This window comes from Cataglyphis hispanica, chromosome 4 (assembly GCF_021464435.1).
Source record: "Cataglyphis hispanica isolate Lineage 1 chromosome 4, ULB_Chis1_1.0, whole genome shotgun sequence".
Taxonomy (NCBI): domain Eukaryota; kingdom Metazoa; phylum Arthropoda; class Insecta; order Hymenoptera; family Formicidae; genus Cataglyphis; species Cataglyphis hispanica.
Window position 1 is genome coordinate 1442104 of NC_065957.1, and position 576716 is coordinate 2018819.

General features: G+C 36.0%; 23 protein-coding genes and 1 pseudogene across 79 annotated transcripts in view; 9 read left to right on the top strand and 15 right to left on the bottom strand.

Annotated features, from left to right (window-relative positions):
• Positions 1 to 12068: 12068 nt before the first annotated feature.
• Positions 12069 to 14097, bottom strand: LOC126848951 (larval cuticle protein A2B-like). Its single transcript, XM_050590352.1, has 4 exons — positions 14086 to 14097; positions 13567 to 13738; positions 12510 to 12751; positions 12069 to 12268 (listed from the first exon to the last, which is right to left on the bottom strand). Exons 1-4 carry the CDS (start codon positions 14095 to 14097, stop codon positions 12107 to 12109), a joined length of 588 nt encoding a protein of 195 aa, XP_050446309.1. The 3' UTR covers positions 12069 to 12106.
• A 2283-nt stretch (positions 14098 to 16380) lies between these two features.
• On the bottom strand, positions 16381 to 116675 carry LOC126848906 (microtubule-actin cross-linking factor 1). Of its 15 annotated transcripts, none has more exons than XM_050590210.1 (44): positions 116367 to 116675; positions 91916 to 91977; positions 83771 to 83830; positions 82452 to 82541; positions 81947 to 82117; positions 66478 to 66757; positions 65275 to 65725; positions 64944 to 65201; positions 63966 to 64539; positions 63732 to 63755; positions 63079 to 63549; positions 61794 to 62999; positions 61627 to 61710; positions 60274 to 60495; positions 54960 to 55075; positions 45293 to 54800; positions 42690 to 42836; positions 42374 to 42597; positions 41507 to 42301; positions 40543 to 41396; positions 39998 to 40287; positions 38877 to 39920; positions 38293 to 38770; positions 38047 to 38216; positions 37129 to 37950; positions 34196 to 37017; positions 33988 to 33999; positions 31386 to 33510; positions 31050 to 31297; positions 30587 to 30640; positions 29893 to 29970; positions 29281 to 29452; positions 29074 to 29191; positions 28770 to 28999; positions 28530 to 28647; positions 27060 to 27122; positions 25177 to 25328; positions 21616 to 21775; positions 21402 to 21533; positions 21121 to 21304; positions 20576 to 20638; positions 19982 to 20092; positions 19532 to 19591; positions 16381 to 19334 (listed from the first exon to the last, which is right to left on the bottom strand). In XM_050590210.1, exons 1-44 carry the CDS (start codon positions 116467 to 116469, stop codon positions 19172 to 19174), a joined length of 25569 nt encoding a protein of 8522 aa, XP_050446167.1. In that variant the 5' UTR covers positions 116470 to 116675; the 3' UTR covers positions 16381 to 19171. The 15 variants fall into 15 exon arrangements, with proteins under 15 accessions (XP_050446167.1, XP_050446165.1, XP_050446168.1 ...); XM_050590208.1 differs by lacking the exon at positions 116367 to 116675 and adding an exon at positions 97447 to 98269; XM_050590211.1 differs by lacking the exon at positions 83771 to 83830 and having other exon boundaries at positions 116367 to 116671.
• On the top strand, positions 108253 to 130557 carry LOC126848936 (venom serine protease 34-like). The gene is made up of 7 exons (XM_050590332.1): positions 108253 to 108411; positions 128624 to 128841; positions 129038 to 129256; positions 129334 to 129532; positions 129665 to 129865; positions 130028 to 130179; positions 130271 to 130557. The coding sequence occupies exons 1-7, from the start codon at positions 108378 to 108380 to the stop codon at positions 130487 to 130489; spliced, it is 1242 nt and encodes a 413-aa protein (XP_050446289.1). The 5' UTR covers positions 108253 to 108377; the 3' UTR covers positions 130490 to 130557.
• On the bottom strand, positions 123499 to 134826 carry LOC126848927 (centrosomal protein of 89 kDa-like). Of its 2 annotated transcripts, XM_050590286.1 has the most exons (7): positions 134716 to 134826; positions 126832 to 126889; positions 126458 to 126719; positions 125739 to 126343; positions 125186 to 125673; positions 124827 to 125079; positions 123499 to 124670 (listed from the first exon to the last, which is right to left on the bottom strand). In XM_050590286.1, exons 1-7 carry the CDS (start codon positions 134739 to 134741, stop codon positions 124401 to 124403), a joined length of 1962 nt encoding a protein of 653 aa, XP_050446243.1. In that variant the 5' UTR covers positions 134742 to 134826; the 3' UTR covers positions 123499 to 124400. The 2 variants fall into 2 exon arrangements, with proteins under 2 accessions (XP_050446243.1, XP_050446242.1); XM_050590285.1 differs by lacking the exon at positions 134716 to 134826 and having other exon boundaries at positions 126832 to 127131.
• Positions 134827 to 134836: 10 nt separating this feature from the next.
• On the top strand, positions 134837 to 152120 carry LOC126848926 (sodium- and chloride-dependent transporter XTRP3). 3 transcript variants are annotated; one of them, XR_007687326.1, is made up of 13 exons: positions 134837 to 136843; positions 141358 to 141590; positions 142060 to 142080; positions 142290 to 142511; positions 142642 to 142752; positions 142842 to 143083; positions 143555 to 143705; positions 143781 to 143982; positions 144078 to 144237; positions 144319 to 144481; positions 144564 to 144764; positions 145321 to 145392; positions 146728 to 146848. XR_007687326.1 is itself a non-coding variant. In XM_050590284.1 (13 exons), exons 3-13 carry the CDS (start codon positions 141384 to 141386, stop codon positions 146878 to 146880), a joined length of 1833 nt encoding a protein of 610 aa, XP_050446241.1. In that variant the 5' UTR covers positions 136714 to 136843; positions 137550 to 137749; positions 141358 to 141383; the 3' UTR covers positions 146881 to 152120. The 3 variants fall into 3 exon arrangements, 2 of the variants coding, with proteins under 2 accessions (XP_050446240.1, XP_050446241.1); XM_050590284.1 differs by lacking the exon at positions 145321 to 145392 and adding an exon at positions 137550 to 137749 and having other exon boundaries at positions 136714 to 136843; positions 146728 to 152120; XM_050590283.1 differs by lacking the exon at positions 145321 to 145392 and having other exon boundaries at positions 134845 to 136843; positions 146728 to 152120.
• Positions 152121 to 152748: 628 nt separating this feature from the next.
• On the top strand, positions 152749 to 155039 carry LOC126848947 (fatty acid 2-hydroxylase-like; annotated as a pseudogene).
• A 177-nt stretch (positions 155040 to 155216) lies between these two features.
• Positions 155217 to 156614, bottom strand: LOC126848950 (NF-kappa-B inhibitor-interacting Ras-like protein). Its single transcript, XM_050590351.1, has 2 exons — positions 156430 to 156614; positions 155217 to 156334 (listed from the first exon to the last, which is right to left on the bottom strand). Exons 1-2 carry the CDS (start codon positions 156526 to 156528, stop codon positions 155828 to 155830), a joined length of 606 nt encoding a protein of 201 aa, XP_050446308.1. The 5' UTR covers positions 156529 to 156614; the 3' UTR covers positions 155217 to 155827.
• A 1004-nt stretch (positions 156615 to 157618) lies between these two features.
• LOC126848939 (fatty acid 2-hydroxylase) lies at positions 157619 to 161384 on the top strand. The gene is made up of 6 exons (XM_050590336.1): positions 157619 to 158547; positions 159118 to 159343; positions 159484 to 159644; positions 159750 to 159882; positions 160005 to 160124; positions 160186 to 161384. The coding sequence occupies exons 1-6, from the start codon at positions 158197 to 158199 to the stop codon at positions 160269 to 160271; spliced, it is 1077 nt and encodes a 358-aa protein (XP_050446293.1). The 5' UTR covers positions 157619 to 158196; the 3' UTR covers positions 160272 to 161384.
• Positions 161385 to 161733: 349 nt separating this feature from the next.
• On the bottom strand, positions 161734 to 171825 carry LOC126848914 (formin-2-like). 6 transcript variants are annotated; one of them, XM_050590249.1, is made up of 12 exons: positions 170324 to 170903; positions 168877 to 169364; positions 168216 to 168624; positions 167743 to 167946; positions 166280 to 166350; positions 165810 to 166187; positions 164888 to 165698; positions 164632 to 164750; positions 164245 to 164532; positions 163584 to 164121; positions 163034 to 163287; positions 161734 to 162969 (listed from the first exon to the last, which is right to left on the bottom strand). In XM_050590249.1, the coding sequence occupies exons 1-12, from the start codon at positions 170520 to 170522 to the stop codon at positions 162808 to 162810; spliced, it is 3921 nt and encodes a 1306-aa protein (XP_050446206.1). In that variant the 5' UTR covers positions 170523 to 170903; the 3' UTR covers positions 161734 to 162807. The 6 variants fall into 6 exon arrangements, with proteins under 6 accessions (XP_050446206.1, XP_050446205.1, XP_050446207.1 ...); XM_050590254.1 differs by having other exon boundaries at positions 161737 to 162969; positions 164888 to 165254; positions 170324 to 170899; XM_050590248.1 differs by having other exon boundaries at positions 164888 to 166187; positions 170324 to 170904.
• A 4206-nt stretch (positions 171826 to 176031) lies between these two features.
• On the bottom strand, positions 176032 to 350607 carry LOC126848915 (hemicentin-2). Of its 2 annotated transcripts, XM_050590255.1 has the most exons (9): positions 350483 to 350607; positions 349865 to 349970; positions 294731 to 294779; positions 181468 to 182926; positions 179782 to 181010; positions 179287 to 179455; positions 178982 to 179160; positions 178500 to 178775; positions 176032 to 178208 (listed from the first exon to the last, which is right to left on the bottom strand). In XM_050590255.1, the coding sequence occupies exons 2-9, from the start codon at positions 349889 to 349891 to the stop codon at positions 178054 to 178056; spliced, it is 3543 nt and encodes a 1180-aa protein (XP_050446212.1). In that variant the 5' UTR covers positions 349892 to 349970; positions 350483 to 350607; the 3' UTR covers positions 176032 to 178053. The 2 variants fall into 2 exon arrangements, with proteins under 2 accessions (XP_050446212.1, XP_050446213.1); XM_050590256.1 differs by lacking the exons at positions 294731 to 294779; positions 349865 to 349970; positions 350483 to 350607 and adding an exon at positions 202959 to 203781.
• A 48769-nt stretch (positions 350608 to 399376) lies between these two features.
• LOC126848948 (splicing factor U2af 38 kDa subunit-like) lies at positions 399377 to 401304 on the bottom strand. Of its 2 annotated transcripts, none has more exons than XM_050590348.1 (5): positions 401146 to 401304; positions 400972 to 401059; positions 400614 to 400680; positions 400183 to 400471; positions 399377 to 400089 (listed from the first exon to the last, which is right to left on the bottom strand). In XM_050590348.1, exons 1-5 carry the CDS (start codon positions 401187 to 401189, stop codon positions 399855 to 399857), a joined length of 723 nt encoding a protein of 240 aa, XP_050446305.1. In that variant the 5' UTR covers positions 401190 to 401304; the 3' UTR covers positions 399377 to 399854. The 2 variants fall into 2 exon arrangements, with proteins under 2 accessions (XP_050446305.1, XP_050446304.1); XM_050590347.1 differs by having other exon boundaries at positions 399377 to 400104.
• A 740-nt stretch (positions 401305 to 402044) lies between these two features.
• Positions 402045 to 408752, bottom strand: LOC126848931 (medium-chain acyl-CoA ligase ACSF2, mitochondrial). The gene is made up of 9 exons (XM_050590306.1): positions 408571 to 408752; positions 407706 to 407812; positions 406364 to 406883; positions 405412 to 405595; positions 404472 to 404681; positions 403399 to 403533; positions 403131 to 403244; positions 402795 to 403031; positions 402045 to 402477 (listed from the first exon to the last, which is right to left on the bottom strand). The coding sequence occupies exons 2-9, from the start codon at positions 407809 to 407811 to the stop codon at positions 402178 to 402180; spliced, it is 1806 nt and encodes a 601-aa protein (XP_050446263.1). The 5' UTR covers position 407812; positions 408571 to 408752; the 3' UTR covers positions 402045 to 402177.
• A 1073-nt stretch (positions 408753 to 409825) lies between these two features.
• LOC126848911 (serine/threonine-protein phosphatase 6 regulatory ankyrin repeat subunit A) lies at positions 409826 to 426879 on the top strand. 3 transcript variants are annotated; one of them, XM_050590246.1, is made up of 15 exons: positions 409826 to 410213; positions 410662 to 411137; positions 411361 to 411462; positions 413082 to 413183; positions 413550 to 413666; positions 415375 to 415575; positions 416771 to 417154; positions 417440 to 417760; positions 417881 to 419108; positions 419403 to 419578; positions 419891 to 420319; positions 421340 to 422372; positions 423174 to 423290; positions 425158 to 425425; positions 425797 to 426879. In XM_050590246.1, exons 2-15 carry the CDS (start codon positions 410814 to 410816, stop codon positions 426263 to 426265), a joined length of 5271 nt encoding a protein of 1756 aa, XP_050446203.1. In that variant the 5' UTR covers positions 409826 to 410213; positions 410662 to 410813; the 3' UTR covers positions 426266 to 426879. The 3 variants fall into 3 exon arrangements, with proteins under 3 accessions (XP_050446203.1, XP_050446201.1, XP_050446202.1); XM_050590244.1 differs by lacking the exon at positions 423174 to 423290 and having other exon boundaries at positions 425797 to 426878; XM_050590245.1 differs by lacking the exon at positions 423174 to 423290 and having other exon boundaries at positions 409826 to 410041; positions 425797 to 426878.
• On the top strand, positions 426553 to 431310 carry LOC126848949 (short transient receptor potential channel 6-like). The gene is made up of 5 exons (XM_050590350.1): positions 426553 to 426566; positions 430091 to 430218; positions 430303 to 430451; positions 430664 to 430829; positions 431090 to 431310. Coding segments are annotated over exons 1-5 (660 nt in total). The 5' UTR covers positions 426553 to 426565; the 3' UTR covers positions 431306 to 431310.
• Positions 431311 to 431521: 211 nt separating this feature from the next.
• Positions 431522 to 433275, bottom strand: LOC126848944 (pancreatic triacylglycerol lipase-like). 2 transcript variants are annotated; one of them, XM_050590343.1, is made up of 4 exons: positions 433163 to 433275; positions 432519 to 432958; positions 431839 to 432190; positions 431522 to 431756 (listed from the first exon to the last, which is right to left on the bottom strand). In XM_050590343.1, exons 2-4 carry the CDS (start codon positions 432873 to 432875, stop codon positions 431539 to 431541), a joined length of 927 nt encoding a protein of 308 aa, XP_050446300.1. In that variant the 5' UTR covers positions 432876 to 432958; positions 433163 to 433275; the 3' UTR covers positions 431522 to 431538. The 2 variants fall into 2 exon arrangements, with proteins under 2 accessions (XP_050446300.1, XP_050446301.1); XM_050590344.1 differs by lacking the exon at positions 433163 to 433275 and adding an exon at positions 433076 to 433127.
• On the bottom strand, positions 433254 to 436377 carry LOC126848935 (inactive peptidyl-prolyl cis-trans isomerase FKBP6). Of its 2 annotated transcripts, XM_050590331.1 has the most exons (7): positions 436180 to 436377; positions 435856 to 436099; positions 434955 to 435415; positions 434691 to 434879; positions 434499 to 434610; positions 434228 to 434419; positions 433254 to 433281 (listed from the first exon to the last, which is right to left on the bottom strand). In XM_050590331.1, the coding sequence occupies exons 1-7, from the start codon at positions 436224 to 436226 to the stop codon at positions 433279 to 433281; spliced, it is 1248 nt and encodes a 415-aa protein (XP_050446288.1). In that variant the 5' UTR covers positions 436227 to 436377; the 3' UTR covers positions 433254 to 433278. The 2 variants fall into 2 exon arrangements, with proteins under 2 accessions (XP_050446288.1, XP_050446287.1); XM_050590330.1 differs by lacking the exon at positions 433254 to 433281 and having other exon boundaries at positions 433448 to 434419.
• Positions 436378 to 438178: 1801 nt separating this feature from the next.
• On the top strand, positions 438179 to 449634 carry LOC126848925 (prolyl 3-hydroxylase 2-like). Its single transcript, XM_050590282.1, has 11 exons — positions 438179 to 438593; positions 439404 to 439668; positions 440712 to 441036; positions 441285 to 441410; positions 442519 to 442655; positions 442831 to 442986; positions 443723 to 443974; positions 444494 to 444586; positions 444735 to 444885; positions 445419 to 445836; positions 446195 to 449634. Exons 1-11 carry the CDS (start codon positions 438370 to 438372, stop codon positions 446286 to 446288), a joined length of 2241 nt encoding a protein of 746 aa, XP_050446239.1. The 5' UTR covers positions 438179 to 438369; the 3' UTR covers positions 446289 to 449634.
• A 1494-nt stretch (positions 449635 to 451128) lies between these two features.
• LOC126848917 (F-BAR domain only protein 2) lies at positions 451129 to 465257 on the bottom strand. Of its 11 annotated transcripts, XM_050590261.1 has the most exons (14): positions 464971 to 465257; positions 461536 to 461841; positions 460904 to 461161; positions 460629 to 460824; positions 460220 to 460558; positions 459082 to 459198; positions 455582 to 455720; positions 454671 to 454932; positions 454267 to 454316; positions 454055 to 454194; positions 453487 to 453967; positions 453183 to 453399; positions 452316 to 452664; positions 451129 to 451982 (listed from the first exon to the last, which is right to left on the bottom strand). In XM_050590261.1, exons 1-14 carry the CDS (start codon positions 464998 to 465000, stop codon positions 451912 to 451914), a joined length of 2955 nt encoding a protein of 984 aa, XP_050446218.1. In that variant the 5' UTR covers positions 465001 to 465257; the 3' UTR covers positions 451129 to 451911. The 11 variants fall into 11 exon arrangements, with proteins under 11 accessions (XP_050446218.1, XP_050446225.1, XP_050446217.1 ...); XM_050590268.1 differs by having other exon boundaries at positions 454055 to 454316; positions 460433 to 460558; positions 464971 to 465256; XM_050590260.1 differs by having other exon boundaries at positions 454055 to 454316; positions 455630 to 455720; positions 464971 to 465256.
• A 1138-nt stretch (positions 465258 to 466395) lies between these two features.
• LOC126848740 (glucose dehydrogenase [FAD, quinone]-like) lies at positions 466396 to 472186 on the bottom strand. Of its 2 annotated transcripts, none has more exons than XM_050589876.1 (5): positions 472063 to 472186; positions 471599 to 471664; positions 468769 to 469551; positions 468127 to 468310; positions 466396 to 468043 (listed from the first exon to the last, which is right to left on the bottom strand). In XM_050589876.1, the coding sequence occupies exons 3-5, from the start codon at positions 469177 to 469179 to the stop codon at positions 466734 to 466736; spliced, it is 1905 nt and encodes a 634-aa protein (XP_050445833.1). In that variant the 5' UTR covers positions 469180 to 469551; positions 471599 to 471664; positions 472063 to 472186; the 3' UTR covers positions 466396 to 466733. The 2 variants fall into 2 exon arrangements, with proteins under 2 accessions (XP_050445833.1, XP_050445832.1); XM_050589875.1 differs by lacking the exon at positions 472063 to 472186 and adding an exon at positions 471768 to 471810.
• A 115-nt stretch (positions 472187 to 472301) lies between these two features.
• On the top strand, positions 472302 to 520624 carry LOC126848738 (proteoglycan 4). Of its 12 annotated transcripts, none has more exons than XM_050589860.1 (17): positions 472302 to 472349; positions 474996 to 475156; positions 487928 to 488030; positions 490538 to 490597; positions 496466 to 496596; positions 497214 to 497484; positions 498933 to 499050; positions 499290 to 499404; positions 500865 to 500962; positions 501790 to 501931; positions 502295 to 502370; positions 502810 to 503039; positions 503621 to 503693; positions 508461 to 508844; positions 511884 to 512147; positions 512582 to 512838; positions 513185 to 520624. In XM_050589860.1, the coding sequence occupies exons 2-17, from the start codon at positions 475013 to 475015 to the stop codon at positions 513590 to 513592; spliced, it is 2874 nt and encodes a 957-aa protein (XP_050445817.1). In that variant the 5' UTR covers positions 472302 to 472349; positions 474996 to 475012; the 3' UTR covers positions 513593 to 520624. The 12 variants fall into 12 exon arrangements, with proteins under 12 accessions (XP_050445817.1, XP_050445816.1, XP_050445819.1 ...); XM_050589859.1 differs by lacking the exon at positions 472302 to 472349 and adding an exon at positions 474793 to 474924; XM_050589861.1 differs by lacking the exon at positions 472302 to 472349 and adding an exon at positions 474801 to 474936 and having other exon boundaries at positions 475013 to 475156.
• A 372-nt stretch (positions 520625 to 520996) lies between these two features.
• On the bottom strand, positions 520997 to 522447 carry LOC126848748 (DNA-directed RNA polymerase III subunit RPC7-like). 2 transcript variants are annotated; one of them, XM_050589896.1, is made up of 2 exons: positions 522302 to 522447; positions 520997 to 521907 (listed from the first exon to the last, which is right to left on the bottom strand). In XM_050589896.1, the coding sequence occupies exon 2, from the start codon at positions 521888 to 521890 to the stop codon at positions 521234 to 521236; it is 657 nt and encodes a 218-aa protein (XP_050445853.1). In that variant the 5' UTR covers positions 521891 to 521907; positions 522302 to 522447; the 3' UTR covers positions 520997 to 521233. The 2 variants fall into 2 exon arrangements, with proteins under 2 accessions (XP_050445853.1, XP_050445852.1); XM_050589895.1 differs by having other exon boundaries at positions 522179 to 522318.
• LOC126848750 (diphthamide biosynthesis protein 3) lies at positions 522212 to 522677 on the bottom strand. The gene has a single exon (XM_050589898.1). The coding sequence runs from the start codon at positions 522473 to 522475 to the stop codon at positions 522212 to 522214; it is 264 nt and encodes an 87-aa protein (XP_050445855.1). The 5' UTR covers positions 522476 to 522677.
• A 125-nt stretch (positions 522678 to 522802) lies between these two features.
• Positions 522803 to 525860, top strand: LOC126848747 (glycerol-3-phosphate phosphatase-like). Of its 2 annotated transcripts, none has more exons than XM_050589893.1 (5): positions 522803 to 522960; positions 523145 to 523238; positions 523303 to 523551; positions 523623 to 523874; positions 523969 to 525860. In XM_050589893.1, exons 2-5 carry the CDS (start codon positions 523151 to 523153, stop codon positions 524310 to 524312), a joined length of 933 nt encoding a protein of 310 aa, XP_050445850.1. In that variant the 5' UTR covers positions 522803 to 522960; positions 523145 to 523150; the 3' UTR covers positions 524313 to 525860. The 2 variants fall into 2 exon arrangements, with proteins under 2 accessions (XP_050445850.1, XP_050445851.1); XM_050589894.1 differs by having other exon boundaries at positions 522807 to 522960; positions 523290 to 523551.
• A 42-nt stretch (positions 525861 to 525902) lies between these two features.
• The window catches only part of LOC126848741 (ecdysone-induced protein 78C), a 71376-nt gene continuing 20562 nt past the window's right edge, over positions 525903 to 576716 (bottom strand). For 4 of the 5 annotated variants that reach the window (XM_050589882.1, XM_050589879.1, XM_050589880.1 and 1 more), the window contains 6 exons: positions 541024 to 541148; positions 537548 to 537689; positions 536018 to 536430; positions 535379 to 535696; positions 534854 to 535231; positions 525903 to 534562 (listed from right to left, as the gene is read on the bottom strand). In XM_050589882.1, coding sequence (XP_050445839.1) covers positions 534860 to 535231; positions 535379 to 535696; positions 536018 to 536430; positions 537548 to 537689; positions 541024 to 541148 — 1370 coding nt within the window. In that variant the 3' untranslated portion in view covers positions 525903 to 534562; positions 534854 to 534859. The remainder of the gene's footprint in view (positions 534563 to 534853; positions 535232 to 535378; positions 535697 to 536017; positions 536431 to 537547; positions 537690 to 541023; positions 541149 to 576716) is intronic. The other variant, XM_050589881.1, reaches the window with a different exon arrangement.

A 576716-nucleotide genomic window follows, 5' to 3' on the forward strand; every position in this document is an offset into this window, starting at 1 on the left:
AACTCTTTCGCGGTGCGACACAGATCGCCGCGCGTGCACGATTAAATCCCCGAAGTCTGAATCTAAGGAATAACACGAGACAATGCACGAGCGAGGAACCGTATCTCGCTACGTCAATTTCCTCGTACCATGACACTCTGCTTTACTGCTTCAGCAGTAACGGCAGCAACAATAACAGCAACAACGACGGGATTTTCGGTTGTAGTTTGTGCGCATTCGCGAGATATCTATCTGCCTGCCTACCCTACGTGCATTTCGCCGCAATTGCAAACGTCCAAGTATCCGTCCACCCGCATCACCATGTAGTACAACGTAATCGTCCTGGCATGTCCTCGCAGAAGAAGGCGAGAGAGCGGAAGGTACCGCAGCGATTCGTAATGGGATGGGAATAGAACAGAAATCTCACTCGAGTCTCTCACTCGAAAGAAAGAGAGAGAAAGAGAGAGAGAAATCTCTTTGTTTCACGATCACGACAAGGATTCTCCTTCAGAGACTTCCTTTCTTATATATGTCCACATTAAACGTCTTAAAAGCTTTAACAGCGAGTAAATTGACACTTGTCGCTTCGGCTCGTTTCTGCTTCAAACCACGTTTGATATGTGAAAGGTATTACTGAAAGTCTCGACAAATTGTGGGATAAATTTCCCGAAGAGAGAAGGTGAGAAGGCAAAGATTAAAAGGACACCATCTGAAGTAACGAAGGTTGAAGAGGAAGCAAGGTGCGCACGTGCCACAGAAGAACATGAGAGGAGAATCTAACCGGAGAGAGATACTCGCTTTGCGAAGGAAAATACGTGTCCGATGTTAGCTAGCGCTAGACTAACCTCGAGGGAACGAAAAACGACTCGTAAATACAGTGTTAACAAGACATACTTACAGAAAAGTAGAAAAAGCAGCCGGCGCGTTCCTTCGAATTACTCGACTGTGCTCTGTTCTAGTCACCAATCTGAATATATTGAACATCTTGTCTGTTAACATCCCGTAAACTGTATATAAAATACACATGTCTGGAATCTACAAACATTTCGAAAACCAGTAAAAGAAAGAGAGAAAGAGACAATGAACAAAAAATTTTCATGAAGAAAAGAAATTTTTAAGAAAATTGTTCATTCTAATAACATATATATTTAATTAATTCTCTTAAAAGTAACAAGATTTATTTAAAAAAAATTATAAATAAATAAATTTTAATATAAAATTTAAAAAATTATTAAGACTTTATCGTTTTAACATGAAAATTAAATTTTATATAATTTTTAAAAATTGACAGGTTATTAAATATTTTACAGTTAGGACTTATGCAAGTTCAAAAATAGGACTCTATCGATGAACTGTCGATTTTAATTATTTTAATTATTATAAACTTACAATCCGCGATTCTATAATCGTCCAATATTATTTATCAAACACCTGCTTGCCTGGAATAGAACTTTTTAATTTAATACAATCTCGTTTCATTTAATATAAATTCGATAAGATCGGGGAATATCTTTATCCAGAGTATTATTAAATATTATTAAATTAATCTCATATTTATTTTTTTTTATCGATTCAACGTTCATTCATTTACAACTATGTTAGTGATGATGTAACAATATATACATATGTATGTATAGTTCGTTTTCTATAAAGGACGCGACGCTGTTTAACGTGCCTAGCAACTGTGTGCGTGCGTATATGGGGTCCTGGCCAAATTGCATTCTTTAATTAAATGCAACTGTGCCCAGATACAAGCGCGTGTTGCTTCGAATATTTCCTACAGGTGCAAAGCGCTTTAGGGTAACTCCGGGAAGACCGCAGGAACTCATTTAGCGGCGGCAACTTTATGGAGATCGATGCTTCGGAAATAAAAGCACCGGTATAACAGAGGCCCACTCTCTCCCTAGAGTCTGGCAGACTCGCTGCCAGAACGCGATGGAGTACCATGGAATTTGCCTATTTTACTCTCTCTCTCTCTCTCTCTGGGTTTCTTTCTTCCTTTCTCTGTTTTCTCTTCGTTCAGTATCACTGTGGAAGTTTTACTGTCATCTTGTTTCGTTTCGGGGACCATTTTCAATTCCTATGGCGCACAATCAAAGTTACCGATGAATATAAATGCCAGGGGTAAAAGCAGTCAACTTAAAGTCGCTCATCGACGTTTCCATCCGACTCCTCGTGGGAGTCAACGACCTATCGTTGCCTTGTTTTTAACCAAAATTATGATTTCAATGTATATATATATATATATATATATATATATATATATATATATATATACAGTCAACCCTCCTATAACGCGGTGAGTGCGTACCGCGTTGTATGGAAACCGCGCTATAAGAAACTCGGATTTAACCGTACAAACCAGGCTAATTCGTAGCGCGTTCTATGGAAACCGTCTACCGCGTTGTATGGAAACCGCGCTATAAGAAACGCAGAATTAGTACAAATCACATTATTCGTACCGCGTTATATGGAGACCAATAAGGACAAGATAAATTATAAATTATTTTTATTGAATTGAAGAGTTTATATAAAGAAATGATACCAAAACTAAACTGAAAAACTGTTTTCCAACAAAACAAGAAAGACTTTTGTAAAATTTAATCTTTCAACACTCATCCTCGCTGTCAGATAATATGAGTCGCCTAACTCGTCTTCTTTTAATAGGCAAAATGTCTTCCTCACTTGGCTCATCTTCACATTGGTTTTCGATTGTAGCTTCCGACTGCCTGGACCTACATGAAACTGGCGCCATCTTTTCCCTTATAATTCAAATAGGCCCTAACGAACTAAACATAGGCTAAACATTCTTAGGCTACGCGGAAGGAACTTATGGGATGCTGTTGACGGAAATCGCGCTGTAAGAGTATCGTGTTATAGGAGGGCTTCGAATTTTCAGCTTCGCGTTATATGGAAACTGCGTTCTGAGAGTACCGCGTTATAGGAGGGCTGTCGCATTTTCAGCTCCGCGTTATATGGAAACCGCGTTCTGAGAGTACCGCGTTATAGGAGGGTTGACTGTATATCTTTGAAATATTTCTTTATTTATAAATATAATAAAATATCTTTCTTCCATAAAAATAATCTTTGTCCAATAAGATTATAAAAAAAGAAGTTTTCCTTCAGTAAAAATACGCGAATAAAGTGTACAATATATAATCAAATAGCAAAACTACTTCATTGTTTATATTATTTTATTTTTTTTTTTGTCGTGTTCTCAATTTTGTGGAACGAATTGTAAATCTGATAATCTAGCGACACGTATAAATGACAGAGCGGGATGTAGTCAATTTAACGCTACTCTCCGGTAATAGACTTCTCTTTTCGATTCTAAAGAAGCTATCCATCTTTCCGCACACTTGACGCCATCGCCGTTTGACCCGCACTTGTTCAATATGTCATCGACCGGGAGAATCTTGGGTAAATACAATACAATAAAAAATATAACGCACGGCTAACTTTATTTTTGCAATCTTATGTGTAAATAAAAGAACAAATATATATATATATATATATATATATATATATATATATATATATATATACAAAATGCTTTCTCAAAATAATATATCTTTAAGCTTCAATATATTCAACAAAATTAAGTTGATATGATTATATTATTCATTATATTACAAAGAGCAAAAACAACTTTGCTTTAATACAAATTTCGATCTTTAATTATAATTTACTCCAAACTTCTTTTCCATTTCTTCAAAGATTTATTTTTTGTGCGTATATAAATTAAATCTCTATAAAATGTGAAAGTTACAATATTTCATATATGTACAAATTATTATTATAAAAAAAAAGATTTTTTTCGAAATAAGAATTATGATCATAAATTTTAAATATGACGATGAAAATAAACGACATTATATTTTATATTTTATTTTGCTGCAATTTAACATTTACGATTTAGACTTGATTCCGACATCACGCTGATTGTATTTGCATCAAATCAATAATAGAGAGAGAGAGAGAGAGAGAGAGAGAGAGAGAGAGAGAGAGAGAGAGAGAACAAACCATCTGTTCATCGAATAAAACCACATTTTATTGACAGTTTAAAGCTCGGAGAAATAGTTTGCCTAATGGATTATTTTCTTCATTCTACTGTACTTTACAGCGAAAAGATTGCCACCTTAATAGTTGTCAACGCTATATGCAAGAAATATACGTATAATGTGGTTCACAGAATGTGTACCTCGGAAGTATATCTTATTCCAAGTAGACTCCGTAAGGTCTAATATGCATCTTGAATACGCGAACGCATGTTGAGGGCTTCGAATTACCATGACATTATTATCGTTCCATCATAAGAAAATCCTTTCTGAATAGCTCGTCATGGACATCGCTGGAAAACGAAAGAGGGAGAGAGAGAGAGAGAGAAGAAAAGAGTGTCAACAATGTAACAGCAACAAATGACGTGTCGGCGAACTTGACTCTACGACAAATCGACTTGTCGCGGAATCCTATTGTCGGCTGCTGCATGTTTTCCCCGAGTCTTCCTCTTTTTGCGAGAAATCCGATCAGATCTCGTTCCACGTCGAATTCGAGCACCCGCGTTGCTCTTATTGCCCCTTCTATTTGATTAGATTTTTGTTGATAAAAAAGCTATATATTATTAACAATTTATAAATTGATATAAAAATATATAAATATGAATAATTTATTAAATAAATATATATATATATATATATATATATATATATATATATATATTAAAAATTCTAAAATTATTATTAGTTATTCGTAAAGTTATAGGAGAATCTTAATTCAGATATTTCAAAGTTCAGGATTGAAGTACCTTGTTTGCAAGTTGCTCAATTGTTATTATCAACATCTCGTGGATGCCAAAGTGCGATTACGAAAAGCAGAGAATTCTGACTAAATTAACGTATCAAAACTCATATTGGGAATGTCCGTCTCGGAAAATTAGAACCAGCGTCTGTCTTCGTATATGCCATGAAATAAGAGCTTACCCCAAAAGTTTCTTTAATCAAAGTCTCTTGCAAAATTAGTTAATTATTCACCGTTTTAATCGAATCCGAGGAGTGTCGAGGAAACGACTCCGACGTTGCTCGATTAACACGTGCGTGCGTATCTGAGAATAGATTTCTAAATTCTCTCTTCTTTATCGTCTTCCACACCGCCAGCATTCTCTTCGGGACCTCATCCACGTTCCGCCTTTAGCTGGATTCTCGCTGACCATGCTCTTTCGTACCTGCAGCCCCGGTCGGTTTCCGCTCTGGAATTTCCGGTTTAACCTAGAGAGCTAATAGCACACAGCCAGAACACTATACTTCTATCTCCTTGCTGCTAAACTTACCATTTCTCTCTGTGTGTTTTCTCTCGACTTCATGACAGATAGCCAGTTGGTTGGCGCTTACAGATGGGATCACCGTCTATTTGGTCGATCGAATGCTTCTCACCGTCGTCTAAGCTCTCTCTGCGAGCTGTTGGGACGTCTATTTGCGCCGCCGCCTTGGCTGTATTCAATACCTAGACAGGTTGGGATCATTATTCCCTTACCTACGACGAGCAATAAAACGTAGTAGTTTGCTACATGCTGTGAATTGTAAAGCTAATAATGATCATTAGAAATTTTCAAATGGAAATTAATTTATCAGATCTTCTCGAATATAAAAAGAGCTTTTTGTATATTCTTAGTGTCTTTTATTAAAAGAAATATACATATTTTATTTTTATCTGTCAAATTGAATTAATAAAGCTGACAGATAAATAGATCCGATCGCTATTTAATAATTATGATCGATTCAATTATTAAAAAATTAATAAATAACACGACATTGAAAGCTACTTATCACGATTGTATAGAATAAAGCTGTTATAGCGAGATCTATTTGGCGCGAAGAGATAGAGAAGGAATAGAAATGACCCGACTTGTCAGTGACAGAAAGAGATGCGCCGTGTACTCGCGAATCGCAGCTCTCTGAGAGACGGATTGAATATTCCAATGCACCAAGGCGATCAATAAATAGACGCGATTCCTAGAGAGCTATCCTGCGGGGAGGACGGTTCTCCTATCCATTACCGATCCCTATTCAGAGCAAGGACGATGACGATTCGTCGAATGACGACGAGCCAGATGCACGCTCCCCTTAACATTGTACGCCCGCCTATTAGTATTCAGGCGAGGACGCGACGCGTCGTTGTAATGATGAGAATGTAAGGCGGTGTAAGAGGAATAGCGCGACGCGCTATTGACATTATTCGGAATGACCATTGCTGTACAGTGAGAGTTCGATTGTTGTACAGGCTTGCAATATAAAAATATTTTTCAGCTGTTTTTAATGTATTTTTAAATGCCGAAAACAATAAAAATGCCATACAAATAGTTAGATTTATTATTTCACAAATTTTTTGGAAATCAAGATAGAAAAATGCCAGATTTACGAAAATTATTCAAGACTTTTGAGAAACTCTAAGTATTGGGTTGTCAAGTCACATTATTAATTGTAAATTTGTTATCCAACTTTGATTATGTGCGAACACTGATCGTCCAGTAAATTTTTTTCAGTGATTTAATTTTTTTTTAAATGTTTTTCAGCTTTTCGACTAAAAATTTTGACTAAAATATAAATAATCAAGATTGGTGATTTTTGTAAATAAATATATTCATAACTGGCCACAATAAATTTTTTATTATTAATTTTAATTAGTCACATATTACAACATAAAAACCTTAAAGCAAGTTGTAAAAAAATTGTACGCGATAAAGCAAATCTGAGATTATTTTTGAATTTAGAATCCCAAATTCCTGCAAAACCAGCATACATTTTTAAAACAATTTTCGACTCAACTTTGCAAGCCTGCATTATCTTGAATTGAATTATGCAAAATCCGAAGTTAATCAAGTTATGCTTAATTTATCAATTATATAATGGCATCAAAATTTTGAGAACAAAATAAGAATAAGATATATTCTTTACACGAATGATAGATTCATAAACAGTAATAAATTAAAATTTGCAAAAATCAGATGATAATCCGATCGCGAAAAAAAAGTCGTTTGCACAAAAAATTGCACGTACTTCGTACCTTTTAAAGAACGTTGATTGCTAGACGACCTGAATTCCTTCTCTTGAGCGACCGAACTTCTCAGAGTAGACTGGCTGCATGTGCCAGCGTACATAGACGACACCTCAACATTTCTCTCATCCGCGAACGGAAGCGTCTCGGTAAACTTGCCCGCGGTCAGTGCTTTCTCCGGTCGTTTCAATACGAAATGATCCAGAAGATTCAGATATTCCGTTTCAAGCTTCGTGGACACCGCTGAATATGTGCCGACGTCGCTGTTTTCGAAAAGATCCAGCAGATCGTTGCCGATGTCGTTGTTCCCGAGCCTCGTCCGCGAATCCGGCGTGTTCAATTGGATATAATTCAACACCACCTCGCCCGGAGGATAATTCGCGCCGTATCGCTTCCTCAGGTTCTCCTCCAAGGTGGAGTAACGATAGGAATTATAGTTGACCGTTATGTCCACCACCGGAAGCTCGATCTGCGTCGCCACATAGGACGACGAGTGCCGCGCCAGCGGTATCGTTTTTCCGACGAACTGATGCCGATGCTCTCCGACACGTGGCACAGCAGGTGACGAGAATACGATCCTCGGCGAGGTCCACACTATCATGCTGGACTCGGAATTGGAATTGGAATTTAACAGGTCCGGTAACTTGGGATAGTGTTGCACTAGATTACGTTCGCCGAGCCGGACGTCGCGGGCACTCTCTGTCAAGTAGCATCGGAGAGTCGCGAGCAACTTCCTAGGATGTAGCTGTAAATTCCAGATCCGATGCACGATATTGCACGTCACGAGAAATTTAAAAGAAAAAAAAAAAAGAATATGTATGTTCGTGATAACGTTATAAATTTTTCTGGCGCGAGAGGTGGGACAAACGCTTTCGCGTTTTAACTTCGATATCACGGGAGAGACGTGGTCGAAATGATTAATGAACGCGACACTCTTTTCAATTACTTTCCTCCTTTAATGCATTGTGTCCTTTTACACACACGGGGATTTGTTTTCTCCATCGCGGTATTTAACCTACATATCCCCGCAATAAATCATTACTACCCTTAGACGAAAACAATTCGTAGGTGCAATTTACGATCAATTAATCTTGATCACGTACGACAAGCATCTGCAGTTGTATGAGCAGCGGTAACATCAGGAGCAAGCCGAAAATTATGGTGGAAATGCTTTCCATAATTGTAGCGAGGACTCTCGTTACTTGTAAGGAATGATGAAAGGAATTGAGCTTGCATTACCGAACCATCTTGAAGAGCGTAACTGGTTTGTGCGTAGAGTCATCATCGTAGTATCAATTTAGCTCGATGCGTTACGGATCGTGATTGGAAAATCGAGGCATGTTGAATTTTGCACTTGGCACCGCGATATGCGACAAGCTTTGACACGTCGTGAAATAAGTAATGGAAACTATCGATTGTTCATAAAATTACTAATGCGTAAAGATGCGCCAAATAGAATGTTTATATATTTTTATTTTTATTTTAAATTTCTTTTTCGAAGGCTATTAGAAATTGATTTCTTTGGCGTTTTTACATATATTTACATTGATGTTTTTCTTTTATTCCATTATACTATATCTGCTTATTATTGTATGTATCGAATAAAAAATTCGGCATGTACAATAATAATTTTGTAAAATATTAATTATTTTGGACACTGCGCTACAATTTGAATATTATATTCATGTATGTTACTTCACCACGCTGGTTGATTCGCATAGAGCAAGTCACGAAATCGGATATTCTGAAATGTTGAAACGTGTATGCTGAATCAAGGGAGAGAATTCCATTATTGCGTAATAACTTTCAAGATTCGACACACGGGAGAAGAAACAAGGACACCGGCGTCTCTATAATAGGATGCAATTTAGATGCGGTGGAAACAGACAACACCGTGTCCTGCGAAGCGTAAATCATGGCACCACGCGGCACCCCAGTCCGGGGGTTGCACATGAGAAGGAAAATGGAGGGTAGAGAGAAGTGCATATCTTAATTACAATATTCCCACGAGCGGAATACGCAGGACCCTTGGCCGCGCTTCGCCTCTCGTCCCCCCTCAAGCCCCCTCCATCTCCACGCTCCTTAGCCTTTCTCCAGGCAGCTTGTAGGAATTTAATTAATTTGCCAGTGGCTTGCTGCTTGTCGCCACTCTGAAATATTGTATATCCTTCCCATCCTTTAAAACCCGAGCTAACCGTTGAGTGCGTCGCCTTTGCTCCGGACTCGCAATCTCTTCACGATTATCACGGTTGACCCGTTCGCTATCTCCTCTTTCCTCTCTTTCTGTCACTAATCGGTACACACTTCGCGAGAAATCGCATATGGTATCAAATGATCGTGGGTTTATCAGCTACAGCGGAAGTGGGTAGATGTAAGTGGGAAACCCTCGGCTAAGGCCAAAACTCTTGTTGTGAGCGAATAATATGGGTAAGTTCGTGCGAGAGAGAAGTTTTCGAGATTTCGCGGAAACCGAAACACTTGAGAAACTCGAAACTTTCTCACTGGAAGAGAGTTTCTCTTCGAAAATATGTTGCACGATCGACAAAGCGGAAACACTCGGTGACCGAGTGGCAAAAATTTTTCGAATTAGCGTGAGAAACATGAAATTGCGACGAACTTTTTATAAATTAGGACATTTAAGGCGCTTAGAATTCGTACAATCATTTGATATTCTGATTAAATTCCCTTTGTGAAAAGAGCAATTAGTTTTAGATTACACAATGAATTTGATGAAGAGCAAACAAAATTGTACACGTATTATGTTTAGTGGGGAAACGGTTCATAATTATTAGATCGTTTGAATGTTCTCTGCTATAACTTTCCGGAGACTATGCTGGTTAGTATATATTTCCGGATGTTTGAGGTTTCTCTAAAGTTCCAAGTTTCACAAAGTGCCGGATTTACCACAACCCCCTGCTCTCTGATTCCTGGCAAGTTTTAGGTTTCGCATCCTACCGATGACGATAATCAAGATAGCGTTAAGAATTGTTGCATATTGTACCCTCTACAATATAATATTTCATCTCCTATCCCTCAATGTTGTTATATTAAGTTTTGCAATATATTAATAAAGTATTTTGTTCTTCAAATGAATTAATTTAAAAAAAAAATTGATATGTTTTTTATCAATTATTATTGTATATATATATATATATATATATATATATATATATATATATATATAAAGTGTGTTTGATTTAAATGCATGCACTCGACAATTATTCTTTAAATAATAAAGTTATTTAAAAAATGTTTCAAATATAAAAATTATTTTGTTTAAGAAAATCTAATGACTAAAACACAAATTTTAAATTATTGTTTTTATAAATGTCGTATATGATGGTATCATTTTTTTTTAAATAAAATATAAGTATCTATTTCACTACAATTTTGTGAGGTATTTTATAAATTCAATAATATGCAACAAAAGTAAGATTTTCAATAGTCACAAAAATTGTCATGGACAACGTTTGAAATAAAATAATAAAAATTTTTTATTTAAATTATTACATAAATATTTTTTAACAAGTTTTTTTATAATTTAAAGAACTCAGTATACACACTTAAAAACCAAACACATTGTATATATATATAGCATATAAATTAACTGAGACAATAATGTACGAGTAATGAGAATTAAAAAAAAATCTCATTATAAACTTAAAGTACGAGACTTTCAATTTATAACATCTTTTAGGACCAGACACAGACTAAGAGAATTAATTTTGAACCGAAGAGACGACATCGCAATATATATAAAGACGCCCGGACTAATCGATACCGCTTGTTAGTTTTGCCTCTACATCAGTCAGTACATATTTACTTGTGTATGACTTCGTGCTTGATGTATCCTTCGTATCGCGGTATGGTATTGCGCCACTATACACCTAAATTGCCATGCGCATGTTTAAGCTTCACCGGATAGCATTGCGCGATATTGGAAATTACATTGACGCGATTCATGTTGATAGAATGTAAACCTAAATTCTCCCTCTCTCTCTCTCTCTCTCACACACATTTAATAGAATATATTATATAGTATTGCGTTCCCTGGAATATTCTTAAGAAATTTAACTGCCCGCGGGAAATAGCACAATAAATTATTTTTGTCACACCTACTTACATTTAGATTATAGGGGGAAGAAAAATTAAGAAACTTGCTAGTTTTTATTATTATTTTTTATCACATGGAATGCTCTTTGAAATTTCTTCACTGGATTTTTAAAGACGCTAAAAAACATGTGCGTCCAAGAGGCATCAGATCTAAGGAAGCAGAATTCGATGAGAATTTTCGCCGAATAATTCATCATCTGCGACTAGGGGAAGATTAGGCTAACGTTTGAACGCTAGGTCCAGTCGTGGTATGGTCGAAAAAAATGATGGTTTAACTAGATGAAATGCGGACGGAGATTACTAAGCTTAGAGATGAGATTAGACGCGAGGGAAGCGCGAGGCCGACGACACGCGAAAGATGGATGGCGATGGAAAAAGGCAACTAAGCAGCACGTCTGCCGTTGAAAAGCTGAAAATCCTGATTCGATCGGGCGAATGCTCGAACGAGTTCGTAAAAAGCACGCGGAACGGCCAGGAAATCCTTTGGTCGTGCCATTAACGGCGATTTCTCCTAAGCCCCGCCGATCCTCTTCCTTCGTCGCTGTCAACTCCATTTCGACTAATCAAGCCGTCATTCACATCGATCATTGGCGATCTTCGTCGCCGCTTTACGTATCAAAGCTCTATCGCATTAAGTGTTGCATTTGGCGATAAACTCGATTGCTCTAATCTTGATTCTGAAGATCGTCATTTATTAAAAATTGAAAAGACAGTTGCTTATCACCTTTGCCAAAAATTTTTATTTCGAGATACATAGAAATAATGTTTCTTTAAAATGATATAGAGATAAATATAGTAATATCTCCTTACGCACATTTTAATATCTATATTTCGTAAATGCGACTAAGAGAGATGCGTAAGGAGATCCTGATACGCATGAACGGGCAAGGAACATTTTCGAGATGCATGGTGGAGGGAAGCCAAGTAGCGGAACCACCGCTGTCTGATGCAATTATGCATGCGTTTAGCGAACTTTCACGATACCGACATTCGCGACGTGAGTTTGCGTGCCGTAAATAGATCCCGATCTAACTCCCAGGCCCACTCCCAGACTCACCAGTCCCGGATTCACGGCTGCGATGTTCGTGGCTTCCGGGTTGAACGGATGCCTCACCAAGACGGTTGCCTGTACAATTGTAAACAACTTGCGCAACTTATTATAGATCCCTCGATTTAATCTGCAGGATCTTTCGCCGTATCGCGACACGATATCGTCACACACATTTTCCTCGCGAGAGAGAAAAGTCACCGCCAAATTGAGCGAGGAATCTCGCGACGAGATCCTCTCTATCTTTCTCGTCTTCTCTCTCGCGGAGATTAATGGACCGTGGGAAAGAGCGCTCTTAAAGTAACCGGATTATACCGACCTGCGGGCGAATTGCAACGGCAAGCGGCGCAGCTGCGGTGATCACGGACGGCGCCACGACGGGATGCACCGACGCTGCAGCGGATGCGGTGATGCTGGGATTCCGCTGTACGACCGCGTTAAAACCGTTGATGGGATCGGCCGCGTAGGAGACGAGACGCCGGGCACCGTCGGGCTCGATTAAGCTGTAACTTCCTTCAACTACGTCGCCGTTGCGAGTTTCCTCCTGCGCCTTGTTGTCGCCTGGGAAAAGTACGTGTTTATAATGCCCGAATAAAAGTTTCACGTTCATTGTTTCATTTAAGTTACGCGAACGGAATCCCGGAAATTCTATAACTTGATAGAAACTCTCCTTCACCCTCCTCCCTCCTCCACCCCTTTTCCACCAACAACCAATAACCGAATTAAATGGTATCGACAGGAATTCACTCTGCGAATTTGGTTGCAACGTTCAGACTCAACTTCCTTTTAATTACAAAGTCCGTCTTGCAAATCTGAATGCCTCTCATTATCATCGAAGATTTAAGGATCCAATCTATTTTATGGATTCAAAAAAAATCGATTTTTTTACATTTTTGAAAATACAATGCCTTAAGAATATACACGCGAAGGAGCAACGTGTCACACCGTCGAATTACTGTCACATTTTCAAACACGCAGAGGATTGTTTTGACAAAAAAAAAAGCCAAATATTCAAGTTTTAAAAATGCTAACGCACCGTTTAAACATCAATAAAATTATATATGAAACTCCAAAAAGATCAATAATATTCTTAAAAAAAAAACTCCAAAAAAATCTCTAATATTCTTAAAAAAAAATCGTTAAAATTATTAATATTTTAATTACTTTTACAGTAGACGCTCTTAATCGAGCGCTATTATTGATAGCACATTTTTAATTTTATTGTCTGTATATAGTCATTAAATATTGAATTACAAACATTTAATAGCGACCAAGCTGCATCTTAGATAAACGATCTGAATTATATTTAGTTCGAGTTGTGCCAATTAAAATTAAATGGTCTATAATATATACAGATTGTATTGCAAGGATGTTACCGGTGAGACCATCTGCCACGCTATAACCGAAGCTATATCGAGGATGTGAATTGTAGTTTTCGGCTCTGATAACCGACGGGGTTGGATGCTGCGCGACAGCTACTGCGGCTGCACCTGGACCAGTGATGCCGGCGCGGGTGGCGGCCAATAAAGTGACGAAATAACCGATAATCTGTGTATCAAGAAGGAAATATCAGATATCGTCGGTATCCTTGATGATTAACTCAAATATGGCTTCAACTAATATCACTGATATTTGGATAATCAGATGCATCGTAACGATTACATTGAAGTTGCAATAAAATATAATTACATCTTATATCTAATAGAATATTATTTAAGTATAAAAATTAAATTTATTAAATTTTCTTATTCATTATTTTATATAAAGAAAAAGATAAAACTTTGATAAGTTATTATTGCAACTCGTGAAAAAATATTGACGAATCAACGTTATGGAAAACGCAAATTAATTCCAGCGAAAAAATTAACAAGTAATAATAAAATGTAGAATATTACTTTATAAGACATGATGACCACCGTCAGTTTGTGTCTCGGTATTCGTTGACTGTGTGCTTTACATGACTTGGAGACACTAGATTTTATACCAGTCGTGTTGGACCGTCCCCGCCCTTGCATCTCTATATCTTTCACCCCCACCCTTATCAGGGTCAGTGCGTGCATTACTCTATCCGGAGTATAGATAAAGTATAACGTATGCCAACGTGGATTGTGATATTACACATCGCTGAAAATTCCAAGAGCGAACTCTTGCGAACAGAAGAGTACAAATATCTGATAAAAAAAGAGAGCCTTCTATTCAATTAAAAATTCTCTCGAGATTTAATATTTCCTCAGTAAAATTAAAACCGGATATGTAGAACTTCGATTCGGGCAGGTCATATTTTTGCATTATATTTGTCTTTAGTACCGATACCGATATCGATTTTATTAATACCGATTTTCAAGGCATAATCAATTTTACTGTTATCTAACAAAATGTGACAGAGAAGCAGAAGGAAACAATTAAAAGACCATGTATATTGCATGCTAATAAAAATTTGTCATACAAAATGAATCATTTAATAAATTCTACTTCAATATTTGCATTTTATAAATTTTAAAAGAAATTTAATTTCTCCATTCCAGTTTTATTTCGATAGAATAATTAAAATCATTATCTATATAAAATAATTACAATTATAAAATTCTAAATATTTTTAATTATTTCTGATGATTGATTCAAATTAAGAATTTAATTTCGCGAAAGAAAACTGTCACGATTATGTCTAATTCAATTATTATTTGTAGATCATTAAAATCTTCTTGTAATTTTTTTAATTAAATATCTGTAATATAACTAAATAATATAATAATATAATTAAATTATCTCAGTCCTCATATATATTTTAATACCACCGCAAAGGTCTTGGAGCAACCAGTCGACCTGTAACTAAACACTCGATCAAGGTGGTCCAGCTAAAGTACGCGCTAAGAGGGTGATCAAATTATTCAATAGCGCTGATGTAAGACAATAATGGATGCCATTGCGACATATTGAGTAATAAAATCTTGTCTTTATGAGCCGAGAATCGTCATCGGACCGACTTTTGATTAAATGTCGGTATACATATATATATGTTTGCTTCATATAGGTCAAGTAAGTCTAGTAGAGTAACTCGAGGATCCACTCGAGGAATCATATGTTCACGCCAGTAACTCTACCTCTGTGTTAATCCATGTGTACTATATAGCCATGCGTGATATTGAGTGTCTAAATACTCACACGTGTGTTCTATAATACATAAAGAAATAATTAAATCAAATATACGGAATGTGTGAACATTTTTTATTATAAAAAATGTAACATTGTATAATATAACTATTATAATCAGAGAGATTTACTACCTCGTTTTTCCCATGTAAATTAATTAATTAATTCTTAATTACTTAATTAAATAATTAACTTGATTATATAAATTTGAACTTTTTTTTTTGTATACAAAAAATATATATTTTACAGCTGGTTTCTTTTTGGTACGTCTATAAAATAAAAAAAAATCATTTTATATGTGATATTTTAAAAATAAAAAAAATGTTAGAAGAGAATATAATCAGCAAAAAAGTAGTACAAGCTAAAACTCTAATTAGCGAAAAATTAAGCTCTCCAAAAAAAATTTCGCGAAAATATATAGGTAGTAAAATATATAGATATATAAATAAAAATTCCATGTATCGTAATATTTCAAAAGCTCTTTATTTATTATAAATCTCCCTTTGCTGTTTTTACATACTTCATATTGACTATAATCAAAAAAATATTTTATATTTATTAGTACAATATTTAATTATAAGTTTCTCACCCGTTTTTTCCGTTTTAACATATTTAATATTTTCCCTGTTGGTTTAGTACACACCGCTGGATTACAGCCAGCCCATAGTTATTACGTTCATGGTTCGATCGCTGTTGTGGATGCGGTGGCTCCATCATATATGGAAATGTTATGTTTCTTCATAGTGATGAATATGAAGAATGAAATATTTACTAAAACTAAATCTATTGAAGAATGGCAAGATTTCTGAATCATTGACAATAAAACAACTATGCAAGCGGCCTATCTTTTTCTTTTAGCTATTATACTGTTATACTTTTTAAATTTAAAATATATTATTTACATTTTCTATTTTGTGTATTATCAAAAAATTCCAAAAACGGAAACGTGTATCACCTTACAGCCGAACTGGCTCCAAATCTAAGGCCGATTAGAAAAGGAGAAAGGAAGAAATGTGGGGAACACACAGACAATGTAGAGCTGTATGTGATAAACACTATTTTGATACTTTACACATTTTTTGACAGTGATTTCTCTCTTACACGTACCACCAACATTTCGTGTGTCGTCCCAACATTCAGTAAAAACACATATTATCGATTACAATGGTTAGCATTACAATAGAGAAGTACTTTTACGCATGTTAAAAATGTAGATCCAGTGTGTTGTAAAAACACAAAATTCGTTTAGATAGAAAGATGCACCTCCTTATAAATTACATGTCTGCTAGTCACAGGAGCACCGCAAGGAAAGATACCTGGTAAGCCTTATTAACGAAGCATGCACAGAGCCGTCGTCTCTTCCAAATCTTCCCGAAACGTACCTGCTTGATATATTATACATTACATCTGCCAGTTAACACTAAAGGAATTGAATTGGCACGTTATCCTCGTTCGAAAATCCTATCAGTTTTCGCAAAATTCTGCTATGTAACTAAAATAGCAATGCTCAATGTAGCCATTGACATGTAATCAGCAATGACGGAATTTCGTATCCTGACGATAGCATTGGCGACTTGAATTAGAAAATACAAATTTGAAAAAAATATGCGCGCACGCATTAAAGTATTATATATACATTTTTACATGGTGTACAACACTCGCTTTTAGGAAATGAGAAATAGAAAAGAAATGGGTCGAGAATCTTCATTGAAATATGTCATGTGTGTGCGTGTACCTGTTATATTTTTCTTTGTCATTATTATTATTATTATTATTATCATTATTATTAACGTCGATACAGCACTTCTCGGTATGTGGAAAAGAAACAAAAATCGTACCTTGAGAAGTTGTTAATAAGATTAATCGCATTTACGTAATATTTATAAGAGGCAGAGCGATTCATATCTCGTTATATTAATCGCATCTAAAAATATACATGTAAAATAAATGGAAATGTCTTTTTTCAAAGTTTCTCTTTTTTTAACCCGTCACCTAACAGGCCACTTCGCGCAACGGAATATATTTAACTTAGCTATTTATTCACACAATTTTCTCTTTTTTTAGTATTTTAACGCTGTTAAGTATGTTCTTTCGAACTCTTAGATCTCTCGCGCGTTAATCGATATATTATAATCATTAACAATTATTGTATAATTAAATTACATAACTATATATAATTAAATTATATATCTTATATATAATTATAATTATATAATTAGTTTTTAATTATTATTAATCATTAATAAATCGATTCGCAAAAATGTGATAAAAGCGGATCGTAAGTTAATCCTGGAGCGGATGCATAAGTGACATACTTGCTATTCAACTTTTTTATTTAACATCCACTATCAAAATTTATTATTAAAGCAATCTTTTATAATGTAATATTATATCATTTCGATTATAATTATATTTTACAATGCTCGAAAAACAAGCACAAAAATTAACAATAAAAGATTTATTTAAGAGAATAATTTCGAATAATTTTAAAATCGCACTTTTTAGATGCAATCGCTCGAGAATTAAACTTATGCGTAATCATAAATTAAATTTGATTACTGTCATAGTTTTTCTTACAAAACCATGATGAGATATTCCGTTTCGCAAGAACATAAAAAACGCTAAAATATTTCTCAAAGCAATATATTAATCTCAAACAAAATTTTATAATCATTCAAAATTCATGACTTACAAACTTAATAGTTCTTTCTATTGTCGTACATATAATATAAAAAAAAAAGATTATTTTAATTTAATTTAACGAAAATATATACCATTGAACCAACATTTACAATTTCATTTGCGAAACGGATAACAAAAATAAATGTCGAATCATAATCTATGTATCATAAACTAAAAAAAAACGCGCGCATATAGTTTATTTTTGTTTTTTAACAAATGTGCATTAGACGCATTAATTACGTCGTATAACCCACGCAAATATATAAGTCAAGCAAAAATATTGAATAAATTAATATCTTCAAGTGTACAATTTGCTCAATATCAGAAGTCAAAAATCTTATCGAGAAAAACTCTCGATGGTTTACACGACATATAAAACACGCAAAGATATGCGTGTGACAAATGAGCAAACTATGCTACATTATAAAAGTAGTTACAGGCAACTAAATATACTTCAAAAATACAATAAGCGTAATTATAATACATATATATCGCTGATTTCTTTTTTTTTTAAGTTAAAATCTTTTCAATATAATATTGTCTTTATCGAGAAAATCGATAAAGATATTGTTATATCTCGCCTAAATATTTTCAGTTATAAAGCATTACCCTGCACTTTCGGTAATACCAAGATTTAGTTATTTGTAACAATTATTTCTATGTCACTATTATGGATTATAAACAAGATATAGCTTTAAGCACTTTCTTTTCTATATAACGCAGGCACAAAATAAATACATTTCCCCAAATCTGTCTGTAATTTCCCTTACCACCTACGAGAGTATCAAATACTCATTGGTATATTCGTATAATTTTAATGGCATTCGGTACTTGGTAAAATTCAACGAAATGCAAAGATCATATCGTAATTTTTAGATATCGTCATTTGCCTATGAAATTTTCAAATCAAATTTGGCATTCATATATTACACACACATTATCCTCTCTCATCATACACAATATTCGTATGTTCCCTGTAATACCATGCGGTCATTGTTATAAATTTGCGACGGGGATGTTTTATATTTATATAACTTTCGCACTCAGGCATACAACATATATATATATATATATATATATATATATATATATATATATATATATATAATTCGCAGATTTTTCATAAGCTACATGTATTCGTTAATAAGCTTATAATCGGAACGGCGCGCGTTGTTCGATCGGCGTGGGTTTTCCCTTTCGTGTACTCGGAGTCGTTCCCGACACGGATGTGTCGGAAGCTCCTGAGGGCTTCCTCGATAATTTCGAGGACGGCGGTAGCGGCGTACTGGATCCACTGGACGGTGTACGTACCCTGAAACAAATGACCACAGTATGCATAAACGAACGCATACACGCATCCGCATGGGTTTTACCTCTCAATACTGTTGGAGCTAGCTGCTCGAATATGCAAATCAGTATCAAAATACCCTTTTTTAGACAAATCTTGTAGACGAACAAGTCAAAAGAAAACAAGTAAAAAAATTTGTGAATGAATATTAAGACTTTTACCTAGCTTGTTTAATGGCTGTTGGTATGTTAGTTGCTGAATTTGTACACACAGAGCTGCTCCTAACATTATGAAAGAAAACATTGTTAGTTGACAAGTATAAAATGATCACGATCATCATATAAGCATCAACACAAAACTCGTAATAAAAGCAGTCATCTAAATGACAATTCTTTATAAATTTCGGCGGCATTCTCGACATAATATTGTTAGATGAAGCAAGCTATTGTTATGAAATGATCTAAAACTATGTGATTTAGTAAGCAAACTACAAAATCAGATATTAATGGCAAATAGACATAACAGATATAAAATAATAATGGTATCAATCATGCAAAAAATTCAAAGAATGAAAAACAGAACACTTGTAAAAAGTAAGGACAAAAAAAAACAAAATGTAAGAAGAAACAGAAAACGAGTTACACATGTAAAAGCGCAAGATCAAGCCATACCCAGTGGAATCAGTAGAAATCGTCGAATTGTTGCTTTGAATCGACATATTGCTGGTAGTCGATTGAGGAGATTTTATATCCACTCCCACATACACGGGTATCCTAGAGCGGCTAAGGCATTAACGAGTAATCGAAACGTCATTTTATTGCAAACAAACTATATATATATATATATATATATATATATATATATATATATATATTGCATATAAGTATACGCAGTATACGCATAAAGAAATCTTTTTCTACGCCGCACGAAAATTAAACGAACAAAGAAACAGAAATCAAAAAAACAGACTGAAAAGAAGATATGATCAGGGATTGAAGTAAAACAACAAAACAAATTTAAATGTATCACCATCACCACGTGTTTTATATAGAGAGCGATACCCTAAACCACGTGTTTTATATAGAGAGCGATACCCTACACCATAAAATACCTTGCAGCATTCCAATATTGCGCTTTGCATTTTGCTTCTTACTGATGTAATTTTTATAAATGCGAAACAAAAGATAAAAACAGAATGCAAAGCGCAAATCAAAATCCGTTTTCCCGAGTCAGTTTTAACCGAAATTGCCGTTAATTTGCTTTACCTGATAGGTGTTCCGACACCAGTCAGGGTTGGAATGCTCGAAGCTCTATGGATTGAGCCAAACCTAAAAAAATGATGTTAACCAGATCCGTTAATGGTTATTGAAATATTATAATTGATCGATTAGTCATATGAATAGTTAACACAGGATGTAATGAAGTTCGATCAATCAATATGTAATGCCATTGCATCGCAAATTCCTCGAATCAGGGAGTTTCATTCTTTCATATGTTAATATTTTGACGTTATTTCACGTGGTATATGCAGTGGAATCGTAATACTAAAATTAAAAAAAAAGAAAAAAAACAATAAAAATAAAAACAAGAAAAATTCATTTAATAAATAAACCCGTGATTACTTGAGGAAAAAATATCGAACCATCGCAATCAGTTTAATGTAGGATGAAGTGATACCAGATGCTCGTTAATGCAAATGTTATAATAATCAGTTATGTATGTTTCTATTTAGGAGACACACTGATGCGAGTTAGTCCGTGATCTGTTTTAAATATATTTCGATGGAAAATAAGAATTGCGGATTACAAACCTGGAGGGCACCCCGCTGGCGGGACTAATCAATCCTGTCGGAGTACGTGGTCGTGAGCTCGAACCGTTCACCGGGGTCGTAAGTTTCCTACCAGATATACTGTTATGTCTACTGGACGTTGGTGTATTGCTGGAGCCACCCAAAACGGATCTTCGCGGAATTCGACTCGGAGTGCATGAATCATCTGAGCAGATATAACATTTTAAAAATTTATTCAAATGGAAAAAAAAAACTATAAAACAAAATATATAAAATAGAAGCTCTTTGAGTCTTATTCGTACCATCCAACGACTGCGTTGAACCATATCGACTGGGTGGCTTGCTTCCTTGTCTCGACGCGGGTCGACTACTCGGTCTGCTAGCAGGTCGGGAGGCAGGTCTTGAAGCTGGCCTGCTAGATGGACGGCTACCACCTTCGGTCATCGCAACATGATTAATTGTAGATGTTATTTTTATCAGAAACATTTTTTTCAAATTCTTATTTCGATAGCTTACCGGGCGTCACGGCGGATCTATAAGGCGTGCTGCTTTTCCTAGCAGATATCTTGAAGGAACTTTCGTTGTCGCTAAGGCTGTCCGGTGTGCCTGCGCTCAAAGATGAGCGCGAGGCTCGCGATTGACCCATAGGTACGCTGCGAGCGCTGCGTTCTCTCACCTGGATAAAAAGAAAAATTGATAAATTTTACATGTAAACATAAGCAGCGAAAAGCAAGAAAAGCCACCGTGTTTAATCAACGGAATCAGATGATTTTATGTTACGCATTCTCTGCCGCTAGAAATAAAATTATAACACCGCAAAAATGTATTCGTTATATTGCAAATTTATGTCACGTAATATGATAAAATGCTCTTGATAAAAATGTGCAATTTGTCAAAGAGCTACTAAAGAATAAAGAAAAATACAATAGCGTTAATTTTAGAATTATTCATATAAAAAAATAAAATAAGATATAATATTTAATATAGTGAAAAAATATTTACATTCATATTAATTATCATTAAATTCTCTTGATATCTTCACGGTAATACAAGATGCTTTCTCTAATATCTACTATGAAAAAATAGCATACCACGAAACGTAAAAAAAAAGGAAACTTCTACAACTTATAAATAATATTAGATTTCAATTATTGCTTAAATTTATTGAAAATATATGTAAATAAATGCAATCAATAAAAAAGAATTTAATTACTACAAAAAATTTAATTACTAAATAAATCGATAAATCTGTTCAAAAGTTTAACAGGCAACACAAATTTGAATACAGCGGTCAACTGGTAAAAGTATATCGATTTGCGGTCCCTTACGCTTGTCAAAGCGCTATCATTATTGATAATACAGCGATTGAATAATATAGAAATAAAATAAAACCACTACCATTTTTACCAGAGTTGAATAAAGCTTCACTGTCATGCAAACTTACCAGAAGAACTTGGGAGAGATACAGTAGCTTATGGTGATTCGAGGTATCTCCAATCAATGCCACTACGCACGCAGTAATACAAGACACGACATTCGTTATGCATAATTCAATGTTTAATAAATTAACTACATATCCCGATGCGTGCTTATTTCGTATGAATAAACGCGAATTTATATTATATAAACGTCGAAATTTTTAACTGTTGATAAAAAAAAATTTACAATTATCATCAACAATAATTAACGAGCACGAGACTTTGAAAGATGCAGGAGAATCGAGGAATTCGAAAAATTGCGTATCGCGAGCTTATTGTTTGAGATTTATCGTTACACATTCGCATGAAATTAAAATCAGCTAAATCTCTTCATGCTCACAGTAGGATAGATCATGTCAATCATTCTCTACCGAGGAGCAGAGGGGCGGGGATTAGAGGCGTCCAAATAATTCTGTCAATAAAATCAGACATATACGATGATCAACTAAAGAAAAATCGATTCGATGCAAAGTGATGCAAATGGTGAATGATGCGACAAGGTGTTGCATTCCACAGAATTTGGCGCAACGAATTTCTTTAATCGAAACGGTAGCAGATCGCCAAATATATTTATCAGACGCGCAAGAAATCCTCGTCATGCAGTCTGTAGAGAAATGGATAAAACAGGGTGTATACTCAAATCTTATAAAAAGATTCCATGATCTAGGCATTTTTATTAAAATTCCAGGCAAACTCCAAGCATTTTAAAGATTTCTTTCGTGCAACTTTCTAGAATAAGATTTTCTATTGTATGCTTTTTCTAACACTTTTTACTTAAACAAAGGAAAAATTCCTTAGATTTCTTAGTTTTTAAATTTCAAGTGCTGGATTTGCAAACGTACTGAAAAAATATCAACGTCCTAATTTTTTTTTTATCACTAAAAATAAAGAATATGTGCAATAAAGATGTGCGATGTACTGTATATTTAATATTTTATTAAAATATTAAATATATAAAGAGAGAGAGAGAGAGAGAGAGAGAGAGAGAGAGAGAGAGAGAAGAGAGAAACAAATATATATTTATATCTCATTAAAACATATAGTTGGCTTGCCGACTGGCTTATGATAATATGAAAGCAAAATTACCAGAGAATTAAAAAAAAATTCTGCAAATCCCAAAATTCCATAAAAACATCCTGACTTCTTTCCAGATACAAAAAAATTCCTGAGAATTCCAAGTTTGTCATAGAGTAGACACCCTCGATAAACGCGACGCAGAAATAAAATGACATGACATATGTGTGATAATAAATTGAAAATTAAAATTTTTATTTCCAAACCTCCCCTACTTCTATCCATTTTCCTTCATATTACTTGTTATCCTTAAGTGTGATACAATTCTTCCGACATGCATTGATCACATTATAAACAACACAGCAATTAAAGAAGCATTTGTGATAGATTATAAATAATCGTTCATTATATTATTTATAATCCCTGGACAATTGCTCATTTATCGCAATCTTCGTGATATATAGAGAGAAAAATAGCGCAGAGAGGAGAAGCAGACACAATGACAGTCTACGCGCAATACACCGTCAATGGACTCAAGTTATGTCAAAGTGACCGTACTGTGAAAACCCAAACTCAAGTGTGTCAATGTACAACAACATCACACGAAACGGCAATAAAAAATTGAGAAAAATTTCGTTATTTACCCAATGATAAGAGGGGGCGTGCATGTGGAGGGGATACGAGCACGGGAGGTCCTCCTTTTGCCTCAAATTCTCAAATATCGGCATCAGCTGGCTCATAAACTCCTCCGCTACACCACAAACGAAAATCTTTAGATTCCACATGCAATCGCTCTTTAAAGCTCTCACTCAAATGAGAGTGAAAAATATTCCTGAAACGTACAACTACCATTTCTACGCTAAAATGATATACATAATTTGCTTTCTCTTGATTTAAATTACAAATCGTAGAAAATTTTTGTTTCACAAATTAATATAATTACTTTCGTAATTCCCTTAAAATTTCATAAGCGAGAATGATTGGTATAAAAGTTGGGATGTATCCTTTTCGCCATTTTCACAAAGCAATGAGGTCGGGAAAGGATTTCCGGAGAAGTTGGGCAAAACATTTACGAAATCGCATCTCCTGAGGTTGGACGAAAAAGTTCAAGACACAAACACCACGGATTTGTCTGGATCGTCTGGGTCTTTAATTGATACAGTCGAACCGTCTTCGCAGGATCAACCGATATGATGAAAGTAAACAAGCGTTATTTATTTCTAGCTGCCTCTACGTGTTCAAACAACGTAATTGTCCGAAAACTGCCATGCTCATGCGAAAATCAAATGGCTAACGTCGACAAATTGTAGAAAAATATTCGCATACTTACGCAGATTGTCGATGGACGACGATGAGTGGGCATTGACAGAGAGTTGTCCAGAAGAAGTTGGACGTGCAACTTAATCTTTCTAATTCTCTAGGCAAAGTCTAATCTTCTAATCTACCGACTTTTGACCGATTAAAAAAAAAAAAAGTTCAAATGTGTTCAACACTACAAATTAACGGCAGAGAAAGAAAACATTCGGTGAAAATAAATACCGTGCGTGCTTCGTCGCATATCAAGCCGCACCCTGACCCTCCTTACCTTGGTGATCGGTCCAGCATTGGCGGAGGACATTTGAGTACGCTGCAGCGTCGAAGTTGGACTCGGTTTGGACCGGAAGGCCGTCATGGTCTGGCTAACGCCGTCCGCCAGTATGAATTGCTCCCGCAGCTCGATATTCGTTCTTCCCTTGGCTACAGTGTGTTGCGTGCACGCAGTTGGGGAAGAGGCGTTGGGGGATGCGGGGTATATGAGAGAAGAGGTGCCAAAGAGAGATTTGAGATTTGCACAAAAAACGAAAAAAAGAAAGAGAGAAAGAGATGACATCAAAATGAGATAACGAACGCGAACGATGTCGTGTTAGATCAACAAGATGAAAAAAAAAAAAGAAGAAAAAGAATGAGTAAATATCGGAACGACAACATCCGGAACAAGAGTTGTAAATTGTATGGAGGGTGTATGAGTGATGAGATTTTTTTTATACATATTCACAATATCAAAGGCATGCGCGTTATCAATGAACAGCGGCAATAATGGACGAGAAAAGTACAGTTTTGAGGCGAGAGAAAGTAAAAGGCGAAAAAATGTATTACGATATGCGTGCATGTTTGGAATACGTGTATAGGTGTGAGTGACGTAATATCAGGTTTGTATGTATGTTTAAAGTGTCATGGAAAAAAGAAAAGAACAGCGTATTTAGATATATGTGATCAAAAAAAAGTTCTAATATATAGTAAAATCGAAATAATTTCGGGCGAATACAAGCTTATTAATAAATATAGTTACTCAAGAGTTATTATATGAGGAAAGATTTGCGATATAGAAGTCACTATCTATATATTTTGCCACTCTGAAACTTAGCTTCGTAATGTAACATTAATAAAGTACTGATTTCAATGCTCAAAATATTTATATAAAATGTGCGATTCGCGACAAGAGGAGAGATTATCTTTTTTCATATAATTTTTTATAATTTCTAATTTTCTCTATATTAAAAATGTAAGCATAAAAATATAACAAGTTATGTCGCTTATTATCGTACATTTTATAATACATATCTGAGCAATTAATTTACGCATTGTACTCGTAATCATGCTAAAAAAACCGATCTCGATTGATGCAGTATTTTAATGATAAATTAAATAAAAAAAAAGACCGAGAAATTTTAAATATATTTACATGTATAAAAAATTTCCTTCTTTTTTAATATTAATTAAAAAAATAATATTAAAAAAACACTAAACATGCATTAGTTGTCTCGTAGCAACATAAAAATTTCTACAGAGGAGCTACGAATGATCTTTGCAAATAAATATATGAAACAATCACATTGTATATTACAAGATTGTGCAAGGATAGAACGTTCACACGAGAAATGAATCGGATAAATCTAATTGATAGTACCAACCACCCAAATCAAGAAATTGCGAAAGTATAGAATACGCGGAGAGGAAGGAAAGACGAAACGATTGCGACATCACTAAATGTAAACTTTTCGCAATATCAACTTCATCGATATTTTATCAGCTAGAGCTTATATATTTCTCGCTTCTATATCAATCTATATATTTACCTTAGAAAAAGTAGCCAATATTCAATCGTTCAATCACATACATTTGCACGCACATAAACATACTCAAACAAAACAAAAAAAAAAAAATGACATTTGGGAAAATTAGTTCGGTCAAGCGAATAACGTCATGCGTCATACACGTAGGGATGTCACCTTCATGGCCTATACTAATTGTAAATATTGTACAATAGTAGCTGCAGTTGTCGCAAAACATCATATATCCCTCCATATATCCCCCCCAAATATCCACGACTAAAGTTTCAAATAAAATTTTTTAATAATCATAAGCGAACGTATTTTTTCGACGTATAGACCACGAAGGAGAGTTATGTGCACGTAAAACAATTCTCACCGAGCGGACACCAACCCTCATGTTGTTCCGGTTTGTTAGGATCCGGTATTGGCATTAGAAAAACTTAACGAGTTAATCACGATTCGAGAGACAGAATCGATTAGAAAGCGGCGAGATGTACAGCCATGCAAATCATTCATCGCGATTTTCCAAAATTTTTATAATTCATGAAAAACGCATTCGATAAACAAATTTCGTGAAACAAGAGACGCGCAGAAAAAAAATAAACGGAAATATTTGTCATAGAGTTGAACATACAGGATGTAAAAAGGAATGGAATGATGGATAGTATAAAGGATAATAGTTGTGTTAGCGTTAGTATATAGTCAACAAGATGTTAGATTATATATGCCTACTGTAATATATTACCTTTTACCCCTATTTTACTCTATCCATAAAACAATATCTACTATAAAGAGATTCTCTGATGGAGAATTAGTGATTATCTTGATATACCGAAATTGAGAGTATTAACTATCGACGTACAATGGAGTGAAAAAAAGAGAATAAAGAAAATATGATAGGAAGTAAGAGCAAACAAACTTTTTTCACGCATTATTTAATAATATACAATCAAATTAATCGTCGTCATGCAATTACTACAAGTAGCGCGAACGTAAAATACGATGTGAGAAAAATTATGTCGATGATATAAACGAATCCAAATTAATACCCTTACTTAACAATCAAAAGCTAACGAATTAAATCAATAAATGTGGTTAAAAGATGGTTTACTAGATAAGCAAAAGCAATAAACAGCGGACGTGTATACACTACCCTCAATTGTCCGTTAAATGTTAGATATGCCTACTCTGTTAAATATTAAATATTAGATTTATATTGAGTTGCGTTTAATGTCTGTAATTAATGACAAGGTTATAACACCTCAGGAGTCGAAATCGTATTTATATATAATAATAAATATCTTTTTAGTATTAGGATTAAGACATACATATAGTTATATTGAATCAATGTTCATTATGCTTTCGTTAATGACAATGATGATATTCTCATAAATAGCATTACATATCTTATACTTATGCAACAAAGCAAATTAATATTTATTAATATAAAGTAAAAACAACAAAAACAAAAATGTTAACGCATGATGTTATTAACAATAACAAATATTTAAGAGTATGTCATTTGCGATAATTAGAAAACTAAACAGGAACGAAAGTTTAATTGCCTCTTGGGAAAGGAAAGAGAAAAGGAGATAGTGTACTGACATTTCTTTTAAAAGTTATTTCAATTGCTTTTGTAAAGAGTGATTCGTCTTGCAAAGATGTTTTGTTTCGCATTTAGCAAAACTGAACTGTTCGATCAATTATTGGTCCATTCAATCAATCACTTTCTCTTGATATTAAAGAAAGAATTGTGAATAGAGAAAAAAATATACGATTTATCTCAGCCTAATCTCGGATCGCCTATAAATATTTCGTAGATTAAAGATTCGCGGCGAATACTTACCGCGGCAGGGATCGTTCTTCAAAAGAAATTCATCTAGTGCTACCCAGCCTCCACCGACACGTACCATGACAGTGGAACGTAGGATTCGAACCAATCGTAGCTTTTGACTGTCACCAAACTACAATTTCACAGTTATCGCATAATTAAAATATATACTATTGTCAATATTAATTACTTCATTGTTATTAAAGCTATTCGCCACAAACTTTCTATTAGATTACAGCCACTACATGTACGTACCCTGTATTTTCCTTCACCAACTTGGAAAACGCGGAATTTCTGGCGACACGTGCACAACATAACTAGTCGTTTAACTTCATCGTGTATCTTGTCTGTGTCGTTATAAGTTCGTCGTTCCTCCCAGTCGGGTCGCAGAGCGGCGATGAATTCTTTCCAATCTATTAAGCCCTCGCCATGACGATCGAAGAGATCAGCAACGGCACCCATCTCCAGACGGGAGGTCTCAAATTCTACAAATAAAAGAAATAAGATATTAAAAAACACGCACAGCAAATCTGCTTTTGTTGGGAGGAAAATGACATACTCGTGTTCATAATTCCTTGAATAAAGTCTTCCCTCGGAATAAGTCCATCGTTGTTTTTGTCCATCTTCCTGAATAAGTCAGTCAGTCTGGATTTCTTATGATTCATGAATTTCAGGAACTGTAATTAAATAACAAATATTATACAGTTTTATACGAATTATCTCGCCAAAAAAAAGATTTTAGACAAATTTGTGCTACGAGCTTTACCCGTTTGCGCCAATCTTCCCAGCTAAAGTTAGCAACACGATCCAACTCTTGTATATAATTGTATTTGTCTTGTAGACGACGTTGTCGTTCCCATGCCAGCATCCAAACATGACGCCACTTGTCCCAGAGCAGCTTAACTCGTGGACTACGGAATTCTGGTTCGGCTCCTTTGCTGCTCAGGAAGAAAATATACATCATAAAAAATATATATATATAAACATCTAACAATAAGATAAAAATAGATGAATGTCATCTTTTCTTCGGCCATTGATATCACTTCACAGAAAGAATTAAAAGAGATATGACAATGATATATATTCGCGAGAATAAAAAAAAATTAAATACAAAGTTCAAGAGTATATACAAATGTCGCATTTTAGGAAATCCAAAACTTCACACTTTCAAAACAAATGATTTTGCGAGCGAAAACGAATAACAGTTCATCAAACCCAGCCACATTTCATCCCGCAAGTAAACAAGAATCCCATTACCCGATCATTAGCGAGTCATACGATACGTCGAATCGTACACATCAAAGCGCACTTAATGCCTGTATGATTCCGAGTGAAAATGGGAATGCAGAATGAACTGATAAAATTAGGCGTAACGAACCTTCCTTTGGGCGGGAAGCGTGGACCAATATGTGGCAATGAAAGATCTGGTGTTCTGTCACGACCTGGGCTGCCTCGGCTAAACAGGAACATGCGTCACATCACTCAAATACTTTCTACTAAATAAGGAATCTATAGAAACGTTGTTTGACATCTCAGTAGTCTAGTTTATATATTGTTTTTCTATGTAAGTATTAGACTCTATGTGAAATATAGTGAGAATTTTGTCTAATATATAATCTTTTAGAAAAACAAATTATATTTAATAAACGTATAGAAAATCAGTTCCATTTTATGTTGGAAAAAAATTGTCAATGATAAATTTATGTCTTAAACTATGTGTATGAATTATAATGATGAAACATACATATAACACAAAATATGTAAGTAATCAAATATGAGACATTTTAATATAGACACTGCAAACATTATGTACATTGTGGACAATTATGAGTGAAAAGCAAGTGAATTAATACATTTAATGTTGTTGCTAAATCGAAAATTCTGGCTGTTGCAAAATTATTGTGCAAATAAGAATTATTGTATTGTGAGAATGTGTCTTGTCTTAAATATCATGAGATTATACCAAAGAAAACTTGTATATCGACTAAATGTGCATATTAAACATGCTATATTTAAAAAAAAGCTGTGATTAAGTTTTGTAAGAAAGATTTATGTTACGATGAACAACGCACCTTTGTTTACGTGACTGAGGCTGCTCATGCTCGCTATCCTGATAGAGATCCTTACTGAAATTCCATTGCAAAAGCAACATATCATGCGACAGTTAAAGGCACAAAACACAAAAAAAATTCAATATATAAAAGACAATATAAAAAATTGCAAGCTGCTAACAAAGCAAAAGATTCTTGTGGTGATTTTTTCAAATACGGCGATCTCGAACTTTTGCTAATAATGCAATATGCGTAGTAAGACACATGTATAAAACAAACTAAAGTAATTCATTAAATATACAAAAACACAGTATAACTAAGATGCAAACAAAACTTAATGTTTTAAACATAAATAACAATGTTTTGCATGATATTATTAGCATCTCCATAATATATCTACATATACTTTATAAAAACGAAAACTTTCGTTATATGCAATTTTATAACATTACATACATAAATTTTTATTTCAATAAATACGTACGTAGGTGCAGGCGATTTAACTTTCGATATTTTTCTCGCATCCTTTATTGACTTAATTTGTCGGGCCTTGCATACGCGATCGACCTCGTTTTGCCTTCGACTGGTGTTCTCCATAAACTCTCTGTGATCTGCGATAAGCATTTCAAGCGTAGCTCTGTCGTCGGGCAACGGTTCTGCCTCCAAAGCGTTCAAAGTATTCTCTAAACCTTCGAGCCAGGCTAATAACTCCTCGAGAAGATTATCAAGATCCTGTAAAATACACATATAATAATATCAATATTTCTTACACAAGATAAAATATTACAATATATTTTATATTATATAATATAATACAAACTTGCAGTCCCTGCATGTGGTTCTCCAGTCTTTGATTCCTTTGGTAGGCCCATGTCGCCACTTCTTCCCATCTAGATTGAATAATCGTAATCCAGTGTTTGATAACGGCGGCACCATCTGGATGTGCCTTTCCAAGAATAATATGCGCCAATTCTAATGTATGATCCTTCTCAATTTCTTTAGACTGTAACTCGCGAAGGAATCTCTCGTGTTCCATCAGCTGGTTCCTACTCTCTTGCTCATCCTCCGGCAGCGGTCCGGCAAATCGCAATTTCATCTCTGCATCGCTCAGCCATTCTAATAATACGTGCACGGCTTTGTGAAGCCGTTCAGCCTCTCTGAGAGCTTCTTCCAATTGCAAAGATTTCTTCGACGAGAGACTGGTCACTCTGTCCCAAAGACTATTCAATTCAGACAACTGCGATCTGATCATCGACGCGTCCTCAATAGAGGCCTTAGATTCTAATTCGCGGCCGGTCTTGATAACAGACTCCATTTGCGAGGCACGAGATTCCAGATCTTTCTCAAAAGTTTTATGCTGCTCCAATAAATTGGTCACTGTATCCAGATCGCCGTGTAGCGGTCCGGTGGTGGCTAAATATTTCTCAGTCTTGCTCAGCCATTCCAGTAGTGCTTGAATCGCGTCCTTGAACTGTCCAGAGAATAGCAGAGCTTCTTCCAGTTTCCTCTGTCGATCCACGCATTTACCACAGACTGTAGTCCACTTGTTCTTTAATTCATTCAAAAGTTCCCTTAAAGCAGGCTCGTCGGTTTTCGGTGCTTTATCTTTTAACGTTTTGCCGTTCTTCATAGTGGTATCGTATGTATTTTGCTTAGCACTCAGCGCCTTTTGTATCTCACGGTGTCTGTTGAGACGTGATTTAATCTTATCCGGATCGTTGCCGCCAAGTCCGTCAGCAGCGACTTCATCCAATGTTTTTTCGGTTTCATCTAACCAATACATCAAGTTTGACCAGCTATCATGGAACTCTCTCGCTTCCTTGTAACCATGATCCAAAGCTCTTGTTCTCTCGGCCGACTTGGAGACCACACGCTCCCATCTGTGTTGCACGCTGACGAGCAAATTCCTTATAAGAATCACATCCTGTTTTTGAGAAAAGTATTTGAGATGAGTGCCCTTTTTGTCGAGATTCAACATGGTCTCACGATGAACGCCAACATCCTTCTGAAATGCTTTATGTTCCTCGATTTGTTGAAGTATGGTTTCCATGACCCTCGAGACAGGCTTGAGGTTTGTCAAAATCTTTTCAGCATTGGTCAACCAATCGACGAATGCCTGTAACGCGTCGTGGAACTCAGTGGCCTCTTTCAAGGCAATTTCCAATTTTATCTTTTTATCGCTGGCACGCGCAAGCACGTTATCCCATTTCTGCTTCAACGTTCGCAGATTGTGGTTCAATCCACCGGCGCTGCTGGTATCCGCTTTCTTTAGATACTCTTGACCCTGTTGCAGCACTGTTTCGACTTTCGGACGGTTCTGTTCTAATTCGTTGTACACTTCCATGAAACGCTCCAGTTGTTCGGATGCCGTCTCGGGCAATCCACCAACGGGCTTGGAAGCTACTATCATGCTATCAACATCGCCCAGCCACGATAGCAGATCCTGTATCTCAGCGGTAAAGGATTGCGCCTCTCGTAAGGCATCTTCCAATTCTCGCTGGCGATCAGCTGCGCGTTGCAATAGATCTCGCCAACGGCGATTCAGCGTGCCTAATTTGTCAGCCGTAGTAGATGCTTCCGCGGTACCTTTGCCATCCTCGATTAATTGACGTCCAGCGTCATTTAGAGTGTCAACACTGGTTTGATGAGCTTGTATGTCATTCACTAGAACTTTCAGCTTGGCTAACTCAACTTCGATCACTTGTGGGTCACCTGCTACTGGCTTGAGATTATCTAAAGTCGTATCGGTTTTTTCGATCCATACCAACAACTCATCCAAAGCGTGCTGGAATTGACCAAGTCGCAATAATGCGTTCTCCAGTAATCGTTGCCTCTCCACCAAACCTCTCAATAGTCCGTCCCACCGCTTGTTCACGTCACCGAGCGGTTCCTTGATGGCTGCTGCTTGTTCGGAAGAGGTTCTTTCTGTCAATTCGGCCGCTTGCCTAAAAAAGATGATAAATAATGTTAGAAAAAATGTATCGCAATATATTTCTTGATATTATATACAGCAACATGTATAATATATGTTGCTGTATACGTTCGAATCACACAACATAGAGCACCACATTATCTACAGGAAAGACGGGTATAAAAATTTCAATATAAGTTTATCTACCGGAGGAATTAATATCAACTAAACATTAATCAATGCCGCTTCCACATTATTTCTGTCAAAAATATAAATTGTATTATCATCTACGACTTCTCGTATAATTGATCATTCGATCCATCTGCTACATGCGGCTGAGGAATTTACCTTGGAATAACATAAATAAGGGAAGGATCCAATTAAATATGTAACATAAATTGTGTTAGGGGCTGCAAGATTATTAAACTAAACGGGACGAAGTAGACACGTTGAGAACAACATGAAGCCATGCTCTAACTACCAGCGACAACACAAAGAGAGATTGACTTGCCTTGTCAGACTCCTATGTTCGGGAACCGGCGCAGAGAAAAACAAAAGTCGGGATTAGAATTTACGTTTTTTTAAAGGTCTCATCGCAAATAACTCTCGGATGGGAGTTGAACAAAGGGGACAATGCTATGCACTGAACTCTTTGTAACGTTATTAATGTAATTTAAATGTAATCTAAATGTAATCTTCAATTGAAAACTAATTGTCACCTGTTTAATGCCTCGACCTTCACCATATGCGGATCCACCTCGGCCTTGAAATTGGCCAGCTGCTTAATTTGCTTTTTCACCTCGTCGATGTCACTGCCGAGCGGGCCCATGTTTTCGAATCTGACCTCGGCTTCTTTTAAGAACTCTAACAGATTCTGCAGTGTCTCGTGGAACTCCATCGCCTTCTCCATGGCATCGATTAGATTTTCTTCACGTCTGGCATACAGAGCAGTGACATTGTCCCAAGCCTGATCTAAATCTTCGATGTGCTTTCGTACTTCAGGTTTATCCGGCTCGCCGCACAAACCCATCAATTCATGTCCCGATGCTCTGACTTGTTCAACATCCGGCTTGGTCTGATCGATCTCTTGTCTAATTTCCTGCAACGCCACTTGCTGTTGTTCGATGGCGGCCGGTTGAGCTGCCGGTGGTGCCTGTCCAGCAAGTGCATCTTGCAATTCTCTCAGAGTAGCCATAACCCCATTTAGCTCGGCCCAAAACTTTTCGGCGATGGCCAGAGTGTCGTCCAAAGTGTGACCGCGATCGGTCGTAGCTTTTTGCACATCGGCCCATAATCTATTGAGCTTATCCAGTTTACGTTTGATGTCTTTCACTGCTGGATCGGCCCTATTGCCGGCCTTGCTAATTACGTCGTCGGCCGCTTTCTTGACGGCTGCGTAAGCTTCGGATCGCTGAGCGAGATCGTCTGCCAAAGCTGCATTCTCCTCCATCTGATCACGCAGACGAGCCGGATGAGCGCTAACAGGTTCAGCGCCGTTCACTTGATCGGCAGTAGAAGACAACGCGCGCAGCATACCCTCCAGTTTATCGGAAAACTGTGAAGATTCCTGCAGCGCCTGTTCTAGTGTCTGTTGCCGACCTCTTAGCTCAGCTCTCAATGCCGCGTAGCGGGCATTATCGTGTTCCAAAATGTCCTGTACCTTCATGCCCTCCTCTTCATTGCACAATTTAATAAGAGCTTCGCCAGTCTTGTTAAGTTTCTCCACCAGAGGTTTGTGCTCGTTGATGCTCTGCATGAGAAACTCGTTCTTGTCCTGCTGCGCAACTATCAAATCAGGTCGCAAAGCAGGCATGGGTAACATAGCAACTTGTTGTTCAGCTTCTTCAAGCCAACTGATTAGACCAGCATGGGTGTCACGCAGATGCTCAGCTAATGGTAGAGCTTGTTCCAAAGCTCCCAACCTATCTGTCGAAAGACTCGATACAATCTCCATTGTTTCTCGTAAATCTTCCATCTTGTCTCTGATTGTAGATGTATCTTCATGTTGAGCATTCTCACGTATTACCTTTTTCGCCATCGATATGACATCTCGAACTCTACCCTTTTGACTGGATATATCGTCGTTGAGTGCTTTATGTTCTTTCAGTTGTACTCTAATAATCTCTGGCTCGCTGCTAGGCGGCTCGGCCTCTCGGAGTTGATTATCTACTTCTCTGAACCAATCAAGCAAATCATCGATGTCGCCAATGACTTCTAAAGAGCGCTGTTTACTCAACTGAATTCTCTCTGCTTTCCTTTGGATCTGTTCAGCGATCGCGTCAAATCGTCTGTTGTCTCTGGTTACAAGACCCTCGATAGTTGCGGCACCTTCTCCTGGTGACATTTGGCATAGTTGTGGACCCACCGCATTGATCTTGTCTAAAACGGGTCTATACTCCGATATTTCCATCTCGAGTCGGATAATCTCTTCCTCGCGAGGTTCAGCCGATTGCAGAGCAGATTCCGCGCCCTGCATCCAATCCATCAATCGATTGTGATTATCGTGGAATTGTTGCACCAACGGTAAGGACTCTTGAGCGTGTTTCAAAAGATCCGAACCACGCGTAACGAGATCATTAAATCGTCGTTGCAAAGAGTCCAACTTGTCCTTCAGTTGAAGCGCCTCATCGCTCGAGATATGTTTCATCAATTCCAGACCGGAATCCACGGTGCTGTCAACTTCCGTTTGCCGCGTTGAAACCTCTTCTGTGAGATCCGCGAGATCTTCCATTTGTTGCAAGAGTTTCTCCGTGTGTACAGCCAAAATGCGATATTTTGACAATCGGATCTCCATGTTCTCCATCCACCCTTGTAGATCTTGGTATGTGAGAACCAGATGACGCAAACCCTGTCTCGAACGTTGCAGCAAACTACCGAGAGCCTCAGATCGTTCGACCAGAGCGGCATATCTATCTGCCGCGTCCTGAAGTTTATCGGCCAATGTAGTAGCCTCATCTTCGCCCACAAGCGACATTAATTGACTTGCTATCTCCGTGAGTTCACTGAAATCAGGTGTTTTGGATATAATGTCCTCATGAAGTATATCGTGCTCACTAATACGTTGCTGTATTTTCTCCTCATCGGTAGGAACTAATTCCATATCCTTCACTTTCTTTTCTGTCTTATCTAACCAAATGGCAAGCGGTATCAATTTATCTTGGAACCGTTTCGCCACTGCCATAGCTTGCTCTAGAGCGTCCATTCTTTCTGCGGCGCTTTCCGTCAGATTATCGAATCTGCCTATTAGATTGTTCAATTGTTTTTCAATGGCTTTACGCTCCTTCGAGTCAGCATCGGCAGCTACTTCCCGTCCCATGTTGTATAGAGATGACATAGAATTTTGGCGGTCCAGCAACATCTTTCGTAAAAACTTCTGCTCCTGTAGTTGCGCCTTCACGACCTTGTAATCTGAGGATGGTGGTTTCTGATTTGAAACCATTTCTTCTGTATCGGTTAACCATTTTTCTAGACCGTCCAAAGCTTCTTGGAATTTGCCTGATTGCAGTAATCCAACATCCAATTTGCGATCTCGCTCGTTCAGCTAAAAAAATAATTTATATAATTTATATAAATTAAATAATAAAACAATATATATCTCAATTAATTCTTGCATAAATATTGATATAGATCTAAATACAGATTGAATGCTTACCCTATCTTTCAGATCATTCCATCTTTCATTCATCTTATCGACATCCTTCTCAATATTGCTGGTATTAACATCTCGTCCTGCAGTTTGTATTAGACCCTGACCAAGCGCGTTACATTCTTCAACAGCATGCGCCAGTGGCTCAATCTTCTTAGCTTTAAGAACCCGGAAGTCCTCTTGCTGAGCCTTAATTGAATCCACTTCGGATCCAACAGGCTTGAATTTTCTGACTTGTTCGTTCGCATCACTAATACCTTCTATAACATCCGCGTGCAATTGATAGAATTCTTGTAATTTGTTCAAAGTGGAAGTAAGCTCATCTTCTCTGGTACGCGCACGCTCATCCAGCTTGCCAATTTGTCGTTTAAATCCATCGACCTGATCTCTAGTTGCTACAGCGTCGGCAGCGAAACCGTAATCGACTAACCGTTCGCCACGATTCTGTAGATCGCCGATTTCTTCATACAGTTTATTAATTTTGCTAATGATTTTGCCAGTATCTTCTAATTGGCCTCGTACAATCTTAATTTCCCTACCGGGTGCTTTCATGGAATCTAGATCTTTCTCGAGAGCGGATAGATGTTGACTGATCGATTTCGCTTGATCATTGAATTGCGCGACCGCCGTCGCTGCGCTTTGTAGCTCATTGCATCTGTCATCCAATTTTGCTTGCAAGTCATTGATACGATCGGTAACATTATCAATTTCATCTTGTAAATGTGTCGCATCAACGCCTTGTTCGCCGGCTTTATTCACGAGGTCGTTGGCCTGTTGTCTCACGCATTGCAAAGGTTTTTTCAAGCTCGTTGTCTCCTCTCGTAAATTCTACAAAAATTAATATATAATTAATATATACATTTTACATTGACTGCACATATCTCTTTTTTCATTTTACGAGAATACAACAAACTCTTGCATTACCTTTATTCTATCGAGAAGTTTCGGATCCTTAGCCGCTCCACCAAGAGCATCATGCGAAGCTAATTTATCTTCACAACGTTGTAAACTATGCTGCAAATCGCGCAAATTCTCATTAAAGTCCATTAAGTGACGTGCGGTATCTTCCAAAGACTGTGTCCTAGATAGTAAGTCTGTACAAAAAATTATTAAATTATAATACTAAAATATATCCTAAATCATAATAAATTACAATATAAAATAATGTACCATTATTTAATTTATCCCATCTGGTTTTCATAGCACCAAGTTCATTCTTCACATTTTGTTTATCAATGTCGCAAGCACTAACGAACGTTTCGCCAAGCATTTTATTATTTTCGTATTCTCCTGAGTGTTTCCACACTTCGTTTCTGAACGATGATAATTCTTTCAGCTGTTTTTCGATGTCTTTGCGCCTGAAGGAAGTGGGAATTAAACTATCCAATTTGTCTTCGGCTTGTCGAAGCCATGGAAGAAACACATCTTGGGCTTTGTAATATTTCTTGCAATGCTCTGCGCAAGTCTGCAATCTGGTGTGTCTATCGACAGTATCCTTCTTCAAGCGATCCCACTGCGACTGCATCTTATCCAAGTCACGCTGGAGAGAGCGATTTTCAGCTTTCTGCGATCTTGCAAGTATATCGCGTCCTTTGTTCAACAACATTATGACTTCATGTTCTTTGCCCATTACATTTCGATACACAGGCTAAAAAGACAATAATTTTATTTTATTTTAATAACAATAAAAAATATAAATTATACATATGAGAAAAAAAAATTCAAAAAATTTCATGAATATAATTTATACATACTTCGTGATGATCAAGTTGTTGCTGCAAAACCTCTCTGTCGGCAGATACCAGTAATTTTTCAGACATGTTGCCAAGTTCGTCCGCAAGCCATCCAAGAGTTCTGCTACAGGAAGCCTCGAATTGTCTTCCATCTCGGAGATTACCTTCAATTTCAGCTTTCCTGTGATCTAATTTCTTCTGTAAGTTGTTGTACATCTTGCCAACTGTGGCGAGCTTTCCTTGAATTTCGGATTTCGATGCTGGATCACTCAGAACTTCGCACAATTGCGCACCGGCCATCTCCACATCCGCTAATAACGGTCTTTGACCTTCCAATTGCCTCTCTAGATTTTCGATTTTACGAAGCTGTTCTTCAGGATCCTTTTCGAGAGTTAACTCATCCAAATTGTCTGAAATTCCTTGCAGAGCATTCCGTAGTCGGTTAAGACTGGCATCAAATTCGCGACTAGTATCAGCGGCGTCTCCTAAACTCTGAGCTCTTTCATCCAATCTTCTCATTTGATCCGCCCATCTTTGCCGAATGCTCTGTAATCTCACGTTTATCTTCTGTCCGTCCGGAGAATCTATGGATATCGCAATGAGAATGCTTTCTCCGACTTGTACCAGATGATCTGCTTGTGGCTGTTGAGTTCTAAATTCTTCTCGCAAAACTTGTACTTGCTGCATTTGGCTCGCGGCCATACGAGGATCGGCTGAAATGGGTCCTAAAGCACTCAGCATACGTTCTTTAGCACCGAGCCAAGAATCAAGACTCTCATATGTATCGTAAAAGTCTTTAATGTCTTCCAAAAATTTAATTCTGTCCTTGCATTTGTCCGAAATTGATCTCCATCGACTAACAACATCTTCCATTTCGTCGTTCAAAGCGTCTACACCCTCTGCTCCTTTTTTGCGTCTGACTAAATCACGCACTTGCGTTCGAGTACTGTCTAGTAAAGACTGTTTTTCATACATCTCTTCGACGAGTATCTTTATCTGTTTGATTGTTTTGTCCGCATCATCTTTAGTGGCAGGCATACTTTCTTTAGGCAACTGTCGCTGAATCTGTTAAAAATATTTTTAAATATTACTGCGTGCCGATTATGATAAGAAATATATCATTTAAAAAAATATATAATTACCTTGTCTAAGAATTGAGAGAGTACTTTCAAATGGTCCAAATGTTTCTTCAATTCTTCCTTAATATTATCCAATTCTGTTTGGCGATCTGACAGTCTGACGCCAAGTAATCCATATCTGTGATTAATTTCTGAAAGCTGCTGTTGAACCGGCGATAATTCTTCCAAATGGAAACCATCTTGACTTGACCGGCGACTGCTGAATCCGCTGCTACCACCTGGGGAGACCGGACTTTGAACTGCGTAGGATTTAGTGGGTGACGGCGAGCGACCGTCTTGCGATATTCGCAGTACTACAAAAAAAATGACAGAAAAAAACGATCAAACATAACGGAAATGGCAATGGCTTGTGTGCTGAAAAAGATGCAACGTGAAAGGTATATAAGCTAGAATTGCTATAACTGATAAAAATTGCACGAATTAACGGTATCAATTGGCTCGTAAAAGATCCAACATATACCGTTTATGGGCATGATAATGGTCATGCTATCGAAAAATATATCTATGCAATCGAACAAATATAATCTTAGCAAATACAAAGATAATACCTGGTCTCTTTGTCGGGCTAGTACTGCCACGTCGACGCGTTGGACTTTCGCCGCGTTCCTTCATCAAGCTGTCATACGCAATACCAAGATCATTGATTTTATCAACTGTGTTGCCGTAGTCACGATATTCTTTTTGAATGGGTTTTAATTCCTCCTGTTGCATCTTCAATTTATCTAAATCAACGGCAACCACCTCGAGTCCTTGCACTTTGTTCTCTGTACGGGTAAGCCATTCGAGTACCTGATCTCGCAGTTTCTCATATGCTGTATGTTGTTCTGCCCGCGATTTGCACAATCGCTGTTTTTCGTCAAGCAGATTGTTCAATTCCTTCCACTGAGACTCGAGCGCCTTGATCTTATCTCTAATCGCACCGGCCTCGGTTATATCCTTTTTGGAGATCAAATTCTTTCCATTACGAATAAGATCTTCAAAGTTTCCGCGCTGATCTTCCCGCATATCTATCAATCGAGCCATCTTGGCTTCATATTCTGACATATCGAGCTTGCCTAGATCTCTCGAATCAAGAACTTCCATCATGTGCGCGTACCAACTCTCAAACTTGGATACCTCCGCAAGAAACTCGTTCAGAGCTTGTGCTATTTCATCTAAAAATTCACCGCGTCTCAAAGACTTGTCCATTAGTTTCTCAAATCTGCTTTGTACATCTTTTAATTTGCTCTCGATACGTTTGGCGATGCGAACGTTGCTGGAATTCAAAAGAAGATCCTGGGCGTTTCTCGTGATAGTTTCTACACTCAAGCGGTGGCTATCTAAGTCCGCCTGAAGTAAGCGTTGTTCTCTTTGCTGCTCTTCCAACCGTTCCTTCTGCAAACTTGCCGGACGTTGAAGTGACCTGCAATACAATTTACATGAAAATATAACGATAAATTTAATTATTATTTGTACACAATTAATTATTATTGATCGATAAATTTCAGAAATGATAATCATATTTATACGTACTTAAATTGACTTTCAATGTTGTTCAGCCACGCAACCAGACTATCTAATGCATCTTGCACTCCTTGGCTTCTCACTAGCGCCGTGTCAAGCTCTTGACATTTATCAGCCAAAGCATTACTGAGTTGTTTATACTTATCCTCTAACGCTTTTACCGGTTCTTCGAGGTCGTTAGCCTCCTTGATCGTCAGTTGGCCTTCTAGAGAATTCAGCAGAGCCTCAACGCTGTGTTTAACATTATCGACCAAACGCTCATTAGCGAGAAATTCGTTGTTCAACGCTTTCGTTTTACTTAGTTGGTCCTCTACTTGTTTCGGTTCGGCGGCAATAGGCTCGGAGATAACTCTGTGCACTTTCGGTTCGACTTCCCGCAACCATGTTCTAGCCTTATCTAGAGAATCATGATAATCCCTCTGTTTGCCGCCTACTCCCGACAATCTATCTGACAGAAGGTTTGCTCGGGACAATAGATCTTTGTACTGAGCTGTCGCACTGGATACTTCGGCTCGTACTGGTGAGTCTTGGCTAGCTGTGGGCTCCTTGTGTGGCAATCTTTGTGGCAAACTAGTCCTAAAATCATTGAGAACTTGAAGATATTCTTTACTCTCGTCAACGAATTTTTGTGCCGCCATTGTGATGAATCTCAGATCTGCTTGATGAGCAATGACATCACTAATAAAATCACGAGTCGTATCCGTACTACTGCTCAGCTTGTTCAGATCGGACAGAGAACGTTCTTTATCCTCCAGAATACATCTGGTTTTGTCCAACCAAATTGAAAATGTTGTCAGCTCATTCCTATGAAAAAATAAATCAATTAAATTTGAAAAATACTCGATTAATCGGTAATTATATTAGAACAATACAAACTTGAATTTTGTCAATTCGTCTCTGGCACCAGTGAGACGTTTCACTAATTTATCAGTGCGATCTAACGCTTTGTCAAATCTGGTTTTGAGAGACCGACCGTTCTTTTCCAACGTGGACACTTCATCGCTTGACAATACATTGCTACCAGTTAAGACAACTTGTCGAATCTGATCTAGACAAGATGATATAGGCCGATTGTGCGACTCAAGATCTTCTTTAATATCCTGCAAATAACATTATGTTCCACATTGAAGTATCTATATCTTTAAGCAATCATTTACAGATATTCGATCGTTATAAATTCTATTGTACTTACTTTCATGTTCATTATTTGCTTTCTCAACTCTTCTATATCTTCTTTCACGGTCTCTTGATTCGCCAGCTTGTCCTCAACTTCGGAAATCCATTGTAAAAGCTTAGTCAAGCTTTCGTCGCAGAGCTTATATTTTTCCTCAACCGCTTGCTAAAATGAAGTCAAATGGAAACGATTCATTTCGATCTTCTATATTCATGCATTTCTTTATATCTAATGTACGCCAGAAAGAACACTAAGAATAATCATAAAAATTATCGTCATCTCACCAATGACGATAGCTCGTCGTATTAATTAAAAGATTAAGAGAAACGTAGGTAAGCTTACGACATATCTCACGCATGCAAACACAGGCACACTTTTTTAACGTACAGGTAAAATACAGTATTAAATGGTAGCTTTAATTTATCTGCAAGAACTGCACATTTTACGTATCGGTCTTTTTTCATATGCAGTTTGAAGCATAAACGATAACAGTATGAAGTCATGTAATATAAAATAGGTTTCAACAAGCAAATAAATTAAAACGCACAATGACAAAATAACGTGATGGTACTGCGTAATATAATGCGTATAATGTATGATACAGTAATGTACAACGTGGAGAAACTTCCGCTAAAACTCATGCTAGCGAAAACATAGGTTCGTGATAAGTAAACATAATCATACCTGAAAAAAAGGAAAAAACATTTAAATGTATAATAATTATATATCGTAACTCTGAACAGATAGATTAAAAATTAACTAGTGAATTAAATGTATATTAACAAGTAAATTGACACAAAACTGAAACAAGATATTATACATCGATTAATATTATTTTATGTTAATCGTATGAATTTTTTGCGCAACGGTAAATAAAACCAACTTTGGCCGTTATCTTCTATAAGAATTTACTTAAAGAGATTTTTACTTAAAGAGAATATAATTAAAGAGATCTTTAATATTTATTGTGTAATTATAATATTGTGTAATTATATTTATGTAATCATGATATCCATAATCTTATTATTATGTAATTATTATTAATATTGCTGCGATATTTATAATTATTGTGTTGATTTTAATTACCGGTTCGCGTTAGACGTTTCTTTATAATTTATAATTACGTTAAAAATTATATACATAAAGACGACGTAGTATCAAATTCAATAGTTATTGTATCATTATCATTAGTATTTCTTATTTGAAATATTTGTTATTTCTTTTAAACATTCTTTTATTCATTTCTTTTAACATTATTATTCAATTATTAAATTCTATTTCTCATATAATTCAATTTATTTGCTATAATTGTCTGCCATTTTAACGAAGATAATAAAAGAACAAATAATAATGACATGATTAATGATTATATGTGAGCGATTGAGCGATTTTTTTCTCAATTAAATCCTTTTTTCCTTGTAAACAAATGTTAATTTTGAATGAAAAATGAAACAAAATGCCAATTTACAGATTTTTATTCCATACATGCATGTTGCAGTACGCATTAGTATGCTTAGCAAATTTTTTTTTTTTTTTTTTACAGCTAAGGAAGATTATTAGTTTCCCTGAATTAGATCAAAATGATCCAATTCATCGAATATATAATGGCTGTATTTCTTTCAAAAATTTTTTTTCATTATATATATATATATATATATATATATATATATATATATATATATATATATATCATATTTACACATATTATATAAAATGATGTGTTTTTATCGTAAAATAAGTGTCAAAATTATTAGATTAATAATAAAATTATAAATTAACGGTAAAATTATAGATTAATGCTACTTATAATGTATTAAAAAGAGATTAGCGTTGTTGATGCGACCAAACTTGGCTAGGGATTAATGATATTTTGCGTGATAAAGGAGATTGTTGATATGATGCAATGCACAATATATCGTTTGATGACTTGCCGATTGCTGATTATATAATCGCGAATTCTTCAAAGGAACATATCCGCGGTATCCGATTAATGTTGTTCATGATGATGGCCAACCCTTTACTGAACCCACATTAAGGTAAGCACGAAGATGTAAGTATGATATTTACGTGATGAGGAGACGGACTGATAATGTAAGATAAAAACTTTGGGAGCGAGCATTCCGATAAAAGGATGCACGGGGTGATTCCTCTGTGAAAAAGAGGGAGAAAGAGGCAAAACTAGAGTGAAAATGATTCTTCTCTATATTCCCATGCACGTATCAATTTCCTCAATTGTTGATCAAAATGTAAAAAAAAATGTCATGCGAGTCAGGAATGAAAACTATTAAAAGTCTATGCGAGACCACCATGCGCTAATGCAAGCGCCTCTCCGCGAATAATGATAAGATTCAAAGTCTCAGGCAAGAATGAAATATGACAGAAAGAATCGCATGACAGTAAAAATGTAGTGTCGATTCATGTGACAATATAAGTAATGATAATCACATCCAACTCTCAGGAAGCTGTTAGAGAATCATGAATGGAAACAGAGTAGCAACGTAAAACTTGGATAAGAGAAAACTTGTAGTAAGTAAATAAAACGAACGGAGAGGACAAAAAAAAGTCAATCGATGCGGGAGACGCGAGGGTGTGTAAGACATTCTGCTTGTAATTCTACTTACCCTGGCTTCAGCGGCGAGTATATAACCCCGCTCCAAGGCCTTCACGAAGTCGATACTCTTGCCATCCGTGTCCTCGACTAACCTGCCTCCCACGGAATCTATCTTCCCACTATTCACCGCTTCTAACAAACTCTCGATATTACCCGTAAAAGGATCTTTAATCACAGTGGTGGAAGGATCAATCAAACCCGATTCGATTGCATCTGCCAAAGTGAAACGTCTACGATCTAACACGGAAGTGACAACAAACGGATCATGAAAACCGCCTGTCGTCGGATTGTAAAGACCAAACTGCAGCGCTTCGATAAACGAAATATCGTTTTTCGGAGTGATTAACAGGCCAGTCTCCAGGGCTTTGGACAAACTGTGCAATTTGGATGTAGCCGTGTCCAATACATTACCCTTCTCTGCGTCCATCATGCCCTTGCGGAAAGCTTCTGGCAATTTTACTAGCTTCTTTTTCTGCGAGTCTTTGATTAACGCCGAATCCGAATCTACAATACCGAGGCTGACCGTTTCTTTCAGAGTCAATTGCTCATTCGAGATTGGATCCGTGAATTTGCCCGATTCCAATGACAAATATTCCTTCTCGATCGCTTCCTCAAAAGCGAGAGGTTTCCTAACGAATATAGTGACGTCACCAAAACGCACAAAACGCGGTTCTCTTTTGCTTCCGCCGTTCAGTTCAATCAAGCCTTTAATAGATGGATCCACGATACCATCAGCTATCGCTTTCGTCATCGTTACAAACCGACCGGTTCTGGGGTCTTTCACAACTGACGTATTCGGATCAATCAGTTCGAAATTGATCGCTTCTTCTAAAGTGCACTCTTTGACGCTTCTATCGCCAGGTCCGGCTTTGGAAACTTCCAAAGGTGATCGATATGCCATCTGTTGTGCCAAAGATTTATCGATCGTGACTAACAAACCTCTTTCTAAGGCAACATCGATATTGAAAGCGCGCGTTGTTTTGGGATCCAATATTCTCCCTCGAGACACGTCGACCGTCCCATCCTCAATTCCTGCCAACAGTGATTTGATCTGTCCAGTTGTCGCATCCTTCAAAGCAGTAGTATCTGGATCTATGAGGCCACAATTGATTGCTTGAACCAAATCGTGATACTCGTTGGCGACAGGATCAGCGAATTTGCCACTGTCTCCGCGATAAAGATGACAGTTGACTATCTCTTCAATTGATAGAGGCATTTTCGATGTGACAATGAAGCCCTTCTTCCTTGCTTCTTGCAGATTAATCGCTGTGTCTAATTCACGAATGACATACATACCGCGAATGTCGTCGATGATGCCAGCGGAGATAGCCTCAGCTAACGAAATGTATCTGTTAGACTTGGTACATTTGACAATCGACGTCAACGGATTTATCAGATCCATTTGGCATGATTCGGCCAGTGTTAATTTACGATTGCTAGTCGGATGCGCAAACTTGCCCGATGAAACATCATACATGTTCATCACTAACGCCTCATAAAGTCCGAATCCCATACTCTCGATGTCGATGATGAGACCGAGTTGTAACGCGACTGATAACGAGACCGAACCACTAGCGCCAAGTTCCTTGAACATACCGGTGCGTCTATCAATTACGCCAGCGCGACACGTCTCTGCCAACGATAACAACCGTTCGCCACGTTTGTCCCAATAACACGGTAATGTGGGACTAATAATACATTTCCTCATTGCTTCATGTAGCGTTACGGTTCTTCCCGTGCTGGGATCGGTGATTTTGCCTGTGTTATCGTCATATAATCCTTGATGAATGATACGTTGTAGGGATACAGCGGCTTTGCTATCAACAATGAGGCCGGATTCAAAGGCGTCCTTTAGGGATACATTTCTATTACTTTTGCTAAGATCTTTGAGATAACCGGTAGTGCCATCTATGTAACCCATATCTATAGCTTCCATCAACGTCATAGTTTTCCAGATGCTGGATCTCGTATCTTTGACAGTAACCGAATCAGCATCTATTAGATTCTTTTGAATGGCTTCCAATATTGTTAAATAAATTCCTGTCTGCGGATCTAAGAATTTATTGGTTTTCTCATCAAGAATACTTTTCGAAATAGCCTCGCTGAAACTCATAGGTCTTCTTGTTTCAAGAAGTAGACCGCGTTCCAACGCTTCCTGAAAATCTACGGGTGGTCCTCTAGCGTGACTGACTGTTCCAGACTTGGGATCGACTACTGAAGTCTTGATAGCCTTGTTGAATGTCATCACATCACCATTGGAATCTCGTACGATCGCAGTTGTTGTGTCTATCACGCCCATCTTAATCGCGCGATCGGTAGGAAGCTTCTCTTGCGTATCAGGTACTGTGAATTGTCCAGTCTTTGGATCGTATAAACCTTTGAAGATTGCATCCGGTAAAGATATCTTGCGTTTCGCTGGCACGATTAAGCCACGATCTAATGCATCAGTTAATGAAAGAGGCATGCTGGTGCAAGGATCGACAGCTGTGCCAGTTCTCGCGTTGACAAAGCCGTATTTGATAGCGTCACCTAGAGATATGATATCATTATTTCTCGGATCTTTAATTGACGGACTGTCCTTACTAATAAAACTCTTCTCAATCATCTCCTCTAAAGTATAATTGTTATCGTCAATGTTAAAATTTCCGGTCTTCGGATCGTAAACTTGAAGAGCTAAAGCTTCTTGCAACGTCCACGGTTTCACAGTACTTAAAATGTATCCTTTTTCAAAAGCAATGTCCAATGTCATGGAATGTGGATAAATCAATGTTCCTCTTATTAGGTCTATCAGCTTACATTCCTCTGCTTCGTTAAGAGAAATAACTTTATCTTTCCTATCGTCTTTTATCATTGTCATGGAGCCGTTTACATAACCGATAGACAACGCCTCTTTCAACGTTAGATTCTCGCCTGTCATGGGATTCAAAACAAGGCCAGTTTTTGGCGAATAGTACTCCTGAATGATCGCGTCAATCAAAGAAAGCACAAACGGTGTAGTAATAATTAAACCTTTATTAAGCGCTATGTCTAATGGTAAAAGTTCTCCTGCTCTTGTGTCGCATAAACGACCTGTATTAAGAATCAGATTCATCGACAGTGCATCGTCCAATGAAACGGATGAACCGGCCTTTGTGTCCTCAATCTCGGTGATAAAAGCATCGATAATGCCTCTACGAACACTCTCCTCGATTTCGATCGATTGTTTAGTAAAGGGATCCCGAATTTTACCTGTCTCTGTGTCATAAAGACCTTTCCTAATAACGGCTTCCAGCGAGATCGGTTTGCGAGAAGTAGGCACAATCAGACCTTGTAAGAACGCAGATGTAATGACGTCAATATCTGTATTAGTTTCCATATTGATAACTACGCCTTTAGGAAGCTCAAGAGCTTCGGTTTCCAATGCCTCGGACAGCGGAACAATCTCTTCAGTAACCGGATTTCTCACACTAAGCAATTCAGGATCGATGAGCCCCACGTCAATAGCTTGGCTCATAAACAACGTTTGCCCCGATTTAGGATCTTGAATCGTTCCTGTGATAGGATTACATATACCAATATCGATAGCTTCCTGTAAACTCAGAGGCGATTCTGTAAGTTTTTCTTTTTCTGCTTCGTCCTCTAATTCCTCTTTAATCAATCCCAAGCGTACTGCCTCAAAGAACGGTATCTTCTTACCGGTTTTCGGATCGACCATATAAGCGACGTTTCGATCTACGAGAGGCTTGCTAATTGCCTCACGCAATTTCACGTACGAGTCCATCTTGGAAGACAAGTCCTTGACAAGCACCCGATCAGGATCAAAAACTTTCAGATTCAAGACTAAATCGTTGAAAGAAATTACAGTGCCTGTCTCTGGATCCAAGAACTTTTCTCTTATCGGATCAAATACTCCTAATTTCGCAAGATCCTGAAACGTCAATTCTTTCGTAATAATAATAGAAACTGGCTTAGGCATTTCTTCGTCCATGATTGTCGTCAATTTATTATCGTCCTCTATTTCCATATCTACAATTTCGATCTCTTCTGCGTACACAGATTCCTTTCTCTGTGCCGATGAATGTTCTTGTGTCATTGCCACGTTTTTACTTTCTTGTGAGATAGGCGTTTCATTGGGCTCTTCGTGTGAGTCAGGAAGTCTTTGGCTAACTTGAATTTGTGGCGAAATAATTTCTGTAGATGATTCCTTCTTTGCTGTATGTGCGACAGATGATTCTGCTGTCACGGGTTTTGTTTTCTTAGATTTTTGACTTGAAATTGCATCAACTACTACTTTTCCAGCCAGAACGGGTGCGGCGATGACTGCCAAAAGACCCATTTTTGTAGCTTCCGCTATGCTGATCGGACGATTCTTCTGATCGCGTACAGTCTCCATTTTTCCAGTGACGGGATCGAGTAGGCCTCTCTCGATTGCTTCTTTGGTAGTAATAGTTTCTTTGGTTTTCACATTATAAAGCACGGAATCAGGTTCGATTAAACCTACTTCCATTGCTTCCCTTAAGTTGTAAGATTCATTCGTCTGAGGATCTCTAAATATTCCAGTTTCTTCATCGTAAATTTGTTCGATTGCCTCTAATACGGTCAAACTATTATTGAATTTTTTAAGTGATACAGATTCACTCTTGCTAGATGAAGTATCGAGAATTCCTTCCTCGACAGCTTTAGCAATAGACATTGTTGTACCGGTGCAAGGATCAGTATAAATACCTTTCTTTATATCCACAAATCCTTTTTCTACCGCGTGATCAAAGGACATTTTAATATCTTTCGTCGTAAATTTCTCCTTGCTTACCGATTCATCTTTAATAATACCTCTTTGTCGAGCTTCTTCAATAGTAATAATTTTTCCGGTGTTGATATCTTGCACCTCCATTGCACTCTTAAGTGCGTAACCTGGCAAAAGTTCGACAGTCTTAGTCGTAATAGTATGATACGACGTAACCGTTTCGGTAATAGCAGCTATCGTGTTCTCACCACGAACTTGCGGCGGTTTGATGATGAGTAGACCAGATTCAACAGCCTCAACGATGGGAATTGGAGTTCCCGTAGTAGGATGGAAAAATATAGCATTATCCCTATCGATCAATCCTGATTCCAAAGCTTTCGTAATTTCTATACTATCGGGAGCCATTGGATAAGGTAATGCCATGATAAAATCTCCTTTTATAGCATCCTCCAGTGGTAGATGTTCTCCAGTAATCGGATGACGAACTTCTTTTTTGCTTGTATCTATCAATCCACGTTTTAAAGCGACAGGGAATGTCATTCCCGCCGGCGGTATATCGGAAGATTCGATTGGTTCCTTCAACTCAAATACCTTATTTTCTATCGCTTTGACCAGATTCACGCTACCGCCTTGCGTCTTCACCAACAATTTATCTGCGTCAATGGTATCGTTTGCAATGGCAGATTGTAATGTTTCTGTGCGACCATCGACGGTAAACATTAAATTGGATAAAGGATCTACTATTTCGCATACTATAGCTTCGTTGAGAGTAAGATGCGCACCGGTTTCCGGATGAACAATTTTACCTTCCAAAGGATCTAACAAGCCTTGCGTGTACAAGCTATGCACGGACAGACTCTTCGCCAATGGCACTAGTATGTGTGCGTTCTCTGGATCCAAGATTCCACGATCGACGGCTTGTTTGATGGTGAGCACGTCCCCTCTTTGAGGATCCACAATCTGTCCCTGATTGGCGTTTATTCGATTGTCACGGATAGCCTCCAAAAGAGAAATCGGTTCTCCTTTGTCGTTGCACATTTTCTTCGCAAAGGTATCCGCCGTTTCCATATCAATGAGACCGCTTTGCACTGCCTCTTCAACCTTCACTATCTTTTTTCGCATCTTTTGGAGAACGATAGGCTTAGCCTCTCGCTCGGGACTCTGTGATATAGTTCTCGCTTTGCCAATTGTAACTTGATATCTCGGTTCGACTGTCACTCGCGCTCTGGTTTTCGTACCCAGACTCTCACCATCTGGAACATCATTGATGGATATTGAGGAATCAGTAAATGCTACGTTCTTACTGTCTTCCTTTGGCACATAAATTTTTTCAGGTTCATCGTGTATTGTAACTTGCGCAACAATTTTTTCAGTGTCACCATCAGATGTATCACTTGTAGATTCAATAATCGGTGAGGTTACGTTGTCATGCATTGGAATAATACCACGTTCGATAGCGACTTCTCTCGGTATTTTCTTACCAGTAACTGGATCTTTAACCATCGTTTTTTGCACTGCTTCTATAGCAGCAGCGGTAGCCGCAAGAGGAGCGCCAAGAACAGATATCACCCCGAACTTTGTCGCATCGAGTAGCGATATCTTCCTGCCACCATCGATTTTGTATTCGCGCGTGTTTATGTCAAGAATACCACGATTAATAGCATCCCCCATGCTAATATCTTTACCAGTTATTGGATCCTTGACAATTACCGCGGTAGATGGTATCGTTCCTTCGGAGACCGCAGCCAAAAGATTCGCAGATTTGCCAGTTTTCGTGGAGATTACCAAAGCCGTTCCTGGATCGTATATTATTCCCTGAGTTACCTGTACCGGATCAGGCATAGAGACCTCATCACTGATCTTTATTTCTGTTTGCTGAGAAGGATCGCCAATATGTCTCAACTCTACTATGTCAGGTTGACCCGAAACTCTCGTGATCTGCAAAAGTCTTTGATTAGCATTCTCATTGTCGGCATTTAATCCATCTTTCAATATAATTAATCCGTTCGCGATCGCTTCTCTCATGGAAATTTTTTGCGGGTAACTGTAGTGACCCGTGGAGTCCAAAATATTTTTTTCCAAACTTCGTACCAGGGACACCTTTCTTCCATTGTTGGGATCGATAACAAAACCAGAATTTGGATTGATGATTTGTAATTTAATGCATTCTTCAAAGGAAACTAATCTGTCAGTGCCTGGAATAATAAAAAGACCTGTCGCAGGATCAAATAGTTTTCTATCAATAGCTTCGGCAAGTGTCCAACCATCCGTGGGTAATTCAAACATTCGTTTATCGGGAAAAGAACGTTCGCTCTCTATAAATTTCATGACTTCTGATTTGTGACTTGCACTTGGTGTAGTTGAAGCGATTACTTCTGTTTCCATATTTTTCTCATCAGATAATGGTAATTTAGAAGCATCTATATGACTTGCTACATGTGTTTCCTCGGGGAATGTTGTTTTCGATGTTATTTCGGATATTTGAGATTTAAATACTTCATGAATTGTTGTGGGTGATGTCGTTTTTTCGATCTTAGATGCCAATGAATCCGTCACAAAAGTAATAGAATCAGTTGCAGGCGATGATGCAATCGTCATCGTAACGGAAGATGATTCCTTCTTTGGCGTGGAAAACGCTCGTGGAGTTATCTCTTTGGTAATGATAGTAGTAACCGTTCCAACTGCTCTAGGCGGTGATTCACTTCTTCTAGATGTGTCATCAATATTTGTCGTTAGAGTGCTTTCAAAAGTCGTGTGTGCTAAATCTGAAGTGCGTTCTCGAAACGAATGCTGATGAACATCACTACCGAGCAGATTCTGTTCAATAGCATCTTCGATGGACATCGTCACTCCTGAATCAGGATCTCTAAACTCATTTCTATCTTCGTCAATCAATCCGCTGTTCAATGCTTCTTCATAACTTATCTTGTAATCCCTTGTAACGACTTCGCCGGTATGCAATGTCGTCACGTATTTCCTAATGGTCTTTGTCACAGTTTGAGTAGTGACCGCAATGTTCAACATACTGGTGAGTAATGCGGCACCATCGGGAGTGATGAGTCCACGCTTGATCGCTTCCTCCAGTGGAACTATTCTCTTATTACGCGGATCCAATAATTGACCGGACTTTGGATCAAGCAGTCCGAGCAATACGGCTTCTAAAACACTCACTTCACGCCCGTTCTCGATGATACCGATGCCACGATTCAGCATTTCCAACACTTCCGGTCTAATGTATCCCTGTTCTTCCGCCTCATTCAACGAAACTGTCTTTCCAGTTTTCAGATCAATAATGAAAGTACCGCCAGACTTTGAGCTAATCAAACCTTTCAACAAAGCCGCATTTAGACTAATGTATTCGCCAGAAACTGGATCTTTGAAGCCATCAATGTCAAAGATAGTTTTTTGTGTCACCGATATAATCAAGCCTTTCTCGACTGCCTGAGGAACAGAAAGCTCCTCGGCTTTTAACATATCACGATATATACCTTCGACTTTGATTATACCACTGGCTAAGGCATCCGCAAGCGTGATCATTTCACCTGTTCGAGTATCTACTATAGATTTGACATTTTCCGAGTCTAAAACGCCTCGGGATATAGCCTCTAATATCGTCAATTTGGTGCGATGAGCCGGACTAACGATCTTACCTTTGTCGTCAATGATTTCTAAATCACAACAGTCCTTGAGCGTCATTGGCTTAACAATCAACTGCCGACGACGAGCTTCTTTAAACGGTAGCTTCTCCATCGATAAACCGTGCATGTATCTACCGCTTTTAACGTTCAGAATACCGCGCTTCATGGCTTCAGCCACTGTCACTTTGGTATCGTTCCGTGTATCCACGATCTCTCTCATTTTCGGGTCTATAATACCTTTATCGATCGCCTCATCCAATGGGTAAGATTCACCGGTAATCCTGTCGATGACCCGACCAGACCGATCGTCCACGAGACCTTGTGATATCGCGTCCGATAATGCGACGGCGTTACGGCTCACCCTAACGGTCACGTCCACCTTTGTAAGATAACCACGCGAATATGCCTCCTCGATCGAGATCCGCTCACCATTTTCGGCGACGACTTCGCCCGTGATCGGGTCCAACAAACCTTGTCTCATCGCATCGACAACGCTAACCCCCGCGACGGCGCCGCTACCGGCGCCGTTCTCGCCGCGTGCTGTCGTTACCTTAACTCGGTCCGCGATGTCTGCCCGTTCGGCGTCGCAGAGCTCCCGCTGGATCGCCTCGAGTAGAGACACTCGACGGCCCTCCTCGGATTTCATGCCGCATGGACCTAATAGCCGATTGGCCAAAGCAATGTCGATGATACCGTCGCGCGCGGCCTCCTCGATCGACACGCTCGTTCTGCCGTCGCTCGATGTTACGATCCTACCGTTCCTAACGTCGAGGATCCTGAGCCGAATCGCCTCGCCTACCGTCAGGACCTCGCCGCTGTTCGGATCTATGATACCCCTAACATCAATCACGTTCTCCGCGCCGATACCCCCATCATCGACACGCGGTACCCTCCTAAGATCCCTAAGCTCGCTACTAAACTCCCCGCTGTCCACAAAGGATAAGAAATCCTGCTGCTGATGTTGCCGTCTATTGGAGCTGATCGTCTCACTCTCGTATGAACGCTTGAGCAAGCTTCCATCGGCGCCGATAGGTGAAACGGCCCCCGGGCTGGTGGTCTCGCCATTAGGTCGATTCGCCTGCTCCGTGTTGTAAGTTCGCTTCGAGGTTTCGCTCGAGAAAGTCGTCTCGGTAGACTCATGCCTCTCAGAAGTGTATCTGCCACAGCAGTCATATTGACAAATGTAAACATGGAATCAAAATACTTTGCACATACATACCGTAAAAAAAAATTAAATCTATTTTCTAAGTATAAACTGGACATATTTTGAAGATAAGCTCTTCAATCGTATTGCTTTTAACGCAAGTCATACTCACTGCGACTGGGTGTAGTGTGTAGTCGTGGATGTGTAACGCTCCTCGCTAGTAGTGCTTTCATAAATGTTGAACTCTGTGCGGAACGTTCGCAGTGGCCTTTGTTCTTGAAGAACACGCTGAAAGTAAAAACATTGTGCAACTTGCAGAAAACATTTTAAAATATATGAAACATGCACTTTACATGATTACATATACTTTTCTCTGTGTTAGTATCCGCGAGATCACTCTTTTATACAAATTCTTTATTTAATTTTACAATCTCGCTCAATTTTTTCTCAATAAAATCATCATAAAAATTATTTTTTTAATATAAAATATTTTTAAAAATAAAATTTATAAAAAATATCTATTCTCTTGACATCATTTATCAAATCTATACGAGAGCAACTAATGTCATTATCGTTTTTACGAAAACACTGAATACATCTGAGTGGATCTATCGATCTTTAGTTCGGATTGACACCTACATCAACAATTAATCGTCCGTCACATAAAACCATGGACTCTTTGTATTTAAACGAGTTGACTCATAAGTTTACATTCGCGAAACTAGTATAGAATTGGACCATGTGCCACGCGAGCTCTTTCAGCCGAGACGGGACTTTTAAATATAGCGATATTCGCGACGCACGTTACTATTCTTACGCAAAATTTTAATGCGATGCAATGCGCGCGCCTTCCTTTTAATTACCTAATTCCAAACGCAAAACCAAATTCATGTATAATTTTGGATACATCGTAAACATCCACGCGATCAGCTTGTCATCGCGAACATGGCACAGTTGGTGTCCTACACGTAAACCCAAGATATGAGAGAACTCGTATGATCTGACATGAAATGAAAAATAATCCGAGATGCTTTTGAAATATTATTAAAAAAATAATTTAGTTAACCAAAATATCATTTTGCAAAATTCATCTATTTCTATGTACATAAATTTTAATATAAACGTAAAATGATATGCGATGGAAATACCATCGAAATGTTTGATATAAATCGTTTAAAAACCGACTATAAAATCTTGAAAGAATTTTAAGAAATCACAACTAATAAATGTGAGTAAATTAAAAAATTATCTAAATTAGGATCAAAATTATGCTTGAAATAAATCTCAAAAAAAAAAATAAAACGTTAATAATAATAATAATAAATATAATAATAAATAATAAAATAAAACAAAACTGATTTATGGCAATACATATAAAGATAAAATACGTCAATCTATTACCAAATATTTCCATCTCTATGATGATTGTTAATTGCATTAATGTAAGGCAAATTAATCAATTTATTTGAATAAGGTAAATTTAAAATTAACGACAAAATTGAAAACATAAAGCAACCCAGCAAAATAATTGATTTATGTATATAAGTTCATCAATCGAAGAAATTATTTCTAATTAATCGCTGATCTTCGATCGTATCGATACTATAAATCATATACTTTATTCTACCGGTTGCACGATTACATTAATATATATTTAAAATTTGTATTTAGAATTTGCACATTCAAAAAATAATCGAGAAGTCATTCAACTCGCCTACATCCTATATATACATATAGCATGTGTATTTCGAGCCTCGTGTTTCTGTCAAACAAAATTTCGTCGCTGTTGAATTGTCATGCACGTTGACGTAATTTTACAAACGTATGCTCTTCTGAAAGAATCGGTTTACATTGTTACCATAAACAGAGATCAAATAAAGGAAATTGAGAGACGATTTTTTTTTTATTTTAGAACGTTAGTAAAATTTTGAAATCAAACAACTAAAATTAAAAGATTCCTTGGTAAACAAAATACCAAAACAAGAGATCCATAAAAAATTTAAATACGGAAATCAATTCCGCGTACAATCTAGAAAACTGTCGTCCAAATATACCGGCCAGTATTTGTGGGTCACCCTGTGCACGCGTTAAAATAAGAATCCGCTATTTAGACGCACGCGTTGGACACACGCGAGCTCTCCCGGGAAAATAACAATTCAATTGATCAGTGCAATGTCTGTCGCATCTGCGAATGCATCCGTATTTCTACATTTAATAATATTTCATCGCGAAAAAATCGATTGCTTGAAAAAATTGTGCTACTGATAAAAGACGGCATTACCTTGTCGGATCGACGTATATAATCAAACGTATCGCGTAGCGATAAGAGTGTAACGATAACTTCGTCAAATATTAGTAAAAAGTTTCGTAAACGTCATACGTATACGTGAGAATTATTCCCAAATCTTCTTAATTTTGTTTAAATAAAAAAAAATCCTTAAAAAAGGCATTTTTATTTCAATTTTTTAAATATACCGTGAATATGTAAAGATGTTGACAACTTCTATTTATTCTGGTTTATTTCACTTATATAAGCATATGTATATATGCGTACATTCGATAAAATCTAGATGCAAATATACGTCAACAATAAAGTAGCACGAGTCCAAATGTGAATGTTAGTGATAAAGTTAGTCGATATTTGTAATAATAATAAACATCGATCGTGAAATATATGAAAAAAGTATTACCAGAGAGTACCCAGAGAGTATTATAAGGAATGACACATTCATTGCTCATAAAAAGAAGTCCTCAAGAATTATTTATTATTGTAACTTCACGGTATAAGAATTTTGTATCGATTTCGCAAGATTACGCACTCACAATTTCATGTCATCTTAAAGGAACATATGGAAGAATGCAAAATTAAATTCGTGTCTCTAAATAAATATTGAGATTGTAGAGAAACTTTCTTCCTGAAGATCGCAGAGAAGACAAAGAAAATTACGAATTGTTTTAACATATGTTAACTTAAAACTCCAAAATCGCGTCATTTTACGTGATAATTATAAGACTTTCAACACACGTTAAATGACACTTAAAAATAATAAAACAGACTGGTAAAAGATTAATTGCCTTATAGTCTTCATTTGTCAAACAACAATAATGTGAACACTATCATCGGATTCCCATATGTATAACTTGATTGACACTCTCAATCATCGAACATAACACGCTCTCTTATCCCCGTAATAACTTTCGTAGTGAATTTTCTTTGTCAATTTATATTACTCGATCACGCGGAATCATTTTTATCTCCAATTTCGTTGATAAATCCTCGGATCTCTACCGGCATTCGTTTTCAGAGTTACAGTAAGCGATATGTCATCCTTTCGTACCTTTCGCACGATCATGATGATCGCTCACATCAGAGTCACGTTTCTATCTAACACTACGATGACGAGAAGGACGACGAGTTTAATCGACCGGCGAGCATGCTCGACGTAGACGGTCAGCCGCGCGACCGACGGTCTCTCACTACGGCGGCTTCCTCGGTGACGCTACTCTCGGACGCGAGACGCCGCCCCAGTGGCGCATTCAAGCGTGGGCGCTACTGGCGGTGCGTTCAGGGCGCTTTGCGCGTTCAAGATTTTGGCGAATTACACTCGCTCAAAATCGGCCTTGGCCAATTTAATCATCTGCAATTTAAATGGTCCTCATCGAGCGCGTTACGCAATCGACTACGCCTTTATTCCCAAGGAAAAAAAGAAGGAAAGAAAAAGAAACTCGTTTCGCAAGTTTTTTAGTTATTGTTGATGTAAGCCAATCTATTGGATATTTTCTCACGTATTTCGAGGACATGTCAAGCATGAAAGATGCTCAGCTGATTTTGACCGATATGTGCGTTGTACAACAATATTCAAAATTTATTGTGTTTTCATTCCGCGGATGTTATTAATTTCTGACTAGGAAAATTCAAATGAAAAATTTTAATTAACAGAAAACAAAGCATGATGATATTCAAGTAAAGGCGATAAAGAGATAATGAATGCACAAGCAAAACTCGTGCAATCTCCGTTTTCTATGATTCGTGACAAAATTAATTATTATAAAATGTATACACGCTCAAAAGACATATACATCTGTTCCAATTTTTTCCTTCCACTCAAATTAATTAATTAAACACATAGGAGTCTCAATAGATATAAACGCGCCGCCACTGCTCCTCTATCGTTCTGTCTTTGCGCCGGCCGGCCCTATCGATCCCGCACGAGACCGACACGAGCGGGAAAGACAAAAAGCAGTCGTTAATCGAATGAAAGTCGGTCGCCTGTCAAAGTGCTGTTCCGCTCAGTCACGACGAAAGAAGCCTTGAGGCACCAACGTGATCAACGTGAACGTGATAACGCACGAACTCGACGACAAACCGGCGGCAATTTAAAACAAAAAAAAAAAAGAAAAGAAAAGAAAAAAGTCTCCTTCCGGCACTTTCCACGTATGATTTCCCAACGATTCGCAAGAACTGCTGCGAATTACTAACGAGAAAAATAGTCGCTATTTCTGATGCCGTCGTCATTCGGAATATAATTATACCTGCGAGATATGTGGGCATACAGGTTTTCATCATGAGAGTGCTCGTTCATATATCTGCTTGTCTCATCTCCGCTCATTAATTTCAATCTTATGTCACTCGTAGTTCGTGGAAGTCGAAAAGTTTCGAACGTTATTTCAGCAATTATACTACTTTTTGTCTTTAATGTTGAAAAAATACATCTATGGCTTTTTTCATTCGATTATCGCAAGCGCTTTCTTTAAAGAGTAATAATAATTAAGAACATTCTTATTCATGTATTTATTTCAAGCTAATTCTAGTTTAATATAATTTTTTTTTTAACTATGCTATATATATAAGAAAGAAAAGATATTTTTTAATTTTTATATGTGCTTTTTCCTTTCGGAAAGTAATGTATCTACATTTTACAAGGATCAAAATATAAAACTCGTATTCGGATAACGTTAATAAACTCTCGCCGAGGAACAATACAATCGCGTGACTTAGAAGTAGTTCTAATTCGTGATCATGCAATGAAGCGCTTGTCGAATATCGAAGTGTTACGATCGAAAGTTTAACAGTGGATCCACTTCTTGGATTCTCGACGTTTGCCCATCAGCAATGCAAATTGCAGACCTTGTCGAGATTTGGTTCCCAACATTAATTCCGTTCACGTTTCGACACGCCGCACTCATATATACATGTGCTTAAAGGTTAAACATTATCTAAAATATCCACCAGTTCGCCTATAACAATTTTGAGCTGACTCTCGATTGCTCAACAACAACGAGAGAAGAAATACATACACCAGATTATTCAATATTCTTTCAACTCCAATGAGATGACATATGAGTGTGCTTTCTTAAGACTTTTGTATGGCATATTATTAAAGATTCATGGCCTTTCTCCATGTCACAAGGCCATCAAAAACTATGGCATACAATATCCTCTGAGAGATAATTTTAATCGACGAAAATAATATACGTGAACTCACCTGTAAGGAAATGTCTTCAGGATGTAATAACACCAATTGCCTAATCCGTTCTTCGAGCAGGTTCACAAGGGTCGTATATCTCCGGTTCAGCGTATCTAGATCACGCGCAACATTATCGACCGTAATAACGGAATCTCTTCGCGGCCTCTTCACCGACGCGTCCAACGACGGGCAGATATCTTCCAATTGTTCTTTGAACGCTCGGAGCCTTTGTCCGTAGATCTAAGGGTTTCCGGTTAGTCCGTTATGGTTAGTGAAATTAGATCGCTGTGTGTATGTGTGCCAATTACCGTTAGCCTCCGAAAGCGACAGCGAGAGATGAGGCGTTGGAACTGCCACGCGGATCGTTATCGCGGTCTTTGCATAATTTTGACAACCCAATGTAGTTTCAGGAAATAAGTGCATAATAATATGATAGCTGCCAGTTACTCGAGAGTTAAGTTTTAAATATGCTTCGAATAATTTCGGGGACTATATTGTAATCGCGCGTATGCAAAGCACTTAATTAAATCGCGCTGCAATTAATATTAATAATATGACAAAAAGGGATACACCTAAAGTGCGTGTCGAAATATAATCGTCAGCGTGATTTATTATATCTATCTTCGCGATTATGTATTATATACTCAATCAGGTTCCACCTTACGCATGCTATGGTTTATCCAGAGTTCAGAGTTCTCGGAAAAGTGTCAATTATATTGTAAAGCATTTAAGCGATATATGCGCGTTTAAGATTAAAAAAAAAAATTGGCACTAGATCGCCGCTAAACACGAGGTCGTGCAGCTCATTCAACCGTGCTTCTGATGTAATTGAGTTAACGAGGATTCCATTAAAGTTAAAAAAGGAGAGAAAGTTCAGTAATATTATAAATGCGCGCTGCTTCAAATTCTATCGTCCCATGTGTTACATAAGTGAGTATTTAATGAATGACAGTTAAAAGACGGTTTAATGGCACGGGGCCCAAATATAAATAAAAAATTCTACCACAGGTAGAAAATTAATGTGACATCGTCGATGTGAAGAAGACGCTGAAAAAACAGCAGCAGATTCGACTGTAAAGGAACGTTCATGTTTATATACAGATACAGCGCGTCTCAATGCGCTTTGCAACTGCTTGCTCGATATCCCAGTCGCTAAAAAAAAGCGGCCGCTCCGACGAGTGCTAAATGAAGGTTCATCGCGTACATAATTTCTGAAAATCTCGAAACCCGTAAAATAGTGGTTGTGATAAGACCTGTATGTATGTAAGACACACGCAGAACTCCATTCATGCAAGCATTCACACCGTAAGCTAAGGCTACCTATAAGGCTTACTAGCACCGAATTATACATCACGATCCACTTGTTATTACCTTTCCTTCACGAATCAATCTGCCGCCTGTCATGTTCACCGCTTCGATTGCCGGTGCGCGATCCAATACCTTGCTCAGCAGATTCTACACCCATAAAGATTTATGATTTCACAATCTCATTGATAATACATAAGAAAGAATAATATATCATAAAAATCTAACATTACCTTTGTGTTCTCCAGTTCAAGTTTTCCGTACGATTCGTCGACAAAGTCCACTTCATTCTGATACGAGTTTTGATATTGTTGTGCCAATCCATAAGCAGTTTCGGCGCTTCGTAGTCTGTCGACTAACTGTCCGCAGACATTTGTCCAACGCGCGTTCAATTTATTAACCTCAGCGTCCAATCTGTCCATATCGCCATGTGGACCGCGATGATTTGGTCTCGATTTCTCCACGAGACGTCTCGCATTATGCGCATCTTCGTTCAATTGATCCACCGATACCTGCTGATGCGCGATAGCGTTCTGCAGAACCATAAGATCCTCCAATACGCTTTGAAGACCCTTGATGTCTGAAGGTAGTTCGCCAAAAGAAGCTAATTTGATCTCAAAATCGGAGATAGCTGTCGTATTTTCCTCGAGGCTAGATAACACAATCTCGATGCATTTCAAACGCTCAATATACAAGTTATGTAGATTCCATAGATGTTTCCACTTGGTCGTGATGTTATCGAGCTTGTTCCTCATCGCCGGAGTCTTCAAGGTGATTCCGCGGAATGTCTGCTGTATTTGTTCCACGTCTGGCGCTAGGCGTTGCAAATTTTGCTCATAATCCTTATGCTGCAATACAAGATATTCCAGACTATCAAGATCTCGAGGTAAAGGCGCGGCTATGCGCGTGTTCAATATTCTCTCGGCTTCATCGAGTGCTTGTTGCAGCGAAGATGCTTGTTCATTGAAAATGCGCCCGGCGTTTTTCGATTCCTCTTCGGCCCTGGCGCGTTTTTCGAAATCATCGAAAAGTCGGTTGACATCCGCCATTTCTCGTTTCAATCTTCTAAGCTGCGGATCTGCCGGATCTCCCTCAGACAGCAATTTATTCGCGTCTTCGTTCAGCGCATTTCTGATAACGGTACGTTGATCTTGTCCCATTGCCAAAAATTGTGGCAAGTCCCAACCTTTAACCACTTTGATAGTCGCAAATATCATGTTTTGTCTTAGTCTCAATTCTTTTCGTTGCCAGAGAGCAATGCTTCTGTCATATTGTCGTCTTAATCTTTCCGCGGCATCCAATGCTTCTTTATCAGGAGGTTGTAACGCGAAGCAAACACCCGGTACAGGAGATTCCACACCCTGCGTATTTTTGACGCGCCACTTTACTCTGCCAGAATTGTCATATAATGTACATTGTTCTCCTTTCTCGATAGACATCTAAAAAAATTATATAGATAAGATTATATATTCAAAATGCCATTTCTCCAAATTAAGAAATATTGTAAACAATACTTACATTGACTTGTTTATAGTTACAGATACAAGTGACCTGTAATGGTCGTACAACAGGTTGCTTGCGTTGCTTCATCGGAACGATGTCCTTTGCTCTCTCCACAAGTCTCTGCACATGAATGTGACAATTATTGAGTTCCTCGCGCAACTCTTGCATACCCTTCAAGAGGCGTTCTCCCTCATCCAACGAGAAATCAGATTGCGAGTAAATGGTATTCAATGTTTCATCGTGTTTAGAGATCAACTGTTCGGTTTGCTGAATGTCTTTGAAGAATTGTTGATTTTGTGCGGCATGTCTCAAATGCACCTCGAGACACAATGTGAGTTGTAACAGCCAAGCCCATTGAGTTTGCATCGCGGACATGTAAGCTTCGATAGTTTTTGCCGCGGGATGATGCTGAAGAATTAATGCTTCACCGCGATCTTGCACTGCCGAAAATTGTATCTCGCGTTTCTCCAAATCGCTCATTAAAGACTGCAAGCAAAAATATATATTTCCGATTCATAATATGCATAAAATTTGAGAGTATAATTTTAATCAAAAATTAAGCCAAATAATTTTGTAATTAAAAAAATTAATGGAAATAATATCTAACATAATTAAATGCCAGATTAAAAATTCAAAAGTATAAGTGTATATTTTTCAATATTCTTTACCTCTATGCCCGATCCATACGTTTGCTTTAGAAAAAAGAAAATCTCCAATTTATTAATTCAATTCAACAAAACAAGAAATACTATTAGTAACGGTCATCATAAAGATGACTTAAATTCAACGACATTATGTATATTAACTTATATCTAGATTTAGATCTTAGATCTTACAAAAACTGTAATATTGCAAAATTGCATTTCTATCATTTCTTTTAAAAGAAATATTTTATAACTAACCTCGTAATATTGCTCAATACTCTGTACATTAAGATTCTTATCGCTCCAATCGCGCGTGACTTCGGTTTCCTCCTTAGCGTTCAACCAAACTAGTTCACCAGTTGCCGATTGTATGAAATCGTGTAGGATGTCCAAATCGGAGAGTCTTTTGTTCGATACAGCAAGAAGCTCAGCGTAAAGCTTCTGCAGAGTGCTGAGATGCTGGCTGTACAACGTGAGCTCTTCGCCGTGGAAATTGTTCTTCGCCTGCACGCACTTGTCAACCTTGTCTTGGAACTGATCAATGTTCTTGTGCTCTCTCTGATGTACGTCTAATTCATTTTGCACGCTAGGCAGATCCGATCCATAATCCGCTTCTTGCAGATGCTTCAGTTTGGTCTTACACCAATCTATGCAATCGTGTAACGCACGGAAATGAGGATTAGTGTCGACCAATCGCGTCTCATGAACCGTAGTGCGATGTTTTGTGACAACGCGCTCCTCAACGGGGAAGGAAACCACGGAGAGCGGTTGTACTAGACGCCTGTGTAAGAGTGATCGTAATACGACCCATCTTTGATGCAGTTTCTGCACTCTAAAAATCAGATGGAAATATATTTGCCAACAGCAAGTATTATATTGATTTATGCTATCTATCACATTAATTAATATTATTAAAACACATTATTGGCTAAACGTGAATCTAAGACAATATATGTCTAGAAACTCTGTTAAATTCAGAAATATATTTAAATAATACGAGATAATTTGAAAATCGCAGAAAGTGTGCAATAAGATTAAGTAGTCGAAAGCTGTTATGAAAAGCGCGCTAATAATTCACTCATTAGCAAAGATAATGAGAGTAGAAACAACGTGAATACGAGAAATAAGCACACGTTACGCGGATGATGCATCTTAATTGCATATTAATATTTCAGAGAGTAAATCTTTTAATTTATTTGTGATAAAACATGTAAAATAAAAACATCATTGCTTTACCTTTTATGAAGCTCGGGCGCTTGACTGTATCTACCCTCCGTAAGAGTATGCACATCGGTGAATATATTTTGTATCTGGATTTCTGTGCTACGTATGTCCTGTTCCAACAAATCCACTGCATGTTTCGCCTCCAAAGGATGAAGGCGGTCGAGCTTGCGAGCTTCATCCTCTACGCGTCGCTCGAGTTCCTCTAGCCTGTTATCGGTCGTTTTCATCTCGCGATGCACTTTCTCGGCGAGTCGTTGAAGACGCTCAAGTCTGTCAATCAACATGCGTAATCAGGCATACAGATATTTACATTTAATTAATATATTATGAGAATTATACGTACCGTTTAATTTCATCAATAATAGATTGCTCGCGTTCCTGATGTAGCATCATCAGGCGATTCCAATTCTTGTCTATAACGTCAATATGCAATTCCGGTTCCATGTCCACTTCACCCACCGCCTCGAAGTACTTTTGCAGATCTCTAAAGATATACGTCAATCTCTGTTTGTCCCTGTATCGTGGTGGTACCTCCTCGTTTTTGAATTTGGTACTATCCGCTGCTAGTTTCTTCATCTCGATCAGAGTTGGCGGGAAGGATCGTTCCTGCATGAGGACCACCTTTTCGCGAATCCACATGTGAAGCGAGGTCGCGAGTTCGCGATACTCTGCGGATCGTCTTTGCGCTTCAGCATCGTATAGAGGGTGAATGGCCGGCGGCTCCGGGAACACGTCGTAGAGCGAAGAGATGTACGTTATCAAGGACTTCTCGTCCGGTTCAGGGGTATCAACATCTGCACATATATGTACAAATTGCATAATTACATGTAGAAAATAAACTTAATAAATTGTGTTTTTTTTTTAAACGTTATTACATTTCAGACTCATTTTTTTAATCTTATATCTTGAACAAAAATAATTTTGTTATCAGCGCCGAGATAAGCTACCGATATATTTAAAAGATCATTAAAGAACAATAAATGTTATCTATCTACAATGGAAATCTAATTAAACTTGTCGTAGTAAGCCGTATCGAATTATGGATATACTATCTATCTGTGGATTGCATTTCGCTTATCCTTGCAACCTGATTCTCCCCTCCCCCTCCCCGCCCCAATGTCAGATCTATATCTATGAGACCCAAGTATATAGAAAGCATAATTACGATGACTGCCGATGGCGCGACGTTACGGTATACGAACCGAGACCGGAAACGATTCTGATCAGGTACCGTGACCAGAAAGAACGTGCACCGCCACCACGTTCCATCCACGAGGGAACTATACCTTACGCACGTATACGTGAACGTAGAGGAGATACGACAGAACTGTATCGTGAAAGGCCTCTTTGTAAGATAATAAAGCCACAAGAAGCCCAAAATAATACACACGATTGCAGAGAAATTATAACGAGCCTATTCCTCTTTTTCTGCTTTAAATTTCCAACTGAATGACATGAATACAACAATTCGCAATCGTGAATCATTGTTGAACGATGTTGGAAATAACTGATGCACCCCGGTAAGATACATTTAATCGATCGTTACCTTCTGGATCGAGAAGCCTCGTAACGCCGTACTCGCGCTCGGCGACGTAGAAGACCCGATCGAGTCGCTCGCGCGGCTGGCTTGAACGCGCGGTTCTCCAATCGACGAGATCCGGCCGATTTCGATGGAGAAGAGCACTGAAAGCCAAACCGTCCCGCCAGGAACCAGTGAAGTCGGTCACCCGGACTCCGGGATATCGGGCGGTCGATCGTCGAGCCCATCTCAGGAGAGCCTCGCGCGCTGTCACGTTCGGTTCCTGACCCACCACTATGTCCGATATCTGCAAACAGAAAAAAAGACATTGAATGTAAAATATCAGTTTCTTGACATAATATTGTAAATTTTTCTTAAGATAATTATTTCGTAAAAATAAATGTTTTATATCGATATATGATGATTCGACCTCCAATGTATTATTATTGTATTTTACTTTTGCAATAAACAAAAACGAAATCAATAAAATATACGCTGCAACGCTCATTTGGGAAATAAAATGAAAGTTTTTTTAATAAATAGTAATCTCTGAAAAATCTCTCCAATAAATATAGTGAAATATTTGATGAACGTTTATTGTTGCGAAAGCTAAGACCAATTTAATTTAAAATTATCAAGCATGAAATCATTATATAAATGTTATACATGTATTCGTAATGTTTCACCGTTACAATTTCGAATTTGACATTAATAGAAACTGAATGCTGCAACCTTTCAAGAACTATTGACATTTCGCTAGGCGGCCGGCGCCGAGAAAACGAGTCACGACTTTAATCGCACGATTAAAATATTATTAATTAAATTTTAATTTTATATGTATTGATTTTTAGATTTATTACAATAATGTAAAAATTCATGAATATATAGAGCAAAAAAATTCCAAACTCTCAGGTGAATATGATTTTTGTGTATTAAGATAGTTTTCAGTTTCTCACGTCTTATTTTAACACCAAGAGAGTTATCTTATCTTAAGTATATATATATATATATATATATATATATATATATATATATATATATGTTATATCATGCCTATATACAACTATCTATGTATATCTCCTTCCTGCATTTTCCAGAGTTACGTATTTATCGATTACCAGAAATTACGTATCATTGTTACCTAAGGCGTATCTCTCGTTTACGTTCACTGAATCAACGCAATTGTCATGTTCACATTTTAATTTGTACGTAAAATAGTAACCGATGAAAATGTAATATTCTTTCTTCAGCGAAAGAAAAAAACCATCTAAAACAAGTATTATTTCAATAATAACGCAACAGAATTATTATATTTCTATTTCCAGGTATATAAAACAGGGAGGGAGAAACAGCTGAAGATAAGCTTTCTTCCTATATCTTGCCACGTGTCTTTCATGTTTCATTCATATTTTATTTCGAGATAATTTTAACTTAATAATAATATAGTAAACCACATGCTTGACTTCATCAATATTTGAGAAATAAAGCATTCAATTATTCAATTAAAGTGCACAAACATTTAAAAATCTGATATAAATATGGAAGAAAGAAGAAAGGGAATATTTACGCTTCTCTCTTTTCAATAAAAATTCTTATAGCTTAATGAAATGAAATTGTAAGTTAATTTATATCAAATTATTCTTATATCTCGGAGATTTTCCTACTACGAGCTCTCTTAGTTATTTAACGATGAAAGAGCACTTGACCGCCTGGCCAACTACCAAACTCGCTCAAGTAGTGAAATAATAGAGACAAATATCGTTGGCAATAGACTTGACATTGGTACCGACTGGCTGAAATTGAGATCACATCCATTTGAGACTGTTGCTGCCATTGGCATTGATAAAGGCCGGCGTTAATATTCGGGTCATCGTGGTTTCTCGCGTGTGTGAGATATGCGTTTATTCGGATGAGTACAGCCGTTCCGACTGTGTCATCTGTTTTCCCAACCTACGCAATTCGCAGCAACAGGTTGCGAAAAGATGCCGGCGTAAACTCTTCGATCGTCGAGATAATTTCATTTTTTTTTCTATCTGGATATCTACTCAAATCTTGTAAAAAAATTCTCTAAAAATTTCTTAATCTTTCAGGTATTTTTGCTAAAAATTCCAGACCAAGTGAATATTTTAAAAAATTTCTTTTTGACGCCATTTTCTAAAATAAATTTTTTTATTGTATGCATTTTCTCATGTTTTTCACTCATACAAAAAAAAACAGAGCTTCTCAAATTTTTATTTTTTTCTAGATTTATAAATGTGAACTGAAAAACACGAATAACTCGTAAAATAAACATTTTCCATTTTTATAACATTTTCATTTTTTTATCATTAAAAATTACATCAAAAAATATGTACTGTAATATTCAATTTTTCGTTACATTGAATATAAATAATTATTGAAATATAATTGAATATATAAAAACAAAGATACATACATACATATATATATAAATATATATATATATATATTCTAAACGCTGTAATTCACTTGGCTCGCCGATTGTTAACAATATGAGAGAAAATTATTAAAGAGAAAAAATTTGTTTAAAGATTCCCCGAATCGCCAATCAAATTCTTTAATCATTCTCCGATTTTTCCAGGTACAAGAGAAATCTCTGAGAATTGTAGGGACTCGACACCCTAATTTATCGATTGCCATAAATGAACATACTTTCAACGAGAACATCGAAGATACCGGCTATCGTGTCTTCCAAACTTGATCCTCGCGAATCTCGTCTGTCGTAGTTATGTTGAGTAAGCATCGAAAGCAGCTATCGACAAATAAGTATAGAAACCGCATTTTCGCCGACTTTCGTTTTTCATATGCCACTACAATTAACGTCCCGTACGCGTTCGTCCAGATTAAATGACACGAGGAAAATAATATATATCTCTCTCGCCAAGTGTTAATTTCGCAGAAGCAAAATAACGGATTATGAACAGAACGGTAATAGAGCTAATGCGGGAGCGATGCCGTGAAACGGGCCGTTGCAAGCGTTCTAATCCTAATTAAGGCGACGCGTCCGTTACGACGAGAGAGAGTGTTTCTTTTGAGAGAGCGTTTGATGTTTTTACGAGAAGGGTTCTTTTCCAGCTCTCTGAAAGATTCAAGAAAACATTATCGTGCTTGCCTTATTTTCAGCTATGCTCACCAAATATAGATTACTTGATTGTAGACATGCTCAATAATTAAATCAAAACTGTCAATTGTTGCAATATTAGTCTTCTCGATTGAATATACAGTATGTTTTGTTTAAGTGTATATACTATTTTTTTTTTTAATAATAATAGAGTTTTATTAAAAAATGTATCGAATGAGAGTTATTGCGTGCTTAAGATTTACATAATAGCTTAAACAAAAATTTTATATTATTTTTTATGTTTTCTATGAATTTTCTTTTTTTAATGGAATAATGTATGTATTTTATTTATAATTTTGTGAGATAGTTTATGACAGATTCGATAATGTACAATAAAGTAAAATGTTTAATGATCTTTAATAGTAGTTTACGAGATATTGCATCTGTGTCGTTTTACCAATATTTTAATTTAAGATTAATAAAGACTTTTATTAGAAATATTTTCCTTTTCCACTCGTACTTAAAAGAATACGAGTAATATCAGCAACCATCTTATGAAAATCTCACTTTATTGCACATAATCGAATTTGTCATAAAATAGCTTACAAAACGTAAAATATAAATATTATTCCATTTAAAAAAAAAAATAAAACTGTGCTGAACAACATTTAAGAAAAAATAACTTCATTTTCCTTTGTCGTTATTAAATGAAATAACTTTTATTCAAAATCATTTTATATATGACTCTATTATTAAAAAAAAAAAATAATAATACTTGAATCAAATACACTGTATAATCCAATTACTAGTAATAAAGAATCTCTCGGCAATTTTCCGCGATAGGAACGCTTACCCGAACGGTTTTCGGTTTCGTTGGAGTATGCCGAGTTATGGCCGTCGTCGATACACTTGCAGCTTCCTGCAGATACCTCGGATGAGCGCGTTTCGTCAGGTCTTCAGCGACGCTGCGCTCCTCGCCGCGTGTCAAAGTCGTCGTTTTACGAACAATGCGAGTGACGATGCGCTTTGTGCCATTCTCACCGCGTCTCGATGTTTTCGTCGATTCGATCGACGAACCTACGAGCGAGCGAACGATCGTGAAACGGATCGTTGAACCGAGCACCGGTTTCGCGCTCGATCGAACTTGGGAAAGGATTCGTTTGACGATGCGCTAACATTAAGCAACGCTGTTGGATATCTACGATAAATGCGTCTACAATTGCCATTTATTATTTTCCGATTTCTATGAACTGCATGCAATCTACAGGTGCGCGTCTTGCCTACCAGAAGCAAAATTATCTCCATTTAACTTCGCAAAATACGGTAAACTGCGATTGAGTCTAGCTTGAGTGAGGTAGATGTGCCTCTTTAAGTCACGATGATGTAACAGCTCATTACATCTCGTTGAGAAAAGATCCCCTCAGAAACATTGGAGAGAAAACTATTGCACGCCGAGTATATCGATGCTAGCGATATACCCGTTGTTGCAACAACTTACAATCAGAAGTGTCCATAATTCTATTGAGAAAATTTCATAGATCACATAGCAGTATTTTATTCTTCATTACAATAAAAAAAAAACACGATCAAATATATTTATTTTATTATATAAATATATTTGATCGTGTTTTCTCAGCACGAAAAAGTTAAACAATCTTAATTGTATCTGTACTATTCATAATTTCTCATTGTTTCAGTAAAGACCAATTAATTAAAGATAACAATCACTCTCTCAGAGAGATTGTTTTTAAGCTAATTGCTAATTAGTACTCGCGAAATAGTCACGACTCCTCCGGCAAACGTCAAGAAATTCCTAGTCAAGTCTCTCTGTTAGAGCGTCGTTCCTGTCAGCGCGACGTCAACGTGAATCCTTTCCCCCGTTTCTCCTCGATTTCGAAACGCTACCTAAGACCTCGGTCGACAATCGGCGCTTCGTGTATATAGCTCGCAGATCGTCGGCGGAGCGCGATCCCGTTGGACTGGGTGAAACGCCATCGTCTCGTTTGTCGTCCTCCCTCGTGCCTTGCACGAACAGCCTACCTCCCTTGCTGAATCGATAGATCGACATTGTTTTTTTCTTTTCTTTTTTTTTTGTGGGTCACGGGGCGTGTATCCCACACTCGTGCTTATCGCTCTCTTCCTGCCCCGGCTCTCCTCGGACCGAGATTCGTTCAAACCGCGACTCGTCCGCGAGCTACAACTGTTCATTTACATACGTACGTGATACACAGCACCGCGTCGCACCAGACCGCTCGCTGTTTGTGTTTTCCACGTGAATGTACTACGTTAGTCCGCATTTAAATAAATGAGACCGTGCGATGTCGAGCAATGCGTATTTGCCCAGCAAGATGGAATTACGTTCAAACATCGTATAACAATATTTAGCGTGATAATAAAAAGTATCATTAACTCTCGTTTATTTTATCGTCCAAGTATGATCGTATGAGTTTCAACATATTTGATATATAATTGCGAAATTCAAAATGTTAGTGTAAAATAAAAATCAAACAGCCATAGATATTCTAATTCAACCATGAGCCGAGAAGATTAAAGATCATTATATTTTGACGTTTGGAATCAAGAACAAGACAAACCGAAGAATACGAGCTACAGTCACCATGATACATCTTTATCATCATGAGATCATTTAAAGTACTCGTTGACAGTCAATTTGACAATCGTAAAAATTTATCCATGGCTGATTAAATACGCCTTTTTAATGGCATCTTGTCGGTAGAGTCAAGTATCGCGCTAACTGTAGCTCGTTCGCGCCGGCACGTTAACCAGGCGCCGTAAAGCGGAACCGCGCCCGGTTAGAGACAGTAGAGCGGGCTGGTGCGAATGTTATGACAATTTGCTTTCTCTCTCTCTCTCTCTCTCTTTGACAACACGGACCTGTGAAAGATATTCGACGCGCACTCGACGTCGTCAACATCATGCGCGACGATCTCTGTCTCTCTCTCTCTCTCTCTTTTTCCTGAATCACCTAATCTCGCGAACTGACAACTGACCACGCACGACACGATCACGAGCACTAATGAGGACGAAGACAGCGACTACGGTGATGATAGAAAATGATAATCCAACCGGCGACGGGCGAGCGAACTCTATGCGCGACACGCCGGACGATCGCCGCGTAGCATCCGGCCGTCGTGGCGAGAGTAGGCCAACGAAATGCGCACAGGTGAGAGACGTTTCTCCCCCTCTCCTCTCTGGCACTTCTGCTCTCCCACCTTTTTTGCCATCACCACCCACCCACCTGACGTTACCTCACGCTTCGTCGCACCTCGTCGCGTGGTGTACCATGCGTCCACCTTATGCTCCTTATGTCATTGATTCAAAATAAACTTGATGTTTACAATCATTGGTTTTTTTTTCTTTATTTTAGTTAAATCGTTCTCGATATCTGTTATCGATATTCATCAAGCTTAGAAAAACAGGATTCAATTCAAAATTTATAAAAAAATTCTTGAGAATTCTCTAATTTCTCTAGAACCTGAACACCTTGAAAAACTTTTTTAGAATTGGACCTTTTCTTTTCCTAATTCTATCATTTTTAGTCATCGCATATAGCTATTTTTTTATAACTTAAAAAAATATCTTAATAATGTTAATTATTCTCTCCCAATTATATCTCTCTCCCAAATTGTATTTTCTCACGATAGCACGATAAAGAAAGAGAGATCATAGATTCGGTCATTAATGCACTTCATTATACATCGCCAATCTCTTCTGGATCGCGCATGCGTTTTCGCTCGATCGACTTCGCGTGCAGTGGAAGCTCGGATTATGATCGGCTTCCTCCTCCTCCTCGTCGTCGGGACGTCATCGTCGCGCGTCCTTCCTCCTTTTCCTTTTCTAGAGATTTCGCGTTCCACCGGCGTACAAACACGTGCGCAAATACGTGTATTATACGTATCTTTCCGCGACCCACGACATTCCGTCAGGGTCTCGAACGGTACCGTGCATAATTCACGCGTGAGCGGTGGAGTTGGTTATCTCGATATCAAGGTCGAACCGCGATCGGGAACGCGACCTTGATAAAGACCGAGATTCCTTCGCGACGGGCCTTAAAAGGAAGCGAATCGAGCAGCAATCCTTGCGTCTTACAATTAGTGACATCATCAAGAGAGTTTCGGTAAACGTCTGATAACACTGTATTCCTAAGCACATGTGGTGATAACGATAAGAGCATAAAAATATGAGAGTCATGAAAAACAATCGCAAGATGGCAGATATATTGTTCGCATATATAAATGAAAACAATAATTATTATATATAATTGTGCTAGCTTTACGTTTTTTGAATTAAAAAGATAAGTATTTCAGAGATAAAGATATTTAAAAGATATTTGAAAAGAGGGATTTAGATGAGCGTTATTTAAGATTCATAACAAATAACAAGTCGCAGAAACAGACGTATTATTACGTATAATTATTCGATATGATAGATACGTAGATAGGTAATCTATGCAGAAACTATATTCGCAAAATATGCAAATGTCATTTGCATCAGCTGATACGTAGGATTTCTAACGAACTAATAATCTCGTCGTTTTTGGAATAGCGTGGGCCCTTGTTTGGACCGCACATTCCGAACCAATTGTAAGTGTTTAAGAATGCCACAAGCAAGGTTAATAAGTTGTTTGATGAATTAAGATATGTCACGCAACATCATAAATTGGCATCGATACGCTTCCGACTCTCGTGAACCAAACGCGGTAATGTCGATCCGAACGAAATAATTACGCGATACCCCTTTTTATGCGTCCTGAAGGCGTTCGAAATAATAGGATAATGGAAAATTGATGTCGCAATTGTTGGCAGTAAAAAAAGAGACCTCCTCTTAGAGACCTTACTTCTTCTCTTTAATTGACTTCGTCGATAGCATTTTTATAACAGCAGAAGCAAATTTTAATTCTACTTTGCATCGTCAACTATTTCTCTCTGATTATATTTCTTCGGAATATTATAGAAACGTTCGGATATCGAGCACAAACGGCAGGAAGGAAAAGCGACCCACTTGTGCAGCTTTTTATGCTTTTCCTGTCCTGATGAGGGGTGTGTCTTACATCTACCGAGATCCAAGATATGCGACATACGTACATATAAATAGCTTGTAATAAAATAGATTTATGCCGTGTGCAAAGTATGTTCTTAGATAGAGAGGTAAAAAGAGGAAAAGAATCTTCTACAGCTTCAGATATTTCATTAATATTAGATTAATTCGACCAAGATGATTAGAAACTAATGCGGAAGCAAGAATAGAATTCTCAGACGCTGATATATACGCGTCGATTCCGACCGATACGGCGCACAATCAAGCTTTCATTGCAAATTTATACGCGTGCCGGCACTTAGGGAAAGAGGTCGATGGCCTCTGGTGGGTCCTCGGAAAAAAAGGATTCGAGAAAAAAAAAACGGCAAGCGGCAGCAAACGAGAAAGTCTAATAAATAAAAAAAAAATATATATATATATAAAGTAGTGCTATCAAGATTGATTATCCATTATATATTCTTAATAAAACTGATTCCTTTTGACATGTCAATTTTAATCAAGAATATATGAAGTGTCTTTCTTCAATCGGATATTAAATATAAATTTTTTGACAGACAAATGGCGGAAAATATGTCGTAATGCACTTTTTCACAAAATGTTATCAAATGTTTAGCCACATCGAGTCCTTGCATCAGCTGCGGTATACAAATATTATAATTGCGGAGCTATATGCTAATTGCACGCGGAGATCACAAGGCGGATATGAAGTCATCGCACCCGAGGCCACTTGATTCGTTCCATCGTGGCTGCTGCCATCGTGGGTACGCTAATTCGTTGCCTTTGGTGCAAAGATGGAATATAATCCAGCCGCTGTAACTCGCACAGTATATCGTGGCACGTACAACACGCAACTTACACGGGTATATAGCTCTTTTATACAATGGTTAAGAATAAGAAAGTGACAATGAACGAATACAATGAGCAATTTCTCCCTGCAGTAATGACATTAGGAAAAGTTCATAAATAAGCAAATAAGGTATTTAAATTTAAATAAAGCTATTGTATGTATACGCGATCGGAATATGTAATATTAATACAAATAATCCACGCATGACTAGAATACATCAACATTAAATCTCCGCAATGTAAGTTCAACTCTCAACGTAAGTTTCGCTCTCATTCGCTCGTTAAGATAAGCAGCGTAAATTAAATTATACCAATCGATGCGGGCCATCAATCGGTAGTCAAAAAGTCTGAATACGCACACAGTTATGACGTCTGTGTGAACGTCGACTCTTTGGAAATCAATGGCAACGATCTCAGACAAGAAGCCTTACCTCGCGAGGAGAGTTAAACTCGTAATCAGCACGCATCGAAACCTGTACTTACGGACCCTGAATGATTTCGCACGCAGGTGATGTCATTCGTAATAGCGTCATCATCGAAACATTCAGCGCGTCCGGAGATACTATTTAAGAGAGCGCCATGAAATGACTATTAAGTCTTCTCGCGAATGTTTTTATTCTTGAAAAAAAAAAAAAAAAGAAAGAACTAAAAAACGAGATGTAAAAAATAAAATATCAGATAATTATCTAAATAAATAAGGATCATCCAAGAGCTAAATTCTTCATATTTCTCATTATGAAAAAAAGAACAATATCAAATAATATTTCACTAAGATAAAATGGGTATAATATTTTCGAGACAAGACGCAGTAAGGAAAAAAAAAAAACTGCATCTAATATCAAAATTATGTTTAACGAAAATGACAGACTCCGTTGATTTCCCGAGGCGATGGATAAATTACGCGATCGATTAGCGAAGACCTTCAACTGCATCTACCCTGGGGAGCTTAATATTGCGCCTCCATGTTTTTTTTTTTAAAGCGATCGTTTTATTGCCGATTCCACCCACGCAATTTTAATATTGCCGAGCAAAACATCGCGCTTAATACGCACTTGCGTACAACCAGCAGCGCGTAAATAACGTGTAATCGAAATTATCGCGACTCTCTTTCAAATAAGTTAAATGGACCGAGTTTTCCTCATTAAAAAAACCTTGAATAGCTCGATTCAGTTCCAAAGTATCGTATATATATATATATATTGTATATATATTCACAGTGAATCATGTTGCTGCGCAGATCGGAGGTCACAACTTAAACAAGCATGTGAAAATTAGCAAGGTGAGACGTTAATATTCACGGTATAAACTCTATCTCCGAGATCTCTGATAAAAAGGACATTGGCATGGAGCCAGGGAGAGAAACCATCAGCATGATAAATTCTGATTTTGTTTCAACTGCAGAAATACTTCGCAACATCAGTTAGCAAATAATGCAAGTAATGCTAGTCACGTTATACATTACGTCTGCTTTATCAAAAAAAGATATTTATTACTTTATTTAAGAAAGTGAATGATACTACTGCGCCTCACAATAGAATGTAGAAAATATTTTCTGTACCCAAAAATTAAGGGTATAATCTAATTTAGTAGTACAAAAATTAATTAGATTTTTAGAAATTTTTTTTAAATACATTAAAATTTGATCTTAGCGTTTTATATATATATGTTTTTATTGTTGTTTAATAAGTATTTTTTAAATCTTGGTTATTAATATTTTTTGTTCAATACGAGCTTCTGCGCATATCATTTCCAAAAACAATATTGCTGCTGCTCGTGTAATTGTTTTAAATAAAAAAATTCAGTTTAATTTTATTCCGTAGATTGTTGAGATACTGAGCCCAATTAGATTTAGAATCTAATTAAAATTAAAAAGAAAATAATACTTAATATTTTTCTAATTTTTCAAGAGATAAAAATATTTCGGCAAAATTAAAATATCTATTATTTAAATGAAAAATGCCAAACAAATTATTTTTCAAAAAAATTCCTAAAAATCATTAATTTTTCATATTGCTAGAGTAAACTGAGTCCTTAAATTAAGTCCCCCAATTTCGCATAACACATTGAAAGAAAATGCATATTTCAATTATTTGTGAACTCTGAATAAAATAGAGAGATAATGAAATAATCTAAATAATTTAAGCACATATAAACGAGATTTTCTTTCTTTATGAATGAATCTGTATAGGACTTGAGTGTGGGCATTCAGATGGGAACCAAGTGGAAAACCGATTCAGGTGTAACTACCTGCACGAGCCATCTGTGTTTAACGAAGCGATCGTCTTGGCAAGAATCGTCGGTAAAGCAGAAAATAATTCATATGCGACTGCGTAATCACTTTGGTTCCCAAACATCATCTATACGCGCTCAGAATGATGATCATTTAGGGGATGATCGACTTACCTTGCGTCGCCATCTCTGCGGCGCAAAAGAAAAGAAAATTCACTATTAGAAGGATCATTTACTTAAGGCGTTAAAATTAAGTATAAAACTAGGTTTTTTACTTAATTCATCATACATAATCGGCTCTGCATGCCTTTTATCCTGATACTGATACAGCAATGCAAAATAAAAGCTTGCCTTTCTTATATATGTTCTCAAAATAGCTTTTCGAACATTAAAATATTTTTTACACTTATTATAAGATATTCTGATAACAAAAAAAATATATATACATTGCAGATAAAATACAAACGATTATAAGACTTTATTGTAAAGTTCTGAGAATGCAACTCTTCTCTTCAATTATCACTAACTGCGTTGAGTGAGGAAGATGCAAAAAGATGAGTAAAACGAAGCCGCAAAAGAAAGCCAGAAAAAAAAATAAAGAAACACAGAGATGTAAACAATCATTTTTTTTTTTACTTATACATCTGGCATTTCTAATGTATAATTTTCTTTTCCTACACTGTGTAATTCTGCAGGCGCCATCGGGAAGAGCAAACACTAGTCGTCTTTATATGCTCGCGTAACTCGGTTACTCGGTTCACGCCTTCGCTCGACTTTTTGCGACTTTAGAAAGAAACGCGAATGGTTCCTCCTCGCCGGCATAAATGCGTCTTCTGCATTTATCTCGAACTGCATACGGTAGCGCGATTTGCCATCAAAAGAAATATTCATGAGCGAATACAAGACGCCGCGTTTCGAGACTCGCACGAGCGTTTCGAGATTCGCCGATATCGGGCATGCCACGAGATACAGACAATCGATATTACTCGTCTTTATTTCATCGTGCGTCTCGACAGCAATTTAAATTGAGAAAAATTAAGAGGATTGCGGGCAAAAACAAGAGCAGCAAGCTACGCTATCAAAGATTTAAATGTTTTCGTAAATTGCTGATACTAATTTTTAGATTCGAATTAATCATCGTACCTCTAGTATTAAGAACTCAGGCTCTTCTAGCATTATGAAAAACTTACGATTTTTAGAAATTTTTTTTGAAAAATATTAGAAATTAATCTTTCTAGTGTTTTACATATGTTTTATATTTACTGTTTAAACAGTACAATATTTTTAAATTTTTAGCTTTTTTATTCAAAAATGCATGGCTCGATGATGTGACATCCTGCTCCATTTCTAATTATCGTAAATGAAAAAACTCATTTAAGTTTTAATCTGTAAGATATTCTTGAGTTATTGCATCTAATTTAATCAAAGAAAATTGAAAAATAAGAAAGTAATGTCATTTAAAAATTAGATATTTCAATTTTGCTAAAAGTTGTTCTTTTCTTCAAAATCAAAAAATATTAAATATTAATTTTTTAATTCTAATTAAGTTCGGTATTTCAAAAAACATCCTCCATGAATTAAAATTAAATCGAGTTTTTTTCATTTATGATAATTACTGAGCAGAATAAATCTTAAAATAATGTAAATAATTCTATAGCAAGCATAATATTAAATAAAGATTTTTGATTTAAAAATGAGGAGTAACATGTCATTGTTTAGCCATACATTTTTGAACAAAAAAATGCTAAAAATTTGCAAATATTGATCTACTGTTTAACATTAAATCATTAAAACATTAATAAAAACATGTGTAAAACATCAAAAAAAAAATCAATTTGTAATATTTTTCAAAAAAAAATTCCTAAAAAAATCATCAATATACTTCACACTGCTCGAGTAGACTGGGCCTATAATGTAAATTGCAAAGTATATAAAATAATTGTATTCTCCTAGAGATTGAACGTATTTCATACTGTGCGATTTGTGGCGATTCGGCCGAGCGCGACTACTCTCGACTCGGCCGGTCCGGCACGAGACGAGCGGCCGTCCTCGCTTTCGCTTTTCTTTGGCACAATGCACGTGATTCCACGCGAGCTATATACGTTCGTTTTACCGGCACCTACCACAACGTTACATCGAAAGATACGGGCAATCTAAAAATAGCACCGATGGGATACAACGCACCGGCGAAATGTATCGCGAGGATACGCGTGACGCTTTTGATTAGCGTACAGAGAGTCGCTTAATTGCCTTCCCTGTATTACTCGATCAATGATTGATATGCTCATTGTTGATGGAATTCGAATAGTTGAGCGTTTCAAGTCTCATAAGTTCCATTAAAAACATGAGAAACAAGAGAAAATATCTCTCGGAAGAGATTGTAGGAAAAACGAAAGTTCCGCGCACATAATATATATATATATATATATATATATATATATATATATATAAATATTACGTTATTAAAAGCGAGATGGAGAGAGAGAGAGAGAGAGAAAGAGAGAAAGATAATCAGAGTTCACCGACATGCTAATGGTCAACCTGTCAAGTTTTATGACACGGGCCACTGGCCAGTGAGATATGAAGTGCAACGGACCGAGAGACATTTTGCGCGCGCGTAAAATGCATCGGAATGAATTTTGCCTTCGCTGAAGCAGCATTTACGCCTCGTCTCGCCACGATGACACAGATTAGATATTTAGAGAACTGGAAAGCGCAGAAAAAGAATTCTACCGATGACGAGATGCCGATAGTTAAACTCTACGAATTATCTTCCGCGGTTTCCTGTGTTTCAAGAAAATGCATTGTGATGAAAAAATTCTTTCAAGCACTTGCTTTTACGTTCACCGAAACCCTGAAGCTTCAGCATAATAGCTCTAGTGCTTTAGACTTTCGAACAATCCGGGATTGGATGGCGAATTGCGGAATAAATAAAATACCGAATCTCGATGAAAATCGATCGGAAAAAAGCTTGCGTACTCGTGAAAAATTTTGCTACTCATTTCTTTCAAATAATTGTCAATGCAAATTATTCCACGGAAAGTGACCGAGCGATCGTTTCCAATACGACGAAAGTGTTGCTGCGCCTAGTGGAATCAACGTATGCCGTTAGTCCAACGGTACACGCATGTACGAGTACGCAAATGCAAAATACCTGTGACATTACGCCAGCCATGTCACGACAACATATCACTGCAGCACGTTTTATGAAGCAAAAGACTATGATGATGAATATTCGACGTTATTTCCGCGCAAGCGTCAACGCATCGCGACAACTACGATAATATACAGGCTGTCTCGCAAGTACATTATTGCCCAAGAAATTTTCGAAAAATCTTTTCCACTTTTCTTGAATCAAAGATTCGATAAGTGTGTTTAATGTTTATGTAAGAATTTCGTTATTTAATTCCAGACCTGTTTTAAAAATTGAGAAAGATTGATGGCTCGATAGCGGCGCGTGATTATGAAAAAGTGTTACGTCCTATTGGACACTCTCTGTATGCATTTCACTTTCTATCGAATTGCACGGCCAACTGGACGCATCATATATAGTGCAATGGACATTGCGATGGGCGGTTTCCATCATGCTGACATAGCAGCCGCTTCATTTGCATTATACAAACTCTGTTCTAGATACTGGACACCAGGAGATAAACTGAGAAAGATGATAATTATTTTAACATCTTTCAAAGCGCATCAAAATAATATATTTCATAATTATTAAACAATAAAAATCAAATTAATTATTTTTGCAAAAACTGAATTTTAAACTTAAAGAATTTCAAACACTTTTAGATTCTTTGTTTAATATTTTATGCAAAGATCCTAATAAAATTTAAATTTATATATAATAAAAAAAAAAAATTAAAAGGATGCAAACGAATATGACAATGATGGGTCTCTATTCAATTTCCATTAAAGATTAAGATAATAAAGTAGATTCTGAAATCGGTATAATTAATAACTAGAAAGGAGCGCACGCGATTCCGGGATGTTCTCCTGAATATCAGATAAACGTAAAACGAACGCAGCGTACGCTTGTACGAGCGGGCGATGCGCATAAAAATTTACGATGCCGCGATACTCACACGCTACTGGCAAATTCAACATAAACGTCCGGGATGCCGTTGTCTCGAGACGCATGGTCGATTCGAAAGGCGGACCACCATGCGTTAGCTTAGAATACATCGTTACTGTGCGACCGTTAACTCGGAGAATCGCATACATTATGTCTTGTCCGTACATTATCGTCACGTCTCTTAAAATAACAGCAGGAGCACTTACCTGGAAGTGCAGGATGATGGTCCATATCAGGCCTAGAGTGAGCTTCGGGTTACCGTCCACGATATCTTCCGCCCGGATGTTCACCAGTTTGATCTTCTTGTACCGTAGAAAGTCAAGGGCCATTTGCACATTTTGCAACATGTGGAAACGCATTCGACCTCTCTCCCGCGGCTGAAAAACGAACGATCGTCATTAATTAACTTCTATCGAGGACAATTATCGCTTGCTTGATCCAATTATCGTTTAGAATTTGACTCAACTAGATAATTCGATATACTTTTGTACTTCTTGGTACTAAAGGCATGTACTCGAAATTATAAAATATTGTCGCAAAAAAACAAATGCGTGATGAAATTTAATAGTATAACTCGAGCTAATTTTTGAGGTAAAAAAATGTGATTTTAAGATGAATATTTTTATATCTATTTTTTTTTTTTTTTTAAATAATGGAAATTGTATTTAGAAAAACTTTTCCGAGAGAGCTTTACGAGAAGCGCGTACTCACGAGATGCTCGCCGGAAAGCACTTCCAACAAGGAGATGAGATTGTGACCGTCGCGTAGATCCTCGAATAGATCGCCGACATGTCTGCTCGCCTGCAACAAATTCCAAAGTTCCAAGTCAATCACCGTTTATAAATCGAATAGCACATCTAACGAGAAGAAGAAGAAAATATCAATACGACACAGAGAAGGAAAACCGGAAAGCTACATGGGAGAACGCATAAGGGCATAGAATCTTCTATTGACAATGTACTTGTCTAAGCGCTTACCATATAAATAGCAAATAAAAAATCACAGGAATGTTGAGAGTTGAAGGTTGTTATATGTATAAAGCAAATAATGAAAGAGTGACTATGACTCGAATGTGTACAAGTATCGTCGACAACGAATCATATTTTTATTCGCGCATGACGTAATCGAGACATGCAACATTGACAGACAGGTATCCGAAATCTTACGACAATGTAAATCATGATAAAATTTGTCAAAAAGCAAGAGATGATTAAAGCCCTAGTTCTAAAGTCTATTTCAGCTGCATGTAAAATTGATGATTTTTAGAATTTTTTTATTTTTTTTAAGAATATTATAAATTTCTTTTGACGTTATGTTTATATAGATGTTTAAACAATAGTATTTTTGAATTTTGGACGAGACCAGGCTTTTTCATTTCCGACAATTACATGAAGAGCATTTCACATCATTTTTAAATAAGCTACGCTTGTATTAAATAAAAAAAGCTAATGTCCAAGAATTAAAAATACTTACGTACTGTTTAAATATTAATAAAAACATATATAAACGTCAGAAAGATATATTTCTTAAAAAAAAAAAAAAAAAAAATCCTGAAAATCCTCAATTTTTGTCATATATTGTTAGAGTAGACTGGACATTTTTAAAGATGGAAACAATAAAATTGAAACATCTGTAATCGGTATTTCCTGACACTTGATTGCGATTTGAAAAGTAAACGCATGCAAATTTACAGGTTTTGAAAATACACATTAAACTCGGCGCATTCTTTACCATATCGGTCGACCAATGATCAACTCCAACGGTTGCAAAGTGAGTACGTCATCTGTTGCAGGTGTTAGTCAGATGATGGCGCGTTAATAACACGAGAGGATACAACGTGTCTTGTTACGAGAGGGGGCTTTCTCGTGGGATCAAAAGCGCGAGGCGAGTGCGATATATCGCACTTTGAACGTTTTACGTAATTTCTTAATTCGCAACATTATGAGACATACAAAAACGTGATCTACTATGTAAACACAATGATAAATCATGCATGCGTGTTATCATGACAACGAAAATTATAAACTTACGGTGGGGGAACAGCATGGTTGGTTGTTCACAAGGACGCACACGTGTAGGCACGTGTAAGTCTGAAAAAGATAGCGATGAAAACCGTCACCGTGAGTTAGTAAAGAGAGCTCGCGCGAGCAGGAGCGAATGATGTATTTTTGGAAGCCGAAAGTGATAATTTTCAGCAATCTCTTTCAAGCAAAAGCGTAAAATATTAAAACAAAATATATATTCCCTTCCTATTAAAAGTTTCATAACTTTTGTCAAAGTGACAAATATTTCTAATCAATATTATATTCGTGACACAACTGAAATATTATATCTGAAAATATTACCAAATAAAATCAATATAATTAAATTTTATTAAAGTTCACAGATCCGCTCCTGCACGCGTAAATGTGCATCGAGTGTTTTGTACAAGTGAGTAAATGTCAAGCGATTGACAGAACAGCATGTGACCCGCCTTTTGTGAATAAAGCTTGAGTATTTTAGATGACAATTTTCTTTTCTTTAATAACCGAAATTGTTTATTTAAACTACCAGAACTATTGAATCAATAGAAAAATAAAATCAGGATTTTTAATAATTTATAAACTTTTACGAAATAATACGCCAGCTTTACGCATATACATCCGCCTCCTATCTACATTTCGTTACCGTGACTAATTGCCATAATTCATGTCTACACATCTCAAAAGATGATTTCGACGCGTTCCAGTTTTACGACATTGTGACATTCGTTCTTTTATATCACGATTGCGAAGAGGATTAATCATCGTTTTATCACATCGATGATTATACATGCTATGAATTATATATACTGTGAAATCTACAAACATTGACGCGATTCAACCACGAATGTCGCAATGCGTGGCACCATACATCATAAAAATGGCAATCAAGTGGAAACTTTGAAATCCCAAAAAAAGAAAGCTGGTTAATCCCAATCATATACAATAAAACACCATAAAAATTTTATATCACTTATATAAACGTATTTGGCCATTATATAACATAAATTTAAATATTATATAATATATAAATTTAAATAATTTTATTAAACAAAAATTGATGTTTTTGATTAAACTATCCGTTTTACTAATTACATTAAGATTAAGCAAAATAGTTCTGAACGTAATTCGTATTACGTATTATATAAAAATTTTGTTAATAATACGTAATAATTACGTAATAATTACGTTGTTGTAATTTGCATATTTTTCTTATTAAAACATGTAATAATACTAAAGCAGAGACTAGTTTTCCAAACGTTCACCAAACGTGTTGGCAAACTCCGCTTACGTAGAAAAAATAAACAACCGACTCCGTTTTAAAGCCCTATAACTCGAAACGGAAGTATTTCCGGAGTAGAGATCCGTACTTCTTTCGTCTTAAGGACTAATAAAACATGCTTTTAAAATTTGCCAGACTTAACAGAAAAAACATTCTGTATAAGAAAAATCCACAATATATAACAAATTTATATTCATTATTTATATTCTTTACACTTTCATATATAATCATTAATTTTAATTATCCACATTCGTTAAATTTACTATTATATTCATTATATTTACATTTATTAAGCGTTTAAAGGCGTATGAAATATACGAAGAAAAATATTGTAATCTCCATCTGCGTATGCAAATGATCTTTCAACACTAAAATTGACTCTCATAAATCGATTGCCTCGTAACTAATGTTCAATTGCTTTAGACAATGTGATTGACTGGGAATTTCACGACTAGTCGCTTGAAGCGGCAAAAAATTCGAAATCCTCGCGTGTTGAAGTCACGAGTTGAAGGATCGGGCATGCGGTAAAGGGCGAGAACATCATCGTCGGCATATCTTGTTCTGTCGCGTGACACGACTGACTCCGACAATTTCTGACATGCCGTTTTGGCACGAATGCCACTTTGTCATAAAGGCATTAGAGACGCGGGAAAATAAGAGTAACAGATGGGACACGTAACGGTGTATAGCGAATGCCTTTGCGGCAGTAACAAAAGTAATTAGTCTAACCCAACTGCGCGAACTACGTTTTTATAATTTAATGTGTATGTTAAAAACAGTCTTTAGAGAGAATATGCGACTTGCGGTTCACAACTGCGTCTAAAAAGCGACACATTATCCGTCAAGATTATTGCGTAATAATTCCTTATTATTCCACATATGTGTTTTAATTAGAAGAATTAAAACGTATATGAATACCATCGTATTGCTTACTCTTAAATCATATCTTCAATTAAATATAACGTTTCATGAATACTAAGTTCGCAATATGGACTCGAATGTATGAATGCATCGTATCGTGTTTTCATTCACGTACGTCATAAAAGGAGTGATAATCATGATACATACCTTGACGTATTTCCAATGCTGCAGGAAACAAAAAATGCAACAAATCGTTACACATGCGATAACAATTTGCATATAATTAGGTCAAACGCGTGGGAGAGCAGGCGATTCATTCTTGGTCTTATCATTATACACATTGATCGTAACATATGTCATTATGATAATTATTATTATGACAAAACGCGTTGATCACGCAACTTTAAGCAACGCCATTTTCAGATAATGCCTTTTACGCGGATATTCTTCGAGAGACCAACGAAAAATAGCTTTCATTCTTACGCAACATTGGGCTATGTTCATTATTCTGTCCTCAGTCCGCACAGATTGACCATTTCCTGTATACGTGATTAACGTGAACGCAACGTGTACAAGGTCTTATAAAATGTAAAGCTTAAAACTGCTATCTATGAAGACTGTTTTACATAAATCGTTATCTATCGGCTAGTAAAATATTTAAAAAAAAATTGTTAAAAGTTTGTATCCTCTTATATTTATTTGTTCAACAAACTCTTATAAATAATTTGATATATTTAATTATGGCATCAAAAGGAAGATCTTCAATTTAAAGATATCATTAAGTCCTCTTCAAATTTATAACACAATAAACAAAAATACAGATACAAAAAACCGAGAATGAAAGTGAAGTCGTAGAGTGTCGTCGCATTGTGATTACGTAAGCACCGCAGGTTCGTGCGATAGATCAAAGGGTCGCATCCGCTGAGAAGAGTGATCACGAAAAAACAGCTGTAAAAGGCACTCTTTTCAGCTTGTTCGATCCCTTACTACCTTTTCCCTCTCCACCTCTGATAAGCGAGGTGCGACAGTGCCGAACAAACGCTACCTATCTACCTATCTCACCTGCCCTACAGCCCCACCTCTACGGTAAATCGGGAACGGCACTCTCGAAGAGGGTTTCCGAATAAGGTCAGGCTCGCAAGACCAAACGTGGGCGCGCGAAACCGACCGTGGGTCGATGGCAACCGGTATTTGCGCGACGCGTAAATGTCGAATATCGTCATTATTTTTGTGATAATGTATCTCCTGGGTGGCAAAGAAATTAGCCATTCTCACAGGATATCGTTCGATTCTATTCGGCAAACTCTACGAAAGGTTTCGAAACCAATGACATCAGTATGCGACTCTCTCCTCAACAAACATCGCGATAAATCGGTTAAGTCGTATACATATATTAAAGACGCAATTTAGATCTTTGATTGCGAACGAGTTTCAGCGAGAATAAATAGTGTGCATACTGAAACAAGACTCCTGACATTTATTTAATTTTGGAATTTTAACAAACCTCCTAGAACCTCTTCAATATCCTTACACTTAATCTATATGAATTCTTTTAAGCCAATTTAAAATCGATTTTCGTGTTAATAAAAATGTTAATCAGCGATTGAAAATAAATATCAATGAATAAGTTGTCGTACAGATAGACGGAACTTTTTCATCGCGAAGGCAAGACTTGAATAAACAATTGGCGATCGCAGAAAAAGTTCGCACCACCTTGACCCTGCAATCGTTGCACTGAGAAAAAGAGGCCATTCGATCGCTCGTATCAACAATAGAACGTTATGTCGCGTTATAAAGGTGCACGTGATACACGAGTCCGTGAGGAAGGCAGCGATCATTAAAACGCCATTCACATGAATTGCGCTTGATACTTGCAGGTATTATTATGTGATTCAAAATACATTTGTATTTCTTTTTCTTTTTGTAATCTTTCTCGATTGCCGATTTTTGTTAAGAGCTCAGTTTGCTGCAGCTAAGGTTGGACAGAAAAATCCAATGATCCTCGTTTCTTGAAGATCAAAAAAATATTAAATATTAATTTCTTAAATTTTAATTAAGTTCAGTATTTCAAAAATATCCTAAGGAACAAAATTAAACCAAATTTTTTTTATTTCAGATAATTACACGAGTATCATTTTTAACAAGGTATATGCATAGAGGCTCGAATTAAACAAAAAAAAAAAGTCAAATAGCCAAGATTTAAAAAATATTGATGCACAGTTTAAACATCAATAAAAACATGCAAAACGTCAAAAAAAAGTCAATTATTAATATTCTTAAAAAAAAAAAAATCTTAAAAATCATCTTTTTTTTATGCTGCCAAAGTAGACTGGATCCTTAAGATGAGATCATTATTAAATTTATTAAATAATCTATAAAAATTGATTTATTAAATTCCAAGACAAGTAAAATCACGTACAATACTTTTCACGCAAATGTCTTTTTTTCTCACAAATTTATATTTCACATTTGGTCTACATTATTCTCAGCATCCGGCGATAAAGCGCATTAATCGGTGCGCTTGTTGCTCGCATCCGCTATAATCCAGCTTTATCAGCGCTTCACGGAAAGAAGCGCGCGGCGAGAATGAGACGAGGAATGAGAAAACGGTGGGCAGGAAACGCCACGACGGAACGATGCCGGTTTACGATAATTATACGTACGACGGGACAACTCCACCCGTATACGGCTGTGATTCGCGAACCATTCCCGGTGCCGCCGACCCGGGGCTCTTGCCTCGCGGCTCAACTCAACTCGATTCGACTCGACTCGACTCGACTCGACTCCGCCGTGACGGATGAATCATTGTCTGTATTAAGTCCTGACTGACATACGCGCGGTGCATACTGCCGAACCGAGGCAGATACAGTCCTTCCGTGTCGTGAATTTTCCCTCGAGTGTAATTGACGAGTTAATTAAACATTTATGTTCGTAGATTAATATGCAAACGACTTTATCTGGATTGTAGATTTCACAGCGAATACGTGCACAAATGTGTGTATCATTAACATATCTCCTTAATAAAAAATCGAGCACATTTTTTTAATCTCTCCCATCTTGATTTAAAAATTCGAAAGAATTAATATTTTTTCGATGTAATAATCATAATCTTTCATTTATGTTCTATTTGTAGTATAAAAAATGACAATAATTGTGGGATATCTTGAATGATCTCGCAATTAGTATTATTTCGCTTCCATAAAAAGAGCCGAAAATAATATCTTCTTTTAAAATTTATCTCAAGATTTTATCCGATAAAGTGCCTACCATATGATTGAATCTTATCGAAAAATGCGCAAAGCAATTGATGTGATTCCTAAAATTCCTCTATTGATCATCTTATCTGCAACAATCGATCTAAAAATATATTTTAGTAAGAATTTTACATTTAATGATTCACAAATATGACTGACATGATGTAAAATTATAAGATTATAATATATATTTCATATTTTATTATCGCACGAGAGAGTAATTTTCTCCATTTCAGAATATGAAAGAGCAAACGTTAACGTTTCTCAGCATTGTTCGTGGTATGCAAATATTCGCCGCAAAATCGCGACTGCAATAGCTGTCAAATGCAAGTGCACGACGCACTCTCTTATGCCGGAGAGTCCAGCCGTAGCTCGCGGTTATTCACGCTCTCGAAGACATGCAACGAGGAGCAATGGACATACAGAACGGACGGTTCTTTATCGAGAAACATTTGGCCGCGTTCTTATCACGGGCATACAATGCAATGTCCGCCGCACATCTAATCAGATAGCGAAGATCAAAGCTCACCATCCGCGCGATCGGTATCTGATTCTTGCCGAGAAAAATGATTATATCAATCTTAGATATAATCCTTATCAAGCCATACAATAGCGACAGGATCGGGACGCTTTATTTCGCAAAAATGTGACAGCGGCAGAAATTCATCTATGTATATGATATTTTTCTTAGAGGAAAACTCACACTTTTTGGGTAAAATCCACACCAGTGGTAAAAATCGGTATTTTTCCAAAAAAATGGCAAAACTTGATCTTTTTTATTAAAAATATTAAAATAAATATAAATATTTTTATCGATATTCGTCAATATTGAGTTTTCTAACTTTATCCAATAAAAAATATATAAAATCCACAATAGATTAAGAAACAACGTAGAAAATAATTTTCTTTTGTTATGAAATATTGATAAACATAAACCAGATCAATATTGATAAAAATTTTTAATTCTGTTACTATTTACATTTTTCTCATTAAACTAAAAATTAATATAAAATTTAGTAACATTTATATCTCAAAAATTTTTGTTTTAAAAATTTATTTCACATATTAATTTGAATTAAAGAAGACTATTATTATATTGATTTCGTTTTTTTAAACTCTATATGATTAATATGCTTTATTAATTATTAATTAATTACCTATTTACATAAAATTATAAATATTTCAGTGTCATATATTATATATAGTTATGTCTATGCTAGTTCTGCCAGTTTATTTCATTTGGATAAAATCCAAGACAAAATATTATCACTAGTTTTTTCCACTCATCGGACTTTCCCGACCAACCTTAGACTATAAAATAGGCCGTCGAAATTTTGGTTGAACAGACACATATCATCGATTTGTCGCTCGATATTTTCCACGATCGTATCGCCCGCTTGTGTTGCTCGGTTCGCTGCCTTCTATAGTCCTATCTCGTCTCGCGCGACCAGGTACTTTCGACCCACGTGTGTGCCACATACGCAACACGGGGGCCGCAATATCGGGACCGTCGTTGCGCAACGAGAAGTTTACTTATTTTCGCGCGCACGCGAGAAATACGCCTACTTGTACGGCGACAAATGCGAGAAAAAGCGCGACGTGTCCTTTCGAAAGTCGAGAACAAAACGTCGGGGACCGCAGAACAGCTCGCGTCGTCGTTTTATCTTTATCGCATTGGAGATGCGAAGCTCGTTTACAGCTCGAGCTACTCCACGCGTTTTCTACTTTCAATAGTGACTTTGGCACTTTCGCGTCGCGATTGTTTGTCCACGGATCGTTTCGATTTGACGACGCATTCACTGGTTTTACGCTTGTCCTTCATGTCTCATGCATACATAATATATATGTATGGCCAATGAGCTGAGTCTACCTTTATGTATCTATGACCGACGATTTATTTTTTTTTATTGTACTTCGAAAGCGCTATTTATCGATGTATACATTTCTCTTCTCTGATTGAATAAAAATAATTTCAAAACGAGAATAAATTTTCTCTCATGTATCTCATGTGTCGCAGTTAATACGGATCGTAAATAAATCCTTTCGCGAGAACGATTTATTACTTGGTCCGCGAAATGACAATCCGCCTACATGAGTAATTTCGTCACATAGTTATACGCGTGTAGGACAAAGAGTCCGCAAATGGACAAAGCGATTGATCATTATGCGTCATCACGCACGAATTTCAGATTTGTTTACCGAAGACAAGGCTCATGTAAAAAAATAAATAAATAAATAAACGCAAAGTGTTATAACGATAAGACCAAGACAGAAAGCACATCTAATACTCTAAATAATAAAAATAAATCTAACGTGTAATAATTCATATTTTTAGCACTTATACAGGGTGTCAAAATTGTATTTTTTTTTTCAACTATAGATTCTAAAAAATAATGTCAATTCTAATAAGATTGATACAAACACTACTCTGTGTGTATGTGTGTGTATATATATATATATATATATATATATATATATATATATATATTGAGATATACGCAATTAAATCTTCCTTATTTATCGAGTACTTTACTAAACACATTACTAGAATTAAAACGCTTTTATTATATGCAATTTATAATTTTTTAGGAATTATTATAATTCGTCTAATTAATAATATTAGTCCAACAGAATATACTTGGCAATGCCATCAGATTAATTAAACGATGGGCGTGAGCAAAAGACTCGTGTGAATTATTCGCAAAACGCTGCAAGTAATAATATTATAAATATTGTTTATTCGAAAAACAACCTCACCTTTTTCAAATGCTTGTTCACCCATTTCGTAAAGGTCTTCTTCTGTATAGCATCTCGTTCGTCTGCAAATACACAAAAAAAAAGTTATCAGAATTCTCTTCTTTCAGTCTTATATTTTGCGTTATGACAATAATAATAATGTTGTACAATAATACAACGCGCATTGTACTTGTATTCATAATTAATGTAAATAGTATTTCTTTTATATCAATATTAGCATGTATTATCAGTGATTCAATTCGTGTCAATTCGTATCATTGTATTGTAATCACTGTTACAATTATGTCACAAGCGCAGCCTTGTTCAATGTTATACTGCGATTGTATAATGTATGTACTACAGATATCATGCATATACTATAGATAATACATGTCAAATATCTATATATCAATAGCTTGTCATCAACCGCTACGATATAAATTATTGTAAAAATCAAATTTCGCAATTCATCACACTGATAGGTATAGCTGTTATCGCATCGGTGTAAGGTTTTGCTCGGCTCTCCAGCATGAGACAGTGAGAACGTCGTGACGCAATGCCACCTGGAAATGGACCCTTTAAGGATGGTCGAGGTCAGTATAACGAAATCAAAGTCGCAAACAACCAGATCGGGTCATGTCAAATGAGGGTCAAGCAGGTAGAGTGAGCGAATCGACAGAAGGTCGGCCGGCTTGGCAAGTTGCTCGATCAGTTAGCATGCGAGGCGCAAAAATTCGGACAATGGGTCGTACGATAATAAAAACGAGACCTACTTTAAACGATCTTTAAAAGGAGATAGAATCCTAAAGATTATCTATATTTTTTTTTGTGTCAGGGATACACACACAATTATCGAGAAAATTTGGATATGCATTAAATGTTCTGTTATAGGGTGTCGATTGAATATTGTCGATTGTTCGGTTCCAAAATCGAGATGTTTCGTTTTATCATCGACATGACGCAACAGTTTGAGATTGCAAATCCAGCGCGTGGGTGTCTTTAATTTCTTACGAATTAATGACTACGTTCTTATAGCGTAATCATGGTCACTAAAAAAAAAAAATGAATAGTAAATAATCAACACATCCCCGAAATCAATTATTCGATGATCGATTATATATTTTATTTTAAATGTCAAAATATGAACTATAACGACATTAATTTTTGATCTTAGAATAGTAAAAATACGTTATATAAAACTAGATCAGAGATGTGTTATTTCATTGTGATGTAGAAAATAGCGTGTTTTTGCGTGAAATTAATTAAATTAACGTACAAATCATTCACCGCAGCGATTAATTGCGGGAAATTAGAGGTGGAGATTTATCGGCTCCGCAATTGAACTATGATTTATAGCGCGCACTCTTGACACTTCATCATGATCGTCATGCCGTGAAAAGTTAACGCCACTCGAACGACGGTATCATCGACCGGGTATGTTTAAACCCGGTCGACAAGCCGATATAAGTGTCTCAGCCTAATGCCGCCAGACGATACAAAATAAGAGGTAAGGCGAGAGGTACACTCTCTCGGAAACACTTCTAGATTTAGAAATATCTCGAGTGGCCTGCTCTGTGAACGATCACATTTCCCGAGTGCCCCTGTCACTCTCGCACTGCGAGAGAATCGCGAACAAATATTTTAATGAACGCGCGCGACGCGTTCAACGACTGCTACACGTCGGTAGAAAACGTAAACGCGAAATGAAATAATCATACGAGAGAAATATATTTGGCAAAGTGTTATTTCTCCCTGTTATAATTTTTGCAACTAGATAGTTTATATTAATCGCTACATTATATAAATCTATTGGGGAGAAATGATTCTAATTTTTCAAACACATTTTTTTCGAGAACAGCAAGCATTCTCAGATGTAGATATCTCGCGTGACAAATGTGTGCTGGAAACTTTATTTAGTATAGAAAGAGTTTATTAATGTCTTATATGCACGCACGTATACGCCTGCCTGGTTTAGCGAACTTTGCAGCTTAATTTACGCTAACATATTCCATTTTCTGCGAACCGAGCATTTGTTCTTCGTAGATTATCTCGCTTTGTTGCTGGGTCCAAGTTTGGCCCAGTTTTAACACTTTGCAAATAATACTGCGTCGAATAACGTGGCTAAATCAACAGTACAAAATTCTATAAATCGCCACTTATATTTTTCTCCGATGAAATTCGAATTTAAAGCCTACATAAAGGAATATACTTAATTCTTTTAATAAAAGAAAGTGGAACATGTACGGTTGTGCTCTGTTTATTTGTTCATCATACTATATTTTTATTATTCTCGTACTAATAAAATATATGAAACAATTATATGTAAGCGAAACATAAAGATTAACACTTTATTTAAATTCTTCCCTAACAAAAAAAAAAAAATAAAAAATAAATAAAACTATCTTTCTGCTTTTATATTATATAATCAGCAATGTTATTTCTATGATATTTAATTTATTTCCGGCACATGTGCTATTTATGTATTTAAATAATATTTCCAACATTTTAAGCTTAATTGGCATAGTTAAAGAGAGCATTGATTGAGGGACGCGGCCTAATCTGTTACGTCTCGCACAAGAAATTCCAACGTAATCAGTATTGACATTAATGAGAGTAAACAAAGTTACGGTCAATTCATAACGCTGATATCTTGAATGTTGCTGACAGAGTTAGAATCTAAATTTGCCGACGATAGCTTCCGATCTCTATCAGTCATGCCATAGCGACCTAGTACGAGGAGCTAACGTAATTTCGGAGAATCCAATTCTCTCAATGCCATAACTAGAATGAAGATAGCTTTGCGTGAATTGTCAGTCATTAATTGGCACGATTCTAACGGCTAGTTTACATTAATCTACACCTAACAGACAATCAGATTTTACGATCAAATCTAAGGATTTGATTGTGATTGATGAAAATTATGACATGAGATTATATTATATGCTTCTCAATTAAAATTATTCATATCAATAGATAATGAAGGATATATTTTAGAAATTTTTTTAGATGATTTGCATAGATATATTATTTAGAATCCTTGATTATAATCATATTTAAATTATATAATTTTACTAATTTTAATAAAATGTATTTTTAATAGATATTTTTGCAATAAAAATAAATTTTAATTATAAATATATATTTTATATATAAAAAAAAAAACATAAGCGCATCGGTGGAAAAAAAGGAGAGCTATGAACTAATCCCGAAGAAATGCGCTCGCACGCATGCTTTCTTCAGTAAAGTCCTTGTTAGCAGATACGGACGCTGGAATGTGGAAGCTCTGATAACGGTAACTGACGTTACAGGGGCTGAAGATAAACATCAATGAACGTATTCAGCAGTGTTTATTCTTTTCGGAAATTCTTGACAGTTAATTTACGTGATACCCTTTCGGCATTTAGGCTAACACTAGATAATACTGTCTACTTTTATCAAATATTCGATGAATCCCAGAAGCCTAATGAGATCATTCGGAAATATTTGAAAAAAAAATCTTATTATATATATAATTCTATCCTGATAATCAAAATATATTTTTAATAAAAAAAAAAAAAACATTTTGTAAAACTAATTTTTACCTTTTAATCAAAATAACTTAACGAGATTAAAGTCCTGCGATTTAACAAATTTGTGATCGTTCTCAAATTATTTTTATTATATTATTTTTCATATATTATTAATTTTTGACTGCACTTTTGCTGGCCAAGCGAAAATTTACGTGTCAATCCATTTGTATACGCGCGATATTTGAACATTCATCAAGCGAACGTTTCGTTGAAAAAAAAAAAGATACCTTTGAAAGAAACTATGAAAGAAAACCATTTCGCGCAAAATATAATGCCCACGATTGACATCTTTGGCTCGTATATTACATACACCGTATTCGCGAGCAACGGCGCGCTTCCGTTATTAATCGCCTTGCTCAAGTTTCTCGTGCAAGAGGAGATCGTAACGCGCGAATGAGAGTCTCTCGATTTCATAATACGCGTCCTTCGCATCGTCGGCTCCGTCAAAAGAAGAGGCGGCTAAGCGCACGCGCGCGCGCGCGCGAGATACGAGATGCGAAGGCAACACAACAACATCGTATCGTCGGCGATAACCGGCACGTAACGGCGTCACGAAACGAATTTACTCTCGACCGGACACGAGATGCCGGGTAATTACGATAAATTAGCCATCAATCTCGATGCGCTGACGTCATTCGCGCAGCGAGCCTTCCGGCCGTTTACTTTTGCGCTAAGTGAAAAGCAATGTTGGGCGTATACGAATCGTTGTACGCAATCCGAGTGGGCAGGGATTATGAAAAGCTACGGCCATTGTTTATTGTTTGTCCACCTGGCACCACGCTTTGTAAAATCGTAGGCTACGATAGTCCGACCGGATCCGGTAACTTTACGAATTCCGAAAATTTTTTCAGACTTGGATAGTCGTAGCAATGCATCGGTTTAAGTATATAGGCGAACGATAAAAGTGAACCGCTGTCTTTCGTTATCTGTCTACTTATTACGTTATGTATACAGTGACAGTTTAGATACTCTCTCTCTCTCTCTCTCTCTCTCTCTGCACTCTCTTAAAATATATATATATATATCCGGCGCTGCTAAAAAGGCAAGGCGAGGAAAGCTACACTCGTAACTCAAACATTTATCAAACAAAAACAAAAACCTGAAAGCATAACTCGAGTCGGATCTTTTAAAGCCTCTCATATGTTACAAGCATCGATAGAACAATTTATCACAAAGTTAATAAGAACACTGTGTGAGTAAATTTGCAATCTGCAAACTGTAAACAAATACACTATATATTTGGAGACGTATAGTACAGTTGAAAATATTGATATATTATAAGCCGTAAATAATCTGTAATTAACCCATTTGAAACGTTATAAGTAACTCATATCTTTTTAAGAAAAAAATACTGTACTATTTATGAAAATTTGTTTCATACTATCATTAACATTATTTTATAATATTTTATCTTTTTTATGTTTCTGTATAAATATTAGTTTCAGTATCGCAATAAATTTTATAGAGCTACCATAATTATAAATTTTTTAAATATCTTTTTAAAGCAAGCAAAAATGTTGAAATTAGCATGCTGCGAAGGACATCTGCGTGCTTTGAATAAAATTTCCGATGATTTACCTCTCGCAGACATTTATTTCTCGCGAAAAAGATAGATCATCTCCGACGTATTTAAACCGGATTTATATAAAAATAGCATATAATTAGACACAATTCAGAGAGCAAAAAATGTACTTGTTTACCTATCGAAATAAAAAAGGTGAACGGGAATAGTAAAAATTCTGACGCACACGAGAAGGGAAAAAATAAATTCACAGGAGGAAAAAGTTATGAAAAACGGGTGAGCTTCTCACGAAAATCTTCCAGCATCCGCATGCCAACTGTTCACCTCCTCTTTCCACCTACCGTGCGCCTCGATGAACATCGCCCAGCAGCCCCAGAAAGCCTGGGTGTTGCCGGCGCGGTGTTCCCCGACCACGCCATTGCATCCCGGACTTTCCTCCGGGAATCCGTTCGCATTCTGACCTTTGAACTTGGAGAGCGACTCCTCGTAACCGTGCTGAGAGCGCTGCTCGCGCTGATGCTCGGCGACGGTGTCGGCCGGATCGAAGCCGAGTCGCTCCTTGTAGTATGCCTGGGTCGACATCCTGTCCTTCTCCGGGCCCCGGGCAGTCCCAGCGAAGTAGAGGGTGCAGGTTTCAACGTTCATGCCCGGCCACGCGAACCGTCATGACACACATTCACGGCACGAGTCGACACAGCTGTTTTCCCGCCGCCCCGACAAAACAGTCCCCCGATCGCTCGAGAGCTTTAATTTTGCGCAAATATTCGAGTCGATTGTTCGGGTTTAAATCGCATTCGCGTTCGAGATTTTGTCTGTTCGTGAAAATCACACTTTGATTCACTGTTCGTTTGGCTCGTATAATCGCGCGTGTATATTTTTCTCCCTCACATTTTCGCAAGTTCGTCGTCTCTTTCTCTCTCTCTCTCTCTCTCTTTTTCTCGAGATCCACTCTCTCTCAGTCGAAGGAGCTTTCAATTTTCGAATCGATCGTTCGTCGAATAGTTTCTCGTTTCTGCTGATTGTTAGAGCATTTAGAATGCTCGACGCGTGAGTTCCACCGACTATCTATCGCTGTTTACACGACACGTGCACCAGCTTCGATTGGAACGCGATCGAATTCTCAAATGGTCCCGTCGATCGTTCGGAGAATCGGCCAAGGATTCTCTTACCTTCGGATTCCAACCTGCCGCGCGACGTATATGCAAATGCGAACGTCGCTTTATATCACCGACCTCGTATATGGTATGGCACTTTGTGAATTCTCGAAAAACTCCCGGCTCGTCGTATACTCTTGTCAGTGACAACACGAAGATGGAAAACCTATGCAATGACAATGCACGATATGAGAATAAGATGTTCGACAGTTGAGGCAAATTTGATAAATGACTTTACGGAGAGAGCCCTCGACAATTTTAACATAAAAAATCTAATTTCATTAGCGGAAAAAATCACGTTAATCTAAAAATTCCATTATTATTAATATTTTTTCGATAGTCTATCACGAATTTACATTTATCACAAGGGAACTTTTCTATGCTCAAATCCTCGCGAAAAAATGCAAGAAATTGTAGTAAGACAATGGAAACAAAGAGAAATGGGATGACGTAGAAATGGAAGGGATGATTAATCGATATATCCGTGTTAGATTAGAATTCGACGGCCTTGATGCACGCCTAAGAAACTTGGAAAGTCGATCATGGTTACACCCAACCATTAGGTACTATTATCTTACGCGTGTCCATCAAATTTGTAATCGATTATTCAGCATATTAAGCTAAAGACCGAAATGGAAATCATCTAACCGCAACGATGGCGAAAAAGTAACGCAATTAAGTATGATTAATTTATGATTCATTTAATCCCGCAAGATCGTTATACACTAGGTTTTGATGGCAAATTCTAATTATATTATTTTATATAAAACCGAAGAAATAAATTAGAATTTATAAATAAATAAATAATAACGATAAATTTGACGAAAAGCAAAAGGAACACTGTATTGTTTAAAGGCCATTATTCTAGCAGTATTTAGAAAATAGATAATTATTAGAAATTTCTTCTTGAAGAAATTCATTAGAAATTGATCCTTCTGGTCTTTTATATATGTTTTTATTTATGTTAAACACTACGTGAGTACTTTTTTAAATCTTGGAGATTAGCGTTTTATGGGATACAATAAAATTTCAGCAAAATTAAAATATCTAATTTTAAATTGACACTATATTGTTCAATTTTTTCTAATGAAATTAGATTCAATATCCCAAAAATATCCTACGAAAAACTAGATTATTTTTCTTTTTATTTTAGATAATTATATGAAAATCATCATGTCATATCATTGAACCATAGAATTGTGCACAGAGGCTATCAAATAAAAAAAGAAACTATATATCCAAGATTTAAAAATATTGAAGTACTGTTTCAATATATATATATATATATAATATTAAAAAAGATGAATTCTTTTTTCAAAAAGGAATTCCTAAAAATTATCAACTCTTCATACTAACTAGATTAAGCCCGTAAGCTACACACTCTTGATTCAAGTGCCCGATTTTTTTTGTCACTTATTAAAATAATCCGGCAGAGGTGATGGCTTCTTTTTCTACTCGATAGCGTTAAAATATCGATGGCACCGAGCCTACAACCAAGAAACCTACCGATCGCAACACACCGAGCGAAAAGCGAAATCGGACGGACGGATCGAGCGACCTTTTCAAACTGACGTTCCGCGAGGCGCGTGGAGACTGAGCGCCGACGCACACGCCTGGCATCGGCGGAGGCTTAAGAGGACGATGGAAGCGCGCCTAACCGCGAGATCGAACTCTCCGCATATGGTAAACGGAGAATGGGATACGTGGGTGCCCACGTGTCGTGGTCGTTGCGTATCAGAAAGGGTCGTCATAGACCAATTCACCGTCGTCGCGGAGGCTAACTAGACGCACTCGACTATCGCCATCTTCGCTCTCTCTCTCTCTCTCTCTCTCTCTCTCTCTCCCTCCCTCCCTCTCTCTCTCTCTCTCTCTCTCTCTCTCTCTCTCTCCCTCCCTCCCTCTCTCTCTTTCTGTCAAAATAAAATTTAAATAAAGCAAAAGAACGAAAGAGGAACTCTCAATCGAAAAAATGATGCGCGGAATACGAAAAGTGCATCGTCGCGACGATACGCATACAAGATCTGCAACGACGGTCGGTCGATCACTGCACTTGCCCTGGCAGTCATGGATGCAAATGCCGTCGCGTGCAATCGAACCGCAAGTATATATACACACAGCCGGTCGTCTCGCTCTTGTCCCTGCACGAAATTAGAAACGGAAAAAAAACAGAGTGACGCCACGCGGTTAGATGAGACCATTCTTTCGACAGACGCAGAGGTCGTCGCACAGAAATACCGGCAAAAATGTCATCGGGTACCGTTAAACATCGAATGTAGGAAACCATGTTAAAGTAAAAACTTTGAAAATTCGATGCGAGAGAGCAATTATCGTTTATGCAAATGCAAATGAAGACGTTGAGAACTCATCATCTCATTACTGAATTCGAAGTCTCTAACGGTACTCTTCGCGTTCCGAATTCAATTTAAACTAAAGCCTCAAAGCGAGGAGAATGCATCTTTCGCCGCTCGTTGACCCATAGACTTTAATTGATCCCGTACGCGTCGGGAGACACGCCTAATGGACGAGCCCTTGTTAATTCATTAAACGCCGAATGGCCGTACCAGCGGTACGACGACGGCTCTTAATGTCGTTGGGTGCTGAATCATGCGTTCTGAGAAAACTCGCTCTCTCGCATCCTCGTGTGCCTTATATGAGCATAGCCTGCTTGCAGAGCGCACGTCATATACCGCGAGCGTATAAAGGTATGCCGAAAACGCGGATGCATAAAGGCCATAAAAAAATCCATTAATATAAGAAGCACCATGACTGGCACCGTGCGCGAGAAATTCCGTCCAAAATCGGGTCCAGCAAAAAAGAACGAACAAATGTGAATAAATAAGTGTTAATTATTAATGTTTTAATTTCCTTTTTAGATAATCTTTTATATAAAAGTCTTTATAAAAAAGATATTATTTTATAAAGACTTTTATATAAAAGATTATCTAAAAAGGAAATTATATATATTTTATAAAAAATAATATCTTTTTATAAAATTATATTAATTAAGCAACGGACCTATATTGATATTTGCTGATACTCGTTCGTGATTGTATTTGAATCTGTTTATTTGATCTCTGTTTAAAGGGGCACGCATTAATATCTCCAATGTATCTTACATCTCGTGTATAGCGTAAATATAACCGCGGGATATTAACGAGCAACGAACCCGTTAAATGACAAAGCGAAAACGCAACGACATGGCAAAGAAATATTGGAATAGCTAGAGAGATAGCATCTTTTCCTCTCTCTCTCTCTCTCTCTCTCTCTCTCTCTCTCTCTCTCTCTCTTCGCACATGTTCGGCATTCGATTCTCTTCACAAAGCAAAGGTCCAAATGTGACGTTAAAAACTGCTCTGCAGTTAAAAAGATGTATGTAGAAATTATTTTCAGTTTTCCTTCGAAAGAAAGGATCTGCGAACGTCCTCGTGAGTGCAAGTAGGAGCAAGTAGGAGCCGGCGAAAGAGAGGAAGAGGCCACGCGCGGGCTATACGGAGGCCGGCTCGGCGGCATTCTTGCGCCAAGTCGCATAACGGGTCCATAGTCGATCTCGGCCCACTACACTCGAGGTCCTGCGAGAGATGGGCGATCAACCTTGAAGAGGACCTCCTCTCCGGGGCCCGCCGCCGCCGCGGTTTAATCGAGTCGCGCGTCTCGCGTGGATCACAAAAAGCGTCTGCTACACGCGTCTAACTATCGTGACTCTGATCCCGTATTATATATGTTCCCGCATATATTTTCCCCTTATATGTAATCGCACACTCTCGCGTATCTTTCGTCGTAGCACGTAGGTCGTTCGAACTGTGGAAGTTACCCTGAAAGGGCGTTGGCTACTATATACATATAGATTATGCACGATAGACGAGAGCGACGAGAAGACGATTAAGGCAATGAGAAATCAGGCAGGGATCGATTTCAAAGCGAGGTAGGCGGTGAAGTGACAGAGAATAAACACATCGCTTGCCGAAACGATACAGACGATTTTTACGATGAAATGTAAATAAAATTTCACTATTATTATCATAAATATATAGACATGAAACTGATGACTTCAATTTTCATTTCACAATCTAAAAATTAGTCCCTAAATAAGAAGAATGCAGAACAATGTAAGGAAAACCTTCGATCGGCCCTTAAAAGGCCGCACGAGCCGCGAACTACGTGGGTTAGCGCGAGATAACGATATGAGAGTGTTCGCACGGATGTCACGAGCTCTTACCGAGAGCAGGTTGCGAGTTTCCGCGAGCCGGCGGAGGCGTAATTTACGTAGTGGATACGAACATGCACCTTGTTCGATTATAATGCAATCGCCGCCAACGTCAAACAGCATGGGTAGACGGACTCACGTCTATTCTTACCACAAGCTACTAGTAGACAAATGTGCACAAAGAAAAGATGACTATAAAATATTGGGAGATAGTATAATTATTATATTGAGATATAATTTAAAAAAAAAAAAAATATATATATATATATAGCTCCTTTTTAATCAAAATTTTCATCAAAATTTTTTTTATATATTTACAGATATAATTTTTCAAGCATAAAAGAAAATTTTATTCTTAACTCATATTTTTGTATCTATTTGAATTTGCATTATCGGCGAGATTCCTTATAGAGTCACTTTCACTGTTAAAACTGATGAGATTCTTATCTCATAATGAAAAGTGAATTCTACCTGCTGACGCTACCAAGAATGGGAAACTCGTTTAGACCGGCCGAATTTAGTTTCGAGAGAAAGGGACCGGTTCGCGTGTATATTATTCGGGGGGCCCGAAACGGGCCCCACCTGTATTTGCCTAGACGAGTCCGCCCACAATCGAATCGTACCTCTCGAAATGTTTACCAATGGTTCGATCGCGCGAATTCGTCTGGACAAATTAACCGTATAAGGAGATTTTAGTCGTTGCAAACGTGTCTTTGACTGATGCTGTTCTTCCCCATTGGAATATTTCGTTTACGAGGGAACTCGTTTATGAGTTCACGTTCGTAGCAAAGGGGAGACGAGAAAACAACCGAGGATGATTTCATCTCGTCGAAGACAATCGCTCACGAGAGTCATTTACGATAATTTGCATTCGAGTTAAATCGTCGCGGCGCAATGAAAAAGTAATTTGGTTGCAGGTGGAATAACAAGTAGAAAGGAAAAGCGAATAATCGCTCAAAATACCGACGAAAGAGAATGCGGTTTAGCGATGAGTAATTCCATTACAAAAGATGAATAATATTGATAATAGCACAGCAAACGATTTCCATATATGGCGCTCTGCGCCATATGTGTATTAAGATACGAAAAAATTTGAAGAGACTGATACTTTATAAAAATGAATATCATCGAAATAAATTAATCATTATTTTTAAATATTTTTGTGGGAAAAAAAATATTACTGATCAATTGTATTTTAGCCTTTCTCTTACTGTTAAATATGAAACAAACAATATAATATCCTCAGTCGATGTGTTACATATCGTAAAATTTATTAAAATTAATATTTAATATTAAATATAAATTTAATATAAATAAATATAAATATATTAAAATTAATATTTAACATTAAATATAAATTTAATATAAATAAATATATAAAATTTAATATTTAATATTAAATATAATTTGATATAAATATTTAATATTTTTTATCATATAAAGAAGCACCTCAAATAATAACTGAACCGCGCAAATCAAGATTTTATTCATATACTTTATAAAAATAAATATCATCGAAATAAATTAATCATTATTTTTAAATATTCTCATACAAAAATATATTACCGATCAATTGTATATTTTAGCCTTTCTCTTACTGTTAAATGTAAAACAATGTGATATCCTCAGTTAATGTGTCACATGTCATTGTAAAGTTTATTAATTATTATTTATCATATCGAGTAATACCACGCAGATCAAGATTTTATTCATATACTCCGAGTTTTGTGGCAAGTAAACTTTCTGCGTAAATTAACGGCAATTAATGATCTGAGCACCGCCAATTCGAGTAAAAGTTTCGCGATCTAACCAAATTAAGAAATCCTGACGACGCGTGTGTGTGAGTAAACGCGCATTATATGAACTATCTGCGTCTCGACCGAGTTTTGTCGTGCAACTCGACTCTTGTTGCTTCTCGCTCTCGGCATCTATTACATAATCGCTGTTCAATAAAAACTACTTTCTTTTGTCCGGCTAACTTTCCTTAAGATCGTGATTTGCCTCGTTGGGTAAATTCTTAAACAGTATGGCATGACGAATCTCTTAAACTATTGACAAAAAGAACGCACTGTGCATATTTAAAATTTTTCCGACGATGACTAAGTATTCCTCTCGTGTTATCTATACGAGCATCGTGTTTGCATCATCATTAAGGAGACTACGCAAATTACCTGTGTTTTTTTATTTCGCGCGGTATCTCGTATTTATCCGGCTTATATATGCGGTATCGATAATAACAGATAAAGCAGTACTTAACTGATATTTGACGATACATCATACGAGATATTGTTGATTCTTCAGTAATAAGAATAATATATTTATATGTTTATACATTTAAATTTTCTGGCCAACTTGTAGAATCGCGATCTTTTTTTCAATCGTAACTAAATAAAACTTGACGAATTTTGAATAAACTTTCTGTAAAAGTAAAATCGAAATAAATTAAAAACAGTTAAAGGTATAGTATTTTAATGTGCACTGCAAATTTTTTGACAAATTCCTCTCTATATAAAAAAGATAAATCTCTCGTAAATATTACATATAAAAGCCATATAAAAATTAAAAATCTACATCGTGACTTTGGTGTCAACGAAACATTCCTAAACTGATAACACAGATATATCGAACACGCGCGACCGATAATGATAAACGAGCGAAAAAAACTCGGTAGGAGAAAAAAAAAGTGTACACTATTCATTAATATCAACATATCGATCGATCGAGAGAGAGAGAGAGAGAGAGAAGGGGATAAAGGGGGAAGGGTGTCGGAACTGCCGCGATTACGAAGCCTATGACTCAAACAGACGCCTGATGTTGCCACACTGTTCAGGATACTTGATACGGATAAACATTTCGATAGCATATTATATGTGCCTTGACAAGTAACAATCGATACATGTCAAGGAATAAATGAGAGATTAAAATCGGTAAGAGGCATAATAATTTTCGATGCTGCAAACACTGGGAATTGTACTTTGCATCAATAGCGTTTTTCACTGTCACGAATAAATGCGGAGTGTTTAATATGCACAGAAATTATTTTAAAAGATTCCAGTACTCGCAACAAATCATCAATTTCGCGAGCTCTCTTCGTAGGTGTCGATCGCGATCAGAATCCTCGCGCTATCAGAAAGTTATAAAAAAAAACAATGTGACTCACAAATATCATAAACGATTGAGTAGTATGTTTATCGCGACTGATAACGCGCTGACGTACGGTCGATTCGCTCGGTAAACAATAGCGCGAGGATCATGCATCATCGTCGCTCTGTGTGAGCCGCTAGGTATACCTATTAGACTAGAATAATGTCACTGACACCCGCGAACACGAACGACACCAGGCTGCTGTTCGGCGCGCGCGCACAGTTCACTACTCCTGGACACACGCGCGACACGCCGACGACCGGGCGCTTCGAAACGTGGCACTGCGAATTCCTCTGTCGCGAAGAACGTATGTATCTATGTATATATATATATATATATATTGCCGCGCGGTGAAGACGGCGACAGCGGCGACGGCGGCGCGTTGACGAAGTCGCCGAGTATCCGGAGCGGAGAGTCGCGAGCCAGGTGCTGGAGCGACAAGGAGGAGTGTACGCTATTAGACAAAGACGGATGAGAAAGGAGAGAGAGAGAGAGAGAGAGAGAAATAGAGTCGGAGGCGGCAGCGACGAGGAACAGTGCGAGAGGGAAAGATAGAGGAGAAGATGTGGAGAGAGGGAACGGAGGCAGAATACAAAATAGAGAAGGGAGATGAGGAAAAGACGAAAGAGAGAGAGAAAAAGAGAAGAGAGCGCACTGAGAATTGGAGAGGACGCGGTATGTCGCTCCGCCGTGCAGGCCACGTCGCCTCGGAACGCAGACTGCCGACGCCTGGACAACTGCCGCCCACCCGGCGGCCGGCTCTCCCTCGATCGGGGGAAAGAGAGAGAGAGAGAGAGAGAGAGATCCAAGAAACGGGCCTCACACCCCACCTCTTCTCCACCGTATCTATAAACCTCGCGACCGTCCTCGCCGCTCCCTCTGGTCGACCCTCATCGGTTGATTCCCCGATCACGATCCTGCTTGCTCACTCCTGAGAAGGAACACGGCCCGATAAAGAGAGGAGGGAGTAAAATTGAAGAAGGGGGGGGAGGGGGAATGGAGAATAGGACGGAGGGTGAGAAACGTATCTCTTCGCAACGCCGAGGAGAATAGCTACACGCCGAAGGAGGCAGTAAGGCAGGTCACGGATCGGCAGGGGTTATATACGAGTGCGGAAGTCGCGTCTCACGTTCTTTCTTCCTCCAGGTCGGGATGTTATTTTCGCCCAAATGAGAGAAAGAGAAAGAGAAAGAGAAAGAGAGGTCGCGACGAAAAAACATCTAAACGATTCTGCGACCAGAGTTTTGATATAATTTTACAATAATTGTAAAAAAATTTAAATTTCAAAGCTAAGAATGTAGTAAACAATTTGATTCATTAACTGCATTATCTTTCATATATTTAAAAAACACGGGCATTAATAACCCTTGGAGATCACACATCTTTTTTTGCTCTGTTCCTGGTTACTATACATGTGGATTACAATGTCTTGTCATAATTTTAGCTGTCTCAAAGTACTTGAAAAGATCCACAAAAATTTATATATATACTCCTTGATATCTGTAGAAAATTATCATGTCGAATGAAAAATAAATTTTAAAATAATTTTAATTTTTTTTATTGATATTGATTAATGCCTTCGAGATATTCTATTGTTAAAATATCGATAGAGTTAAAAAGATCCATGTAAAAAATAATCATGTACAAAAAAAATTAAAATTAATAAATTTTAAATATTTTTTTGTTTATTGATTAAGAACCTTCGTGATATTCTGTTGTTAAAATATCGAGAGGATCAAGATGATCTATGTGTGACATTTTTAAGGATTAAAATTCTATATTGTGTAACAGGAAACGTACAAAAATTGCGAGCGCATCTTTCATAATAGCGTTTTCTTAAACGACATTTGTCAAGAGAGCAGTCATATTTGCATCATAACGGGCGTCATCATCAAGGCATTCACGCCCAATTATTTGGCTCCTAACGACGTTTTGGAGTTCGATTCGGAGAAGCACTCGCTTGATCAAGTGGAAGACACACGTGTGAGAGCACCAATACTATTTAGAGCATCGGTCATCTTTCGCGCACCCCACCCAGGAATATGTGGCGGGACCGTTTTATGCACATTCGACGAAAGACAGACAGAGAGAAAGACAGAGAAAGAGAGTATCGGTCAAATATTCCCGGCGGGGTCATGCGTTATTTCTCGCAGCCACGTAACCCTCGGCAGTATGCGTGTCTAGAGATGCTTAATTTTGATCAGCAATTGATACTTTATTCAACGTAGGATGTACAGTGGTAATCGTGCGGCCGCAATATTGAATTGCTATCAGGAACTCATAATGTTTGAAAAAATATCGTTAACCCTACGTTAAGGACCTCTCATCTTAATTAAATGTTATTATCGTTATTGTATAATTAAACAGATAAACACATCTAAACTCAATTTTTATAAATTTTATCGAGGGAAACTAGCAAAAAAATGTTTCATTTCTTGAAGATTGCAAAGTGAATTAAATTGCATTCAACATTAAAATAAGCAATAACGCAGACGCGCCACCAATAAAAGCCGCCAGTCTTCCGGTTCGTCGTCATGATGTTCAAAGTTACGGCGATTCATACTTTTTTTTCAATTTATTCGTACATTTTATGTAGCTGGCAGCAAGTTTAACTTGCATTCCTAACTGTACAATGATGGAGAGAGAGAGAGAAGACTATGATTACTCCAAATATATAAAGACGCCAGCTTCGCGTATAAAATCAGTCTATGGTTGGACGGCGATTATTTTCACACTCCGTTACAAATATATTAATCGTCGACAAAGTTTTTATTTATTAGTAATTTCAAACAATGCGTAGTATTTGTGTAATTTATGAGTGAATTTAAAACTTATTCGACCACTGAAGCAGAATATCGAGCAGGGATATCGATTATTTAATCGAAAAAATATGCGACAGAAATTTGAAGAAAATATTCCACAAGGTAAGCTTCTACTGTAGATTTTATATTTTAGATAATATTTTAGATAGATTTTATATAAATTTCTATTTCACAAATGTTATTACAAGTTAAAAATCCAGGATTGTATATTTAGATTTCAATAAATTTTCTTGAAAACTTTTGTCTCCAACATCTCTTCGAAGCAAATGCAACCGGTGTGAAGTTAGCACCGCATTTTCAAAAATCGAAAGTTTTATAGAGAGTTCTATTTGCACCCCAAATAGTTCTATAGTTCCTGATAGGTTTTAGAAATAGTTCCGGCAAAAAACCTAAAAAAATTGCATTTTGAAAATATGAGGTGCCAACTTCCCGTGGCACCGCAAAATGCGAAAAATGCCATTTAAATCGTCGTATCCTATAGTTCTCGAAGAGTTCTACAGTTCCTGATAGATTTTAGTAATAGTTCCGGCCTCTAAATATTTTTAAACAATTTTTGAATCTCAGAGCTGGCACCTCATCTTCCGCTAAAAGTGGCCAGAACTTTTTCATCTTTGGTTTTACAGCTTCGGACGTTGATAATAATCGATAGAACTCTTCGGGGTGCAAACGGAACTGTCATCAGAACTCCGAAATCCCCAAGAAAATTTCTAAGTCCCGAGGGGGTAAAATTTTTTGGGGGATTTCGGAGTTCTGATGACAGTTCCGTTTGCACCCCGAAGAGTTCTATCGATTATTATTAACGTCCGAAGCTGTAAAACCAAAGATGAAAAAGTTCTGGCCACTTTTAGTGGAAGATGAGGTGCCAGCTCTGAGATTCAAAAATTGTTTAAAAATATTTAGAGGCCGGAACTATTACTAAAATCTATCAGGAACTGTAGAACTCTTCGAGAACTATAGGATACGACGATTTAAATGGCATTTTTCGCATTTTGCGGTGCCACGGGAAGTTGGCACCTCATATTTTCAAAATGCAATTTTTTTAGGTTTTTTGCCGGAACTATTTCTAAAACCTATCAGGAACTATAGAACTATTTGGGGTGCAAATAGAACTCTCTATAAAACTTTCGATTTTTGAAAATGCGGTGCTAACTTCACACCGGTGCAAATGCATTCATAATCGCGAATCGACTTAAGAGACGGGCAAATTCGTGCGAAATCGACTTTTACGGAATCAAAACGACGTGCGTATCGTAGAATACATTTGCACGAATCGTCAACATCACTCTTGTCAACTATGACACGTCATACTCGCACGTGTTTTAGCATATATCACGAGCGAAGCAAATCTTGAAAGTCAGAATGTAGAGGAAAGATAAAGAAGAAAGATAGATGAATGTGAGAGATAATTTTCGGTAATATCAACACTACATATTCAAAAATTTCTGCATTATTTTTTTAGAACAATATAACAGAGTAATATTAAAAAAAATTATTTATCTCAAAAAAATCTATCTATGATTGAAAGATCATCGACCATCTTGATAGTTAAAGTGTGATAAAACTGTTATGGTATCGATGGGGGATGGATGTAACGTTCTCATGGTATTCTGATATCTCCCGATGGTAAAGTAGAATAGAATTTCCCATATATTTATAAATATTATAGAAATTATAATACAAATTAAGATGTATATAATTTACATGTTTGTTACAATTTCTTTATCCCAAATCAAAAGGACAATAATTGCAAATAGAATCTCACATCTGTAAAACGAACTCGTCTGACCTTTGGCTTCTATAACGGTATTCCGTGCGAAACTTTTTGCTAGTTCAACTTTACATTGCTCTAGTTGTGTCATATTCACGCACGTGTTCTAATATACATTAGAATAATCAAAGATTATATTTCAATAAATCTATACGAGAACTATTTCACGATCAGCAATAAAAAAAAAAAAAATATTTAGAATCCCTATTTTAAACGGCAATTTAGTAAAAAGCTTTACTCACCAGGCAAGCTTATCGAGTCATTTGTCATAATTCCAAGTTACGATTATTATGCAAAAATAATTATAACGTACGTGCCAACGAGTCAGGATGAGCACCCCGGTATCGTCATATATATGGCGGGTATATGATATTTACATAGCAACCGACACCACAAAGGAATATGCAAGCCCCGAGTCGAACGAGCGGTTTTCTAAAGTATCATTTACATCTCGAAAGTCTTCGCAGAGAAAAAAGTATGTTCGAAAAATATGTTTCAAAATTATTCGTCGCCCACAATTTTCGAGAATATTTAAATAACATTAAATTCTTGATGTTATAAAAAAACATTCTGTGTTTAATATACATATTTATATACGATATCGTTATATAGTGACACAAGCATATTTGTGAAATTTAAACTGTCGTTTATAATATTAAAAGATTTGAAAAATGCTTCCGTCCTCTTGAGAATAATGTTATGATCGAGAACAAGAAGCTCTTATACGAGCAATAAGCTTAATCTGCATTGAATCAATTACTTATAGTTCTTCACTCAGGCGTTTTATTAGATTTATAATGCGACATTTTGCGCGACGTAAGCTACGATTCGTCGCAAAATATTCTAATCTTGTAATCTTGTAAGAAAATTCCCTGAAAATCCCCTGATCTTCCAGATATTTTTGTTCAAATTTCCAGATAAAAAAAAATATTTTAAAAATTTTTTGCAATTTTTTAAAATAAGATTTTTTTATTATACGCGTTTTTCTAACGCTTTGTATTCGTATAAAAAGAAACACACGAAGCTACTTAAATTTCAAGTGCAAGATTTACAAATATACTGGGAAAAAAATTAAATAGCTTTTGTTAAGATAAAAATTTTTAATTTGCATATTTTCATTTTTTTATCACTAATAATTAAAAATAAAAAATATATATTCCATATTCAATATTTTGTTAAGAAATTGAATATGCAAAAAGAGATATATTTAATATATACATTTTTAACGTATAATTCACAATTAGGCTTATTGGACGGATTGCCTACAGAATAAGAACAAAATTATCAAAGAGAAAAATAAACAGTTTCTGAGTCCCAAATTCCATAAAAATTCCCTAATTTCTCCAGATATAAAAGAATTCTCTGAAAATTTCAGATTTTCTATATTTTTTCCGGGAAGTAAGATAAAGTAACATAAAGATAAAGTGTAACTTTTCTCTTTTAATAAGAATGGACGAGAGAATGCGAGAACGTGTACGACATCACGGCGAGGTCTTTAGACGAATTATGGAGTTAATGCGAAAAGCCGCACGACTCGAGGGTGATCATTGTCCGCGGTTTAAATTTACATTAGGACTTCGTGCTCGAGCGTTAAAAGAGCCCCGACAAATGAACGCCTCCTAACACGTACGTTTAGTCTGCATGCTCCAATGCGAGAAAGGGGTCCGTGACGTTTAAACAGCGTTTACGCGTTGACACATGAAGGAGTGCCTTGTGCGTTTAATTTTATACGTAGATCTTTGATAAAGAAGTAATACAAAATTTATTTTATCCTGACTCGTCAAAAATTTTATTATAGTATTAAAATTTTAAATAAAAAAATCTATATAACTATATAAATATTTTATATTAATTATATATAAGTATATATAATTAATATTAATATATATGTATATATAACTTCATAAATTGATCGTAAAAATATGTAAAAATTAATAAAAATATTAAGCGTGATATCGCGTCATGTAAGACTCTAATCACAAAATGGCTCTTTATGCTCTCACGGAGAAAATCGTCCAGGTGGCAATAATTAAAAGGAGGACGCAACAAGCATCGCTAAGCATAGAACTCTATAGGCAAAGAAGCGAACAAGAGAGGCGGCTGATGGCGTATAGCCGGGCATCGAACCGTGACCCGAGCACCTGTTGCCGCCTCCACGGTCGTGGCTCAATATGAACTGACCTAACCTGTCCCTACTTCCTACAGCAAAAGATGCAGTGATTCCACCAGCTCAATCAATTGACAAAAACGATGTCACTGTCAATACCTTGAGGAGTTAATCTATGAAAACCTAGCTTGAACACTAATATTATAGAAGACGCTATATTGTTGACTCAAGGATATCGATCCTTTTACAATTATGTTGTCATATAAAATATTATCATTTTATTATATATGATATGGAATTAAAACAAAAATTTAGCATAGTTAAAATAATTAAAATATTTATATTTCTCAATTTATCATTATTCGTAAGGAGAGAGAGAGAGAAAATTCATAAAAATTCTCTACATTTTCGAATCAAAGTTCAAAGTTCGTCACTAGATAAATCAATTGTCACGATGGTACGCGATTGAGAGAAGCAATTTCCGGCTTGAAAAATTTCATAAATGATATATGGCGCTAGACACACGTTATGATTCAATTACGCAACAATGACAGGTAGTTCCTGCATTACATCATCGTCGTACAAATAGATGACTGCGAAACATGCTACTGCGAAACGCATGCTGACCACCTTATGACTAATAGCGCATAACAAACTTCAATTGCCACGGATCATTAATGTTTAACGAATAGATCCATATGCGATATATAGGATCTTGACACTAATCCTAGCTCGACACTAGCTAATCCGCGTGTTGTACAAACCAAATAATATGTACATACACATTCTTGCGATAAGAAATCTAACATGTATAAGCTTTGTGTGAGAATTAGAGAAGAAATATATATATATATATATATATATATATATATATATATATATATAATCTTTTTTGTTCTCTATGTAAATTTTATGCTCGTTCATCTTCTATCCTCGACTATTTAATCTCTATAAAAAAGACCGAACTCTGTACGTCCAAGACCCCTCGAATAATGAGGGCTATTGACACCCACGCAGAATATCATGCACGTCCGAGACAGATAATAATCTGAAGAGTCTAAACGTGCTTAACGCGACGTGATAGAACGAAAGAGTCATAGAAAAGAAGTATGTGAAAAGAATTATCGCGGTAAGACGATCTTTGACGCGAAACTCGATATTTACAGAATAATCTCGGGTTTCTGCTCTCGTCATTGCACCCCTCATTGAAGGTCTCCGTACGATGTTGTCATGATGTACAACAGACGCACGACGAAATTGTGCTTCAAACTTAAAAGGTCGGAGAAATGACTTATCGAACATTGATTTTTAACAAATTCAAAATATAGATTTTTAATTATAGGAAAATACCTTGATATAAGAATTAACAATCTTATTAAAAATAAATCATCAAAATAAACGATGAAACGGTGAAGGCAAAAAAGGAAATAATCTCTCGATAAATCATGTCTATTGCTTTTTAATCGACTAGAGATTTAAAAAGGTTTAATTTTTTTTTTTTTTTCTTAAGAAAAAACTGTTTACTTATTCGGTGCTGCCTATATTAAAGATCGTTAGTCTTGCGCTCAGAAATTGAAGTGGTCGACAAACAGAGAGATACCACATTATTATACTATTTTTGAAAGTCCGAAGGTAACGCCCAGAGCCTTTATGTACACCGTGTCTTGGAGAATAGCAAACTATCAATTTCACTCATTATCCATTACCTTTAATCATCTCTAGAATAATAATTGACGGCGAAAAAGCGTCAGAATCATCAGAAAACAAGTCAATTGAATCCAAACTGCTTGCATGTTACTTCGAGCTATTCAATGTTACGAGGGTCATCGTTGATCGACACAATTTTCATCAATCAGTAACAGCGAAGTAAATAATCGAAATAACAGCGATTCTCCAATCATGAATAATTTTCATATTAGTGTCATTAAAAAATATATATAATTGTGTTATTATTATTATTATTATATTAATTAAACAAAAATATTTTACAGATATAGTTATACTATGTTTATATTATACATTATAGATCGTGTTATTTAAAATGTTAAAATTTAGATACTATAAAGTAAACATCATCCGAATAAACACACAAGTACTTTATATGTAAAAAAAAAAAAGAAAAAAAACACGTTTCTTATCTGACTGCTTCTTTTGACAATAAATAGCTGACGAAAATTCATTGAATGATAATGTCAACTGACAACAGCTATGAGTGATACAATCAGGATAAGATGTGAGAAACGAATATTTTCATGAAAAAATTTTTAGATAAAGTTGTAATGTTTTAGATGTTGCATTAATATATACCTTTCAGGTATATTATTTTTTTTTCTATATAAATTTATTAAAAAAAAAAGTATTGAGATGAAAAATATAACCGCCTTTTCTCTATCCTTGATTTTGTACAGCATTAAATTAAGGATGTTACGCTATATTTATCTGAATGTGAATTGCTATTATATGTGTATAATTTCACTGTAAAAAGTTTGATAAAAAATTTCTTGGCGACTTTAGACTTTAGAAAAAAAAAGTAAATAAATATCTAACAATATGTCTCCCCTAAAACCTTAATTTTGCCTAACATGATATTTTCTCATATCACTAATATTAGAAAGAATATATTAACAAAAAAAATTTCACTTGTCACACCCTACAGACATCATCCTATAGGAAGAGATCGCAATATCTCTCCGTGGGAGAAGAATTTATACGCGGATGATACAGCCGGAGATCGGGTGTCTATATCCCCGCGGTATCAGATTACGTTAAAATGCAAAATGAACTTAAGTAGTACGTGCTAATTAAACTGTCTTGTAGCAAATGACAAGTTTATACTTTACTTTAGTTAATAGTAAAAAAGTATGTATAAATTCTAAATTTTGCTATATATTTTTTTTACTTTAATTAATTTATATAAAAAGATATAAATATATAATAATTGTTATATATTACATAAATTATTTATACTATAATTGTGTCTGTGAAGTTAACGTGTCATTTCATAAATAAAGAAGAGTCTTGGTTTTTTATTTAATAATTCTATAATTCTTGATAAATTAAACAAACAGTTTTGCATTATAAAATTATTAAAAATAAAAAATGGGAATTCTTAATTATGAGATTCCATGAAATGTTATTCTAGAGCTTCATATATATTACATAATAATTGATTATCAATTTATTACTTTTCAAAACTTTAATTTCTTTCCTGATCATTACTTTTCAAAATTCAATTTACATTTTCGTAATAACATCAACAATTTAATATTTCGTTTGACCGGATAAGCCACGTAGATTCGACGTTGATTGTGATCAGAACATAATTACGGATATCTATAATACATACTTCGAATTCAAGTTGACATCCGGGAATAAAATACGCACTCAAACAATGCCTTGCACTTGCCGCTATATTTATCGGCGCGGAAAGTAAATAATCATCGGTTAAAAATAATCGTGTCCACGAGACGGACGTGCCAATGTTAACTTATAAACCCTACACCGCGACGAAAACGCAAACGCATTAAGATGAATCAGCACCATCGGGCAGTGTCTTTAGATTTTGCAAACTCACCGCGCATTTGCGCCATGTGAATAAGAAACTGGTAGAGAATCAAGTTGAACGGCAAAGCGCCTTTTCTACGTGTTATTTCTGGGATATTAAAGACCTGCTAAAGCACTGCAATTATTGCTTCATGCTTTTGCATCGGCGATCATCGGCGCAGAAATCATTATGAAAAAAAAAATATATATATATATATATTTATACATTTATTTCTCGAACCGAATAAATTAAATTATGAAATCACTTGAATGTAAAATTTTGATAACATCATTTGTGAATTCTCATTCTATTTATAATTCTTATTAAACATAAACTATAAATTCTTTGGCACAGATTGGGTTTTGAGAATCTATCGCATGATTTCGCGTCAGCTATTAATATGTAAATCTTATTTATTTCCTTATTAATCGAATTTTCTAAAGACATTTTATATTTTATATTTATATATCCACAAGAATTTTGTATTTGTCAGAATTATGACTTCTTCTTGCTTGATCACAAATGGACACAAGAATATCGCGAAATATATTTTAATATCCCGAAATGCACACAAGAAGCTGCTCATTTGCTATAGACATGCAATGAAAAGCTGAAAATCGATATAATAAGGTACTCACCAGCGATACGCAGTACGGCCCGGTCGGCAGGATCAAGCTGCAGGATGCTCAGTGGCTTGTCCTTCGCCCATTCCTTGAGGCTGCCGTCCAGCTCAAACTCCATGATCCCCGCCGTACAATTATTCTTCTTACACCATACTCGAAAGTCGCGTCCCGCACTCCTCCTCAACTCAATGTCCTTTTGCACTACTACCGCTGCACTACAATGTCAATGCGCGGTCGTTCATCGACATTGTTTACACGATATTGCACGACGCGATGACACCGATCTGCTACTTTCCGCTCCTGTCCACGTGACACGTGCGCGTCGCGACGCACGTGCGTCTACTGCTGTGAGAAACCGTAACACGCATACTCTTATCCCTCTTGCTCCCCACCATATCTCTCTCTCTCTCTCTTTGCTTTTGCGCGAATCACGTTGAGCACCGATCTCGCGTTTGTTTACACGCATTGTATACATCCGCACAATCAGACATAAGAAGAAATAAATCGGAAAATGGAACAGAACAATGCGTATAATGACGGGCTAATGCATTATTTCTGCGTGGAATAATATTATTTCTCGTCTTCGGTAGCGCTTACAATTAGATGATTCTCTGTTAGAGAATCGCGTGAGGCTCTATCCCTCTATGAAGAAGCATGAAGGAAGGGGAATATGTGAGGGTTGTGAAGGTCACGAGTCGCGTCGCACGCACCCCACTCATTGAGATCGTTTTGCGATATTACATATAGGGTGTTTGAATAGCGCGTTTCCGAGAAACTCTGGCTGCCTAGGAGACAAATTGAAAATACAAGCTACCTCGAGACAACGGCACTTGACCTTGGCCTTGACAAATTAATAATCATATACATATACTATGTGTTCTCGGATATCATATATAAAATGTATAGTAATATCTTTTATTGGCAAAATTCCACCATTTTTTGGGATAAAATAATAGAAACTAGTATTTTCTGAAAAATATCAGTGAATATTTTTAATTTTGTTACCATTACATTTTGCTCATTAAATTAAAAATTAATCTAAAATTTAGTACATTTATAAATCAAAGTTTTTGTTTTCAAAATGTATTTCATAAATAATATGAATTAAAAAAGAGTTTATTACTATATTAGTTTCTTTAAATCATAGTAATTAGTCTGATTTTCTAATTGAAGCAAAAATATTCTTTTATATAAAGTTATATAAATATATATTTTAGTGTTACATATTAGTTATTTTTAAAATTTTTGTCAGTTTATTAAATTGGATAAAATCGAAATTTATTATGGTGTTTTTGCACCTATTGGACTTTCGCAACCTTGTATACACACTATGTACACATGTATAATAATACTTTCGATGTGAAAACCGTTATGAAAACGCTAGCTATTCGTTTGTCCTCCACTAGCCGTATATTGACTTTTATTTCCACGAATGTGGCCGAATCCACCGACTTTTATTCGCATTACTAAGCAATCGTATCGAGTTTCCGGAAATGTTGAGTCGCCGCAGATACCGTTGAATTATCGCGAACAATCGGGAAGAAGTAATCGTGGCCTCTCCTTATCGTATCGAAGGCGGGCGTGTTATAACGTCGTGGAAACAAAAGTGCGCTCGTATAAATCGTATCAAATAGTTGCGTTATAACGAGGCCGCCATTAAGGCCGCATATTCGTCTACGAGAAAATCGCTATGAATGGAAGAGGCAACGCACACGACGAAACCCGTACACGATGCAATTAAGAAGTGGAACACGGTAGCGCGCGCGGAGGCGAGCTCCTCTCAGGCTCTTGTTTTTTCCTTCCTCTACAACGCTTTCGACGACGCGATACGGATATCCGTTCCACTTACAAGCTTCGAACGGCTTCGATTCGCGTGAAATAATGCCAGTCCGGACGTAATTGGGCGAGCGATTCGCAACGAGGCGCGTCAAGAGACACGAAATGTCGCACGGTAGAAATTTTCACAAAGAAGAATTAGCTTACCTCTATTCAATTATACCCAGGGTTGGAAAAATCCCAAACTTTGGAATAAAATCCATGTGTAAAAATGGATAAAAATCGATATTTTTCGGAAAAAGCTGGTCTTTTCCATTAAAAAATGTTAAAATAAATAGTAAATCTTTTTATCGATATTCGCCAATTTTTTTTTAATTTAAGTTTTATTCAAAATATAAAATCCGTATATTAGGAATCGACGTAGCGAATAAATTATATTTTGATACAAGACGGTAAAAAAAACCAAATTTATATTAGTAAAAAATTTTAATTTTTTCCTAACGATTTATATAGAATATATTTATGAAGCTAAAATGATATACAAAGATGTCACTGAATATTATTTGTATCTAATATCGCGAAAAAATTTATTCAAAATTTAGATATTAATATATACATTTTTTATAATATTTTCTTTTCTATAAAACGCGCGAATTATTTAACGGATAGAAAATTAAACCGATTATAGAGATTTAACGTCACTATTCACATGACAAAAATTGACAGAATTGCATCGTGTCCGAAAATATGTATTCGTGCTCTTCCTCTGCTTTTTCAACGATATACCGCCGGTTAATTTTAATGAAATTAGCGAGTCGGAACACGCGTACGAAGCGAGTGCACGGTTTACGTTAGTTTTGCTTAGAGAGACGAAGCGACGCCTCTGGGATCTGGTTTTACGACAGCGACCATTAAGGAAGTCTCATGAGGGTGCTATATGTTTTATAACCGGTCGCCGACGAAAGCTCAGACATCTGCCGCGTTTCGCTTTGTAGAAGCCGGTCGCGACTCCGTCACGCATGAGATATAAGATTCCAACCTATGACACGTGTTCTTGTAAATATTACGATCGGTTAAATATTAATTCTCGTATTTCTCATCGTATGATTGGCGGTAAAACCGCCAATCATTTGCAACTTTCATCTTTAACGCGATCTGCCGAGTAAGTAAAATGATATCATGTTTACTCATAAATTTGCCGATAAACCAAGATAAAAGTATCAGGTGACATTTGCAATGTCAATTTACAATTTCGATCACATTTAGCTTCGTACAAAACGTATATATATTTTTACACAACCTATATTTCATATTCGAAAATTAGAATATAATGAATGGAATATAAGCTCATATTTTCATTCTGTTTCGACATAAAGATTACAATATTTCACAATATTTTCGTAATCTTTCAATATCAACATGTTTATGAAGCTAATATGATAGACAGTTTTGTCGCTGAATATTATTTGAATTTCATATCGCGAAAAGATATTTTAAAATTTAAATATAATAAAAATTAATAAATACATTTTTTCTAATATTTTCTTTGTTATAAAACGCGCAAATTATTGAAAAAATTAAATCGATCTAAATATTTTGAAAGACAAATATTTCTTCTGGAATATCGGACGATATAGTCTTATCTCACAATTAGAAAATCATGTAAGACTATCAGAGAGAATTTTTCGAGAGACACGCATCTCTCTCTCTCTCTCTCTCTCTTTCTCTCTATTATAATCATAATCTTAGCTTTGTCTACGAAAATATAAAATATGCATATATATGGCTCGTGTCTTATGTAAGAAAGTTTAACCGCATTACTAAACACGCTGCTTATCGATCGGCCGAATTTTTCGGAAAGTCCTACTAGGTTCGGATAGCACATATGTAGGTCGAGGGTTGCAGTAGCGATAAATTCCTCGAAAGAGAAGGTCGGCGGAAACGTGAAACCGATATCGATGGAAACTTTCGCGGGATATTTCGAAAACAGCACAAGAGATGTACACAAATCCGTCGTATCGATGAGAAATCATGATATGACGACCTTCCGAAGAATCTCACCCGGATTATCAACAATATACCTTATTATTCGATCGCCTGCGCTCCGTTTATCACCGCTCTATCGCGATATTCTTTTACACGTTCAAGGTTCACTGATTGCGTAAAATTGATTACTGCCTATTGTAACATACCTGTAGTCAGTCACTGCGCAATCTATAACATATCTTTTCTAGCGCACGAATTAATGAAGTGTGAAAAACAAAACAATGAAAACTCGCGCTGTACGCTCGGACTTGGCGATGTCTATTTTACAATTGCGCGAATATAAAGCACGAGATTAGTCATATCGATTTATCAGCGTTCCACATCTCTCTGCTCCTTTCTCAAATATGTAACGTCATAAAATTAAGAAATCGGCGAAAGCGAGAAAACAAAAGAATATAAGACAAACTGAATTCAATCATTACTTTTAAAAAGTATCTCTCGTGTATCTTTTTTTCATTCTTCTTACTGCGAATGCGATAGAAACGCACCGACGAAATGTACGGACTTTCGCGCATCGATCGGTCGAATTAATCCACGCGGATTTATAGAAATCGAGTGAAACGAGCGTTGCGCGCGATTGTCGTCAGTCAACTGTCAGACGACGTAATGCGATACGTCGTCGTCGTCGTCGCGATCGCGCGAAGAGCGTCGTTGCTGCGTCGTTGCTACATCGTTGCTGCGAACGTCGCGGTTAGGCTAACCTCCTAGCCGTTCTTCGCCAAGTGTAACGAGGATTCGACTTACTTCCGGCGTTCTCATACATCGCTCCCTCCCGTTGTCGGTCGTTTCGCCGCGACGCTTAGTTAGAGCCTCTACTAACTTTAGACGGCGATGGAGCCACGCGACGACAATAATTCACGCGTGCCACGCGTAAAGAGGGAAAAGCGAGCAAACTCGACGACGGATATCCGAGAGAGAAGAAAGAGAGAAAGAGAGAGAGAGAGGGGGGAAGAGAAACTTACGCTGAAAATAATCCGTCCTCGCTTCCTGATGCACGGCCACCACCTTCTCACGGCGGCATCGTCCGCGACGACGAGGAAAACGAGACGCGAAGCGAAGACTCCGGGATGTAACGTGTCGATCGCCGACAGTGGTCGTCCGTTCGCGAGAACGGAAAACAAGCGAAAATCGATGTTTCCACCGGCGAGCACTCGCACACATACACACAGACGCGCGCGACGCACGACGATACAACTCGCATCGACGATCGCTCGGTGAACGCGCGTCCGCTCGATAAGAGAGAGAGAGAGAGAGAGAGAGAAACGTAGCGGCGTAATAATAAATTATCGGCGACCGTCGAGTCGTGAGCGCGCGCCACGCATTATCACCTTATCGCGCCACGATTTTCGCGTCACGAATGCCCGAGAGACCCTCGTCCGGTTGTGACACGGACGACGCGCCTAGCAGACGACATTTTGCTTCGCCCGAGGCCACACGAGGCGCGCCGAAGACGGCCGAGCGGGGCGACAGGGGCGGCTCTTCGCGCGCTCGTAAATTACCGCGAATATTCGATTCAAATTTATCCGTCGTCCGAATGGCGAGATCTTCAGGCTTGAACTTTACTCTGAGATATTTCGTAACATTATCGCATAAACGATATGTACAAGTTTCCGACTTCTATTCGTATGGTTTTCCACCGGCGATTGTAATTCATACCTCATTAAAATGCATCAAATGCGAATTTAATGATTACGAAATCGAATTCAATTTCAGTTTCGTAACTTCGACTCTTTGTCATTCTTTACGATATGATGATAGTGACGGTTAATGGTGATTACAATGAAACGAATTTTTTACGAAGAAAGCACAGCATGAAATAAAGCACCCTTTCTCTTTTTTATATAAAATAACAGAATGATAAAAAAAAAAATCATATCATTTAGTTACTTGCAAGGCAGGATAATTTCACGCCTTTGCTTCTCATTGCGAAATGCCTTCGATATTTCAGCCTCTTTTGTTGCGACTCTTGTGTTCGCGATATTTTGTATCCTTGTGGATTCACTTGAAATTTCTTCGTCACGCATACATTGTGAAAGAACTAGTTCTTGAATTAATATGCGTGTCGCGTGTAACCGGCATGCGTCGTAACCGGCATGGCAGTTAACCTTAACTAGGCGCTCACTTGGCATTTTTCTTTCTCACCCTCCCTTTCTCTCTCTCTCTCTCTCTCTCTCTCTCTCTCTCGTTCGTATAACGTCACAAGTTAAACTATCCTACTCTAATCGCCGAAAGAGCGTTAGTGTCAAGCAATACAATAAAAAACTAGCAATCTTTATTATGTTCTATAATTGCTTTTGAATCAAGATTCAATTCTTCCAAGAGAATTTTATTACGAATATAAAATGATTTTAGTTATAAAGAATCTTTCTTTCGCGAAAATATTTTCGAAAATAGAACACCATATTCGTAGATATAATGAATATTATCTATACTTAATAATTCCAATATTAACTCAATACTTTCCGATAGAAAATAAAAATAATTATGATTTGATTAGAGAATTATGCGTATTATAATTATGGCCTTCAATTGGCCAATAAAACGAGTCTTCGATACGCAAAAGCTCTACAATATTATACGTGTGTGTGTATGATATATACATACATACATACATACATCATACATACATACGCACACGCGCCACACACACACACACACACACACACACACACACACACACACACACACACACACACACACACACACACATATATATATATATATCGACTTTTTATCTATTACATGGCAACCTACCTATTACATCATTAAAAAATAATAATATACATATATATAATTGATACAGCTGATTGTTGAATGATGACAGATGCATACTTTGCGATACTTGCATTTCTACGCACTTCAGCGAGAAAATAATGAAATATTCAAAGATTGGGAAAAAAAAACTCTGGGAATGTGCAAGAACGAATCACCGATACGGAAATTGCGATATTGACGAATAACAGAGATTCTTATTACGACAAATGTATTACGAACGAATGACAGGAACTGTTGGAGACACCCGCAGTAATTTTTTGCACGCAAGATTCACTTTTGAATAGAAAAAATTGCGAGAAATCAATCATATCGTTTAAGAATTGCATTTCGTAACATGAAATTTATTTTTTATTTAGAAAAAGATAAAAAATATGAAGAAAGTACAGAAAGTGCATCTAAAATATTTTAAGAACAATGTTTTAACGTCAAATTGAATTATTTTGTAATAAATATTAAAAATTATACTTAAATACATAATCAGTCGTTGCCCAAAATATATAATGTAACAGTTAATTACGGAATAAAGATTATTAATTTATCTGATAGAAAATAAAGGAAGCAAGACACTATTATGTGGAATTGCTAAATTATTAAAATGCATCTTATCTAAATAATTTCAGAAATAATGTGTTTTAAACGAATCAGTAATGTGTTATATTATCTAAAGTGTTCTGAATATAAAATGTATAAATATTAGAACACATCAGTTATCAAACCTCAATGTCCATAAATTGTTTGTATAAGACACTCTAAGGAAAAAATCTGATAATTAGCAAAAACCGCTTATTAAATGCAAGATACGATGGAACGATTACGCAGCTTGCATGTTAATATTAATGGAATGTGAGATCACTCCTATATAAATGGGGACATAAATTTTTCGTTCACGTTGTTCCGGCATTAACTCTGTCATCGCAAATGACAACCTTCAAAAGGCTTTTGCCGCAGTTGATGTCATCACTAAATAAAGGCAGTGATACTATCGATAAATCTGTTGTTTCCTCTATCTATAAGTATTGAATGAACAAACGCGCGTATTTGAGTATATTTGATCCGAAGAATATCATTATCGTGTTGAATACATTATCTTGATGATCGGTGGGTGTGATTTTTGATTCAATGTCAAACCAATTGATAGCTCTGATATCTTAATGCCGTGCATAGATTTAGAAGATGTAAAAACAATGTATAGTTGTTGTAAACCATATATATATAATCATGTATGTGCGTAATAAATAGTACAAAGACTATATTCAGTATGATAAAATTATGCTAAACCTATATTATACAATAACTAGTTTTCATTCGCAGGCAACATATCGTTTTTACGATAACTAATGTTGCGCTATGTAAAATTTACATTGGCAGTGACATTTCTACAATATCATTTTTATATCGAATAAAATTCAATATTCATTTTACAATTTTGTCATAGTCAATTTACAAGTTTTATTAAACGTGCTGAATCCTCACGTGTTTCACCGCTCCCTTCTCTTTTTTATTGTCCACAGCAGCGGTCTTCCAAACAAGGTCCAAGTTTTCGCGAATGGCAATTATTTCTTTTTGCAATCGTCCGATTGTTTCTTCCTTTTGTCTTAGCAGATGCTTGAGACGTTGCAATTCTTGATGATATTCGTTTTTCATCCGATGTACTCCGAGCTGTTGCACCTTCATATTTTTCTCTGCCAATGCTAATTGTTGTTTGGCACCTTCGTGTATGATCTAACAATAATAATGTAATCATATTTAAAAAATCGATAACAATGAAATGTGTATGTATATATATATATATATATACATACATTTCATTATTATATATACACACATATATATATATATATATATATATATATATATCGATAAATATATTTCATATACCTTTAATTGTTCTTTCAAATGACCTACTCGTTGTGTAATAGTGTCACCGAGAAAATGAATGCTTGCATTTTCATTTTCTGTTTCATGTAAAAGTTTAATTAACTTATCTCGTTCGGCTACTACTCTTTCATATTCACTGAACAACTCCTCGCAGTATATTGTACTTTTCCTTAATTGCTGTTTGAAAGAATCTCGAGATACATGCATAGAATGTGCCAGTTTTTGAAAATGCTCCAGTTTTCGCTGCATACGTCTATAAAGAAAAAAGACAAACAAAAAATGTATGTAAACACACAATATAAAAATCAAATTTATATAAAATTTGAGAAATCTACAACACTATACATTAATACACTTACTTTAAACTTTTTTCGAAATTTTTATTCGACACTTTCAATTGATTTCTTTCTACCGTAACTATCTCTAATTGTGTTTTATTTTGACTGTATAATTCTTCCAATTCTTTAATACGAGTGGATCCTTTCTCTTTCTCAGTTTCATATTGATGTTTTAATTTCTCAAATAGCTGTTTACATTCTTCAACGGCAGCATTATGAACATCGGTGGGTATCGTTTTCATATTGTCGTTTTGTAACTTTTCATACTCTTTATGAAGAATATCATATTTCCCTTGAAGATTACTCAATTCTGTCTTTGATGCAAGATATTCCTCATGAAGTCTGTTGTTATCAAATGACATTGCCTCCACTTTCTGTTCATACAATGTATGGATCTCATGTATCTTTTGCTTTTGATGAGCAAACTGTTTAGTATAACACTCATTTAATTCCTTCAGTAAGTCAGCATCCTCGGATATCATCTTGATTTCATCCTCATACCTAGCACACTAGAAAACTTTTACTGCAATAATTTGTATAAAATACACAATAGATTCTTTTATAATCAGAATACCTTTAATCTTAATTTTTCCACTTCATTCTGCATACACTCATTCTCTGCAATAACTTCTTTGCATCTAATACTGAAATTTGCAATCTCCTCTTCATATTTATTTAAAAGTTCTTGTTTCTCTGATAGATTTTCCTGATAAGCATCTAAAAGTGGGCCTAACGCATGAGTATTCACAGAACCCCACGATTCTAATACTTTAATATTGTCTACTGGCTTCTTAGAATCTAATATGTTATTAATATTTTTAGATAGCACATTTTGTCCCAATTCTCTCATTTTATCTTGATATTTTTCTAGTTCTGCATTTAAACAATATATCACATTTTTCAAAAGCAATACATCTTCATTTAGCTGAACATTTTCAGACTTGCATCTTTGATTAAATGTTAGAAGATTGGAATTAGTTTTCTCTACTTTTTGTAAAGCTTTGATAGTTTCTTTGTGATATGTATGTAACTGCTGATATTCCGTTTCGCGTTTTTCTAAAACAGCATTTAGTTTCTCGTATTCTTCTTGAAGGCTCTTGTGATCTTTTAACAATTTGTGATATTTATTGCAGACTCTTGACATTAAAGAATCCTTTTCTTTTAATTCAGCAATAGTCTCTAAAATTATATTATAATTAATGATTGAGAATTTTTACTATTATTCTTTGGTTAGTAAAATATTATTTATATTGTAATAAGTGCCCCTGTGAAAAAAAAAATAAGAAAATTTACCAGGGTTTATCTCAGAATTTTCAAGTTTCATTGTTAATATCCGATTTTCTTCAACTAATCTATCAATTTTCTTTTGAATAGGTTTGCCATTTTTCTTAGGCAACACCACACTATCATGATTTCTATTTTCATCTGTCATTTCTTCAAATTCACCATTAACTCTTGAATGACGTCTCGTTCTATGAAACCGTCTATAACGATGTAGTGGTTTGTGCACTGGTTCCAGTTCATTTTCAGTGGCTGAAACCTTATGACTGCTCTTCTGCATTTGTAATAAAATTATGTTAGATAATAAATTAAGCCATCATATTAAAAATTATTTTATGAAAAAAAGATATAGAAAAACATACTCTTAAAATATTTATTACAGTTACCTTTTTTTTAAAACGCTTATCAGCACTGTTATCATGATTTGGCATCGCCTGCTTTATGCTGTTAAAATACAAGTAACAAACAATAGTTTTTAAAGAGTCATTTGCATATGCAATTCTGACGTCATTAGTATAAACACGTGATACTTGAGATTGCACCAAGCCTGAAAAAGATTTTTGGAAGGTTTGTTTGTATTTTGAACACGCTGATTCGATCATCCTGCCGCCATGGCAACTAGCGGCGACGAGGTACCAGTAAGTTGACTCTAGATGACATTAGATTGCAAATTTACAGCTTGGAAACAAGGTTCTGTCACAGATTAATAACCAGATAGCCAAAGGCCCGCAAGAAGGCGCGACCGGCATTTCCGTGCAACACACTTTAACCCTTATCGACTCACTTTGCCCTTGGTTTGAGTCTGGGCTAAATTCTGTTGATTTTATTAAAAGACTGTCCCTGGTTCGAGTTCAAGCTAAATTCCTTTGATTTTATATATTTATCTAATTATATATATATATATATATATATATATATATATATATATATTATATGTATATAATAACAAACTTTTCTAAAATTTAAAATTCATATTGTTTGTTGCTTTCCATTTACACGTTTACAATATTGAAGAAAGACAGAAATTTTAATGTAAATAATGTAATAATTTTTAATGTTTTTGATTAAATGGAAAGACGACGCGACTTTACTTTGGGAACGTAATTACTGCTTTGGCCACTACTACGATATGGCGCTGAAACCAATGAAAAATACTGGTCTCGCCTTCATCCGGGCTTTTGGCTATCTATCCATCTACTAATCTGTGGTTCTGTCCTGATAGTTTTCACGCAGGCCACAGTTAGATGGCGATAAACGCAATTTTCTCGCGAATGAACGTAATAGTTCCCCGCGTACACTTTACTATAATCAAAACGGACGTCGCGCGAATCAATGAAAGGCGATGTAGATATATATGCGTGCTTATGACATTTCATTCAAGTTCATTCAACGTAGGGCCTGTTGGAGAGAGAGGCGAGAACAAAGAGATAAAGAGAGAGAAAGAGAATTGCTATTTATAATAAAATTGCTCCAATTCTACTTATGTTCAATTTATTCTCGTTAAAAACCGTACGGTTGCAAAAGCAATAAAAGCGTCAATTATTTTTCATAAAGAATTCAAAATTTTGATTTACAAAAGTTTTAATTCGTGACATTGTCAGAACAAATCTATTGACTTAACGAGAAAGTTTGAGTTGTCCCCATACATTTGTCTGGATGAGCGATATATGATATAACAACCGCAATGCGGTTCTTATTAAATGACTGCCTGTCCCTGAATTGTACTGTTTTACATGATGATTTGCAAGGAAATTTAATTTCATCGATTGCCAAAGAAATATTCTAGCAAATTCTGTTTCTACGATATTAAGGAAGTAACAAAGTTGAAAGACTTGATACATTTTAGGGAGAGATGTGTCTTAAGTATTGTAGTTACATAATAATGTGTCTGCGTCGCGTAATAATTTATTCTCGAAATACTCTTAGGTAACACTTGGCCACAGCTAACACAATTACTATTACCATTTCCGAGATAATTTCAGCGCCAATTATAGATAGAGCGATCTTGGTAAAAAAGTTATATTGCGTTTCATAGAATATCTGATTGATAATTATCGATAACGCAAATTGAACATAAATAATGTATTTTTTCTAAATTTTTTTTTATATCTGTAACAATTAAGAAAATTTGTAAATCATTCTCATGCGTAGCTATTAATAATAAATTATTTTTTATAGTTGGACTATTCCTGCTAAAGCTGTCCTTATGTTTTATAATGTCAATTGGCTCGCTTTATCAAAATTGCAACTATTCCCAATATTTAAGACCTGGTAACATTTATTACGTGTACAATCCCGACTATCCCAACGTTTCCAAAGGTCGACAATCCTGCATGTGGATTGCGGAAAGTGACTATCGGGTGAAATTAATATGCAATAAATTTAACATACCACAGGTGAGATTCTATGTCTGTAAAGAAATCAAATATTATTAAAAGATATTTATTTCTAAAATCGTAAGCTCGCATTCATGAAAAAATTACTTTCTGAGCTTTAATTCATAAAAAAAAATTTTTAATTATTTGTTACTGATTAAAATTCGCAAATAAATCACAGATTTTTTCACAATAATATCTAGAATATTTTTCGCAGAATTTCAATTGTGCCTTTGACAAACTAACTGTACACGTGAATAAATCCGTATCCCATTCCTATTGCGGAAATGAGACATTTAGCATAGAATCAACGGGAAAAGTCATGACCATTGAATTATCAACCACATTCTGGACATCGGGAGTTAAATTTCTGTGCGGACTACAAAAAATCGAAGAACCACAACACGATAACTGTAGATGCGGATGGAAAAATCCGGTATGGACGTCAAATAAAACTAAATGATAGAAAAAATGGATACACGTACACATAGTTTTAATTTGAATTTATTGTAGACGAAAATAGTGGGAGGTATGGAAACTGGAGTGAATGAATATCCCATGATGGCTGGTCTCGTCGATCCTTTTCAAAGAGACGTATATTGCGGGGCAACCATCATATCACAAAGACACGTTTTGACTGCCGCACATTGCTTGACCGATAGAAGTACAAATAATGTGGGTGTACTTGTAGGGGATCACGATCTTTCTACAGGTAAATGCGGTTCTCTTAATCCTTGAAGATTTTCTAATAGAACATGTATCAATACACATAATTTCATTCAACTTTTATTACTATTTTAATTTTACATTAATTATAATGAGCAAAAATTTCTTAACATTTCAGGTGCAGACACAAATGCTTCGCGCCTTTACACCGTGTCCAGATTTGATATATATCCTCTTTACAACGACGAGACTCTAGAAAATGACATAGCTATAATAACGACGAATTCCATTATGAACTTTAGCGAGGAAATTGGGCCAGCTTGTCTTCCGTTTCAACATCAGTCCGATTCCTTCGCAGGAAGTTATGTAGACTTATTGGGTGAGCAATATTCGCCAAGTCGTTCATTATGTTTTCAGAAATAATATCTATTAGAAATAAATATATATTAATTAATTAATATATTATTATTATCCTTCATCTAAGTTGCATAAATAATAATAATAATATTTTTCATGCATTTAATTTTTAATTGGAATGTAGGTTGGGGAACAACACAATTTGGCGGAATGAAATCAAAAGCTTTACAGGAAGTTATGTTAACCGTAATCACATATCGAGAATGTAGCCGATGGGATTCGAATTTATTATATAGCCAGATATGTACTTATGGAGAAAATAAAGACGCGTGTCAGGTAGCATTGTGCTCTTTTGCGCAGATTCTATAAAATTATTGTAGAAAAAGACACGTTTGTGCATTCGTATATCCAATCAATTTGATCACAGTTCGACAGTGGTGGTCCCGTCCTTTGGAAGAATCCTACGACGAGACGAGAGATTCTCGTGGGTATTATCAGTTCCGGCTCCGGTTGCGGCAATAATGAACCAGGAATAAACACACGCGTCGGCACTTATATAGATTGGATTCTTCGTGTGACGCCGGGTAAGTATACGAAATGTACAATACGTTATCATCTCATTGACACGTCAGATAAATATACGTAATATACAATACATTATCATCTCACATTTCATGCGTATTTATCCTCTTACAGGTACCAATTACTGCAAGACTGAATAAAAAGGAACACATAATCCTTTTTTTTTAATTACTCGTTATGTCAGAAATTATTTTGATATTGCCTATTATTTACATAAATTGATATATATATATATATATATATATATATATATATATATATATATATATATACCCATTTCCATGAAACATTTCAAAATTATATATGAATTATTTAATGTACGTATTTAAGAGCTAAACTACATATTCTTCATTTATATCTTTACATACATAACACACACATATCCGTCTCATACAGTAAAATATATTTGATCTACTGCCTTAGCCAAGACACTGCAATCAATATTCTCAGACCTAGATTATATACTTAATAAATCACAAATAGATTCAATGAAACTTGAATATTGAAGTTATTATGTAGTGCGCATCTGATGTGTATTTACATATGAGATATGCTGAAGAGTTTCGAGCGAATATTTACAACAATATATTTCGATGCATTTTAAGTTTATGGTAACAAATTATAGGAAGAAAATGATGCATAATAAATTATTAGTGCCAAAGTTGTGTATGTATGCGCTTATGGGATCTTAGATTATCTTTAATAGCAATTTCTACGATGTAGAATATACAATGACCAACATTAACGACTCGTAAACAATGTCTCATTATTAATAAGTTCCTGAATGAGGATGTGACGTTAAACTGTCTATAGGAGGGAATCTATGGTAAACGTCCACTTACACTGACCAATGTAGTACCATATTAACTTACTTGTCATGGCGTGTACCGAAGATTTACATCGTGCTCTTTTACCATGCTTGCATGCAGAGAAAGAGAGAGAGAGAGAGAGAGAGAGAGAGAGAGAGAGAGAGAAAGAGAATATAATAAAATATGATATAAATAGTTATAATAATTGAAAATGCAAACGATCTTCGATCTATAATTGAGAATATCAATTTTTTGTCATAATTATGTCATGATTTTGTCAAAAATAATTTGTATAATGCTTTTTTATTTTGGCTATTTATAAATATAAAGGAATATACAAAATAGAAACTATTATTGTGTAACTATATATTAATACCATATCAAGTGTTCTTGTACAAAGTCAATGTTCTATGAACGCATATCTGTTAGTGATAATAGTTTTATATGCACAGCAAGCATTTATTAAACAAATTGGTTTCTTCGATATGTATCGCGATAATATCCTTGACATAGTTGTTGACCCAATGATAGTATGTAAATATATACTCTTCCAATCGCGACAAAACTCTGTATATATGAAAAACTTTTTGCGAAAAGATATATAATAATTTTATATTACGTGAAAAAAATTATTAACAAAAGCAAAAAATTATTTTGTTTTATCTGATCAATTCTATTTGGTGCATTAAAAAAATTGAAAAATCGAATATCTTTCGTTTTACGTGAATAATATGTTTTATCATTTATAAAAAATTCCAAGAGATAAAATTAAAATATATGACCAGTATCAAGCAAATATTTCGTCGTGAGAATTCCGATGAATAGATCCTGCGTGTTACCTATTTGCGGTCCACATAATCCATGGTTTTTCCCAAGGGGCGCGAAGTGCTATTCAGAATAATAGTACAAAAATTCTTTGGAGCGACGCGCAGAAAGAAGTTGAATGAGCATTGTGTGAGAAAACGAGGCGATGGACTTGTATAACCATGCGATGTTAGATTAGGATAAAACAGGTACAAGCCCAGGTATTTGTTATAATATTTTTATTACGCGTAAAAAATGTATAATAAAAGATGAAGTCGCGTGACAATCTGTCCATTGTGAATTTCACTTGTGACATATTTTTACGCAACACTGAAAATAAAATTAGACTTCTCTAATAATAAAAAAAAGGAAAAAACAGATTAACAAATATTCTACGCATCATAGCCATCATCGATTGTTCATCACGTTTAGCACGATGCATTGTAAAGCAAGGACATATATTACTTATTACGTGCACGTTATTCTATTTTCGTTTCAAAGTCTCGTTTTTCTATTAGACAATCAAATTATCTATAACAATAGCGAGTTGGAGAGTCTACATGTACATAATATAATTATCGATATAAAAATGCAGAACGAATTATTGGAAAAAAATATAATTAATATTGCGAAATATGAATATAACATCACGTTAGAACAATTTATAAACATCAAATTATAAATATGAAAATTGTAAAATATTCGCAATACTTAAAGTATGTACTTCCATCTCTTATTTTATAGATTTGAGAATTTTTAAGAATTTTTTGTCTTATTAAATAAGTCTTTAAATATATTTTGTATTTATATTCATTTAAAAGTATTTTGCGTAAATATTTTTCATCTAAAATTGATTAATCTTTCATTAACAGCGTCTTTTTTTAGTTTATAACTCTATTATTGCTAATAATTTTCTGTCAGCCGTCATTTCTACTAATTTTTTCTCTATTTTATGTTTCTTTTGTTTTTCTCTTTTCCTTTACTCATTTATATATATTACTCTGTTGTACACTAAAGGAAAAATCATTTCCTGTTTATTAAATAAATAAATATTGTGTGATTTATATTATATATCATAATATTTTAATTTAAGATTTGCAATCTTCGATCCATTTCTGTTAGTACAATGGCTAATAAAACCGTCAAAATTGATTTGTATTCGAAAAATTATATCCAAGGTTTACGCAATATTATGCAAGCAGTGCGCGCGGTATGCCGTAATCAGCACAGGTAAGCGGAAAAGAAGATAGACAATGTATCAGATTTCTATAAAGCAAAAAGTCAATATACAGTCATAAAATATAATTAAGCGGATTTTATGGAATACTTTTTGAAACACATCTCTAATTAAATATCCTTGTTTATGAAAGCGATTTTAACGATATATGCGTCCAGAGAAATAAACTGTACTCGGCGCAGGCCATTCAATGTAGAACATTATTTGAGAGAGTCGTTACTATCGTGCATCCAAGCACGCTTATGAGTGCACATCCTCAAATGCTATTCGATGCAAATCAGGTAAATGGCAATATATAAAGTGGCGGATAGAATGAAGAACTCGAGAACAAGGTTGAAAGGTTACGCGACTGATTGCATAACTTGATGAAGCTACTGACTGACCCGTGTATATATGTATACATATATCATACGTGTGTATATAGCATGTACAGACAAATTCCGCGAAACATTATATCTAGAGATAGCGTTGAATGACATCACGTGGTGATATCGACCCCCTTTAGCCAATGACGTCAAGAACTTGTCATATGAAAAAGAGAATGGAAGAGATTAATAGTGGAAATAACAAAAAAAAGAAAATTTATTATACTTATTTTGTTCTGCCAATCTTCTCGAGTTCGGCAAAGATTTTTTTTTTTTTAAAGTAATTATCCCAACGAAAATTACTTTTTCCCCTCGACCGGCAAATAAGGCGATTCGAATAAGAATAAAGATACTGCCGAAGGCCGTCATTAGGATAAGGGATGCTGGGGAATCTTTCGATCGAAGCGGTTATGACAGATGCTGACGCGTGGGAAGCTACGCGGTCGTCAAGCGTATCTTTACTCCCTTCGTGGAACAACAAAGTTCGATCGATGACGCCAGTTTATCAGTTTAAACTACTCTTGCCACCCCGACAGAGAAGCGCGAAGTTCAAACAAGACATATTAAAATGTGCGTCACTGCACAACGGAATAAAAAAAAAAAACATTTTCATCCACTTGCTGCTAAAAGGTCAATAGGAATACAAAACAATTATCGAGACGTTCCGATGAAAAGTTCTGACGTGGATTTGCGGATATCAAATTTATCTCTAAATTGACACTCGTCAGCAACCCTTGTTGAGAAAAGTTAACGATAGAACGAGATTATCGCGCAATCTGTTAACGACTGATACAAATCAATCATATGGTGCTTAAGAATTTATATAAATTTCGCTCTATCAATCCTCACAGTTCACATAATTACATTCGGAGATTACGTTTTATCTAGGAATGAAAATATAAAAATTTATCTAAAAAAATATGGCGAATAATTTTAGCCCATTTCATTTACTCTTTCTCTCTTCGGTATCTTTTCTGCTATATAATGTAATAACAACACTCGCTGTATATCCACCAGCTCTCCACCATTTGAAAAGGGTCGACCGGCTGGCGTATGCGCGTACATGCACAATTACCTCGGCCAATCGGGGGACCGGACCATCGGTAGAATGAACCTTCGTCGCGTTGAACACACGTCGATGTCGCTCCAGAGGTGCCTGCCTGTTCCGTAGGTTCGTTCCCTCGCGCATATCGTCGCGCACTAACGGCGGCTCAGTCCTCAGTCCGATATCGACGTCCGAACGAGGCGCACATATCCATCGAGCCACACGTTGCGAAATTTTACGCGGCCTTGGCCGTCCGCGCTTCTCGCATTTCTGCTGATGGAACATAGAAGGACGAAGCACGTGGAGGGAACAGAGGCAGCTTCGGCACAGTAATAGTGCAAGGAGTGGGTATACATGGGTACCAAATGCCCTGGAAGTTTTGCTTTTCAACGAGACACACGCGTCCGCTGCGACGTCAATCCGATTCGTCCGAAGACTATACAGTTTAAATAATAATTCACTGGCAGTGCGAGTTCTTCAATCGAGTATTTGTATCGGATCTAAAACAACCACGACGACGACGAGCGTAACGTCGACAACGTCTTCCTCGCGTGCAGAGTCTAGCCGAGGGAGACAAACTATGATGCTGATGAATTTGTGACTTCCAACTGTACCGATACGCAAACGGCAGCGACTTAAAGGAATCCGACTTATGAAATACGAAGACTGCTAATGTTGATTCTGGCTAAGGCTGAAGAGGCACTGATTTAACGGTTGACGAAAAGATCATCGCATATATCGAGCTATTTTAGATTTCGTACCGGCAGCTACGAGGAGCCAGAAATATAAATTGTAATCTCCTCATGTCCCTCTTTCCCTCATCCGTCTCTCTCTCTCTTTCTATACTACTCTCTAACTCTCTATCCCTCATTTAGATATCTCGCTTCCGCGCGGAAGATCGATATTTCGTCCTGACGGTGGCTATTAACGACACGCGTACTTTTCATTCGCTCCCTCCTACTCCGTTTTTCACGCTACGATTGCTTCCAAACATAACGTAAGGTGTAAGCCCCTACCCCAACGTCGATTTTTCCATCAATGTCAGGTAGCGCGTGACAGTCCCGCGTATCCCTGCATCATCGGTGGTCGATATCCTTCGATAGCTCCGACTATAAATCCGATTCACTCTAATCCGAGGTCGCGGATTTCTTCGTACAACATTGCACCAGTCGGCGCTCAATTTTTATCGGGTCACCTACGAGAGCCACCCACTCCGTTTCCACCAATTGCCAGCCTATCCTATGACGTATCCTTTCTCATACCTCGCAGCCTTTTCATCCTGCCGCAGTTTGAAGCTTATACGCGGTCGCGTATGCATCTGGAAACAGTCAATAAGAAGTATCATCGAGGTATCACACAAGTAGCAGAAAGAGATGAGCGTAGCACAGATATAGAGACCGTTTTGATTTTCATCGACAATTGTACATATAACACTGGAGAATAAATTGTTGTCGGTTGTTCCTCGAGAGAGAAACCGATCTCAGTATTTTTACGGACACAACAGTGCAAGCACTGTTGACACTATTACAATTAAATAATAAAGATAACCACTGTTGTGCTATCATTACTGTTATTATTGTTAACGTTGTTGTTACCCCCATTGTTGTTATATCATCCGCTGTGAAATCACGGTAATAGTGACAACGGTCACCGAAAAACTCACAAGTTTACGTGAAGTTGCGTAAGGCACGCGTGTTTCTTCAAATCGTGTCATTAATTCAAGGTTATTGAGATACACGGGAAAGGAAATAAATAGGCGGCAGGAAGTGGAGGACAAGTGGCACGTGGAGTCGCGACGTATCTCCACGAGAGCAAACAAATAAAGAGAGAGCGTGCTGAGGATCTCAATTAAATATATCATCCGCGAGAAGGGTGATCGATTCTTCTGTATCCGTCGAGACCCACGGGAGAATGGTAGTCGAAGCCGCGACGAGAAATGGGCACGAGCTGGCACCTTTAAACGACCGTCGCCAACCCACCCATAACGTGACGATCGTGACGACAGGAAGTCAAAATGTCACCGGTGGCCAGGAAACGAAGGAGGAGAATAGAGCGGCGTGGAGTGGGAAAATGCAATTCTTTCTCAGTATTATCGGATACAGCGTGGGTCTTGGCAATATCTGGAGGTTTCCTTATCTGTGCCAACAGAATGGAGGTGGTGAGTAACATAATCTCGAAACAAGGATTATAGAATAATTCCGCGCCCATACAACTCATGCAACCAAAATATAAGAGCGATCGTGTAAACAATGCGCCCGATGTACGAGTTATTTGACAAAATTATGGCTAATTCAAATTTTTTTAATATATAGCGGACACACATGATATTATTTATATACTCTTTTAATACATTATATACATTATCCATTTGTGTATGTATAATAATACCTATGTGCGTGTTTTTATTTTTACGACCTTCGTGCAGCAAGTAAGAGACACCTTCGAGGTGTTCTTGAACCGTATCAGTGATTTACTTAGGTAAATCCCAGTTTCTCACATGTGTATGAACACATATATAATGTATACATAAATTACCCCTTACAATCCATGTTAATATAATGTCGAGATAGAAACACATTTTTTAATGCACTATAAAGCAATTATGCGCGATAAAGTCTATATACTTGCAATTAAATTTACATTCAATATACATATACATATATATTAAAGGAAGTAAATTGTAGAAAAAATATAATATATCAAAAAAATAGAATCTCTTAATAAATTTTATTTTATTTCATCTGATCTTCAGATATTTCTGTAGTATGAAAAATATTTAAATAGATATTAGGTTTTAAAAAGTACAAAGCGGAATTTATCTGATTTTATATATCTCATTATTTATATCGGATTATTGATATAAGTGTTGACAGTGTAAATGCCATAAGTTGGCGCGAAAATTTTGCATGCAACATTGGAAGTAGCTCTCGCAACTTGCAGTCGGCGCCAGCCTCTACGGCGTCGGATGTAAAGCGAAGAAGAGCAGGGACAAGGTTGTACGATACGAGGGCAGTGGAGTCGGTATAGCGCACGGCTAACTATACTAGTCAACGACTATTTTCAGGTATCCCACGCCGACGTTAAATATAACTGCTACGAAATATTCCGTGTGCTCGCGTTCTTAAAAGCGCATTCTTATCGGCCAATTTCAACGATTAATAGCCCTCAATAGCTGCGATATTAAAGAAAAAAAAAGTTACATGTATAATCTTGATATATATATATATATATATATATATATATATATTTCTGTATATTTTTTAAAATTTACTAGTAAAATTTGTCGCAATTTTTTCTTTCTCCTCTCTTAAGAGAGAATTATTTAATATATTCACACAAATAAAATAAAATTTATTTCGCGCGATGGAAAATATTAATATACTAGATCACATGCTTCATGGCTTATTATAATTTATGCGACGGCAAAAGGTTTTTTGTTTCGCATGACCAATTCGATTTTTGTTAACTCTACAATTCCATTTAAATCTATTTGATTTATTTCTATTTTTAAAATGTAATAACTTTATATGTGTATAATATTATTTTTACTTTTATATATATGAATTATTTTATACAATATTTTATAATTTAGTATTTTGTGTGTGCTCAATATTTTTTAATTTTATGAATTTATTATTAATTTTATGAATGTCAACAATTATTTTAATATAAAAAAAGAATCATATTTTAAAAAACAAACGATTTTTCAATATTTCGCTCATCAATCAATAAAAAAATAATATACTAGTAAAAAAAAAAAAGTGTAAATGTCGCACGATATTTTTTGCGTAGAAAAATACCGAGTATGTATCGAAAGGTATACTTTACTAAAGCTTATAGACTCTTTACTATACAAGTGAAGGTTAAAAAATCTCTCCCTGGAAAAACAGTGTACACTCATATTGTTCACATATATGTAAAAATTGTGAAAAAATATCGCCTTAATTTAAAATTTAAACCTAAATATTTTCGGCTTTCCGTTTAAATATCTTATCAATTAATCGAGATGTTATAAATAACATTGTATCTAAAAATACATTTCGTTTAATTTAAATTATTTATATAATTCAGCTAAAAATAATATCGCGATATTTATGAAAAAAACCTATATATAAAATAATTCTAAATCAATACAGAAGAAAAATATCTGTTATTCATCAAGATAAAGTTAGTTCAAGGTTACGATTGATTTAATTCAACCTGACGTGAGAGGTCGACCAACCGCAAGTATTAAAAGACATACGCAGTGTACCATTTTGTTTAATATCGCATGAAATACGAGTATACAAAACGCGTATATACAACATGCGCACACATATTGCAATCTGAACAGATTTTATGAGCGTGAGTTTTTCGCTCGAGAAAATAGCGTTCCTTCATTAATAACAAACATAAAGCTTTTGATCTCGTACGTTGAATTGTTTCGCGTCCGTTTCGCTGAGCAGCTCTTCTTATCACAATCGCGAGAACGAACAGCTATTTAATATACATCTATTTTCGCGGATGTGGGTAGGTAGATAGATAGGTCACGAGAGGTATACGCGGGTGGCCCTCGCGTGATTGTGACGTCGGAGTTTATATGCACACCGAAATCATATCGGTTATCATCCAGCAACTGCGCAGATCGAGCTTCCGTTACTAGACTATCGTTCAAACACCCACCTCGTTGCCATAGAGGTAATACTTCTGTCTAAATATCTATCGTGCTGCTATAAGAGCTGCTCACCAAAATCATCAAGCACTCCACTTAGGAGTTAATAATAGAGTCACGCGAAATAAAAAAATCATGCTTCAAAATCTTTTTCTTTTTTTTTTTTTTAAGTATGAATTTAAAGCAAATTAGAAAAAATAAGCTGTCATAAATGAAATATTATACGTTATACGAGCGCGATAAAGTTTGCTGAATCTTGTATCATTTTTAAGTAGAGAAGGAATTTTTGAATTTGTCAGACTGGCAAAATTGCAAACTGACCGCTTTCTTTGGTAGCAAAAATTTTTGCGCGTAACTGCACAATCGCTGCCGACGATTGAATTACGTGATGCTTACTCATACGTGGATATATAAATCTTTAGACGAAAAAGACTCGGCTTTCAATGGAAATTTCCTCGTTGCGTCGTACCGCGCTACGTCCGCGTCGCTGAACGCCTATCGATCGATCCATACCACTGTGTAACGGAAAGCACGCGACGACCTAACATCTGCCGCTCTCTGTTTCGCAGCTCTAAAGTAATAGCAGCTTTAAAACACGGAGAGTCTGCGTTACGAATCATTGACATGTTAAGCCAATGCCAATGTATAACATCGGATTACCGATGACGTCGTTATCAAGGCTCATAAGATCTACTTCTGCACGTTTCAATTCCTCTTAAATCTTTTGCTTTTAATTATTTTAATCAATTCTATCCGCTTTTATTTCTTCGTTACTCTCATGGTAAATTAAAGATTGATGTATCGAAATATTTAACAAGTTATTTATAATCGCGTCCAATTAATCAATCACTGGAGCTAAAAGTGTTGCCGCCACTTTCCTACAATTTTATACAAATACATTGGTGTAGAAAAAGGCATTAATGTATCGAAACTCGCGATTTTCTCTTTAGTTCTAATTTGCATTTGTATGAATATCAAAAAGATCGTTCTAGTGGTGGAGTGACTGAACGGGTTAGGACTTAGGTTGTTCGATCAATACAAGGCGCTCCAGCTACGACCGCGAAACTAGACATTTAAAGCCAAAGGGGGAGAGAGAGAGAGAGAGACGTGTCAGGTACAGGGAAGATGCAAAAAAAAAACGGATAACGTGATATTATAAAAATAAGAAAATAATTTAAAAACACGTGAGATGTTAACACTCCGCTGACAATGTAAAAGAGACACGTGGTTTAAAAATTATGGTCTGGATATAAAAGAAATGGCAAGGTATAAAACGTTGCGTTAAATGCATAAAACACGCGAGCGATGTGCAAATTATAATCCTAAAATATATTATATGCAATGCTTTTTTGAGAAACAATCTTTGTTTCTCTGATTCTGCGTTAACAGCACAATTCATCGATGTATGAATGTGTTCGTAATGAATATGAAGCATATTATCTCGCAAATAAGACACATAAAAAGACATATCAAGTTTGTTCAGCATATATTTCGCTTACTTAGCGACTCGTATGAATATTCTGTCTTATGTTTATGTATACTCGTATTCTTCGTATATTTTAAATTTTTGAAAAACCTTAAAATTTATAGATTAATTTTATAGATTAAATTGTATAGATTAAGCAAAACGACAGGATGATATACCAAAAATATGCCAATATTACAATCTTTTAGAACAAAATTTCGATCGAATAATAAATAACAATCGTCGTATAAAATATTTGTTGTTGTCAACACGCAAAATATAAATATCTTTGTCTCGTAGTCGACCTAGTTTGTCTCTTCTCTTTGTTAAATTGAGATCTCAATAAATCTAGATTTGCAAATGGAAATAAAAGTGGAAATTTCACTCTCCATTTCTCAGAAAGATGTTTCATAAGAGATCCTCCAGTGACTCTTCTGTCTCATTCAAAACTTTCTCGCAAACATAAAGTAGCATTGTAATATTCAACATTAAATATTTAGATATAAAGAAAATTACAATTCTGTTAAAGCGAGATATATTTGTGTGTATATTTTAGGTGCCTTCCTCATTCCTTTTTTCGTGATGCTCATCTTAGAGGGCGTACCCCTCTTCCTGATCGAGCTGGGTCTCGGACAACGTATGCGACAGGGTGCCCTGGGCGTTTGGAACACTATACATCCTTGGTTAGGAGGTATAGGAATCGCGTCGTGCATAGTTACGTTTTTCGTTGCGCTTTACTACAACGTAATTATTACTTGGTGCTTCTTCTACCTCTTCAATTCGCTCGAGGTAAGCAGATCGATAACGTTCATAGCGGCGATTGACGCCACGGTAATCTGCGTCGAGATGTCTCAGTATTATTCACCCCTTCACTTTCTATCCTAATTTAGACTCTTAAACAGATAATATAAAATTATGTAATAAATTATGTAATAAATAAGCGCGTATAAAGCGCTTATATAAAAAGTAAAATCTGCCAACATTTTTTTCTAATAAAAATTGTATTTTTAATAAAGATATATAAGAGAGAAACTAAACTATGTATATAAAAAAAAATATAAAAAATTATTTTATTTGCAAACAATTAAAAAATTAAAGTCTTGGACACAAATAGTGATATCATTTTAAATAAATGCGACAGTCAAAATAAAATGTAATCCTCGACTGCTGTTACCGATGGCGTCGTTGTAATAAATTTTCCATATCTATTTGCAAAATATTAATAACGTTCATCTTTTTTTTTTCATGTTTTAATTAGGCTGTCACCATCAAATTCGGTGTAAGTACTCTTTTCTTTTAAACAGTGAGTATTACAGCATCATTTTGCCTAGCTATTGGCGTTATATTGTAATAGTTGCATAAATTATAGCGTGCATGCAAATTTCATCACGGCGTTCCCAAAGTGCCGCTTTAGCTTTTACGGCGCAATAACGGTATACTCGTTAAAGCGTATATTGATGATCTATTTGCATATTCTGACGCAACTAGGAATCACTGCCGTGGGCGAAATGCCCGGAATTGGACGGGAAACCGGTCGAGGAATGTGCTAGGAGTTCGGAGACCGCATATTTTTGGTACAGGACTACCTTAGACGCGGCACCGTCCATCGACGATGGCCAAGGTCTCAAGTGGTGGATTGTCCTTTGCCTCTTGCTCAGCTGGGTCATCGTGTTCTTCATCGTCATGAAGGGCATACAGTCGTCAGGCAAAGTAAGATCGTGTCAGAATCAATGTCGATTGATCTATTGTTATTAATCGCGTTGAATAAACTGTCCTCGACACATATTTTTAGTGTCGCAAATACTGAATGTCATTTTTTTCAACATCATTTCTCTTGTAGGTAGTCTACTTTACGTCCATGTTCCCGTATCTTGTACTAACCATTTTCTTCATCCGCGGGATAACGCTGAGAGGTGCGAGCGCCGGACTGGCGCACATGTACACACCAAAGGTGACGCTTGATTCCCTTCCGGTTTTATCAAGTCGAGCGGTATAAAAAGCCGCGAATATTAGATATGACATTTGCATTATTCGTTCAAGGTCGAGAAACTGTTGGAGCCCACGGTCTGGCTTGATGCGGCGACCCAGGTTTTCTATAGCTTCGGGTTGGCGTTCGGTTCCCTGATCGCATTCGGCAGCTACAACACCCCCAACAACAACTGCGTGAGGGACGTGATCCTGGTGAGCGTGTGCAACGCGTTTACTGCCATTTATGCGAGCGTTGTCATTTTCGCCATTTTGGGGTTCAAGGCAATGTCAAACGTGGACAAATGCGTCGTCAGGTAATGCGACCGCAAGGGCGGCCATCGTTTCTAAATTCGCCATCGCGAAGAGAGTAGTGAAAATCGTCCACGGCTGCGGAGATGTTTTAAACGGCTGAATGATAACTGTTGCTGCTTGTTCGAGAAATGTATCGTCGCTCTTTTAACAGTGTTACGCTATTAATGTATAACATATAAGTTATATAAACAGAAAACTTTTAATTAAATTAAATTGTAAAAACCAATCCCATTATTAACGTATTACAATTCACGTTAATGAGGCTATTAAATTAAATTGCAAAAAATCAATCACATACATAATATTATAATGCACGCAAATTTACATTCCTATCACAATTTAATTTAATTGTAAACGTCAAATGATTGAGTATTTAGAAGCGGGAGGGATTAAATCATAATGGGACGGGATATGCTAATCGCTGGCGAACAACGGAGGGACACAGAAGATATGTTAAATCACTTTTATTTTAGCGCGAAGAATATTCTGATGGATAATGGGCTGTTGAATGCTTCGACCTCGTTTGATCTCGAAGACTACGAACTCTTTATGAAGACTTTCAACGCTTCAGAAATAAAAAATTCCACGATAAAATCATGCAGTCTCAGCAATGAGTTGGATAGCGTGAGTAATGCATGAGAAATCGCATAAATTTGTTGAGAGTGTTTAATAAAATAATGAAATGATGATTGCTTTCAGGCTGCTGAGGGTACTGGATTAGCTTTCATCGTGTTTACACAGGCAATCGTGGAATTACCGGGTGCGCCGTTTTGGTCCTGCATTTTCTTTCTGATGCTTCTGGCCCTCGGTTTGGGCTCACAAATTGGAATACTCGAAGGCATGCTTTGCGTAATCTTCGACATAGATCTCTTCAAAAGAATAAAGAAGCAATATATAACAGGTGAGAGCAATGGTTTATCTATCCTTTCATTATTTATCGGTATCGTTCAGAAAAAATACAAAACTCCACTTTAATCGTTTAATTTGCGGATTTAGGTGTTGTCTGTGTCGTTTGCTTTTTCGTGGGGCTCATCTTCTGCACTGGTGCTGGGGAATATTGGCTGAAAATGTTCGATAGCTTCGCTGGTACTATCGGTCTCGTTATGGTCGCTCTTATGGAAATGATCTCCGTGATTTTCATATACGGTCATGAAAAGTAAGTTAAAATTTTATTCTCCTTTTCATAACGGTCAATGAGACGATCAATCGATCTAACAATCGCGCGATCGCTGTGCAGGTTCACGAAGGACATCGAAGAGATGACAGGATACAGACCGGGAGCTTATTGGCAAATCACGTGGCGATTTCTCGCTCCAATAATAATGGTTTGCATTCTCATATCTAGCATCGCTTCCATGTTCATCAAGAAACCGCAATACTCGGCATGGAATGCGACATTGGTAAAGAGATTATGTCAGATTATAAAAAAAAAGATATATAATTATATTATCGTAACAATATTTCTTTATATCTTGTTTTTAGGGTATAGCAGAACCTACGAGTTATCCCACTTGGGTGCTGGGCATCGCAGCCGCCATAATTTTCGCGGGTATCGCGCCGATTCCGCTCGTTTTCCTCTTACGACGATTCCAGTGCGTGAAGCTCGACGTGGACATTCATCAAGGCAGTATTCGTCGTATCGACACCACCGTTTCCACCAAGGAAATGATGGGCGACGTTGACGTGAGTAGAACTTGTCATTATAATTGTATTAATCGTGTGTCTTTATACGTAGAAATCTAATGAGTTACATGAAAATTGTATGGTAAAGAAAAAAATGTGCGCGAAGAAATGTTTCCTGCAAAGATAGCGTTGTGGCTTGTAATCGTCCATGATGGAATGTATGTAAAATTCGCGACAAACAGTCCACCATATATAACTGGAGTCGCGAGTCGAGGATAAAACGCACGTTGTCCATATTTGTTTCGCGATAATTGTTTTGGACGCAAGTAGCATTGTTCCTCCCTTTAAAATAACTATTTCGAGTAGCGTTGTTACCTTATTACCCCAAGATAGTTTGTCTGTTAAACGATGTATCGGCTTAATTAGCGCACCACGGGCTGACAAGTATCTCATGCCTGTTTAATCGCAATACAGTCTTGCTCGATTGAACGGACTTGCAAAAATGAGGTGTCGCTTATGTCGATCCCGTAATTATGACGTGAGTTTTCTCATGGTGAGCCAATTAAGCATGACACGAGGTGTTTAGGTAATTCACATTTGAACGTACGATCTGCAGTTGTAGGTAAGCATCCATTGTCTGTCTGTGGTAACGTCGATTACTCGATATCCCCGTAGCTACGTTATACACGTGAGTTGGCAGCATCAATTTTTGAGAATGCATCCTCATGAATGTTACTTTTAGCGCATTCATCGTCACACGTTACACGATGTTAGCGTGCATCGCAGACAGCGCGGAACATTACTCGGCTCTATCTATCCTGTCTCCTTTACTACGCGACAAGTCATATTCACTAAGTTCAACATCACGTGATTAAATTAATACTCTGCACGATTAAATAATAAAAGAAACCATACCGATACAAATTTAATATAACACACTTCATGGCAAAATATCATCAGCATCGATAGAATGCATGATTAGACATCTTATAAAGTAAGTAAATAGTTGATTTAGAGAAAATAATAATAATAATAGTATGAAAAATATTTCTCAAACAAAATTATTTATGCGGGAACCGCCATAATAAAAAATTTTTAAATTTAAATCACATTTTAATGTCTACTTCTAAATTTATGTATTAAATTCTATTTTTATGATATATTTAGTGCAAATTCATACTGTATCAAAATTAAATCCACCAAATCTTTATAGTATAAATAGACTGCAGAAATTAACTTTGCAAATCGGATATAATAAAATTATTAGGATAAATTTAAATCAAAGAAATCATCATAAAAAGTTTTGAAATATGAACTTATATAGATTCCATCAAGCAGCATGCTTGCTTTTGGTAAGTACGCGTATCATGAAGTTTGACATGATTTTGACAGCATGTGAGACATGAAAATCCACAATTTTCATCTACCTTCAAGATTCACGTTATGCTTCATCAGGAATGAAGAAACATATATGCATAGGACAGTACAATTGATTGGTTGAGAATTAAAAGTGGTCTGTCAATTATAAAATTGCGTGATCAAGTTACAAGTTCTTGTTCAACTAGCCTTCTCGCGTCATGCAAAAAATACACAAAAACAAATATGTTGTTGAAAAGCACAGCTATTTATGAGTCTTCGATCATGAGCTAAAAATTTGTACTTTTAGAAAACATAAATAGCTTGTGCTTAGAAATATGTGCTGCGTAGGCGCGGACGGAAATTGAACAGATCTCAAAACATAGATCACTTACGATACTGAACCTTTCGATTTTTCTCGAAGCTACGATCACGTATACATCTGTCACGTGTACATCTTATTGTTAACAGTAATTAGAAATTACCATAACTTCAATTTCCAATTGCAGTTTGCAAAAATAATTCTAAACTGTGATCGAAAAAAGGAGTTATTTTGTCTCTCTATTCTTGCTGCAAAAGTCGAGACCGTGGCCTCGTCTACTTCTCTTAGCTATAACCTCAGCTCGCATAATTCTATAAATACCTAATATCATTAATTAACTTTCAGCTTGATGAATATCACGACCGGCTCGAGGATTTCCCGGAAGAAGACGAGGACATTAATAGCGACGACGATACAAACACTGTACCGGCCATGAGTAAACTCGCCAAGAAAGCAATGCAGGGTAGGGCTTTCAAAATGGAAGTAATGAACTTTTAAGAGCGCATAATATCGGCATGACTCGAACTGTTTGTTTGCAAACCACTGTGGGCTAAGGATATTAGCAATGATTATGACATATATAAAGACTAACTATAGTTTACGCTAAATTATAGTCGATGTCTTTGCGAGATAAACCCATTTTATATATCATCACATAAAAAGATAGACATACAGATATTTACGATATCAATAATTAATTTGTAAAGGCTTACATTTCAATAGAGAATAATCTGTGAGTTATAAACAAATTTTTGACAAAATTGAATTGTTTGTTTTAAATCTTTAACTTTGAAGATTTCTCAAGTTTGGTCTTTATATATACTACAGTCATTGGTGTGTCGGGTTATCGGAGCCGTGCGTCCTTAAGATGGTATTGAGTAAACAAACAACGAACGGAATGCGCGAATGCTCAAATTTATTTGAAATCCTCTTTGATGTATCGCGATGATGAACGAATCAGATCAGATGCAAATGGACCACTAACGAGTATTGCGTTTGCATTTAATATGATTAATCCATCTCGAGAAAAATGTAACGAAATGAAAATTCGCATTCGTCGTTGGTTTGCTCGAAAAGTTGTGTGTCGATCGCGATTTTTTCGTATATATGTAAACTTTAGATAGATGTAGGGTGAATTCGCTACAAATTGAGCTCAATATTCGGATCGAGGCGTCATTAGGAGCAATATGATAATACGAAATAAGTTTTAGGAAGGTGTAGAGCCACGAGAGCGACCAATTTGCGCCGCGACGAGCTTTACCGTCGTTTACACGCGCTTCCGGATAAAATCGCAAATCACCAGACGGAATACGATAGATGCATATATAGTGGACGAGAAATAGCAACGAGAGAATAGAATGTTCTGGCTTTTTAGTCATGCGGACACGATCTGACGCGGGATCGTTAAATTCGTCCGGTTCAATTCGTTTTTAATTAAACAGCGCAATTCTTTTCTTTTTCTTCTTATTAGATCATAGTAGCTTGATCTTTCCATCTTTCCAATGAAAGAAACATCGGAAAGACTAGACAATAAAATTGAACGTAATCGAGTTCTTAGTCAAATGTAGACGATTTGTTTATTGCTCTCTTTATACGATACCAAAAATGAAATGTATATGCTTTTGGCTCCTCCGAGGTTCTACCTTTCGCGTATCATTGCAGTTCAGACATGATCGACCTTACAAAAACGTTCTAAAAAAAAAAAAAAAGGAAAAATAAGTCCCACATACCAAATGATTAATGTTATTTCTCTTTTATTATTTAAGCATTTTTGCTTAGTAAAACATTTTTGAGATACAAAGTGACCTTTTAAGGAAAAGAAGAGAAATCAAAGAGATTAAACCATATATATATATATATTATAAAAACACTTATATTATAAATATATATGTTCCCGAACTTTCAAAACACGCATATAATATATATACATATATTGTATGTATAATTTCATAAGGATTGAAAGATTATTTTTGAAACACGATTACGGTCGATCAAATCTGCATTATACAATCTCGTTAAGCAAATAAATTAAGTAGGACGAATAATATTATGCAAACGAATTACGTCACAAGTACCAGCAAATAATATTTTTAATTGACAATTAGATTATGTTCCGCGAGAAGGTATTATAATGATTCAAACAGGCGCTAAGTTGGCTTAACTGTTATTTTTAAATTTCACTCGTCATCAGCTGTGACGGATTATCATTAAGTTAACAATTAAAAAGCGTCATAGTATAATACGCCGCGCGTTCCTTTACTATTAATTTCGCCAGAAAAAAATACGAGTATTTATGAGGTCACGCGGTGCCATTATACGAACGTGACATTTTCGATGAAATATATTACCGGTGCAAAATATATTACTATATATTGGTATCGTGTTGTGTACGAGGTACCTCGAGAATACCGGACCTCTGCTATTCCAAAACAAATTTCTCTTTCATGAAATAGCCCCTATCGCCGGGCGTCGTTTGGCTGGTCCAGCTATTTTGGATAAGAAAATACCTGCGTACCGATTCCGCTTTTAGGGTATAATCAATGAGCGATCGGTTTGCCAAGTTCCATCTCTTAAGGTCTCGTGAGACGATGTGAATTTCGAATAACCGTAATGTCAATAATAAAGAGATTGCGATCCGCGCGAGAATCGCATTTGCTGTGCAAATTTCGCGAAATATCTTTTCGTGTACATGTACGTTACAATCTAAGCTCGAAAACGCCATTGTGATCATCCTCTGTGCTATTTATATTGTACATACTTTAAACTGAGATCAATTAATTGGACAAATCAGTGAGAACGTGTACAATATCGCGATTAGTTCGCGAACACAGACAAAATAGAGATTAACCGTCAGTGCTGTAAAAGCGAGTGCGAGTTGAAAAGCGCTCGTAACGCAGGGAAAGTAACAACGGTATGTAAAATAGGAGTCCTAGGAGCGAGAGATTATTATTATTATTATTATATATTAATGACATTACGAATTCGATGAAAACGTAACGCGTGTGTGCCATTGTAAATAATAACTCGGCGTTTATATGCCAATCTGCATCTAAATTAATACCTCGTAAAGTACCTATTTTTTGAATCGCTTAGGAATAGTGTTACAAAGTATCGTACCTATTTACTTTCTTCCCTTTTTTCTACATGTAAAAGCATACGCTCTTTTACTTCGTGCAAAAGGGACACAAACTTTTAGAAACTAGTCGTCTAAACGTAGGCGTATGGCGTATGTAAGTAGACAATGTTGCGAAACGTCCCCCTTCTTCCCCCCCTCCTCTCCCCTCCACAACCCTCGATATATGAGTTACACAATAAGCAATACCCGTTCCCAAGGAATTGACGAGATAATGTCAACTTAATGTAAAATATATGACGCAACAAAAGCACACTTTTTTCAGAAACCATTATACCACTTACGCATTACACATATTTTCGTTTACATAATACGTTGAACAATAAGATAAGTCCGGGGGCTTATGGCTATACGAAAGAAATGACCAATGAAAAAATTTAAGGGAAGTATTTAGCAGATGATGACACTTGATCTCGCTAGTGCGCTTCCCGAGTTACTCAAGAGCACATGCAATCGCAATTTTTTGAGAAAAAAAAAATGAAAAAGTAAATTATTTTCTTGTTTTCACTTTAAAATTTTTTCATCGACTATTCTCTTCCATATGATACATCATCCCCGGACTTATCTTACATTTAAAAGAAGCCGTATCACGAAATTATACTATGTCTGTTTCTATTTTTTTTACTGTATATTAAATTTTAGATGTTTTTTTAAAAAATCGGTTGTTAAAATGATGTTATCCTTGCAGAAATTTGGAAATGCTGCCGTATTTACTGTACAAGTATACTCAGTATACAGTATATCTCGATCAATTTCAAATTGCAGGACAATTATAATCTATTTTGTAAAACTACTTGTACTCTCTTTTGTCATTCTGTGAGCTGATTGTTTACTTCTTCAAAATTAATACGAGCTATTAATATACAAAAAGAAACGATAATTCTGCAATTATAACAAACACATACATATCGAGGTAATAGTCACGTAATCTCTCATGAAAACCAAGATGAATTAAATATTTTATATTTTAATAATTTTTTCCTTTTTTCGTGTTACTATTTTTACGCAGAAAACGAGGAGAAAAACTCGGAATATTAATATCTGCTCGCGTATATTCAAAAGTTTTTATTTTGCAGAATTGCCATTTTTGCTCGATAAATATGACAGAAATTTTTTCACTTTCGAAAAAACACAACACACATACACAGCACGCATTACGTACAAGAATATTTTTTTTATTCAAAGATTGAATAAAATTTTCATTTATTTTATTTATTTATAATTTTTTAAATTTTATCAGAATCAAAAAAGCACGAATCATCTGGACTAATTTGAATAAATTGAAATACGATGTATATTCATAAAATGTAATTTAATTATAGAATATAATTACTGAAAATATAATTAATTTTATCGCGAATATATGAGTTGTTAGAAAATAAACAGGTGCAAGGGAGAAAAGATGCTTCCTCGTTAGAAAAAAAAAAAAAAACAAATTATATCTCTCGAAAACTTTTTATTCTTTCTTTATTAAGAAAGATATCACGTATATCTCTGCTGCTTCCAAAAATCGAGAGATTGTTTGATTTTGGGAAAATAAATAATATTTTTAAAAGCACAGAACTGTAACTTTGAATTCTTTGAAAAAGAGATTGGTGCATATGTTAATCCTTAATAAGTAATGTTAAATTCACATGTACGGAGTCTCTCAGACTCCAGAATTCGAACTTTTTAGCTTTCGTTTATATTAAAAAAAAAAATTTTTTTCTCTTCTTTTATTGTCTTCCCCTAGATATCTTAAATAAATGTATACCAATAAAAGCAATTATTATTATGTCTAAAAATGAATTATTTAAAGAAGAAATGTAAATAAAGCAAAGAATCTATATGTGAGACTCCCTCATTACTTCTCGTTCTTCGATTTTTTCCACGTCATTGGATAAAAGTTGAAGAGCAATCGCAATATCGCCTTCTGCGACATTCCTATTTTCAAATCGAAAGCTACGCGTATATTTGCAATAAATTCATTAAAAATATTTAACCTTTAACAATTAAAGAAATTTGAATACAATGCCTTTTTGGCCTACCTTCTTATCGAGTAAAACAAAGAAACTTAAATGGCACCGTTGAGCACAGAGAACACGCTTAATATCCTCGTTTCAGTATTTCTATATTTATTAGAGTTTCGCTTAAACGTTTGTGTGTCCGATGCGCCCGGTAATTCCTCGAAGTGATATGTACATATAGTTATAAATGACATAATTAATGTTGGATAGTTCTATCTTAGATGCTGCTAAAATTCAATTCGGTCACTCGCAAATGAAATTTCTGTCCCAGGGGAAAATTTCTTCAGTTGTGCGTAAATATTTCAAAAAATAAAAGCGAGTATTATATTTTCGTTCTTTAGGTTTATACGATTCGTAATAATAATTATTTTAGTGCAGAGATCAATTTACTAATATAGTGAGCGAGTACTTCCGATTGTATTTTATTGCTCGACACAATACGTATGTTTTTAATAGCATGAATGTGTTCAAATCATAAGCTATCCTTGAATTTGAACATCGTTGCCGTACTTTTAGCGACTGAAACTTAGACATTTACTATGTATACAATGTATACAAGATTCAAAGCGTTTAAATAAAAGCTTATTTATTGCCGAAAATGTATTCTCTTTTAAGATATCTAATAATATTTTTAAAGAAAGGTTTCATAAGATTTACAAGCTTTTGATTTGTATATATCATTTAAGAATTTTAAATACAATTTTAGAAGAATTCTATAGAGCACTTATGAATTCATCAAATCAATTCAGCATACCCTTATTTTGCTTAAAATCTTTAAGTTTAAAAGCTTTTAAATTTTTACTTTGTGTCTGCATTATCATATATACATATATTGCATTTACTTCGCATTCTCCGTATTAATCAAACACATTTTTAAATGTAACTTTAATATAAAGTTATCATTCGTATCTTCTCATTAAATACATGTAAATTTTGGTAATCCCTACGATAGCATATTAAGTATAACAATGTCATTTTTTTATGATATGTACGCGTAATATAAGCATCCATGTGAATATTCCCACTTTTGCAAATATCTTATCTGTTATAGATTACCACGTCACAAACGTTGATAATAATGCATATTAGTAAAATGCATTGGAGTGTACGATGCAAGTTTTGTAATGTAAGCAAGATACCTGAGTTGTCGATACAGTAGACAATAACTGATATTACCTTGGCGCGAATAAAGTAATTTAAGAGTGATTAGATGAGTGCGCTGTAGACGAGAAGTGTAGGGGATTTGAAGTATAGCATGACTTATGAAAAATGAAAAATTATGATGAAGGATGTAAGTAAAGGATCACGATTGCAAGTCGTATAGTAGACAAGTAAGAAACAATTGCAAAAAGATCGAGAGACGAGAGACCATCTTAGGAAGAGATCGAGAGTGAGATTCTTCAACGGATTTCAGAAAATTTCTTTTTCCGCGAAGTTGGTATTTGAGAATTTGTAACAGAATATCTTGAAGTATAGACGGATATCTTGAAATTATAATTTACAATAGTTTCTCTTTTTATTACAATTTTACAATGAATATCCGTCAAAATAAAAAATTCGATAGCACATTCCATTCAGAGAATGTGTGTGCGAATATTCTCAAAGTGAAAAATGTCAATACGATTTGCGCAAATAAAAATGAACTGAGTTATTATCATAACACGCTGAAAAAATCAGACTTTCATGTTAAATATCGAAATCGCGTTTATAATATACGAAATTTCTTAAATTATCATCCGGGAGGAAAAAATGCGCTTACACGTTTGAAGGATCAAAACTTAGATGATGAATTAGCGAAATATTCCCGTTCCAAATCTGCCTACCTAATCCGCCTATCTTCTCGAAGAATTTGCCGTCCAATTCCAAGAGAGATATAATGAGTGCGAAGTGAGTGATATACATATAAATATCAATAAGAGAGATAATCAATCGACGATATCCTCCATATTTTATAAAAAAATGTTCTAAAAATAAAATATCTTCATTTAAACTATTCTCATTTATAAAAATATACTCTGAATATATTTGCAAAAAAATACGTAATTTCGAAAAAAAAATTCTGTTTCAATCTTAAAAAATTTGATATGTGTACATTGATTAAATTAAAAATTAGCTGCAATTGTTGTAAAAATAATATGATAAAGACATTATAAATAAATTGATGTCAAATTTATTTAGAAAATTAGCTTATATTATATAGTTATATAAAACTTACGCTTATATCGCCTTTGCACTTTACATTTATGATGTTTGAATAGAAAAAAAAAAGATAAGCTATCGTCGTAAACGTAAAAACTTACATTTTACGTAATCATTCTTTTACTATATTTATTTATGATAAATTGTTTGAAAACTTATATAGAAAAAAATAATGTTAGATACTAAGCAAATAAATAATGCGTTGAGAATAAAAAAACATTATCATTGATGAAAAATTTTCATCTTAGGACTTAGTTAATTGAAATGCGCCGATATTGCGGCAAGTGGGCTTTATGGGCGATCGATATTGGGAATGGATAAATCTGCTAGTAAACCGACCTGTACGATTTTTTCAATCGGACATTTTAGAATTATTATCGATTACGCCATGGTACATCATACCGATCGTCTGGTTTCCCATAGTTACATATTTCTTTTACATGGGATGTGTTGGAAATATTTCGACAAACATCGGTAATTCGTGTGCATCGTGCATATGATTTGCATTTAAATTAAACATTTATAAAGTAGTAATCAATATACAATACAAAAGAAGCATAAAAATTTAACGTTTACGATCTATGATATAATCGTAAGGTCACTGTATATTTTAGTGATCACGTTGCAAAGGATTTTATCGTCATTTGTTCTGGGGATATCTATCTGGACTGTTACGGAATATTTCATACATCGGAAAGTATTTCATTTAAAACCACCGCATAATTCGAGGTTACTGATTACTTTGCATTTTCTATTTCATGGGAATCATCGTGAAGTATAATTCAAAACAATTCAATTTCAATTGATATTTTAATTTAAAAGTATCTTAAATATTCGCGCTGAATATATAGACGTATGTAAAAAGGACCTACATCAATAGGCACCATTAGATAAACAAAGATTGATGGTTCCAGCGATATTAAGTTTAACCATAGTAGCGATTGTTTGGCAAATTTCTAAAGCCATATTTCCTTTGGAAATAGTTCATTTTGTCATCGCTGGTACTATAATAGGTACGCTATTCCTATAAATTTTTCGGTATATATATTTTAAATCGATAAATTATTTTCATAATCCAAATGTGTTACAGTTTTCTATGAATAATTTTGCAATTGTAACTTTATTTATTTTATACGCTATTTATGTTATGATCTAATACACTATTACTTGCATAATGGAGCACCGAAAGCCGAAACGTATTTGTATACAATAAAAAGAAGACATAATTATCATTATTTTTTACCAGATCAAGGTAACGGATGGAAATTACTATAAGACAGAACATATAGAGGACTAATGATCTTAATTATTAGGATTTGGAGTTACCAGTGAATTATGGGATCGATTACTCAAGACGGATTTAAATTTACGGAAATTAGATAAACCATTAAAATGGTAAAACAATAATGAAAAAGAAAATTATTATTTATTATATTTATATTTATTGATTATATTTATATTTATTAATTGATAATCTTTTTTTAAATATTTTGATCGCATAAATAATAATTCCTTATTAATATAATCACAACAATTACAATAAGTACACAGAGTTCTTGTACTCCTTGTAATAATTAAATATAACTTTAAATATAAATTTCAACATAGTCTCAGTCCCATAGATTTAAGAGTTAAGTACACACCTTAGTTTTTAAGAGAGATTCAATAGCTTTCTAGCATATATAAATTAATGACTTAATGCGCGTACAAGTTTCTCAAAAAATGACAATACAATGCATAAACAAAAATAAATAGTGAGATTTGCATTTAGATAATCTTTCCTTTGTATTTTAATTGATAAATAATGTTAAACAGTTTTAAAATTGACAATATCTTAAGTACATAATCCATGATATACTTATGGCTTTAACAATAAGTCCATTTGTCTCCTTTCAAATCTAGTATCACAAATATGTTCAAAGTTAACAGAAAAGTACATACTGTGCCATAGATAGATATTGTTATTGAGATCTTGTAGTATATCTGTATCGTAATATTTAATTGTTATGAAATAAATTATACCTGAGTACAACACATTCATATGAGCGACTCCTCACATCGCAATCTTTTTATGTTCATATAATACCATTATACTCTTAAATAAGCATCACTGTGCTTCCACCTTAACAGTTTTCCTACCCATACTTAATTGTGAAAATGTACTTTTATTTGCAGGAGGATTCAACTTAGACGATAGATGGACAAATGCCTCAAATAAACTAGATCTATCCATAACGTCCACTTCATAATGTTTAATTTTCTCTCTAGTACACCAATTGCTCGCTTTACTCGCAGTATTTTCCAAGTTATTCAATACAGCATCGGTTTTCGTTCGATTACCAATCACAATCACAATAATTTCCTTCTTATCCTTATTTTTATCAATGTCTTTTTTCAAAGGAAAGAGAACATCGAGAGATTCAGGCTTACCAGTATCATATACTAAGACATAGCCATCAGCAAAACCGAGATAATGACGTGGAAGCTGCTGATTGTTTACATTGCTCTGTAGAGATTCAAGTCCGGCTGTATCGTAGAATCTAACCTTCTCCTTTGTGCCGCGATCAGTCTCAATGTTGGCGACATAAATGTCTTCGATTGTAGGATGAATTTCCTGTAATTAATTATCGCAGGCAATTATAAATTTGCATCGCGCGGGATACACGCAATGTGAATCACATGCAGTAACATAACCTAACAAACGCATACCGTCTTCGCATCGATATTTCCGTATATGAGCTGCTCCAGTAAAGCTGTCTTCCCAACTCCTTTCATCCCGCAAACGACTACCCTCGTAGTCTTCCCCATACTACCTAAATCTAACGCCTTCGTTAAATACACGCTCCCTCATGTACAGATGACATCAGAACTGTCAACTACTTGACTACATATACTCATCACACACCATGCACACGGCTACACTATACACCTACACGTACACGGTTGCCTAAGGCCAGGCCGCTGCCGCCGTTTTTTCTAGACGCTTTTTATAGTAAAATAATATAATTGAATCCAAACAGAATTAAATGGTTAGATTCATTTTTCGGTAAAATGATCGGTTGGTCTTCATGCATTTTATATAATAAAATGAATCTTAATTAAACTATTATTATTCTTAGATTTTCGAAAACATTTAAATTAAATTGCTAATAAATTAAATTTACATTATTTTTATCTTTATATTTTATATTTTAACCTTTATTTAAATTTACATTTATTTTATAATCTATATCTTATATTTTCCATCGTTTATATGTTTTAAATTAATATGCTAATAAATTATATTTTATTTCTTTAATTGATAAAATTATATTAATTTTATTACTTCGCGAAATATCTTTTCGTGTACATGTACGTTACAATCTAAGCTCGAAAACGCCATTGTGATCATCCTCTGTGCTATTTATATTGTACATACTTTAAACTGAGATCAATTAATTGGACAAATCAGTGAGAACGTGTATAATATCGCGATTAGTTCGCGAACACAGACAGAATAGAAATTAACCGTCAGTAAAAGCGAGTGCGAGTCGAAAGATGTCTGTTGTTTAAGATATCTAATAATATTTCTAAAGAAAGGTTTCATAAGATTTACAAGCTTTTGATTCGTATATATTTTTTAAGAATTTTAAATACAATTTTAGAAGAATTCTATAGAGCACTTATGAATTCATCAAATGAATTCAGCATATCCTTATTTTGCTTAAAATCATTAAGTTTAAAAGCTTTTAAATTTTTACTTTGTGTCTGCTGTCTCATTATCATATATACATATATTACATTTACTTCGCATTCTCCGTATTAATCAAACACATTTTTAAATGTAACTTTAATATAAAGTTATCATTCGTATCTTCTCATTAAATACATGTAAATTTTGGTAATCCCTACGATAGCATATTAAGTATAACAATGTCATTTTTTTATGATATGTACGCGTAATATAAGCATCCATGTGAATATTCCCACTTTTGCAAATATCTTATCTGTTATAGATTACCACGTCACAAACGTTGATAATAATGCATATTAGTAAAATGCATTGGAGTGTACGATGCAAGTTTTGTAATGTAAGCAAGATACCTGAGTTGTCGATACAGTAGACAATAACTGATATTACCTTGGCGCGAATAAAGTAATTTAAGAGTGATTAGATGAGTGCGCTGTAGACGAGAAGTGTAGGGGATTTGAAGTAGCATGACTTATAAAAAATGAAAAATTATGAGGAAGAATATAAGTGAAGGATCACGATTGCGAGTCGTATAGTAGACAAGTAGGAAACGGTTGCAAGAAGATCGAGAGACTAGGGACCATCTTAGGAAGAGATCGAGAGTGAGATTCTTCAACGGATTTCAGAAAATTTCTTTTTCCGCGAAGTTGGTATTTGAGAATTTGTAACAGGATATCTTGAAGTATAGACGGATATCTTGAAATTATAATTTACAATAGTTAACTCTTCTTTTTTACAATTATACAATGGATATCCGTCAAAATAAAAAATTCGATAGCACATTCTATTTAGAGAATGTGTGTGCGAATATTCTCAAAGTGAATAATGTCAATACAATTTGTGCAAATCAAAACGAACTGAGTTATTATCATAACGACACAACGCGGAAAAAATCGGACTTTCATGTTAAATATCGAAATCGCGTTTATAATATACGAAATTTCTTAAATTATCATCCGGGAGGAAAAAATGCGCTTACATATTTGAAGGATCAAAACTTAGATGATGAATTAGCGAAACATCCCCATTCCAAATCTGCCTACTATCTTCTCGAAGAATTTGCCGTCCAATTCCAAGAGAGATATAACGAGTGCGAAGTGAGTGATATACATATAAATATCAATAAGAGAGATAATCAATAGACGATATCTTGCGTATTCTATAAAAAAATGTCCTGAAAATAAAATATCTTCATTTAAACTATTCTCATTTATAAAAAAATACTCTGAATATATTTGCAAAAAATACGTAATTTCGAAAAAAAAAATTCTGTTTCAATCTTAAAAAATTTGATATGTGTACATTGATTAAATTAAAAATTAGCTGCAATTGTTGTAAAAATAATATGATAAAGACATTATAAATAAATTGATGTCAAATTTATTTAGAAAATTAGCTTATGTTATATAGTTATATAAAACTTACCTTTATTTTTACGTTTATATCACCTTTGCACTTTACATTTATGATGTTTGAATAAAAAAAAAAAATAAGCTATCGTCGTAAACATAAAAACTTACATTTTACGTAATCGTTCTTTTACTATATTTATTTATGATAAATTGTTTGAAAACTTATATAGAAAAAAATAATGTTAGATACTAAGCAAATAAATAATGCGTTGAGAATAAAAAAACATTATCATTGATGAAAAATTTTCATCTTAGGACTTAGTTAATTGGAATGCGCCGATATTACGCCAAGTGGGCTTTATGGGCGATCGATATTGGGAATGGGTAAATCTGCCAGTAAACCGACCTATACGATTTTTTCAATCGGACATTTTAGAATTATTATCGATTACGCCATGGTACATCATACCGATCGTCTGGTTTCCCATAGTTACATATTTCTTTTACATGGGATGTGTTGGAAATATTTCGACAAACATCGGTAATTCGTGTGCATCGTGCATATGATTTGCATTTAAATTAAACATTTATAAAGTAGTAATCAATATACAATACAAAAGAAGCTTAAAAATTTAACGTTTACGATCTATGATATAATCGTAAGGTCACTGTATATTTTAGTGATCACGTTGCAAAGGATTTTATCGTCATTTGTTCTGGGGATATCTATCTGGACTGTTACGGAATATTTCATACATCGGAAAGTATTTCATTTAAAACCACCGCATAATTCGAGGTTACTAATTACTTTGCATTTTCTATTTCATGGGTGTCATCATAAGGTATAATTCAAAACAATCCAATTTCAATTGATATTTTAATTTAAATGTATCTTAAATATTCGAGCTGAATATATAAACGTATGTAAAAAGAACCTACATCAATAGGCACCATTAGATGAAAGAAGACTGGTGCTTCCACCGATATTAGGTTTAAGCATAGCAGCAATTATTTGGCAAATTTATAAAGCCATATTTCCTTTGGAAATAGTTCATTTTGTCACCTCTGTTACTATAATGGGTACGCTACTCCTATAAATTTTTCGATATATATATTTTAAATCGATAAATTATTTTCATAATTTAAATGTATTACAGTTTTCGATAAATAATCTTGCAATTGTAACTTTATTTATTTTATAGGCTATTTATGTTATGATCTAATGCACTATTACTTGCATAATGGAGCACCGAAAGCCGAATCGTATTTGTATACAATGAAAAGAAGACACAATTATCATCATTTTTTACATCATAATCAAGGTAATGGATGGAAATTACTATCAGGAAGAATATATAGAGGACTAATGATCTGAATTATTAGGATTTGGAGTTACCAGTGAATTATGGGATCGATTACTCAAGACAGATCTAAATTTACGGAAATTAAACAAACCATTAGAATGGTAAAACAATAATGAAAAAGAGAATTATTATTATTATATTTATATTTATTGCTTATATTTATATTTATTGATTGGTATTCTTCTTTTAAATATTTGTATTTGCACATTTTATTATCCATAAATATAATCGTTCGTAACAATGTGTCATACAAATTGTTATATCCATTTAATTTTCAATAAAAGTATATATTTCTTAATAATGGAAAAACACATTTTTTCGCTCAAATTTCAATCTCGTGAATTAAAGATAATGATAATGGTAACTATCGTTGTCATTATTAAAGTTTGACACATGCTCATAAAAAATATTTAGTAATATCAAATCTGGCTAAAATTTAATTTAAAATCCAAATTAATTTTGTCGATTTATTTAAAAAGTTTGTTAATTAAATATGATAACATATGATATGAATGAATTTCACAATAAAAAAAGTACTGGCTACTATTTAAAAAAACAAAAATGACCTTGAAATCTCCAAGATTTCTTTACCTGTCAGTTTTTTTTGCTATGTTCTAATAACTTCTTCTAACTCTTTTAACCTAGTGTTCAATTATTTTAACTCATTGTCAATCATTTTCAAAATATATTGATTTATAGATTAGAATGGGTCATTCTGTATTTATGATCGTCGATAGAATAATATTGTAGAACATTATGAAATTTATTAAAATATCTATGGATATTTTCTATGAAGCGATAATGACTAAGGATTTTTAACAAGATTTATAAATCTCTTCACGCCCTCACAATATTATTAAAAATTTATATTTATATTATGAAACATTTTCTATGCACATAGATGCAAATTATTTGTAACACCACAAAGTATTATTAAAGTGTGAAATGTGAAACGCATTAACATGCATAAACGGGGTGATCAAAATAATTGATACAAGATTATTAATGTCCTTTTAATACCGGTGAGCAAAAATGCATTCTTCATAACTGAGAGAGAGTTGTATTTTTGGATACACGTACAGAGCAACATAATTTTTTTAATTATCGTTTACATGTTGAATGTTTTAGAATATAAAAAGGCAGAGGCAGAGTTGTATAAAGTATAGATATTAATAGTCTATATATCTATCATGTGATAAGACTCTCTCATTATTTTATATTTAATATTTAATTTTTATTATATTTTTTATATATTTTAAAATTTCCAAAACAATAATAACTCGGTCTTTTTAAATTCATTTCCTTTGATAACGCTTTTACATAATTAGGCGATACGATAAACATTATAAATATCAAGATAATAACATTATTTTTATACTAGGCAAAAGGATAATACATCCTTTCTTTTTAAAAAAGAAAAATATAAAAAATTTTTATTAAATATCAATATCTCGTACAATTAACATTCTATTTACATTATCATTTGTTGACAATCTAGTATAAATTAACATAAATGAATAAATAAATAAATAAATAAATAAATAATAACTTAATGACAAATATCACGATCGGTGATCATATTATGATTCTTTTCTATTAGAATAACAAAAATTTTCGGAATAAATGTATATTGTAAAGAGGCACAAAGCTTCTCTTTTTTAAAGTCATCACAAATGTTTATAATATAGGTGTATTATCTTTAGTTTTTCTTTCTTAGAACTTTTCAGAATCTTTTTTCAAGCTTGCGTACTTTGTATTAAATGCAAATAATGCGAGAAAGTGCAGCTAAAAAGAACGGACTTTATATTTATAACTTTCTTCTATTGAAAGAATCCAATCATCGATAATGTGCATTTGCTAAATCATTCAGAATGAGATAGCGATTGAAACATGTCCGTAAGTGATACCCGTAAAGCTGCTATCAAATTATTAATTAATAATCGATATTAATGATTAATAAATTTCAAGAAACTATCTCTCTCTACTGAAATGCACATTAGATTTGTAGTGTACGGTTAACATTTCAGTCTGTAATTGCTATAATTTACGTATCATAGATCAAATCTTATCGACTGATTATTTAAGAACATTTGCGATTGACAATCCACATCGTATCTGAATTGTAAATGATCGCATTTCGTTGCATGAATATTATATCTTCTAATTTATGTATGTACTTAATATTTTTGTATTGTATAAAAATTAATTTAAATTTAATCGAAAATTATCCTATTAATTTTGAGCAATTAAAGATTTGCCTCTGGAAAGTAACTTTTAATTTATCGTGTTTTTAAATGCACGTTTATAGTAAATGTTTATACGCAAAATAGATTTTTTTTTTTTAAGTTTCTGTGTATATAACGAAGCTAATAGTTTGAGCAAAGCAGTTCGGTTCGCTTTAAAAGTAAAATTTGTAGTCCTGAAAATAATCCCTTTTCGCGAATTTATCATTTTCGATTCAGTTCAAAAATAACAAAAAGAAACCAATATAAATAAAAAATTAATATACAATTAATGGAGGCTTATATTGAACGCGAGGGGATTATTTGTGAAATTAATTTGACTAGTATAATTATATACAAATTATCAGCGGAGAAATCTCCATTTTTGAAATTGTCATTTTCTACATATTCCGATAAGACTATCTTTGAGTCTGCTTTTTACTCGCCAGTTTTTGTAGTCGCGCTTTTAGTCCGTGCGGATTTAATTTTACTCTCACAACATCGGATTTATTTTCAAGCTTCTTGCGAGCTTCCTCCATCCGTTCCTTTCGTATTCGCTGCTGTTCCTTTTTCCAGATATCCTGCAAAACATGATTTGTCATAATCGACTTATTTACGTATTTCCGCGAATGCTGCAAAATGTACCTTAAAATCCCGACAGAAACCAAGCCACAGGTTGAAGAAATCGTAAGGTTCTGCGGTCTCCAATGTGGCGCCTTTAGGAATAAACTGATAAAATCGCATTACGGCCTTGAATCTGTTTTTAGCTTCCAATAGCTCTTCTTTTTCATTTGCCAATTCGATACTTGCTCTCGCCATAAAAGAGTCTACTTTCTCCTTGAACACCTTAGACGTATCTGGATCCGCTTCCACGACGGTGTTACACTTTTGCGCGCATACTAAACAAATTAATTTTAATTATATTAATATAATTAATTATATAAATAATATATTAACATTTTTACATATTAATATAATTACGTAATTCTACAAAATTGATATAAAATCATATTTGATAAGTCCATGAAATTTAGATCAAGGCATAAATTTTTTTTTTATCGATGAATAGCTTGTATATAGATTAATTCTATAAAAAGAAACGGAAAAAAATAAAGAGAATTTATAAATTATATCAGATAAAGAAACATATAATTATAAAATTTTTAAGTAGCGTAATATTATTAATATCACCTACTCTGCAGTTCCTTTTCCAATCTGTCAAGTTCCTTGGCAATATCATCAAACTTGATCGTGGATGCGGCCTCGATGTCAGCCGGCTCAGGCACGGGTAGTGCTAATGGCTCGTCAAAGTTATGCTCTTTTTCCAGAGAGAGCTTTGCATTGACGACATAGTGCAACAAGGTGACGCCGGGTACATTGGACTTTACGTCTTTCAGTTTGCCAAGTATCTCCAGACCGAAGCCGTCAGCCTGGCCGCGCATCATGTTTCCGCCGTTCATATAATTCCCCAGGGTCAGTATAATGGCCATCACTTTTTTTAAAGACTCGGACTGCATCAAAAAATCGCAGGTGGTTCGAACGTTATTCAATTTATACGAGACCGACGAGATTGCGTCTTGAAATTCCGATTGAAGCATCAAGCAGGCTATCCTCTCGGAAAAGTGCTTTATACCAGATAATCTTTTGAGAAATAATTCCGGTTGATCGATAGGAACATCCGGATACTCTGCTTCATGAGCAGCGATCTCTGCTATTTCCTTCTCCGTAGGTTTCTACAAGTTGCGAAAAGTAGACGCGATTATAGATTTGAAGCGGAAATTAATTGTATTCAGAAATGAAGAAAAATCAACTGCCAAATTTTGTATTTAGATTTTTAATCATACTGTTTTACTCACGATTTCATAGATTTGTTGCAGCGTCTCCAAACTGATTACGCTCGTGTCTAAATTATAAGCCGCGTTCTCGATCTCGCTAAAATCAATATGCAGACTCTTTTCAAGAATTCCCACCATCTTTGAACGTTTTGAATCCAATATTTTTGCTGGTTGAATCTTAGAGCTTTTATTAGATGTTTCCTCGTTCCTTTTGGCCAGATTTTTTTGTCTTACTTGCCGCGAAAATAAATCGGCAAACTCTTTCATGTTTATACTTTCTTCTTCCGCAAGTTCTAACCACAAAGGTACCTAGATAAGGACAATATAAAAACATGACAATGCATTTAAAATAATCACTATTTTTATTAATTGTTAATTTTATCGCCTTATAATCTGACTTTTATTTACCTGAGTTGGCGATTCTGAAGGAGCGGAAGTTTGACTAATCGCAGCAACTGGCACTATAATTCTTGTCCAGTAAAGTGGCTTCATAGGCACATCAGGATTCAAAGGTTGTTTTCTCATAACTAAAAGTAAAACACTGTGTTACGCGATGCAAATATCGGAATCCCATCGCGGAAGGATTGTACAGTGTACTCTCGATTATATCGAGATAACGAAGAGAGTCGAGAGTACTCTGTACTTTTGTAATTTTGATACTTACTGGCTCTGCTGGGCGGATTCCACCCTCCGACTGGTGGAGCAGGTAAAGGACAGGGTCCAGTCGTCCCCGGAAGTGCCGGAGGTGCTGGCGGTAGTGGAGGACCTGCACCTGATCCCCCGATTGGAGGCGGTGGCGGAGGAGGTATACCGTTTAGCGTTGGCATACCCGGTAGCGGCGGTGGAGGCGGTGGACCATTCGCAGAACTATGTGTTCCAGGTAACGGCGGCGGTGGTGGTGGCGGTATCGCGCTAATCAGTCCATCTGTCACCGGTGCAAGCGGAGGTGGCAGAGGAGGCGGCGGTGGAGGTACCCCGCACATGTTCAACATCGGCGTGGGCGGCGGCGGAGGCGGCGGAGGTATCCCGCTCTTCATGCATACAGATATTTCACACGTTATACCCTGAGGAGGCATAGGTGGTGGCGGTGGTGGCGGAAAAGGTATATCACTGTCGACTATCTGCGCTGACATGGACGGAGGCGCTGGCGGAGGTGGTGGCGGAGGTATCACGTTCTGCAGAGGAGACGGCGGGGATATCGCACTTATGATAGTTTGCATAGGTGGCGGCGGAGGGGGAGGTATCATGCTCGTCGTACTCATCGGTGTAGGCGGTGGCGGAGGTGGCGGAGGAGGCGCGGGTGGAAATGTACTCGTGATACTTTGCGTCGGCATGGGCGGAGGTGGCGGTGATGGTATCCTCGAAATATCTGTTAGTTTCGTCGCCGACGATGAAACCGTCCTCTCGCTACCTCGCGTCGTCTCGGTCGCGAGCACGTGCGGAGATGGCGGCGGCGGAGGTGGCGGGATGAAGGACTGCAACGATGTCATTGAGATAGATGTAGATCTGTTCTTGGAGTATGACTCCGGTAGTGGAGGTGGAGGTGGAGGTGGCAACAGTGCCAAGTCCTCATTGAATGCGTTTACCTGATGCGATAAACACGACCGATTCCCGATCTTGTCGGTCGATGCGGAGGAAAGCACGCGAGTCATCTTGGTTTCCTCAAGATCTGCAACAAGGTCACTTCTGATCGAGGATTCTTTGCTGAAGTTGTTTGATTCTCTAACACTTCCATCAATAGGTGACGAGCTTCTCGGTGACGTTTGAGTAGACTGGCCTTTAGTATTTTTTTGTTGATTTATAGATATCTCGCGCAGTCGTTTGATTTCATCTCTCAGTTTCTTCACCTCTTCCTCATATCTATGTATATCTTCAGGCATGGAGTGTTCACTGTACGTTTGGCTCGATTTATTTTGAGATGAAAGAAACTCATCCGCCAGCACGCAGGTGTCTGTCCGATCTATCTGATTAAAACAGAACATAATAAAGATAAATAAATAATAAAAAATCATGATGGATCAATCATTATCAACTTAAATAGATTAAGAAATTTTACCATGGGTGTGATGCTTTTCTTCACACTTTTGCCTGATAACGCAGAGATCTTAGATGTTGGTAGTTCTCGTTCTGGAAAATCCATTTATTATAAGTGATTATTATAAAATAGTGTTTTTTTTTTGTTAAATTTACAAGAATCTGAGCAAATATCATATCTAGATATGTTCCTTTATCGTTTGTCAAGCTCTAAACAATTTCCGAATGAGCAACTGTTTTATCTTAAGTTAAGCTTTATATTAGCAGAATTAACGACACTTATACCTTTGTGAATATATAATCAATCCTAATTAATGATGCATGTTCTGAAAACAAAACAATTCTTTATCGTTGTGTAATTCTTATCTCTCTTTTATCACTTAACCAACGAGAGATTCTTTTAAATTATCTTATCTCTTAATCATTTCATTATTAATAAGATTAATAAGACTTCCAAGAAAATATTATATACAAAAATAATACAAAATATATATAAATAAAAATATGTGAAATATATCTAAAATTTTAGAATTATCTGCAATCATTACTGAAGTAATAGTACAATCACTCGTGAAAGTGAAAGAAAACAAACCTACTTTTCGGAGAAGACTGTGTTGAATTGTTAATGTCACTTTTCCTCGATTATACATATACGATTAAAAGAATTGATATTTGAATTCAATTTCTCTTCATCGGAGATACATACACGTGTAAACCCTCATTTGTTTCCTTCTCGCAATCGTTCTTCGATTCCGCGTATATCCGCCATTAGACACCTCATCTCGTGTAATGTCACACTTGTCTCGGAGATGTATTTCACTCTGTGCTGCTCCGCAAATAACTGCCATATCTCGTTGACGGGCGAATACACGGGAGAGCACGAGCACAAATCCGAGAGCCTAATCCCGCATACGCCCCATATCGATAAGACTTATCGGCAAATAAGCACATTTGATTAATACATATCGTTCGCTTTAACCTCGGTCACGCCAATATGTGATATGATTATTGATGACCGTTTAAAAACATTTTCAGTCACGATAGCGCTGCGCTGATGAAAGGTGGCGATTGTCGATCACCTCGTCATGATCTGTTATCTACCGGTCTTGCGATACCTCGCGATTTGTTGAATGTCTCGTAAATTACGTCATTCTAATAGAGAAAAAAAAAACGAGATATCGCGAGCGTGTGTTTATCCTCCGTAACGTTATCGCGCCCCTTTTCTTCCGTCATGAGATAAGATTCGCGATCGTTCTGAAGCGCTAGATTCTAAGGTCGTGCGCTGACCCATATATAATTATAAAAGTGTTTTATATCTCGGTGAAATCATCGTTACGCTTTGGATTCTCGAAGTGTAGAGAGTCAGAAAAAAAAATCCAGATCTTCAAAAAATTTTTTGAAAAATCTTATTGTTTCGTTTAGAAAGATTGATGAAATTGCGAGAATTTCAACCGTCTATTGACCCCCTTATCATTTTTTTCTCACCTTCGAATTTCTTGTGGTGATCCGTCTTCTGAGTAACAATACTCTTGCAATTTCTTTTCTTCTTGGCGCTATTACTATGCAGGGTCAAGCTGGCCACTCTTCTCAGCACCGTACCTTCGTTCATTGGCGACTCGTAGACACTGTGTCGTCTCTGCAGAGTGCTGGCATTCATTTCTGATGGCGTCTTGTTACTCAACGTCACGCCTGAAAATGATAGGCTCATTTAAATCTTCCAGTGTCAGAGACGCATGAGCTATATTGACTTAGGTCCAACACACTAGGCTCTTCTTAAACAATATTACTTATACAAGTTATACTTGTATTTCTACCTATACAGTATCCTCAAGCCTTATATAAGTTAAATAAGTCGTCAACGACTTATTTAACTTTTTAAAAGTTGATTAATCACTCGTAAAATTGTGTAAAAAGATGAATAACGTGTTAAATTACAAAATTAGTAAAGTATTCCTCACTTATTCGGGGACTCAGCATTGACAAATGGATCTTCTTGTGTTTCGAGATTACAAACGGAATTTTCTTTTCCTCCTTGCTGTCGATCGTCTTCACAGACGATTCAAGTGCCGATTTTGCCACTTGCGCGTTCGTGGATGCCATGACCGGACTCGTAGTGAGCTCCCCAGGATCCGTGAAGACACTGTCGCTCGAGGACTCCTGACTGGGTGGCGTCGGCATTTCCGTAACGACTAGGCCCTTGTTTGCCAAACGCCACGAATCGGTTACCAGCAATGGTGGTAGCTGGGTCTGCGGTGTCGTCGGGGTCTGCGCCGGTGTCGATGTCGTCGTCGGTGTCGTGGGCGTCATGATACTCGGGCGGGAAGACTCCGTCGTAGTTACACATGGCTCTACACTTTTGTCCGTGTCCTAATTACGAGACGATTCTATATTATAATCGTAGTACGTACACCGTGATTTGAGATAAAGATAAGCATGTAACGCTTTGAAAATTTTTTTTCTCTTTAACACTCAATATTTATATATTTATTTTATTTCATTAACGTGTGTCTAATTTTTTTAATGTTCGCAGTTTCAAGTTATGCGTAATATCGCCAAAAAGATTTCTCGTCCAATCGATATTTCCGTTGACTTGAAGGTAAGAAAGAAAAAAAACGTTACCTGGGATAACACGATTTTCGGTGGCTGCGGTGCCGGTCTCTTCGTATGCCCCGGCGTCTGCACCTTCTCGAAACTGATCTTGATCGGTTCGCGCGGCTCGTCGTATCCATCGGGAGTCTTGGGCGATTGGTCCCGCTTATCCTTTCTCTGGTCCTCGACGGTTTCGAGGAGTTCCCCCGTGGATGTGGACGCCGGCACTGCCGCAGTCTCCCGCTTCTTCTGCTTCTTCTTGCTATCGCTCTGTAGATTGCCCATCCCCTCGGGTAAATGCGGAGCCAGATCGTCTAAGCCCCAGTAGAGCAGCCGGATGTTGTTGACCCAGAGATGGAAGAAATCCGACAGCTTTGATCGCGGCGACCGCGCCTGGGCCGCGGCTGCGCCTTGACCACGGCGGGCGTGCATCCGTGGTCGATAATCGAGAGCTGCGGCATCCGCGATCACGGCGTCGTCGTCGTCGTCGCTTTGACTCTCTCGCCGCGTGCTGGTCGCTGCGAAAGCAAACACGGTGCCGGGTCACCTCGTGAGCTCGTCAGCCTGATCGCCAACTCGTAATGCAACGGTGTATTTTCAATCATTCGTCGTCATTCAATCAATGTTAGCTTAAAGTACTCTTAGCTTTATATGTTTGTATTGAAGATAGAATTGTTTCTATAAATATGGGATAAGGTTGATTGACATTTAATTAGTGAAACAAGAAAAGGGACCAACTAGTGTATAATTGGTTAATAATAATTAATCTAGATTATTTAAGAGTCTACTATTAAATGTGGCAATCTAATTCTCATATTGCGTTGACATTGTATGAACACGTTTTTTTTGAGTAATTTAATTAAAATTCAAAATTAAACTATTGCACCTCTGACATTAAAAGTGTGGATTTTAAATCATCATTTAAATTGTATTCACATCACTAAAAGACATGAAGAAAATATGAATGGATACCAGCTGGGTATAATTGACTGAAAATTACCGTGATAATTGATTAACTCGATACTTTTCAAAGATATCGTTGCATAATCGGATATTGACAGCTCTAATATTAATAACCTTATATCACGCGGTAAATAAACAATGCTATCGCTTGAACACTGATTGAATATTTCTATATACGGAACATCGATTTGTTATTACTAGGGCACGTTGGTGTCATTGGCGACTATTATTATCTCGAACTCGAGGCCAGTCGCGTAATTTTTTCCCATGGGAGAAAAAAAATGAAAGTGCAAATTTTTATATGTGAAAATGTCGCGATAATTTCTTTCTCGATTAAAAACAAAAAATTTCGACTGTAATAAAATTATGTGTTATTTTTTAAATAATCAATAATCAAAGAGACCTAAAATTTATAATTATGTAACATATTCTTTAACGAGATCGAATATTTAAAAGACAATATTACATACATCCTTAAATATGTTTTTATGACAAAACAAAAAAATTTGCTTACGTTTCAATACGTACAAACATGATGCATAGACAACATTTGAACTGTAGGACACGGCTGAATTCCAGGCATTTGTAGGTGTAACGTTCATAACAAGCGTGAAAAAACGGGAGCTCGCGAATATGCGAGTTATATTTTTAACATAATGCGGTAACACGTCGAAAAATCGTCGCAATAGCGTTTGGAATACAATTATTAACATAACGCCGGTATTTTCCTCGGTACGGCATTTATCATGATTGACAAGCACGATATTGTTATCCCCGTTGCATATTCCTCTCGATTCTTCATTGTTATTGCAGTCTTGAAATTACACTTGTCTCTTATCCGTCGAGTCATGTATTATTGGCATCCCGATGTAAATGAATAGCACAGAGTATTGACATAATTTTTTTCTCACTTGGGCTATACGTGATGTTTTTTAAGCGCCGATTAAGTATGCGATAAGGAATTTGGAACAGTAGTTAATTTAATGCTCCACGTGGTAACGTCGGCCACGCGACTGGAAAGCCGGTGCCTGTCCGCGCTATTACCTTTCATTGTGCCTCGAAAAATCAATCTTGAGGGATATCTCAAGGGCAAACAACAACACAGAGAAGCGCGCATTCCTCGATATAATAAACTTATAAATTCCGTTAAAAGCAGGTATGCTCATGTCTTTATCAAATCGCGAGTTAAAAATCAATCAATTTCAGTAAATTGATTGGAAAGATAATTTTTTTTTTATTTAATGATAATTTCTTATTGTATTAAACCATCAATATTTTATTATCATCAACATCTTAATATTTATTATAATTTACTATAAAAATTATTCGAGCCATTTTTTTACATTTTATTCTGTTAAAGTAAAATACAAGAGTTTAGCTATTGTATACATAAAACATTTAAATAATACAAATAGATAAATATTTTTAATAAATAGATAAATTTTTAATAATAGATAAATAGATAAATATATAAATATTTTATGGAGAGAAAGGGAAAGCGATATTTAACAATCGAGTTTTATCTATTATTACTTATAATATCCGATAAATGTTTGCGATTTAATTGAGAACGCGAGAAGACTCGATGCATTATGACGTAATACATTAGCTGTGTAACATTATTACGATCGTAATGAATTAGAATCACCGTCAAAATTTCGAAGAGATTACATGAACGTGTTCAGTAGGATCATGCGCTTTGGTGCCTACTAGTATTTTGTAACACGTCGGAAACATACCGTGTAATTGACGTGATGTGGAAAAGCGTTGCACCTTGTATTAGGCACTCTCTTACCTGATTCTCTCGCATTTCGACAGCATCAACATATTATTACATGTTACATCGTGAGGTTCGCGCGTGCCACTGAAAACTCGCATATCGCCCATTATCGATTGTTCTCGGCGATATAGCCGTTCGCGTCACGAGGCGTAGAGTATCGCTACGGTTTCCGCAAGGAAAACATAAATATCGTACACGATAAAAAGACCTCGAGCAGTTTATTGAATACGTAGAGGTGGAAGTAAGCTGCCCGATAGACAGGGCGCAAACTCGTGCCATCGAGTCCTCCAGGTCGATGTCTCGATGTCGAGGTCGACATAAGTACGAGGTCACCTCTCGATAGTTTGCTCTTGTGAATATAAATCGCACGTGAGATTCTAGAATTCGATTTTCCATAAATCTCGGAGTCGACTTTTTTTGCTTCAGGTAATCTCGAGAGAAGTAGATGTTTAAAATATTATAAAGATTATGATTATAAATTCGCAAATGGATAAACTAATAGATTAATCGAAATAAATTTTTTTTTTTTGTAATTTTAAAACAAATATAAAACATCAATCTAAAAGTCTACATCAATTTAAAAGTTTTGAAACAAAAGATCGATGTAAATCAGTTTAAAAATTTTAAAATATTTTTTTTTTAATTTGTTTTACTGTAATTTTGTAGCAAAGATTGATGGAACTGTAAATCCTAATTTGTAATATATAAGCTAGGAAGATCATGAGGATTAAAGTTGCAAGATCGTCGCTTCATCGTTTATTTTATATTGCAACATAAAATTTGTACAAATAATAATCATTATACTATCATAACTATAATGGATAATAATAATTAATATACGAATTTTTTTCGTGGATGTGTGTGCAACGCGTGCACGCACACGCGCGCGCGAGCAATGTACGCGCTAATTAATTAATATTGCGAGCGGCCACGCACACGCAAGCATGCGCGGCACGCGGTGCGTATCGGATCTTCGCGCGAGAGTTCGGCGATTTTTCGCGAAAAAAAATGATCCAGTTCGATCAGCGAAAGTCCGACGAAGGCCCTCGGTGGGGATCCAATATTCTATATCCTAACATCCGACGCTCGTAGGCATTCGCTTCCGCTTTCGAGATTCCATTGTTCGCATGACACATACGTTTTACACATATTCGTAGAGTGATGGACGACTTTTAGCGAGATAAACCAGTCCGTAACTCTCGTTCACACACTCTCATTCATGTATACACACACAAATCAGGGGGAAAGAGGGTTGCATTCTATATATATATATATATATATATATATATATATATATATATATATATATATATATATATATAGACATATATATATATATATATATATATATATTTAACGGTTTAGAGAAACGTATATTCTCGTATTTACATCTACTTCGGCGAGCGACGTCGAGGAAATTCTACAACTTAGCTGCTCGGCTTCGTTTACAATTATTTCCTTAAAACATAACATTTTTCTTTTTTTCCCACAGCAAACATTATCCGTACATTCACACATACACACACACTTATATTTTATATATATATATATATATATATATATATAATTTTTTCTCTCTCGTTTTATCTTTATCTTCGCTATGTATTATGTACAAAACCGCAGCGTAGTTCTCATTCTCTTCGCGCGTAAGGTAGCGAAAATCGATCGAACACGGTCTTGTTGGCGTTCTTGAAATTTATTAACCCTACATAGTATATACGCGTGTTTAATGTACATCCTCTACGATTTCGTTGTGTGCAAAAATATGTCGACTACATTTTTCTCCGTTCTTGTCCCGCCTGTCCCGCCTCCGCCGTTTACCTTTCTGCGACCTGCCCTTCTCCTCTCGTATATCAGGCGGTTAGAAAATTTACGTTGTCTCCGACTCACAGGAATACAACTGTACATGAATGTATTCGTGTTCCCATAAGTAATTACGTAGACTCTTATTGTTGATTCCGAATATCAGCGGTTTCAAGACACGTTGTAACGTTTGTAACGTTAACGCTCAACTTTCGTTCTATGAAAGACATGGAAGTAGGAGATTTTTATCATTTGTTTCCGTACATCGGTCATCGATGAATTACCTTGCGCTAGAAAGCGCTTTAGCGTCATCGATGAAAAGGTGTAATATAGTGAGAGTATAAACGGGATACGTATGTAAGTCTAATAAATAAAAGAGACACAATAATGAATACACGAGCGAATCAGATAAATCAGAATATGCAAAAGACGAAGTAGAAAAAGAGGTGGTGTATGTAATTGATAAAATGCGATTCGATGTAAAAGACCGAGCGTGTGCAAGAGATAAAACATTTTTGCATATAAAATGGAAAATATTTCAATATTGGATAGCGTATTAGCGTTAATAAAACGAATTCGTATTCGTAAAAGATGCATCAAAGAGAGAAAGAGAAAGAACGATAGGCACAAAAAGTAAAAAAAAAAAAAAACAATAAAAGTGCCTGTTGGGCCAACACAATAAATAACTTGACCGACATCATGCTTGATAAATAGAATCCTATTTCATTAGCAAAGTAATCAGTGAAGATTATATTACGTCCAACAAGACTCGTTACGATCGCGTTGTATATACGTGCAACACGACTCACTTCGGTGGAATACACTTAAAGTATTTGTGTTCCTAATTGCGCCTATACGTCGTGGTACACAAAACTAATGGCCGAAAGTGCAATCGCAACGAGATGCGATCACGATGTCTCCGAGATTGCATTACGAGCAAATGAGATCAACAAATGATGTGCGAACAGACGATGCGGACAAAGGTGCTTTTGCACCCGCTGATGTGAAAGATTGTATAAAACGAAATAACAAGTAATTGAGATGAACTGACCTTTAGCCTCTGGATGAGAATTTCTTATCCAAATAGATTTACGATTTATTACGCCAAAGTATTCGTGAAACTGCATTATGTAGCATCGTACAATTTATAGCTTCGTACTTTGTTCTGTTATATTTTCACGTTTGTCGCGAGTGAAGAAAAACGTCACTTTGCCGGCGTCTGATCGACGATAAAAGATAAAAAAAAAAAATGAAAAATAGAGGAAAAAAGAGAAAGTAAAATTCAACAAAAAAAAGTACGTAATCTCTACACGCCGCATACAACTATAAAACGGAGTGACGCGTAGAATATTCGCACAAACGTAAAGAAAAGTCTATACATTTAATATCTACCGTTAGTCCGAAATATATTTTGGCTGAAACAGCGAAGTTCGTTGTCGCTTTCGTTTTTGGGTTCTTCCCAAGTTTCATCGCGGGCTTTCTTCGCGACTGCGAAGCGACGAATACAGTTACAAACTTGCGTATCGCATCTAACAACATCGCAGACTCTTTTACGTTGTTAAGTACCTTGGGAAATTTACTTGGAAATATTTACAGCTGTGTGCAATGAATATTTAATGCGCCTCGTCGTCTTCACAATGCAATAATCTAAAAAACATCCGAGGAACATTTAAAAAAAAATGTGCCTTTGACATCTTTTGGATACTTGGATCACGTCACGAGGCAAATGATGTTCGAAATTATCGTCTCAGTCGTTTCAGCTCGACAATCGTTTAGATTAAAAATTGTTCTCCGTAAAAAGAAAGAAATATCTCTAACTTATAAACATTACCTCTAGTACATACTTACAAAACCGGCGACGTTAATCGCCTCGGTCAATATACATTACATACATACATACATACATGCATGCATACGTACATACATACATACATACATACATACATACATACATACATACATACATGCATACATACATACATACATACATACATACATACATACATACATACATGCATGCATACGTACATACATACATACATACATACATACATACATACATACTATACATGCATATATGCATGCATACATCACATACATACATGCATCAGCATACATACATACATACACATGACATGCATACATACATACGTACATACATACATGCATACATACATACATACACGTACGATACATTACATACATACATGCATACATGCATACGTACATTACACACATACACACACACACACACATACATACATACACACATACATACATACATACATACATACATACATACATACATACATACATACATACATACATACACATACATACATACATACATACATACATACATACATACATATATATATATATATATATATATATATATATCTTCGATCGCGAGAAACCGCGACCACATGTCATTCAAAGAGACGGCGTCACTCATACTCGTATATAAAAGTATAAAATGCATCAAATACCGTATATCGTCATCGTAATCGTACAACTTTTGCGCGCCATTGGTTCGAGAGACTTTATCGATCTGTCCCTCTTCCATTCTTGAAACATCTTTCCGTTTATACGTACGGCATCTTTTCTAGCGTGAGCGGCCGGAAATTGAAATGTCCTAATATTTTATTATATTTTATTATCGTAAAACACGTGAACATCGCTTGTAAACACACATCTTACGAGGAGTATCGCACGTCCCCTTCAGATTCGCTCGATAGAAAAAAAAAAACGCAAATACGCAGAAAATACGAATAAATGCAATGAAATCATATGAGCGTAATATCATCATATTAGTCAACTCAATAAAGTAACATTACGACAAATGCATAAAAAAATTTCGTTGTAAGCTCGAGTGTCCAGGCTGATTAATTACATTAACGCATTGAATCCGGAATGGCAGTTATTTCAAGATTGATAGCATTATTAAATAATGATACAAGGCCGGATTCAAACCATTAATAATAATAATAATATTCAATCAGTCTCGAGCGGTTTAAGATTAAACAAGGCTATTATATTACGATATTGTCTATATGATATTATTTGATTTCTCAAAATGTTCTCAAAGTAGTGCGATTAATATTCAACAAAAATACATAAATATCAAATAATAAAATTTCTTGGACAAGTTTTTTAATTATATAAACTTATTAGCAAAAGTCGATAAATTAAACAGACAAGGAAGAGCGATGTTTTGCGCAAAATGCATCGCCCTCATTGTCGACAGTTGATAATTTGTCTCGGTAGATTGTATCGTTGATATCTGTTGATATCTGTTCATTCCCGGCACATGCACATACCATTATATCATTGCCTATAATTATTGCATTCAATTTACACAATCACTTTCACAATTGTTCCGATAGAATAATCACTCTGAGCGTTTGGACATTATCGTTGTCGAGAAGTTTGTTGGACCCTTTGAACGATACCTCGTCCTTTTCAAGACTCTCGACGGTCGTATGTTCGCATCCTTCCGCCTCGGCTCTCTCCTCTCCCGGTGGATCGTCCTCTTGCTCCGCGTTTCCTTTCGCGAGTAGCGATTCGCGGCGCGTTTCGCTCGTATCGACCGCTGATTCTTCCAAGACAATTTGAGCTAAATCGTTGTCCTTGGAATATCTTACCTGCGATTGTTCTCGCGTAATCGGACTCTGCGACAAGTTGGCGAGTTTCCTGGAAGTGGAACTATACTTCGCGGCAAATTCTGGAGATTTTTGATTACGCAATCGGGCCGAATCCGCGCAACGGTCTGTCAGAGAAGATGTCCTCGAAGCATCGTTCCGAAAAGAAAGGCGCAAGGAAGGACCGGGTAAGAACGGCAAGTGCGATAGCCTCTCCGTGGCTTTGGAAGCGTCAAATCGAATTCCGGTTAATGCTTTGATATCCACCGTACAGCCCTTCGTGTCGATTTCGTCCGGGCAGGCTTGCCCCTCCAAGGAAGAAGGCCGTTCTAATAGACAATCTCCCTCGAACACGCGAGGATTCACGTCAGTATCCACTTTTAACGTTTCTCCTCGTGGAAGAGACGCGGCCTCATCGAGCATCTTTGTCGTCGTTGCATTGCCATTGTTATATTGTTCTTCCATCTGATCGATAGCTTCGGGAACGGCTTCTAATAGCCCCGAACGATCGACCCGTAACGACACGGTGCGTGCGGCGGCATCCTCCGCACCAGTGAGCACGCAAGGACGCGGACATGTCACAGGATCTGTCTCTGCGATTTCCAGTAATCCAGATTTGTCGACTCGTCGGACCATCATCGGCGCTGGCACACCAGTGTCATCCAGATCGCCGTACGATGTCAGTCCATGCAGATTTCTCGCATAATAATCCTCCGCGGGCAGTAACGATGGACCACGTCCTATACCTGCATCGTAAGCTGCGTGTTGCGGAAGATGATGTGGTGGACGCATCGGAAGACCCAGTTGCGATGTGGCCGACGTCGCAATTGACGGCGCGGCAGGTGTCCTCGCCGACGGCGGTACGGAAGGATTCTCAAGTACTATCTCCATATGATGACGATGTCGATGACGATGATAAAGATGCGGGTGTGTCTGATGCTGCGTCACCGTATGACAGGGGGCCTGCTGCTATAGCCAAGTGGTACGCGTGTTTCCGGCTCGTGAGCCGGTAGGCAGGTCTCAAACGATTATTTCCCTGATAATTCTACGCCTGTTTGGCGTGGAGTAGCCCGATTCCAGACTCTCGTCGTATGAGAGACTGACCTGTTGCGGCGGCTTCGTATCTTCATCATAATTCTCCTGATACGGCAATCCCGACACATCGTAAGGTGAATCTGTCGAAGATGGAGCAAATGATTAATATGAAAACGAGGGAAATTGCAAGACGGCGGAAGTTGGCGATAAGGTGGAAAGGTGAAGCGGAAGGACTTGAAACAAGCCTCTCCGAGAATGGAAAAGGTATCATCGAGTAATGTAGCATAGCCGCGGAAGATCGATGTAACGTACGATATAATCTATAACGCTGCAGCCCGACACGCACACCGGTAATAAAGGGTCTGTCATAAGAATCTAGCGCCGGACGAGGAAAGTCACGTGAAACGATCGTAAGTAAGGCTAATACTGACCAACGTGTTTCTGAGACTTGACGACGGTGGCGAAGGGCTCCGAACAGAACTGCTGTCGGCTCAGATTATGGCTCTCTCTGTAATTCTCCCGTTGCGGGAGATAATGAGGATGCGTGGGGTAATCGGATTCCGTAGTGCCATATCCGGCAAGATCGTAGGGCTGATTAACGCCATTTGCCGCGGCGGACTTCATCTGCCATATAGAATCCTGCGAGTTCACGGAACCGCCATTATTGGAATTTGAGTAACTGTTATCCATGTATCCCATATTCACGCCTGTGAAAAATCGGAAAAGGATCATATAACGCATATTCTATATATATATATATATATATATATATATATATATATATATATATATATATATTTCACGAAAATTTTCGTCGAAATATAACGCGCGTGCGATGCAATCGTCCAAGAGAAAAATTCTCTTTCCGAAAAATCCGTTTTCTTTATATGTGACGTTATTCTGTGACGTTTACCATTAATGTTATGATTAGGTTGATGATAACCATATCCTGATTGCGAGTAAGCGGGAGTTTTCGAGTCTTCTAGAGCTAGGGCATGATCCAAGCTATGTTCCAGCGCTTTATTCTCGGCATAGTAAGGCGGCGGTGGTTGCGTTTGTTGGCCGTTACCTGCCACGAGACTCGGGCGAACGCTGCAAAAATAAAAAACAGATGTGAGCTGCCTTCTTTTATTCAAGTCATGCGAAGCAACACGTCGTTTAGCTTACGTCAAGCGTTCTTCGTTCGAGAGATAGCTTCGCTGAGAAATGAAAACTTACGCGTTTGAATCCATTTCGTAATCTTTCGCCTTAGTCGTGTGTTTTCGCCGGCACCGGCAGAACAGCAGCAGCAATGCTGCAAAGAGTAGAAAAACTGCTCCGCTTACTATCAGTGCGATTAAAGTTGGCGTTGCAAGAGCACCGGCTTGCGCGATATAAGATGGTCCAACTGCGAGAAAGAATAAGAAAATTGCTTAAATTCAAGAAAGTTGTTACAAAAGTACAATCGCAAAAATTATTTGCTTCCAACTTAAATTATCACATTATTATAAAGTTACAGGACATAAGTAATTAATGAAAAAAATATTCATTAAAAATCCAATTTTTTTAACAATAAAACTGTTAAATATTAATCAATAAAACATTTTGTGTTTGCTAAATTCTAACGTGATCTTGATTCCGCAAACGTATAAAATATTCAATATTATTTTAATTGACTATAGTTAATTTTCTAAATCATTACATAATCACATTATTTTTCAAAGATAAACTTACTTTCGGCTTCCGCGTATTCGCCGCACTTCTGCCGATCCGCTTTGAGGCAGAGTCTAACTCTGAGCCGAGGTTCCGAATCAGCTGCTTCGGGATCGTCCAATATTCCTTCCCTTTGAGTGGGTGCACTCCCGAGAACTTCGAGAGGCCACTCATCAACAATTCTCCACGAACTATCAGAGCCTCCGTCGAACTTCTCGATAGACGCCACTAACGCCAGACACGTGGCACCTACGTTAATAGCGAGCGTGCCGCTCTCCGGATCAAAGTTCACCCGCAGCGGAGTAGGTATCTTCGCTACCGCTGTAGTAGCGGTTACCTCGTCGGAGTAATCGGAATGATTTTTGGTGTTATAAACCTTCACCTTAAAGGTATAAGTCTGGTGTTGTTCTAGATTGGTCACGTTACATGGATTCGATCGTCGGCAATCGAGCTCGAGCCATTGGCCGGCCGGTCCGCGAGGAGGTGCGCAATCCGGCGCTACTATCTCGTCACCACCGGCCACTCTTCTGTACGAAACAAAATACTTCGTAATAGGCAGGCCACCATCGAAACCTAGTTGCCACAAAAGGGCAACGTATGTGGGCCCAATTTCCATGGCAGTGATATTAGTTGGTCTTTCCGGCGCTCCCTTCGGTTGTAATCTGATGGTAGACGTGACGCTACCTTGAGCATTGGCGGCGCGACAGGTATAATCGCCATAATCAGATTCACGGATATTGGTCATTCTTAGGACGGATGTGTACGCGTCATAATTGTCGCTTGTGGTAGTGATTTCATAATGACCGTCGCTGGAGGAGCCCTGAAGAGTCGCGGCGTTGGTTCCGAAGCTCCACTGAAACTCAGGCTTTGGCCACGCTTGTACCTTGCAGGCCACCTCGGCAGTTTCCCGGAGATTATAGGCCACCTTGCCGTGTTGATGGAGCACTATCGGTTCGTGTTCCACCTTGAGCATCATCGTGGATTCGACTTTCTTCACCTCGTTCATGAAGACGCAGGTATACTTGCCGCGATCGGCCGCCACGATTTCGTCCGTCTGCGGACGAGCGTGACCCAAAAAGCTCAACGTGGAATTTACGGTTATTACGCTACCGTGGCCCTCCGACGCCGTCGTAATTACTTTGTAGAGCCTCTCGTCGGCCGTTAATTCTTGATCGTCCTTCAGCCAGCGCACGCTAGGCCGCGGCTTGCCCTGCGCTACGCAGGATACTTGGAACGACGACTCGCCGACTCTGCGATAAGCAAGAAGATGTTACATTATTACAATGAAACATATATCTTGTTCTACCCGCAAAGAACTGTTTCATTCTCCCAGCGGAGCATACCTCATGGAAGAGAAAAGTAGAAGAAAACAAACGAAGAGTCCGCAGACTTCTACAATTATGTCAACGCATTTCAAAACAACTGGAGAATTAAAAGTTCAAATAGATGAAAAAAAATCAGGCAACCTTACAAAAAAGTTAATTATATATACTTGCAGTATAATTGATATTTTCTATAGCACCTTGTGTAAAATGTATTATAATTATATATCTCTAAAAATATTAATTTTAACGAAACAATTTTCCAATAAAAATAAAGAATTATTTGGAAATAATTGTCTAAAATTATGTCCTTTTTTTATAGATGAAAATTTGAGTCTTCTTGAATAATAAAAATCAAGAAAAGTTTTACGAAGTTACTACTTACTTTCTCGTGACATGAGGTTGCAGTTTGGTGAGTATCTTTGGCGGCTGGTGAACGGTGAGGTTTACTGATGCGGCTTCGCCAATGCCGATCTCGTTGATCGCATGGCACTTGTATGTGCCCTCGCTGCCGAGGTGCACCGAGTCGATCTCGTACTTCGGGCCGGATGGCGGCGGCGTCAGGGTCGTGTCGTCCTCGCCCTCCTTCCGCCATTCGTACTGCGGTTCGGGATAACCGGCCGGGCTGGCCATGCAGGTGAGTATCACTCGGGAACCCTCGACGGCGACCGGCGAGTCCGGAGTCACCCTAGCCGGGCCGGGCTTGTGTCGCACCCGAATGGTGACGCTGGCAAATGCCGAATGATTCCTGCGCTCGCCACCAGTGGGATGAATCGTGTTCACCGCGCGACACGTGTAATTACCGGCGTGTTCCGCCGTGACCCGGGTCAATCGCAGAATCGAGCCCGGTTGCCTGAATTCCGGCCGACCGTCTCGCAGCCACTCGATCACCGACGGCGTCGGATTGGCGGTCACGTTGCAGTGGATGGTCACGCTGTCCTCGACGTCGGCCACTCGGAAAGTGTCGCCCTCGATCGACACCGTGGGCGGATAGAGCACATCCAGCATCAAGGAAGCGTCGGTACGCTTGCCGAGCCCGTTGTCCGCCTGGCAGGTATACCTGCCGACATCCTGCAGCGTCACTTTAGGTATCACGTGCTTAAAATTGGTGGCGATGAAACTGCCGTCCCGCCACCAACGGACCATGCCGACCATCGGCTTCGAGTCCACATGGCACTTGAGAGTCGCGGTGCCGTTCACCTCGACCTTGAGCGGATTCTCCGGACCGACGGTCACGCGCGGGAAATAGTTGACGTCGAGCGTCACCGAGGCGTCCAAAGTTTCGCCTTCGCGCATCGCCCGATTCCTCACGACGCACCGAAAGATCGCTCGGTCGTCCTCCCGTGTGGGTTCCACCACCAGCGTTCTACCTGTGTGCAGTGATACAGTGCTGTTGCCGCGATACCATCTCACTTCCGGCTCGGGACTGCCGCCGTACGTGTTGCACTGCAGCTCGAGGCGCTGACCTTCCGTCGCCGGTGCGGAGGCGGGCGATATCGTCGGCGGGCCCGGTGCCCTCAGCACCGTCAGGGTGATGTACTTCCTGTGAAGATCGGTGCCGGTGCTGCTCACCTTTACCCTGCACTCGTACTTGCCGTTGTCGCGTTCGTAGGACACGTTCCTAATCTGCAGATCGTAACGGCCCTCCTCCAGATTCATGAACACCTTGTAGTTGGGCGACAGCGAGCGGTTCTCGATCGCCGCGTTGTCGAGATTGTTGTTCGTGTGGGTCAACCAGAAGCACGTGACGTTCTCTCGCGGCGGTGGAAATCGGCATTGCAGCTGCACCGTCGAGCCCTCGTGCGTGTCCATCTGCGTTTCGTCGACGCGTGCACGAATGGGTGCTGAAATGAAACAAAAAAAGTTATTTAAAAATTGAATGTCGTCAACTAAAACTTTGAACTAAGTGTAAACTCAACGAATACTTTAAAGTAAGTACGAGAGTTTTCTCCATTAAGAAAAAAAAAAATTATTGCCATTTAATATTTTTTTTCCGAATTATCCACATTATGGCTTGATGCACGATAACGGCGTTAACAAACATCGATCGGCGTGACCCGATAACCCGGTGACCCGATGAGCAAATCGACCGCAAGAGCGATAGGTAAGGATCGATCGGTCTCACTTGGCGCTCTGCGCGTACTTTACACCCTTGCGCATACACGCGTTTTCCATTAAGACGGGGAATAAATTCGCGACGCGTATTGCGTCGAGTGCGCGTTAATGCGATACAAATTACCTGTCGAGTGTCAACCTAGTTTCAGGTTCGCCGACTCCAGGCGTCGGGGTTCGCGCGCCTTTCTGCACAATTAACGCCCGAGCTAGCTGCGCGCACCGTTTCGCAGCGCGATGACAATGCCGATTGTCGCCGTGCGTTCCGAGCGTGATTGAGGCAAGTGGGTGGGAATAACACAGCGCGAAAAGCGTCGGATGTTCTCGCATTTACGAAATAATGAACGCGCGAAAACGGCTCGTCGTCCCCGCTACGGCTGCCGCCGCGAATTCCTGCCTCTTTACGGCAGCGGCGACGGGAGGTACCGTTAGAGAATATCCGGGACGGTCTCGCATTCTGCGAGAGAAATTGGTTTACCCCTGGCTCGTGTTTTCGTCGTGAGCTATCCAATTAAAGCGCGAAGAATGACGGCCGTAAAGGTTCATTTAAGAGAAACGAACTGAAGAGTTGAGAAAAAAAATTATGCGTGTTAATAAATAACTCGTATTTATTTTTCCATTACGTACTACACTGGCACACGATAACAACTTTAATATCTGCATGTGTCCATAGAGAGGAACACCATTGGATCGACAACAAATATTGAACGAGATCGTTTCTGTTTTTTTTTTCTTTTTTTTTTTTAAATTCTGTTTCGTATAAAAAAAAATCTGTTACGTATGAATCTGTTGCATACAATATGTGTTATACGCAAAATTTGCAATAGAAAATCGAAAATGTCATGATATAAAGTCATAATATAAAAGCAATAACTGATAGAAAAAGAATTTCTAAATTTGTAAATGCGTATTTGAAAATATATACGTTTATTATGCGTCTCTTATGCTTTAAAGTAACGTTTGTTTCGCTTCTGTAAAGTATTCACGATTTAAAAGTTTGTTTGTTTCATCTTTATAAAAGAAACAAAAAAAAAAAAGCACTGTATTCTCCAACGCTGTTTGTGCGTTTTGCAACTAACCGTGGAAACAACACGTCATTCCCATCCATTCCTCTCCACCATACCGTACGTTTGTTTAGCAAATATAAATGGTAGGAAATTTTGGTAATTTTTCGTGTAAATTAAGAGAAAGAGATGTGCGCGCATAGAGTTCAGTTTTAATTATAAAAATAAACCTCATCGACAGAATGAACAGTATGACGTAAAATGAAATATATATATGTACATATATATATATATATATATATATATATATATATATATATATATATTCTCAATAACTATCGTTGATGAATCCAGTTATAATTATTTTGAATATCGGAGAGATCGCTTGAACGAGAATATTTAATGATCCGATGTCGCATACGACCAATTTAAGCTAGATAAATTTATATATCTTTTCATTTCGGACTGCTCTGTCGACATTTTAGAGAAAAATAGTCTTTAAATTAATCGACGAAAAATATGAGAGAATATGCGTAATATATTTAATACATGCATATTAATGTATATTATGTTATAACATCCAAGTTTTTAGTTTAATTTTCTCAATCTGTCTACATTTTAAAGGAAAATGATCTTTAAATTAACCGATAAAAAATATATAGATGAGAGAAGATGAGCGGGATATATTATTTAGAGTACATGCTTAATATTACATATCATATTATAATATTAATGACGCTCAGGTTTTTAGTATAATTTACATCATTCAAGGGAGGAAGTCCTCATTATTATAAAAATCGATTCTCATATGACACAGCATCATGATGTTTCACTATCGTAACGTAACATCGAATGTCGACACAAATCACCGCGAAAATCGAATATCACAGCGCGGTGACGTTGAAAACTAATAGTTGCCCGCAGTGTCGTGACCACAAATGTCGCGAATATTTATGGTTGACTCCACTGGCGTTAGTTAACACTAATCAAAGTTAACTAAATGCTCCATCCACAAATCGTAGTCGCGATTATGATGTGAAAAAAAAAAAAAAGATCGTGCAGAGAAGTTACGGAAATAACAGCAGGTACTGTCTGTTTGACTGCTCCCACAGAGACTCGTGATATTCAACAATGAAGCTCATGACGTACGGCGAGCGTATGCCTTGTCATGGTTTCGTATATTCAAATGGAAACCCTATGAACCACTTCAGTTCGTCTGTATGTCTGTCTGTCTCGGACTTATCCTGCCCTGCCACTCGCAAGCTCATCTATTCAGAGCCAGAATTTTCAGCATCATGAATAAGAATACGGTGTACGCTGAATATTTTACTGCTAATACAGGGAAAGAAATGGGAACGCGTTAAAGAGAGTATGCGTTTTCAGAATTATCGAGTTTGAGAGAAACGTTTACGTGAAGGAACGCAAATTCCTCCGAGTAATAGAATAGGATACTAAAAGATCGGATATTCGATCAATATCGAAATTCTCGACAAAAACCATTGGAAGAGAGAGATTATCGGAAACTCTTTAATGAATTCGACGAAATAAACGTTTGACCTCATAACTCCTGCTGAGGTGCGAAGTGGAACGCGCGATCCCGATCTACACACATTCGCGTTATACCGTATTATCGGTTATACAAGGCATCGCCGAACAGTGGAAGCGGCCACGTATCTCCCGTCATTGGGTCACGTAACGGTAAAACCGCCGCTCGACTCTGACTTGTCAACGCTATTGAGGATCGTCCCCTTCCGTCAATTCTGTTTGGAAATGTCGGGGATACATCTTGCCTCTCCTCTTTTTCTCGCACGAATTTGCGCAGCGACGTTTATCTCGCCTCCTCCCCCTCCCGACCCTGCACCACCCCCTATACCCCACCTCCTTTTCGATTTATTCGTCCACGACCCGCGTTTGATTGTTCGTTCGTTCATCTATCCGTCCACCTATCTGCTCGTCAGCCGATACTTTGTCGAATCGACGAATTCGCTCTCGTATATCCGTTCGTCGGGATGCGCGCATTGTCCTATTATTTTCCTTCGGCAATCTCCTAGCAGGCTCTCTCGTTTTCACACGTGAATCCCCTCTTTTTTTTCTCTCCCGCGCCGACTGACATTCATCGCTAAAGGTACAAATGCTATTTCATGACTTCACCGCGAAAACGCGCCATTACGACGATATTACATTCTTATACGTGAATAAGTTTTAGCAGCTTGCTCTGAGATTTTTAGACGAAGAGAGATTCGTGAAATGTGATGCGAGATATAAAAAAATCCTTTCAAATCTCTTTGTTTCGGAAAAGAAATCTGAAAATAAGATTCTGCCCTTCTTATACAGGATATCCCAAAATTAAATGTCAAAACTAAGGGATCAATAAACTAAGAAAAAAAGTCTTTTAGAGATTTGCTCGTTTTTGCTTCGTTTTGAAGAAAATTGGAAAAAAAAAAAAATAATTTTTAAACCAAAATATTTTAAACGACATTAAAATTATTAAGTTTATCGAAAAGTGTCATAAAATAAAATTTATAGAACATGAAATTAAGAAAAGAGTTAATTAAAATCCTTCTAAAAATAAATAAAATTAAAGAATTGTAAATAATCTCGTGTTGTCGTATTTATTTCGTTATCATCATCCAATATTATTATTCGCGCAAAGCATTGCAGCTTTAGTTGGCATAAATTTATTTTTAAAATAACCCGCCGTATTTGTAATTATTTAACAGTAATGGATTATTACTAAATTATTACTGGAATAGAACAATTTCACGAAACTAAAGCTAAAAAGCTCACTTAACGGTATCGACAAATTTTTCCGTAAATTTTACAAAGTAAAGAGAAAAATGAAGAAAGTTGAACGGAATCGGCGAAAGATCAAGAGTGAGTTTTGTGAAATTTAATCATTTATTGGGTTTAACATCGGGTTTAATGTTCTTGGAAAAATTTCTACGATCTATAAAATATCCAGACGCGAAAATGATTTCAAGCTGATATAAATATCTAATGGCTCTCGTGTTTGTGAAAAAGCATATGACTTTTTCGCGCGGCAATCCAGATGGCAAAACTGCTTTTTCGTCTCTCTCCGTATCGATGCTTTGCCAGACTTTTCCGGGAAATTATGCCTTTATAATCGTTGTATATTTCCTCGCTTTTCTACAAACTCTTCGTCGATCGTGAGTGTTGCCACAATTTGTCGCGAAGCGTTTTCAGAGGGGCTTTAAATCGTTATGTTGCTCCGCGAGCGAGTGAATTACGTTGCTTGGCAAAATCAACTTTCCGCGCTAGATTATTCCGCTCCGTTCTACATTTCCTTCAAAGAGAGATTCTTACTTTTGCTCAAATCCATTTTTAAGCAGATTTCCTTGAAAGTACGCTCGGCTCTCTTGCGTGCGCGATCTTTTCGCGACAAGATACGATCGTTTAAAGAAAAAAAAATCGTATATGTATAAACCTTTATCGTGAAGAAAAACATTAACAATTTAGTAAATAGAGCAAAAGGGATGACGCGTTACTTCTCGCAGTCACGGTTATCGATTTTCCACAATCGTTATTCTCTTATTGTTAGCAGAAATTCTATAAACGTCCATCACTTACAGCAGCAATACTAAATACTTTGATGATTAAATCGCGCTCGAGCTGAAAATCTGTCGAAACAAAATATTATCCGGGTATTCTCAATATCAGTTAAGCTGTCGATTACTAGGAAAATCCCGTTGTCCATTGTCTTTCAGAAACATTTAATTTCAAAAAAACGCGAAAATTTCATCAATTCTTCATATCTCCTTATAAATCTCTTTAATTGTTAATCGCTTTAAAACCCCAAGCCTATTGATGTCTATGGTTGAGACCTGAAATCCCCGATGTACAGGCGAGGTTTCTGCTTATATTCGCGATTATGCGTATCGAGAGAAACGGGGTGGATAGAACCTCGTCATCAACCCCTACAATATATCTTATTGTCACGAGTCTCTCTCTCCCATCCATTTCCTCTCCGTCTCCTCTCTTCCTTCCGTCTCTGCGGAATCGCCTTTCTCGTTATCATCCCTTTGTAGTTTAACTCTATGGCTTTCCGCTTTTTTGTCAATTGCACGATGACGGATTTAAATTAAGAACTCCCCCGTCTCTGTGCGAGAGCGTTTCCTTTGCTGAAACTTTCTCCCGTGACGAATGTTCAACCGTAAGGAACAGTCGCATGTTGCGCCTCGATTCGCACAAATGGCACGCTTGTCTTGCTCTCGCCGAAAGTATGGCCAACCAGCATTCATCTATGAATATAGTCGTTTATATTCCTACGAGTATACACATATATCTCACTTACCATACGCGCTGCACTACTATCTGTACCAATATTATCAACATTTCGCGCGCCCGTGCATTGTGAATGCACAGCATGAGTTGCGCTTTACGTCGCAGCGACTACGCAAAGATATCATCTCGATATTGCCAGTGCATCGAATACATATATCAAGTAATATCACTTTGAAGAAAGATTCTAATATTACTGTAAGTAGTATTAACAGAGTAATGTCGCTTAAATAAAGAAAGAGAGAGAGAGAGAGAGAGAGAGAGAAAGAGAACAGTAATCGATATATTTTATTTGTTGTTGTCGAATAAAAGACACATTTCAAATTTATTAATTTAAACGATTGCAGCAAATGATATATTCAGGGTATCCCTATTCAAATCTTGTAAAAGAATTCCTTAGGTGTTCTCTGATCTTCCAAATATTTTTGTTCAAAATTCCAGCTCAAGAGAATATTTCCGAGATTTTTTTATTGTAACTTTCTAAATTTTTTTTTATTACACTTTAATGTTTTCCAACGTTTCATTCTTACGAAGAAAAAGTACAGCTTCCTTTAAGTTTCGAGTATTAGATTTATAAATGTACTGAAAAAAAAACTGAATGACTCTTTTCAGACAAGCATTATTTACATGTATATAAAATTTTCAATTTTTTTGTCACTAAAAATTACAAGAAAAAATATGTACTGCGTAATATTTTATTAAAACATTGAATATATGAATAAATATAGATATATATTTATAATATATTTGAAACGCATAATTCACTTGCCGGCTGTTTACGATATGAGAGCAAAATTATCAGAAAGAAATTTTTTTTTTAATTCCCCGAGTTTCAATAAAATTTTATAAGTTCCGTTTTTTTTTGTTTTTTTTTTTTCAAATGCAAGAAAAAAATGAGAGAATTCCTGATTTTCCATGTTTTCCCAGAGAATAGACATCCTGTTATTATAATGAGTCATTAGGCTGTTAGTTCAGTTGTTGAGCAGGAGAGCACATGCCATGATGCGTGAGTCGCGTAACCGCGACGCAGATTCTGCGCGACACAGAATTCGAGGAATATCGCAAACAATTTGCGCGCGTGACACCCGACAGTGGCGGATAACAAACTTTCGACAAATTAATGGCCCGATAGACGCAAAGCTATATCCCGTATAATCGATATTTACGGCTGCGTGAGCCGGCACAAATGAACAAAGCCAGCCGCGTATATCACTCGGGAAGCAGAGTAATTAAGACAAGGCATAACGAATAATTCGCGCGACGTTTCGACAAGCGACGGCTTTGCTACGAGATGTATGCGACGCGTCGTTCTTCATTGGTAACTTTATGCGCGCATATACATATGCATGTCGGCGAGTGATCATATGTTCTTGAAACCAGACACGCGAGCGATTCAAATGATAAAAATGATAGTTGTACTATTTTTATCCACGTGTACATGTGTGTGATATCATTTTAATTGAGCGCTCATTATTCAAGTCATCACTCTGAAATGTTGTCTCGGCAATCTATCGTTAAAAAAGTAAATACTCTGGATCCGAGACACTCTATATAGAGACTGGCATAACGAGGTTACGCGCAATACGGACTTGCGTAAATACGGCTTAGTCATGCAGGTAACAATCGTACCGATCTCTCGTAGGTGTTCGATCGTACACACGCACGACACACACACACACACACGCTTTTACTACAGTGTGCCAATTACGAAACTGTTAATATTGCACATAATGCAAGATGTGGCGACATACAATGCGCCGTGTGTACGTAATAGGTTTTTTCGGAAATCACTGCAAATCTCCTGTAAGAGAAAATTGCTTTCGTTCCGGGAAAGAATGATGATGAGTCGGAAGAGAGAGAATTATGGGTCAGATTTTCAATTTATGTAGTTGCAAAAGAGTGTGTGCTAGGATTATATCTCTCGTTTTTAAGTGTTAAGATATATTCGGAGAGCAGAGTTAACTACAAGGTATCTACTCAAATATTGTAAAAAAAAATATCCCGATCTTCTAGATTTTTTAATTCAAAATTTTAGGTAAACAGAATTTTTTTAGTGATTCTTTAAAAGCAGCTTTCTAAAATAAGTTTTTTTCATCGTGTGCGTTTTCTAATGCTTTTCATCCACATGAAAGAAAAATAAAGAGCTACTTAAGTTTCACATGCTAGATTTTTGAAAATTTACTACAAAAAAAAAAATAAATAAATAGCTTTCATTAATTGTAAGATAAAAAGATTTTTAATTTGCATAACACATTTTCATTTTTTATCACTAAAAATTAAAATAAAGAATAAGTACAGTATATTCAAATATTTTGTTGAGCAAGACATTGAATGTATAAACAGAGTTAATTATACATTTATAATATATTTTAAATACATGATTCACAACTTGACTTTATTAGCGGCTTACTTATAGTATAAGAACAAAATTATCAAGGGAAGAAATTAAAAAAAAAAAATTTTCTGTGCCCCAGCAAAATTCCATGAGAATTCTCTGATGATTTCTGCAGATGCAAAAAAATTTTCTTCTCTACATTTTCGAACAATTCGCCAAAGTAGAATTGCATAATTTTCCATCGAACTTTAAATTTCTCGGGATTAACCTCGAGAGGATGCATGCAGTATGCGTTAGTTGGAAGTCAAACCGCACAAAGTTCAAGTGACTCATATACTAGTCTGTGTAACATGAACGTCTCACTAGTGTCGGCGCCAGCGAGGTATGAATTTCCAAGATACATCGCGCTATTTTAAGGTTTAAGCGCGGCTCAATATTCTGGGCGATGCTTTATACAATATTAAGGGGACGCGGGATTAGCCGAAAGCGTAAGTAAAAGCGGCCGTGAGCATCGATCGTGGTAAGCGTTCGGACAGAGCAATTTCTGCGACGTGTTACTCGGACGTACTGCGAAAAAGTTGTAGAAATCATTATCACGTGGCAGGCGATAAAGGAAGCGATCTACAAGAACGCGCAGATACAGCTTGAGATAACGGACACGTTTACGTGACTTACAGCGATCTTACGAGCGTTATCCGCTACGAAAAAGGAAGGTGAGTTTAATATCTTTCGCGTATTTAGCTTAAAGTACAATGCGAGGGGAGCCTTATACTTTATATCTTACCGAGTCGGAGGTATGCGTATACTTTTGTGTGTTCCTTATAAGAACAAGATTTATAAATTACTTGTTTCACACAATTACTTGCTTTGTATTTTGCCGTGGATTTTTCTTGCTATTAGTAAAAATTATATAATTTAATGCTAGTACAAATTGTATAATTTTTTGAAGCTTTTTAATTAAAACATTTTCCGAATTACATTTTAATACTGTCCATTGTTCTCTGGAAAGTCTGCAAAAATTAATTTTTTTGTTTTTTTTTGTTTTGGTATTAATATAATACAAATTATATAATTTTTTGGAGCCTCTCAATTAAAAAATTGAATTACGTTTTCATATTTCAATATTCGATTCTAAATCTTTTGCAAAAATTAATTAACCGTCTAGTATTCAACTATTCAACTGTTCGTTCGACCCATGCAGAGAATACGTTTTACTTGTTAACGGAAACCGTTCCGCTTCCAAAATTTGCCTGCGCCGCGTAGGAACGTGTAATTCAACACGTTGTCGAAGGAATGCCACGTGGTATCGTGTTTCGAGCACAATCCTACTGTGATTTACTGTCGCGCGGTTAAAACCGTGGGCGACTGTTGAAACGTTTCCTCCTACGTCGAGAGAGTTGCCGTACCAGGCGATCGAAAATCACACGAGGAAAAAACGTAAAAAAAAAAAGAAAGAGAAAAATCTGATGGGAATTAAATTGTTGCTCAACAAAACATTGCGTCGAAAAGTTTATATGCGCTTTTATAGCATCACCAGAGTGTGATTAATTGTAATTATTTTCCAAATCCGGTAATTATACAAACGTTGACGAACGGTGTATATTTTTCTTTTTTTAGACCCTCAATAAAGTGATGTATGTATAAAACGTGAACTCGAATATCGTTTTTGCATGTGTTAATTTTATCCGACAAAGCAATGAATTAACCGTCCAATTTTGTACGCGCGACACACACACGCACGCACACACACACATTCCCTTTATAAATTTATCCCTTCAATGGCGCCGCCATCTGGGAGCCCGCGAAACGGCATCTCTCAGCCTCAGCGAATGCAGACTTGCAGCCCCGCGGCAGTTGGGCTCTCGCAGTAAATCACGCGAGAACGATAGAGGAAGGGGAGGGGGAGGGGAGGGAGGAAGGGGGGCAAACCGCGGCGCTTGTCTTTCAACTCCGGGGGATGCACGGAAGCCGCGCATTCGGGAAACGTTGCCGGTGCGCCGTCGCGTCGGTCGCATTGCGTCAAGAGTGCTTGCTTCGGCGGCGAGGTACCGCGCGGGTAACCCAATTAAGCGCAATGCTCGAGAAAGGAAAAAGAAACGCACTCTCGAACGAAATATGAAGACGCCGCAGGCATACACTTCGAGTTCATCACGTCAACGTTAATAAGGAAGCCGCCCGTCTCGCGTGATGTACGGTCGAGAGGTGGTGCTGTTTTACGGACAGATTTACGGTTCGGCGGACAAAAGATCGGAAGAGAAGACGATGTGGGCACATATAAGAGAGACGAGTACCGTGAGGTTCTCGTATCGCATCCTCCACATTCTCCTCGCTCTCCGCCGATTCTCCCGTTACTCGCGCCGAGACAAAGACGCGACGAGATCTCCTTGCCAGATGTCGGCGCGGCTGTCACGTCTCTCTCTCTCGGTCGTCGTGCAATCGACGTAATCTACATACACGTCTCTTCCAAAGTGAGAAAAGATGTTTCATCACTTTACACCTGAGCTTACATTACGAGAAGCAGTGCGAAAAAGGCGTTCTTTTAAAGGCAGCAGCAGTGTTTCTTTCATCCTTTGAATATTTTTATCAAAAAAACATAGAATTAAATATAATATAATATATAATTAAATTGTTTTTGTATAAACTTTACTGAATACACAGAAATAAGTAAAAATACACAAACTCTCTATTGCGGTGAATTCAGAGAATAGTTTCTATAAAATAATTATGTAACATATATATATCTAGAAATCTCTCTCTCTCTCTCTCGGAATGATTACTTTGTACGTTTCATCTTATTTGCCATACGCACACAGGAGGAGAGTTCTCTCTCGATGAAAACCATATTCGCACCGAAATTTCGAGCTCCTGCTTCGCGTATATATGTGTAGCAAAGTTCGAAATTCTCATAGTCTCATTTGCCGCACCGATGGAAGCGGGGCACCGATGAATTTTCCGCTAGGAAGATTATTCTCGCCTGCAGGCGGCCTGCAGGTTCGACGACGCGATATCACGAGAAGTGCAAACATAAGGAATGATCGACGACGATGACGATAATTCGGAGACTTCCAATACCCTTTCCAATATTTTAAATATCCGATGTGTCGCAATGTATTTGAATAAGCTTGACGATAAAAGTACATGCGATAAAAACACACGTGCGCGAGTGTGTAAACTCGGGGCAAAACAAATTAGCGTTATCGGCGTTATCGATCAAAATGAAAAATTATGTTTGGTGTGCGGGCGATCTTCGCCTACACGCTACTCACGAACGGAGTCTAGGAGAAATTATCGCTCGTGAATCTGTCGCGCAAAATCGTAATCGCGTTGCGCAGAGTTTGCTCGTCGCATTAATTGCATTAAATCATTATCGGATATTTGGGCGGGAAAAGGCGAGGGGTGTGCAAACCGCTAACCAAAAATATGTACACTAATTCCGTAATGCCTGGTTATTAGATAATAATTCCCAACAGTAATGTGCGGTAATACAAATTGATAACGGCGATTATTATAGTTTTCCAGTGATTTCTATAACACACACACACAGACAAATAATTTGTCGCCTCCCAGAGAACATTGTCGGTATCGATTCTGAAAATATTTATTCCAAATTGCATTCGCGTCTCTCTCTCTACAATAATGGATGTCAAAAATATACATATAACAGTGAAGAGATTATTTCGTGAAATTTCGACGAATGTTTTATAATTTAATCGTACTTTTGAAAAAAATCTCTATATTTAGTTTAACTCATAATTTGATAAATGCAGATGCTTCTTCGTGTTTTAATCCGGGATATGTAAAAGGGGGGAAGGGGGGGGGGAAATATCCAAGAAATTCCGTTATCGAAATTAATGTTGGAGGTTCTCTGGAACACGCTCTTACGTAACATACCGAGTTCTGTAAACCTCATTAACGCGCGATGGTTTTGTCGGTACTGATACACCGGCGATAAATCGTGGCGAGTCTGGCAGCAACGAGCAGTAATCGCGAGGCGAGGAAAGTCGAGCGGTCTCTCTCGTGCGATCTCGATCAGCGATTACGCCTGGGTTTAAGCTCGTTTACGTACGCACGGGACGATAAGCGATTGCCCGGACCGGGCACGGCAATTTTTTTGCATTAATATCCCCGGTAATGAATGCACGCGATACATACGTATATATATATATGTATGTACTTTATTTCTTTTTTTTTTTTTTTCCCGAGACGTCGCCTCGCATGCGGCACGCGACGAATTAATGTCGAGGTTGGCTTCGTACATGTGTGCGTACAACGCTGGAGCGAATCCGGATTAATACTACTCTCTCGTCTCGCCGTTCCCGAATCCTTACATTTTCGCGGTTTATGTGGTCATCTATAAATTAGTTCGCCACGATATTGGACCGCCGCGACTGATACAAGGATCGTTAACGATTAGGGTTAATCTCGCGAGCTGCCAGATATTGCATGCTATGATATATATATATATATATATATATATATATATATATGTGTGTGTGTGTGTGTGTGTGTGTGTGTGTGTGTGTGTGTGTATATATGCGTATACATGTAAAAACTTTTCACTTGTTCTACTATGAATATTATGGAGTCAGTAGAAAAATTCAAGTTTGGCGTAATAGTTCCAATTTTTCCTATCATAAGAGTATAAAAAGGCTAACTAAAATGCGATGGATGTTAATTGGATTTTACGTCAAACTTCTTTTGTGAACTTTGCTTGCACTTCGCAAAGTGAACTTACACCAATATATTCTGTACTCTCAACACTCGTATAACGTATTCATATACTTTACTCGAACAATATATACCTTTATCTTATATATATGTGTGTGTGTGTGTGTGTTGAGATATTAATTTAATCTTTTGATTGAACAAAAAAAAGTAAATATAACAACTGTCCTCCGTCGATCGCTAACATGAACGCAATGCATAAGTGCCACGCGATGCAGAATGCGTGTGTGTCGCAACATCCTATAGTATTAATCGCGAAACGTGCCGATCGGCCTCTAATGCGAGGCCAAAGAGCCGCGAAACGAGCACAAACGAACAAACGTCAGCACATTGCGCATAATAAATACGTAAAGGCATATTATTCATCGTCGATATTATCGACGTTGATGGCAGAAATCGTCATTTATACGCGTTCCTGTCAGTGTTTCTCAAATCGTATTATAGCTGTCTCGGAGATCCGTGTCGTTTTGACATTTTGAAAAAGTATAATCGAAAGTTAAAAGGTCTTTTTTTTCTTCAAATTTTTTTATCAATCATATAGCGGGTACGCGTAAAATTTTATAGGCGACCACGTACATTCGCGAAAAAAAGAGCTCGAGATGAAATTTACATTAATTATTTTTGCATTAAAACGTTAATGGAACGCCGAAGGTTGTAAACTATAATCGCAATTTTACAGAGAGCGCTCGATAACGCTTTTCTTTATCGCACGTGTGTGCCTTTATTTAAAACGCTACTATACTCGCGCAGAGGAATGATAGGATAAATAAGGGAGAAGGAATATCGAAATTTTCTCCCTGCGGATTTTATTGTAGAGTCTCCGTCGTGCGACCTCCTTGTTATCTCGGCGTAATGTGACCGCGCCTTTAGGTGTTTCTTCGCGTGGAAAATATATATAGAGAATTTTCTCTCGTACGACTGTCGTCTTATAAGGTAAACTCACTCTCCGCTTCGATGATACACTTCTCTCGTTGCGCGCGTTTTCCGCATCCCGCACCAGATATATTCACCCCCGCGTCACATCGAGACGCGCGTGCACGCCGCTGCTAATGGATTTTAGTTATTTAGAAAATACGGTTTATAAGACTTGGGTTTGCATTGCTGCTTGTTCGAACGTGACCGCAGCAGGAGTAGTGCACGTGAAACTTTACGTGACTAGTGCCGATTCGGGCACACACCGGGCATAATGCATGGTTCTTCTCAGAGGTGTTGCCTCTGCGGTATTAACAAACATGTTCTCTCGCACGTTCGTGCACCATCTAACTTCCTTTCCGTGGTAATAAACGCGAAGGGTTTCACCCCCTAGGTGGCATTAAACGGCCACTTAAAGGGAACTATTCTTGATCTAAATATCGTTTCAACGCACGTTTCTTGCAAAATACACGCATTATTTTCTACGCGCTTTTGTTCTCTATCTATATATTTACTCGTATTTAGAATATGAAATATTCTAAATACGAGTAAATGCGATTAATTTTGAAATATTTGAATTATTGTATTTCGTGCCTGCAAATTGCATGTAAAACAATTACAGGAATCTAAAGTATTAATATCGCTGAAATATTCAAAGGCATCATAATGTTACATGGCACGAAGTGATTGGATAAAGTATATACATATATACATACATATACATATACATATATATATATATATATATATATATAGAGAGAGAGAGAGAGAGAGAGAGAGAGAGAGAGAAAGGGAGGGAGCGTAGAGAAATTAAAACTATATTATATTATGTGTTATATGCGTTACAGGAAAAAGCTATTTTTAATGGAAAATTGTGCAACCCTGAAAGAAACTTCAAAATATATAAAACATTATATGACTCTTTATATGATATGCAAAATATTATATGATTTTTACACATGTAAAGCGTGTCATGGATTTTAGAATAATTGAAATTAATCTTCTACTTAGTAAAAATTTTACAATAAATTTCCCTATTTCCAATCCGTTAATCGTCAACTGGTTTCGTAATCCACAAAAATATCGTATAATTATTATCACCGAAGCAATTAACTGTTAATATTTCAATATGATATATAATCAGCATCAAATTACATTTCTATTGAAACAAAATCCAGTCAAAACTGATTGATTTAATACACAGTATTTATCAGAGTATAGAAAATTAATATTTTTATATCATTTATATAAGCCCTTTTATTTATTTATAACCACTTTTCCAAGAACGAAGAATCCTTCAATTTTCAGTCTTATAAGTATTCGTAGTTTGAAAATTAGTTATATTTCGACGTTATAATCTCACCAACCTAATCTCTCTCTGCTTCATTGACATATGTATCCCTGCTTTTGCGACCCGAACATATATACACGGCCACAGCGCCCGTAGGCACGACATAACAACAGCGAAACGCGTTAATGCTGCGGCATAGCAATAACAATACGTCGCCGTGCGCGCGCGCGCGCGCGGCCAGCAGTCGAACCTTATTTCATCGCATCGAATATCATCGCCGTAGGCATTCCTGCACCGCGTGCGATCGCGCAAATATTGGTTCTCGTATATGTCCGAGCAATATGACGGAGAGAATTGCAGTCATAACGTATATGCGAAAAACGCAACTCCGCTTCAGCGAAAGAAGCACGCCCGGCAACTAAACATTGCCCTCTCTCCTTCTCTTTTTCTCTCTCTCTCTCTCTCAATTTCGAATACAATCATATACGAATAGGTATCATATACTTATCGGCTCTCAAGATCGGGCCAGATGGTAGTACAAAGCGAAACGTATAGAGAATGTCATAGGAAGTCGCCTGCTTTCTATCAATCACGGTGAGTCATTTCGATGACTCGTTGGGACTGAACAATTTCTTAGAAATATTTTACATTAAGATTTAAAATAAGAGAAAAAAAGAAGTAAGAGAGAAGATGAGGGGAGTTTTTTGTGAATAAAAAAATTTATATAATCCGAGAAATACTTTTAAAATTATATTAAAAAACTTTGCGAAACGCAAAAATTACATTTTAACAAATATTGGTTTTCTCGTTTAATACATAATGCGGAAAATATGAAATTGCGCGCGACAAAGACATTTAATATTCAATCTTTTCAAACATGCGTGTATTACACAGAGAACGCGAGGAGTTACTGAAGTACTCGGCACACACGCTAACCGTTTGACAAAAAGCCCGCCGCTTCTTTCTCATACAGTTATATTGAAATATGTCCGTTCGATACGATCGCGGTATTCGACCTTTGCCATGCGATCTCCAACAAAACATACGGTGAAAGTTGGGAAAACTAACATATACGGGACCGTTTCTCTCTCTGCTTGTCACACACCGGTCCCGGTTATCGAAGTATGCGATGTGCCAAATGATTTAAAAAAATGCATCTGCAATTTTTTTTACTTTCTATCTCACACTGTGCAGCCGGTGACGACATATATATATATATATATATATATATAGAGAGAGAGAGAGAGAGAGAGAGAGAGAGAGAGAGAGAGTGGACGAAATAATGCTAGCTACGTGCGTGCGCGTTTACCTCCGACAAATGCGCTCTCACCCCGACATCCATTTCGTTTCCTGCCTTCTCTTTCTCTCTCTCTCTCTCTCTCCTCGTCCGGTAATATAAAGAATTAATTCCTCGACCGTTTCTCCGCTTTTCAAGGAATAGAATGGCTCCGGGCCGGGCTATATCGGTGCAAACGTGCTGCAACGGAAATATTTGACCCGCGGCGGAATCGGTAAGGAAGCGCAGATACGCACGGACGGAATGGAGAAGTGCAATAAATGTGGAAACGGATACGGAATACAGAGAAAATTCGCAACGCGAATAATCTTACCCGAATCCCGTGAATAATGATAGTCTCTCCGGTTCTGCGCCGCAACATTTCTCCCTCTCGCGATCGTCCGTTATCAATTCTTAATCCTGATTGACTAGAGATTATTCATCTCCGTATTATAAACAGAATTGCAGAGGAGCTTTCATTTTAATCTAAATAATTATGTCAAGCGAAATTGCAACTGTTTGAAATAATCTCTTTTTCCGTTAAAAATCTGTTTTGATTATCTTCGAATTAAAATTCTATTAAAGTGAAATCTAAAAATACCCGCGGCTATTTTTTTACATACGCGCCGAGAGATCGGGAATGAGGATAGATAAAGCAATAAAGAGACTTGGTATAATCGCCGTAGCAAACAAATATAATTTTTGATCCGAGGCGCATAAATATCTAAGGGTTATCTCCGCGACGACAAGAAATAAGGGGGTCGTTTACGAAAGCCATTAATCGCTTATGTTTCGCGCCAAGAGAGAAGAGGTATGTCGGCACCCTCCTGTGTGCCATTAACACCGTGTCGCGCTCGTAATCTTCTTTTCGTAATGCAACGACGGAGAAGGTAACGGCGCTTTCGCACCTGCGTTGCAGCTTGCAATTCTTTAACGCGCGCTCTGCAGAAAGCGTCGTCGAAATTTATCGAGTGAACAGACAGCTTAGAAGCTCTCGGCTTTCCGAGGAAAAACAGCGGCAATAAGAGCGGGAAATTTATTAGAGCTGCCACCGCAAAGACGTCGATCGATTAGCATTCGTGACACTTTACTTTAAATAAACGATTGTCGACCGTAAATAGCCACCGATCTTCTTGTAACTGAGTATCCTGTAACCGAGTACCGTTTTTCGATCTCATTCAACTTTTATCCTTTTTTTCTTTTAATTAAATAACGTAACGCTCTTCGAGACATTTATTGGATAAATTATTATTCGGCTATTTTTACAGCATCTCAAATGTTATTTTTTGAGGCTACAAATTACTAGGTAAATCAACGTGTGCGTGACCGTTGCAATTAAATCTATTGTATCTCGCGAGATGCGCCCGGTCGAAACGCACGTCGAGACGCAACGCTTTCTCTCGCGATTCAAATGTATCGTCGTTGTTAAGAAGGAACCTCGCGATTTCCAATCCCCGGTTACCGTGGCCGATTAGCAGTTAATTACTTTCCGATAATTTCGCGGAGCGATAACATTTGGCACGAATCGCGGATCTTTCGTGGGAAGCGCTCGTTCGTGGATAACGACGATTAGAAAACGCGGCGTCGTTAATGCGATCGGCGGCGCCGATGCGATTTTCCGGACTACGAGCCACAACGAGTCGATTCGAAAGAGAGAAAGAGAGAGAGAGAGGGGGGGGAGGGGAGAAAGCCCCCTATCCCTCGATCTACGCGTGAAACATAATCGGCTCGTAACTGCCTCGATACAATGTGCCCTCTCTCATCTAATTGTTATGTTCCTCCATCCCTCATTAAAGTTCTGTGTGAATCGAGCCTCCGCGGCAAAAGGAACTTTAATTTCGATCTTTGCAAAACCTTTGAAGAAAAATCGCTGATGGGGATACGCGATGCAGCCGACGTGTCACCTTGCGCGTATGCAAATCTTCCCTCCGCGCCTCTCTCTTTCCTTTCCCCCCTCGTCCCCCCCCCACTTCTCCTCTTCTCGCGAACCGCCGTTCACCGGCGGCTGTTTAGATTGCCGCGCGGTTCGACATGCCACAAAGACCCGATCCGTGACACTATCGATGGCAGTATCATCATCTTGCATACAGATGCATCGGCGGTGCATCTGCATTTCTGACACCCGCGAACAAACTTGGCCCGTTCTTCCATATGACGGTTACTATCGATAATTTTTAAATGAGACTTTACGAGCTGGAAAGTTACGTCGATTCTCTTTTGATAAGTTGTGATTTTTTTATTTAAAAAAATTTTACTCAGAAATTATATACATATATATTTATTATGTATAAATATATATATTTTATGTCGTGATAGCTTACATTTTGCGGCTTTCATGTATATTTGAATATGAATAAAGAGAAACTGACTGAGAAAGCAGCTTAAAGATCCCAAGAGAGGAGACGCTCGTCTGAGAGTTAAGAACATCGATGCAACATTAATATGCCATTTCGCATCAAGATGTAATATCGATGAAGATGTCGATAAAAAGTAATATTCGAAAGATTTATCAATGTACGAGGACATTTAATCATGTCAAAAATTTTATTCTTACATTCATGAGGAAATAATATAAATTCAGAAAAAGAGAAGAAGAATAATAAAAACGGCAAAAAAGCAGATAAAATATCACGCAGAATATCATTCTCTTTTTCAAAACAACTTTATTTTCTTTGCATTTTAATAACGTAGTTATTCTATATTAATCAAAACTTCAATTTTTTTACGTTGTTAAAGCAAAATTATTATTATTATTCTTAATTATTATAATTATTCTCGCATCGAATCTTTCATTCTTGAGGGTGATCGTCGTAATTGTAATGTATGCTGCTTAGTAGTATTTCCGAAGCAGTCTTCCATGAAGCTGCTCTTTGTAAGATCGGTTCGACCACGCACCCATGACTCGTCTTTGTGTTATGTACTTTTTCACCCGATGATGATATGGGCGAAATATCTAAGAATCCGTAATAAATAGAAGTCTTTCTTTCATCCCTAGTTTGTTCTTTAGAATGGAGTCGCTTGCGCGGATATCTTAAAATATCGCCTGGAGCATCACATCCCCAGAATCTCCTCAATCTTATGTCGATCTAAGCGTCTATATCACGACGGCATATGGAAAGATAAGGAACAGTGGAAACTTCATGGAAAGCGAACTTTAGTCTTGACATTTCTATCGTCTGCCATACATATATTTTCTAATCGATTCACAGCTGATCCAATTATATGCGTATATACTTTGCCTACGATTTTTGCACATCTAGTCTATTTTCTTTTTTATACAATTTACTATCATCTCATTTTGTTTCCAATCATTGTTCCGATCATTACGATTAAACTTGATGCGAATCAAGCGACAAGAATATTCTCGATATCTGCTACAGCTTGAACGAGAAAAAAATGACGTCGGTTTGCGATCAACCCGTCACCTTGTTGATATCTTATTCAACCTCTTTGACATCATAGAAGCTAAACAAATCTTGTGTATTTGTTTAGAGAAAAATAATATATTCGGTATCAACAATATTCGAAGAAACATCTGACAGAAGAGATGCAGCAGCTCGACGCGACGAAGCATCGGGAATGTTTCAACATTCTCGATGTTGCAATTTGCAGCCCACGCGAATACATACGCGAATCCGGTTTCATTCCTCGACACCTCCCCCCCCCCGCTCTCGTCCCGCGAACATGTTGCGTCGCACCGCAGAATTATCAATTTATTCGGTATTTATACGCGGAGAGAGAGAGAGAGAGAGAGAGAGAGAGAGAGAGAGAGAGAGAGAGACGGCCGACCCAATCTCACCCCTAGCTCGTGAATCGTTCATTAATTAACTACCGTCCTGCGTTTCGATGAAATTAGTTTTTAATCATAGCGTGCAACGTTCGTTAGGAAAATACGGTAACAAGGACCAGAGTATATACTCACCGGTGCAGAGGAGCAATAGGTTCATTATCGCGATCTGCGTGCGGTGGTTGATCCTCGGCTTTTTATCCATGATTACAGGAGACGGAGATTATACAGAGACGAAGAGAGAGAAAGAGAGAGAGAGAGAGAGAGAGAACTTCACACGGGGATAGTAATTTCACACGTGTTTCACACTCGTCCGTTGATCCCTCGTCGCGAATCCCTCCCTGTATTCCGAAACTCTCACCTCAGGTGGCAATCAAATGATATACGCATCGTCAGTAATATATATATATCACTCGATTATCTCTCTCACGGTGTGTATTTATTTATATTCTCACAAGATCGTAACACAACACGCGCACACATCCGAATGCAATTCACTGCACGGGTTGTCGCACTAAAGCAGCTGCGGCGGCGACGAGGGAGACGCTCGCTCCACCATTCTTCTTCATCGCACTCGTTTGCAAAAATCCGAACGACGAGATTCACCACCACTTCTCGATGATCGTCGTCGTCGGTCGCTACCGTCCGGATCTGTCAGTCGCTCTCAGGCGGATACTCGCCGGCGCTCTTACGTTAGCGACGACACTGCGTCCCGACGAATGCATCAGGCGAAAGCGACGACGCGCGCGATCATCGTTTCAAACAGGATGAGAGAAGACTCCATTCTCGCACGGGGCGCTGAGTATACGTACAATATACGTATGTGTACGTATGTGAACCGCGTGCACCTGACGGTATTAATCGTTTCCTGCGGTCGGCGATTTAAATCGAGATTCTCCTCCTCCTCGACGAAGAGAGATATGACTCGGAAACTATACTATTTTTCTTTTTCAGCACTATTCCGCAACGAGACAATGCGACGGTGAGACCGGTCGAGCTCCCTTTCTCCCCGGATGAATAAACGAATGAAAGAGCCTCTCGTAAAAACCAAGAGTCTGGCGCGAAAAAGCAGAACCGTCGCACGTCCGTCGACACCACCAGTGCGTATCTCGACAGTCGCACGGCAACTGAGCCTGCGATCTCATCGCGCCTTTGCTGCCCCCACTCTGTCGCCCCCCCCTCCTCTCCCCACTCCCGCCACGGCCTATTTGAACCGCCACGCATAGTATTCCGCGTTCGTACTACAACCGACCGTAGCAGCGGTGGAGGCGATGGTGATGATGGTGGTGGTGGTGATGATGGTGGTGGTGGTGGTGGTGGTGGTGGTGGTGGTGGTGGCAGCAACGACGACGACGAGGAAGACGGTGGTGGTAACCGGCCAGAGCCGGATGCACGGATCTGCAGGTGCAAGAGGCGCTAACTCGAGGCTCGTCCGTGAGAGAACTCGCTTTACCTCGCAGGATTTCTCAAATCGCGATGCCACTTTGATGAACGCGAACGAGAGATAATTTAAACGGTAAAATATAACGATTTTCATAAATTATATTATCGCATCGCGATAACAATGTTGCTCCCCCCTCCCCCTTCCCCGATAGCGTTAAATCATACATTACGCTGCGAAAATATTCCCTAGAGCGTATCACGCGAAGAAGTTTCTATCGTTATTTATTATTATTCAGCATATGTGTCGTATTTTCATTATAACATGAAATAGCTTTAAATAAGACTAAGTCTCGAAATATGGTCCCCGCTCTGCATATATGGTCCCTCTTGAGATATATACCGTGAGTAAAGTACTTGGACGACACTAGGAACTACTTGAACTCGCTGGTAATAGTGCATTCTGGTTATGTGAAGAGGGTGTATTACATTTTGCTCTCTTGAAACAACGAATTTAATGAAGGCGGTAAATTTTTATAAGATCCTTAAGTATATCATTGCTTTTTTACGAGATAAAACGCGTTTTTTAAGAGATACAACAGTGCCGAGCCATTCTAGGATTATACGACCGGATATTAAAAAAATGGGAGGAAAGAGTTTTATTTATACAACAATTAGACATGTCAAAGTGAAAAATATTATGATCGCATTTTATTATATATTCCTAAATTTTTAGCAATTTTTCTTCCCTTAAGGAAATGTTGCACGCGCGATCCGTGCAGTATAAAATTATAACATCAATCACAAGAAAGAGAAAGAAAGAGGGAAAAAGAGAAAGAGCGATGTGCTACTACACTTTAATTTTATTGAATTTATAACCAACGCATATGATATACGCGAGCAATCGAATATACATCTAGATAAAAATTGCTCGATTGCAATAGTTTCGACGCAGTGTTTAATAATCAAATTTCTACTAAACGTCTATCTCTCTCTTCAATAAATATCCTTTCAAGTAACCATCATCATTGAAAATTGCATGACGAATTTAATACAGTTAGCAGTGATGACGTCTACATTTGGACAAGCTAATTTTGGTGGAAGCTAATCTTATCAAAATTTACATAATTCTCTAATTTAAGTCTGTTAATCGGAATCCATATGACTGCACGTAAGGACTAAACGAGAGTAATTATTTTAATTACTTAAGAGAACCTCCCAGCCAATTTTGTACACTATATACAATATAATATAATGAATAATATAAGAGTGGTAAGATTACATTTTTCATTTACTTTTGCACTTTACATACTTCTCCCCTTCTTTATATCAATATAAATATCTCTCTTCTTTATTTTTTCCTTATTATTAGAATTATTAAAATTATCGCAATCGTGTTACTCGATAGAATTTAAGTAAACTCCCTCTCCATTTTTTTTCTCTTTGTCTCTTTCTCTCTCTTCACATGTGAAATTCAGTCGAAGAGAAATTTGTCTCATGCTCGGGGCGTTAATATAGCACGAGCCAACCCTGTCGGCTGTGGCGGCGATGCACAAAAAGTGGGGATGACCAAGCGGCGGGGCGGGAGGGACAGAAGGGTGTCGGCGAACGTTGGGCCCTAGTCGCGCGAGGGTAGAGGAGCGGCGAGGACGAGGGTAAGAGGTGCACGACGGCAGTTTGCCCCCACCGATCCCTACGGCAGGTGGTTCTTTCTCCCGCGGGCTCTCCACTCGAGGGACCACCAAGCATTTCGGGCCGACCGCCTGTGTACCGTCACGGAAACGATGCAAACCTGCAGCGAGCGCGGCTACACCCCGGATTGAAGGGGAGACGCGTAGGAGTTTTTTTATTTTTTTTTTTTTTTTATTTTAATGGATCGCGCCTCCCTCTGATAGAACGCGACCGGTCGGATGAGATTCACACTTGCATCGTCTCTTACGAATCCGTGTGTCATTTACAAATATATTCGAAGAGAAATTATAATATAAATTATCAGGTCACTCCGTGCTAATTTTTTTATTTGCAAAACTCTCTTATCCCTGATGTATTTTGTCCCCGAAAAAAAAGAGATAATATTTTTCGCGCATGGAGCTTATTTTCGATATCTGCAAAATATCGAGCAGAGAATACACCGTAACTGTAAAATATGTATCGACGCGGAAAAATGGTGATACTTTGATAGCAGTATCGCGGTGTCGTTAGCATTTTTGCGTGTCCAGTCGCAGTTGCGATATGATAGATATCGCGAGAATTTGAAAGAGTTTTATAAACGTACAAGAGTCGCCCCGTTTGCCGATTCTACGCATTAATCTTTCGCTTTTTCCTCTCCCTTATAAATAAAAACGTTTCTTTCTGCAATACTCAACCGGTGTGATTTGCATAGATTCGCAATTCACAGAAAAGATAGCGCCAACGCCGAGATGGCTGGTTTAGAGGTCACACAAAATGGATTCTTTGTATACGCACATACACACTATAATATGTATGTGTGTGTTTAATGTTCGTATCGCAGCTTATTTCGTTGTCGATTGTAGCTGTGGAATTCGGAGGTGCGCGATAGCATAAATTAGCGTTTGATGCACTGGGGGTCTCGCCCCGTTGGTAAATGATAAACCGCGTCGCGGAGATTAAAACTGTATTTTGCATTGGCTGCGCGGCGCATCGGAGGATGTCGATCACGATGGCCCAGTTGCAGCAACCGCGGCCATGTAAATTAAACTTGAATCCGATAAATTTCGGCATATCAAGACTATCTTAATGCATGAATAATGATGATGACGATAGCCGATAAAAATAACGCTTTATCGTTTTACACGACGGGGAGGATACAAATTTGTTATTGTAAAAACAATACACTTTCTCGCGCGCGTGCACGAAATTCCTGCATAGATCAGATCGAGCCATATCGATCTGTATTTAAAATACGAGCTAGACCGACATGTGACAATCTCATTTTGCCACGCTGCACCACGTCCTACTGGAATGCTCGAAGGAATGCAGAGGACGCGTTTATTACGTAACACCACGTTTATTAGGATCCGACAAGGCGCGCGTGTCGTCGTCGCTTCTCGAGTTGATCACTCTGTTGGAAACCGGCACAAACTTCAATCTTTCAAGCTTACAAACGAGTTCTTATTTGTCTGCGGCGAACAAAGGCGAGCGTGTAATTTCGCCTCCGAGACGAGGCCAAGATAGCAGCTGAGCATTCATTTCGCATCGCCGCAGAAATTTCGTTAGAAACACAAGCTGTAAGGCACGCCCTCGCAAAACCTTCAGGATGTTCCAGCTGCCCTTCGCTACCTGGCCAGTCTGCCACGAATCCTTGCATTCGTGATTGCCTCTCTGGCCAGGTGATCATCTTTACTTTCATCTCGTGGATGATGATAGGGCTCTGACATATGCAAGCTCCACATGTCACGGTAAAGCATCACGATCATGTTCACGTCGACATGCAACGTTGGCATACGTTGTCCGCAAATATGGGTAAAGTACCACCCAATATTGGCGACAGTGCGTATATTGGTAACATCATCGCCGACAAATATTTGCCTCCATGTTGCCATTCGATAAACATCAAAGAAATGTTGTCGAAAAATCCCGGAGACTCAACTTTGCGTACAATAGAATACTGTCAAAAACTTTTATATTTTAGCGCACTTTTCCCATTATTTTAAGCGATCGTATCAAAGTCGTCGACTCGGACTCTGCAAACAATGTCAAAAACTTTTATATAGCGTTCCACATGTTTTTAATTTCATTAATTTTGCTATTAATAAAGCATTTATGAGTATTGAATATTCTCTGGGGGAAAAAAGCATCGAAAACTCGACGTCTCGTTACTAATGGCGCGAATTCGATATGACAACATGGGATATTCTTGGCAACGAAATTTATCTCCGAAACGTTGCCAGCAATTATGTCAGCTATATTGCGGTATCGTAAACGCGGCTTGAGACCTCTATATTTTTATTTACAGCTTCGTTCGCGCTCTCGACAGTCGCCCGTTTCCGAGAGGAGAGACATCATTTTTAACAAAACTTTTATGTGAAATGAAACGCGTTCTCCCATGGCGACTTGTGCATGCGCGCAAGAGTCTGGAAAAATTGTCGATCAATCCTAAATAAATAATTAACTTGGCCGGTTTCGGCAAATAACAAATTCGATCAATCAATGATAAAATATGCATCGTAACCATTCATGTATTATTAATTCGATCAATTAATTAACAAACCGAATTCGTTTATCACGCAAGTACATTCGATATCGAATTCGATATCGTCTGACGATTTTTTTTTAAAGAGAGTGGCAAAGTAGATTTTCAGTAAATGTAAGTCCTCAATCCTGCATCCATTAGCGGAGTGCCGTAACACGCTAGCACGTTCATTATAAAATTCCAATAATTAATATTTTTAATTCTTAATTATCTCGTAATTAAAGTTGATATATATATTTTTATTACGCAAATAATTTCTTATGACTAATAATACTAATGATATATACAACGAAACTTAATAACATACTTACGAAAAATTCTGTTTGCTTACATCAATATATAAGGTACTACTTATTAATGGCATTCAAAGATTTGCAAAGTGACGTAACAATCATAACTCCACTTGGAGTATTCAAACGCTACTTTAAATTGTGCATTCGATTCTAATCGGTCTAATGGAAAATGAGATTGTTCAAGGGAGAGGAGCAAGCCTAACTGTTTCGAGTTCTCGCGATCAACGGCCGGTAATTAGCGGCGTACATAGAAAGTCAATCGTCGCGCCGATTATGCGAGCATCGGCGCATAACGGAGTGAGTGCGTGCGTGCGTGCGTGCGTTCGTTTGTTCGTTTAACGCGACAATGCGACCCGTCCCGATTTTCGGTCTCCGAACGACACGAATGAGTTGATCTGATTCGAGGTAGCGAAGCGAGAACGCGTATTCGAGGGTTGATGGAGATCGCGCCGATGTAGAAGCTCGCCCCGTTGCAATTCGCTCAAATTGAGCCGTCCAATTTGTTCGGATTGTCATGCTAAAACGGGTCGGATGCGGCGAAAGAACGAGCGAAGAGAGGAGGTGAAAGAAGGGTGCTCCGTCACAGTCTTGCCATTGTTATTGGAATCGCGTTCGCGGAATATATTTACGAGACGTATGCGTTTGACACGCGTTCCCGTATCTCACCCTCGGTGACCGATATATCGGAAGATGAGACGCGCCAGAGTTAATACACGTCTTGCGGAAGTTAATACGCGTTCAAGTGTCCGATTATTATGATAAAGAAAGTTTCACGCCCAGCTTCCTTCCTATGAAGATTCAACGATAATTATATGCATGTAATGTGCCATATTCCAGGACGTCTACTCCTTGAAAAAATACGGAGAATTTGGATTCCTCGGGAATTTTTGTATATTCGAAAAAATTAGGAAATTCTCGTGAAATTTTATTGAAATTCAGGCAATTTAAGAAATTCAGGGAATTTAAATTAATTTTTTAATTATAAAAAAAGATTTTCTCTTTCATTTTTCTCGATAATTTTGCTCTTATATTCTAATTCATCGATTAGCCAAGTTGTGAATTATATGCGATTAAATAAATATATTATAAATATATAAATCTACATATATCTCTCTTTATATTTAATGTCTTAAGAATATAAAATATGCAGTACATATTGTAACTTTTTTTAGTGATAAAAAAGAATAATGTTATACAGATAAAAAATATTTATCTTGCAAAAACTGACTCAGTTTTTCTTCGATAAAACTTCAAATCTCGCACTCGAAACTTAAGTGGCTCTTTACTTTCTCTTCATATGAATGAAAACCATTATAAAACATACACAATGACAAGTTTATTTTGGAAAGTTGCTTTTAAAGAAAATCTCTAATAGAATTCTCTTTACCTGAAATTTTGAACAAACAAATCTGGAAGATCAGGGAATTTTTTTACAAAATTTGAGTGAGAACACCATGCATTTGTAACTTATGTACGATTCGAATTTATTGTAAGATAGCCAACGACAACTTTGGCGCCGGTCCAATCCGGGTCCGACCGATGTCTACGCGACGCGTTTCATTGACCCGTTGCACATCGTTCGATAGTCGAGATATATCGGGAAATTGTTCGGGAAAGTTGAAGCGCCGTCATTTGAAGTTGCGTTAATAAATCCGTCCAATAAACGATTTTGATTCTCGCTCAGAGGCGACTGGCTTCAATTTTTACGCGAGTGCCTAAGTGGCGCGTTATGTGTCATTTACTTTCCGATACTTGGAGCTCGTCGCCGATCTCGCGCGATTAAATACCGCGCGAATGCATACATATGTACATATACACGCGGCACACGCACTCGCGTGTCCAGATGCGTGCATGCGTATGCACTCTACCATGCCAGCGGGGCGACCGGTTGTATCACGCGACGCGTAATACGCGAACCGGACGCGGTTTTAAGTCCATTTGCAACCGCGAAAGATTAATATATATTCCGCTATTTTGTCAGAGAAAAATGCGTTGACATCGATCTCTTTGTTACACTGGAGCGCAGGCTCAAATATAAAAGTGCGTTTTCAAAATTTCCAAATGGTCCAAATTTTTCATAATACATTTATTCCAAAAGTGAAAAAATAGTGCAACTTGTATAATGAAAAGTGTTATATTTATAAAAGATACATCAATCAAGTATAGCCACATCATAACAAAATTATTCTTAATATATAATAAAAATAATTTTTTCATGCTACGTATATATTTATTTGAAGAATATAAAAGTATTAAAAAAAAATCGAGTATAAAAATATTTTTTAATTTGCATACAATTGCACGCTCGCTCCATTAGATTCCTCGAATATTTAAGATAAAGATTTTCTTCGTGAAGACGTTAGAATATCTCGCCCATGCTCGAAAGAGTATTCGGCCGATTCGACGATGCACAATCGAGTCTTTATTTTCCCGAGACCGAGGTCATCTTCGCGTTGTGGCAATAAGCGATAACCGCAATGCACCCTGCTCATCCGTATAAGTGTCTGCGCACACAAATACACTCGATCCTTTCGACTCGTTATTGTCATCGTCAACGGTTCGTTACCCCGTCGAGTCCTTTTGACCTCGCGAACGCATCTCCGCGACTCTGCTCCCCCTTTTTCTCCGCGTCCTCCTTTTCCACTCGCGGATTTTTCATCTCGTCTCTCCGCGGTCTCGTGGTTTTCCATTCCCGTTTGGCTGCGTGCGCGAATCTACCGTTTTTCTTTTTTAACAGAGTTACGGCACCATCGTTCGATAATTCCGAGAAAGATGAAATCTTGGAAATAAAATCACATTCGAAAAACTCTAATACGGTAGAAACTTGTCAAAGGAAGGGGAGAGAAGTGACCGTTGCCGAGAAAATTAATTTGCTTTTTTCTTAATCAGTTTAGTTGATAATAAGAGGAAGACTTTATACAGATTTACGAAGAGAAGCTGTAGGTAGGAGATTCACGACGACGATATTGCATAAACCGATATCATAAAAGCCCGTCGAGAATTACCGGTAAGAATATTGAAGTTATAACGTGGATTTTGCCACGGCGAGGACTTGAAGCTCACCTTGCGATGCCGAGCTCTACATTCGCGAAATAGCAAAAATTTATTTTGTTATTTATAATAAATTTCTAGATATCGACTATCATATTCGCCGTAGAAATATCGTAGCGCATGAAAATTTGATGATAATCTCCAATAGAGTTTAACATACATTATGCACAAAGCGACTAATGCCACCGTATCTGGGACGAACGTTCAAAATTCCTATGAATGAAAAGTTTCGGGTTAAAAAGATGCATTCCCCACTTTGGCGAGGTTGTCGCTTTTACATACGAGATGCAGTATGCGCTGCCTTTTCAGCTTAACTCCTATAAAAATTCCTCGTTAAGGAAAAGCCAAAATTCAAAGAAGGGGTTGTGTCGTAAGAATAACATTATTAAGCTCAATGCTGGCTTTTACGTTTAATTACGAATACATTGCGAAAAACATTTTCACTCTTTGGATGAATTTAGAATTTGCGTACGGTTAAACGTTTGAAACGTTTTTCTTTTTTTCGTACATGTTATAATTTCTGCGATATTCACAAAAGTCTCTCTCTCTCTCTCTCTCTCTCTCTCTCTCTCTCTCTCTTTTTCTTTCTCGCGAAAAGTATTTTCAATATAATTTTCGTGAAGTTTGCAAACCTATCAAGTTTTATCGATATCGGCAAGCCCGCCAGCACTTCGTAAGCACATTGTACGAGATACGAGAGAGCGAAGCCTGTATCTCATTGGAAGAAGCAGGCGTCATGCTTATTTAGGACGCGTCATCCTAAGTGTGATCTCGTAACTTTTCACAGCTGGATAGACGTTTCCGTTCAGAGAATCGATCGACGTTGACGTCAGCGACTTCATTATCGTTGTTCGAAAAGAGATGGAGGAAAATGGAGGGCGAATAAACGTGACAGGAGCCGCAGTTTTAATTACATACAGATTGCCGAAGCAGCCTCTCCGCCTGATCCGCGGAGTCATGGAAAGCGCGCGGAAAATGCGATTTAATTAAATGGTAACAATTCACGATCGGCGTATTAATGAAGCATCTGCCCCGTTCCTCCGCGAGGGCGCCCGTTCTCTCGTGAGAGAAAGAGAGAGAGAAAGCATCACTCGCATAGTTGCGGCGCGGCAACAATTGCGTTCCGATTCGCGTATTGGAACAGACGCAAACCCCACCCCCGGCTTTGAATTCGCGAATGCAAATGTCTTCCTTGACAATTGCTCACTCGCGATTAACAATGATCTCTCGGCGAAAAGTAGATGAACCTCGCGAGACGAATAATCGTTATCGCAACGATTAAAAATATTCCGGAGAGCGCTCATCGATTGAAGATGTCTTGAAATAAAATAGAAATATATAACGAGATAAGCATTGAAAGTCTTGATTTAAAAGATATTTTATAACTGCAAAAAAATTTAAAAAGTATGATAATAATGTCCGTAAATGTATAAAATTATCTGAATGCCAAATGTGACAACGATCAAGAACATCTAGCAAATTCGAAGAAAAGCAAATAAATAAAATATTTTCGCATGATGCCGCAAAATATCGCGATTAAGTCGTTCGCATCAATGTATTTTATTATCGTAAAATATTTATTTATTTTTCAATGTATTTTAATTTTAATATCATTATGATTAAATATTAAACGTGATCTTTAAGTATCTTTAATGGCTTTATTAATGTCTTGAAAAACAAAATCTCAAAATCATTTATTTTTATAACAAAACGTTTTTTTTATGACAAAGTTATACCTAAGGCATCGATATATGAGTCACATTAGGATCAATTATCAGAAAATGTTTTTCAATGACAGATGCGTAGGTTTATATATACACACATATGTCATACATATGTTCGTACACGTTTACTTTGGACAAAATTCTCTCCATCACGGGCTTCCGTATAACACGGTAGACCGCTAATTAAACCTTACCGTAAATCCCAATGTTTCATGTGCAAACTTGTGCATGAGGTTACACGCATGCATGGCGAGACCAAAGGCTGTTTATACATTAATAACGGTGCATCTTGTAGGCGTTCTCTCGTGAGAGAATGTTAATTCTGCAGAAATTAAGTGCTCCGGACGATCTCTTTCTTTTTCCTCATCATCTAATGTACCGCATCAAAGTTCGCTTACACACTTCGCTTGTTTATGACTGCGTTAAACAATATTCTTGAACAACTACTTTAACTTTTGGATCTCTCTCTATATATCGCGCGCGCGCCTTACCGGCTGAACTTTTCAACATTACAATCTAATAAAAAATTCTGCAGCGGAATTATTAATTGAGTATGCATACCGCGTGGAATATTGCTTTTACAATCCAATTTTTTTACGCGGGATTTTAATATTTTAGATTTTAGATTTTAATATTTTCGAAAAATACAAGAGCTCCGTTCGACACGCGTGCCTATTAAAATCTTGACGAGCGACGCGAAGCGCACGATGACCTTTTGACAGCACGCATGGCATACTTCGTATCGAGTGCGTCTCGCCTGAACGACGTAACGGTACGCATCGGGACCCGTATTCTTCGCAGTAAATGTCGATTTCCTAGCACGTATAGAAGAAATAGACACTCGAGAAATCCGAGATGTCGCGTCATCGAAAGTAAATTTTCGGCTTTAAATCGAAAGGACGCTCTCTCATCGTTCGCGTTACGGTCGAGCAGAATCGTCTTTGTCGGGATACGATACTTTGAAACCGTCTCCTTTCCTCTCTGTTATTCCAGTCACTCCGCGCTACGAAATTGTATTATCTCGACAAACAGTGACAAGGCGCTTGGCGAGAGTTACAATGTAGTGATGAAGCTGTAGAAAATTTCATAACTCGGAGCTATGAGATAAGAGGTCGCAGGGGCGGTCTAGCTAACGCTGTTTTTCTTCGTCTTGTTTATGCCGTCTTATTTTTATCAGCAACTATCTGCCGGAAAATCATCGCCATCCGTCGTGCAATTTCCATTTTTATCTTGACGGGGGGGGGGAGGAGGAGGGAAGGGAAGGGAAGGAAGAAGGGTGGGAAGTGCGAGAGGTGTATGCGCCTCAGGTGTATACTTCCTATGACCCTATTTTTCTTCCCCAGTGTTTTTAACGCGGTGTACTTAACGGCTGATTAAGGCTTCTCTATATTCGTATTCTCCGAGCACACGATGATTAAATCATATACGATCTAAAAATATAAATATAATCCGCGTTATATGTAAACGATTATTACGATCATCAGCAATTAATAAACGAGAGAGAAAAATAGAAAGTGTGATGTCTTCCATAGTAATAACGTGAAATCAAGCCGCAACGGTAATTACTTGAGATATTTCCCTCGGAAGCTCCCATGCCATCAAAATTTAAACGGTTTCCCGGGTTATGAGCGTCGCTCGACAGGGTTAATGACGTCGCGCGTCTAATCGCTCTGACGAAGCCTAAGTTTTAAATGGACGTAACTAGAGAGAGAGAGAGAGAGAGAGAGAGAAGGGGGGGGGAGGAGAGGGAGAGATGAGGTTAAAAGGCAAAGTTCATCTCTAGACGAAGACATGGATCATCGATCGTGGATGGAAGCGGTCGTGCGTTTCCTCGTACGATGCAAGCGGAAGACGAGAGAGAACCAAGAGCCGATCTTCCAAGATGGCTCCTTCAGCCTTCTCTCGCTGCGGCAAGGAAACTCGTCCATCTCTCGTCTCCGTCGGCTGCGGCTGCTGCCGAGTCACGCCACCCATCAGCGATTCAAAGGCCCCGAGGGCCAGCAGATGGTCGCCAGTGGCTATGGCCTGAGCATCGTACGAGAAACTACCTAGCGTTTTCTGCGGGGCCCATCATCGAGAGACGCGGCAACGTCGCGCGTCGAGCGGGCCCCAGGCCCGCCGGGCACGTACGTACCCCTCCCGTTCCCCGCCATTCTCGTAAAGCCATACCTCTAAGCACGGCGACCCGAGTGTTCGTCGCTCTCCCCGATCTCCTCACTGACCCGCTGTTCAAGAAATTCACGGCAACGTCGCGCCGTGCCTGCAACCGGGGGCCCGCTGCTGCTACCTCGCCGACGTTATGTCCGGGAACCCAGGGCCGGCTTCCCCCATTGCAATTCCCGTCCCTATCCCGTGTACATGACGCTTTACGTGTGGCGCCTCTTGATGCAAGATTGTCGTTAGCCTTGAGAGTGCCTTTTACTGTTCAATGATTCGCGACTCGCTCGACGATAGCAACTTACGTACGACGAACAAAGCACTTTTACTTTAACAAGTAACATACGAGAACTTCTAAGTGACAAATCGCGTGTAAATTCCGCAAGTTAAATTACGTCGAGTTTGTCTATGGAAGAGGAAACGGGCAAAAAAATATTTGCCGCTCCCTCGTTTCGGTGGCGAAGACCGATTAATCGAGCGCCTTTACTGGTGTATCCGGACTACGCGACTCTCTCTTACGTCAAAGTACTGATTTGGCAAGCGATCGCTCGTTTTGTATAACCCAACGCGAACGTGGCCGAGGAAGATGCAGCGCCGTTCCTGGCGAGGCGTCAAGAACCGGCTAGCCTCTCTGACGCTAGGCTGGCATTGTCTTGACCTCAGGCGAGAGGAAGGCCGGATAAGCAATAGGGCCCCCTCTTTACGTCTTTTACGCGCTCGTATACCCGTATTTACTACAAAGTCGATACCTTTTTCTTTTTTTTTTTTTTTTTACCTGCGAGAATCGTGCGTACTCTGCATTTCCCTTTAAACTTTACGCTGCGGCACGTGATCGTTAATAACGTCGGCTTCGGATAGTTTTGTATAGATGACCGCTTGTTGCGACAGAGCGATATCTTGACATCTTCTCTTCCACGACCGGAATTACTTTTCTCCTTTCGAGAAAGAGCGCTGTAACTCTCTTTGTCGTAAATTAATTTAGTAAGGGATTTGGAAATCTGGACGAATGCGAATGTAATACGTTTTGTGTTGCAAAGCGGCTATTAAGAACCGCATTTGAAGTTTCCTAGAGGTAGAAGGCAAATCTCGTAAACTAGACGTTTACCGCAAGATACTAACCTCGAGGCAATCGAAGAAGATCCGATTTAACAACAAACGACAAATATAAGCAAGATCGAGAGATATACTGATTTCTAAGATATCCCCTTACAGTTTCGGAAAAAGGGAGAAGCGTACGATGGTAGCCTCTGATTTTATTATAACAAATAATACTCTCGTTATACAAAAAGTTATATCTTTCAATTTTTCAATATTTCACAACGAAAGATTTATCTCGCAAAGTATTTATTTCTGTTGAACCGTAAATAATATTTCTTGATAAAAATATAACTCGGGTTCCTGTGTATGTATGTATGTTATGTATAAATGATTGAAAATCGAGGAGAAAAGGACAGTGAGCAAGGATACGTGAAGGAAAACATGAAAAAAACGGGCGAATTAAATTTTGTTTCGGCATGTAATTAATACATCATCGGGGGCGGTGGTCGATCAGTTCGCGAAACTTGCCGATTTTATATGAAATATACCAAGTGGGTTAATGCGATGTATTATATCGCATCATCGCGCCCTCCGGATAATTCTTGACTCTCTAGCCATACATCTTCATTAAAGCCAAGTTATATTCTCAAAGTCTAAAAGGGGGGTAAACTCGCACGTTCTCTTATATCATGGCGTCGTAAATCACATTCCGAAATTCGTCCGGGAAATACCATCTCTCTCTCCTGACGTTCGACATGTCTGATTTATCATTAATGTTTTCGCGCGTGGTTTTCCTTTAATTATTTCACCTATTATTACTGAAACTTGCTTATGAAAGATATAATCTGTAAATGTATCTGTACATAATTGATCACTTTCGCTAATGATAGAAAAGATCTTAATGCAAATATAATACAATGAAAAATAAATATAAGTAAGTGGAGTTCGTGGAATTATTTGTTTTTCTCTATCGCGCTATTAAATTTGCGCGTTTCGTACTGTATAAGGAACTGTTCTTAGTAAGTGAAATGAAATATATTTCGATATCGCCTCGACAGTTTGACACTTTAGACTTATGGACCTTATTCAATGATCCGGCTTATTTCCTGGTGGATTCCGCTCTCGCGAAACTTGAGATAATTTTCCGACCGTTTCGTAATCGTCATATTTTCGCGAGTTATATTTCGTGGCGTACAATATTTTATCTCATCGTGTCGTCGATTTTATCATCCCCGCTGTTAACTGGAGAGGAAATATTTCGATTCCGCTTCGATGACCTGACACTTTAGACTCATTTTCTCCCATGATCCAGCTTATTTCTTAGTGGATTTCACTTTCGCCAACTTGCAGCAATTTTCTCGCATCTTAGCGACTCATTTTATTATATAAAAGATTGTATGTGATAAAACGCAAATCATTATATTTCAAGAGCTTACGTCGAGGTACGAGCGAATCGTTAATTTCGCGCAGTGAACTCATCTTTAAAGTTACGCTCGTATATAATCAGAAAACATACTGTACATCATATCTGCATCTTTCGCTGATTTATGTATTAGTAGATATGCGCAATCGTGCGAGGTATATATACGTTTAGACATATACTCTTCATATAACTCATGGACGCAAGTGGGCTAATATGTTGTAGTTTATAAACCGAGAGACTTTCACTAATCCAACCACTGCTGCGTCTCGATTCAGTGATCGTTGTTGCTCCTCGTCATTTCCATCAGACTTGGGCTATAGGATCGGTCGGTTTAACGAACGAGCGTAATATTCCACAAAGCGCGTATGCCGCGCATTCCACACACGAGCTCGTAGCTCCGTCGTGGAACGAAAGCACGGAAACTAACAAGGAGTTCTTTCATTCCAGTCTTTCCAGCGCAACCGCGACGGCAGACTCCGCCGCACAAAAAATGCATCACCCTCAAGTAAGAGAAGCGGTGGCGGAGGTTGAGAGCGTGACGCGACGAGACGAGGAAACGAGAGCAAGCGGAAGATAAAGAGAGAAGGATGGAGGGAAGAAGGATGCCCTCTTCATGTGTCGCAAAACTGTAAAACTTTAATATTATGAGAAAGCGCGCGCTCTCTCATCGGGCGGCGGTGAGAGACCGACGCCGCGTCAACTGCGTATTATCGTCACTTTGTTGGGAAGAGAGTGCATCAAACTGCTTATCTCGAAAGCGGAGTCTGTACGCTTCTAGATCCGTGCTTCTATCGAGAAGACGGCGACTGCGAAGAAGGAGCGAAAGGCCGCGAAACAGACGGAGAGAAGCGAGTACAAAGAGAAACACTAGACGAGAGCTCTCTGGGTCCACCCTCGCTTCTCGGATAGGAAGGAATAAGGAGAGTCGAAAAAAGCCGAGAGAGAGAGAGAGAGAGAGAGAGAGAGAGAGAAAGGGAGATATGCAAGGATGCAGAAGTACGAAAGGTACTAAAGAAGTACGAGAGAGAAGAGAAGATACACGAGGTGACGCGAGAAGCAGAGAAACGTCGGTGTGAGCGAGCGAGATGAGGAAAGCGATGGCAGGCTGCCCATGAGTGGAGGGATAGAGGGGGATGAGGAAAGGTCTTGGGTTCAACGTTTCCTAAGAGACGTTGGCGGCTAAATTTAACCGTGCCCCGCGTCATAGCGGCGCGCGCGATCCGGCTGTTTCGTTCAAGGCCGCGAAAATCGCCTTTCAGTTTGAATTATAAGCACTGAATATTTTATCAGAAACGACTGAGGAGATGATCGTTTCATTCATTGACGATCGAACGGGACAATTGAACGACGTTGCATTTAGTTGTACGCAGCATCATTGATTTCATGAATTTAGCATCTCTCTCTCTCTCTCTCTAGCAGCGTCATATCTCGTAACCGCGATCGAGGCGTCAACCTTCGATGACAGATATCCCAACAAAATATTATCCCTTATCGCAATTGTTTGTTTTCTCGTCGATGAGATTATTTAATGGCTTGCATTTTTAAAAACAATGGCATCGCGAAATCCTATGCATCTAATTTAGCGTAAGCTTCAACGCAATACATCGATAGTCTAATGTAATCCTTGCGGATTGAGGGAGGGAAAATAATTTACGTTAATCCTTTGTACAATAGCGAGAGCGAGAGAGAGAGAGAGAGAGAGAGAGAGAGGGAGAGGGAGACTCTCTGTATTTCGTGTCGGCGATCCACGATGCAGTAGAATCAGTAGATAGATCGAGTACACGAGGGGGAGGGGGAGGATGATGATCGGGGAAATTAGAAACCCGGCGTTCTCTCTCTCCCTCTCTCTATTCCTCCGCGTCTCCCTATAATTGGATCTAGAGTCGTCGAAACGTGACACGCTAATCGGCCAAGTCGCTCCGCCGGATAGAAGTCAAAGAGTCTGCCCACGAGCGATAAGCCCAACTCCTTCCCAGGCCCCGATAACGACTTTATGCCCGTGTTCTACTTACACTTCGTTCGTACTCTCTCGCGTGCTCGCCCGTCTCCCTCGCTAAAACAAGGAGAGCCCCCTCCTCCCCCCGCGGGGGTACTCCCCTCGCGGACTCATCGGGAAGGAGTGCTCGGAGTTGCCGGTCGCGGCAACGACTAACTTTCGACGCGACGTCGTTTTCCTCCTGCACTTTTACATTATCGTCGCTCATCTTTCTCGCACGCCGTTCGCGTCCGAACTTTAATCTCATTGCATTACTTTGATAAATCGCGTGACAAGCCTGTCCTTTTACAGGCTGACGGCGAATTGACAGCGCACTTTTTTTCGGCCAGAGCCGACGTCTTCTGCTTTTCGCAAAAGGCTTTTCATTATTTGCGATCGTCTCAAGCTTTTCGCGCGATAAATGTCACGCCAGGAGAATCACGTATATGCTTGTGAGATTGAACACGTAATAATATACGTGTGAGTACGTTTGTAGATTGAATCGAGTTTTTCTTGTAAATTTTTAAAATTGAAAATTTGTGCCTAAAATATTAGTTCATGGAATAAGGATTCGGCTATCATTTTACAGTTTTGAAAGTTTATTTCGAGAGAATGCTGTAATTAATCTTTATTACTGTATCAAATATTTCTCTAGTTAATTTAATAATGAAATTTAGTATAGAGAAAAGTTTCACCGACAAAGTTGGAAAATATGAGAGGAATTTCGTATAAATGAAACTCGAATCTTCGGCAGTGATATTTCACGCCTTCGGTGCGATTCATCTGATGGATAAATTACGAGTTTATTTACGAGAATAGCGCAACACAATCGACACAAAATTTTCCCACCGCACAAAATCGCTCGTTCTCATAATCGACTCGTGAGTGTTCGCTTGGTTCCTTCTCCATTCGGTGCTTTTGTCAAGTTTTCGCTGCACTGCCACTTGCAATGATTCCCAAAGCCGTCGCCTTTTCTCTCTTTCTCTCTCTCTCTCGGTTTAACAGTATTCTCAGAAAAGAGTATTCTTATAAAGGGAAATACTCTTCTCTCCACGAACGCGCGTATCCTCCGCGAACAATGGGCGAGAGCGTGGGACATACTCGTACGCGTACGATGCCAGATGCCCACCCTTCTCCATTCTTTCCCGAAAGAAACCGGCGATTTTAGGTCGTGGAATCAAGACAGACGCCTGAAGCAGACGGAAGCGGAGTGAATGCGCCGGCGAAAAAGAGCGTATGTGCTGGTTTCGTTTACGTTGTCGAGAAATGTAATATTTTTCTCGTATAGAGAATATTATATACGAACAAATAGAGATAGTCATTGCGCGATCTACCTTTGTCTCTATCGCGGTTGATCTTCCTATCATTGAAATCTGCTTGCTCGTAGATAAAGAAATTATCTTCGTGTTATCCCAATAATAATAATCTCAGTCTTGTAGAAGAAAAAAAAAAAAATTCTCAGTTAGAAACGGAAGTGAAAGGTGACTATTACATTGAATGTACGGCGTACAGCCCACGATCTGGATTGAAAACCTGTGATGTAGATAAACGGAATCATTCTAGCGTGATGAGTTCGCGAACATGTGTGTAAGGAAAGATACGGTAGCCACCAGCTTTTCTCTAACGCTACGCGGATTTATTTTATTCGCGCGCGTAATCGTGAGGGAATGCGGCGCCTTACGTAAAAGCCATCCTCCAGTTTCCCCATCTCCCCCCCGCAAAATGATTCAGTCCACATTCAGTAATTCCGCATTGAGCAATTTCAAGCTCGGCTTCTCTCGCTCGACTCTGCCTCAAGGTCCCGATCCGCGCGTTTCTTACGCGCGATGCAATTAGTTGCGTTCCGCAGCGGAGAGCATACGATAATAATCAGTTATGCACCCTCCTCCCCCGCTCCTATCTCCCGCCCGTTCTATCGGAAATTCCTCCTACCCGAGAGACCGACCGGAGATCGATATCTTTCGCGCTTTATCCGGACTTTATCCGTGAATTTCTCGCCGTAACGAGTCCATTTAAGCTCTCGGTCTCATTCGACGCGCGATACGAAATTGTCTTTGTCGTCGTCTGCCCGAATATTCCTTCGAAAACTGCACGAAATTGCCCCGCACGGTTCGTCGATGCCACCTGTTGCACAGATTTCCGCCGCGCGCTTCCTTGTGTATATACGCATATATGCGCATGCTGGATTGTACGTACGTACGTACGTAGGTGCGGATCGGTACGTGCGTATGCCACGATTCGCCTGACGGCCTGTCAAAATCATAACTTTTCGCTAAATTCGCGTATGTAATGCGGAAGCTGATCGTAAAGTGGATCGCTTCGATTTCCTAACCGATTTCACACTCGGGTATTTTCCCATATATTTATTTTGAAAGAATATAATCCTGAACTTTTATTTTTGATATAATATTTATCATTTTTTGATATATCATATAATATTAATATTTTTATATTATTATATAATATTAATTTTTTTGTATTATTATATAATATTAATTATTATATAATATTTTTTATTATTAATTATTATATAATATTTTTTATTATTATATAACATTTCTTTATGCTGAAATTTAGCCGCATATATTTAGCCTCAATTTTTTTGGACGAAAAATCAAATTCGTCAAAAATTTCCACACGAAAATCTCTATTATCATCAATCAATCTTAAACAAACGTTATAGTCTTTTATAAATTATTGCAAAGTCACATCTCGTTCACGAGGGATTCCTGATCCCATTTGGATGTCATGGTGCGAATGCGTGACATGAGAATACCTCAGGTCGTCCGTCGTTGTTGTCGTCGATTCGACCTGTCGAACAGGTCTTGTCGAAAAACACGTAGAAAACACGTTCGCCGTTGCTTTTAAGACTTTCGAAAGCACGAAACGTGCATGCCATCACGACTGCGTATTTATTTCCGAGATCCGCGTTCGTTTCACGTATTCAGCCAGCAGGGCCTTTACGTGACCGGACATCTCGAACGCACACCTTTATTTTATCGTTTTTCTTTTCTTTTTTTTTTCCCTTTTTTTTATACGAGAAGGACAAGGGTAATTGGCCGTCGAAAATGCTGACATAGAAGCTCGATCACGAATCTTCTCGCTGAAAATCCGCTTATGCTCACCGTTTGCTATTGTTAATGAATTATCCCTCGCCGACAAAGCTCGCGTACATCTGTGAACAACCGCGTTTGCGAATTCGGTATGATTTCGTGCTAGGGTACGAGTATAAAAAAACAAGAGAGTTTGTTGATGCATTTAATCGATTTGTCCCGATTCAATTCAGCCAACTCAACTGTTCATAAAAAAAAAAACTAGTAAAAATACAAATGATATTTTTATAAAAACCGAGGTTTTATTTACTGTTGCGCGGAAAAATATTGTATTGTTTTATACCGCATGCTAGATATATATATATATATATATATATATATATATATATATATATATATCTGCACATTTAGTCCTGCAATCATTATGTCTGTAATGTATATATTTTGAAAGATTTTATTTCTTATTATCAGTAAACAAAATAATATATATATCACGTTTTGTAAAAAAATATATAACTAATCTTATGTCGATATTTTGAACACTTGAGTATGCTGAATACGAAAACAAATTTTTTTACGCACACACACGTATTTATTTGTGTGTGTGTGTGTATATTATGTGTTTTCAAATATCTCTGTTTCTGGGGAAAATCGACAAATTGATGAATGAGCAACGATACTTGACGGTTGACGTCACGACAGCGTGACAAATACCGCGATGCGCACAGTATAGGTATTTTTCAACGTTTGAATTTTCGATGCCGGAAACCGGATATTGTTTGGGCATCCGAGCGAACGAATATTTAAATATCAATGGTTGCGTGGACAGGATGGGGGGGGGGAAGGAGGGGGGAAGCGAGGAAATCCCTTTATGGTGCCACAGTGTATCTAATAGCGAAGTCTGTTTAAAGCATATGCACGTATCGGCTGCATATGACAACGAGAATGAAAACGCGAGATATTGGTTGATCCATCCGACTCGTTAAGCCTGAATACGCCAGCTTTTGCGTATCGAAATATGTTTGACGAGGTCTATTCTAAAGCATAAATGTGCGATAAACACGTGTATAAATAAGAAATAGTGATGAACAATTTTCGTGTGCGTGAAGAAAGAGGACAATCGATTTCTTAATATGTATCTATCTGAGAGTGACCCCCTTCGTTTAAAAGGCTCTCGATCAAAGAAGTATCTCCATCCAAACCGGCTTTTTCCGCGGAGCTCTCTTTACTTCTCCTCGTGACGATACAGTAACGAGGAATTCAGCTTCGGAATGATCGGCTACTGGCTTCGACCACATGTTGTCGAGAACGGCGGCGTTGGCCGCGATGGTCTCGCATCTGCGAACCAGTCACACCGGTCTCGCTTCTACCAGTGGCGTAGAATAATCAAGATTTTCATTCTGATTCCGTTTCTCTTTTTCGCTCTTGCTCTCTTTCTATACATCTTATATATGCGCCATACATTTCTCTTCTATATATATATATATATATATATATTTTCCTTGATGTCTATTTATATATAAATTTTTTCGTTATTTTTTATTCTCATTTCTTTAATATTTTCATTTATATTTGTCTATTTTCTTTAATCTCTAAATTGTTTTTATTTTTGCAATAATTTTCTTTTATCATTAAGAATTAATATAATTTTATTTTCAATTCTCATAAAAAAAAATATAATTATGTGTATTTTTTTTCTCCTAGCTATTACAGCGCGTATCTTGTAGTTTCATTTAGCGTTATGCAAAAAAGAGAGTTTATTTTTTCCGGAATGTAATAAATATTCTTTCCCGCGCGCGCTTTCCATTTTACCCTCCCCTTTCACTCTTTCTCTTACTCTCTCGATTATATATCTTGATATACGGTGCGCTGATTGCAGTTGCAGGAATGGCACGTGGTCGAATACCTTCGGCCAATTACAATTCGCGGCGTACCCTTTGCAAGAACCACGAACATTTTCATTCAATATCGCGTTTGCCCTCTGCGCTGCTGTTACGAAATTCATCCAACAAAGTGTGTGCTGCGCTTCGAACGCCGCGCATTCGTGCGGCTGACACGTTCATTTGCTCAGCGACGAACACGAGCCACCTTTACAAAGCCCCCATTTATTTGGCTCGGGGGAGGTGGCCTTTTTGCACAGACGCAATATGCACACATGCATACAGACGCAAGTGCCCCTTTTACGCTCGATTCTCGGATATCTCGACCAACATTCCCATGTTTCATTACATTTGCAATCATATCACTGTCCGGAGAGTCCAGAGTCAGGAAACTATCTCTATATTAATTCACCTTTCTTTAGCGTAATAACAATACGATGCTATTACATTCTCTGGTCGGCGAGAACGTTTGACGACACGTGCGCTTACACATATCCCGCACGTGCGTCCACGTCAAGCATTAGTCCTACTTTCACATTCTAGTTTACGAATAAAACACGTTATCAAGCCATTCACCTCTGATTTTCGAAAGAAATGATACGAGACTCGTGAACTTACATCGACCCAACCACTTTTGTATATATATATTTAGAAATACTGACGTGCAAACATGCAGAGACAAAGGTAGACAGGGGACACGAGAGAGCAAATAAATTTCGGTCACAACGTCGATAATTGACTTCACTAAATAAAGGTAAGAAGGAATTTAAAGTCGCGGATAATCCGATAATCTTTTCGCGGAAGTATCCCAAAAATAGAACTCGCAAATGTTGTCGAGTCGAGGAAAGATCATCGAGGCTCATCGGGCACGGATTCCGCGAAGAAGAAAATCGCTCGCTCCACGCCGTTGGGTTCCAGTCGAGCCGGTTGCCGCTCCTACCAACGCATTTACCTTCCTTTCCCTTCCGTGGCACATACCCTCTCGCCCCGACCTTCCTCTTGTCTTTCAACTCGCAGCCTACCTACCTAACGTTCGGCTCTCTCTTTCTGATTTCCATCTCCCAGCTCTCTTCCCTCTCTTTCCGTCTCATCTTCACCTCGATCCTTCTCATCATCGTTTTGGCCTACGTACTTCTGTCTCTCTTGCACCTCCTACTACATTTCTCTCGTACGAACGCATACACGTAGCATCGGCATACCAAGACATAAAGCGGTCCTCACAACGAAGAGAGATCTAGCATTAAATGTCCGTCATTTGACATTTCGAGTTCGTTAACGACGTAAAACTACAATCAGCGGCATAACAGAAAGATGATCAGGGTTTAAGTGAGCCATTTGCAGAGAGCCGCGTATAAAGGGGCTCCTTATTTAATTTGAGTGGATGGAGCTCGAAAAGCTCTGTCCGCCGTCACCGTGATATGACGACCGCTCCAATTAATCGTTGGTATTAATGTGTGCCCGGTCCGCTCTTTCACGCTGTGTATCCCACGCATACATTCGAAAATGCTCGGCAGGATTTAACGTCGAGTATAAGAAAGAAGTGATGCGCGTTCTCGGGGCATAGTTGCAGACGAACCGCTACAAAAAGGAACGCGCATAAGTATCTTACAGTCAAAGTTAAAATTATTTGCAATGCCGATATGCAATCTGTGCGATCGATGACCTCTTGGCGCTCAAATCTAACAATAAGCTTTAATAAATGTTTTGTGTTGTCTTCTCTCTTTCTGTCGTTGCACAATATAAATGTAGCTAAAAAGATGACTGTTTAGAACTGTGCGATAATGGCCTGTGCGAGATAAAACAGTGTTTGTTTACGCAGCTTTATTACATCCTACAGTCGATTCTCTGTTGAGAAAGCGTAGTGCGAGTAAATACTCGATAAGCAACATATATATAAATATATGTTTTCTGTAATATTTTTCATTCACACTTCTTTTGTATGTATAAGATTATTTTATAACTATATTTTTTGCTTATTCAACGAAGTGAAGATTGTTTTTTGGAATTTTTACAAGAATCGGAGTTGTTTAGTTTATACGATTATACGAGATTAATCGTAATAACAAGTTTCTATAGATTAATTTAAATTAAATATTTCCTTAATTAAAATGTCAAAGCGCCCCCCGATAACTTGCAAATTATAAGCGACTAATAAACACAATAGCTCTTCGTGCGCCGAGTTGACGGGAAGCAATGAAATAACAAAGTCTTATTTCTCATTCAAATTCCATTCTCGAGTCTATCTTTTCGGTATTTTAATTCGAAGTTTAATCAACAGAATATTGGACGCTGGCTAAATAAAGGAAGATAAATAAAACGCGGGGAAACAAACAGCGAGAAAAAAAGGAAAAAGGTAGAAAGAGAGAGGGATTCCACGAGTTTCGCGCTTCGTAACTCCGTATCGGAGTGGATTTAATCCCCGTAACTAATAATTTGTCGCTCTCTCTCGCGCGCGCGCGCGCTGACTTTTCCCCGGTGAGTAAGCGCCACCCACCAAGACCGGAAGTGCGAAATCGGGAGCCTTATAGCGAAGCGGCCAAGTTAAACGGATTGCCTGGCGGTTCGCGTTGCTGCCCGCTGCGCCTGCTGCCGGTTATTAGCCGCGAGCGCCTTATTTATAGGCATTGCGTTTGGCGTCGTTACGTAGTCGGCGGCGTTTACTTCGCCGGCAGCAAGACAGAGAGCGACTTTTGCGCTAACGACAGCGCCTTCTCCGGCGAGAACGCCGTGCGGTCCAGGCGCCGATCTCTATAAGTTTTCCCCGCCGCGCGGTATTTCCCTTCCCTTCATCCTCGTTTTTCCACCATGCTCTCCGCTTCATCCGTTACTGCCCCAACTTTTTCTTCTTTTCTTTTTTTTTCTCTTTTATCATCGCACCTTCTCTTCGCGTACCTCATATTTACCTACCGTCTCTCATCGTATTTATAATAAATGTATTTATTAATAAATTGCTAAATATCGTCTGGGAATTCACAGTCGTTTCGACGCGGAGATTTTAAAATTATTATTTTAATCAGCAATGATTGCTCAAGTTTTGAAGCTGTAATTTAATATTTTTGTTATAAACTTTTGACGTTGAATATATATACTTTTAGCTCTTATTTTCAATTTATCGTTAAATTATGGAAAGATGATTACATCAGAAAAAAGAAATATTGTATGGTTTAAGATTTGGATATGTTACATTAATTGTTTTGACGATAAACGAAGATCATTTACTGCCATTTACTGTCTAATTTAAAGAAAAAAAAAATATTTGCATCGTAGAATTTAATATTTATTAAAAACGAGTTTCTGAAAATATATAAGCATATTGTGCTTTATATATTATTTCCAACGGGGCTATTTGTTACACCTGGATGTCAATATTTTCTGGGTTTTCTATATTAATCTCAGTTCTTATTTCGTACTTTTTTCGAATGTATAGAAATATTTCAAATTCTGTGTTCAATTTACGTCAGCAAAAAATCCGAGAAGAAATATCTACCAAATCAAATAATACAATCATTTTTCAAGAATATCCGTACTATTGAAATATAACCGCATGGAGAACCATCCATTAGAATGTCCAGCTTAATAATATATTATAAAGTTTGTTGATTAATATCGAAATACATTTCTGCTCTTTCTCTAAACTACATATATTATTAAAGTTGTGTAGTACGTTATTCTTAAACCGCTTATATCGACAGTGATGCAAACCGAGTTTTGTAACATTATGAATTTTAATGGGATATGCATATAAATTGTTCTAAGAAGTTTACAAAATTAACGTCATTCTTAAAGAAGAGAGGACTCCCTCTCCCACTCTCTCCCTCCCTCTCTCTCTCTCCCTCTCTCTACATTGGACCCGATATCTCGCGTTTATATATTATAATTCAATCCAAGAATACGTTGCAGAAGCTGCCGTTTATTTCATACTAATTTCGCGCGTAAACCGCTCCTTGCGCGTGAGAATCGTTTACTACACTTTGCAGACGTATTTATATACGTTCTACGTGCGTTTTCACTCTGATGGAGTTGGCTGTAGAATAATAAATTGCAACTCTCTTTTTCTTCCTCCCTCCCCCCCCCCTCCCCCGCCTCCTCTCCTCTCTCGTCATCGGGGCGCACGGCGGGCGCCTCCACCTTCTCTTTTCCCCACCGCGATTCTCCGCACCTCATATATATCCTCGGCACGAGGTTTTATAAGAAATACCAATTTTAAACATTGAATTTAAATTCTCGAGCGCGCGCGCGCGCACGGCCTCGCCGGATGCACGCCCGCGTGGAAACTTCTTAATGAATTCACCGCTCTCTTCCGAGACGGTAGGAAAAGCTCGCGCGATATGCGCGGGAATTATTATGCCCGGGTATATCGGCAGCTCGGTTAAATCGAGAACGAGCCAACTCGGAGGTCCGAGACGCATCCCTCCTAAACTTCTGTAGTTCCGTGGAGAATAGAATGAGCGAGGGAAGAAGGAACGACCGCATATAGGGTAGGTAGGGAATAAGCGGGGAATGGCCGAGGGTGAAGATGTGCCATCGGAGGTGTGGTAAAAGTAGTGGGAAATGGTTCTTTGTGCGGTGCGGAGGAAACTTTTTCGGTCGCAGTGGTTGCTTTGGACCCCTAAGTCCGTCAAAGCGCATTTCTCGACCTCTTCTCAAAAATCCTGAACAGTTTGCGGAATTAACGTTAAATTAGTAAGCGCATTGCTGCACCCCATCCCTGTCCCTTTATATTTGTTTATTATAAATTATTTTTATTATTTATAATATTTATTATAAATTTATTTCTTTATTATAAATTATATTTTTTATTATAAATTAATTTTTGTATTATAAATTAAATTCGGATGGAGCTCATTGAGGAATAATCGATTTCAATTCATCTGTTAAAAGTTGCTACGATGAAACATTTGATAAATACGCGCGATGTCGCACGAGAGATGGAGACGTTTGTTTAAACAAATAATTCTGAAACCGATCAAAGTTTGGTGAAATATTAAGCGAACGATGTGGATCGGCATTAAATGCGGCATTATTAATCGGTTGGCGTGCATCAGTTTATGGGTAATCTACTTCTCCGAGCAAGCGCGTAGATATATCGGGAATATTACATTTCCGCAGAATGGATTAATTATCTCCCGGAATGTTTCGTCGAGATGCCGGAAACTAAATTATTAATAAATCGATTGTCGTTCGTTAACAAGAATCAGTTATCAAACAATCCGTTCGTATACGATAAATGAATGCAGTCCAAGTGGCACAAGTAATAATAGCGAATACGCAACAATGTATCTATTATTTCGCCTTTATATTTACGTTTATAAAAAAAAAAGAGCGAAATTGTTTTATGTTATCCGAAGAAGATTTTAATCCCCGGATCTGCTATTGTTCGCAAAATAACCGATTTAAATTCAATAGTTAGTATTCTCTCTTCCTCTCTCCCTCGTCTTTTTCCCCGCCTCGCACTTTGAAACGAGAATGTTTGACAAACGCTCCATCGAAAGGCATATCCCGCCACTCGGGCCGAAAGCGTGAATGGTCTTCATTATGTCCTCTTTCCAAACCTTCCCCGATAGATGCGCCTGTTCACGTCAAAAACACGAGAAGTCCGCCGGCGTGAAGAGTGAGAAGGAGCGAGAAGCAGAGAGTCAGGATGGCGGGAACGAGGGCGCAGCGCGGGAGAAATGAGTTTTCGCGCAAGTAGTCGGCAACCCGCGAGAGAGCTCTTTATAAGCAAGAGCAGAGAAGCGGGGGCGAAGAGAGAGAGAGAGGGAGGGAGGGGAGTGATGGCCCCGTGATAGCGGGCGCGAGACAGAGGACAAAGGACGCGTCCAGGAAGGCCGCAAGGGGAGCCAGGAACGGTCCAAGTATGGCGCTAAAGAGAGGGAGAGCCGGCTGAGCGTAAGAACGTCAGAAAGTGTTTATCCTTGAGATTGGACGTCCCAGGAGCCATCGTCGTAATCCCCTCGCGGCAATCTCGTAATCCTAGCCTATAACTTACTCCCGCAACCCCCACCTTCTTTCCTTCGGCAAGATTCCTCTCGTTGCTTCCCCTTCTTGCTCACGATGTGGCCGATCTCACCCTCCCCGTCGTAGTGAAGAGCGTCGGCTACGACACCGGAGGATATTCCACCCCGGATTCTGGGCCATTGTGTCCGAGACAATATTTTTCATTCATTTTTCCCGAGGGCCCGGCAAACTCGCATCTCGCCTTTTACGAGCGAGAGACTCCGCGACTTCTTTCGTATAGAAGCGAAGAAGGAGAGTGAGATAGACCAGCTCCCTGGACGCTCCTCGCGCTCAGCTTTCGCTCAAAGTCGTATTTCACGGAGAAGTTCCTCGCCACCGCCGCCGCCGCCGCCGTCTTTCCAGAGTAGCCAGATTCGGTGAGAAAATATCTCGACAATATGCCGGCCGCGATAAATCGCTGGCCCGCATCGTCTAGCATCTTCCTCGTCTCGGCAAGTTACGTTGTAATTAGAGGCGAACTAAGTACCTCAGAGCTCTTTCTCCCTCTTTCTTTCCCTTTCGCGAAACTCGAGCCGACGTCGCTTCGATATTTGACTTTGTCCGAAACAAGAGCCATCTCGGTTGCTTCCTCCGGGTTTTGTTCGCTTTTCCGTGAGAGAAATCCGTAGTCGTCAACCGTACTTTCCTCGCGAATCACGGATGCGAGAGGGAGCGCAAGAAAGCGCGCGGGATACACGGCACGTAAGTGCCTTCTGAAACCGAGGCACTTCCCGTCTAACGAAAGGTAAACTTTTATCGCAAAGATAAACTCGACGGGACGATTTTTGTCCACCCCGCTGTTCCCTCACTTTTAGCACTTGCCCCGGTTAAAAGGAGAACGAAACGCGACGACTACCGACACCCCGAGAGATCGTTAAGCGACCGTAGCTCAAGCGAAGCGCGAAATGCGGTCTTTGTCAAATATATGTTAGAACTCTATAACGATTTTTATTGAAAAAAAAAAGAAAAAGGAGCGTTCTTATTAAATTTTTATTGAAAACAGCGCTATATATCTTCTTTGCTGAACAAAAATAACTGACAGTCTACGTATATTAGGTATGCATATATCATATTCTACGATACATTGTCAAGCACATGTTTTACATAAATGGCGTTCCTTCATCGTTTCTACGAAGAGCCAACTCAAACAGAGTACATTTTCGACCATAATATCCAATCTCCATACGAAGGCCAAATATTTGCGGTTTTCTTTTGAAAACCGGTTGAAACAGTAGACAGCAGACTCCACGAAGGAGAAGAAACGAGAGTGTCTTCTCTGCGCGTTTTGTTGCTAGATTTATTACCACCTACAGATTATTTACCATCGGACAACGTGACCATTGCCGAATGGTTTGATGAACGAGCGCTTTGTCCGCCTCGAACGTTTTGCTTCCGTCGAGTTTGCTCCAAGTTCGCATAGCGATGCTTGTAACCCGAGCGTTAAGCTGTCGCCGACTCTCGAATGCACTCAAGATTGGATGAGTGAAAAGGGCCGATATGCACGCCGGCGAGAGTACCGTGTGAACCAGCGTAAAAGTACAGAGCGTCCTCGAAGCTCGCTTCTTCCGAAGCTAAAATACTTGCCGATTGTTAAATGAAGAACGATTTAGAGCGACAAATATTATATCTCAAGACTCGACCGTATTATTAAGTAAAGTCGAATATCTGCTTCTGCTATCGCACGAGCATATTTTAATTCAGATCACGCTACATCAATAATTTTTATCGAATCCCAAAAATAGTTATTCATTTTTCAATTGAGTTATTTCTGCAATAATTAGAAATTAAAATTTAAATGATTTTGTGTCTCTTTTCATATTGTTGCTTGAAAAAAAAAAAACGATAAAATGAGGAGTGAGAGAGAGTAACAAAGAGAGAAAGAGAGAGAGAGAGAGAGAGAGACGGAGGGGGAAAGAGACAAAGATTTAATTAAACTTCAATCAACTTTAACTAATATTGACGGAAACGGGTTTTATAGGATAGCGCTAAGATTCTTAACCACGATACAATTTTTTAACACGTAGCAAAATAATTTCAGAGAAATATATTGTACCCGTACTTCATATATATACATTTCGCCTTAAAAAAATATATATTTTTCTCTTCGTATTAGCATTTATTTCGTTATTAGAAATCAAGATTATAAATAAATCCAATTTAGCAATACGCTGTTTCTTCCCGTAATAATGCTCCGATAAAAGCGATAAAAAAGAATTTGCTCGATCGAAATTAGGTGCAGGTGTGTCGTTGGTAGATTATGATGCAGTTGCATAATGCAGGCGTAAAGGATAATTTAATGGTCCAACACGTAGATACGTAGACTGCCATTATTTACGCGTAGACATTCTGACACCGTTGATGGATAATACGCGCGAGTGTGCGGACTCATACTTTGCGATTCCGCATACCCACTCGACCTAAGTTGCTCCTCCTGTTCGATAGGGGGGTGAGTTGCTGCTGATCGATTTAGAGCATTGAGCACTGTTCCCAACACGTCTACGTATAGTGGAATAATTAAGTTATTGGATATCACGTTATTGACAACTAGATGCGGCCATCGTTATGTCATTACAGATGCGGAATGGGCAACCGTATATATCGCTCCTGACAGATGGGGGAGCGACCGGGCAAGGTGGGGAGGCAGAAGAGAGATAGAGAGAGAGAGAGAGAGAGAGAGAAAGAGAGGGGAAAAAAGAATATGCAGAGGGAGATAAGAGAGTCGGGGAGGGGAAGAGAGAAATTAAAACATAAATTGACGTGCTAAGCTAAGCTTTCCCGTCTCCCGTTTCATTTATTAGCGTACGCCGTCCCGGTTTCCTGCCGCGTACGAACGCGAACGCCTAACCGCCCTCGCGCCAATTAAGCGCGCCTCAACGTGCATCGCCTCGAAATGAAAACCAGTCTCCGATTATATTCCTGGAGGATGCCTGGTGTCGCGGGGGAGAAAGGAGGGGGAGGGAGGAGAGGGACATTAACGCCAGGTTCGTCGACGAGAATAATATTCTTCGAGGGTAAATGCATAAATAGCGCATGTTTTCGATCTCCCGCGGGCGAGAATATCGCCTCCGCCAAACGATGATGCGCCATATGGATGCAATTTATATAAATCTTTGCAGGGTACGCGGTTTCTTTCGGCGCGCGCGGTATTCCTTATTCCAAGTCGATACTATACGTTAGAAGAAACTCGAATGGATACGTTTCTTTTTGCATGTTAAATCTCAATTTTATGCGAGTAACGAAAGCTCGAAATATATATCAATATTGCATCGGGGCCATATATTCGTGTAAATATTGCGTATATTTTGATGGGAAATGAAATTTTATAGCTTGCGGAACCAATTCGAAACGCATCTCGAATAATATCAAATACAATGTAAAATATAATACGTCTTGCGTAAATATCGATTACGCATACTGTATACGTTACATATTATTATAATCGCGAAATACAATTGGGGCATTCGAGTAATTTTGACGTAGTAATAATAGCGTTGTAAAGCTAAACAAATAAAAGAAAACATTACTAAACGGCTAGCTTTGTGCGTTTCAGCTAGAGGAACACATGTAGAGCAGATGTTTTTTTAATTACAAAATTACATTAACATATATTTTTAATGTTGTTCAAACATACGCGCGCGGATAATTAATTTAAAAAACCGCCGTCCCCGAATCCTAGTGAAAAATCCGAGCTTGTCGACCTATATTTTGCAAGCTGCGTAATAGCATGCGAGCGCGAACTTTAGTTACGAATATATCGCTTTTCACCGCGTATTTCCCACGATCTTTCTCGGTTCGCATCGCCAACCTTTCGAGACCGGGAACGCTCGCAAGTGAGGTTCAAGAATACACGAGGGGGGGGAGAAGGTATTGGAGTATCGGTATTTCGGTCAAGTACGAGATGTCATCGCAACCAGTGTGACACATTGCGTATGCGATGTGTGTGTGTGTGTGTATACCTTTGCCGTTGCTCTCTTAGGTGAAAACGTCATGTCCTCTCGCTCCCGATTTTTCTCCGCAAGCGGACTTATGTCGCGCTTTCAGTTTTCAGCTCGTATTGTGTTTCCGCGAGAGAAGCATGGGAAACTGCATCGGCGGAACAAGATTGACGATGCGGCAGGATTAACAAGACGCTGACAATGCGCGCACATTCGCGTGTGTCGGGCAGAATTTCGTGCGAAAAGTGTCCGGGGTCCTTTCGTATCAGCAGCGGCTCTTGTCTGACGAAATCGAATAAGGAAATGTCCCGTAATGCCTTTTTTTCTCATCGAGTCATAAATGTCTTTTATAAGCGTAGAAAAAAGCGTGAAGAACATATTTAAATCTACATGATACGTTCAACAAAAACATGGACTGAGATTTTTATGGAACAACGATCTTTGTTTCATTTGAATGTAAATAATATTTTCCTTCTCAGCAGAAAAATGTTTTATATGTGAAGAAGAGCTTATTTCTTTATTCACCTGCGTGCATGTATTAAGTTATTACGTAACGAAAGGGAATAAAAAGGCGAAGAAATTTATCTTAAATTTATCTTACTCGATATATAATTGAAGTCAGCGAAGAGATACATTCTGTTTTTCGATCGTTTCGAAGTGTTCCGTGTATATGCTAATCTATGCGAGATTATCTACCATTTGTAAAAACACGAGATTGCCGCGCTCTACCTCATACAGATACTTGCATTTATATCGTCCAACTCTTATGCGCCGTAACCGTTTCCCCATCTTGTAGGTCTTCTGTGTGCATCGTACGGCCTCTCCGGTCGAGGCTTACATCGGAGAAATATTTTTTGAAACCTAGTAACGAGGGCGCGACGTATAGATGGAGCGAAAGGGAGAAGCGGCGAGATAAAGGAGGAAAAGGACCGCGGATAACGACCGCGATCGGGTAATACCAACGATAACCGGAAAGGCAATTCAATCTGAATCGGCAAAGATAGAACCCAAGCGTTGCGCCCAAACGTTTCCATTACCGGAATAGGGAATGAGAAAAAAGAACGGCGCGCGAGCCGACGTGGTACCGGAAACGCGACACTGTCGCGGGTAATCGCTTGGCAATATGCGCGCGATAGCATAGACGAGGGCCGGGGAGGGGTTGATCCTATCCGGACGAGGGCGAGTTGCGCTGTACACAAGGACGCCGATGCTCGAGGAAGGCTATTCGAGTTTTAATCCAGAAAACGAGTTGAGCAGTTAATAAGTAAGAAATTATAGTTAAGCTGTTGTACGTGGCTTGTTTATTTAATCGCAAGACACATGATATCTCACGTGATAAATATAACTGGAAAAGTTATGGTAAAAGAGAAATAAAAGTAGATTTTTTGTTCAAGCTCTTATCGCATTTCTGCGAAAATCGAACGCATTTTTTCTCGAACAATTATTTCGCGTCTTAGCGTCAAATAATGACTTTTCGAGAGAATACGTGGAAAATTTTTTTATGACAAATAAAACCAGACAGCGAGAGATTTCCGAGTTTTGTAATAAGTCACTCTGATTTTCTTTTTTTTTTCTTCTTTTAATATAACATTTTCAGATATTTCTTTCACAAATACAGTTTTTAAATAATCATTTTTAATATATAAATAGTAAGAATATATATGTATATGAAAATATATATATAATGTAAATATATAATAATAAATATATATAATAAATAATAAACATATAAATTATATAATAAATATATATATATATATAACACTGGCGTTTCGTGGTTGTTGTAAATCGTCTCAATTCTTATTCGATGTACATGTGTATGGAATTCGCAGAGAAAAGATTATCCGTCATTTTGCTTGTACATAATAAGCACATAAATCTTCCGGGGTGCGTGTTTATGAGGAGTTATTCTTAAGTAACAAGTACACGGAGCGCATCTCGGATACACAGGATCACTTTCGAGAAAAAGCTGTACAAGCGGGTTAGAAGTTATCCTGTATAGAAGCCCTGCATAACGCCAGCAATATCCTTTAACGGGGCAATGTAGGATAATCGAGGAATTAAAGTCTCAGGCGGTGATTTCCTTCGAGTATTGCCAGAGGTTAGCGCAAAAGCGTAGGCTGTCGGTATTACTTCCAACCTTCTTACCGTTCCGGATAAAACTCACAATTAAGGCAAATCACATTACGCGCGATCCAATTATCTATATATAGAATAAAATCTCAGACCCTCTCTTCCTATGTTCCTTCTTTCTTTTTTTACACATGTAACAGGATAAATCAATTACCTCTAAATAAAACTTAAAATAAATTTTAGATTAATATGAAAATAAAATGAAAAGAATATAAAATAATTTATCTCTTTTTTGTGTTTGACGATGTGATAATTGCCCAAAACATCAAATTTAAAAAGTCTAGAAATAAAAAAGGTGTATAGTATTTACAAGAACGTGCGATCGTGGGTTTTACATTATCTCTTCGAAAGATTTACGACTTGTAAGCCTCTGATACATTCCTCAAACACCTCAAACAAAAACATCCCCCGAGATCGGATATCCCGATAAAAGTCAACCGCACGGACCCTATTGTGTAAGTGGCGTCGATGAGAGGCTTTCGCGCTTCTAGACAGATCCATAATGTGTACGTGTCCGTGTACGAGCAATAATGGCAAATAGGAGAGAAGCTGGTTCCTGTGTTGATTCCGTGATACGAGAATATGCGGTTGATACTCACGCGGTACCAGGGGTGATATTTGTGATAAACACGCAACTTGTTGTTAATGGATTTATAGAAACCACAAACTGTGCGCGATCATTTACAGAGTATCTCGTAATAGATAATCGCACGCGCGTGATAATTCAAAATATTTTTTTGTACATTTTATATAAATCGCTATATGGAGAGAAGAGTTCTCGAATCTCGAATAATTCTAAATGAATTTTTTTAAACAGGAAGTGTTGGAATAGCGCCTCTTCATTTAGTTTTCGAATCGATCCGACACGAAATAGCTTATTCTGCGCGTAGCGCTAAAAATAAATAGTTCGATTATCTCTTCAAAAATAATTTCGATGAACGCGATCAAGTTTCCGCGAAATCCAATTACAGAGCCGAGTATTCGCGAGTGCTCGATGGCTCGAGTTGGATTTCGCGGCGAATACGTGCCGTTTAGCCTCGCCTTTGGCCCCGCGTATGATATTTCTTTTACGCTCCCTTTACGTCCGTCAGTCTGTCGTGTCTTCCATTCGCTTTTCCATACAAAAGGCATCCATCGCGCGGGCGGTCGCACTAATTGAATGTTACCGTCGGTCTATTTGATACTCGACACCGAGACTTCATTCTAATATTCGACGCGCGCTATCGCAACTGTAGAAGCCACACGATCTGGTCGTGGATTATTTTTAGATCGCATACGCGTGTTTAGAAAACAACTTTACCGCGACAAGTAGACAGGGATAAGACCAAAAACAATGATACGCGATAATTTATGTTTACTGACTGTCGACACTTTTGTTACTTTTTTCCTCCTATAAAAACTCGCCTTTATTTTTCTTTGGTATATTTAGTACTCTGTAGCCTGATAATCCAAACACATTTTTACTTGATTTGGAAAGAGTGTTAAAATGAAAATCGTTATTCCATACTGAAGAAATTGTAGGGAAGTTAAATAATTTTATATATATGTAGATAAATTTTTTATAGTCCGCAGAAAATGTACAATTGCATGTAGAACACTCTGTATACTTCTATTCGTTAGGCGTCATTAAAAGCGATATACATTAGTGCGACATTTAAAGCGAGGCATGACAGGAGATATCTAAACAATGGCAGTCAGTTACGTTTATTCGCCTGGAAATATCCATTTCCGTATTACACAATATAAATGAACAACATACAATTAATGATCGCACATAGTATCGAATTACTTTATTGTATACGAGTATCGTTCTAGTTATATCTGATTACAATGTTCATGTTTATAAATTAAACAGATCAAATGACAAAAGTATAAGCTAGCTAATAATATATGTATTTAATGCCAGCAACAATTGAAAAGACAATAACGTTAAATTTTCACACGATTTCTCAAAGTCCTTTACATACAGTCAAAACACAAGAATTAAAAGAGAAAAAAAAAACAAATAAACAAAAGCATTACTCCTTCCCCCATACATTGAATTTCATTTCTCGTTTCCAATATATAAGAGAAATATCTTTAAATATCTATTTAAAAATATGAAGTATCATTTTAAATATCTGTGTAATTGTTTTAAAATTATTTTCATAAACACATACATCTCTGAAAAATAATACAATACGTTTCTAAAGGATATTGAAGCAAGAATGAAAATCGGAGAATGCAATCTCTCTTGAAACTAAAAAAAATACAAATATTAAAAAGTAATAAATAAATTAATTCCTCGATATTGCAAAACTTGTTATTCAGTTTACTTGGCTCAACAATATTCATGGTATTAGACAGAAAGGATCATCATCGCCATGTGTTACATACGTGCGAGAATTTTTATCGCAGATGATTTTATCGCTCTCTCTCTCTCTCTTTTTCTTTCTCTTTTTTCCTTTCTCGCAAGAGTCGCGTGCGCGTGCAGATGCCACACCATTGTGCATAAAACTCAAACGACGCTGATACAGTTTGTTTTTCTTTCGACAGTTCAGATATCAGAGATAGCCCGATCGAACTGCCGGATATCGCAACGTAAACATAACGAGAGAAGGAAAAAGGAAGGAAGGTAGAAATGGAATAAAGAAAGCGAGGACAGACGCTGTCTCGCGTTACTGCGACGCGCAGTGATATCATCGCGTTTACAGGCCAACTTGCGAGCTGCCAGCATATAGATTGCCGTCTAGAGTAGTCGTAACTTTGGCATTTGACATAAGTTAAGTAAGCATGTGTCTTTGCGTTTCCTCTTCGAAACAAGCGCGGATATGTCCCTATGGACGAAGAGAAAAGCGATGACACAGAAAGATATCTTACGTGCAAATAGTTTTTCAAACATTAAATATAAAAAATATGTATAAAAGGATTCAATTAAGTTTTTCCTAATAAAAAAATGTCTATTTAAATAAACATATGTATATATATATATATGTGTGTATAAAAGTTAAAATATAGAAAACAAATTTATATATCATAATTAAGTAATAACAATTTTTATATCTAGTTTTTTATTTTTTATACAATCTATGTCGGAGATAAAATGTATATATATATATGTATACACATATATATTTTTTATTTAAATATATATATGTATACATATATATATATATATATTTTTAACAATCACAATTTGTTTTAATTTTATTGAAAGCAACTATAAATACATGCAAAATGATAACAGAGAAAATAGCGTTTCCTAAATTCGTGTTCCTCGTTTGCAAAAATAAGTATACCCGTACGAAGCTTAACGGAAATTACGGAATTGTAGTGCCTTTAGAGAGCCAATAACGTCGCGGTCAATGGAACACGAGCCGCATCCGGAGTAGAAACTAGATCTGGTCGACTAGCCCTCGTTAAGCGACGTTAGTTATATCTACGGGCGTTGTAAGCAACGTAGGGCGATGCTTAGTAATTTGGGTTCTCGGTGTCGTTTGCGGCGTACGATTAAGACTGGACTAAGATCGCTGGCTTTACGATAAATGATTGATGGAGAAAGCATGAAAGCGAAGACGGATGCGCCCGAGTAACCGCGCTTCATTAAAAGGATATATCCCGTGCAATCTCTTACCCGTGCGGGAGAAACTATCCCCCCAAAATGATAAGCGAGATGATGTTGATATCCCCTGTCGATATCTATGATTCATGAAACGCGAATAGTATAGTTGGCGCGCGATACGATCGGATTTCACTTGTATCGTCTGAGAAATACGAGAGATTGCGAGATTTTTCATTCCCGGGGCTGTTCCTTCGTAATAACATATTATAGACAAAGAACATTTTTCTTTTCTTACGTAGAAAGGAATTTTTTTTTTTTACAAGATGCTTGTTTTGTTACGTCGACAATCTTCTTAAAGCGAAACTTGCTGCAGGGAATCAAGATGCTCAAGTACTTGAACGTTCTCGATTTCGAAGGTCGGCGATAACGTTTATATCAAAGCTTGAGATTCGGCAGATTTTCGAATTGATTTATCCGCTTGCTGCGTTCGCGATATCTCAGAAATTTCCGTCGGATGATGAGAAAACTCACTTCTGCTAGTCGTGCGAAACCTGTTCGACAGGCGGAACGGAGGAAAGATGAAAGATTCTCGAGAGACCATCGTTTCGTAAAATTACCGCTCGTATTACTCGTTCAGCGATGATGATAAATACCGCGTGGGTCATTGCGATAGCATTTACGCGAACAGGTTTCCTACACGCGAGTGATTATCTCGACTGCAATTCTCGATGGAGAAACAGGAGATACTTGACAGATCGATATCACTTTTCCCACACTGGATCCGATCATGTTTTTAATACATCGGCAGATGGAAATAAAGTCAAGCGTCACTATTTATAGACACCATTAAATTTATTTATTTTCCGAAATTCATTATTTAAATAGACACATATCGACCGCGGTTAATCAATCTAAATAAACTGATCATCCGGTACGAAAAGCGAGCAATCTCAATATAATCCTCCGGACGTACAATTGTTGAGGAAAAATATCTTCTTAGCCTTTCTCGAATGAGAGCATTTTAAAGAGCCAAGGGTCAACGTTTGTACATGGTGGCGTCTCTCCGCAATAGCTTCCTTCCGTGCGACGTTAAATAGCGCCGCTCCGCGTATAACCGAGTCCGCGATATTAACAGCCCGTGAGAACGGCCCGGTTAGGTTAATGGCATCGTAGGAGGAAGTGCGCGATTACAAAGTCGCCATTATTTTTATTCTTCTCCACGTTCGCTTCCCCCTTTCGTCCGCTTTTTTTTATGTCCTACACCGCGTCCTCGTCATTGCTTGTTATCGCGTTTCTCGCATCGAGCGACACTCGGAGGAACAATAGCGATCGTATCCGATCATTAACGGACGATGGGACGCGGAATTCAAAGATTGAACCTCGCCTGCTGTCGCGGCGACATGACAATGACGAATTGGAAATTGTCCCCGTATGGTATAAGTCGCGGAAAAAGATGTTTATTCCGAGCAGCGAAGGAGCTAGCATTTCCGAACCCTTATATGATACACCCGTTCTCGCTAATAATTGATTCTTTCATATTCTGATTTTATGTCTTTATGCACTTTTAATTATACAACATTTATGTATTCTTTTTCAAGTTTTGTCATTCTTGATATCTCTATCAATCTATTTTTATGTAATTGCATTTTTCTAATTTTTTCATTTATGAAAAAAAAAAAAGAAATAAAAAAAAACATGTAATTCCTTATCTGTGAGTAGATAATTTATAATATTCATGAACTACATTTTTTAACTGTTCATATAATTGTAATCTTTAATTTACATAAACCAGATTTTATATCAGATTCATCGTGATTTCTTTATATCAATTAATCTACATATATACGTTTTTCTAATTTTCTTACTTTGATGTGTGATCTTGCAAATTTAATGTGTTAAAAAAGAATTTTAATAAAATCTAAAAAAATATCTCAGTATATTTTTATATATCAAGAATTAGATTTATTTATCTCCGGCATATCAAATTATTCAAAATTCAAAATGTCAATATTTTTGTATATAAAATAACTATATAATTATATATAAAGAATTCATATATTCTCATCTCACGAGTCGAATTAAATGTAATCATATGTCAATTTCATTTATATGGTATATCAAATTTTAAATAAAGTCTGATATCAGAGAATCTCGTTTAGTTATTTATCACTAAGATATATTCGTTTGTATTTAGTAGTATTTATATAAAATGATCGCTTATATTGCAGCATCAGCCGTTTTAAATTACAAAACGATTAATTATTATTTAAAGTCGTATAATAAAAAAAAAAGACTGTAACTTGTAACGTTTTGTAGCAAGTACCCTCGCTAATAAGCGCTTAACGAATAAAGGATTCCTCTATTCATAATCAAATAAGGTGGAAATGTACGGTGTTTAATCGCATCCGTTGTTACTTAACAAATTGTACGGACGTCTCTTCACCGCGCTTAGCTCGTCTTCGATCTCTGTTCCGAGTATATTAGCTTCGCGAAAGGTATTCCTTAATTAACTCGGCCCGTACACACAGGGCCGGTGTGTAAAAGGCGAGGTAGAGGAGGGTAGAAAGTCGGCGTAAGGGCGCCCACGTAGCACTCGCTTTTCATTTGGACGATGGACTCGGCCGGCGAGATGCACTTTTACAAATTGCACGGTTACTTGGACGAGACGCTTCTGCCGAGGCTCCGGTTTACGCGGGGCAGAGCATAGGAAATTCTGCCTAGGGAGGCGGCCGAAATTCGGCAACAACTTACTTGTGCACCGTGGCGTGGCGGACCGATAAAGTTTTTATCGCCAACAAGTTTCTCCGACGTGTTACTGTTAGCCCGTGAATATATATCTGCGACGGATGCGACGTAGATGCCAAGTCGCAGACGCGGTGTCAAACTCGAAACTTTCTCGTTAAGAAAAATCGTCCGTTCTCTAAAGTATTCGCGCTCTAAGAGCTCCCTTTATATAAAATAATTTTTCGGAATTATATATTAAAATTGCAATTAAATATAACGATCTGTGTGGTAGTCTATGTCTAAATCATTTTTACGAATCATTTTTAATCTGTATGATTTCGATTGTATTTTATCGTCGCATAAAAAAGATTTGAATATAAATGGAAATCTTTTTCTATAAAACTGTATCTCACAAAGTATCTAACAAATTGCGCGTTTTATTATTAATCCATAATCCATACATTATACTGGACTCATGGGACGCCCCAAATACGTCGAATGAAACGAAATATTTGCAGCAATATTTTTGATAATAATAAAATCGTGAAAAATATATATTGCGAGTGTTAATTGTCGCCCGAATAAATGTATGGAAAAAACCGCGATAGCTAAAATTGCCAGTGGGCAATTTGGAGGGTTAATTTTTTACGAAATATTCGCGAGGAACCACCAAGCAATTCGATTCCTAGTTATTGTCATGAATTATATGGCAATTTTTCTCATTCGCTCCGCAAATTTACTCCTCAGCTATATTTGGGCTTTGCTCTTTTCTCGCATCTTCGACAAAGATCACCGGCAGGTGTGCTCACAATGGTGTGGCAACAGTATCAACATCAGGAGCCGTGCGCTCAATGGGATACCGGCTACCAAACATTATTCGTTTTCTAGCAACAGAATACGGAGAGCGTGTATACCTACATACGAGCGCTTGGGAGTTCGTTGAAACATGTAATGAGAAATAGCACACTGGGAATCGGGCCGTATATCCACGGAACGGAAATAGGAACGCGATAGAATTCGTTCGGATAACAACTTGTTCCGTTCTACCCGGAGGAAGATTTTAATCGCGACCCGTTATTGTTCATTCTTTCCACGAAATTCGTCGCTCATCCAACGATAGGATAAAGAGGGTACGACAGTACATTAAGAAGCCTCGGGAAATACAAATGAAAAATGAAAATAAACTGCGCTGTTGACATTCGAACAAAAAGTGCCACTGCGTGGCAACAAATGATTCATTTATTTTTCGATGAGTAAAACTGTGTAACACAGCGACCATTAAAACCAACGCAAACCAACGCTTGTATAGGTATCCATATTTCGGTGGTTAAGCGGATAAATTCGAGCGGAATAAAATTGCGAAAAATTTTGGAGTTATCCCTCCGGGATGGCATCGCGTTTAATAAACATAGTTCCTGTTTTATGAAATCGGCTTGACGACGCGAATCAACGCGGCGAATCCGCGGCGATTGGTATATCGATTGTATTACAATTCTCATAACAGACGCGACAATTCTCTCCCTCCGCGCTCAGACCGCGCGATTCGCGCCGATAAAAGTTTTAACCGCAATTTTATCAGAGGAATGTCAAATACGCCACGATCACGGGAATGCCGCGCGTGCATATCTCTCCGACGATTCCTCGATAATCGCGCGGTCGCCATCCGAATAAGACCGTCAACGTGAATGAAGGTTCTCGACGGCGCTTTCGCATCCTTCCGCCGCAGCATCCACGAGTCGCGAGAGTACCGCATAAAAGAGGAATCGTCCGTTCTATAAGCCTAAAGGACGGATATTTCCCTCCGTCCCGCCGACTTTATATACCGCGTTCTTTGATCTCTGAAAAAATTCAATTTGCCTGGAGATTGAACGACGGTCACTGAACCGCACCGCGAACGTGGATCTTCCTCCTCCTCCTCCTCCTCCTCCTCCTTCTCCTCTTCTTTGCAAAAATCGCTCACGGCGCGGAAACAGATCGCGACGAAAACGTTTGCCCGAGTCGTCGTCCCTACCTCCCTCTCCTTAATTCGACGTATCGGGCCGTATTTTAATCCGGGGATATTCAATTCCGTCTGCGTGGAAGAAAAGGAAATCGAGCGGCTACTTTGTACGTATATCGGGATCGTCGGCTGATATTGTAGCAAGTTTGACGAGACGTCTACGCGACGAATACGGTATATAAGTATTCTTCGGAGTGCATAAGTATTTTTCTAGTGGAGGCGGAGTCGCGCGATGCACTCGCGGATTTATTGACTCGACTGGAATAAACAAGAAACCTCTTTACCGCTCTTTTCAAGTGGATCAATAAATAATAGCTCATTGCGACGTGATTTTGTACGGCAGTAACTTTGCTGCTTGAAATGTACTTGGCGCACGGTAACTACCAGCACACGTTAACTGATGTTTTAAGTCACTTTTTTCCAACTTTTGGAGAGACAAACGGCTTCGGATTGCAAAGCGTATTTTCTCTCCAAGTTCTACTGTTACCGCGGCTCCGCATCCGGTATTCGCATGGCGTACGAGTGTTATCGTAGTTAGAAAGTCGAGGAAAAAACACAATTGCTATCGACAACTCTGTGCTCTTTTGCAATAACAGTTCAAAACTCAACCCTGTCTAGTTATTCTCGATAGGAAACACGCTTTATTAATAGTGACAACATGTATTGGACGAAACAATTAGTTTTTGTATAACATAGTACTAAAAAGTAAACTAGTTTGTTCCAGTTTGCCATATCCCGGAGATAGACTGATGTAGACATAGATTGATTAATATAATACAAGTTTAATATGATACTATATAACAGTGGCTTGCAAATAATTGAAGTTTTTATATTAATAACATTTTAATAACGCTTCCATAAATTTATACATTATGTAACTTTATAGCAAACAGTTTTTTTTCCTTTACACAAATTTTAGAATAATTTTAAATTAAAAATGATATATAAAAAAATATATGATTTGCGAGCAAAAAGATATTGAAAATCACTCGCTCTAGGACATTATGCCTGTTTGTGAATGTGAGCGACATGAATATTATACGTTGATTAAGAGTTGAGTAATATAAACAGAAATACACAATAATATCGAAATAATAACGAGTTTACTAAGCGGTGCAATCAGAATAATTATGAAGACTATTGATATAAAATGGAATTGACGTGATCATCTCTAATGAGAACGAGTAGAGATTAATGAGCTTGAAATATGAAAATTATACAGAATGACTTATAGATGAAATGTAAAGAAATATGTACGGGACATTTGATAAACTAACGGAATTGTAAATTTTTATTGTACTACGTATAAATTATGATAAATTATTATTATTAAATTTTTATTACAATCGATTAGAGCAAACGGAAATTTTCTCGAAACGCAAACATATAGATCCAACTATAATTGTGCGAATTGTAAAATATTTAACGTTCAAAATTTTGAACATGTTTCGCAGGGCCAGGTGTGAAAGATGTTCTTGAAAACTCGCCAGACTCGCCCAAAGAAAGAGCATTCTCGCAACTCTCGAGTGAGCGACGTCTCTCTACGACGAGTTTTGAGAGAAAAGCGCCGCTCCATCGCACCTGTCCAAAATTAAATATCGCGAATACGAGATATGAAGATGAATCTCGCGTGGAATGCGAGAATCGATTTAATCGAGGACCCCCTCCCCCCCCCCGGGGGATCCAACCGCGCGTCTCTTCTCATCTAGGCGTGTTTTCCACGAAAACCTTGCACGACGCGATAAACGTAATGCATCTTCAACCAGACCGGGCCAACTCTATTAGCATAAATTGAGGCCAGATACGCGCCTCGGTATAACGGCCGACTTTTACAACTATTTTTATTGCCTCGACTTTATGCAACCTCGCTGCCGCGGCGGCTGCGCGCTCTCGAGACCTTACCTTTGCCCCGACATAGAGCTCGTCTAAGTTAAACACGCGCGCTATCGCGCGGAGAACACACATGGGCTTTCTGAATATCTTTTGCAGTCCGTTTACCTACTGCCATAAGCGCGCGCCGCTGGTGCGTGTGATGTAAATAGGGAGAAACCTTTACGCTCACGCACGCATGCACGTAAGTAATCCGGCGCGTTTGCGCAATACAATATTGCGAAAATACAAGTTGATCCTTAGACGACGGTTTGATGCTTATTTAATATTAACATGCGACGTTGACTCTAGCAGCATTACGATTAAAGAGCAACTGGATCAGCTGTGTCAAAAATTAATAAATCTAAAAGAATTTATTCATACGGAGATTTATAAGTCCGACATTGCGCAAAAGCACTTTTAGCCTTTTAAAATGTAAAATTAATAATTCATTTGTGAGTTAAACTAAAGAGATTTGCCCTACAATATAATTTAATCTCAAAACCGTAAATATATTGACCTAATTTTTTTTTTTTATAGTGACTGTGTATCACGAAAATTTTATAGTGGCTGTACATTGTAAAAACTCATGAAAATAAAAATTTTAATTTTACAGAGCAAATCTTTACTTCAACTTGCAAATTAATTATTAATTTTATATTTTACGCGATGCAGCTCGATTCATGTTAACTGCCTGTTTGTACATATCATATCGATTAAACTGCTGATGGCAATTTGTATAATTATATCTGCTTTTGTTATCGGATATGTATCGGATGCAATATAACAATGGTGAACGTGCATTCAAATAATCGGAATGTTGTGTCAGATTTTCAGGCGCTACTCGTCTCTCGCAGAAACACTCATGTATCGTCACATGTGTAAAGTTACGATCTAACGGTTCGACGCACACGCGTCGCGTCGTATTTTAAGACGAGCAGCCGCAGCGGTTGCTTTATAACGAAGCACGTAACTTATTTCCGTGTAAATCATCGTCGGTTCGCGACGAGCAAGTTTTCCCGTTAGTTTGACACGCTCTGCGAATTTTATTTTAGGCAATGAAATTCATGGAAGAGAGACGAGTTGCCGAAAAATCGAGCTAGTTTACATTTAATTAGTAGGCTATATATATATATTTCTTTTTTAAATTCTCATTTATTCTTATATTCATATTTCCTTTATTCATATTTCTTTTATTCTTATTCTTTCTTTTTATTCTCTTTTATTTTTATTTATATATGTATAGATACCTATTTCTTTTTGCAAATTTTCCCTCTGTACATCGTTGAAATATTTTCCATTTTACCCCAATAGAAAATATATACAAATATATGTGTAATTATTTCTGATTGTAGTCTCTAAGATAGTAATAAGTCTCTAAAATAGTAATTTTATTTTAATCTCGCGTATATCAGAATTTCAAGATAGAAATAAATAGAAGTTACAAATTAAGACACGATTGTTAAAGTAGACCATCAGACCAATATCGAACGTAGTTCGTTGTATTACGAGTCCCTGCGCAAACACTGACTTTCGTCTCGTATATACACGATCGGTGGTTATATTTTCCTAAAACCGATAACGCGCACACTGACGTTAGCGAGGTTTATTTCAACTCTCGACGTCCCGTTTTGACCCGAGGTTAGCCTCTGGTTAGGTCACGTTCGACCCGCGACTCGCCAGCTCGTGGCTGCGGCCACGAGCTGCGGCCTCGTGGTCGTCGTAATAGGTACATTTCGGGCATCAATGGAATGTCGGCGTTTCGTATGTGGACGCGGGCAGGGCGCGTTCCGTATAAACCCCAGCGTTATGCGAAGTATTCTAATATCCTACGCGTCCCATAACGTACCATTGATCGATACGAACGCATTTACGTCCGCGCCCGCTCCCCCCGCGCGCCTATACAGAATCCACTTCCGGCGCATATGCATAAAATTTTCCCCAGGGCTAAATTCGCGTTCCCCTCCGTGCGCGCGCGCGCGCGCTAGCAAAAGGTTTCCGCGTCTCTGCTATAACTGCTAAACTGCATTCCGACATGTTATTCCAAACATTACCAAACATTACGTTGCGGTTCCATTAGTTCGGTTTTGGAAAACGGAAAAGCTCGCGTAGAAACGCGTTCCGTATTATATTTTCATGTCTTTACTAACGCTTCTCTTTAATTGCTGCGCTATTATACGCCAGCGTTCTCGCGTAATGACTGTGATATTTTTTAGAGAAGAATATAGATAAACGAAAAACTTTAAAAAAAAAGAAGAAAAATTTATGACGTGGAAAATTTAATGAACGAAAGTGGCTTTGAGAGTATATTGCGTTTAATGGCGTCTAGTTATTGCAGATAATGTACGAACGTTTCATCTATTCGCCTCGTATTATGACATGTGCTGGATGGATGTCCGAGGCACGATTAAATCGTTCACGTTTGTCTATGCGCTATTTACACGGATCCCTAACAAAGTTGGACAACAAAGAATTTTGCTCTAAACTGAATTCACAACTTTGTTGGACGATAGAGTTGGCCGTCAACACTTGTTGACTGTTGAGAACTCGTTTACATGTCGATAATTGTTGGCCAATACAGAGTGAAAGACCGTCCCTGGTGCACTCATCTTTATAAGGTAAAATTTCAAAAAAAAAAAAACAGGGAGGGGATATTCTATTATTTGAAATGAAGAAATAAAGGAAAAATACAATTGTAGTCAAATCATTTGATAGGATAATTCTTCAGAAATTCACTTTAATCGTATTTTATGCAATATCATTTCTGAATCAGTTTGTATATTATTCTGAAACATAATCCAATTTTCAAAACGTCATTCATTTCATCTTGGTATAATTTAAGCTCTTTTATTCAAAATTAATTTACCTCTCTCTTTATTTCCAAGTTTACTTTTACTTTACAATGCTGTTTTAATTAAGTATACCATCCGCGGGAAAAAAAATTGCGATGAACTCGCGGAAAGGTCAAAGCTGTTGATTATAAAGCGCGGATTTGTCCGATTAAATTTGTTCGATAGATTATCGTGGAAGCGATTCGTGCAAATCGGGACAGCGGTTTTATGTATGATGCGCCGGATATGATTTTATACATCCGGCGCTTCGCGATCGGGCGTTTAACGTGGAATACGGTTGATAGCACGGCACGCCGTGCACCGGCGTTTTTCTCGAAAGTATCCCGAGAGGAGACCATAGGGAACGACACAAGCCGCTCTTCCGCGCACTCGCGCGCGAACCATGTTACTTTCCGCGCGCTTAATCGCATTTGCATAATATCAAAATGCCTTTAATGCGTATACTCTGTATCCGCCAGGAGGAAGGATTCTCCCGAGTGTCGTATGGTGCCCATTCCCGTTTCCAAAGTATTTTCCTCTTCTTTTTTCCTCCCTCTCGTACCTTCCCCCCGTATCGCACCGACGATAGCGAAGCGGAGATGCAGCATTCCGAGAGAAACGTATCTATACTTCGTTCATTATTCATATCGAAAGAAGGATGCTGATAGCGGGCTCGTATCGTAAAAGAGAGAAATTTCGGTTATAATAGTAAGAGAGAAAAATCGGAAAAAAAATGTGCAACGGAATAATTTTTCTAAAAAGAATAAATATCTTTTTTGATAGATATAAAAACGCTTTAGTATGCGTTAAAAATTATGTTGCCCAAAATCGAAATTGGCGACTTGATGTAATATGTATAAGTCGGAAGTTTAAGTAAAATACCGCGCTCGATATCAATAAAAAGTAGCTAACGATATCTTTTCTACACGGAATTCGCGTCGCATAATCGAATCGTTTCTTGGAGTTCCCTATTCCCTGATCGATTGATCGATCGATTGATCCATCGATGAAGTGAGGAGATGTATGGAAAGGTGATTACTCGAAGGCAAACAGATTTCTCATACGGCGGGCAGAAACTGCCTCGCGACTTCACAAAAGCGCTCCGCAAATATTTGCGGCCACACGTATATATCCGTGTCGTCGATCTCTCCCGTCCATTTAACGGATCCGAGACACGCCACGAGGCGAATCCGTCGCGGAAGCCTATACTTGCTCTCCGGAAGAAAAAAACTTCCCCGCCCCGGAGAATCACGACCGCGTCTACTGCGAAAACCAGCAAGGGATGATGAACGCTGAATCTCGAATTCGGTCTTTCAGCGAGGACAGCGAGGCGCACCGCGCTCTTTTCGAACAGATCTCGCGCTCGAATAAACTTTCCTTGAACAATTTGCCGAGGGAGAGAGAGAGAGAGACTTCGCGACTGTGCGGCCATACGGCATCCGGACTCGAGGACGCGGTCACGACGCGATCGATGTGAGGAATGCAAGGAATCTTGGTATATTCAATTTAATATAATAAAAAGGGGACTCTCTACGTATTTGAGAATCCTTGAAAGTCGGGAACCCGAGACACATTGCTCTCATATAGCCAAAGGATAGTCGGAAAAGAGTGGATTTATAAGGTAGTTGTCCTAAGAAAGATAGTTCCTCTTCTTTTCTCTCTCTCTCTCTCTCTCTCTCTCGAAAAAAAAAAAAATAATTTTAAATTATTTTATTATATCAGTTATATTAAAGTTATATTAAAGTTAAAAGTAAAGTAATAATAATAAAAAAAATATAGTAGAGAAATGTATAAAGTGTATATTCAAATGCAAGATGATCGATTATTGGTGATGCAACTTGGAGATTTTATAAATAACAGAATGCATAAAATAAATTTTATTGCAATGTTTTGTTTTCAAAATGAGATTTCAAAAAGTGTTCTTTCCCTTTTAACGATACTTTTGAATGACGTGCCACAAATAAATAAATTCGTTCAACTGAATAGAAAAACATGATGCTAAAACGTACAATATATAAAAAAATAGTAATATTGATATTTAAAAAAAACCTTATTTTGTAAACATTTCAATTATTTTTTAAAATTGATGTTTCTCTACATTGATACGCCGTGATTGAAATATGCCAGTTTTTCTTCGTTGATTTATATCGCCAGTTAAAAATATATTATCTAAGTTTAAAAAAAAAGAGTCGCAAAAAATATTAATTTTCTCTCCATTCTTCAAAATTGACTCTTAAAAAATGAAGAATATTTTTTTCTCAAAAAAAATATTTTATTCTATATTTTTCACATAGAATTATATAAAAAAAATTATTCTTTCCGAATCTGTTCCCAGGTTGCATAATCAATGATGAACGTATATTGTTGTGCTCAATTTAATTATAAAGCTTAATTGAACGAATGATTTTTGATCTCGGGGAAGAACTTCCAGCCGCGCTCTGGTCGTAGACGAAGTCTGGCACGGCGAACCTCGACCGGACCACGACCGGACGATGCTCGTAACTCTCGGCCACGATAATAACGCGAGGTCTATAAACGAGCGGGCCGGTTCGTTTTCCACCGTGTGCGGCGGGGAATGTTCAGTATTTCGTGGATAAATTTAGTCTAGGCCGCTCGCGCGCTTTTAATGTCCATTGCGGGCTTCCGAGGAAGAAGACGGAGTTGTTTGCTCCGAGGACTCCTCTCCTTCCCGACCGACGAGTCTGCGAGATGCAGGCAAGGAGCAACGGGAATTTTGCCGGTCGCCGGTACATAAAGATCCCACGAAATCCCCGATCCCATTGTCTCACCTTGATACATGAAACTGGAACTTGCCAGGCGCATTGTAATAGGATTGTCTTTGCGCGTTCCTAGCAACCGTACAGTTGCAGTGCCAAGATATTAAATCACGTTTACAGGAATAATGCAGTTAGTTTGTTATTACGTGAAGATTCTATTTCGCGAGCGCATATACACGGCGCTTCGCATATCCGTCGGCTGTTTCAATGTCGAAACATCATGGCATAATCACAAACTTATATGATTATTATTTTCACTTTTCCGATTAAAACTATGTTATAATTATGTTATATTAATTTGAGTAAAATATAAAATTATATGACAATTATATTAACTTTGAATAAAATATAAACTTATATTACAACAATCATGTTTCTAATTTTAATTAAATTATATTTCTTTTTATATATTTATATAATTTATATAATATTTTATATAATATTTTGTAATTTATATAATTTTTATATTAATTATATTATATTATATTTATTTTTTATTATATTAGTTATTAAAATTATATATAAATTTACCTGAAAAATTAAATATCTAAAAGGATCTGTATATTCATAATTTATAATGCATCAATTTCAAATCAAGCAAGATTTATGATTGCTAAAATGCAAAACAATCATAGGAATTCTGGATGATAATCTCTAATGCTTAATCTCTCATATGTGCGTGTTATGTGTATATGTATGCACTTGAAAACAATAGAATCGGAAAACTCATAGAATCTGTAGTTGCTTATTGGACCACTTCGTCGGTCTTTCATTGTTTCATTTCTTTCTGTGAGATTTCTAGCCTCGTAACGAATTTCATCTAATTTCATTTAAAAGCAACTCTCTGGATATAATTGAATCAGTGTGAGATGAAAAAAAAAAATCTAGATCTTTGTATCAATTAATATCTATATTAAGAAAAGCTTATATTAAATTGCAGATGAGTAACAGAATATTTTTAGAATACTTTTATATGTGTGTGAGTGACTTAAAAATAGCCTTCATTTGATAATTATCAATGTGAAAAATCCTTTTTAATATTTTTCTCTTTTTTTATTAAGTAAATTTATTTATTTTACGATAAATATTTATTCTTACATATATGTGCATGTCTCCTTTATGAAATCGTAGATAATCGATTCCATAAAGTTTGATTTCTATTTATGATCCTTTAGTAAATAGAATTTTGTGTATTTTTACTTGCGGTGTAAAATTATATATAGCTCATAATTATAGTATTGCAAACGATTAAATTAATTTTCGATTTAGACAATCGTGCTTCCTCTCACGACTCACGATTTTCATTACTCTTTTATTTTTAATTCTGAAATAACTCATGTCATCTAGTTTGAATCTCAATAATATTGACGTTTGTAATTTACTAAATAGCTTTTATATATAAATAAAGTAATCAATCATTGTTTTCTGAAATGCTATTAATAAAATACGGAAATTTATTATATTAAAAACTACAGCATATTTATATTTAATGTTCGCATATTTATATTCAATCTTTTATAAAGAGAAGAAAGAGTACATATAAAAGAATTATTGTTCTAATACGAAAAATTTGATTAATTTACTTTTATTAATATAGCTTTAAGAAATAAAGATTTTTGCTGGATATATTTACATAGAACTTACATAAAAAAAAGAGTTACCTATATTTTATTTAATATATTTCTCGATAAAGTTCCCATCACAATTAAATCTTTTACGACAATGTAATACTTCCTATAAATAAATTAGTCCAATCCAATTCTCTATAAAGAGCAATCAAATTTAAATTTAAATAAAAAAATTTAAAGTTCTTCCATTAGAATCAATTCGTAATAAAAGTCACTTTTATCAGTCGTATCAATGTTTGTAAAATTTTTCTCTTGACATATATTTTTTTTTACATTTACCTATTTACATTTATAATACAACTGAATATTTCAAAAATCTATATAAAAATACGCGTTTAAGCTGAAAATTTAACTATTATTGATATCAATGGCTGGATCAGTGGCTGGATTTTATTGGTCGTATACGTTATTACGAGCCGACATTTGCGGATTACAGCTCGATCGATCGTTACCTACATACCGCGATTAATAGATCGCTATTATTGGCTATTTAAAACTTTGTACAGAAGACTGCAGTTAAAGGCGAAACTACTTGCGCGCGTTCGCTAAAGCGATTCTCGTTGGACCTTACGTACGCTCCTGCGATACGTACTCTCGTGTGTCGTAAAGTCGACTACAATGGCCAAGTTAAATCAGAACTTGCTTGAAGTATGTGTCCGATGCTCGTAATAAAATCAATTTCGCGCGTCCGTTTCTCGAATCTGTTTGTTACCCCGCGACGAATCGTCCCAATCGATTTCTCACTACTTTGCGTGTTCGCCAATACTTGAAGCCTTATCGATGAAGGCCCTTATGTTTTACCTAATACGAATGCCCTTCACGCCTTCTAAAGGGCATTCTGCATCGCGTGAACGAGCATTGTAGTATCGTGGCCTTTGCATTATCTACGGGACGATGCATAGTTCAAGGTCGTTGATAATCGACGAGGCTGTTTTTTTTTTTTACTTTCTCGATTAAAATCAAAAAAATAAAGTTCATACAGTTTTAAAAATAATAATACAATTAATATTCAATGATCGATACTGTTTTTATTAATACAAGGCCGTACAATGTTGTAAAATGTCGACTGTAAAATGTAGGCTGTAAAATATAGACCGAATCGCTCAGTGAATAGATGTCCGTAATAAAAACACACATGGCCGTTTATTTAGAAAATAATAATCTCCGTGGCTGGACAATTCTATATACGCGTTAATTATCTTAAATCGCCTACAGTCACCGATTGTGTAGTTAGCCACCTTTCGCCCACGAATATATATATATAGACCATTCGTAATATTTATTTTAATCAACGAGAAACAACAAGGAGATAACTGCGTAATAATATGTGGTTAACATGCGTGTAATTACGACTGATTAAATTTTTATTGTTATTTAACAATATAAATAATGAATCCTATAATATTTGAACAAAAGTATCTTTTATCTGTTATTCGTATATAAAATATCGGCGATAAATTATTGAAAGGCAAACTTTTCGGAAAGAGATATCGATGTTATCATATCATAATTAACATAATTCTTGTATAATCGTTACAAATACCCAATGCAATATAGTTTTATCTATTTAGGGCAGAGTTGAGATTGACGGTGAACAAGTTTGAAGATTTTATAGCCTGCACAAAGAGATTTACAACTCGCGCACGCAGGTGACATACCCGCATCAAGCGACAAAGCCTTCATGACGGATGGGAGGGATAATAGAAATTCTGAGAAAGAGAGAAGAGAAGCGCGGCGTTTCTATCATCCTAGAAAGGCGTTCAAGTTGACGCCGTTACATTTTGAAGAACGCTTAACGATGATGCCCGGCCGTGCAATTCACAAGGCGTCTTACTCGAAATTAACGGAGGACTCGGTGTGAGATTAAGAGAGGTATCGTGCTGGATCTACTTGGGACTTGAACCGACCATGTCAGAACTTTCGACGGTATTTACCGTGGGTGAAGGGGAGGAGGAGGAGTCGCGCCTAATTATCGCGAGTATCTTACGTCATCTGCGTGTGCTGAGGGGGTAAGTGGAGATAAAGAGAAGAGAGCAGATCAACAGTGACGAGGTTTTAGTAAATGCAGAATATCTAAAAGCGTGAAACATTAGTAGACAACGAATCGTTGGAACTTTCATTTAATTGAAAGATCGTTCTAATAATTAAACTAGGAGGCGGGGAATAATAATCATAAATTCTAAATTGTGAAAAAGATAAAAAAGTTAAATTAGACAAAATATTTTAATAAATATATATTATCACATCGTGCATCAACGCATATCTACTTTAACAATTTTTATTTATTTTCCCTTATAATCTGCGGTTCTTTTTAAAATACCAGAGAGAGAGAGAGAGAGAGAGAGATATGGCGAGAAATCCGTCACTGATGACGAACATGGAGGACGAAGGAAAATATCCGTAAAAGTCTTTGATGTCTATGGTGAATTTAGAAGACAAGCGAAAGAAGAAAGATGGAAGAGGATAGAGAGGGAACGGAGGAGAAGGACTTGTCTTCGTATTACAATGCGAAAGTTTCCAGTCGCGGACTTCGCGTCTCGAGCGCAAACTCGTTAACCGCCTCCGACGTTCGTTTCCCGCGTTGGGGAAAGCACCGCAAGTAATACGTGCGCGAGAAAGTAATATTAAGAAAGAAAAAGTAGAGCGAACATGAACATTGATGCATAATGGACGCGATGCGGCTGAGCTGGTATTCATTCATTACGCGCGATCGTGATATAGTGATTATCACTCTATATGAAGACGGTGCAGGTATGAACATTGATGTATGGTGACGTTATCCTTCAAAAAAATTGCTTCTTAAACGGAGCCCTCATCTCGTTTCCGCAGATGGGAGACAAAAGTTTCGCCGTTTATACTTTTAATGAATATTAATAATTCGTGCGCGGTGTGTGCTATCTTCATAATTATCACAGCTATTCGGAGCTGCCGCGTCATTTCCCGACAGTTCAACGCGCCGACCATTTTTCATTAGTAATTAGTATGCCGAACGAGAAGCCGTTAAATGCGCGCGCAATGAAGCGTGATACGCGAAAAAGAATATCATCGATTGATATTTATCACCGTATAATCAAACGAAAACAGAGATATATATATATATATATATATATTCGGACGACATTGTTTCAACAGACGAAAAAAAGAAGAGGATGTAAAGGGACGCGAAATAAACCGTTTAACGACGAGAGAAGTATGCGTTAAAGCTTCTTCATTTCGATCAGAGTTATTAAATGTGCAAATAAATAGCCAACGGCGGACAGATTATACGATGAACTAAAGCGTAAAAGCTTGCTGAATAAATTGAAAACGGGGCGGAAAGATCAGCCTTGCGAGAAAAAGATTTAACGCGTCTGAACGGTAATTAAATTATTTTCATCTCACGATGGTACGAGATCACGCTGTAAACGACATAACGGCGAGAGCGAGTAGCGACCGAAAGATATTCGAGGGAATTAGTTGAAGAGCGATGGTAAAATTAATCTGTTCGACTGTTCGTTGAGATTCAGCTTTCGCGATAACGTTACCGCGCGCGCGATCTCCTCCCATCGTAACATCGAAGAGAATTTATAATAAAGCGATTAATTCATATTTCATATTATTATATCGGGATTCGAGATTCGCGCGCGCGTACGCGTATCACGGCGCTGGCGGAGCTTTGAAAAGTTTAATTACGAATTCTGATAGGAATACCCACGGTGACATAGAGGTGGTCCCAATGATATTTCCAGCGACCAACGAACTGGAAAGCGTGGAAAAGTAAGCAGAGTAACTCGAGCCTGTAACACGCGTAACACACGGAGATTCATCCCGTCGGAGAGATCTCGCAGCGCGAATTTTACGCGAAAGAAAATCCGCGTTTTCGCGCCGGCCCATTTGCATACGCTATTTTTTCGCGGGCAAAAAAAAGCTATTTGACGTTCTGAAAATCCGCGACGTTTGAATGTCGCCTTGACGTCAACACGACGTCACCATAACTGCCACCACTGTCGTTGCACGAATGGACCGCATTTGGCAATTTGCATTCCGACCGCCATCCGCGTGGTATTATTCCGCCGACGGAACTTTTTTCTTTCTTTTTTTTTTTTCACCTGCGAAACCCCACGTACCCTTCCGCTTTCGTATTCGACATTAATTTAATACTCTTCTTCCGACGGCGCGCGCGGCAGCGTTGTCAAAACTTTGCATTATAACATTCGCCATTCCATTTCAATATTCAGAATCGTCCCTCTCGCATACGGAATTAACGGACGATAAAATTACCCGGCCATTTCAATTACAATTATATAACCGTTAATTTTCTGAGAGAGGGACAAATGATTCTATATGGACGCCGCACACACATATACACACACACACACACGCGTAAAATGCGATGCGACGATGACGTGAAATGTCCGGAAGATTAATTGGCCGTCATGCCTCGTTCTTCGTGTCAATATTTCTGCCGTAAATATTGGCATTTATTCAACATTGTTTTTATTCCGTATCAATTGTTTCGTGATACACATATCGCAGCGAAACCGTTATTATCACGAAATTATGCAGGTATATCTAGTTGTCCATATCTTTGACAATGGATGGGAATGTATGCTTGCCACGTGGTAAGATCCGGGATTCACAGCCCGTCGTAGCTCAGCCGTGTCAGCCGCCGCCGCCGCGGTTGATAGTATTTATCGCCGCTTTCTACGACCCAACAGCCCGATCAAGATTACAGTACGTTTTTCCTCGCCGTCTTTCCGCGGGTCGGAGGAAGCGCAGGGTAGCTTTGGAAGATCGATGGTTATTGTCGTTGATTACGGTTGTACGAAATGCAAAGGAATCGAGGCCCCGGCGAAATCGCGCGTCGCATTGCCTTTTGTGATGCATACAGGTAGCATCAAAAGTCGTACTCTGTATTGTTGACGAAAATTTTACAAATTCCCTTTCAAAAAAAAAGTACACACGTACTTCTTCTCACTTCTCCAATATTCAAACGTTTAGCACTTCGCAAATTTTAAAAATTGCCGAATTTATTAGAGCGTACGAGATGTTTTTTTTTTATCATCTATGCTTTTTTTAAATAATTTTTTTCTTCTTCTCGAATCGTTTAAATATTCACAATTCATCAACGTCTCGATATTGAAATATTCGGTGGTACTTTTCCCACTTAAAATTTCTTATATCGACGATTGAGAAAAACGCGAAACTCTCGGTACACTCGGTATATGTGTAAATATAGAAATGCTTTATTACATTCAGACAGAGCGATGTGTCACGATGCAAAACTGCCGTTGTAATTAACGTGAAAGTCGCGAATGCGGTGGGCATCGCACTCTCCATGGACGATCTGATAACGCAGCTCGCGATGTCTTCGTTTTCCCCTGATCGCAGCGGCAGAATGCAAATTTAACGTCGTAGTTACGTTAATTGGCGCGAGTTAAATCGACGAGTCATCGTATCAAAGAATCGGCCGCTCCCCTTCCCCTTCCCCTCCTGCCTCTCTCCACCTTTCCGCTCTCGCATTTCTCGCGATGCGCAACAATACGGCTGAGGAGGGGAGGGAGGATGCGCGCGTGTTTCATTTACGCTTCCGGCGCACGCTCTTTTTAATATCCTCCGAGGATATTCGCGCGGTTTTACAATTCATACGTGTAGGCGGCAATAGCAACGGCAGCTCTCCCCTCCCCCCACCTCCTCCTCCTCCTCCTTCCTCCCAGCGGGGTGCTCGCCGGGTTAATTAAATTTACCGCCGCCCCCGTCACGGCACACGGTTTCCGTCTCGTTAAGGTTACGACCTTCGCGTTTCATCTTGGTAAAGCGACACACAATCCGCGTGACAATTCGTTTCTTTCTGCCGCGTTCACCGGAAGCCTCGACGTTACCGCGCCCGCCCCTGGGACCGCGAGTCGTTCTGCATTACAAAGCCGGCCTCTTTTTTTTCCGCCCCTCCGCTCTTCGCTCTCCGCTCTCTTCCTCCTTTTCAACGATACCCTCTTCCTTTATCCTGTGCCTTTATGCATAGAATTATTGGCGGGACAAGACAGACTCTCTGTGATCGGGGCCGTCGAAAACTGGCTGTATGTCGAAAATAACCGCGCATTTCCTGTCGGTTGTCGAATAATTAAAGTATCCGATCCAATATATTATGCGCACTCTCTCAACGTAGCATATTTTTAAAAATAAACACATGGAGGATATATCGTCAAGAGATATGTACAAAAGTATAATTTATGCATCGTGTATATAAGGTGCACATTCACACACAGCAGCTATACGCAGATCTTTGGTACATCTCATGCAAGCATTTTTTTTTTAAATATCACTCTGAAAACGTATTATTCGCAAGTCATTTTGCCGATCGGCAAAGAGAGAGTGTTACAAATGAACGACTCTCCGCAATTTCATAGAGACCGTATCATTAAATTGCAATTTTCGTAGCGGTTTCTATGGAGGCTCGTTGGACGAAAATTTTCGTGGCTTTACCGTTTTCATTGATGCGATGGTCGGTCGAGCAGCGAGAGACGAGTCAAATTATCGATCCGATCAGGTGGTGGCTGGCTGGTCGCGTTCGCGGACAACCTCTTCCTCGATGACGAGGATATTATTAGCTCGACGAAGGTTCGGGTTGATGAGCTTGCGCCAAGAAGGCGGCTGCTTCCGCTCATCCGTGACATTATCGTTCACACTTTCCCGCCCATGAGAGGAGCGGAAGCGTGCCGGGGAATCGGTGCATCCGGTATATATCTCTGTGTCCTTCTTAACCGTCGACGATTAGCGTCGTTTTACGCCGATTGTTGTCAGAAATCATCCAGTCGAGACGCACTCATTTCGCTTGGGGAACTTCGACGACTTTGGGCGACTCTAGTTATTCAAATGATAAAATAAAGGGAAAAACCGCAAGCGGATATTTATTTATATTGATTACGTTTTAATAGTCTTTTATCATCTTCTACCTTGGACAGAGCCACGAGTTTCAAGAGGATTTGAAAAACGGATAATTCTCGCGTAAATTATAAGCTGCAGAACTGCAAATAGATATAGCAAAACCTTACTCTTCATTTAAATTCCACTGAGCTTCAATAGATTTTTAATTTGAAGACTAATTATAAAGACATTGAAAGTTGCATATTAAAAGTTACAGAAAAGATGGCATTTAATTTTCTCGAGAGATTATTCTTCTATATATTCTCAATATATATATATATATATATATATATATATATATATATATATATATATATACATAAAGTGTTCCCGGGTCATCATCCATTCCGTCAAACTTTTGAATAAGCGCATAAAGATAAATGATTTTCCGGCTGCCAGAACATTCACAGTCGAGGAAATAGTGCATCGTGTATATATATGTCTTCTGTCGTTATTTTATTGGCATTTGGTTCCATCCTTTATTCGCCGACATTCAAAAGTTGGAAGCACAGACGAGAGAACTCCGAGGCACCTCGCCGCATCGACAAATACGTCGACAAATATACGACGGAGAGAAGGAAGGGAAGCCTCGCGAGGCTCCTATCGTCCACAGGAGGCGCCCTTCCATAGGTATTCAACCGCTATCGCTGTCACGCGCGCGGGGAATAGGAAAAAGAGGCGAGGGAGGCCAGGAACAGGACCCGTTGTTTCCCGGGGAGCGATGCTTCCCGGCGCGTCTTCTTCGCCGTTCGTGTCGAGAGAGACCCGCCCCCTCCGTTATTGCTTCGGCAAACTCTTAAATACTCCGAGGAGCGGAACTTTTAAATTCCAATAAATATTTAAGTTCCTCAGTATTTCAGCTCATCTAAAAAAGAGGGGTAGGGAAGGGAGAGGAGACCCGCAGGCTCATTCCGTTGTCCCCGAGAGTCACGTCGAGAGCCAATATACATGTACGTGTGTGTGTGTGTGTGTGTGTGTAGGTGTATACATACGTGTATATATCGGGGCCATCGTATACATACGCAACATACCTCCTCCACGCCCAATGTACGCGGGGGCGTACATAGCACGCGCGTGTAAATAGACACATATATGGTTCATTGGTATTCGTCACCGAACGTTTACTCTACCACCAACGGTTACGCCGGTTCGTATCGAGTCGTTGCTCGGTGCATAAGCTTAACTGAGCGTTAATCCTTGAAATTCCGTCCTGGTTTCGATCTTGCCGCTGAAAACCCGTTAATTGTAAACCGCGTATATGCTTATGCACCTGCTTTGTTCAAAGGGGGTATGCGTGAACGATCCTTTGTAAAGTAATAATAATAATAATAATAATAATAATAATAATATGCTCTATATATAATGGTTATCTCGCGTGTACAAAATGAAATTTACAATGTTCCACAGAGAATTGCCTATAGTGTTCCTGCTATACATATATGTATATTCATAAAAATTTTTAATGAATTTGAAAAATAAAATCTTTAAAAGAGATTTCGCACACAAGAGGTGTGTAGTATCTCTAGAGTAATTCTCAATATCAACTATCGTGAAAATTTTGTTCCAAACATGGTAAAGTTAATTAAGATGGAATCCACTTCACTTTATTCGATAAATAAAATTCCATTAGACTCTCGCATCTAGTTTAATTTGCTAAAATGTGCTTAATATCGTTATCCATTAAATCTCTCGGCCAAATGTTCGCACATAGAGACGACGATACACATAGTTTCCGAACACTCTATACATCTCAGACACGAATAAGTAACGTACGGTCTGGGCACGCATGTAGCAAGAGGTAGGTACAACAGTAGACGCGTATAAAATGTCGGAAAGTATTGGCCGGCGTACGTATGCGAGAAAGAAGGGGGGTAGAAAATGCTGGGTACGCGGCAAAAGTCGCTGACCTTCCTACCGTCGTCACGCGCGGGAACAACGTTTCTCTTCGGGGTCTCGAACGTGCGCGCGTTTAGCGTCCGCTCGGCCTAACGCGCTCAATTGAATTTTAACGATGCGAGCGAACGCTCCTCCATCTGTTTTCGGGAGTTGCTCCGGCGGATTCACAGATTCGCCGCATTTGAAAGCGCGGCTGCTTCTCGCGCAAACGTTACCGCTCCATTAATATAACAAAGCGTCGGCTCACTCACGTCGGATACACCGTATTTTAATAGTCGATCCCCCGTGCTAGCGAAATATAATTCAAATCCCCGATGCGTTTGCAACACACGTTCAGTTTCCATGCGCGCGATGAATTGGAATCTTAATCTCAATGAATATCAAAGGCCTAGTTTAAAGAATCGAGAAAATTAATTTCTCTTTTTTTTTTTTTATTTTTCGAAAACATGATGTCTGAAAAATATCTCAATTGAAAAATTTGTAAAATTGACAGAGTTATAATACTTGGAATAAGATAGCGCGTGGCTCTTCAAATTTGTTTGCGAAACTTTAAATACGTTTTTCTCGAAACGCTGTTTTCAAAGTTGCTGTGACGGATATCTTGAAAACTATTGGATTAAATAACTTTAATTTTTTTTTAATAAATGATAATATGATTTTTGGAAATACTGAACTTAAATAGAATTAAAAAAATTAATAATTAATATTTTTCTAACTTTGAAGAAATGAATAAATTTCAACAAAATTGAAATGTTTAATGTTAAAATGACACTGCTTTGTTATTCTTCAATTTTCTCTAACGAGATTACGTTCAGTATAAATATCCTTATAAAATAAAAATTAGAGTTTATTCATTTTAGATAATTACACGAGAAACAGCTTATCACACCATCAAACTATGTATTTTTGAACACGTTATGCCGGTATAGGATTGTATTGATAAAAAAAAAGTTAAATAATCCAAGATTTAATTAATCCAACATTAAAAAATACTGATATACTGTTTAAACATTAATAAAAACATATGTAAAACCCCAAAAAGATCAAGTACTCTAACATTGTTCAAAAAAAATTTTTTTTTAATTATAATTTTTCATACTGCTAGAGTAGACTTTTGATTGTTTTTACCGAGTGTTTGAGAGATACTTTGGATCACTCTTTTAGGTTGATACTTGTTATAATTATACTCCGGTTTATCTTTTCTTTTTTTGGCGAGAAACAATGCAATGTTTTTTTCGGTTATTGATAATACATCCTCTTTAACGGTGTTACAATTTAAGTGGCGCGTTTGCGCTCTGTATATTTTGCATGCCTTTTATGAATGTAACGAGAATATCCGAATGAGTAGTTCGCGTGTTTCGCAATCGCTTTGTTTTTTCATTAACCTCGATTACCCCGTATGCGGGCAATATTCTGAATCGACTACGCGTCGTAAACGATTTTCAAAAAGATTGTTCACATTTTTTGATGTGTTTTTTTCATGCCCGGCAAGTTTTGCGATAAGCACAACTTTGGTTCCATCCATTTTGATTTTCTCTAACTACATGCTTTACTTGAGCACGAACATATACGGGAATAACGCATATGAACATACACCGTTCGTGCTACCCGACCATATGTTATTAGAATATTTCGTAAAACATTTTTCTTTTCTCTTACTGAATTTAACGATTCTAATCTTCAACAATGTTGCAAAATGATTAAAAAAATATGCAAGAATAAGAGAAATTGATTTGACGGCTTCTAAAAGGCATTAAACTCGCTATAGAGCAAATACAATACTCGCTACGTTAATTGCCACTTCGCGTGCCTATCGTGTAACAATATCGGCGTTAAATACATGTATATACTTATGTGTCGGACAATGTATTAACCTGACTTTTGATATTCGATGTTTGATTTTCGTCGGGCCAGCCACGACGATACGAGCGAGTCGCTTGTAACGTGTCTCGATAATTTATAGACCGATCGAATTCACCAGATGGTACCGTTTATTCGTCGCTGCGGGAATATCTGAATGATCGAGGGAAGAGACGTCGTATAGCCAGCAAATTATTACTCTATCCGTCGTCTTCTATTCAACCCTCCCCTCACCTCCCTCCTTCTTCTTTCGATTCCACGAATATACGCTTCAGGCGAGCACGTGTGTAATCGTGACGTCTCTCATCGAATTTCCGGGGTCGCGGATGATTTTAAATTTCCGCATTATCGCATATCGCGAACCGCGGTGTTCCTTAAGCCCTTACGAGACTTATCGGAGCTGTCCGAGTGAATGAGCAACGTGATAGCGACGCAATCTATACTCGGCGAAGTAGGGGCGGGACGTTCGCGTTTCCATCAAACTCGTTTCTCGATGACCGGAAATCTTTATTAATTACATCATGTAATTGGCAGATCTCTCGTCGAGATTCTTCTCGCGAGCGGAATCGCGGGACTCGCTCGTTTCGACCTTCCTTCCTCCCCTCCCCTCCCCCAAATATTATATTTCGTGGCGAGAACAGGTTCGCCCTCCCCCAGCCCCCCTTCGATACGCCGGCTATGTTCTCACCAGCAGCAGGGGTGTAACGACGGTCTTTAGCCCCTTTATCCCCACCCCCCACCGTGTGTGTATTCGTTACAATGAAAACCCGCGGTTGGGGCCACTTAGGCACGTGAGCCTCCAATGACGTGCACCAACGTCGTCGCGTAATCACAATGGTTAGCGCGATTGCGATCGGCTAATGACTGAAAAAGTATACCCTCGTTAAGAAATACCGACACGATCGAGCACTTCCCGCGAGATTTGACCGGCGCTCACGAACATAAAAATCAATTTCGGTCTCGAACGCGAAACTCGCCTCTCTCGCGCGATGGTGGCCATTTATTATTAGAAATCGACACATACATTATTTTCTCTCTCTCTCTCTCTCTCTCTCTCTCTCTCTCTCTCTCTCTCTCCGCCAAAGACAAATCACATTTGTCATTATAAGCAAGTGCGATTCAGGATGATAAATATATTTCGTGCAGCGGAATGACAAATTCACGATAATCGTTATCGTTATTAATCAGCGACAGATAGTGTAAAGAGCCCTTATATTCGGCCCGGTTGTACTAGAACGCGCGCGATGCAATTTGCGAAATTTTCAATGTTATTGATTATTTATAATTGAATTACGCCTGTGGATAATCGTTGAAAAATACGATTTAACAAAATGAAAATTTGCAATTTTTAGCAATTTACGTTCGTGTTCTGATTACTGAACATTTCGCAGCAATATTTCATTGCCCCACCAAATATATATTTTTCTCGTTTAGTCGATTCACAAAATCTCAAACCTCATTACATTAATTAGAATTAATTTGGCGTTTAACCGAATTATATTTCCGTATATAACGCGGCCGGTGTTGCAAAATCTACAGAGAGATTAGCGGGTCGTTAATCCAGAGGTTAATTAACCTCGATCGCCAACTCGCGCTTTCATGCTCAGAGGTAGCCTCATTACTCGCGATGATAATCGATGACGTCGATACGGCCCACGCGTCGCGAATCATTATCCATTGTAATATCGTATAATATCGAAAGGGTATCTCCTATACAAACATTACACTTCGATAACGCGTCTGGGACATTCTTTATCTCCGGGGGCGCCATCCGAAAAACCTCCCCCAATGTGCCCCTTACGTGTGCCAAACGCGTCGCGCGAGGTGCACCTTCGAGACCGAACCCACCCACCCCTATCAGAAACAGAGGCTCGCGACGAATAATTTCACTTTGCGGGCCGCGATAAGGACGCGAGTGCATGTTACCCTACCCGGGTATGATTGCGGAATCGCGTGATACGCTTCGCCGCGAGCCCTGCTCGTGACTCGGCCCTTTCGCAGTCGCTGAAAGCCGGGACGGGAGAATAAGAAGAAGAGGAAAAAAAAGAACTGAAGAAAGGAAGAATTCCGGGAACGAGCCGCACGCCCATTGTCGTTACTCTCTCTCTCTCTCTTTTTTTGGGTTTTTCAACAACGCGAGAAGAATGAGAATTGTCAGTCTCCCCGTCTCTTGTCAAGAAATGTTATATATATCGCAAATATTAATCGCGTAATCGATAAATTCCTCAGGTAACATGAATCAAGGGATGTGAAACTGAAATATAAATCTCGAGAGTGATGAAATCTCAACGCGGATGGCGACGACGATGAGAACGATGTCGTCGACGACGACGACGACGACGACGATGTGAATAGTTCGTGCCAGGAGTTTGTTTGTTTCTTCTACTTTCTTCTTCCCTTCACTTCCATATCCACAGCCGGCGCCTCTCCCGGTCGAGTTTCCTTAGAGCGAAGCCGCAAGGGATTTGCGAGTCCCGCGGCGTTTGCTCGCTGGCACACAACGATTGAATTTCCGATGTAACTGGCTAACCGCAATCACCTTCCACCAGTTTGGATGGGAGAGCGTTTCCATCAAATATTTGCGAGTCGCGAGGCGATCCCTCTGTAGATAGAAACCTCCGATGGTATTTCTTTCCTTCTCCCCCCTCCCCTCCTCTCCTCGCCCCCTTTTCATTATATCGGATGAGGAACCGTATCATCGATCTTGTTTTCTAGCTTCTATACGCTTATGCGACTCCGTAAATAATAATTTAGATTTACTCCTTGAAAACGGGAGCCCTCTTTCTTTCATATCCTCGGACTGTTCAATCAGATTTTTACGGCGCATCAAAAAATCATGCGTTAGAAAAAAAAAAAACAATCCGTTGCAGTCAATGGGTTTGCTCGCTCGGGCAAGCAAGGGATATATCAGTCGTAACATATCTCGCGCAAATCGAAGAGCAGCGTCGTTAAAGGACTAAATAAATAAGGATCGGCAATATATAAAGGTATAAACGGATCGACGGATCCGCGCACGTGCGCGGATTTAGTAGCTGCGGAAGGAAGAGGAGAGAGAATATTCGCGCAGCCCGGGCTGCGCGATTTTTCAAGGCGCAACGTCGTAAATATTCGCCGACGGGACACGAAGGATAGGATCGTTGGCGGCGCGTATGCCCGCGCAACGCCGGCATATTATTAGGACGAACTATACGAGCCGGAGTATCGCGTAAATACCGCCCGATAGCGATAAATCCGCGAACGGCTGTCCATAAATACTTGACGGTATACGTGCGCGAGGGGCGCCCGAGAACGCGACCGGCGGCTACTTGGCCGACGTCCAGCCGGATATTTTCGTACTCTAGGATTGCAGCAAGGTGCGCAACGACCGCGCATGCACATGCTCGTAGAGAGGAGCGCGCATTGACTATTTATTCGGTCAGGTGCTTAAATCGTTAGGCCGGCTAGATCTAACTAGATCCCCTCGCCGCTGATGAAAAACCACTGGCTCGCACGTGAGAGTCTCGGATAGCGACGCCGGTGTATTTTCGCGAGATAAAAAGAGGGCCTCGCTACGTCTAGTCACGGTACGTATATCCGTTCGTGTCTACGTATCTCGGCGTATGCATCTCGGATGTACATAGATATGTACGTATAAGCGCGGCGTGCACGTACGCACGCGTAAATTTCCCTGAGGTTAGCGCACTCGTCGCCGACGCCGCCGCACCGGCTCGTACTCCCGAGGATATACGCGCACGAGTTTACGGGAAATGAAGTTATGTTTAAGAATTTTCCGATCCGTGGCATATGAAGCGCGCCCTTGGAAGATAAAAAGCGGAAAAAAATATGCGTCAACATCTAGGCAGTGAGGGGCCTTCAGGAAATATATTTACGTCAAGATTATTAGATTACTTATAAAATAGGAAAAGGATTTGTCCATCTCTTAACCCACATTACTTTTTTCTTTATATGCGAAAAAACTGGCAAAATTTCAGATACCATGTTTTTGAAAAATAATTTCTTTTTTGAATTTTTTTTGTTCGCTCTTTCTCTTTTAAGAGCCCTATAAAAAACATTGCATCGTAAAAAAGATTGGAATCGCCTTCGTCCAATTCTTCCTCGTTCTCGGGATGCTTGATACAACCGTCAAAGATTGCCACCGGTATTCCGAGATTCTAATCTCCAATTAAATCCATTCACGATAATCGTGACCGCGCGCGTACGAGAGTCATTGAGAGGACGTGAAATCGTTAGCCCCCTATCTCCCTTTCCCCGCCCACGTCGGGGTACCGACGACGGTTTACGATTCCAATTACGCGAGATCGAAAGTGGATACTCCTCGTTCAATTAAGAAAAACTAATTTTCTCGCTGCGAGAAATCCAAGCGATTGTCGCAGCCTGCGCGTACGTTTTTTTTTTTTCTCCTTTTAGCTAGAACGGTAATTCGTGCGAACGATAGTTCATGTTGGATTAAATTTGGCGCTTATCGTATTATCCCCGCGCATGGTTAATCTCTCAACGCCTTGAAAAGAAGGCGAGCGAAACGGGCAAACAGCTGTTCGAGCGTCTGGAATCATCCAAGAAATGTCACATCGCAGCGCAATCGACGTAGAATTTTTCCAAGTAAATTTCGATACTTTATTGTACAAGTGGTGTAAAATAATAAAATGTCAAAACATAAAAATATATTGACTTGTGCATTATCCAATCTTCTTATCGCTATATTAAGATAACTACAATAATTAAAATTCATACTTATGTGCGATATATAGGATTATCCTATAATAAAGCAGATAATGATACATTTTAGTGAACTTGAAAAATTTGTTATATTAGCTTCGATATCTGCTTCGGTAGCTGTTCACTTTTACAGTTTAATCCTGTAACAAAGATGGATCTCTATTCTCGTATAACGACCATCCGAATTTCGATCCTCCAATTAAATGCCGCTCGGAGGGATAAGTTCTACCCAAGAGGAAGAGAGAAAGAGAGAGAGAGAAAAAAGGGCGAGAGAAACAAGTTGACCGTACTAAATCCGATATCCTGCGTCCAGGCTACTCTACGGAGATACGTCGATATAAACGTATAGGATTTTTATCGGTAACCCCCGTTCAGGATTGGCACGGTTCTCCCGATACGACGATCTGCCATTAGTTACGTCCGGGATACACGTCGGACGACGAAACGCGGGACTCCGATTCTGTGTGCCGGCGATAAAAGTTCTAACGTAAAAATACAATTTGGAGGAGAGTCACGGGGAAAGTCTCGCCCAAAGGATAGGAACTCTCAAATCAATTCTCCATCCCCACGTAGTGACCAAAATATCGCGAAGACTTGCCACATTCGTGACAGATTTATATATACATGAAGATTTATGCCTGATCCAGATGAAGTCGAGACATGGCTCTTCGATGTTTGAGACATGTAAAAAAATTTTCCCTATTCGAGGAATTATTTTCGCACAAATAAAAAATTATCTATATATTATGTAGAAAAATGCGATTATTTTCCGGATTCTGCGGATATTATATTATTTTTCGCCACAATATCTGGAAAAGATAATATAATCTATGTACAAAAAGAAATATAACTCGCTCCCTATCCCTTAGTGTATCTAAAAAGTGATTATATATATCGTAGAAACCAGATATTTCGTTGTTTGCACGCACGCAATTTTAAATTATTATTCCTCTTTTCGCATAAAAGCGACTATTCTCACATTTCTTAAGCGAATTAAAGCAAAAAAAAAATCCCCTAATTTAAATATACCTGTGTTTGCGTACGGCAGACATATATTCAAGGTGGTCGATATGCCGGGTTCTAACTTAAACCACGACGCATTTGCAGATTAAAAGCAGCAAAAAACGCGGTATCAGTCTTCTTTCGGAAGAGAAAAGGAGAATTCGCCTCAAGGTCTCCTTTCTCAGCTCCAGCGCGCTCTGTTCCAGTATTCTTTTCCACTCGCTTGTGCACTACTTTCTCTCTTCTCAAGTCTTTACTTAGCCTTTCATGCGGCCCTTCTGCATTCGCCAAGTAAATCCACGTTGTAAGCCCCGCCGCTGTCTTTTATTGTCGTCTATTTGCGTGCATGAGAGTTCGCGGTTTTTCGCTGGCATAGTTGAAACGAATAGCAGCAAGTCCGAGATTTCACATTCTAAAGAATACATTCAGTAAAAGACACGATGATCATTTCGACGATATTTTGTTACGTTATTTTACCATTCTATCAAAAACTAAGATTGACATATAACTTATCGTTATATTTAATTTTTTTCTTATTATTAAAATTATAGTGCCATAGATTTGCCTCTCATCTATTAATCAATTCTACTATATTTGAAATAAAATTATTAATTTAGTTGAAAATGTATAACGACGAGAAGACATCCAGCATGTCTTTCACTCTTAGAATAATTTACGTAACAATCTCGAAAATAAATAAAATTCCGATGTTAAGCATGCCTGTTGACATAATGCCAGTACATAAAATCGGAGAGAGAGAGAAATCGATTCATTTCTCCACGATATTATTTCTCGTTTTCTATCCTCCTGTCTCGCTTTTTTCCCTACTTTGTTCCGTAGCGCATTCTGTTTAGAATGAATGAAATGCGTGGAAACGCACCTTCCACGAGACGTGGATGGTAGGAATTAATGAAATGCACTTTTCCAACCACGCGGCGCGATCGAATCGAAATAGCCGTCGAAGAAAATGGAAAGGAAAAACGCGCGAAAGGGAGCGCGCGCGCGGAAAAACCGATTTCACATGACCAATTGCGATATTACGGCGCGAGAGATGAGCAGTCCTCTTCGCACAAAGGGATCGATCTTTTCCTCTTTACCTCGTAACGATCCTATCCGAGAGCACTTGATTTCACTCTAAGAAGCCGTTACAAAACTATTTCAATTTCTTTTGCCAAAGGTCCTCCTGGCATCAAAGATTTTCTCGATATTTTCCCCGGATTCGGCATTCTCCACGGACCACTTTATCTCGACCCCTTGTCCTCCCTCCTTCCCTCTCTTCCATCCTGTCTTTCCTACCCTTTTCACGCCTCGCCCGACGCATATCGCTCCAATCGAGTCGCGCGGACTGGCACGTCTGCTGCTCGATAACACGCTAGCGTACGAGCGGACTCCTTTTCTTTCCTCTTCGCCCTCCAAATGACGCCAATATCTCCATCGTGATATTATTGCCCGCAGTTTCATCCTCCGTGTTTCAGATATTATTCCATCGAGTGCTTCGTAAGGAGAATCTTATCAGACTTTAGAAGCTGATTGACTCGAAGCCGCAGTGGAGAGAGTAGTATTTTGAATGGAATTTTAAAACTTTTGCAAGGATAAGCTGCGATATACAAAAGTGTCTTCAATATTCGATCCATATTATTTACGTTCAATATCGAATTTGGACGCATTAAATATTAATCGACAAAGTTGTTTATTTTCAAAAAGTTTGAATGAAACTTTTAGCAACAAATCGTTCGAAATTTTAACATATCGGATATTATGTTATTCCGAATTTTATAAAACTCAATAAAGTTTACAAATATAGCTTAATGGAAATGGAAATATCTCGTTTCTCAGTGAAATTGTTTTAAATATATTTTTTTTTCATAACTTCTACTCAGACTAAAAATATTTGTAATTTCCTAAAAATTGAATTCTCTATTAAAATAAAATCTATTTGAAATTAATCTGACATAATTTTTATTGTTTCGCTCAAACTAAGAATACCAGAATTATAACCATTGAGAATAACAACGTCTCTAATTTTCGAGGGAGACATTTACAAGCTATCATTTACCATTCCAATCACGTATCGTCCATTGAAATGCGATTAAAAATATGGTCCAATTCGCGACCGGCAATAAAGTACAATAACTATGAGCATAAGGTATATTCCCGACATGTTGCGATTTCGCAACATTATTATATATATTATTGATTTCGATATAAACGATTCGTACAAAAAAGAATTCCTTTCTCATGTTGTCCCAGTTTCTATAATTTAATCAACCGTACCAATTTCTTTCAGCTGCGCGAATAAAGCACGAGGCGGATTATCATTCGCGGTCGATCCCGCGGTTGATTGACGATTTATGCTTTTCAATTTTCAACACAGACGCGGTCGGAAGCGGCTTAATGGGCCATTCGCCTACATTTACATCGAGCGGTGCAAAACGTAATTAAGACCATCCTGAAATCCCGGCTAATAACACCGCGGAGGGGGAGGGGAAGAGGGGAACAGGAGAGGGTGATGTGGATGGCTAGCACGAACCGTCATTGCGAAATATTTGCTCGACGGGGCTGTTTGCCCGCAGCCCGATATCGTCATCGAGCGGATAGTCACGTTTTATCGTCGCGCGCGCATTACTCGTTCGCGCTAAATGCATGCACGCACGCATGCACGCGTTTAACCGAAGCATCGGCTTCGATTGTTCGCTCTGTACCGCCGCAAAGTGGCCGCTAGTTGCACGCCGAAAATAATGACGGTTATGAAATCGGGATTAATACAGCGCGAACAATCAGCGCGAATTCGCGCGTCGTGAAATTAAAAGGCGGCTCTTTAAATTTTTAGCCCCCCCCCCCCTCCTTACCCCTGAAATTTGCGCCGCGGAAAAAGCGTAATCTAGCTATCTCGCGTCCTTTTCTCTCATTTTTTTTTTTTTCAGTCGCTACGGACACATTGGAATGCTCGTAATGGCGCCAGTTTTGTCGAGGGTGTTTTTCCGATTTGCCCTGGGAAATCCGCTTATCCTATATGACGGTAATCCTAGCAGGACCGAGTTCTCAATTGGCGCAAAGTACGAATATGTCAATTACAGTCGAATCCCGTAAGAGGAATACATTATATCTTTGCGCCATTGTTCTTTGCCTTTGGATTTTCGAGGCGTGAAATTTCGAGCGCAGCTCCTCGAACATGTACAGTCGAATATATCCGTGCGATTTTTCTTCGGTTACAAAATTACGAGCGCATATTCCCTCGGGGGAGTAGACGTCACTTGGTAGTAGACGTCATCCGCGGATTCCGGAACGTTATCTTCGACGTGGAGGTGCGACGTGGCGTCGCGTCGCAACCGACCGGTGACGTTCCGATCGACGCGACGCGATTTCCAACAACGGGAGAGACCCACCGTGTTGTTACTCTTCCCCCTATCGCCCGCGGCGCGTTCGCAATTTACGTAATGCATCGTTCTCCATAAATCTACTGGTGGAAAGAGGATCGACAGTGCGATGGACAACGCCGTCGCATCGGAGATTGAGGGCCGACTCGCCGAGAGATACGAATGTTTTCTCTTTTTTCCCCCCTTTCCTGTCTTTTTTTTTTTTTTAGTTGCAGTTTCTCTCTCCCTCTCTTTTCTCTTTCGCTGTTCTCCCTCCCGTTGTTGAACGGGCTACTGAATTTTTTTTTTTTTTTTCGCGAACGACTGATAGCGATTTCCGTCGCGAAGGGCCCTCGGGCGAATATCTGTGCATTTGTTTTGCACGTGTGCATTTTACGCGGGACGTGTGTAGTGTCCATCGTTTGGAATTCATCGGCATTTTAACCCCGAGTCGGGGTTAACAGTTTTCATCTCGCGCCTGCGTTATTAATCTCTCTTTCCCGTTAACTTTTTCATTGGTTCTAAACCGCTTCATTTGGAAGATATTATCTATATCTAAGTAAAAAAAAAAATTTTTGCCGCGTGTTTTTCAACAGACATTAAATTTCGCGATGAAATTAATCGATGTATCCCGTTATAGTGCGAATAGTGCGAAATCTGACATTCCCTAGATTATGTACCAATCGTGTTATTGACAGATTGACACGACAGAGACTGTCGTCCTGTTGAATCTGTTATAGGGCTCTATTTGGCTAAGAGAGAGCTAATGCGTAACTTTGGCGAGGACAATGCCAAGTGCATCGAAAATGCAGCGCTCTGAGTAATGTCCCACCGCAGCCTTTAAATATAAAATGTACTTTCAGCGCGACGCGGGGGTTGAATGCGGTGCGGATCTCGCAATTCTAGTCGAGCATGCGGCCTCGTGTTCCGCGTCCCCGCCTCTTCGTTTCATTGCCGAGGACTGGCAATTTCGGTCGGCCATGTGCAATACTCGTGCATCTTCGGCACGAGTAGTTTGACTTCTCTGCGACGACCGCATTCCCAACGGTGCATACGTGAAAGATTCACGAGGAATCGCGTGTTCGACAAAGTCACGAATTATTGAACGTGTGTAACGGTGCTCGCTGTCTAGAGAGGGAGGGGGAGAGAGAGAGAGAGAGAGAGAGAGAGAGAGAGAGAGAGAGAGAGAGAGAGAGAGATACGAGGAAAGGAAACGAAAAACGAGGCGCGCAGAGGGATTCAAAAATCCCTTCCCGATTCTCAAAGTTTCGTTGCCGACATTTCTCGACGATTGTATCGAAAAAGATATCGTTGAAAAAGTTTTTACGTTTCATGTATTCAACTGTGTGGTACACATAAGATTAATATCGCGATATCAAAATGAAGAAATGGTATGATAGTAAAGTATATAGTAAGATATATACATATACACTTGACATTTGTAATAATAAATTGAACGAGTCATTGTCGTCTTAAATAAAATGATTTTTGCCTCGATTTGTTTTCCGCGCATCGCAATATCGATAGATTTGCATTGAGACGACGTCGCGTGCAGTTTCCGATTATAGGTGAGTGGTTACATCGGTTCTGATTAAGAGCCGCTTACCGCTGTTCGCCGTCTAGAATACCGTACCCATTCTAGTATTCTGCGAATCAAGCTATTTGTACTGATTCGGTACGCCTTCCTGTTGCGCGCTTATACCGCTTGTGCCTTGCTACGTAATTTGGTAGCGAACGTGAGGCGGGTACGTGGCACGTTGCCACGAAAGCGAAGCACTATACCCTCGACATCTCGAATATATGTATATAGTATATATATATGTGTATCTCTCTCTCTCTCTCTCTCTCTCTCTCTCTCTCCCCATGTACTGCTTTTGTCGTTATTCTGACCCTCGAGTGTTATGCAATTTCACATGCGCAAAGCTGTACCGCATTAACTTATGGACAAATATAAATCGATATCTGCGCCGAACATGAAGAGGATAAAAGTGTTGTCACTCTGTTTGAAGCAAGAGTATGTATGATGTATGAAGACTGAAAAGCCACTTTCGTTCTGATCCACTTTTTATACTTTCTGTCCATGGTTTATGCTTAAAATATAATAATGCGCAGATTACAAATGTATCGGATTTTCAGAAATTGGATTGAACGAAAAGTTAGATAGATCGCTTTGTAATAACAAAATGTCTGAAAACGACTACCAGGAGAAAAAATTCAAATACTAAAGCATAAAATCTGTCATAATTCTTAAATGAAAGGTGTGTATCTCTGGCAAGATAAAATTTCATGAAATTCCGAGTTTAAAAAATTAAGTGTGACCTGCTTTCATAGTTAAATTAAAAATGAAATAAAAAGACTGTATTTTGAGAGAATTAAATCACTTATTTTTGTTGTGCGATATAGAACGATAATCAAAATTTATCGATAATTGCGCTTTGTGTATTGTTTAAGATTAATGAATATTATGTGTTTATAAAAAAAATGACGGCATTGTAATTTGATCAATGAGGCATCGTCGGTGTTCGAGTCGATGGATGGATTTGTATTTTCACTTCAGCCCCAGAGATGATATTTTAACAACGTCATGCCGAGGGATAGAATTTTTCTATGGAATTCCGTCATGCGTGGGACGTTCGGCTTTCCTTATTTTCATCTCCCTGCGCGCGATCAGACCGCGTTATCCTGACAAATTGTTCGTGCAACACGAGTGGGTGCATAACGATCCACGAACCATGGACTACGAAATACGCGGACGCAAATTTTTTCGTCGATTTTCAGCCAAAACCGTCGCGAAAATCCATTTAACATGTATTTTTTTATTTGCAATGTAACCGTAATTTTGCTGCCCTCACTATTTATGCGAATCCCGTTGATCATAGTGCAAATCCCAAAATCTCGTTATATAGTTATATCGCGTCGCGAGAATCAACAATTTTATATTTATCCGCACGATCAATGCATGTGCAATGAAATTGATGGTTAGCACGCGCGACCTGCCGATTCGAGCAACAAATTTGTCCATCCGGTATGTCCCGGGGAGGGAGAAGTGGGGGTGGCAAAAATACGTTCTTTTCTAGTGGAATTTTTCAATTTAAACTCGCACGCGCACGTGGTCACGAAATCCTTTTCCTTTTTCTTTATTTCTATTAAAAATTTCAACGATAATTTCAACTGGAGAAAAGTAAATAGACGTAAATAGATGGATCTATTCTCATTTCCAAGAACGTGCAATAAAGGATATGCACCGTTTTGCAAACAACATTCTAGAGCACGTAGCACATTGGCGGAAAAATTTGCGTTTTTAATAGAGCCGCGCACGAACGTGAAAGTTTCTGAATGAATGCCTTCGTTTCGCGGGTATATATATATCGAGGGTCGTTTTTTTTTTTTTCACCTTTTTTTCCCCCCAAATGCGTGACCGTCACGGCGAATTTCTGCTGATTGTGATTCCCTACTGACTTACATCGTCGTATATATACGCGAATGCAAAATGGTTGACCGAGGGTAGGTAGGTCCCTCGTAGATCGAGTGTTTGTCCCGTTCAACTTGACCTGAATTTACCACGCGTATTTAATCCATTGCGAGATTTACTCGGATATTCTGAATTCTTCCCAATAGATTTCCCCCTCCCCTCCCCCCTCCGCCCCTTCTCCACGACGTGCTTCACACAATCGCTTTTACCCCGGGTTGCTTTTTTTTTTTCTCTCTCTTTGCGTGGCCGATATTCCGACGTATTGTCCAGAAATTGAATCCTTCACTGGCCGTTAACGGGAAACATACAGTTGTAGCAATTTCAATACAACGAACGTTACGGTTAACAACGTTTCTTGTTCAGAAATGACGCTATTAACGACTTTCCCTGTCGATGTCTCTTTCCTTTTCTCGCGAATACGGCAACGTACTCACGTCAATCCGGACGTCGGCTGTCACTAATTAATCGCACTACGATTATTTCGATCGGACATACCGTGATGGGCTTTCGAATCTCGCTCGTCCGACAATGAGATTATCAACAGAATAGCAGAGTGGATTTGCGCGGAAAAGATTCTGCAATAATAAAATATGCTGCCGAATCGACGATCGATGATCTCGTAATTTTGACAGAAACCCGATGACACGATATTTTTCACTGGATAACGATATTAAAGTTCGCGCACACTGTTGATGCAGTGCGATCGGGATGTTTTACGATCAGTCACTCGTGCAATTAATGCATCGAATCTCCGAGGCCGTTGTTCCGAAACTACATTGTGTTTTTTTTTTTTTTTTTTTTTTTCAGTTATGAATTTTTCAAACGACAATGGCGGCCGATCAGAAAGAGCGATATCGGAGATATTATACATAATGTCAATCGCTCGCGTACCTAATAATTTATGCGCTCGCGATGCTATATAATAATTAACATAACAAGTTTTGGTTCTGTTTACAACACAAACTCACATCGCGTTAATTGCTCATGCCCGATATTTCACGCCATAAATTTGACGCCTGAATGATTTCGGAATGATGCGTTTCACACTCTGCACTATCGCACTCACAAAATCAAACGCTCACCTCATGATAATAATTTTCAATGTTAATGACAGTTAAGTGATAAGGCAGGCAGATAAAGCGAGAACGCATAATGGAAATTACATTTAAATTACATGTAAAACCATTAAATTATCTGACAATTAATAACAAAATATGATAAATGTTCATTTTTTCCAATAACGTGTAACGATATGTAAATTGTGATAAATATATGTCATGGATGTGTCACTCGTGCATCTAGAGAATCGAAATTTCAATTGACCGCAATTATACCGATTCGAGTCTCTCCTTGCGGTACATGAATCAATTTTCCGCAAGTTACTGTTGTCCGGAGCAATAGTTTCTAGCGAGGTATCAATTCTCCTGGACGAGGTATCAATCCGTCGTAAGCCCATAAAGGATATCGTTTAAACGCGACATTGAATAAGAAGGTTTATTCGCCCATTCCTCCAACATACACATCTCTAGATTATTATACGACGACGAAATATCGCGCAACAAGAATAAGAAGCTTGTTGTGTTTTCTTGAATAAATCAAGCATTAAGTAAACTTTTTCCCCCTCGGTTTCGCCGCGCGATGAGCTCAGCTTTTGTATCCAGAGATTCGCTCGAAATCGCGAGATAAAAACGATTTACTCATTTGTCTCGCTTTCGTCTTAGACTCTGTGTGGAAAAAAAAAAACCGAAAAAGAATCTCCCTAAATATCCCTACGACAAAATTGCATTAACCGCTAAGCGAGGATGATCGCGTAATGACGCGGGGCCGGATATTTACTGACGTATGAAAATCTCGCATAACGTCTGACCTACCGGCGTAAAATTTCCCTGTACTTGACCTGTGCAACCACTCCGATCCTAATGCGCATCGGCCATCTACTTATCTACGATGTCGATGTTACTTTGCTCGTCTTCTGCCTTTCTTCTCTCGGCATTATCTCGCGCTTTTCCCTTTTAGCATATTCGACCTGATCTCACCTCCTTTCCTTCGAAGCACGGTTCAGCGTGCTAATCCACCGTCGCATGGGAGCGCCGATGCGATTCTCTCGGCGAAAGACGATACGCGCGATAAACGGAATAAGTAATCCGATTCAAATCTCGAATGAAAGACAACTGAATATTGGGTGGCTCGAAAATTCCAAAATAATTGACACTAATAAATGTAGGTACATTCGTAGGTACAAAAAGAGAAATAATTGAAAAGAGAACGTAAATCATTTACATCATAAATTTACACATCGTGTAAAAAAGTTATAATTAAAATGAGAATATTAGCAAAAAATTCAATATTACTACATCTTGTATCTGCCGCCTTTTCAAATACAACCGCGTTTAAATAAAGTTTATTTGACGCAAGTATATTCACGCGAAGCTTTCGCCGATAATTATCGTGCTATCTGGCGGCGTTTTCGTTTTCCCCCACCCCTCTCCGATTCTTTCTGACGGCAAATTATCCGGGATAAAGGTACAGATACAAACTCGATACAGTGCATTTTGCCGTGGTAATTACCCCTTGTGCGATCGTATCTTCTACACCTTTCAATTTCATCTGAATCCGACCGCCGATCGTATTAGCGAGGCGAGCCGCACTACGAGACCGATGGAAATCGCGCGCCCATCGATTCCGATCGTGATGCCCGGTTTAATACGAACGATAGCCTAGCGGCGTACAACTTTATTACGGATGTAATAAAGTTACGGGAGAACTGACAGCGCGGACACGGCGGAGAGAGGGTTTGTTTCGTCACTGGATGACATTAATCCGCGTGCGCGAGATCGCGTGCACACAGGGTGGATACAGAGTTACCGATCGCACTCTCCCCTAATCGAAAAACCATCCGTCGAAACGCTTCGATCGTTCTTCAATTTTTTTTTCTTTCCGCATTTTACTGTCATAAAGAAAATTAACAATGCAGTATATAAAAATAAAAAATACTATTAGATCCATCAATAATCCTATCAGTTTTGTCTAGTTTAATTGTGATAAGAGCCTTCCACATATGCCCCGCTTTGCATACCGTAACAGCCTCTTATATTTTAATTTAAAAATAATAAAAATAATATTAAAATAAAAATATTAATAATATAATAAGATATATATATATACATGTTTGCTGTATCCCTTTGAATAATAATTAAAACACGTGGGAAAGTCATTTAATACCCGCATGCGTTTGAAAACGAATTGAAAGAATTAATCGACTCTGAACTACACTTTGTATACGTCATTATTGGCACACGCGCTTTACAAAGTGTCCGCAAAAATTTTGCTAAGTATACGCTCGACAAGTCACCGATGTATGTAGCGTTTTTTTTTTTTTTACCGTTCATTTTAGCAACCGCGAACCGAAACACGTCATCGTCTGTCGATATATTCGCTTACGAGCAACGGCACGGTCAACGCGCACGTAATTGCAAAGCATGAAGGGAACAGGTCCTGTTATTGTGAATGGATTGACATCGTCCTGGTCACATTCTTCGATACTACAAATGCCGGCATGCGTTCTACATGCGTCTATCAAATCGTGATTTACAAACAGCTTCATCTGCAAGGACACAAATTATGACAATATTCTGCTCTATTCATGATTGAAAAACAAGTTCAGTTTGTATGTACTTTAAAAAGCAAATGATCTCTTCCGTATTCATCGAGTATAATGTTCAATTATACGACAATTAGAAGTTTTTGCAAGATTTCGTAATTGGAATACTTGGCAAGTTATATCTGTAATCTCTTCGAGCTATCTTGCTGTTTTATCGCTCGTAATTAATAAATTTATATCTTTAAAATATTAATGCAATTAGTAAAAAGATGATATAACATGATCAAATATATTGTAATTTTATATGATCATATAAAATCTGAAAATATATATAATTTTATACGATCATATAAAATTACATATATTTTCAGATTTTTTCATAACTTTAATTATATATATCTACATCTGACTTGTTATATTATTTTTTTCACTTTATTATATTTCAGTATTATTTATACGTATAGAAAGTAAATTTCACATTTCAAGACTTATTCTTATGCACAATATTTTAACTTTATTTTAACCGCACCAGAGATGTCAAGTTTGTGTCGCACATGTGTTGCGACCGCAAACATCTTTTTCAGAAGGTGTTAAGGCACGTACAGCGTATTTTCTTTTCTAAACGAAGCCACGTCGCTTTTGGTAGGGAGAGCGAGAGAGAGAGAGAGAGAGAGGCGCTCTCTCGTCTCCGCACGACAGTCTCTGGCTTTTCGCATTTTCCGCTAGCGCAGCTATTGTTTGTTTATGAAATTATCCGCGACCCAATTGGCTCGGACGGCTTCGTCGGCAGGCTGATCTTTCGGTCGGTTTACTGCAACACCGCCAATGGTTGGCAACGCGATTCCGCTATTCCGCAGCATCGCCAGAAACAAGGCTCGCGCCGGACGGAAGCAGAAAGAATAAGACGGCGCAAAAATGGAAGATACTTTGGCGAATATACGAAACGTCCTCTATACGCGCATTTTCCCTCTCGGCGATGGATATTAAAGACCATACGTACAGTCGGTTTCACAATGTTGGAGCCTTAATAGTTCTTGAATAATACATTGCGAGGGTAAAAGACTTCTGCGCGCTAATTAAATCACGACGGTGGGAAATTTATTCTTCGTTCTCAATTTTAAGTCGACACTAACAGAATTTTAATGTGATATAATGTCGAATTTTTAATAATTTAAAATCAAGGGCCAACCGTCAATCAAGATGATGTTGGATTAAATTCTGCTCAGAATCGATTTCAAATTACGCTCTTCGAGCTTAATTCGCGTTTTAAACCCACTAGCCTCTTTAGCGTTTATAAAAACATCAGGGAATATCAGTAAACGGAAGGGAGGAGCAGAGAAATCAGGGCGGTCACGGGGGTGGGGGTGGGGGGGGGGAGGGGGAAGAGAGAGGAGGGCTGTTAACGAGAGATGCCGGAGAGGTCAACGGCTCGACGATACGATGACGGAAAGGATGCGAATTTTCTAGTTATCGCCCCCATATAAATCATCGCCTCAAGCCGCCGCGATTGTTCAACGGCTTGCGTTTACGCTACGTTATGCGACTAGTAGTGTTCAGGCCTCAATGACGTTTACCCTTCCTCTTAATCCCTCACGGCGATAGCCGAGTAAAGCTGGGCTTTCGCCGATCTCGTTGCTGCTAAAGCATGCCCGCCGTTTGCTCGCTTGCTTTCACGATATGCAACGTGGTAGCATTTTCTTTACTCTCGTTGCACCTCTTCCAGTCACATTATTGAAAAATACAGGGAATCCAAAATAGTCATATGCAAATAATGCCATAATGCAGCTGTTATCCCAGCGTTAAATGTGACCGTCACGATTTTTTTTCGTTCGCCTAATAATAATACGTAATGTAAATACGAGATGAGAATACTCATACCGCTATCGCGAGCTAAATGCGCAATGAAAACCTTCTCTTGTATCAACTTTATATTTTCAGCAAGAGACTACGAGAGTACGTTTGTTTCATATTCAAGTGAGCAACGGGAGACATACTGCTAATCAGAAATGTGTACTCATTATCGATCGTAACCATAAGGGTTGCTTGCTCGCGAGCTCATATCCGTAAATTAAAGCACAATGTGTACACACAATAAAAACAATTAAACTGTATAAAATTTTGTTCGACGACGAAATCCAATTTTCAATGAATCTACGCTTAAGAGGAAGAGATGCTCGAGACACATTCGAGAGATATCATTGCTGATCGCATTTCCGCTTATGTATTCTCCGAGTGCAATTTTTTTTTTCCAAAGCACGTGTACAACGATCATTTTATTGGCTCTGACAGACTGAAGAGGATCGCCCCATCGCGCGTGTGGATGGCTTTTAACGCATCTCCGGAAATTACCATATTGTTTCATTCGCGACGCGCTATTGGAGGGCGAAATTTCATTCTCTCGGAAGCAATCCGGCACAGTGCACTACTACGACTAGATGGAATGGACAACGCGCGATATCCGCGTCGCACACGACGGTAGAAGAGATTGAATCTAAATGCATCGATTAGAATATACTCTTCGACGCAAAAATCGACGAGATTCGTATTTTTTTTTTTAATCTACTAAAATAAATATCTCGCATCGCCAATTCCTCTCTTCCCACGCACATATTTCCAATTCTGATTCTCTAATTCTGAAGTCTCTCTTCAATACGGAACTGCGATAAAAGAGAGGGATAACGCGGATAAAGACGATCGATCGCGCTCGTGGCGTGCGAATAGCGCAAGGAGAGCACGAGGTCAGTTACACTCGGCGATTTCCAGTGTAAAGACAAGAGCTGCGTCGACAATATTTAGACACGCGACGCAACATTTATGTAATTACATCGCCACTCTCTCTCTCTCTCTCTTTGCCGAGTGTAGTCGATATTAATATTTATACGCGAAGGAAAGAGGATGCTGCTCAAAGTCATATCCCCCCAAAGGGGGATAACGATGTTACACGATGTCTTTGTCGTGCATCGTTTCATTTGTAGGTAGTTTATGATATTTTTCTTTGTCATATTTTGTGCTCGCGTTCCAGATGGCTTTTAGCGAGACCCGATGCTATCACATTGCGAAAATTACATGTCCTTTGTTTCGACAAATATGTTATCGACCGTCCGTTATTTTCTTTTTTTCATATTAATTAAATTACAATAATTAGTAGCCGGCTTTTGTTCCGGCAACTGTGATTTCGCATGCGAGTGTAATTACGCTGCGCGCTAAACAAAATTCCTCTCGCAAAAGTCCTTTTTATTATTTCACCACAAGAGCGATCGTGGTGCGGCCGACTGCAATATGCGCACTGCTTAAAAACCGATGCGTACAGCGGCTTTATATATTCCCTTTTGGGGAATAATCGGTAGAAAAAAAACATCACAACGTACGTATGCAATTATGCGCATGGCGTACGATACGGAAAATTAACTAATTTGATATCCGAACGACATTTCGTTCGAGAAATGCTGGGCCGGCTCGTAAGGGCGCGCGTATCGGCGACATTACTAAACGAGGTCGCCGAGTGCTTTCGAGCACGCACGTGCCATTTACGGAAGTAGGAACCGATGGGATGGATACGCGGAGAATACGGTAAAAGCGAATTCACGCTCATCATTTCGATGAGCATCTCGATCGAATGGCGCGAGGTAGGTTGACGCACGAAAATAAAGGAGTTTTACTTGAGCAATCTCAACCATTAAAATTTATTTCGAACTCTTCCTTTTTTTTTACAAAATACATTCTCCTTTAGTCTCTCTCTCTCTCTCTAATCGTTTCCAATTTCATTCATCGTTGAGTTCGATGTGGACTCGCAGCGATAAGAAGGCTCTCTCATTAGACGCGTCATCGGAAGACAATTTTTATTTCTCTCACTCAAATTCTTTTACTCCTTAAACGATTCTAGGATTCTTCAAACGACTCCTTAAACGTTCCGAGATGATCATCAAGAGTGAACCGTGTAAATCCACCTTCAGATGCAGTACGAACAATGCGAGATGGCGGGAGGAGGACTACGTGAGTGGAAATTACCGCGCCAGTAGCAGAGCGTCTCTCGTTAAATGCATCCGACTGTTGTTTTATTAAGCGTAAGCATAATCGGTTTAACAATGCCGAGCGTACAATCGCGGGGCGAATTGAGGCGAATCGAGCCATCTCGGGAGCCGAGATGCGATGCGTTTAGCGAAGCTTGCGCGGTCGTTAAATACATCGGCCAGTTCCTTTCTTACGTGCTGGCAAAAACACGAAACTTTCACGGTAGACAAGAGCGATTACGATGCGCCTTTGAATGCCCAAGCTAAGAAGGCCTGGACGATTCTCCTCGTCGTATTATTCGCGTATTCGAGACCGGGTGGAACGATCTCGAATCAGGAAGCTAAACGGATTACGTCCAACTGATTTGCGAGAATAAGTCGGAAATGTAGGGCGAGATACGTTTCGTTCCTCCGATATCGAAATATCTCTAAAAATATAAAAATGTATAATCAGCTCGTGGAATATTTTATGTTTTCATCGGCCAATCAGAATTCTTTGCTATCATGCTCCTCGTTATAATGCGGTTTGATGGGAAATAGGAGTACGACGGAAAGCACGGAATTTTGGCCGAACAAGCGCTACAAAGGATGGAGTTTTTATTCTGTTCGCAGAGAGAGAAAGAGAGAGAGGGGTGGAGGGAGCGGTGCGAGAAGAGAAACGAGAGAAAGCCGGACGGTTCACAGTAATTAGTACACGAAGGACGGGCTTTTTAGTCTTAAACGAACTAGCTTGCCGAGGTTTATCCCGAAAGCGGCGTCGTTAAGCCGCACGAGCAAAGAAACGAGGAAGAAAAATACGAAAAGCGAAGACGAATGCTGGCTGGTGGACGCGTCGGACAAGTCGTTTCTTACGGGAACTTTAAAATGCATCCCGCGAACGATTTCTCGCGATACACACAATTCATTTTCAAAAAAATACACGTATAAGATAGATCGAAAGTTTCCGAACTCGACATCAATCTTTTCGACTTGATTACCTCGAAGAAATAGTTCGAGCGAAGATTGAATGCCGCCTTTTTCATGCAATTAGCTTACATTTTATAATAAACAATTTTTCTGCTCTATATTATCGATAACGATTTTTTAAGCCATCGTTTTTAGATGAAAAGCACAATGAAGTCAAAATGATCTTATGAAAAGTGTGTACGACAGATACAAAAGATTTGGAAACCCACTATAGATCAAAACTCTCGGCGACAAAGCAATGGCTGTTGTCGATTTCCTTTGGCGTTGCATATTCGCCGCAATATTACAAGAGCCTCATTTTCACGGGATAAAATGTACACGAGCGAAACCGCTTTACGGAGATCCTATCGCGTGACGTGCGAGCGCGCACAGCGTCGCGAGATGAAATTCGGCTTTCGGGTAATCGGGAAAATCCAGGATCGCGAGTATCGCGCCCGGACGAAGAGTTTAGGTGAGGTCAGAGGACGGGGAAGTTACCTAAGAATCCTCCCGACCGTAATCCACGTCGTAATCGTCGGCCATACTCGCGCGAGTCTGGCGGGCTCCCAACTCTATTTTCTCTCTTATTCAAACCCATCCTCGTCTCTCCGTCTTCAATTTTTCCTCGCTCGGCTTCGCTCGGCCCGGCCGCGTGCACCGTATCGTTTTTATAGATTTGCGCAAATTCACTGGATGCCCAGCACCAGGAGATGGCGTTTTACGGCGAAATTACGATAATTGAGCCGTCGAGCGAAATAGCGGAATAAGTCGGTAAAAAATAATTTTGGAGTATCTGTAGCCCCGGTTTTTGTGCGCAATTATTTCAACGGGTGACTAATCTTTCTTTACAAAAAATTGCACATATAAAATGTATTGCGTTAAGATAATAGAATCTTGTCTTGCATAAAATCTCTCTGCAGTATCGATTCCTTTTTTTTTTCCTCAAAATAAAGAAAACACGACTTATATCACTGTTTCTATTAAATGACTGAAATGATCCTCTCAATAGTCTCTTATTGTACGTTATTTGATATCGATATACACTTATGTATATTTATTTGATTGCGAGATATACTCGATTTATCATGTCATTGTAATTCGATTTCCGATAAATTTAAGATCAATTTCTTTTCCTTAATAAGACTTTCAAAGAATTAATTTTAAAGAATTATTTAATAAAAAGAAAAAATTCTAACAAATTTTTCTGGAAAATTAATACACGAGTCTTGCAATCTCGTTTTCAATTGATTTAATATCGGACGCATATAATTCGCAATATAATTCGCAATTGATTTCTTTAAGAGCAATTATTTTTCACAGTTGGCGCGAATGTTTTTGTGCACGATCTTTTATAATAATTTCCATACATACTTTATAAATTTATGCATGGCTGCACGTGGATAATTTAGTCTCAGTTGGCATAAAGGTCAATATGCGCGCGCAAAAGATACTTGGCGCGAACAATGCTATTATAACCTGTTGACTCGCAAACAATCCAAATAATGTTTATAATGGCTTTGTATACGAGTAAACTAGCCCGGCAAATGCATTGTTATTGGTTAATGAGGGATTTCTGTTATTTTGTCAAATGAAAATATCGATCTGCCTGGCACAAGAGACGATCTTGCCAATGAAAATACCACAGAATTTCAGCGAAATACAGTAGTCACAAAATCTATCGTTTTGACTTTTGTAAAGTTCACGCAACTTAATACCACGTGTTTCAAAACGTCATTGTCCCGGATAATAAACATAGAAATAAACGGCATCGCAATCGTAAAATATTAAATTACATTCAAACAACAATATTTAATAAACTAACATAATCGACAATAACTCTTTGGCTTTTGTATTTTTTTTCGTCAACAATTATTATGCATAAGTTTCTCTCCACGCGCCTCATTCATAACACATTTTTTATCTTATTTATAATAACAAAAATATATTTTTTTCTCTATTTGTATTTATTTTTGTAATTATAAACATATGTTATATATTTGTAAAAATATTGTATTTTTACAAACAACTATATTTTTATTTAAATATCTAAAAAAAAAAAATCTATATTCAATAAATCGAAAAAATAGATTTATTTAAAAATAGATAGAGATGATTTTTTGATAGTTATCACTTAAAACTGTATTCTGTAAATAAATAGTAGTAATCTGTAGTAATCTGTAAATGATGCAATGTGTGTGTTGACGTTACATTGATAAAAAAATCGATAAAATGTGCTTTTTAAAAGCACAAACGTTGCATAAACGTTTATTGTTTTTCCAATGCAATAATGTATGGCTATATTATCCAAACTTATTTCAATGCGTCCGAAGTCATAAATTGATGGTGAGGCAGCCGCACTTTCGCTTGGAGCGCAACATTTTTACGATCGGCGAATTTGAGACATGAGCAATAAATTGTAGAAGGAGATTTTGATGTTGTGCGAAAAATTTTGTTCAAGTTGTATATACATAAACTGTAATCAAATTTCAAAACTCTTTTATTATGTCATATTTTTTATTGGTATTAAATGTAAAGATATTTTCATCAAATTACGTATATTATAAGTGTTTTAAATATAATATGATAAATGTCTGATATGTGATGTGATCTGTTATTATTCATTTTACAAAAAATTTATTTTAATATATATTATAATTTTTTTTTAAATTAAAATATCAATTCTGAGATTCAGTAGCTACTCTGTCACGGGCTAGCGATCAGATTGCTATATGTTTTCGCGCGTGTTGGCAATATTTTTATATTTTTATATTTTCTACTTTCAAAAATTTCAGATTAAAGCGTCATTTCATCGATGACGAATAATATTGATATGATGTGTGATAATGATTTTCTGCAATTTTTTTTTTTGAGATACAAACACTGGCTTATCCTAGAAGATAAAGCCGACAATCCATACGCGTTCGTCGAGATGACGTTCTTTCGACGTAGCAGCGATGGCTGTAGAAACATAATGTGAAGACGCGAACCAAACAAGCTGTTGCCTTCTTCTCTCAGTGTTGCCAATGATAACACTAGATAATGAGATTTTGCTTTCTTCGTAAATCAGAAGAAACTCTCTTCCGTTCTGTATATTTAGGTTCACTTTGAATTTTTAACGATCTTTGAGCATCGAGATTGTGTATCATTTTATTATCAATCGGTCGGCGGCAGGAAAACCAGATTTGCCATTAATTAAAGCCCGAGCATCTCAATTCCAATAAAAGCACGCTAAATATAAGGATAGCATCAAAAATGAAGAAGGCAACACATTCTTCTTCCACTCAATTCATAACATCAAAAATTCAATTACGTCAGATGTATATATTTAACTTTCCAGATAAATTAATGATGCTAAACGGAAAAAAGAAATAGCAGTAATTTATCGATCGAAGCAATTATAAAATTGGAGCTCGGTAAACGTGCGATGCCATTTCGACCTCGGTCGTTTGTCCTTCCGGTCACGCAAAGTCGAGAACTTAAATACCTAGCGGCTGCTTCGTTGTTAATTGGTCGATCGAAGATGAACCCAGCAGGAAGGAGAAACTTGTTCGCCGATCAAACACCTAACGCAGACACAACGTCGACGTGTCGGACATTGCATTGGGAAGATTGCCCAAAAGGAACAAACATCACGATGCTCTCGACATTTTCGACGATTTCATTAATGCAATCATTGACAGATATCTGACAGATATAGTTGTATTAGCAGGCTATGCCGATGATAGACAATGAGCCGAGGAATGATGCCTATCATTCACTCTTCATTAAATTCATTCTTGAAAACGAGCTAATCGCGATAATGTTCTTGCGGGAACGTTTCAACAAGGGATTTCTTTGAACAATTCTTGGTGCAATGAAACGAGAACAAATCCCATCATCTCCCACGGTCATCTATTCCAACAGCAGGCGAAAATCGCGTCGTAATCGAGCGTGCAGTAACGCCGTCGCTTTCTATTTCGCCGTGCAATCCGGCACGAAGAGAATATCGCTCGGATCTCGGCCATCGCGATGTCTTTCGCTTTTAAGGACAAACCGAGAATAAGGGATAAAGGCGTGATTATTCCGCGCATACCTCCAGCAGTGTGAGTTCCTCCGCAAGAGCCGCGTCCCGCTTTATTTTCCGCGACGTAATCGTCTTCTTCGCGTTACGTTCGAGGTCAAGTCTCGAGAAAGAAATGCCGATATTGCTTGTACACAGAGATAAAATAGAAACGAGGTGCGCGCCACATTGTGTTTGGATTATTTCTAAGAGAAATGTCTTATATTTTAAAAAAAAAAAAAAGAAAGAAAGGAAAAAGAAGAAAATATACGAAGGAGAAATAGCCTCTCGGAGATTACGTGATTACTCGGTTGATCAAGCTATCGGCGATCCATTCTACGGTGGTTTACCGTTACATTGGAAAGAAAAACATTCCATGGCGCTCATGGTCGCTGAGGCAAAAGTACCTGAAGATTACAAGTCGCAAGGGAGAGAGAGAAAGAAGTAACAAGCTATTTGTTCAATCCCGCGAATTTTCCGAGGCACGAACGATCGCGAGAAAAGTTGCGCGTTAGAAGAGATAAATTCGCTCCTCTTCAATATCGACGTCCTTGCTCACGAAAAGGGTAATTCAACGCTCGCCGTCGACCGTATCGACGTTAGTTCATTAACTTGTTACATAGTTGCATGGCGGACGCCCGATATCCGCGCGTTATCGATTTTCAGTCGACTTCGATGGCCAAAGTGCCATGACGCGACGTGGAGTATCTTCGCGCAGATACAAGCTAATACTCTTTTTTTTTTTCACCCTCTCTCTCTCTCTTTTCAGCATCTCTCTTTGTCTCTGTTTCGCGAGCTGAAGGACGTATATACGCTCTTTTCCAACGATTTCATCGATCGCGCGACCTACTCATCGCGCGCGCACACGTGTCGCAGGTGCCGCTTTGCAGGTGCTTGTGTGTCCGCGTTCGTATCTAGGCGTTCGTAACTAGACGACTCGTGAATTTATCACGACGTTTTCTTGTCTGCGCGCTTTTCTATATATAGCGACACGTCGTTGTGCGAATAAAGCCACGGGACGTCGCCGAATAACTTAATTATTGTCAAGCTACCTCTCACTGTGCGCTGAATAACGAAAATCGCGATATTTTTCCTTTCTTCGACTTCCTGAATTGAATTCAGTATTTCTCATCGATTCGTATCGACTCCTTCAACTGGAAGTATCTAACCGATCAAGCTCGGCTTTCTAAAAATGAATGGTTATCTCTAATAGACTCAAAAGTACTGTTTACTATTTAATGAAACTTTTTCTGCTTTGATAAACTTGGTTTCCTTGGATTCAAGTACTCGTCTATCGAATAAAACGCAGAGTATGCCTCGGAGAAAAAAGATCTGCGACTTTTTTTCTTCAGCTACGGATATTTTTATTCAAGCGAATCGATCCTTTTAAACCGAAAAGTTTGTTATTGCCTTCTCTCTCATCGCAACGTTTAAAGTTTCATTACTAAACATTCGCATTACGAAATCCGGGCCAAGTTTCCATGAAAGCAAGATCCATTCCAAATTAACTCTCGACCAGTCCCAGTCGTAACAACCTCAGTTAATCAGAGAGAAATGATTCCTTCTACAACGCGCCCGAGTTACAAAGCTACTCTAGATGACGAGAATGCGGATTGTCCCGTGACACTCGGCGGTATATTCCTATCACCGAGAAGAGACTCCAAGTTTCTCCCTACGAATTCCGGTGGAATGCAAAGGACGAACGAAGCGTTCACTCGGAATTGTATTCGTCGCGAACGTGACCGACCGGAAGAACGGGTGGGCGCGACGACACTGGAGGAAACCACCGGTGAGGATTGTCCCTCCCGAGAGGATGCCGGCATCCCTCTCCGTGACCGACGCCGAGAGACGACGTCGACGACGACGACGACGACGCCCTGGGACACGATAAATGGCAGAGACGAGGCGTGCCCCGGTGGCTCGTCGTCGGCCTTGCGTGCCAGGACGGCGAGAACGGAAGCGGCGGGGACGTCGTCGACAATTTTCTCGGTCAACGATATTTCAAGAGTTCAGACTCGAGAGGGAGGCCTTAGAGCTCGGCGGCGGCGGCGACGGCAAGTGTGTATCTAGGTTTCTTAACGTGTCGGCGTTTCTCTCCCACGTGTCGACCATCGTTAATATAATGCCCGCCACGCCGCGGGTCGTCCTGAGCGCGACGTGAAATACTGCGGCGGGTTCCGTCCCGACGCTTCGCTGCCGCTTCACGTGCCGTCCGGTACGAGTCGTTTCCACGTTAACGCGCCGCTATTCCGCCACGGCCACATCAGCTGATTCCGCCGCTCGCGCGATTCGCTGTGATAATTACGTCTGAAACTGTCAGCTTCTCGCTGACAACGAATGGCGAGATCGATCGATGCGACGTATCCATTTATATATTTATATATTCATTCATATATATTTTTAAACATCTTATATATGATTTTTGGAGAATAAAATTCTCAAATATTGATATGTATTATACACGACTCTCTGTGATGATAAAAATGATATTTTTCAATTAAATGCTATTTATATGTGAATGATTGATATTTTATGTTCACTGTAGATATTAATAAAATCATGTAAAAGTATTATACTTATTTTTGTGAAAATGTAGTTTGATTGGTCAAAATTTTAATGGAAATCTATCACGTTTTTATATAAGATATTCCCATTAATCTTCTTATATCAGTCACATTGTATATGTATTAAATCATCTCATGATATTTTTATTAAATAAATGTCGACGTACTATAAATGTTCTCTCTCTATTTTAATTTTGTCATAGCTATCGAATCTTTTTCGAGAAAATATTTTTTCATCTCTAATCCACTTATCAAGTTTATCAATAATGATAGAATCAGTTTTCACCATTCCCCGTATTAAATTATCGTATACTCATTATCTTAATATTTCTTTCATATATATAATACTTCTACTATGTAAAATTATCTCGTATACGGAATAATCGGTCGATAAAAATTTGCTACTCATTCGACTACGTTCGTAGAATTGTCGCACGTTTGATTATTCATAACCCGAAGCATGGAAAGCGCATATTTCGGAATATCCAGTACGGCCGTCGACGACGTCGTCGTCGCGAAACTCGATCGGAGAGTGCATGGATGTCCAGAGGGGGAGCACATAGACGGCGCGTATCCGCGTGTTACCCGAGGCGGATAGTAGAATCGTCCGGCATTGTGCTTGCAAATCAAGCAGACCGAATTTACATGAGATTTATGGCATTCCGTTTGCTCGCGCCCTCGATCCCTAACGCATCTCCTCCTCCTTCCCCCCTCCCCTCTGTCCCTCATCGCTGTCACCCCTGCGTTTCTGTTCTTCTCGATACCCTTGTGTAATGCAACGTTCGATCGTTACGTCCGTACGTGCGTGCTGTCGATCGTCATGTCTCCTTGCGATCGAAATACAAGTGATGATAAGTCAATTTTAATGCAGAGAATAATCTTGTGCCCGAAGAATCTATTTATGGTGAATAAATATTTAATATAGATATCAAATATAATATAGATTTTATAATCAGTTGTTAGGATTATCCGGCTATTATTACTTGCCTGCCTATCATCATATCTAAGCTTCGAAACCTGAAATAGTCTATTCTAACCATTCACATAATGTAATATAAAAATGTCTTGACGCGAATGACAATCGATCGATTGTTAAATTAATATTTTTTTTCTCCACTAATTTTACAACGAAAAGAATAGTTGTGTTGAATAAATCGCGTCAATTAAATTCAATATATTGAGAGACTTAATGCGATATTTATAGATATTTTACGGACAGTGGCTCAATGGCCTTTGCCGATTTCGGCAGGCGAATTCAATAATGATCGTAAGAGGGACACGTGCAAGCATAACGTTTTTGCAGGAGATGCCGGGGGGGAGGAGGAGGACGGAGAGAGCTGTCGCGAAACCGGTCGGACAAAGACATCGGGATAATGGAAGGTAGGTACCACGCAAAACGCCTACGCAAAAAGACTTGGAAATAACAGGCGGGATACCGCCCCAACTCGACGATATCTGCGCGGCAGATGCAACGATCGGTGGCCGTAAAAGGGGAAGAGAAGAGAGAACGTTTGCAGTGTATGCTTCAGCATCGCGTACGACGAAAAAAGGACGCAAGTACGTGTTTGACGATTCGCAAAATCGTGCGTTTAACGCGTCTGCATTCGAAACTCGTACGAGATTATCGAGAATGATAAATATGCAGACTTAAAACACAAGGAAAGATGGCAATGATTTTTCTATGTTTTTTTTTTTTTCATAATTTCTAATAAATTTTCAAAATTATAAAGCAGTTATATATTTTACATATACATGTGTATTGTAAAGAAAGAGATTATGTCTATTGAATGATCAGAAATAATTAGGAATGATCAATCAAAAAATATTTTAGAGCCTAATATTGTATACATAATGCAAGAGCTATAAAACAAATGTGCATCTCTCCCTCTGCAATATAAAATATATATCATAGAAAAACTCACCCTTACGTGATTTCTTCATGCTCGATGGATTTGATGCAAATGTACAGATCTGAAAAATTAGAAAAATAATGTTAATGTGTGTGTGTTACATGTCTCATTTTTTAAGAAATAAAACGCAAGAATGATAAAGAAGGCTTTTACAATTCAACATACAACGTCCTTAATTAATCTTATGTTCATTAACGATAAATTTTCCGCATATTTGGGCTCAGCATTACTTATAATTTCTTTCTCTTTTTAAAAAAAACTTTAGACGCAATGGTTATTACTGACGTAACACGAGCGTTTGCATGTATCTACTTTTATAATACCTGCGAGAAAACGCGATGGTAGAAAAAGTACCCAATATAAAAATACCGAATAGAAAGATAGATGCAGCACCCGAATGAATGCAGAGATATGTAAATTGATAGCTTTGTATTATATACAAATTTAAATATTGTTACGTTACAAAAGATTGCTGCTTGCATTCATCTTTAATAATAATAAAAATGAATTACAACAAAAATAATAAATATTATATAAACAAAATCACAGAATGTAATGTTAAGCAATCAATCATTTCTCTTGAATGCATCGCGAAAAAGGGAAAACGAGATTACGAACACGCGTGCACGTCATAAAGGAAAGCAAAAAAAAAAAAAAACCTCTCCCTGCAATAACCAGTCTCATTCAACATATCCGAATATCGATAGGAGGTCACTGTTGGTCTAAGATGCAGCTGGAGTTCGTACCACGAGTCTCGCATCATCGCACTCGTCTCGGAATTTTGTGAGATTGCAAGCAGCATCCGCGGGTGGTCCTTTTTAATTTCCTGTCCAGGATGCGCTTGGACGCCGCAACGTTGTGGTTGGGGACAAGGAACTTGCTTGAGGGAGTACGGCGGAGATAGAAAAGAGACTTACGACGGTTCGCGGTGGAGGAGAGGAGGGTGAGGAGGGTAGTGAGGCGGAATTCTTAAAATTCCGGATTTAACTCTCCTGAAGGATTAAAGCGCAACGCTTTCGAAAATGTCCAAAGTGCCAAAGAATCTGTGCGACTTTTGCGAATGTCTTTTTTTTTTTTTTTTCTCCTCCACCATGTCTCCTTCCATCTTTGAACGAGCTTCAGTACTTTTAGATATTTCGATCGAAAAGTGACTTATATGCGAATACATATTTATGCCTGATTCGTGTTCAGTCGCATGTATGTAACATGTATATATTATAAATGACAAAAAAATCCCTTCGGAGAAGCATCGAATGTTGTTGGAAACATCTCCATTGGGCGGAAGGAAATGGGAAGAGTATGCCGCGTCGGTAAGTGGATTCGTTCCGTGTACAATGCGCCTCAGACTACATATACGTATATGTAAAAACCATGAGTTCTCTTCTCGAAGACCTTCGTGAGACGCGTTACGAAAGGGACTGAGAAAGAGAGAACCGCGCCGAGAGGAAACATCTAATAAACCGAGTCGTTTCTGACTTGCGATGAATAACCCATTTCTAAAACATGCAAAGTGAGAGATATAATCTCTTCCACTACACATATATCTGTAATCAGAATGTAAATTAGAATGTAATTATTGATGGAACTCGTCTCTTATATTAAATCGGCGAATCGTCGCGATCTTTTGTATCGTGTGCGAAAATTCGAATGAAAGAGATAAAGGTACATTTCTATTTCGCGGATGTGCCGAATAATCGAAAAACGTAGGACAGAGATTGTCGAGTTGTCGGGAATGTAACGATATTGACTTGGAGTATTGGCGAGACGGTGGCTCCTCATAGAAAGCAATACCTGGCTGACAGCTTGACAAAGCGCTACGCCAACGTGATACATCGTGAGAGAGGTTGATAGAGAAACGATGCGAACACAATAAAAAGATGTAACCGGAGAGAGAGAGAGAGAGAGAGAGAGAGAGAGTGCTAAGTTGAAAAATAAATCCACAGAAACGACAATTACAATGTCATATATCGTTGCAAAAATACAATATCATAATACTCTAGATCTCTCTTTCTTCCTCTTTCTCTCTGTCTCTCTCTTTCTCGCGACAGCATCATATTTCATATAATCTCAAGTAAATTTAAACTTCCAATTTATATTCCGATAGAGAATATTTCGCGCTGTTGTTTAAAGACAATTTTAGGATATGGAATAAAAAACGCAATAAGCTAATGTGTTTTACCCAAATCATTTCTAGCCGTAATGTAGGCGCGTATTCTGGCGGCGCAAAAGTTTTGACAAAAATAGAGCGCGTTGAATAACGCCCCTTCGTGTTCGACGCTGTGTCAAAATATTTTTCATCGCAAGAGAAAGAGAGCATCGCGCATTGTCACGTATTTCGCGCGACTGTCTTTGCATTACTATAACGTTAATGGAACGAGCATTTCGTGCATGTACACGAGTAAGGCGCATTGCAGATGATAGCGAGCGCGCCGTGGCTACCGCCAGATCGCTCTTTGATCTCTCTGTCTTTACGGCTGCCACCTTTGTCGAGAATCATGATGAAGTTTTCAACGATTGCGCGCCTCTCCTTCTCTCCTTTCGTCAGTTCTTCAGGTTCACCTTTGCTTTTACATCGTGACGGCCGTGTGTAATCACGGGCGACCCCAGATGATAAAAATTTATGGAGATGAAAGAGTAAATTGACATCCCTTATAGAAACTTCCGTTGCTCTCTCTCTCTCTTTCTCTCTCTCTTTATTCGGGAGATCGTTAACTTTTGAGTAAATAGAATAAAAATAAGTCGATGGTAAAAATAATTGACGAGATCGGTAACATGTCAAATGTCGATTGGGCGCAAAAAAGATCGTAAATATTTAAATGTATCTGCAAAAATTAAAATATTTAAGTAACACATCATCAACGTTTCTCTCTATCTCTCTTCTTCCGTCTCGAAGTTAATATCCTCCATTCTATCTGTAATTACGGATTGTCTCGCAATTTTGCTGATTGAAATATTCAATCTCGCGACGGCAGATTTTCGGTCAGCGACGCACACGGCATTGCCTTATATATACATATATCCTAATCGGTTCTATACCTAAATCCAGCGTGCCGAGAACCTATCTAACTAGCTCATCAATTTCAGGTACCTCCGGTGTCCAATGTAGCGTGCGCTAATTGCATTTGCTTCTGTGCCGATACCCGGTGCCAGCCTCCATCAGATTATTGTAATTATTGTTATTACGAATATACCTCATAATACACGCATAATTTACGGCGAAATAGTTTGAATTGCGGAGATCGCCCGGTATCAATTACGTGTAGCATCGCGCGACGCGGCGGCAACGCTCGTTGGAAATTGAAAATTTTTCCCGCAACGCATCGACATTATTCGAGCATTAAATTATGCGCAATGTGCGTCGTCTACGCGCAATGCGCGACATATCCGCGTTAATAAAACATTTCGATTAAATGACGGCGGCACTTAATCACCGCTATCATCTTTCATTCTCTCTTTAACATATTCTCGCTATTACATATAAATATCTAACTCGAGAAAGCGTACACATAGCTTATACGCAGCATTAAATACTAGCAGAATTTTCAAAACTATTCACTTTTTAATATGTAACCATTGAGTCTCTTTTTTAAGTTAAATGTCAATATTATTTGTTTGATGTTAAATTTTAATTTGTAGTTTAACTTTTAATTTAAGTTAGGAAAGCACATTCCTCATATTAGATGTTCCGTAAAACAATCATGGGAGAATCTAGATTACTTGAGCAAATTGTATTTAAAAAAGAAACTTGGATGCTTTTGCGTATGTAAATTTTTTTTGCATGCTAATAAAGCTGATTTTCTTTTCGTATATAATATGTCTAAAATCTCAAGCGAGGAAACACGCGTGGTGAGCGAAAATGTACGTACGTACAACAGAGACGACTCGTCTTTCCGCGTCGCAATCATCTCGCAATTTGTTTGAGGCGCACGGAGTCGGAATGTTTCCTTAATTGTCAGGTACACGGGAGGTAATATTTCATGCGGCAAGCCACCTGCGCGAATTTGCAGGGCCGTAAACCATCCAGCCACTATCGTCTTTGAGATGCTTTGAACCGATCTCACGGTAAGAGTATTGAATTTGCATATTATTTGGTAGCGCGTAGAGTTGCGCGTGAGGTCCCTTGTACGACCGAGAGACTTCCTTCCTTCATGCCTGCCAGTCGAAACGGACCGGATATCCAGGACCCGTAGGATACACTGGAATCTACTATCCACAGTCTTCGCCATTCTCGGCTGTTGTCGCGGATGCGTTCGCCGCCGCTTCGTCCGTAAATCTCGCGCCTTCGTCTATCCTCGATTCGCGGCGTTTGTGCCATTAGCACCGAGAGGAGCATCGCGGTTCCGCTATATTTCCCTCGACGGCGATAGTCGTTGTGATTTAGCGGGCTACATCTCGTATCGAGAGAGAGAGAGAGAGAGAGAGAGAGAGAGAAAGAGATGGAGAGAAGCGCAAATGCGGCTAGACGAGTCCCTGGTTCGCTTATTTTATTTCGACGACCGGCGCGGGAAAAGGATAAATCTAAACCATGGCTATACCGGGATACGTTTCTAGGGTGTAAATTGCGCCTCGCACCCAAGTACCGCGAGCGATTTCTAAGTGCTGCTGCTGCTGCAGCAGCTTTGCCGGCGAAAGAGGTATATATACGGTGATGTCGAACAATAACCACCTCGCTCGCGTAATGTATTTCCGCCGAAGGCCTCGCGATTGCATGCCGAGTTACGGTCAGTCTCGGTAACGATGTCCTAATTGCATTATTAAATCTCCCTCTCTTTCCACGATGTCTATCACATATTCTCGTTATACGCGTTTTTCTTTGACTTGAATATAAATAAGGAATAAAGATAATTATTTTCGGACTATTTTTAAGTTTCATAAAATTTTAATAATTGCTTCATCTGTTGTTTTAAAATTTTTTATAATTAATAATGCCAAAGAAATATTCTGCAAGCACACACACACATGCATGCATACATATATATTTCCATTCATACATTTGTAGCTTATATTAAATTAAAATGTTAAAACCGTTTATAATAACGAAAAAATAAAACTGCTGCTGACATAAATAAATTATCAAATTTTCAAAATTACAATCTTCTGATCTTATAGAGCGAGTCAAATGCATTGTAAATGACATTTAAAAATATTCAAATGAGATAAAATATAAATTATAAAGGTCGGTGCAATTAATGTAAATTTCCTATGCAAACTGATTGTTTTTCCAGTCTCGTTAATAAATATTTTGTGTGTCACACATATATGCTACATTTGTTTGCTTCAACAGTTTTAACATGATGTCTCAAAATATGTTCCACATTGTAGAAACACGAAGAATTTGTTATAATAATACAATATTTTTAAATAAATTCATTACATCGCCTGTGTACGAATAAATAAACTTTTCTGTTATAATTACTGTATTATTATATATTATTTATTCTCTCACATATTCCTTCTATATTCATACTTTTTATGATGCAAAATAATGCTTAGAAAAAAAATTCTCTTTTCCGTACATAAACTGTGCGCATCGCTAAGAGAAATAAGTTTTTGAAATGTTGAAACCTTTTCACTATCTGCTCATTTAATCTCTTTAACTACTTTTAAACTATTTACAAGATGTCTCGATAATCGTTATAAATATTGATAAAACATATTCCGTAATAGCGAAAAATCAAAAATATCATTTCAGATCTTGCATTCTATTTTTTTCCTCAACCTATCCTACATTATGAAGTTTTAAAATTCGAGAAATTCCAGTCAATAATCCTTTGTAAAATTTTGGCTTTTTTCCTCATTCACCGGCTGTTATTCGATCGAGCTTAACACATATTACGAAAGACTTATTTCGACTTGTAAAGTCTCCTAAATCGGCTTTACGAGAGAAGTCTCTCACGGTCGACGTCCAATTATCGTTGGTCGAATTCCATTGGGGACATAGCTTAGCATAGTGAAATTTTTAATAAATGTCACCTGCGTGAACGGCATGAATGAGGAAACTCGAGAGATTATCGTCCGTAAACCGAAGCCTCCCGTCCAAGGTTTGCCAAGCGTGTATACGCGTGGAACGCGCGTGTCGACAAAACCGGTTCCACGATCGCCCCTAGCTACATGGATGTGTGACAGGAGTCAACGTCTTCGGCGGATGTCCCCTACGCGTAATCTTCTGCCATTGCACAAGCGCGACTCCTCGCCTACAGTGAATCTTGGTGAGGAGTGGCTATGCAAAGAAAGCGCGGGCACGCCCGATCCGCCTTTATAAAGAGAAGAGACTTCCTTAATGCTCAGCCCGATGAGTTTCTCGTCGCGAGAAATACGCACCCGGTGCGTAACTAGCACGCTGCCGGAAGAACCGCACATTGTATGAATAGGCAAATAAGTTCGCTAAATTCCACGGGATTAAGCGGACACGAGTTAATGAAGCGAGAGTAGCTAACAAGTAAGGAAGTAACGTATGCAATTGCGCATGTTTTGTTGGATACACTGAATCTGCTTCATTAATGTACGCCTGCTAACAATTAAAGTTGTATAACTTTGTGATATTTATATTACATATGTAGGGTGAATTATAAGTATCTTTTAAAACTTTGTGAGCGTGTTCTTGGATCAAAGATATGAATAAATCTTCCTACAAACATTAAGCCAAAAATGCCTCGAAATAATAGATAAACAAATAGATATTACATCTTATCGTACAATGAATATCTTTCATGTTTTCAAATGGAAACGTTCTCTATTTTGTTACAGTAAATTAATGAATTAATACTAATACTGCTCAGTTGAATTACCTCAAGCATATTGACTTGACTGTAGGCACGTTCTATTTTATTGTATTCAAGTACATCGTCACACAGAGACTACATTAACCTCCTTCCCCTTTCATTCTATAACATATGCTGGTAAACAAACACTATCCCCGAATCAAAACACTAGAGACACAACATTATTGGAAAAAAAAAAGAATCTGATCTGAAACTCTGTCATTGGGAAATCTGAGTCCATTATTTCGACGACGAAACATTTTCCATCTAATATTCATAAAAACATTTGTTCATACCTTTTATCCAAAATCACGCTCACCTAATTTTAAAACATACTTATGACTCACCCTGTATATCTATATGCTTACATTTATCAATTAATTGAATAACAAAAAGGCGCATTTCAAGATCGAACAGAATATATGTATATAAAACACGAACTCTCTCTCTCTCTCTTTCTTTCTCTCTCTTCTTATTCAATTAAAATAAACGTCAAGCGTCTGGATTTCTCTCTCTCACACACATATACATTAAATGATTAATTAATTAGATCTTTGTGTTATTATCATCACGTCGATAATAATTTTATAATCGATAAGAAATTTATAACATTTCTTTGCGACATCGCAAATATATCTGAATTCTCTCTTCAAGATTATTGACTTGCCTAGACGGCATTTTATTCTATTCTCGAATAAAATGCTCCCGGCCCCGCAAAGGAGATTCCGTTCGATCGAAATGCCGTTGCGCATTTTACCTGTCAAGCCGTTTTCAGCATCTCCGATGAAATATTGGGACATAAACCTCTTTATGGGATCACTTAACCAAAGTGTCCTTCGAACATCTATTTTTAAAGAAGGAATTTCAACCGCGTCGTAAAACGATGAGATTGATGATGAAAAAAATATCTCAAAATCCGCGACATTCTGTGCGAAAGAAGATTAGAGACACACGAAGTATCTCCGATAAAAATATTACACGTGTAAAAAAAAATATATATATATATATAAACAAAAAAACTTTACAGAATCGCGTACGTGCATCAAGCACGTGCTCATTCAAAGGCCGCGACGAGTTTCGCCATGCTTATTACATGCGCCGCAAGAACGCGATTGTCCTGCAGTTAGAAAAAATATCGTAATGATGCGTGACCGCAAGATTGCTCATCGGCCCTCAGAAAGTAGCTAACTACCGTAGGCAAAGGCGAGCGTGAACTTTTTTCCGCATCATCAAAGCGCGGCAGATTGCCGTCCAAATCTAACGCAATATTTATGTATAATATGGAGTCAATTATTTTTCTCGAACAATAATTTTAATTGTAACAAATTTAAACATTGTACGAAAAAAAAAAAAGAGAACTATATACTATATAATGTATTAGGAAAAAGAGAGAGAAAGCAGATGCTTTTTTTTAACGCTCGATCAAGCACATAGACACATACACACACACACACACTTAGTTACGTCACTGCCGATCTTTCCGGACGGATGTTCGGAGGACGGCGAGATGTCGTACTCTTTGCGGTTCCTTCTTAGCTGGATGCAATGGGGCGTACACGGCACGACGGCGAAGTCGATTCCGTTCCGGTCGAGAAGCCGGGAAAAACGAGAATCGATTCGTAGTTACGGCGAAACATGGACGCGCTCCGTCTCGCTTCGCGTCCGCGAGTCGATCGCCAGGAATCGGTGTAGCAACCGATGCCGAAGGGAATCTCGATCTCTCTACTAACAATAAGTGCTGTACGAGCCCTCGAAACTTTCGCCGGCAAAGGATTTTGACGTCGTTGTAACTTACAGACCATAACCGAGTCAGTTTTGGCTGCTTAATGCGTCATCAATTTGCCAAGTTCTTTTTTATTTTCAGCGCAGAGACTGCGATGTTGCTTCAATATTCATCACGCCATATATATCTGATTCCTTATAGTTTCATTAGCACGAATAATTAATAATAATTGTATTATAATTGCATGATATATAAAAGACATTCAAAGAGAGATAATTATATTGTATAATTTTACCTTCTAATTTTTAATATTCTTTTATGAATTCATTTGTTATTTCTTGCTAAAGTAATATTAATTTTGTAAAATAAAAAAAATACTGGTAAAAATGTTATACGTTTGTTACTTAAGTTACTCGAGTAATAAATAGTAAGCAATTATCTTCGTATTTTGTATTTAATGCACCTATTTATGCGCAACGGTTTCAGTAAACTATCTCGTTGAAAGCAAAATAATTTAAGAGTTTGCACGCGTGCATATACAAAAGCATAATTGTATGTTAATTAGGCAAATAAACAGATTGAAAACACAGAGAAAAAAAAATTTGACAGTAGCATAAAATAAGCGGAGATGCATGCATTATGTATCAAATTATATTAATTGCTAGAATAGTCGATGAAACTGCAAATGCGCCTCGACATTTGCTTTATGTCATATTAATATTTCGTCGCAAAACAGAAAATTACCTCATTTAGGACAAATTGCCTCGATATACCATCCGCCTCTCCATAACGCCAAATTATTCGACAGAAAAATTGTACTTTGCCGATGAAAGCAAACATAATCCATTGTGTATAAAAAGCACAGTAATGGAGTTTTCAGCGTCCGCGGCTGGGGTCTAGCTATAGCGAATTGCATCGATTCAAAAGTTTCAAAAATACGGAGATGGCATTGCAACTAAAAACTAGAAATAATGCGCGAATGCATGAAAAGAGAAAGAGAGAGAGAGAGAGTGTGTGTGTGTGTGTGTGTGTGTGTGTGTGTGTGTGTGTGTGTGTGTGTGTGTACTTCCATCATTTCTATTAATAGAAATTTATGTATTATAGCGAATGTTGTATTATGAACTAAAAGGATAAAGTAGTTGAATAAATGCTCAAATTTCAAATAGGCTAGAAAGAGTCAGAGATATTTATCAAGTTCTAAATGTATTCTATAAATACGCCTACAGTTAAAGACATCTTTCTTGCGGTTTTATATATGAAAAAATTTTGAAAAATTATACGAGAAACGCGCGCGCATTTTTTCATTAAGAAAATGAAGATTAAAATTAACTGTGACATAAAATTACATTATTGCTTTACAGTGCATCTTGTATTGTTTCTAATGTAGATTTTTCTTAAAACGTTACATAATATTATGTGAAAACGTTGTTAATAACACGCGCACAGTAATATTTGTCGCACGCGATGACAAATTTCATCGCGCGATTTGAAAATAAAGTCATATCGCGCCCATTAATTTCTCAATACACAATATCTACCCGAGTATAAAGAAATGTATTGACGTGTGCATATTCACGGTCGTTGCTCACTCGACACGCGGAAATTCATTAAGTTTATTTATGCGTTCTTATACTAGAGAGAGTTTAATTTAATTTGCCTCATGACAGTTATATTTAACCCACAATTAAGATGGCGCGTATATCCTTGAAGCATAAAATACCGATCAAAATATTTTCATTATCCTGTTCAATGTATAACTTTCGCACTTATTCGCACATATGTGATCCCCAATCATAATATTATGCGCGAAATAAACTTTTATCACCCGTATATGACGATCGTATAATTCATTAATCACGACTTTACGATATATTATACATTCAGATCCACAGTTCTGTTATCATCGACATAACAGCGCAAAGGGAAAGGGATAGCCTGCATCTGAAGGTTAACGATTCGTTCTCGATGGTTTCGGGCCAAATAGAGCGCACGCGTCCAAATTGCTCGTACATTCTCGGACGTATCCTTCGGGACGACGATGGCGAAGTCGATGAGGGGAGGAGAAAGGGGGAGGGGGTGGGAAAAAGCGAAGAGCGTGACGGCGAAAGGACGAGCGATCGAAGATTCGGAATGCAACCGAGCGGCACACGACGACGAGCGAGCTTTCGATTCTCGTAGCACGTGGAAGGCTAACGGCCTTCTACGGAATCTAATGAAGGGATGTCTAGGGAGCAGTTTAAGCAGTTTCGCCTAATCTAACTGCCGCGGTTGCTCCGTGCGCCGCGAGGAGAGAGAGAGAGAGAGAGAGAGAGAGAGAGAGAGAGAGAAACTACGTGGCCTTTATGCGTCGACCACCCCCGCGATAGCGCGGAGCCACGGTAACTCGCGGATGCAAAGGAGGAAAAGAAACAAAACGGATCCCATTTGTGAGAAAGTAATCGTGAAGAAGCAACGAGCGAGAACAAGACTGGAGCGCAATAAGATCGGCGCGGATACCGACGATTCTTGAATCTCGTATGATTCAAGAATCGTCGGTCTTTTTCACGTACAAAAATCCAACTATCGATATTATCATTAATTAAATAGTATCTTAACGTATCACTAGTGATTATTATTTTGACATTTGGCTATGACAAATTTTACAAAATTTCGATCGACTCTCCCTCCCCATCCCCAACGCCATTATAGATCGGATTCTTTTGTTAATTTATCAGTTGTCAATTTAATTCTATCATAAATGTAGCCTTAATTTCATTTGATGCTTAATTAGCATTTAATTGTTAATTTAAGTAGCATTTAAATGCTGATTCGATTAGCATTTATTTGTGGTATTAATGACAAGTAAACCACATTATTTCGCTATTAGCAGACAAATTGTAAATGGCGTCATTATAGGGAGCGACATGGCACGGATTTACATCGAATTATACAGTTCATTACTAATTCATAAAGTAGTCGACGGTGACGAAGGCCGGATCTACAGCCTGTCGGACGCAGCAGAGGCGGAAACGAAGATCCCCCCCCCTCCTCCCTCCCTCCCTTTCTCTCACCCTTTAAGCGAAGAAGACGGTCGCGAGCGCGGGACACGAACGCAATTGACAATTCGTCTTCAATCCATTCTTCGCTCTTCGGCGGATCCTCAGAAGTAAGCAAGAGCAAGAGCGGTAGTAAAACCGACATGGGTAAGCCCATTGAGTATTCATGCGGCTTTAATTACCGGAACAAACTTTCGACCCGATTGGAAAAGTTTCGACGATGCTGGCATACCTGATCGCCGCCGAGAGAAGATTGAACCGGCCGGGCCGCATCGGGGAATGATGCAGATAAGGACGAAGATACCGTCGAGGGATGTTAAAGGCGAGAGCTTCTCTCTCTCTCTCTCTCTCTCTCTCTCAGCTTTCGCGTCTGCATGCTGCACGCGCCCGTTTATCTCATGCTATTACCCCACGCCATTACCGCATCTTTGATCGCCGTGCGTCTTTTACGACGTATCGTAAAATGACGCGGGCCACGAATAGATCGAGGCAATTGGGATCGCGGTATTAGAATCGACCATATCTGAAAATGTAGCTTGTCGAGCGAATGATTTGTTTTCCAACGCCAACGCTCGCTGTTACTTTCAAGGATAAAATAAGCGCTATTTTATCGAGAGAAGATAAAAATATCCCTCTACAAAATTTAATCTTAGCAAATAAGATATATATCTTATTGATATGTTTATGATATCGTTATGTTTACAGCAAAATCGAAATGAAAAATATCTTCAGCTAGAAATGATGATTCTAATGATTTACATCTACTGCTGATATCATTAAAAATCAATAATTAAGAAAAAAAAAAGCAATCTGATTAAATGAGCAAATTACACATTTTTCTCGCCCGATTTCTCTTGCACGTAAAAAAGCATCTGCAGCACCTTCCTTCGTTCTCTCAATCTACACACATACTCGCGCCGGCCAACGTGCCTCGCGAGCAAAATCATCGAAGTCTGAAGTATCCGACATCGCGTCATTCGCGCTTATCGAGGATCTTTCCACGCACTGTACGTGCGGGCATGTCATGAAACTCGGCTCATGCATCTTTGAGACGTCGCGAAGTCACTTGGCACTCAAGAGAGCTCGTCGCATCGATTACTCCTAGTACCCGTTAACTATGCTAATAACACTCAGCTTATCGTGCACTTTACTCCATAAATATTCTTTACATCTTGTTGTTATTATCTTTAATTTCATGCCCTTATTGTATAAATTATTCAACAATTTGAGGAACACGTTACTCGACATTTTGCACGTGCTTGCGCCGTCTTATACGGAGAGAAACGCTATTTACGGAAGACTCTAGCTACACGCGGAAAAAAATAGTGCGGGACAAGACGCTATTATATTACACAGCGAAATATACTTGCCGAGAAATTGTTTCACGATGCGTCATGCAATTTTATGTGATTGTCTCTCCTGGCGCGAGACGTTTCCGATCCACTTCCGCCGATCGACGAGGAAAGTACGGACAACGACTTCTCGATACGACATCGTACGGCCGAAATATAGTCGACTTTTACGAGCACTCGTGATATCGGGTTGGCATTGCGACGTGTCGCCTACAAACACGAGCGTCGAACTCCCTGCACGCTGCTGATCGTCCATTCGATCTGAGGCCCGTCGTTGACACTTCAAAATTTCCTTCCGACCGATCAATCGATATTCTCGTCCGCAAGTGCAGTGGCGAAATCGTTAGCAATCTCAGAGCAATCTCAGAGATATTCTCCACTATTGAGTATCTTTTAAATGTATAATCGATGAATTTATAATTTGTACCTAATTTAGTAATAATTGTAGTAATAACTGATAAACAATTGTGTAAATTTTTCAAAATTCAAAATTCACACAAAATGTAAAATTTCTAAGCTCAAATATTTTTATTCGCTTTCTTCTTATTAATCCTTATTAATTATTATTAAACAGTTAAATTTTAATAGCGCGAGAAATGCTATCGTAATTGAAAAAAACCGCTGTATGAGATCTCCAAATGTGCCGTTTCAAAAGTTTTAAATCCACCATTACATCTGAGGGCGAGGGCGTCCGGACGTGGACGCGGTAATATTGGGAACGTGCCTGGAACGAGTAGCTGGCGGCTTCATCGTCGTCGTCGCCGTCATCGTCCTTACTTGTCCAAGTTACGCTAGGTTAGGCTGGATGTTTTGTCTAAAGGAAGGAAGAGGCAAACCGAGGCGAGAAAGAGAGAGATCGGAGAAACGGAGGACGAGGAAGACCGGGCAACTCGCCGAGAGCGCGATATTGGGATCTATTGTTCCAGAGGTTCGCAAACGCGAATAGAGACGAGGAACCATTGTGCGAAGGGCCGAGGCCGAGACCCTTGTTGTGCCACGTTTGCCGTCATCACGGCTTCGCTCGATTAAAAGGGTGTTAATTGATCCTTCGATCGACGCTTGTGATGGCGAACGTCGCCCCAACGGATTTCTCATATTGCCGAGCGCTTACGAGCGACTTACCCTTGCATTTCCCGTGAGGCGACATTCTTCCGAATGAAATAGATCGACTCGATTCGTAATTTCGCGAGATTTTAATGGGTCTTTAAATTGACGAATATCAGACTTTTATATAATAGAGACGCTGACAAATTAATTGGCGTTTTATCTTCTCATATATCTTGCTATTTGTTATGAAATTTATAGCGTTATCTTATTTTTTTATTCGAAGACTAGTGTTTTCCTATGAATAGATTTTCTTTCCGATAGAAAGATATTTGGCCCAAATATCTATGTGCGCAAGATCATTTTTATGACGTAAGAAACGCTTTCATATATGCGAAAAACGTAGCAAGATCTTGCGAGATACTCTTTCGAAAGAATATCTCGAGAATTCGTCCAGCTGAGACGTGGCCTTGCGGAGAAACGACCCGGCTGACCCGTTCTTCCGCGCACTGCGGAAGGAATCAATTCCGTAACCGTAGCAGTGTATCCTGTATATCGCTCGATCTCGCTCGGATCTTGACATCGCGCGGAGCGTGAAAACGGCTTTTATGGTGTCGACAACCCGGCATAATACGATCGCGTCATTTCGAAAGTCCATCCGCGACGAAGGTGCACGTCGTGGCGGTCAGACAAGATGTACAAGTAAAGGCGAATTTATACTGTGTATATTTGCACATCGATCGGCTCTCCATGATTATCATCGAACGCGATTGTGTGTAAATTATTGAAAATAATAAATTGATTTCTGCCATAATATAATATAAATTATCTCATATTATTTTATAATGTATGTATATAAATCTTTCTCCCTTTCATTCGTATAACGTCAAAACAGAATCCTTTCATCCTCGAGAAAAAATAATATAATGGACAGATATAAATATACGTAATTAGTTGTGAAAAAATCTGATAATATATGACTATTTTATTATTTTATTTTATAATTTTACATAAAATATAAAAAATTTCATATAAAATAAAATAAGTAATAAAAATTTTATATAAATAATAATTTCATATAAAATTATAGTATATGTCAATCATATCTTTTCATAATTATAATAATTATGTATATTTACATCTGACCATATTTTTTTCGGGCTTCCTCAGAATAATCTCGGATAATTAAAATAATTCAAAAAAATGATTCAAGAGAAAAATGTTATATAAAAATTATTTTTGGCGTTGACAAATCTTGACAATGAAAAAAAAATATCTTACAGAATTATCTTCAAATCGACATAAGAGTTCAATTTTTATAATTCACTTTTCGTGACAACAATATCGGTAATCGCACACGATTAATTTTTCTTATTCTATTAATTTTTCTATTTTCCGATATAATCTATCCAAGATGTTGGCCGGTGAAAGCACGATGCGCGCGTAAATTCGCCTTAAGTATACTCCCATTGGTGAGCCCCGGAGTTAATAAGCGACCCGTAGTAGCGACCAAAATTTGTGGTTCCTACCATACGCCACGTCCCCATACCACAACCCCCGCCAAATATGGCTCGCGTTCACCTATACCACCTAGGCCACCCACTCCTGCCGTGCCAAATTCCCATGCGATACGTTTACATCCATCGTTGGCGGCGGCGTGCCAGCCGGTTCGCCAAGGCCTCCTCACTATATCCTCTTACGACCCCTCAAACTTCCTCAAGTAGGTACGTCTAAGTTTGCGCGGACGGCATCCCGCTGGGCCGAGATATCATCCGTTATTAGGGCGTTAATCCGAAATATGTCGACGCGCCGACACGATTGCAAATTACCTCTAAGGCCGCGCTGAACGCGCGCGCCGAAGATCACACGGTATATCGTATTTGGGATATAGATGGAATCGCTGGCGCAACCGAACCCATGTCTCGTGCAATTAGATACGCTAAAATTTAATGGGTTATCGATCTCGCGTCCCACTTTTATTCCTACAAATTAAATCTATGGTATATGTATATGTATATCGATACCTCGCGGCGTTCGTTTCCATAATCAAGGAGACAAATTCGTGCAATAATAACACGCATTATACATACATGGTTAATATTACAATTATGCAAATATAAACAACACTGTGTACACAACACTGTTATTATGACGCGGGGAAACATTTCTGGGATAAATCTCGCTTTCTGTCTCGTAACAACGGCGCCCCAATGGTAATATTAAGGACACAAATCTAATAGAATGAGTCCACGCGGTATACTATATCAACTATGGCACTTAAACACACCGAGAAAGCATGATACATGGTCGTGCGAATCGAGAGTCTCGGATTATCTCAGGCGGTCTCTATCGTTAATGTGCACGAGGGTAGTCGAGGAACCTGGAGGTTCCTGGAGACCGGACCGACACGATAGAGCGTAATTAGAGCGATCGCGACGTGTTGCAAGATGCGTGACAATGAGACGAGGAGGCTGCTGCTGGCTGTAATCGGAGACTTCCATACGATGGGAGACACGATAGGCAATCGCATCCGCTGACGATCATCCGCAAATCTTTCACATAGCCTTCTTTTTTATCAATCACGTACGCTTTCTTGCCGCCAAAATAAATACTTTGATGAATTTAAGTGAATTTATAATTCTATAATTAATGTAATAAATATTTGTTTAAAAAATTGCTTATATAGACTAAATCTCATTCTCCCAGGACTTTTCAGGCGCGCGTTCCTTATCCAAGTTTTTCATCTCTCTTCTAGAAGACGGCGCGACAGCACGCCACTTGGACGAACGATTCACATGCGAGCATGTATCGTCTTCTTCCATGGCAAAGTCCACGAAACGGTGGCTCGACGAGCCGTGACGGAGGCTTCCGGTCGCACGGCCTACGCACGCATCGCATTGCGCCGGCATAGACGTTCAGGAAAGATAAAGAGTAGACCGCGCGAGGAGGTCGCCCTTGGCGCGAGTAGGGGAATAAACGCGGGATTCACAATGAGAGGGAAACCGAAGCGGAGATCGCGGTCGCGGTCGAGCGTGACCTGCGAAATTATTCGTATCGAGTCTCGTAAATAAATTCGCGATGAGATTATTGCAAACATAATTTCGATTGTCTGCTCTCGTAATTATTAGTCAAGATATTCTCCATTTTTTTTTCTCCTCAAGTTTTAATAAAAATAATAATAATTAAATGCTGAAAGAAAGGAGAGGAGAGAGATGAACGTGGCAGACGAAAAAGACAGAGTTTTCTAAATTTTCTAATAGCAAAAAGTGACAAAAAATTTTGATACGAAAAAAATCGAGTATAATGTAAGGGTCGCAAATGACATTGACTCGCTCCTCGAACATCTTATTTTCATATCCAACCTCGACTAACGTACCTGACACGGAATTAACATGCAGGGTTTCCACGCTTCGCGTAAAAAAGCTTTTTTGCTCTTCCCATAGGCCAATCATTTCTAAAGATTTTACCTGATTTGACAGTCATATCGAATCAAGACAATATCTGATAAAAAAATGCATTTTTGATAAAATAAAATGACTATTCTAAAATATCAGTAACGAAAATCTCTCTCTAATAATCTCTATAATCTTTTTCGATCGTAAAATTTGATCTATTATAAGATATAATTAACGCGATGTGATTACTCGATAACGTGTTAACCTGTCGATTTTCCGATCTAACGTTCATCGAGGGTATCGTTAACCAAGTTTGCCTTCTCTCGTTCAGTATCCCTATCTATTGGATAATTTATGATTCAAGTCGTCTGGGTGTCGACAATACGATGCATAATTTATCATGACGTTGGGATGAATTTAGAGAAACATAATTCGATTAAAAACATAAATCTCGAATTCACAATTCGCTGAAATTGAAGAAACGATTATTGTTATTTCAAATAACATAAAAAATAATCATATTATCCCAAATTTAATAATGTCAAATATTGTTGGTTTATTATATATATATATATATATATATATATATATATATATATATATATATAATAAACCTATATATATATATATATATACTTAAATGTTTTATATAAGTTTTATTTTATATCACAAGTATATATAGACGCATATTATGAAAATATACTTTTCTCACGAAAAGAAACAACGTAATTAATTAAAACAATATTTTAAATTTTTTTATAAAGAGTTTTTAATTATAAGAAAAAGAGAGAGAATTGTTTGTTTCTTCACTTGAATGATTTACTTAATCTATATGACTTATTTTTAATTATACGTAAAACTTTAAACTTTGTTGCAATCATACCCCGAAACCGGAAGACGAGACATTACGATAGGGCGACGTGAGCTTCAACGGTTTTCATGTGCATCACCGTGTCCAATGCGTTCGGCGTGGAGGAGTGGCGGTTGGCAGGTGCCCTAACGACCGTTTATCGTTTGGTCTAAAGCAGAAAGCCGTGACCATGATATAAGAATATCGGATATATATATATATATATATATATATATATATATATATGCAGCGTGTGTGAACGGCGCTTTAAATTCAGACGGCACCGGACGTTACATCGTACGCCAACATCGTAAAACTGTACATTAATAGCGCGCATGGATTACTCCCACACGATCCTCGGATTTTCATTTCATTTATATTTCAATATCGTTAAGCTACTTTTGTTCAGCACTATTATGGACGCCTACATAGCGTATTTTCATAATAAAATACATTGCTGCATATGCATACAAATGTAAAATATAAAGCGAAAATTTCCCTATAATAACACACGAGAATTTCAAAATAAAAATATAACCCGTGTGTAATAATAACTGACAAGGTATATACACATTATTTCAATTATTGTTCCAACAACATTGTATGAGAAAAATATGGACTTTGATGGATTATCGTTTTCGATATATAAATTCTTGAAGCGGAGAGAAATCGCAGGTGTTCTAAACGCGCGTGTATAAAGTAACATGTTTATCCGAGGGTTAAAATGAACATCGCACATTTCTACCGTAACATGACAAAACGAAACTCCCTTTACGCATTTCGCGCCACGCATGGCTGAATCATAATGAGCACCGGATAACTGATCCGTCACATCAACGCTATTTGCTCTTCATCGTCCTCGCTTATCTTACGTCCTTGACACACCTCCATCTGTCACGTGAGATTGCAAGATAAGCGGAGGACATGTAAGGAAATGTAATAATCTGCATACGCATCGATGAATCTCATTGTTGAAATTGTGAAAATAATTATGTAGCGTAATTATTTGCGAGCGGCAATATCCGTTTTATTATACATGAATTAGTATATTTTGAGTAAAATATACTCTCACAAGGTCAATTTTAATCCTGATAATAAATAGAGACATATTAGTACATTGACATTTGGAAAAGAGCAATTTTAACTTTTATTTTTCTATGAAAAATGCAAACGGATAATCTTTTACAACGTGAAATTAAAAAAAAAAGAAATGAATAAAATAACCGAGTCTTTTATTATGTAATAAATTCATAATTAACTCTGCCATAGAGATGTCAGATACAATAAATAATGAGTTACCATTTTCACGAATCATTTAACAGTGCCGCTTCATGTGATAATAGCAGTAATTAACAATCAAGTTAGAAGCATTGGATTAGGTAATCAATGTTAGAGAACTGCACATTGAGAGACGAAGAAACAGGTTAAGCCCCGTCTCTTTGCCTCTTCGCCAAGATTCGAAGTAGCGAACAATTCTCCAATAACGGTAACTACGTGTGTTACTTCGGCAACGAAATTCAGCAAGACGATTACGGTTCACAGACCGCAACACTTCTCGAGAAATTGTTTCGAGCGACGCGGATACTTGATTTAGAGAGACACTTCCGAAACACGATCCTACTCGATTCATCCTGGCTGGGAAAGGCGGGGGTGGCCACCGACAAAGCCAAATCCGATATCTGGCAACAACACCGACATCGTCCGCTGTACGTTCGAATGAGAGACGCTATCGGACCTGGTGGTAAGCTACAAGAAGCGAGAAAGTCTCGTGTCTGGCGAGAAAGGGAGAAGGAGCACCGCGCGGAAAAGACGTTATTTCTCCCCTCGCCTCCTCTTATCTCTTTATTCTCTCAGCTCGGTAATCGTCCGCGCCCTCTTTCCTCTCATTGACACGCGATAAGAGCAAAGTGAGTCGGGGGAAGTTGATGCTTGAGGAAAAATAACAAGTTTATATCGCCTCCTCATCTCTTAATTCTTTCGCTCTCAGATTACTCCCCTTAAACAACAACAAAAGCAATATCTCGTCGTTCATGTTTTTCTATGTAGCGAATTACTTATGTAAAGAATTACTTATACCAATACAATAAAATAAATAAATAAGAGATGAAGTCACATCTCGATGGAAGAAGAAAATGTTATTTATCCGCGTCTCGTTCCGGCGAAGCCCAATCGCCGCGAGTTCAAATCGATGCGACTTCGATTTGACACAAGACCGTCCGCGCAATTAATTTCTCCGTATTACTTAAGCCGGTTCGGGTGGAAAGCTGTTGTACGAGTTTCTGCGAGCGCGATTTAACGACTTGATTAATTTGGATCGTTTGCGGCGCGCCGCGGAGTTTAGAATAAGAGCGTTCGCGCTCGTAGGTAGATCGTCCATGCGAAACACCTCGTGACACCGCGTGCTCTCCGTTTCTCATCGTGAATTACAGAAGAAACTTTGCGCGAGTGCGCACATCGATTATCGGTGACCTGGATGAGGGTGGACGGGGTGGAGAAATCGCGAGACGCGGTACGGGTGGTAGTTTGACAAACGGAAGTCAACCGCGGTACACGGATCGGATAAATCTTCATTCTTGTTTGCAACCGAGGCGACGCAAAACCAAGACGAGCGTGGGCGCGCATATGACAAAACATCCTGGCGGCAAAGAGAGCATGAACACGAGCAACGATGTTTCACCGGGGGATACACGGAGGAAAAAAAAGCGAAAAGAGAGGACACGGAGGAGGGAGGGCGACTAGATCGATAAATAGATAGCCAGCTGGAATTAGTTGTTTCGTCTTGGGATCAAGAGACCGGGAGCTGGCGTATATAAGCTCATGTTCTTCCTCTTCGATCGTAAATACGGTCCACTTTGATCTGTCGGATCTAAGCTCAGGATTTTCGTATTTGGAATTTGGAATCCCGACGAAAAAGAACGTCGCTCTCTTTTGGACTATTTAAGAATTATTCTTCTCAAGCTCTCCCTCTCTATTTCTATTCCTATTTCTCTCTCCCTCAAATCTTATTGAAAATTCTTATCAAATATTTCATAAATATTAATCTCCAGCCTCTCCTTTTCTTTTCTAATGTTAGAAATATAATTATTTTTTCTAATTTTACTAATTTAAAACTACATCGCCAGAGATATTAAAAATTATATTGTCGATAATATTGTTTATCAACAAATTATAAAAATAAAGGGACGCTACTTATTAGGGTTAAATTTACCTCGCCGTAGCTATAACGATATACAATATTAAAGTATATAAACTACAAATAATTGGCTATATTAACGGGGGAAAAAATTATTTTCATGCGAGAGAGAGAGAGAGAGAAATGCAACTATTTTAAATATAATAAGAAAAATACGAGCTGTTTGCAAAAAAAGTCGCATAGCGTGGACAGTTTCGACGAAAGTTCGGATTATTTCGAAGACCGTCCTTCGTCATGGTGCATCTTTTTTACGGCCGTCTCGGACGAACGAAAAATGAGGTAGAACGGAAAAAGGGAGGAAGACAAAGTAGTCGGGAAACGTTATTTCTTTTACGAGCGCAGTGAGACGTCGCGCGGGCGAAAACTCTGGCGGGAGAAAGCGTCTCGCACAAGTCAGCGACTCATTTAAAAGCCATAATGCGCCTTCGTCGAGGTTGTATGCCATTCGTTCCGTATCGTTCAATCCGACCACAATGCCTTCGTCTATCTTGCATATCTTGTCATGCAAGCGCGACCTCTCAGACTTTAACCTTCTTTCTATTTGTCTTTCATTCCTCCACTTTCCTCTACATCGCTACCATTTGTTTTTGACAAATTTAACAAAATTAGAAAATGTAAGTGAAATTCTTCGATTATTTTGTAAATTTTCCGACAACTCTCTCGAGATTTTCCCATGAGAATTACTCATTTTCCACGAGAATAGTAATCTTGCAATTTTATCCGACAGAATTGAAGAGCTTTGTACGTATTTGATATCTTTAGAGGACGACGATTATCAGAAATTACGTAACGTAATTCTGTTATCTTAACATCCAGCACGATTTCCTCGAAATATCTATTCTTCTATCTATAAATAAAACAAGGATTTCGCTACAAAACTAGACTTCTTAATATAGTTAATCAATAATTTGATGATATGATTTAATTCGAGTGAACGATAAAACGATATTCTTGCATTTCCTTTCCTCGATAGAGAGTATGCAAAACGGCTCTCCTTGCTCCGCAGAGTCAAATATAGACGATCTGATTTGACGACGAGTCAAAGCGAATGTTTTAAAGCGCGAGACTAAATGGCGGATAAAATTTTTTTCGCAAAATCAGCTAAGGTATAATCTAATAGAGCTTCAATTTTTTTTATGCCTGAAAATTGGCCATAATTTTTCCCGATTCATTCGACTTTACAAAATTTTAACTACTTATCCTCATCCTTTTATTAACTAAGCCATTGTCGTAATAATTTATATATTGTATTCCCGAAACGTCACCGATCCCGGTCTCTATTAAAGTGAGACATATAGAATGGTTAAAAATACTTAAATCAACATTGAGAAAGCTATATACATAATATCGATTAATGATAATTTTAATTTAGATATAAAATCTATTTTATCTTTTGTTAGCCACGAAACTTTAATCGTTGCTTATCATAATTGTTATTTACACGAAAAAAAAAGACTGATAACGGTAAAAGAGTCAATCGATCTGCGAATAACGGATGAAAAAGAAGGTCGAGAGATTTTGCGGTGACGGAAAAGTGGGCCACGAGCTTCGCTCTTTATTTAAAAGCTGCCTAAGTGTTTGTAACCTTCTTATCTCCTTACTTTATCGTTGGATAAATTTCAGTTTGACTCTACTTGAGTTTATCGTTATTTTTTTAGAGAGATCGAAACATATTGACAATATTAATAAATTCTGATTTTTTTGCGCACTCTTAAACGCCTAATAAAAAACGTTTATAAATTTAAAATTATGTTAATGCTGGTAATCCGAACAGTATAACGTTGAATATAATAAATAATTGTAAATGCAGAAACAATACGAAACAAATAACCGCGATTGTCGCAGATCTAATTATCGTTGGCGACTCACTTTTCCACCCGCTCTCAATTTACCTTGTCAACTCCTCTTCTGATTTCGGTCCCCTCTTTAGGGATTTCTTCAATTGAGTCGGCCATCTGCCGGTGGCAGAGGCCCGGGGGAGTTAAATTAGAAGAAAACAAGAAGAAAAAAAAAAAGTGGCAAACGCGCTCACGACGTGATTTCGTAATTCCAAGCGCGACCTCGTTGAGAACCGACAAATCGCTTCTTGGATTTCCTCTCTTTACCTTCGACTTCTTTCTCGTCGCGCCCGCGCGTTTCCGCATTTACCTACCCTGTCAAATTCCGCGAATCGCGGAACTTTTCAATAGGTTGCGATTTTTCGCGGGCGTTACCGCGAACACGATTGACTTCCGCGGCACGAAATCCGCGATGGAAACCGCAAGGGAATCGCGCCGGTTCATCGAACCCGCGCTGTCAGATATTACCGTGAGTAAAGGGGGTAAAGGCGGAGGTTTTCGTTTGTTCCCGATCTCGCCCGCGACGAGAGAGTTTGGCGCTCCCGACAAAGAGCAAACATACGGCCTAGAGCGTACGATCCCCGGGCAAATGTCGACCCGGGGATGTGAGAGACTTACTCGAGTTTGTCGCGCAACCCCGTTTCGTTTCGCGGTCCTTCCGCTCTGCCCTCGCTTCTCTCCCCTCCCCCTCCTCCCACACACTATCCCCCGCGCATCCGGTCCCATACACGGATGCAACGCCGAGACTAAGCGAGACATCCAGTGATTCGGAAACTGTAATCCCTTTTGTATGTTCTCTATGACGCGAGATGAAACAGCGCGCATATCCGGAACACCGCGACGGTCTTCTCCTTCCTTTGTTCCTGCATCCTCCTGGGGTGGTCCACACCGCTCCCTCCCCTCGTCTTTTTCTCGAAGCGACGAAGAAGGCTGGTCCTTGCGCGCGAGGCAATGTCTTGCGAAGGAAGAAGGCTCGGCTTCGCTCGTAAAAACAATATAAAAACCTCCGTGGACGCGCTGGAGCGTCGTAAACTCGAATGACGGCAGATCGTTCGCTTCTAAGTACCATACCCTAGTGACGATCTTTCTTTTCGCCCGACTTAGGCACCCTGGAAATTCGTGCCAATGAGATTAAGTCGAAGTAATACTAGGCTCGCGTAAGAAAAATTTTCTCTAGACTATATATAGAGGTACTTTACACGCGAGATTACGACACGCGACGAGAATGGAGCTTGGATCATTCGGCTGCGTGTATAATTTGCAGAGACAATGGCATAAAAATTTTCAGCTAGATTCTCGCTCTCTCGACAAAGCGATGAAAAAGCGCAACGAATCGTTTGATTCACCTATGCGATAAGATTATTCTAGGTCGCCGCGACCTAGCAAGCATAATGTATCCTATTTACTGATTCGACGTCACTATTGCATATTATGCGTGTATTAATTATACATTGCATTTATATTAAGCTTTGAGCAAGCATGTTCATGTATGTTGCGTACCGACACCGTTAGCTTCCATTTTACGGCAGCGCTAATTAATCGAACATCACAACGATGATTACGTATGACGACAGGTGAAACGAGGTTTTGTTATTAAATTGATGCTTTATTGAAATTCGCGAATTATGCGAACTATGTAAATTCATATTGTGCCGTATTAAATCATTGCTGCTCGCGAGTTAATATGTAAATTTGGCGGAGTTATGGTATTTTTAGAGCTTATTTTATTCTATTTACGCACGCAGGAATCAATCTATTTCCGAAACAAATTAATTTCCATCTCTTCCCTCGTATGTCGGCACAATGCTAAATAAAATATAAGCAATATTTTTCGAATGTTATAATCTATAATTAATACGAGCTGGATATTGATATATAAACCAACTCTTCCTCATCTAAATTAATTAACGTAACGTTATCGATCGTATTATGTTTTCCAACATTATGTTGAAAAATAATGCTGTGATAACAATTTCTTATCATGTTAAGAAAAAAAAAAATTATTTAATATATTAATTTTGGACGAGAGCTCTGTTATACGAAATTTTAATAATTTTATCTGAAATCTATGTGATTCGAGGAAACTGTGGACCTTTTGCCATTGTCGTGTTGCCATTGACGAAGTTCCATGTCGTTTCTTTCACAGGCGCGATTAGTCTCTTTCCCGCATTTGCCGACATTACCGGTCCCCATGCCTATATGAAACGCGAATATACACGTGCCGAGTATTCTCACCGGGCCATCACCTAACCGCTGATAAATAGAGCAAGTTTCGTGCAACGTGTTGCTTCGCCTCTTCCTCGTCTCGTTACTCTCAGCTCGTCTAAGTGCGCAAACTTTGGCCCGGATGTGCCGCCACGGGAATGCGGATAGGCAATGGCGCGCAACCAAGGTGTTCTGGGAACAGCTTAAGGGGAAGCTGACGCACTCGCGCGACAAGGGAGGACGGCGGTAAGTGCGCGGGCGAAGAAGGAAGTGCGTATGCACGCCGGCGATGCTAACGAAGGCAATTGAGGGTGGCGAGGTTAAACTTTAAGCAGGATGGAACGTCGATGGAGCGATGAGGGACGGAAATTGAACACATCCTTTTACCGAAACTTGTGTGTCTGTCTTTATCCTTTGGTCTTAATATCTTAAAGGTACGGCTATGACGTAGCCAGAACCGCGTATCTTTATTATCTCTCTTTTCTTTTAATTTTGTAATCTTATTAAAATATATATATATATATATATATATATATATATATATATCTATTTGTATTATATAATATAAATATTATACAAAATATCTATATTATAAAAAATATGATAGAAATTTTTATATTATCTTTAAAATATATATAATATATATAATATAAATAGATATATATATAATAAAAATAAATAGATATATATATAATAAAAAATAAATAGATATATAATTTATTTATTTAACAAATTTTATTGCAATTTAGAGCATTCGTTTAAATTCGTCGAAAACAACTTTCTTTCCCACGCATTTGTTATTTCAAACTTTTCAATATTTCAATGTTTTTGTTACGAAAAAAAAAAAAAAAAAAAAAAAAAAAAAGAAAAACAAAGAATTGTAGAATACATGGAATGGATATTTTATAATTATTTTTGTACGAGCACAAGAATCGTCAACTCCCAGATGGTGTTCGGTTAGCGTAAACCATCAACGTAACGAACAACTATTTGGACTGTTATTTGCGATAAGTTTTTCACGTTTGTCGGGTGCACGTGTCGCCTCTCCGTTCCATCTGCTCTTTGCTAAATCAAAAAAGCGTGTTCGGAACTTTACGCTTTCGCGGACACACTGCAGCGGGTGCGTTATTCATGACGAGAACATTGCACGGGATCGTCTTCTCCCGGTCCTCGGCTACGGGCTACAATTTCTTGTATACATGACGTAACGACTATCCTTTTTATATCCCCCTTTTTTCATTGCATCGACGACAACTTCGATGTACTCTACATCAAAAGATACTTACACTCACTTACGTCACAAAGATAATAAATATGATTTTAATAGCCGGCTTGTTTGATTCATGTAAGGCATACATGTTCTTTCGACGAGTGAGTTAACTATTTTTCGCAATTCTTATGAAAGCAACATTAAAATTCAAATTACTTATAATATGTATCAAAAATTAATATCTTTCAAAAAAATATGCGCTATTAGCAAAATATTAAAAAAAAACAATATTAGATATATCTTCATAAATTTAATACTCGTTACATTTTTCCATTGGCATTACCGAAATTTTCCTTAATCTCAGCCAAGCAAAGAGATATTTATGCACACTCTCGTGCTGGAGTTTAGAACCCCAGAGACTCTATCTCAGAACACGTAGACATTATCCATCTTACTATACGTTTATCTATCCTCCGGACTAAGCCACGTTCGCGGACCGCGCTTAAGGCTACCGTTACATCGCCGGCCTGCGCGCTTCGCAGCCAGTCCGATACCCGACCTCTCCGTGCACGTACGTAGAAACGTTAGGCACGTTAGGAAAAAGATGTACGGCCAGTAGATGGAGAAGGAACATATATATTGAGAGAGGAGGAGCGAGAGGAGTTACACCGGAGTACTTGGATTCAACGCGCGAGAGTCCGTTGAACTCTGGTCGAGACCGCGCGACCCTTTCCCGACCGCGTTGTCCTCTTCTTCCTATGCCTCATCTTGGTATCGCCGTTCTCTCTCTCTCTCTCTCTCTCTCTCACCTTCTCTCCATCCCGCCTATTTACTCTCGTTTCTTCATGGTTTTTGCCTACGGTGGAAGGGTAATCATGGTGCTTCGCGCGTTACTGGACCCACCGTTTTCTTTTCTTCTCGAGGAGACCAACTTACATCTCTGTCACTCCGATTGTCGCTCACTCACCTTGTCCGCCTTTCTCTTTTCGTTTTCTTCCTGCCAAGAACAGGCGAACCCGAGGCGAACTCTTCTCTCGTCGCGTAATGACAAAATCGTGCACTACTGTCAACTGCCGCATCTGTCGTTACCGGTTTCTTCGAGTAACCGCGGACAACATCGAGAAGACTTTGTCTCCATTGTCTCCGCTGATATTGTACATTTATAAATTTTTTATCGAACAGAATGAAGGAAATAATACATTGCGCTATTGAATTTCCCGAAATATTTACCGTACAATGTTTTCCGTCAAAGAAAAGCCCGATATAAAAAAAAAATTAAAAATTAAAGAATTGTTTAAAAATGGTACTAGATAGATATATCGCCATACTTGTGCCATTTTAAATTATGAAAAATACTAATATATATAGAAAACACGTATGTTTGGCTTCAGAGTAACCGATTGTAGAGTCGATCTTCGTACACATCTACGTTTATAATACCTTTATTTTCCTCTACGCTCTCGACTTTTTTCCGCGAGAAAAAGTGGAACAGCAACACACACCGGGGCAGCTTTTATGAGATAGTCAATACGATGCACGGTGCACGCGGGATGTGTCCGGGCGGAAGCAGAAATCGCAGCTACGGTTATGAGCTCTTGTTACAGGTCGCGTACCAAAATGAACCTCCCTCTCTCGTCATCTACCCTTTCGACCGACGTTATTTTTTTCGGCGGCGAGATTCAACGCTCCCGCGCATTATCCTTAGACCTACGGAAGCAACATTTCATTAGTCGACCGGCCTCGACAGATTTCTCGTTTCAGGAAGCGATTTCCGGATATGGGAATTGCGTGCTCTTCGGCGGGACAAAGAGCGAATTAAAAGGGAATGCGAGAATGGCGGAATAAACAAATTAAATCGAATTACTTTCCCTTCAGCAACTCCACCTGTGCCGAGTAACTGCACCGAGGAAGGAAGAGGAGGTGGAGGAAAAATGTTTGGACGTGCGTGTAACGCTGACGTAACTAAGAATTTCCGACCAGCCCGGCGCGTCGTGTACGTGCCGTGCAAGGAATTTTTATTCACTGTTTAGTTTTAATCAAAACCCGAGCGCTCCGGAGTCGCTGTGGCAGTCTAGTTGCTCTTCTTCTAGCTCACTCTAACGGGCCTTTTTTTCATTCTCCAACATACGAGACTCAAACAGAGAGAGCGGATGAAATGAGAACGGACACAGAGGCCACGGTCGAGAAATAATTGAAAAAAACATGAAGTGGATCAAAAAATTCGGTGCACCGAAAGAACGGTGGAAACCAAGTGCTACGGGCTCTCGAAAAAAAAAAAATTGATAGCCCTCCGGGTTTTCGCATCGGTCACGGAGCGCAGAGAAACGATGTCGCGCGATAAAAGCGATGTAAAATTGTTTTCGAAAGTAACTACCGGGGATTATAAGAAGATTAGTCGCGCGTAAACGATAGATTAAAAAATAATAAGCACTTTTATTTAAAATCGTCTTCTCCGATCGGCTATCGAGTATACAAATAAGTACAAAAGCTCCAGCTTGGTTGTTTTGTACGAACGAAAAAATAACGTTGGCGCGTAGCGATTCGTCGTTCTTTCTTTTTTGTTATTCGTTTGTAGGTCGGTTTACACACATGGTTGCGACATTTTACAGCATCGATATTTGAAAAAGCTTTTCGGTGAATTATATATTTAATCTCCTCGATTAAGTAAACTATATACCAAGTAAAATAGAGCTTATTCGAAAATAATTGCTGCTAACGTAAATATTCAATTTAATTCGTTAAGCATCTATGCTGTTATACGTTTAATCCTCCGTATTCTCTCGACGATGTAGATTTGCCGCGAATAAGCATTTATTCCACGATTCGCTTATTCGCGATTAAAAAGAGAGAAAAAAAAAAGTTAGGGATCGATGAATCCTCGGTTAGTCGTAGTTCGCTCGCGCACAATGGAGCATCGAGATCGTAGGACGTTAATCGCCTCGATGACGCGTAGAACAGATCGTATTTGCTTTTTGCTCTCGTTTGATTGGCTCTCGCGTCGCATCAACAATTCCGCCCGGTTGGGTTGTAAATCTTGCGCGAATTGGTATCGGCGGAAAAGAAACGTACGAGGTTTCGAGCCATACCTCGTCGCTCGTAGGTCACATTGTCCAATTTAGCGTTCGTTACACTCGCGTCTCGCTACGTGCACCAAAAAAAAGAAAAAAAAAAAAATCATCTGGAATATACTATCTGATAGCAGTTCAGTTAGCGCTCGTACGACACTCCTGTGTGCGAACGGATACCCGGAGTCAGGATGGGTGTACGCTCTGCTAAAAGTTATACCACGCGTCATAGGGTGCACTAAAATTCTCTGACGAGTTCAAGCTTGCGCGCAGAGCAACGATTTACCTCGCCGAGCCGGTAAAACCTTCTGAAAATCCGACGCTAGTTTACGCTTTTCGTGTATCAACTCACGGGATACTTTTATTACGCTTCGCGGCACGTAGAGAGGAGCGGCGCAGTTTTAAAACGATTAATTCTCTCAGAGCGATAAGCTTCTCCTGCAATGGTGAAACCAGGACCACGCTTCGAGTATTACGGTCGAGATCTATCGCGGAGCGATTGTAAGCTATGTGGGAAATTTATATTGACTGTCAACAGGAGGTCAAATTGTACGATTACAAGATTTTTCAATCAAGAATGAAACGATAATCGCGTGTTACATAATCGTGAAAATCAAATTGTATTTATATCATCACGTCTATCAGTTGTGTTTTTTTTTTTTTAATATTGCTATGCTACATCGGTATATATTTTTTTTTGGCATGAAACTTTTCACGCAAGAATATAATTTAATATTTTTGTGAAATATTAGATTAATATTAATTTGTAGATTAATATTAATAATAATTAATATTAAATATAATAATTAAACTATAATATTAATTATTTTTCATCATACGCAAATTGTATCGCGCTATATGGGAAATATATAGCTACTGCGACATCATCTGCAACTTTTATTATATAAGGCGAAAACTACACAGCGCAGAACTAAGTAGAGCGTTTTAGCTACGGGTTATAACGCTAAAGTTAGATAAAGTTAAGCGACACACCACGATGAGATTCGCGATGAAAGAGAATGCCGCTCGAGTCGATTAAACGTGCTCGTTTATTATCGTGAACGTGCGGATGCCATCGCGAAGATATACGAAACGCCAGTTGGCCGCTGCACCGGCGACTCTTTTCTCCTCTTATTTGACCTTTTCCCTTTTACCCAAGTTTTCCGCGGCATACCCACGAATTCATACGTCCCTCTCAGTTGTGTACGAAGCCTGGCTGCCTGGCCTGATCTGGCCAGATGCCAGAAGCAAAAGTTCTTCTGCACGTATTTACCTGATATCGCTACTATACGCGGAGACGACAGGATGACCGAATCGGTTGAGCGTGCCCAGTGACTGGATAACACAAGCCACCCCCCAATCAAATTGGATTTGTTCAGCGAGTAATTCGGATGGTGAGTAAAGAAATACAACGCAGATAGAGTATAATCCGGTATTATAAACTTTTATCTAGTTCTTCGATTTATATATTTACGATTTAGATCACATTATATATATATTAATTTAATGATTACAATTATATCACATATTTATCATTTTTATATAAATGGTCTATCAAATTTAAATAGCGGTATGTAAACAATGTGTCAAATTTCCTGTACATTTTTTTTTGATACAACAAAAATTTCTAGCTTTTTGCGTAAAAAAATTCTAGTGACATTAAGATCATCACGAAACGTGCTATCAAATGGTTCGCCTGAAATTTTGAAACGATGGATTGTTCTGTAAGAAGACTAAGATCGAAGCGCGCGGCGCTTTTAATTCGCAGTTATTCCTCACGTTCGGATAGGAATAGCCGCTGGATCGAAGCAACCGTAAAAAATCGGGAGATCAGGAAAAGTGGAGGCCGAACAAACGGCAAAAGCGCAGATGAAATAAATTCGCGCACGCACGAAGGGGCGGAAATTGGCCCGCAATCTTTGCACGGCTTACGGACAATTGCCGTCGAAATTGCTTTTCTCCGTGCTTTATTCCTTCCCTCTGTTCTTCTTCTCCGCACTTTCTCCGTTTCGTCTCTCTCTTTTCCTTTTCCTTCTTTCTCTATCTCTCTTTCTTCCTGGCCGGATTACCTGCTTCGCGCAACGCTGTTTCCATAGTTGCAGCTCTTGTTGCCTTTTCGGGTCAGTGCTTCTTCTGTATCTTGTATAAGAATATGAGAGTGAAAGGCTATTGAATTTGCGACAATGCTACGTACTTCGAAGATGCGTTAAACAATTTTGTAGAGTGCAATATCATTGATTGTGCGCGATCTCCGCACATGTTTTCATGGAAATATATTCGGATTAATATTGCCGAAATGTGTTACAATGCGGAATATCTTTCGCATGATAGGTTCCACCGACCAATAATGGATTCAGAAAGAGAGATCGCACTATTTTTTTCTATTTTTAATACATATTCCAATAGTCCTCCGATCTATTCTTTCTGCCAGATATTTTCACAATATATCGCGGAAAATATTTTTACATTTTATACAGTAAAAATATTTTCAAGCGTAAAATTGTGCATCAAGCATTTGTTTCCGGTTATTTATAATTCAGAATTTATGCCAACCCGTCTTATTCAAATTTCACTAACTTGGCATATAATGCAAAATAACGTAGAAGTTTATGGCTTTTCTCTCTCTCTCTCTCTCTCTCTCTCTCTCTCTTTCTCTTTCTTTGTGTGTGCGTGATAATTTTCTTGAACAATACTTACGTATAGTACAATTTCGCGAAATTACCGAGTTCGAAACAACATTTTCTCGTGTACAATCACACGTGGCACTGCAGGTGCTACTGATAACTGCGCGCGTACGAATAATTGCGTTTTTCGCCATGTATTTCGGCGAGGCAATTGAAAGAGAGAAAGAGAAAGAGAGGCGAGAAATGGTCCCGCATTCGAATATGCGTGCGCTCAAATTGCATCGACTACAGGATAGCGTTTCGCGCTTTAAACTTGTTCCACCTACATTTTTCATCGCTCTTTTCTTTTTTTTTCAATCGCGTCGCGTCTATCGCGCGAAACAGCGTTAGGATCACGAACAATAAGTCTGGATGTTATTGCGAGGCATCGACGGCGATATTAATGCAGCGTAATCCCATTATACAAATATACGCGAATGCGAATTTTACGTATACGTTGAATACGCGGATTGAAACATCACTATAATCCGAGAAAAATAATAAATTTTAGTATTATCGATGCTATAGGAAATTGTCTTCCAGTGATTATTATTAATATCGTATAATATTTTTAATCCCTGATTTGGATCAATGTGTCGCGATGGAAGTATAAATTCCATTTTACCGTAATTATATAATTCCACAAATTAAATTTATCGGATTTATCAAATTATCATTCAAAGCGGTATATTAATCCTTAATCAGAAATATGCGTTTGTACGAGACATATATAATTTACGGAAACGTGTTTAAAAGATTGTCCATTTATCATTACATAGATTAATAAGTTTGCCATTTCGTATCTCATCTCATTCAGTCAGTATAAAGATTTTTGCATGCCGATTGCCTTTTAACTTTAATATTATCATTCTTTATTTCTCTCAAAACGATGAAATCTGCGTTACAATTGTTTTATAAGAAAATACGCATAAAAAAAGTATTGTGTGTTTCATTAATCGCTTCGTACACGAACGTGTTACGTTTATTTATGGCGGCCGTATTCTTTCAGCCATCGTTTGCGCGCGGTGACGTTTAAATCCGCGTGTCACGAATGCGAATCACAGCGCGATCTCTAAAAATGCAAAACTGAAGCGAAGCCGGTGATCCGTATCCTCTGGCGCTCACTCGTTTGCGTTTTGCATTACGTGTTAATCTGCATCTTTGACGGACGTTCGCGAATCGCAAAATACGATATGATGACCAATAGCTGCTAGTGAAACGCTATGGAATAGAAATTCGCTTTTTAAAGGAACTTTGCGTTTATCACGTCACTGCATTACTAACAATAAGCAAAATTAGACGTCTATCTCGCGTATTATTACGAGCGAGCCTGACCGCTGATTCATTAATAGCGGCACGCTTTCGAAACTGCATTGCACATGACGCATAATTGCGCATGATTTCTTCATACGTTTCCAAGCATCGCCAAAGAAGAAAAGGCAAGGGAATTAATTAAACAAAAAATCGACATGATAACTATAATGACTTCGACAAAAAAAATTATAAAAATTATCTTATTTTTTTCCATTGCTTATGAAAAATCCGGCACGCATTTCTAATACCCGCTTTCATTCTTACTCCAATTTTTAACACAAAAATATACAGGAGGCTTAATTTAGATAAATTCTGCCAAAAAAGAAAGTAGCCTGCTTAAAGAGTAAGTAATTTGAATTAATTAAAGAAATTGTAAAACACAGTAAAATAAAATTGTAATTTCTTAATCGAATAAGACATCAAGTCATAGACGAGCATAATCAAATAATCATTTAATTATTTAAATTGGTATGATTGAAAACACGAACTAGATCAGTATGCTTTTTAAATTTGCAGTAATGCAAGAATTTGATTGGAATGATGTATGTGTATAATAAAAACTGTATAAACCTTGAATCTTTCATTTCATACCGAATTTTTCGCGAGCGAATTATTAATAAATCCTCTATCGCAATATTTTTGACAGTATTTAATTCTCAATTCATTTGATAATATAAAGGAATTTTTTTTCGTATTATCCGAGTTTCGCAATCAATTAAGCTTAATTTGATTTATCCCGCGATATATATATACGACGCACGGCAACGACACGGATTGTCATAATAATTTTACAATATCGCCAACGAGACGGACAGAAATTTAACGAAAAAAACGGAATCGTGTCGTAAATATAACATCGAAAGATAGCGATATCGCATCCGCGCTGCGCTGACACTTTCTGGATTGCAAATTCTATCTCCAGGGAGATGTCCAGAACGGGGATCTGCATCTCCCACACTCCGATATCGTTCCCCTTTACCCCTTCGCCTTTCATCCCGGCTGCACCTTTCTCGCCAGGTCGTCGTGCGATCGGTGGTCTTTGTCAAGGAGCGTTATTACGATCGCCCCCCGTCTGTTCCCTCCTTCCCACCACGGTACGTACACGCGCCCATGTCGTATACGCATGTACGTGCATATATGAGAACCGGTGACACACGGGCACGGATTACGCAATGCTCGTCCGTAATACGTATGAATCACGAGGTCGCCGAGAAAGCACACGCCGACATCTGGGATTACGCATCTCTGCGTGTACTCTACGTTCCTTACAATGACGACGTCCCGAGAGTGTCGGAGTGCTATATAATGCACGAGCGTGTCGCGCGCAGGCTAATAGGCGCGCATATTCTTCGCGTGAGAAAGCGCGAAGGTTATTCCGCTACCGTCTTCTCGTAGTCGTCGGCTCCTCATCGCGGGATGGGAATTACAGCAACGCGACATCCCGGAAAATTCAAGGACATGACTATCTTGTCTGCTCGATGCAGCTACGTACTTACGACTGATCTCGCAAGACGAGACGATTGCAGTCGAGAGGCAGTCGTCTGCCTAATCATACATGTAGCCACGCAAACAGATTGATTATTTTATTCACTTATTTTATGAGAGTATTCAAATAAAAGTTAAAAAAATCTTTCAATTTATTATTATTATTTTTTCACAACAATATTGGATGATTCAATTATCCAAGTTATTTTTACTTCTCTCAGAATGTGAGCAAAGAATTAAATCAATTAATAAATGGACTACCGAGAGATAAATATGGATGTAAATTAAGGTCTGCAATATATAAAAAATCGAGTTAAGTTTAGTTAAGTTTTATTTAAAAAGTCAAAAGAGTTTTTGTGTCACGATAATCAAAAAAATATATCATTATAAATATCATATAACCTATCTATTTAAAAATAATCTATATATTTAAATCTATTTCAACAAGATCTGTTCTCAATCGAAAAAAAACTACCTTTATTAACTGATATGATGTATTTGATATATTTTTATTTAATGATATATTTATCATGATATTATAATGATATAAAATATCATTATAAATATCATTATAAATATATCATTAAATAAAAATATATCAAATACATCATATCAGTTAATAAAGGTAGTTTTTTTTCGATTGAGAACAGATCTTGTTGAAATAGATTTAAACAATCACTTTTATATCTCAAATATTCATCCCAATTTTGACTATCACTTTAATTTTACTTTATCAAGTATAATTTCAGTTCTTATGTACAATACCTTTAAATAATCGAAACGGCTGCAAGAGTTTGGAATTATTAATGATAGCGATCTTACGTTATTGTTCTCTATTGCAGCACGAATATGCTAGATGCACGGTTTCCATATATACTACATACATATACATGCAAATTCACATAAATTATAATTGAGTTAATTATTTTGCCATATAAAAATTTGCGCATGCATTAATGTAAAAATTTCGAATGTTTGAAACATAGATATTCCAAAGTATTTTTCAAAATCTTTTAAATTTCGGCCCCCCGTTTTCATCTCTCAGAGAAAGTAACTACTTTTCCCGAATACACACAAATTCAATTTTTTCATCTTCTCTAATTTGATTGATTTCACAAACAATTTTATAAATAACACACAATTTGCGATAACAAAACCTTCTACACGATGCTAAAATATCTGTTCGATATGTAATCCTCTGGCCGCATGAATATAAATAATTCTCTCTGATAATAATCAGGTTATTCGCGATACGAAAAACAACGTTTCATAGAGAAGATTGCTTTGTTGTTATAATGAGTACTCGACAAGAGCATGATTATCGACGTTTACGAGTCGAAATTTCATTTACTTTGCAAACTTAATTTGATGATGCCTTCGGGCGAAAATATTCCTGCGCGCAAGGGTAACGCTTGCAGTTGAGATCGCTGTGGCTGTGTCAATAAAAAACATTTCACCCCAATCGGGGGTTGGCAATGTTATCATATAATTATACACGTTTTACTCATATATAACATATATAAATTAATAAAATAATTTTAATCTTTATTAATTAATTTTTTTATTCAATTTATAGTACGAGCCACTCGCGCTAATTAATGTGTATAAAAATTTAACGAAATGTTCCAAAAATTAATTCAATAAATTCAAATTTATTTGTAGGAAAAAATATCAAAGGTAGTCATGTATAGTTTACCGTATGCAATGTTCAATATTAAAGTTCTTGGCAAATTTTAATGAAATTTTTCATTCTTTGATTTTCTTTCTCGTTACATGTAATATATTAATTGCATCAAGTTCGACCATATACATACATATTACTCCTTACAGAAATCTTGACACAAAATCTGTTGACATTTCTAACGCGCGCTTTCGTGCTACAATTTCCTTTCTTGGTCCTCTTCTATCTTTCTCTTCCTTGCTCTTTCTCTATCTCTATGACATACTCTATTAATTAATTCGGTAATGGCGCAGCTAATGAAAATATTATCAGTAGCCGTATTTAAGCAATCCCCATAGTGCTCGCGGACATTATTGGCAGTACTCCGTCGATGCGTAGTAATTATGGCCTCGGGCTTCGCGTGCGCTATCATGCTACGCTACTGGTAATTATTAAATGGGAATTATCGTTCGTATGGACATTAATGTGGTGGCGAGTATTATCGCGTGGCAGCCGTATAATGCTTAAAGTGTTATTCCGAATCCTCTCTCAATGTTAGAGCGCCTATATTATATTGTACATCTATTTCGGAGATATACATAAGCGAAATGCATAGCCCGTGAGTCGCGCAACGATTTCGTTCGCAAGTGGCTTATCGTGCGCCAGGTGAAATTAATTAGCGATAAGATTAATTAACTTGACCCATCGCCATTTATCCGGCGGTCCGTCCCGATCGCATTCCTCGTCGCCTAATCAACTACCTCCCCTCTCATCCCATCCGTCTCGTTGCCTATCGGGGCCTATTTATCTTTCTCTTTGCCCATCTGTTCGTATTTAGCCGAATGACAGAGCTTTGATAGGCAATTATACCAAATCCGTCCGAATAGCAATCAAGAGACCATCGTAACATTTCTATTTCGTCCCATTTAACTCTCCGTTTTGTTACATTTTTCATTAGTTTAATAATTCGATAAATTTGAGATTTTCGAGACTCGTATTACATTACAAATGTTGTATTAATATGTCAATTGTTTCTAATAAATGTGTATGTAAAATGCGAATAATTATAAGCGTCATAAAAGTACATATCATGCCTCAGGATGAGGCATTAAACACAGGTAATTGTAAGTATCCGTTTTCCTTCTCTTTTCTCTCACACGCAATATCCATGGAATTTTTTTCCTCGCGCCCTTTGCACCTCTCTAATGGTAATTTTTAACGAGTTTTTCAATTTAACGAGCGGTAAAACGTACGTACCGGACCCGAGATACTGTAGCAGTCTTTAACGACGACGCGACTGTCCGGCTGGTGCTCCAATTTGTCGAACGCGAGAGGCGGCAAGCTTTTAGGGCATTTTCGAACAAAGTGTTTAGAGCTTATGACAGCGATGCAGCAGCAGCAGCAGCTGCCGCTGTATCGCGCGCGCCTCTCGTCTTCCTCATTTCGGCCGTTTCGCGATTAATCGCATTGTCTCTTGCTGCACGACCATTAGACAGTAATTACAAGCAACGTAGTTAACGCGCGCGTAAATTTGTCCGGAACGCAGTTTTGTGTTTATCGCTTTTCATGATGACGGCATCACTTCGCGATGACAATATACAAAATGATCCGAGCATCATGATGGACGTTAAACTTTTCCAACAATTTAACTTATGCGATTTGATTTCTATATGCGCAAAAAAATTATTTAATACACGAGTTTATTCAAGTTTTTTTTTTTTTTTACTCGCAAGCAAAATTATTATAAGAGAGGAAGAAAGAAAAGAGAAAGAGAGAAAACAGACACACTAATATTCTGCTTCGATAGATCATATACATATTAAATGTATTCATGCATATTTTAATTAACTGTTATCTCTAAAAATATAGTTATGACGGGGTGTGAGCGATTATAGATAAGTATCTCTTTCATTCGGACAAGCTTGATTTAATAGTATATAATTATTAGGTAGGTGCATATTTCCAATTATAACTTTCATTTTACTTTTCAGATATACAGAATTAATCATATATGTATATGCACACCTATACATATAATAATTACATTTTATTATTAAAATATCCAAAAACAAAAACTGCATAGAAAAGAAAATAGAGCTCTTAATTGATTTAAATGTAATATTTTAATAATAATAAAAAAGAATTTTAACAATTTAAATATTTGATTTTATAAAAGTAACATAATATTGTTCGATATTACGGATATATCATTTAAAATTAAAAAGAAAAATATTTTTTAATATATCATACATTTGAAATATATATAAGTTCAAATGATAGCGGAGCTTGAAAAATTTTTTGAGAAAAATAAAGCCAGAGGAAGAATGAAAAAGAATGTTAACTTATTTCACGTTTCGATCAAAGTATCTCGCTGGCTCTGTTCCAAGATGTATCGACAATGTCATTTCAAGAAATATAATGAATCGTTTAATGACTTTTTAATTCTATTCTCCTTGCTTAACGAGCAAGTGGAAAGTACTCGACCGAAGAAAAAACGATCGATGGCATTGTAGCGTAAAGATACTTCCACAATGAAGAATCGACAGTGAAGTCACTATTATTTTCATATTAACATTAATCCGTCAGTAACCGATTATTGTTCTCGATAATTAATAGGCTTTCTATGAAAGATTGTCCGAATATATTAAATTTAATAATCAATTACTGTTGTTAAAACAGAATAAGAGTTTTGTTTAAATTTACCAAAAATGCTTTTAAATCGGGATTTTAAATGTGCATACAATTTATACAAATGTTAACCTAATTTATAATCAGAAATTAATTTGCAAAAATATTCACATTATTATTTTATATGAAAATATAAAGGTCATTAAATTGTAAATATGAACGTTCGTAATACATAATAAATTTTTATTCGTATTATTTTGCCGCTCGAAAAATAATTAATTAGTCTTATTTAATTATAAACAACGTTATTTAAATTTTATTGTGAACATTGTGTATATATATATAAATCGAAAAAATTCATGTCACTCTAAAAACTTTCCCTCGTTACTCATCATGTCTCTAACACCTTGCTTCTAACGTTTCAAAAACACAACAGATATTACACTAAACCTACCACAACAAGAGAGACCGGTGAACAATTTGCTTGACGTTTTAACGACCTTCCGTCGTTCCCAGCTCTTGTAAACGTAAACTGGACTCGATGGGAAACCGATCGTTGCAACTGCGAAAATCCTTCCTCAACAACGCTTCCCGTTACATAGAACTCGAATACTCGGAATTACGATAACGTGCGCTTGACATAAAAACGTTTCTTTTCCTCGAACAACAACAAAAAAACAACAAAACTAAAAAAAAAAAATTACAAAACTAAAAAAAAAATGTACTATTATTAATTTAGTTTATATTATACTACATTATACATACAGATACACATACACGGATTTAATGTACAAAAATGTTTCATCAAATTTGGATTTAATTTTTAATCCTTTTTATATTAATAGAAAAACTGTAATTAGAATCGCTTATAAAAATTTAAAAACACAGCATCAATTCATTTTTTATTATCTGCTTTCGCGATATAAAATATCCGCAATCAAGTTTGACATTATTAATGATAGCTGAGGATTGATAATATTTATTTGCTCCCCAAAGTAATTAAAATATCAATAAACGACTGCTGACAATCAATGAGTTAATCCGATGGGAATTGCGCAGATTTAACTAAAGTGACAATTGGATACGTTTAACACCATATAGCGATGTCGATTTTTGAATATTTCCCATTTCCCAGATTGATATTCTGAATTTTTGGGCATTCTGTGACACGGTTATATCGAGTATCAATTCACGTGAACGTATCTTGAGTGTGGTATAGAATCAGTTTTGGAATCCAATTTAGTGATGAATTTCAATGAAACGCTCGATGAATATAAACTAGTGTGCGTTTTTGTATCGATGTAGTGAAATTTTCAGCTTATATCACTCTCAAAATAAACAACTCGCATAGGAAGCAGATAAGTGATTGATCAATATACGGTAATTGGTCAGCATGCATTCATGCTACAATATATCAAAATCGATTAAAATCGTTTCCTAAAGTCCGAGTCTCGAGAGTAATAAACGCGTAGCTATCATGTATACATATATATGTCAGTGTTTAATTATTCCTTAGACTAACAGACTCAAACATTATACTCTATAATATGTTCTCTTTCTCTCATTTTTATCGATAAAGATATTATTGCATTAACCACAATTAATAACTGAATAAAAGTGATTAAAAGATATCGAATCCCATCACAATTTGTCGATCTCTATCTTAAAACGCTATTCACCTCTCCATCTTTGAACGGCAGCGCGATATCTCTCTCTACAATGTTCGATTCTCATTATTATCTCTAGAACTCTTAATAGCGCCGCTCTCTCGCATTATCGATCTCGGATCCGAGAGTAGGCGTAGCCGACGGAAAAGTTACGCGGAAGCAGTCTCTGGAAAGTCTTTTCTCAATCGCGACTGAACTCTCGGTGCACCGAGAAACGTACGATCGATGATCTTGAGAAACCACTCCCCCCCCCCAGAGATTGGCTCTAAAATTTCCGCTGGTCATTCACAAAGGCGTGATTTTCGAACATATGTCTCCCCGCGGGATAAACTCTTATCGCCGCGAGATTCGTTCCACGACGTAACTCGCAATGTGTATTACGCGATCTGATTAAGGACCAGACTATACACTTCGCATGTTTGACTTCTCGACACCATTCCTCGCTGGGAAACAAAAGCTCGTTTCCCTTACCTCTCTATGTTAGCGCTAATTTAGAACGTCGTACAGAATGAAACATTGCTTACACTTTGGATTTTAGAATGTATCACGTGGATCATCATCGAGAGTGAACTATGCAAATTTCACTTCAGGAAGCCGCCATCCCCCGCCTACCTCCGCTCTTTGTCCCGTATTCTCTCTCTCTTTCCCTCTCTCTCTCTCTCTCTCTCTCTCTCTCTCAACAACCGTCCACTCGACGACTTTGTCGTTCCGCAAATTGCCAACATTGTGCGAACTTGCGCTAATCCTAATCAACGTCACCGGAGTCGACGTTGTAGCAACGTCAATGTGACCTCTCGGAGTTTCTCGGAGTTTATCGATGCACCCGAGCAAGACTGCACTCATCCGCTATTCTTGCCTCGGGAAAGGCGCCCTCTTTCTTTAGCTTCTTTTTCAAAGTTCACTTCACCTCATTTCACCGCGGATTGTTAAATTTGGCCCGTAGTGCTCGTAGTTAGAATTATCGCGGTTACATGAGCGAATAAGCGTAATGTAACACAGCTCGAGGCAATAATTACAATTGTAATAACGCAAAATTACGCGTGAATCGTGTATTAATCTCTGAATATTTTAGATAAAGCGTCGTGTAATTTTTGAAAAAAAAAAAAAAAAATAATAGCACATTAGAAAATAAATATCTTTTATCGATCACGATCTTCTTCGCAGACTTGAACGTAAATATGTGTTTAAAAAAAAAAATATTCCTAATTCTGTAATGAAATGCGGGACAATTTCGCCATAATTGTCACGTAGAACGGGAATAAATATTCGCGGATTAAAAACGTGTGACATGATCGTGACAAAGTTAATGTCTCTAACCCAAGTGCATCGATGCATCTACACGCAATGCGATAGAACGGGAAATGGGGAAGAAGGGGGAGGATGGCAAAGGGAAACGACGCATACGCAGGGAGCGAGGAAGAGAGATGGGAAAGAGGAGCGAGGCGGTGATTTGTGTATCCGCGTTAGGCGTGAGGTCGATGCGGCCATAATAATTTATCGTTGTAAAATATTGTCTCACCGACGACGTCAATGACGCGGAAAGCCCGCGGTAAATCGCGGGCGAGATCACGCGAGCAGGTATCGCGTGTCGATATCGCGCCCGATTCGATTTGAATCTATTCGCTGCCGATTCGGCGCGTGACTTTCCCCGAGTACCGTGTATGTCGTGCGCGACATACAGGAGAACTTATTGAAACGCATTCGACGCATCCGAGTAAAATACCGCCTATTGAATCGCCGATTGAATCGCGCCTGAAATTACGGCGATCGCGAACGTAATCTTTAATCGTTCAAAGTACATAATTTACAGCTACAGCTTTAATTTATCAAGTTTTCATTTAGCTCTTATTGTGTATCTTATTGTGTTTGTTGAGAGAAATTTATAGAAATTCTGTTATGAGAATCTGTATTCGAGAGAACAGGAGGCACAAAACACCAAGTGAAAAAAAAATATCACATATATACCTTCATATTTAACATATTGCTGTATTACATATTCAATATTTTAGTTTGAAGCTACGTAAATATTCGTTAGTTAAAGCCTCTTTTTACACAACGAAAATGTAAAGCGAAGCGTTTTCTTTACTCGGGGTATTTCAAAGTCAATGAAAATGCTAGTAACGCCAGTGATTCCTGTAACTTCTTCATTGTCGTGGAAGTTACGACAAACCGTACTCAGGCGGCGAGAACAATCGGGGAATTATCGTTGCTGCTCGTCTTACATCGACCGTTTTTCTCTCTTTTTCCTTCTCTTGCACTTTCATTCATCTCTCCTTGTCTAGTAATCTTTCTATCGATGCTGCACGAGAAAAGAAAATCATACAAAGCATCCCAAGGGATTCCTTTCAGTTGAAAATGTTTGCTCGATGATGTGAGTATCTCGTAAGACATTTCCTTTTTCCCGAAAAAAAAAAAGAATCATTCGAAACTTTCTTTTGGTAAAAGACAAGTATATCATTGAAAGATTATTATAATTTATTGCAGTTACACCCATTACTTAATAAAACAATATTTATTAATTAAATTCTCTTTTTTTTCTGAAAAATGCAAAAAAAAATACGAATGCAGTTTTTCTCTCTTTAGCTCACTTTCTGCGCGACGCTCATGTTTGACAATTGGCGAGATAAAGAGGAGGAGGGGGGGGAGGGGGTAGATTGTAACATGCGTATGCGATAGGCGAAAGAATCGCGCAATGTTCACTCTCATTTTCGCCCAATTATGATAAGACCGGGGCGCTTGCGATAACGGTGGAAAAAAGATGTCATTAGTATGCATCGAGCCCCCGTGTGTAAGTGAAGGGAAAAAGGAGGGAAGGGGGCGGAGAACAACGTCGGCGCGGACGTGCACTTAGCGGCGCGCCAAGCGTGTCGTAAAGCGATCGCCGTAATGTCGTCTGAAATAGAGTTACGGACATTTACGCGCTTCCGCGCTCACGTTTCACCGATATGGAAACGACTTGCCAAGGAGTCACAACGACCCGGGCGGACACGGTAATGGCGACGCAGGACAGTCCAAATAATGGATTTCTCGTAGGGGTCGCACACGGCACATACCGATCCTGAGCTACGTCGCCCGGAATTGAACCCTGTGAATAAATCGATATCGACCATCGGCGTTAGCGTTGGCGTAACCTCGATCCGTTTGTCCGTTTCCCGCCCTGACACCGCATCGGTAATCCCGCTCAGCTCTGAATATTCCGTCTCCCCAGACTGTCGAATTTGCTTGCTCCGCATCGGCGTGATCAGCCAGCTTATAGATCTACGCGATCGCGTTATAACCGTGTATCTTGATCGCGCACGATCGTCGGATCTAAAACGTTATATTCCTACCGAGCAAATCAAACCAATACGCCATGTTATCGGATTGGAATATTTCTACCCGGTAAATAGAGAATCTTCGATACAATGGCACCAAAATTCTAGGCAAAAATAATTTTAATCGGAATACAAGCATGGTGGAATATTTTTTAACAATAAACCTAATAAATATAATCATATTTTATTGCGCATATATAATAATTAATAATCATCTGTTTCATATGTGAAATAAAAATATTAGGAAGTATTTACTACAACAATAAACTCTATTTATAATTATAATTTAAAATAGTAAATATACGTTGCGACAATATTGAAGGGAGATATAGAGTGTTCTTCTCTTAATTGAAGAATTTTTCTGTCCTACCCTTTGCCTTTTTCTTTCGAATTCGATCGCTTTTCCTTTTTACTCGCGGATATATCGAGATTGCCCGGTTAATTCTTTCCCTCGGACCTCTTGCCCCATAATTGTTATAATTACGCTTGCGATTGGCTCGGGCTTCGACAAGAGATAAATAAGAGCAAATGAAAACGTGTGGCAATAACGCGGCACGCGAATGTATCTCGAGGTTAAAGTACGATGACAGCAGCCCCGAGGGAATTTCGATACAGGCGGTCCGCGCCCGCGCCGCGCCGCGCCGCGCCTGACAAGGACCGTACCGATAAATTGAATTTCTTCGTGATTGCCATCGGCGAATCGGTTGGCCTCAGATCGACGCAAACCCGCTACATCCCGCACCTACTTTGCTCCGCTGCACGAGGCGACGTATTTGCACGCTCGGATATTCAGTTAGCGCCCGGAACATCGGGATTGCCATGTTAATCGGAACCCGGTCACTACCGATGGATAGAGAGAAAGAGCAAGCGAGAAAGAGAGAGAGATTAGCTAGATTCGGAATTTGTTAGAATGTCAGATAGTCATTGAAAATGCATACATCGATATATATATTTCAAAGCGATATTTTTGACGAGCTTTCCGGAGTAAAATTTCCATTATCGATAGTCTAGCGATTGAATTATCCCAAATACATGAGCAAATTGATGCTTATTAAGTTTATTACATCGCAATGACATGCTCGAGATACAATTTGGAAAAGATAATTTAAGAACAGTTTGAATATATCTCTTTCATATTTTTTAACTTTTTTTTCTAAAATATGTCGCATCGCGGCAATGCGAGTTATCGCTTAAAACGCAAATCTCATTAGATGTCCCATCTTTACATATCTATAATCGTTGATCGATGCTAATCGATCACTGTCAGTCATTGATTAGCCATACGTCGTCGTAATAAAAATAATGAGAGATAATTAATCGTTATTTGAAAGATTCCTTTAATGCTTCGGAAAGAAGTCGGAGTTAAGGAAATTGTGCTCTATAAAGAGGAGAGAGATCGGCGAGTGACCATCAAAGAAAACAAAGACGAAGATCGGTTGATAACGAATCGTCATATAACTGGACGTCAAGAATGGTAATGTAATCGAGCATTCTACGCACGACGAACACAGATATACGATGCTATTGTTATACCGCGAACGATACGAACGACCAGCATGATACTTAGACCGGTTCTTGCAATTAGAGTATAATAGGACAGAATATGATGTAATATCTCTCTCTATCTCTGTTTTATAAGACGTTATATAAATACGTTCCAGACAAAAATATTTGTTAGTAAAAAAAATAAAAAAATTTATATAATTTATCTAATATATTTACATAATTTATTCATATAAAATTATAATATTTGATTTATAATTGATTGAGAATTTGTTTATAAATTTATATTTAAAAATATAATCTCTATATAATTTATTTATGAGTAATAATAATATAAGTAATAATAATTTAAATATATATTTAGTTTCTTTGATTAAAAAATGTGTATAAAAATCATGGTAAAAATATATATATCTACTATAAAAATATATATCTACTATATCTAATTAACCCATATTTTGTTAACTACATTGAAAAAAAAATGTTAAAATTTGACATGTTCATTGCTTTATATAAATTGAGAAATGCATTAATTGGATGAGCTAAATATTATAAATTATATTTCTCTGCTAAGGAAAAAAATAGAATTTTATATCTTGTGCTATTATTTATTCCTTTAACGATTCGATCAATATTATCACAAACATTTGATTCACAAATGCAAGGAGATAACGCAATAAATTATGTATTGCGTCCTTTAGCTAAATGCATGATCACCGATACTTCACGCGAGTTAAGAGTACTCGATAGATTTTACCCTCGAAATGTCAAAGTTAACTCAACTAGGAACCAAGCTTGAATTACGACTAATCGCACCGGCAAAAGCATCGCAATTAGTATTGATAAGCAGAAGTAAACATCCACAATCACAATCGCTTTTCTAAATTACTTTTGCAGTATTCGCACGATAAATTACGCAAATGTATTTTCAGAATACAAATTTTTATAAAATCTTATGTAAAGAAACATAATATAGAATTTTTAAATATAAGTAATGACTCAAAAAACGGAAACCAAAAGAGGTTTAATCGAGAGTTTAATATTAAAAATAAATAAATGAAGATCACATTATTTGAGGCAAAAAGATATCCGTTAATGACAACGTAAGCAAGAAAAAATAGATATCGAAGACCTTATAATTGATGTGAGTAGACAAATTTTAAAGCATCTCTTTCTTCACTGGCAAATATTATTTTTCCTTGTTTCCATTATCTTTTCCTTTTTACTACGAAGTACCATAACTTGCCGGCTATGTCGCGCAGCCACCGAAACGGTCACGATCCGCGAAACGAGATTTTGCCGGACGAGCGTCACGAAACGACATAGCCATACGTATCAGTCGTCTCCGCAAGCTTTTCTGCTATTTTCTCATTGCTTCGCACGGAGATGCAACGTGTTAGTTAATTCGTTTTATCAATCACGAATTACGATCGCAATCTTAAGCTTCGATGCAAGCGTATACAAATTTAAAAGATATATGATTCGAAGTTCACGAGAGATAGTTAAAAGCGAATGAATAAAAATTAATAAAAGTGAATAAATGAATCAGTTGTCTTAATTTTAATTCCTATTTTCTAAGAAAAAAAAAAAAAGATGCGTTCTTATATTTAGAGTTAACACGCGAGCGACGCGCGAAATAACGAGGAAAGGAGAAAATATGCAGCAATATAAAACGCAAAAAGCAGTAGTACCAGAGAATGAGTGCGTTTCTCACTCGCAATCGGAGAAAATTACGCGTTTTCGCATAACTTTCACGCTTAGATTTGCAGCGGCATACTTGTCGTTTCGCTTATTCCTATTTCGTTCGCGGAAAATAACTATAGTACGTCAGTATATTTTCCGTCGCGTAATAATCTGCATTAGAATTCTTTAAGTTTTATCTACGTCCTGATGCATACAACGGCGTCACGCGAGAGGTTAAAAACCACAGGGCTTGGCGTTTTTTTTTTCTTTCTTTTTTTTTCTTTTTTTTTTGTACGAGGGTTTTCATACAAAGTACATTGTGCGCAGCACACACGACCGTGGATAAAATAATATAAATCTAAGGCCAGACGGCGGGACAAAATGTTTATATATACGAAATATATATCTATTGGACAGTCCAATGAAATATTCAAACAAACATCAATATGAAATATTACGTGCTTCCTCCCTGTTTCTATTTTTCTCTCTCACTTTTGGTTTAAAAACGTTTTAGGAAACGACTATTTTCTCGAACTATTTCACGTTGAAATGTACATGTCAAAATGTAATTGATCAACTGATTAGAAAATATTTCAACGTAATCAGACGCTATATTTTGACGTTAATAAAATTTGCCTCTATCAAAGTTTCTAGTAAGATGAAGAAATGGTTTTGCGCAAACTTTTTGGATGACTCGACGTATTATTTACGTCAATTTTCGCCCGATGTAATTTAAATTTTGATTCGATCGTTGATTCGAGATTGCATAACCGATAGCATTTAAATGTAAAATCTTACAATTCGCTAAACATAACTAACATAGTGCAAATATTCAATAATAATGTCGTTTCGAGATAGTAAAAAAATTAAGGTTTAAAAAGTAAAGCAAAGTAAAAATGCGGGCAGCGATAACATTGTTGTCGGCATCATTGTTTAGATTCTGCAGCAATTGTTCGTCAAATTTAAAATTCGATATAATAATAGTTATTCATCGTGCACTGATGTAAACATGAATGTATAAACTATTTCAAACAAGAAGAGTGCATATAAAAAGGAAAAAGGGCGTAATACAAATTTCTTTGATAATAAAATAACTTACAACGTAAACAGAACGCGTTGAAATGGAGGGAAAAAAATAAAGAAAAAAGATGGTGATATTACATGATATTACAAAGAAAAATAAATTAATTCATTCCATTCTAACATCTCTGTATATCTATAAATATGTTTGTATGGAAAAATTAAACGATATCGGAATTTATATTTCATAACGGAAGCTCGAAATATATCGTTGCAGAGATATGCATCCAAAGTGGAACGTATATTTTTTTCCCCCTTTTTACGAAGATGCACAGGAAGGCTATTTCGCTTTATGTTGCTACAAAGGGCGATTGAGTCACCGTCGGATCAACACAACGAGGAAACTGTTTACCGTCGTCGAAAACTTTGAATTGCATTTGTGCTACGATCTCGCTCCTGCAGACTCCGAGGCAGGTTATCAAACGGCAATGTCGCCGAATGAACGAAAAGTACCACAAAGGGGACGAACGGACGAAGCTCATCGATCAAGGGGGATCAAGGGGCCAATGACGACACGCCTTTGGTGCAAAGAGGATGCGCACGTGCATCGTGCCGCACGTATATCCGTATCGCGGCGACCCTCAGGAGGGAGATAAAACGCGCGCGAAAAGCCGTGTATGGCACACTTACTTAATTCCACATGCCACGCACACGTATACGCTAACGCATTATGCTAATCACTCGAAATTTATCGCGGGGACGTTTAAGAGTTAAGAGATTAAATATGAAATACTACTCTCGCCATTTTCTCTACCATCTTTCAGAATATCATATATTCATGACAAAAAGCACGAAAAATCGCCCGTACGACGCACTTTAAGACTCTTAGCACCTTGCAATTGCTTTATTATTATTAATTTTTTTAAATTTGTAAAAAGATTCTACGAATTAAATAATAATGTGTGATATATACACACACATTTTCTTCGAATTAATAATTAATTTTCAATTCATTATTTAATTCTATAAATTATTTAATTCTACGAATTTTACGAATTAAATAATGAAGAGAATTTGTAGAACTAAATAATAAATTGAAAATTATTAATTCTACGAATTAAATAATAGTATGACATATACACACACATTTTCTTCGGATTAATAAATAATTTTCAATTCTTGTTTTACAAATTGAAAAAAATAAATAAAAATAAAGCAATTGCGCAATGCTAAGACATATACATTTTCGGGTATTATTTAATTCGTAGAATTAATGTCCAATTTTATCAATTATCACTTTTTCTTCGTTATCGCCTGACATTTAGACAAAATCTCGAGGAAAATATCAGGAATAGTACACTTTTAATCATTGAAAGCAGCGAATAAAAGTTACAAATCCAGCGTGAAAACGCGAAGAATTCTTAGTCAAGCAACGGCGTGTCGATAATAATCAGTAAAGGAGTAGAATAACGGAGTAGGGGCACGCGAGGAAAAAAAGAGGGGATGGGGAAGAAAAGAAGATGGTGAAAAAGCGAGAGAAAAATGCAAGTTATACATACGGCAGGCGCACAAGGGGTGTTATCGGTATTAAACGAGCCGCGTGTCGCGCTGCGCGACTCCGCCATGGGTTCGTGTCGGTCTGCTATCGTAATAACACGCTGCCGTGAGCATACGCGATACGGGGGTGGACGATGGCGTCGTGCCACGAAGGGAGCGGGACCACCGGCGAAGGGAAAAGGCGAAGAAGCAAGACGGCGAGAGCGCGAGGCACGTGTTCCGTTTACGCACCGTAATTGACGCTGATTAATGCCCGCTGCGGTCAAGCCTTGATTTAATTCAATTTTACCGAAGCTTATCTCGTCGCGTCGCGCGAATAATTGTTCTGTCGATATAACAAATATGTATAAGGACATAAGAGAGAGAGAGAGAGAGAGAGAGAGAGAGAGAAGAAAAAAAATATTTCTAAAAATACTCTAAAACTCTATAACATATCTTTTATTTGTAAAAAGAAAAGATAACGAGAGAGATGAAGAAAAATTTAAAGATTTTGATTAAAATATCTTGATTGATAATTTTCATATCAATGCAACATTTGTTATCAAAGATAAAATTATTATAACATAAACGTTTAAAAAAGATGACACTCAAATTACTACTAAATAAATTACTACTAAATTACAACTAAATTCATATCTCAAAAAAAAAAAAAAATTAATTTTTATGCAGTAATGTTTTTTACCATAGTCGACATTTTTTTATATTGCGTATTGTGGTCCATGTACAAATTAATACGATTAATCTTTAATTTAATTCAATTTGGCTAAAGCTTAGCAAAAAGTAGCAACAAGAGGAAACAGCGCGAAAGGAAAAGAGAAGAAAGAAGATGCTAAGAGACGATTTAGAGACAGCGAGTATACGCATTAGCCATTTACCGCTGATTAAATTTCCGGTCGGCGCACGACAAACAGTACGAGCAACGCGAAACATTCAACGTTTCATGACATCGTACAACGACGTTCGTCACTTAGAACCAATCACGATCTGACATTTCGTTCATGTCCAATTTTAACAGGTCCAAGCAATTGTGATATAGCGAATACGTAGTCAGTGTCAACCCAATAGCCGCAGACATTTGAGTTTATTCAATGGCAATTCTGTCATTTCGATCGTGTATAATCATCAAAATTCCGCGATTATATAGTCCCTTCAATGCAAAGTTGATCAATTAAGCGATACGTGAAAGCAGTATTGGAAAATTAATGCTGCAAATCGTTATAATTATATTTGAAAATATGCAATATATATATATATATATATATGTGTGTGTGTGTGCAGAGTTTCTCTTTCATTTTGCCATCCAACACAACATTGCAAATATTTACGTATATAAATCGTTATATCGCTTTTCCATTCGCTCTACTTGGCGAACGCGTTATCTAACTGTATCGCACTCGTAAATCTCGCATAATCCGACGTAATAGTTATACGCGATAGACGAAGAATACTGAAAAAGACTTCGACATGGAACGCCGTTTTAGTTTATCATCGACCGAAAAAAATGGGCTGGAAAAAAAGTAAAAAAAAAAAAAAAGGGGGGGGGCAACGCGGCGTGTTGTACGTTATTTATGGAAATAGCCGCGGGATGCTCACGCATCGTATGGATAAGTACGGTCGCTATCTCGCCGATATATCCCACCAAGGCGACCGCATCGATCTTGGTTCTCTATTTTTCATAACAAATGATAACATAAATGTTAACGCAAGGGTAACGAACTCAAATATACCAGTCTAAGAGTGTAAGCGATCGCGCGTTTACGAGTCGGCAAATCGACCGTCTCCATGGGCGAGTAAAAGCGTTCGATTCTACCTGAGAGATACACCCGAAGGGGAAAAAGTTCGCAGGCAAATGGGAAGAAATAGATACCGTAATGGCTCGAATTCTTCTAGTAAACTGGCTCGCGAATTCGAATCTATTTGTAAGAAAGAAAGAAGGAAGAAGAGGAAGGAGATAAAAAAAAGAGACGCATTCATTATTGTCCTAGGGCGAATACTTTCTCAGGATCGAAGAAAATACCATCAAATAGAAAAGATTTCAAGATCATAGAAAAATTCAAATTTATTCGAACGAAACATAAAACATTTAGCGAACCGCACATAAAGCAAAAAAAAAAAGATAGAAGTAAGATTAAATATATTAATATATTTTATCCAAGAGTTTTATCATTATTACTGTGAAAAAATCCGTAAACATAATTCAAATGTCAGATTTTTCTGTCGTCGATCTCAAGAAGCAAGCGAAAGCTCGTGTGGCACTTGATTCATTAATATTACCGTGCTCATTAATTCACTATATTTATTCAAACTATTGATAATGGAGCAATTTTCTCAGTATCGGATAATTATTAATATACTTTAAATGATTAATATAGAAAAAAGTATATATAATCTAACATATGTATACATATTATATACAAGATTTATAAATGTTATCGATTACATTTATTATTTTAATTTGATATATTATAATTCGCTGGAATTAGATGCAGAAATCGTTTATATTTATCAGTAAAGACCCCGTTTGTCATGACAGTATCCTGTTGTCAGATTATACAATTGTCAATGTAACGTGATGTAATGCTCCACACGATCTTGCTAAGTGTTCAAATACGCGCGCATATATACGGCGATTCTTGGAAGAAAAATCCACGGCACATAAGATATGTGCATATACCCAGGACATAAATATTTAGATTCGCGCGCGATTTCCATAGACGGACCATGCGGGCGATATATATTCAACTGGTTCGAGCAACGGTAACAGCAACGACGGCGACGGCGCAATTTTTCTTCCTTCGCGAAAACGAAACGATCGTTGTTGCGCGACGCTACTCACGAGGAGGCTGAGGAGGAGAGGAGCAAGTAAGACGGAGGAGAATCCGATGAAAACACCGCTCCGAGATAACGTTCTTTACAGCGCAATCTCGAAGCCGTCTGGAAAGAGGAGCGTCCTGGTCATTACGGTGAAACAAAGGACCGAAGGAAACTATCGCGAACATTAACCGGCGGAAACACCGTTGTCGTCGTTGTGATTCGTGAGTACGCAGCGATATACAAGCGAGAGCCAGCTGGCAGACGTGCTCGACAAACGAAGCGTCTTTCTTGATAATTGAGCTGTTATATGTTACAATGGATCTCTCTATATTCTCCCCTCCCCTCTCCCTATCCCTATTTTGTTTGTTAATAAGATAGACTTTGCGACTGTGCACGAGTAGTAAGTAAAACTCTTGAAATGGCAATTTGTCTCAATTTGTCTCGCGACATCTTCGATTCTTACTCTTGATAAATCGAGAGACGAATCGAAGCCGGATCGTCTTTTATACAGATGATATAAAATATTTATCTTAATTGTATTTCTCTTCACAAATCACATCATTTCAATTAGAATTCCAGATTTTGTACTACATCGCGAGATATTTTATATTTCAAGTTTTAATTTAAATAACACAGATAACTAAATAATAAAATTGATAAAGAAATTGCACTCTTGATTTGAGATCATCAACTAATGAAGAAGAAGAAACAAACACAGATTACGTTCGTATACATATCTTTGATACATATGACTTTTCTACAAAACGCGTACACGACTTATCATGTGTCGACGAAAATTGCGCGAAAAATAAGAGCACGAAGAAAATGCCTCCGTTAAATGTTTCGATAAATCAACGAACACGATAATTGATAATTCGTGCGCCGAGGAGTTTTCGCTTCTCTTGAGATCGACAATAGCAGAACCTCACAATCGAATTATTTTTATGGGTTGTTGGACAGTAATGGTGACGAGACTTCGACAGGATATTACGTGCGGGGAGAATCGCTTGATAAAACACAGTTGCGTTTAGCGACTAGGGAAAGGACCGACTCGGTCAAACTTTCGTGGCACCGCGATAATGACTGTAATATTTCTCCATCTGGAGGAAAGGGGCACTTCCTCTGCCCGCGCGTCTCTCCCATCCACGTCTTAACTTCACCACCATTCTCGCTTCGACGTCGTCGGGAATGCCCGGCGCCAGCGATTCTTCTTAAACCGACCGCGACGATTGCACCATATCTTTTTTTTTTCTCCCTCATCTTTTTGCTTTTCCGCAGCTCGTTTCTACTATAACGACACTGCGAAGAGTTTGGGGCGAACTATTCAACGAGCACTAACAGTAAAATGGGATTATCCTCACCTTACATACAATGTGTAACGTTACTTACATCACACACCAGAGTTAAGCTTAATTAAACAACTTAATTCCTTTATCGTTCATCAGAGATATACAAACGTATGTTGTAATCAAATAAAAGCTTGCAAACAATTTTATTAAATGAAATTTACTTCAAATTAAATAAAGTGTAAGGCTTTTTTTATCGTAAGTAATCTAAAGCTTGCGCACAATTAAAGTCATTCAAAGCTAAAAGTAAACGTTTATAAAAATCGTACCAACAATATCAGAGAATGTTACGTTCTAGCGAGGTTATTAAGCAGCAATTTTTCATTTCGCATGAATAAGAAATTTATTCAATGCGTACAGCATTTCAAAAGGGCGATAAATAACACAGGAACGTATCCGTGATATTCGATGATTAATTGCGTCTAGAGACTAGTGAGAACAGAGCGTACCGCATTCAATTACTTTTTTGCGCTGCATTTAGTCTCTATCCAAGTATCTATGCAAGCTCAACATTTTAAACAAAGAACGATAAGCGCAGCAAATCAATATATCAAACCTTATCGGTATATGTATATAATTAGATATTCATGCTTCTAACAATACGATGAAATATGAATATCCAAGTAGAAAAATTCATTTACATAAATGTCAGATATTCTGATTATTTGCAGTAAATAAATATGAAAAATGCTCTTCTTTCAATATTTAAAAAGAAAATTAATATATAAGCAACAATTAATATATAGCAACATTGTCCTCTCTGTTCTCTTTCACGCAAATAACAATAAATAATAAATATAATAAAATAAATTATTGCTCACTTTACAGTTGTCATCCGTTTTTAGCATCTCTCGCCCATCTTTTTCTTCTTCCTCCTCCTTCGCCTCCTTCGCTCTTGTTCTTCTTATTCACGTGCACAAAATTCACCTGCGAAAGCATGGTTAATTATAATTGGGCGTAAAGTAATTATCGCAATGCGACGATACGCGGCACTTTACGCTTTACATTAATGCACATTATGCGCAGAAATTTTATTACGCGACGTAATAAGAGAATAAGAATATTATGATCGTAAAAAGCTATGGTTACCCGAAACGAAGAAATCTTTGAACGGCAGGAGAAAATTCGACAAATATGTGCCGCGACAACGCTACACCTGTTGCTAACAGGTAATATGTACGCTCGTTTTACAACGATTATACCATCTCGCACTGCGTCATAAGTGAATAAATACACGGGTTAAATGTAGAGATAAATAACCGCGCACAATATTTCAAAATACAGCTAAGTTCGTCGACTGTCCGTGCACCGCACCATCGAATAACTCTCGCATTTTGACAGATCACCGACATGTGACCGCCGAGTTCATTCGCAATTGAATATTTGAGTTATGCAACTAATAAATATTAAAGTATTAAGTAAATTAAGACGTTACTTACTAAATGCGTTACGACGTCGGAGTCGATCCACACCGCATTCGAGACGTATCGTTTCACATTCGCGACATTCCATTCCAATTTGATGACGTTCCGTCGATCGAAAGATTCGCGCGACAAGTTTGAACTAATACCGCACGATACGATCGCGAGTTAAATTAATGGCTGATTAATTAAGACGCAGATAAAACGTTTGAAAATAAACAATCAAAATTTATTTAATGCGTAATACGTTTCGAGTAATTAGTACTTGTGGAAAATATCGATAATCATTCGATTCAACATTTATTACCGACGTGTTATATAGGGTATCTCTAGAATTTATATATTATACAGGATGAATGATAAGTCTTAAAACATGATGAGCGTATTTTTCGATAACAAAATATAAATAAATATTTTTGTTGTCAATATTAGGCCGAAAATGCTTCGTTATCAAAATAATTGACACAACTAGATATTGCGTTCACGTGTATGAGATAAATATCACTCATTTTTAATGAAAACACTCTCTACATTGTTATAGTAAATTAATAAATCAATAGTAATACTGCCACGTTAAACTGCCTCAAACATACTGATTGTAGATGTTGTCTCTTATTGTATTTAAGTAGAGGTCTACAATAAAAACTTCTTCCCCTTCTTTCAGTGGATCACAGTAGCCTTTGTTGGTAAACAAACACTATTCCAGAATCAAAATACTCTAGATATACGACAGCGTATAAAGAAAGAATTTCACTAAAAAAGCAGAGGCAAAATATATATATATATATATATATATATATATATATATATAGGTAGCAAAATATATATATATATATACTTGGTGTCGTGTCACTACCGCGTCGCTTGATCTGAAACTCAATCATTAATGAAATCTATTGTATCCATTATTTCGATAACGAAGCATTTTCGATCTAATGTTCATAGGAACATTTGTTTATTTATCCAGGAACATATTCACAAAATTTTAAAATATACTCATCCTGTATATGAGATATTATTACATACATATAAATATACTATTATGTACATAAATATATATATATATATATATATATATATATATAGATATTTATAATATGCGCGCATATAATATAAAATATATTATACATATTTATGATATTATATAATTATACTAAATGATTATATTATTACATATTATATAAATAATATATATATATATATATATATATATATATATATATATACATATAAAATTTATTTCTGCGAGTTGTATTTACTATCTAGAGCGAGATTTTTAAAAATAATCAAAATATTAAATTATTAATTTTTTTTATTTAACATTGTTTTACTGTTTTAGTTCGTTCAAAATATCGGACATTAAATACAAGATTGACATTAATAATAAATTCACTATTATGTAAATTTCAGAAGATTTTCAAATATGCTGTAATAATCAATTTCTCGACTCTAATTAATTACTAGAATACCGTATCAAAATATTTAATTGTGTGGGATTTGTTTGATTTGGGTAGATATGTAATAGTGACAAAATAAAATCCAGATTACGTGAAACTTTTCACAAAAATTAAAGCTCCAATTAGCTAATGAGAAGTTAAATACAGTTAGTTAATTAAAAACTATACATTCATAAAGAAATGAAATAACATTTACAACTTAATAAATTTTTTGATATATAATACCAACAAATAATAAAAAAATTTTGTAAATACCTACAATTAGACATATTACAAATTTATTGCCAAACTTATTTACAAATTTATTCACAAAAATTTAACTGATTTTATAGAATCAAAAGTATCGAGCAAAATAATGAAAAAACATAAAAATGGATAAGAGGCGTATTAAAATTCTCTGCTTATCTAGCAGAATAAAGTAAATTAATATAAAAATTAATTAATATTAAAATTAATTAATAAACGTTACCTTAAAAAAGGTAAAATATATATATTAAATCTAAATAAAATAAGAAATCGTATATGATGTTGAAACCTGACGTTTCTCTAAAAGAAAAAATCGATTTTGTTAAAACAAATGCGAAAAGAGACAAAGGAAATTTATTATCAGTCTCGTTGTTATGCTTTTCTATCCAAAATATGAGTAATCTCGTATTGCGAGACGCCCACACGCAGACTTCCTTCCACTCCTTGCAGACGCGCTTTGTTCTACTCGTTTCTAAAGAGCCACTCGGCCGCGTCATCTTAGAGCGTTTCACGAACCGAGAGAGCTCGGCGTTGTGCTTGCCTAATTCGGAACTACATATTTAATCTTGAGCAAACTCTTCGAAGATTACCCAGGCAACTGGCAAACACAAGAACCCATCACTAGCCACGGGAAACTCGAGAACTCGCGGTGGCGGCGGCTACCGACCTCGAGGAAGTAGAGTAAAATACGAAAGAGGCACTCCAGACCGAACTACTGATAACAAAAGCATAGAAAATAAAGACTAACGGTAATCCAAGATAGAGTCAATTTTGAGACCTTCTATCTCTAAGCAGTTAAAAAATTTAAAATCTCTTTAGAATGTTTTACTTTTTTTAATTTTATGAATAATTCTATTGTTTTAAATAATTGACGATCAGTTTTTTTAATATATTTAATATTTTGTTTATTATTTTGAGAACATTCACGCGGAAGGAACGTAATACATTTTCACATAAAATTTTATCATCGTAAACATTATTGCTGTAAAATAGATTGAACAAATTGGAATTAATAAATTTCAATTGTTGATACATATATATATATATATATATATATATATATATATATATGCGGATTTATATTATATTTTTGTAAATATCTTTTTTTTAATAAAAGATTTGCAGAGAGAAGAAATACATGGAGGTTTCATAAAGTTTCGGGGCTCGCGCAGACCTTCTCCGAAGCTCAAGGCATCTGCGCGATAATGCAACACTGGCGACTACATTTCGAAAGTGCGAGAGAGGAAACGCTGATGGCGCGTGGCGAAGAGGGTAAGAAGCTAAAAGGGTTGCAAACTATGCTCTTCTCCAGCGTAACCCTTTTCCCACATTACCCTCTTGCGTTCTTAGACGAGATGCGCGAGCCAGATGTCTGCTCGCTCTCCTCGTACATGAGCGCATGCTACAGCCACCCGTTCGTGCACACACACACACACAGATACATGCATATATACATATTATATACATATATATATATACACATACATACACAGACATAATGATATAAAAGCCTTCCGTATACGCGTTCGCGTTGGCGGAGACTGCCGGGGTTTAATCTCGACCCGATGCGAGCCACAATTTTCCGGAGATGACCGACGTTGGTGCAACCCTCTCGAGGTGGATTACACCGAGATGCGGACAGCACAAGATGCTCTTATCCGAGGAGAATGATGCGTCTACGTTACCGTGCAACTCACCGCTCGTCTACGACTCGTAAAGCACGACGGCTAATAACGTAAATTGTGTGTAAAACGGAAGCGACACGAAGTTGAATAATCTCCTGAGTTTGTCGTCGACGACTATTCGGTATTACGAGGCATATTTAATGTAGGACAATTAAGATCCGTGTAATCCGTATAAAATAATGCGCTATAAAATCGTATGTACTTTGATTCTCGATTTCAACATACGCGTATAAAATATTGTTGATTTTTCACAATATATATTTTTTTGTTTCTTTAATTTCTCACAGATATTAAATGACAAAGCTTATGTTTCATAAAGTTATATCGGTTTTAAATATGTTTTTTTTTCTCTGGAAAAAATTTTACAAATATTTCGAAATAAAGTTAATAGTATTTCTAAATCATTTAAACCATTTTTAAATCATGCATGAAGTATCACGGTTTCAAATACAAATACATATATTGAAAGATTCTCAATTTTATCACGTACTTGATTTTTTATTTTTATTTTTTTTTTTTTTTTTAAACACGAAGAAAGGTTTGCTCAGATGATGCATGTGTACGAAATTAATCAATAAATATTCTCTGCACAGAAAAATCTGTCGATTCTTGCAGAAATCACAGCTAGAAAACACAAAGCCTTAATCTTTATTTAATCTTAAATAAATTGTATTTCAACAAATAATTTTAATTTATAAGGATATTGAGGTTTATATTTTCTTTACACTATATAATTATTATATTCCGCTGCAAAAGCAATATAAATATCTTATTACATAATATATAATATAAATAAATTGTATTATGCATAACTTTGGAATGGATAGAAAATTGAAAAGTGCATCGGAGAGTTAAGGGTCGAAGTAAATCCGATTTGTGCAAAAGACACCGTTCGCACACAATTCCTAATTCCTTCCCAACGGAAATTCGTTGTCGCGATATAAACAGCAGTTGCCGCCGCCGCCGCCGTCGCGAAGTCCGATAATTGTTTCTACGGGATGGTATTGTGTCCCGAGTCTACCATATTTTCATAAAACCACCGCCCCCCCCCTCCCTCCCGCCTCCTTCCCCCCCCCTCCCGCCGTGAACTGCCATATATTTATTACTATTATTAGAGTACCTTACAATAATTAGCGGACGTGGCGGCAACTTTCCTGAACTCGGCTCTCGGTGCAACAGTCATAGATATAACTGTAATATAAGCCGATCTAGCTCATTATTTGCAATGTTCGCGTAACAAAAATTTAAAATTTAAAATTCATTAATACATTAAGCAGGCCTGCAGAAACGCAATCAGAAATGCAACGGGCCTATGTATATATCAGTATAAAATTGTTATAAAAATACGTTCCTTTCATTTTTGAAGTCATCATTCCAAAGAAAATATCAAATATTTTAATATTTATGAATGTCGCTGATTAAATTTCCAAAATAATCTATAATCTTTTTTTCGCGATAAAATATTTATTAAATATTATTTTACTTTATTTTAACTATTATAATAAAAAAATCAAGTTGTGGAAAAACTTGCATAGATGAGGTGCTCCATCTATCCTTTCTCGAACTACGTTTGTGACAAGTATTAAAAGTACTAAAAATGATCATTTCCTACTATTATTACAATTAGCAATTATCAAGTCGCGTGATTAATGAACGATATAAACTTGTCGAAGTTACGTCTTAACAAGAGCACATACTATTGGTCACGTCAGATATATAGCGTTGTCGCGGTGAACTGCACATGAACATTGAGCGTATCGTATTGTCTGGTCGCAATGTAGTAAATTGCTCGTCGTGATTAAAATCGGGAATGCCGTGCAAAGTGCGATCGTAATTAACCGCGTTTTCGCGAGTGAATGCAAAAGAACAGCGCAGAGGCAGAAGAAGAAAGCCCAGAAAAGCATCAGAGGACAAGCAGCAGAGCAATTATAGAGTGTGTGTAATTTATAATTTATTTAATTTTTATTTAATTTTTCCTTTGCTATTTGCGAGATTTATCTGCGCGGTAACGATTCATTTTACATCATTGTTTAATAATATATGTAAAATATTTTAGATTTTATATTCTGAAATACTTAAAATATTTAACATTTATAATATATATATATATATATATATATATATATATATATATATATATATACATTATATATGTGTGTGTTTATATTTTTAAAATGGAGATTTAATTTTTAACGGAATTTTAAATATAAGCACTATATTTTTTTTTTACATCTTCTTTCTTAATTTTTAGCATTAAATATCAAGATATCAAATATCAAATTTTTTACAAATTATAGATTTAGACTAATATTTTTTTCATCATTTATTTTTCTCTAAATTCGAGATTATTGTGACAATACATGACACACGTTAAAACTATTCATATCTTTATAGAAAAAACAGAGCACTTTTCTTGCCAATTTGATCTTTAGAACTTGTATCGAAAGGAGAGAGTGAGGGAATACGTGATGTGCCCCTATATGTATATATATATATATATATATATTAATGCCTGGATATGGCTGCATGATTTTCACGCAATGGTGCAGCTCTCCGAGAGTAGAGGAATATTCTCATCCATCAGGGCTGGGATACTACGTATGCGACATTAGTAGCACTTAACGTACATAACACGCTGATTCAGATGACAGAGTAGTCCAATAACGAAACCTTCCATCACGAATAACACTATATGTGGCGAGAAATAATTGCGTTTTCCGTAAGTCTTATAGGAGACTCTCCGTAAGTCACGGATGATCCGAATGATATCCCGAACGATGCGGTGCGGAAAAACGACGTCGTTCTCGATTGAGCAAATGGGGAGATCGATTCTCGATGCGATTCCAGGATCTCAGAAGTGACATTCCGATGATGATCGCGCGAACACATCTAGGTGATCGGCAAAGACTCTTCACTCTTATCAATCCAGTCGTGCGGGGTCTTCTGAGGGACCTTGTTGCCGAATATATACGACCATTAGACGCGGACAGCGACTACGCCACTCGCGGGACTAGGATTAGTAGAGACATTAGGAATAGATTGCCGGTTTGCACGGATCCCCACGGCTCTCCCCTCAGGATTAGGAAGGATTACGCGCGGGTTGGGCCTACGATTCCATCGACATTCCGATGTTCGTGGGGAAATTGGCAACGTATCGGAATAATGACCTCGCGCGATGTAGAATATACCGACTGACGTCATACCGTCATCCTTTTTTTCCCTTCTCTCCTGCTTTTCGTTCGATATCTCGTTTTCACTCCTTTTCTATCTCTTTTTTTTCTCGTTCATTGTTATATAAAAATTATAGAATCAGATTCTTCAGCGATTATATTGTTTGTTTAATCGCTCAATTTTTTCCTGATTGACACATATGTATACATTTCTATCAAAGAGATTTATTCATTGTGTTTGATCTCGCATGTTTTTTTTTTTTTTTTGTCAAACGGTATTGATCTATTTGAATAAAAGTTGTTGAAGCAAATATAAATTAGAAATGATACCGTATAAATGTATAAGGTATAGCATTTTATTGTTTATAATCGAGGCAAGAGATATTTGCCTGAATTTTCCTTGCGGTTAAAATTGACATAAATCGCCATTCACGTAGCTCACTTTAATCGTCAGAATGGACGCGCGAGAATCGAGGGTACAGGTCGTATTTATTTCGACCACCGTCTATCCGTGAATAACGGTAATCATCGACGGAATCTGTAGGGGGATAGTACCGCCCTACAGTTTCGTGTGTCGCTAATCCGAAACACATACAGGCAAACGCAGATAAAATGTAAGAAGGACCGAGGGGTGATGAACTTAGTATGAGATCGGATGAGCGACCCTTCTCAACCATCTATAGTCGCGTTTCTCTTATGGTAGGAGCCTTTAGGCCATACGAATCGATTAAAGTATCATGAAAGTTCGTTATTATTTAATTACAGTTGCGATAAGACATTTATTCGAAAACGTTGTACATGAATTTATTCTTAATCTTATTCTAATCTAATTCTAAATTTTATTAAATGTGTTATACAAATAATTGTTTAAAAAAAGAGAGAGTTATTCCCCGTATCTTATTAAAATCATTGTCTAATTGCTATTTCTCGTAATTATATTGAAATAATTATTGATAAAACTTAAATACTTAAATACTTAAATTTCGTGTGAAAAAATATTTATGGAAAAACTGGACGGAGAGAGAGAAAGAGATAGATAGATAAACAGACAGAGAGAGAGAGAGAGAGATCGGAGCTACATCAAAGGTTAATAAATCTAATATATTTTAAGATTCATGAATTTGACATTAATAATACTTTTTGCTATTTTTATTAAAATATAAAATTAATAATTAATTTATAAGTTAATTTATAAATTAATTTATAAAGTAAAGATTTGCTCTGTAGAAAATAATTTAATCTCAAAGTCATAAATATCTTAACTAACTTTTTTTATAATGATTGTATCACACGAAAATTTTATAGACCGAACATAAAAATTCATGAAAATAGAAATTTAATTTTATAGGGCAAATTTTTATTTTAATTCACAAATTAATTAGTAATCTTATACTTTTAAAGATTAAAAATGTTCTTTACGCAACGTCAAATTCATAAATCTCGAAATGTATTAGATTTATTAACTTTCGACATAGTTGATCCGTCAAGTTGCTCCTTAAATTTCCAGAAATTCTATTATGCGATTTTAAAATAAGAGAGATCCGAGAATTTATGTAACTTCGAGCCAATTGTTAAAAGCTTCTCCTTTTACCATACGGATGCGCGCACGAATAAAATGCAGAAGCACTTTTCTATCGTTCCACCACATATATCGAGATTTCGGTCGATTCAACTGCTTTCTTTTAATATCCCGCGCCATACTTTAGTTCGCAAACGGCTGCGTTTTCGCTATCCCTTTTCTCACCTATTACGGTTACTAACCCGACTACATATAACGCTATACATTACGGTTAACACCGACCCGTGCGGCACTTTACGAACAAATTACGACCACCCGGTAGTTTCTACTTTGCTCTAATCCGCTCCAACTTTCAATGCAGATTTTCCAGCGACGCCCCTCTCTGAGGAGGGACAGAAAAATTTTCTTAATCCTTGCGAACGGAAAATCCAACCCGCGCCTTCCCGTCTCCGTATATTCACGATAAAAAAAAAATGATCGTATTTTTTCCAATTATAATTATATTACTTCGAGTATTAGGATGGCTTATTTTAAATAGATATTGATGGTTTTAATCATTTTCTAAACGTCGCAAAGAATGAGAAAAGGTCATTTTTTATTTCGAAAGTCGGGTGGTGATTTCCTCTTGTATCTAAGAGCGATCTAATATTTCGCAATATTATGCAATTGTATTTCGCGAATATTATATAATAAATGTATTATGGACGCCACTTGATTATCGCAAGGATATAGCTCAGACATATCGCAATAGGACCCAATACTATGTCTCGCGACGCGGTATGCGCCGAGGGTTGCGATCCCAGCATGATGCTCGATGATAGATAGAAGACCCCGAGGCTACGGCACCCTAATACAATGGCAGCTCCGTTTCCTCTCGATACCCTGTGGGAATAGTAAATGGAGCGCCGTAGGCAGCGAAACAGTCCCTGCCTTCGATCTTCGCTCGGCGCGGGCAGCGCGTTTTTTACTCCCGTTGCCAACAAGATCATCCTACACAATATTAAACTCTATTTCGTTCCCCCCTTGTCGTCCGATATACAAATGTCCGATATTTTGTCAGCATCTTTTGCCGAGCTCGCCAGAGATCCAATGATCGTTCATCTGTATACCCACAATCCATTTTACATATCTCTTCCTATCGACAATTTAAGCTCGATATGCTTGCTTCTAAAAGATCGATGAATTTTTTCTAATTTATTTTGAAATTAAATATGTCACACTTCTGACAAAGTGTCGGATATTTTTAATTTGACTGACGTAAATATTAAAAATGCGGGAAATCAATCAAAGCAGATAAATATGTAACATTATAATTCATGAAATACATATATATATGTGTGTGTGTGTGTATGTATGTGTGCTGTATTTTTCTATAATATATTTTAAAAATTAGTATATTATAGTACTCTATATTAATACTCGTCTTTGCAACATTATTGATAAAAATATTTTTATCTTATAATATATAAAACAATATTACCGACGCGTTCAAGAGTTTTCACGTGACAAGTTTATTATTAGGTCAGAATGTTCTAATTTTTAACATAAACGCTCGGCCGCATTTCGAATAATAAATATATTATTATTTGCACATGAAACGTATTAATTATTCGCACATCGGACAACTATTAAAATAGCAAGTTTGTGTAAATATTTATGAGCTTGTATATCTTCGATTAAAACGGAAACTTCACTCTCTCGAAAACAGGGAAATAGTGAAAAAAAAGAAAAAAAAAAACCTATTCACTTCACAATCTCGCGTCCAATTTCTCAACGAGAAGTTGAACCTCCGTTTCCGGTTAATATGCGGCTTTTCACGCGGCATGCCGTATAATATGTCCGCGGGTCTTCCCAGAGAGCGTCAATCTGCGGCCGCAATCGCGGCTGCGGTCATGTCGAGCGTGCTAAAACGTAACGGAGAACGGTATCAAACGTTAAAATGTTTCGGACAGGCGGTTATATAACGTACGCTCCGACGAATGTGCAACGTAAATGGTATAGTGGGACAAAGGAACACGCGCGCGCGCTCGCGCTTAATGAAAGCCTGCCGTTATAGTCGGAAACTATACGCGGGATTAACGCGAGCCCCCGCGCGCGTATCTACACGGAAAACAGAGCCTTGCGAGATTATCGGACGTATTAATATTGTGAAAGCAATTTCTACGTCGCTGCGCCCCGGACAAAGACGCCGCGCCGTTAGCGGCGCTGTGTCGTTTGCACAGAGGGTAAAGGGGATCAACCAACAACACGACCGGAAGACGGGGATGCTGTCGCTGCGTTGATGGATAAATGGACGTAATGTGGCGCGCGTAATGTCGTGCTCGCTCTTTGCGGTGCGCCAGTCTCTTCGGAAGAAGAGAGAATACCAGAAATCATCATTAGTTTAATCCCTATCTTTCGTTTTCACTATTATATATTAAAATCCTTTCTACTTTATTTATCATTCGATTTTAATATTTATGTATTTCGTTCTCTCATTTTTTTTTTTTTAATTTTAATAGTAAATTTAACGAATTTCACTATATCAAAGACCGGATCATACTTGGTCAATGATCACTAAAGCACAGAAGTTGGGGTAAAGTTTCGCCGTGGGCTTTTCTACTCGGATGATCCAAAATGCATTCGACCCGAAGTCGTTTCTCTTGACTACAGTCGAGCGAACGAGAGAGATTTCGTTTAAATTAAACCACGTAATACAGTATAAACACAATTGCACATGCGCCATTTCAATATCCTTAAAACCGCCCGGGAGAAGATTCGCCGTGGAACCTCGCGAACTTTCGCGCCTCAGCGATTATTGACCCGGCTATAAGCCGATGCTGCATTTCTCCAGCGGCAAGTTCTTTCTTAGCGACCGAGTGGGGAGGGAAAATTGGTAATTCCCAATCGTAGGAAAAATCGCGTCGACGTTATCCCGAATGCAATCCGTTATTCGACGGCTACAGCGAGCGCCGGAAATTCCATAGAAATTCCGCACAGCCACTCCGACCTACTTGCCGGGAAAATCGGTGTCTCCGGTATATCCTCTCTTCTCGACAAGGCAGGAGAGAAGGAGAATTGGTGAGGGGTGCTTTTCTTTTCCTCCCTCGGCACGAAACGAATCACCCGAACAAGCACGCCGCATCGCAGTGCATGTCGTAACGCTTACGAGAGAAACTGTGGCTCGCTCGGATCCACCCCTTTGTACGCGCGTCGGAATCTCGCCTCTGTTACTTCGCATGCGGATATAAAAATATTCCGCACATAAATCTCGTGGCAACATTGAATACGCGGACGGATTCGGCGCGCGTACGACTTTCGATGCCCCAGCCTCGTTTACATCGGTCGCAATATTTGCGATATTATCGATATTCTATTCGTATTTGTCCCCTTTTCAGCATTGGTCCGATGAAAACGGCTAGTCAACTCACGAGGTTTCGCGTAATACAGAGAATAATATAACGAAAAAAGAAAGAGAATCTTTGTCCGGAAAGTGCAGCGCTCTTGCGTATTAACGCTCTTACGAGAAGAACTTCTCGAGACTCTTCTCTTCGATTCATTCTTCATTTCTCAATCGCATACTGTGAGAAAGAAAATCGTTTTAGACGTTCGTAACCATGATGTAAAATCTCCGAGTAAAATGTCTGCAATGGAAACGTAACATTCTCTCGCTTTCGGGATCATTACGATCGTTTTTACAGCCAATTCCGCATTCGATGAAAAATAAGGTGGAAAGTTAAAGCTGACTTCACAAGAATCACAAACTGTTACCGGATTTTTCCTTCTCGGTCCATTGATTATGCCAGAAAGTTAAAACGACAATTCATCGCATATATTAACGTATTTTGAGCGTTCCCGTTTCGATCAATTTGATAAAATAATGAATTTCAGAAATATGTAAATTTTCAAGCGTGTCTGTTTCGTAAACATTAAAAAACACCTATCGACCAAATAAAAGAAAAATAGAAACATGCAAAAATTTGTCAAATCTAAAATGTACCAAATTGTATGAGTAGAGTATAACAATTTCTATTTCATAAAAAAAATTTTATATTGATATAAAAGTTACATGAAATGTTAAACTAACGTTAATCGATTTCGAAATTTCCAAAAAATAAGCGAATATGAAACATTTACATAAATGAGAAAACTTGGTCTAAAAAAAAAAAAAACTCTGTAAAAAAAATGTTGATCAAATTGTAAAAATAAATATTTTCTACAAATTTTGTAGCTTAAAAAAACAGATTTTCTTCACGCACATTGCAGTTTGATCGAAATCAGTGATATTCTTTTAACAACTGAAAATATGAATTTTTACGAAATTATAAAATTTAATTAAATAAAGATTTCACATGTGAATAATAATAAAAAATCAAATAGTAAAATCAAATTAATTTGCTTATTATTTGATTTTTTATTATTAACATATTTATGATAAGTGAATATTCGTGAATAAAACTTATTTTGGCCAAATGTACAGAGAAAGTATCTCATATATTTTATGCAATAAAATTGGAAAGAGAGAAAAAGAGAGAAAGAGAGAGAGAGAGAGAGAGAGAGAGAGCGCTGTGTCCTTCTCATTTGCATTCTAACTCGAACGTGAATTTATGTGAAAATATCTTTTCAGGCTTTACTTAATTTATAGACAGAATGAATAGCATACTATGAAAACTTCGTGTCTTTTATTTAAGTACTTTCTATACGGCGCATCGAGTCCGGGATAAAGCGTTATCCTATTCACCATTGGTTTTCGCATAAATTATCGACCGTTTGTGAATATGTTCGTCGAGCGGATGCCAAAACGGACGTGAAATTCAAGAAAAAGCGCGAGCGAAAATTTAACATGTCACCTGAAAATCTACACGGTTATTGCTTTTGGATAACCGCTTCGACGATCTCGTGGAATCTCGATCACGAGAGTTGCAAAACGGAAAAACCAATATAAACAAAATATACATAAAGTGGCTTATTTAACTCAAATGATCTAAATATTTCCCAGAGAATTTATTTTCTAAGAAATATTTCCGTGGGCGATGCAGAAGTTATTTTTAAATTTATTTTTTAATGTAAACTTTAAGATCTGTATTATTTTTAAGTTTTTTGTTCCCAAAATTTTTGTTTAGTCTCTAATCCTTAGAATTATAGGCTAATGTATTTTCATGTAATGAAAAGATAATGCCTTATCAAAAATTCTATGATGATTTCGAATTATTATATAAATCATATAATAGAAGATTTGTTGAACTGATAAATGACGCAAATGATTTATGAAACTTCATATTTCGTTAGCTCGTTAAAAGCTCGAATATGAATCAGTCAGCAGCTATTAGATTCGGTTGCTCGGTATAATTTCAAAACCTCATTATTATGAGCAATCTCGTTATTTATGCAACACAATCTGTATACCTCGATAAAATATCAAAGTTACGACAATAACTATTTACCTCTTATGTCGTTATTAGGAGTGCAAGATGCCGTCGTATTTAGAGTGCTTCCCTATTAAAACTTTTCTCCGATTGGTAATACATCGAAAGTACCGTCGCTACGTTGACTTTTTATCACGTTTGCTTCTTGCGGATTATACATAAACTTTCGTCGCAAAGTTCGCTTTGCACGCGGAATATTTTCATATATATGCGTACATACAAGAACGCATTTGTGCGTTTCTTAGTTTGTAATGCAAAAATTATAAAAATGATTTATAAATATCTGTATCCATATATAAAGTATAGTAAAAACATCAATGTGCCCCACTTAATTTTATTTTGTCAATATTAAAAAAGAGAAAGGATAATATTATGAGAATAATATTAATTAAAAAAAAAAATTTTATCCGTACAGTGAGAAAATGGAATCTTTTTGTACCCTTTAAGATTATTTGTCGGCTACATCCCTGAATGGCGCGCACGCACGTACGCAATCTCTTTGTTTTGCCCCCTTGTAGATTTATTTCATTTTGCCGACCCTCGTCGGATTCTCGTTGGATGGGAGGTCGATTTCGCGGTGTAACAATGAACATGCTACCAAATCATGGTGCTTATGTATGCACCGGACGACGATTCCTCGATAATCCAGCAACGCGCGATCGTATATATATATATATATATATATATATATATATATATATATATACTATATTCAGTTTGCGGAGTTTGCTCAACCTACAGCCATCGGCACCGGCTTTGCGTACGATCGGCAAATGTTTACATCGGAGGATAGTGGGGTGGCGCCGAAAGCTCGAAGCTCCCTCGTCGAATCTCGCTCATCCCCTTTGTTCGATTCTCGAGTATCGCGGGAGTTCCATATTTCATTCCGATGCGTAGGATGTAAACGCATTTTATAAGCATTACCTATCTATTATTAAAATACAATACTTGATAATGGAAAAACAGAAGTTCTTTTTCCGTATTTCTGTCTTTAAATGTATCATCTGAAAGATCTTTTCACATTTCACGCTGCTTGACACGTGAAATCGCAAAAAGTCACTCCCTATTGCTGCGATATCTCGAAGAAGAGCTGGGAATATATTTCGATCGGGACCAGTCGGCAAACATTTCTCGTGCATAATAAATGTAGCGACAAGAAATCTGTTTACGAATGCAGACGTTTCAACTCGCAAAGGCGGACGATTCCGTTACGAAAGTGACTCTCGAAAGTTAGCATGAATAGGGGACTTTATGACAAATGCGCGTACAACGAATTCCATATGAGCGTTTTACACGAAACTTTGGTGACTCGTATGCTTTCGACAAATTTTGGCAAGCTTAAGAGATATAGTACGATATAATGGAATAAATCAAATACATTGTAAATTAAAAATTAATGCGTCGTGACAGATAAAAAGAGGAATGATTTATATTATAGTTATTTATATAGTTGAAAACATGTCAGAGAAAATTCATTAAAATAGAAAGTAGATGCTAAATCAATAGTGCTACTTAGTATTATTCGTGCGACTTACAAATAACCGAAATCATAAATGACACAGTAATTCCATTTCGAAGATAGAATGAAATAAACATTTGGATTTGCCGGGCGAAAATTCAGTTTTCACAGAATTACGGTCGCAAGTCAAGAAAACTACTGCACAGTGATTCCGAGTTAACTACCTGTCGCAAAAGCGAGAGCAACGCTGCGTTGTCGTGAAAGATGCAAGCTTCTCATGCATGCAAAGAGGAAAATGTCAAAAATAGTCAATATTCGCGTTTTTCTAAAAACGTACAGCAATCATAGCAAACAGACTTCAAATAAATATTTCACATGTATAAAACGTCACAGAAATCTCTCTTTAATGTTGATATTTGTCAGTTTGACAATTTATATATATATATATATATATATATATATATATATATATATAGTGTATGTATGTATATTTCTGTATTGGAGTCAAATAATGCTTTCAACAAATCTTGTTAATTATTTCAAATTAAATATTTAATTACTAAGCTATTACCAAGCTATTTGTATGGCATCGAATAAGAAATACAAATAAATTGGTAATTAAATATTTAATTTTAAATAATTAATAAGGTTTATGTAGGTATGTTTAATCCCAACACAGAAATGCTTAAATTATAAAAAAAAAAAAACACATTTTATTATTCAAACTATTGACATTAATAAATTTTAATTTAAAATATCGGCATACCAAATTGATTTCTCAAATAATTTTCGATGAAATTACATACAATATATTCAATAATTTTCGCGAGAAAATATATCGTAACAAATGAACACTATACTTTTCGTAACATAATCATCCCCATGCCGTAAATCTGATACAATTGAAGGAACTCTTTCTTCTCGACAGCTCTCTGTCAAAAAGCATATATCCGCACGTGCATGTTTCGCGATTTTACTTGCATGCGACGTGTCACCCACGTTAGTATCGTGTCCTAGCTTCTTGCTGTTTTCGTAGCTTCGTCCCTTCCCGCTCGACAGAATCTCGGTCGCACTCTGCCTGCCATCCGTTCCTCTCCTTTTCGCCCCCTTCCCTTCCTAACACCATCGCTTCCGGTTTTCGATCTCCCTGCGCTCCCAGTCACGGTACGTCATGATAACGGCACTCTATACCCGTGAATCACCTTTCCACGCGAATCGCAATCATTTACGAGCGAACACTCCCGCACGCTACCCCGGAACGACATGTTTGCCGGTGCGGAATACAGAGACGAAGGAGAGAATATTCGCGTCATCGCGGTCGAATTTACGACACTCATCGGTTTCCGGTTGCCCCGACTGTTCTCGCGAAGCATTCTCGGCAAATGTAAAAAAGTATTTCGTTCGATTTTATATCTCCGCTTCTTCATTTATGATCGCTCGACAAAGAGCGACTCCTAGTTTATTTAATCGATGTACTTGTAAAAATTGTAAGATATTTAAAGAATCGTCGTTTTCGAAAGCAATATGACACCTTTAATACAAAATCAAATGCATATTGCTTCGATGTATAAACAGATAAATAAAAAAATATCGCTATCTCATATACATATATGCATACACATTTAAATATTATTTCCGCTTATAAATGTTGCAGCGTACAAGGAAATCGAAAAAAAAAAAATCTACATAATATTTTATAAGCTGTCTGCAAAATTGAATACATAAAAATGGGTAAAAAACATTTATTCGATCAAGTCACTCGTTGCGATTTTTTTTCAATGTTCCATTTTATTGTCGCGTGTGAAATAACGATCTCGTAACTTGGATAGAAAAGTGCGGTAAAGTTATAGTTTAACCGCTCGAGCGTATGTATCGCGAGATAGATACGATTGAAACGCTTCGAGAGGAATCTTGCTTGTTGTAAATCGTAGATGAAAGCGTGACAGAAAATTGGCCGCATAAATAGCCGCTAAAAAGGAGAGGATGGGAAAGGGAGGAAAAAGAAAGAGTGGAAAGGACCGTGCTTTTCACTTCCTGGCGGACGAGGTCCGCGGCGGAGCACGTTTCTCTTCGTCGACCTGGAAAGGAGAATGACAGAGGGGCCACGAAAGACAGCCTCAAATTGCTCTTATCCACCTGCCGCCGTTTCAACTCGCCCCTTACAAATGGACTGCTCTTATCCCATTTTGTCGAGTGCAACGCGCGCAACGGCCCAATATATATATCCGGAGATCGTGGCCGATGATCTATAGTGCATTGCGCCAATTTTCTACGGCGGGATAATACAAATAGCCGGCATCTTGCCTGTAAATCGTGTACGCATCCTCTTGGTCTCGCCGCAGGACACGTATTCAAGATCGTATTCTGTAACGGGTATTGTAAATACATCGTGTTCGGCATCGATCAATAACGGAGGATACCGAGAGAGCGAATATGCCACTGTTCGAGTCAAAAAATCAAGAGAATCCTTAGTTAAATAATATTAATTTAATAATAGTTTAATAATATTCGTACGAGATTGCCGGAAGAGAAATGTAATCAAAATAATAATTAATAGGTGGTTATCGATCGATCGTTATCGAATATATTCAAAAGATTTTTAACAATTCAAACGCTGCTTTAAACGCCTTCGAGATATTATATATTCTTCAGATGTTGGAATACTTGAAAATGTGCCAACCACGAAATTTTTCCATAGATTTCGTTCCAACTAGAATAATCGATATGTCGCTCGCGTGGAAAGTATTCCCGCAGGCGGAGACTGCACTTCCTTTGCAGCTAAGGCATGAGATTCTGCAAAAGTTTAAGCCGGTTCGAGATGCGATTCGGGGTACTCGTTGATGAACACAATCGGATGCTCGCACAAGAGAGACGAGAAGTCCTAAGCCAGTGCACGAATTCTATGTGTATTTACGATAAGTGTCAGGGAAACGCGAGCGATCCGTTTCTGCCTCGTCGGAGGAAACCGATCGGGAATTCTGAGATCTGTTTGGGAAGAAGAGAGCAATGACGGCTCCCTAAATTAAATTCATTAGGAAAAGTAATTGAAAAAGATCGAGGAAGAGAGGAGAGGGGGGGGAGGGGAGGGGAGAGGGCAAAGAAATGGCAGCTTACACCAATCGTTTCTCGATTTAGCCCGGACAGTAAAACCGACTTGAATAGTCCACTCTTCGAGATCCAGGACAATTTACGGAAGTTCCTCCTCTCTGCCGATCCGAGCTGCAAACGCTCCGCTTTTCGCTCCGTCGTGTCGTTTTCCCGGATCGCGCGCGTCGTCGTCGAAGCCCGATCGACGCGCGAGACGTGTGTGAATACGCTACGTACGTACGTGTGCGTATGTGTGCGCGCGTTACGACGGGACAGGTATCACACCGATGGCCGATGCTTTCTCTTCGCCGGTACCTTCCGCTGCCAATTTTATCGCGCTCCTAAGCGTTCCGTCCGCAGAATCGAAACTTCCTTTTTCACCGGAGCATCCCTTTCGTTGCTTCCGAATTTCGCGCGTTAACCATTATTCTCGTATTCTCGGATGGCTGTTGGATATCGATCCCTTCGCTGTTCTTTTTCCTTCAATCTTTAATGACGCTCGAAATAATGTCGCGCGGATTTTAATCAAAATCTCGTGAAAATTTATAATTAAAGATCAAATATTACGGAACAAATTTGACACGCTAGCTCTATCGATCCGTGTTACGATTTATATTTCTCTTGTGTTTCTCTTTTTCTTTTCAGTTCAATGAAAAAAATATTCTCACAACTCGCCAATAGTATTTAATGATAATATGTAAAAATAATGATTTATCTATAAATGATATAAAAAAAAAAGGACGTAACACGTAGACATTAAAAAAAAATCTTGCACCGCTTTATTATTTTGCTTTTTCTGCGAAATATCTCGCTGTGCCATTAATCTCTCCCGCTAGGCAATTTGTCTGACAAGTTGTCAAAGCAAAAATCTCGTCGATAAAAAGTCCCATCATTTTTCAGTCGAATCGCCATTTTTTAATCCTCAAAGTGCTTCTAACGAATATATACGTTAATACTTGTACGAAGATATAGAAATAAGAGATAACAACTATAAAAGTAAAGCTGCGATATTAATGACGCAAGCAATATCAAATGAAGGAGCTCGTAGTTTGCATACAGCAGAAACATATATACGAATAACTGACTGAGAGTTGAGAAATAGATGTTATAGTATGAAATACGTGCGCGCCGAGTCGCATGATAAGAGACTCGCCAATCCGCTTTTAGGTAGAAGAATAGACCCCCAGCTGCTCGGTCGAGATATTGCTTAGCGACGAGAAAGATGTCGCGGATTGTAAAGGATTGCGGCGGTCTCCACTTGTTGAATCGCTTCGTTCTGCCGTTTTTGAAAATTCGTCAAGTACGTTTTGTATGAAAGTTCCTTTATCCGAGATATATCCATCGTAACGAGACTGTCTTAGATTAAGCACCATCGTATGCTTTTAGTTTCAAACTACGCGTCTTGGCTAAATAATTCCTGATTATTTGATGAATAATTATAATTATAATTCAATGGCTTATAAGCCTTTATTACCTTTTAAGAATCCTCTAGTGATTTCCATATAATATTTGAAAACAGGAGAAAAATGTGAATTTCGTGAAAAATAACTTCTCATAATTTCGTACTTTTTAATATTAATTTTAATATATATATATATATATATATATATATATATATATATATCAGGCATCTCAAAAATAATTTCTAAACATTCAACATTCCAAGTTATAAAGATATTGTGGATATGATGCCACAATTTCATCTGTAAACTATATAAACTGTAAATTGGTGCTAAAATGCAGACGGCGAGGCCGAGTAACAAGATACTCCTATGTCAGGCGACCAAATAGCGTTAATTGAAATTTATGAAAGTGGTTGCGGGAGATGAGGTCAAGCACGTACGCGGTGGATGTTAAAAATAAAAAATACGACGTACCTCTCGCTCGTTCGCGAGGCTTCGAGCCGAGTTACCGCGTAAAACAATCCATCTATCGCGAATTACTTCTTTCTCTCTCTCTTTTTGCACATCGCTTTTTGCCATTTGCCGTCGGTGCGCGTTTATATGCCCGAAAATAGCGGATGATGTATCTGTTTCAGCGAAAACTCGCGGTATATCGTGATAAAGAGAACATTGTAATCGTCCTCCGACATATTACGTTCTCAGGCAACTTCGCTACATAAAGGGAATAAAGAATATCTGCATGTACGCGGATGTATGCCCGTTTTCCGCTTCCTCTACTCTACACGACGGAGATAATTAATCGCGTGTATCAAGACAATTCATTATTTGGCGGCGGTTTCTGCGGTTCACCGGGAGCACGAGTTTCCGCAATACCGCGCGGAGCCGTCACGTGCTAAAAGATAGCACGCAAAATCTTGTCCCGGCGTCGCTTCTTGCGCGTCAGCACAAGGGTTCACACCCGGTTGATAAATCCGCCGCGACGGGGAGACGAGAGAAACGCGAGTTCCCCGGGATTATACCAGGTCGTGAAAATAATCGCGAGCCCATTTTGCTGAAAGCCGCATGTTCAAAGTAATTAGTCTGATTTTCCTCCACCGCCGTCGCAGTCATTTCGGCCAGGCGCGCCGGTTTCTCTCGGCGTAAGGCGAATTTACACGGTTCCTTTTTGATGAACACATTCCAGATGAATTCTCCACACAGGAAAAAGAATTGAGAAAGAATGATATTTCTGCGAAAATAATTATTCGCGATGGAAAAAAATCCACTCACACGTATTACTTTTATTGTCTTTATACGAAATAAATCTTAGTGAACAGATACATATTTAATCGATGTAAATATTTAATTTTATTTCTACAAGTATACGCGCGAGTATATTCTACATATTTAAAAAATTTTTAATTTAATATTATATAAAAAATATACTGTCAAAAAAATTGGCTAATAATCATCTTTCTGCTAATTATATTCGAAAGCTTTAATCCTTCGATAACAATTTTTTTTTTTTTTTTATTCTAAACACAGGCGTTTCAAAATAATCGCAAAGATTGTAAACCGTGTAAAATCGTCTTTATGGACTCTCTTATCCTCTCGTCATCTCAGAAACTGAAATCCGACTCGTTTTGCTCATTACCTCGCTCCGCCGCCGTGTCATCGCCTTTGGCGTACTCAAGCCTGGCGAATGTTACATTTTCGTCCTTGTATTACACGTAATTATACATATCTTCCTCTCGCTGTGTGGTTGTATAAAGATTAAAGAGATTTCGCAATCGCAATCTAGGAATTGGTCAGATATTCTGCTAACAGTTTCGCTATGTTTTTCTTCCGACAGAAAGAGAGAGAGAGAAAAGATTCAGGAAGAGAAACAGGTGGGTGGGACGTTGTCGAGGGTTGTTGCATTTTTAGAGGGATGGCGGCGATCACGCGACCGAGGGAAATTCAATTAAGCGGCGTCGTTGAAACGACCGTCGCTCGTAACGACATTTCTCCGTTGCCGCGGTTCCGCCACTCTTTGAAGTTTATTCGTATTCGCTAAAGCGTGAGCGCACGTAGGGACGCGCGTGCGTGCCCATCTCCGAGGAAAAGAGAGGACCCCGGGAAATTTGCACGGTGAAAATGTCCTCTTATTTCGTCGCAGCACCCGTAACGTCACGTTTGTTCCATGTACTACGTCCTCCCATGCCTCCTGTCGTCTCTCTATGATTTCGCCGTAATTATCTTAATATCTCGCGTCGTTGTATAATCTTGAGCAATCATCATTAAAATAAGAGAGACTGCTCGTCGTTTTGTCACCTACCGCAACTCGCTGTAAGCTTAAATATGAAATTTGCGGATTCTAGCCTTCAAGCCAAAATATTTTCGAGGAGATTCTCGCTATTTCCTTTTTTTTTTCCTTTTATCGCTTTTTGATGCTTAAATACAAACGGCACTTTTATCGGCGTTCATCGGCAAGGAAGATATTCCGAAGCACTTTGTACTTTGCTCGTCCTCGGGATATATAATACAACTATATAGCTACGTCCATGTCTTTAATCTCGTTATCGCTATGGTAACCTAAGCCGAAATGTTGCAACGCCATCAGCCACCCGGCCTCGACGACAGGGTACGAGCTTTGACCGGTCAGGATAGCAACTCGTAGACAGAGGTAGGCGAAACGCTTGTGTCCGACCAAGTCCCGTCTCCTATATCGTCATAGATGAACGCGATCTCGGGGTCTACTCGCATGGCGCAAACGCGGTAATGGTCGTTCGTTAAGGGAAGCTAACGTCCAGACGGGCTGTGGAACAACCGTCGTGCCAGGACGGACAGAGACGCTTGTTGGTAAAGCGTGCATTATTTACACCCACGGGCGGCCATCCGGACACCGAGGGTGCATTTGCACTTGAGTCCATTATTACCCCTGCCACGTGGATTATTCCGACAGGTTAACGCTCACTCGTTAAGTAAATCCCGTCCCATCGGGCGCCCGCCGCTTTATGCCGAGGTGTGGGTACATGACACCTCGAGTCGCATCCACGTAATACGTTACGCGCGCGTCTTCCCGTCGCCTAGCATGTGTCATCCGTGTATATATGTTTGTATGTGTCGCGCGAAAGCGTGTCATCGTCGCGCTCTTATTGCGCATCCAAAATTGTTGAAGACTCGAGCGTATATGCCTTTTCTCGACATGATAAAATTCACACCATAATAATTTAAGGATTGTACAGGATAGTTGAAATAAAGTACGACTGTATACGAATATGATTAATCTCTTACGCGAGTAAACTCGTATTACGTCTGACACTTCCCCGGAAGCTGTCACAACAATAGCTATTCAAGCCGCAGTTAAACGTGCGATGTTATTTGATGAGCAGATAAAATGAAAAGGATATTTCTTGTTTATCCCAAAGAGCCCTCATTACCTTGTACCTTAATAATTATGTTTTGATTTACAAAAGATCAGCTTTTACGATCACATTATAATCTTCGAATATGTCGCGGCGGGCAACAGAATGAAACGGGGATTGATATCAAAATTCACGATCGAGGTCGCGGATTTTCTCACGATATCGGAGATTCGGTTCGTGCCACCCGCGAGAATATTATCGGGTTTCTTTCCCAAGGGTGCCGTACCGGTAACACGCAAGAGCTCGCAGATGTTTGCCAGAGACTCCCGTCGCACCCCAGCGTCCCACATGCGTCTATACCGTAAATGAATTAAATCAACCCTCCGCATCCAATCCGCTCCCTTCGCATTCGCATTAAACAAAGATCTCTTACATTATCCGCGCGATCCCGGCACACCGCGCTCATTAGATAATGAGTGGAGATGAAGGAAAACCACTCTGATAATCTCGGATCGGTATAATTAATGTTTAAAAAAATTATAATATTCGAGTGCTCAATGAAAAAAAATCAATTATCAATTATAAAATTGTCGGGTTAGAAATTTCGAGACGCATTCGTATACATTTCCTTCTAATTATATATTCTATTCTTTATTTTTTAATTGTTAATTTTGTAAAGTCACATCTCTCTCTCTCTCCCTCTCTATCTATCTATCTCTTAGCAGTTATAGGTTTCTTTTCCATTATATACACAATATCAATCTCGCGCAATTTAGATTTTAGTTACATTTGAACGCCGATAGAATCGGTGTGTGTAAAATTCCGTTCTCTATGAGAATCTCATGATTTTTAAAAATCGCATTGCTTCTGGCGTCACGTTTGTCGTTCTACATCGAATTTCAAAAACGCAGCTTTACAAAAACGCACATTTACAATTTGACGTTAAAAGCAAAAATATATCGCGAATCATAGAATCTCCGGTGACTCACCGGGCGATAGTATTTTACAGCTCTCGGTTCCTCTTCCCTTTTCCGTTTCGCGGTAATGCCTATATCCTCTCGATCCGTTTTGTCGGTATTATGGTACCCTCAGGAACAAGCCGCTCCTTCTTTAGCGCTCGCGGAGCGGAATTTCATGACCGCGAGGGAGGCGCGAGATTTTCTCCCGGGGAGGAGAAATAAAATACGGCACGCTTTCTTATTCGATTTACCCCGTTTCCCCGTACCTCGTCATCCCTCGCGCCATTATTTGCCTTTAACTTCTTTCTCCGGCCTTTACTACTTTCTGCCGACAATGGTGCGCCTTTCTCATTCTTTGTCTCTCATTCTTCCCACCGTTTCTCCGCTCCTCTCCGAGAGAGAGAGAGAGAGAGAGAGAGAGAAAGAAAGAGAAGCATGGATGGAGCAAAGTTTCCCGGAAAAGAATCGAGCAAGTCGATTTTTCGAGTTAATCAGACTCCGCCAACGCCAGACGTCTCGAGTTTAGTTCGCTAAAAGAAGAGCGAAAGATAGCGAGGCGGGGCGAGAACGAAGATGCCAAAACGACGTTAGATATACTGGCTGCGAGGGTTATGCGTATATGAAACTGGCGGATCAGCACGTACCAATCTTGAGAAGACTAGTAAAAAACTTGTCTCTCAAAAAAAATAACACTCTGCAAAAATAGCCGTTTTGCTGACCAATCGTATTTAGCGGTCGTCAAACAGCAAATACGATGATTAGATAAGATAGACTCAATCTGGCAATCTGTCCGCACAGCAATCTTGGTTTTCTGTCAAACAGAGGATATGCAATAAAATTTAATGTTGAAAAAAAAAATAGTAGCAGAAAATTAAGATCTTTTTTTCATTCCTACGATTTTGTCGAATTTCGGAGACTTATGTTTTAAAAACAAGTATAACCGAAGAATATAATAAGCATGGAAAACCTTCGCAAGCGAGATAGATCGCGTGTGAGCAATGCAGCTCGCGAAAAAGCAGCGCTGGGGATAACGCGCTGGCATAAATATATATTCACTTTTATATTTCAATTTAAAGAGCTATTATCTCTTGATAAACTCATCGGCGCGATAATCCCTCGCGCCGCGGATTCGTGTGATCGAAATTAAGTTATGCAGTAACGCGAATTCACGCGATCCGTAGTATAATCTCCGTCGCAATTTCAATTGACCCCCCACGAACCTGCCAGATGCGACCGCGGCGCGTGCCACGTCGAGATGAAAGATGAGTCCGCAAGCTCGAGCCCGGGATTCATTGTTCGCCGCGGATCTGGTTCTGTGTAAGGGTAACCATGTCTCTCTCTCTCTCTCTCTCTCTCTCTCTCTCTCTCTCTCCCCTGTTCGAGGCACGAATAGTCTGTTTTTATTGCCGATGCAGGTTCGTTCGTTCGACAAGCAGGTTGGATGAAACCCGGATAAAATGTATATACATCAGCGGTTCTCAAGTTTGAACGTAACGTTATGTGCATGAGTAAAAAAGAGAAAATTTTTGAATAATCTTTTTAATAATCAATTTCGACATAATTATGCAACTTTACATTTAATTTTACTGAAGCCTAATAATCAATGTCTCATAATTTTAATCATAATATATTATCTAGTTATATATTTATATATATTTTAATTTATAATGAATGAAAACATGATGAATATTAATTTATAGGAAAAAAATAATTTACAGTAAATTTAAATGCATAATAAATATATAATTTTAATATAAATAACTAAAATAGAATCATACATAGATGATTTCGTAATAATATATAATCATAATTCATATATTGTAGCATTTTTCAAATCAAAGATAAGATGCTTTTTCTCCAAAATAACGAGTAATATTTTGAGAACCAGTGATATACACTGTTACGTGTGTGAATTGTAAATCAAGACAGGGGTACGCGTGTTTATTCATTTCATCGTTGTCTTCATGCATGCGACCTCACGACGAGGAGTTACGAAGCTACTTGACTGGCAGGACGTAATCCTGGAGACTACTAATGGGAAAAATCTGCGTGGAAAATTGTGTGGAGCGCCACGGTGGGAATTCCATGATGGAATTCGCAAGGGAGAGGCTCGGCGTAGGGGAGCGAACGAAAACTCTTTTGCTTTCGGTGAGAACGAGCGTGAATGCGTTGAAGGTTCGTACGTTATTGGATCCTCGCGAGCACGTTACTGAAATCTATATGGCGTAAACAGTGATGTTTCAATTATCCAGTTTGAATATTCAAACTCGCCTCGCGTAATATACAGATTTATAAATTCGTTAAAATGTTACCGTTTCACACGATACGTTTTATGTGACAATTATTACGAAAAAGTCATGTATTACTCGTGTAAAGGAGAGAATCGCGAGATACGCGCGGAAAATAGATATGATGTAATATACAAGATGTGTCGAAATGAGAGAGAAAGAAAATAAATGCGAGAAAGCGCGTCGCTTAAATGTTGTCAGGCGCTTTTTCCTCCGATGCGTCTAAGGTCAGACAGAGAGAAAAAGAAGAATGCGCGAAAAATTATGCGAATTCGAGCATGCTGAAAACGGGAAAAACGCGTAAATGAGATTCTCGCGCGTCTCGCAGTGTTATCACGGTACGTATATAGTTGATTACCGGTGTTATGACGCAATAGTTTGAAAAATTGCGAGACACGTAGCCCGTCCGTCGCACCGAGATTGCTCTCCAGAGCTGCAGAGACACGGAAGCGACGAGATGGAAAAACGCGCAATATCGAGAAGAGGTGCCGCCTTCTCCTCGTCCCTTTCACTCCATCTCGCTTCCGCGGCTCGATAAATTACACTTTGTTAAGTAAGAGTCAGCCGAGTTTGCATAGAAAGAACTACTCGGGGCTTTCCAGGTGTATCCCCAAAGATTAAATTGAGCGTCCGTTATAATTTCCCGGAGATACTGCTCGTGTTCGAGTCTCGAAGACGACGTTTCTACACGCGGCTCCGTAAGATATTTGAGTGCTTACATATTACCCTTCGATCAAGAATATCTATAAGACAAAATTAAAAAATCAATTTCCCTTAACGAAGTTTCGATTGAACGCAATTTCCTTTCGCAATCTTTTGAATCTCGACGTTAAATATCATAAATATTTTGTTATTTTAGTATCGACATATCTGTTACTTTCAAACTTTTAAATTTAAGAAAAAATGTTTTTTCGATCTATTATATTAATATTTCTACGTTGAATGATCATAATAAATTTTAAAATTTATATATCGCTTGTAAAGAACAGAATTCAATTTACAATTAAATTAATAAGCTTTGGTTATATCATTCTTATCCGTAAAGCATTTCATTTGTGAAAATTTTGTAATCATTAATTATTCATGAGTTCAAAGCTATTGGCTGGTATACATATACATCGCATCTAAATTATATCGCATTCTTTTCTCGTCTCTTCTGTATTCATTAATAAGAAAGAACATGCGGCGCCTATACTTCCTGTACTCCCAAATACATTAAATAAAAGAAAACAGACATTCTTTTCTTTGTTCTTATTTAATGTCTGATTTTATTCATTCTTTTCGTCATCCGTCCATTCGATTACGATCCCGTTCCTATCATTACCTTTAGCACCGCTCTCAACCTTCCGTTTCTTCCCACTGGCAAAGTCTGAATAGATTCGATGAAGCGGCACGTCACGACCGTCGCGACAAGTAAGGGAGCCTTGAGCTTAAATTATTTATCATCCAAGCGCGCTGCGTGTCGTATCTTATCAATGTTTAAAAACTCTGAACGTACGGATTACATTATGCGCAAACTTTAATACCGCGGGCCGTTGAAACGGCCCCGTAATTCTTCGATGTTTGCATGGTCCATCGAAAAACACACGAAACCGATTCGAAAATGTAATTCTTGCTCGGCAAAATATCGAATACCTGCTGAGAGAAACGGATCGAAAAGAAAAACTGAGAAAGGAGCGTTTGTCGTAATAAAAAAAAAAAAAAGTGAAATCTTCTCTCGATGATAAAATAGTGGCAGTTAATATGCTCGTCGAGTACTTTTTAATTATACAGAAATGATGCGCGATTAATGGTACATAATAGAACCCAATATTATGCAATGGCCTAGTGAGAAATTTATCAACAATTCGTGAATAATCAACGATAAATCGCGACTAGCTAATTAATGAGGGACACTTAGTCACAGTCAGCAAACATATCGGAGAATCGCAATGCTGGATAATATACACCACGAATCCAATCGATAGATCAGTAGAACAATGGTAATAACTGCGCGCGAGAGAGATGTAGCGGGCGGCCATTAAAATCCTGAGCACGTGGGGCCGGTGAAGTACTGGATAGAGAATGCGCCGGCGTGTAGCGCGTACACACGATAATTGACAGCCTATCATTTTAATAAATCCAATTTAATTGCCGCATTCGCGATCCCCCAACGACAATTCGATGATGCACAGCGACCCTCGACTCGGCTATTTTTGTTCCGATCATCGATATGGATGTCACGATATCAGTATTTAACGCGCGCGCTCCCATTATAATCTTCGTCACCCATCCTACTCATCTGAGATCTTCGTTATTGTTGCGTCCTACTGGCCGCGGTTTGGCCGTCAGGCAGACAAAATAGTCGCGAATAAAACAGCCGCAGGCAATTAAAAATAATGGGGATCGATTTCATCGGAGTGGTAATTGCGAAAATAGCTGTTGGCCACGATGCCCCAAAAAGCTTGGAGCATTATTTCAATCGGACGTTTCAGCGAAGTGCGTTGCTGTTAATGCAAAAAATTTATTTCGGCCCCTTCATCCGAAACGCTTCGTTCCCGCGATATCGAGACAATTTAATTTATGCGATTATATAATCGTGGTGTAATTAACCACAAACCAGGACGCATTATTATAACGCTCTTGTGTCCCCTGAGTTGCGTGTGTATTTTCTTTCTTTTTTAAATCAAAGTGCATCCCAGATGAAAGCTGGGCTTTCTATAACGTGGAAAAAGGGGAATAAATATTCAGTATGTAAACGTTTCCTGTGTAATCTCTCTCGTATCGCTCCGGAGCGATTCGCACCGGGGCTCGCGCGTTTTGCGATTCTGGTCAGCTGGTCGCGACGACTGTGATGAATTACCGAGCGATTGCACCCCGAGAGAAGTCGCGTTTCACCATTCAATTTCGAAAGATATACCGCATCCGTAGCAGCGTGTTCCGGAATGTACTCTAGAATCATGGATGAAATCAAGGCAATACGTATTCGTGAATCTCAATTCAATCCAGGTCGAATATCACATCATTGAGCCGAAGAAAATTGCTGAGTTATCGTTTTATAGTACTCGGGCTTAATCGAAACTGAAAATATTCAACGTAAATGCCAACGAGATTGGATATCTATTTAGTAGTATACATGTATAGTATCGAATATAACGGTATCTCTAGGTATATCATATATATATATATATACAATTAGTAGAATCAAATAATAATTTAAAGAACGATAAAATTTCAGTCTTTCTCATACATTTATATAACAAACAATAAAAGTAAATAGAAGAATTTGTGCGAATCAAGGAAAATGCGCTTGATTCGCGACATTTCGAAACACAGTTCAAACCTGACATCGTCAGGTCTTGTTGCCAGCAATTCATCTGTTTTTTAGCAAGTACGTAAATAGAGGACGCATTACGAATCTAAATCTATTGGAAACTGACAAAGGCTATTTGATCTCATTTCTAGTTGGAACATGCGCGTCGAAACGTCGCCGCGAATATCACGTCGAATAATAGACTTTCGCGGAAAATCAGGGGATGTAGTATTCAAGACGCGGAGTGTCCCCTATAAATCACATTGTCCGCTGGTGTAATATATGCGGCTGGAGAACCGATACCGCTTTTCGGTTAGGTAAGTCGGTCATCGTATCGCGCGCGGATACTTAGATATTACCTGTCCTCCCGAGGCGGCGGCAAGCTGATTGCATTTGAAAGTATGATCTCTCGACCCTCTCTCTCTCTCTCTCTTCCTCCACACACAGCTCTTTATCAGAGTTTCCTTATTTTAATAGTGAAATAATCTGATCGTGCGTGGAATCGACGAGGGCGCACCTTCTCCGGGGTCTTCTTCGTCTGCGGAAAAAGAGAAATCCGTTATCGACGAGCGAAAATGAATATTAATGAATCCGCGGGGCAACGCGGATCTTAATATGCAAAATAGGGATACCGGTGCCTCTAATAAACGAGATTTCCAGAATGGTGTAGCACGTTGCGCGGCACGTAACACGGATATCGGTTAAATCTCGGTATATTCAATAATTACACTGAATAATTGAATTCATGAAAATAACCGCGGTAAATTAATGCGGCAACGCTACCGATGATCGCTTACGCAACGATAAAGATCGAGCCGAGCGCGGCGCAATTTTCGCTTCGTATATTAATTAGATATGCAACTAATATCCAATTATAAACGTTGGGGAAGAGGGCGATTCTTTTTTTTTTTTTTATTTATTTATTTTTTTTCTTTGTATACATTCGCGCGCACAAACGCCAGCGGCGGCGTCGCCTCGTATCGATCGCAGTATCGTTAAGACGAATGCGGGTGGTTGCACCTGGCTTATCCAATCCATCTTTATGGCCTTTCTCTTATTAATAGTTTTCTCGCCCGCCTACTGACATTAGTCCCGTCGCTTTCTCACGACAAGACATCGTTAATGTCGCCGGCAACGTCCTCGGCGAACCACGACAGTCATCAGCTATTGCTGAAATCGGAGTTATCTTGCGAGCCCACTCATCCTGGAAACCCTCTCCACAATCAGTGACACGCCCCCGATGATGCTCGAGAGAGCACTCCCGCTTCTTACATTTATTCGCCGATAGTTATGACCGAGCTTAACGCAATATGCGAAACGTTCACGTTACCGGTCTTCCTACGTATAATATAAATAATATAACCCCTCCTCCCCACAAAAAAATTATTATATTAATAACAAGCAATTTTAATGTGCACCATATATAGAAACGATAATAATGATATTATTTTTAATCAAAGTCGCTTAAAGCTACCTGGCAAAAGTGCTACTTGGCGAATAGTGAAAGTTTTTATCAAAGATGTCATGATTAAACTTTGTTAAATAAGTATCTTCCGGATAATTCAGAAATCTTCTTCAAGATAAACGGCATGCCTCAATGATCCTCTATAGATGCCGGTTATCTTAAATAGTTTCTGACGACAAGATTCGTCGTCAACTATAATTTATCCAGCTCCGTCCATTATCGTTTTTTCATATCATCGAAAAATTGCCGCACTCGTTTTTATACGAACAAATTAAATGAAATTAAATTCGGGGAATTGGTCAAAAGTCACATTTGTGCATCACCTGCGAGTAGTGAGAATCAAGAAGATTGAGATCATATGATGTTATTCTCCGATAAATCTGAAACAAATTATTGTAACACGCGTGAAGAGGCATTTATCATACGCTCCTTCAAAGTATCATAGACTCGGCGACTTTTCATCGTGGAGAATACACGAACGGGACGAATATACGTGCGTCGACATCGATCATGCGGCGGCTTGTCGAAGATGTCACATGGAAAGAAGATAGAACATTTAATCAAGAAGGCACCCTCGGCCGGCCGGGACTTTCCCTTCGTCGGAATGTGCAATTAGTTCGGCTGGTTCACAGAACCGCGGTGTCGCATACCCGCCGCATTCCGGGCCGGCGTATTTCCGAAAATCCGCGCGTTTCCAACTCCGTTAATACGCGTCAGATATCGAACGCGATCAGATACAGGCTAGCGCCGGATTGTTAATTCGTTGTTATACGCGCGCGCGCGGCTGTTCGCCTCGTTAGAAAACAATCCCGCTAATCCGTGAGCGCGCGCCGTCGCCCATTAACGATGCGATCGCCGATAAATCGAATAATCGTCCTCATCGTACGCACGTATCGCTGCGACTCGGGTCAGGAGCATCCGCGAGGCAATACATAATAATAGCGCGATCGATCGGTCGAACCTATCGTTAAAATTGCACTTTCCCATTCGCGCCCCTATACGACACCAATTTTCCATATCTATATTCCATATATACATGTGTATGTATATACAACATATAGTCGGTATCGCATCTGTGGCTCCGGGGACTAATTAATTCGCGGATGCGTTCCTAGGTAGATGAACCAGGGAGGGTCGGTCGCTTCGCGCGAGTCCGGCAGAGCGGGATACGATGTGCATAAACCGTTGCATAATGCACACTTCATCGCGTTGCCGCTCGTTTCCGACCGTATAACACCGGGGACACGATGGTGGTGCCTGACTTCGCTCTCCAATCTCGATGCAACCCTATCCTGGACCACCCGTTACCCGTCTCTCTCCTCTTAATATCTCTCCGTGTATCCCTCCCCTCCTCCCTCCCCGTCCCTCTCAACCCTCGACTCGCGGATAAATATCCGAGGAGGTACTTTACATACGCGAGTGCCTCCAACTTTTCACTTCGCATCGACCGCGTCCTCTCGTCGCGCCGTCTACACGTTATAAGAGTGAACGGCTGAAAAGTGCTTGGTATTCTAACCGACCCATTATCGTAATTAATTATTATTAACCAGAGGTAATGAATTCTCCATAAAATAGGTACTTTAACACGAGAATATTGCGTTTGCGTTTGTAACTTTGAAATGCTAACGAATAGGTAACGTTGAATGCTTTAATAATGGTTGCGGAAAATGTAACAATGGAGCTTACACTGCGCGTTCAATTTCAAATTTGAATAAATATTATCCTAATATCTAAATTCCGTCGAGTTAGGCAGAAGCATATTATACAGCGATTTATCGAGCACACCGGAGATAAAGTCCGACCGATGATTACATTATATACGTAGCGAAAATAGCGAGAATTAGATTCACCGAGCCAACCAAATGACTGCGTAAGCCCAATAATTAGCTAACCGACTCCGGTATAACCTAATTCCGCTCATATTATGGTACACATGGTCTATGCCTTCGTACATACATGGCGATGCGTGTCGAGCTACAAGAGCGCGTGCAACACGACATTATGTGCGCGCCATCCTCCAGCGTTGGTTGTGTAATAAGCAGCATCTCCTGTAATCTGTGTAGCGCTGTATGTTACCACTCGCATCGTAATCGTCCTTGTGATTCATCAACGTCTCGTTGTTACGACGCGTGAAGCGTCAGCAACCTCAAGGGACGCAATATCGGAGACGAATCTGCCTTGTCTTGATCGACGGGATATCACATTCCTACCTTAAGATCATTCGTATTCTTCGTTTATCTTGCCCTCTCTCTCCATCTCTTAATTTTTATCACAACCATATCTATACACGTCATCCAATAATGCAACTTTCGTGTCATTTTCGCATTCAGATTATTATTATTAATATTATTTCATTATTTACGACACAAATTTTCATTAAAAAAATGTCTTTATTACTATTATAGTCATCATCACACTCATATAAACAACACATAATGATGAAATCGTATAGTGAGTGTAAATTGATTAACGTCTCAAATATCTCGCGGAGAATACGTAATTCGTGTAACGACAGAGATGTGTGAGCAACGCAACTGCGGGATGATTCATTCGATTTGAGTCGTTAAGAGCCGCATAGTTCATCGCGACTGTTCGTTAAGGGTAGAGATCGTGGATAATTAAGAGACTCCTTCTCGACTCTTCGGCTCGCGCCCAACCATCCTACCCTCTCTACGGCGACATAATCTGCATAATTCTGGGCGGTGCGACTGCTCATGTTTTATCTCCACTTACATAGAAACACGAGGGACGCCTTTGAATGCCTCGGTAATCGATCAGGGACTCGTTCACATAAATTTTCCGCGAATGTCGAGATGCCGGCGCTCAAACGACGCCGAATATCTCTTTCATAATTTCATCTAGCGTGTGCGCCCGTATCCTTTCATCCATTGGGGCGATAATCTCTCGTGTCTGAGTAGACTCCGTTCATGGCAAATGGGCCGGAATAGAGAGAATTTTATCAAGAGAACTCAAATCCTTAAAAATACCTTTATACGCGAATAAAGGCTACTTATGCAAGAGCAATTATTATTTCACCTTATCCGAATAATGTTTTTTTTTTCTTTTTTCGCTACCTTCACATCTTAGTCAATATAAATTTCTATCAATAATATATATAATTATTAATTCATATATAAATACATATATTTTTTATATATACATATAAGATTTGTTTTCAATTCTTCACGATATATTTTTAAAATATTTTCGTGATATATATTATATCTTTCCTACAGCATCTGTCGTAGCCAGTTATTCTTTCTTATGTAGAGAGTCCCATTATTGTGGAAGACGCAACTTTACGGAAACGGGAGAGAGAAGCTAAAAAGAATGCGCAAACGGAAGGAAGATCTCGAAAACCAGGTAATTTGCGCTCACAAACAAGAATTTCTTGTGAAACTTTCAATCCAGTTTCCGTGCTTTCTCGCAAAATACTCTGTATTTCTCTCATGTCGCTTTGCGAGATATCTCTCCTCCGTAGAAACGGAATCCGACTAATTCATTCGCTGAATGTACTTGAGTTAATCCGTATTAAGAAGACTCGCTATGCTCGAAAGAAAATGTAGCTCCGAGAGGCAATGCATTAGCGCTTGATTGCCATTCAACGCACTCTTCAAACACTCACGCGGTGTAATGATCAACAAAATGCCGCATAAAGTGCTTCTAATACGTTGTAGAATAACAATTGTAACATAACTCAAAATACGCGAAAGCTTGTGTAACGATTGTCGGTCCTATATTCTGTATCGGCGTATGAAAATCTTCAAACTTTATCAAGGAACCTCTCAATTTATTCAGAAAGATCAATCAATTCCAAAGTTACATGTCACATGTCGCGAAACAAATAGAATAAGAGGCACATCGTTCTCTTTAACAGCCTAAAAAAATTATTAGTTGCCTGTATATTATCATCCGAATCCTTATTATACGCTTTCCATCTCCTCAAAAGAGACTTCAAGAAATTGAATGTAAATACGCAAAAATACACAATTTGCCCGTCCCTTTTTCTGCTTGCACGGCAAAAATTGTCGTCTGCAATTCGGCCACAGTTTACTCGAAATCGTCGCTTCGAAATCGTTCGGAAATCGCTTTCGAATCGAAGCAGACGCGTGGCACGAAAAAGAAGCATCTCGACGTGAAAGGGAAGTAAGAAAGAGCTCCCGCGCAAGCAAAACGGGCCACGCTCCGTCGACGCTGAATCACACACAGACGTTTCCTCGAGGTTGACTCTTTATTAATTCACCATGAGACTAAACGGAATTACTTTACACGCGCTCGGAAGCGACGCGGCTTAGCCGAGGTCGGGGCGGTCGCTCGTGCTCCAAGACGGCGATACTTTGCCAGGGCTTAGTTCGGCTTAGCGGCTGGTAAGAGCGCGAATACGCGCGACGGTGAAGCGTGATTTCGACTTGCCTCACCGAGACGACTCGCATAGTTTTGGCGCAAAAGCGAGAAAGGTAACTCAAACTCGTTGCGCTGTGAAATTTATCAAGTTCGTCTTGCCAGCACTTAAACTCGTCTAACAAAAAAAAAAACGGAGAGTCTGTAATTACACGGTATATCGCAAGTAGATGCACTGCTCACGTGACATATATACTCGAAGATTGCAAGAAATTTGGATGATATATTTAAAAAAAAATATATCAAAAAATCGTATAAACTTTGAGGCACGAATAATTTAATCTAAAAAAGATAAAAAAAGAATTGTAAATCATAAATTTCATTTATATATATAATAATAATAATAATTGTAATAAAATAACAAAGTAAGCTGCTTTTGTTATTTTATTGCAATTATTATTTAACTCCTTAACATTTTTAGTTCAATTACGGTAATTTATGATATAGAATGTTCTCTGTTTCTTTTTTCTCCGCTACATGAGATACCCTTACATTTACCTCGGATTCGGAGAACTTGTGGAAGATTGATTTTCCACAAGTTGTATATATGAATAAGCGTGACAAAAGTGTCGTGCGAAAATACATACGCCGTTCCAAACAAGAATTTTACGTACCGCGGATGAATCGCATGTACTAAGAGACATATTCGGTAATACAGAAAATCCGAAAGTATTCGGCATTCGGTATGATCACGGTTGTACGAGTTAGCAGGCTAATTGGAATCCAATCAGTGCGATTAATCGTTTAACATGCCGCGCGCACGTACCTGATGGCATTTAGGTATTTAACGGCGGCAAACCGCCGTCGATGCGTGGGCGTGTACCTCCGGCTATATTTTATGTTTAGTCCAGCTCCCTGCCGCATGCAGACAATCGCCTGCCGGCCTCTTAAGAGGCAGAGATAGAGAGAAAATCCTCTCATAGGAGATTCTCTTACGCGCCTATCTTTTGACCCCGTTGCGAATGGACAAAGGGGGAAAAAGCGGGAAAGCAGCCTTTTTTATGAATGCATGCCGGCTGTCATTGAAGTCGCGACGATATACAAATGCGTTATTGCCAGCCGTTAGCGTCGGAGAATTAACTCTCTGGTACTACGAGTACATAGTATACTATCTACGAGGATGTATGCTGTTTTCGCGCATATTTTGAGCCATAAAAATTTTTACCGCTCGCTATTAATTCAAATCATCAATTAATTGTCCATTATCAAGATACCATGTTCTATTTCAAGTTCTATTTGCCGACGATAAGTATAATAACTAGATAAAAAAAAAAAATGAAAAAAAAACAATTACAAGCACATGAGTAATATTGATCTTTCGTGACAAGTATATTTGACAATATTCTACTTTTATGCCATTATAAACAAAAGTACTGTAATATTTCAGAAACGCGAATCTAAAAATACGGTCGAATTCCCGGAGACGAACGGAAGAGAAGAAATTGCCGACTAATCGTCAGTTCGTCTCATTTTCATTGTTTGACGAGAGCACTATCTCCGGTCCGGCGCGCTAAGTCCTAGATAACGAGACGAATCGCGATTTTTTCTTTCCTCGGGGCCCGTCCTCTCTCTCTCTCTCTCTCTCTTTCGCTTTTTTCGCGCTTCTATAGACGCTATTAATTAAATCCACTCCGGTCGGGGGCGTCGCTATGGCGCTCGCGATTATAATTTAAATGAAATCTCGTAATCTCGGAAGCAACCGGAACGGAAAGAAACACCGGGAGAGAAAAGTCAGTCCCGCTGCACAGCAGGGCGGAGAGAGTGTCCTGAGGTAAGTTTCCCACTTTCGGAATGGACGAGCGGTTATATACATTATACATATTTCAAGAGGAAAATCGGAAAGAAAACGAAGATCTCAGGAAGAAGATAGTCGCGGGGAACTTTTCCGCGTCGAGCGCGAAAGAAGCAGGGTAAACCCAGGGGCGGTGAGAGTAACTCTTCCCCATCCGGCGAGATCTCTTCGCATAATCCGACCTGCGGAAGGAAAATGTCTAATCGAATCTGGCAGTAGGAGAATTACGAAGTACGGGAAGAGAAAAGTGTGAGTGGCGGGATATTCGAGAGATCGGTCCTCTCACTCCATCGATCCGTAACGCGATTAACAATCTCGCCGCGACGAATCCAGGTCGCGGGTAGAATTCATCGTCAACGATGGCGAAAGCATTTACCCGCCGCAAGGTTTTCTTTTTATTATCTTTCTATTTTTCGCCTCTCGATAAGTGAATCACCGGATCGAGGCAAAAAAAAAAAATTGTTTCACTGATCGATGGTCTACTTGAAGATTAAAGATACGGCGAAGCGCGGACTTTTATATATATAATACAGTACGCTATTTGCCTTATATGCAGGTGACATTTGAAGTTTCGGAAAAAGCATCTACAAAAAAAAGCGTATTGACATTCGCGTTTTTTAAAATTGCAGTTGTGTTGCGGAAACAAGTGCACCATATAACTTGGTGCACGCGAAAAAAAAAAAAGAAAAGATGAACGAATTTTAATCAAAATTGGATTATTCGATACAGCACACGTAACACTGACGACAATTGAATCGAACAAGCCTTAACGTGACGCGCAATTTTCCTATTTTTTATGCAAAATACCGTGCACTTGAGCGTTTCGTGTAAAGGGGATTATTATGCATGAGCTCGAGGACCATTTGCTGGATTCATTCGTATAACGAGTCGGTTACGGAGAAACAATAGCGACGCAAACAGCGAAGGAAGATCGCGAGAGCACTTGAGCCAGGACGAGTAATTACTGTCGTTTTACCTTCATTGCACTATTAAATGAGAAATTTTTGCAAGGCTCGACAATTTGTCGAGGCTTTGACGGTCATCCGAGAGGATTCTACTTACTATATTTCCTCGTCTCGTTTTCGCGAACCCCTTTCCCGACATAAATCGATAAGGATTCGTTAACATCGTTCCGAACGGAAGCAACATAAAACTTCCGGGCGGTCGATTCGAATCCTTCGAAAAAAGAAAACTTTACGCATCTGGCTCACTGAAGGTCCTGAAAACTTACGTTTACATCATTTATTCCGTAACTTGAGCAGAGGCGCGTGCTCCGCACGTGCGATGGCTTCCTACCCGATCGGGATAATTTCATCATTTTTCGAAAGAAGGCTTATAAGCCGCTGTACAACTTGTATCTTTTTGTTTCAAAATCAAAACTCACACTTTTCATCTTGCTGCCAATCGCAAAAAATTATTACTTCATATAATAATTAAATATGTATTTAAATTCGCAAGATCGGCGATACAAATAAAGTGAAAAGAGAGAATCAATTTTTAGAAAAAAAATCTATGTGCCTATCGTGCGGCAAGCGATATATCAAAGCAACATTGTCCCCCCCCCCTCCCTCGCCATTGTCGGAAAATCTCCGATTTTCGAGGTTTCATTGAGCGAGCGATAAAGAGAAAGCGTCGAGAGTGATTTTAAAGTAGACATGGTGCTACGCGTAATATCGATTCGCGAAGGATGAAAGCGATAGAATATCACATGAAGGATGACGAGACGTGTATATATATATATGTGTGTGTGTGTGTGTGTGTGTGTGTGTGTGTGTGTGTGTGTGTGTGTGTGTGTGTGTGTGTGTGTGTGTGCTTATGTATGTATGTGAGTGTGTATGTATGTTAACGGGAGACTTCTTTTCTCGGCGTAGCACGTACCGCGGGGTACCGTTGCTAGATCCTCAAGGGTGACAATCCGTAGAAAAGTAGACAGAAGGGGATGGCGGTCGCGAATAGGGATGGAATACGGGGCAAGGGAGTACATATCTGCATATAACCTGGTTTCTCACTCACGCGCTCAGGCACTCGGCCAGGTAACGCGATAGATGGAAGGGGCTCCCACGGGAAGTGGCCCGCTCCGTCGCCAGGTCTACCGGATAGCCTTGTAGAAGACCGACCACTCTGCAGGGACCGGACTAGTGCTTCTCAAACACTGACCGTGCCGACCGGCCAGCTGCTCCATCCTTCATTATCTGCCTCCTCATTCGTGCTCGCCAACCTATCGAGCGCGCAGAGAATCCCGCAAGTGAGAGAAGCCACGTGTCCCGCAAACATAAACGCGCGACAAGAGCGCATGAAATCTTCTGAGCGAATAATAAGACGCCGAGAGATTATTCTTAATCCCCGACAGAATGAAAAAAATTCTGAGGAAAAGATACTGCAAAACGCTTATGTTTGTGTCTTTTATTGAATTATTTGCTCTACGAGAGATTGTGGTTTAGAATTTTGATAAATTCGTAATCTTCTCTCTTATGTATATACTTGTAATATAAAAAGAAATTCTTAAGAATATATTGCTCATTTTCCTGCTCAAATTTAGTTTGAAGATTTGGACGAGGCTCGTTTCAACTCGAGACACCTGGCTAGGTCTCTGTCCCGAAAGATTATTTTGCGTGAAAATATCGGACGGTTGAGCTCGAACGGTAAAAGATCGTTGGGATTGTGACAGATGTGGAGAAGCGTGGCAGAAGCCGAGAGAATGCCGGCAGGTGCCAAATGGCAGACAAAAATACTTCTCGCACACATTTAGGAGCGATTAAAAATTTATTCGGCACATTGATTTGACAGGATAAAAAATATAACGCGATAAAATTGATATACATTGCAGCTTTCGAATTGGCTTTCGATTACAATACTGATAGATTCTTAAAGGCTTTATGCATTTTTATATCAGAGTGTTATATTATGTGTTCGAATTCATATTTTAATTTAAAAGTTTTAAAAATTAAACAAGATATATATATATATATATATATATATATATATATATTTATAACTCGATTAAAAAATATAAAATTTATGATAGCGTGCGGATTGAAACTCGAGCGAGTCAAACATGAATAATTTGTTTCGAAACTATAACAGAGATAAATGCATATGTAGATACGCTGAATGAAACACTTTCAGCCACAAAGGCACTCTTCATGTGTTAATACCACATTTCAACAAAATCTCGTCTACTTTATCCAGCAGCAAACGCATCGATATATCGTGCTCTCGTTGTGTCGTTAGCATTTCAATGAATATGTTATATTCATCGGTCAAATATGTCATCGACGTGATCGCTTGCAGCTCGCGTGCATCGCAGTCAATGTCTAATAAGTCATGGGTTAATAGACGAAGTTTCGTCTCGCCTCGTAAAATCGCGAACGAGCATGCACTTTATTGGCACAAAAAGATAGAATGGAGAACGTGGAAGCATGAGAGAGAGAGAGAGAGAGAGAGAGAGAGAGAGAGAGAGAGAAAAGGGAAGAAAAAGACGGGAAGAGATTTACATAGTGTGAGAGATAGAGAAAGAGCGACATATGGAGAAGGACGGATAGCGGCGAAAGGAAAGAGTAAGCAGTATCAATATGCACAGGGAATATCGGATACGAGAGCCAGTCTAGCAATATCGAGATGAGTTATTGTTCGCCGAGTACAATGCACTCAAATAGTGAACGAAGCCAGGAAATTTATATAAAAAAAATCCGTTAGACTCCGTGAAAGATTCTGTCAACTTTTATCGTCACCTTCGCGAAAACGGAACGGCCAATACACTTGTCTCATAATATCACGTCTTGTTGTTGAACGAAAAATTTACGACGCACACTAGTGTCACACACGCGTGTCGCTACAATATGCGATCATACAAAAATATCGACGGTTTTTAGCAAATAATGGTAATTGTCCAAATATAGACATTTTTGTTCGGTTGCCATAGTGCTGATAATTGTTTTGCATTTTGAAGTAAACATCAACAGGCCGCTGCCTGCGTATAACCGTAAATTGAGGTAAATTAACGTATGGAAAACAAAGAGGAAACGCACGGCCTGTTGATCTGAAGAATACCAGTGCGCATTAATCAAAATAATAGAAAATAGTGAATCTAAGTGAAAAATTTGTCTCACAATCGTCGATGCGGTATTCAGTAAATAATTTCAGTTTATTTATATAATAAATAGGCGCGTGATTCTTCAATTTAGCCTTCTTCGTTTTTTTAATTATCGATAAAACCGGCGATTTTACTCTGTGTCCTATCTCCTACCATTTCTTTTATTCAAAATCGCGAAAATTCTTCCGGCTATTATTGGTATCGGTAAGATTGAAACCATCAAGAGAGAAACTCTTTGTCTTAACGATTATCAGTGTCGTCGCAACGTATACAGAAACATTTGCAGCTTTTTACTTGCCCACCTAGCATCAGGGTTACGAGCGCCTTTGTTCTCTGCTTCGGAGTCAAATCCACACTAAATCAGAATACTCTGCACGGGGGAAACGTCAAAGCATCCCGAATCCATTATCGAGCGAGTGTTCCATCAAAACGGGATCTAAATTAAGGGAATCCCCATTTCGCGTTTCGCGATCGATAGGGGGGAGAGGGAGGGAAGGGGGGAGGGGGGAGAAAAGCGGCACATAGTGCCGGCAACCGCAGGAGGACGCGTCGACAAAGGGAAATGGACGTGGGAAGAATCAGAAGAGAAGGAGAAGGGGTTCGAAATCGACGAAGCGTGCCTTCCGCCCGATCCCACCTCATCCCCCTCACCGTCATCCCCCATCACCCCTCAGCCACCTACTCACTACCCAGCACCCTCCTTCCTTCTTCGCCGACTGCCATCAGATAAACGAGAAAATCGGTCGTCGTAAATCTATCGCAACGACGTACTGGACACGGTCTCGCGACGTATCAAACATCGCCGTCGGTTTTAAACGTCGGATGTCTGAAATAATCTTTCACACAAGCCACGCATAATTTTCGCTTCATCTCTTAGGTGTAAATGTCTAAATAACTTTTACGTGAACATGATACAAATATATCAATCGCCTTTTCTACATCTTAGGCAACATTTTGATATGTTCATAGAGATGCAACATGGAGATATACCAATGTTTTAGTTTTTAATAATGTACACGAACCGCATTGCGGTGCAGCGCGTATATAGCACATTGATGTCTGATGTACAGAGTGCAGCGTAATTCGTGATTCAATTCTGAAGAGAAAATAATTTTCCTCATTTAAAATAATATTTATTGAATGTATAATCCCAAGCTTTTTATTTGTTAAACTTCTTTTACCTATTATTTTTTATCATTAAGTTTTAAGCTTAAAAGTAAAGAGAAACGGTAATCCATTACATAGTTAAAAAGAGGATTTCTACAATCGTCATTCTTTTAAACAAGAGAGCGCAAAGTAACCAGATGCTTTTGCAGAGTGTGTATGTTTTCTTTTTAATCTCACCTGTAGGTGTTATGCGAGCAAAGAGCGGAAAAGTCAACGAGTTTAAATATCCGCCGTGCATGTGTCAACGAGACAGCGCAAGTCCAGTACTTCAACATCCGAGGTTTTCTTTCATACTCGTTAAGCGATCCTACGCGGATAGCCTTTTAGTCTAATTCGTCGTATAAAATCCCAATTAAACGCTCGGAGAACCGGATTTCCGCGTCCCATTCGAGTTTCCTCGCGTTGGAAAAGCCAATAGTGAATCCACGTTCTCGTAATTGCCCGCGGAAGCTTTTTCGGATAAAGACCTTTATTGGCGGCGGAAGATTTGTAACGGAATAGACCTATCGCACAAATTCTATCGGAAATGCGCGCAAATTCTCATATCCGACATAGCTGGTATGTTCGTGCGTCCTTTGATCTTGAACAAAAGAAGCGCATAAGCCCTCTGCAATATAAGGAAGTCCTTTGGAAATTGCTGTCGGTATGAAGAAATATGTAACGTGGCGAGGATAGTTCTAACATTTAGTTAGAAACATTTCGATCTTTAATTTCCCGATCGACCTTACATTGGTCGCAAAAGGCCTATTAATGTAAAAATTGTCATTTTTATAAATTTTAATATAATCTCTTTCAAGACTTATACTTGAAAATATATTTAAATGCTGCAAAACTCTCATAGACAAAAAAAATACGTTAAATAATTGTCCGTCAGGGGAAGATTAAGCAAGAGAAAAACAATAAATAATTGACGGTTATATCTTGTTCTCTATATTTCAATCTCCAATCTTTTCGACAAATTGTAAGTCACGAGATTTTCCGAACAAAGCTATCCGATCTTGCAGCGGGAAAGATTCTCAAGAGCACTCGCGCAACGGCTCGTTTCTTTACCGAGACGCTCCATTAAACATCCTCAACTACTTCTACTTTTGCAGATTTTTTAGAGCTCGTTTACTTCCCATTGTTTTGCCTCGCTTCTTCTTCCGGTTCTGCTTGTCAGGAAGCTTTTCTTCTCTAGCAATATTAATTGCAATTAGTAAGTCAAGATGATTACGACGGAATAAAATGGACGGAATAAAACGTGTCATTGTGGTTGCATTCGTTTCTTCTTTAATTTTCTTCGTTAAATCTACCAAACACTGTATTTTTCTTTTTTTCTTTCATTTTCACAAAGGCAAGTCACTTGTATTTAATTTCGGGTAATTTACGAGCGCGAAATATTTTTCGTCGTCATTATTTTCGACAGCTAGGAGAACTTTGATCTAGCTTTATCCACCTACTAATCGTCAGAGCGTGGCCGAGTTTTCTCCGCATTTAGCACCGAATTATTACGCTCTCTGAGCGTTCTCCATTCTCGTCGTTTTACCTCTTCTCGCGTAATCTGTCGCACCACCGAGCGGAACCGATGCCAACGCATGAGGGCAAGGGGAAAGAGGCAAAGAGGCGAAACTGCTTTTTGGCTGGATGTCGCGTTTTTGACAAGCCCGTAATTCTCGCGCATCTCGCTGCCATTATTTTCCATCCCTGGTGTTGTCACCTCTTTTCACGTACGATCGAGCATGGCTGGAATGCTATGTTGATCGATTCGAGAATCTGAGATCCGCGTTAGTAACGATTTTAATAAAATTTTGAATCGTTCATAGTAAAATCATAATGACTCAAAGGCGGCAGAGAAGATGGTTTACGAAAATGTTTCTTTCAACTAAAAAAAATGTGCATTCTTTGTTTAAAAAATTTCTCTTTAAATCAATTATATTGATCTACACATACACTGCTTCTGATAACATTCACAAGTTTGGAGACGTTTGAGATATGAAAAACTCAAATGTATGCTATTCTAAAAAAAAAAATATCCAAAGCATTATACGCACGTAATTTCGATCGCGACACTTGAAGATCCGTCGCGATCTTATGACTCGAAAGACGCGTAGGTCGTGCGCTCTCAGCCATCCAGATTCTTTCATTACATCGATCTTCTCGTAGTAAGTTATCGCGATCCGCCATAGACCGAGTCGAGTGTTTGCTCTGCACTCGAGAAGGCTCAGCCAGAGTCTTTGTATTTGAATATTGCTGTCTAGGATCGCCGAGATCGTTTATACGATTGCCGGACTCGAGCCTATCCACGGATACCGATCCAGACTCGATGAGTTTCGCCGCGACCGGATATTGCAGGGCTGAGCTTAAAGGGCTCGCGAATTGCTCCGAAAGGCAAAAGGAACAAGGGGTGGAGGAAAGGGGACGCGCGCGAAATCGTCCTTTAAGTAATCATCGGCCCTTCGACGGAGGTATTCGTCGCGATGAGAAAGGGACGAGGCGAGGTGCAAACGACGCGGCGGAGAACCGAGGTATGCCGGAGACTCGATTAAATAATTAAACGAGCCCCGAGGCGCCATATTAAATTCGCCGTTATTCTCCCGTTCCTTCTTGAGAGTCATTTCACCCTCGACGACGACAATCTCCCTCTTCGCCGGCGCAGCCTTTTCCATTTTTTCCATTCATTCCTCGTGCCCCTCTCTCATCCCCCAACAATGTCATTGTCCATTATCGCGGTACAATTGAAGAAGAACAAAAACAGATTTCGATTATGCCGATTGCAATGAATTCTGATGAGCTGGTTTTCTCTTTTAAAGCAGGAAGCAAGAAGGGTGTAAAAAACGTCTCTCGTAAATCTCTCGCTACATCGCCCATCGTTGTGCAAAGTATCCCGAGATAAATATATGCCCGATTCTTGGAATATGATAATCAAATGATTTTAAGTAGGAAGAGAAATATAAATATAGTAAAATATATGCGATAAAGAATATCTCTGTCTCATACATAATAATTTCCATAAGATTTTATGAAATAAAGAAGATATCAGTACGTTATTACACGCGTATAAAATATCAACGGTTTAGATTTATTAAATGTTCTACGTGTATTCTCTCTCATATACAAATATTGTTTTAATTTTATATACATCGTGTTATTGTTCGATTGTATCATAAATAATGTATATTACACTGTATATTATATATACAGGATTGATGTGCTTTCATTATAACCGTGTAATGAAATACATATTGTTAAAATTTCACGATACATAATTTCACGTTTGTATGCAGATTCAAAAACACCATCAAGCTGAGAGATGCTTTATTGTAAATAGTTTGTAATAAGCGTTCCAATATTCATTGAAAAAAATTACGCGAATTAGCGTAAGTAACGACGCGAGGTATGTAACTATCGGCACAAGATATACATATTTTCAGTCGAGACTCGCGCACGATTAGATCATTCATGTAGATTGTTTTAAGGCCAACAGAAGAAGCGGATCGATTTTTTTTGCAAAGGTTCGGGTATAGTCGTTGAAGCGTCGCGGCCGAGCCGCATTTGCATATAAACGAGAATTCACCGGCGTGGTAACGCTGAAAACGCGCCATTTTTATTATTATACCAATTAGGTCGTCACGTTGCGCGTACTACAAATTTCCACCGGTTATTTTTCTCCATACCGATGCATGCACTCGCCGGTAGCCGTCCGTGTAGCCGTCTTTGTCGGATCACCTGCAAGATCACCGGCTGCGGAGCCTGCATCGAATTTCGGACACGCCTGCTCATCTTTTTTTTCGAAGCCCGCTTTCGGTTCGGGCTATTCGGAAGCGGCATTCGATGCCCCGCGATTAAATGGCCGCCGCGTAATATTTTTTTTTCCACCATAACCATCGAACCAGTCGTCTCATACAGAGGGATTGAAAGGCGCTCTCTCCTCTTTCACCTTTCTGTCTCTCTCTCTCTTTCTCTCACGCCATTGTTCGACACGCAGTTATCCGTATTTTATGGAATAGCTCTCTTTTCCCTGACACAGCCCTCGCTTCCTCTCCATTTTCATAAATCATTTATGTCCCTGATATTTGATTGCAATCTTCGCGTACCGTTTGTTAAGTCGATTTAATCTCGATAGGGAGGATGAAGAGAGAAATAATTAACTGCTGATAATATGACCCATTACTTGATTTTGCACGTGAACATTACGCTAATATGATGACATTCGTAATTGCAATAATAAGAAAGATCGCGATATCAAACGCGAGCAGCTTTTCCTACGTGGCTCTCCAGATTCACCGATTGTTATTTGAAACGTTTTCAGTTTTCAATATCAAATCGATCTCGACCGACGTAATTGCCAATCTTCGTCGTAGTTAACGAAAGACGGGGACACGTCCTATTGCGGAAAGCTCGATACGGGTAAGCCGATCGAAGATGCATCGCTGTGCCACCGACATTCAACAGTGCCCCGGCTCTTCCGGCTCGATGACGTTTGACAGCTCGTTAGCTCGTTTCCTCGACGGGAGGGAAATCGCGGTCAGGACTGTCCATTGTTCCCGTCAGACCCGGTGAGCGCGCGATTTTCTGCGCGCATATTTTGAGGTTCAACCTGCCTCTTTCTTTCTTTTCTCTCTCTTTCTCTCCTTTCGTTTCTCTTGTCCTTCTGTCCTCATTATCTGGCAGCATAGAAACGAATCTCTCTTTTGTGGCTAGGAGATGTCTGGCGGATCGCCAGGATTAATTATAGTAGTCGGATAGCCTGTTCGCAGATTGTCATGCTCCGTTCCTGGACTTTCAATTTGCATCCTCACGTATTGATGCCCGTAAGGATTTCCTATCTTATTTGCGGACAAATTTTTTACTGAATTTATTATAAAGTTTAATTAAAGAAAATACAGAAAAACAATTCCGTAAATCTATTAATTAAAATTAATCAAGAAATAAAGAAAGCTAAGAGATTCTAATTAATTTCATTATTTACAACACCTGTTCATGAAAATATGCATATCTCCAAATTGATAAGAATATTCAATGTGCGTATTCGATGAATAATAATTTATTCATTCCTCACATGCAACGATACAAAAATATAGAAATAAAAATAAAATGAAGATATGGAAATTTAGAAAACCAAAATTCACTATATAATGCATTAAAGCACGATGAGAAAGAGTTATAATGTAGCACGGAGCACGGAGAGTTATAATGTAATTACAGATCATCCATAATCGGACCATAATTTAATGTATGGATGCGAATGAATGTACATAAATATTTTACAAAATTGGCTATGTAGCTATATTACATGATTGTATGTTAATATTGTGGACAATCTCGTTCCTCTCGATACGAACAAACGTGTTAATCAATCGACTCACGATCGCGTTGACTTATCAGATTGTTAGGACATTTATTTTTACGGAAAGCGAAAACGAGCTAACAGAGTAATCTCGAAAGTAAGATAAACCAGCAGCGAAAATAACAGATATCGGTATTCCGATAGTCGTGCAAAGAAACAGGCAGGTGTTCTTGGGAGGCAGCTGCAATCACGACCACCATCTGCTGTGGTAATGCATGCCCGTTCCAGGTTTTGAGGCGAAGCGAGAGGCCCATTGGCTCCGAGAGCCCCGCCAATTAGGCCCAGCTGAAACACGTGCCCGATACGAAGGAACCGATTTCAAGGAGACGTGATTCTCCTTGAAAACCCTTGGCTGTCTCTCCTCATCTGCGTTTTCCCTTCTTTTTTTCTCTTTGCTTTCTTCTAATTTTTTTTTTTTTTGCTACTCTTGCTTGGCTGCGCGCACACCCGCTGCAGTTTCGCATCATCTTTCAACAACAACTTGTTGAGCAACAGTTGGTCGGCACGAGACGAGTAACGCACCGAAGCGGATTAAGATAAAAAAATCAAAAAAAGACAAAGCCTTGACATTTGCAAATAATAAAATATATATTATAAATAAAAGTGCATAAAAATTGTGAGCTACTATTATTAATAAACTGCTATTTGATTGGTATTAATTCGGAAAATTTTAATATATATTTAACTTAATATATCTTTCTAAAGTAAATTTTTTTAAGAATTTTTAGATTTATATAAATATTGTTCCATGAGAGAATTTTGCATCATATGCAACTGCATATGATACAAAGTAGTTGTGCTTCATAAAAATGAATATTTTTCGAGAAAACAATTTTTATTTTAAAATTCATATAGATTATTTTATATAATTTTTTCGAAATTTGTGAATAAAGTATTATTTTTCGAATAATAACTCATATCTGAAGAAGTAATTTGCAACAATAAAGAAAGAATAGTTACATGCAAGATATCACAAGCGGAATCTTACGGAAAACAGTACAAGTTTTTTCAGTATCATAAAATGTTGGTAATGTTGGTAAAATTCGATAAAAGAGATATTCTGATATCTTCAAAAAATAACTGTAAAATGATTATGAAAATACTAGATATATGATTATTTCTTAAAAATACATCACTACACATTATTCTTATCTAAACAAAATATCTAGAAAAAATATATAAACGCGTGCATTTTATATATATATATATATATATATATATATATATATATATATATATATATAATTTGTGCATAAAATACATAATTAATCATTAATGTAGATTTAACGTTTAATATATTAATCATTAATGTAGATTTAACGTTTAATATATTGAATATAAATAGGAGAAAAAAGAGAGAACACTGTCAAAATATTTTTATCAACCCTTTAATGTAAAAACTAAAAATCTATTAGAATACAATTTTATCTTAGGCAAAATGAACCATTTTCAAATATACGAGAATACGCAAAGAATATAATCATAACATTTATAAAAATTAACGTTTATAAAAGTTATTCATTACTTGAGTATCGTTGAATGAATGCTGCCTTCTATCGTAATCACAGAACTTTTATAAAGAGAGAAAAAACCGAAATGTTAGTGTTAAGTGATTAAATATGTCAGAGGTTAAAAAACAATTAATTATTTAATGTTTTACAATAAGAATTTTTTATACATTTTTATATAATCTTTTATACTTTTGATCTTTCATATATTTAATAATGAAGAAGTAATTTTGCAAATGATTTATATATTCAAACATATACCATAATTTCAAATAAAATTGGAATCTATTTAAAGATAAAAAAACTAAATACATTAAAAAAATACATTGATAAAAATTTATTTTAATAACGACCAGATCGGCCGTCTCTGCTTTTTTCATCTCTTCCTTTACGTCGATCTTTAGATCTGGATCTTCTGTCACGGGATCTGGATCTCCTCCTGCGGTCACGACCACGCGACCTTGAGCGTGATCTCGATCGACCTTTGCCCTTCTTTCGACTATATAAGTATCGGCGAAGTTCCCGGGAGATGGGTTTCAAATGCATGAAGTTACAAAATCCAGATCGGGTACATTCGCTAGACATATACAATCTACGTATATGCTCTTGTATCACATTAGACTGCATATTATTTACCATACTTTATATGATTGCATTAATTCATAATTACCCCATTTCATACTGACGACAACAAGCTTCACGGAAATCAGTAACGGGCGAGAGCTCGGCGTAAACGGGTCTGCCACCGAACCAACGATTGTTCAAATCGTTGACCGCCTTTTCTGCATCTTCCTCTCTGCGGAACTTGATGTAAACATTTCCAACTAGATGATCACCAAGATTATCGCACACGTTCATTTCTTCGATCTCACCGTACTTGTCCTCGCATTCGATAAAAACGTCCTCAAAAAAGTTATCATAATGCTCTTGCATTTCTTCGTCCGATACATTTGCAACCACTATTGTAAAATAAAAATATGTTCTAAACTATGTGATACTTATCTTGCATACATTTGTTCTGATTACAGAATTTAATATGTTTGTATCTCATATATTTATATATATATATATTTTTATTAAAGCTTAATGCAATATACTTACGATGAGATCCATCTGCGCTTTTGGCAGAATTCTGTGGATTTACGTAAAGATTCTGCAGTAGACATGTCTGAAGAATACAGTCTTGCATGAACGATATATCGCGAAATAAATATTTTTTTCGATCAATTTAAACCATAAATGATTTGATCGAGCCAAACCACAAAACATTCGAAATAAAAATACTGATATAAATCCAATTGTATTAGTATAAGATTTTATATCATGGAATAACATATTTGGAATACAAGAATTGTTTTTGCAGTCTTAATGAAATAAATTAGGATATCCCTTTTGCAAATATACTTCTTGACATAAACATTATGTACAAATTACTGCACAAGATATGCAAATCTCTTACCTGACTGAAGGTCGGCTTGTTGTGAATTCGCGAACAACGATCACCGTGTCGACAAGCTCCAATCTTGAAATAAAATGAGCAATTGACTCTGGAAGAATTAAATGATTCAAAGTTTACATTGTGATCATAACCTAAGAATCAAATGCATAAAATTGTATCTGTATGTGGCATTACTTGTCCTTCTCGGTCCCAAAAATTGACGCCAGATATTCAGCCATGGTATAAAAATCATCCGATTCGAGCGAGTCTTACAATTGTATTATGAGAAAAGAAATTTAATGCCGCTTTCGAAAACACCGTAACATTTCGCGCACGCCAACGAATAAGTACATATTAGGAAACTACTTTACCGACGCTACATTTGTCCATTCTATAATCTACTCCGATTAATAAAGTCCTGTTCTTTTTTATCAGTCTATGAAAACATCTCATTAATTATAATAAATATACGGCAATGACAATAATGCCTGACACATTCCTGGCGAATTAATTTCAAAATTAATCAAGAAAGCAAAATCTTTACAAAAAAAAAGTTTTACTATTTTACATATTGATTGTATTATTAATTAAATTAATTGAAATTTGCTTGTAAAACCAAGTATCGATTTGTATTACTTTTTAAACGAAAAACATTCAAAGAGATCTTCTGAAATAAAAAATGAAAAACTTGAAATATCTTGCAAAAAGATTTATTTCTCGAACATTTTATACTTACGTAGATTATAGAAGAGAAGGTTCTATTTGTGCATATTCAACAAAATGATTTGTTAAAAACTATTAAAATATTGTATTTTTTTTTTTTAGATTTACAATGTTGCACGCAAAAAAATAAGATCATTAAAAGATGATATTCATGTATATATATTATCCAATTTGTTTCTGTACACTTTTTTGTATTATCAAAATCGTTCTCGAAAAAATCATAATTGACGATTGTTTTGAACATTCCATGTATTTAAGATTTTTATCTCTTGTAATGTATACAAAATTTGTAAATTACATTGCAAAAAATAAAATTTGTTAATACATATGATTATGAATACAAGCAATAATAAAATAGACATAACAAGAGCTGCTTTTGATAACATTTATTTGAGAAATAACATTAAATTATGATTTTTAATTTGAGTAATATTTTAATAATATTGTTTTACAATATATAGTATTAAAGATTAAATTTTATAAAACTTTTGCTAAAATTAGTTACTATAAATGTTTTGGTGGCGCCGGTGTTATACCACTATTCTCCAATTGTTTCTTTAAAAGGAATTTCTGAATTTTTCCACTAGCGGTCTTTGGATATTCATCTACAAAATGCACATAACGCGGTATTTTGAAATGCGCTATTTTACCTTTACAATAATCTATCAATTCATTTTTTGTCATCTTCGCATTTTCGCTAAGTTGAATGCACGCACAAATTTCTTCTCCGTAGACTTCGTCGTATGCCCCTATAACTTGTGCCTGCATTATTTTAGGATGACTCGTTAGGAAGTCTTCGATTTCCTACAATAAAAAATAAAATGCGCAATTTGTGTAGTACAAGTAATGTAATATATTGATTCTTGTTTTAGAAAAGTGAGAATCAAAATCGAGTTTAAAATAATTATATCGTTGAATAGTAACAAACTAATAAATCTATAAAAGATTTTAAATATTTATATTAAATTTCTAAAAGAATTTATAGGTTGCCATTTTCTAGAAAGCTTTAATATCACATTCTCCTTTTTTTTAACACATAATATAGACTAACATTGTTTTAGACAAAGCAAGTAGTGCGAGTTATATACGAAAAATGATGCGTGACACTTATATAATTTTACCTTAGGGAAAATATTTTCTCCTCCCCGAATAAGCATATCTTTTAATCTTCCGATTATAACACCATATCCGTTTTCTTGCAAGATGAATTGATCGCCAGTTTTTAACCAACCGTCCTGCGTCAATGTCTTTCTTGTATTTTCTTCATCATCCCAGTACTTTAACATAGTGCAATATCCGCGTATCCAAAGTTCGCCAGGTTTTCCGAAGGGGACAGGCAAACCGTTTTTATCGACAACCTTTATATCTCATCAAATATATTAATAAAACCTTTAAATTTATAATTCTATTTTTAAAAAGATTATTACATCGAAATATATGTAGAAATTAATGTATACCATTGCTTCGACATGATCCGATAAATAACCCACAGTATTTTCAGCCAAGTGATTATCCTCTCCGCGTATCGATTGAAATACTACAGCTGTCGTTTCCGTAAGACCAAATATGCTCTGTATAATCGAAAATTTATTATAATAATAGTCAAAAATTTGAAAAATGAAATTTTTTGAATAAATCTCATTTTGGCACGTTAAAATTGTCTTACAAGATTTATAATGCTGATAAATGTCAGATACTAAAGAGCAGTCTTGGTTATCAACTTACCATTATGTCATTAAAACCGAGTGTCCTTCGTATTCGCTTGAAAAATTCAGAAGAAACTGGTGCACCACCTACAATTCCAGCCTGAAGACTATCTATCGGTAGCTGCAACTTCTGTTGTGCCTCGAGTAAGTTTGCCTGGTAATGGAGCCAGACGAAAATAAGATTTAACGTAATTAAAATATTAATTTCTGCAAAAAATTTGATATTTATTTATTTAGTTATTTTATTAACGTGAAGAAATCCCTTTGGGGTATACAAGAGTAATATACATAAATGTGAGCAAAAAAACAATGATTAATATGAGAACAAAAAATTGATATGAGAGCAATATGAAAATTGGTGATATGTCGTACATAATTTTAAACAAAAAAGGATTGTAGGACTTATTGAGATTAATATAACGAGTTTAGATTTGTTCACAGATCATATGCTCTTTTTTAAATTTTAAATTTTATCCAGCTTACAACGATTATTTATATTGCACGCTCCTATAAATTGCGATCAATTATATCGTAAATATATATTCGTTAAAAAGTTATAACTAATAAACGTCAAAAAATCATTTATTTGATAATTTTTAAAAATAATCCTTTATTTATTTTAAAAAAAGTAATAAAATAAATCATATTTTTTGACGTTTATTAGTTATAACTTTTTAACGAAGCTTTTCCGGACCTATGTTTACAGAAACTTTTTTGTTCCAAATTCAATTTCCTATAAAATCCTGAAATTTCTCTAACCTGACCTGAAACACTCTGTACATAAAATTACATAAACATATGTAAAATTATACAATAAATAACAGAAATGTTATACAATTTTATTATTTATTAAATAATTTTGTATTATTTATTATTTATATAATTTATATATGTATTTTTTTACACTGTTACTTCTTTTCGACATTTGCTGTTAATCAATAATGCATTATTTATATTGATGTCATGTCCAAGTTAAACGACACAATTTTCATGTATATAAATGACATATTATTATAAAATTTGCTTTATCTACGATGTAGAAAGGGAATTTTTCAACTAATCTAGCTTGCCTTGTCTTCTGTCCTTGCTTACCCACATAGTTGGCGTTCCATACGTTATGGCGCACTTTTCTTGCGCTATCGCCTTCAAAGTTTTTATCGGATTGAAGGAACGTTCTTCCACAACGAGAGTGTTTCCAGTGTGTAAGATGAGTATATTGGCCATTGATAACCCGAAAGCGTGGAAGAATGGTACATTTAAACATATTTTGTTCTCGGTATTTAATTTCGCTCTTTGTGCATTCTGTCACATATAAAAAAAATAAAACTTTTTTTTTTAAATATTAAGTATATCTATCAAGTCTCTCATTCCAGATTGATTTGAGATATTCTATGGTTATCAAGACGTTTGAAAAGTAGCAGTTTATCGGTAATAAATGAAGAACAATCTAAAGACAAAACTAAGAAATCATTGCATCGATTCCAAGTTCAAGTGTAAAAATTAATTATTTGAGTAAAAGTCAATTGTTCTCGTGTGTTCTTTTTTTCTTTTAAATAAATAACAAATAAAACAGTATAAGATTCTTTGAAATAATTAAATAACGAAAAATCTACAATTTAAATTAACCTATATAAGAGTAAATTATTATTAAAAAAAAGTATTGTCTTTTCTATAGAAAATAAAACAGAATAAAGAATTAAGTTAATAACATAAGCAAATGTTTGTGCGTATATGAAGCTTTAAAAATAGATTTAATAAACACGTTACAACAAGATAAATAAATAGATAAATAGGTAGATAGGGAGAAAGAGAAAGAGAGAGAGAGAGAGAGAGAGAGAGAAAATTAAAATAATTACTCTGTTTTATTTTATTTTAAAAATATTTAAAAATATAATTTTGTTATAAAAAAAATTAGTTACTAATATAATTATTAAAAGAGAGTGCTCTCTAAATATAATTACTTGTGCTAATGTATTTCTTCACAAATTTGACAAATTATAAAGCAATTATATATTTAATTTAATCGTCTTACCGCTTTGCTGTTATTTACAATAGACCTATGTGAAAGGAGAGTGGCTTTGGGTTTGCCGGTAGAACCGGATGTAAACTGTATATTGCATCCATCGTAACACGATATCTCGGTCTGCTCGGCGGCAATCGCTTCTACTTCCGTTTTCGTTGCCGAAGTCTCAACATCAGTGAAACGATGAGTGCCGCTATAAATAAAACATGCTAATGTCACTTACATCGCTTCTCAATGACATGTTGTTTACGAGCACGAATAGATAGATCTCTGTGAAGCTATTAGTCTAATTGCACCATGATTCTTCCATGTGACGAGCATTATGAATCAAATCGATTGATCGGTAAAAATCGAAGAACGATAGTAATAGGTAAACGCGTGGGTTCCTTGGAACAGAAAACATATGATGGAAATAAGTAAAAAGTAGTTTCGATGAAAGTGTTTGTGAAAATGCTGATTAACATTCGCTTCAATTTTTCGCTCTACTTTGTCATCCTTCTCAATATTTTATGTTGTTTCATTCTTTATTTATTTATTTTTTTTTTCCTTAAATCAATATGTTATTTTTACTTCAGTAATGAGTGGCGCAAAAGCTTTTGCAACTAACGTTATCATGTTTATTTATTATTTACAGTTTTATAATCGTATTCTGTCATATAATCGTATATTCATATATATATAGCGTTATTTAGTAATATTTGAAGAAGTAATTAATAAAGAATAAAAAATAATATTATCAGTAACTATTCATTGCTTCCTAGCAAAAATTTTATTTAACAGAATACGATTATAAAACTGTAAATAATAAATAAACATGATAACGTTAGTTACAAAAGCTCTTGCGCCACTCATTTCTAGGATTAAATAATAAATATTTTTTTAAATAATAAATATTAGAAATATTAATATTAAGTAATAAATAATATTGATATTAATATTAATATTAAGTAGAATTTCTTACGTTACGTGATCGGGCGAATGAATGATAATATGTTTCACAGTTGGACACACTTTTTTGGCAGCCAATAACATTCTCGGATAATTCTGCGTTTTGAAGGCAATTGGTGAGACAATTGCTTTTACTCCAACTTTTTGCAAACAATATATTAATTCATTTTGTTGATAAGCTGGGTTAATCGCGACGACGATTAATCCCGCTCGTGATGCACTCAGAGATGTTAGGAACCATTCGAGATCATTCGGACCCCAAATGGCCAGTCGATCGTCCTTCTTCATGCCTAATTTCTTGAGACCAGCAGCGAACGCGTCAACACGTCGAAGAAGATCGGAGAATGTTAATCGAATATTTTGATGAAGCGAAACAATGCAAGTTTGTTTGGGCCATGTTGCAGCAGCTTCACCGAGTATCTGTCCGATAGTTTTATCCAACAATGGAACTTCGCCGGGATTATACATGTGAGCAACATTGATTGCATGAGAATGATTAGCTCTTGTTTGGATGTTTGACTTGTGACATCGATCTGCAATGTATGTTAACGCAATATAAGTTTATACAAAATAATTTTTTAAATTATATATATCCTCGAGTTTCAGATTCTATTTTTTTATAATGTATCACACTTTTATGTAACTTCTTAGTATTATCATAGTATTGTTACTCTGAGAAAAAAAGATTGTTGATTTGACTAAATGTGTTCAACTGATTATTATTTTTTTTAATTGAAATATTTAAGTATTTAAGTCAAATATGTCACAAATACAAATATGTTAAATTTAATATGTCATATTTAACTTAAATACTTAAATGTTTTGATTAAAGAAATAATAATCAGTTAAACACATTTAGTCAAATCAACAACTTTTTTTTTCAGTGTTTCAAAGTATAACCTTTATACTTAAGATAATACAGCCATTAAAATATTACTGATGAACTTTTAGCGATATATGACATACAACATATGACATATAACAACAATATCCTGTCATCTTTATTTAGAATAATTAATTTATTATATTAATTTATTATTATATTATTAATTTAGAATTAATATATTATTAATTTAGAATAATTAAATAATAGTCTTCTATTTATGATTCTATCTGTATTAATCTCCACATTTTTTTGAAATTGAATAAACAATAATTAGTAAATCTATTTTTTGGAATCCTTTTTTTAAATATTGAAATAATTAATGAACTTGGTATATGTTTCAGTATATGACGAGACGATAAAATAAAATAGTAAATATACATAATAATAGCACAAACTTCAAAATTTAATTATTATTTGTTAAAATGTAATTATAATTTATTATTTGTTCTATTGTGATTTACTCACTTACCACTAAATTTAGCGTGAAATATAGAAAAACATCGTGGATAGTTATGATGATTTAAAATTCTCACCATAGTATATCGTGAAATCGGTTTAAACAGAGAAAGCATCATTCTACAAAAATAATATTTGTGTTATATAAGTAAGTTATATAAATAATGTTATATATAAGTAATATTGCAGCTGTCAAAACAGAATAAAACAAAGTTTTGTTATCAAGTTTATCTTGTACTCATGAACAATGATTTGTATTATCTGTATTATTTGTAATAACTATTTTTTTTAAATATAAACATAGTTATATAGAATGTTATATTATTTTTCTGTAATTAACGATTAATTATTATGCGAAAACAGAGAGAGAGATGGAGTATTTTATTATAATATCTCGTGTGTTCAACATTTTAAAATGACGGCATTAAAAATTTTATTTTTGTAAATAGTTTTAAATATAATTTTTTTATCGTTAAAGCTAATTAAATACTTTTAAATGTTGATTGCATATACGTATCATATAATGAGTTTGGTAGGTATTAGTATACTAAGAATAATTTTCGTGCAAAAAAAGACAATATATATTTAAAATATTTTAACACATGCAAAAAATTAATTTGCTATTAAACCGATAAATCTCTCAGTTCTTTAATACAATATTACTACGTTCAATCATTCAGTATAATATGTCAGCTTAACTTCAATCAAACTTTATTAATACATGCAATAAAATAAAATAAATTTTTAAATTGATATTGCGATATTTTTCAATGACATCAATATGATATCACAATTATTTTTTCCTTTTTATCATGATTTTATTTATTTATCATCCTATTACATTTTTACACAATTTCTTTTCTGTCCACCTTACACACCTTGAACATACACTAAGCACTTCCGTTCAGAAATATATCACATATACTATCAGAGCACTTGGTGATTTAGTACATTCAGTACTAAATATATCGTGAGTATAGGAATAGGCGTTAAGATACAATACGTCGCGGATCATTGATTTCACTGCAATGCAGTAGAGAGGACTTGAACAAAGAATATTCATGATTGATATGTTTATCAACCATCATGACTTGCGTTTACAATATTCTCATATCTCGATGACGCAGCAAAGTGAATGTGACCTTGTACAAAAAGAAAAACTTAAGGCGACTGATTTTATTCGAAAGAATCAAAATATCTAATCAATCATTTTCTCAAAATTTAAATTTTTTTATCGATAAATCAACATTTAAATCTTTCCTCAAGCAGAATCTATATATATATATATATATATTTTGATATATTATACTGAATGATTGAACGTGGTAATATTGTATTAAAGAACTGAGAGATTTATCGGTTTAATAGCAAATTAATTTTTTGCATGTGTTAAAATATTTTAAATATATATTGTCTTTTTTTGAAAAAAAAGAAAAAAAATATATATATATATATATACATGTAAATAGATAAGACGTTGCGATATAATGATTTTTCTAACGCGATATCGTCACGCGCTGTTATTAATAGATTTAAATTGATGTAGTATCATGTTAAATAAATAAAAAATGTAAACATTGATACTGGGGTCATTTATAATATTTTTTTTTTCATATAGATACTGCTTATCAATTTAAATTAGCTATGAAATACACTTGTCGCAATAAAAAATAATTGACTATGTTTGTGAAATAAATATCGTAAATTTTTTACTCTAAATCAGTACAAACTATAATTGACACGAGAAACTATGTGTTTAAATATAAAAAAGAACTATTATCTATGATTTAAATAAAACTCGCAAAATAAAAGCTCAATTTTTCAATGCTTAAAGATCTTATATCTTATAATATTATTTAAGTATTTTCTCGATAGTACCTAAAAAAAAAATATTTTATTTAACATATGAGGGACAGTTTTCAAAACTAATTAGTTCGCGGGAGTATTCTTCAACTGTATTAATGATAAGAACGTGATAAGTAACTTATCACGTTCTTATCATATTTTCCTGCACTTCGAAAGTATATCATCGGAGCAGAATATTAGGGAAGCAAAAAATAGATGACCACATGAGCAAGTCTTTTTAATCTTAAGCGAGCGAAAGCGAAGAGGAATTGAGGGACGTTATTCAGAGTCCGGTGAATTCGAGATAGACGGATAGCGTGCCTGCCAGGCTGGTCCGGAAGTCGCGTGTCGACGGCAGCCATAACAGCCCCTCCAGCGACTCTCGCCCTTCCGCGACCCGAACCACCACCTCTTGTCTGATTTCCTTAGCTGCTACCAACGACGACTAGCACGGCCTACCACGAGATTAGCTCATGTGTGCGAGAGCTCTGCAATCCGTGCAGAGTAAGCAAGTATTGGTGTAACGTTACTCTAATGAAACACCGAGAACGAGTCGGCGATTGGTCGATTCTACCGAGGCCTGAAGGAAAAGCAACCCTCTCTCTTCTTCGCTACCCTCTCGATTACGTAGCGTCTTCAGAATCGCTAGACTAACCGTGCCGTTAACACTTGCTTGGTACCGTAATATTTTTATTCGAATAATAAAATAATTAACAGTGTGTCGAATCATGTGAAGATCTGTCATTCGTGTTAGAACGATATTGTCACATGAAATGCGAGGAAGAATATATCCAATAGGAATCATTAGAAACATTATTATGTTTTACTCAACAATTAGCTAAGAGCCATTTACCCGTGTACACATTTCTATATAATACTTATAAAAATATTAATCAATATATTAAAATTATATAATATTATATATCGTATTTCTGTTATTGGAACAAATTGCAAGTGATTCGAAATATGCATACGTCGCGTTTGTTTACAGATATATATTCGATTTACCGAATTATTATTTCCTCTCAATAAAACGAAATTACTTTTCCCCGCATTAGCGTGAAATCTCTCGAAATTGTTATGTGATAAATGTGAGCATTATTTTATACTTTCCATTTGTCAAGTGTTCCACGTCGCATTACACAAAGTATCTATCTGGTGGCCGTTTATTCCTTGCTGTTCCCGTGTATCGTTAACGATGTGCAGTTTCAAACGAGAGTGAGTCACTTGAGCAAATCATGCTCGCGTTTCGCGCGAAGGGATCCTACGGTATAGCATGAGCAGTAACACCAAGAAAGCACCGGGAGGCAAGGACGACAAGAAGAATCCTTCCAGCAAAGAGGAGAGCCCGTCGGGCGGTAAGGACGATGGTGGTTCAGCCGGAAGCAATGGGGGCACGGCTGGAGGAGAGCCGTCGCAACCCGGAAGCAAGCCTAGCTCAGCTGGCGCGACCGCCAGAGAAGGGGCCCAAAGACTTCTGGCCCTGGCGGCACGCGGCGAGTGGGCCCCCGTGGACCAGCTGCTCAAATCTCTGGAGAAGACGGTGCAAAGTGCGGGGGAGGATGGCTTCATCGTGCCGCTCGCCGGTGTTCTGGACCCGGTCAGTCCATATGATTGCTGAGAAAAATGTTTTTAGTACAAAGACAAAATTAATGTACTTAAATAAGAAAAGTAATCGAAAGAATGTAAAATTCTTATGTGGACAAAATAGATTCTTTGCGCGATTTATTCTTAGAAAATTTTAGAAAGAAATTTTGGATTGCATAAGGTCACATTACGTAGCAAATTTGTATGCTTCTATAGGGAGACTTTTAAATTTGCAGGTGACGGGGATGACGCCGTTAATGTACGCAGTGAAGGACAACCGCAGCGCTCTCCTCGATCGGATGATTGAGCTCGGATCTGACGTGGGCGCCAGAAACAACGCAAGTACTCCATAATCACGAATTAAAAAATAATCGAGAAAGAAATTTATCTGTTAATAACAAACAATTAAAAAAGGAAATATGATGTACAATCTCATAAAAAAAAAAAACACGACCAAACAAGACGTACGTTTTTCGAAAAATATTCCATTTGAAAAGGAAAATTTGATTCATTGCCTTTTGTTTATTCATTGCCGTCGCGATAAGTTCTCATGTTAGAATTATGTGGCACTGGCACGTAATAACAAAGGTGACGCGTGCCACGAAAGCTACAGCTAATGATTAGGCAATTTATGCTAAGTCAAGTCACTCGTGGAAGTAGAGGGAAAGAGCAAGTAGAGAGTATTGCGTGAAGGAGGGCCAAGGTCAAGGAGCTTATACTTACTGACCGAATGGATAAGACGGGTAAATAAGCGTAGTTTTTCCGGCATTTCCCATGACTTTCAGAAGCTTACAGAAGCACGTTGTATAATTGACCTTCTTTCCGTTATAATCAAACGTAGTATTAATACGATAAGGATTTTAATAGGGTTTTTCAAAATCAATATTACTGCGCAATTGTACCGGCAACATTTTCAATGACTTTCAGAAGGTTACATCAAACACGCTATATAATTAAACCTCCGTCAGGCGCAAAAAGCTATTGCAAATAAAATTTTTTGATGACTAACCATAAAGCTGCTACTTTAATCTATTCTAAAAATTGGACTACTTTCGTTGAAGCGGCTGACTGACCTACTTATCTCTTTACACGTGTACACGTCTTGTTCATTTGATCAGTAAACATAAGTTCCTTAACCTTGGCTTTCCTTCACGCAATCCTCGACTTGTATCCCTCTCTTCTCGAATGTCTTGATTTTGTTAGGATTGCGACCTAATCATTAATTGTAGACGTTTCATGGCATTGTCGCAGCTATCAATTGCTTTATTTAAAATCTCCTCATTATAAAATTGTATTGCATGTCGACATATAAGATGTGACATATATCCTCTTTTAATTTTTTATTTAATTGGATAATTAAGATTATGATTCTCGTTATCTCATACAAATGTAAAAAATAAATATTTCAGTAATATAATTGGCATTACTTCCGTTACTTACGTTATGTCACAATGTTGATAGTTTCATAAAAAAATGTTATAAAGATGAGCATTAACAATGCACTTTACATACGTTATGCAAGACGTTATGTACTCGCTACTATCGATTTACTGCCACTCCCATGATGATTGTGATATAATTTTCAAATAGAATGCTGATATATGATACACGTGATCGAAAGTCTGAGATCTATCGTTAAAGGCTAGCCCGAATTTGTGGGTGCGGCAGAGCAAAACTTTGATGGCTTTTATTATCCCTTCATAAAAATCTGTTATGAATCAACGAAATATTCGCGTTAATCAAATCGTGTTTTTCAAATATCGCTTTCTCACAAATATTTAAAAAGATTGATAAAGTTAAATAGTTAATTGTGCAATTAATTAAAAATGTTATATATATTGTTTCTCGGAAAAAAAAATAAAATTAATTTTATAATCAAGCAAATTTATGTATATGATTTTCTGATAAATAAATACTTTCTGGAATGTGAAATATTTTATCAGCACATTTTCTGCAGGATAATTATAATGCTCTCCATATCGCTGCTATGTATTCGAGGGAGGACGTTGTTAAGTTATTGCTGTCCAAGAGAGGCGTTGATCCCTATGCTACGGGAGGGGTACGAATAAATATTCATTCTCGCAATCTTTAGACAGAAGTTTCAAAGAGATCTATTGCAATAATTATCTGATACAAATACGTGTGTACTGAAAGAGATTATGCTATTCTGTAAAATATAGATTTACTTTTAATAATTTCAAAAGATTTATTAATTAAGATTTATTTAAAAAAATTTAATTTTCTACTTTTTTGAATATAAAAATAACAGAATAAATTCTGTTACTATTTTAGTTTAACTCTATTTCAATATCAGAATCACAATTATAGAAGCTTGAATTATCGCGTAAATTCTACAAAAAGAAAAAAAAAATATTTTACTTAATCTCACATGAAATATCTATAATTTCTTGAAACTTATCTATAGCCAAGGCAACAAACGGCGGTTCATCTGGTGGCGTCAAGACAAACGGGCACTGCGACGTCGATTCTACGAGCTTTACTAGGCGCTGCCGGACGAGATATCAGATTAAAGGTCGACGGGGTAAGCGTAGCGAGCAATATTTCACAAACTTGTGCAATAAGTTTAATTTAATGATAATTAAAATAAAATTAAATGTTTTATTTTTCGGGGAACGATCAAAAAATTATCGTCGAGTCGCGCCGATCATCTCGGTATCCAGGACGAATTTTAATTGTGCGACACCACGGTAAATTTTCGTTGGCCCCAAAACTTCAATAAATTGAAGTTTTGGAAGATGGAGGTTTTTCTGCAGTAAGCCGCGGCACGATGCTCCCATTTCGCGTCTCTCGCGTGACAGGTGCCGCGAAATCGCTACCTGGTACCAAACGGCACCATAAATCTTCTCCAGTTTGCTTTTTCCATCCTGTCTTTTGCTCTCTCTCTTGCTCTCTGTCATACATTCTGTCGCAATAGTACGACGCCACCGATCCGGACGCGTCGACGAATGCCGACAGTCACGACGATCCTCGTTCGTTTATAGGAAAAGACAATAGCCATGATATATCAAGATGATATGCGCATATTTAGGTGTACAAAATTGACAAAATTATATAAGATATTATATAAGAAATAATAAATAAATAAAATTATATAAGATAATAATATAAGATTTATAATCGCAGGTGCAATTGGTTTACAGAAAGTCGAGGGAGACACGAACAATACTCTTGACTCTTAATGAAGACGCACACTTTTATTAAATTAATGTCAGAGCTTTTTTATTCACATAAAAATTTTCAAACAATCTTTATATTTTTTGTTTTGATACACAACATTCACACGTACAATATATACACAACACAAAACGTTTTTATACACAGGGTTACGTTAACACAGATTTCACGATATCGTCGATTTTACTAAATCATGATGGACTAGAAGTGCTACTTGTAATGCGGTTTGATACTTTATTCTTGCTCGTAAGTTGACTGTCGTCAGACTAATTGAAATTCGACGGTCTCGATCACCCTATCTTCGATTTTTACATGGATTTGTCGCAAATTGTAGCGATCGACGGGTGTTAGTATCAAGGATAAAAGATCGATATGTTTGCCTAAATAAGGGCATTGAAACTACTTGTTGTTCTAACACGCACAAAGTTTTTGTCTGTGAGTTGAGCTTTGAAAGAAGGGGGGAGGGAGAGAATCACCGACAAAGCATTCAAAACATGAAAAGAAAGACTTTTCAGAATAATGCACCGCAGATTTTTTCCTTCATATTTTAGTTATTAATTGTTAGATCAATAGATAGTAATATTGAGGGCATGCTATTACAAGGAATTTCAAACAAACATGAAGAATATTCGTGTTATCCGTCACGATAATATCTATTGAGAGATTTCTTATATGAAAAATTGGTAACAATATATTTCTAGATGCTTCTTCTCTTATAACAGTTATTATAATTAATATAAATTTTTTCTACTAGAAATTTTTCTTATAAAGCGTAAATTGAAAACATTTATAAAATTAAAAAAAAATCATACAGACGGTAAAATAAAATGAAACATTATTCTTTAAATTTCTTGGAAGTAATAATTATTATGTAAATTATCCAAAGTATTAAAGTAAATTAAAACGTGTTTCTCTTCTTACATTTATGTCATTTAAAAATTTTTTTTCCGTTTTATATAAGTACATAATTATTCGTATATTACGAGTGTCTTTTTTTCGCAGAAAAAAATGTTTTAATCTTAACAATTCTTTTCAAATCTCATTTCTTGTCACAGAAAGGAAAAATACCTCTTTTGCTAGCAGTCGAGGCTGGCAATCAGTCGATGTGCCGGGAACTTCTCTCACAGCAAGCGCCTGATCAACTTCGAGCCACCACTCCATCAGGTGATTCTGCGCTGCATTTGGCCGCTAGAAGAAGAGACATTGACATGGTGCGGATCCTAGTAGATTATGGCGCGCCCGTCGACATGCAAAATGTACGTTAAATTACGTTAAATATATGTTAAAAGCACGAAGATCCTAAATGAAGCGAAAAATTAAGCCGGTAATTGGATCGTGTCGTTCAAACTTTGGCGAATACATAAGTACTTTCAAGTTCGTAAATTATAGGTCGCAATGCAAACTTTTACTGTTTCTCAACAAACTATTATGCGCAATGTTCTTAATCTTTTTTTCCACAATGTCACTGTTGGAAAAAATTATTTCTTTTATTTCTTTTTGCGTAAAAGTAGATAATTTTAAAAATCCATTATAGATATATAAATATGTGTATAACAAGATATTTTTTATTAATTTCAAATTGATAGAATTAACAGAAATTTGATACAAAATTCACAAGGAAGCCATAAACTAAAGACATAGCATCAAGTATCTCATGTACTGTAGCTATCAATTCTATTCTACCTTTAAGCTTTAACGCTGCGGCAAATTAAATACAAAATTCGGCGAGATCGATCATATATAAGAGTGATTTACAAATTGTTGCAAATATCATTAGAAAGAACAGCAAATTTATGTACCTAAATGATTGAGAACATCACAATCGTAAAGTTTATAAAAAGATTTTGAAGATTATTTCTATTGTGTAATCGCATTCACTTACCTTACAAAATTATTTTACGATCCTTGACCTTTCTATTGCCAGCGCAGTTAAGACCTTTGGCATTGCTAAACACATTATTAATAATGTGTCTAGCAATGCAAAGGTCTTAATTGAGTCACACAAAAAAGTTGCGGGCACATGTATAGGAAGTATGCATGCGTAATAAGATCAACTGTCGCACTGCGTCGAGCAAGGATAATATTGTAGGCAGAATTAAATTTTCAGTCAACGACGAAACGTATTAAGAGAAGCTACCGGCATTAATCGCTCGTAAAAATTTTTATTCTCACATACGAAACAATAAATGCTATTAAGAAATAAGCTGATAATTAAAAAGTAATCATTATTTTTTATTTATACCAATCTGGTACAGATACAAAAGTGAAAATTTCTCTAATTTTTTAAATGTAAATATATTATATAATATAATATAATTTTTATATAAATATTTAAACTCAAGTCTCTCTATATACAGTCTTCTATTATAGAATTACGTGCGACGCAATGTTGAAAATAAAGCATTCGTACAATTCTATTTGAGAAATATCAGCATGCAGCATTTATTTCAGGGCGATGGACAAACTGCGTTGCATATAGCGAGCGCCGAAGGTGACGAAACTTTGGTGAAATATTTTTACGGTGTCAGAGCCTCCGCCTCGATCACCGATCATCAGGATCGAACGCCGATGCATCTGGCCGCGGAGAACGGCCACGCTTCCATCATCGAGCTGTTAGCCGACAAATTCAAAGCGAGTATCTTCGAAAGAACGAAAGACGGCTCGACTCTGATGCACATAGCGTCGCTGAACGGGCATTCGGAATGTGCCACTATGCTCTTCAAGAAGGGCGTGTATCTGCACATGCCAAACAAACGTGGCGCTAGATCTATTCACACGGCAGCGAAATATGGTCACGTGGGTATTATTAGCACTTTGCTGCAACGAGGAGAAAAGGTAAGTTATCTGTCATCGAAACTTATATGTGAAACTGCTTTTCTCTCGCGAATGGATACCATTATATACCACATATATATTTTTTAATTTTCTTATATATATATATATATATATATATATATATATATATACTATTATAATATTTCAAGTTTGTCAGAATTTTGCAAGAGAAGTTATGCCCAATTTATCGAGAGATTCGATTTATACAGTGCAATTTGAGAGATATTTTCTCTCGATTTAAATTTTAACTTAAATTTTTTATTCCTTTCGCGTTTTCTTAAACAGGTGGATGCGGTAACTAACGATAATTATACGGCACTCCATATAGCCGTGGAAAATGCCAAACCAGCTGTTGTGGAAACACTTTTAGGATACGGTGCGGAAGTGCACGTGAGGGGTGGAAAACTTCGGGAAACTCCGCTTCACATAGCCGCCAGAGTGCTCGATGGTGACAGATGCGCTCTGATGTTATTGAAGTCCGGAGCGGGACCTAATTTGACAACTGATGACGGCCAAACACCCGTCCACGTAGCAGCCAGTCACGGGAATTTAGCAACGCTTCTTTTGCTTCTCGAGGATGGCGGAGATCCTATGTTTAAATCGAAAGTACGTCGACGAAACAATATCTCCAATTCCAAAATTTTTTTATATACTTATATAATGTTACAGTGATTAAACAGTTAACTTAATCAATAACATAACAAACAATAATAATTTTCCTTACAGAACGGAGAGACTCCCTTGCATTTAGCTTGCAGAGGTTGCCGGGCGGATGTGGTTCGGCAATTAATAGAATTTGTAAAGGAAACAAAAGGTCCAGAAGTGGTAACCGCTTATGTGAACAGTCTGACAAACGACGGTGCTAGCGCTCTTCATTACGCCGCTCAAATCGAACCTTCGGAGGTCATTATTCCCGGTGACGATCGCGCCGTCGTGCGCGCTCTTCTCGACAGCGGCGCGGATGTCTCGTTGCAAACCAAACAGGCTCAGGAAACGGCGTTTCATCACTGTGCTCTCGCGGGCAACAACGAGATTCTGGAGGAGATGATCAGCCGGATGTCGTCGACGGAGGTGCAAAAGGCCTTGAACCGGCAGAACGCCGTGGGTTGGACACCGTTGCTGATTGCCTCCAATCGAGGTCATATGGAACTGGTGACAACTCTTCTCGCCAATCATGGCAGAGTCGACGTGTTCGATCTCGAGGGTAGATCCGCTCTGCATTTAGCCGCCGAACACGGCTACTTACAAGTGTGCGACGCGCTGTTGGCGAACAAAGCTTTCATAAATTCCAAGTCTCGCGTGGGAAGAACCGCCCTGCACCTCGCCGCTATGAACGGTTATACTCATCTCGTACGTTTTCTCATCCAGGATCATGGCGCTGCAATAGACGTGCTAACTCTCAGGAAACAGACTCCCCTTCATCTGGCGGCGGGCGCCGGCCAGTTGGAGGTCTGCAAACTTTTGCTGGATCTCGGTGCCAATATAGATGCCACGGACGATCAGGGACAGAAACCGATCCATGCCGCGGCTATGAACAATTACGCCGAAGTAGTGCAACTCTTTCTTCAGAGGCATCCAAGTCTCGTGATGGCTTGCACCAAGGATGGCAACACTTGCGCCCATATCGCCGCGATGCAAGGCAGCGTCCGAGTGATCGAGGAACTGATGAAGTTTGATAGACAGGGCGTGATAACCGCCAGGAATAAATTGACAGACGCGACACCATTGCAACTGGCGGCGGAAGGCGGACACGCCGAAGTAGTGAAGGTTTTAGTTAGAGCCGGAGCGTCCTGCTCTGACGAGAATCGTGCGGGTTTCACCGCGGTTCATCTAGCGGCTGAATATGGTCATGGCCAGGTACTTGAAGTAATGAGATCGTCGCAGTCTCTTAGAATAGTTAGCAAGAAGCTGGGCGTCACAGCGCTTCACGTTGCTGCTTATTTTGGGCAAGCTGGTTAGTAAAAATATGGCAGTAGAAATATCATTCTTATCTAGGGATTATCAATAATCACTACGTTAATAATAATTACATTATTAATTAATTACATTCAAAAAATTAAATATATTTAATTGGAATAATTTTTACATATTTTTTATAATTTTGCTAATAAGATGATAGTGGAAGTCTGATTTTGATAATAAAAAGCTAAATAAACTTGTTAGTGCAAGTATAATTTTTTTACGAAAAATTTTACATGCTTACATGTAGCGAATAAAGTTATTAACAAATCGATTCAATTGATTTTAGATACGGTTAGAGAATTACTAACTCATATACCTGGAACTGTAAAATCTGATCCACCAACCGGAGGATCTCTGGTAGGAGAATTAGGAGCCGAATCTGGCATGACTCCTCTTCATCTTGCTGCTTATTCTGGAAACGAGAATGTCGTGCGACTTCTCCTTAATTCTGCTGGAGTTCAGGTAATATGACAAAATTTTTTAAATTAATCATGAATTTTTAGTCGTGTAATATTTTACATAATATAATTCTCTCTCACATATAATCCTAATTCATGATTTTACTGAAAGATGAAATTTTTTATCAAGATATCTGTAATAAATAATAAGATATCTAAATAATATTCTAACACGATGTTCCCACATATAGTTAGCCAAACAAATTAAAGAGTCCAACGCTACAGCGATTCAATCGCTAATTCTTACGTGAATATGTAAGAATTAATTTTAAAATTAAGAAAAAATTAAATTTACATCAGCTTTACAAACTTGAAGGTAGACGCGGCGACGACGGAAAATGGATGGAACCCTTTGCATCTGGCTTGTTTCGGCGGCCACATAACTGTCGTGGGTCTATTGCTAAGCAGATCGGCGGAGCTGCTGCAAAGCGCGGATCGTTACGGCAAAACGGGATTACACATCGCGGCTACCCACGGTCATTATCAAATGGTGGAGGTTCTCTTGGGCCAAGGAGCGGAAATAAACGCGACCGACAAAAATGGCTGGACACCGCTGCATTGCGCGGCACGCGCCGGTCATCTGGATGTTGTGAGGCTGCTTGTAGAAAGCGGTGCATCTCCAAAAAGCGAGACGAATCTTGGCTGCGCGCCGATCTGGTTCGCCGCGTCCGAGGGTCACAACGATGTGCTCAAGTATCTCATGGAGAAAGAGCACGATACGTACGCTCTCATGGAAGATAGAAGGGTAAGGTGCTTGTAATTAATAAGCAAAATAACATGGAACTCTGAGGAAAAATAAAATCTCTCAAACAGAGACGCTTTACAAACGTCAGGTTTTTTCTTTTTTTCTTTTTTTCCTTCACTAACTCTGGATTTTATATTTTGCAATATGATAATCGTAAAATTACGTAAAGTACGACGACTAATAATTATTTAATGTATAACATACAACTATCTAATTTTAAAAAAATTGAAAAGTTCTTTTTTGATGAAAAAGTTTCTGTCGTGGATATCACGATTTAATTAAAAAACATTTTTTTTTTATGATAAATTCAGCATCATATAACAATAATTTCGTATTTTGTTTATGTTAAGGACTAGGTATTATATTTTTAAAATTCCCAAAACGTAGTAGCATTTAATGGGATCAAGAGATGTACGACATTTAGAAAGTTTACTCATTTTCTCAGACAAAGTCGGTAAATCGAACTAATAAATTTGTGCTTTAATGTTAGGTATGCACGCGAGGTATAGTTACGCCGGCTTCGTGATCGAAAATTTATTCAAATACACGCGTCCCGCTCAAATAATTTTAAAACAAGATCAGTATCATTATTGTTTAAAATCCCACAGTGATACCGTTATAGAAAACTTTACTGTAATACGATTAATTAAGCTTCATGGTAATTAAACAAAGCATAATCATAGACTAGAATTATACATCCATAACACATGATATTTATCTAGATTAATTTCATCTTAATTTAAAATAGAATGTCTAAGAATTGTAAAATAATGTTTTTCTAATTGTAAAATGGTACAAAAAATTTAGAACGTTTCATTTAGAAAAAAAATTTTTTTAAATTATATAATAATAAAAAATATAAAAAAATTTGTATATATAAATATAGAATACAATGATAGAATATGATTAAAGAAATTGTTATTTAATAATTGTTATGGCAATATCAAGAACATAACATCGTAGATACTTTCTTCTTTTTTCATTCAGTTTTTTAATTCGAGCAAACTATTGCATTTACAGTTTGTTTACAACATGATGGTCTGCAGCAAGAGTCACAACAATAAACCGATAGAGGAGTTTGTTCTGGTGTCGCCCGCGCCCGTGGATACGGCGGCCAAGCTGTCCAATATTTACATGAAACTCTCCGAGAAGGAGAAGGAGCGCGCCAAGGATCTAATTGCGGCCGGGAAACAGTGCGAGGCCATGGCGACTGAATTGCTTGCTCTGGCAGCAGGCGCCGATTCGGCCGGCAGGATCTTGACATCGATGGATCGTCGAAACGTCGAGTTCCTAGACGTGCTGATCGAGAACGAGCAGAAAGAAGTAATCGCGCACACCGTGGTGCAGCGTTACCTGCAGGAACTTTGGCAAGGTAGCTTGAACTGGAACGCGTTTCGAACGATCCTGCTATTTATCGCCTTCATCATCTGCCCACCCGTCTGGGTGGTATTTGCTCTTCCGCTCGGGCACAAGTACAATAACGTGCCCATCATCAAGTTTATGTCGTATCTCACGTCGCACATCTATCTGATGATCTTTCTACTGCTGGTCGGCATCACGCCCATCTATCCGGTGGTGGTGAGAGCGAATCTGATACCATATTGGTATGAGTGGTGCCTGTTGGTGATGCTGTCAGGCCTGTTGCTGTTCGAGTTGACAAATCCTAGCGACAAGAGCGGTTTGGGCTGGATCAAGCTGGCAGTGCTACTCTTCGGCATATTCGGCGTGGCGTTTCACCTGATGGGATTCGTAATCGTCGAGAAAATCTACTGGCCAACCCTGCTCTACCTAAGAAACCAGCTTTTTGCCCTCAGTTTCCTTTTAGCTTGCGTGCAGATACTGGACTTTCTGTCGTTCCATCATTTGTTCGGGCCATGGGCGATCATTATCGGTAATCTTATGAAGGATCTCGCGAGATTTCTCGCGGTGTTGGCCATCTTTGTCTTCGGCTTCTCCATGCACTTCGTCGCGCTTAATCAAGCATTCAAGAACTATAAAACGCTACATGATGCGCGCCAGGATGAAAACAAATTGAGGCATCCATTCGAAGACGGTAAGTTTGAGATTCATATTTTCTATGTTTCCCCTTCTTCAATCGATCTCTTTTTTTTTACTGTATAATTTGACGCCAATCGAGAACTAGTGGCGCAGTTAATTGTATTTTTTACAGCTCCTTCCATCTATAAGACATATATATATATATATATATATATATATATATATATATATATATACATATATATGCATATATATGTGCACACATATATACTGTAGATACCGTAGATATATTATGTAGATACCTATATACGTAGGGTTAGATCTTAGATTGGCAATCGCTTCGAGGCGGTACTGATTTTATGAACAGGATGTAGATTGTGCTTTCGCCCACGCAAGTGCTAATTCGCGTGGGTACTAAAATAACAACACAGAGTTCCCTTTACATATTCCCTTACTGTAAATTGGTAAAAACCGCGTACCTTCCTATTCCCAGTATCAGTCTGTATCGAAAGTTATATAAAACTGATATAATCTCGATGAATTTAGATTTTTGACGTGACAAACGCATGTAACGTTAAAGTGAAACTTGCGTAAATTTTACAGGTTTTAGTGACTAGTTTATATCAGTTTATGAAAAAAAGATTTTCATTTTCCTCAAAAGCGTTTTCCATCCATCCGCAAAATTTACTCCCGTCTAAAAAGAAGAAGTCACTGATGCTGTGGAAATTCGCGCGCGCGATAGATATTTTTATAATTATTATTTATCAAGATTCCAAAGCGAGTCGGCTTTATATCGATCATACTCAGAGACATGCGGAACGATACGAAATCATAATCGAATGAATTACAATGATAGATATGTTGGCCAATGTTACGGAATGGATGATGGAGACGCCACCAACGGAGGCGCCTCCTCGTCGCTACGGCCGCTACAGGAAAAAGAATGAGTGTTGTGACGATAACGACAGAGATAGTAAGTTTTGTTGGCTGAGAAAGATTAATCAGAAGCAACCGAGCGGAAAATGAACTAAACAACAATCGCACACGCGAAACTGAATGCAGGACACGATCCATCTCGGTGTCGTCTCGTCTGCATCGTGCATTTGGCCAGTGTGTGTGCGTGTGTATGTTGTCTGCTGAGACTGCTGCCTGTTACAAATGAAAAAAAGAATAAAAAAGAGAGGAAATAGAAAAGATACGCAACGCCCGATATCTCTCTCTCATTCCTCGTTCATCTTGTATGCTGCGATTCGGAAGCGACAGTAAAAATATGAAGAGAGAAAGCGATCGATGGAGTTTGTTAACAATAATATCTCAATTATAATTATGACAATTATAATTATGTTATTTACACACACACACACATATAACACAAATATAACATATTGCAACATTAATCATTTATTTAAATTGTAGAATGTCAAAAAGATTTTCTAAATATATTTCTTTTTTTTTTTTTGCTCAGATCTAGACGTATCCGCGTCGCAGCTTACCGAATGAATATCTTATAGAGATCTCAAACAACGTTCTGTCTATGCAATTGATTAGATATCGATTAGCATTATTAGCCGGAGCATATGTGCTCTTATTTTCTTTCACAGCCTCTGTTCGTGTGCATCCCCATGTCTCGCTGTACGTATATGTCCATATATGTACATACATGAACGCACACATATGTATGTGTATGTACGTGTGTGTGTGTTTCTATGTAACTGTATATTATCTGTATTATTTAGTAGGTTATTAGAACCGTTCTATGCTAGTGGACGCCGATGTTGTCTCAATTCATGATGTGCATCAACGCACGCTCGTTTCATGTGTGATCATCGAGATCGATTTCATAGATCGTTCCATTCCATAAAAAAAATTACTCGTATTTACGTTTTTTTTTCTTTTTACACCGGATCGTTACAGGACAGCCTTTCGGGCTGAAGGAAAGATTTTTCCCTCCCCTCTCCCGTGTCCTTGCATGCAAGCAACATTTATGCGATATACATTGAGTCCACCTTTGAAGAATCGTAAGCCAGACATGCAAGGGGGGCGTGCATCTTTGAGCTGCATGCCGCATCTTTTTTTATCCACTACAAATATATATATATATATATATATATATATATATATATATGTGCGGTATGTTTATTTAAAATTTCCACCCGCGCCTTCCCCCTCTCTCATTCAGCACGGTACGCACGATTAAACACCGATTGTTTCGACCACTGATTGTCTCGGGAAAGAAGCGCATCGATAAAAACGGAACGCATCTCATCGTCCGTTCAGCAAGACTCTTGGTCGCTGGACTCGTCGCGTGTCCTGAAACACGCGGATTTCAACGCGTACATTTTCATCGTTCACGAGTAATCTTTTAGCGCGGGACGACGAATAAAAAAGAAAAAAAAAAAAGAGAAATGAATCACGCGAAGCGATTACATCCGAATCGGATGTAAAAGCAAGACGAATTCGAGCGATGAGGTTGAAAGATCGAGTGACAGTATGTACTCGATGATGAAACTGCAATCTGCAATTGAGAAATTGTCATGGCATGCATCCGGCGCATTAGTTCGCAGCTGCAGCTGCAGAGCATGATCAGAATCTATATAAAAAAGATGCATGAGCATGTTCGTTCCTCTGTTTGCTCGTTTGTTCGCTCGCTCGCTCGCTCGATCGTTCGTTATGGAATCTCTCACACGTGTGCATTCATATTACATATACAAAATAGCGGGTATCCACCACAGTAGTAGCCAGAATCTGTAATGGCACGAATGGCAATGAGCTAAAGAGAAAGAAAGAGCTCTTAGAGCTACCAAGAAAACGTCTTGTGTGTGTGTGCCTCGTAATTCCAGTAAAGATGAATCCGGTACTCGCCTTCGAGTATCTATTCTTCGCCGTCTTCGGACAAACGACCCACGGCGAGCTGAAGGTCGAGCACAATCAGCCGCAGTGGACCTCGGTCCTCTTCAAGTTGACCTTCGGCGTGTACATGTTGGTCTCGGTAGTGGTGTTGATTAATCTGCTGATCGCCATGATGAGCGACACGTATCAACGGATACAGGCGCAATCGGACATAGAATGGAAATATGGACTCAGTAAACTGATCCGTAACATGCACAGGTAAGCCCGCGATCTTTTAAGACCTGAATAAACGCGCGATTAACATATGATAACCGGGCGCTGGTTAAAATAGTATATCGAGTTATCTCTTACATCGTTCGCGACCCGGAGAACGTTAACGTTAAAAATAAAGTAACGTTATCTTTCGCTTTTCTTATTCGTGTTCATCCATCCCGCGTCTGGCAAAGTTCGGACCCTGTTCGAGCGGTTGTCGTTTGCTTTTATAAAGTTCGTCACATAATGTACGATACTATTTTTGTAGCCGTACTTTTGTAGCCGCGCGATCTCGATGCGGTCCCTTAAGTAGCTCGCTGTTAAGCATACGGGGTTAGCGGAGCACTCCGTGTAGGAAACGCGATTGCGTGTTACAGAACTACCACAGCTCCGTCCCCGTTAAACTTGCTCACCACCTGGACAGTGTACTTCATCAAGCTATGCAAGCAGCGCGTCGCTAAACGTAAACGGCCGTCGTTGGTGCACATGATGGGATTGCAGCACGCAACCAGCCGTTTATCGCCCAGATCGAAGATGGGAGCAAAATGGTTGGCTAAGGTTAAAAAAGGTCAAGTCCGTCCGAAGGACAGCATGACTCTCTCCGTGGTGCACCTGAGTCCGCTGGGCAGTCAGCTATCCTTCAATACAGCGACCAGAATAGAAAACGTAGTGGACTGGGACTCGATCAGAAAGAAGTATCTCGCCTTGACCGGCAACGAGCCTGAGAAGGAAGAGGCGGAAAAGGAGGAAAAGGGCGAAGAGGAGGAGAATGAGGACGAGAAAGGACAGACGGCTTCCAATGCTTCAACGATACCGGCGACGACGGTCCCAAATCTGCCCGTCTAATTATCCATCACGTCGGACATGCTGGACGCTAGTCTGCGCGTAAAAATGCAGCAGTGCGAGCAAACGAGCGATCAGATACAGTCGCGAAAGCGCGTTCCGCTATTATGTACTTAACAGAGACAGATTTAAATACAAAGTGCGCTGTAAAGAAGATATTTTTCACACATTCGCCAAGAATAATTTTTTACATAAAATCGTAAACCGCTACCGCAGACACACAAATATCCGACGATCGAGCGAGACCATCCACATAAAGGATCGATTCTTGCGCGACGACCGGCCTAGCATTTTAAGCATCTAAGTAAGTAAAGTCCCGACGTGATTTGCGAATCTCGTAGGAATGTATATGTATATAATTGATGTTGTTTGTCAGATATGAGTATGAAAACCAATTTTGTCGACACATCATCATATCCTTCTCTGTCACACGGCATGACCGGATAATGCCTGCGAATGTTAAACTTCCGCCACATCCGCTCGCTCGATGCTTCATTGAATGTTGAATCAATCATTCGTGACATCATAATTTTCACATTTCTTGCAGAATCTTGATTGACTAGTTGCGATAAAATTTTTTTTAGAGCCTCTTATTGTAAACATGAATTTAAATTAAATGAGACTTAATTTTTAAAAATCTATAAATATTTTTTTGTAGAACAAAATAGAAAGGATTTTTTGAGAGACTTAAATCTCTGTTGTTAACTTCAACATTTACGTGGTCGTTTTATAATAATAAATTATTACTGGCACAAATGTCTAAAGATGCATCATATAAAGGTATCTTGATTTTTCAGATGTTTTTTAAATAGTTGGAACAATTGCACGTAACATACATCACAATCTCCTAGTCTCTCTTATGTCTCATGTGCTTAAAATTAGAAACCTCCCCGTTAGAATAAAATGTGTTTCTCTTAGGACGCTTGGATCTTTTCTGACGAAAGAGCCAAAGAGTTTATGCGAATTGCAGCAAACACATACTTTGTATGGCTTGAAATCGATTCATTTTATGACGTTTGAAGTAGTAGCAACGTTAGCATGTATCTGAACAATGGCAGAGAACTTTGCATAAACTTTGTATATGCTCGCGCGTATTTACACGAGACACGTACATTAACACGTATTTACAGTCAGGATACCTCCCATATATGTGATCGAGTTGTTATTCTTCGCCATCTTTGGTCAGACGACACACGAACAATTAAAGGAAGAAAATTACCAGCCCGAGTGGACAAAGGTCTTCTTCAAGCTCGCCTTCGGCATTTACATGTTGGTGTCGGTGGTGGTGCTTATTAATCTCTTGATCGCCATGATGAGCGATACCTATCAGCGGATACAAGCTCAATCGGACATCGAGTGGAAATACGGATTAAGCAAGCTTGTTAGAAACATGCACAGGTAAGAAAATAATAGTTCTTAGAGGAAATAAAAAACGAAACAAGGGAGACAGTGAATGTAAAGAAGAGATAAACGACAATTTGTTGAGCGTCGTCGCATCTTTCGCACTAATAATCGATCCGAATTTCCGGCATGTAACAGGGCCACCACGGCACCGTCCCCGCTGAATCTCTTGTCTACATGGATCACGTACTTCTGCAAGCTCTGCAAGAAACGCTTCACCAAGAAACAACGGCCCTCTTTGATGCACCTGATGACCAGCACTCGCATGTCCCCTCGCTCTAGAATGGGGGCAAAATGGCTGTCCAAAGTGAAGGGAAGACAAATCGGGCACAAGAATAGTGTCGCCTTATCAGTCACTCATCTGAGTCCACTCGGAAGCCAATTGTCCTTCAGAAACACCACTAGAATCGACAATGTTGTCGACTGGGAAGTCGTTAGGCGCAAATACAGGGACCTGTACGGCGAGAAGATCGAGGAAAAACCGGAAGAAAACAAGGAGTCGACAGAGATAAGTCCGCTGGCGGCCTTGGAGGGATCGAGCGACACGAAGTTGCTTGGTGCTTGAATGTCGAAAGGAAACGTTGGAGAAGGAGATATATTTACCGACAATATTCTATATAACTCTCGCGGCAGAAACAGAAAAGGATTCTCGCTTTTGCGGATCCGCCGCTTTAAATGCGCAGCTAAATCGCATACATTTATATACTTGTACATATCATCGCGTATAACGCGTGAAGATCCTTGTCAATATCTTTGAAATAAACGTCTAGTTTGATCTTATTTTGCTTGTTATTATTAAGCTAGCAAACCCGCTCCTTGTGATCCATAGTCTAATCGATTGCCTGTACCACGTTTTAGAGACTACCATGGGGAATACCCGTATGCATAGGAATCGTTCTACGTCACGTTTGACGGTTAGTCTTTCTCTCTCATTAACATTATTAATATAATTATAAATCTTTCTCTTTCCCACTTGGAATGTTTTATCGATTATGTACATATGTATTTTACATATATATATACATATACATATATATATATATATATATATATATATATATGTATATGTATATATTGCGCGATATTACGAAAGATTCTCTTGCAATACGATGCACGCGCCGATCATTATGCCTGCATCATATTGCTCACGATATTCTCGCGTAATGTATCGATGCGCTCGGTACACATATCTACAAGATGTATATTCATACATGGGGCTGCGAAACCGCGATATCACATTAGAACTGCCTTCAAAGCTCACGTCATTATATACATACACATACACATAAAATTGATGTGTAGCATGTATATTCGCTGATACGTTGATTGTGAAATTGAATAAAGTTGTACGCGCCTACTGGATTTATCTCTCATGTGCACATTGTAAAGTTCAGCCAGCACGCATCATCGAAATGCCCTGTAAAAAATAGTTAAATTAAAATGAATTCTCAAAGGGATTCATTTCTGTACACAATGAATTTTTTAAATCAGACTTTAATTTAGAAATTATATGTGAATTTGCTTCTAATCTTTTTTCTATCAAATGTGGAATAAATAAATATACTTATTTACAATATATAGAAATATTACTTTCATAATTATTAATTTTATATAGAACTTTTACTATAGAAATTGATTTTCCTTTCAAGTTTCGTTTGATTGTCAAATATCATGAAAATAAAATGTGCATTTATAGAGGAAGAAAAAAAAATTTAAGATTTCTAGAATTCACACATTCATAATATTTATAGACTAGAAATTTTAGAGAAAAAAATTTCTCTGTCAATTTTTTTTAATTTCTCTATCTTATGCAGGGTGCATAAAAGCGACTCGAAATGCAGTTCTCATGTTGCAAGCCGCATTCATCTCATCCATCTTACATTTGAATGTGTTTACAAATTTTCTCACCGATATGAACACCTTCGCAATTTATTACTCAGTGTTTATTATCATCGAAAAATCTATACTGCGTTATTCATCTCATCGCATGTTTTAAATTTTATAAAGCTCGCTGATTTTTTCTTCTGATGGATCAATTTTTACTAAAGAAACAAATAATACAGTTGACTATCGTCAGCATGAATCTTTACAGAGTTTAATAGTCTAAGAAAAAAATGTAAATATATACATATTTCTATATTATACAATTTTTCTGCTTATAGCCAGAATGAAACGACGAATCATAGTAACACATGACTTTTATTTCGTATCAGAACTGTGCGAAATTTCTGCAATTCTAATGCAATATATCTAATAATAAGAATAGCTATTAGTTATAAACACATACTAACTCAGTTGTACTATACCGCTGTATATTAGCATAGGAAAAAATCTATGATTTTTAATAACGTATATGCGTACATATGCAATACAAATAAGTAAGATATCGCTATAATTTATTTAATTTATTTTTTTCTTTTTGCACAGTGAAAGTTAGTGCAATCGATATCACGGAGAATCTTTTCTTCGCCATTTTCGGCAAAAAAGACACTGAAGACTTTACAATTTCGTCCAGAAAGAAAGAGCAGCCAAAGTGGACGGTTTATCTATTCAAGGTGGGGAACCAATATTGCATTATACATTTGCCTTAAAATTTATGTATCCATATATGTAACATATAATTATTTTTGTTCCTGCAGATATCATTCTCTTTATACATGCTTGTCAGCGTTATAGTATTGATTAATTTATTAATTGCTATGATGAGCGATACGTATCATAAAGTGATATCACAGAGTGATATCGAATGGAAGTATGGTCTTAGCAAGCTAATACGTAAGATGCAAAAGTAAGTAAGATTATTTTAAATTAAATAAAAATTAAGATTTTGTTGTTTTTAATAATTATATGGCGATAATTGTATTTCTTAATTTCCAACATCTTTAATCAGGGAGAGAGCTTTCATAAAAAATTTAAAATGTGTGATTTTTCACCGAGTTTTTACCGGGAATTTGAAAATCTTTATTGTGATTTTATCGCGTCAATTTTATTTTTTTCAAGAACGAGAACTGCGCCAATCCCATTAAATCTTATTACCACATGGGTTGAGTATTTGAAGAGTGTCTATGTAAGAAAACGAATTGCAAAGCAAAAGATTGGCAGGTCCCATGGATACATAGAACCCAATATGCATCAAAATGACTTTCCGAAATATCCACTTTCTGCCGTACGTAAATATATACTAGATATACTTAGATATGCTCAAAGATACTCTGGGAGATGTATCGATGCAATTCATAATTATTTAGCCGCAAAAATTTTCATTTTTATTTTTATTATTTATATATTATAAACATGTTATAATTTATTAATATTTATATTGTACGGATATCATTACTTATTTCAAAGTTTTAAAAATGTCCAGTTATCTTTGAAGATGTGCAATTTATTAAATAAATTCCGGGAATTTGTATCTGTTCTTTTTAGAATAATAGAGTACTTCCATTATCACGAACGAAGGACAGCGTCAATTTTTCATTACTCCAATCGAGTCCGGCCAACAGTCAAAGTTCCTTGAATAATATTTCGAGGATAGACAACGTCGTCGACTGGGATACAATTCGTCGAAAATATCGCATGCAGTTTTGCGACGAAATCGAGAAACCGTCCGATGGAGTAGCAAAGCTTACTGGAATGGCTTAAACAGTAAATTCTATGCAACATATATGTGCAATAGGCGTCACGCTTCTATTTTATATCGTAATGCGTATATTTATGTAATAAAAGTATCATACAAGTAAAATACTTTCTATACTTTTTTGTATGTTTCTCTGCGGTATTACTATATAACTGTAATAAAATACATATAATATATGTGTATTACAAGTAAAAATGCAAAATTATATTCTCTCTACACTATCTCCACCATCTTTGTTTTAGATTACACCTTTTCCAAACGGTGGTTCTGAATTGGTTTCTAGATAAAAAATACCCCGAGTGTCAGTACTAATAAATTCACCCATCACAGTGAAATTATTGCTACATTTACCAAATTGAAAATCTATCCAATTGGCGCATTGTAGAGCGGGAAAGCCGTCAGCATGCACGATAGATTCGGCAAAAAATTGGTGCGATCTACCATGACTACAGTATTCTAAAAATGCAAATTTTGGATTAGTTTTGTCGCATATTATAAAGTTTAAATATAAGCTGCAAGTATGTTGACAATATCATACGGGATGAAAGTACTGGACATCCGGGTTGCCTGAACGTTCCGCTGTTCGGATAAAAATCTACGTGGCCAATGGGTCTGAGAATGCCCAGACTACCGGCACAAGTGTGTATAATATCGACAAAATTGGCGTCTGTAAAATCCAGCCGCTCTTCTGCATCTTTCAGATAAGGTGTCTCGAACGCTGGTCCAGCCGGATCAAGTCCGGTGATTCGACCGAGTTTTCCCGTCACATAATTACCAGCATATCCGGCTACGTGGGCGCCTAAACTATGCCCCAGTATATGGACATCATCGTAAGAAACTTGAACTTCCGATACAAGAAATTCTATAAACGCAGCTACATATTCTCCTACCTGCAAGCGCACAAATCTTGTGTAAATGTATACATATACGTATATGTGTAATTTTTTGTAAAAAGTAAATATATTAAAATGAATCAAGTTAAGTAAATTTTCAGAATTTGCGATATTAATTTTTATTTTAATATATCCATTATGAATTAATCTAAATGCACATTAAAAAAAAAATTGTCTCTATTACAGCACAATTCGCGTAATTCTATATTGATATGCATTTAGCGATTATGTATGTAACATTTTTAAAACCATAATTTCGAAAATTAAAACTTTTTTTTGCCGATCTGATTAATTTTTTTTTAGAATATGCGAATCTATCGTTCACCTGGCGAATAAGTCTGACAGATGTTAGATATTCTTTAGTTGAACCGGCGGACCAATTTACGCAAATTACATTATAATATCCAACGCTAAGATAATTTCGTCGAATGTTATGTAGCCAAAAAGTATTTCCATTATCCATCCATCCGTGAACGATGATCTTGGTTGGCCATGTTGAATTAAACGGCAAGTCTTTCAGTTGTGCGCTATCACCCACTCGTAAAGAAACAGATTGCTCTTTATTATCCTTCGTATATAACTCATAATTCACATCTTCCGTCTTCAAATCCGAATCGATGATATTGCCGATCACCGCGTGATCATTTGAAATGACTGATGTCGGGTTCAGAAAAATATCCATAAGGTTTTCCTCAGGATGAAAATCTTGAAAACTTTGAATCGATGATCGATGATTTGGTAAATCAATTGTATTGATAGGTACATCTAAAAACAGCAATGAAAAATGATGAAAATGTGAACGGTACTCTCACCTCTATTTGTAACTGAATCATTGTTTTTGATTACAAATTCAAAACCAAATATAAAAAGAAATTAGATTACTTAGGAGTAAAGATATAAAGATCATTGCAATAAGAAACATTGTACTATTTTTTTATATTATTGCGTTGAAAAATTTTTCTTATATACCTTGATGTTACATCAGCGAAAATCTTATATCGTTCGATCTATTACGTCTTATTACCAACATTGAACAAGAAATACATAATGAGGATTGCTCCACGAACTTCCGGCGTTTGTTTATTCTACTTAAAAATATGAAAACAGTATACATATTATATATACATTAAAATATAGATGTAGTTCCATATACTATCTTATTACGTTTTAGGATCAATATAATTGTATTTTTGCAAAAATACTTTATTAATAATAAAAAATACAAAGTACAAGAGTATTGTATCAAATTTTAACACTAACTTATGGTATATTTTAACACTGATAATTAATTTTCTTTGACATGAAACTCTTATCTTATGACATACATCATATTAAAATCTCTAATAATGCATGTGTAATATCAAATTTATCTTTTTTTAAATTTTCTTTGTTTTGTAAAAAAATAATATTTAATATAAAGTCAATATTTAGATAATTATGTTTAATAATTAGATATTACATCAATGTAAAAATGCTTTTCTTTTAAAATCTATATTTGTCTATAGAGAAAATTAATTATTGTATTTTTTTGGTATAAAAAAATATGTAATATAAGATAATATAAGATTATCACAAAGTTATAAACTTAATAGATAGAAAAACTAATATTTAATCTTAGGGAATGTGATTGCATTCTATCAACATATTTAAGGATACAATGTTGGAATTTCATAAGTAAAGAAAAGTACTAGAAATTACTTTCTTGTAAAGAGCCAACAAACTTATTTATCTTATATAAATTATCCTATAAATTTCCCCAACAACTCATTAAAAAACTTAAGCATTGACAATCAAGTAATCAAAAAAGAAAAAGTTTAAGATTCGCTCAAAATTTCAAAATAATGATATTATTATTACAACATTACCATTATAACTTATAACAATCCAACATGGCATTAAGAATTCTTTGATATTGTAATTTCAGTAAACAAGAACTAAATTTTATGCTTTGCTCTTTTGAAGATACACAATTTCCTTGCCAAATCTTGAATATGTAACAATATTCAATCCTAACATAGCAGCTTCTTCACGTACAATTTGAAGCTCTTCTTCTATGAGACCTTCAGGAACAGGGTGTCTTATATCATTACCATTGATAACAGTTTCACATATATCACGTATAACTTTTCGGAATTCATTAACTTCTATTTGTTTATTTCCAGATTTGAAGCAATTTTTCCACAAGCGTTTTTCAATTTCCAGATATTGGCGATGTTTGGTATTGGTCTATTTATAAAAAAGATATAATATATTTTATTTTAATATATCAAAAAAATATTTCTTTTGTTTTTAATCTTCAACTCACTAGCTGAATTGCTTGTCTAATATCTTCATTATGCGACTGCAATGTATAAGCTTTTTGCAACTCCTTCATTGCTTCAGCATAATCTCCAAGATTACATAGAGCTTTACCAAAACTAAAAGAAAAAATGATTTCAATCATGATATTAATTTAACACAATTAATTTATAAATATTGTATTAATTTATTAGTATACTTATAATGAGTTTTAGCTGTTGGTAATGGCGCTCGCTTACAGGCTATGCAGGCATTACGTGGTAAGTTTATTTTATTATAACATATTGCAAGATTAGTGTAAGCCTTTGTAAGCAATTCATTCATTTCTTTCTCTTCCAAACTATCTCTTAATTGCACATTTTCTAAGCAACTAATTATTTTTTTATATCTACAAAAAAGATATATTAGAGGTATAATCATATATTATAATTGCATAAAAATTTTGTAATTCAATGTTATTTACTCTCGTATTGCCCATTTGGTATTAAACTTTTTACAACTATCCTTAGCAGCCACAAACATATGTAAGACAGGCTCTACCACATGTCTAAATGAATGCTTTTCTTCTATTTTAAGATTTTGATAAGTATCTGCAGAACCATCATCAAGATAATCAATTAAATGAACAACAAATATTACTTCTTCATTAGGAGGGATACGTGGCGGACAACCAATCTCTTTATAAGCTAGATTAGGATGTATCAGAAATATTGCTTTTTCATGCTTCTGCATAGTACATATGCCAATCTCTAAACCAGGTATAATATACCCTTGACCTAAACGCAGCGTCCTTGGCTTTCCAGAAGAGTAAGTTGAATCAAAAGGTTCATCTCTGTCTTCAAAATATCCAATATAATGAATAGTGACTTGAGCATTAAAAGGAACAATCTCTCCAACACCCTTTTGCTTAACAAATTTCATGACCTAATATAAGATAATTTCATAATTAAAATTACTTACAATTTTAGATGAAACAAGCAAAAAAATTACAATTAAAAAGATTAGCAAAAAAATTATTCATCAATCGCTTTGTTTTTCACATTAGTAAAATATAACTTTTTTATAAATTCTTCCCAGTTTTATTTACATTACTATTCTATATGCAGTTAACTGATAACTGTAGATTTTATAAGTGTCATTGCATATGTTTTTTGATATATAAAAACAAGTATGCAGTAATATTTGCAAAAGTTATAATTATTGGTAGCCATATACAGAATAATGAGCTTAAGTTTATTGATATATTAAAACATTAATAACATTAATATATCAATATATTTAAAAAATATCATATATTACATCTATTATATCCCTTTTATGAAGAAAATTATTTTAATTTGTAAATAATATAAAATTTGATTTACTTTTTGATTTGTAGTTAAACTTGTCATCTTTGCTTTTAATTTCGCAAAGCTCACGCCACAAAGGGATTGAAATCCTTTCTCATCATTCGTATCATCTTCATCTTCAAAATCATTCATGTTTAACATATTTAGCATTTCCTCATTGCTAAATTGTACAAATGGAGAATATGAGAACTCTTCATCATCATCATCGTGATACTCGTCTCCAATTTCAAAAGTAACTCCATCTTCGCTTATTAAATCTCTGAAAAAATGATATAATCTGTATAAATATAACAGTATAATCTTGCATATGAGATTATAAATTGATCAGTTCTAATGTACTCGAGTCTGAATCCATTCATTTCAGGATCTATTATGTGTTTTGCCATTTTAATAAATGAAATTCTGAATCGCAAAGAAATATTCTTGATTTTTCAGTTCACTTTTGGCAGAAAGAAAGAGAAGCCTGAGAGCGTCAATGCCGGCGATTTTCGTGGAATGCTTTTTCTTTGGTTAGAGATTAGAGGTCAGAGACTAGAGACCTCTATCTCAGACCAGTGATGCGCTGTCGTGGGAATAAAGTCGCGCACAAAATAAACGCTACGTATGTTCACTAATGTATGTTCCGATGTGTTAAAAATTTTGGGACATCCTGTATAAAGAATATATTTTCATATGTGTTCTCTTTCTCTATTTTCTGTCTGTTTATACAAGAAAAATAATTAGAAGAATAATAAATAATTTCTGCATTGATTCTTTTTCCTTTTTTTTTTTTTTAGAAAAAGTAAAATTTGAAGAAGTAAAAATAATTACTTTTTTTTATTTATTATATATTTGTGATTAGTATATTGACTTTTTTTTCCGAGTCATTAAGAACTAATATATAATTTTTATTTTAGGTACTAAAATTCTCACCTCTAAATGACTATGGAATAATTTTCTTCTATTAATTAAAGGAAGGTCTAGAATACTCTATTGTATAATATAAATATAATATGGAATAATTAATATTTACATCGGCTGTCATGTAGTATAGTTATAGTTATAGCGCGCACGTGTATAAATTATTATTATATATCATAAACAAAATATTATTGTTGTTTCTTTTTGAGTCGCTTAGAAAGAGAGAAGGAGATAATCCGTTTTATTGTCGCCATATGCTTAAATATATAAGCGACATCACCATAATCGATACGAAAAGGCAAAGGAGAAAGTATACGAAATGTGCCAACTTTTAATAGTGTATGTGAATTTCTTCTCGTAAGAGCCAATCTCTTTTGTAGACCTTAAAAGTAAAGACGAAGCGTAAATATAATAATCGTAATTAATGAAACGAGTAATATTTATATGCATGTATGTACGCGTGCGAAATTGATTTATACACGTTGAAATTTTCTTCGAAATCTTAAATAAGAATTGAGGTCTATTTAAAATGAGATATGCGACTACTTCCTTAAGAATTGAAGAATTTTGTGCAAAAGTAATGATCATAATTCCATAATTCGTAAAATCTACTTTAGATACGGCTTAAAAATGAATAGCTAAATTAACGATCTTTGCGCTTATCTTCTCGCACTGCATATTATTGTTAGATATATTGTTTTAGCAGACAGACTTTTTGTGTGTTGTGTGCTGAAAAAAGAAGAAGAGTCTATTATTATATTTTATTAGTTATTTTAGTCTATTATTATATATTAAATGTACTATTTTATATCTTTATCTATCATTATGTAACAAATTAGTGACATGTGCAATACATTGTTTGACATTTCATCCCGAATAGGACTCTCAGGGAAGTATGATATCACTATTCGCCTGTGTTTGCATTACTTGATATGCAAAGACATCAGAAACAAAACACGCAGAGTCTAGACGAGAAAAGAAGTTTTGTTTCAATCTATTTAATAGCGTTTTCGAAACAAGTTTTATCGCTCTAAGAGTGATTAAACCCAATTTGTCATGAACATATGTCCGACTGAAAATGAATTTTGCATCTAATTAATATAAATAATATATTAATAATATATATCAAGTACATCTCATTTGTCGCTATTTTGGCTTTAAAGTTCTTTGCTCTGGTTAAGTGGTTAAACAAACACTTATTCGAAGTGTTTTATTGATTAATCTAATAATCTTAGTACCTCGGCCAGGAGTTTATAACGTCATTAATAGTTCACAGAGCAATCAAACTTCACTCAGAAACACTATAAATAACTGCCAGTCCTTTAAACATGATATACATATATGTATGGGTGTGTGTTTATAAAAAGCTAGAATAGAAATGATCACGTGAAATGATCACGTTTTAAAATTTAAAATATGTATGTATTTATATATGTCATAAAATCTTAGTGCGAAATTACACCGTGTCTTTGTGAACCAGCCTGTATTTATAACAGTTCGCTTTGTGTACGTGTATGCGTGCATACGTGCGTGCGTGCGTATACACGCCTGACCACGACCCACGCTCCAAACCCAGCGCGATGTTTTCTCAGCGACTCGGGACAGTCTGTCGAGAAGAATCGTGAGAGAATGTGGTTGGTTGTCCCGCTCCTTCTACTCTTCGCAGTGTGCACGTATCGCGCTGATGATGAGATCGAGACTAATGAAATCGAAGGCCGCGTTTCGGCTACTCCACGCGAAGCGCAATACGTGCGTGACGTTACGCTCGCAGAGATCTTTGAGAACGCGGTCCAGGCCTATCTCGAAGAAAACTGGGACGGCTGCATTACAGGATTTAACGATGCACTGCATGGGTACGTCATTATTACTCGATTGCCGATATCCTCTTTTATAGATTACATTAATTTTAAAATATTTTGAATCTCTGTAATTAATTCTAAATATGTTCATTAAAGAAAGAATAGTTTAAGCGTGTAAAATTAAATGTTTTTTTGTTTGTAATCTTTTTTTTTTTTTTGCACATTTTTCGAATATACTTTTTCAAATTTTACTTTTACTTAATTTAAAACTAGTCGATTAAAGTTTGTAATTAGGGATATAAACACTTATAATATTGTATATAAAATATATATCAAATATATATAATTATATTTACAATATGTATAATTATATAAATACAATGTAGGCTATTTGATGTATGTATATACATACTCAAAAATCTAATTTGCAATTTTTTTGTAATGCATCCCATATTTAAACATACTTTGTAATAATAACTGAACATATTTCTTCAAGGCTAAAAGTTTTAATAACGTACTTAATTTGTTTATTATAATAAAAATTCTTTAATACATTACATTATATCGTAATTATAATATGACAAGAAATACATTAAAATAGTCTCTTTTGCAACTTTAGCAAAATAAATCTCTCTAAAAAAAATTTTTTTAACATTAAGTACATACGAAAAATATTAATGCGATGTGTACTAGATTTATTATAGAGTAGATTTATTATAGATTATGTATATTTATTATTTTCTTTCGTATATATGCAACATTTTACAAATAGCAAGTCCATATATTTTTTCGTAAATATGGAACATTATGCAGATATAAAATAGTAAGCCCGTATTTTTTTTGTAAATATGCAACATTTTACAGATATAAAATGTATAAACGTATGGTGACGATTTGCCGTCGAAAATGTAAAGCCGAGGCGGCTGGCTTCTCACCAATCTTCGCGGAGGACATTGAAGATCTGCACTTTTATGAGAGAAAAGTGAGAGAGACGCTCTGTTTGATGAAATGCAATCAGGATTACCGTGAGATCGCAGGTGCGGGGGCGCTTAAACGTCTCCCACGCGTTACGGAAGAAAAGCTTGCCAATCTTACCATCTATGAGTATCTTCATATCTGCTATTTTCAAGTACAAAAATGTTTAATACATATATTTTATTATACCATAAGTATCAAACATGCTAAGTTTATAAATTGTTATTTATAAATTTAAAAAAAAAAAATTATTTCAGCTAATTAATTTAATTTTAATATTTTTTTTAGATTAAAAAAATGTTATGACGTGTATATTATATTCTCGATATCTGTCATCCAGTTATATGTGAAATGTTTGCTTATTTGCATTGCTTATTTTATCGTCCAACTAATGATAATACCATTACATTAAGTTCGATACATTAGTATCTCAATTTTATTTTGATTTAATTTATTATTTTATTAATTCCATCTTATAGTTAATAAATCGCGTTGCCTGAATTCGCGTTTATGTATACTTGCTCTTATGGAAGATCTCGCAAGTACCGCGTAAATTCCATACTCCCCCGAATTCTAATCTGGTAGATTACGTAATTTCGGCATAACAGATTCTAGGCCAGCGTTTGCTTTGTAAATAACGAGTTAAACGATTTCAGCTTGACCTGAAAAACTAATCCGTATATCGTCATTTTTAATATTTTTACAGTGTAGCTCCATTTTTGAGAACTTTCGTAATTTATTTATATATAATACGAGAATTATGGAGTTTTCGAATTTGAATCAAACAAAATTGATATAATTTAATAACTGATATAATTGATATAATTTAATAATTATTTAATTATATAATAATTTGATATAATTGATATAAATTATAACTTGATTTGTAATAAAAATTAAGATCTTGGAATATTTCATATAATTTCTGTTTAGCTCGTAGAGCTATAATTGCTATCTTCTTATCAAGAGACCTTGAGATAATGGGAAAAATAATGAAGCTACGGAAATATGAGGCCGTATTTATTCGATATTTGCGAAGAATATGATAATCTCTTCAAATTTTTTCACAATATATATCGCAAAATTCTCCTTGCCATAATCTAAATCACAAAACAAAGTAAAATAAACTGCCTAATAAAATTAATATTATTAATTATTGTGATAAAGATTGTCACAATTATTGATAAATTTTTATAGAAAGGAAGATATCAAGATGCAGCGAATGCAGCCTTTACCTTTCTCTCCCTACATCCTAATCATGAAATGGTCATGAAGAATCTTAAATACTATCTGGATCTACCTGATGTGATCGTAAAAGAAGTTGTGAATTTAGAGGCGCCTCCCTTTATACAAATGTACATTCGAGGAGTTCAGGCCTATGAAGCTGAGAATTATGTGGAGGCTATCGCCGAGTTTGAGACTTCCCTCGAATCTTACATGGAATTCGAGGAGAACTGCAGGAGCTATTGCGAGGGGCCATTTGATCAAGGATGGTATCCTGAATTTACCTCTTCGGTAGCAAGTAAGATACAAATGAATTTAATCAATAATAAATAATAAAATAATAATTAATAGTCAATAACAAAATAAATAAATATACACATAAAATATTGTTATTCATATATTAATGTATCTTATAGATTTACATAAATGTATATATATATACATACCTCAATAAACTTTTAATGAAGATTATTATTAATTGCCAAGAAGTATTTTCTATTTGTTGTTGCTTATTAATTTGTTATTATTTATTAATTATTCTTTTAGATCATTTTGCATTTTGTCTAAAGTGTAAACGTGGATGCTCACTTGCGATGAACAACGTGAATGGCAATTTTCGGGCTGATCTGCTTAGAAGCCATTATAATTATTTACAGTTTGCTTATTACAAATGTAAGTAGTTTAAACTTAAAGTGTTAATTTTATTATACATAATAATTAAATATTTATAATTAAAAACAAAGTATTTTTCTCTGTCGATTGATCAGAGGAGGAGGACATTAAAATATGCGGATTATGTTATTGTTGAATACACTATTAACGTTTATGTAATTAATGAGATAATTATTATTACGTAATGCAATACTTACAAACGATGTAATGTTTACGTTTATGAGAATTTATCCACACATTGGTATTTTGATAAGAGTTTTACACTCTGCTGATAGAAATATCCATATATACACATACATACACACAACACATGCACGCACCTATTATATATACTGGATACAATTTTATGTAACTTGAAAATTTATAATATTTTGATTGCAAGTAAACATACAAACGTGTTTCAGAAAAAGTTGCCTGGCTAGGAATAAATATAATCAAATTAATCAAAATAAACCAAATTATTTTATTTTATTTTTTTGAGATATTAAGTTCACGACAAAAACTCATGAAAAACATTTTTCATTTTCCAAACATTATTTAAGATAAATTAAGTAATTTTTAAATGATCTTCAAAACTTTAATCAAATAAAAAATATAAATATTAGTATTCTTTTTCTTTCTATAAATTCGGTAACTTTTCTCCAAAATCTTTCTTGTGGGAAAATTAACGAGATACGTAGCTTGTTCTATTAAAAAACGGGATTTTACATATAATTTTAACATAACTTAAGACACTGACATGAAATGTTATGAATTCAAATGACCTAGTTGCGACAAACATATCTCTATCCGTTAACGGAAGCAATTATTCTATAGAATAATTGTTATCAAATAATTTCTTGAATTATCTTTTATGGGACGATTAATTGAACTAATCTTTACATTTTAGCAATCATCCAAATGTTACATTGTCTTTTTCAAAATTGTCTTTTTTATTATATACTTGGAATAATATTTGTACAAAATTTATTTAGATTTTAATTTAAAATTTTTTTACGTATATGAATTTAAATATTTACATATATATATAGCAATAAAAAATGTAAACTTGAAAATTAATAAAAAGAAGAATGTACGAGATACATAATAATTTTTATTTATTTTGCAGTGGGCAATCTAAAAAAAGCTTGTGCAGCAGTTGCGAGCTATTTATTATTTCTTCCCGCCGACGAGACAATGCTTCACAATAAAGATTATTATAGTAATCAGCCGAAAGTGAAGGAAGAATATTTTACGCCAAGAGAAGTATGTAAAGGAAATAAGTAAAATTATTGGAAATTAAAATTTTCAGAATAAATAAGATAAAAAGAGACAGAGAGAGAGAAACTGAGAGAAACAGAGAGGGATTTAATATTAAAAAAATAAATGGAATTGTTAATAAATTAGAATTAAAAAATGTTATTATGAAAATCGTTTTTAGGAGGCGCTTTCCTATGTGAAACGGCAAGAGTACGAACTATTGTTGTTGTATTACATATCGGAAGAATTTGCAGTAATAGATGCTGCATTCAATACGTTTACCAAGAAGATTAACACAAAAAAGGCTGAACAAAAAGATGAACAAAATTTAGGAAAGGTACATATAAAAGATGAGATATAAATTAACAAAAAAAAATTACTTACTGACAAACAACTTAAAATAATTTTCCGAGACCATTACATAGACGCACAACCTAACCCGTATGATTGATAAGAAATTCTTTATTGTACACTGCCATTTCCATTTTTGTTTGAAGGATGACACGCGCATAAACCTGACCATTGGATATCGTGTTTAGATCGGTCAGTTAAAAATGATCGGCAGATTTCGTTGTTCAAGTGCATCGTCATTAGTTTTAATACCAGAAAATTTTAATTTTCTATGTATATTATATATTTTTGTATCCACATAATTTGTACACAATAAAATACTAAAAATTATATAAACTTTTATTTAAAATATATTTATACAATTTGTGTAATATTAATAAAACTAAAAGTAAAGAGATATTACAAACATATAACATATACACACACACACACACACACACACACACACACATATATATATATATATATATATATATATATATATATAAAAGATATTAAGATTGAAATAATATTGCATACGATGCATTTTTTATCAGTTTCCCGTGTCATTGCCTGCTTAAATGCAACCCTATTTACTTCTTTGCTCATAATGTCATAGAAATGCAGGCATCAAGCGTAACGTTCTCAAGGCAAAATAATAAATTAAAAAGATCTAAATTTTGTCTTTATAAAAGCGTATATATCATTTCATTCTTAATATATCTTATTTCTCATTTTTTTAGTATTCTTCCTCGATCTTGCATCCACCTCCGGGGCACTCTCCATCCACGAGAAGGCAATTCGTTGGTAATCTATCAATATTTCGGGATGAAGAAGAAACGGAAGTACAAAGAATTTATACTAAAGAGCGGCTAGAAGTCACTGATGATGTACAAATAATAGCAGGAGAAAAAGAACTCGGCGGGAAAAATCGCTACGCAGCTGACGGTCTTCTCAATTCCATCGAATGCGATCTGCTTATGCAACTAACTCAGGTAAATAAAATTTTAAGAGTTCTTATAGTTTTTTACTGTTGTCATATTTAATTGCAGTTCTATTGTTTTAAAACATAATTTATAATGAACGATTGTTGTGACAAAGTATTTTGTAGATTGTATTCAGCGTAAAAAAGCTACAAAAATAAGTATTCTAGAATCATCTTTATATCATTTTATAATTATCTATAATTATATTTGGACGTTCTTCATAATTGCGACTATCTTTGTTTGAAAGATGGCATGTAGAAGACCGTGCCCGAGTAAAAGTTTATTCTCACTTGGAACAATTTTTTAATCGTACATCTTTATTGTAAGACGATTATACCTGTACCTTTTTCCTGCACTGAAAAAATATCTATATTGCTTTTTTTTTATTGTTTTTTTAATCTTTTCTGTACATAAAAGTATTACGATACAATTATCGAACACTAAATAATTTTTGAGATATTTTATATTTTATACTAAAATATGTCAGATTAAGATACAAAATAACTCAAAAATTCACAAATATTCTAGATCGCTATAGAAGGTGATGGCTATGAAGAAAACAAGAGTCCGCATTCGCCTTATGAGCGTTTCGAAGGTGTGACCCTTGGCAGGATGGCGTTGGTAAAAATTATCTATACCGAGAATATTCTATATCGAGATATTATTTACATTACAATTACATTCTCTTTTATATTTCTTATTATCTGCCAATACTATGCTAAAATTTAAGAAAACTTTAAAGAAAAAACCAAAAAGGAAAAAATTGCAGATGATGTACTTTAATCTGACGAAACCGGATCTATTGGAATTGTTTCTGGAACGCACAGAAGCGGTTCGCGATCATGTGGAAAGGTATTTCGACCTTGACTCACCACTGTATTTCACCTACACCCATTTGGTCTGCCGAACGGCTTTACCCGGTAATTTTCATCTGACGCATCCTCGTGCTTCTGAGGTCACTTTTTGCTGACATGCTCTCATCGTAAAAATTGGTATGGCATATAAACATTAATCGTGATCAGAAGATGATCGATCAAATCGTATTTCATCATGAATCTGTTCGTTCTCAACTCTATTATATTTTTAAAATATTTTTTTATTAACAAAAGAATCGCCAAGATATAGAAAAAATATATTTGGCTACTGAATAGTAGCAAATGTTTAAGTACATAAAGAAAAATTAGATATGAACATGGGCGTCCGCAAGGAGAGGCATGTGCCCCCCCCCGCCCTAAAAAATGTAAAAATTTATAATCATAATTCTATTATATATTAATACTAAAAGATAAATATCAAATGTATATAAATATTAAAATATATATTTTAATCAATGTGAATAACATTTTATGTCATGCCCCTCCCCCTCTGAAAAAAATCTTGCGGACACCTTTAGATACGAATAATCGTCAGAAAAATTTACTTTATCGTCATTATTATTCATCATCGCTTTTAGATTCACCGATGGATCGGATGGATTTGAGTCATGAAATTCACGCTGATAATTGCGTGATAAAAGACGGAGGTTTCTGTCTACGAGAGGATCCTGCGTACACGTGGAGAGATTACTCGGCGATTCTGTATCTCAACGACGATTTCGATGGTGGCGAGTTCTTTTTTGTCGAGGACTGGAAGAGTCGCCGCTGCCAGAGCATTGTTCGGCCTCGATGCGGACGTATGGTGGCATTCTCCGCCGGTGGTGAGAATCTTCACGGGGTTCAAGGTGTACGCAAAAATAAGAGGTGTGCTGTGGCATTGTGGTTCACCCAGGATGAAAAATATCTGGAGTATGAGAGAGTGGTGGCGAATACTATGCTGACGAGAGTTCGCACCTTGGGTACTGTGCAACACGAGGGTATCCGAATACCTTTCAGGTAAAAGTACAGAATTTATTATAATAGATATATTAGAAAGGACCTAAAAGAGCACTTCCTTCTTAGGGCACTGTATGTGTGAGGAAAAAAGAAGAGTTAATATTTAATATTTTTCAGTTAAACTAGTATTAATATAATATTTTGCAATTATGAAATTATTAAGTATTCGAAGATATAAGAGTGGTTAATATTGAATGAAAATATCCAAATATTTGTTTTATTGTTATTTTGTCTTTGTTTAAAATAGTATCCATATTTTTTATGCTTCGATAATATCCAAAGATGATACACTGCCTTATGAAAATTTTGGGAAAAAATTTCGCAAATAACTCTAACATGTAACTTTGTTCCTGTTCAGATACGAAGACATGTTGATCCAATGTTTTAAAGAAGACGAAATATTGAGGAACATATTGAAAGAAGGAAGAGCCAACAAAAAAAAAAAATATTGATAGAAATTTGAAAAAATGTACGCATAAATACCTCTCTCCCTCTCTCCTCTCTCTTTTTACACACAAATGCATACATATATACGCGCGCGCATATACACACTGCACACATAAAAAATATATATTATTATTTACGCGCATATACACGCAAAATATTTCATATGAAATTTTTTGGATAGATTTTAATTATTTTTATGATATAACAAAATATGTAATATCTTGTGAAGTGTTCACTGTTCAGTAAATTTATTTAATACTTTTAGACATAGAATAGTAAGATGATGAGTTAATTATAGAATTATTATAATTAATTCTATTTTTTTATTCCATAAAAAACTTTTAACAAATATTTTAATGGAAGAGAGACAATTTTACACATACAAGATATTGCATATTTTATATTACAATATATCCAAATTAAAGTATGATATCTCGAATGATGAAGAATAATGAAGAGAATTTTCAACAAGTCTGTCCAAACAGATCTTTTCTGCTAAAAATTTTTGTTAATAAAAAGTCTATAAATTTAATTTAGAGTTAATTTCAATTATCGACAAGCTGTCAATAGAACGTTAACAGAGCATGCTTTAAAAAATTTTAATGAGAAAAGACTGCTTTTGAAATACATATTCAGATATAATAAACATATCGAACGTCCAATTATGTCTGATAATCTGATCAATTAATAATCAATAGAATCATTTTTCCTTCATAATTTGAAAGTTAATTTTAGGACGTGTGCAAATTTTTTTTTTTATTCTAATGAGTACATACTAGATGACACGCATGTACTGGGCATGTAAAGTTTATTGTACATACTATGAATTTTTGAATACCGTGTATGTGCGTGCGTGCGCGTATGCATATATGTATATATGTATACACACAAATGAGAATATATTTAATCCTAAAATACTTAATTCGTCAAATAATATAAAAAGTATGTATTCTATTTTATTTATATGACAAAGTCTGTTGAAAATATGTAATATTTATGTTGCAGAATTAATTTTAATAGCTTTGCTGTGTGTTAAAGTTTTTCTAGTCCGCACATATATATACATATATATATATATATATATATATATATATATATATATATATATATATACAATAAAATGCACAAATTCATAGCATATCTCTCATATATGTAATTAATTTTTGAATTATTTAATTAATTAGTATAATTTAAATGTAAAAAGAGCACGCAGAAAATATAGACCGTTACGACTATCGCAACAACGATTTATAGAAAATATCCTAAATCTTTATTATAGAGAAAATGAACTTATTACATGTCAACGAATTTACATAACCACTGGTTATCATGCAACATGTGTGTATTATCGTACTATAAATACGATTTATACTCTCTTTGTATAAGAGTTATATATGCACAATTGCGTTTTAATTGTTTGGCTGTATGTGTCTTCTTTTTCCTCTTTCTTTTCTATTTTTTATCATGCAATACCGAGCTTTGGCATCACATGATATAGACACTTTATACGTCCCTTCGTAAAATCAATTCCATGAGTTAAGCAAGTATACATGGTGTAATTATCCATCGTAATTATTAATAACACACGCACACCATGTCATTGACGTCTATATCTCTCATCGAGATATAATCAACATCTTTTCGTCGTTGTTATATTATGAAATAAATACATGAAAATACAATCGTGTTGGATTGGCCAATAAGATTGAAGTAAATTTAGGTAGAAAAAATGAATTGGAAGGGGAAACGGAGGGGTGGAAAGAGAATAAAAACCAATACTCAGATTCTCCTCTTTTAAAAAATTATGATTAGCAAAATTTTCCATATGTGCAACTTTAAACAAATGGACATCTGAATTTTTATTTTAAAAGATTGGGATACACATAGAATATGAAGAGAAATTTGAATTTGAAAGAAATTGTTGAGGAAACAATTATTAAAATTGATGAATTTTAAATCCATTCTGAGGAGAAATAGCATACAAATTTAGAGAAAGGGAGAGGAAGAGAGATAGAGAGAAAATTTAATATATGAAATAGGAGAATATGAGTTTTGCTTCCATATTCTTCATATCTGAGCTTTCCTTATCGCAGTTGCTGCGATAGTGATCGTCGTTATTTCGTCGGGATCAGTCAGGAAGAAAGTGATAACGCGATTATATACGATATGTCGTAATATATATATATATATATATATATATATATATATATATATATATATATATGTATGTATGTTTTAATACAAACGTTTATTATGAAATTATAGTGACATCTGCGTATCACAGGAGAGCTCAGTCGATTCTTCAGAAACCACTCCATATCGTTGTCATTTTACATGCGCATTATATTCCATCCATTCAAATATGAAAGAAAGATGTAATTGTAAAATCGCATGCCACGTTAATAACGGAATAAAAATTGCGCGGTAAATTTTTTAAATTATTTATACTCGCGCACTACCTGAATTCTCTTCAAATTATAGATAATAAATATTTATTATACATACAGGATGTAAATTAATTAGTACCAAATATTCTCTAGGAACGTATGGTTATCCAACATCAATTGTTTTACATCCTATATATATGTACATGTATATGTTACACAGTTTAAATTTATTTGATATTAAAATTTATCGCAGCGAATTTTTAATATCTCGAATGGAGTGGTCACTCGAGTTTCGTCGTATGTTATAGATGTTTTGTATTGCTCTTCGTATTACTTAATATCGCTTTTTTCTCTATATGATAATTACAATTAAAAATCAATCTCGAAAGTAACGCTTTCGCGTCAGTTTATGAAAGATAGGCGCTCAGAGAGAGAGATGTAAAAAATATCGCAAGAACGCTAACAATAATAATGAACGCTAATAATAATAATCTCTTACCGATCGTAACATTTCTTTGAAACAACATCAAATGTAAGAAACGATATGTCACGTCTCGTAAGCAATTATTATAATGAAAGAACGTAATTAGCGTACATTTTAGTGCCCGTCGACTCTCAACTAGATTCTTCTCCAACTTTCGAGATTTTATCTAACAAACCTTCTCTAACGATTATCAATAAGATTATTAGTTTCAAGCATAGAATTAAATTCTCTTAGACCCGGACAGCGAATATCGTGTATATTCGCTTGTATAATTCGAGTCAGACTTCTTACAATAGTTACATAATTCTGTAATCTTATATGTACATGCGCGCATTTAAAAGATCGATTTCACAATTTTCGGAGTTTATTTACTCTAATGTAGCAAAATACTCGCAAAGAAAAATTATGAATGGTACGCGAAGAACTATTCTATTACTTTGTGAAAAACATTTTATCAATAAAAGATTGACATTTAACTCATATTAATGGTTAGCGAAGGAATCCATTTTCAGGGAAAAAATTTTATTTTAAATACAAAATTAATTCTTCAATAATAAATAATATCTCTCTTCAAATGTTTTGGTATATAATTTCCAAACATTAAAGCTTTCAATTAAATAATTGTATACATTATATATTATATATAATAATATTATATTTAATAATATAATTATAAGATATATATGTATATATATTATAATTATAATATTATATATAATGCAATATATAATAATGTATACAATATATATATATATATATATATATATATATATATATATATATATACATATTTTATTTATATATAATTATTTTAATATTATTGAGGCTTTTGAAAAATAAAAATAATTTTGCTTTAATTAAGATTCTTTATATTAAATTATGGCATTTTTAATAAATTAACAAAATGTCATTATAATAGTTAATCTATGCTTAGACCAGCAATTACTTGAAATCAATTGCACATTTAATTGCAGTTACGTTGTTAATATCATGTATATCTGGATTAAATTATTATCACAATTAGTCCCGTTATATTTCCGAAAATGTGATCTGATACAATTGTAAAATATTTTCTATATAACCAAACAAAGTTTACTGAATCAGTTGCTGAAATTCTATTAATCTAAAATACTCAAAAATTAATTGTAATTAATTTTCAAGTAATTGATTTTAATGATGATAAAAAATATTGATACAAATAAATTGCTCGTCTAATGATATCTTTAAAATACTAACTTATTATGAATCATAATTTTGTATGAAATGCCTCAACATCAGTAGAGTATTTTATAACCTTATGATTGATTACAAATTAAACAGTTCGTGTGGCAACAAGAGTGGCATGTGAAAACAAGTGTCACCCAACAGAAATATATTTTTACTGGCGAAAGAACGAAACGCGCCGCATCCTGATAAATAGAAAACTTTCAGCATTTTACGTATAATATCAAGAATCTCAGTTTGAAACATTTAGATAAACAACTCTTTTTAGCATTCGCCGTTAGCTATACCTAAAACTAGAGTCCTGTTATCAACATCGAAATTGTGTGTTATAACTTTAAAATGTTCAAAAATACAGGACTGTATTTGATTCGCCTCTCATCGAACATGCGCTAACGTTTAAAAAAGTATCGTTGATTTGAAACTTTCTCTCTCTCTTTCTCTCACACATATACACATTTTTGCTCTCATTTTATTCGATAAGACAGTTTTATTCGCGTTTAATCGCACAGTTTACTATTTAATATTCTTATCTTTGCATATACGAAAATAAAGTAAAAACTGGCTGGTATGTAGAGTTTCCTCGCTGAAAAGCTCACAACAATACACTCTTTCTGCCCAAAATATAAATGTTATATACGTACTAATCGACATTTACAGGTCGTTTATACTTTTTTCTTTCGCTTGATCATTATAATGTAATACTAATATACTATTTATATTAAAATAACGCAAAATATATAAACAATAAAGTAAAGAGTGTTGTACTATATTTTGGTAGAATCAAGATAAAAAAAAGAGAAAAGAACGTTACAATATATATTTTGATTATGTAGAGAGAATCAAATGGCGGAAGTGATTGTGCTAGAGAATATGTTGGATATCAAAAGAGTTTCTTGCAAAAATCTTTTAATCATTTGATAGACAAAATTATCATGTTATATGATTAAACTTTCAATAAAATATTAATGCATTCTTAATACGGAATATTGAAAAAACTAAATAATATACATATTATAAAACATATATTTGTTGTCAAATGATTACTGTAAGTCAGATTTTTATATTACTTGTTTGTTTTAGTTGCAAAGTCATATCGAAATCTGCCTTTAATCGAAATGCATTTAGCATCAAATGTAATATTTCATTTCTAAATTTTGTAATTACAAGTTACTACTAAGATATGGTACAGTTTAATACATAAATATCGCATATAAAGAAACTGTTAATTGGCGTTAAAAAGAATTTCGATCGTTTAAATTTTATCGAAAGAAACATAGTACTTCGGTCAATATCGCTCTATGACACTTTTTCTTACAACAAACCGCATTGACCCATAATTTTCAAAAAGAAAGATTCATTTGATATTCGACCGACTTACATTTGATATCCAACAGACTTCTTTATACATACGTATTCTTTATACGTATTCAGGTTATGAATGATCGATAGTCATGATATGGGCAGTGAATGATTAAGCAAATACCAATATTAAATAGGCTGGCTCTCCCATTGAGGCGCCCATTCTGGAAGTCGTCAATCTACATTAGATGGCGGCGCGGCGTATCTGGTACGCGAATCTGAATCTCCGTCACATATATACTTTCCTGAAACAATATATCGCGAATAAAAATTAAAAATTTCACAATGATTGTATTTCTTAGATTTTTTTTTAAAGGAAAATTAAATAATGCTCTTTGAAAAGCTCAATTTCTTAAACAATATTTAAATAATTATTTAAACAATATATCATATTTTTGACATACTATTTAGATATCCCAAATATATAATTTATAATTTATTAGTAAAATAATGCTACAATCGTGCAATATTACCTTTGTCTTTAAATAACACAAACAATATTCTTTTTTACTATTAGTATATAGTATATGCATAATCATGCATTAATCGAGCGATGTTTAACAGTCTAATTAACGTACCAGACACGAATTTTCGCTTCACTAAGCTTAATCTATATCCAGAACCTATGAGTTCAAATTCGATGCCCGATAGTGTGGTCCCTTCGCAATTGAACTGGGTGAATATGGTGCCCTGATTGCCCGGACCATGTTCGAGCTCGACCCGCGCCTTCAGGGACCCGACTCCATTACCTTCGCTGTGTTGCGAAAGTTCTGTGAATTTCCACAATACGCGATTCGTGTCAGATAACCATTGCGCCGGGGGTTTACTGTTGAGTGACTTGAAGCCGCCGTCGATGGGCGCTGCCACATGAAGATTCAGTAAAGGACTCGGTGAGGCCATAGCGCGACTATTATATTTGTAATCGATCTAAAACAATTTCATTCGCAACTGTAGAGAGCAAAATATATATTTACGTTTCTCTGGGACTAGAACTGAACGGATCAGCTACATCAAAAGTTAATAATGTTAATATATTTCAGATTCATGACTTTGACATTGTGCACATATTGTAAAAGCACTTTTAATCTTTTAAAATATAAAATTAATAATTAATTTGTGAGTTAAAGTGAAGATTCGTCTTGTAGAATATAATTTAATCTCAAAATCGTAAAAATTATTTTATATTAAACTAATTTTTTTATAATGATTGTACACAAATATTCACAAAAATAAAAATTTTTACAGCAAATCTTTATTTTAGTTCATGACTTAATTATTAATTTTATATTTTATAAAACTAAAGATGCTTTTTGCGCAATGTCAAATTCATGAATTTCAAAATTTTAAATAATATTAAAAAAGTATTAATTTTTAACATATCTGATCTAGTTCCTTCTTAAATACCTCTTAATAAAGATAGCTGACAGTTTGTCAGCTGAATGTACCTTGAGATCGGTGTGGGTCGTCTCGCATTTCCAATACGCGACCAACTGAAAAGGGCAAGAACCGGCACCGTCCTTGCATTTGATCTGGTATTTGAGGATGTCTACGTTGAAATACGAGGCCGAGGGATTCTGTTCGGCTTGCCGCCGTAGCAACGTAGTTAAGGCACTCATGTTGAATTCGAAGATCGTACTATCGACGGTAGTTTGTGTCGCATCCCTGTAAATAATACATTCAAGAGTTTCCCCTTTCAAAAGTCATTTCTTTAACAATTAGTGAAATTGCCGCACATGTTACATGACTTACATGCTAATAAGCTGACTGTTCGGCAATAGCCTCTCCAGTCTGTTGGTATTTCTCACGCGAAAAGTAAGTTTGGCGGGATTAGGATTGTTCGTCAGAACCGTAACAATGCCGGCTGGGAACGAGAGCATCATGTCGCCGCTAAGCTTCACCTGGCACCGGGTTTCATCCGTGCCGCGAAAATAGGAATGAACTATCTCGTGAAACGCTACCGCCAATGGAATAGTATCGGCTAGACCAATCGTGAGCGGAGACGGCCCCCGTGAGGAGCCAACGCCTACGCCGGCTGTGCGAAATTCTAGGCTGGCAACGCTATCGGCGCGGGATATCGTCGCGGGTGACATTCTGCCGCGTGACGAAGGGCCGTCCCCTCTGCGTGATGGTGGTCTGGGTATGACGATTGACCCTGTTGGTGTCGAAGACGCAGATTGTTTGGGCGGTAACGCCGGCGTGATGTCTCCAACTTCCGAAAATAAATCCCCGTCTAAAGAAAAAGATGATATGTGGATTGCTTTTACTTTTCTCTCTTTCTTAATTTTATTTTGTAAAATTAAGTATTAATAGAGTATACCTGGGAATCGGGTATGGGAATGTATTGGTGGCGCGGACTGCGGTGGCTGCGACAAGGTCGGCGACGTAGAGAGCGGCGGAGGACTCTGCAGTGGGGCGTAAGGATGGCTGCCGGTCGGTGTCGACGCGCTCGACGGTGTACTGCTAGGATTGAACAAGTTTAGGCCAAGTAAATCTGAGCTTGGCTTACCTCCTAATTGCTGTGACACTGACTGAGACCTTTTCATGTGATGATCGGAATCGGTATTTGATCCTCTACGTCCCTGTTCAAATATATATATATATATATATATATATATATATATATATATATATACATACATACATACATACATACATACATACATACATACATACATACATACATACATACATACATACATACATACATACATACATACATACATACATACATACTACATACATACATACATACATACATACATACATACATACATACATACATACATACATACATACATATACATATATATATATATATATATATATATATATATATATATATGTCCCAAGAGAATCTATCATTAGCAGGTAATGCGTAATCCTGGGATATTCTATATATTATATAAGATTTTTTTTAGTAAAGAATATCTCACTGTTGGTGCAGGTGATAAGGACAAATTTTCCACTGTCGCCCTCAGTTCATCCACGCTGGCGCTCATGGGTGCACCGCCGTTGCTAAGAGGTTTTATCTCCACTCGAATCTTACGTTCCCTCTCGTCCTCCGAATCCGTATCCGAACTTGAATAAAATCCCTTCTCATTTTCCCAAGGATCTGGCTTCGGTCTGATACAAAAACCATCTTCGTCCACCTCCGGAGTTGGTGTTTCCGACTTTCTGCTGTCCTCTTTATCCTCCCTACGACGTTCGTGATAAAGCATTTAGAATAACATATTTTCAAAAGTTCCAGCAGGCCCAGTGCATTACATAAAAAATTTTCGCGTGCTATAAAAGCGTGCTAAAATATTAAAATTGCCTTATAGGAGTAATGTATGAAATAATTGATTCGAAACAAATATCATTATCAAATATTCGATTTAATTAAACTGATAGAAAAATGTCATATGCACATAATGTCACAAATGCATTCTTTGTAAGTTAACATTTATAATTTTCAACATAATATCGAATAATGTTTACAGGCATCTAATAGTTTATTTGAATATCTTTTCAATTTAATATTTACAATTTTCAATGTAATTACAAGAATGCATTCGCGCCTCTAAAAATAAGAATTATAATACTGATAAAAAAAATATGAAAATTATAATATTTTTGATAAATAAATATTTCAGAATAAAATATTTCGAGTCTGAGATTCACATCCAACAAAAATATATTGAATTTATTTTGAGTAAATTTAAATATATTCAAAAATCTATTTATCTTGAGTAAATATAAAAGTATATATATATATATATATATATATATATATATATATATATATATATATAATATTGAAAAGTATAAATTATGCGCGATACTTAATGCTGGTTGTGAAACTGACTCTATGTGCACTAGGTCTGCTGTGCATGCATATACTGACAGGTCGGACTTTTCTTCTTTGTTGCTGCTTGTTTCTACGAGATCCTTCTTCTTCTTTGCCTTCTTTTCCTTTCGTTTTTCTCTCCTACTGCGAAGAAACCCTGTTGGTCGTGGACACTCCAAATGTAGATAATAGGACGGACTGCAGTATACATACTAGCTACTTATATATATATATATATATATATATATATATATATATATATATATTTAATTTGGATTACTGTTACAGCTATACCAAACTATGAATTCATCTCTATATGTGAGACTAACATATCAAATTTGAATTTAATACAATTAAACATCTATGCTTATAAATAAATTCTAAATTTTTTTTAAATTGAATTTTCCATTGCATAAATATAATTTTACACAAAGGAATATATATTTTTTATGATTTGGCATTATTACCTCAAAATGTAACAGAAAATACAATCTCAGAAAGAACATATAATATTTTTGCTAACATTGTATCTTGCAACTAAATTGTATATAAAAAAATGAGAAAAAACAAAGCAAAAAAAATTAAAGTTGCATTATTAACTCTGATGTATAAATATACAGCGTGTAGTTCAAATGTTAAGACAATATCCATTATTTGTATAAAAGATAAATAGACTATTATTTTGTTAATCTATTAACATTTTAAACAATAGCAATACATGCTGTATATTTGTAATCTAATGAGAGATGAAGATTTACTTTCCAAGTGTTCGAAACATAGCACCACACGATCAAATAGTATCTAATACAAAAAAATCGATATATATCGTATCAATAATTAGCATATGCATTCTTAATAAATTTTGACATTTCCTACAATGCTGATATAAGTTTTGTTATAAATAACAATTTGTCGTACATTGGAATAAGGACAAAACTAATTTTAATTTAACAAAATGCATAAAATTAAAATTTATGTCGTTTATAAAATAAGATTTATATTACGTGTGAAAAAATATTTTTAAATTTCATCTTTAGAGAAAACGCATATCAGCATTTTAACAACTAACATAAATTAATATCTACATCAAACGAAAAAATATAGATAAAAAAGTGAAGTATACAGAAAACATAAAATTCAATAGAATAGAACACGTCACGTTAGTAGAAATATGAAGATACCCCACGCACCACCACCATTAAAAGTCCTACTGGTAATCTGCACCTCACCTACTTTCTTCTTAAATTGTTTTTCTAACAATTACCAAATCTATACTGACATTGTAAAATTGCAGTTTGCTTTGCACGCTCTTCTGCTCTCACGCGTCTCTTTGAAAGATAGTATACACAGAGACATATCTTTCTGCAAGCAAATATAACGTTACTATGCATGCACAAACATAATCGCAAACATTAAACGAACAAACGTTTAAGAGACTATCTGAGAAAGAGAAAGATAGGGATATATATGCATAAATATATATTCGAAAATAAATAATCTATATATTGAGAAATATTAGCATAAATGCGAAAATGATTGTCACCAATACAAAAATATACTTCGAGATAGTAGTTGCTTGCAGAATCACGTTTTACTATTGAAAAAGAAGAGAAGAAATTTCTACACTTGGAAAATAAACATAAGATGTATATATATATATATAAACGTGAGCCATGCAAATTACGAATTTTACAAAAACGGCTCACCTGAGGCCCCATCAGTAGCCAACCCCACACTTGTAATTCAACACTATTCAAGTCCAACTCCCTTTAGAATTTAGATATATTTATTTATTTTTTATCTCATTGCATTGTCATTAGAATGAACTTTAGAAATATATAGAATTTTATGCTCTGTGTTATTCATCTAATTGCAAAGTTATTCAGGAAGTGTCAGTAACAGTATATGTTAGCATCTTTGGATCACTCATGACATGTAAAAATCATATACGGATAATTGTAAGTCTCATGATTATATATCCCACTCACCGCTCACACTTTAGTTTATTTATGATCATGAATCAAAATAAACATAAGGAAAAACAAAAGTGAAACCATGTTGTGAACATGTCTATTGAAGTCTATGATATTTATATAAATAAAACAATATGTTTATTTTTAATTTTTAATTTTCCTTAAATTATATTTGAAAATCTATATATGCATAATAAGCTTAAAGTTTTTTCGAATGTTTTGTTTTAAAATAAGCGCAATATGCCAAACGACTTTGACTGCATAGATGTATGAATTTTGTATTTTTCTATCATGTTTATGTAAAACAGTTGATGTAAATTATATATCACTGTAATTGAATAGTATATATTCACACAGACGATTGTTAGAAAAACAATTTATATGTGAAGTTAGAAAAACAATTTATATGTAAAACTTCATGAAGTATGAAAATAATTGCTCATTAGACTCCTAATATAATTCTAATGCTAGAAATATGTCTATGTTTTGTGCACAAGCATCCTTTAATGTTAGTAAATTATAAACAAAAAATATGTTTCTTCCTTTAATCTAAAAAATCGTGGCAATAAATTTATTTTTTAAATGGAAATAAAATAAAAAAATATATATTCTACATGTACTTTATGGATAAAAAGCAGTAAAGTTATGCAGCAGTTAATATTATGTAGAAGTATATATAATTAATTTAATTTTAACAAAAAATATACTTGGATATATAACATTAATCTGAAGTGATTTAATAAGGAAAAGAAAATTAGTGTACATACACTGACGTTCTAAAAGAGTGCAGAGTGGAGGAACCATAATACGCGCAACCACTGTAAGTCAGCAGGTATAGTTTGCTTAATAGAATTATATAAGTCTTGTTTTGACTTAAAATATACTAGATATTGAAAAAGGAGATGTATCACTGTCACCGAGCACCGTAAAGAGTGAACAACCGATAGAGAAAAATTAAAGATAAAGATTTGCATAGAGAATACTCGAATATAAAAGAATATATATAAGATTGGTCATATCATATTATAAGTTATGAGAGATGATATCTTAATATTTAAATATGACAGAATAAATTTATATATCTAAAACATATATAATGAATATTTTTATATACGTTCAGAAAGTAATAATTGACCATTCATATTCTAATATATACAGAAAATGGATTATTAATAATTTGAATAATATTAATAATTTGAATAATTTGAATAGTTTAGCTATTATAATTTCGATAAAAAAAAAATTAAAAACGTGACATTATTATAAGGAATATAAAATTTAATACAGTTTTTTTCTCTTGCATCTTATACTTTTGAAATATCTTTAATAAGAAGAAAGAAGAAAAAAGAAATAGAAATTGCACAAAAGCATGATAATTGTTAATTATATCATATATATTAGCAAAAATCGAGTACGGAGTATGTTTATGTTTCGATGTATTCAACAACTAAATATCAGTAACTTCTAAAGCATGTTGTATTCTAATAACAATGAGAGGGAGTATGGTAAAGAGGGTACAGGAGTAATCATAATGTAAACTGTTACATTTAGATCCTCTGAGAGGATTCCTGGAGATGCTGGGAGGTGGAACAGCAGGAGGCAGGTTGTTTCCTTGAGGAGTGGCAGGTGCCGAACCAGACGACCCTGCTTGCCTCTGTTTTTCTGAAACAACACTCATCGTCCTCACATCTTTGAATACTGTCCCACTAATTGGCCGCTCTTTTTTCTCTCCATGTCGCACTATTATGTACGTTAGTTATATGAATTGGAATTTTAATGATCTTTGCAATGGCATAAGAGCGTTCAAAAGAATAAGAAAAGTTTTAAATAACCACATATAATACTGGAATATATAAGAATACTCAATAAAAAAAGTGATATTATTATGCGCCCAAATATATAGAATTGTTAAAAAAAAATAAAGAATATATTTAATAAATTTTTCGCTTGCACACATGATAATTAATTGTACAAACAAATTAATTTTTTGTTTTGTTCTTCCGCTTATTTCTCCCATGAGTGAAATAAGTAAAATCTATATATCAAACACATATATATATAAAAGTATAATTAAATTAAAATTAATATTGAAAACCCTCTGGAACACAGTGGTGGTTTTATATGCTCTCCTCCACCTAATGTTAGATCGTTATGTATAAGCAAATATAACACAACAACCACATAAGCATAAACAAATAAATAAAACTGTATATATTGGAATTGATATATCTGTGATCGAGTGCTGCAATTCAATTGCGCAAGTGTATGAGTGATTTTAACGCGAATATTAATAATATAAAAGTAAAAATGGCAGAACAAAAGCCTACTGAGACATATACAATATTATGCTATTACCCAAAAATCGTACAAATATTTATATAATATGAAGAACATATTATGGATTAACAGAATAGATATTTTGTCAGGAATGATCAAGAAAGTCGGTTTTTCATGTAACTCTACGAAGATTAGGTGACACTATGTATCGATAAAACGTAAAAAAAAAAAAGAAAAAAAAAAGAAAAAAAAAGACAAAAAAAGTTTTGCTTGAGATATAGCCATGTCATCAAGCCAAGGTAGGTTGAAATTATACAATTATACTATAGGAAAACAAAATTTGGAAAAAAATCTACATAATTTTAATGGAAGAGAGAAAGAGAGAGAGAGAGAGAGAGAAACCTACCCTGGGAGTTGGACATGAACAGGTTGAGTAGCGAGGTAGTACGGCGGGAAGCCTTGGTGGCTTGTACATGTGACAGTTCTCTATCCTTTTCCTTCTGTCTTTCTTTTTCTCTATCCTTTTCTAGTATCACCCTCCCGCTTTCCCCGTCCAGTACCCTCAACGTACCACCCACCCTTTTTAATCCCTGATCTCTCTTTGAACTATGACTGTTACCGGCTACGCCTGTTTCGCCGTTGGTGCCCTTTGATGTTTCCTTAGATATCTCTACGCTGCCTTCGGACTGAGAGTGGCTAGTCATTTCGGCTAAACTCGTCATGACCTCTTCGTACTCGATCACACCTGATTTATAGGCGTGCCATGTGTGAATACAAGAAACGCAAAAAAGTCTTCTGATAGTCAATCTTTTTACCTGGCTTCTCAAAACCCGTGTATTTACCCTGAACGAATTGCTCTAATAATTTCTCCACTGTCATATCGACGCATTGCCGTTTGAAATCAATATGCACTTGCCCGACTTGTTCATGATTAGCTTGCAAAACATCGGCGTATGTATTTAAAAATTCCTTCATATGCTTCAGATGTGTCTCCTCGACATCTTGAAATCGCTTAATAACAAAAGATTGATTAATATGTTTCATTGTCTCTAAATTTCTAATTTCTAATAATTTAATCCAAAATTAGTACCCTGCAAGCTTGAGTCATTTTTGTCTCAAAGTCATTCCGTATGATAGTGTACTTATCCACTAGCGCTTTGTAATCGTCCTGGGCCTTTTTAAACTTAACCTCCGCCTTTTCCAGTTCTCTCTGACTGGCATTGTCCTTTTTTAACTTTTCCAATTCGAGACCTTTTTGTAAACACATATCTTTCGCTTTATGCAATGTCACTGTAATATTCTGTATACTCTGTACAACTTCTAAAGTAGACGATTCTTCTTCTTTCACCTAAATATTTAGCACATATTATTTTATATTTAAATTAATTCAATTTTAAATTGATACAAATTTTATTGATATGCAAGTACAATTATAGATATGCACGTTGTGATAAATATGATCTTTCCATATCATTAAACTACAGCCGATTTAATTGCTTGATAACGAGAATCTACTGATTTGACTGTGGGCGGATACTGTGATAATGTAAACAGGACATATATAAAATATTTCCCTACAGCAAAACATATAATAACTATAAGTATAAAAGATAATATATCTTACTTTACGAGGCCATAAATGAATAAGAAAGATCGTGTTTATATTTTAAAAAGAGAAATGATCAATATATAAAATAAATAGAGAGAAATATAATTACGTACAGCCTTATGCTTCTTATGTAGTTCATCCGCGTATTTTGATACATCTTTTATAAGTTCGGTTACCCGCTGGGCCATTTGCAAGTGCAAAACAGCGAGTTTCTCAGCAGCACCTCTCAGAGCAGCCCATACAGGTGCAAATGTTCCTTGCGTGCTATTGCTTGCCTGTTTCGCTACCTTACTAAGGAGCTTATAATTATTTTCTTCTATAGCTGATTTCTCACGCAAAAATTCAGCCAATTCCTTGCTGGCGATTACACCATGCTTCATATTATGATATAAAACGTCGAATCCATTATTCTTTTCGCCCTTGAATAGTAATAAAAGAAATTGTTCAGTATTTCAATTATTAAAAAATGATGAGTAAAAAAGAGATTTAAGGTTTTTATCAAAAAAGGATAATGTAAATTATACATAATATCTTATATTTTTTAAGTTATTGATAAATGATAGAATTGTTATCCATCTAATCGTTCGCAGAATAGCAAGATATATGTCCTATCTCTTCTCTCTCGTTTATATTATGTTTATTTTATCATGATTAAACAAAGAAAAAAACAAAAAAAAAAACAAAAAACGAGAGAGAAAAAATAAGACATATATCTCACATTGTTCCGCGAAGGATTAGAGGGATAAAAATTCTATCATCGTATTCATCAGTAACTTAAAAAATATAAGATATATATAATTTACATTATCCTTTTATATATACATTATATATTACATATACATATATATTACATATACATATATACACATACATATATTTACATATTATCAGAATATATACTATTACTTATCTTATTAATATTTTAATTAATTAAGATATGCATAATTATAACTAAGCATGAAAAAACGTAATTTGTCGAATTAATTCAGCTGCTCGTAAAATAATAAGATAAGATAATAAGATAAAAAGAATAAGCTAGAAAGAATTGGAAGAATCTTAAATTTTCTCTAGATTGTGCATAATTTAATGTAATTATAAAGCTCTTAAAAGAATAATGGACTTTGGTACCACTTTGAAAGTTCAACTAAAAGGACATATTTTTATAAGAGATTTCGACATTTAAATTCAATACCTGTTTTTCATAAATATTTAAATAATATATTTAATATCAGACCTTTTTTTGCATACTGATAATAATGAATAAAATTATAAACATGTTATACTACATTTATAATAGAAAATAGTATACATAATAAAACTCTGACAAAGGCATGCTTTGAAAAGTCTAATGCATCATTAATAAAACTTTCATGGAGGAAAATTAATATTAGCTATTTAACATACCATTATTAGCTATTTTAACATTCTTACAATTAAATAATGTATGCAAATGCACATCTAGGATTTAAAAGATTCTTTCAATAAAAAAATGAACTATCACTATTAATTTCTGTCACATTAATTTTGCTATGGCTTGCTATGTAATTTTTTAATTTGATTGATAAAGTGTTTAATTGTGAAATGTTTTTCTTATTATTAGTAAAGAAGATAAATTGAAATTAATCATATTACAAACATTTATTTTTGACTGCTCTAAGATTAATTTTAACAATTTTCTCCTCATTTTTTATATGGAAATAATTTTACAAACATATTCGATTCAAAAAACATAAGATTACATATATGTATAATTTACATGTTTTTAAGCAGAAATTGATCCTTTTTATTGACACGTTCTTTTATTTCTCAAATTTCTCTCTTTAATTGTATTTTAAATATAATATTGATTTCAATTTATTTGCTTTAATTTAATATTATAATATACATATAATAATAATAATAATATACATATAATTATATTTTTTAAAGCTTAAAAATTAACTAGAAAATGATAGCAAAAAATTACAAATAAAAAGTTTATTCAAAATGTTACTTTCATATTAAGAAGCTTTTGTATATAATTGTATGAAAAGCATTTTACAATTAGAATATCATGGCTGAAGATATGTGCTGGAACAGTACTTAAGATCATTTAGCCATTTAACATTTGAACTCTGATCGTGCAGTAAACTCATATTGACCAGAACTCTCGAGTGGCATTGCAATAAGCTGTCATTATATGTTATTGCTCTTGTCATCCTATTGTACCTATTATGTGCGAGGGTTATACATCTCAATTCTTATTTTGATTTTATTGAAATAATGTTTTGCAGTATTCTTTTAAGCAGTTTATATGACATCCTAATATATATTCTACATTAAATATAAAATAATCTTCAATAGGATACTACAGTGTTGAAAAGGGAAGCGACAATTATCTTATCAATACATGACTGAGAGAGGAAGAATGACAGGAAAATATGTTTGAATGATTAGTAAAATTTAAATAGTACTCCTAAATTAAAAAGCTTTTTTATATTGTAAAAAACATATAAATCTATATACTTTGTTTAAATATTGCTCATGATTTTCAATAATAATATAGAAATAAATGTACACTATATATAAAAAAGGCAATTTTTTTTTCTTTTATTTGCTATTAATTATATATATATATATTGTGTGTGTGTGTGTGTGTGTGTGTGTTATGTCATCAATATAAAAATATATATTTTTAAAACTTTCTTTTGAGAGATAAAATATAATTAAAATATATCATTAAAAAATTGAATAAATAAAAATAAATAAGTTATTGACAGTTAGATTGCAAAAGATTGGAAAAGATTAATGTTTTAATCGCGAGATAAGAATTTCCTTTATAAATAATCTGCAGTGTTCACACCAGAAGATTTAAAATTTTTACTTATACAATCAGATATTAGCAAAAACATGAATATTTCCTGCAATTAGACAAGGCTAATTATCATCATATAAATACGAAGAAACTGACGTAATAGTACAGGTGTCCTTTGCTCTCATATAAGTATACAACCCGGCACTTTGTATATGCCAAGCTATATAAGAATGCAATACACATGTCAATGCATTGCGAGAGAGTTCAATAGATAATTTTCTTGTTTTTCTTACTATGTATAATACTTCGACGCGACATAAAATATGTAAGAATTATGTAGCAGATATACATATCTGCTGTACGAGAGAAGGAAAGCGTGTAAAATGTCGATCGCGTGCGTAAGAGGAGACGAAAATTAGGAGTGAGACGTCGAGAGCTGCAGCGAGTGAGAGAAAACGATAAATGACAGGCAGGAAAGAAACGAGAGAAAAAAAGCCTGTGCTGACGAGTATAACATGATTATATCGCAGAATAGAGCATAATAATCGCATAGGGAGAGGAAACAAAATGGGATGGGGAAAATTGTAACGACGAGATCACGATTACAAATACGTAGGGATGCATTCTCTCATGACATAACCTAAATTCGCTGATGAAACATTAAAATGCATAGCGGTAAAATATATTCGTCGATTAAGAAGGGAGAGACGGATGAGAGGAAGGAAAAAGGGGAAATAATAGGCGATACACTCACCCAGAAGTAGTCAACAAAGTCCACGGTCATATTGGAACCGCGATCAGACCATCATACTATCACGTTTTGATTTGCACGTCACTTCGCGACGATGATGTCGATCGCGACAGCTTCACCACGCTCGGTGCACTTTACGATTATGCGACGGAAATATGTCTCGATTCGCGCTGAACGGCGGCGATAATTCGTTTTAGCCCTGATGTTTTCCTACCACCCAAGAGTCGCGAGTGGAACAAGCGCGCTCGAGCCTCGGAGCCTAGCGCGGAGATACGGGTCAACTTGCGTCGACTACCCTTTCTCTTTCTCATGCTCCTTCATGTATTCTTCTTTTCTCTCGCGCAGTTGCGCAACTATATTCGCTTTCGACAGTAAGCAAACGACCAATAGGAACGCAGCGATTGGCATGTCCGTATCAAAGGTCGAGTTTTCAGAACTATAATGAATTTAATCATAGACTTATAAAATCATAGAGACAAAATATACAAACGTAAAATTCATTGTTTGCTAACGCTGTTTCAGGAAATATAACAACCGAAAAAAGAATAAGTATAATACAAAAATAACAGAAATGCAGTTTTAATAATAATGTGTGTATTTTTACTTTTAATTTAAATTATATTAATTTATTTAATTAAATAACATTAATTCATTTTGATAATGATTATTTAAATGGAAAAATTTTTGAGATAATTTTAAAAATATGAATTTTACATTTAATAAATAAGAAAAGCAATAGTAAAAGTTAAAATAATAAAAGGGTAATAAAAATGTTTAAATTAATAGACATTTTCTTACATGTATATTTTTCTATATTTCTTTAATGTATTTGCAAGAATAAATTTAATTAAGATCCTGAACTTTTAGTATTACATTTTCAAAAATTTTATTTATCATTATATATTAAAGTTAGGTTTATTTCTTTGAAGAATTATTAAAGATAAAACTATTTTAAAAAATTAGAATTAATTTTTAAAGTTTGAATTTAAGTTTGTTTTAAATTTTTATAATTGTATAAAAAAAGATAAGATATGTTAAGAATAGAATTTGTTTAATTATTACGAAGGAAGATTCAAAATGGGTTGGACTTCAGTTCAAATTGATAGAAAAAAGTATTTGTGAAAATTTAAAATATAATCAATAGGATCTGTTTGATAGAGTAAAGTATTAATAATGAAGTAAAAGATTAATATTTATTAAGGGCAGAATGTTTAAGATAAGAATAGAAGATAAGGCGATTTTTCCAAGTTCATTAGAAATAAAACGGAGTAATTAATAATATATAGAAAAATTATCATTTGGAATTCCCCATTCAAAATTATCAATAAGTTGAATAGGTTGAATATAAATTGTATTTATATTGAATTCTATACATAATTTTATAAAATTTGCTGATATAAACTTATCAGTCTGTAAAAATATAGGCAGGGTATTCAAGATTAATGATATAAAAAATCAAGAGAAAAATTCTGAATCCTAGAATATCTTTAATTATAATAAATATAGAAAGGGATTTTATTTAAATTTCTATTGATTCTTAGTGGGTTTGATGATCTTGATTGATGAAGAAAAAATAAATGTAATATATTACTGCTAGAATAATAATAAATGATAAATATAATAATAAAAAAAATAAAATTAATTGAATAAAGTCAACTTAATTGTTGATACTAATGATTACAGAGAAAGCGCAGGGTAAAACGATTGCAGAATCGAGTTATTAACTACATTATATTACACAATATATTATTAAATCGATTGAGGTATCAAGAAGCAGCGGCAGTGATGTTGCTTCTCTCGAAATGGGACGAACGCATCCACGTTGCCTTTATTAAATCGGCGCCTTTTTCGCCAATCATGATAACGGGTGCATTTATGTTGCCGCTGGTAATAGCTGGCATGATTGACGCGTCGATAACTCGTAGACCCTCGATTCCATAAACCCTGAGCTCTGGATCCACGACCGCCATGGGGTCACTGGGAGGACCCATCTTAGCACTGCAACTCATATGATATATAGACAAAGTATAAATCCGCAAAATGCATGTCCAGTATTCGTCAGTGTAAAGTGAAAAATTCTTGCAGTCGGGTACTGGTTTGCTATGAAATCTAGAGCCAAATTTCTTCATAGTTCTTGTTTCGCCGAAAGCAACTGCCGCTTTTACACCTTCGCGAAGCACTGCCACATCATCTGGATGAGTGAGATAATTATGATAAAGTAGAGGGTAATCCAAAGAGTTTTTGGATTTCAGTCTAATATAGCCACGCGACTTGGGCCTGAGTATCATTGGAAATACTCCAAAGACATCGCGATTGTTGATTTTACCGAACATTTCGTTGTAAAATTCATCTGTTAAACCATGAGCATCTTTTGCATTTCTACCAGCGGAACTGATCCCCGAAGACGTTATCATGAACTCGATGTCGGGCCAGTCATCAGTCTGATTGGCATATTTGGTAGAAATAAAACCAACTGCTTCGAGACCGATACTGGACGTCAATGGACCATCCTCAGTGATAGCATATTTCAGTGCCGAGTTGATGGTTACCATTCGATCCATTACAATACCAACCTCATAATCAATTGGAAAAACAAGTCCTCCGATTGCTATGTGGTCCTGTAGATTCTGTCCGACTCCGGGCGAATTGTGAATTACAGGAATTTCTAGTTGCTCTAGATGGTTACGTGGTCCTATACCCGAAAGCATTAATAATTGTGGACTATTGATAGCGCCGGCGGAGAGAATTATCTCCTTTTTGGCAAATACCACCTCTTTATGACCATTTCTGATAAATTCTACTCCATGTGCTTTCTTGCTTTGCGGATCTATCAGCACCCGAGTTACGTGGCTCCACATGGAAAGATGGAAATTCTTTCTCAGTTGAATAGGTCGTATAAATGCCTTGGCAGTGCTACATCTTGTACCCCGTCGCATTGTAAATTGGAACAACGAAAAACCGGTTTGCTGTTCGCCATTAATGTCACGAATATCGTAACCCATTTCTTCACCAGCCTGAAGAAACGCTATGCCCAATGGACTGACATAAGGACTCTCCTGCACGGTTAGATATCCCCCTGGGAAATCGAATATAATGAAAATAAAATAATAAAAAATATTTATCACATACATACACAGTAATTGAAACATCAATACAAACCTGTACTATGATATTTTGTATTGCGTGCTAAATATGGATTTCTTTGATCCTGTGATTTTTTGAAATATGGAAGGACGTCTTCATATCCCCAACCAGGATTTCCGAAACTTTCCCATTGATCAAAATCACGTCGATTGCCACGAATGTACAGCATTGTATTTAAAACACTAGATCCTCCAAGGACCTAAAATGTTAATTAGTTGACTGTAAAAATTATGCAAAATAGAATAACATAATCATAAAAAGTAATAAAAATAAAAAAGTATAATTATAAAGCAAATGTATTAAATATCTCGGAATATTTCGGAATTAATAACAGTTCATAATAGTCTTTTATATTTTATCGAACGCGAAGCAATACTTTGTTCTTTATACGAATATTGAATTTTGCATATGTATAAAAATGTATAAAAATAAAAATTTATTTATTTAAATTAAAATTACAAATTCTGTCACAGTTTACTTCTGTTACAAGCTTAGCTTAAATTCAAAATCAATAAAAAAGAGCTGCTTAATTAGTGTGGAATATTTTATAATTATTGAATATACAAAATACTGATTTTTTAATAATTTTATTTTTAATACTTTCAGATGCTGCTTTCTTTTTCTTTTTCGCGCGTTTTGACTTATTATATTTACTACCTTGCCCCTGGTCCAACAACATCGATGATCGACCATAGCTTGGCAGGCCGTGTCTTGCGGTTGAGGGCGATATTGCCAATCCATTTTAGTTTTATGCAAGAACAGAGACAGTATTGGCACGTCAGTTATCTCGGTCTCGTGGCCTCCGGCCTCCAGTAACAACACATTCCATTCGGGATTTTCGGTCAACCTGTTAACGACCACGTTGCCGGCCGAACCGCCGCCGATTACAACAAAGTCGTAACTTTTTTTCAACTCCTTCGTTACACGTGGATGATTCTCCGGATCTATGAGATCGTAATTAAAGTATGCGAGCGCTATAATCAGTGCTGGAATTATAGTAATCTTGCCAATGCCAAAGAAGACGGTGGCAGTTTTTATAGCGGCACTGATTATTGTCGCGACGCCCATCTTTCACTGGTCGTGCTTTTGAATCCTTTTATTAATCTTGTGTGTTTTTTAAACAATTAAGTTCATGAATACTTTTTGTTTTTCTTTTCACTGTCAAATTTTCGTGATTTTACTTCATAAAACATATCTTTGATATACTGAATAAAATTTGTTTTTGTTAGAACGATTTGTTTGCGTTATTTTATTGTACGCTTTGTGCATTATTTTATGATTCGTTCGATGCAATCACATGATTGTTTATTCATAAGAAAATGCAGAATGAAATAAACAATGCAGACTACCACAAATCGCTATAGTTTATTATTAAGCTGGATATTATCAAGTTGGATAGATTATACTGGAACATTTTATTTTGAAATTTTATCTAGAGATCTGAAAATAAGAAATAAATATTTGTTTTATTTATTAGAATATTTAATAATTTATTTTTAAGTGACTAGAAAATATTAGAAAATATTATAAAACACATGCCTCACGTGCTTTTTTGTGTTTTATGTATTATTTACTAAAATACAATCAAAAATTTCTAAATTTAAAAAAGAAATAAAATTCATAAAATATATAAATTTGAAAATTATAATATTAAATTAATTTACACAAATAATTTCTACAAATGATTTTTTAAACTAAGATAAATTCTATTATTTTGATCAATATTAAATTTTATATGAAATTAATTTGTTTTTTACTTTACGTAATTCTATTTCGAAACTATTAGACATATACTTTCACAAAAGTGAAATCAGATGCAAAAATTGGACAATCGTCTCAATGATATTTGCATAATACATTAAGCTCTTCGAGATCACATTCGTATCGTTCACATATATAATACACTTAATATTGCATTGAGAAATTTTCAAGTAAATAATAAGTAATCTCATTGTCAGTAAATGATATGTATAAGTCGAATTTGTACGGAAAATTGATATGCAGCTCGAGTGATCCAAGGATAAAATCATGGTTTTTCCGACTGTTATGCTCTTTAAAATATATTATAATAAATATGTAATAAATAAATATATATAAATATATTAGCAAAGTAAAAGAAAAAATGAAATAATTAGTCTCATAGTTGTATTATGTATTATTGTACTTTGTGATATAAATTTATAGGCAATGTCAGCTCCATATTATTAACGAAGATGAAACTGATGAAATCGTAATTGTTCATTCAAAATGATTTAATTTTTATAAAAAAGTTCTATAGCCGCCATATAATATGACATTACATTTCAACGAAGCTATTTCATCGAAAGAAGAGTTGCGTAAAACGCATTTATTAAATGTTGTATTAATTTAAAGATGCTATTGTACTATGTTACATTAAATGTGTTTTGCATAATCGTATAATATATATGCATAGAAAAATTAACCACTGATGCATTTAATGTAAATGCTACATTGTCACTTTTTTCATATTAGATGCGTGATTGGTTTAATTTTTTTCTGCATATGCATTATACGTAAGTGCAAGTTTCACTAAAAATACTTAGAAACTAGCGTAGTTAATTTTTTTGACCTTTTGCGAAAGAAAGAAGTGAGGTCGGATATTCGCCTTTTTAATTGCAAATAATTTCTAAAAATATTACAGAAAACTTAAAAAGAGTGTAAAATTATATTGAATATTTCAAAATTAACTCACTTTTCTATTCTAATATCATTATAAAAAAATAGGTTTAACTAATATAATATCTGTGAAATTAATACATTTTTTGCTCAACAACTTTTTGGACAAACACTTATAAAAATAATATTATTATAATGTTGAATTATATAATATTAGAAGCGAGAAATATCATGTGAATCTTTTCATGCAAAATACATTGCAATAAATAAATTTTTCTATTATACCATTATTTGCTGTTAGTTGATATTATGGATTTATAATATATAACAGAAATTCTTCTTTTTTTGTGTATGCTATAATAATAAAAACATAACTTATTTGATATTTGATAGAAGCCAAAAGTAGATTTTATGACAATCGACTAAGATTTACAACTATTTACAACTATTAATTCACAAATAAGAAAAAAATAGTTTTCAATATATTTTACCAGCCTGTATTATCAAAAGTGAACTATAAGATACAAAAATATTAATTTATTTTGCAAGAAAACTTATTTGATTTTCTCATAATGGTTCAACATTTCATCAGTGAAAGATCAAGAGTCTTAATTGCTTCTTGATCGGCTTGATTGAAATCGCGTGATCCAATATATTTTAAATAATATTTCACTTATTTATACACATTTATGAAAGCACGGTCATACCATAATAGAAGTCATTAATTTTTTTTTTTTGCGATACAATTAGCATTTTGTATCTTGTTACTAATTGATATTGCAATAAAAAAATTATAAAACAAAATACTTTATGAAAAAGTAGGACACATTACACATAATATCTCACTTACCATCGGGAATACTTTCAGAAGCTGTTGCACGATTGGGAGCCTCCTTGTGGCAGAGAAAGTGAAAGACTGGAACATCCCAGATATTATATTAAACATAACCATACGATTTACCACCACTTTAACATACAACTTTTCTCGCATTCTTATTCGTTAAAATTTTATGACTTACTTGCACGCAGCGCGCGTCTCGCGTGCCTTCTACGGGTTTGCTTAAAAAAAAAATTTTGAAGAAATGAAAGATAATAATATTAAACAACAATATTATAACTTATTATTATTACGATAACAATATTATTATTTAATATTATATATTCTTCTTCTTCTATAAAATAGCATTAATAAAATAGCATTAATAAAATTAAATAACATTAAAGATATTAATAATATTTAATAATTCTTACTGATAATATTTAACAATTCAATTAAAAATTGAACAATATTATTACTTAATATTATATTCTTACTTTGTCCTTCTTTCTCTCGCTTTTCGCTCTCCTCCCTTTTTTCCTCTTTCCAACTCCTTTTCCTTTCCTTTCTCTACTCTTCTCCCAGCCTCTCAAAAATATTACAGTAACGTGATATTGTTAACATATGTATAATAACATATGTATTCGACCTCAGCGGTGTAAACATTGGCGCACTATCATTTACGTATATACATCGACTTCGACTCTGTTATCATTCGTGCGACAACACTCGAAGAAAAAAGTAACCGTGTGAGACGCTCCGTCAAATTCCTTCTCTAAACGCGGTGAGAATCAAAAAATTATTTACTGTTATGATATAATTAATAATTAATTTACATTTATTAATAAAATGTAGCTACATATATATCGCGACGATAGATCTCGAATCGCATATTTCCTAAAATTTATTCATTTAATCAAATAAGAATTAAAGTAATAAGAATCAAAATTATTGTTTTTTTTTGCAATCTTTACGGACAATAATTATTTCTTTAACAATACATAAAGTCAAATATATATTATCCACGATACAACTGATTTTTCGATGATCTAGAAATAATTTGGATTAGGAATGTGATGTAAAACAATCAAATCGCGAAATCAAATATTTAACATAATTCAATTATTATAACAATAATAAATAATTTAATAATAAATAATTGATCTATCTTTTAAAATAAATATATAACTTAATATTTCGCATATATATAGTACGTAAAATATTTCGACGGCAAATTAACAATATCTAACATGATATTTGGCCTTGGCGACGTAAACATTGACTATTGTTTATATATCACGACTTTGTTATCGTTCGTACGGCAACACTTGAATAGAATTGTAGTGGGGCGAGACGCTCAAGTTCCTTTTCTACGTGTTATCATTCGCGCGACGAACATACACTTAAACTGTAAAGAAACAGTGCGAAGACGCTCTGTTAAATTCATTTCTTAAACGCGATCGCGACAAATATCGTAACATAATTTGATAAGATTAATAATTATCTGTTGCCTATCTCAAATAATAATTATAATTTAATATTATAACGTAAATATATCGCTACGATAGGTCTTTTAGCGTATTTTGAGTGATATGAATAAATACACATTTAATCAAGACCGGAATCAATATTATAAGTTATTGTTTTGTTGGGATCCTTATAAATAATTATTATTTCTTCAAAAATATTTAAAGTTAAATATATTTCGTCCGATGCTTCATCCTTCGACGGCAGGGTTCAGATTAAGATTATCGCGCATTTAAACAATCAAATCGCAAAATTGAGTGATACATCAATCGTTCAATATATAATCATAATTTCAAATATATTTAATGCACTTTAATACTCTGCGTATAATATGATAGTACGTAAAATATTTCGGCAACAACTTTTCAACATAGTGTTCGGCCTTCGCGACCTTATTATGTTTACATTTATGGTCTTATGATTCGTGACGAAACGCATATTCTTAAATACTTTTCCTAAATGTAGATTTTTTATCTACATTTCTTATTCTCAAACATAATCTCATGTTATACGTATGTAATTTTGTAATATATATATATATATATATATATATATATATATATATATATATATATATGCACAATATATATAAAAAAATACCTTTATTGTCGCCGTACGTGTTTTATAAACAGAGATATTACGATGCAAAATCTCAATGTAAAATAAAATTTTTCTTTAAGGAACGTCATATGTTTCCACGCTACATCTCACAATATGTCTTGCCGGTTTATCCTTTATGTATATCTATGGCTATGAGTTATGTTACGAATTAATTTTTTGATCAGACTGTACATTGCCCGACAATGATCCGTTCTGTTCCCCTAGCCAGGTGAAGGTAGGAGTGGGGATACCTATCTTATTCGTTTATCATATGGATATCCCCATTTCTCCATTTATCATACTAGGGAAACTTATATTTCGGTGTTTACTGATGCCCCTCTTATCGTAAATTTTCTTTTCATCATAGAAAAAATTCCGTCTATAACTATCATTTAACAAACTCGAACATGATTGTCTTTATTTTTAGAACTAACAAATCAACATCGAACATTGACAATTGCTCAATTGTTGAGTCCGCTAAATCCTGTTGCTGTTATGTTCGTCTTGACGTTGCAAGCACTGAAAGTATTTGATTCACCAATCGAAGCAAAGATTTCTTTATTCTGATTGGTCAGTCAAACGCTTTCATCGCTTATATACAGCGCCAAGATAAATACAACTTATGATTTTCGTCTTGAGAATGCAAATGGTGGCACTAAACAAGACTTGATAAATGTCCAATTGTGATAGTTGCAATGTGTGGACAGTTATAAGGCTTCTCTATTTTTTTCCTTTTTTTATTTTACATATCTAATTACACCAATATAAATATTTTAAGCATTTAAAAAAGATCTTTTTATTCCACTTTGCTTGACTTTTGATCTATTATGTTATAAAGTTTGGCGTAAAATTCGAAAAATTTGGCGATTCATCAAGTAACAATGCGAAGGGTGTGGTTTCGGACTGAGCGCGGTCAAATCTAGTCGAATGTGCATCATAAGTTACAGTCAGAGAGACGCTAGAAATGCTTCGAAGAATTTGATTGACCAATCAGGACAAAAGGGGTAAAAATTTCTTTGTTCCGATTGGTTAAGGCAATGCTTGAAAGCATCTCTAGCGTTTCCCCGATCGCAGCCTAACGCGCACACACAGTAGCGTACACGTGTATCTGTGCGCAGCTTGTGTTAAGTGAAGTAGGAAAGTTTGGATCGTTATCAATTGTCTTTTTTTCTTTTCTCACTGGACTGTTAAATTTATTCTTATTAATCGTTGTTGACGCCTGCGGATTATTGGTATAATAATCGGTATATAATAGTTGGTATAATAATTGATATAATAATCGACGATAAAATAACTAAAATAGCTGGAATTGGGTGAAAGATGCCTGCGAACAAGTCGAACTTATCGACACCCCGTAAGGAAAAGCCCGGTAATGGGCTGATGGCCGCTACCGCCGCTGCTACCTCCAAGAAAAAGAAGCGCCCTGCCTGCATTAAGCATAAAAAACATTGCAAGCAATACCTGGTGAGTTTAAGCAACGAGTTAAATCTATTGTGACGCGAATCGAACGGCCATATTGACGAAAGGAGATTTGCGCCCTGACAATGAGACTAGTGTTGATTTATAAAGTCGATTTATAGATACCAGCGATCTATACATTTCGATTGATTGTTCTAAGAATGAGAGATCCATTCTTTTAAAATACACAGTACTTTGCGTAACTTTTTTCTATTACGGGATATGAAGTAAATGTTATTTTCCAATAAAATGCCAAAGGTTAGGGACGCTTGTTAGGAAAATATATTAAGTGTTATTGACCTCGAACGTTATGATTTCGAAACGATAACTGTGCGAAGGAAAACGCATATTTTATTCTTTATGTTTGTATATTTTTTTCTCTTTACGAAACAGAATTTAAATTAAAAATATTTTATTTTGAATATAAAACAAAAAAATAAAGAGAGAGAGAGAGAAATGTTAAAAAGCTAAAAATGCAAAAATGTGTGAACTTTTTATTTTTTCTATACTTTATTCCTCGATCTTGTCTAAAGTAAATATGCATCATTATTATTTAAAAAAAAAATGTAAATGATAAATAGTCCTATTATGATTTTTAGCATGATTGAAGCCAGATTTTTATAATTTCTTAAATATATCAGAAATATATATGTATATATGTGAGCAGTAAATGACTTCTGTAAATATGTTACGAATTTTGAAAAAAATATTAGTTTAGGAATTTGTTGTTTATTTGGTTTGTTAGAAGATATATGTACAAAACAATAACAATTGTTTATCAATCTAGTATTTTAAATTGTATAAAGAACAATTAAAATTTTTGTTATTTTTTTATATATCTTTTTATATGATAGTGTTCTTTTTATTTTTAAAAAATGTATTGGAATTGTACATGGTCAAAAATAAACAAAAGGAAGAAAATAATAGGGAATAATAGATCGATGTTGAGTATGCTGCAATACCAATCGTGTGACGCAATTCGTATTCCGAATTCCTTTTGATGTTGTTGTATATTAAATAATAAATGAATATATTTTAAATACCATATACTATAGTATAATTATATTATAAAGCCCAAAATCAGCGATACCATCTAAATAAGATTTTTTTTTAAATACAATATAATATTTATTTTATTGTGTGAATTATACATAAATACAAATATTTGGTAAAGGCGTAATCAGGCACTAGGTTAATATTGATAATTTTATATAAAACGTTTAGTATCTTTTTCGTCATATACGATGTGACATAAATATGAAGCGCTAAAAAGAAAAAATCAAAATTCGATGATGTGACATCACAAGGGATTCGTTTTAGTGTTGTATTATATCCAGCATTTTTGTCACACATTTTAGTACTTTTCGAATATCTATTGTACAGTTTATAGCACTATATAAACGTTATATAAACATTATGTTTCAATTTTTTATTTTCAGACCTTGCACATGTTCTTTCCCCCTCCCACCCTTTTTATGTTTTCAAATATTATTGCATCATCTTTTGTGCATCATATATTTGTACTCTTTTTTCATTCATAAACTTACTCTTTTAGATAAAGTATGTAATGAAAGACTATTATCACATATATACACATGCACGTACACAAGTCAGTTTATATCATAATTATTTGCTTCAACTAAATTCTTAACATTATATATAAGATATTCTGTTATAAGTGGGCGCTCTTTTTTACATTTTAAATTAAGAGGGATAGATGATAACAAAAATTAAATATATATTAAATTATAATGATGTATGGTTTAATGTAATTATTTCACAAATAATTTTATTGATTTAAAATATCGCGAGCAACGTCTTTCTTTTAATTTTTGGCTCTGTGATATGGTCAATTTCTGATTTCTACATTAGGCGTTGTCACTGTATATTGTCACTTGATCATAATATTCATTTAAATTTTTCAAATAATGCTTTTTCTCAAGTTTTCGAATTTTTAGTGATTGATCTATTTTAGTGATTTGAATAATCTCAAATATATATCTGATATATGATATTTTGTATATAATTTTGTTTGTCACATTTGATATCGTCAACTAAGCCTACACTTACTAATCCAATCTTGTCTTGGAGATTGGAGATAAAGTGCATTATATTTATCCGGGAAGATAAAAATAATCATAATACTTCTTAAGTGAAGATTTCTACATTGAAATTTTGCACTATACCTCTCTGTTCATCGAATATATAGAGCAAAAATAAAAAAACTTTTGTTATATAATGAAGATTCAGTCTATTGATTAAATCTATTAGAAATTCAAGCAATAGTGGCATTATTGAGAAAGAAAAATATAATATTCTAAAATATTTATAAAATATTATTATGGTGGTTGCACGACATCAAGACGGATCGCCTTGAGTTAAATTTAGGAAATATACAACTGTTTCCATTAAACACATACTGTCGCAAACGTGATAGAGTAACGAATGAATTTCTCATTGTATAAGTTATATAAAGCAACGATATTCTCTCGCGTGAGTGACAAAAAAAAATAATTTCCAGTTCTATCGCTCGCGGGGATGGAGATGCGAATTCATCGTGAAAATTCTTTTTCTACACACATTTCTCTCCTTAAATATTCAGCATATTGAATAGAAAGCAGCAAATTCTAGGATTTATATAGGTCACGAATATATGTTATTTAACGCGGATCGAAGCGTGGTCAAGGCGGATATCGCTCGAGAATGGCCCGCGCAACTTCGGATCGATGTTAGACATTACGACGCTCTTTTTGTAATAGCTACAGTGCGTCATTGTAGCAGAAAAAGACGGATAAAGACTGTTTATAAAATAAAGAACATTGTAAATATATCGTTCAGGTTACATATTTTAAATGATTTGTTTAATTAAATTTAATTTTAATATTTAATCATTTCTTTATTACTTAAATTTTAGTAATTATTATTGTTGCATGCAGAGTGGAATATATGTATGGCTGTACCTTGATAGCTTTAAAATAGATGAAGATAGAGAATTTAAATTTTAAAGGATTTTATGGGATAATAACCAAAGTAGCGCCCATCTTCAACCTTCATAGAGCAAGGGTTGGAGGGGCGATAAAAATTTTAAAAGTCATGAACGGTAGAGTGAGTACTCGTTCGAAAGTACTTTTAGACACAAGAAAAATGAGACCTTTAAAAGAATTTATTGCGACCTCCCAATTCAATTATAATCATGTGAATAAAAATTATAATTCTTTGCGTTATCCAGGGTCTATAACAAGGATGTGACGGATATCGAATCTCGTATGTGTGTGTGTGTGTGTGTGTGGATATTCGAATTGTTGACTTTGTACAGTTTGACATAGAGCACCACGAAAATGTGAAACTGTCCAACTATGTAGCACTTTTCATATTTCTCTCTTGCCAATCCGCGAAAGAAAAGATAATAGTATTGAGAAATTTGACTTTGTCGAAAATTTTATTTCATATTTCAAGTTACGTCACAGGCAGGAGGAGAGCAGGGAGGGGGGGAGGGGGGGGTAGGTTGATTCGACTTTCGGAACACGCCTATCGCGGTAATCACCAGGAGTTCACCGACGCGTTGCAACGTTGCTGGCTCGGCACCGTGGCGCCGGATACGTGATGAGCACGACGAATGGAAAGACAGGAAAAGACGGAAAAAGAAAAATGGAAAGGGAAGTGGGGAGAGAGAACGTATCGATAGACTCCAAAACAAGAACAGAATAGTAAAAGGCTTGTTAATAATATATGATTAATGTTTGATAACAAAGAATATTTAGCAGAGAGAATTATTTTCTATTTTCTATAGATATGTAACTGGAAAGAAATGTTCTCTTGTGCAAAAATAAGTCAAAATTGTAGAATAAAATTTTTTATCAAGCTTCGCTTGCAAAAAATTGAAAAATTAATATATTTATTTCTTTTTATGCTTGAGCAAGTTTTTTAATAATCTTGTACATTATATGATTAAATTCATCTTAATGTGGTTATTAATACACAAATGTAGGACGTAGAATAATTTATTTATGTAATATAATGATAACTAATTTGTTACCGAATTAATTACGCATAAAATATCAAAATCACATTTAATTTTTCAATAAAAAAGCGAGAGAGAAAGATATAATGTGAAACCTTTTACATGTTTTGATAGTCATTATCGATATTAATTCGATAGTATATAACATTGTATTAGATATTATTTAAGCATAAGAAAATATAAATATGTTATATTAATTTTTATATCTATTTTAATCTTTATGGTTGCTTTTTCGAAAATAAAGCCTTATATGAAAATTTTATTCTACATTTCCAAATTGTTTTTCTACGAAGTATTATCTTGTCAGTTATACCACGATTTTGCACTATTTATATTCTCGTATTAATTTCTGATAGGCTATAAATATCATTAAATTTTTTTCGTTTCAATGAATTTTTATATGGTATTTTATATGGATAATTTATATTTTATTATTATTTTTATAATTATATTTATATAAGATTTTACTACAATATTTGCAATGGAAAACAAATTAAAACAAAAAAAAATACAAAATATGAAGGCAAATAGAAAGAGGAGAAAAGCGAAGATTATCGATGAGCATTATATATATTGAAGACGAATTCATTGTGAAATCGAAAGAGAGAGCTTAGAGATCTTCGAAAATGACAATAAAATTATAATATGTGTACAGTAAATGAAAAATTTAAATTACTAAATATTAAACATAATTCATATAATAGTTACATAATTTGATTTTTACACTTTCATTCAAATGCGGAAAATTTCTTTTCCACACAGCGTGTGAAAACGATACCATTTTGCGACGCAGTAATCGATGAATCTTTCCAAAGTGCGGAAATTAAAGGAAATGTGTTACGCTTTGAGATTACCGTAACTCTAAATCACCAATTCGTCATTGCGAGGAGTTTATAGTGATGCGGTGACGATGCGAAGGAAAAGAGAGACGGAGTAATGGAGAAAGAGCGAGAGCGAGTATAGCTAGCCGGCCGGCAAGGGAAGAACGACGTTGCGGACTATCGACCCGGTCTTCATCATTTCGACGCCTGCGCCTGACTCCGGCAACCCTTCCTACCACCTCCGCAGGCCGTCTTGCCGACGACGCGGCGCTCTACGCAACGTCGGTGCGGCGACAGTGGGACCAGCAGTGCCTCTCACGGTTTCGTTCTCGCTCTGCCCTCCGTCTCATCGTAACGACTACTTGTACGTGTCCGGAGTGTCACCTGGGTGCTCATAGGCATATACACGCACAAACACATATATACAGAGATACACTAATGTACAAACGTCATTACTTATTAGATCCATTTCTATCTTCATTTGTGTCTCTCTGTCCTTCTCTTTAGCTAGATTCTTATCTCTTATTACTTATTTGTCATTAACACACTCACATGAATATGTTAACGCGAATTACCGGTATGTGTCACTCGCTCATAGCTCGACACTGTAGATATGATTGGACTAATGTCTATACTACCGTTTTGCGATCACCGTTTTTATCTATAAGCGTTTACGCAACAAGAAAATTTAATTAAATGGGATTAGTGTTAACCGATACGTCGGCCATCGCACTTGATACCGGTGTCTTTTCTTCTTCCAAGGTTCCACGGGTTCCTTTCCAAAGATATCATGTAGGTGCATACACGTATATACATATATGTGTGGAAAAGACAAGTTAGCAATTGACAAGGTGTCAAAGATCTCTGATTAGACTGATAATCGAGATATTGAAATAAATGAAGTGGGAAAAAGAGAATAAGTGATAGAGAGAAAGAGAGAAAATTTGAATGATGAAGAGAAAGAAGTCTTGTGTGAAATAGGAAGTTTCAAAATGAAGATGAGGAAGTAGTAAAACCGGAAAGTGTGACTAGTGGTTTATTAATCTTTAGTCTATCTTTTTTTTTTTCTCATCAGCAAATTATCCAAAAAGATCTCGACAATTAGTTCTGTGATATTCTTCTTTTTTTCAAACTTAATTTGAAATATGACTTGTTACATAAGTACCGACTGATCAATTCTTCGATCCGGATACTCCGAAAATTTCGCGATAATTTGTTCTGACTCACTTCTTATTTTGCCTAGCCCGATTTATTTATAGTTCATCTTACACGTGTATTACAAAGAAATCTTTGCTTTATCGTTTTCATCGTGTCGTACTTCCGTTATCGTTGCATCCAATACAGATCATTTTAAATATGCTGGATGCAGCTCAATTATAATCCTAAATTGTTTATTTCGCGATTTTTTTTCTATCTGGTAAAAATCTATCGAATGATCGTATGCGCGCAGATACCGGCATTGCGTCTTATTACGTACATCACATTCGCGCATACGCGCACACACACATCGGTGGTATACATATATTTTCTAACACAGCAGATTCTCCCTACTTGTTCTATATACAGGATGGCCTAATACAGAACACTTAACATATAAAACATCTGAATATATCCTTAATTCATATATAATATACGAGTGATGATGCGATTATTGTATACCGGACACTCTGTACATATATATATATATACATACATACATACATGTGTATCCAGAGAGAAATTAATTAAAATTCTCAATAATTATTACGAAAATCGCAAAACGGTAGAGGACACAAACGAGTTAAACCGAGTAGGAAAATCCTCTATTGTTTTGCGATTTTTGTAATAATTAATGAGAATTATAACTAATGTTTCAAATAAACATGTATATCTTTTGGTGCATTATATATGCGTAGACATAGATGCGCGCACGCGCGTACATATGCACATATATGTAATAGTACTTATTAAATCCAACAAAAAATGTTTACTAAATAAAAAAATTAACCGTGCCAAAGAGTTAGAAGCAGTTTTCGATTTTAATCAAACAAATAATATGCTTGCTTATTTAAATAAATCGCTTATGATATAAAAACAAATAATTATTTTATATATTTTTATTTTGATGTTTATAAAAGATATTTTGTACGTTTTTTTTTCTATTTGTGTATATGTTTGTATCATAGAACTCGTGTATATATATATATATATATATATATGGTCGATTTTATTTAAATTTATTTTTCATCGAAGAATTTATTTAACTATTGTTTGATAGTGGATATAAAATAAATCGTGCATGAATTATAATCGTTTTTCTAATCTTTTACAAAATATATATCATCAAAAAATTGAGGTAACCTATTTATCAAAAAAATTTCAACAAAATTTTAATAAAATATACTTGATAACTTTTTGTAACGATAATAAACGATAAATTTTTCATGAGATCTCTCATCTACTCATTTAAAATAAATCAAGGTATCTATCCACATATAAAAAAACGGCGTTGAGAGTTTGCCTTAGTAATTGCAAGATAATTTTTTATTGTTCATACATATGATAACTATTTTGTGGAATATTATATATTCCACATGCAATATTATATATTGCATCTTGCTTTATCAATTAACAAAATGTGAATTATGAAATATGAAGTATATTTAAAAAATACACATTTTATATACAAGAAAATATTATCTTCATTGAATAATTTGGCGAAGAAAATATCTTTACTCGTTGAATATGGATGGATAAAGGCTTCGAAGAGTTTAGAGACATATTTTTCAAATAAGAAGAGCATAGATTTTTGTCAATATTTTTCTAATATTAGTTTTTAATTTTTCTTTTTTTACTGCTTTTAATATGCGATTTTTCTAAAAATAGAAATAGATCTGGATTTTCCGTAGTTCTACTGACAAGTTTCAAATAAACTTAATTCATATAGAAGCATTGAAAAAGTTTTTTAAATAATATGTGAGATACAATTTTCCGATTTGAATATCTGTTCGCCTAGAAGAGTTGTGTTACAGTATTGATAATTCAATAAATAATTGTATACACATCTGGATTTTTAGATTAAAATAATAAGCTGCATTATATATTTTTCGAAATATATAATCACGGGACACATGATGAGCATTGATTATGTTTTGAAAAATTTTGTAAGCATCAGAATAAAAAATATATAAAATAATTTCCTTTGTTCTCATATCACATAAAATAGAAGCAAGCAAATTATTTGCTTTTTTTAATCATATACAAGTATATGTATGTGGGAGTCAACATCTTGCAGTAGGACGCTGCAATATTTTAATATGCGAATTTTAGAAATAATTTTAGAATAATGTTCAGATTTATTCTATATATACAGAGTGTTCTATTTTAATTAAACATCTTAAATATCTTGAAAATAACGTATTTTTGTGATTTCAATGTTTCAAATTGAAGTTGTTTGGTTTTAAAGAATTTGTAAAATTAATAATTTAATATTGAGCTGTTATGTCAAAGTAAAAACTCACATATATTTTATTGCATATTATTTTTATAATTGTGGCTAATTTTAAATCGTTTTTAAAATAATATATAATAATAATTAAACTTTTTTTTAAGTAATTTCCTGAATTATAAATCATGGAAGTTAGCGTCGGTCTTAGGATTACCCAAGGTGTAGGTGGAGAGAAATTGCACATTTAAATTTACATATATTTGCTGAAATAAAATTAGACGTTAGCAGACCCTTACATAAACTCCACGACCAATGCAAATACTGATGAGTTGCAATATTAAAGTGATCTTAACAATATCAATAGAATACTCAAGTATCGTGATAATAATAAAACGAGGTTGAAATCTTTACTTGTAACATATATATATATATATATATATATATATATATATATATATATACACATATTCTTATACAGTGAACAAGTTCATACACACACACACACACATACACAATACATAAACACTTGACACATGATGTACTTATACATGCAGAGGGAGCAATTCGGAGCCCGAGCCTGAGCCCGAGCACCGCTTACGAACACTGCCTCGAAGGCTGAGAGAAGAGGAAGGTGGTGCGCCGGTGAAGTGGTGAGAGAGGTGGATGTGAGGGAGAAGAGGAGCCGTATAGTAGTATATTTCGTGTCATAATCGACACCGAAGAGTCGCATTGTCCTTCTCGATAGAACGCCCCTAATTCTGGCCTGTTAACGAGACCGCGTGTCCGTCGTCGAGAAACAGGCCTTGTGCGTCGCTCGCTAACGCAGCAGCTGTGTGTCACTGTCCCACTGCCCCACACACCGCGGCCTCATGATTGGTTCATTCTGGAACCTCTGCCGTGCGTGCCCTTCAATGCCGATTGACAAGGTGAGAGAATCGGAAAATTGTAATAATATAATCCATATACAGGAATTCGATTGTCATTTCTCTTGAATTAGGGTATACATATGTCCAACTTGCCGTGATATTTTTGAGGGGGACTCTCTCTAATTAATTTATTCCATTTGATTTATGATAATGTTTTGTAGCAAAATCGAGAGAATTTTTAATATTCTACTATTTTTGTAACTTAAGTATAAGTTTCAAATCAAAGTTCTATTAAAGTAAATCCTATTCGAAAATATCATCTATTCTTGAAACTTGGAATACTAAAAGTTTTTTACTTTTAATCGTTAATTAATTTTTGACATTTTTTGAAGGAAAAATAGATTCTTCAGCTTTTGAATTAGCCATAGAAGCTATGATAAAAAAAATTTGATTGAATTTTGGAACAATCTACGTAAGAAGTTCAAAATTTTACAACTGACTCATAGTCAGAACACGATTGATCGAGATAGCAGATTAATTTTTTTGAATTTTCTTTTATATTTACTTCTTTATTACTCTCATAAAATTAAGGGGTTCAAGAAGGTACATTTATATTTGATATAGCATGTAGTTCAATCAATATTGATTGGAAACGTATATGGAAATCCCTTTTCGATTTTGATGGGGGTTGACAGGATCTTAAAGTTTTGGTTCGATCCAGCGCATTGTAGCAGTTTCCATATGCCTGGAACTCGATCAATTGCTCTGGAATTCCTATTTTCCTAGTATTAGTCGTCACAGATGCGTTAATGCCCCAGCTATCAGTTTTGCATCAATCAAACAAGATCTCAATATCTTTCTAACATAAAAAACTTAAATCAGATTTCAAATAATTAAAACAATATTTATATCATATAAATTAAATAGTAAAATCTAATATTAAATAAAATTTAATAGCGAAAATATTTTTTTCTTTTTGATAATAAAAACATTAATAAGAAATTTTTCGCGTTTTATAAATCTATTTCGTCGCAGAGAGCCATGAATTTCTCGAGATATCGAGATTCTCTCATTTTTATTTCGCTTCTTACCTATATAAAATATAATTAAATACTTCATTTTTCTACGCCATTGAATATCGAACAACAGATTGATCGTCATAACTATGAAATGCATTATTGTTTCGCGACATTGCTGCATTAATGTCGTCAGCGAGGAAACGTTTATCGATCGATAGCATTTGCGGATTATTTTTTTGAATTAATTTTAACATTTACCAACTGTTTCACGTGCCGAGTTATCTCAATGCATACATAGTGTAATTTCTGAGAAACGAAGCACAACGATAAAAGCGGGGGAGTGAAGTCAAGGCAAGAATAGTCAATTTCAGTGGTAAATCCAATGTAACCGTATAGCGTGAAACTGCACGGTCACTCAGCTGGATTGACCTGCATGTGCAAATCGTTGTCACGGAAGGCGTCGTAGGAGAGAGAATCGGCATTGCGCCATTGCTCGCTCGTATCGATCGAAACGCTTGATCACACGCGCACGTTTTTTGTCGCGTGAAGAAAGCGTTAATAATATTTTTACTTTTGACTTTGACATTTTTTTATGTTTGAGAAACGTAATTGTCGTTGCTATGGCGAAAATGCGGCCCGAAAAGTCGATTTCTGCGGGTGGAATGTGGGTAGAAGAACCAGCATTGCGCCACTTATATCTTTGTCGATATTCGTAACGCTTAGGCCAAGTCGTTATAGTACATTGACTTTTACTACTTACTTTCGGCCACATTTATATTTACGTGATTAATCGGCACTGGCAAGGAAACTGTCGATATAATTCTAAAATCTCTTTTCTCTACAACAAAAATATATAAAACACATAAATAAAAAAATGTACAAAAGGCTTTTAAAAATATCATTTAATCAGTATTTAATGTTTGCAAAATTTTATGGCTAATGGAGACATCGTGATCGAGAAAATATTTTTCCCCACATTTGACATCAAAATTTAAATTTTCTCGTTATTTACTTATTAGCACATTGTATTTTATTTTAAGTTTAAAATCATAATATTACTATACTTTGTAATATTTTATTATGCATATTAAATTGTTCTATAGACTATTAATCACAAACTTTCTTACATTTTGCAATCGTATTTATTTTTTATTAACGTATAATTTTTTATAATATGTTCTCTCTCTCTCTCTCTCTCTCTCTCTCTCTTTCTTTATGTTGCTTCGCATATTTGGAATCATTATTGGATATTATCTGTTATATTGTGAATAATGACAATCGTGTGATTATCAAAATACAGTTAGGTATTGCTCACAGCAGCAAAATAGTCTGATTCGCAGTAGAGCTATTTGCGCAATTATGTCGATATATTCGCACGTAAAACTTACTCCCGGAATAGAAAGTTGGAAGTTGTCGTTAAACTCCGCAGACAAATTAACAAATGTATACAGACTGTACACTTGGGAAGTGATACCGAATGTAAATGCTGATAGCGGTTGAAACTTGTTTAAGTATTAGATATGATATGTGTTAATTGTCGTGAAACTTTCTTGTGTATGTAAAACTATTATGCAATAGTGACTTTCGCAAAAAATACACTTTGCTTGTGTAAAAATTATTATTCAGGCCATTATTTGGAAATGTGATTAATTTGTACACGGTAATTTTCGAAACAGGTAAGAAGGGGGAAAAAAGAGATGACCAAGTTTTATCAAATATCATAATTATTTACAAATATATAAGTTTAACAATAAAAACAGAAAGTTTTAGAAAAGCATAATTATATATAACTTTTTCAATGTTTAATTCCTATAGCATTTAACTTGACGGATTAAAATTATATTTTGTTTTGCTTTATCTGTCTTTCGAATAAATCGAATAAAATTAATTACGCTCCACGCAAAACATATTATGGATTTACCTTTTGAAATAGATTATGGAAGCCCCAACCATCGATCCGTCCATCTATCGAAACCTTACAACATATTTTAATTGATGTAGTGAATAGTAAATGATAGTAAAAGTGCTGTAGAAAATAATAGCAATTAAAATATTTATGATATAGGATTTATTTTTTCAAACGTATTGTAAATTATTGATCATAGCATGTGAATCTAACGACGAAAATAAATTTAATGATATTATTAAGAATCTCACATTAAATTATTAAAAGAAAAAATGTAATATGTAAATTGTTTACAAAATTTATTAATCAATAATTTTTAAATAATAATTTTTAATTTAAATTTTTTAGAAGCTAGTTTTTATTTAATTACATTTTTATATAATTACAATAATATGTCTACTTTTATAAATATTATATTTATAATATTAGAAATGTTATATTTATAAATATTTTTGTAAACATTTTATGTTATATTTGTACTTTAAATAGAAATTGATATGAATATAAAATGAGATAACTTGGAAATTGATTACATAATCATGAAATTATAATATGTATATGTATATATACAATATGTATATATAATATACATATATATATGTATATATATAATAGATTTTTCAATATTATACCTATCTCTGTAATCTTTTATTTTAATCATAGGCTGTCATGTGCGACAGTATAATCTACAAACAGTGCTTTAATTATCTGTTACAGCAGCTTCATTCGGAATACAGGAGCACGTACACATGGCACGAGTATACAGGACCACACCAGGAGCATGCGGTTGTACGACGTGCGCCGCAACCGCCGTTATCGAGTGAGTATAACATTCGTAATAAAAAAAAGAAGCAAGACAATACACATATTTTTTTGGTTGTATTTACTTTTAGCGAACATTTATTTCTTAAACAGTAAAAAATTTTAAAACATTGATTTACCAACTAAAATAAAAAATTTATCTATGATATGATATGATTTCATGTATATAAAAAAAGTAGTATTCCAATATAAAGTTATAAAAATTATTGCAAATTATTGCAAATATTTGAAGAAAGAATACAATTATATTTTTATTTTTGATATACATTTCAATTTTTGAGTAAATTGACAATTAATATTTTAAATGATATATTAAAATCAAGAAAAAAAATATGACAAAGCATCTAGTACTGTTTAAGATTAATGTTTCAATAAATTCTTTACATCTTTTGAGCGTGAATCAGCCGTTTTATCTTGCATTTGGATTCCTGTGATTCTATTTTAGGAAGAAATAGAAATACTTTATTTTGTTATTTTAATGATACTGCTTTAATGGGTATACTTTGAAAAAAAAAAAATTATGCCAATACACGCTCATGAGAACATTTTACTTGCTATATTTTATTTATTTTTATTCCTTAGTTAGTCTCGTGAAGATGTTTAGTGATCTTATTTACTCGTGTTACTCTTCATATAGTTAATGCACTCGCTCTTCATCACATCTCGTTCACTTCATATACACTATATTCGCGATTTTATTACGATATATATCTTATATATTATACACATATCTTATATTATTATATTTTATATATGTTACATTATATATATATATATATATATATATATATATATATATATATATATATAATGTAACATATATATAATGTACATTATACATATATATATATATATATATATATATATATATATATATACATATATTATAATCATATATCTGTTCTCTCGATGTTGTGAAATTTTCCTTTTGTTCTATACTGATGTTTCTGTGTGAACGCTTAGGTCAAAGTAGATATGCATTTTTATTTGTCGGCAACCATGCACTATTTCGGGCCTAACTTTTGAGAACAGATGTTAGTTGTCAATCAGATTGGTGGATCCTTATTATTTCTGCTCGATTGAGCAAATTATTGCGATTAAGCGTAAAAGCGGTTCTTGGCCTCATTTAAGAACATGTTTATTTGAATAATTACGTCATTGTCGCGTATATAAAATTTGTATGTGTGTGTGTAATTTTTTAATATTTTTTTTAAATCTTAATAATAATAATTATTGTATATAAATGTATATAAATAATTATTGTATGTATATACATATGGATATGCAATATTATTGTTGTATTATTTTCATATCAAGATATTTTTATATAATTAATTAATTTTCATCAAATTAATTAATTATAAAGTATTTATATATAAAATAATTAAATTTAGTATAGATATTTTATGTTGGAAAATAAAATGCTGTAATAAAAATATAATAATAATGATAATTTGCTAAAGTAAACTTAAATGCAAATTTCTTCAAAATAGATTTGCTTGAATTATTCACATAATTTAAAAAATTTGAAGAATTTAAAATTATAATTATAGTAAAGCCTTTCAAAACTTCTATATATATTAAGTTTTATTATAATATAATATATTAAGAAAACATTTGTGCCGCAAAAGATTAATACAAAGGGCCAATAACTGCAAATATTTATTAATATGTCTATGTTAGACCTTATTCCGCTGATCGTTGATTTCTTAGCTAGTCGTCGCTCGAATTTAATCATCCACCATCTTACACGATCTTCTGCAACCTCGTTTTACATAAGGCAATTTGTCTGCAATAAATTCCGCGCCGTTGATTTTTCCATTTCGTCGACGGTACTCGTTTTCTTGAAAAATGGAATAAACCCAATATAGATCATATGGACGATCGAACTCTCCTATCCTTACCTATGTAATCTTTTTTTTTATTTGCGGGTATTTTTCTGTTATTCTCTTTTACGCGAGTTGACAGATATTCAGGTCATTAATAATATCGCTAGTGGTGTCGTGCTATTTGACTTTTAAGTATTAATATTGTTAAATTAAAAAGAGAATTCTGATTCATCTAATTAGCATATAAAATAATAATGCAGTAAATAATAAGTAGATATAAATTCATGATGTACCACTGCTGAGATTTAGAAAAAATGCCATATCATATGATTATTAACGATTAAAACTTCAGAGAGAGAGAAGATGATTTAATCTTTTTTTTATTCATTAAACAATGGGAAAGCACGAATCATTGCTCTCATTGTTATTTCATTTCTTTATCAATAATTCAAGATATATTTGATAAGAAATAGAATTTCAGTCACGAATGCACACACACGGTAGTTCGGAAATTTTACAATTGACCTTGAGATTAGGATTGCACGATCGATCATGACGGAAAGTCAATGAGAAAATGAACAGGCGAGAACAAGCCTTAAAAAGAGGGCAAGATATAAATAAGAAGGGTATAACGAATGAAAAAAATGGCGGTGCCAGCTGCGAATTTTGATTGCAGCGAAGCAACCAAGCGCGAAGCTGCAATCGGCCAAGTCAACCGAGGATGAGAACAGCGAAGGTAAGATTCGGAACTACGCAAACGCTCAAGTTTCATTTCGATTTTTTTCGCTCATTTAATATTCTAAAAAAATGACCCTCCTTTTCCTTATCTTTCTTTTTGACTGCTACTATCTACCTCTGTCGTTAATTTGCTGGCTAGTAAATAAAGCTTATAATTAAATGTCAACTTTCTCACTGAGCGACTATAATGCTTCTTTCGAAATTTAAATCTAATTTGTTAAAATTTTTATATTTATTTATATTGTTATTATATTATTATTATTTATTATTTATTTATATTACTTATTATTTATTATTACTTATTATTATTTTGTATAAAATATATTTCTCCACAGGATGATTTGCGCGTAAACTATTACAACATTTCTAAAAGATCTTAGATGAGAATCTATCTGTTTTATAAGTATTATAAGATAGATTAATATAATATATATTATAATACTTATAATATTTTTACGAAATATTTTATAATTTATTTTTTCATTTTATAAAAAAATATATATAACATTTTACGAAATATTTTACTTTTTCCGTGAATTTAACTCTCAAATGCCAAGAAATAGTTTCTCGATTTCTTTTCATTTAAAAATATTGATTTGTGGTTAAACAAATCACTCTATATATTACGTGAAACATTTTATGCAAAACATTCTTTTGAAACCTCAATTTGATTAGCATACAGTATAGAAGTTATATAAAGTACTTTTAAAGAGTGTATGTGTGTATATATATATATATATATATATATACACAATTTGTCTACATTTTATCAAGTAAATATTAGAGACAATATTTATCAGTGCAATTATTTATAGCACTTTTACATTACTGAAGATGAACATAGTGAAAAAGTTAATTTTTAATATTAACTTGTATGAGAAAGTTTTCTCGGTCTTCACGCGTAATTTTTTTTAGATGATTTAATATTTGAAGACTTTGATAAAAGATTCAAATATTTGAGATCAAGGAATACTAGCTCTTTTCGTAGAAAGTTTTAGCAATTTTATTTAAACGCTTACTAAACTTATTTGCTGATAGAACTTTCTTTGAATGATTTAATACAATTATCACAGTAGATTTCTTATTAATAAATAAATGGCGCTATAAAGAAATTGCTCTCTCTCTCTCTCTCTCTCTCTCTCTCTCTCTCTCTCTCTTTTCTAATTTTGTTTTTCTTCCTTTCAATAATCACCTTTTCTAATATTTATTTAACGCATTGCTTTTCACATATTTTTATTTTATAACGATAACCATTATATTGGTCACAACCCTTCAATTTATCATGGAAAATAATCATGGATGACGATTTATTGTATTGCAATTTTTAAAACGTTATTATAAATTGATTGGTTTTTTATATTGCTTAATAGGACTCAGAATACTTGATTATTTTTAATGACGTTTAATTTTAGTGGTCTTATAATTTTGATTTATTTTGAAAAGACGAAAAAGTATATTTCTTTTCTACAAATTTCGCAATAATTTTGTTTTTGTTATATTGTTATAGATAAAATTTTAATATTTTGAAAACCATGGATGAGGAACATTGTTTGACAGATAACTAGTGATGTTTTCATGATTAATATATCGCAATACGTCTTATTTATGTAATTATTTTAAAAATCTTTGTAAGTCATTCATCATGACACACTTTCATTTGCCTGCATGAAAATCGCGTGAAGCATGTCTATAAATATACCAAGCTTATTATCATTTTGGAAAGTTGTCTAAAATAATGATTATCTAAAATAATATTCATCACAAATAATAAAATTCAGAGCGCATATGTTTCATAATGTATACAGCTAAATTATATTAATATAGAAAGCAAGACATAATGTGTGCAAAAAACATATATATATAAATAAATATTTAGCTCTTTCAACAATATTCTTATTTATTGAGTTAATATACGTATACATTTTTCTTGGGTTTCAGGCTGATTGTAATAGTGATTATATATAATATAATAGTGTATATATAGTACAAAGGAATAATACATGATATAATACATGAATTGTGGAAGGAATAACACACACACACACACACATATATACATTAACGAATTACGAATCACATTTTCGAATTTATTGAAATCAATTTCAATATTGAAATAATATGAATAATGAAAACAGAGATTACTGTGTCGCAATTTCTAAGTTGCGTGATTGTAATGATAACTGTGTGATTATCACACAGTAAAAAAAATGTTTCAAAAAGATTAAAATTTAAAACGGTAAATTTTTCGAAATGGTTATATCTGATCTCATTTATTTTTGATTTTCACATATATTATAATGGATAAAATGCAAATCATGTGCACTTTGAATCATGTTGCAGACTCTTCCATTTTCTAATATATAACATTTTAAACTATTGCATTTCTATTCCTGATTATTAGATTGATTTAGTTTTATTGTGTGTTACTCATGCCTCTTTATTGATGATTTTTATTTATGTACGCTATCTCTTTTGTCTTTAATATAAGACCGTTATACTAGTGTCAAGAGATTTTATCTATTTCTGTCAGTTCTTGAATCGTTTTCGAAATGAAACTATAATTTTTGAATGCAAAAGGAAATGTATATTTTATTGTTCTACTTTATTCCAAAGTACATGCACAGATGGGGAAAGAGCTCCGCCCTTCTACAGTAATAAAAATAAATAAGTAAGAGTTATTGGTATAATATGTATAAAAAAATAAATCTTAAATCTAGTACTAATTTTAAAATAAACTTTTAATATTTAGTTATAAAATCTTTCTTTATTAGATATTGTGATTAAAAAAATCATTAAATTTTGCTTGCAAAAAAATAAAACTTTCTTTTGCATCATAATTTCTTGTATTTCTTATATTTATAATTTCTATATTTCTTATATTTTGCAATTATTTAAACAATCGTGTTCAATGGAACACAATATATACAAAGTTGCAGCAATAATTTATTTAGACTTGAATCAAGAAGGGAGAGAAAAAGGGAGATAGAAAAGGTGATGGAAAGCGAAGGAAATGAAGAGAAAGGAGAGGAGGAGTTGTATACACATTTATTTTTTATTCACGATTAGCCGCTATAAAAAACACAGCGATACCTTCAACCATTGACTATCCTAAACGAAACTTAATAAATGAAACGAAACTTAATAAATGAATAAATAGCGAATTTGGTCATCTATATGACCATACCGTACTAGCTTATATTAAAGACTGCTATATTTGACATATATCTAAATGTAATGATAATATGTATATATATATATATATATATATATATATATATATATATATGTATGTATGTATGTATGTATGTATATGTAATATAAAAACTTTGATAATGAAATAATAGTATACGTTTTTTGCTAAAAAATGATAATATATCATGATTGAATTTTAATTACTTGAAATGTTATATTATTTTTTATTTTTTTTTATTTAGGTAACTTTGTGTAGCTTTAATATGCATTATCTCAATGTAGTGCAAGTGATCAAATTTGCTATGAGCTGCAATATATCAACAAATAAAAAACAGTCTCACAATCATGTTTGAATTTTCCGCATTTTGCATAAACAAGGATGAATACGGTTTGTGTAATTTTTACGTGATAAGTCACGAACTGTTGATCTATGTAATATATCGTTATAAACAATTTAATGTTTGGTTAATACACTAGCTACACAATCAAGTTTTGACTAAAAATATTTAAAAATTAATTGGCTGAACTTGTTTTATTCGTAATATAAATGCGAGGATATCGAATAACAAGTGCTTTAGTATTACGATAATGATAATTGTTTATATATCTCATGCCGATTTAATCGGACCTTTAATCTACAATAAATTTAACAAGATTTAATTTAAATTTTGATTAATAATTAATTTAGATTTTAATTAATTAATTTTAATTAATTATCAAATGAGATATCGTGTAAAAAATAGACACAAATGCCAATAAAAAGTTACTTAATATCCAACATGACTTACATCGATCCTATATGTATATGCATCTTGTTGCCATCGGACTGTAAAAATAGTACAACTAAACATATGTATAGGGAATCGTTTCTATGACGCGTGAAATCATATCGTGGCTGGTGGAAATAGAACATAGCACGCTTGATTTTCACACAATAAATGCTTTCATAACACAAATCGATTCTTATGATCACTTTAATAAAAAAAAAAACCGATCGATAATATTTCTATTATATTATATACTTATTGATATAAATTATATATGTATATATATATATATATATATATATATATATAAATTTTATTATTAATTATGCTACAAGTTAATTAATAAATTAACCGAAGTTTGCTTAAAGCAATCATAAGAATCAATTTATATCGACTCGTATCACTTGAATGGAAAGCACTTAATATCGAGAGACGCACATTTATCATGCGAATTTTTATAAGCGACTTGTTTGACAATTTTTCAAAAAATATAATCCTTTTTTTTACAATACTTGAATATAATACTTATGCTCATAATGTTTTATATATATATATATATATATATATATATATATATATATATATATAATACTTTATAATATATTCTTTAGTTTAAACAATATATTTCTTATTAAAAATTACATTTGAAGTGATGAAGGAAAATACAAATATTGCTTAGCGCATTCAAAATTTAAGTAAAAAATATCATTTTAGATTTGATCTTCACAGATTAACGAAATGTAACATTTGAATTTACAAATAATGAATAGTTTTTAGATGATTGTCTTTTACAAACTTGAAAAAATATTTTATTAAGACCTTGATATCTTATTCAAATCAAGTAAATGTGATGTTTAAGATAAATTTATTACATATGTTTGATTGGAATTTTAATCTCTTAAAATTTACAATAAGCAAGTTTTATAAAAGAAATTATCTTACGGAAGTAAAAAATAATTGTCAATACTGATTAATTGGAAAATTGGTAACTCATAGAAACTTGATTGTCTCATTCATGATCATGTATACCGATTATTAAATGATTACTAAGAAGAGACAAATAAAACAAATTATTCACATTTTTGTCAATAATTATAATATAATCATAAAGGAAAACGACGAGTCGAAAAACCAATGGGCGCATAACGTGAATATGTTTGAATAATGAATCACCGTAGAATTATAAAATTAACACGAAAGTTTCTCCGCGACAAAAACATGCATTTGGCATTTTTTTGCTCTATATCTACTTTTCATTATTATCGCTCAGTGTCATGTCTTTTACCTGCTTTTCCAAAAGTTTACCTGCATGCCGCTTACCCCAATTTTCCATAAATGTTTTATTTTATCCGGTATTAAAACTCTGCAGAAATTCTACAATCCTCCACGATCTCTCATCACGTTCTTTTATCGCAGCAAATGTAATGGCTTCTATGTACTTGGAGAGTTAACCGGAATTTTGTCAAAGTGTTTTGAATTTCAAAAATTCTTTTCCCTCACTGAAGCAAATTTACGAACTTGTACGTTTGCATTTATATATATTTGTCACTTGAAAAGCGATGCGGAATTCAATTTGAATAAAGGTAATAATAAATTGAGAGTTGTGATAAATTTATAAACATGAATCCGACATCAAATTAATTAATTAAAAAGAAATCTTTTAGATTACTTTATTTTTTAAGGACGAAATTAGTTAAATAAATACCATTAAAAACAAAAATTTGCGAAAGTCGTATTTGATTAATATTTAAACAATATTTTAATCAAACATGTATATCGTAAGATCTCTGATTATGTGATTCAATTAGACAATTAGGTATGCGGTTAAAGAATCAAACAAAGTTATTAGACATTACAATTTAATTAAACAAAAGAAATAATGAGATTTAAGAAATTATGAACTGCAGGACCCACTCTGGAACCACCATTACCCAGACGAAAGAAATGTCCAGAGCTTGCTTACAAGACGCACGAGTTTATCACAGCAGCGGACGGTGGAGGTATCGATGCCATCGATTCAAATGTCGTAGCTGATAAGGTATGGAATAAATTTATGGATTACATTTTGGTAACAAAATAATATTAATAAAATGATATTAATAAAAAGGTATTGCTGGATAGATCAATCGCCGATTAAGTTAATCGGAATGTATTTGATCTCTTTCTTGGTCCTTAAAAATTAAAATTTATCTATATAATGCAAAATTTGAATGACTTTGATCATATTTTGTGCAAAGATTTTTTTGTTGCGTAAAGATATGTGCAGAGTTCTAAGAACTAACTTATACAAATCTGTTCCTTTCGTGCTGATATCGCGCATGATTCAAGGAGCAGCAGGCCAGTTTATTGATATACCTTGTTTCGGAGCTGTTTTTTAAATATCGCATTTAATATTTTGCTATTAAAAATAGCAAATTTATCGAAATATAAAAAGAAGAAGAGAGATCTAACAATAAAATTCATCCGAGAATTAAGAAATACAAGGTCAGCATATAGAGATTAGCATAAATATTGATATTTTTATGAATATATTTTAGCTTATTTTTAGAATCGTACGCATAAAAAAAAATGAGACGCACGACATATTAGATTTATTAGTTTTTAAGGTGCATCAAAATATTAATTAAGCTTAAAATATCGACTTTTGCACTGCAGGAAGTCACGTCGACACTGCCACCAAGTCAGCTGAGCAAAGCGATATCTCGTATAAGCACTGAATACCGGCTGCAATTTGCCTGGCCTAAGAAACCCCAGCTGATAAATGGCGAAACTCAGGCACCGGTTTTAGCGGCGGGTTTTTCCGCGGGCACTACGGGCCCACCAAGAAAATCGCTCAGCATGGGGGCTCTTAAACAAGGAATGACGACTACTGGACCGGCACCGGTACACAAAAAGCGACCAGGCGACTTCGATCACAAACGCGATGGTACTTGTTTATTGTCATGACAATCTGCACATATTCCAATGTTAATCAATAGATCCAGAGAAATGTCGTAAGTTTTAAACAAAAATCTCTGAGTTAATTATAATATACTAGCGTCAATTATAAATTAACCTTTTCAATGCTAATGTTCACTAGCTTTTCGCAGATCTATTCTATATACGAATGGCTACTATAATGGTGGCTCGTCGAAGATATGTCGCGTAAAAATGTAAAATTTTTAATTATTTAAAATATTAAATTTTAATAATATAATAATATAATCATTTAATATAAATATACTATTTTTTTTTTTAAATATAAAGTTTCTTACCTATAAGACATAAAATTCATATATACGCATAAAATAATTTTTCCTTAAAATTATAATAATATTTAATAAATACTATTTTTAAAATATAAAGTTTCCTGCCTATAAGACACAAAATTCATGTGTACATGTAAAATATTTTCCTTTTAAAATTATTTTTATAATTTAAAATTATAAAATTTTAATTTATATAAAATATTATATTTCACTATTAATAATATTTAATAAATATTATTTTTAAAATATGAAGTTATTTAAAATATTAAATTTTAATATAATGGTCAATATAATAAACAGCCAGTACGCGCACGAGCAGCATGCCCGAGACAAGAATAATTTATTTATTACAAATGCATAGCAACAATGCTTCTGTTATTGTAACAAAATGAAATTGTCACAAAATGTGGATTTTTTTAATCCATCGTAAACTTAAACTTTGTCAGCGACTTGCTTATACAGCGTCTTATACAGCGACAGCATATATTGGCATATATGGCGATATTTTTAGTATTTATAAAAAAAATCGACGATCTTAATAGTATATATTTTCCAAATGCGTATCGTCATAATTGAAATAGAAATCAAATTTTTTTTCATGTGTAATAGCATTTCAAAAGAGATGTTACATAAAGTTTTTTATATTTTCCGAAAAAGCTTTAGTTTCTGTTTCCATTTTGATTTGGTGCGCACTTCAAAAATATTAAATCATTATATTGTACAAATATAAATAGAAAATGTTTAGAATGTCATGATAATAGATTTGAGCGCTTGTGTGATGCAATAAGCATACCGGATACAATAAGACAAATCCGGATTCCGGAATTTTTATTTTTAAAAAGTAAAGAGGCTGAGCAAAAATCCATTCCCTTCAGGGAAAAAGAAATAAAATTTTCTCTTTCTTATTTATATGTATATTATTATTCGCGAATTATACCAATTATATTTCTTCAGTACATTCGAAACTTTTGTAACATTTTTTCTTCAATCAAACTCTATTGCACACAATGATGTAAAATGCATCAAACAGAAGACAGAGAAATAGTTTTCTAAGAGAAAAATTTAATTATGTCTAAGAACGAAATGTTTGTACATTATTCATATTTTTTTCATATATTTCTTACAGGGATTCAGGCGTCAGAACTGGAACCACTGGTGGGCAGCGGAACGGATGCAATCGACGGGATGGTACCAGAGGGCGACGAGCGCGAAGAGGATATGACGGACTTGAAAATAACTTTCAGGTCAGATTGTCAACCGGAATTGTTAATACGCTTTCTCGCGTAAAACTTTCATGAAAGGACAGGAGAAAACAAAAAAAAAAGAAAAAAGAATTAAAAACGAGAAATAAAAGAAGGTATCTACGACGACTTTGATCGGTGTGAAGACGCGATAACGTGCGATAACGCGACACGATGACAACAATCGTTGTTAATGATGATGAATTCACACGATCATTACACGTAAAATTGATTATTTGCAGGAAAAATAAATCAAAAAAAATCGTACGGATATCGGAGGCGCCGGGCAAATTGCAAGCGAAACCATTTCCCATGGCGGAGGTAATCGAGCTTCGGCGACTCGCTGACGAGTATAAGGTAATCCGTGGGATCCGTTTTGTTATTTCAGAGGGTTTTGTCATTTCAAGGTTATTTCGACTTAGTTCTTCTTAGTGAATTGGCACGCGCTGATTTTCTCCACGTAATTCATCCCTCTCGTGTAAATAACTCCTATCATAGTTTCTCATTCGCTGTATCCACTCAACTGGACACAATTGTTCTAATTAATCTAATCGTTACAAATATCGAGTTTATTCTTTAACGTTCAGACATATAAACAATAAACAATTTTTTGATCGTCAAAATTTTGTATCACTTTCTTGTATTACGTGATGTTTCACGTAACAACAAAAATTCAACATGTTACAAGTATACGATTGGAGGATGCAAACTGCTGCTTTAAGCAATAGTATAATATATCGTACTGATAATACGGCTTTCGATTTTTGTTGTTAAAACTTTTTATCAAAACAATCGCTGAAAGCGATTATTTGATAATAGATCCATTTTATTTTACATATAACTTTTCACTAACGAACAATTCAAAATTAATGTTTAATCATTTTCTACGATTTCGTAGTTTTGTTATACTATTTCTAAATATATTCTCAAACGTTATCCGAGCAGAATATTTACTATTTTTTCAAGCATGATTTGTTTCTTGGGCCAATTAGCATCGATGATCTGATTAATTAACTCCAGTTAATGATTTGTTAATTTTAATATTTTTAACATCCCAGATTTATCTTTTAGACTTATCAAAACACTTTTTATTGATAAAACAAATCTATGATTAAATTAGAAAAGAATATTTCTTTAATTACAAAAATATTAAATGTGAGAAAAATTTTACAATTTACAATAAATATTATTCTCTGCGATAAATACTCTTATTTTCAATATTTCAGCTAACAATAAAAATAGATCAGCTCTAGGTATTTATTAAAAAGAATTTAAAAACTAAAGGTTTGCTGAATTTAATATTTTGTTTAAACACAAATAATTCTCTCGATTACCCAATTGTGTACCTAATTCATTCAATGATATGATATAATCGAAGCAAATATTGATCAGCATTGATGCAACCGGCTTTTATTAAAAGTAATATAAGTATTTTCCTCCTTTGGATGTTATAGATGTCTAGATTAAAATAAGAAGCACGTATCTTTTTATTTATTTTTTTACATCATTCCCGACTCAGTGACTTTGCTCCAATATTTTTTTTATCTATGTTTCTTTAAAGAACTCAGAATGGTTTACTTTAATAAAAATTTCGAATTGAGATTTAATTATTTGATATTACACCAAGGAAAAAAATGTGCCTTATACATAACGATTCAGTTTGAAAGAAAAATTTAATTTTCTTTTAAACTGACACACTACCATCCGCGTCTGTCTCTTACTAGCCCGGTAAATATAAAGTGGTGTTTCACATAGAGAGTTTTACTAATTTCTTAGTTGTATACACATAGATGTTGATATCTTTTGGTTTATATTAGCATCGTGACTGGGGTTGCGGTCTGACGGCCGAAGATGAGGCTTCATTGTGGAAACAAGTCTCCAATAATCATGCGCTCAACGCTCTATCCCTTGCCAGGCTAGTACATTATACTCCATCATTTTCTAGTAAAGAACCCATTGTTTTGTGATTGTATTACACGATTGATGTTTCTCTCAATTATTCAATTTGCGATCCGCGTCTATTCTTTTTGCAAAATGTTTTACGAAAAACGCGTAGTTAGATATACCGTAAAAAATTATCAACAGCAAACTACATACTTTATTCAGTGTGATATATTTGAACATTTTTCATTCAAATATATCACAAACTTATATTTTGTTTTTTCATAAACATACTTTGTGCATACAAAAAATATTGTAAGTAAGAACTTAATGTAAAACTACTCTAAAAACATTTTCAGAAACTTGTGGGTTTGATTGCACTTTGTGTATCACCCATTAACGCACTTTGAGTATCAAATTACATATCTCTCTTTAAACAATTTGTATATCATAATGCAATTTATTGTCTCAAAAATCTTGTACACGTTTGAAGAAATGAATCTCTAATAGAGCTGATGTATGCGTGTGTGTATGTGTTTGTGTGCGCGTTCAAGCAATTTTAAAACTCTACTGACAGATATTAAACAGATAAAAATGCATCAAATATTTTGATATCGGTCAAATGTCATTTATATTTATTGTATTTAACATGTAATTATAAACGTTGTTCACTACAAGTGTGTACCGTTCACATGAAAGAGCAAAAGCAGTCACGTTTTTGCAGAAAAAAATTCACAGATGTTCGAGCGTGCTCGCACCTTCACACTGATTTGTCGTCGTAGTTAGCTAACTTCGAGATTCGAGTGTAATCGATAGTTGATATACGATTATCATACAACCGTCTTTTGATCGGCTCTTTAGATCGGTTACCAAGGAAGAGAAGGAGAAGGAGAATAGAAAGGTTGCACCGATCGTCAGCATGATCGCTACAAGACCGCCGGCAGGTCGACCGTCTTCGGTGCAAGCTAGACCGATACATGGTTTATTGGACGACACCAAAGCGGTACGCAGATCTTCTATGTTTTCATAAGATCGGTTTTTATCACAGCATTTTAAGAGAATATAACATTCTTTTTATTTCCTTAAAGAGATTTAAGCGTTCAATCGCGTAATCATTTTGTTTATGACAATTTTTTTGCAAATATTACTTTTTAAAAACTTACTTAAACTATCAATGTTTCTAAAAAAAAAAAAAAATATGAAACCTTATGTGTAGATACAAATTTAATCCGGAATTTATTTTTATGACGTGCTTAGAATTAAATGTAGAATCAAATAATCACTGATAATTGGAAGGATGTACTTACAATATTTTTTAATTCATTATTTCTGAAATATATTATTTCTGATACTAATTTTGTCATAGGATAATGATCGAGCCATCGCTCGCGCAAGAAAGGATTTCTTGATCCGTCATCATCTTGACCGTACTACTGGTGTGGGTACGTGTTAATAACTCATCAAATCAATTAATTTAAAAACGTCATTAAATCAATTAATTTAAAAACAATATAATAAACAATATTAATATAATAATAATATTTTTAATTACATTAATTCTTATTATCAAAGAAAATGCATATCTATATAGGATGTTCTTATGTTCAATGGAAAAAGCAAATAATATTAAATGTTGCCCATTCATCTAAAACATTCTGTACATTTAACTTGATTAATAAACAAGCAAATCAATTATATGTACACAACTTTATCAAAAAATATATAATTCTTAAATTAATTATTTATCATAATTTTTAAGTATATTTAACTGTATATTTTTATAAATATCTATAATTATCTATATATCTATATTTTTCTCTCTTTCAGCTTTCTATAAAAAATGACTTGAAATAAATTGAAGAGAAATTTTGTTTTGTCAAGGTGACGGTGCACTGCTTCCCTCTCCAACACGAGAGAAGTTGGAGCCTGTGATCCCACGACGACGCGATGATATCAAGGAGCATCGAGATGAGATTCAGCCGCGAACTAAATCCAGTCCCAAAAATAGTCCGCGAACCGGACGCTCGCAGAGTCTTGGGCCGACTGTCACCGATCGTAGATCTCCGAAACGTCAGCCTACACGCGCACCATCCGTTACTAAGGACGCCAAGGTATATTATCTATGTAATAACTTTTAATTGATATTCTAATTTTTGATATTATTTTTACCAAACGTTTACTAAAGCTTGATTAAGGCCTGTGATTGTAATTTTTCAAGCAAAATACAAAATTCGATGTTTGTTGTTCAATCACGAATATTTTCAACTGCAACGTTACTGCATCCATAATATATATATATATATATATATATATATATATATATATATATATATATATATATATAGAAATTGCTGTTGTTTAGGAAGAAATAGGATTTAGCATGTTATAATATCATCAATCTATCAAAACGAAATTTGTCTAATAATTATAAATTTAACTAATATAGATGATCCAATCCAAATTCCGAAAATGTTTTAATAAAGCTATCTTGTACACACACATCCACACAACATAATTAAATTTGTTTAGTGAAAACAAATCTTAAAGAAATACAATGTTTAAAAAAAATAGTATCTTAATAATATATTATTTTTACAAAAATTTTAATTTTGCGAAATTACTTAAATGAATAAAACCGATCGCGATTTGACGCATCAAACCTATTTTAAGAAATTTACTTTTGTTTGTTAAGGAGAAGGAGAAAGAGACGAAGGATAAGGAGCAAAGAGAGAAAAGCAGCGAGCCCGAGAGGCATCCACGACCGAGTAAGTAACATAAACCAAATTATATTTTACATTAGCTATACCAAAAGTACTATCAGCCAATTTCCAGTATCCCAGGAGATTGTATCCCGAATCGATTGAAGCTCGTAATTTGTCAGTCGAATCCCTTTTGCATTTTCGTGCATAAACTGGATTTAGAAATAGAGTACATATATATTTATATTGTATACAACTTTATCGATTGCTGTCTGCTCTTGTGGGCCTCGAAAGTCGAACGTTACATAATTCGTCGTATATACATGATTATTATATTTGTATACAAATTGTACGCCAAAGATGCTCACCGCTCGCGAGATTTATATATATTTTATTTACATAACAAAAATGCATTTTGTTAAACTTTAAGGAATAACTGTAAATATTGACAAGAGAGGACTCTAACTTCAATGAACTTGACTTTGATATATTTGGTTAAGATCACGACTTTATGAGACTCCGAAAGATTTTAGCCGTTATTTATTGAAAAATTATTAATAAATGAAGCTTTATGCAAATCAATTTAAATTCGCAATAAAAAATTTAATGTTGACCACAGTTTATTACAAAGCCACGTTTTATACATTTAAAAAAGACAGATCTTTGTAAAGGGTATTCAAAAATGTCAGATTTAAAAGTAAATATATTGACAAAGAAAAGAAAAGTCTCTTCCCATAGGTTTGCAACTTTCCATATGAAGCAAAATCCATCCCATGTTGTCCAGCATTTTCATTTACAGAACAAAGTCTGATAAATTATATAACTTTACATATATGTGTTTGCAACTTTCTATGCAAAGCATGATCCATATTATATTACCTTGTGCTTTTATTGTGTATGTGATGAGATTTATAATTATACACTTTTGCACGAGTTTGCAACTTTCAATGCAGAGCAACGTCCAAACGCGTGTAAACTATATATTTAATATATGCGGAAAGTTGTAAACCATATAGAAACATAATTATACATCTTGTCACACTGAAAGCACAGGACGATGTGGGGAATATTGCAAATCTATGGGGAGTCTCTTTCATATATTCACTTTTTAATTTTCGAGATTTTCAAACACAAATTATAAGTACCTGTCTGTTTGTCTAAATAGTTGTCTACGCATGTAGAGTATGATATGTACAATTTTATATATATAAACTATTGTCAATATTGAAAATTTATTTATTTATTTGTTGAACTTTTATTATAAATTTTGCATAAATCTTTATTCGATAATAATTTTTAATAACTAACAAGCGATGATTAAAATTTTTTGAAGGTTACTCATAATCGTAATCTCGACAATAAATGTCAAGGTCATTGGAGAGAGCTGAATCTCTTTTGGTCAATATTCTCTAATCTAAGTGAATAGAAATTTATTTTCCAATTAATTTAAAAGCTTAAATAATTTTAAATATGATTTAACTTTTAATTGCTGAAAAGCGCATTTGATTATATTTATATATAATCAAATACACAATATATATATATATATATATATATATATATATATATATATTTTATTTTTGTTAAAAATATATTTTGTGAGATATTTTCGCATAAAAACATTTGCTATGCGGTGAATGTCAATTATTCATAATTGCCTCATCATTAATGTTTAGGCAGATGCATGACAATTCTATCTACTTGTCTCTATCTCTTTGCCTTTGCCTTTAAAACTCTCGTCTAGTAATCAGTAGTTATATCGATAGACTGTGTGAAGACTATCGTGCAATGTATTTTTTGCCTAACCTTTGCTGCCCTTTGGGATTAAGCAAAATTCTATTTTTATTTTATATATGACGAATCATAATGATAGGTTTCCTTATCAATTTCATCGTTCATGAACGCAATTCATTATACATATATATATATATATATATATATATTTGCCATTTCATAATTCTTATCAAAAAATATTTTTTCATCTATACGTTCAGTATTTTAATGCGAATTTATAATGTATATTTCATGATTCTTATTATTTAATTTTCTTTATAAATAAATAAATGTATCAATAATGTGGAAAATATAATAAGAAAATTCAATATAATTATATATTACTTGCACATAATTTTACGCTCTCTCAAATCATATAATAATGATGATTCTTTTTCAATTTTCTTCTTTATGTACGCTCGATTCTTGTTGCAATATTAAGTAATATAAAATAAGAAAATTGAAAGGAGAAATTTAAACAATAAATTAAAATAAAAAAAAGTATATTTATAAAAATCATTCTAATAAAAAATATAAACTATATGGGGAAAATTAATTTTTAAAATAATTGCGTGTGTTCCATTATTTTTGTGTGCAGTCACGCAATCTTTACAACTGATAATATACTTTGATAATTTTTAACGCAAAAATTACTCTACTATACTCTTACCATCTACTACTGCACTAATCTGTGATAATATTATACTTTCTCTCATTATTATAAACTAGAATAGCAGATGGCTGATTCATAACATAAATAAATAATTCTATAATAACCGCGCGCGTGATAGAGGCTAGATAAATTCTGATCTATAGCAAAATTTCTTTTGTACGTATTTCAAATTGAAGTTTTGTAATTGATTGTAATTATATGTATAATTTTATTGTCTACCTTATAAATATATATATATATATATAAATATTTTTTTTTCTTAAAATATTACTTATACATGACAATTAAAAAAAAAAGAAAAATATTTTGTACACATATAAAATATTTGTTTCAGTTATTGCATGCGAGTTTTATAAAACGTCCTTTAAATATAGGTCATGAATGACCCGATATCTCCGGTAGTGAATAATTAAAATCATAGCTAAAGTTAATCAATCATAGATCTATCATCGTTCTTTTATAATATATTGATAACCAAGTTTCAATCAACGACAAAATTATTATATATACATTATTTGTATACGCACAAAACATACAAACCAATGCATAAAGAGATTACTCCAATTTTTGCGAAATTTGAATGATTATAAAACCAATAGATAGCGCATCTTCCATCATTATCAATGATTAGCTTATCATTATCATCTTCATCATCATTATCATCGTCATCGTCATTATCATCGTGCTCCCTATTTTCTCAAGACGATCTCGCTTCGGTTTTTATACGTCTGCGCCATCATTATCGCGCTTCGTTATTACCGTCATCATTGTTATCATTTTAATAATCTCCTATCATGCTTATCTTCTCAATTAAAACAATTCTCGTTTCGAATTATGTACCTTCTTCTTATGCAAACCCTATTCTTTTTCTCTCATGAGAATACACGATTGGGGATCAGGTATCGTGAATCAGATTGATTAGGTGTGGCAGCGGGTGTTTCAGCCGCGGCGGGCCCAGGCCACCGTGTCCGTTGGAGCATACGAGAACTCGCGACTCCAGTTTCCTCGGTGACTGGCTTGTTGACACCACCTATACCGCCATTACCGCCGCCACCCTCGGGCCCAGGGCCTGCTCTGCTCCACAGGACACCCTTCCAAGCCGCGCATCATAAATGTACGTTTATTATACCTGGCTACATACCTGCTGCCCGCCCATCCCATATCGGTTTGACATTTTCAAAGAACTACTGCATATCAATGAGTCTAATACCTTTCTCAATCTTTTTCATATCTTATTCCGATTTATCTTGATTCGCATTTTTAAACGACGCATTGATATTTCTCGAAAACCATGGTTTCCATCGAAAAATGTTTCGTACAGAAAAATTTTGTTATTTCGAGAGGAACATAAGATGGTACCATTGGTTTGATCTCGGATGAAGGTAATAAGGTTATTTCAAGGTTGTCTTCATTTTTTTTTTAAACGGAGCCACCCTAATTTTTTTATAGTCAATTCCTCGCAATCTTAAAAAGTTCCAAGGATAAAATGACGGAAAATGAATAGTTTAGAGATATTTTACTTCAATTTAACATAATTTTACATAAACTATGAAATATCTTGTAAAATATTCATTTTTCGATTATCTTATCATAATACTTTTATATACAAAATAACGAGACAAATCAATTGGCGTATAAAGAAAGTACATAGTTGTTTTAGAAGAAAAAATATGAATTTGCAACGAGCAGCTACACCTAATTGACAAAAAAATACTGTCCTTATCTAGCAACGATAGACCGTACTACAATCGGTTCGCGTGTCGAATTCGAATTCCTTAAATCTTTTAGTAGCACCACCAGTATTACAATTTTATATCATAAATTATGTTATATTATTTGTCCCTATCGCGTTATATTACTGCAGCAAACAGAGTTTACTGGATTACGTTTTAATAAAATATATCATTATAAATAAGAAAATTGTCTTATTTTCCAACATATATTGTTTTAAAAAAATTATTGATGAAAAACGTTGTTCTATAGTAAATTCTGCATAATAAAAAAAGTCTATATTTTAAATATATTGTAGCAATACACATACACAACAGAATTTATATAATAAGCACAATAATTGGAATTTGTCAAAAATCAAGTAATACTTGACAAAATCAAGTAATTATTGACAAAATCAAATTTTACCGTTAAATAAAAATAATATAAGCTGTGTAAATTTTAAGATTAAATTTTTGCAAACAAAATTCATTGCTTTATATTTCTTTCGGGAGATTTTTTTTTGTTTGTCGAAAATACATTTAAAGACTTCCGATGAGCGATCAGTTTTAATTTTTATCAGGACTAGACAGACTAGGCAAGCTTTTGCGAGCACACAAGAAACGGCCTAGAGCTTTAATCATCAATTGTACTGTTTCTTGTACGATATGTTTTAGCTTTCCTCGCGACCACCGCCCTTCCCCATCGCCCTCTTCATCATGTCAAACCCACAACCACCATCACTACCAACACCACCACCACTGTCACTACCGCTAACAGTACTAGCGCCCCGGTAAAACGTTCCCCGGTAAAGCATTCGGTTCATACGACCGTCCATCACCCACCTACGTCGGGTGCTGCTGCTGCTGCGGCCAGGCCGGAGCGCGGCGTTAAAGATTTAAGCCAAAGGTGCCAAGGTGCGAATGACGAGGTTCAGGCAAAATTGGCCCGCGGGCATCCAGCAGCTGCGGCTGCAGCCGCCGGCAATGATCCATCATCCAAATCATCCCTCGATACGCGATCCGCATCAAATCAAGCCGCTACTGCCGTCGTCCAAGCTAGTAAGTAGCATGTTGTCGTGGTCTCGGTTTATAGCATCTTGCTCTTTTTTTTTTTTTTAACGTTGCTCAATCATTAATCAGTATCTTTGCTTCGTGTGCTCGCTGTTTTATGTATCTATACATAGGTGTAACTCTGGTACAGGATTTATCTCTGTTTCTACCTCTATGTAATCTTTCACTTTCTCACTCACCGATCTGTGTCTCTTTCTTCTTCCTTTTCTCTGTACCCTCTAATCGTTACCTTTTCTCGTCATATTGCACGATAGAGTGTCGACTTAGAGGAATTAATATTTGAATGTTGTGATTATGATAAATATTTTAAACTTTAGTATACATATAAGAGAGTTATTATTATACTTTACTGCAGAGTATTTTTTTGCATAAAGCATAATATAATCTCTCTTTTCCTTTAAGAGTTATTAAGATAAATTTCTAGATATTATGAAAGGATAAATTATTAATATTAAAAAAAGGATAAATTATACATTATTTTCTAGTAAATTATGGAAAACAAAAGAGTAAAGATATTTTTTTGTTATATAAATCTATTGAATTTGAATTGTAATTTCAAAGAATTTATATATATATATATATATATATATATATATATATATATATATATATATATATATATACAGACTTGAAGAGACCAATCTGATGACCTAAAATGTTAAGTTAAACATTACAGACAGATTAATCGAACAGAAATCGATACCTGCCGGTGACAACTATCCAAAATTCGTTACAATCGTATAATTTCGGAAGTACATTTTTAATATTATAGATCGTTGAATTTGTTTCTTCAAGATCAATCAAATGGTGTCATTTTTGTTAGGGATTTCCAAAAATTTTGAAAAATTTGCTTCTTTTTCTCAATCACATAATTGTGGGTGGGTCTTGTGGATTAGCGTGAGTTGACTCGAAATTGTCTACGGGCTACTTCATTAATGTCCCGTTTTTATTTTTACGTAAAATGTAGTTTTTTATACTACATTTTACCTAATATAGTCGGACAAATTAAATCGAATATCCTGTGTGTATATGTGCGTGTGCGTGTGCGTGTCGGTTGTGCGTGTGCGTGTACGTGCGCGTGCGCATGTGTATATATATGCAAAGTATTCACACCTCTGTACAATATTTTAATTGCGTGTTCTAGATATAAAATAAAATAAAAAATCTAATACAAAGATATTGACGCTACCATAGTTTTTGAATTGATAAAAATTGAATGATAAAAGATTGTCAGTGATATTACATAGAATGCGCGCACTCAGACTCAGACTCGTAATTATACTTACACGGATATCAATCTGTCATCTGTCTCATTGATTTTTATAGGATTCATTTTTACAAACGAAATACGTTTATCTAACTGACAGTTGTGTTTATTCGATTCTTCGTGACTCTCGGTGCCTTCAAAATGATATGCGTAAAGATTTATGTATATTAAATATTTTGATATTACAGATGCTTTCAAATTATAAATATATAATATTTTTCAACCAGCTGGAATCGAAGGGAGGTTTATAGCTTTTATTTCGTCGTAGAAGTTATCGAGGTCACAGAGAGATGTGTGCCCTTGTTATTTTAATTATTTTGTTAATGATAATCCAATCAAGCAAAACTGAAACGTACAAATATGAATTAATTAATAAATCACATTAGAACATAATGAATTGCGCTCTGCTTATCGCGTCTGGTTCTTATTTAGCCAGTTTTCCATGTTTATGGATATTTGATATGAGAGCCAATTTAATTTCCATTGCTAATATTTGAATCATTACAATATCAATTATGTGTTTTTGGGTGGGACGCCATTGAAATAGATTATTGATTATGTATTTCTTTCTTGTCTCTGATATATGTATAATGAGATATAATAATACAAGTATATCAACAATATAACTAAAAACAATTTTTCAATCCAGAAAACTATGGATCCGACACACAGATAATGTAATTGAGAAGATTTCAAAAAATAACATAATTCTGGAAACAAATTTTGATGTCAATTTTTTTTCAGTATAATTAATTTTAATATTTTTAGTATGATAAAACGTATATGTTTTAACTTTCATTAACTGATTAGGCGACACATACTCGCACATTATACTATTACATGTATCCATCGCGTGTCTCGTGTGTATACACACACATCCGCATTGTGTGTTTCTATATTTTTTGTTGTATATGTACATGTATTTGTGTCTATATGTACTGATGCGTATCTTCATATTGCATTTTAAATATACAAGTGTATTTCCAAAATTTATATATATATATATATATATATATATATATGTGTATATATGTAAATGTATGTATATATTATTCGCAACCTTCTTCATGTATATCCTTTCTACTCACACTCGAAGGATATATACATATATACTATATATACATACTATATATACATATACATATATATATATATATATATATATACATATAGATACACATACTATATATATATAGTACGTGTATATATGTATATGTATGTATATACTATTCGCAACCTTCTTCATGCATATCCTTTTCTCATTCTCGAAGGATAGAATTTCACCTGCACTCGATGACATTAAATCTCTTGATCTTCACTCTCTGAGAGATGAGATAATATTGAAAATAATATATAAAAGTATATTGCGATCTCTTTTTTCTGCGTATCAATAAAGAAATAAATATATTTCGCCGCAGCAACAATTCATAACTTTCAATAGTTACTATTTTCATTTTTAAATTAAAAGCACACCTCCCAAACTTTGTAACATGATAATCAAAATCTCGATATTTACTGTCTAACACGAACGTTATTAACTATTAATTAAAGCGATATTTTACATTAAGCAATTTGTGATAAATGAAGAAATAAATTATGAATTAATATCAAGGCGAAATATTTCACATACGAGTTGATCATGGCAATTTGACATATCGTCGAGTGCAAGAGCAATTCAACTCATCACCGAGACACAGGATGTAGGATGTCCACTGATATTCATGATATGATGATAAAGCGATTTGTTCCAAACGTTCCAGTGACAGCGGAGCCTCAGATAAACGGAGATGGTGGAGATTCGAGTATTGCCTCGACACCGCCATCGCAAAAGCACGCAACAGTGCCGATGTCTGCTATGCAAGCAAGCCAGTGGTTGGATGATGAGCCAGTAGTGAAGAGTCCGCCGGAGCCGACAAGGGTAAAGTCTCCAGAACAGATGATCATGCGTTCACCAGAACCTGTAAACTGGACTGTACCTCTTGACACCGGCAAGACTTTCACTGTTACGCAAAATGTCCGAGAAGGTAAGATAATTTTTTGCATTAATTAAAAGTAATAATAATTGAAAAATATTTCTGAAGGATTAGCTGAATCTTTGATGACGATTTTATTGAGAAAAAACATTAAAAACCTGATACATATCTATTATTATAAAAATATTATGCATACTTAACACAGATAGCTTTTATAAGGAACTATTATATTCACAACAGAGTTTAGTTTGAGCCATTTATATTTTAATAAATATTATTATTTTATTTCCATTATTACATTATTTGATTTTATTTAATTATTTATTACTCCTTATATTATAGAGAGAGTTCAAAAATAAAATGATATGTCAATTTTTATATCTTTTTTTTACATTGCTTAGTAAATGTGACTATAATTTCACGTTAAATACATAATGAGATATAATATTATCCTGATGATATAATTCTAATAATTTCTTTCGAAGAGCCTCTCACGCGTCCGCATAGCGAGACGAAGACGTGGGCACCATCGTCTGTACCATCAGCACCGCAATCGGCACCACCTGAGCTCGCGGCACAACACAAATCACAACATTCCCAGCACTCTGGCTACAAGTCACCAGAGAGTGAAAGCGTCTCGCTCGGTAGTTTTAGCGGCATAAATGGCCACAAGGATCTGGATTCAGAAAGAGATAGTCCATTACCTACGAACATACAAGATACATCCACGAAGACTGAAAAGGTAAGAAGCATAATTATACAGGGTGTAAACAAAAGTTTGACTATTCTAACAATGTATTTCTGGGGCCGAAACGCTGAAAAGTTCTTTATCATTTTTTCTTCCAATAAATAATTATCGAGATATCATAAATTGAGGATTTTAATAAAATAAAGAAGAATTTAATTAATAATACATTAGGCATCGTGCGAACAGGCATCGTGCTAAACGTGAGTCGAGTAATAATTCTATCTAGAATTATAATGATTTTTAAACGCTTATAATTTCACTGTTACATTAACTCTTTTTATAAAATAGCGATAATTCACAGGAGATAATTGGAATTATTTATTTTGTTATTTAACTCTAGATCACTGGCATTGTTGAGGAGACGAAAGAACGACAAAGCCCAGAACCGTCGGTAAAATCCGTGGCAGGTACGAACTTGAGATACTTGGAAGATCCGACGTCTGAAATGGAGAAGAAAAAGGATAACAGCCCACCGACAACGATTGCGACAACGCTGGCGACAACATCATCATCGCCTGCAACACAACAAAGTTACCGTATTCTCGAGGCTGAATCATCGCCTCAAGATACTGGCGGCAGCGGCGGTACTACGAGCACCGGAAGTAGCACCATGGGCGGTTATCACGTGTTGGAGGCACCAGCAATAGTGCCGGATTCGACACAACGCTCGGCGGCGAGTGACGTTCTTGAGAAAGCGCGTAATCGCTTTGATAAGTTCTGGGGAAAGGGTAATGGCACGGAGAATTAGAGACCGCGTCCTTTGAAAAAAAAAAAGAAAAAAAAAGAAACAGGAAAAGAACGTTTCAACGAAGGATTCCACATTTTTCGTTTCGGAAAGGCAAGATGAGCCCTTCCGGGAAAGGAACAAGATTTCACCTCCCTATTGGTTGGTCTGTCCACGTACTTTCATAGCTTCTAATTGCTCGGGAAGTGAGATTGTAATACGTAAGCAAAAAGGCGAAGAAATGAGCTGAGATGATATCCTCGTAAAAGAATCCCTATTGATCGCCAATGATAATTCAAGATCTTCGTGACCAAAACATTTCAGGTTTCTTCATATTAGCATATTATCAATTCTGATATTCGAGTGTTGCAGAAGAGAATTACGCCTATCAAATATAAATTAAAATTTCTCAAAAAGTGCGATCATCAACATAAAAAAAATTCTCATTAAAAGATAAGGAATAACCATAACGATTAATTAACGCTACTGAAGATTCCTGAAAATTATGATCGATAATTGATTTATGTGTTTATTAAGAATAATTAACAGGCAAATAGTAAATGATCAAAATGAATAAGATGATATTAAATATGATATTAAATAACGGATTAAACAAGATTAAATCTTAAAACTTTTACGGAGATACAATTTCGAAAAGATAAAAAAAAAACCTTTACATCAAATTATCGATCAATAAAAATTTTTTGCTCTTTTTTCGCAATCAGAAGATAGATCGTGGATCCGCGCAGATATCATTATTAGTAACAAAAAATGAGGTAATTCCAAAAAAATCAAGATGATGAATCCGAATCAGAATAAAGGACTGACATGAGAAACTTATACGATGACGGTGCGTGCAGGCTATGCGTCGGTCTCGAGAACTCAAGGAATAACTTGAGAACATAACTACCTAACATTTATACACACATGCTTACATATGTATACTGATACACACGCAAGAAAGGTATTCGCATATTTTATCTTTTAATTGATCAGTGATCTCGTTGCGAGATTTCACGAGCTGCAAAAATAGAATAGAACGCGTGAAACGCATATAGTGGAGGTAAGGAATTTATTTGCTCATTCATCTTATTTAGAATATTTTCATATAAAAAACAGAAAAATATCATTGCAAAGTGTATCTCTTAAAATACATTGTTTTTATTTACACTAGTATATATATATATATATATATATATATATATATATATATATATATATGGAATAAACATATAGCAATGTTTCTTTTTTGTGCAAAATTAGTCCAAAAAATGGGATGTAAAATTTATTTATTTATTTTTTTTTTTTCACTCACACATATATACACCAACATATACATGCGGATGCAAATACACGTACGCACATACATACGTGCATTTACCGACACGTGAACAAGTATTTAAAACGAATACACATTTACACGAATACATTAACATTATATAGAATATTAAAGTGATCTCCTACTTACACGAGATCCACACATAGTTAAATCCGAATTCTTTTTCCATTTATAAATCTCGAAGCCGAGTATCGAGTATCGATAGGTAAAAAAAAAACAGCTTGTTGCTATAAAAATAAATAAAATCGGGAAGAATAAGTAGCCTTTTAATCGCTTCTCGTGCGTTTTATATAAGTCTATATACGGAATATATAATAATTATATTAAACACGTATACACACTATGTATACAATTATGGGGTATAGCACTCGCGAATTATAAATAAAATATCGGTATCGTATTGAGAATTCTTCAGATCGATAATATCATTATTAAATAATATTATTCAGTGAAATAATATTATTTAATTATTTGCAGAAGATTGTTATGCCTAAACTTTACCCTAAACTTTACCCTATGCCTAAATTTTACAAGGAGGCGAGAGAGAAGGGAGGGAGGTAATTACAACCGAGTTGATCAATTTTATATATTTATTTAATATGTTTAAAATATTTATTTAGTTGTAGTATATTTATATGTGTTTAACTTCTTTTTGCGCTGGTTTTTAAACTTTTGAAAATTAATTTTTTTTGTACAGAATCTTTTTGTACAGAAAATTGAGTAAGATAAAAATTATACGCCTAGATTGAAGAGATCTGTGGAATTCTCGGGATGAAGGACCGCGAAATAAATTTCTTTTCGAATAGAGAGAAGTTCTCTCTTTTTTTGTTACATGTTATTGCCACAAAAAAAATTTACTCCATTTCCAAACCGAATCTCGACCATCTCGCGTGTGATTTTGTACACGAGTTTATTATTGTTGTTAATAATTTCTAGCTAAGAGTATTACAAAGTAAATGACTTCTTTAATTGCATTGCAACCAAAATTTATATCAATTTCTAAAAATGAGAATTGCATCGCAAACTTCAGCGGTTACATTGAGAAATAAAATTATTAACTTGATTAAATACGATTAAACTGATTAACATTTTCTACCATTTCTTAAATTGAAATATTTATGTATTTAAGTTAAATGTATGTCATATTAGATTTTTATTTAAATATTTAAATGTTTCAATTAAAGAAATAGTAATAAGTTGAACGCATTTAGTCAAGTTAACAAATTTTTTTTTATATGTACAAGCAATGTGACCTTTTCATGACAAAGAGGTTGTATAAATAAATCCACATAATATTATAGCAAAAATATTTTGAAAGTCAGAAATGAGAGAGATTAATTTTTATTAGTTCATCGCGGATCGCGGCATAAATGGTCGGGAGGATGGTCTCGAACAATTTAATCATCACTTCCGAAAAGAGATAAATCACTGTAGTAAAATGTAGTGTTTTTTCACACAGAGTATATAGGGCGCTGAACATCTTCGCAATTAAAGTTCAACATAAAATATTGCTGTGTGCGTGACGACGATGATAATGACGATTACGTTCGAGGAATGCGACTTCAGCGTTATACTCGATCTATTGAAATGTCAAAATTTATCGAAAATGAAAATACGAATTTCTGAATCAGAAGGGAATCGAAATCGCGCATCGAAAGAACAAGAGAAAAGAATGAAAAAAAAGTGGACGCTATCTATGCATGCTGTATATTCCGTCTGTTTTCTTATGCAAATGTGTATATATATTCTTTCGTACGTTCCTCTTTGAAGAAAACAATGATGACGATAATGACGAAAAAAAAATCTAAGAAAGCTTGAAGAGAGATCAATGACGAGCAAGAGTTTATCGATCTTTTGTTCAAATTTGCAATAAATGTTGAAAATGTTCTTGTTAACATCACTAAACATCACTTAAACATCTTCACAACAAAAAAGGGAAAACATTTTAAATATCTTAAAATATGAAGTATGTTCAATTTGAGAAAAACAAAAAAATTACATGTAAACAATTAAGCTTTTTTGATGTTCTACTGCAAGATGGTCAAAACAAATTTATTTTATTTCTATTATTTATCAGTTGTTCGAAGAACAAAAAAAATCGGAAAACACTCGCTCGTTCTTGTTTGAGAATGTCGCAATGCAAAAGAAGGCATTTTTTTTTCTTTCATGAGCGTGTATACGCATATACATTACACTCCATCCACAGATCCACGTCCAAAAGCCAACCAATTACGATGAAGCAGTAATGATAATAATTATAACAATAATGATGTTAAATAATAATAACTGAAGACACCGCTAAATATACATAAAAAACGAAAGCTGGAATAAAGAAAAAAAAATCGAAAAAATTGAATGGACAGAATTAGATTTACAAGATGACAGAAAAAGGATTCTCTCTCTCTCTCTCTCAAGATAAAGGGAAATTTGAATTGTGCTGCTCTGAGCGATCGCTGTCGATGATATCGTCATGATGACGTTACTTGATATTGAATGTGAAATTGATCGAATGAACAAGAATGACAAGGATAATTGTTAACACCTGATTGTGTGAGAGAACGATAAACAAGTTTCATCCAGCGTAAATAAGTTTAGCTGTTGTGAAAGCTTCAAGTCAGTCAGTGATCCTCAGATCAAAAAATAATATTAAAAAAATTGAAACCTGATTTTTAATTTAATTTTATTATATATTTATTTTTCCCATTATATTTATATTTAATTACAAAAAAATGAAAAATTTACAAATATGTTCTGATTTGATAGCTACATTACTACAGTATCTCCATCTTATGATCTAAATCATATAATTTTATGTACAAATATCCAGGTGCATGGCAAATATTTACATAATTTTCTGTTCTCAATTTATTTGACAAGTCTCAAAATAAATTTCTTAAGTGATTCGAAAAATAGGAAAAATCTGAGGATTACTGAAGCATATTATGTATATGAATCGCACAGTAGCGCTTCCCTCCAAAAGTCCATTGCATAAAAAAGTCGGCCTAATTTTTCATCCAGAAAATGATCTTTTACTTAGGATTGCGGCAGATTTTCGGCAAGAATATAACCCTTTTTGTACGTTTGCCTTTTGCCTTTCAATGTCGCAATTGTAACGCGGTGATTAAATATTCTTACTCAATGTTAGAAAAAATTGTTAGCAAATCACTGAATTAAAGAAAAGAGAATAATAATGATACTTATTGTTAGAATAAATCATGTGATTTTGATTCGCAAAACTCAAAATAAATAATCTTTTTCTGCAGCATCGAGTAAAATGCCGACCATTTTTCCCAAGTAACACGAAATTGCACAAGAAACATTTAATGAACGTCCAAAAGATATATTCAAAAAGATTAAAAGTTAAATAGTTAAAAGATTAGAGTAAATCAGACATCTCTTCACATCTCTTAGACTCTCGTCTCATTTGAATCCCCAGATTTCATTCAGCAGTAACTAAACGTGATTAATCATATTAATTAATCATATTGCTGTCATGTTGATTAATATGATTAATCATATTGTATTTCTGTCATGTTGTCAACAATAATATAATTGTTGAGAACATGACAGCAATCTATCGCAGACAGTTGGCCTGGATTGATGAGTTATCATCGTCATCGATTGTTCCATTACAGAACATAAACGCTTCGTAGCATCGTTTAAGTGACGATGAAAGACTGGTTGCAATTCTGAATTCATTTGTGTCTAATGCAATCTCGATGCAATACGATTATTGGCTTGTTGTGCGCTTTCGTACAAATATTCTTAACATTTGAATTAAACATATATGATTAGTTTTACTTATGGCAATCAATTCAATGAGAAATTCAAGATCGATCAATCGATTTCAAGACAAAAAGTTTTCGCCTTTTGATCATAAATCTTTAACTATTTTACATTATTACAAAAATACGGAAGAGATTTGTTTATATTTTATTTAATTTATAATTTTTATTTTATTTTATTTTCTCTATATACAGTCATTAGACTGTATAAAAAGTTTATTGAATAAGAATGTGAGTTTTCGGGCTCATATACATATAATCTCAAATAAAATAAAATGGGTTAAAAAAGAATAAGATAAAATTAAATAGAGAAAATAAAAAATAAAATAGAAATTATAATGGAAATGAAAATTAATGGATTAAAAAAGAATATTTTAAACATACATGTAATTGCAGTATTTAATTTAAAATTATGCTTGTGCTTGACTAAAATAAGACAAATCTTGCTTCTTTTTGCTTAACGATAAATATTTAAGCATTCGATATAAACGTTGTCAAAACAAAAATATGGTACGTACATATGTGGCTTATAGCACATCACAAATTAGCACTTTACAAGCTTACACTGCCCGTCCGAGTTCAAAAGTTGATATGTTTTGTAATTTCCAAAATGTTAGACCGCGTCTCATATTCATTAAAATGCGATTCAATCTGTGAGAAACAATCTCTCTTCGCTCTCCGAAACAATTGAAAGGAAAGGCAAATATTACGTCCATCGCATCCAACTTTTTTATTATTAATAATTTATTAATATTATTGCATTCGTATCGCGATTCGCAAGCTTATTATTCACAAATGCATTTAAGATATTCACTATGAAATTTTGTGTTTTTGATTCATAGATAATAAAATAATTCTGTTGTGCCATTGGACCATGTTGTGAGACTTATACGTGGAACCTCGAAATAGCGTGCGCTCTACGTGACTCTGTCTGATCTATTATACAAGGTACTCTTACTCCCGTCAAATATAGGGCCGCGTGAGACTTGCACAAACGCGTCTCATATGGCATAGAAGATTGCAGCATTATTGCTGCAATGTTCTATATTATATAGGGTTCTCTAGTACACCGCCGAGAAAAGACATTGCACCCATACATCTACGCGCTTGGATTGCTCCACGCTACTCGAGGGTGGCCCAACGCGTATGAAAGGAATAATATCTATTATTTCGAGGTTCTATTGTAGTTAGCTAATGATGTATTCCGTGTATGTGTATTATTTTCATATTCGAAGATACGCTTTGCTCTTTCTCTTATTTTAATCGAAACGCACTTAATTGTTGTGATTATAATATAGATAAGAAAAGCTGTAGAAAAAAAGGCTATTGGACTTTTTTTTAGTAAGATATATACACTGCGAAATAATCTACATTTTCTTGCTACCCTTTTCCATTGACAAAAAGTACGTAGGAAAATATTGTGGATGGTATTCGTTATTGAATTCTTATCGATTATAGCAAGATAGTTTTTCGTTGCGGCAAATTAACGTGCTGGACACGTTGTGTGTTATCTTGTAATTGTGCGTAAATGTATGGAAAAAAGTTTAAATAGATAGCGGAATACTCTGAAGAAGTATCATTTCCGAGAAAAATCAATTTTGCTAATAACTATTATACAACGTGTCATAGAACAATGCGAATGAGAAATCTGAAGGAAAACTTAAGAGCTACATAACAATCAATGTTGAAATTAATTTTCGAAGAATTTGTGATGTCTTTTAGACATCGCTGAATGTATGATGGGTTGCCAAACCGTCGTCGACTGATTTTTCTGCCCCGCCCATAATATAAATAATTATCTATTATAAAATGCGACGAAGAAGGAAAGTGAGAAATAAAACAGGATTACAAAGAATATATAATACTAATTAAACAATTGCAAATAATTTTAAATTAATTTCTTAGATATGAAAATATATTAACTCGAGATTATTACTTGAATTTTTTACTATAATTACCATTTAAATGTCACATATTCTTCACAATTTAAATTCTCCTTCTATTATCCTATTATCTCTCGAACAAGTAAATGAATTTATTTTTATCATCTAACAGCCAACACAGCTGGCCAAAAAGCTGGTATTAAATTATTCTTTAAAGATTAAGATTAAAGATTAGAATTTGATCAATCAGAATAAAGAATCAAATATAATAAATCAAATACAATCAAAATAAAGAGTCAAATATAATATATGATTATGTATTAACAAATATCTTGTTATTAATACAACTATCATTTGATGTTATCAAAAACTTGTTTTCCATGCATATAATTAAAGAAATGGAAAAGATATGCAATGCAAATTCAATTGAGCTCGTCATGATATATTCATCCCCAATTTAACATTAATTAAACTTGCATGTTAATTGATTTTTATCCACAGACAATATATAATACTATATAAAATTAACAGCATATGTGATTACAAATAACAAAAAAATTTACACATCACATAAATGAGTTTAGTTTGCAGCATTGTCAATATTCAAATCCTGAAAAGATCAATAATTCTAAAATAGAGAATGCATTAAATTCACTTATCAAAAAACAGGTCCATCATCATTATCGTCTTCACTGTAATAATTTTCACCAGTATCAAAATAATCATTTGCATAATCAGTCCCATCATCCATTTCCTCATCTACTTCCTCCTCATCCTTCACATGCTCCTCTTCCTTGTTTTTGTCTTCATCCTCTTCTTCATCTTCCACCTCCTCCTCTGTATTAAGCCGCTGTGTACTTTCTTCTTTCTCCAATTCTATCAGTTTATTTTCAATATTAGATGTTTTCATGATTTTCCTTTTTTTATCCGGCTTTACACTCTGTTCGATTTTACGCTTCCGCGATGATTTTAATTCCATCGGCATTCTGCTCCAATCATATTTCGATTCATATTCTGATCTATTATATCCTGTGATAGTCTCTTCATAATCCTCACAATATCGTTCAATGTCTTCATTCAATATGACCGCTTGCACATTATTTGACGACTCTCGCATATACTCAGTAAAATCTCTCTTTAATTCTACTAAATAGCTCATTTCGGTTGTCATCTGTATTGGTAAAGGCTTATGATCCAACATGGGATAACTTGGCGATGGTTGCAGAACTGGTGCTGGTAGCATGTCTCCCTTAGAGAAGCCTAATTGCTCCATAGAGAAAGACATACTAGCTTTTCCTTTGCCACGTCCTGCCATTTTTGTTATGTGATGTCCTGATAATCAGCGATATAAAAATATATAATAGCAATCAATGTTACAAAAATTGATCAACAATACTTCTGAAAATATTGAAGCTGAAAATTGTACAACGTTCTTCAAATTTCTCTATGTAACAAAGTGCTGTAATTGATATATATTTCTTAAATTGTACGAGTTTTAGGATAATTTGCAGATTATTATTTTATATATATTAAGCGTTAGTTATAATATATCTTTTCTGATGCCTGATCGCATTTTTTTAGTACAATCCTCTAATCCGCTTACCTCAAATATTTCAAAAATAATTTTGTTTAAACTTTAAACTTTTTGCACTATCAATTTTTTCTTTTTGCCCATTTTTTCAAGTTCTTCTTGCTTAGCGCGAAATAACTCTTTATCATAAATCACCTTAATCACAAGAGAGCAGGAAGGACATGTGACTTCTTCCTCGCCGCTGGCCAAATCGGCGAGAGTAATTTGAAATTGATCGCCACACGGACAAGGATAATAATAGATTCCTTCGTCCTCGTCGTACTCGAAATCCTCGATCTCCACCTCGTCGTAGTAATTTGATTGTGCCATATATTTAAATTTTTTAATTAATCAACTATATATTTAAGACAATTTAAGGTTGAGGCTTAAAACATTTTGGACACTGACGAGATACTCTTCTTATTCTTATATCATCGCTGCCACAGGCATAGATATAGGAAATATAAGAAGCTTTCCAACAAGAAAACATAGATAGACATAATGTAATGCAATTGGCTAAGAAATAGAGAATTTTTGATCCTAAAATTTTTCTATTTGACAACTAATATAATTTCGTGTTTAGGTTTATGTTTTTTGCTGAAAAGCCATTATTACCAACGACATGAATAGCACTAAGCTTGCGCAATATAACAACCAATCAAATTTAGGTATAATTTACCTCGTCGTACCGTCCCACAGTGGCTTTTCTCCATAATAGTATGCTTTCCTAAATTTCTATGCTGTGTTCTCAACTGCTCACTGAACATAGTTGATTCGTGTCCCGTCAGTAAATTATGCGTTTAATTAACTAATTGGTAAGCATATCGAGATATATATATATATATATATATATATATATATATATATATATATATATATATATATATATTATTAATGTATATAAAAATATGGTTATAACATATATTTTTATCATCTCGCTTTTATAGATAATAACTTAATTATTATTAATTATAATTTAATTAAATATATATTTTATAGATAATAATGGATGCGATAAATATAAAAGCGCTCACCTCTGAGAACGTTCTGAATTTTTTGAGATCTTTCGACACCGTGTTGACCGATTGCGACGGTGAGTGGAAATCGTGTGCAAATATGTGGTTCTACGATGATAGTTCTGTAGATATCTTTTTTAGGAGTGCTATGGATGCATATGACACCTTTGCCGAATTCATCAGACGTGATAAATCTGTTTCGCAAGCTTGGCAAGCAAGTCTTCTATATCACCAACAACAGTACGAAAACGCGCGATGATCTAGTGGAGAAGTGTAAGGCTCTGAAATTTGAGGCGAGTAAGGACGATATCTTGTGCACTGCTAATCTATCAGCGTGTTATCTACAAAGTCTAGGCTTTTCCAAAAAGACCTATGTTATAGGTTCCGAAGGTAAAGTTCTATATGCTTGTGAGAGAATCATGTGCTTAAATTATATTTCACGTAGCCATTTTATTTTATAGCAATCGCAAGAGAATTAGAACAAGTTGGTATCTCATATTATGGGATAGGACCAGATGTAATTAATCCAAATAGTCCATATTCTGTTTTTGAGAAAGATCCAGAAGTAGCTGCTGTTATAGTTGGTTTTGATGAGCATTTCAGTTATCCTAAAATGATAAAAGCAGCCACCTATTTAAATGATGCTAGTGTACATTTTATTGGTACCAATACGGATGAAAGATTTCCAGTCTCAAATGATGTTGTTATACCTGGTATCAAGATATTTTATATACTGTCACAATATATATATATATATATATTTCAATACATATTTCCATTAAACGTGTGTAATTTTTCTCAATACAGGTACAGGAAGTCTAGTTAGATGCATAGAAAGCTGTTCAGAAAGAAAAGCAGTAATCATGGGTAAACCAGAAAAATATATGTGTAAAATGTTGATGAAACGATCTAATATTAATCCTCAGCGCACTTTAATGATTGGAGATCGTTGTAATACTGACATACTTTTTGGAACCCGTTGCGGTTTTCTAACGTTATTAGTCCTGACGGGAGTGACTGCTTTGCCGGACGTTGAAAAGTGGAAGCAATCTGAACACCAAGAAGAACGGGATCTTATACCTAATTATTATATAGATGCACTCGGCGATTTATTACCATACTTGAAGGAATTGGAATCTGAAATATCTTAACTTTATGAGATTTAGTCACAAATTGAAAGAAAAATATGTACATCAATAGTACATATTCATAGTCAAAATCGAGTGATAATATAATTTTTTAGAAAGAGTATGCTTGTACATATGCCAAAAACCATGTACATAAATATGTATGTGTGTATAAAATTATCCAATAAGTATGACAAAACATTTTAAATATTTCTATTGATTATGTATAAGTCATTGAGAACTTACTCTTCTGTATAAAAAAATTAACAATATTATAAATTAAAAATATATATATCGTGTACTTTATTATGTTTTATTTCCAATAAAAATATTTTCATTTTGAGAGAATAAAAGATTAATAAAATGCGATTATTAAGATGAAAATAAGCGGGAAATTTGCATATTTTGAGTACGAATGGAGGTGTGAAACGAACACAAGTAAATATTTCAGTTTAAATTTTCCAACTCCATATTTATTTTGGCAATGTGCCTATTATATGAAAAAGTACACCTTTTTTTCCTCAAAAAGAATGATATACGTTTCGGATGAGGCTGTAAGAAATAATGTATGAAAGAGAGAGAGAGAGAGAGAGAGAGAAAGGAAAGCAAATTGGCAGGATGTATACAAAAAGATCGTGAGAATACAATATATTATTTAAATATGTATGATAATGATAAACTTAATGGTAGATAGCGAAAGAGAAAAAGAGAGATACAGAGAGATATTCGTAATCCTTACTTATATAGATTTTATAAAACTCATAACAATGAAATATATTTAACATGTTATATCATTATGATACACAAGAAGCGCGATATGTGTATTCATTTTATGTATTTATGCTTTTTTTACCTTCATATATGTATATCTGTTTGTGTTTGTATATATTTTATACTTTCTAAGTTTATCAGAGTCTTCCGATTCTCTTCCTTCTGCGAAGAAGAGAGTTAGAGATGCATGCCTATATCTTACATAGACACATCAAAATATTGATTTCAAAGAGTTTGAATCGTAAAATTTTTTAACAGCTAATCGTTAAACGGCTTCGATGCGTAGGTATTAATAGCAAGATAGCGTAACATTCATCGCCAACATACGTAACGATCATAATGGGTAATATTAAAGACCCGTATCTTTTCATCATGCTGATACAATAATCGGCAAGGACCTTCGTCAATCGTCTTGGTGTATTACACATTCTCTCCATTTTTTTTTTCATTTCGATATTGAAATTTGCTGTGAATCACAGTTTAATCACGATATGTGGAAATGATATAATTCTCTTTTTAAGTTACTTCTTAACTTATACATCGCTTGAAGGATCGGTAAATAAAATATGAATAATTTAACTTCTTATACACCTTTTCAAACGCGCACTAGTGGGGAAAAGTTTAAATGTGATAATACCGCTGTTAAAACAATCTTATTGGACACATATATGTAACATTTTTAAATACTTTCTGCATATTTTTTTATGCTGTATATAATAATGTGTTGTCAGAATTTCTCACTTTTATTTTTTGTATGATAGAAAAAAAGAGAAAGCGAGAGAGAGAGAGACAGAAAAAGAGTGTGATTTTTCAAGATACATAATGGTAAAAGAAAAGAATATATACGATCGCTTTTTCTTTTATTGCCGTATTACACTATCCTCACGGAGGCAAAATTTGTATTCGTTTATACACCTCCATAAGGATCTTGGATCCTATGGACGATCAAATATTAATACAGCTTTAAAAGATATATATGCATTTCGATGTGTGCGATCACTTAAGTAGAATCGCCTTCGGTTTACTGCAATTGAAAAGCTTATTTCTAAATTGTCTTAAACGCAAAAAGAAAAAAAGAAAAAAATTATGCACATAATTTCTATTTTTTTTTAAATGTGCGTTTAAGACATTTTTGATAAATAAGTTCTTCAATTTTTTTGTCTTTTTCGTGGGAATCGTTGTCACGCTTTCCTCTCGTTCTCTATGAATTATTACGCATTAGTGATTATAGTCTTATAATTGGCACTCGCGTATTCGTAGGTAATCGAACGATTTTTATAATAAGGGGAATCAATTCCTCGCGATTTTTTTTCAATTATAGACAATTCAGATAATGGGGAAGAAAGCAGGATGAGAAGAAGAATGAGGGATCCTACCTAAAAACGCGATTCTGTAGTCAATCAATACTACTTTGGAGAACTGACGAATATTTTACTTTTTCGCTATATTTACATTATAACGCTGTATATTATAACGAGGATTAATAATGAGCAATCCTAATGTGTGTGTGTGTGAGAGAGAGAGAGAGAGAGAGAAAAACTTTTAATTTATAAATATAATATAAATCAACGAATTTAAAGCAAAATTTTTTATATAGCACTCGCTCTAGGATCTTTTTGATACAGAAAAAAAGTTCACATTTTATAATATGTCCAATGATAAGTTACGCCGCAAGTATATCGGTATTTCTATGAAATGTTGCTACAAGTGCGATATTAGTCAGAATGTAGAAAAACCTAATGATATGCTGTAATTTTCCATCAATATGACTTACGATACGTACAACGTGATTCAAATATATGTCGTCCGAATTTTGAAAATATTATATTTTTTCGCGAGAAATAATAATTGTAATTTTAAAATTTTAGGTTTTTTTTCTGTTTTCCATTGTACGAAATTTTTTTTTTTTTTTTCAGAGTCAATGTTATTTTTTAAAGACAAATTTTTTTTGATTGTCTAAAATTCTGAGAAGCTAATCTTAATAGATTTAAGGAATGAAAAAAATATAAAAACAGATAAATTATATAAACTGTGAAAACAGTTGAATCAATAAATTACACTTTGTGAATTATGTATTAACAAACGCTAACAGATCAATAACTCGTTTCATACAATCGAGCGCCACAGGTTTGAATTACTCTGTATCTTCTATGTGAATTAAAAAATAATCTGTTTTTTTCTTTTTGCTGGAGGAATATCGCCGGAGAGACGCCACCGCAATTATTTATGATTGTCGACGAAAATCGAGCATTACTATCTCGTCCTTCGTGAAATGGACGAAATGGAGAGGATGCATATCATGCCTTCAAATATACTAATAGAAGAATATGTTATGTGATATGTGTGTTTATGTGCGTATGAATATGCGTGCTTTATATATGTATATACAGGATATCCCAAAACTCGGGCTTGCTTGCTTGTTTGCTTACTCAATGCTTTCCTCCGATTCGACTAAATGTAGGGTCGAGTTTTCCTTTCCATACACGTGAAATATCTATCGATATCATGAAATTGTAAAACTAGAATTACCAAGAATTTAAAAAATATAAAATTCCGAACGTGAATTAAAATACTCAAGCAATCGCGAATAAATGATAAAATTTTAATTCCAGTTAATTACTATTTCGGATAAAAATTCTATGATATGTGGTACGATTTTTTTTTAATTTCACGGTTAATTATACAGTTATTTAACTTTGAATATTATAGCAAACGAATAATTATGGTATTACAAAATCTTAATATTTACCTAAAAGAGAAACAATCGACATCAGATTGATTAAAGATATTTTGTAGTCGTCAAGAAGCGTGCGATTTTTGCAATACCCTGTATGAATATATACGTGTGGCCCTTATATAGTTACGTGCCACACATACACACACACACACATACATTCACGTTTGAAGATTAACAAATAAATACAGATATAGATACACGCGCGTCAGACTGTATGTATGTGTGTCCAAGCCAACGCGCCATAAACTTAGACCCGCATTTGTATCTCACATATTTAGCATCCTAAATGCACAGTCTCAAATTCTCAATCTCAATATGCGACGTTCTCATTATGAGACAAATAAAAGCCCGAGTCTCATGACGATCGCTTTTAGCGCTAAATGCAAGATATAAACGCGAATCGTAACAAATCGGTATATCATCTTATAAAATAATTAAATGAAAACATTTGTACTTTAGCAGTATAGAGCAGTCATTTTTTTTGTCGTAATTATTTACCCTTAATATCATTATCTTCTCGTTTATATTATATTTTATACATATAATATAAGTATATGTAATATATATATTTTTTTTTCTTTAAAAATAATTCCCACCTCCCTTGACACGCCGATACCATCATCCTTGTCGTCGCCCTCGTCCTCGTCTTCGTAAATAATGTATACGATGTGCTACCAGCGGCTAAATTTTAAAAAACAACTTCAAGATAGAATCAAAAATTTCAAAATTAGCAAAACATTTAAATAATTTTTTTTAGTTGCGAACTAATGGAATCAAAGTATTTCTCGTGAATTAATCCATAGATATACAAATAAATAATATCTCTTATCTTTGATATAATTTTAAGTGAAAGAGAAGATTCTATTTAAATAAAATTTTAATTTAAGACTTAATTAATTAAACAGCAATTTTCACTAAAAGAGCGATTTTTCTTTCGTCAGATTTAAAGTCGTAAAAAAGTGCGCAACGACTGAAACATTTTGTATATGCATGTATGTACAGTGGCCAACATAAATAGGAATAAGTATTGATTACAACTAGGCTTGCTGTCTCAGTTTTTTGTGTTTGTAGAAAGAGAGATTTACTTATATAATATATTTTATTCTTTTTTAAAGTTCTTAATAAATTAAAAGAAGTTCTTTTTATTGGTATGATATCAATTTTAAAGATAATGAGAGATATTGTGAAAATGTTAATGAAAAAAAATATTAAATATCTTAAATTGAAGAGAAAGTATTGCTCACTATTTACACGTTGACCACTGCTTACATATATCTCATTTCAAACATTTAATAATAAAAATTTATGAGTTGAAGTTTAATAACCATCAGTTAAATTTAATAACGAAATATATTCGAGCAATCATTTTTTTTCTCTGATTTATCTTTATGATATAAACTAAAGAAATTATGAATATAAATATATTCCTTTAAATGCCGCAGATATCGGATAAAATCCTTTTGGACGATTTGTATTGCTGTTCTTACTTTCAAATAATGCTCATATTTTTTTTCATCATTCTTTACACATACGTATGGTATATGGTGGATAAAAATTTGCGCAAATCGAAAGTGTGGCAAGATATTAATAGTTTCTGAAATTAGCAATTCAATTTATATAACTTTTCGTCAAATTTTATGACAAATAAACATTAATTAAGTTCAATTAATTTGAACTCAATTATATATGCAAAACCTCAATCAAAAAAGTATTTTTTTACCGAAACGACATTAGATATTCAAAAGTTTTTAGAAAAACGAAATAACGTTCGATTAAATTTTCTAACAATGGATTAAATTGGAGAAAAATCTTGACAGCTTTATATATTGGTAAAAGATTTTCATCGCGCAAATTTGAAGCCGTTCCGTACATTTATGTATATATATATATATATATATATATATTGTTGCTTTTAATGCGTATCGAAGAGAACGGGTGTACTTAATATGCACGCGACAGCGCATGTACCGGATATCAAACAGAAGAGCAAATATTAAGTATTAATTTTAGTAACTGTACGGGCGGAATTCACAGAAGTATTTCGAAAACCGTTTAGATCATCTTATTCTTCTAACGTTTGCCTTTTCTTTTTTTTACATACGCTCAATTTAAATAGCACCTCCGACGATAACATTGATATAGATAATAATCAGTGTGTTATAAGTACAATTAATATAATAATATCTATATCAATAATTATTATAATCATTATAAAATAGTCATAATATGATAGTAATAACGATAATAAACATATGGGTGATAATGATAATAGCGGTAGGAAGGACAGCAATAATAATTAGATTTTAACCGCAATAATATTATTAATAATAACGATATTGATTATGCCAACGATTTTTATAAGTATATGTACAGATATTATAGCACCATGACCGAAATCTCGATTCTTCCCGAAATTTAAAAGAGACGAAACGAAAAATCTCAAATTAAAATCAAAAAATGGCGGAAGGAGTATAAGCCAAAGGGCGGGCAAAAGGACTAAAGTGTGAATGAATCTTTTGCGTCTCAGCCAAAATGTGAAAAGGAAAAAGATAAAATTGAGAAGAAAATAATAGGAGAAAAAGAAAGAAGGACAAGATTGTCTCTTTTAATCCGTTTAGCAAGTTCAAAATGAAAAGATTCTTCAACACAAAATCTCGATAGTGGGCCAAGAAAATGAAAAGCCAAATGTCGATGCATTTCTTTTTTTATCATTGTATCGGTCAATCATCACATTTATGCTATGAAAAATTGAAGGATCGCTGAAATCAGAGTGAAAGAATCTTTCAGGATAAGTCCCCGAAGATGGAGCACCATCGATTCGCGCGCGAACGATTGGCAATAACACAGAGGGACACTTTCTACTCGAGGATGACAAAGGACGATTGATCGGCGCAGTCGCTATGAGTTAGAGACAGATAGAAAGAATTATCTTTTTTTATCATAATGATACAATATTACTAATATTATTACTATGATGTGTTTGGCCGTTTAATTATACAGGGTGTCCTGCAAAGATTGTGCCAACGCTCGTGAGTGGGTAGAGCACAGTAAACTGAACAGAAAAGTCCTTTACCATTTTTTGATCTGAGCTTTCTTTTCGTTGTTATACGATGTTAAAGTTAGCTAATCAGCGCCTGTCTACAACGGAAATATAGGCAAGAGCTGATTAGTTAACTTTAACATCGTATAAAAACGAAAAGAAAGCTCAGATCAAAAAAATGATAAAGGACTTTTCTGTTCAATTTACTGTGCTCTACCCGCTCACGAGCGTTGGCACAATCTTTGCAGGACACCCAGTATATGTATGTATGTATGTATATATATATATATATATATATATATATATATATATATATATATATATATTAAATCCAGCAACGCTTGCGTTAAAATATCTTTTCGATTGTTTGACTCCTCAGTGAATAATTTTCGTGGGACTAGAAATTTTGAAGAATACAATCGTGCATTATGAGAAAAAAGTGTCAATTCTGCGAAGAAAAATTGCAATATTTATAATATGTCAATATTTATTTGTCTATTTTTTATATTTATATTTTCATGTCTCTCATCATTATATATGTTTATTATATATTTCTCAATTGCCAATACAGTGATGTAGAAAAAAAAAAAACTAATGTGCTTAAGAGACGCTCTCTTTCTTTTTTTATCACTGCTTTCCTTTTCCTATTCTTTCTTCTTTTTATTTCTTTTCCTTTTAATTTTTTGTCATCTTCCTTAATATTGAAAAATTACACTACTTTATCTTCCAATTTTAACACATCGATGTCGATTCTTTTCACCGGATTTTATCCGGATACTTTTTTCCAGAATTCTATCTCTAAAATCCGGAAATTTCAATCAAGTTTTCTTTTCTCGCGACAATTGAATAGAAAGCGAAAAAAATTATATATATGACGATCAATAAATGTTACGCATACTCGACATACTGGATCACGAAAGAACTTCCATTGCCGATTACGATGATTAGAATAAAAAAGCGAGAGAACTACTATGTGATTGTTGGCTTGTAACCGCCGATACGGTCTATCTTGCGATTCGCTTGACATTAACGCGATAATTAATAGCTACTTTTTTTTGTAATATAGTTTCAATAATGTTCCTTTGCAATATACATATATATATTTCTCCTATATATATTTGTATATATTTTTATTATTATATTAAACGATGATATCCTCTTTATTCAATATATTAATTAAGTATGATATGTTTATTCACAACTTGATGTGAGCGCTTAGAAAGAGAAAGAGAGAGAGAGAGAGAAAGCGAGAAAAAGAGATAGAATGACGAAGATTGAAAACTTTTTTCTTCCTTTCTCTAATATCGCAAAAACAGCATCTCCGATTCCTCTTTCAATTCGAGTGATATCGATAATAAACCGGATCACGTTATTACATACTTTAAGTACGCCCGGTATATAGATAAAACAGTGATATCTATATTAATAAACTTATTTTTTCTCTTTTATTTCATGAATGAGTATTTCGATGCATTCGTGCGCACATATACACTCACGCACACATATTCAAACACACCGCAACACACTCACGCAACATGCACGCATATTCACACACGCATACATTGCGATTATATATCATTATGGATTACGCTAGTCATTGTCAGAGAGTTATTAGTGTTTAAAGTTTGAAGAGTCGGTCCGCGTTCGCTTCCGGATTGTTTCGCGCGGAAGCGCGACTTAGGTAGAGTTTTCTGGACGTTGCACATGTGCGCCGATATACTATGTATTATATATGCCGTTACGTATGTGAAATACATATACGCGTGTTTTTTCGTCAGTAAATATTTCGCGTAATCAATTGAGGAACTTTAATAATCTCCGAATCGCCGATTTTGTGCGTTTCGATTTTTTTTTCGCGCACTTCCGTCCGGAACGGTTTCCCGAAGCGCTACGCAATGATATATAATTGTGTATGTGTGTGTGTGTGTGTGTGTGTGTGTGTGTGTGGTGTGTGTGTGTGTGTGTATATATATATATATATATGTAGATACATACATACACAATTATATCGACATATATAATTCGCTATTCTACTTGTCGAGTAATAAAAATAGAGATTGCATAGATTGAGATTCGAGTAGCGAATGCATCTATAAGAAGATACGTTTTATAAAGATCTCGAGCCTTACAATGTGAAATTTGTATATGCCTCCTCTCTCGTCTTGTATATGATTTCATCAATTACACGCACGATAAATATATAGTTGCTTAATATGCGCGCTCGCGCGTGTGTTTCGTTATGTTTTATGTAGCCGTACAGTCACTCATCGTTCTTTCGGTGTCGCGACAAATCCAGAGATCGAAATCGGTGACATTTCGGTAAATTCAATATTTTTTAGAAAAACAGGAAAAAAATGTATATTCTGATATATAATATTTAACTTTATAAACATAAAAATATGTGAAATTAAAAATTGGAATGTAATTCTAAAAAATGCGTAGTAATAATTATATTATTATTATGTATAATTATATACGATTTAATTATAAAATATGTAATAAAGAGAAAGCGCACGCAATCCGAGAAAAAGCTGTCATGAGATGTGATTTGAAATCGATCACCGCGTATATATTTGTAACATCAAAATTTCACCGATCCTGACTCCTGTAAGGGATACGAATGTACTCGGCGACGCTTAATACAGAGGGGAACACTTCGTAATCTTAATATCTGATATGTCCGTTGAGTTGGTGTTGCTGTTGCTATGATGCTATCTGTATCATCTGGCCGATTTCCATTCTGGAGAAATAAGCCGCTCGAATGAGTGCTGCACGTTGTATGTTTAAATCCTTAAATCTTAGACATAGTCGCAGAAAAAAAAATGATAAAATCTTGAGCATGAACGAATGTTCATGACACACGATTTATGCATTTGTGCTTGGCCATACGTCATCGCGGCGGGTAAAGCAGCCACCTGTTACTTGACGCGGCGCGAGATGCCTCCTTCATCGATTGAGTATTTTATTAAGTACACACACTCGTCCGGAAACACGCGTGCAGTATGCGTGTGGTATTGCCTGGCGAATAGTACAAAGCCATTTCCGTTGAATTTGAGCAAATTGCGCCTGCCTTCCCTCGAACTTGCACGAAAACTTCTCAAAACTCGTCCTATTGCCTGCGTGGCTTTTAAAGATATAATCTCTTCAATGCCCTTTTCCAAATATCTTCTATTATTTGAACGATCCAGATATTTTGGGAACAAAATTAGCGAGAGTATCTCAAAAGACCGCCATTGGAAATTTACATAATCGCTATTTGGACAACCGATGATCTCATGTATATATGTATATATATTTCTTTTTCTTTATTTTTCTCAATTTTCTAATATTCAAGCTTTCTACGAACCTCTTGCAATCGAAGATATTTTGTTTCCCGTTATTCTTTAAGCGATCAAAATATCTCTTAGCGAAAACTGATCACGAAAGTTGACCACAGACACTGTCACTAACCGTGGCTTTGCTTTTCTTTTCTCTTTAATTTAGCTAATATTCTTTGCGACAGACAATATCTTCATTCCTCACTCACAAGAGATATGTCTCATTTCTTGTTCCCATCGCTTGTTCTTCATTCAGTTTCAGATCACGTTGTGATCGTGCTTCTATGAATCAAAACAAATGATTCACTAGATATTCAGAGCAGTTTCAATAAGCGCTGGGCAACTTGGTTTCTTGCCAGTATCTGGTATCAATACCATTGATCTTGAATCATCTCATTGCACCTTATGTCTATCAAAGAGACAGAAACAAGGCAGGAATCATTAAAAGCAATCTATAAGCTTATTATTCTAAATGTAAATCGCTTAATGTATATTAAAGTATTTACTATACTTAATTGTCATAAAAGTTCATCTTTTCGTTTTGCAAACATTATTATTATGAATGACAAAAAATAATTATTTGACGACTTTCCGCGAAAATATATATATCAGAAGAGTTTACTCATACGATTCGTTTGATATTTATATATTCATATATTCAAAGATTATCTTGTTGTAAGTCCCATAATCGGTTAATTACCTCTCTTCATTGCAAATCCTCCTCGCACTTGGGAATGTCGAATATCTCGGCGAACAGCGGCGGTAACTTGAGTTTCGTCCAATTTCTGCGGAACCAATCGAGAAGGCTGGCATGCCTAGCGCCGAGCGCTCTCAGTTCGGGTATCCTTTGTGAAATGCTGGTGACCGAGCCACCGGATCCCTCACCGGAAGGACGCGCCGCTTGCACCCTCAGCGCCTCCAACACACGATCCTGCAGCCTTTGTACGGCCTTAACATCGTTCAGTCCCGGTCGCTCGCTCAGCAGCACTGCCGCCGAGAACAGGCCCAGCTCGGTGTCCGTCAATTGGTGGGCGTTCAACGACGACGTGACTTGCATCCACGCGGATACGAAGTCGGGCTGTCAAAGATCATCAAAGTATAATAAAGAAAACTACGACGATTGTAATACAAGCCCAGCTTGGTCTAAATATTCTCAGATGTTCACACAATATATTTTATTATTAAATATTCTCACTTTAAGAGGAAGAAGAAGCTCCAATCTCACCTCGTACATCAATTCCAGTTGCTGTCGAGTAAAGTAGGTGCCATCCTCAAAGGTCATCGAATTGTCGGTTGTCATCTTTGAGATGTGGCAGAGCCACACCTCGAAAAAACCGACTTTGATTAGGATCAGTTGATCATCCTGGGAGAGCTCGCAAAATCCCGGCATTCGTTTCGCGAACTCCACCACCCTCTGTACTGATGGTGTCACCCTCGTGGCGAACTGCTGCCACAGCCAGATCCTTTGCGATTCGACCGTCTCTGCAGTTGAGGACGCGGCTTCCGGGTCCTCCGGGCTAGCAGGCTGCGAAGAATTACTCGCCTAATCAGCAAGATTACAAACAGACCTGCGAGATTTTCTGCCATTTTCAGAGGGAGAAGTCTTCGCGCTAATGAATTATTAGTAATTAAACTAATTTCATTTCGTACAAAAAAATATGATAGAACATTTTATAACGAAAGTATTCTTTTTCATTCAATTTGAAAAATGTTTATCAGAAATTAAAATATATGATTCTCTTCTATAATATATGTTATTAAATGTTATTAAATTTAATTACTTATAAGCACGAGTTTCATAATTTAAATCGGTTTTCTAGGTCACAATGGATTAATCTTAATTTTTTTTTCTATAATGGCTCACCGGTATTATCATGGGTTTTCTCGTGAGGCCTCTAGTGGACTCTTCCGTGAAGCCGCAGTGAGCATGATGCGCCTGCGACACCTGATGAATCACGTCGTATACAGCCAGCTGTTTCACGTCGGCGTCCGATTGATCAGCCTCGACCACCGCGGCAGGTGCTACTCGCGAGATTGCGTTCTGACTCTGAGTATTGTTGTTGTTGTTGTTATTATTATTATTGTTATTATTGTTATTGTTGTTCTTGTTGTTGGCATTGTTGTTGCCGGTGTCGGGCGTGGTAAGTTGCTGCATTTCCATGGCCGCCATCGTCGTCGTCGTCGTTGTCGTTGTCGTCGTCGTCGACATGGTCGTCGCCATCGTGTCCTCGGGGCCGCGTTCCCTGGAGCGTTTCGGCACCCTGCCGTATCTCACAGCTGCAAAGAGATGCGCGTGACATTAATGGTTCGATATTTAGATATATCCATATATATAATATTCAAGAATGAACGAGCGTTTTTTTATAGTTTTCTTTCAACTGCGATCGATTAGAAATCTTTGGCGAATCGCATTTCGCAGGAATAAATAAGACGAGAATCTTATTAGAAAGCTGTGTTTTAAGACTTCAAATAAAAGATACTCCGTTGCGTCGATTATAACTGGCGAAGTAAATTAGAGGTCCATTGGAGAATTCGTTGCAACTTGTTTATTTGTGACACGATAATAAGCAGTACCAGCAGGTCGTGTAACGTAAAACACGTAGACCGGTATCGCGCTTTGGAGAACTCTGGCATTTAATTATGTACACGCCCTGGCCCTTTGGTTTACTTTGCTCTCTCGGCATGGGTGTAGATTTTGCATCACTGACGGTTAAGACCGCGACCTCGTAGAATCCTGTTTGAATTTCCAACGGTGTCGTTGATCCTCGCAAGCTCGATACACGAACAGGAAATCAAAGTCGACTCGTCGTCAGATTATACATTTGGCATATATGAGCATAACTCGTGAATTATTCCATAATCCCCGCGTGAATATTGTTTCTTGTCATGTTGAAGAAAAGAGTCTCCGCTCTTTTCCTACAGTTATTCGTTTTAGAATTGATTAGATGATCAATTGATCGAAAGTGTTTTAAAAAGTCTATAAAATTTTTTAATATGTATTTTTTAATAAATAAAAAAGTAGAGAAGAAGATAGAAAAAAAATTTTTTAAATCGATACGTTTTTAAATAATTTTATAATTTGCAAGTTACTTGATCTTAATTTCGTGAATCAATGCAATTAATTGATCAGTAGCATCTTTTGATTAAAAGGAATATTACAGTTCATGTAAAAATAACAAAAATTTTCTTCTCGTTTTTTTTTGGAAGATTACGATGTGAGTTATCAATTTTTTTTTTTTTAATAAATCACACAATCAGCATTTCAAGAAATCGTAAATATTCGATAATATTCAACTCAATGTCTCTTCAATAGCGATATATTTTCGGATTTATCAATTTTTTTAAAGATGTATAAAAATTGTTAATTGCTTTCACGCGAACACGGGGTACTTACAGTCTCTGGACATGCCGACGGCTAGGCACTTCTTGAATCTGCAGTACTGGCAACGGTTCCGATTTAATCTGATGACGAGACACTTGCCGTCCCTCAAGCACCTGTATTCTATCTGCTTCTGTATGCTCCTTCTGAAGAAACCCTGAACAGGAAGTGAGGAAATGCTATTAATAACGATCTCACATACCGTATCCCGGGGTTAATTATATCGCCCTACGTATAAAATACGACATTCTATGCCATTCTTTATAATACTGAGAGTTCAGCAGAAACGAGAGAGAGAGAGAGAGAGAGAGAGAGAGAGAGAGAGAGAAATAATGAAAAACATCCATGAGAAAAATTCTTGAGCGCCTTTATCATTAGCGCGCATTGTTCTGGATGTGAAAATCTTTTGTAATTACATCGAAGTTTATACAAATCATTAATAATAATTTCAATAATAATTTAATACACAAAACACAAAATTGTGTATGTTATGTATTGTCTCTCGTTGAATCATCGAATGTCCTTCTAATAGAAATTAATTAATTTTTCTTAACTTTGTAACTTTGGTGCGTTTGTCGCATTTTTCCCGATATTAATTGTTTTGACAATTGAATAAAAAATAGCTTAAAATTTTTCAAAGTCCTTCAAAATAAAGTCCTTCTTTAAGAGCACAGTTTATTCTAACAGCATACAAAAATTGACTTTCAGAAATCTTTTCATCAATCTCTAAAATAGATCTTTAATGTAAAAATTTTAAAATAATAAATAATATTAATTTATTTTCCAACATCCGAATAATTTAATAATACAATCCGTAGCCCTCAACTTCTGATGTTCGTTAATGTGTATTATGTAATCAGCAATTGATTACAAAGCGAAAAGCTGATTTGCGGTAATAATGGAAGAACGCCAATATATGTACGAATTGCGAGCAATGAAAATATCCGTTCGATAGCTTATTATTATCGGTGCTAATTGATGAAAGATATTCATAACGGCATCGTACAACAATATTGACGTGCATCCAATATCCTGGAATATCATATGGGCCGGCTGCTCGTAATGCAACTGTCGATACTACTGGTAACTGATGGGGCGCTCGGTCTCAGCCTGTTTCTAAAATCGATACGTCATATCGCGCCCGTCTGTTTATCTTCGTCAGCCGGATGACGGAAAAAGCGTATAACAGCCATATAGTTATTAAAGCAAAACGAGAAAGACATGAGATAAATGTGCGCCGAGTTTAGAAATGATAGATGTCAATTAATTAATGCTCCCAGTCGGCTAAATTATAGTTAAACGATTAAATTAATGACAATTCTGTTTTTTTGTTATCGATAATGATTGCTCCGTTATAAAAAATAAAATATGTACATAATGCTATAAAATTGAATTATAAATCTCTGAGTATAATTAATTTTATTTTGATAACGTTAATCGAATTTTTCTTGGAAGCTAATTTCAATAATACTGTTTTATTTTATTTTAAATAATTAAAGAGATAAGTGTGTGATAATTTTCTTAAGTACATTGTAAATTTAGATAAAAAAACTACGGAAAAATTCCAAATTGATTATAGAAAATACGAAACACATGATACAATGACAGATAAAATTTGTTTTTTTTTTGTTTTTTTTTAGTTTGATAAATCTCGCTATATTATTGTTAAAGATTTGTATATCATAGGATGATAACATCATAGAGCAATTAGAGACAAAAAATTGTATGTTCAAATTGTGTTCAATAAATATCGCGCGATGAAAAACCTCCAATGAACGAGAAACGGGTGCTCGAACCCACACATCGCTCGAATCAGTAGTAAAAACGTTACAGGTCAGAAGAAATGTAGTGGCGGACCGTGCAGTAGTAATAATCCGCGCGTGGACGGACAATGCCAAGTTTGCTGTTCCATTGTTAAATCTATGTCACATTTTAAATTACAATTTACTCGCGTGAAGATCGTGTTATGAATTCAAAAAAAAAAAAAATAATTATTAATTAATTATGAATTATAATATCACGAATCAGAAATTAATCGAGAAGTTTGTACAAATATGTTATAAGTTTCATCTTTATTTTATTCATTCGCATAATTTTAATTCCCAATTCGACATAATATTGCTATCTGCGTCAATGTGCGATATTCATTTCCGAAATATTCCCGTGTATTCGCTTGCGTGTATATGCGTGCTTTGACATATAAATGTTAGAAGAAACAAAAGCACAGATGCTATCCATCCAATATTGGAAACGTGCTCGGGCGTCAAATTTTTCTCTCTCTCGTTCTTTTTTTTAAGCGAAGATTTTTTGATAAACCGCGTTTCTCTCTCGCTCTCTCTTTTTCTCCTTCTTTCTCAGGAATGCAAATGAACAATGAAGATTCTTCTCAATTAATTTTAAGCAAACTTAGATTATCTTTATTATTTTACAGAATCGTGCTAGGAAGCGTATGTGTATGCCCAATAAAAGCATCTGCCTGCGTGCATTCTCGATGCTAACGCGAATGCGGGAATGCACCACTTCACCGTTAACTCTGGCCTTAGGGCTTCCGCGTTTGAAATCTCAGATGTGCAGCAGCACACAGACGGCGAGAGATGCATCTCCCACGATGCTCAAGGGCCCAATTTACTCTAATAATATGATAATTTTTAGAAATTGTTTTTTTTTTAATAATATTAGAAATTGATCTTTTTAATATATATGTTCTTATCGATGCTTAAACAATACGTCATTGACTAAAAAAGTTAAGTATCCAAGATTTAAAAATACTGATGTATCGTAAGCATCAATAGAAATATATGTAAAAGGTCAAAAAAAATAATTTTTAATATTTCCCCCCCAAAAAAATTAAATTAAATCATCAATTTTTCATATTGCTAGAGTAGATTGGACCTTCGAGATAACTATCTTGCCCCGAAGTGCAAACGAGCCGTTTCACGGATTATTATTTGATCGTCATGCATCCTTGCGTATCGAGAAACTCTATAAATTGCACTTGACTCAGCTACAATACTATTTCGCATGTCGTGAGGTCAAATCGATCGACGAATATCACGCAAAGTGTCGGAAGCAGCGAGCGCAACTCGCAAATCGCGTACGATATGTTGTTTCTAATATCATGACTGCCAATTCTCATTGGTCTTATTACAAGTAAGTCGCGAAAAAAACAGAAACTTGCTTTTCGCGTCATTGATATAAAATTGATGGCGATGTAATTAAACACATCATAGTAGTCATAGGTATACAGATTTAAATATAGCTGCTGAAGATACTTTTTTTAGACATTATTAGATTTTTCTTTAGACAATTTGTCAACATCAGCTGATCAAAGATCGCAAAGAAAACTCACGCAAACAGTGCGATGTTCTTGACGTTTATTTTTCAAAAATTAACGTAAATGTCATAACCTTTTGGCTTTTAAGTTCCGAAGTATTCAGTTTCAATTGTTTATTTTATTTGTGATAAGGATATCCTCGACATACGATACTCACTTTGCAACCCTCGCAGCTGGTAACGCCGTAATGGTAGCCGCTGGCTTTATCGCCGCAAACTTTACACGGTACGAAGCTTTTAGCGGGCGTCGAACTGTTGGAATCAGCTGCCGCGTAATGCTGCTCTGTAAGCGAACAAAAAAATAATTAATGCATTGTTAATTATATGCCTCGACATAAATAGCATTTTTTTTCTTAATAATAAAACTTTAGAATAAAGCTAATTTTACAATAAATTAATTATAGAGGATAAAAACTATGTATATCTAACAATAAGATTATTCTTGTATCGATATATGAAATGTACAATTTGTAAAGCTTCAATTTTGATTGTGCTTTAAGTTTAATAAATAAATAAGTTTATATATATGTAAAATTTTTCTAGATATCTCTTTGGAATTAAATATTTTCTATGGCAATATTCTCAGTATGTATATTAAAGTAATTTATATTAAAAAGTTGTTATAGCTACGTAAACCAAAATACTTAACATACATTTTGTGAGAAAAATAAATATCGATATTTTATTATCATTTAATTATTTTTTTAGCATCTTCTTTCTCTATGTCAAACTTTAAATAGGGGATAAGATCTATAAATCGTATTTTTTCGCGCAAACTTCCATTTTCGAGAGACACACATGGGACGCACATTCATCCAACATTGGCATCTTTCCTTCTTTCGGCATCCATAATGCAACGAAGCTCGCCCATGAAAGGGAATAGGTTGTTCCTTCGTTCGGACGGGCTGGACGTGTAACGGGAAGCCGACGTCACCGTTACGGAAAGAAGGCAGAAGAAGAAGAAGAAGAAGAAGCGGGCGTAGCAGCAGCACCCAACTAGACGGAGCGGAGCAGAAACAGGAGGAAGAGATGAAGAAGGATGACGGGGAGCAGGAGGAAGAGGCGGAGCAGGAAAGAAATGAAAAAGGAGTAGCAAAGAGGAACGAAACGGGGCTTCGCCGGCAAAGGGAGAGAAAGAAACTATATAGGAGAGATCGTAGTTTGCGACGTAGGTATACCGTTAGTCTCTCGCGAAACCCCCTGCCAGAATACGTCGGATGTTGTGAGGTGGAGAGGAGAAAAACGAAGAAGGACGTCAAGAGAAGCAAAAGAGGGAGAAAGAGAGAAAATCCTGAGCGATTCTAATCCGACAGCCTCGCGCGATGTGATTTTATGACGGTCGTAGAGCGAACCAAACGGTACTGGCATCAGTGCGAGCATCGCGAGGACAATCAAGAACAACCCCGTTATTCCGCTCTCGGCGCACTATTCCTTGCGCCTTTACTTTTGCGAGCGACAACAGCGGACGTCTTTGACGTTCTTTCAGAAAAATTGTGCAACTTTTTCTCAAGATCGACCTATTGCGACAAGTCAAATTATCAACGATCATAAATCTACAAATGCATCATTATATAATTACGCTCGTTTAAAACATAATTATTTTCACGTAAATCATGCATAACATATGTATAACGGTCGCAAGATTGCTCAGTTTATTGCGTGTATGTGACAATCTTAGCTGACCATATATATATATATATGTACGATAATTCATATTCGAGGAATTAATTTAGGAAATCAACACTTTTTGATATAGCGCTTATAATTTTGATTTAATTAAAATGATTAAACGCGAGGCACACGCGCGTGAAAAATTGTTTGGTATGCAAATCGAGCTAATTAAATTTTTCTCATATTATACCTTCTTTTTTCATGTAATAAATTTAACGATATTAATTCAACGACAGCACATTGTAGAGAAGAATAAATTGGAAAATCAAACTTGGAGTTCAATTTTCTGCGATTAAACTTTTTACGTAACAGTCAATTCAACTCTCTGAGAAGCAAAGATTTATATTTATATAAAAAAATTCAATGAGTACTATTGCGAAAGATGTGCGCAGAAGCTTAAAAGAAAGATATCTTTCTGTATCTCTTTTCTTTATTAAGTTAATCTCTTAAACTGACAAATTAACTATATCAAGGAAATGAGAAAGCTTAATAGATAAACAGATGTAGCAAAAAAAAAGAGATATTTTTCATATCTCTTATTCAAATACTTCATATACTTAACATATATGAGCTTAAATCAGATTGCAAGATGATAATCGATTGACATTGTATCACAAAGATACTTTTGCGTTATCGATAATTTTAAATTTTTTAGAAGAAAAAAGCCGCCATGCTTTTTTGGACGAGTAAACAAATAGATAATGACACATCATCGAATGGTCGTTCGCCTCTTTTAAAGTCGAGAGTTACGATTGAGTTGCTTATTTTGGAAGTAATTCTACTTATAGAGTATTAAAAATAAAAACATTCAATATTTATGTAGATTATATATTTGGTAGATAGGACACACAATAAAAAAGTAAACATAGGTCAAAAGCTCAATCGTTTCTGAGTTATAAACATTTTTGTATGTTAGCATCATGATTAGCTTCTATATGTCTCATGCGACATGTTTACATCAGTGTTTATAATCGCGTTCTGAGTATTCTCATTCAATTTCAATATATATTTGACGGTAGAAAATTTCACTGGCAATCAATCAGTTGTCACCAACCGGCAATTGCAGATCTATTTAGTGATTACACAGTTATAAAGTATCGTGCTGAAAATGTCAGCATATTAATCTAATAAAGAAATGGCAGATATGCATTCTATGTATGGTCGTGCTAATGAAAGTGCTTTAGCACGATGTAGAAGCCAGTAAGTCAATCATGATACTAACATACAAAAATATTTATATCTAAGAAATGGTTAATCTGTTTTTTTTAACATTCTCATATCTGTTTTAACATTCTCATATATTTGCGTAATTATTGCATATATTTGCGTAAATAAATATAAATTATCTCCTTATTTCTAATACTTTTTTGGAGATATTGAACCTAATCAGAATTTTAAAAAATTAATATTTAATATTTAATATTTTACTGACTTTCAAAAAATGAAATTTTAGCAAAATTGACATATTAAATTTTAAAATGGCACTACTTTGTTATTTTTCAATTTTTTTTGACGAAATTAGATTCAATCTCCCAAAAATATCCTATAGAATAAAATTAATATTTTTTTTCTGATGATTACACCAGAAGCAGCATGCATCATTGTCGAATCAAATACGTTACGCAGGAGCTCGTGTAAAATAAAAAAAAAAGTTCAATATTTTCAATTTAAAAATACTGACATATTGTTTAAATAAAAACATATGTAGATTGTCAAAAAAATCAATTTTTCATATTTCTCCCGCAAAAAAAAAAAGAAATAAAGATCATCAATTTTTCATACGTTAAAATAGACTGGGTCCTTAAATCTCTTTAAATCTCCTCATGAATTATAATAATTTATTTGGCGATAAATAAAGCAAATAGTCTCTTTTTTTTCACTCACAATCGTTGCTGCGTTAAATGTAAACGATTTAAAAAACGACGATAACATAACATCGCATTGTCTGTTCGATTGCCTGTTTCAAAGTTGACAAGATTTCCACGAAGCTACAATCCGTCAGTCAGTCTACTGATAAATCGATTACGTTATATCCGCGCGGGGGTCCTATTCGCCTTTGTTCGGAAATCAGCGGCGCGGTAAATGCACCGAAAGCGCCGCATACACGTTCGAATAAACGGCACTATGCGATGCTAACGATATTATCATGCTCGACAATATATCGAGGGACCAATATATACAGCTCGTTTTGACAATGTGTTTATTAGCGACTGTCCAACTCCCACACAATAAACACAATTAAATCCGGACCGACATTTATCCACAAACAATCTGACGTTTCGATTTACATTTGTCATCTAAAAAAGAATGATTGTAACTGCAATTTTGTATATAACTATATTGTTCTCTCTAATGTCGAAACATAAATATATAATATATAACATGATTTAATAAGCGGAAAAATGTGCTTATTTCGATGCATACATACAAAATGATAATGCCGTCAAAATTATCGCATCAATTATTTATCAATTATTAAATAAATAATTCTATTCCGCGATATTTATCAAACTCTTATATTAACACAAAGGCCATTAGAGAAGAACAGTCGTAGAGTGAAGTGGCAAATCTCAATTTACGCCGCGGAAACGAGGCGCAGTTGTCCTTGTTATCGCAAGTGTGAATCTACGTGTACTTGCGAAATGAGTTGATGGTGCACCCTATTGTCGGTGAGCACTGGCGCGTGTTCGACACGACGATGGACGCTCCCGGAAGAAAGCGAAATGGGATCGCGTACCGCTTTCCTGAGATCTCGTGAGAAAAACAAAAATGCGCGAATTGTTCGCTGAACATATTTCGGCTATTGAGATTTTTTGTTTAAAAACGCAGTAGTTTGTACACACAAAATTAATAAGTAAATTATTTAATCGTCTTTTTTTTTAAATTAAGTGGTACATGCACACATATGTCATTAAAAAATTCCCAGAGAATTTCCCGATCTTTCAGATTTCGTTCAAAATCCCAGGTAAAATTAGAGAGAATTTGTAAATACAACTAAAATAAGTTTTTAAAATTTTTATTATATGCTTTCTTAAATAAATCTGCAATTTAAATATAAAAATAGATATATCTACCTATTATTGAGTTCATATGATATATGAGTTTTAATCGCATGATGATTTGTTGATGTGAGTTGAAATCGGTAATAGTGACGTAGCGAGTTAAATAAACGTCTATTTATTTGATCTGATCCTCGTAATTTTTAATCATGTAACATTAATACACAAAAGTATAATCCCCGAATTAGAATGATATTGCACGTATATTTTCCATCGCGCAAAATAATTTTGGAACAATCCAATCCGATTGTGCGTTGCATAATTAATATCGAACTAACAAAGCGAAAATCAATTTATTAATTGTTAATTTGCAAAAGTAGCGCAATGAGCCGTTTAAAATCTAATTGATCCAAGTTATTTCAGTTTTTTGCCCAATCATATTATTTCAGTATTTTTTTGACATACTTTCTCTCTGCATTTAGAAAAATATATAATTTTTAAAAATATTATATATTATATATAATTTATATTATAAAGTTCTTTTTCACAATTGTCAGCTTTATAAAAATATTGATATTCATTCATACTACTACTTCATTCATACTATTATTTTTTTTTAATTCAATTTTATTTTCCGGATATTCACAAGATGCTATAAAAATATCACGTATTGATATCGCTATATGAATTGATTAAAATCCAATTGATCGGGTTTTTTTTTCAATTTTTTTCCGAACCAAATTATTTCAGCATTTTTTTGACACTTTTTTTATATATATTAAAAAAATACAATTCTTTAAAAATCCGTAATATTATAAAATGCTTTTTCACGATTGTCCCCTTATGAAAAGTATTGATATTCATTCATACTATTATTGTTATTATTTCAAAATCAATTCTATTCCCAGGTGTCCAGAAGATCCTGCAAAGCTAAAGTATCAATGTCCACTTCTCGAGGGACGACATGGCGTAACTCTTTTGCATGCAATTGCAGCCGCGTATACCCATCTACTCGCGACTATGCACGGCCTCGACCTAGGCTGCAGTTTCACGGCGCCCCCTTGTTTACAAGGAAGCGGCTGTGCGTCGCATACATTTGCGCCTGGGTCACAGCATTCGTATTCTAGCCCCAGCGTTCACGCGTCCGTCCGTATCGAAGTGCAGTGTGCGAGTGTGCCTCTAGTGTCGATGCGTGATGGCATCCCGACACTGTGGCGTACTATGCTAGGGCGAGGCCCTTCGCGGCTGAGACAATGGCTTTCACCGAGCGAGGATATAAGTTTACGCGCTGCGACAGTCGCAGCAATGGTCGTCGAATACGGAAAACGAATGTGGAAATGAAGCGATATCATAAAACGGGGTTTTCTTTTTTTTTTTATGGAAAGGAGTAATAAATTTGAATAAAAAAAGAAATTTAATTTCTCTCCTTCTTTCACATAAATAAATAGTTCTGAGAAGGTCTAATTCGAAACACTGTTCTCATTTTGTAAAAAATAAAGATTTCCACGGGAAGAAAATATTATAATAAAAATTGCAATATAATTTTTGTAATCGTGAAATGTACTGACATGTAAAAATGTCACATGCGATATTTTTATTCAATAATAATTATATATACGTATTATATTTTACAAAGAAGTATTATATAATTATTCAATAAACAAATGCATAATCCTTAACATGCAATAAAAGAGAAGTGTGTAATTTTTAATTTTAATAATAAATATATTCCAGCTTCATAATAAATGCTGTAAAATATATTTTTATGTAACTTATAGTGCTAAATTTTTTTCGTCCAAAAAATCGTATTTAAAAACTTTGATTTAATCAATTAACAACAAATTATTGAAAATTATACTGCAAAAAAAAAAAAAAACAATCTGCAAAAAATTGCGAGCATTTTCATTGTGGTCTAGCGTGCTCTAGCGATAGCGATTATTCAATTCAATACTATGTATATCAAAATTCCGCCTCGCGGAATTCATATATATTCTACCGGAATTCACTTCAGTGTATCACATTGCTGATAATATCGTGCGCAAATCATCTCCATGAACGTGAACCTTATTTCTTTTTTTTTTGTATCCGTAGGATCCCTCTGGTCGCGGTGTAATAAAGGCTTGGGATCTTGTATATCGCATAATAAACGCTATTAAGCGTGAGATAATATTAACGATCGCGCAATGCCGGAAATACTGCAGCGACTAGCGGCGCATGTACCGTTACGCGCGAGATTAGCGCAGGATACTGTTTGCGTTCGGCTCTCGTAATTAGCGGCAGCGGCAGCTGCTGCGAATTTACCTCGATGCGTTTGAACGTGACTTACGTCATTATATTAATCAAAATGTAACTTATTACATTATCTATATGACCTATCCGAGTTACGACTGCAGGGTGTCTACTCAAGTCTTGTAAAACAATTCCCGAATAAAATTTCAAATAAGGAGAATATTTTCAAGAGAATATCTCGGTGCAACTTTCTAAAATAAGATTTTTCATATATTTCTTAAATAAGATTTCGTATATATTTTTTCATTAATGCTTTTCACTCATATGAAGGAAAAACACGGAGCCACTTAAGTTTCAAGTGCTAGATTTGCATATGTACTGAGAAAAACTAAATAGTTTTGCGGGAGATGAATATTTTTCACAAACATTCTCATTTTTTTTTATCGCTAAAAATTACAATAAAGAATTTGTATTGCATATTCAATATTTGGCTTGCCGATTGTTTACAATATGAGAGCAAAATTATTAAAGAGGAAATGTTTCAAAAAATTCCCAGAGTTTCGATAAAATTTCATAAGAATTCCCGGATTTTTTCCATATACATTTCGAAAATTCCAGACTTTTTCATATATTTCCAGGGAGTAGACATTCTGGATTAATTATATATGAGTCGTACAAAGTGCGCTACGTAACTTGGTCTGTGAAATATCTTTGTCATCGTTAAAACGCTTCAGGAACAAGCCGATTGATTCGAAAAGGCAGATTATAATGCAAATGCCCTTCCTCATCCCCCTCTCCTCGTCCCAACAAATATAAAATATCTTTCAATCCAACTTTTATTCGCTTAATGAGTGGCAAGTTAGATCCTGGCTGAAAAGACGTTCTTATATATCCCCCAAGTAGAATTCCCCGCATATTGTGCCTGGTTACCAGCGCTTTCGAATCTCCCGGCGGAGTCGATAAGTAACGCTGCTGAATAAGGAATCGCGAAATCATTAAAAGACGAGCCCGTAATCTCTCCGGCCTCGTGTGTCCGGGAACGACGCTGCAACATCGACATCATTCGTGCATGCGAGACAAATAATTTATGGTCGCTTTTATACATGCATTCGCGCCTGCTCGCTTTCTCAATGCACTTTCTACGGTCGATCTTCGTGGCGAGAAAGGGACAAAGAAATAAAGAGAAAGAGATAAAGAGAAAGAGAGAGAGAGAGAGACAGAGAGAAGCCTGACCATCTGTTTCTCTCTCCTTCCACCTTATTATCGGTTTCTCTTTTTATCCTTTATCTATCCACGCTCGTTATGCAATTTCAAAGATATACAGTCGCTTTGAGAACGTCTGCAGGCGATTGCGAGCTTGGAATTATTTCCCGGGTGGATCACCACGATTAAAGGGCGAAGGAGAGGGGGAAAGAGGGAGGGGGAGGGAGGGAGAGAGAGAGAGAGAGAGGCGTTATCGATCAGGAAGATGTCTTACGGGTTTTCGCGATTAGCGTGGGAGAGAATTACAGGGGGCATCTCGAACATATAGGTGTGTTGTGCAACCGAACGCGGAAACGCAACGTCGATAGACTCGAGAGATGCGGACGGTCCGGCCAGACTCTCTCTCCTTCTTACTCTCTCTCCCTCTTTTCCCCCCTTTCGCCATATCTCCCTCGTAACTGACGCGTTTCTCTCTAGTACGTTACAGAAATACACCGGGAAAATTATGTCACTAATGCACTTGGATATATCTCTAGGAAATGCGCTTTCCGCGTCGCATCTACGAGATTAGAGACTCCCGGTGTAGACATTTCGGTATCGTTATCTATTTTTTTTTTTTCTATTCTTTAACTTCCTTGACGTTCTAGCCGTCGTATCCACATTATATTTCTGTAAAAATCACGACTTTATATAAGTATTCATTTTAAAATTTTAAAATTGACTCCCGTTTTACCCTCACAAGAGGGTCGGAAAAAAATCAATCTTGACATAGATTTAAAGGTCCCTACAATCTGTAAAATTCGAGACCAAAATTTCGAGATTAAAATAGATCGCATAGTTCTTGATATATTAGACTGTTAATAGTTATGTGAGTCATCCTATATGAGTTGTCATTATTCTTACAGAAATATGGATGTTATTCGTGCACATATGACGCAGCAATTAAAATGTTCATCAAATGTATATTTCAAAAGGAAACAAAAAGATAAATTATTTAATAAATTATTATTCGTTATGTAATTATATACGTCTCGCCAATCTTTTTTTTTTTTTTTTTTGAAATTAAATTTTCGTTAAAAAGTAATTAATCGTTTATGCTAAAAACATATCTGCTTCGTCGAATAAATTGCAGATTTAAAGAAACTTATATTATTAGATATAAATTTTATACTATCAAATAAGTAAAAATAAATATTTGTCTTTTTTATTCGCGCGCCGTGCGGCATTTGCTAATGTGTTATTTCAGTCCTGCTTTTCACGCCGCAGGACATAGACTTCTGCATTGTTATGCATACCGTATCGAACGTACAGTCCCGGATTTCATAATTATTTCCGTGCAACATGGAAAAAAAAACACCATTCACCTCGTTAAAAGCACGCTTGAGTGAGAAAAATACGATGAAATGATTCGGGGATCCAAAATAAAATTGTATTGTTAACAGAAAATTACATTTTGTTAAAAATATTATTCGAAAATTGATCGAAAAGAGATTACTACTATATGCCTACTGTATCCCTAAAATTCATCAATTTTTATCAACATCTAATTATTTACAGTTCTATATGCTATACAAATAATTAATAATAAGTATATTAAAAAAAAGGAAACTAGTCTTGTCTTTATATTTTTTTTATATTAAAATATCTAATTAATAATATTATATTATTTAATTTCTTTCTGTATTAAAAGACAAATATCAGATTTTTCTGTCCATTTCTTTCCCCGTAATTACATACATATAATTATTCATTCAATTACCAACCCATCAATTATTGGCTCTACGCCTAATCATCTTCGCGATTATCAGTTTAATAATTTTAGAAATAACTATTGCGTTGCATCAATCATCAACGAGTGCCAATAAATTCGTTTCTAGCGGATATTCTTTCAGAATGTGGCAATGCCACATGCATCAACGAGCAAGCGGTCGCTAATAACACGTCGAGATTTGATAAGTCGCTCAATCTCATTTACACCGAGATATGTATACCAGTGCGAAAATCTAAAAGCTTCAATTCGTTAAGCTTGAGAAATACGAAATGTACGAAGCAACGCGAAACTTCATTTAATTTCAAACGGATTTTATTTCGGGGGAATTCTGATACGAAGCTTACACACATATGGGAAAAGAAAAATATTTCACTGACGCAGCTTTAATACCGCTGGTACTGCATATTCTATACGTGAAAAAATTTCGCTTGCCGAAAAAATTAAATATCCCGATATTACAGCGGGACACGTTTTAGAAATAAAGTAGAAAAATCTCGTTAAGAGTAAATATGTGTTCGAACAATTTGCTGCCAAGGCAAAATAATCTACCTCTATAACAAAAATGTATTTTGCTATTGCAGCAAAATCGTCTTTGAGAAAGGAATAGAATTTCTTTTTTTTTTCTATAATATAACAAATTTATATAATTGAATAGTAAACAATCGAAAAATTTGAAAGCAAATGCATTTTGATCGACATTTTTTTCGAGAAATTTATCCTCAAAATATAATTCGATTGTGCTCTTGATCTCACTTTATTTCATTTCTGTGTATCGGATAAGTTTACTCGGTAATATATATACAGTAGAAGTTTAATGCTAATTGTCTCTTAACGACATATGTAATTAATTACGGGTTTTTAAGTGGCTAATCAAATCTCCACGCTCCTCTCCAGTAAATTAAAGCACAACCTGGATGCCAAGCTTAACCGAAAATTCTGTGGTAACGTTAATATGGCATATTCATATCGCGTAATGAGCATTAATGAAGTTTAACTTTCGGTCTGCTACCGAAAGCAAGGGCGAAAGTTGTAGCAGCTAGTTATATGTATTCATGAGTATCATTTTAAAATTAACATCTCCATCGCGCGCGCGCACATGTATGTGTATGTGTGTGTGTGTGTAAAAGAATGCTCAACACGAATGCAATTTACAAAACGTACAAATACAAATTGCGGCGATTCTGTTTCTCCATTCGTCGTAAACGCTGCATGAATTTGGCCGTGTATATAATACCGAGTTTTAATACAGAAGAATCGCGTTAATGTAAACACGCGAGATGAAAATCGGGCGAGTATATTTAGAATTAAACGCGTCGAGAATATCAGCTTATGTGATTGTATTACCAATGCAAATGAGATTAAGCTTAAATTAACGCAAAGCGGAAACAGCCTGTATATTAATGTTTCATCTTTATCTGGTGCTCATAGAGGTAGATAGATGGATAGAGAGAGAAAGAGAGAAAGGGAGATTGACACGAAATAAAAAAATTATTGAAAATTATTTTACCGGATATAAGAGAAATATCATTTCTTAAATTACGCTTCTAAGAAACATCGGTAACGCAAATTAAAAGTTGTCACCGAATCAAACAATCGATAATAATTTATTTCCATCGATAAGAGTAATTTTTTCTTATATGTAATTATATTGTGTCATCTTTTTTAATGTAATCAATTCCGCGCAGAGCACATGTGATTTCACGCGCGTTTTTCTTTTTTTATTTTTACATCAGAGAGAATATAATGATACTTTATTCTCGCGTTTCAAATCGGCTCACGGTAAGTAACGGACGAAAAAAAAGGCCGCATCGAATATAATCCGGATTAACTGCAGAAATGTCGGACGAATTGCATGAACGACGGATTATCGATTTTATCGTATACTGCTACTCAGCGCGACGCGATTTTATTTCTGCGCGCAATTTCGACGCGCTTTCACCGGTTACGATATAATACAACATGTACGCATACACACGCGGATATATGTATATGTGTATATGTAAACACACACACACACACACACACACACACACACACACACACACACACATACACACACACACACACACACACACACACACACACACACACACACACACACACACACACACACACACACACACACACACACACACACATACATCGTGAAAATACACGCGATTACTGTATTATATAATATTATTCAATACACGCGGCATGTATACTAAGTTATTTATATTGGCAGGTTTATATATACTCGGTGCGTCGGTATTTAATATCAACACCTAATTGAAGTTTTATCAGAGTGAATCTTGTTTTAAGAGTGCCGCTTTCATCAACCTCTTTTGCTTGATCTTATATTGATGCGGACTCATGTGATGCAATGATTTGCGCATCAATTCTTATAATTTTCCACTTCTGAAATCTTCGCGAAAAATTTCTCAATTAAATTGTATTATTATATTTTTCATTCGTTTAATATTTATAGAATATTAATTGAAAGATTGGAAAGAGAATTAAGGATATATATTTTCTAAAAGAAATATACGAAGAGAGAAGCGTATCTCAAAATCAGAAGGTATCGACACTTGACTAATGCCGAGTATCAGACATCGATTGCTGTTGAAAGCACTCGAGCAGGACCAGAAAATATCGAAATCTCATATTTCTAGCTACGGGCTCTTCTTCTCGCGAGCACTCAAGCGCGCGTACATTCGACACTCCGGTCTCGTACGAAGTCAATTACTGATTACCAGCATGTGTGTGTGTGTGTGTGGAGAGATGTGAGCGCGATATTTATATGCGTATGTGTTGAGCACGCGCACGCACACACACACACACATATGCGTGCTCGGCCAGTCCCGTATCGTAATTCGCAATTTGCTCGAGCATTCACCTTCGAATTCCCGTTATTCACGTTCCGTATCGTCGTCGTACGCTCGGGTACCAAGGTGCCACTCGACGAAGAAGGAGTGATTGTCTTAACCAAGATACATTCGGAAAAGCGATGTCACATTATTATAGAGTGCAGATATCTTCGGTCACAAAAGTATCTATGTAAATATAAGCTGCAATTGATTATGGTATTTTTAATTTCTAAACAATTTTGATAAAGAATTGATAGAATAAAATTGCATCTACAAATTTTTTAAGCTATTCCACAAATTAATCTTTTTAACTCAAAGAAATAAAAATGTACAGTGTAAAAATTTACAGTATTTACATATTTTACACTATACTTTAAATTACACTATACTAATTTATTAAGAGAGAAATTTCTATTTATTATTATTATTATTATTTTTAAATATAATTCAAACTTTAAAAAAATTTTCTTCATATGTAGAAATTTGTAAAATTATCTCTAATTTCATTTCTCTTTAGTGGTGAATAGTAGCTTAATATAACATATGTTTGCGATCTGATAAATGTCAGATGAAGCTCGACTTAGCTTTACTCAGGTGCTCCTAATATTAATATTATAATATTAATTATTATGTAGATGCGCGAAAAATACATTCAACAAAATTCTCAAAAAAAAAGAAAATCAATTTTAAGTACGGCGTCGATTTTTAATGTTCAAAAAAGGAATTGTAAGAAATCAATAAAAAAAAAATATTGATATTGTGTTCGCGATATATGATGAATCATTCCTAAGCGATAGGCAATCGTTGCAGCTGCTGCCACAGCAACTTTCGCATTAATCTTACGTGACGTATGATTATTGCCGACTCGGTGATATTTAATTTTTAAATTTTTATCTAAATGCCGTTTTTAAAACGGCACGGTTACTCGACGGCAGCGCCATATATTTATCGAATTTAATGACAGGCAATGTTTAGAAAACAAATGTAAGCGCGCCAGTAAATGCAGTGAGATTTCCTCCGAAATCTTCGTCGCGAAATCTACGTCGTTTTCGACATTATATAAGTTTTGATTCGCCTTATAGAACGGCCCGGAGTGTTACTTTGTACGAGGAAATCGATCGCCGCGATTACGCGGCACGAAGACAGACTTTCTATTCGAATATCGCGTCGCTCATAAAGTTCAACGCCGTTTCACGATCCGTAATTGCCTGCACGTGTTATCGAACATTCATGTTACGTCCCCACGTTTTACAATCGGCTCTCTCGAAAATCATCGTAAAATATTGATCCGAAGAAATGAGTAGTCCCGAAATCTAATAAACATTACGGAGAGAGCGGAATATTGTGCGGAAAATAGAACGTTATATCTCGATTTCAAAGATCCGCCAACATTGTTCTCTACAATTTTAAATCTCTATCTTCATTTAGTCTAAAGAAAATGTTGAAATCTTTAAACGTATGTCTATTTAATGTCAAACTTTTCTTAATCATTAATTTGAGGACAGTTATTAAAGGGATATTATCTGTGTCATTTGTAGGAACCTTTGCTGCTGCAGTGATGAACAAAAATATTTTGAGATATTCCTGACTTTCCTCATTTCTGTCTTTCTCCCTTTTTCAAATCTCAGGCGAATTCCATATATACGTCACTGTATCGCGTTAAGAAAATAGCGTTTTCTTGCGTCTTCGCTTGAAAATATCTATTTTTTATTTTACGAAAAATCAGCTGATCGCTTCTCCAGTCCTATACACGAACGTTATTCTTTATCCTTCCTATGTCGTTTGCGGCCGGGTGGTTATCTTCTCTGTTTTTGCCCGGTGCATTGATCCCGCGAGAGATCGCAATCGTGTAATTAACTCGTTATATCTATCCCTCACGAGTCAAGCGTTACATAACTCGTTTCCCATAGTCCCCTTTACTCATGTCTCTTTTTTTGTTTTTTCGTTCTTCAATTCCTTTTCCGAAGCTCGTTTCTGTTTTTCCTTGTCTGGTGCGTTCGTCGGGTTCGCCGGACGTTTCGAATCCACAAAGTTTCTCGATACCCAATTACACGAATGCCTCATCAAACTTGTTGAGAAAGAAAAATACATATTGTGTTTAAAATAGTTTTCATATTTCGTTTGTCAGTTTATCATCGAAGACTTTGCTGAAAAATGACAAATATTCATAGCAAATATTCTTTACAATATATATTAATAATAAAATAAATGTGTGTAGAACTTATTTCTTGTCTATTTTCAAGTTCAGGCTTGAAAAGAAGAAAGCTAATTTTATAAGATAATAATGAGATTTTATAAGATAATTGTGTTTGCTGCTTATTCGATGATCACGACTCTCCACATGTTCCACAATATATCTGTACGGCAAGAAAATACATATACGTCCCGAAAAGGATGCGTAACCAGTCCACGACGACGCGGGTTACTCCCATCATGAATAATGAGCAGGAGTGCCATGATTTCCGGGTTCGCGATTCCCATGTCACGGAATATTTATTTTATATTCCGCGTCTACGAGAGTTCGCGTTCCCGGTGAAAATGTTACTTCGAGTTACCGATAAGAATCGATTAAACGTCAAAATGACAGAGTAAAACAAGGATGATAAAGAAAGCGATGACTTGCATAAAAATAAAATACTTAAATGCTTCGCTCAAAACAAATATTTTGCTTCAAGCTTTAGCAAACAATTATAGAAATATCGAGAAATATTCAAGAAATGGAAAAACTTGGAGTGCAATGCTTATTTTACGTGTGTAAACTCGATCTCTAACATAAACATTAAATTTAAAAGTTAATTTAGTTTTATTTTTTAAGTCCAGCGTCGACATTCTGTCAAAGTTTTCGCCGACTAAAAGTCTTTAAATTGCTCAGATCAATTTTATCAGCTCGCCGATAAATATAAAAGGAGAGAGAGAGGAATTGCATTTAGTATTCGCGCGTAATTGCTTTAATAAATATTAAATACTCTGGGAATTAGGCTAAACGACTAGCTAAGTGTCTATGCCCAAAGAGTAAAAGGCTTTTGTCCCGCACGTGAAATAAGAGATGAGAGGACACGGACGAAAGGGTCCTCTCCATCCCCTCCTTCCTCCTCGACACTCGTCGAGCCCGTATTCAAAGAGAGCCCTTTTGCTCGAGGAAATACCGCGGCGTAAAGTGCCGCGTGTTTACAAGAGTCTGCGCGCCATTAAAAGAAGATCTCGACAGGGCGAGGAAAAGAGAAAAACTTGTGGAAGGTAAGGGGATTATCACGCGTCACCTTGTTGTTGTTCTTTCCATCCTTTGATTTTTGTGAAGAACCCTCTGCCCAGCTACTTTACTTGTCACTACAACCGCGTGATTAATTGATTTACCGCAGAACAACAAAGTTGTAATCAAATGGATCGTTTCGAAAAAAAAAAAATTCTATGCATGCTTTAAAAGATTGAATCTTATAGAAGGAATAAAAATTGAACGTAATTTTTTTTTTTTTTTTTAATGGTTAGTGTTTCCTTATAATACTAATATTTATTCTTTTTAATTATATTTAATATTTTATTATAATCATTATTTATATTAATAACAATAAGAAGAATATACATATATTAATTTTTGCAGAATAATCTGCTAATTTAATTTATTTAATAATAAGATCGACATATCAGTGACAGACAATTGTGAATTTTACAGATATTATATGAGATTTATTTTAATTATATTGGTTTATTTTAATTATATTGGTTTTAATTAGTTATGAAAAAAGAATCTTTTATAGAGTTTTGAAGATTTCAATTCTATGTTTCATATTTAATTGTTTTATATCCATTATATTTTTATTTTTTATTAGAATTCTAGCAAAAAATCATAAGCCGATATATTTCATTGAGAAAAAATCTGTATTAATTTTAGAATTTAAGATTTAATATTTTAATGACATATCTGCATTGATTTTTTTAGCTGAATATATAGGATAATTATTTTTATGCTTTTTTATGCTTATACAAAAATTATTATTACAAATACAGTATAATAAACTCGTATATATTCATATTTAAAAACTATTTTATCTTTGATGTGTTATATATATATATATATATATATATATATATATATATTTAATTTTAGAAATTTAAACATTTATACATATATATATATATATATATATATATATATATATATATATAATTTAAGAAATTAAAACATTTATATATTAATAAAATTATTTAAATAATATTCTTGACTTACTAACATTTTAAAAACTAAAAATAAATTTAATATTTATTATACGTTAAAATAAAATATAAAAAATGTGTGCTATTGATAATAATTGACTACGAAAGGATACATTTCGCGTGCGCAATGCGAAGAGAAGAATGAACTTCTTACAGGAACGCGGGCTAATTATTAGAGGGCGATTTTATCGCAGCTCAGTTAACAATTAATATAACGATAATGATCCCTGGCAACCTGCGTATGCGCGATCATGATAACGCGCGATTATCGTGACTCGGAGAATCGCGAGAGAAATTTAGAATCAAATAATCGGGATCATGATCGTGGATCTATGGAGAGAGAGATCATCTCGTCCGATCGTGCATCCACTGCCGATTCGTGCTACACGTCGTCGTCGTGCCTCGAGAATTGCCCTTTGCCCGATGTTAGTCGAGCGCATCCGGGGGAAGAAAGATGGGATGAAAGGAGATCAAAGTGCGCAAAGTAACCGCGGGTGTCCGCACGTTTGCTAAACACGTGCAACGAGCCTCCGCGAGCTGCAACCGCGTTTTGAATACATACACACATAGACACACACATACAAAGTTCCCGTCTATAACCTCTGCCATTTCCCATAGCCCGGCCACACCCATGCGCTCTCACTCATCGTCGATAGGTGATTAACATTAGCGGCGCATTTGCCGCGCGCCGCGAGGAACAGATTCGAACAAAGGGCACGGGATGCTTATGTGCGCAGTCTCCGCAGGATCATCTCCTGCGGTGGTGAAAACAGCCTTATAGTACTTGGACTATGCGTAGATAGATATGTAGACGTGTCTGTGTATCGGGCAAAATTTAATTAAATTAATAATTATACTCCGCACGTACAGGATTACCGAGTAATTAAATTAGCGATTAACGCTTTGCGCAGTTCTCACAGAAACGTTTCAAGCTAGGCGCGATTGTAATTAGCAATTTATACCGTTGAAATGTTCATCAAATTTTGCAAACAAAAAGTAAATGTTGCGCGTGCAAGCTACGCTGATAACGTTAAAGTGATGATGCAATACGCGCAATATCAGCTTACCTATCGAAATTAATTTGCGAAAGTGTTGATGATAATAATTATAATTATTATGAATATAATTATTAAATAATCGATAATAATAAGTAATTAATTTGGGAGAAACAATCGCGAGAATTAAAGTAATTAAAAATCATTAATTAAGGATTTATTACACTTTGAGATGGAATGCAACTTTGAGGTGTCCTTTAAGGACCGACAGATGTTAATCTTCTATAAAAACATTTAATTCATTTTTAGTTGATTGAATCGCAATAAGATTATCATCTAAATATATTCTTTAGATTATCTAAATATATTCATGCATCTTTATTCTTTATATTTTCCACATATTTTTCATACATAGGGCGCAAAATAAGTTCGAAAAGTCTGCTATATGATGTCATAGTTCTTATAAATTAGAATAAGAGATTCTTTTTTCTTTAAGTTTTATATTGAAGGCAGTGTATTTACCTATCCACATATCATTTCTATTTTTTATAAAATTTCATAATTCATACTTAGGGACGACAAATTAAGACCAAGAGAGATTTATCTCACTGATGGAAGATTCCGTCACGACTATCTACCTTACCCTTAAAAAAAAAATTGCGCTATTAATTCTCAGATCGAATCGAATGTACGAAGGACGCGGGTGAAAGCCGGAGTCAGAATGCCTCCTCTCGGGAGAAGGCGTCGTGAGAGAGACGTGCTCTGAAATAACCGTCTAATATTGCAATGCGGAACAAGTTATTCTGGTAACCGAGGCCCCTCACTGGGTTAAGCTAAGTGTTTGTCCGCCTTTTGCTTTGCTTCCTTTTGCCTTAGCAGCATAGATTGGGACAGGCCATGGATCACGACATCTCGCAGACGACACACATAGGCGCAAAGAGAGAGAAAGAGAGAGAAACCGAAAGAACGACAGATCCTCCGAGCTATATGCACACACACACACACACACACACACACCACACACCACCACACCACCACCACACCACACACACACCACCTGCCACACACCACCACCACACACACACACACACACATACACACGTGTATATGCGTGAGTGCGAGGCGTATATGTGTTTGCAGAATGCGCGATGTGCTTTGGCTCATACGGAGACTCGCCAAGCAAATACGATTTCTTTCTTTTCTTTCTCTCTCTCTCTCTCTATCTTCTCTTTTGAGCGAAACGCGATTTCCAGAGTGTCTGTGCAAATCTTGTAAACAAATTCTCTGAAAATTCCCTGATCTTCTAGGGTACTTTTGTTCAAAATTCGAAGTAAAGAGAATATTTCAAAAATTTTTTTATACAACTTTCTGAAATTATCTTTTGCATCTTCTAATGCTTTTCACTCATACGAAGGAAAAACAGAGCCACTCAATGAATAGTTTTTGTAAGATAAATATTTTTTATTTGCAAAACATTTTTTTTTTCATCACTAAAGATTACAGTAAAGAATATATTCTGCATATTCAATATTTTGTTAATACATTGAATATATAAATAGAGGCAGGATATATATTTATAATATACTTTAAATATATAATTTACAATTTAATTTATTGGTTGATTGTTGACTGCTTGTGTATAATATAATAAAATTGCCAAAGAGAGAAATTTTTATAAAATTCCTTGAATCGCAATAAAATTCTATAAGAATTATCTGGTTTTTTCAGGTACAAATGAAATCTTAGAAAATTTCAGTTTTGTGTGAGATAGACACGCTGTTTAGTATAAAAAGCAATACAAAGTATCACTGTGCACATATATGATTTATTAATAATTTAACAAAAAAAATTAAAATCTTATTAAATTGCAAAATTAGGATTTCATAAAAATAGAAATATTCTTTAACAAGATTAACCAATAATAACCAATAATATGAAAAAAGTTTAATTAGGTAAGATAAAATAATAATAATGTCAGCTATATATTAGTTACCTATAATGCAATTATGCATATATCATATATTGAATACATGTTCTACTTTTACTTCACTTGTGATAAAAGTATTAATCGCATGAAGTCAATCGAATCTTTCGTTTGTGAGAGAAAAAGCTTTATTTTTAAAATAAAAATCAAAAATGGATCTTCACCCCGTTGGGCGATGTTCCTTATTCCTATGGAATATTCTACAGAAAAAGATTCTATTACAGTTATTTGATCGATATTTTCCATTATGGATATGTATATTTTTACCCGAAATCGTAATAAAATAGCTTTTACATAATTTCGTTCTACGCTATTATTTTACGCGTGTCTCAAGGTAATATCCGTTCTTAAAAACGATGTATACATCATCTGCGATAACGGATGATTTATTTCAATTTCTACATACATATATTTTTTCGTCTTTATCGAGAAAGTTATGAGAAAACCTCGAGACATACGAACGGTAGATATCGATTTTCTCGCCTTTGACGTTTCTCTTTCGACGATCTTTCACCGTTCGCGTGTATTATACGTGCAAGTTACATATCGCAGCATGCGGCCGTTTTCTCGATCTTAACATGCGAGAGAGAAGGAGAATGGCGTACGACGCGAGTGGAACGAAAAGAGACGAAGAGGATGATTGCCGGCTTGGGGAATGGGGGCGGGGTGAGGAAGGCAAGGGGCCGGAGGGGGGGGGGAGAGGTAAGGGAGAAAAGAGGGGTAATGTCTTCCGCGTTCGCGCAACCGCTTACAGGTTTTATACGAGTCGACCGTGTATGTGCACGCGGACTCGTTGAAAGCCCGCCGGTGTAACACTGTCTCGCCGCTTGCGTAACCTTATTAAGACACTTCGTATATAGCGCGAGAGAAAGAGAGATATTTTATGAACGATCAACCGTCTGACGCTGTTTGTCGCGGTTTCTTTTCAGCTTTTCAAGTCATCGATATATATCCGTCAAAATCTCTGTATGCCTTCTTTTAAATTTTCATTATTTTTAAAATCTGTTTTTAGGGCCAGGATAGAATTGGTATATGTCTTACTTATACACGATGGGAATTATTTTAAAAGCAATTAAATTCAATTTTTGTAGAATTATATATAATAATAATAATAGATTATTTCGTTCGAAAGCTAACACTGTCTACGGGTGTCTACCTTAAATCTTGTATGATTCTTGAAAAAGAAATGTGTAAAGAGTAATCTTATAAAATTTCCTTAATTTTTCAGGGTATTTTTGTTTAAAATTACACAGAATTAAAGAGAGAATATTTTGAAGATTTTTTTTTATGCAACTTTCTAAAATAAATTTTTTTATAGTATATGCTTTCTAATGCTTTTCACTCTCATAAGAAAAACACAGAGCCACTTAAGTTTCAAGTGCTAAATTTGCAAATGTACTGAAAAGAAACTAAATAGCTTTCGTAACAAACATGTTTCACTTATATAACATATTCATTTTTTGTATTATTAAAATTTACAAACTAATATATTTTAATTTTAAGCACATAATTCATAACTTGGCTCATTGGCGGATTGTCGACTGTTTTTAATATAAGAGCAAAATTATCAAAGAGAAAAATTTTTGAAAAATTCGCTAGTTCCCAATAAAATTCCAATGCAATTCCTTAATTTTTTCCAGATACAAAAGAAATCCTTGAAAATTTCAGGTTTTTCCACGGAATAGACACTCTCTGCTAAAATAACTTGAAAACTTCTCTTTATCATATGCATGTATCAAATTAATAATACTTGAGATAATTTTGTATTTATCTTAACGCATACATATAATTCATATTTTAATATCAAAAGTAATATAATCTGAAAGATTATAATTCAATATTTTAATATATTATGTAATTCAATATTTAATTCAATATTTAATTCAATATTTATAGCATAATAGAATTTTGTATATTAATATACAAAAAAAAATATTTAATATATTAATTAAGTCCATTTTTAAAATCATAAATCTATTTAAATCATAAATTTTGTGGAGTATATAATAAAATATCGAAATTGCCATAATTATTTTCCATTCGAAAATCTGATAAAAATCTGTTCCTGATCTTTGTTGATCTTTGAACGTTCCAACACTTCAGAGGGAGGGAAAGTTGAAACATGAGAAGGCGTAATACCGGCTACACTTGGAAAAAGAATCGCCGGCTTGGATCGCTTATGTTAGATCATTTTTCGCGCTCCGAGCGAAACTGGTCCAGTATACGGATCGCCTTTTCCCTCTTTCGTGAGCGCCTTTCTCGCGCGCCTTTTTCAGATTTGCGTTTTACATCGATACAACGACGAGGGCAACACCCTCTCGCAAACCTCGTTCTCGTTCTTCTTGTACCACCCGCGCGCGAAAATTGCGTGACGCATAATTCGCGCGCGCGCGCACGGCAGGCACGGCTACATTTAGGCCTTTCACATTTAAAGACAATGGAAATAGTGACCAAGAGCAAGTAGGCAGTTGGGATTTTTAATCTTTTACAAATTGGTTCGCAGGATTTAAATTTTATAAAAAAGATCCTCTAAAGATTCTCAAAAATCATAAAATAAAAAACACTATTGACTTGTAAATAATTTAAATCTACAAATATAAAACTGGAGAAAGAAAAAAGAGAATCGATTTCATATTACTGATCGCAAAGTATGTAAATAAAAGCTGGCTGGATCAATCGATGTAATATTCTGTACATAATGATGTCAGAGAAATCTCATATCGAAATTCATTAACTAAATTATAGTTCAAGGAAATTTAGTTGTGCATAATTTCAATAAATGTCTTGGCTCGTTCTTCGGTGTCTAATCATCAATTACCGCTTTAATGCTACATTAGATGCATTGGCATTGCACCAGGTGCATGATTGATGTATATAACAAAGACTGATCCTATGTGAGTTATATAAATCTTTATATATATCGAATATATAAAGAAGTATATTTTAAAATGTATATTTTAATTATATAAATATATATAATTAGATATTTTTAAAAATAATTATTTTTTATAATATAACAATTTTGTATTTATAATTAAATAATTAATAGTATTTTATATTCATTAAATCTGCATTAATATTGATTCCTATTAGAGATTTTAAATATTAAATATTAATAATAATGTAAATACATATATATATATATATAAATTTTTCTTTCTTTCTCTTTCTCCTTATATATATAACATTGCTTCACATTTCTCTATATTTATATATTTACTATATTCGCTGCATTTATTACAGTGCAATGTAAACATTTTTTGCAATTATTTTTTATCAGTAGAATATATTTTATTCCATAAAATATTTTCGGATTGTTTAATAAAATTTCTATAAGTTTAATGAAATATATAAATATATCAATTTTCTACGGAACAGATGTAAACAAATATAAACACATATAAACATACAAAGTTCTATGTCAAGAGAATACTTTCTGTGAAAGCGTTTGTTTTCACGTATGACCGATTTGAGTTGATTAGCCAGTTATTGTCAGGAGCAGAGTCTAGATGCTGCGTTATGGAAAATGTTCAATCAGCTAGCCAATACGACTTGAAAATCACATAAACAACTAATACTTTATATAAGAAGCGGAAATTAAAATGATTGCGCATATTTTATATTTTGTTGCGCCTGTGTTATGTAATATTATGTAACTTATGTCTTATAGAATTATGTGATATTTGATGATTATTTTTAATGATTTTGGAATTTAAAAAATTACTTATAGCACACGATATTTTCTGGCTATTTAGAATAGATATTTTCTTAAAAAAAAAAAAAAAAAAAAAAAAAATGTTATCTCATTTCTATCATTTTGCAAAAAGGCTTTAAATGTAATGCTTCACGAAATAAAATTTATATTTTGGTTTGCCTCTTTTCTTCGTTTCTCTTTCATTGATCTATTTATTTTAATCCTTTCTCTTTTTATTTCTTTGATTGTCATCATTATGTCGTCATAAGGAATTGATGTACACGCGCGAGAAATCGAGTCATACATTTACCGAATCAGCAAATATCGTCAAGTATATCAGCCCTTCTTATTTCATGGTGGTCCTCGCACGGAATCCCGAGTTCAATGTCTTCTTAATGAATCTTTCCCTTCTACTCCTGTCCGAACAAGCACCACCCCACCATCGTTCTCACGAAGAAATTTACCGGTTCCCTTCTCTCTCCTTCTGCTATCTTTCTGTCTCCCCTTCTGCCCAATTCTGATCCACGAATTATTTCGTCGCGCACTGATTACTTCGCCGAAAGAGATACTTACACGCCGAAAAAACTGATTTTCGAAAGAGAGAAGCTACTACATGATACGGAGCTACTATTTGTGATTTATAAAGTAGAATGATTCCTAAACATGCAATGCCGCATAGATTTTCATTAATTCTACAGAAGCCTAATTAGAAATCGTATGACTGAGAAAAAAAAGTTGTTGATTTGACTAAAATGTGTTCACCTGATTATTATTTTTTTAATTGAAATATTCTAATATTTTAAGTCAAATACGTCATGTTAAATTTAATGTCGTATTTAACTTAAATACTTAAATATTTCAATTAAAGAAATAATAATCAGTTGAACACATTTAGTCAAATCAACAACTTTTTTTTTCAGTGCAGAATAAATAAGCCATTCAGTATATACATTTTTTTTTTTGTTTAATTGAGACACCCCTTAATTTCCTCCTAACTATTAAAATCAATTTTTTCTTGTAATAATAGTAGATAAAAAAAAATTATTTATTTTAGAAAAATTAGTCCTCGAATGATCAATTTCCATTCGTCCGTAAAAGCGAGTAAAATCTAATTTGATTGTGAGATACATCTCCAAAATGCGATGTTTCTCTCTCTCTCTCTCTCTCTCTCTCTCTCTCTCTCACGTAAGAATTCAAAGTTAAGTACTTCAACCGGTGAGATATTTCAATTCGTTGCCGAACTTTCTCCCTCGTCCGTATTCTTAAGCACGCTCGATGGACAAAACTTTCGGGAGTAACTTCCGTTGGGTAACGATCGCGAGGGAAATAAATTTATTCAGGGACCCAGAGGTGTGCGAGAGTGAGAAGGAAATCAGGAAATTCGAATCGTATGACCGATAACATCGTATATAACGGATCATTCAATGAAAATAACAAACTTTATGCTTAAAGCTTCACGTAAAACACAACATTCCTATTCGGAATTAATTATTTATTTGAAAAAAAATAGAGCGCATCTATTTTGTCTGATAATCATTTTATCGCATTTTCAAAAATATTGTATGAAATGATTTTTCTGAGATTCTCCAATCAAACTTCTACCAATATACATATATATAGAAATAGAGATAAAAAAAAAATAGTTATATAAAAACATAAGAATTTTAATAAAAATATATATGTTTATAGGATACTTATTTACTTCTACTTATTAAGCGTATTGATACAATTTGTGTACAAAAAATCTTAAAAGAAGACACTTTGTGTGCGAAATTTTTGTAAATATTTTAAATAATAAAATACGTGATAAAATTCTCAAATGTTTCTCATGCATGAATATATTTGGCGATACACCAAATGATATTAAATTTCATAAAGCCGTGAAATGTTCTGAACCGCTAATATTTATGTCGGCCTGTGTCGGAAAGCAGCGAACGCGTCTTCCGTTTGACTCTTTTCTATCCAGGGACTGGATAGCGTGAGAATTAGGAGATAAAAGTTGCATGACACACCGCGCGATTTACGATCAATTTGTGAGAAGGTTCTAATTTTCATTTGCGACGAAAGAGAAAACAAATCCGCTAAATAAAAGATACTATTTCATTATTTCAATACTTAAAATAAAAGTTACTTCACTAAAATGGCTGGAGGTTTAATTATTCTACTATTAGAAAAAAAATATCGAAAATTAAAAAACTATTCTTTTTTAAAAGCAAATAGCAGTTTTGCGTGAATGAAAGATCAAACAGGCCAAAGAAAAAACTAGCTGTAAAGATACGATATTAATGTTTAATATTTTAATTAAGGATATTAAATGAATTAAATAAATAACAATTTACGAAAGAAATTCGAAAAAGATTGATCGTTATTTTTATTATATCAGCAGTCATATTTAGTATAATCATTAATTTATTATTAATAATCATTACATTTTGTTCAATTCTACTCTTTCATCTTTTGATCATTCAATAATCAGAATTATTTCTTAAAAATTTAATTACGAATCATTAGGTTAATCACATTTTGTCGAATTTTGTTTCCATCAAAAATTATGCTTATCAATTATTAAATAATTAAAAATAAAAGTATATTAAACAAATTAATATATTGTTCTCTTAATTTTAGGATAAAAATGTTTTTTAAATAATTGCTTTCACAAGATATTTCAGTCAATATTTCGAGAGTAAATAATTCCAGAAACGTTTCAATATCAAAATCGAAAAATAACAATTACATTAATAGTTTACTCTTGATACGATACGCGCATTGAAACGTTTTCGATTATTTTGTTAATTTATTAATTTCGCGAACAATAAATTCAAGATTAAAGTAATAAATTAGCAACACATTGAATTACTACCATGCAAAAATATACGAGCTATTAATTTCGCGAGAAATAAATCAAAATAATATATTTTAAGAATAATTATTCAATTTATTTTCTGCTAATAGAAGCAATAAATTCGAAATTAAAATAACAAATTAGAGATAAGTAATAATATTCAATTATCCTCATCCGAATGATTTCTCATGATGTGAGTTTCAAATTAACAAAGATAGAATCATTAATCTAATTTGTTTATTCAATATAATAATCATTAATATGATTACATTTCACATTTTATTTGCGCTTCTACATTAATAATGTTTATTGATTACACTCATTATCAATTATAAAAATTAATTATTATTTTCTCGGTCACTTGACGATCATTAATTTGATTATATTTCGCTCGACTTTGTTTTCAACGACTTCTCTTTTATTCTACCGGCGCTACCAACTTTCTCTACTCTATGATTATGACTATGAAGATTTAAAAAGTAGACTCCAAGTTGTTGGAAACTTTAAAGTAAGGTCGCAGCCTTATATTCGCACACAGATATATAATGGCCAGCGCGTGTCTGTGCATCAAGTGCATTGCAAATCGACTACGCTCGCAAATTTTCGAATTACTTCTCTCTGCAAGTTTCGCAATATCGATATATTTACATATCAACATCCTTCTCGGAATTTATATCAACTATGGAAAGTTGATAAAATATCAACATAAATATCGATGCTATAAAATGCAAGTTCTCTTGAATTTTGAAGTATAATTCTTGTGTTCCAACAATCATTCATTATTTTGTTCTAAATAAACTTATAATTGCTGATAATGTTTTAATAAAAAACGAGCAATAATATTTCTTTGCGAGAAAACATTCTTAAACGATGTTATGCATATTTAGATCGTCGGAGAGCATCGCCCATCGCTCATCGACCCACGCAAGCGCGCGCGTGGCATCCTCACCTATAGTCCTAAGTATGGCTACGTGTGTTACGATCATATACACGAAAAGGATCGTTGTGTCACAAGCACTTGACTATAGTTATGCAATCTACCAACCCGCATTCATGGTCAAGGCCTGCGTCCTTACCACTGGCAGTTTGTATGTGTATGTATCTATGTGTGTGTATGTATGAATTCTTGGCCACACAGGCGTGATCGTTGTGATGTCCCATATGTATGATGATACATAAAAATTAGATGATTACATTTCGCCAAATTTGCGTATCGATTCATAAAAAGAAAGTTGCTTCTTGTCTCACTTGTTTCACTGCTTTAATTTGTGCAATTTAATTATAAGCAACATTTATGTAAATTTTAAATATATTTGATTAATGCTAAAAATGAATTCAAAAAGTCCAAAACAGATGCTGAAATTAGCGTTTTCAAAATTTCCTAATACTAAATTATTTTTTATTTTTATAAGCATTTTAAAAGACTTAAATTATTATGACTTAAATTATTAAGACGAATATTCTTATAAACATGAAGAGAGAAATAAAAATTATAATAACCAAGATAATATAAACTTTTATATTTAAGCTAAACAATGTGAGAGAAAAATTTTAGTAAGAACCGCGTGAATAAAGTTTCATAAACACATGAGATTGTACTTCAAGTAAAAAAATATTTTAATTAATAAAAAAATTTAATAAATTTGCAAACGATTCTAGATGAAAAATACGATACGATGAATAGCAGCCAAGAAATTCTCGACAAACACACTCTAAATAGCAAATTGAATAAGAAAGATAGTAAGAGAATACATCGCAGAATTTTAAATCCATGTACATATTTTCAGTAAGAGTTCATATTTCAATGCAATTTCGATATATATCCATTCACGATAATCGACATGTGATAAATGACAATTAGTATTCTCTTCATGTCTCATCTCATTTCGATTGCCAAGTCGAAAATGGAGCTCACACATTGAAATATCCGTATGTCACACATTTATCACACATTTTCTCTTAAGAGTCAGTCTACTTTAGAGTTAAAACAATCAATTTTTTTATATTTTCTGAAAATATATCTATCAAATTTTATTAAAAAATTTGCAAAATTAACAATCAGTTATAAGACTTTAAATAGGATAGCACGCAGATCTCCAAATAGATTTTTACCAAACTTTTTTTTTTTTAATGATAGAGAACACTCGGGGAGATTAAACTTAATTAGAATTAAAAAAATTAATATTTAATATTTTTCTGATCTTTAAAAAATACAAAAATTTAGTAAAATTAAAATATATAATGTTAAAATGATCATATTGTATCTTTCAATTTTTGCTAATGAAATTAGCTATCCCAAAATATTTTACGAAATAAAACTAGACCGAGTTCTTTCATTTCAAACAATTACATGACAAGCAGGATTTAAAAATATTGACGTATTGTCAATAAAAACATATGTAAACATCAAAGAGGTCAATTTTCAAATATTTTTCAAAATTCTTAAAAATCATCAATTTTTCTCACTGCTAGAGTACTCCGGGTTCTTAAGCGTACGATGATCACTCGATGAGGATTGCGAGTATTCGCAATGAGAATTCGCGTGAGAAAGAAAACGATAATAACGCGGAAAAGCGAGAAAGGCCAGAGAGTTTCTGCCCGCCGGTGATTTAATGTAACCGAGTTGCAGGAAGTGAATATTATTAGCATTCGCTTACCGTGCCGTGCCTCCCATACGCGTATCTTTCTGCCTCACTCGCGTGTGTTTGTTACTCAACTGTGTATGAAGTTACTAATACGGACGCGTATTCGACGTACGCACGATGCGCCGCCAACACGTGCGCAGGTAACATGCAAAAAAAAACACGTGTACATATGTACAACGGGCGACCCACGGTGGACGAGTTAGCGAGAAAGGAAATAACACGGACAGTGTTCGCGTCCACGAAGTATTTCATTGGGTGTCTTGGAGTGATTGCGCAGAAGTATGACACGAATGATATCTTCATCAAATTTGGAGTAACTTTTTCCTAAACGATAGTTCAAAGTTTATTATTATGGAATTAGAGTTGATATTGAATTAATTAATATATCTCTGTATCATATAAATCAGATTTGTTGTATATATTTTATTCCAGATATATATTTATTTATGTAAGAGCTTTTATGTAAAAGGAATTATATTTTCCCCTAAAAATAGCAATCTAAAATAAATAGAAAAAACTTTAAAAACTATGTCTTGCAAATATATTTCATTATTACTGACTTTTCAAAGAAATCTTACAGTCATAATCAGTAGGATAATACGTTGTTTTTTTTTTTTTTTTTAAATACTACTAAGTTGTTTAAACATGAGTTCACATCGCGAAAATTGTACTTTGTTTTAAATCGGACAGTTCGAACAGTTATTCACTCACTGAGAATGAAAAGATTAGATCTAGAAGTAACGAAAAGAGTTAAAAAGTGAGAGAATCACCTGCGAAAATCAAAGTCCAAAATATTCCCTTATCCATTCACTACCTTTTTTGATGGTCAATGACCGCCGAGGTTTACTCAAAAATTAAAGGAAAAACGTAGGAGTGTTAATGGCGTTCCCACGAGTCACCATTATTGCACCTGTCTGCACTTCCGGGTAACACGCGAAAATACTATACATTATAGCTCGGCATACGCAAAATGATCGGTTTGATTCAATCTCGCTTAATTTCATCGCGGCGTGACCATCTTGCACCAATGAGCGATTTCGATAAACTCGAAGCGAATAAATTTTGCGAATCTTATCTATTATATAGCTCGGTTCATTTCTCGTAATTAATAAAAGATATTTTTTTATATCAAGCGCATAAACGCATCGCGAAGAAAAATATTTTATAAAAATTTATTAATAAAATAATATATAATAATTAATAATTAATAAAATAATATATAATAATATAAATAATTTATTAATAAAATAATATTTAATAAAATAATATTAATATTATTAGTGAATATTTCAACGTAATATACGAATAAAATTAATCGCGTTTTAAAATGTGATTGTCAACATTAATAGTATTAATAAAAATAATATTTTCCTCAGAATAGGAATATATCTCTCTAGTAAAACTTTAATCTAATTTCTAAAAATAATAATATGTACGTATTATAAATGCTAAGCAGAAAATATAAAATCTATTTCAAATTTTTATAAGTATCAAAATCACGGATATCTTTAATTAAATATTTAGATTAGTTTATAATAGAATCAAATAAAATTGTATTTATAACATTTTAATATTAGTATAATATTGTAGATAATATTCATATTAGATATTTATAAAATTATTATTTATACATTATTATACACTCAATTCAAAATCCTATTTTTCTACTAACTGTTCTAAAAATGACATATTTCATCGATAAAAGATATATTAATTTGAGTTTCATTAGTCTCGATATTATTTACTAGTGTGCTGCAACAGAATCTTTTTTTTTTTCTTGCGATTCTCTTCTCTATTATGGAAATGGTCTTCGACAATAAGGGAGACAACGCAATATGCCATGAAAACTCGCAATAGCTATAAATGCGTTCTCCTTCTCCGATCCGAGGGCGCTACAGGAAGTAAGTACGATGCACTCAAATGCATGCAAGATGCAGCGAACAGCAAGCGGGATGTCTAAGGAACGGATCGAGCGACTCGTTAAAATTTATCCGACAGGTCGGATAGTCTTTCGCGATAGCGGCGCGGAAAAGAGATTTAAACATCAGTAGAGGGATTAGAGCATTAGGATTAGAGCATTAATATTAACAGTTCATATAGTTTTGCCTTATTCATAATTTGGCGATATCACATACTACTAGGCTATCAAGGCCGAGGAAGAAAGAGAGAAAGAGAGGGAAGAAGTCGGAAAGAAAGTAAGAAGAAATATTGATACGAAGGACGAGATAAAGAAGGAAAACCGGAAAGGTGGAAAGAAAGTAAGAAAGGAAGCTACGCGAAGTATCAAATGCAAAGAGAAAGATAGAAAGATATATATGATACGATGGAAGCTACGTGAGTGGTCGTGCTCGTGTACGCCGGTAGCATCACTTCACCGATGATATACTCTACCGAGAGTTCATTGCTCTTGAGGTGCGAGAGAGAGAGAGAGAGAGAGAGAGAGAGAGAGAGAGAGACAGCTGAACACGAGAGAGAAAGGGAACAGACGTTGAAAAAAAGAGACGAAGAGAAAGGCACTGGCATTACTACGAGGAATGGAGACGAGGAGAGAAGAGAAGAGAACGCGAAGGAGAGAAAAATCTCGCGCGAAGAAGAAGAAGCGAGATTGAAGAGACGTCATGGTATGAGTGGAATACGAGAGAAAATGAGAAGAGGAGGGCGGCCGATGAAGAAGGAGAGAGCGACGAAGATGGATCGAGGAGTATTTACCGCGAGTGGACGCTCTTAATAATTCACGCGCGCGATTCCCAATGCGACGCGCGAACGCGAATCGAAGACGGGCATTCATCGCCTCGCTGGATTTTCGCGAAATACGAGAAATAAAGAGGCGCAGCGAGAGAAAGAAAATCCGATCGATAGTCGCCGTCAAGCTCGTGTCTTGGGCGAAGTTGGAAAATACTCAGCGCTACGATAGTACGTGAAATTGCCTCCATTGAAATTGCTAGACGATTGCATTCGCGATTGATTTACCTTCCTTGAAGAACTTTCACGCTAATAATTATAGGATGTTTATTCGAATCTTATAAAAAAATTCTCTGATCTTCCAGGTTTTTTTTTTATTCAAAATTTCAGATAAAAAAAAATATTTTAAAGACTTTTTTCGTGCTCTCTTTTAAAATAAAATTTTTTTTGTATGCGCATTTTCTCTAATGCTTTTCATTCATATAGAGGAAAAACACAAAGCCACTTAAGTTTCAAGTGCTATATTTGCACAAATGTACTAGAAAAAAAATGAATAATTTTCATAAGATAAGCAATTTTCCACTTGCAGAAAATTTTCATTTTTTTATCGCTAAAACTTATAATAAATCATGTGCTCTGCATATTCAACATTTTGTTAAAATATTATAATAATATATTATAATATATTATTATATAATATAATATAAATATATAATATAATATAATATATAAATATAATTATACAATATAAATATTATAGAGAGAATTTTAAAAATATCCCCAGAGTCCCAATAAAATTCCATGAGAATTCGTTGATTTTTCCAAATACAAATAAAATCCCTGAGAATGCCAGGTTTCTCATGTTTTTCCAGGGAATAGACATCACTTTTATTCTCTTCATTTTTATTCTCTTCATTAATTGATATTAGATTGAAGAATCAATTGCTAAATCTAATTAAATTGACAATTTTATTCGAATCAGATGAATGATGCGATCTTTTAAGTTCAAATATAAATTTAATATTAACATTATCATTTAAAGATATTATATAAGCGATAATATTAAAAATTCTTTTTCCATGTTTTTTCAGAGAATAGACATTCTTAATTAATTCTACATTCATTGATATTAGATTAAATAAATCAATTGCCGTATCATCTAATTAAATTAAAAATTTTATTCGAATCAAATGGTACGATTTCTTAAATTGAAATATAAATTTAATATTACTTAACATTATTGTTTTAAGAGATTATATGGATAAACACGATATTGTATCTTTACGCTGAAGTTACATAGTAGATATATTATTAAGATAAGTCATTTTTAAAATTAATCATTTTTTAAATTAATATTATATTAATTACAAAGATTAAATTGTTTCTGTTTCTTTTAAATTTTGACTCTCAAAAATCAATTATCCTTAATTATTTTCCTTAATTAATTATATTAATCTTCAATTATCTTAATTAATATTTCGATCAGATGATTTAATGAACATCAATAATAATTGTTATCAGACAATATATAATATACTTTTATATCAGATATATTCGCATATTTATCACGATTTTGTGTTTGCCGCGCCAATGTAAAAAAATGTATTTGATCCTAAAATTGCACTTTGTATGCAACTCTACAGATGTCTGAGAAGGAAACCTCCTTGGCGAGATTTCCTTGATAGAAGATCGTATAAATAGAGATTGAGAGAAAAAAAAAAGAATAACGAGTAAAGTCAGATAAAAATATAGCGATATCGCGGTGACCGTCTGAGATTGCCCTGACGACACGGAATCGAAACTTGCTCGTGCTTGCCGGATCGAAAAATCGAAAAGCGTCTTGATGGAGCTTGGATGGTCGACGAGTATACGCTCAAGCTCTCGTACCGGACACGTACCGGGTGCAATGTACCTGGATGAGTCACACGGCAACAGTGCGCGCGCGTGCAACACGCACACATGATGTTCGCGCGCACGCATATGCGTCATGCACGAGTCGCATACATGCAATACTATGCGTATCTGTGATCTATATGTGTATGTGTATGTGTGTGTATCTGTTCTCACTCCTCGTTCAACACCCGTCGCGATCTTTCTACGAATTCTGCGGGATAAAACGAGAGGAAGAGATAACGAGAGAAGACGAGAGGAGCAAATACACATATACGCATATACACGTATGCGAATTAAAGGAAGAGACGGACGAAGGGAGAAAAACCGAGATGGAACAAGTTGAGGGAGAGGAAGATAGATAGAGAAAGAGAGAGAGGAAGAAAAAGAAAGAGGTAAAAAGAGACCGGAGATAAAAATCCAATCATTTCGACCGGTTTTGCATCATGCCGACGAGGATAATGGAATACCGCGTTATTTTTTGCCGGTGCACGGAATATTTCCTCGCGTTAATATCCACGTTTTACTCTCCGACTACTCTCTTCGTACGCGCATCAGGCTTAAACACGGTACATGTGTATGAAAATTTTTTTCTTTTGGATTTTCGACAAATTTCATTCACGCACAAAGGTGCACGGTTTATTTCGAGAGAGAGAAACTAACGGTCTTTAATGTTACAATTTAAAAAAAAAAATTAAGAAATAACAAAATAAAATTGAAGCAGAATTCACGTAATGCACGAAAAATAAAATATATTCCTTATGAATAAGATTATTAAAATTTTTAATGCAATTCTCTAACTTTTAAATACATATATATTAAAGAATTTCGTTAATTTAATGAGCATATGAATCAGTGACATAAAAGTATCTCGTATAACTTAAAAATTGCAGCAAATCCAAATGCGATCGGAAATTCTGCTTAGAATCAAATCGAATATTTTAATAAATACGATAATATAATAATCTTTTAATGACAAAAATTATAACCCTCGTATTATTTATAACAATATTATATAATCGTAATTGTTAGTAGACAAATAATTATTTAATAATAATACTTGTACGTTTGTTGATAGCTTTAATCACATTATATATCTTCAGCTTAAATAGAGCAATAAATTTCACAACAAGATATGAATACAGATAAGAGCCACGCGAGCCAAATTATAGATAAGATTGTGAAAATTTCTCGATGTGGGAAAAAAAATTGAAAAAAATCACAAGTCCCGCCTCGATACTTTCCTTATCAAAAATCTTAACGTTTCAACATATGTTTCATTCAAGATACAATGCGATGGTCCAAGAGACTTAGCCGGGATCAATGAGCGATGTGAGACCGGAGAAAGGAAGAAAGAACGAGAAACGGAGGCGGCGGCGACAGCGACGGCGTGTCGAGTGACTTTTAAAACGGTATTGCGTAATCTTTTGGATTTAGTTTAACTTTCGTCACTATCGATGCCACGCACGTAGCGTGACCGTGGCACTGAACCAGCAGCGACACGAACTTTCTCGTGGCCTTCGTTCCAGGAAGGCGATTTACGTGACACGCGAGAACGTCAATGACTCGCGATCATCGTCATCGATGCTTTCGCGCTCGCTCGGCCAATTCGCGTATCGAATTCTAACACAATAGTATCGATCGAAAAAATCGTATTTATTCTATCCTTAGAGAATTATTCCTTAGAGAAAATGATTACTATTTTCATCTTATAAATATTTTAAATTCTCTTGAAACACTTCGATTATTCTTAAAGAATAAAAATATGAATTATGATATAAATTGCATCAATGTTGATTTAAATCGATAATTTTTATCATGATAAAAAAAGTTGCGACTAAGATAAGTTAAAGAAGTTTAAATATCTACGTGATTGTACAAATCAGGTGTTAATTAGCGATACAGATCAGATATCGATTATTTTTGTATGTATATGCAGAAGGTTTACTTCCTGAAAAAAACATGGAAATATGAAATTCTCAGGAATTTCTTTCGTATCTGTAAAAAATCAAAAAATTCTTCATGAAACTTTATTGATTTGAAGAATTTTTGAAATAAATGCTTTTTTTAATAATTTTACTCTTACGTTGTAAATAGTCAGTAATCCAAATTGTAAATTATATGTGTTTAAAATATATTATAAATATATAATATATTTGTTTCTGTTCATATAAAAATGATTTAACAA

What these genes read in the sequence shown, in the direction of transcription:
- LOC126848951 (XM_050590352.1), bottom strand. An exon ending in CGTGGCAGATGGTCTCACCG is followed by an intron (nt 12,752 to 13,566) that starts GTAACATCCTTG and finishes TACTTTTCCCAG; the next exon opens with GCGACAACAAGGCGCAGGAG. An exon ending in CCGTTGCAATTCGCCCGCAG is followed by an intron (nt 12,269 to 12,509) that starts GTCGGTATAATC and finishes ACAATTGTACAG; the next exon opens with GCAACCGTCTTGGTGAGGCA.
- LOC126848906 (XM_050590208.1), bottom strand. Translation starts at nt 97,630, where the DNA reads ATGAACGTTGAAACCTGCACCCTCTACTTCGCTGGGACTGCCCGGGGC. An exon ending in CGCTTCCCGCCCAAAGGAAG is followed by an intron (nt 29,453 to 29,892) that starts GTTCGTTACGCC and finishes CTTCCTGAGCAG; the next exon opens with CAAAGGAGCCGAACCAGAAT. An exon ending in ACAGCCATTAAACAAGCTAG is followed by an intron (nt 19,335 to 19,531) that starts GTAAAAGTCTTA and finishes CATTTGTTTCAG; the next exon opens with GGTACGTACACCGTCCAGTG.
- LOC126848936 (XM_050590332.1), top strand. Translation starts at nt 108,378, where the DNA reads ATGCGACAGAAATTTGAAGAAAATATTCCACAAG. An exon ending in GGATCACGATCTTTCTACAG is followed by an intron (nt 129,533 to 129,664) that starts GTAAATGCGGTT and finishes TTAACATTTCAG; the next exon opens with GTGCAGACACAAATGCTTCG. An exon ending in AAAATAAAGACGCGTGTCAG is followed by an intron (nt 130,180 to 130,270) that starts GTAGCATTGTGC and finishes ATTTGATCACAG; the next exon opens with TTCGACAGTGGTGGTCCCGT.
- LOC126848927 (XM_050590285.1), bottom strand. Translation starts at nt 127,047, where the DNA reads ATGATCGAATCAGCGTGTTCAAAATACAAACAAACCTTCCAAAAATCT. An exon ending in AAATTCTGAGATAAACCCTG is followed by an intron (nt 126,344 to 126,457) that starts GTAAATTTTCTT and finishes ATATAATTTTAG; the next exon opens with AGACTATTGCTGAATTAAAA. An exon ending in AATTTCGAAAAAAGTTTAAA is followed by an intron (nt 125,080 to 125,185) that starts GTAAGTGTATTA and finishes TTTTCTTTATAG; the next exon opens with ACGTATGCAGCGAAAACTGG.
- LOC126848926 (XM_050590283.1), top strand. Translation starts at nt 136,597, where the DNA reads ATGGTAGTCGAAGCCGCGACGAGAAATGGGCACGAGCTGGCACCTTTA. An exon ending in GCATACAGTCGTCAGGCAAA is followed by an intron (nt 142,512 to 142,641) that starts GTAAGATCGTGT and finishes TTTCTCTTGTAG; the next exon opens with GTAGTCTACTTTACGTCCAT. An exon ending in GTGGACAAATGCGTCGTCAG is followed by an intron (nt 143,084 to 143,554) that starts GTAATGCGACCG and finishes CTTTTATTTTAG; the next exon opens with CGCGAAGAATATTCTGATGG.
- LOC126848950 (XM_050590351.1), bottom strand. Translation starts at nt 156,528, where the DNA reads ATGGGGAAGACTACGAGGGTAGTCGTTTGCGGGATGAAAGGAGTTGGG. An exon ending in GAAATATCGATGCGAAGACG is followed by an intron (nt 156,335 to 156,429) that starts GTATGCGTTTGT and finishes AATTAATTACAG; the next exon opens with GAAATTCATCCTACAATCGA.
- LOC126848939 (XM_050590336.1), top strand. Translation starts at nt 158,197, where the DNA reads ATGGATATCCGTCAAAATAAAAAATTCGATAGCACATTCTATTTAGAG. An exon ending in TTCATGGGTGTCATCATAAG is followed by an intron (nt 159,645 to 159,749) that starts GTATAATTCAAA and finishes CTACATCAATAG; the next exon opens with GCACCATTAGATGAAAGAAG. An exon ending in CACCTCTGTTACTATAATGG is followed by an intron (nt 159,883 to 160,004) that starts GTACGCTACTCC and finishes TTTATTTTATAG; the next exon opens with GCTATTTATGTTATGATCTA.
- LOC126848914 (XM_050590248.1), bottom strand. Translation starts at nt 170,522, where the DNA reads ATGTTAATAATTGTATTCCAAACGCTATTGCGACGATTTTTCGACGTG. An exon ending in AATGCTGAGTCCCCGAATAA is followed by an intron (nt 167,947 to 168,215) that starts GTGAGGAATACT and finishes TATCATTTTCAG; the next exon opens with GCGTGACGTTGAGTAACAAG. An exon ending in GTTTCTGTCGGGATTTTAAG is followed by an intron (nt 162,970 to 163,033) that starts GTACATTTTGCA and finishes CATGTTTTGCAG; the next exon opens with GATATCTGGAAAAAGGAACA.
- LOC126848915 (XM_050590255.1), bottom strand. Translation starts at nt 349,891, where the DNA reads ATGCTAAAAACGGATGACAACTGTAAA. An exon ending in AAACGGATGACAACTGTAAA is followed by an intron (nt 294,780 to 349,864) that starts GTGAGCAATAAT and finishes CTAATTTTTCAG; the next exon opens with ATCTGTACATTTGCATCAAA. An exon ending in CGAATACGCGGAAGCCGAAA is followed by an intron (nt 179,456 to 179,781) that starts GTAAGTTTATCT and finishes TCTTTCTCGCAG; the next exon opens with TTGGACCATCTTATATCGCG.
- LOC126848948 (XM_050590347.1), bottom strand. Translation starts at nt 401,189, where the DNA reads ATGGCTGAATATCTGGCGTCAATTTTTGGGACCGAGAAGGACAA. An exon ending in TTTGGGACCGAGAAGGACAA is followed by an intron (nt 401,060 to 401,145) that starts GTAATGCCACAT and finishes TAATTCTTCCAG; the next exon opens with AGTCAATTGCTCATTTTATT. An exon ending in TGTCGTCAGTATGAAATGGG is followed by an intron (nt 400,105 to 400,182) that starts GTAATTATGAAT and finishes GCATATACGTAG; the next exon opens with ATTGTATATGTCTAGCGAAT.
- LOC126848931 (XM_050590306.1), bottom strand. Translation starts at nt 407,811, where the DNA reads ATGATGCTTTCTCTGTTTAAACCGATTTCACGATATACTATGGTGAGA. An exon ending in ATTTCACGCTAAATTTAGTG is followed by an intron (nt 406,884 to 407,705) that starts GTAAGTGAGTAA and finishes CATACATTGCAG; the next exon opens with ATCGATGTCACAAGTCAAAC. An exon ending in CATTCGCCCGATCACGTAAC is followed by an intron (nt 405,596 to 406,363) that starts GTAAGAAATTCT and finishes TTTTATTTATAG; the next exon opens with CGGCACTCATCGTTTCACTG.
- LOC126848911 (XM_050590246.1), top strand. Translation starts at nt 410,814, where the DNA reads ATGAGCAGTAACACCAAGAAAGCACCGGGAGGCAAGGACGACAAGAAG. An exon ending in CGCCCGTCGACATGCAAAAT is followed by an intron (nt 415,576 to 416,770) that starts GTACGTTAAATT and finishes CATTTATTTCAG; the next exon opens with GGCGATGGACAAACTGCGTT. An exon ending in GAGGCATCCATTCGAAGACG is followed by an intron (nt 422,373 to 423,173) that starts GTAAGTTTGAGA and finishes TTACAATGATAG; the next exon opens with ATATGTTGGCCAATGTTACG.
- LOC126848949 (XM_050590350.1), top strand. An exon ending in GGACGGTTTATCTATTCAAG is followed by an intron (nt 430,219 to 430,302) that starts GTGGGGAACCAA and finishes TTGTTCCTGCAG; the next exon opens with ATATCATTCTCTTTATACAT. An exon ending in CGAAATATCCACTTTCTGCC is followed by an intron (nt 430,830 to 431,089) that starts GTACGTAAATAT and finishes TGTTCTTTTTAG; the next exon opens with AATAATAGAGTACTTCCATT.
- LOC126848944 (XM_050590344.1), bottom strand. Translation starts at nt 433,115, where the DNA reads ATGTTTCTTATTGCAATGATCTTTATATCTTTACTCCTAA. An exon ending in CTTTATATCTTTACTCCTAA is followed by an intron (nt 432,959 to 433,075) that starts GTAATCTAATTT and finishes TGCTGTTTTTAG; the next exon opens with ATGTACCTATCAATACAATT. An exon ending in ATGTCCAGTACTTTCATCCC is followed by an intron (nt 431,757 to 431,838) that starts GTATGATATTGT and finishes TTGCATTTTTAG; the next exon opens with AATACTGTAGTCATGGTAGA.
- LOC126848935 (XM_050590330.1), bottom strand. Translation starts at nt 436,226, where the DNA reads ATGGCAAAACACATAATAGATCCTGAAATGAATGGATTCAGACTCGA. An exon ending in GTTTAACTACAAATCAAAAA is followed by an intron (nt 435,416 to 435,855) that starts GTAAATCAAATT and finishes ATCTTATATTAG; the next exon opens with GTCATGAAATTTGTTAAGCA. An exon ending in ACCAAATGGGCAATACGAGA is followed by an intron (nt 434,880 to 434,954) that starts GTAAATAACATT and finishes TCTTTTTTGTAG; the next exon opens with ATATAAAAAAATAATTAGTT.
- LOC126848925 (XM_050590282.1), top strand. Translation starts at nt 438,370, where the DNA reads ATGTGGTTGGTTGTCCCGCTCCTTCTACTCTTCGCAGTGTGCACGTAT. An exon ending in ATGAACAAAATTTAGGAAAG is followed by an intron (nt 442,987 to 443,722) that starts GTACATATAAAA and finishes TCATTTTTTTAG; the next exon opens with TATTCTTCCTCGATCTTGCA. An exon ending in TGCTTATGCAACTAACTCAG is followed by an intron (nt 443,975 to 444,493) that starts GTAAATAAAATT and finishes CAAATATTCTAG; the next exon opens with ATCGCTATAGAAGGTGATGG.
- LOC126848917 (XM_050590258.1), bottom strand. Translation starts at nt 465,000, where the DNA reads ATGACCGTGGACTTTGTTGACTACTTCTGG. An exon ending in AAATGACTCAAGCTTGCAGG is followed by an intron (nt 460,825 to 460,903) that starts GTACTAATTTTG and finishes TTTGTTATTAAG; the next exon opens with CGATTTCAAGATGTCGAGGA. An exon ending in CCTTATCACCTGCACCAACA is followed by an intron (nt 454,317 to 454,670) that starts GTGAGATATTCT and finishes ATATTTGAACAG; the next exon opens with GGACGTAGAGGATCAAATAC.
- LOC126848740 (XM_050589876.1), bottom strand. Translation starts at nt 469,179, where the DNA reads ATGGGCGTCGCGACAATAATCAGTGCCGCTATAAAAACTGCCACCGTC. An exon ending in GTTGTTGGACCAGGGGCAAG is followed by an intron (nt 468,311 to 468,768) that starts GTAGTAAATATA and finishes TTAACATTTTAG; the next exon opens with GTCCTTGGAGGATCTAGTGT. An exon ending in TACAAAATATCATAGTACAG is followed by an intron (nt 468,044 to 468,126) that starts GTTTGTATTGAT and finishes TCGATTTCCCAG; the next exon opens with GGGGATATCTAACCGTGCAG.
- LOC126848738 (XM_050589860.1), top strand. Translation starts at nt 475,013, where the DNA reads ATGCCTGCGAACAAGTCGAACTTATCGACACCCCGTAAGGAAAAGCCC. An exon ending in GACTCGCTGACGAGTATAAG is followed by an intron (nt 499,405 to 500,864) that starts GTAATCCGTGGG and finishes GGTTTATATTAG; the next exon opens with CATCGTGACTGGGGTTGCGG. An exon ending in CGAGAGGCATCCACGACCGA is followed by an intron (nt 503,694 to 508,460) that starts GTAAGTAACATA and finishes GATATGTTTTAG; the next exon opens with CTTTCCTCGCGACCACCGCC.
- LOC126848748 (XM_050589896.1), bottom strand. Translation starts at nt 521,890, where the DNA reads ATGGCAGGACGTGGCAAAGGAAAAGCTAGTATGTCTTTCTCTATGGAG.
- LOC126848750 (XM_050589898.1), bottom strand. Translation starts at nt 522,475, where the DNA reads ATGGCACAATCAAATTACTACGACGAGGTGGAGATCGAGGATTTCGAG.
- LOC126848747 (XM_050589893.1), top strand. Translation starts at nt 523,151, where the DNA reads ATGGATGCGATAAATATAAAAGCGCTCACCTCTGAGAACGTTCTGAAT. An exon ending in CGTGTTGACCGATTGCGACG is followed by an intron (nt 523,239 to 523,302) that starts GTGAGTGGAAAT and finishes TATCTTTTTTAG; the next exon opens with GAGTGCTATGGATGCATATG. An exon ending in CTATGTTATAGGTTCCGAAG is followed by an intron (nt 523,552 to 523,622) that starts GTAAAGTTCTAT and finishes TTTATTTTATAG; the next exon opens with CAATCGCAAGAGAATTAGAA.